The sequence below is a fragment of the Lingula anatina genome, chromosome 1 (genome assembly GCF_051362555.1).
Source record: "Lingula anatina isolate TDL-2025a chromosome 1, LinAna3.0, whole genome shotgun sequence".
NCBI classification, from domain to species: domain Eukaryota; kingdom Metazoa; phylum Brachiopoda; class Lingulata; order Lingulida; family Lingulidae; genus Lingula; species Lingula anatina.
In genome coordinates, this window is record NC_141767.1 from 61251602 (window position 1) to 61816774 (window position 565173).

Below are 565173 nucleotides of genomic sequence, written 5' to 3' on the forward strand. Positions count from 1 at the left end.
AGTGTTAAATGTCCAATTTCCTCCATTCTGAGATTCTGAACATAGTGGATGATTGAATCTGACAAACTGCAATGATATGAGTTTATTTCCATTTTTGACACTTTATTACACAATACATGATAACAAGTTTACCATGTTTTTTACATAATCAACTAACAATGTTGTAAAGATGCAGGAAATATCAAACAAACACTTTTAGGCATCTTATTAGTTAAATAATGAGACTGTTAACATGCCTAATAATTGAATCTGAGGAAATGTGAAAAAAAACAGTATAACTTCTAAAATAATGGCCCGATTATGCTGATTTTCGAACTCAACCTGCGTTTTAGTAAGATTGACCACTCCTGTGAGTATAATTGCAATTGGCCAATCTGTTTTTATGTACAGACACAGATGTGTCTGTACATATTGCCATCACCTGCGTCTGTCGTCGCCGATGCCGATGGCGATGCCGTCGCCGTGCACTTTCCTTGTAAACACGATAAGTGGAAGGCAGTTTTACTTTTTGGCTTTATATTTACAGAGCTGATGAATATTCATAAAACGCAGGTCAAGTTCGAAAATCAGCATGATCGGGCCATTATTGTAGAAGTTATGCTGTTTTTTCACTTTTCAGCATATTTTTCACATTTCCTCAGATTCAATTCTTAGGCATGTTAACAGTCTCATTATTAAACTGATAAGATACGTAAAAGTTTTTGTTTGACATTTCCTGCATCTTTACAACATTGTTAGTTGATTTTGTAAAAATGATGGTAAACTTGTTATCGTGTATTGTGTAATAAAGTGTCAAAAATGGAAATAAACTCATATCATTGCAGTTTGTCAGATTCAATCATTCACTATGTTCAGAATCTCAGAATGGAAGAAATTGGACATTTAACACTGCTTTATTGATATTTTTCCCATCTCATCAATTTTCTTAGTTGATCGTATAAAAATGGCAGTAAACTGTTAATTTTGTTTTATGTTAAAAATTGTTAAAAATGGAAAAAAAACATTTCAGAACAGTGCTGTCTTGTTTACATTTTGGCATTTTCAAGTTGTGACTTAGAGGTTCCATGGGCCTGAAGACCTTTGCTAGTCACATTTTCTGAATATCCATGATACTAATATTTTATTATTAAAAATTGATGGTCATTATGCTGTTAAACATTATGTAATATTGCATCAAAATTTGAAAAAAACCTATTTTGGGCACTGCTCCCATGATGACCATTTAAGAAAAACCATGTCACTAACTGTTCTCAAACAGTACAGTAAATATATATATAGATGTGTCTGTACATATTGCCATCACCTGCGTCTGTCGTCGCCGTCATCGGCGTCGCCGGTGCCGTGCACTTTCATTGTAAACACGATAAGTGGAAGGCAGTTTTACTTTTGGGCTTTATATTTACAGAGCTGATGAATATTCATAAAACGCAGGTCAAGTTCGAAAATCAGCATGATCGGGCCATTATTGTAGAAGTTATGCTTTTTTTTTCACTTTTCAGCATATATGCAACACTGTAAACACATTCTACCTCGTCTTCATTCACAACAGGGCTTACGTGAGATAGAACCGAGACCGCGCATGCTCAGTGAACTAGACTTCGTGCTCTCAGGTTGCACTACGTATTTTTTGCTCCGCGATTTTCCGTTAATTTCTCAGAATTGGTGTGTTTTTTCTTTATTATCGTTTGACTTTTGGAAGATTGGACACTTTATTACGTCGATTCGGTTGCTTTTACGCACTCTGGAGCGGTGTTTTGACTGGACTGCGTACATCTGATCGTTGGCTACGGGCTCTCTGGCCATTGTCAATATGGCGGCCAAGGAGGCCAAGTCGTTGTTTGAGCAACTGACAGCGGTCATAAGCGGTCAGCCTAGTCAGGCGGTCCCCACAGGGGATGTAGCTACAGCAAGCTGTAGCAAAGCCGCACGCCCTGACGATAGATCCACCGGATCGAAATCGTCGGGGAAAGCTACGAGAGCCAGCAGTAAGTCGGCTACCCACAAGGAGGCGCCTACTCCTACTCCTAGCACTTCGTCGGTAACGGCTCGGGACATGGGGTCTCTCATGGACGATTTGAAAACTGATCTAGCATCCAGTCTCACAGAGATGCAGACTGTGTTTTTCGATGCCCTCAAAGAGAGAGATGATCGTTTTGAGCGTTTACTTGCTCACCTTGAAGTGACCACAGGTCATTCTACTTCTACATTGGGCCCCGGAAATGATCCACAGGATATTTCCGTGGGGGAAGCAGAGCCCACAGGGCAAAACAAAGCGGCCGATCATTTTTATGATGTAATCAGCGCTGAGCTGACTGGAGTCGACAGAGTGGGGCCAGCTGTATCTGAGCCGCTTGTGCAACTAATTACTGACATCTGCCAGGAACAAATGCCTGAAGATAAGCTGACAGCTTTGCGCCACAAACACGAGAGGCCGGCCAACATCAAAGGATTAACCGCCCCGCGGGTTAACCCTGAGATTTGGACTGGACTGAATGCGTCTCAGAGGTCTACAGACCTCAGGTTGGCCAATATCCAGGATTGTGTTTTGAGGGGAATGACCCCCCTCATCCAGTTGTTAAACATACTGGATACTCAACGAGAGACTGTGGACCCCAAAGAGTTAGTTCAACTAGTCGGCGACAGCCTTCGTTTACTGTCCCAAGGCAACAATAGCCTTAATCAACAGAGGAGAGAAAATCTCAAATTTGCAATTGCGCCGGGGTATCGGCACCTGTGTTCTACCACGACGCCAGTTACGGAGTACCTCTTCGGGGACAATTTGCCTTCAGTGGTGAAATCTATCACCGAAGCTAACAACGCAAGTCTGCGCCTAAGCGGTGGGTTTCGTAACAGACGGGATTCTCCTTCACGTCGAGGTGGCTTAAGCGGTAGCGCCCCCTATCGTCTGCAACAGACTTCGGACAGGAGAGGGTCACCCTACTCTGACTTACGGCATTTAAACTACGGAGGAAGTGCGTATTCCGCAAGGAAAAAGGGGAGAGGGAAATCCAGCCGTCGGTGAATGTGGTGAGTAACGGTTTTCCCACCAACTCTGTTTCACACGTGCCGCCTAGCGTTTCCAAGATGGCGGCCCCCATTGCTTGTTCTGATACTCACGTAAATGCAATCCTTACTGCTCAGCCACCATTCCATGCGAGCCAAATTAAAGAAGCGGTTCATGAATGGAAACATCTTACATCGGATAAAAGCATTTTACAAATGGTTCAGGGCATTATAATTCCATTTGAGGACGGTTGTGCTCCCCGGCAACTCTCTGTTCCTTCAGAAATTTGTTTTGATCAAAAGGAGATGAGTGTCATCGATGAATTGTTGAATAACTTTTTGGATAAAGACATTATCACTCCTGCCATTCACAGTGAAGGTGAATTTCTGTCTAATATTTTTATCACACCAAAGACAGATGGCTCTTTTAGATTGATTTTAAATCTTAAACATTTGAATGAGTCAGTAGAATATGCACATTTTAAAATGGATTCACTTTACAGTGCGTTAGCCATGATGAAACCAGGTTGTTATATGGCTAGTGCGGATATTAAGGATGCTTACTATTCAGTACCTGTTCACGTAGACCATCAGAAATACCTTAGATTTACATGGAGGGGCAACCTTTTTCAATTTACCTGTATGCCTATGGGGTTAGCCTGTGCTCCTCGATTTTTTACTAAATTACTTAAACCTGTGTATGCCTCATTACGGAATAAGGGACACCAGTCTGTTGGGTATATAGATGATTGTTACTTACAAGGGGATACTTTTGAGGACTGCATGGATAATGTTAGAGAGACAGTGGGGCTTCTGTCTAGGCTGGGTTTCACCATTAATGTGGACAAGTCTGCCTTTATTCCCAAGCAAACAATTACCTTTTTAGGGTTCATCTTAGATTCCACTAACATGTCAGTTAGGTTAACTGAAAAGAAGGCACTTAAAATCCAGTTGGAATGTTCTCAACTGTTATGCAAAACTTATGTTACTATCAGGGAGTTGGCGATAGTCATTGGTTTGTTAGTAGCCAGTCTCCCTGCAGTCAAATATGGGAAACTGTTTTATCGCTCCTTAGAGATGGCTAAAATTGAAGCTCTACGATCACATGGTGGGAATTTTGAAAGTAAAATTACTCTCCCTAGGTTAGCTAGGGCAGATTTGCAATGGTGGATAGAGAATGTTACATTAGCTTCCAACCCTATTTCGCATGGAAACCCAACTATTATCATGCAAACGGATGCGTCTAAGTTAGGTTGGGGAGCCCAGTGTGCAGGGGTGTCCACTGGGGGAAGGTGGAGCTTTGTTGAGACTATTCATCATATTAATTATCTAGAACTGTTTGCGGTGTTTCTAGGTTTAAAATCTCTCTGTTCCGAGTTTACTGATTGTCATATACAGGTACAGTCAGATAATACCACCTCAGTGTGTTACATTAATGAAATGGGTGGATGTAAATCAATTTTGTGCAACAGTTTAGCTAGAGAAATTGTTTTATGGTGCAAAGCTAGAAATATCTGGCTAACGGCAGCATATTTGCCAGGTTCACTTAACATTGTTGCTGACAGAGAATCTAGAGTGTTTCATGATGACACTGAATGGATGTTGGACATAGATACTTATAGGAGGGTCACTGTGAAATTCGGAGAACCTGACATTGATTTGTTTGCTTCGCGTTTGAATTGTCAGTTACAACCATATGTGTCATGGAGACCTGACCCAGAAGCTCACTTCATCGATGCATTTAGCATAGGCTGGCACTCCTTTTACTTTTATGCTTTTCCTCCTTTCAGCTTGATAGCGAAATGCCTCCAGAAAATTGTTCAAGACAGGGCGACAGGGATACTGATAGTACCGTGTTGGAAGACACAGGTCTGGTTTCCAAAACTGCTAACTCTATTGACAGCCAACCCTCTTTTGTTGCAAAAGAGGAAGAGGTTGCTGGTGCTTCCATACAGCCAAGCAAGTCATCCATTATGCAACAGTCTCAATCTACTTGCATGCCCCTTGTCAGGGATGCCCTCAAAGAGCAACAAATATCAGAACCGGCTATCAACATCATCCTACGATCATGGAGAGATTCATCGCATAAACAATATAGGACGTATCTCACAAAGTGGCAACTTTTCTGTTCTAAGAGGGAAATTAATTCCATTCGACCTCCCATAGGAGATGCCTTGGATTTTCTAGTGGAACTATTCCATTCCGGTCTTAGCTATAGTGCGTTGAATACAGCCAGATCTGCATTATCTGCGGTACTGATTATGGACTCTGGGATTCCTTTTGGGGCCATGCCTATTGTGAAACGCTTTATTAAAGCAGTTTACCAATCCAAACCTCCATCCCCTAGGTATCACTGCATTTGGGATGTTAAAGTGGTTCTAGATTATTTGTGTACTCTACCTATTGTATCTAGATTGTCTCTGAAGGATCTCACACTAAAACTTATTGTTTTAATGGCTCTTACCTCTGCTCAACGGGGACAGACTTTACACTTACTGAACACTGGTGACATGCATATTGGGAAAGCTTCGTATACATTTACTATTCATCAACACATTAAGCAAAGCAGGCCTGGGACTACCTTGCCTGCCATTAAATTTTCGACTTATCCTGTAAATAAAAAGTTGTGTGTGGTGAACTGTTTATCGGAATATTTACTAAGAACCCAATCTTTGAGAAAGGAAGGAGATAGACTTTTTATTAGCTATACAAAGCCTCATGGTGTTGTAGGGAGAGAAACCGTTAGTAGATGGATCAAAGTTATGCTAGCCAGAGCTGGAATAGATATTACTATTTTTAAGGCTCATAGTACTAGAGCAGCAGCTACTTCTGCAGCGTTTAGGGCAACGGTTCCCTTAGAAGACATTTTGAATAAAGCTGGATGGTCCAATGCCAGTACTTTTGCTCGTTTTTATAACAAGCCTATAGTTAGTCAGAATTCGTTTAGTGATACCTTATTACGGTCAATCAATACTAAGTAATTATATTATGGTATATTAGACTTTGAGTATGTTTTTATTGTCATCCGTTCTAGACAGTAAAGGTCATAGAACATTGTTGCTCATGAGTATTGATTTTACCATCTTCAACATATTATTGGTGGAGCACATATGTGTATCTTTTTCATGTTTCTAGACATATTACACTTTGTTTCATCTCCATTGGTTGTTTGTTTTTTGGGAATTTGTGTGTGCTTGTCATGAACTTTAAAATCTCACGTAAGCCCTGTTGTGAATGAAGACGAGGTAGAATTTTACAGTTAAACGAGACTTACCTGTAAGTTGAAGTTTGACTATGATTCTACCGAGTCTTCAGGAACAGAGGGTTTACGTGCCCTACCCTCCCTACCCAGTTACACAGTTTTTTCCTGACAACCACACACCTTTAAAACCTGAGCATGCGCGGTCTCGGTTCTATCTCACGTAAACCCTCTGTTCCTGAAGACTCGGTAGAATCATAGTCAAACTTCAACTTACAGGTAAGTCTCGTTTAACTGTAAAATTCCAAGGAAAACCGATAGGCCTGTTGTCATGAAACTCACAGGAGTAATCTATCTTACTAAAACGCAGGTCAAGTTCGAAAATCAGCATGATCGGGCCACTATTTTAGTAGTTATGCTGTTTTTTCATTTTTCATCATATATGCAACACTGTAAACACGATATAAGAAAAACAGATTGGCCAATTGTCATTAAACTCACAGGAGTGGTCAATCTTACTAAAACGCAGGTTGAGTTCGAAAATCAGCATAATCGGGCCATTATTTTAGAAGTTATGCTGTTTTTTCACATTTCCTCAGATTAAATTCTTAGGCATGTTAACAGTCTTATTGTTTTACTAATAAGATACATTAAAGTGTTTGTTTGACATTTCCTGCATCTTTACAACATTGTAAGTTGATTATGTAAAAATGATGGTAAACTTGTTATCGTGTATTGTGTAATAAAGTGTCAAAAATGGAAATAAACTCATATCATTGCAGTTTGTCAGATTCAATCATTAACTATGTTCAGAATCTCAGAATGGAGGAAATTGGACATTTAACACTATTCTATTGATATTTTTCCCATCTCATCAATTTTCTTAGTTGATCATATAAAAATTGCAGTAAACTGTTTGTTTTGTTTTATGTTAAAAAATTGTTAAAAATGAAAAAAAAAAAAAAATTCAGAACAGTGCTGTCTTTGTTTACATTTTGGCATTTTCAAGTTGTGACTTTGAAGTTCCATGGGCCTGAAGACCTTTGCTAGTCACATTTTCTGAATATCCATGATACTAATATTTTATTATTAAAATTGATGGTCATTATGCTGTTAAACATTATGTAATATTGCATCAAAATTAAAAAAAAAAACTATTTTGGGCACTGCTCCCATGATGACCATTTAAGAAAAACCATGTCACTTACTGTTCTCAAACTTACAGGAAAGAAACATGGGACTAAAATACAGCTTCAGTAGGCAATGCAGTCTGTTTGGTAATTCTTACTGCCAGTTAAACGGTTTCACATATTGGCATTTTCAAAGTGTGACTTTGAAGTTCCACGGTCTTGTTTATTATTGCATCAAAATTGGCAAAATGACCTCTTTTGCATCCTTTTTTCTGTTATTTTGTCTGTACATTTGACAGCTTTGCTGCCTTGTTCTTATATTGTGTTATCAGTGTTGCATTTATATTGAAAATAGTGAAAAAACAGCATAAATTCCCTCAAAATGGCCCAATCATGCTGATTTTCGAACTTGACCTGCGTATTATGAATATTCATCAGTTCTGTAAGTTTCAAGTCAAAAGGTAAAATGGTTTTCCACTTATCGTGTTATCGGTGCTGCATATATGCTGAAAAAAGTGAAAAAACAGCATAAATTCCCTAAAAGTGACCCGATCATGCTGGTTTTCGAACTTGACCTGCGTATTATGAATATTCATCAGTTCTGTAAGTTTCAAGTCAAAAGGTAAAATGGTTTTCCACTTATCGTGTTATCGGTGCTGCATATATGCTGAAAAAAGTGAAAAAACAGCATAAATTCCCTAAAAGTGACCCGATCATGCTGATTTTCGAACTTGACCTGCGTATTATGAATATTCATCAGTTCTGCAAGTTTCAAGTCAAAAGGTAAAATGGTTTTCCACTTATCGTGTTATCGGTAAAAGTGCACGGCGACGACGGCGACGACAGACGCAGATGATGGCTGTATGTACAGACACATCTGTGTCTGTACATAAAAATTATCCCTATGTAATTCGTTCCTTTTATTAACATTACATCTTCGTGAATGTGGGGTAACATGAAAGGAAGGTACTGAAGTTCTCACACATCTTATATCTTGTATCAATTTACCTCTTATGAAGTAAAAAAAAAAGAGTTGGAAGCTAGACATGAGAGACTTATGAAGAGAGATATCTCAGTACATATAACAAGACACCAAGCTTAAATGATGTAATTTGTTAGAATTAAGTCAGATTTTTCTTTTAAATGAATGAACATTAAAAAGTTACAAAAGTAAACTAGAGGATCAGAGAGGCGATACCGCCTCCAAATATTGTACCACCAGCTGGAGCAAGCGCATTTGTATAGACCCCCACATACACAAAATAAGGGACACAGCCACCAGTTTTGTGCTTGACAAGCTGTAAAAATGCAATCAACAAGAATTTTTAAACTATTGCAAAAAATATATATGGTACAATCAAATTTAAATTCTTCGTAAGGTAGGTCAAGGGTCAATTTCAAGGTCACAGTAAATTGCCAGTATATGACTTGAATCCAGTTTTGGAGATAAAAGGGAAGCAAAATTTGCAAAATTCAGTTCATGGTGAAAAGTAGGTCAAAGGTCAATTTCAAGGTCACATTTAGATTGCCAGTATATGACTTTCTATTCAAGTTCAATAGTAACTATGGACCTATCTCTGCCAGTTTTGGAGATAAAAGGGAAGCAAAATTTGCAAAGTTCAGTTTATGGTGAAAAGTAGGACAAAGGTCAATTTTAATGTCACATTTATAATGCCAGTATATGACTTCCTATTCAAGTTCAATAGTAACTACGGACCTATCTCAGCCAGTTTTGGAGATAAAAGGAAAGCAAAATTTGCAAAATTCAGTTCATGGTGTAAAGTAGGTCAAAGGTCAATTTTAAGGTCACATTTAGATTGCCAGTATATGACTTCCTTTTCAAGTTCAATAGTAACTATGGACCTATCTCAGCCAGTTTTGGAGATAAAAGGGAAGAAAAATTTGCAAAATTCAGTTCATGGTGTAAAGTAGGTCAAAGGTCAATTTTAAGGTCACATTTAGATTGCCAGTATATGACTTCCTTTTCAAGTTCAATAGTAACTATGGACCTATCTCTGCCAGTTTTGGAGATAAAAGGGAAGACAAGTTTGCAAAGTTCAGTTTATGGTGAAAAGTAGGTCAAAGGTCAATTTCAAGGTCACATTTAGATTGCCAGTATATGACTTCCTTTTCAAGTTCAATAGTAACTATGGACCTATCTCTGCCAGTTTTGGAGATAAAAGGGAAGCAAAATTTGCAAAGTTCAGTTTATGGTGAAAAGTAGGTCAAAGGTCAATTTTAAGGTCACATTTAGATTGCCAGTATATGACTTCCTATTCAAGTTCAATAGTAACTATGGACCTATCGCTGCCAGTTTTGGAGATAAAAGGGAAGAAAAATTTGCAAAGTTCAGTTCATGGTGAAAAGTAGGTCAAAGGTCAATTTCAAGGTCATAGTAAGATTGCCAGTATATGATTTCCTATTCAACTGCAATAGTAACTATGGACCTATCTCTGCCAGTTTTGGAGATATAAGGGACTAGATGTTATAATTTTGGAGTTACCATAATGTGCCTTAAATTTCGTACAGAAAAAATTAATTAAAATAAAGAAAATGTCATTTTGGTCAAAATTCTTGAAATAGGAGGTGCTCTGAAGTTTCAGAAGTTCAAATTTGATGAAATAATGTCATTTTTGAACACAAGTTGTCTGCTTTGTCAAGCCTTATGTTTTATTTTTCCAGAGTTCAAAATTTATTATCCATTACCGTACTGCACATTTTGCTTTTACCACCAATATGTACTTTTTGATACAGCGTAACTCGAAAACCGTATGGAATACAAAAAAACCGTGACCACTTCCAGTGTTGGGCTTTACATGCTCTACAAAATGCAAAAAAGAATGGGTCTCTAGCATTAACGGTTCCCGAATTAGAGACAGTTTTCAGTTTCGGTATCTTATGGCCGCTTCTCCCGTGAAAATGCACCGATTGACCCCAAATTCATGGAGATGAAAGATGACCTGAAGGGTAACACTTTCCAATAATATTATTGGTTAAGTCTGTGTGGTGTCTGAATAACAGGGAAAAAAAATTTTTTTCGTAAAAAATTTCATTTTTTTGAAAATTTTGGCCCATTTGACCTTTAAGTAGAGGTCAAAGGTCAAATCCAAGGATATATTTGAAATCTACACATATGACTTTTGGAAAGCCGTCTATAGAAATTTTTCCCATAACTCCTTCCGTAGGGTAGATAATTAGCATTTAATTTTGCCATTTTTAGACAAGGGTGCATTGCAATGAGTGCCACACCCAGACCCCAATACCGACAAAGCCCAAATTTTACGTGGAACGAGTTGAGATTATAGGTGACCTAAATCCATGAGATGGGTACGGGGGCCCTTACCGTCTAGGAGGAGAAGCGGTAACGGTAGCCGTCCGGCGGAGCCGGCGGAACGATCCGGACGAGACCGAAACCATGTGTAGCGCCAGCGCTAACGCTGGTGGTACAATTAAGGATCCTTTGTATAAACAATTAAGTTTTTTTTAATAAGATAAAAGCGTTATTCACGATGAAAATTTGTTAAAAATTTCTAGTTACATCACAGGACTGAGGAGTGGCAATATTGGACAGGATATCAGGACTGCCCAAAGACTAACGTGGATCAGTAGCACATAAAATACATTTTTCCTCCACACACTGAGGAATGGGGGTGAATCTAGCTGAATTCTCATGTTCAAATAATAAAAGTCATAAACTCTTAATTTTCTTTATTCTACCAGAAACACTGATGCTTTTTTAACATAACCAACAAGTGTATAATTATCAGGCAGCAATGCCTCATGTTAGGCAAAAATAAGCACATTCTTTAAGGTTGAATACTTGTAACTCCTTCCTAATTCTTTTAATATACAATTTTCATTTATACATCTGTTTTACATAATATGTACATTAAATGTGTGCCTGTTATTAAATTCAATAAAGGGAACCGGAGAAGATCAGCATTGGTCAGAATTGTGCCGGAAGTGACGTGCAGTGGTGTTAGAAGCGAAGCTGAGTGGTCATTTTAACATAGAGGTGAACGGCAGTGAAGACGGGTTGTCGGAGGAAAAAGAAGTTTTCTAAACAACATGGTAAGATAACTCTCCTTTTTTACGCATTTTGGGCAGAGAATACTTGTAGAAATAATAGACGCATGATATGAAAACGTGACACAAAACTTGAAGGTGCAAAATCGTGCTTAATTTGCGGTCAACTTGTTTAGAAATAAATGCTGCGTCGACCGCCAGCGCGACAAAAAGCGTAAAGGGGAAATAATTCCCGGGAGTCTATAAATCGTTGTCATGTGGAAATTTGGCATTAATATAATCCGATATGTCCATATCTAAGTATTTTTGGGTGTTTTATGGTATGGGCTGCAATTACAACGATGTTTTAGAGGTCTTGAAGGACCTTGTGAAAACCAGGAAGTAGTTCGTAACTAACAAGTGGAATGTACCGATCTCCGACTGCTGTGCACAGCTGTATCTTTTTTTCAATATATTGACGAATTTTTAGATCTTTATATGTCCATCTGGCATGAAATTCCACACACATGATCACACTGATACACCTTTTACACTGGGGTAGGCATAAATCAGTGACGAATGCCAAGACAAAGGTGACATTCTGACAGCCTCTTATCTGAGTTAAAAATCACTGACAAAAGTGACTGGCAATCACTTTCCTCAGGCTGGCAATCATTAGCCTATAGAAATTGGTCATGTTACATCTTATCTACCTGTGAGAATCGTTTTACCAACTGAGTATTGCATAATAATGTCAATTATTAGTACTTTGAGCTAGTCTTAATTACCTGTCAGCTCACCTGAATTCTCTTTCCGTCTTTTTGGGAAGATCTTGTCAGTGAAATGTTTTATTTGTCCTGTGAATGCATTGCACTTTATTGTATATTTGTCACCTTTGTCTTGGCATTTGTCACTGATTAGCGCCTTCCCCAGTGTAAAAGGTGTATCAGTGTGATCATGTGTGTGGAATTTCATGCCAGATGGACATATAAAGATCTAAAAATTCGTCAATATATTGAAAAAAAGATACAGCTGTGCACAGCAGTCGGAGATCGGTACATTCCACTTGTTAGTTACGAACTACTTCCTGGTTTTCACAAGGTCCTTCAAGACCTCTAAAACATCGTTGTAATTGCAGCCCATACCATAAAACACCCAAAAATACTTAGATATGGACATATCGGATTATATTAATGCCAAATTTCCACATGACAACGATTTATAGACTCCCGGGAATTATTTCCCCTTTACGCTTTTTGTCGCGCTGGCGGTCGAAGCAGCATTTATTTCTAAACAAGTTGACCGCAAATTAAGCACGATTTTGCACCTTCAAGTTCAGTGTCACGTTTTCATATCATGCGTCTATTATTTCTACAAGTATTCTCTGCCCAAAATGCGTAAAAAAGGAGAGTTATCTTACCATGTTGTTTAGAAAACTTCTTTTTCCTCCGACAAACCGTCTTCACTGCCGTTCACCTCTATGTTAAAATGACCACTCAGCTTCGCTTCTAACACCACTGCACGTCACTTCCGGCACAATTCTGACCAATGCTGATCTTCTCCGGTACCCGTTATTGAGTTATTAAATTCAATTGTTGAATTCTAGGCATGGTTTTTTTAATATGGCCCATCTGACTATTTTAGATGTTGCATGCCAGTATTTTTTAAGAAACTCATTTTTGTGAGTATTATGCAAAGAAATGATAAGATCTGATCTTGATATGTATGTAATTTTGCTTGGAGATAAATGTGGGACTTTTAAAAAGTTTGAGTAACTTTAAAACCTCCCTATTATAGCTGAAAATAAGTACAGACAGTTGGATATAAGAGCACATTTACACGACAAGATATGAAATAAAAAAATTGTGAAAATCAAAGCATAGGTAGGTGACAAATTCTACCACACACTGTTTTAATATTTTAAAAGTAGAACCAGATTTCTTTCTGAAAAGGTCTTCAATAATTCAGACATTCTTGTGTATGCAATTGCAATAAGGGACTACACTTGCACAGGTCCCAAGCTGCCTTTTACATCCATATATTAAAAACAAAACATTGCAATTCCAGCTTGCATGATCATTCTGACCAATATACTATAAAACTCATACACTTTACTATTACAGAGAATACAATCACAGAGTAGTTTTCTGCCAGGCTTGTTTTTGAATAATGAAACGATATCCTATGGCCAAGTACCTATATGTATGTCACACATTTTGGCCTTCAGGACTTTCATATTCAATTAAAATATCACTTGCCCTTGTTGAAAATTAACAACACAAGTAAATACCACAAAGATCAACCCTTTTATAAAATATTTGTGAGAACAAACATGGTCATCTCAACATGCTTTTATAACATTCTAGCCTGGCTCATCTGCATTTGACTTTCCTGAAAATGAGAGAAAATAGTTTATATTTCATGACCAGATATAAATATGTGCAGGAATAACAATGCCTGTTTACCACACACCAAAACTTTGGCCTAACTTCATCATATAGCTCACTTAACATAAAGTGGCAAGAAAGGCATATTACAATTCGAAACATTGCTCTTGTTGCCAGCATCACTGTCCTCTGTGTCTTACATACAGAATTGCTGGTTACGTCTGTATCTTTGACCTCTGTTGTCATATCATATGTAGTACTGCTGCATCTGCCTGTTCCAATCATCATCACCTGGAAATGCATCAGTTGTGCCCCTGTTGCGGATTGTTGTTCCAGGCTAAAATTTCAGGAATGTCATGTTTATCAAATGATAATATTGAATTTGACAGTCCTTATATGAACAACAAAATTTTAAGCTAAAATCATATCATTTTTTATAATGGTACTTTGTTTCTGTCAAGTGTCTGTATGTTTGCTCACAGTCTAGTTACACTAACATATGGGTGCAACTAACTTAAAAGCTATAATGAAACATTACATTGTATTTACAAAGCAAAAAATAATTTTATTTCCCACCCATATGTATATATATTAATCTTTACTATGGAACATATTCAATCATAATCTTGTCATTGTTACAGTGCAAAATTATTTTACCAAAGCTTCAAACTCTGGGGTTTCAGGTTGCTGCCTTTCCTCTTCTTCATCACCCCCCAAAAGCTCTTCATCATCATTGTCTTCGAGTAGGTTCAAAGTAGATGGACCAGAGGCATTTTTGTATCTGGCAGTACATCAAGGACTACAAGTCAACATCTCTTATACAGCACATTTATTTCTCTATATACAATTTTTCCTTTTAAATCAAACTAATATCTGGTTTCATTTAGTTTGGTGACATTAGTAGCCTTGAGGCAGAAATTTGATTATGTTAGTACTCATTTTTGAAAGGATACATATTTTTTGGAGTGGACTTCTTCTTTCTTCGCGATAAGAATTTTCGAGCAATGGCCATGAACTTCTTTTTTGCAGCTAAAAATTAAGAATAAGAATCATGACAGAACATCCTAATAAATAATTATACAAGAAGCATTAATACAACCAGTCCTTTTGGTTTTATATCTTTCTATGACAATATTTCATACTCTGCCATTTTCATGACTATTTTGTCAGAAACACTTTGATGGGAGCACTGTTCAAGTTTATGTTTCTGGCTCTATTATTTGTAGTAATCAACTAAAGTTTTCTAAAGATAACGTTTGTGACATAAAAACATACAGCAAGTTGAAACATTAGTCAAGTCATCTCGGGGAGGATTGTTCAAGCACACCCCTTTTTCAATGATTTAAGTTCAAAAGTGGTGACACAGATAGATGGACAATCAACAAACTGAGAGGTAAAGTCCAATTACATACATCCTATTAGGTGAGCTGTACACTGAAGTGCACAAGCACATGTTAACATATTTTTTGTCATGTATCATTGGGAGACTGAAAACTTTTTTTTTTTTTTTTTTTTATTCAGTAGCAAATAAATATATAATCTTACATTTTTACATTTTTTGACTTATGAATCGCACACAAACACCCACACACACACACCCACACACACACACATTTACATACTTTCTCTCTCAGTAAAAAAAAGGTTGTACAGTACAGTATTGCACAAACGGGTAGAGATTGACAGTTCATGTTGTTAACATTACAATTGAATTCTAAGAGATATATCATCAGCTGGTTGCTTGTCAATTAAGGTGTAATATGCGATCAATATTTTCCCATTTTCTTTTAACATGTTGTTGTTTTTGGTCGGTATACATATATAAAGAATATAAACAAATATTTCTGTAATAATTAACGTATTGTCTGGTTCCTTCCCATGTTGGGATTTCTGTTTTCGTTCTACATAAACTAATATATTTCTTAATTATTAAGATAAGTAGATAAAAACCTTTTATGTCATATGATTGGGAGACTGAAAACTTGATCGCAAGGCATGATTTCTCCTACAGCTCTAAGCACTACCATACTTACCCTCCATAGAAACTTAAATTTTTATACTACTTTTCCATTTTCTCGTGCAATGATGTTAAAAAAGTAAATGGTTTCAAAAGAGACTTCACATATTTTTTTTTTTACCTATTAGCAGTGTATGAAATGGCCGCCTGCCCGCCAGCCCGAGGCTGGTAACTTTCAGGCCGGGCGGGTAAGATTTGCAGATTACCCGCCCGACGGGCTGGCTGTTTTTACAGCCTATTTTCACCTTTTATTTTGTCTATGTTCACAAGCGATTTCAGCAAAATATCAAATAAACTCACTGTTTTCACCCACTTTCATAGAAGCAAAGAACTAACCATAGCTTGCAATCGAACGCTCGTATCGAAATGTAACTAACAGTCTCCCTCTCAGTGGCCTCGTTTTCGAAGTTCTGTCTGTGTGATATGAAGTTGAAAGACAATTTAAACGAGGCACAATGTTCTTAACCAGCTTCAGTGCACAGCAGATAACGTTACGTCATAGTTTTGTGTAGAGGAGATATCGCGAGTAGCAATTTGTAGGTTGAGAGTAATAAAAATGTGAAAGTATAAAAAGTTATGATATTGATTAAATCGACTTACAGGTACATGAAGTGCTTATAATCAACAGTAATAAAGGCAATGGAGGCAAATAAAAGGAGAATTTTACAAAAAATTTGAATCCCAAAATTATGAGTGAACGTACAAGTTTACGCCGTGCGTCAGATGTAGTTCTTTTCCCACGTGCTTTCATCTTGGGCTGTCAAAAATGAAAAAATTCTATCAAGTCCGATAGAGAAGTTCACAAAAGAAAAACAATTGAGGAAAGAAATAAAACAAACAAAGATTACGACAGAACCAAACGAAAGAGAACAAATTGGGACCAATGGAAAGGTGACTTCGATTTGCAATTAGTCGAGCGGCAACATTTTTTTTCGTAAAACCGTAACTCGAAAGTATCACGCACTGCGACCGAGCGCAAGCATCTCGATCCAATAACTCGTCCATACTCGCCCCATATAAAAATGATATTGTAGCCTCTATGTGATATATATAGCTTTTCTCAATAAGCAATGCTTTCGAGATACGGGGCCCTGCAGGACTGTCTATGGGCCATAAGCGTGCAGGACCGTTCCCGATCGCTTTTTAAAGCTTAAAAGCGATATTCAAAGGGACCCTGCGTGCTAAATTTTTTCTTCTTTATTGTTAGCACAGAGATCGATTTATTTGACAACAATATATATATATTTGGTCATACTTGTTGCTATACAAAAAAGCAAAAATTATGATCAAATTACATCACGAAATCGGAATAAAAGTTATGAATAAATTATTGACGAAGAAATGAGACAGCCTGCAAGGTGAACATAAACTGAATTGACTACCCCCGCCCTCCCCCGACTGCTAAAGGGCCCTGAAAATTTTTGGTATTTTAGATGGTGAATGGTGCCATTTGGTATGGTTTAGAACTATGATTCAACTAGTGAAAATCTTATTTCAAGAGGTGAGTTATTTTTTACAGAAATTAAAAGGGGGGCGTCAGGAGCCCCTTGACCCCCTCTAAATCCAACACTGACAAGGTATCATTCAGTAGAAATTCCAAACAATTCTAAATTTCCATGCATAAGGCATGATATTGCCCTTTCATTTCCAAATTACTCTCCCAAGAATGCATTCTAGACCCCCTCAGCATACCTCTCTTAACTCTAGGGGTTATCGTAAATAGGGCAGGTAACTACATGGCCGGGCTGGTAACTTTTCAGAGTTACCTGCCCGGCGGTCTGGCTAGTAATTTCCTTGAATTTCATACACTGCTATTAGGCATGATGTTTCAACCCTCTGTTAAAGTTCCTTGATCACGTGACTGAGTCATTTCATACTGTCAATAAAAAAAGCATAATGTATCCAAAAGCAAACCAACTAATATAATATACTTACGGACTCCCATCTGCTTAAGTTGCTTTTGAAACTCCACATCTTCATCTTTGGGAAGCGGTTTGGTGAATGGAAATGCCCCCAATTCTTCAGTATTGTCTCGGCCATATCCTTCACCTTTGTCAGACAAATATTATCAATTATTCTTACCAAATAATATAAACATCACTTAAGCCCCTTTTACACTGGGCTGCGACCCTTCCACATCCAAGGTGGCAAAGAAATGTTCTCTTAGCGGTTGTAAGCCTGTTGTAAATGTTGCAGTTTTTCTTGTATGTAAGACACATCCGTTATACTTTTTCTTTTGTTTCTAATTATACAGTGCATAATTTAACATTTTCTTGTAACAACAGAATTTGAAATGTAATTTTTACTACATAAAAATAATTAAAATGAAATCTAGTTTTCAAAAACTCAGTTGTTAGTTACACTAGCATGAATTTAGTATGCAGAAAGCAAAATAAACATTAAGCAAAACTAATCCAAGCACAGAATGTTCTACATGCAGTAATACTGAGTATCCAATATTTTTTTTCCGATAAACAAAATATACAATTGCTGTTCTTTAAGGACAAGAGTTGTTTTTTGATTGATGACCAGCTTACCTTCATCACTGGAGGAAGAGGAGTCTGGAGTCATTTGTTGCCTAACATTTTCTGTTGATGGTGGCGGACTAACATTATCTATAACAAAAGCCGCATGCTAGTGTGTGAATTCACATGCTGTGACCAAGCATTATTTATTGAGGAAAGAAAATGAAAGAAATGGTGGGTTCTGCATAATCATTTTTCTCAGTCAGCCAAACATCAATCATAATTGATAGGGATAATTAGCTTATGGGTTGTTTTTAATTCTGTGAAGTACATATATCTGTAGACCTTTTCTAACCAAACCACAGAAAATAAATTGCTGCATAAAGATGAACTGAGTAGCAGCCAACATGCTGCAGTTTACATAAAATCAAAACAGAAACCAACATGCCCACAAACCAGCACCTTATAATATACACAAGGCAATAAAAGTTAAAAACCAATCCAATTGAAACAAAAAAATAAAAGTAATTCACTGCTTACATTTCTGTGATTTTTCAAAATATAGCAGTGACTGTAAATAGTAGCATAAAATGCAGTGATTACTGCTAACAAAAAAAAGACATCAATTTTATTATAAAATTCAATTGTATCTTGATGAGAAATAGCATTTTTAGCATATAAAGATCTTACCTCCACTGGAAGAAGTTGACTCTGGACTTAAACAACGTCTCCTGCGATTTTGTAATCTGGGGGTATTATCTGTGAAAAAAAAAATTAATTGCATTACAGGAAACTGATTTCTGACAGAAACTTACAAGTTTGATATCTTGGGGGAAAAATACACAAAAACATCAATATGCACAGAACAGCGCACTAAAATAACTCAAAAGTTCTTGCAGGATGTATTAATGCAACAAGCAATATAATTACCCTTCCAGAAGAAAGCACATTTGTCATTATGTAACAGTCATAAACAGGCATGACAGGTTATTGCATGAGATGAATAGATAGATAGATTTCAACATATGTTTCAAATGACTAATGTTAATAGTTGGTATATAAAGGAGCTACTATCATACCTTCTTCAGAAGAGGAAGTGGAGTCAGGAGCATTATGAAACTCAAATGCTGTTCTATTCATGCGATCTGAAAATGAATAATTCATTTTTATTATCATATGATTCAATGAGAAGACAAAATGAAAAAAAAAAAACTTTTCTGCAAGTTATTTATCTGTAGTTTATACTGTCTTAAAACTATTTTCCAATTCACAATGCTAAGTACAAATAATTTATACAGAAATGTTATGCACAGCAAAATATATCTTATGGAATCAAATGAAAAAGAAAATAGCTCTAACAAACAATGTTTTTAGAGGTGATGCATGCTTGTTTAACAATTTTTACTTCTAATTTGGTCCTTAATTTGTAATGCACACTGAAGCTGATTGCTATGAGTTATCAAATTCATAGGACAAAAATCAAAGCCACACCTCTTTCTAGTGTCTTCATAAATTCTTCATTGCCCCTTAATTCTCTTAAAAATTCCTGATTCTGCATAAGAATAGCAAGTCTTTCATCCTCCAAGTACTGAGCCATCTCAGGGTCTAGTTCCCTGTTGGTGCTTGCTCTCCGCCGCTCATTTTCTGCCATACGCTTCTGTAGCATCTGTGAGTGACTGCTAAATTCTGATCCTTGCAAAGGCTACAAATTACAGATAAAATTGCTTTTTGTTATTGGCAAAACAGTTTATGTGGATCAAGAATTTTCAAAATAAATAAAAGACCAAAATCAGATATTAGTCTAAACTGGCATCTTTATGCTTTAAAACATTTCCTAAAAGGGGTTGTATCTATGATTTTGGCACAAAAAATTTACAAGAACAATTTCTTTCAAGATCCTCACTATTGCCTGACAATTACTGAAATTTACAAACTAACTAATATGCAATAAAAAAAAAATTAATACCAATTTTCTCTTTATTTCAAATCAACAGTTACTTGTGCATGTGTATCTGCACCCTCCCACCCATGAAAAGCCACATTTGAGCAGGGGAAGTAATTTCTTAACTTAAACGCAATCTCACCTGTCCATTCTGTGACCCATTCACAGGTCTAGGTTGAGTGGATTCTCGTATACTCAAACTTTTGTGAACAAGCCTAGAATCCAACTTTTTGGGTTTTGATTTCCTCTCAAATTCATTCATACTTTGTGACCTAAAATGCTGTCTCCCTCTTGGGGGAACTTTTTGATCAAGCAGAGGTTGACGCCAATTCTGAGTACCCTCAGGCTGGTCTGCCCATTGCGTACGTTGCTGATGATGATGTTGTTGATGTTGCGTGTGAAGTTGCCCCCATCCTGGAGGATGTAACTGTCCCCTGCTGGGAAGGTGTGTCTGGGGAGTATACTGGGGGGAATACCAGTCTGTTCTCAGAAACTGCTGCTGCTGCAATTGTAAAGACTGCTTTGCTCGTATCTGTTCATCTGTGGGTACTATCCTCAGAAACTCATCAGGAAGCTTTCCTAACAAGGGTGGATTCCACCGTCTGTAATTGTTCCTCTTTACTCGAGGCGTGTACTCCGATACCCCCATTTTGGGCATGCTAGGATGTGTTGAGTTAACTGGTGTTGTTGGGTGACTGCTGTAAGGTGGCACCTGAGGACTGTAAGGGGGTGCTGCCTGTGAACTATAAGGAGAACCAGAAGGTGTGCTTGCAACACCTTTACCTGGTTTCGGCTGTGTGTTAGGTGAAGTCAGCAGAGCAAGCCAGTCCTCCTCAGGTAGGGACTGCTTGGGAACAGTCTCTGATCTCAAAGAAATGTTATCTGGAGCTGTTTGCATGGCCTCTGCATAGCTAGGAGGTGCATCTTCACTTACCCTTTCTTGAGGCTGAAATAAAGATACAATTACATAGATGGATTTCTTTGTCTTGAATATATTCAATGTTCTGGAGCATAAAAAAAAATTTGGAACTTTCGAAAGCAAAATACTGTGGTTGCAGATGAGAATATTGCTGTTAACTGTTTTCATCAACAAAAGATAATGTCAATCAAATATCATGCTTAAAAATCATATTTTCCAATTAATAAAGAAAAAGATCAAAATTCACATCATGGCAATATTTTACATCAAATTCTTTAAGAATAGTTATGAGTCAAGTAGCCAACAACAGTGTTACTTAAGAAATTGTGTAAGACTATCAGTACTAAACAACTGCATCCATTTCCTTTGCAACAGATGCAGAAAACTTAAGGCTACTGTGTAGAGAAAATATATTAAATTAAAAAAAAAAAAAAAAGAAACTTGTCTCATCTAATCCAATACAAGTAAATCTAGGAGTTTCTTGCTGCTGATGAATGAGATAAGTCAACTCCTCTGGGCTGATAACTTGGGGTCTGTATCCTCAGTGGGTCAGAAAATCATAAAAAAGAATCTGGGAGATTTTATTATAAAATGCAGAATTTGAAATAAGAGAGGCAGGCGGAAATTGTATCAAGGGGTATGTTCTTATCACTGGTAGACTGTTGGAACAAGTGTTTTCCCCTTTTTATGCCTTTGATGCATTCTTCAGTCAAGACCAATATCTTATGTGACCTTTTCACTTTTTCTTTTTTTCTCTAAACCTTACAAAAATAAAATAAAAAAATAAAAAAATAACTTCTATACTTGTGAAGAGGAGCGGGTTTCAGATAAGTCTTACACTGAATAATTTTTAATAACAGATAAAGAGAGAGCATAATCAATTTGCACCTTCAACATCAGCAAGTAAACCAAGTACTGAATAAACACTTTGAATGATACCAGAGGGCTGTGTATATAGTAAATTTGAGCCAATAAAGCATCAATCTACTATTTATACATGAAATGTCTTTTACATAATGCATTGACACAAGTTCAAAATCAATATACATCAATAAGTTAAGCTACTACAGAAGTTCATCCAGACTTTAAGAAAGGCCTCAGACCGTCTAAAAAATTTTGTACTGGTCCGATAAAAAAATCCTGTATTGCCAGTCCTTATGTCCAGGGAGTTTTTAAGCTGATTCAAAATACACAAATCTAAGGAATACGTTTTTGTTTCTTTCCTTGGAGACATATTTTACTTCATTCAAAAAGAGAGACGGGATAAAAATCCCAGGGAGTTCCCTACTAATTAAACATGACTTATTGACCTCATTTTCACTCTACAAATACAATTGTGAGTGGCTGAAGTTGAGGGATTCCTGTATGAAGTAATATAAAATTTTTTGTTTTCGTTCTCATGATATCCTTACATGACAAAATGGCCCCAACACATGTGCCCTTGCGTTTTACATTTTTTTAACTGACTTGATGCCATGTTTCTTCATTATCAGTTGAGTGCAGAACTCATGGCTAAGTCTTTTGTTTAGAAAAATGACGTTGTTGAACTTGAAATACTTTGTTGGTGCACAGCGTGGCAAAAATATGACAACAAAGTGAGGAAAAAAAAAACGAATTGATCAGTTTAGTAAAACTGGAAAGAAGGTAGGCCCTGCTTAATATACTTATAATCCAGAAGAGAGGAAAGAGTTGTACATTGAGTGTCAGAAATACTACAGTAATCACTATGATCATCAACAACATAAATCTTACTGCTTTATTATGAGTTCTGAAAAATTCCGGACGTCTGATTCTGCAGGTACTGTCTATGACCACGAGTTGGCGAAAAATGCACATGAACTTGATGAAGGCTCACAGTTTGTATAATTTTGCTCCAGTCTGACAGATTTTGTTTTGGTCTGACTGAATTTTCAAGCTTGTCAGACCGAATATCTGACAGATTTTTTGTTTTTTCGTAAAGTCTATTCATCTAATGCAATTTACATTCCAAGGAAGTGGAAGAAAAGCATTACTAACCAAGCAAGTGCCTAATCTTCCTGTACAATATGATTTCTGCATTTAGTTTTGTAAAGTCACATTAATTTACTTAAATAGTGACTGAATAATTTCAGATTTTCTAAAACAATTTGTTTGATTCACAAAATGTAGACAAATAATGTTAGTATTTATAACTATATCATAACAATTATATTCTAGATATTGCTATCTCTTAACTGCGAATGCTTCTCTGAGATCACCAAAATTAGATAGAAAAGAAGCACAAAATAAACTTAAGTACATAATGGTGAAATTTTTTTTTACAAACAGTACATAATGGTGAAATTTTTTTTTACAAACAGCTGTTCACTCAACTCTCTTGAAATGCATATCACTGTTTCCTATTTACTTAATATATTCATTTCTATCTGAAAAGTTAACTTCAGGCCAAATCATCTAGAAATTGCATAAATATGGTACTGGGTAGAAACCATGTTGAAACATGTTAAGAGATTCAATGTTGGACAATTTCCCTGGAAAGTGTATGGCCAAGATAAAATGAAGTTAACCTAAGTTTCCTACTACATAACCTGCAAATAAAAGCAAACTTGAGCAAGAACATTTCTATAGCAGAAATTGCATAGTCTCGCCCTTCAAGAAATCGACAAAAACCGGAAATATGTTTTTTTTTCGCTGTTTTTCCCCGCCGTCATGCCCATTGTAAACACTTTGTCGATAAAAATGAAGCGTCTGATACAAAGTATCAAATGCAATATTTATAGGCTTGTTAAGGATGCGTTCAGTAAGCTCTGTTGACACTGACAAGTCAAGGTCAGAAATGCACGGTTTTAGCTGTCTTAATACACAGCTTAAATTTGGATTATTGAATTTTCGTTTATCTGCATGGTCATTTTCTAAATATTTGTAAAAGCTACGAAATATTTATCATTCGGAAATCATCCAGCAGCTTTCCAACTACAATGGAATCATGTCACAACTACTTTTGTTTTTTGTCAAGATCTTGAGGACATTAGTGTTACAGTTTGCTGCACATTTAAAGCATTTTATCTCAAAATATAGGCAACCGTTTGGACTGAAATTTACAACACTTATTCCTAACATATCCCACCTATCTATGTACAAAAATTTGAGAGCTTTGGCTGTCATACTTTATCTACAATGCCCATTCAAATTTGAAAATGAGCCATTTTCCGTCACTTTCTTGAAGGGCGAGTCTACATATATCAGGGTTATGCCTCCTAAAGGATTACTAGTACAAACACTGGGCTTCCTAGATTTTGACAAGTAATCGTTGGAATTACTGAGTATATACTAGCATTAGTAAACAAAAATATTTTTAGCATGACATTCAGCTTGAAGAAGTGCCCTTCCCCTCACTGCCTGATTATAGTAGATGTGGATCTGGAAATGGATCATAGTATGTAGGACAGATGGCAACTTGGCAAGCTAGTTAAGTATGTTAAGACGCCTGGAGTTAAAATAATCACTCACTGTCATGTATGATATTTCAAACTCACCTAATATCAAAAGCACTGGACTGAAGCCTTTCAAAAAGACTTTCTTATAGTAATAATCAAGCTAAAAGGTTGTTGAAAGGGAAGAGGAAAGAGTGCAGATTAATCCAATGGACAATCCCAGATTTAGCAGTTGAAAAAAAACTTTTTTGTAACAGAAGGGCAATCATCCACAGAACTTGCTGCACTTTGCTTACTAGTAGTTTCCAATGTCTGAGTAACCTCTTTATATAAAATCTTTTGTATGTCAGTGGAGGCATAAGTTTGTGAGTCATCATCAGAAAATTGTCTTACTGTGATAGGCATCTATCTCTACTACTAGAGATGTTTGTATATCTACCATGTATCACAATTTATATTACGCTTAGATTACAATGATACATTTTGCTTTATAGTTTTGTAACTGGAATTGATACAATAATCAAAGAAACACATCAAAATCTCATTACTGGTTTAACAACCAAAAAAGTATAAACAGTAATTTCATCTGGCCAACCTAACTACATCCTCTTACTACATCCCATTTATAAATCCAGCATCTGTGATGTATGACCAAATATTGAAGTTGTTACTTCTAAGCCATCAAAATATTGTGTATGGGTAACTCCCATGCCCATTCCTTGAAGACCACTCTTAGGAGATAAAATAAGTGATTGGACTTGGGTCTTTATTTTTGACTGGTGAAGTAAGCATCATTTATTGACCATCTTTTTAGATGTACATTAAAAACATGTAGACTAGCTGTGAAAGGACTCACTCAAGTTTATAGGATTCGCCTACTGATTTTGTCACTCTCCCTGTCAATATACAATGTAATTTTTTTCCTTGGAGTATTTCAAAGGTCCACTTCAACAGACAATTATTGTTTTATATATCACTTGACATTCAAAACCTACATAAATCAATTAATGATTTTACCATGAAAATACAGACCTGTACTGAATCATGTTCCTCCTTCAGTAAATGAAGAGGCACACTGTCATCTTCATTGTCAATGTTCATTGTCAGTAACTGATCAATGGTTTCATCTACAGCTCCATTATTGGCACGTAACACTGCTTCAATCACCTCCTCTTCCATGGTTGGGAACATGTGCTTAAAGTCCTGCATGGCCTGGTTAAAATCCAACTGTCGCGTGTCAGGTGGTTGAGATGTCATTGTTGTCATTGTTGTTTGCTGCGATTTTTGATACTGAGGCTGATTACTTATTATATTACTTGTATGTTTGGATGTCATCCATTGGTTGGCCTGTGCTGCTGATGCCATGCTTTGTATATGGCTGTCAGGACAGGCATGTTGCGAAATGCAACATCCTCTCACTCACTAATATATAAAGATTATGCATTTTCAGCGAGTATGAATCATCATAGCTTATGTCCAGAAGCATGGGAGAGTGGGTGGAGAAATTCTAGTATCTGAAATTGTCATAAAATAAATATCCTCAATTCAATTTACAAGGCGTAATATTTGATTAACTTTTAAATTCAACCACACTCCAAATAGGGAGGGTACTTTTCATATGTGCAACTTGGTTTGCATTTTCCCCCACCATCATTAAATATTGATGACACCAAAAGCATTTGTCGATAAAAAGTAGGTTTTCCACAATTGACACATATTCTATTTGATACGCAAATAAATTTTAGTGTTCTATAATTCACAAAAATGAATATATATTTAATTTATTCATAATTGATAACTACATTTAAGCGAAAAGAAAGATTTAGACTTGGATTTCGGAAGGGTCTCGGAAGTTGTTTATGCGCGGCATCTATATCCAAAATTGGACAGGGATGGTGCGCCTTTTTGAGTAGTGAGATGCATTTAAGAGGGGAAATAAGCATAGAGACACAAATTAAGTTATAGGTCCATTCATTCCATATGAAAACCAATACAACTTACCCTAAAAAATGTAAACAATGTAATAAGTTTCTCTCTCTCAACTTCGTGCCTGACCTTTAGATACAGAAAGTGTTGTCCCAATTTTACAATCTCGTTAATTCTCGTACTAAATTTAGTAACTATTTTACATCTTACACCGTGTTCGAGCAATAGATTTTCTTACTGGGATAATCTGTTTATCATAAATATGAAATCAATGTTAAATTTATCAGCCAAGAGTTACATCTCAAGATACTTCTAAAAATATACCAATTACTGTTACTGTCACATGACCACAACGAGAGCTGGACAAAATGGCAGGCAGTAGGATCGAGAAAGTCGGCAATGTATATACAAGGTAATGATTGTCTCTGCGAGCCTAAAGATACATTTGCCTGCACTTCACTCATAACTCTTTACTCTAAATTTTGAAGTTATTGTTTAGATTAAACTGCCACTGTAGTTAAACAATGGGACATAAAAAAACCACGTGTTACGTGCTGCAGTCTACATGCACGTTATATACCGCTAACACAGTACCTGTACATATCAGAACCGTCGGTAGGAGTGCAAACGCATGAATTTTCTTGCTAATTTACCGCATATGATATGATGTACTAAACAAAATTAAATAGTTTGATCACAGTTAGACTTTGAAAGACTGTACTAATTTCTCATGTAGTTATACCGTAGTCACTAGTTCTGGGACCTGTTTAGAAGCGGTCGTTTATAAGTATAAAGATTTGTATAGCGTCAGTAATTATCTATTTATGTTTTAATTGTTATTTTATTAATTTCCAATGTTTAGCGATAGACTGAAATGCGCAATACACTGCAATACAGCGCAATACACTTGATAACACAAGTCCAGTTGCAAGTAAACACAGGAAAGGGTGATCTCAAATAAAATAGGGTGATATAAAAGCAAAATATAGTAATTATCAATTAATATTGCTGATACAACTTGACAATTTTTTCATTGTTTGGTCAGCTGCCATGTTGGCGAGTAGCTCTTCTTGGCCAGTAATATATCCAAGAAGAGCCACTCGCCAACATGGCTGCCAACCAGACAATAAAAAGTCTTGCTGATTTGTTAAGTTATATCAACGATATTACTTACCTTGTAATATAGGTTGTTTTTATATCACCCTATTTTGCTGGGAATGGCCATTTCTTTAGTGTAATTGCAACTGGATTTGATTTTTGAAGTGTATTGCACTGTGTTGCGCTGTATTGCGCATTTCAGTCACACCGTGTCGTGGATTGCCATGCCTCTTGATTTTGTGCCATTCTTATGTTTTCGCTCAATTTTTGATTGGTCCATACTTTTGTGTTGTGTATCCATGTTGCTCTGGGTCTTCCTTTCCCTCGTTCCAGTAAACAACTGCTGCATATTATCTTTTCATGATATGACCAAAATAAGTTAATTTTCTTTTCTTGGTGATATTCAGTAATGATCAATAATGAAAAAAAGTTCTCTGCCCACTGGAGCTCACAGTGGCCAGTATTCTGTACTTTGAACTGCATGCCAACATAATTCCTTCTCAATACTCATTCCTCACAACTCATTTGTTTAAAAATGTTAAAGTTAAATTTATGGTAAAAAACTAAGAATTCTCTTAAGCAGTTTAACTAAGGCCAATATTTAAAACAATGCACACAGCACACGCGGTTGCCTTGTTACAGTGGGAAGTAAGTGAAATATTTTGAAAAAGTACAGGGCAATCCCATAAATATCAAAATATTCATGGTTAATCAATGTATCTATGTCTTCATTTTAGAATGAGAGGAATGTTACTGTCTAAAACATTTAAGGTTAAAGATGAACCACCTTGGTTTGCTGTTTGGGAACATTTTCCTCCTGCAAGGGATCCAAAATGGAGCAAGCGAACAGGGGATAGAAAATATGTGCCAAGAATATTTTATAAAGAAGATGTTATACGAGCGTAAGCATAATGATACTTAATTTGAGCTGGCATCTTTCCAAAATTTTACAGTAAAAGAGATTATCATTAACAGTAAAGTAGTTAATTTGTCTAGATTTTGCAGATTTAATTCATTAAGAAGAACTACATTTGTTATAGTCATCTTCTGCCTGGATGCTGCATAAATCTACTAAGAATATTTTATTTCAGGCAATTTTACAACACATTTAAGCAAGATGAGCCATTAGATTTAACAGAAGATGGGAATCTATTGCCATGCGATGTGTAAGTTGCAAATATAAATTTGTTTGCATCCTTCTTTTAGCATTATGTTTTGCTGTTTGCATCCTTCTTTGGACATTACATTTTGTGACTGTTTGTTAAATGTTGAATGGCTTTCATCTTGATAATTTTTATAAGGACACGACATTTTTCCAGTTTTCAGTTTTGATTCCAGTTATTGGAAGGAAAAAAGCAACATCAGTACCATAATTTTTATTTACTTGTGTTTCTTACAGATTTGTGAAAAAGTTTCATGAAGTCCTTGAGTCAGGTGTAACACCTAAAGAGGTATTTGCTGCCACAGAAGAAGCACTGAAATCAGAAGGAATGGTTCTGAATAGAAAATCTGTTGAAATTAAAAAGGGCCCTATAGAGGAGGCATTGGTTAGTAATATACTTTTTTTTTTAATCACCCACACACAGGATGATAACTCTTCATTTTGGTTGAAAAAGTGCCATAAAATAGTTTTTTTTTTTTCTGGGATAAATGACAAGTGTTCCTTAGTTTTAAGTGGATAATGAATGCGTTCTGACATTCAAAATTGGTCATTTTTTTAGTGTTTTTTGTAATAATCTCTTAAGAAATAAATATATACTTAATAAAAATCTGTTTGTTTCAGACTAGGATACCCGGTAAAACATTGGGAAGGAGTTAGATCTGAAGCTGATAAAACAAGTCACAACGAATAATTGACACTCTGCTGTCATCATGTCTCTAAGATGTGAAGAAAATCACGTTTGAACATGTGGCATATAGGCTCTTTGAAAATGTACTAGAGAGGCCAACCCGTAAGTGATGCATGTGAAGTCGACTGAGCACTTCATTTCATTTTTGAAAATGTGTGGAACCTGGACCAACAGTTATAGTGATGAACCTGTTGTGATCCAATCAAATTCTAATGTGACTATGAGTGGAATAGGTTTGGGACTGGCTATCATCACAGCTTCAAGGGCCAGTCATCCCTGTCAACAGAAAATGGGATAGCAAAATGGCATGGTGAGGCTTGGAAGAACCATGTGCATTGGATCTATGCCAGTTTGTTATAAGTACCATAGCAGTGCGAAGATTATGTGTTAAATTGGTTACAGCTTAAAAGAAACAATATTGCTAATGAATTTATGACAGATATGATATGTTTTAGATTGCTATTTCTGGTGGTGGTTCAACAACAGTACACTGCCATTGCAAAAAAATAATTTAATAGTTGTGTTTTTTCAGTTTTCATGAATACACAGGTCTGTTTCTTAAGTTGTGCCAACATTTTTCATAGTAATTAAAATGCTTCTTGTGACATAAAGTATTTTAATGTTATTTTAAAAATCAGTGTTATTCTTTTCTTTTAATTTATTTATCACTGACATAAAAGTATAAATAACTTTAAATTTAACTTTATAGAATGTTTAATACTTGCTCTAGTAAATCACCAATTCTAAATGACTGGAAAAAATGTAGTTTAGAAATAGTTCAAAATTACTAAAGTAGGAACCTTAAAACTGGTGCCAACATTGAGGACATGAAATTGGCATGTTTTCAGTAAAGAGATGGTGGATAAAAAGATTAAAAGCCACAAATCAAAGATATATATCTCATGCTGATTGTTGGATGAAAATATGCATTGGTACTGATATAAACTTTGGTAAGGCAACAGTCTCTCGGCTCTTGTGATGTAATTCCAGTGAAAAGTACACTTTGTTATTACACTTAAAAATCCTGTCTTCAGCTGACCAATTAGTGTTAACTGATTCACACATGGCCATCCTACAATTTCACTTCTTGAATGTTAAAACATTCCTTAAATTAATGTTAACATTTCTTAAATTATTTGACCTCATTGTGTATTATGGTAGAAACACTCTCACTGATGCCTCTGGTATTTGGCATTTCCCACCATGGTTAAAATATGCCATCAAATATGTTGTTGAACACATCCACTGCATCTTTCAGTTCTTTATTTGTACTGAAATGATTAAAAATTTTGCACTTAATAAAGATCATATGTGAGTTTACTGACTCTATATTCTATAATTCTGGATAGTATCAAGAAAAATAAACATGCATTTGGATGATGGCAAATTTTGTCTGAAATAGCACTAATTGATATTTTAACAAATTGGAAAAAAATGAATGAAACTTATTTAATAATATATGTACCAGTACAGAAATATATTGAACTGAATTGTAATATATTGAACTAAAATGTAATGATTTGCCCAACAGTTATGACTCTATATTCTATAATTCTGGATAGTATCAAGAAAAATAAACATGCATTTGGATGATGGCAAATTTTGTCTGAAATAGCACTAATTGATATTTTAACAAATTGGAAAAAAATGAATGAAACTTATTTAATAATATATGTACCAGTACAGAAATATATTGAACTGAATTGTAATATATTGAACTAAAATGTAATGATTTGCCCAACAGTTATTTTTTATATCAGTATTATCACTGAGAATAATTATTATAGGAGAAAGTGCGTTCTTCAAATGTGTTTCTCCAGTCATTTAAATCCTAACAGACAAACCAAATTAGGCTTTATTCACATGGAAAGTCTATTTTCTAAAAATCTATTTTCTATTTGCGGTATCTTATGATCATGGTCTGTGCCCTGAATATCCCGCGGCGTAATTACTGACAGCGCGAGCCAGTTACTTAAAGTAACTTATAGTAACTGGCTTGCGCTGCCAGTAATTACGTCGCGGGATATTCAGGGCACAGACCGTGATCATAAGACATACCGCGAATAGAAAATAGAATTTAGAAAATAGACATTGCATGTGAATGAAGCCTTAGTCTGGTGGGAAGGAGGGGTTCACGTGCAGTGATAATCATTCAAAAATATACCTCTCGCTATCTGCAGTAACAACCATTCCACAGCCCCTTTGTAAATTCTTAGCTGTTCTTTGTAATCCACAGCTATCAAATGAATTAGCAGGTGGGACAGAAGAAGCACATTTGGGACTGTTGGGCAAAGGGGAGGGTCTCTGTGGTATTATCGGTATGACTGGTGAAACTCCCTGCAATGAAAATGAAATGGAGAAAAAAAAAATGAAGTAAAATATGTACATTACCAAGAGCACAGGGTAGAAGGGGGTATTGATGAAACAGTGACTTTATTTTATGCTGTTTATGGTACACTGTGTACCTTGAAGATGGAACAGATGAATGTCAAATATACTGGGGTACCTGCTTCATTGCAAACAGTTCATTTTCCTTCTGAGCAACAAAACTGGCAAGTAAATCATCATCATCAGAGCTCATAGCTGGAGAGACTGCATTTGATTTCAACCTTAATGAACGGAGAAAACTAAACAATAAAAGAAAATTTTGACTGAAAAAGTGCATTCTACACATATTCTTGAATTGTTATTACGTTACTTTAACCATCTATCTCTGAATGTTAAATTCTCTTGCATAGTGGTATCCTCAAAATTTACCTTTTGTCAGTGGGAGAAAGAAATGCCTGGTGAGCTGATACGAAATCGTTTTTCCTTATTGGTGAAGACAATTTGTGCTTGATACGCATTGCACTGGAAATGTATAAATGCAAAAATAAATTAAATTATCAATATCCATATGTACAAGTGCATTTTTATTTTTGTTTGAAAAACCTTTTGCTGTTCATCAAAATTGTAAAGAAAATCAAAATTAATTTTTCTTCAAATTTTAGACAAAGTGTAATATATGCTTAAGATATAATGCTGGTTAATTTTACCTACCCACTAGTATCTCCTTTGTCTGTTGTTAAGAGGTTTCCTCTTTCACAGTTGTGAGACCCTAACTTTTCATGTTTGGGATAGTGGAACCTCTTGATAGGGTTGTTTGACTTGTTCTGAGCAGATGCATTACTTCTCCATGCAAAGACCCTGCCCTGTTTTCTTGTTATTTGCTTGTACTGGATAGCATTTTCTCCAGCAGTCACTTCAGGTACTTTATCCTCTTCAAAATCATCCCCTAACTGGAGGTCAAAATTTGGGCTTTCATCTTGAGGAGCAACTGGATCAAATGAATTTGTAGCAAAAGACAAAGCAGTAGACCTTTTTGGTATGTCAATTTTTGGCCATTGGGAATTAAGTTTGTTTCTTGGTTTGGGACATCCGACTAGATCTGGCAGCTCATCATTTTCATTGTGCTCAAGATTGAAATCGTGTGATTCATCATAAACCACAGCTTTTGTAGGATCAATATCTTCATCACTTTCAGGTAGTGGACTGAAATCAATCCATAACAGAAAAATTTTTTTTCATTTTTCATAATCGTATTTTAAACATTAGACTCTAAGTGTTATTGTTTGAGGCTTATAAATGTACAGAAAAAGTGCAATTTTATAAACTTTCAATAAAAAAAATTAGCTCAATTATTTTTATATATGAAGCTTCCAAATACTAATACAAAACCCCTTTACCCAAACATGTGATTTGTATAAGATCTGTTCCCAAAGGTAGTGGATGTTGGAGTGATATAACTCTGTTGGGGTTCACCTGCTTTCTTGAAGGCACTGGATGTTGAAGAGATAGAACTTTGAGGGGGATCATCTGCAAGTTTGAAGCTAGCATTAATAATATGAAGATTGAAGAGCACATTCAATTAAGTCCTGCAAATACTATTACTGTTATGTTCTAATATATAACACAGTTAATTACCATTATCTGTCTCAACACAATAATCCAAGTTTGTCCGTTGCTGTTGGTAAAAGTCCAGCTCATCCCAACCATGAGGTGTAGTTGCAGTTGGCAGATGAGTAAACTGATTTGGTGTCTGTGCAAAGGGGATCTTTCTAACTCCACGTGGTGTGTAGGCAAATTTCCCAATGCCTGGTCTAACATCACTTGACATCTGTATGCAACAAAAATGAGTTTTTCAAGTGTGACTGAAAATGCAGGCATGATTACGTGTGAAAACGCTTTAAAATTAGACAATGCCACAAAGAATGTTATCTTAATTTATTGAAAAATTAAGCTTAAAGGGATAGCAACGTTCTTCATATGAGATTCATATTTCACAATAAATGCATTGTAAACATCTAATAGAAATATAATTTATTCTCTTTTACCACCAAAATAGTGGTTATCACAATTATTCTGAAATCTGTTCTTGCCATCAGACCACGTGATCTCCACACCAGTAGATGGCTACCCTCTGTAATAATCTCTTAAGAGAGAAAAAAAAAAACTTTTTAGAAAAACAAAACAGGACTAACTTTGAGTGTCAGAATGGACTCATTATACCATTGGTAAGTTTGGGAAAATTGTTGCTTACCCCAGGAAAACTCATTTTTTGGCCAAAACGAACAGTTGTTGTGCAAGTGTAAATGAAATACCTTTAGCCTTTTTATGTTTGGAGTTTCTGGAATGTGTTGTGCTTTTTGCTTCAAACTCTGGACATAGGTGTCCATTTTGTCAACCTTTGTGGCACTTCTTGGAGCTGACTTTGGCTTATCAAAACTTGACCCTTGCTGCTGCTTTTGAGGTCTCTTTAAGGCAATTCCAAATTTGCAACATTCATGGCCGCATGCAGATTTGTTGTTGCAACGATGTCCACATGGCATTCTGTTGTGCAGATGATGATTATTGGGGCTTCCATCTAAAATATCAATGTGATTGATATGTGCCAGCCTACTTTACTAATACAAACAATGGGGCACTAACAAAACCAACTTTACTCAAATATGACAGAGTCAAAAAGGTGACACTTGGAGAATCATTGTAGAAAGCTGCAAGACAAAACAATGACAATTTATTAACAAATTCTTTAGTACCTCCTGCAGAGTTTGGAGAAACATCATATTCACTACTTGTGCTGCATGGTGTGTCATTCTTGCAGGTTTTCAATACCTAAAATATGCGTATATCAACCATTTCAGTCAATACTAAAGAGGCTTTTTAATTAATTTTTTTGTAAAGTTTGAATTTGTTTTTGCTTTCAATCATTTCCCACTTAGTAGCTTCAGTCAACTAAAAATTAAAGTTATTGTTCTCCAATACTTTCTTGTTTGATATATTAATTATGGCTAACTGCAGTTATGTGGTCAGTGTTTTTTCTAGCTGATAACTGAAGAATCTAAGTGAAATAACAGAGTGGATAAACATCTGACGAACTATTTCACCAAGTCCACAGTAACTGTGAAGAATTATAATATTCATACTTATTTGCACATAGCCAAAACAAAACTGAATAAACCTTTGTTTTTTGGACTTCTTCATTTCTTGCAAGTTTCTTAGCACCAGTGTAGAATGGCGTATATGTGCTTTGCACATCCAGTCCAACTAGAATGATGCATAAATAAGCTATAAAATCTAAACAGCAATTTATTAGAATTCTGTATTACTGAAATAAATTTAAATTTTCAATAAACATTACTGAAAGGTGAAGTAAAACTTCACATGAGATTAACTTTACCCCATTCTTGGCTCACAAAGTTGATACTAAGCTCTTCTCCCCTGCTTGCCCTTTTCACCTCTATCTTCTTGGACCAAGTTCCAGTTTTGATCAAAATCGCATCTCTATAATTAGTTAGAAATATATCTGCTACACTCTACATATGCAAGTTCCCATTTTTATTTTCAATCTAATATTAAAGATGATGTATCTTTAAATATTCACAGCAACTCTGTTAAAAATCTTTACTTAATAAATAAAACAAGGCAGCAAAGCTGTCAAATGTACCTGAAACATCAAAAAGACAAAAAGCAGGAAATAACAAAATAGGCTACTGTCAATTCTGATGCAAAAGTACATTAAGTATCATGGATACATTATGTTAAACTGCAAATTCAACATCAAATTTTAATCATGCTCAACAGATTTACCAATGTAAGTAAAATGTGTAACAAACATAAGGCTTCAGGCCCATGGGAGTTCAAGTTCACACTTTGAAAATGGAAAACTTCCAGAAAAAGAAGTCAATTAGACTGCTTTTCCAACTCAGGCTGCATTTTAGTCCTGTATTTCTTTTTTGAAAGTTTGGCAATCATAAGTAACATGGTTTTCCCATAATGGTCATCATGGCAGCAGCACCCAAAATTGTGTATTCTTCTATTCTGATGCAATATTACATAATGGTTACCAGCATAATGACAATCAATTTTTAATAATAAAATATACGTATCATGGATTTTCAGAAAATGTGACAAGCATGGGTCTTCAAGCCTGTGGAACTTCAAAGTCACACCTTGAAAATGCCAATATGTGAAAAATTAAATTTTCACAAAAAAACTGTTTAACTGGCAGATTGCATTGCCTACTGAAGCTATATTTTAGTCCCATGTTTCTTTCCTGTAAGTTTGAGAACAGTAAGTGACATGGTTTTTCTTAAAAGGATTGACCACTCCTGTGAGTTTAATGACAATTTTAGTCCCATGTTTCTTTCCTGTAAGTTTGAGAACAGTAAGTGACATGGTTTTTCTTAAATGGTCATCATGGGAGCAGTGCCCAAAATAGTTTTTTTTTTCAAATTTTGATGCAATATTACATTATGTTTAACAGCATAATGACCATCAATTTTTAATAATAAAATATAAGTATCATGGATATTCAGAAAATGTGACTAGCAAAGGTCTTCAGGCCCATGGAACTTCAAAGTCACAACTTGAAAATGTCAAAATGTAAACAAGACAGCACTGTTCTGAAATGTTTTTTTTTTTCCATTTTTAACATTTTTTAACATAAAACAAAATTAACAATTTACTGCCATTTTTATATGACCACTCCTGTGAGTTTAATGACAATTTTAGTCCCATGTTTCTTTCCTGTAAGTTTGAGAACAGTAAGTGACATGGTTTTTCTTAAATGGTCATCATGGGAGCAGTGCCCAAAATAGTTTTTTTTTTTTCAAATTTTGATGCAATATTACATTATGTTTAACAGCATAATGACCATCAATTTTTAATAATAAAATATAAGTATCATGGATATTCAGAAAATGTGACTAGCAAAGGTCTTCAGGCCCATGGAACTTCAAAGTCACAACTTGAAAATGTCAAAATGTAAACAAGACAGCACTGTTCTGAAATGTTTTTTTTTCCATTTTTAACATTTTTTAACATAAAACAAAATTAACAATTTACTGCCATTTTTATATGATCAACTAAAAAAATTGATGAGATGGGAAAAATATTAATAGAGCAGTGTTAAATGTCCAATTTTTTTCCATTCTGAGATTCTGAACATAGTGAATGATTGAATCTGACAAACTGCAATGATATGAGTTTATTTCCATTTTTGAAACTTTATTACACAATACACGATAACAAGTTTACCATCATTTTTACAAAATCAACTAACAATGTTGTAAAGATGCAGGAAATGTCAAACAAACACTTTTAATGTCTTATTAATTAAATAATGAAACTGTTAACATACCTAAGAATTGAATCTGAGGAAATGTGAAAAAACAACATAACTTCTAAAATAATGGCCCGATTATGCTGATCTTTTAACTCAACCTGCGTTTTAGCAGGATTGACCACTCCTGTGAGTTTAATGACAATTGGCCTATCTGTTTTTCTTATATTGTGTTTACAGTGTTGCATATATGCTGAAAAGTGAAAAAAAAAAGCATAACTACTAAAATAGTGGCCTGATCATGCCGATTTTCTAACTTGACCTGCGTTTTAGTAAGATAGATTACTCCTGTGAGTTTCATGACAACAGGCCTATCAGTTTTCCTTGGAATGTGTTTACAGTGTTGCATATATGCTGAAAAGTGAAAAAAAAAGCATAACATCTACAATAATGGCCCGATCATGCTGATTTTCGAACTTGACCTGTGTTTTATGAATATTCATCAGCTCTGTAAATATAAAGCCAAAAAGTAAAACTGCCTTCCACTTATCGTGTTTACAATGAAAGTGCACGGCGACGGTGATGACGGGGACGACAGACGAAGGTGATGGCAATATTTCCAGACACATCTATATATATTTATTTTACTGTTTGAGAACAGTAAGTGACATGGTTTTTCTTAAATGGTCATCATGGGAGCAGTGCCCAAAATAGGTTTTTTTCAAATTTTGATGCAATATTATATAATGTTTAACAGCATAATGACCATCAATTTTTAATAATAAAATATTAGTATCATGGATATTCAGAAAATGTGACTAGGAAAGGTCTTCAGGCCCATGGAACTTCAAAGTCACAACTTGAAAATGCCAAAATGTAAACAAGACAGCACTGTTCTGAAATGTTTTTTTTTCCATTTTTAACATTTTTTAACATAAAACAAAATTAACAGTTTACTGCCATTTTTATATGATCAACTAAAAAAATTGATGAGATGGGAAAAATATCAATAGAGCAGTGTTAAATGTCCAATTTCTTCCATTCTGAGATTCTGAACATAGTGAATGATTGAATCTGACAAACTGCAATGATATGAGTTTATTTCCATTTTTGAAACTTTATTACACAATACACGATAACAAGTTTACCATCATTTTTACAAAATCAACTAACAATGTTGTAAAGATGCAGGAAATGTCAAACAAAAACTTTTACGTATCTTATTAGTTTAATAATGAGACTGTTAACATGCCTAAGAATTGAATCTGAGGAAATGTGAATAATATGCTGAAAAGTGAAAAAACAGCATAACTTCTACAATAATGGCCCGATCATGCTGATTTTCGAACTTGACCTGCGTTTTATGAATATTCATCAGCTCTGTAAATATAAAGCCAAAAAGTAAATCATCTGTTCTCCACTTATCGTGTTTACAAGGAAAGTGCACGGCGCCGGCATCGGCACCGGCATCGGCATCGCCATCGGCGACGACAGACGCAGGTGATGGCAATATGTACAGACACATCTGTGTCTGTACATAAAAAGAGATTTGTGGGAATCAGTTTATTTACGTTATTCTCATCTTGTACACAATCCTGTTGTCAGCATCTCCAATCAGCAAGGCGCAAGTATGGCTTAATCCTGCAGTGCTCTTCATTGTCACGTCAGCATGGTTGGTTAGTTGCACAGTCACAGAGATCTCTGCATGCTCACTGTTGTACTTGCTAGTCTGCACATTATTTAAAAGTAACACACATTCCTTTATTATATTTTCAATGCATGGTTTTAACATTTCCAGAAACTCTTAGGGGAGCCATCTGCAGTGACTGATGAAGAATTTCAAAAGGTAGCAGTAGTAGAAAGAGATTTACCAATCAGTGTTACTGTTTTTGATACAGGAAGTGGGGGAAGCCCTTAGGCACACAAGATCAGGCAGTGCAGTGGATCTAGACAACATTCCTGCTTACATATGGAAATGCCAACTTTTCAAATCATACCTCCCAGATGTCTGTAACAGAGCATTGATAGACCTTGAAGTCCCCCAAAAAATGGACAACTAGTGCAATAATTTCCATACCAAAATCGGGAAAACTGTCAGCCCAACAAACTACAGAGGGATAAGTTTATCCTGCATAGGAACAAAAATGTATAACAGGATATTGTTGAACAGAATAAGATCTCACATTGAACCCCTCCTCTGCTCGAATCAGAATGGGTTTAGAAAACAGCTGTCAACAATAGCTCAAATACTAGCTTTGAGAAGAATAGTGGAAGGGGAAGGAAAGAACACTCCCCTTAGCCACAGTTTTCATTGACTATCCAAAAGCTTTTGACTCAATACATGGTGACTGCATGCATGCTGAGAGCAACTGGAATCCCATCTTCCATTGTTAATCCCATGAAGGTGCTGTACTGTGGGTCAAAGGCAATTGTAATATCACCAACCAGTCACTAAATTCATATTTTGGACAACACCTGGGGGAAAAGCTAATAGAGGAAGACCAAATGTGACATACTATGGTACCATCATGAATGAAACTGGTTTGCAAACACATGAGATCTTTTCGCTAGTGAGAGAGAAACAACTCTGGTCTAAACATGTTACTGCTGCTGCTCCCATTCAGCCCAAGGCCTAAGGATGATGATAATGATGTCACACTCACTGTAAAATATTCAGGCCTACCCAACTACCAGACTTGGCACCGAATGATCCAGAATTCACCGGTAGATCAGACCACACTACCCGTTTTCAAGGTGTGCTTCTGTACGCATTTCACAGTATCATACCCAGAACAAATTTTGAGTGGTGATGCAATACTTTCCAACCTCGCTGAAAATCATCATTATCACATAGCGTAGTAGGCAAGAGCAGTGTCGTGTCTGATACTTTGAAGCGCGTACTGATACCCACCTTGAAAACAGGTAGTGTGGTCCAATCTACCGGTGAATACAGGATCATATGGTGCCGAGTCTGGTAGTTGGGTAGCCCTGATATTGGAGAGTGTTTTTTCAACTCTTACAGAAACCTATTATTGATATAATGGTACTAGACTGAAACAATTTTACAAATCACTTTAAAACTGACACTCCTACCTGCTCTATAGATATTTCATACTTTGGCAGGCCAGCAGCTGCATCCCTTAGATTATTTCCAAAGGGAGGGTGACGGTTTACAATCTAAAGGAAATAAACATTAACATACACAACTTTTATTGTATCACACATCAATTTTGTTTTGAGATTTTGACAAGTTATTTTGTATGACAGGGCCAAGTCATGTGTAAATATTTGCAAAAGAAACAAAAATACTTTAATCTGATATTCTACCAATTCAAGTTCCCTTGGGTTTGTCTCTTCTACTTTCTGGAAACTCACTACTCCAGAATTCACCAGCGCATTGGAGAGTGCAGGACCTGTATATTTACGGAAAACAAATTTTCATTGATTGTGAATTATTTGTAATTACTGTGCTTTGTTTTATCCAATGGCAGGAGGTAGAAACTGACTAAAGATGAGCTAAAAAGATAAAACTTTGCCTTTATACAGTATCCACTTCTCATGTAACAAATTAAAATTTTTGTGAATGTCCCTAAAAACATTGACCCCACAGAAATTAAAGCATCTTACCTATTCCATCCAGCTGCCTGCAGACATATTTAGAATTTTCCCAAAGTCTAGCCTTGAAGCACTTCGAAAGAATAACAGCAGACAACAAGGCTTTGAAACTACACCTCTGCCACAAGAATTCAACCAGACCTATATTAAGAAAAGTAAACTAAACTGGACCCTATCTGAGCAAGCCATTTTATCCTGGCAAATTATACATGATGTTAACTGAACACAAAACTCCTATATTTCACACTAATTTGACCTACTGTATGCATTATTTTGTATGTCATAAAATAATAATACAATGGGTAATTTTAGTGTTTTAACAATATATTTAAAAATATAGTTGTTTTGTGTTCAATTAACAGCATATTGTAATTATACATTATACATTTATTGATAAAAGCTAGTTTCAAATATAAATATTTTATATCACACATGAATGCTTTTAATGGTGACAAGGAGAGACAGCAAAAATTACCCATACAGGGTAACAGTTCTTTAAGCATCCTTTACATATCATTATCCAATTATACCAAGAAACCATGTTCTATAAACTATCAAAAAGTTTAATATTTCTATGGTTCTTTTCATCCAGGCACTTCCTACATCTTGCAACTCTTGTCCCAGCCCTGAAGATTTTGGCCATATCTTGTGAAAGTCCAAAATCCTGAACAGGTAAGCTGCCCAGCTGAGCCTGAATCAGACTGCAACAGAAATAATAAAAGTATAAAAAAGTATTTAGTTTTGATTAAAAAAAGTGAAGAAAGTACTGTTAAAACTTACCCTGCAAGTAATGGTATTAAAATACAATATCATGGTTTCCAATACATCTTTATTCATATAAGTATTAAACCATCAATCTCACAACTACCTACCAATTCACTTTCATTTCCTTTGTCTTGATTTTTCCCTCCATTGAATATCTGTAGATTAAGTATGTTCAAAATGTTATCTGCTATTTGTCAAGAATAAAGCCAATGGAATGAATGGGGTATCTAGAATATGCACACTTTAGGGTGGGTTTTCCAGATACCCTACTCATTCCATTGACTAGAATTCCTGATATTGCAAGACACTCGTTCCACGACCCTTCCTATTTTCAAACTGTGTCTAGATGGCAAACTACCCAGGTTGTACAGGGGATGGTGAATATGATAATATTATGTGTTATATTGAAGAAGGCTATTCATCTATCAGGATGTCGTTTTAAGTTTTAATTGTCGTCAGATAAGTTCAAGAGGAAGTAATTCAGACACTTAGAATGTGTTCAAAATACTGGTTTAGAACGTGTTAATACTTACTGTTGCTGTTGTTGCTGCTGTTAGGCTTTATAATCTGTTGCATTGTATAATGCACTTCACTTGCAAAAAGAATACATTTTTGCTTGTGATCATACCTTATTGTGACTCTGTTTTTATCTATGTTCAGGGTGTTCAGTGTTTTTTTCTCACTGGTTCTCAACTGAATGTCATGAAATTCTTGACAGTTGGCCACCACAATCAGCTGAAAAATACAGATTTCATATAAAAAGGGATGTTAACTACTGTAGGTTTTCTGAAAAACAAATTCAAGAAAATATTGGCTTATTTTATCAAATTGTCACATTTACATATATCCTGTTGTGACAGAAACATTTACATAGTGATAGCATAATTATGAAATGGTACAGGCCTTATAAATTAATTGGGCATTTACTAACACTATCTGCAGATCTTTTAACACTAACACCCATATTAACCACATAACCCACAAATTAACCAGCACTACCAGAGCAGATGAATGTTAGTGCTAGGTATCCATTTGTTGGTGCTAAATAATTGTATGGTGTGTTGGTTTATTCGTGGGTTTTGTGGTTAATATGGGCATTAGTGCTAAAAGATCTGCAGGTAGTGTTAGTAAACGCCTAATCTGTTTATAAGGTTTGTGGTGGAAATGTTGCAGAATCCATCCAAGCTTACCAATTCATTTAAGTTTTCAGACCCTAGAACTCCAGTGAACCTTTTCATGGTTTCATAGCCTATACAATACCTTGCCATTAGTCTGCCAGATTCTGAAAAATATGTTAGTTCACATAATCAAACAATTTCTATCTAAATATTCCCAAAAGGTATTACTATTATATACTCATGTGTTTGAATTCCTCCCTGGCCTCACTTTTTTTCTAAAAAAAAAAGTAGAGCTCTTCTTTAAAATAAATCTCCATCAGTTCATGAAGAAGCAACAAACTTAATGAAGGAATTCAGGAATAACACAGATATTACCTGTTGGTTTCATATCAAAATGGTCTTCATCCATCCATATCAGGTCAATATGGGATAGCTGATTCAGGTTCTTTAAGCATAAGTCTAAGAATAGAAAATAAGACAAGATAAATTATCTTACCCACAATGTAAAATATGTAGATGATATATGTTCAATTTCATATTTTGCACTCAACAAGCTGCAAAAGAACTATGAAGAGATAATGAGAAAACACAGCAACACTGTTCAAAGCAAGGACTTAATTATCAGTATAATCCCAAACCTGCCTTGGAGATGCTTTTCTATTCCCTCTTTGTTCAAACCTGTTGGTATTCCTGCAAATAAATAAATAAATAAATAGACATGATTTACTGAAGGAGCATAATGTTTACCACATTCTATCTGCATTTTGTGTTATTGAATATATCTTACCATAATGCTTTGGATTCTTTATCAGCCTTATGTACAGAAAAGTGGACTTAATCCATTCTAAGGCAACTGAGACATCTGTAATTGTGTTTAAAACCACTTCTGCATTCAGATGTTCTATCAAATGCTTGTGTAAACTGAAACAATAAAATACATTCACATGAATCACCATAATTTTTATAAGGTTAATCCTCAACACATAAATCAACTCCAATGTCCGTAAAGCAGCATTTGATGAAGGTATATATTATCATTATTCATTATCATCATCATTCTAATTTTCAAAAGCCAGAGACAAAAATTGATGACACAACTTGGGACATGAGGAAACTGCTGAAACATCTGCATGACATAAAAATGATACAATTCTAACTTATGCATTGTTTACCTGCTTTCTATCATCTGTTTTCCCCCTAGTAATGCATCATACTTGGCCTAGAAATTGAAATAGTGAACCTGTATTAAATTTCAAAATTGTAAAGAAACTTGCAATTGTTATAAGCATAAATGACACAATGAAAATTAAGCTGCAAGGTTGACTTTTTAGAAAAAAGATAGGTTTCTAAACTTATCTCCAAAATTTATCAAAATGATCATGATCTTTTGAGACAATAACCTGACACCAATCCATTAAATATTGGCATATCAATCAATAATTAAAAAATTTAAACTATGTTGACGTCAACATGGTATTACCTTAGTACTTGCTCTGGTCATTATCACTGCTGTAGCTGACACATCAAACTGTAATACAAACAAATTTGTTCAAAATAGCAAAGGGTACATTTTATACGTTTTTTCCTTTCATTTCCTAAATTTTTTAATTGTTCAATTCTTTCTTGTTTTGCAGTTCTGAAGAAAATATGAAATTTATAATAATATACCTGTGGTCGGCCAGCCCTGCCAATCATTTGTAAAATCTGGGTCTCACTATACTCTTCATACATTCCCATCACATAGTGTTGAGTAGACTTAATTATCACTAAGTGTGCAGGTAAATTGACACCCATTGCAAGAGTGCTGGTTGCCACTAAAAGCAATTCACATTTTTGGGGCATGAAATCGATAAAATGCACTGCTTTTAAACAAAAGGTAAATATACTACTAAATTTAATAATTCATTTAAAATCTGGTACATGATATTCAATACATATTTCTACATACATTTATATTACATAGTTCTTAAAAATATTCTTATCATGAAAAATTGGTGAAAAATAAGTACCTGTATCAATATACAGAATAAACTGCTAGGTAGTACATGTAATTATCACTCACTTAAAACTGGCAACTCTCCTCTAAGGAAAAGACTCTCCAGATTCTTCCTGTCTTGCATATCAAGGCCTGCATGATGATATCCAACACCACACATCACTAGGTCTGAAAAATTGTTTACAAAGAAGAAAAATTTTTGTTCATCAATGACAATTCAATTGTTGTCAGTGTTTATTTATTTCATTATAAAATTTCTCAAAGCACAATTCAAAACCTCAGCAGTATTATAAGGTATAATAAAAAAGTTCTAACAAAATTCTATCAATACACACCCCTCAATTTGGAGTCCCTCATCACATTTGCTTCTTTTTGAAGTACTTGCTTGTGTTGGGAATTCATTATAAACCTGGCCTCTTTTACAAGCATACTGGCTGCTTGCTGGGCACTTTTTCTGGTGGCACAAAACTGAAATGTAAGATGAATCTCCATTTTTGCGCCAATATTTTAATTTATCTTTTAATTTTTTGTAATATTCCTATTCCCTAAAGTGTCAAATGCTCTTGCAAATTAATAAAGTTTTTACTAAGTTTTTCTGTTACTATTCCAGCAATATTGATCACTTTTCACCATAAAGGGCAACTAAACACTGAATGAATAAGGCTTCATTCACATGCAATGTCTATTTTCTAAATTCTATTTTCTATTCGCGGTATGTCTTATTATCACGGTCTGTGCCCTGAATATCCCGCGGCGTAATTACTGGCAGCGCGAGCCAGTTACTATAAGTTATTATAAGTAACTGGCTCGCACTGCCAGTAATTATACGGCGGGATATTCAGGGCACAGACCGTGATCATAAGATAGCATGAATAGAAAATAGAATTTAGAAAATAGACATTCCATGTGAACGAAGCCTAAAATGCCATGTGCTTTTAAAAAAAATTAATTTGAATAATCCTTGTCATTTGACATTACACATGTATAGACACTCTTGAAAACATTATATACATATACCCTACTGCACACACAGCTTTCAGAGAAAAACCAAACATACTCATACCACTAAAGTTGGCTTCTGCTCTGCATAAGTTTGGATAACACTTGATAACTTATAGTTAAGAGACAGATCAAATCTGAATTCAGACTGATTGCCAGTGCATGGATAGCCAAGAACCACTTTCCTAAGCTTGACTGGTCTGTGACTATCATCCATCCTAAAAATGAAAAATTCAAACAGGCCAGCTGTTTTACAAGTTTCTACTGTCACATTGAGGTCATCAGAGAATACAAATATTGTGTGTTTAAGTGTCTTAATTTCTGATATTGTTATCTCATAAAGCACAGATATACAAGTAAGGTGTTATCAAAAATATCAAAAATAAAACATTTTCACAATGCACAGAACAATGATTCAAATTACTTGTAAAATGATGCAGTGACTTTATCTGTACTCAACCACTCTGCTATCTGAAAAATAATTAGAACTGGTTTTACAGTTATAAAAATTTCTTGACATAATATTTTAATATTCCTTTCAACAAAGTAAATTAAAAGGAACATGTATCGAAGGAGAAAACATATACCAGGCTAGATCATTCAGAACAAGTAAAACTCCTTTCTACCACCAATGTATTATTCATGAACTGTATATACCTACTGTATAGTACTAATTAAGTGAAATGCACCCAGGAACACAACAAAATGTGCATTGCAGAAACTTGGTCACTTTAAAAAATGAAAATTAATGTTGGTTTTGGAAGATCTCATTTTTCAGCAAGAAAATAATGTGTTCATAAGATGTCATATTTGACATGTGATAACTTACATCCCCTATGTTTGGTATAGTAGCTGATATGGTAATGAACCTCATTGGTATGTCCACTTCCCCACCAGGCTCTCTAGAGATTGCCCTTCGGATAGTCTTCATTCTGCTAATCACAGCTTCCATTGTGGCTCCTCTGGTTTCATCATTCAAGATGTGGATCTTACAAACAAAAACATCATTCTATATTTCTAGATATTTTCCTCAATATCATGCAGAGTAACAGGAATTGTGGTACTCATGATGGATTTTTTAACTTAAAAAATTCAAGCTTCTCTGTAAGGTCATTTGCCTTTGGCATATCATACATATTATTATTATTTTTTTTTTTTTCCAAATGGCACAATAATTTTATCTCACTTACCTCATCTACCAAAAAAAGTTTTACCAGCTGGACAAGAGACTTGTTATCTCTCCATTTTCTTGTCATACTGTCCCATTTTTCCTGGTGATAATGATAATGAACTTCCTGATTATAATGATAATGACTGATGAACAATAATACACAAGTGTGAACATTCTTTCTTGCTGCTTATTACTGAAATCATTACAGATTAAGATACGGTAATGACTCGATCTTTTCAATGGGCAAAAATTATCAAACTTGCATTTTAAAAATCATAAAAATTATGTTTTTGTAAAGCATTTGTGGTGCTTTTAATGCCTAGAATAGAATTATAAGGTATAGTACGGTTTTCAATTTTATTGCAACCACTCAATAGGAATTAATGCTCTTATTTTAAGAAATTATGACTTAAAAAATACAGTTCCTGTAACAGTCACAATTTTCCCCCATTGAAAAGATTGATTCATTACCGTATTCTGCTTTGGCACATTTTTTGTCTATTCAAAGTGTGAAAAATGGTGCTGTCTTACTGGTGTTGTCATGATAATATTCACTTCCTGCAGTTCAAAGTAATCATCTAACTCAGTATCTCCAGTGAGCTCTTTGCACTTCAGTCCAAGGGGTTCAAATCTTGGCCTCCAGTCTTCATATCTTTCGCTACACAAAGCTTTGATAGGTGCCACTGAAAACATGGAAGTTAAAGGTATATTCAAATTATTATGATATTTTTTTGTTTAAGAAAAAAAAAAACATCATAGTACTGACCTTACAATCATAATTGGCAAATATATCACTGAAAATATTAAATATACTGGACATTCCGATTACTGTCCATAGCTTCAAAATGTACATATCCTTTTTCTATCCTTTTTTCTTTTCAGTCACTCTATATCACTTTTACAGTCTACTAGTTATTATCAATGAAAGAATTGCAATTGTTGATAATAACATAAATACTTACTGTACACAATTTTGACATGATCTGCTACATTGAAGCTGTATTGCAAAAGTAATCTCACAATGGCTAGTTCAAATATGACTGTCTTTCCAGCCCCAGTCGGTGCACAGACAACTAAAGGGTTATCTGTGTACATAACCTGTATGAGAAGCAACTCCATATATTTTAGTAAATCACTGTAACAATTCAAAATCAAATGGCAGAGATGTTTGAATGCTTTACAGACACCACAGCATGAACTTTTCTAAATTTGCACTTTGTATAAAATCAATGTCATGAATTAAGTTTTCTGGTTTTTCTAACTTCTGATATAGAAAAAACAATCACTTGAAGCAAAAATAAGACCTTTTAAAATAATCTTACATCATCAAAAACTTTGGACTGTACCACATTGAAGTATGGAAAAGGGAAAATATTTCTGAACTGATCAGCTGTACCTCAATCAAGGACACAAATAAGCATCAGTATAACATCAAATAACAATATCTAATTTCATCATCTTTGTATGAGAATGAAATGCATAATGTAATAACAAGTAGTGATTGTAAAGAAAGTCTGCCTATAATTCATTTTCTAGAAGATATCAAATGGATACATGTTGCAAAAGAAATGATACTAAAATAACGAAAGGCAAGCAGTTTTTTTAACTTTTATATATATATACATTTTAACAACTATCAATGTAAACAATGGTTGTAAATATACAACAGTATGAAGAGATAGCTAATTAATAAAAGGTTATATTCAAGTTGGAATTAAACATATTCCAAATGACAACTTTCTTATAAAGAAAATGATGTTTTGTTTTTGCTTTACTATCAGTCCAAATATATTACAGGATGGGTTATACGAAAGGCATACATTGCATGTGAGTCATTTATATGGCAAATAAAAGAATTTTCCCAGATATTGTAGCTTTTAACATCAAGGAATACCCCATCCAAAACTGTTGAGCTACCATAATTACAATCAATAAATACATTACTGAGCTCTAATTTTTAAAAAATTTTATCGTGAATTGCACCCATGTATATCTCCATTACTAGAGTGACTCAAAAAATAGCAGCTTAGAACAAAAAAAGGATTTATAGATCTTCATAATTATGTGAACAGCTTAGACTATGATATCTGATGGTGATTAGGGGATTAATTTTGAAATCTTCATTAAAATTGCAGCTTTGCTAAATTAAGGTTCAAATATTTGTTATGTGACAGGAAATTTGAGTTTAGAGTTGTTAATTGCACAAACTGAGAAGTAACACATTTTAAACTTGAAGAAAATACAACATTCGATTGGAATTTACCAGCAGATATGGTGTTAAAACCAGGTTAAAAAACAGCAAGTAATTAAAGAAAGGATACGTAGTTCTGCAACAGACTTAAGCTTTGATATTTCTTGACTTGACCCCCCAGGTGTGATACCTTTAAAAAAAAGGAGAATTTTAATTCTTAAAGAATCATTAGAAGAACTCCATAGCTCCAAAACTCTTTGCTGAATTGAACTGTGAATGTCACTTAAAGAAAACACAAAAAAAGTTGATCTGATACCTTTTTTGTGCAATAAAATTACATCAGAATCTGCTTGGTATACCAATTGTTTCTAGTTAAACAAAATCACGAGACTTGGTCAAACCAGACTGTACACCAAGCAAGTTTGCTCATATTTTTGGGCACCAAAAAGGTTTCAAGTCATCTTTCTCTCATCTATGTTCAATATTATCAAAAGCAATTTAAATCCATTTTCATATCATAAAAATTAAAAAAAAAATGATTTTGTGTATATGAATACCAAATATTAAATTAGTTTAAATTAAGCTGTTCTGTATACCTGGAATACTCCATGGTAAAGGTGTCTCTAAATGGTCTGAATAAAAAGTGGCATTTGCTGGAGTCTTTGCTTGCCTATTACTTTGGCTGGGAAATAAATTCTTCTGAGAAGATGAGTATCTATCATAATGACTGTTAGAAAATTGAGATATCTGACTAGCAGATTCAGCTGACTCAAAACTACCAGAATGCTCTGATAGTGGGGACAAGATTTGACCAGACCTTTCTTTGTATGGTGTTTTAAACACTGGTTTGTTGAAACTGAAATTTAAGAGGCATATTGTTTTATGTGTCTATAAGAATAGTTTCAAGTTCGCTGAAAATTATCTGTTGATAATGCTTAACAAAAATTATTCCATACCATACCATACCATACCATACCATGCCGTACCATACCATACCACAAATAAACTCAAAATTTGTCAACTTTCAGGTTTAGGTGTACATCTTTCTTGCATAAAGAATGATTTTTCTTATTGGCAAGAAAGGCAGCCTTAGCTGGAAAAAAATTATACAAATGGGTGGAGAAATGGTCAGTGAAATTCTGACATTAATGAACCAAATTTTTACCTGTTGTTTCTTTGAAAGAAAGAAATCAATAATGAAAACTGTTTGTGGTATAAAGTTATGAAGGTTCCTCAGGCTGAAAGCAAATTGTTACAAATCTACACTCATTGTCACATACATAACAAACTGAAATTACTTATGGAAGTAAAATGTTTTTTTTTTATTTATATATATGGATATGTTATTAATTTTACTTCTTTTTTTATAACTTATTTTGATTACTTTTTAATCTTACTTCTTTTCCAATAATTTCAATTATACTGATACATGTACTGTCTCATCAGCAATTTTTTCTCTATTTGGTCAAGGCATCATTGCAATCAACAAAATGTGTTCATATCTTTAACAAAACAATTACAGTCATTGCCTATATATTTTGCTTTGAACCTTTTATTCTGTAGTAACAAAATGTCAGGTCTTCTTTGAGAGGCTTTTGGTAGATTCTGGATCGCTGGTGTAACTGGCTGAGTTTTTCTCTCTTGTTGAGTTGGAGGTAAAAGTTCATCCAAAATACTAGTACCTGAAATATTGAAAATTATGACACCAACATATATTCAATATTTGCCAATGCCCATGTTACCCGTATATATATATATATATATATATATGTCATCAATGTTATTTGATTTTTTAACATGGAAAATATAACTACTTCATGTATGCTAAGAAAGAAAGAGTATATTACCCATTTAAAATAAATGGCATTTAAAATGCACTCAAGAGGGCTCTCTGGAAGGTTTTTATTTCAACCAATCAGAGACTGTCATATAACACTGACCAGCAGTCATTTGAGAAGTTTAAACGTTCAGTTTTAAAAGTGCTTGGCATTTTATCGCCTCACAGCACCACTTTTATCAATCTTCCCTCCCAACCACTCCATGGATTTTCATATTAAAATCACAGACTTTGGATTTTCATAATAACAGACTTTTAAATGATTGAAACTTCGATCATGGTGGGATTTCATATTGACAGTTTTTACCTCTGCCAAGGAGGTTATGTTTGTCTGTCTTTCTGTCTGTCTGTTTGTCATCAACATAACTCAAAAAGTTATGGACCAATTTTGATGAAATTTTCAGGGTAGGTCAGAAAAGGGTTAATTTAGAAGTGATTTTTTGGTGGTGATCCAGATCAATAATCAATCAATAATCAATAACAATAATAAAAAAACTAAGTTAAGGACCGATTTTGATGAAATTTTCAGGAACTGTCAAGAGTGGGCCAAGGAACAGATGATTAGTTTTTGGTGGTGATCCGGATAAATAATCAATCAATAATAAAAAATATTGAAAATTTAGGGGTGAAACGGCATTCAATGGAGACTTTACTGCCTTGGCGGAGGTCTGCGCTCTCCGAGTGCTTTTCTAGTTTTAATATGTATTTCATAACAGCTTTACACCATTTAATATATGGCCATGGTTTTGTTACATTTCATTTATTGTCTATTTGATTTTTTACTTAGTATAGTAATAAGGTATTCTCTAAGCCCGAATGTATGTATTTTAACAAGCTTAACAACTGACCTTTTGTGTATGAAGGTGGGGCTTGCGATGATTCAGTATTTTTAAATGCTTGTGAAAGCATAACATTTTCTAAATCAGTGGGTGGAGCTGGAACTGATGGTCTGATTACGGCTGTTAAAGGGAGTCTACAAAGTAATGAATGACGAACAGATATTGATACCATATCATCCTTACATGTACTTATTATAGAGAACTAAGCATATGATCAGTAATGAAAAATTGTCTACTTACACATTTTTTATTCAAAAGTGTATGATAAAAAAAGGTGTTTCTACTTTATTATTCATCAATTAATACATACTGTACAAACTCTTCAAAGGATAATTTATTGGGCAATAAAATATTATATAAACAAAGAAAAAAACTTACACTTCATTCCTGTCCTCATTTCTTTGGTCATAGAACAAGGCATCTAAAATACCATCCTTCCCATTTAAACAAGAACCGCCAGACCACATCATGAGGACAAAAACCAGCTTATGCACATTCTATACAACTTCTGAAATCGCAACATCTTTATATAGTCAGGTCTAAGTGATTTTAGTTTATCTATAAATATTTCTAATTCTGGGTTATTTTTTGTACCAGCATAACTAATTTTCTAAGCACCCTCATCAAAAGTTTGGTTATCCAAAAAAAAAAAAAAAAACTTGGACATACATACCTCAGGAAAGGAGATGTAGATCTAATATTGGAAAATGTTCAATTTGTAAACAAAAACATGTGCAGACGACTTCCTGCCCTCGTGACCTATAACCTCCACCTATCACCGAAGGCCTAGGCATGACGTCAGCTTACAGTCGAGTTCCAGTACTGGTAGGAGCTTCAGAGGGAAACATGCTAATTATGTTGCTGTATAAATCCAAGTTAACCAAAGAAACGGCAACACTGGTAAATATTCCAAATGATACACAAAAACAAGAAGCAGCATCACTCTAAAAATCGGGGCCTATCACATGCTAATTCATAAGTCGACAACAACGGTACAAGGCATTGAAGGTGCTGTACTACATGTAGTCTTAAGCGAAAAAGGCAAGATGTAAGAGATTAACAAGAATGTCTTATATAGATATTTATCCAACACTATATCCGTCTCCAACCCTCCCACCTGAAATCATTGGTAATGATGAATGAATTTAGCACATTGTTTTAAAGCTGCCGCTCACACGTGCACATGTCTACCCACAATGCTAGAGCAGAGGTTTGTGACCCAGTTTCTCCGCCCAAATGTAAACAAAAGGGTGCCATTCAAAGTTTGAGCGGGTTTGTTCAGCAACGCTTTATCAAAACATCTTGTGCTAGGGAGGGCACGACAAGGAGTACCAGAACGCAGGTGAGGAACTTTAACGTTATAGTTTTGACACCATACCCAAGTCATTTTTTAAGATCTGTCGTTACTGAATGTTTGGCTAAGATTCTGCCGCCTCTCATGATTGACTTATGTGTTACATTGCATGGCATTTGTTTGCATAATCAATGTTGCTCTGACAATTTTAGCCGCAAACATGCAACGCATTTATATTATTTTGCTGTTTTCTCTTATAGAATACATAAGGATTATATTTGGTTGAGTTTCAGTTTAATTTTATTCCTTTTTTGGATGTGTAGTATTGAAATTTTAGACATGATACTTTGATAGGGTCATGCATGCAATTACCTTGGCAAATTGCCTTCAGGTTATAATTAGCAGTCACTTTCTTTCCCAGCACATTCAGGGGGCACATAAAGGGGTTCCAGTTATGCATGAATTCAAAGTGTCAATATTAGAATTGTTCTCAAAACTTTATGCTTCTACTTGTGTTGAATGTTATGACATTGCCTGCAGTGGGTGATGAGTCAATAACTTTAATTTAAAACATTACAACCAGTATAATAATAACATGGGTGGGTTTTAAGCCATTTAGAATGATGCTGAGGAGTGCAACAGCAGTATGCACAAGTGTCAAGATCAGTATAACAATTATTGTTTAAATGGAAGAACTTTGTTGGTATCTTAGTTTCAATATATTTCACTGAATTAGAATTTTAATCTTTAAGTTAAAATTTGTTCAAATTATGAAGACAACAAAACTGTAAGTTAATGTACAAAATAAAATTGTCAAATCAAAATGTACTTTGTGAAGAAAGTAATTTTTACATGGTTTATTTATTGGGAATTTCACTATAAAACCATTAAACTCAGAGAAATAGTTTCTCTATGATAAAGAATGTGACTGCAAGACTTAATATTGAGTTGTTGACTCCCTGCATATAATAAATAGTTTTTAGTTCTGAATAACAAAAAGTACATGGGATTTCATACTGGTCTAAATATAGCATTATTATATATTATGTTTTTGATCATAATAGAGAAAAATATTATCTAAAAGCTTAAATAGTGTTCTAAATTATTGAAAAAATTAAGAAAACAAGTAGTTGGTTAGTAGGTAATCATTAGATATCCCTTTGATAATGTTACCAATATTATTCAAAAGCTTTTGTGTCTGAAAAAGTGTTTTTACTAGGTCAGTAGAAAAAAACAACTATTATATACATCATATCATTAAGAGTCTATTTATTTGTTTCATCACATTGTAATATTACACGTGTCTTAGTAATCATGTGAAAGCATTTTCAACTGTAGTCTGTTCCAGGTGTATGGTAGACAAAGCTGCTACTACTGAATTGATCAATGTGTCTTTGATGCCCCAATGTTTATGCTGGTTTAAACACAGGTATTCAAGTATTTAGGACAAATCAATAGGACGCTGGGTAGTTCATGTAGCTGCCATTGTGCTTAACAGGGAGAACAGAAAACAATTATGTTAATCCATTTGTGATCCACCCCTTTGCAGAAAGTGGAGTTAACTTGACAATGCAGTAAAGGATAGATTGGAGACTACTATAAAAACATGTATGCCATATACGAGTACTCGCATATATTCAAGTTATAAATCACCTGGTCAACATATAATGAACAAATACAACCTAGATATTTTAGTATCTAGAGCTGTTTTGGCAGTTTTGATAGTTTTGATCTAAACCGAATTAAGATAAGGATTTCAGACGGGACTGTTAGAGAGGTGTGTTTCACCTAAAAATTTGAAGAGATTAGCAAAATGGCAGGTAGGGTACTACATCTGTTTGCTTGATTTCAAGGACCTAAAGGAATGTGGGAGAAGAGTTTCAGATATATTTGATTTTCATCAAGTTTTGCTCCCAAGGGGGTTCTTTTCATACTTCTTTTAGTAAATTTCATTTACCTTGTTGAGGACATTTATTGTATTGTTGTATACATTTATTTTTTGCAACACAATGGCATTTAAACACAGCAATTAAGTTTTTGAGGGAAACTGCTTTTGGGGGTGGTAAATGGTTATCTCTGTTGAATCGATCAGATCAGATATACCTCTGCTTACATATGAAGTACTATTAGTCCAACAGTAAATTACAGGCTAAGTTGTGAATCAAACAAAACACCACTTGGATCAATTACCTTCTGGCACCAAGTCCAATGTACTCAGTCAAGGGTAGCTTTAGAAGTCAGGTGTCACTGGGTGGGGGACCACAAGGCCTAAACACAGATTAAGGAGAAGTAAAAGGAATGAAATTTGAGCATAACGGTATTTACTTGTTCTCAAAATTCCTCCTATTATATTCAATTCATCCCATACACAAGGCATTGAATCAAGCTGTTGATTTTAACCCTGCTTGATACCTTCTACCATGCCCACAACAATAACAGTACGCTGTTATTTTTTCATAGGCATGAATTTAGAAGCTTTAATTTATATATTTGTTTTATTAGAATCACAATATGGGTAATGTTTGTAATAGGAATGTGTATATTAATGCCTGTTACTTGCTTTCTTCATTGTAAAGTCCTTGGTTGAGAGTTGACCAAGTGGAATTGTTTTTACAGATTTGTAACTTTTGGTGTGCCCTCATATTGAAGAGAGTTTAACACAGAAGTATACAAGTTATGCAGTTTAAACAATGGTTTATGTGATAACTAAGCATTTTTTGGTAATTTTTTATGACAATAAGGCTTAACAAACTTGATAGAGATGTAACTAAGCTGCATTTAAAATTAATTGGAAGATGAAATTATATGATGGTCATTGATTTTAAGAAACATCAAGTGCGCTTCAAGACTTGGAAGAAATATTGTTTTTCCAGTACAATTTTGGAGGGGGCCCACTTCATACTCACCTTGATATAAATTCTCAAAGTGACTGATCATTTTATTTGCTCTTGTCGAGGCAGAGATGGATTTGTATCACCTAGTGTTTATCAGTAAAGGGTGTCATCTTTTGATAGTGCAGTTTGGAGAGTACTTAGAAGTGCTCTTCAGCTACACAGTTAAAGGGAGGCTATACTTCCCATTTTTGTGTTATCACTGTGATACGCATAATCAAAGTTTACTTGAGTTACTGGCAGCCATGATTTGTTTATCCTTGTAAATAGTAGCCGAGTTAAATTGACCACACAATTGGTGTAGATGCCTAAGTAGTTCTGGAAGGCAGGTTATTATTTGCTAACATATTTTGTGCATGTATAAACTGGCTATTTGTTTTCTTAACTTTATTTGTGCTGGAACCCATCATTTGATGGGTCCTAGATTTGTGGTACCATCTTGCTTTGTAATTTTTTTTCAAGATCCTTTTTAAAATACTTTATTATTCTATGATGCACAGTGCAAGAAAGTATTATAATAACTTTCTGCCAAGTTATTTAATCCCGAAGCTTTAGAACATTTTTGTTGTTATTTTAGTTTTGAATCAAAATGAGACAGCAAGGCACTACTGATGATAGCTAATAAATAATTTAAGTCTCAGATATCAGACTTATGAAAGCAACTGACCAACAACTTAAGAAATCTTTGTGATAGCAATTGTACTTGCAAATACCTGAGCTTTACAGAGGCTGTAAAACACAATCTGATAGCTTATCATATTTCTATAGATTAAGTAATCGATTATCCAGTCACAGATATGGCAGTTTAATGTAACTGCATTGAACACATTTGCTTTTGTGTTCTGCTGACAACTTTGTAGAGCACTATTGTAAAGATTTGTACCTGGATTGAAAGCTTTTTAGTTAGAGGTAAATGTCAACAAATAGGAGGTAAATCTTTACATCCTGCTCCAGAAAAGAATTTGTGAACCAGGACATTGGTATTGATACTAAAACTATTATCGAATGTTCTGAAAAAAATAACCTGTTATCTTGTTTAGCTGACAAGACAGAAGCATAAGACAGAAGGAAATACACACAGAAAAATAATAAATATCAAAGTCACACTATGAGAAAAAGATGCTTGCATTAGCATATAATGAAAAATAAGAAGTCCGTGTGTGTCTTGGTGTCTTTATTGACCCCACCTTCAATAATTGCCAACCTCGCTCAAGTATCCATCTTAGTATTTTACCAATTTATTGCGCCGATTGGCTGTCAAAGTGTTACTGCTGGGGCAACACATGGTGACTCCCGCTCTCGCCACCAACACCAACCAATTATTGAATGGAGCAAATAATTTCTTCCTCTCCTTTCATATACTAGTAGCAACTATAAATCCATTTTTGTATGCATAACCAAGTCACGGTCAAATCTTGGAGACAACTGTAGGGCTATTAGTTTCACCTGTGTTTAATCTTCCAATTTTTAGTCTGAAAATAACCAATTTTTTAATGTTATTATAAAGGTACATAAATTGTCTGCTCCTATCAGAATGTTCTTATTCAACATAAGCCATATGCCTCAATATAGTTGTTCACACAGAGTTGCAATACATTTTAGAATCTGTTTACTTCATTCTAACTTCATGAGAGCAAACAGTATTTCCCTGCTCAGATTTGTTAAGCAAATAGTTTGTTGTTTGTTAACCCCTAAGTTCTTTTACAGATTTTGCAAAGTACATCCCCATTTTCTTAAAGCAAACTGACATGTTAAATGTTACCTGACAGTAAAGCTGATTTAGGCCTTGGTGTCATGTTTTATTTTAAGTGCCTTCAACAGACACTTTCTGTGATAAGCTGTTTTGAAATGTGTTCACAGGTAGTAACATTTGAAGATTAGTAACTTAAAGGCAGTTGAAGAAGGAGCTGAAAAGATGGTTTCTCTAGTTTGAATAATGCAAAATTATCTGAATTAGGTTGTTTAGTTTTTATTATAACCTGTTATTCTTGTGGAGAGCAAATAAGTAAGTTCTGTATTCCTTTTCTCAGTTCCATTCAAGTAGGCGTAAGGTTGGTTCTTTAAATGAATTTTTCACTGCTCAGGTATAGTTAAATAACAGCCTAATGATGGTATTATAAAAGCATATATAGGATTTGAAGAATTTTAAAAATTAGATGTGTCCTTTTTTGACAATTGATGAAAAGTTGCCAAGTTAGGTAGTCTTTGGACTATGTAACTACCTATGGGTGATATATTGGATTACTGTAGTCCCTTAAACAAGTGGGAGCAGCTTGTTAGCCCATTTATTTCACCATCTAAAGGTCGGCCTTGGTAATGTGTCATGGAAACCGGACTCATAGCGTCTTTCTGGTAGCAAGGACATTAAAATGGAGGATCAAGAGTTTTTTGTTGAGTGGTTTCATTGGGGTGAGAGAATGTATAAATACAACTTTTTTGATAAATTAGAAAAACAGGAGCAGTTGGTGGTAAACTGAAGTTCATATGTTGTATAGTTATTATTTATCCACATATATGTGCTTGCCAAAATGCCTGCAGAGAAGAACTTCTCTAAGTGTAATTACCAAAACACGTCTTTTATTTTCACTGATAGAATATGACACTAGCAGTGATGCTGAGACAGGGACAGAAACTGATGTAGATATACAAGAATTTGAAACAAACCAAAGAAATCAGGTAAGATAAAAATTATGGTGAGTTGAGAATGTAGCAGTAAGATAAGTATCAGAATAATGGAAGTTTTTTTATTATTATTATTAATTAATTTTATATATATATGAAAGAAAAAAGAAGAATGTATAAGGTACATTTCTAATGAATAATATAAAGCTTTTGCCTTGAAAATATAATGTGATCTGTAGCAAATTCACTGCTATTGATCAGATGAATCTTGTTAATTCAGTCATGTGTATGAATATTGATCAAGTAAGCTTAATACACTGGGATAAAAAGAGGGATCATTATGTTGTTACCTGATTTATTCACATTGGTTTTCAATGAAACTATATGATATTACCAACTATATTTGCTTTGAGTATTAAAACTACTGCTGGCAAAGTGAAGGTGTTGGTTTGAGTAAATATTTGCTGCTGTAGGTCTGCAACAAAGGGTCGTTATGCCTGAGTTTTGGGAAAGTATTAATCCGTTGTTTTTACAAGTGTCAATGTTAAAACAGTTATATTGCTTTAATTTGCAGAAAATGCCACAGTATGAACACATAGTTGCACTCTGGTATTCTGGGTTGCATTTAGTGATTTATATGTGGTCATGACACTGAGATATCTTTTACCAAGAAATGCTTTACCACCAGCAGCATACAGGGAAATTGTAATATTTAGTTACTCCTGTGATATTCTTAAAGTACACACACACACACACACACACACACACACACACACACACACACACACACACACATTAAGGATATATCTAGATAAATTGTTTTGATGTATGTTTGCGATGATTAGATGTAAATCAATTTCAAAGGATGGTTCTCTTTCTGAAAAAAAATACTGACCTTTTTACTCTCTAATTTTACCGAACCTGAAAAAATAGTATAATAGAATTTGATTCAGAGCAGATCTTATTCTGGTCAAAAGGGTGGTTCTTTTAAACCCACCCACCCCCCTCCAACACACCTCCCTAATGAAGGACCAGAATGTTATTTAAAACACATCACTTATAATTGATACCACAGAATAGAGTTGAGACTAATACTCTCCTCATTCCTCCTTCTAGTTTGATGCCATGGATGCTTGTGATGCAGATGGTGAATGGAGTGAGGGATCTGAAGAAGAGGCAGCAGCCCTCTCTGAGCCAGATTCTGAACACAGTGAACCTGTAAAATCACCAAAGAAGAATGTATCGAAAAAGAATAAAAAACAGCAACAAGACAGCCAAGAGAAAAAGCAACAAGAACAAAGACAATCAAAACAGAATCTTGGCAAAAGTAAAGAACTGTCATATTTTGGGAGAAACTCACCCCTTAGAACAAGAACACAGTCTTTGCAGTCTTTGCAGAGTACCAAACTGCAACCAGTACTGAGCTCTGAGAACAAAAACAAATCCCTGTACAGATCAGTAGATGACATATTGGATAGAATTGACACTGAACTTCTGGCTTTGACAGCAGTACAGGTAAATGTTTCTTTTTGCATGTGCCTTAACATTTCAGAATAAAACATACAATTGGTCCTCAATTTTATTATTAGTCACGTTTGTACATGTATGTAAGTACTAGTAAATTTTGATTTGTTTTTTTCTAATTCAGAATACTAACGTTTATATATTATATTATATTATATTATATTATATTATATTATATTATATTATATTATATTATATTATACAGGGTGACCCCCCCCCCAAAAAAAAAAAAAAAAAATTTATTAAATCCTACAAAGGGCCATCAAATTTCAGGACTTCAACTTTAATATGTATTTGATCATTCCCCAGAGTTTCAGTTATTTTGGTTGCTTTGCATAAAAGTTATGTTTTTTTAAATATGCTCCAAATGGCCTCCAAGGCATTGGATGCACACTTGCATATGTCACGAAAAAATTGTCAATTTCTAGAACATATTCCTCTTTTGGGATTTTCCTGATTTTTGGTATGATTGCTAACCACACTTTACTAATCACTTGATGGTTGTTCACACTTTTTGCTGATCAGCCACTCCTGAAATTGCTCTCTCAGTCAGGCTAGGGAGTAATAGTAATTTGATGTGTAAGGATGGACCTGTCTTGCTGGAACCACTGTCCATCTTGATCAATGCCTCTGAATTGTCCCAGTGATGTCCAAAACTTCCTCAGCACTGCCACAAAGCGATTTTGGGAGAGACTGATCAGCAGGAATGGATGTTGAGTGGGCATGGCATTTACCGTACTTGAACCCCCCTCCAGATTTTTTCTGTAGGGGTTCCTCAAGGATAAAGTATACCAGAATCACCCTCAAATGATGGGTGAACTGTGGGGAGCAATCAACCAGAAATAAGGGAAATCCCAAAGGAGAATTGTGTTTGAGAAATTGACAAAATTTACGCGCTGTATGCAAGTGTGCAACCAATGCCTCAGAAGCCATCTGGAGGATATTTCGAAAAGAACATAACTTTAATGCATAGCGAACAAGAAAACTGAAACTTTGGGGAATGATCATACACATGTTGAAGTTTAAGTCCAGCAACTTTCTTGAAATTTGATATTATATTATATTATATTATATTATATTATATTATATTATATTATATTATATTATATTATATTATATTATAAAGACTCAATTGTGTTTCACAGACCAGTTTTCCATCATCAACACCCCTATCCAATGAAAGGAAGCGTTTAAGCAAGTCTGAGAAAGATCTGCTGAAATGTCAAGGTGTTGAGTTTGACACAGCAGATGAAGTAGATGTTCACCCTAAGCTCCAAGGTGGGTATTATTTCAAGGAAAGGGACAAAAAATGAAAAGTTGTTGAAAATTTTGATTTTCTCATTTTCAGATACCTTACTGACACATAATCATTTTTAGCTGATAACTTATGTAGACATTTGAGACATTTTTCAAGAAAAAATTTTTTTTTCAATTCCTCATACTGTTTTAATAGTTCTTAATTTTTAAATCTATATAACAACAAATATATTATTAACTAGACTGTTTTAGTTCAGATCCACCACCACCATTCACACTAAAATTCGCAAGTCCAATAATAATCATTTAGCTGTACACTGATTGATTGCATTCAGTGAGAGTCCATGCAGAGTTGGATCGGTCTACATAGAACAATGAATGAATGAATGAATGAATGAATGAATGAATTTTGCCATAGTTCATCAATGGACCGTTGGCCTTCTTTCATAAGCATGTCTATAATCTTGCTCCTCACCATCCTGCCATATAATGATTATGTTAGTCATCCATATCATCAGTTTCTCCTTCAATAGATGCTAACACCAATCTCTCACCTCTCCTCTTCCAATGTCCATACTTTCTGATCTTTTGCTCTTGGACTTCCTGCAGCATGCTATGGTCTTCTACTATTTCAACTTGTTGTCTTACCCACCCATTTGTTCTTTTCTCTGTCCATTTCAATCTCAACACTCTTCTCCACAACCACATCTCAAAGGCATTGAACATTTTCTCTTCTTGTTTTTTGAGGGTCCACGTAGAACAATAGTTTAATTGAAAATGAGCCTTAAGATTTGATCTTATTCTGGAACAAATCATCAAATCTTCTGCAGTCTGAATGTGTAAAGCACACTATGATTGTAGCATCTAATTTTTGCTACCACTCATCAGAGCTAAGTGTTTCCATATAGAATAACAGATAAATCAGAAGCTGGAGGCCAGATTACACAGTCATGTACCACTAACATATAGCTCTTTTTTTATTCAGTTGTGGATATAATCTGTGGTATTCTTCTGTAAATTAATAATTTTGTAACTTGATTCTATATAATTTCAAGGATTTAGGATATATATCACAGAAAACCCTTGGTTGTTTTGACAGCTCATTGAAACCAGTTTAGTTTGAAATCTTTATCATACAATACAGATTTTGTTTATTTGGTTATGGTATATTTGATATGACTTAACCTCTACATTTGCTCCTTGTATTTGTAAGAGAAAATAGTGTTCCCTTGTTTTTTTTTTCATCAGTGATTACTGTATTTGATGCCAGTCATCTCACTTATTGGTATTTCATGTTGCAGTGAAATGTGTAAATGAAAATTTCTGTTATTTAAAACATTCCTATATCAACTGGATGGGCCTAGGGGGTTTAAGACCAACAGTTCAGTTTGACCCAGTGTAAATGTGCACTTGTCCTCTAAAATGATGATGCTTTTTACATTTTCATTTTTTTTTTTTTTTTTTTTTTTGTAATGGGTTAATATACACTAAATATTGGACCTTAAAGTTAAATCTAGCTTTTAGTTAAATTTTCATATATAGGCACTTACACTGTAAGTGTCTATATATATATTCTGATTGGTCTATCTGTCTGCGAAATAGCTGTCACTGTTTAACGCCTGGCTTTCATCCCATAACTGCCAAACCATATTTCTGTTTTACCTTAAAATTCCTGAGTGGCCTTTTTTGTTAAAGAAGCAGGTAGCTTTTGAAAATCAGCATGATTGGTTTACATTTACGGTAATTATTGTACCACCAGCGTTAGCGCTGGTGGTACACATGGTTTTAGTCCCGTCCGGATCGTTCCGCCGGCTCCTGCGGCTCCGCCGGACAGCTACCGTTACCGCTTCTCCTCCTAGACGGTAAGGGCCCCCGTACCCATCTCTTGGATTTAGGTCACCTATAATCTCAACTCGTTCCACGTAAAATTTGGGCTTTGTCGGTATTGGGGTCTAGGTGTGGCACTCATTGCAATGCACCCTTGTCTAAAAATGGCAAAATTAAATGCTAATTATCTACCCTATGGATGGAATTATGGGAAAAATTTCTACAGACGGCTTTCCAAAAGTCATATGTGTAGATTTCAAATATGCCCTTGGATTTGACCTTTGACCTTTATTTCAAGGTCAAACGGGCCAAAATTTTCAAAAAAATTAATTTTTTTACGAAAAAAAAATTATTTGCCCTGTTATTCAGACACCACACAGACTTAACCAATAATATAATTGGAAGTTGTTACCCTTCAGGTCATCTTTCATCTCCGTGAATTTGGGGTCAATCATTGCATTTTCACAGGAGTAGCGGCCATAAGATACCGAAACTAAGAACTGTCTCTAATTCGGGAACCGTTAACGCTAGAGACCCATTCTTTTTTGCATTTTGTAGAGCATGTAAAGCCCAACACTGGGGGTGGTCTCCGTTTTTTTGTATTCCATACGGTTTTTCGAGTTATGCTGTATCAAAAAGTACATATTGGTGGTGAAAGCAAAATGTGCAGTACGGTAATGGATAATAAATTTTGAACTCCAGAAAAAAAATATATAAGGCTTGGCAAAGCAGACAACTTGTGGTCAAAAATGACATTATTTCATCAAATTTGAACTTCTGGAACTTCAGAGCACCTCCCATTTCAAGAATTTTGACCAAAATGACCTTTTCTTTATTTTAATTAATTTTTTTCTGTAGGAAATTTATGGCACATTATGGTAACTCCAAAATTATAACATTTAGTCCCTTATATCTCCAAAACTGGCAGAGATAGGTCCATAGTTACTATTGAACTTGAATAGGAAGTCATATACTGGCAATCTAAATGTGACCTTAAAATTGACCTTTGACCTACTTTTCACCATGAATTGAACTCTGCAAATTTTGCTTCCCTTTTATCTTCAAAACTGGCAGAGATAGGTCCATATTTTCTATTGAACTTGAATAGGAAGTCATATACTGGCAATCTAAATGTGACCTTAAAATTGACCTTTGGCCTACTTTTCACCATGAACTGAACTCTGCAAATTTTGCTTCCCTTTTATCTTCAAAACTGGCAGAGATAGGTCCATATTTTCTATTGAACTTGAATAGGAAGTCATAAACTGGCAATCTAAATGTGACCTTAAAATTGACCTTTGGCCTACTTTTCACCATGAACTGAACTTTGCAAATTTTGCTTCCCTTTTATCTCCAAAGTTACACTGTATCAAAAAGTACATTGGTGGTGAAAGCAAAATGTGCAGTACGGTAATAGATAATAAATTTTGAACTCCAGAAAAATAAAACATAAGGCTTGGCAAAGCAGACAACTCGTGGTCAAAAATGACATTATATCATCAAATTTGAACATCTCGAACTTCAGAACACCTCCCATTTCAAGAATTTTGACCAAAATGACCTTTTCTTTATTTTAATTAATTTTTTCTGTATGAAATTTATGGCACATTATGGTAACTCCAAAATTATAACATTTAGTCCCTTATATCTCCAAAACTGGCAGAGATAGGTCCATAGTTACTATTGAAGTTGAATAGGAAGTCATATACTGGCAATCTAAATGTGACCTTAAAATTGACCTTTGGCCTATTTTTCACCATGAACTGAACTCTGCAAATTTTGCTTCCCTTTTATCTTCAAAACTGGCAGAGATAGGTCCATATTTTCTATTGAACTTGAATAGGAAGTCATAAACTGGCAATCTAAATGTGACCTTAAAATTGACCTTTGGCCTACTTTTCACCATGAACTGAACTTTGCAAATTTTGCTTCCCTTTTATCTCCAAAGTTACACTGTATCAAAAAGTACATTGGTGGTGAAAGCAAAATGTGCAATACGGTAATAGATAATAAATTTTGAACTCCAGAAAAATAAAACATAAGGCTTGGCAAAGCAGACAACTCGTGGTCAAAAATGACATTATATCATCAAATTTGAACATCTCGAACTTCAGAACACCTCCCATTTCAAGAATTTTGACCAAAATGACCTTTTCTTTATTTTAATTAATTTTTTCTGTATGAAATTTATGGCACATTATGGTAACTCCAAAATTATAACATTTAGTCCCTTATATCTCCAAAACTGGCAGAGATAGGTCCATAGTTACTATTGAAGTTGAATAGGAAGTCATATACTGGCAATCTAAATGTGACCTTAAAATTGACCTTTGACCTACTTTTCACCATGAACTGAACTTTGCAACTTTTGCTTCCCTTTTATCTCCAAAACTGGCAGAGATAGGTCCATAGTTACTATTAAACTTGAATAGGAAGTCATATACTGGCAATTTACTGTGACCTTGAAATTGACCTTTGACCTACCTTACGATGAATTCACTTTGATTGTACCATTTTAAGTTATATATATTTTTTGCATATTTTGAAAATTCTTGTTGATTGCATTTTTACAGCTTGTCAAGCATAAGACTGGTGGCTGTGTCCCTTACTTTGTGTATGTGGGGGTCTATACGCATGCACTTGCTCTAGCTGGTGGTACAATATTCGGAGGCGGTATCGCCTCTCTGATCCTCTAGTTCTGTTTTTTTTTTTTTTTTTTTTTTTTTTTTTTTTTTTGCACAATTTTGGTGACATTTGCCCCCTGACTGCCAGACTGTATTTTTGTTTTACTTTAAATTAACTGATAGGCTTTGTTTGGTAAAGAGGCAGGTTGCTTTCGAAAATGATTGGTTTACATTCACAGTATTTTCCCTTTTTTTTTTTTCATTGTCTTTTATATCTCATGGAACTGAATCACCTGTAGTGCATAAATGTTAGAGGGTAAGAGTGATTATGCCATTTTCAAGCATTATGTAACAGTGCATCAAAATTGGCCAAAACATCTATTTGGTGCACTTTTTTCTGCGTAATGTCTGAATTTTTGTCAGCTCTGCTACCTTGTTTCCTTTATAGTGTCTGTATATTTGTAAGCTTTGGTGTCTATTTTTTTTTTTTTTTTTAAGAAGCATCTTGGCTAGATGAATTAACTTCTTTTCTATCAATCTATTTGTTCAATAATATTAAATCAAAGGTGTGTGGTTACTATTCCAATTTGGGTCACAGTAACACACTATGGCCAGCAAATATATTTGGCAGTGTAACTGATTTATCACACATCACCTAAGGCAATAAAATCTCAAAATTGCGACACCTGCTTTTATGAAGTGCAACTTGTGCACTCATGTAAGTAATAAACTTTGCAGGTTATATTAATACTGCAATCTTTCCCTCCTCTTAGAAGAACTAGGAAGATAGGAAACATTTCAAGTGTATGTTAGTTAAATGCATCTTTAGGACTTTCAGCATATTACGGGGTTTCAAATTCTAGATCTTGTCGAATTTTAATGGTAGGCCTCCGGTGGAAAGGTTCACTCAACTTTGGAAGACTTGCTAATTTGTATGAAAAGAAAGATAAGAAATTAGAAATGAAACTTTTAGGGAATCAATATTTTTTCCTTTGTTTATGATTTTAGTACTGGCTTTTTTTTTGGGGGGGGGGGGGGGGGGTAATATTTGCAATGAGAACAATCACATATAGTGATGCAGTATATATTCCTAAGACTTAGTTCAATACTTAGTTCAATACCTGTTTCACACTTTACCTAATGGCAACAATATATGTAATTCCAGATCAGCAGTCTTTTCGCACCCTATCAGACAAGGATGGTGCTGACACGGGTTTAGGCAGCGGGAGCATGATGGACAGCATGATATCTCTTTCTACTGAAATAGATCTCCACCAACCACAACAGCAACAAGAACAAGGAGACAGGTTACAAGACTTACAGCAGCAACTGGAAATTGTATCCGAGGAAGAGAAACAGTTACAGGATGGGGCAGATGAGGATCAAGAATTAGACACAACAATGAAAGAAGAGGAACAATCTGAAAGTGATGGTAAATAAACATCTCAATGTAGAATGTACACATGTAATAGGGGTGTTTTATTTGCCATACACCCAACTGGTTGTGTCATTCATATTTCATTAAGATAAAGTACCTGTGTGTGATTACTACTAATTTCATATTGGAAAAATAAAAATTTCATAAAATGTTTAATTTCAATAATGCTGCTGTATTTATGAATTGAAGTATGCCTTGCTATTGCCATTGCTGCTTAGGTTATCATTATATACATATTGTACTTAATCTTCACAATAGTGGTGTATTTGGCTACAATTAACCCTCTCTTAGTTTCACATGATAACTTTGTGTAATTATTTTGTCAAAGTTGGTGAATTTCACTGATAAAGATATCTTAGATGTTTGCAGTCTGCTCCCCTTTTTTAAAATCATTAATACAGGTTGTGTGTTGCCTGACTATTAATTTCGTTAATGCTGTGATTTATATAGATATAAGTACACAGTAGAGCATGCCTTATTTATCCCTGGGGTATGGAAGTCTTTGCTGCATTTAATGTCACACACAATACACCTGTGAAAGCAGCTATCCATTATGGTAATAAACAGATTTTTTTGTGTAAAATGAACATGACTGATTATATCAGGTACATGTGGCATTGATATTCATTATCTTTATAGTTCTGTTATAGTATAAGCTGCACCTATTATATGAGCTGACTTGTTTTTCAGATGAAGAAGATCAGGAATTTCCAAAGGCAGATAGTGATCTTGATTCAGATACTGCACAGCAGATAGAGGAGAAATTTCAAGCAATAATGAAAAAGAAGAGAGGTAAGTCAAACACCAGTGAAGTGCAATAAGACAAGAGTTGTGGCATACATTTGTAATCATTTTGATAAATTGTAGCTAATTACTTAGAAATAAAAGAAGTTATTTGTTGAAAATTGAAGTTGTGCTAATTATGATTTGCTTTTTGTGTTGTTAATAACTTACTTATTGCCCAGTGTCAAATGATTGAATATGGTGCACATGTATATTGTTTTTTTTTTTTTGTGATTGTTTGCATGAAGCATGTTAATTTATCCTGTTGTTTTTTCTTTGCTTCTTGAGTTTGTATGTTCTTTTTTTTCACAATTGCTGTAGTTTTGCTCCTAGTATATCACTTTAACCAGCTTAATTACTTATTACACCCTGTTTGAGAATGCTAGATCACCAAAATACTCAGGATAGGGGTTCTGCATAAATAAGCAATGATACTTATATCTGGATATAATTTATATATGTATATCCAAAATGATTGAAGTTTGGTCACATGTTACATGGAAAATATTTGTACCTCCAGCACAGCACTGGCGGTACACATGGTTTTAGTCCCACCCCCTCTCGTCTTCCGTATCCGCCAGCTCCTACACCATGTCACCAATACCGCTCATCCTCCTAAACTACAAGAGCCTTCGTACCCATCTCTTGGATTTAGGTCACATATAATCTCAACTCATTCCACATAAATTTTGGGCTTTGTTGGTGCTTGGGTCTAGGTGTGGCGCTTGTGGCAATGTATCCTTGTCCAAAATTTGCAAAATTAAATGCTAAATATCTCCCAAACCAAAGGAATTATGGGAAAAAATTTCTATAGATGGCTGACAGAAAATCATATGTGGAGATTTCGAATACGCCCTTGGATTTGAAATTTGTCGTCAATTTCAAGGTCAAATGGGCCAAAATTTTCTAAAAATGGCAATTTTTTGCGAGAAAAAATTATTTGTGCCGATTTTCAGAAACTACAGAGACCTAACCTATAATGTTATAGACAGGTGTTACCCTTAAGGTCATCTTTCATCTTCATGAGTTTAGGGTAAACTGTACATTTTCACGGAAGAAGCAGCCATTAGATGCAGAAACTGAAAGCTCTCTCTAATTCTGGAAGCATAAATGCTAGAGACCTATTGTTTTGTGCATTTTGTAGAGCTTGTCAAGTGCAACACTGAAAGTGGTGTCCATTTTCTTGTTTCCATGTGGTTTACCAGTTGCGCTATATCAAAAAGTACTATGTGGTGGTGAAAATAAAATGTGAAATATGGTAATTTGCCATGAATTTTAAATGTCAGAAAAATATAGCATAAGGCATAGCAAGGGATGGACAACTTCCAGTCAAAACTGACAGAATTTCATGAAATTCAAACATGTGGAATTTCTGAGCACCTTCCGCCTCATGAATTTTGGCCAGAATGATCTTTTGGTTATTTCAATTAATTGCTTCTGTACAAAATTCATGGCACGTTACTGTACCTCCAAAATTAGCAAAGATACACCCATAGTTACTATCAAACTTGAATAGGAAGTCATATACATTTAACTGTGACCTTGAAATTGACCTTTGACCTACTTTTCATCATGAACTGAACTTTGCAAGGTTTCTGTCCCTTACATCTCCAAAACTAACAGAGATATGCCCATAGTTGCTATTAAACTTGAATAAGAGGTCATAAACTGGCAATCTAACTGGGATCTTGAAATTGACCTAAGACCTACTTTTTGCCATGAACCTTGCTTCACAAATTTGTATTTAAACTTTTACTTTTCTCCATGATTTTGTATTTAAATTGTTATTTTCAACAAAAATATTGAGAATTCTTGTTTACTGCATTTTTTAGAGCTTGTCAAGCACAACACTGGAGGTGGTGTCCCTTTTTTTGTTTTGTTTTGTTTTCCATATGAATGCGCTTACTCCAGCTGGTGGTACAATACCCAGAGGCGCTATCGTCTCTTTGATCATCTGGGTTTAACTTACTCTTATCTAATGTGCCTCTTCGTATACAGACACACAAGTGTCTGAACACATTATCACCTGTGTCTCCCACATCATTTCAGTAGGAGGTAGAACCATGCATATTAATTTTTACGACACTAAATGAGATGCAGTGTTACAATTTTGCTTCAGAATCATTGAGGTTACTCATTGTTCTTAGTTGCTGGTCTAGTTCAATAGTAGACATAGCACAATTATTCCTTATATTTTATTGAAATTTCTAAAAATTTCAATGACTTTGACCTTGTGGATACTGTAGCGTCCAAATGGTAACTCTGTTTCAGCTGAAACCTGTGGGTGTTACTTGAAGGCCTTCCTCCAACTCTTTAGCTTAATTAAACATTTTTGCCTTTATAAGGGAAATTTTACATCACTTTCCGGGTCCAGAAACATATCCCTGATGATAAGCAGACTATTTTGATAATAAAATGTTCCTGAAGTTCATGTTTGAATGCTCAGCATGCTCATTGCCTTACCCATCCCCACCACTCTGAGCTCATTCCTACTCATACACTGAGACAGCTTATGTCATTCCTACTCATACACTGAGACAGCTTATGTAGATGTACCTCTTTTACAGCTATTGAGTTGTACTCTTTTCAACTCTACTTTTGAACCCCAATATCTAAGCTGTTTCTTTTTGCATGTCTCTAGATTTCTGATTGTGTTGTTATAAGAATGGGTTATTTATAATAACTTTTAGCTAATATACATTTTAAAAAAGATATTTATTATGGAATTTATCCTTGTATTTTATGTATATTATCTAAACATCTGACTAGACTGGCTTGATCCCATATTTTGTTAGTCTCACATAAGCAAAAACCTTAAAATTCATACCATTGCACAACATTATATATGTGTATTGAAAAATGAAATTAACATGCCAAGTAGTGCCCCACTTTTGTGCTATGATAATAAGCGGGTTTCGTAGTAACTGTAACTCATAGTTTGAATGTTGAATAGTATTGCCTATTGAATCAAAAGAATTTCAAGAAGCTTGTTCAAACAATGTTTGCAAACATGTATTCTCACTTGGCAGTGAGGCATAAAATTTGAGTGACTGAATACTTAAGTTGTCATTGAGGTCTTAATTTACACGATTAGATAAATGAAATAGTCTGCATGGTTGCCTTAGATTAATACTTGTGCACTATTATTAGTTTAACACATGGTACATTCTTGCCTGGCATGTTCCGTTTGTGCTTGTACCACAAAATTTTACATTATTTAGCATTGGATAGGCTTTGAATAGGTTACGATTTCAAATTTGAATTTGCTGAACAAGTGCTGTGGAAGCTTCCAATAGCTGAAGACATTTTGTTGTAAGTGCATTTGGTGTTATTATGATAAAGATCACGTAAATTTCACTTGATTATTTTCGCATCAATTTTGCAAAACAAAAAAGAAATTGGATGAAACATTCTCAGAATAACACATAATTTTGCCAAAACATTATCAAAAGGGGTTTGATATTTAAACACATCAATAGCAACAGGATGAAATGGCAATGTATCAAATGAGTTGTATTGAATATTATTATCAAAGCCACTGACAGATTATTGGTGACTAAATTTGTTGTGAAATGTTTCTCGGTTAATGCCATACAGTGCTGAAGCAGTGGCAACCAGAGTGTGTATACCACCACTGCATATTTTATAGCGTATGTGCTGATGAAACTGAAAAACAATATCAAAGTAATGAACAGTCATTTCAGGTGTCATCTGTCGCATGAGAGACTTGAGGTTTCACACTGCCAGAGTTTCAGGTGACAACATGATATACAGTATAGTCATCAGGTGGCTAAAAGTGTACTATGTATGATTAGCATTTACAGGCTAACATATATGTCTTCTGAATTTGTTCAATGCAGAATTGTAGAGTTGAGTTAGGCTGTGTTTCTGCACAGATGGAGGCTGTTTACAAGGTTTATACACACATAAGTAATCTTACCTTGGTTGTTACCCTGGTAGGAACAAAATTGGTAGGTAAAGAAGCAATTATGGGTATGTGATAATTGTCAGTTGGTCATCCAGTTGAAGTGCATACATGTAGGCACATTCACACACTCGCACATTTACTTATAATCTTTTATTAGACTTTAAATGTCAGTTTCTTAAAAGATAGTGAAAATTAACAAATTCCTGTAATACACAATCCTGGACATGGGAAGGATATTGACAATCCTATGTTGATTATGAGTATAAGGGAACTGCAAACTTCAGCCTATAGATGATTTAACTCAGTAACATACATAGTATCACTTGTGTGACACACTATGCATACACACACTCTCTCTCTCTCTCTCTCTCTCTCTCTCTCTCTCTATATATATATATATATATATATATATATATATTGTAGGTATTTTGGTATTACTAATTTTTAGTTAGTGCTCATTTCTCATAATAACTGGGTTCCAGCTACCCCCTTTTTATAAAAGTATACTTTAACCTTCTTTGGCTAGAAGCACATAAGTACATGCAAGTATGGCATATCAGTTTATGCCACCTCAACTCACTCATCTGTTTGAGATAATTCTTTTTGCACATTCTCTTGATGTATTTTAATGTGCTTCTTCAAAAATATAAACCAGTTATAGTTGTCATGTATTCACTGAAAATTATACCTGCCCAATTATGTAGGCGGCTACCTTCGAGGATTGAAATTCACAGGATCTCTTAGTGATGTAGAATCAGTGAAAACAGAGGACTTTGAAGAAGAATTCCAGGAATCTATGATACATGTAGTACCCCTAAAAACTAATTTTGCAGGTAATTGAATAACATTTTTAGTAAATCTAGGGAGTACTTAAAAAATTTATGTTCACTTATTTGTTGAGAAAGGTATTAAATACACCTGTAGATATGTCCTCTTACACCATGTTTTTTTTTCCTTTTTAACCTTGAATGCTCTTTATGTTGTGATATTTATCCTGTCTTGTCATGTGGCTTTTATTTGTATGAGTGAAATACATTATCCTATAGCTATTTATTCAGTTCATTGTCATCTTTATATTTAAAGATATGGAACTTGCAATATCATATTTGTGAATTTATTAAGAGAAACAAACAGAATGCAAAAGAATATTTTATCTTATAATTTTATGAATTTTACTTCCTCATTTACCTGGAACCAACAAGCCCTGTTTATTGAACCAACTGTAAGCTTTGAAAACTGCTTTCAATGAACCTGAATGTCAAGTAGAATGAATATGACTTTGCCAAGATAGAAAGTACTTCATATAGCAGTGTCATATCTGTATATATTCTAACAAAGGTAAAATGAAGTAGGACTGAAAGTACTTGTGAAAAATTGTTTTCAGTAATGTTTTATACTAGCTGCTGCCATGTTTTGCAGCCCGTCCAGTGGGTAAACTTCATGTTTATAATACTGGTGGTAGAAAGAAGAGCACTGATACTGACTCAATAAAGACAGAAGACTTTGAGAGAGCTTTTAAGAAGACAGTTGTCAAACCAGCAGGTGTGAAATCTGTAATTGGTCCTTTCTTTGACCTGCTTCTGCATTTATTAAAAAAAATTCAAATTATGCTTTAGATTTGTAACAGTTGTAAGTTTTCCAAAATATATGTTAAAAATATTGCAAACTCTTTTAAATAGGTCTTTCCCCATCTGCTCTTAAATTAGGCAAAAATGCACTGTACTTTTTCTTTACTTAAATGCTGTAATTTGTACAATAGATGCAATGTATGCACCACCAATTGACCATTTATTTATTTATAAGTATGGACATGGAAATAAATTGTAGACCATGGTAGAGGATTTATTTCCATGATATGAATAAGTAGTTCTGCCATGGTGAGCATTTCTGCATATAATGGTGATTACTGCCTTCATATTTATTTTAACTATAGCATAATAATATTAATTTTGATTTGCGTAGGACATATCCTTATATGACCTTATGAATCTACTTACGTCTTATTGTGTGACTGTGATGACATCAGTGCTCAATTATCTGTGTGGGTTTTTCCTTTAGACTCTAACATAGTGTTGTGTGCATTTGTTCTATACTAGATGCTCTACCACCTAAATCTGTCCCAAAGAAGAAGGGGCAGGCAAGTGACACAGAATCAGTGCGGACAGAAGATTTTGAACTACAATTCACAAAAGCATTAGTGAAAGGTAGTTATGTTTTTCTTGGTACGAGTATAGTTCTGTGATTGTGTCAAGGCAAGTGTATGAAAATTGTTCATATTTTTTTTTACACAATTGCATTTTTCAACACTGCTCGCAGTGTTTTATTATAGATCTCAGATTTACTTAATATGTTTGAGAAATTAAGTATACTAAATAGTTTTTTTTTTTCAATTTCTGGTCATTTTGCATTGAAAACACCACAAATGCTAAAATTAGCTGCTAAAACAATGATCCCTAGTTACCACAATGTGGTGTCTTTCTAAAGACAATTGTACTGAGCACTTTTAATAAAAAAGGGAGACAAAAGAAAATATAGTAATATATTAGGAAAACGTGTCATGTTTAGGTGATTTCAGGCATTCATTTACCATGTCCTTCATAACATTTAGTCTACCCTTTATATAATTGTGGCTTGAATTAAGAAGTCTGTTTTTTTTTCTTTTCTTGGATAACTCAGTTTGGATTCCTATATGCATTTGCTGAGTCTTTGAGGGTTTTTCTTAGTAAAACAGAACCCTTATATCATGACATAAATCTATATACCAAAGTCGATTTGACGTTTTATAGAATGCACCACACCTGTTAATGCTGTGCATACCTTGGTGTATAAAAGCTATGACATACAGGCTTCACCAAGTTAGCACGTCTATACATATGATCATGAGTATTTGTCACATGGTCTGTATATGCTTTTTCTAATTAACATATCAGATGCTGCATTTGCTTGATTTGCAACATATGGTTCAGGTGCTTTCATGTAAAGGGATAAGTACACCTGTCTTGTCTTTGGTTCATAAAAAGATGTTACGGTATATACCACATATATTAAAGAAAAACTGACAATCAGATTTTTTAGATTTTTTTTTTCTTTTGATCTTCTGAATTATTGTTATCATTTTTCAGTATTAATGTGTATACTGCACTTACTTTTTTCTAAGTAGTATTTATTTGAACTTAAATAAAAAAAGGTTAATAGCTTTTTATGTATTCCAAGAGTTGAACAAGAGACATGGTTTTATTTTCAGATGCATTGCCGAAGTATTTAAGACCAAAATCAAAACAACCTAAAGCCAGATACAAACCTAGCTCAGGAAGTGATGTTGATTCTGTGAAGACAGAAGATTTTGAGCTCAACTTCAAGTCATTGATGGTCAAACAGGTAATTTTTTAGAAAAAAATCTGTTACATGTTTAGCTCTTTCTGTTTTACAGGTTTTCATAGATTATAGAATGTCATAATCATTTTCTTCGCGACACTATAAACCAGCTAGTACTAACAATGTGGAAGAATTAATTTTGAAATCTGCTATCTGCGTGAACTGCAAAACAGACTTGTATCTTTGACTGCTGATGCACCAGAACTGTGTGGTTTGTAGATCTTAATGCATTGGCAGAATATAATGTCAGTCTATTTTTATTTACTATGTTCAAAACTTTCATATTGGTGACTAATTTCTATTTACAGAATGCATTGTGTATGAAGGTTTGTGTTATTTGTAATACATATATATCTTGAAGTAAAATTAAAGATGCAAGTTGGAATGAATTAATTCGCCACATACATATCTTGAAGCAAAATAGAAGATGCAAGTCGGGATGAATTAATTCGCCACATAGAAATATAGAGAGAAGAGAGGTTATATAGAGAGATTTTGATTTAATTTCAGTTTTTTTCTCCAACATATTCAGTCAACTTTACATTTTAAATTTATTTAAGATACTGCAGCAAAAAAGTTTTCTATATTTATTCATGCATGTATTTAGTTTTCTTTCACTGTCAAGGTCACAGTGTTAATTATATCGACTATGTAAGGCAAAACATTCTCTTAACTTAATTGTTAAGTTAATTATATATGCATTTAATCACTTCATTTGCCTTTACTAAAATATAATCTTGTGCATAAGAAAAATTGAAGCATTTCTCAATATTTTGCTCAGCATGATATGATAAAGTTGATTTTAAATATTTACAGGTTGCTGGTGTTCCTCTTACCAGTTTTGATCCAACAACTATTGACAGTGATATTGACACTATTCACACACAAACAGTCCAAGAGAAATTCCAGCAAGCTTTAGGTTCTTCCAGATGTAAGTGGATTTTATTTCATGGAAATGTATCTTACTGTGAATACACTGCCTCTTGTGAAAAATAAAAAAAATAATAAACTGGATCTAAACAAACTAAATGCATCGATTAAATGACTGGCATGTATAGTTTCTTTAGAAGCAACTTCCTTTTTTAGCATGTATCATAATCTTTTGTCTTAATTTATGTAACAATGGTATTTTATACATGTTGTGTTGAGTTTCTTGGTATTTATTGCCTTACTGAAATCTAGGGCCCACTGGTATTAATGTTAACCAGGCCCTGACTGAGATGTAGTTGTCCACAGAACACAGCATGATTTATTTTTTTGATATGTTTATAGTGCATTTCTTAATTATTGTTGAGGAAAAATGGTCGTCTTGTATAGTAGCAACTCTCTGTTTTAGTTCTTACAAGGTCATTTGAAGACAGCGATGTCAGTGATATTGATGCTGGAAGGCCTACCATTGCTGTAAGAGGTATGATTATATTTTGCATTATGTCAGTTTTGATTTTGAAGTGCCAAACCATTGTACGTTTGGAATAATAGTACCTCTTAGAAAAAAATCCATCAGAATTAAAGATGCACAGAATAAGACTTTCATGAGCAAGGTACATCAGGAGGTGGTAAATTTCATTCATCTTTGCGACATAAATTCATGGCATTTATCTGTTAAAATATGATCATAAAGTATTCCCTATGTTTGAAGATAAGTATGTTTGAAGATAAATATTAACTTCTAATGTTTGAAACCCTACACTTTGTCACTTTAATAATTGTACTGGGCAGAGTAATTTTATCTCCCAGAAAACCTGAAATTGATTCATTGAACCTTAGGGCCTATTCTGTTCCTGAAAAGGCCCTTGGTCTCTCATCTATTTCTTACCAAAATTGTTGCTGACCAATTCAAGTGTGCTTCTGTTGTTAAACAAGGAAAAATGCAGCGTTGTTGCACTAACAACCTGATTTTATTATTTGATTGAATACAAAACCTTTATTCATAGTGGTATGATTATTGGTCACTGCAGAGTAATGATGTGAGATCTCTACGTACACCTGTTATTAGAGCTTATAGATGGCTGACATGTATCCTAAAATGATTTTTGAGTGTATGTTACCTTTGCTATGCTTTTACAGAAAACCTAAGTCCAGGATCTTCAGCTCATCTTCCAACTGTGGCAAACAAGATGGACTTTATAGCAGATGTCTTAAGTCCAGAGAAGAAAAAGAGTCCATTCAAAAGGCATGAAAGGTAATTTAAGGCGTGCAATGATGTTTCTTATGATATAAACAATTTATTTTTGTGAGATATAGAATATATCCAGTAGTTAACAACAATATTTCATAGTTTATTTGCTTATTAGTACCATGATTATATGTATCCCATGTGGCTTCTGTTTTGCTCAAAGAATCAGAAGCAATAAGTGCTGTTGTCTTATCATATTTGCAACAGCAATATTAGACTATATGCCAACATCTTGGGGCTGTTACATGTAAATTATATCTTACTGATCATTGCTCAGGCTCGTAGCCAGGGGGGGTTCAGGGGGTTCGAAAGAACCACCCTTTTTGCTGGGAAAAGGTCCACTCTGGGTAAAATTTGACCTATGTACTTGAGGATTTTATGGTAAAAGGTCCACTTTTTCAGAAAACGAACCCCCCCCCCTCTGAAATTGCTGGCTACGGGCCTGTTGCTAATTATGTTTAACATGAAATGGTCCTGCCTGGGAGGTTGACCTGGTGGAATTTTATATCAACCCTGGTTTACTGAACTTTGTCATATATAATTTAAGTATATCTCAACCAAGGGCATTTTCTATTACTCTCATTTACTTCACATGAGTGGAAATTGCTGTACATGTCTTTATATACATTTAAGTTTATATATATTGTAAATTTAAATTGTATATATTGATTAATGATATATTGTAAATTTAAATTGTATATATTGTATATATATTGATTACCTGTGAACCATTTTATGAACCATTGTACTGAAAAAACTGAAATATACATGGTTTGCAGATTCTGGGATCCATGTTTATGGTTGGTCAAATAATTTCCAGAGTTTATGAAGAGTGAAACTACATATTCAAAGAAAGATTTTATAAGATCATCTGAGAAGTACTGTAAAGGGGCAATAAAATTCCTTTTCTATGCAGATAAGCTTAGGATTACATTTTATATCATATATTGGTTTTGTAATCTTCTTAATGGATACCTACTGTTACAGATATGTTATTACTGAATGTTGGCATGTGTATGCATAAGTATAGAGCATGAGAATAAAATCGGATAAGGTAACCAGTGGGGGTGGTGTTTAAATAGTTCACTAAGTTGGCATCAGTTTATCCATTGCAAAGTCTGTCTTGTCTCTTTGCCTGCCTCACTGCATTCTCACCAATATAAGTAATGTTTTATCATTTAACACATTCTATATAATTTGTTTTGTCATTCAAAGTAGGCACTAGTTCTTGGCATACATTACATCTTGTTGGGCTAAAAGGATGTATAAACTTTAAGTTGATTATAATAATCATGACTTATACCGTATTGGAAATAATATTAATTTCTAAGTATGACATTAGGAGAATGTTTTCATATCAAATTTCTGAAAAATGGATACATGAATTATCAGCCCTGCTACATATATTCCAAGGTTCACCTATCCTGTGTTCTTCAAAATGTCACACTATTTATATGTGCGAATGATTCAGTTGCATCAGTGTCAAATTTTTATCATGCATTGCAGTTGCAGTAGATGTACTTAACATGACTTATAGCATTAACTCTGCACATCTGAATAAATTTAAGGAACAATCAAGCACATTTCTGTGTATAGAAGCTTTAATGCATTCCTAGAAAATTATTTCTGAGAAGGGAAAATGTTTTTGTGTATGACCACTATTATTCTGTTTACTTTGTCTGTGCTGTCACTTGTCAACACATCTGTTGTTCACACTATAAATGCAAAATCATGTCTTTGTTGTACTTTAAATTATTTGAGTGGCAGGCTTCTTTTTAAAATCAGCTTGATTGTATTATTATTATTATTATTATTTTGTTGATATTTGACCCATAAGTGCCATATTTTCATTTTACTTTAAATTTGTTCAGTGGAGTCATATGGGACAGCCAGGTTCCTTTGGAAAATAGCTTTTATATATATATATATATATATATATATATATATATATATATATATATTTTTTTTTTTTTTTTTTTTTTTTTTTTTTTTTTTACAAGTGATATGTGATTCATGTGTGTGTATTTGTATGATATGGACATTACAAAATGCATTGCTTGGTAGTTTAATCTTCTTTTCTTTTGTTTGTCATTTTTGTTATTATTTTTTTTCAATTTGTATATCAATCATCAATTGAAAGATAGTTATGTAATATAACTACTATGTAACCTGTGGTGTAAATGGGTTTCAATTGATACATGGCAATGATTACCTAATGGTAATGAGTTAGGTTCTATTACATTATTTGCAAGCAATTTGTAACAGACCTATATGTGTTGGTTATCATATTAGACTCCTGCAATAAGTAATTAGTGACTCTACATGCTAGACAAATATGATCCATTTGCACCTATGTGGTGAGGAAGTGTAAATTACTCAAGCTAGTATGGCTTCATATAGGTTGAAGAGAACATATTCCTAATGTGGCTTTCTCGGAGACAATTATGTGAACTTAGATGCCCTTATACACAGATTTTAGATAAGTATTATTTCTGGAATGAACTCCCTATGGAAGATTAATGTGTTTTTGAAGTTCACAGCCAATTGATGACATAATCCAGTTTTGGATACAGGAAAATAACAACATATGTGATTTTCTACAGCATGGTCAACTGGCTTGCCTTGTCTGATCCACAGCAGATAATATAATTGCTTTAAGCTAACAGCACACGTCATCTGATTCTCAGTGAAGAACTATGATTGGTCATTAGGTCAGAAGCATGTGAATCTTGATAGTGTTTTTGAAGGAAAATTTGGGTGATCATGTATGGACATATTGGAAGAGAGTTATGTGTAATGACATATAAGGAAAAAGTGCAGGTTCATTGCATTATCTTAAATTGAACTTAACATTTTACATTTCTTTGCCTGAGGGAAGACGCCAGTTTGCTTATATAGACAGGATGCAGAGTTACATTTGTGTTGTAATGTCATCTAATGGTGTACAATGTATAGTTTAAGTGGAAAAAAAGCACACCCACGGAGTCGTTTACCTAGCACATGGTTATGGAGACAACGATACCATGATATACGCAGGCGTTATCAAACATCAGTTGATGCAAGAGGGTAAGAATAAATGATTACTCCACAAACAGCTTTTCATTTACAGTGATAAGGCACAAATGTTTACAAATTTATGACTGTTGAATGCTTTGATTTTCACCATACTAAACATCTCCTATATGTCATGAAATGTATCAGAAATGATATTGCTGATTTTGATAGCCATTTAATGAAAGTCTTTTTCCATTTCCGTCTGTGATAAAAATAATTTACATTGAAGATTAAAAGATATGTTTTTTTATGTAAGATTTTTTTGCCATTTATGTCTTTTTAATAGTTCAGCTAATAACAGTAACTGAAGAAAGAAAAACTTGGGTTAAAATGGTAGATTAAACTATTTAGGGCCTTATACCAATAAATAGCAGTAGCTGTGTCTGTCTCTGTCGTAGGAGCTGGTGTCATTTACATTTATTCTTACCACAACTGGTGAGCTGTTTCTATTTTGCTTCCATATTCACAGTGACTACTCATGAGTGCTTTAAAATGAAGGTTATTTTTAACAGGGCAGGATCCAATTACTGCTTTTTAGATAGTGTTGATCTTTGGGTACTGTATCATTTAAAACTGTCTTGGTTAAAACCAGGAGTTGCTGGTCGGTTGTTAGTGCAGGTGAAGTTTGAAACTGGGTGTGATTAGACTTTTTATGTGCAGACACAGATGTGTCTGCACATAATAGCCATCACCTGTTTGTGAAGTTTCATACACTTTCAGTTTCATACTATAAAATGAAAACCATTGTACCTTTTGACTTCAAACTTATGGAACTGATGAATATTTATGAAATTCAGGTCAAGATTGAAAATCAGCCTTATTTGACCATTTTTACAAAAGATATGCATTTTTTCAGCATATTTTACCTACTGTTATACAATAAAAAAAACAATTTACTTTTTGTCTTCAAACTTACATATTGAATATTCATAAAATATAGGTCATGTTCAACAGACATTTTTTTCAAAAGTTGGCTGTTTTTTTTTTCCAGAAAACCGTTACCTTTTGTCTTACTTAAAAGAATAATTGACATGCAGCTAAAATTGGCAAACCAGCTTGATTGGATAATTTTTCTTTGTTGATGTCTGGACATTTGACAGCTTTGGTGCCTTGTTTAAATGTAATTTTGGTCTATGATGATAAAGGTTTTTATTTGCCCTTTGTGTAAAAATGGTAAGAAGGTAAAGAGATTTTTTCCCTATGCCTAATAACACATTCTGTTTACAAATCATTAACTTTTTTATAGCTTCAGTTGGAAAACCAGTCTTTTTGATTTATTTATTTATTAATGTTTTGGAGCTTATACAGCTTTTTTAATTTAAATTTTTTCACATATTTGCATTTTCTTTGTCTACTGCCACAGATCTTATGAAAAACAAACATTATTTTGTAACTAAAAAGAATGATCCTTAGGATTGACATACAGCCCAAATTGGAAAAACAGCTTGATTGGATTATCATTTTTTCTTGAATTTATGCAATTTTTCAGAAATTTTCATTTTACTCATTCCGGCATTTTCAAAGTAAGTGTAAACTTGAACTGTCATGGGCCTAAAGCGTTACACTAGTACACATTTTAGTTACATCTGTATTACTTGTTGTGCATAATTAAAATTTGATTTTGACTTTGCTTCTAAGCATCACATATTATTGCATCAGAATTGACAGTTCCCTATTTTGTGCATCATATTTTCTGCTTTTTGTCTATACATTTGACAGCTTTGCTGTTTTGAAAATAATTTTGACATTGTGTATTACAAGCCATTTGTTCTTTCCCTTTAGACTTCTTGATATCATATTCAGTGCTTAATTATAGGTGCATTTAATCGATCTGCAGTCTTTTCCAAATATTTTAACTGAGACAGGTTGTCTTAACGTTTGTTAGCTTAAACTGGCTTGTTGATCATAGTGCTCTGATTATTTCATCTTCGTGAGTTTTTAATCATCTTTTCCATGTTAATATAGATGTCACAGTATTAACATACATGTATCTCACAGCATTGATTAGTTCATCAGCATTCATCAGAAGTAGATCATATTTTATTCTTAGACTATTTGTATTTGAGGAGCGTCTCTTATTTCATAATTGCTAAATGTCACTTTTGGCATTTTGATGATATAGCATTTACCATTGCATGGGTTTGGGATTTCTCACAGATTTGACATTACAAAGACATAAAATGAAAACCTACAGCCAAGGGCAATTATTTCTCTTGTCAATGTGTATTCCATTCAAAAAAGCCTATTTATTTAATTAATGATCCATGGACTGGCCAAATAAAAATAGGAAAAGTGTCGTTTCATATTCTCAAATAATATTCCATATTTCTTTTTTCTGGATTCAGTTCAAAGAAAAGTGGTATGCTTTTTGAAAGAGTTTATCTTCACAAATATTTAAGACATGTTCAAATGGCCTTACATAAAAGAAAATTTTGAACCACAAATATAAATGGGTTTTGGTTATAAATTTAATCAGCTAATCTACATGGCACAGCTGAGAGTAGACTTGTTGCAAAAATTACAATAAATTATGACATATGTAAAAAGGTACATGTATGATACATAAAATGTATGTTTTTTTGGAGCAGACTGTGCTTAGCATTTCAAATAAATAATTTCACAAAAGATTATATCTACAAATTCATCACGTTTGCAACCTATTTCTTTTCAGTAGTGTTGCTATGTTCATGATGTTGTGATGATATTTATTTGCAATATATTCACAATTCCATTTCTAAAACAGCTTACAATTCAAGGAAAGAGTTGGTGCCCATAGCTCTCAGTCCTCTGTTGTTTCCTCTGATGGAACTTACCAAGACTCATCTAGTAATGGCACACAAACAACTTCATATGAGGAAGTGGAGAGTCTTTATGGTGGCCGATTTTCTTCAAATTCCTCAGTTGTGAATAGCGGATCCCTTTCAAGATCATCATCAAATGTAGAAAGCACTTGCGAACAACAGGGTTCATGGGAAGATTTGACCAGATTTGTCCAAGGATGTCCATCATTTTTTCCACAAGCTGAGAGAACTACAACATTTGAAGAAGTTGAAAGTTTAGATTTTGGAAATCATCAGGATTTCATTCAAAGATTAGAGCATGTTAAGAACGAAAAATTGCGTGCAGAGAAACCTGAATCCAAGCATAGTAAAGAAGGTGTATCTTACCTACCACCTACAAGGGAAAATGTTGCCAGCTATCAGACTGAAGCTAATGGAAGACAACATAGGAAAAGTGGCTCTAGGGATTTGATATTACCAGAGGATGAAGAGGAGTTTCCATTTTCAAAATATCAGTTTAACCATCGCCGAGACAGCGATCAGAAAGAGGTTCCTCCATTGCAAACCCAGAAAAGAAAAGAAAGCCGCACCTTGTTAGAACAATTGGTTGATTTCAGAAGAAGCTCTAGTATATCGCAAGAATCTTCTGCTTCATCTCTGAGTTCTTTGCATGCTCGTTTAGCTAGGGAAGTCAGCAAGGCAAGTAGTTCCAGCAGTCCAAGCTTAAGAACTCTTTCCAGACAAACTAGTGCAGACAGCTCATCCAGTTCCTTTTCCTCGGTCTCTATGCCTGGGTTTGATCATTATCATAATTTCTCTTCCTGTTATTCTGCAGAAGACATTCTTGCCAGTTTAGGGTTTTCCAGCAGCCAGAGTTTCTTACCAGAGAGATTTGCAAAGGACTGGTTGGGGAAAATTATGTATTCAAGGCAACAAATGGCCCAATCTGTCCTGGAGAATGAGTTGGCACAACTGATAGATGAAAGGTATGAAGAGGATCCATCTTACTATCACAGAAGAAGAATTCCTTCTTTTGGAACAGGACATAGCACGCCTTTGTGGCGAAATACACCAGATAGTAGTTTGCATCATTTGGACAGGCAGAGCCTTGTTAAGCGTAGATCAAAGTTTAGAAGAGCAGCAACTATAGGTTCAGTATACAGTGGTCAGATCACTGGTCAAGTTCCCTGGCTGCTGCCCAAGAAAGACCTCTCTAATGTCAGTCTACCGGAACACTACCATTCCTGGCAGCAGAAAGAGTCGTTATCTCAAACAGCAAGCCCCCATGAAGTTAGCGATCAAAATCAACTTGATTCAAGACGTCAGCAGTTTGCTATTTCAAGGGAAATATCATTACCACTTTTCTTAGAAACCCTCAGTGAGGAAGATGAGCGTCTTTCTTGTAGTTCAAATGGGAAACAGGGATCTTCTAAAGTGGATAAAGACAAGGATCATGGAGACCCCTCATCTTTGAGTAAATCTGATGTGGATCAGGAGTATGGAAAAAGTGGCCGGAATTCATCTCAGTGGTCTACTGATGCGAGTGAAGTATCAGAGTCTATGAGCTTCTGCAGCAGCAAAAGCAGGCTTACTTATGATGAATCCTCTGACAATGACTATGAAATACAACACATCAATAGGAATGCTGCATTCAACTTCAGTGATGTGACATTTAATTCGACAGTTGCAGTAAAAAGTGCTAGTAGCTGTACTTCAGTCAGCAGTGGACCAAGTTCAGAATTCTCGTCAGAAAATTCAGAACCTATGACCATGGGGAATCAGCCACCTGTTCCTGCCATAATAGTTCCTCCTAGATCTCCTCAAATGCATGGTTTACCATTTTCTACTAGCTCTTGTTTTGGTGAAAATGATGGAACTGCATCAGACACAGCCCAGGCCAAACATATTCATCTTCTTGAGGTGCATCCATCAACATTAACCCCAAGCCCATCTCCATCTTCTCTCTCTTCATATTCACCAATGGGCTTCTCGCCTGTTACTGTCATAGAAGTGGAATTGGATAATAGACATGAAGGCAATGGTAACTCAGAAAAAAGCTCCTCCAGCAGTGATGTTATGTTTATCGAAGATGATAATCTCGAGAAGCACAGCCCAAATATAAACAATTCTGTCAATCAGTCTCCTAGAAAGAGCCGTAAAAATGGCACATCTGAACAGCCCTACCTGTCAGACTTTACCAACTGTAAAACACAAACCTCCAAGGAAAGGCTTTCCCCTCTCTCATTTTTCCATCAGCAGAGCCCCAATTCAAAGATAGGAAGCTGGCACCATAGCTTTTATTTTCCTGGCACATCTGAAAATGCTGTAAGTGTGCAAGCAAGTGATGGTACCTTGTCCCCTCTTTATCATGGAGGGACCACCATCAGCATGTTCTGTCTGGTATGTGACAAGTCAACCCAGGTTGATGACAGCATGAATGAACACATAGTCAAAAAGAATATTGCTGCTCAAATGAGTATAGAAAAAGGTTTGGAAGCAGAAAATGGGTCACTAAAACAGCACTTTTCAGTCAATGCCATTGATGAAGTAGAAGACAAATTGGAGGATGTTACACAAAAAACAGCTTGCCCTGTAACCGCTGTTTTGAGTATGAGACATGTGTCATGTTCTACACAAACAGAGAGCATATCCAAAGAAAATTGCCAGTTTGAGGAAAGTGACAGTCTTAGTCCCCAAAAAACTAATGCATATTTTGTCCCGAGTTCAAACAGTGAGTTGATGCACACAACAATCAACAGGCTGAGTAAAAAAAATAGCAAAATTCAAAGAGAGAGGGTTACCAGAACTATTCCACGTACAAAAGAGATTGAAGACCTCATCAGAAGATCAGAGTTGACAATATCAAGGGTAAAAGGTCTATTGAATAATGCAGAAAATGTCAAGACAGAAGAAGAAATACAAGAGTCAGTTGTGTCAGCATTTTCTGAAGACAGACCAGGCGTTTCCATCCAAATGAATCCAGAAGATGAAACTCAAGAATCAGCTGTTCACATGACCTCTTTGGAAGATGGGACCCAGAATCATTGCAGAAATAAACACATTTCTACCATAGAAGAACCAGACAATAATCCATGTACTTCTTTAATTGATAAAAGTGCTCTAGCAAAAGAAAATGTGGCAAGTTGGTTGGAAGCATATGATCAAGTTTTTAATGAGGAAGAAAGTGACAAGGATTCTGAACATGTCAGTGTTTCAGACGATGAGTGTCAGAGAAGTATGTCAGGGTATATGTCTGATGTAGGAACAAATAGTACTTGCTGCACAGATTTCGAAGATAAATTTGCCACCAACCATTCCACAACGAGATCAAGGAGAGGAAGCATTCTGCGCCAGATGTGTTTTGAGTACAGTAATGAAGCTCAAATATCAGAAGCTCTTGAAGAACCTGGACATACATCAAACACCCAATATGACAAAGACTTTCTTAGGATGATTATAGCTGTCAATTCTGAGACTAGGAGACAGCTACAGATGCATCTAGGGAGTAATGAGAATAATCACTCTTCAGAGCTAGATGATCTCTCTGCCTCAATACCCACTGACCTGTTCCAGACTTTTGCCTCATTGCCAATGACTGACCAGAGTAAACAGCAGCTTTTGAGGGATATATCACGAGACTACTCAAGCCACACAGTGACTGCCACAGTGAGACGACTTATGGAAATCTCACAAGAAGGTAGTATATCATTGCAAGAATCAGATTATATCCCCATGGTAGAGAGAAATGCTCAGGCCTCTGATGCAGTCCGCAGTGCAGGAGAATACATGAAAGCAGATACAAACAATGTGCCAAGTAATAGCGTTCATCTAGATGAAGAAACTACCCAAAATGTTGGTGATGGCATAGTTGCAAGCTTATCGAGGCAGCAGATTGACAACAGTGAGAGAAATGATATTGACAGCAGTGTTGAAGAAACACTTAATGATTTGACCAGTCATATTGACTCCATGCCCCTAAGTGATACCAGTGTTTCTCTCCCTCAGCCACACTCAGTGGAAGAAGTAGATAGTTTCAATATACTTTTAAGAATGTCCAGAGACAGCAACTCCTCAGTATCTGAATCTACCACACATTTACTGGCAAAATGTCCTCAAGAAGTGGATGCCAGTGGAAGTGGTGCACAGCATATAATTGCAAGCAAAACAAGCTCTTCAGCATCAAACTTTAATCCAACTCTGATTCCTATACAAGAGATATATGACCATGGTCATGACATTGTGGAAAGCAAGGTGATAAATGATAGCTATGAGCTACCAGATAAAAACAGTTGTGGATGTAAAGAAGAAGAAGGTACTGAGCCATGTTGCACCTGGAGTAGGGATGATTACTTTTCTGAGCTGGACAGTTTCTTTTCTAATTACAAGGAGCTGGAAGAGAAAGGGAGTCATGGAATGGGTGCCTCAGGCGAGGATATTTCATCACTTTATGATCTCTTGAAGATTAACAGTGCTTGTACAGAAACAGTTTCTAAGGATAACACTTCTATATTTAGACCAATTAGTAGTTCACCACATGAAGAATTTGATAGAAATGAAGATGTCAGTGGTGAAGATTGCAGTACAATTTCTGATTTTGTGGGTGGAACCTCCAAAATGTCAGACGAAAACAAACGGTGTTATGAAAATGTTGCATGCTGCATGGCACTTGCGGCATCAGGGGCTCCTTGTTGGGATGCTCCAAGGAATTCAAACAACCAACAAAATACAAGTGACTCTGCAAAGTGGCAGGAATTACTGGGAATTAGCTCTCTGCAACCTAATGATTACCCGGGAAGTGCTTTTGATGCCACAAAACAAAAGATACCCTCAGGGAACAGCAGTTATAACTATGCTGAAGATATAAAAGCAGTTGATGGCAACACCTGTGGTTGGGAAATGGTGAAGAGCAAATCTGCAGACAAGAATGGATCAGATTCCAGTAATCAATGTTGGCCAGAAGATGACAGGTTAGTGGCTGCATGGCCACACTGGTAGATAATTGTAGAAATCAACTTGTGTAAACAGCACAATTTTATCAGTTAGGTATATGCACAGCTCTTTTCCTTGTAAAAATTGACTTTTAGTCTGTGATTTCTGGTTGCTTAATTGCAACATTGTTATCATTGTGTCAATTGTATGTATTTTTGTATGGATTGTGCTACATACTTGCATGTCTGTTAAAATGTTTATTTCATGTTCTGTCTTCAATTGATGTTGTTACATCTACAGTAACTTGTCTTGTCTGAATATATATTGTCAATATTCAATATATGCATGATAAATGTAAACATCTAAGAGTTGCAATTTGTATGAAATGTGGAATAAAGAAGCCTTTTAATGTTTTTCAATTGTGGATTTTTTCTTGTGTATGTTGTGTATATAAAACGCCTATTATATTGCCAAGAATGAGTAAGACTGTTGTGATATATTAAATTGGGTGTACTTATGTTTAACTAGAACATGCCATTGTTCGTAATTGCTTTATCATATCATTTGTGCCACATACTGTTCACCTAGGGTGATTGCTTTTGAAGATTGAATTTAGGATTTTTGATGTAAAATGATTTATTGGTTATGTCTTAAAGAGCAGTTATAACTGATTCAAACTACTTCTCCCCCTCCCTCCCTCTCTCTCTCTCTTTCCTCTCTCATCTGTCAATCTGTCCTTGTATTGTCTTCAGTGGTGTCACAATGGTTTCTGTTTAACTGTTAATTGAGAGCAAAACAACGAAAGCACAACTTACTACAAAAAAACAAAACAAAAAACTCAGTTTTGTAAAATGAAAAAAAAAACAAAAAAATAAAAATAAGCTGAACATATGATTTTTCATCATTTGTTTGTCATGTTTATTTAAGCTTGTATTTTTGCAATTTTGAATTAAAATGTAAGGATCCTATGTAGTTTTTCAAAAATATTATTTTTTAATCATTTTCTGTAATGATATTTCCTCTTTCATCTTACAGAGTAGGTCCCCATGGTATTAAAACAAAAACAAAGATAAATAAAACTCTTGAAGATGATGAAGAAATTGATGATGATGTTGCTGCAGAGGCACTGGAGATTGAAAGGGAATCCTTACGTATTATGCATGAGATGGAAGTGGAGAGAAAAGGACAAATGATATCAACCCCAAAAACTACTCATGCAAATAGGACCAGGAGCCCTGATATCTCTGCCATTACACCAAAGGTATGAGACTATACTAATCCATAAATATCAATTGCATTATAACCATTGTTTTTTTTTGTTTTTTTTTTTTTGGTTTTTTTTACTTGAAATGGATATTGAAAGATATCTGTATATTATTTTTTCAATAAAAAAAGCGTCAGAAATATTTACAGCATAATTTTTAACTCTGCTGTAGATACAGGACACTTTAAAACCGTGAGGCAAGGAAACACGAAATGCTATCTAATTATAGTGACTGTCTAATGCATCAGATATGGCACTAAATACTTGCCATTACTGTTATTGTGTGGCTTGGAATCAACCCGCATAGGATGATGAATTATAGCATGAAATGCATTACACTAATTGAAAAACAACTAGGAAACCTTGGTTTATGTACCAATTAACTCAGATGATGTGTGTTCTAGAAACCTATATGGACCATTAGCAAGGCTTGCATTTACAATAGATAATGCCTGTAGCTGCATGAACACTTTTCACTGACTTTTCCGACTTTTGTCAGAATTATGACTTTTTCATGGTCATTTGGGTTATTCTTATGAATCGTGTACTCTGGACCCCCTGCCAATTTTCCTACTTTTTCAGTGAGGACTCATCCCTGACTTTTGCTACTGAATTTCTTTCAGTTAAATTTTTCCAACTGCATTGTCAACTGTCATTTTTATCTTCAAAAGAATACATTGTTGGAATGAAAGTGTTAACCAGGTCCAATAACTACTACATACTATTCGAGGGTGTTGTGTCTGTCAATTCCTTGTTTTCTAGAAGGTGAAAAAGTTTATTTTTTATCTCATTATTATATCATATTCTGTTATTTATAATGATTTGTTTGGGTTTTGTTTCCAGACAAGTGGGAAAGTGTTTCAAGCTAGAAGTAATGAATTAAAGGAATTGACAAGAAGTCTTCACCAAACTTGGGATGAGAAGCAGGTATTTTTTTTCAAAACCTATTATATTGCTCTGCACATGCATAACTGCAATGCCGCAGAAAACTAAGGTCAAAATAGCATTAGATAAATATTTTCATGCCACCCAGTTCATATCTTTAATTTAAATGTTGATTTATTGTTCACATTTTCACTATCCTGTTAGTATTTCAAAATGTATTCTCTTTCCAGTTCTTTGTTGAAAAAATGTGTTTCTCTACAGAACTAGTTCACATGTATTACAGGCACTAGAGCAAGAGTTGAAGACAGTTCAGGACACTCTGAAAAAAGGCAGAGCAGATGTAAAACACATAGAGAAACTCACTAAAGAAAACAGGACTAAAGCTGAAGATGTGCGGTAAACAGGCTTAGTCTTGTTATTAGAATTATAGTTATGTATTAAATAATGACAAAAAACCTTTGTCACTCGGATAAAGTTAAATTTTGTGATAAATAGGGAGAAACACTTATTTATTAAAGATCCTAAGCATGTAATGAAAATATAACAATGAATGAATAGTACCTGGAAGCAATAGTTTATACCTGAATGCCTATATTCACTACAGATCTGAGCTGATGCTGGCAGAATTTAAAAGAGATAAATCAATCAAGGAGTTAGAGCACATCACAGAAGATCTGGCCAAGAAAAGACGGAAAGCTAAAGAACTTGAAGCCAAAATAGATGCCATGCATGATGATCTAAGGAATGCAGACACTTTAAGTATGCCGAGAGATGAGGTATGTATTCACTAATAGGTAGAAGCCAGTTTTCTTTATGGAGACACTATTAGCATTTTGAAGGAATAGTTATAATGTCTACTGTTAATATATATCTCATACATTCCTTTAAGAAATATCAATTAATTTGTGCATATTGTATATTCTCATGTTCGTAGATAGAATGTCAGTATCTCCTGTGCACCATTTAAGTTATTTTGCTTCATTAGTATTCATCTTTGTTTCTTGTATCTGAAAACTGCTTTCACATGAACTTGACAAATCAATATCTACTTAATCTTCTTACTCAAGTCACTTCTTTTATCCTCCTACATTAGCTCTCTGAGCTTTTGAAAGAGCACGTAGAGCTGAAAAAGAAACTCCGAGAAGGCCATGCTGCTGAACTGGAAAGAGATGAACTTGAAAAACAACTGGATGCAACCAAAGAAGAACTTTTCCATGAACAGAAAAGGGCACGTGAAAAAGAAGAGGAACTGGAAGAGGTTTGAGCTTTTATTTGTATTTTGTTGTTTTTTTTTTTTAGATAAATTAGTACTTGATATATAGAACAATGTAGAACACTCTTACTAATGAATTGTTATATGACTTCTTATTAAGTGCATATATATGGCAAACTCACTTAAAATATAGAAATAGATTTACCAAGGAATCATATTGTGATTTTTTTGATACATCCATACATAACGAAGGCAATCTTCAATATGTTTTGTATGTAGTTCTTTTATATGTAGTTCTGTTTGCAGGTGAAATATTATCGCCTGGTCTTACACAGTTACCAGCAGTCACACAGTTTCAATAACTAATTATTATAGGATTACTAGATACTATAGTGTCTCTTAGTTTGCATGGTTGATCTATAGGGAAGTTTACAGAAGACAGACATTCACAAATTAAAATTACAGCAAGCTCTCATATCAACAGTTATACTGTAATGAACAAACCAACAGAGTACATATCTCAGTTACTTGCATTTTGACTGAAATAAATATTTAATTGGATTTTTTCATATAATAATTGGTATTGATATTTTAGCACATTTTATTTTTCTAAACTATATGTGGAAATATGTAACATTTAAAATTTAATTCAGTTTCTGTTCATGTGCACTTCCATGTACCTTTTACCTGTAATGTATATGCTTTAAAAATGTAGGAAGTGGAAGCAACTAAGAATCAGCTGGAAGAGCTGCAGGCTGCCAAGGAAAATCTAGACCAACAGTTGGAGAAACTACAAAATAGGTTCAGGGATATTGACAAGGAAAAGAATATGGTGATCAAGGTATATGTTACGTTAATTGTTTTAGATATGCCAATGTTTTAGGCGTGATAGTGAATTGCTCCTAGATTAGACCACTTTATAGTGGTGGTAAACACACTTTTGTGCAGGTGATTAACACAACTGATTTGGCTTGGCACAATTTTAAATGGATTAATATTCAAATATGGACTTTCAATTTGAGTTTTTTTTCCAATAGCAACGAACCGATTCACATTTTTATCAGAAACCTGTTGTAATGATACTTTTCCTGATAGGAAAAATCTGCAGAATATGAACATCTTCGTGAGAGGATGCAAAATGACATGCTTGAGCTGAAAAAACAGACCACAGTTCAACTAGCTGAGCTGAAGGAATTACTGAAACTGGAACGTGAAAAATGTAACAGTTTACAAGAAGAAATCAATCACAAAGATGAACTAAACCTCAAACTCAGGTAGGTGGCTTGCATTTAATTCCAAGAAAGGACAAAGAAGGCAGTATATGGAAAGTCTCTTCCTGCCCGTAGCAATTGCAGATGTGATGAAAAAAGGGGAAATGTTTTAGTTATCATTTAAAGTAGAACAACTTGTTGTATTTAAATCTATCAAAATATTAGGTGAGCATTTTATATTCTAATTAAGGAAATTTAATTTAATGAAAAATACTTCAGAGAAAACCTCTAAGTGTACATTTTAAAACATTTATCTCTTAATTAACTTTCTAAATATTCTGTATTATCATGTAGCTGGAGTAGTGCTAGGAATTTTTTTGCACTTAGCCAAATCACTACTTTTTCATCACTTTTTTCTCCAAATGGTTTAAATTTGACTAAATAAATCAAATCTACCCTATTTTGTTTAGCCAATTTAAGTCATTTTTAGCATTTGGCAAAAATGGTGAGTGTTAGCACTACCCCAGCTTAGCAGTGTAGTGTAGTGGATTATCATTTACTTCAACAGATCAAACAAATCCACCATTTGATTTTATATAGGGACCAAGTCATTGAACTTGAACAAGAGATGTGTCAGGACACAGAAATCAAAGACAGCGTCATTGAGGAAAATCAAAAAGTAATAAAACAGTTGAAAAAAGAAAAGGTAAGTCTTATGAAAAATGTCTGTTTTTCAACCCTTTGCTATCGATGCACTGTCAAGGTACAGTACCAGTTTGAGATATTGATATTTTTGACCAGTTATAGAAAGTATTGATAATGGGCTTCATATTGTTTATATTATTACAGTTATAGTGTTGTATAATAGATTCAAACATTTTACATTAATCAAAGCAGAAAAAATAATATGGTAATGGAAATATTTCTTTTTCTGCATTACATCTTTAAACATGTATATGTCATGGAAAATTAACAAAGAAGTCCTTTCTTATGAAAACAATATACCTGTAGCCTGGACAGTTGAAGGTAAACAAATAATGCAATACAGCCCAGCTAGTTGTTTATGGTTATAGGCTCCATTGGTCTTATTCATTTGCATATTAATAGAAATGCTTGTTTAGTGAACTTTGTTTGTTGCTTAGTTTAATAAGTCACATTGAAATATTTGAGGGTAGAATAATATTGGGTAAAGAGCTGTGTTAGTGTGGTACAGGGTGCTTTTTTCTGCAAAAATTTTAATCAAGCCCTGACACCTGCCAGACTTGTTGATGCTGACTATGTTTAGTAACATTACCACTGCAAGTGCTTGTTAGAGTACCTATGGCTTCTACAAGTTGGGTTAGGATAGGAGACAAGGCAAGCATGCTTTTCAGGCTGAATAACTAATATCAACAACTAAGATAGGGTCTAGTGTATACTCAGATGTGGACTAGATGATATTTCATATAAAAAGAGTACCATTTCATTCTAGCAATATTTAAACTATATATTATGCAAATTGCAGTTGACATACACTCTTTGTTTATAAAAAATTGTATATTTTCACTCTCTAGGAGAAACTGCTGGCAGATGCTAAGAAAGCTGCAGAACAAGATAAGCTGGATGCATTAGAAAATCAGAGAAAAACATTATTGGCTGAACACAAGGATAAATCGAAGCAGCTGGAAGAAAGACTTCTGCAACAAGTTACTGATCATAAGAATGCACTCTGGGTAAGATATTTGCACTAATTGGTTTGTTGTCCAATATGTTCAATGAGGAGATGCAACTTATCATTTATAAAGCATTATTTTATGTGGTTGTAGAACATTTTAGAGCTGTATCTGGAGCAGTTGCTTTATACTTTCTTTATTTTCTCTCTCTCTGAAGGCTAAAGATGAGGAACTGCTCATGGTACGTGAAAGACTTCTCCAGCAGGAGGAAGCTACTAGGAAACTTGGGGAAAAACTTAGACGTGAGGCTCAGGATCAGGTATGTTTGCACAATGAGAAAAATAGTAGTAGCATCCGTAGATGAACTGTAAGCTGTTACTTTTAAGACATTACTTTTTGACGGAACTCACACTGCTGTAAGTCACCATCTCTGATATCTTGAGGCAGGGTTTACCAAAAAAGCAGGTGTTTTAACTATTTAATTTTAACAACTTACATGATTTAAGTTCATATATGTGTTATCAGAGCACAAATAAATGTTACTGCACACTTATTCTAGATACAGAATGCCATTGCTAAAGAACGTGAAAACTGGGATAAGGAAAAAGAAAGGTTACTAAAACGTGAACTGAGTCAGCTCCAAGAGGAGACGTCCAGGGTAACCAGTAAGCTAAAAGATGAACTGGAAAATGAAAAAAGCCAAAACAGTTTATTGGCTGATAAACTTGAACAGCTGAAAGATGTAAGTAAATGCATTATATTAGAGTTTTTTACTCACATTTGACAAAATGGCTTTGAATTGTTTTTCTTAAACAAACAACTTCCATTTAAGAATCCTTTTATTTTTGATAACAGTTACTGCTGGAAAATGCAAAACAAACCTGTTTTAAATTGAGATAATGCCTAGAAGTTGAATAAAAAAATCCAGTCAGGCTGTACTGTTATTCCATCTTATATTTAGTAACACCCAGTGGAAAAATGAAAATCTGTCAATGTGATGGTAAATCTTTTGATCTATGGTGACTTGTCAAGATACCAGCTTTATGACACAGAAGGAATTTAATTTTAACAGTGCAGAATTGGAAATCTATTACTGATGAGCCCATTTGAATTTTGGAATTGCAATTTGAATTCCACATAACCTGGCAACTGTGAGATTAGGGTATTAAATGGCACTTTGATTGCATGTATGCTCCAATGAGCTGATAAGCATGTCAGGAACTACTTTGATCACTGTAGGAATGGTTGTTAGGTTAGTAACTTAAATTATTTTAAACACATGAAGGCAGAACTAAATCAAATTATAAAATATATAGATGTACACCTATGTGTCAAAGATAATTTGTTCACATCTGGAACGTCAGATTTATAAAGTAGAAATTGAAATTCAGATTTTTATTTTAATCAAGTCCGATTTTTTTGTTAATTGCGGCACTTGTCCTCAATTTTGACTAAAACCAATATCACAATAAAATCATTTATTGCTTTTATTGATGCAGTGGCATAAGATGAATTGATCCAATTATGAACAATCCAAAAGCACACAATGCTTTGGTAATAACAGGCTTGTTATCAGATTGTACTGTTTGTTTAAAATGTTAGTCAAATAGATGGATGTGAAGTATTATGCACATAAATTTCAACCTTTCCTATAATCACAGGGGCATATATATATATATATATGCTAGTATATGGGATAAAGCGGAGAAATTTGTGTAAATGATCATAAAATTTCATCTTAGATATTTTCCATATAGATTTGAAGCTCATATGAGCAAGGTGTATATGTCTACAGTTAAGAGGTAGTAATGAGATTTGGCTGCAGATTTAGATATACAGTAACTAAGACCGCTATTGATTTTTCTGCGATAAAACTTTGGAGTTGACATAACTTTGGTCCAATTCCAAAAAACAACAGAGCAAGATTGAAAGCTGGAGTCTTAAAGGTTGTTATGTCTCTGTGGGAAACATGGGATGTTTACTTGATAGAGAAATCCAACTTAATCTGATGAAAGTATATGACAAGGTTACTGAAAATTGTAATATTCAGCATGGTAATTTGGGTAGACATTGGTTATACTGTAGATGTCTATGAAACCTGATGGACCAGAGATGAATGTTAATGATCTGGTTTACTCTGTTCATGTGGTGAGTAATTTTTTAAGTATACACATACTGAGATTTGAGTAGAAGATTTAATAACATGTTGCACACAGGCAGTCTTATACTTGGCTATGAAAAGTAATTAAAGTGAAAATTATAAAAATCCCTGAACAGAAGTAAGCCATTTTGTCAAATATGTTAATCCCTCAGCTGTGCTTTTTTACCATTAAAAGATATTAATAAAAGTAAAATGATTTTATGAAAATATTCAATATGTTTATTGAGACTAACATATGAATTTCATAAAAGCATTTTTCAAAGTCACCTGCTTACTGCTTCCCATATTTGCCCCCTGCTTTGTATATGCTATGAAATACACAAATTAGAGTGCTCTACCTTCACAAAGAAACCCCTTTAATCAAATAGAATCTTTTTAGGCATTTAGAATTGCCTGGGTAAAGAAACTATTAACATTTTAAAAGCAGTTAGTGTAAACACCATTTTGAGCTTTTTGTGGTGTTGAATAGAACTGTGTACTCAACTGTATAACATAGCCACATTTAAAATTTGAGAAAAGACCAAATTGAATAGCCTGTGATGTGTTTAGCTACCATTAACTTTTTCGGGAAATCAGTTATTTAGACAGATATTTTACGTGACTAAGTGCTAAGGACATTTCTGAAAATGTGTGTTTTGCCCTAGCTAGTCTATTAACTCAATACAGTCTACATGGTCTACTATGTGACTGTGGGTAGTATTGATCAGATAGACTCATGTTATTAGTTGGTGTGGCTTCATGTTTATGTTACTGACAATAAATGCATATCATGATAGCTATATGAGTTCATCCGAAAGGTTTCATGCATTGTTTTCTTTTTCTTTTTAAATAAATATAAATTATTTGAGCTCAGCCTCTTTTGTTCTTCACCTCTAGGAGTTGGAGGAGGAGAAGCGCCAGGCTTACCAAGCATACAAAGACAAGCTGACAGCCATCAGTCAAGCGAAGGAGGAAGCCAAGCAAGAACAGCAAAGCAAATTGGAACAAGTCAAGGATATGTTTGAAAGAGTAATAGCTGGCATAACAATTATAGACATTGGCAGAGAATGAAGATTTCAATATGACAGTTTCACATTCTTTACATTCTTTTTGGTTACAGCAAACCTGTCTTTTTCTCACTGATGACAATGTATTAACATATGAATAATGTAATACATAAATGTAGTTTTGCTATTTGAAATGTACTCTGTAGACTTGTTATATTATTTAATTTTTGTTGTGTTGATATACTAGGAAAAAATGAGAGAAGTAGAGACTTTGAAAGAAACAATTAAAAAACAGGAGGAAGAGCTACGCACACTAAGGCTGGACAGGCAGATGGCTTTACAGAAGGAGCGTGAAAGTTCTACTCACTCAGAGAGAACTGAGAAAACAGTGATATTTGAAATTAACGAAGAGTGCAGAAGAGCTGCAGATCTCTTGGGATTAACTCCAAGGACTGTTAATTTATCCAGGTAGGTTTCCAGAAACTATCACTAGGTTTCCATACTTTGATGGATCCAAATGGATCAACCTAACTCCCTGGGGGTTCACACTAAATTGCTATCAGATCAAGAGGCTTAACATGTCTATCATGCCTACCGAATCAGCTAGGGGTAAATAATTACCCCTAACAGTTTCACTAGGTGTGACAGATGTTTAAGCTGGTTAGTTTGATAGCAATTTAGTGAGACTCCCCAGGGAGAAAGATCGATCCAAATAATTATGGGAATGGTCCCTTGTTGTTAACTGAATAGTGAAAGTCAGTTGCAGTTGAAATGTTCATTTCGTGATTACTCGGATCCTTGCTTTTAGAATACAATAGTGGAGGTGAGAAGTAATTTTGAATTGTTTTCTGGAAAATCTCAGTGGTATATTTTGCCTTATGTCTATTATATGATCATATTTAAATTATTTATGATCAACTACATCAATTTCTTAGTGATGGCTTTGGAGTTGCACCTTTGTACTTCATCTTATGGACAATTTAACTTCACAATTTTTAATTTATGGAAAGTTTGCAATTATATAGAAGACGTCACTGGTTGAAAACTTCTTTTTTTGCAGTTTCAAGTTGGAGAATAGTATGAAAACACCAAACAAGTCAGTAAATAAAAACTCCGTGACATATAGCAGCCCTTCCAAATCACCAACATCAGCAGCTTTGGTAAGATTGCAAACCAGGTTATACGATTGTTGCTTTTGCATTTGAAATTAAAATAATTTATTATAATTTGAGTGATTTAAGACTGAAAAAGAAAGTTTGAAATTGGCCCTTATTAAATACCACCAATGTAATTTATCTATTTTGCCTTTCAGGCAAACTTGAGAGCGACTAATGAAGAATTGAGAAACCATGTAGAAGAATTGAAACAAGAACTTGACACCCTTAAGTCAGCCTCTTCTAGAAGCCAGCATCAGCAGGTAACTTTGACACAATTATCTTCAACTGAAGTGTGTGTGTTTGTGTGTGTGCAACTTAATAAATTGGATATTATTCTAAATTAATAAATCGTATTAAAGTAGTTAAAGAGCAACATACTTAGTATAAAGTATATATAATATTTATTTTACTATTTAAGCTTGAAGAAATTGAAAGACTAAAACAAAATTTACAACGTGAAAAAGAGATGGAACTGGAAACTCTGAGAGAAGGCTTGATTCAGGTATGTGCATGTTTTGCTCATTCCCTTGCGAATATATTTCAAAAAGTCAAGAAAAGATAGTGTGAATACAATCATGAGTTCTTGCATGTTGTTACTTGAATACCTTGTGTGAATTACTGCTTTTCAACACTGTGTTGTTTGAATTCCTCATTTAATGAGAACTGTAATTGCATAATTATTTGAAAATGTCTGGCTTTGTTTTTGTTGTTTTTAAACATCTTAATGTTTGATTTGATATTGTTGCCAAATGTTTGTGCTTATGAGCAGTGTGATTTGCTTCTAACATCAGAATTATTCCTTCTCGTGTTCTTTTAAACAAAAACACTGAAAATAACCGTTCCTATTATTTTATTATTTTTCATATAATAAATCTTATTTTATTTTTTTATCCATTAGACATATTATCCTTATAGCTACCGTTATACTACAACCTAAAACTGTAACATACTTTTGAAAACTTCAGAAATTTATAAAAAATTGGCCATTTATATCTGACAGTGTTATTACACATTGTCGCAACCATTTTAACTTGATTGCTTCTAAATTTTTATGTTTTCTCTAATATGGTATATTTACTTTTTATGTGCTTTATTCCACAATAAATTATAGTTGCACAGGATCTGCTTTGTTTTGTCTTTTGTTCTTTGTACGTGTCATTGCATGATGTGCTCAGTTTTGCTTATACATAATTTTTATATAGATCTAGATTTATTAAAAAAATGTGTTCTAACAATTATGTGGCTGTCATTCTAATTAAATTGTTTAATACAACAACAGTAGCTCAGATACAAAAAGTCAGTGTGCTTAATTTGCTTGAGTCTTGTCCTCATTCTCTCATTCATACTTTTTAATCATCATTTTAATTTTTTCCATTAATGGCAAACTGTATATTTTACTAGTATCTTTATTCTAGATTAACAAACTACTTACACATAATGATAGTTATTAGCTGCTTGCTATTGAGTTTGCCAAGTTGGCAGCTTTGTGAATATTCTCGTGCTTTTCTTCAGGAACACATGCAAGACATCAGTGAGCTATATGACAGTCTTAAGAAAGACCAGTAAGGAAGCTGTGCTTATGAGTTTCATTACAGTTTTTGAATACACTTTCGTATTTGAATTGTGTGAATTGTCTTTCCGTGTGTCCTGTCTTCTGTGTCATGAGGTGTTGCTTGGACAGAGTGACTGGAAGGGCTGCTTTCATGGCTTTGTTTGACCTGATATTGTATGTTACAAAAGAAATATAAAAAAGGGAAAGATGGAAAATATACCGTAGAAAGAAAAGAGAAAAATAAAGGAAAACGTACTACATGAAAGCTTCTCTTGCCAGCTGGATTTTGTTGAGGTTTGCTTGTTTATTATGGGGCTATAAGCATTTTTGTTGCACCTCTGATTGTAGGAACACATGGATGAAATTAGCCAATTACAGGCATCCTTAGGGAAAGATAATGCTCTGCGTCAACTTTTGAGCACTAAGGATAAAGAATTACAAGAAATCCAGCACAATATGAATGCTTGGAAGGAAGAAACGGCAGACAAATTAGCTAGGAAGTTTGAAGAAGAGTTGAATAAAGAGCTGGAAAAGTAAAAAAAAAAAATATCGATTGAATTGAAATAACCAAAGTTTATTTGATTGGAAGTTTATGATAATTAATCATTGCCAGTAATAAATTGCATGTGATTGGGTGATTTGCATGTGAAGCATGGGATTCATTTCTTACTTACTTGAGTATTTTTCTCCCAGAACATTTTCAGGTAAAATATATACTTTCAAGGTTCATGGTGGGAAGTAGATTGTAGATATGCACTCTTTTTGATAAAATCATTATCGTAGCATTGTAGTTTTTGTGACATTTCTTACACTGCACTGAATTTTAAAAAGATAGTTATGCAGAAAAATCTGCACAACTTTTAGTATCTTTACTTTTGTAGTTAGATTTAACAGATATTATAAAATTTATATGAAAACAGCTTAAATAGATATGATTTCACATTTAATTAAGTCTGTACAATTGATTTTGTGTTGTGTAACGATTAACACTGCTTGAAACGTAGATTATATATGTAGTTTAACTGGAAAGATAACTTTAAGTCATGGACATTGCCAATAGTTATTAATAGTTTTTAAGATTCACAAGTAGAATCCTATTTCATCTGATAAAAGAAAATCCTATTTTGTTCCTGAATTATTGTAAATTTGAAATATAATGCCATTATGTCATTGGTTTTGCTTTCCCTGATATAACATTTTCGACTGTAGGAGACTGAAAGATTATAAGAAAATGCAGAGGAAAAACACTGAGCAACAAAAACAAATAGATAAGCTTGAAGAAGAAGTGAGGAGACTCTCTTTTGTAAGTTCTCTTATTATTTACATATTTACCCTAATTTATCGTGGTTTATTTGTATCAACATCCATTTCATGTCATGTTCTCTATGTTCATAAAGCATTTTGGTTATTGCAAAATTGATCAAAGAAACCAGTTGTTGAAAATGGACAAACAGTGCTCTTTCTGGGCTGTCTGTAATTGCATTCAGTCGGTGGAGTAATATCTTTAAATCTTTAACTCATTTGGTAGGAACACATCATGCAAGGGTGTAATGGATAGGGTAAATTTGTTAACTTATTTTTGTTATATTTTACATTATGTTATTACAGTCATCATTTAAATCAATCCATTGAAGTACTTTGTTTGTTCTAGTCATCAACCCCAAGCCCCAGTCCTGGTAGCAAGTCTCCAGCCTTTGAAGATGCCAGTACTATACGATTACTGCGCCATTTGCAGGACAAAGTAAAACATCTCAGAAACGAGAATACCTCTCTCAAACTTGCAGGTGGCAGTGGAAGTCCAAGTTTAAGCACTTCTACTCCAAACTTGAGCAACCTTTCGTTATCTGTGCATTCTGGCAAGGTAGGTTGATTGAGTATTTTATCATCAGAAAAAATGCACAGGTCTTTTTCTTAGGTTTATGAATGGTGTAATTTTGGCAATTTGTGCAAAAAATTGTGAAATAATGCTGCACTGTTTTATATTATAGATCCACACTCGTTTATTTTTCAGACTGATGATGAATATTTGAAGTTACTTGAACAGAGGGCAAGGGATGCAGAAAGGGCAGCAGAAATGGCTGAAGAAAGAGCACAAAGAAATCAGCATATCCTTACAGAAAAAATGACTGAACTGTCAAAAATGCAAGAAACATTAGCCCATCAAACAAAGGTAGGTTCTATTATTAATATCATTTATTTTTTTATTATCTATTTATTTTTATTTATTTATTTATTTTTGTCATTTTATACTGATGATATACATCTTTGTTAAAAAATCAATTTCACATGGGTAAAACTAAGTTTTACATGTTTCATGTTTCAGGAACTAATGCAAATGGAAAGAGCTTATTCTCATTTAAAGCAGAGATCACCTTCACCAACTAGGTCATTCAGAAATTCACACACAACAAGATAGCCAATATCTGCTGTCCTTGGGGGTTTACTGTCATTCTAATTCTTATTGGATGCAGTTATATTGCTAGGGCTTAAGTCAGATTAGTTGTGCATGAATTTCATGGGGTCTGTTCATCTTGGATATTGAGAAGGAATATTTTGATTATCACTGTGTGACAATTTCCCACTTCAGGATGAGTATTCATAATTTGTTATTGTGTTCAGTATTTTATTATCAGAGTAAGGAGCACAATATGTGTAGTATTTTTTTATTATCCAAATAGCACACATTTACTGTTTATAGAGCAATTTAGCATGTCTAGAAGTTAGTCTGCCTTTCATATATGTGCTGCCTCTTGCTTTATTGAAGCACAAAAGATGTCTTGCTACGTAGATATTTGTATACATTTATAGAAATCATAAGCAAAGGAGTACTTACATGTAGCATGATACGTCTGAGGATCACAGCACTCAAAGAGAACTGTGAGAAAGGAAAACTATCATTTCTTCAAAGCAATTTGGCAAAGTCCAAAAGATTTTTGTCTTTTTGGCATTGTGTGATATCTCAGGCAAAGCCTGCCTTCCAAAGCAGGAGGATAGTATTTATCAGTCTTTAGTACTGCACCTAGATTATTTAATGAGTACAATTATAGAAAAATTCTACCCAAAAGTCTTTCAGGTTGACAAAACACAAGGTGATTTTTGCACCATTATTGTTTGAAGTTTTTCTGATCACAGATAACATTAGTTGTTAGAAGCTAGTGTAGGTATGCTGCACATGAACAGTATAGGCTAAGGCTTTTGTTTGTATCAACTTAGGCCAGATTGGAAAGGGGTTTTTTTCTGTGCAGTGAGAGAAAATATTTTGTAATGCAGTAACTTTATTAAATTGTTTTACATATCATATACTTCGCATAACTGTTCCGCTGATTGTGTAAGTTTGTAAAAAGGTATCACTTTACACTGGATTTTTGCTCAAGGTTGTCACATTGTTGGCATGCAGTTAAAATGCTATGACAGTACAGTATTAGTAAGATGCTTAATACCCCTCACTTTGATTTATATCATTAACTGAATATAGTTACTCTGTTTTGAAATTCTGACTTCCCTCCTTTCCCATGTATAATGTGGACCTCTCAATGTTTGTGCACTTTACAGTTTCTGTAGAGATTAAAGTATTACATCGTGCTTTGCTTTTACAAGAGAGGGAAGGCGTCAACAATAACAACCAAAAAGATTTCAATTCTTTGTAAAGTTTTTTAAGATCTGGATACAACTTTCACTTATATTTTACCAACAGATTCTCAGTTTGCAATTGGTGCATGTTCACCTATACATACACTGCACTTATACATTAAATACCCCAGTGAGGATACAATTTTACATCCTTATTTTAAGTGGATAAATTTAGATAATACAGTTTGTTAGAAGTCCCTTTAGTTTATCTTAGTTTGTGAAAATATAAATTCAATGTTGATTTATTGTACCACCAGCGTTAGCGCTGGCGGTACACATGGTTTCGGTCTCGTCCGGATCGTTCCGCCGGCTCCGCCGGCTCCGCCGGACGGCTACCGTTACCGCTTCTCCTCCTAGACGGTAAGGCCCCCCATACCCATCTCATGGATTTAGGTCACCTATAATCTCAACTCGTTCCACGTAAAATTTGGGCTTTGTCGGTATTGGGGTCTGGGTGTGGCACTCATTGCAATGCACCCTTGTCCAAAAATGGCAAAATTAAATGCTAATTATCTACCCTACGGAAGGAGTTACGGGAAAAATTTCTACAGACGGCTTTCCAAAAGTCATATGTGTAGATTTCAAATATACCCTCGGATTTGACCTTTGACCTTTACTTCAAGGTCAAATGGGCCAAAATTTTCAAAAAAATGAAATTTTTTACGAAAAAAAAATTTTTTGCCCTGTTATTCAGACACCACACAGACTTAACCAATAATATTATTGGAAAGTGTTACCCTTCAGGTCATCTTTCATCTCCGTGAATTTGGGGTCAATTGGTGCATTTTCACAGGAGTAGCGGCCATAAGATACCGAAACTGAAAACTGTCTCTAATTCGGGAACCGTTAATGCTAGAGACCCATTCTTTTTTGCATTTTGTAGAGCATGTAAAGCCCAACACTGGAGGTGGTCTCGGTTTTTTTGTATTCCATACGGTTTTCGAGTTACGCTGTATCAAAAAGTACATATTGGTGGTGAAAGGAAAATGTACGGAAGCCCACTGGTGCCATATGTAGAAAAAAAAATTATCTCGAAATTTCGAGATACTATTTTAAAATTTGAACAAAAAAATTTACCACCAGTGTTAGCGCTGGCGGTACACATGGTTTCGGTCCCGTCCGGTCCGTTCCGCCGGCTCCGCCGCCATGTTACCGTTACCGCTTCTCCTCCTAGACGGTAAGGGCCCCCGTACCCATCTCATGGATTTAGGTCACCTATAATCTCAACTCGTTCCACGTAAAATTTGGGCTTCGTCGGTATTGGGGTCTGGGTGTGGCACTCATTGCAATGCACCCTTGTCTAAAAATGGCAAAATTAAATGCTAATTATCTACCCTACAGAAGGAGTTACGGGAAAAATTTCTATAGACGACTTTCCAAAAGTCATATGTGTAGATTTCAAATATACCCTCGGATTTGACCTTTGACCTTTACTTCAAGGTCAAATGGGCCAAAATTTTCAAAAAAATGAAATTTTTTATGAAAAAAAAATTTTTTGCCCTGTCATTCAGACGCCACACAGACTTAACCAATAATATTATTGGAAAGTGTTACCCTTCAGGTCATCTTTCATCTCCGTGAATTTGGGGTCAATCGGTGCATTTTCACAGGAGTAGCGGCCATAAGATACCGAAACTGAAAACTGTCTCTAATTCGGGAACCGTTAATGCTAGAGACCCATTCTTTTTCATTCATTTTGTAGAGCATGTAAAGCCCAACACTGGAGGTGGTCTCGGTTTTTTTGTATTCCATACGGTTTTCGAGTTACGCTGTATCAGAAAGTACATATTGGTGGTGAAAGGAAAATGTACGGAAGCCGACTGGTGCCATATGTAGAAAAAAAAATTATCTCAAAATTTCGAGATACTATTTTGAAATTTGAACAAAAAAAATTTTTATCTCGAAATTTCGACATAGCATTTTGAAATTTGAACAAAAAAAAAAATTATCTCGAAATTTCGAGATAGCATTTTGATATTTGAGCAAAAAAATTTATCTCGAAATTTCGAGATAGTATTTTGAAATTTGAACAAAAAAAATGCTATCTCGAAATTTCGAGATAATTTTTTTTTTCAACATATGGCACCAGTCGGCTTCCGTAAAAATGTGCAGTACGGTAATGGATAATAAATTTTGAACACCGGAAAAATAAAACATAATGCTTGGCAAAGCAGACAACTTGTGGTCAAAAATGACATTATTTTATCAAATTTAAACTTCTGCAACTTCAGAGAACCTCCCATTTCAAGAACTTTGACCAAAATGACCTTTTCTTTATTTTAATTAATTTTTTCTGTATGAAATTTATGGCACATTATGGTAACTCCAAAATTATAACATTTAGTCCCTTATATCTCCAAAACTGGCAGAGATAGGTCCATAGTTACTATTGAAGTTGAATAGGAAGTCATATACTGGCAATCTTACTGTGACCTTGACATTGACCTTTGACCTACTTTTCACCATGAACTGAACTTTGCAAATTTTGCTTCCCTTTTATCTCCAAAACTGGCAGAGATAGGTCCATAGTTACTATTGAAGTTGAATAGGAAGTCATATACTGGCAATCTTACTGTGACCTTGAAATTGACCTTTGACCTACTTATCACCATGAACTGAACTTTGCAAATTTTGCTTCCCTTTTATCTCCAAAACTGGCAGAGATAGGTCCATAGTTACTATTGAACTTGAATAGGAAGTCATATACTGGCAATTTTACTGTGACCTTGAAATTGACCTTTGACCTACTTTTCACCTTGAACTGAACTTTGCAAAATTTGCTTCCCTTTTATCTCCAAAACTGGCAGAGATAGGTCCATAGTTACTATTGAACTTGAATAGGAAGTCATATACTGGCAATTTTACTGTGACCTTGAAATTGACCTTTGACCTACTTTTCACCTTGAACTGAACTTTGCAAAATTTGCTTCCCTTTTATCTCCAAAACTGGCAGAGATAGGTCCATAGTTACTATTGAACTTGCATAGGAAGTCATATACTGGCAATTTTACTGTGACCTTGAAATTGACCTTTGACCTTCTTTTCACCATGAACTGAACTTTGCAAATTTTGCTTCCCTTTTATCTCCAAAACTGGCAGAGATAGGTCCATAGTTACTATTGAAGTTGAATAGGAAGTCATATACTGGCAATCTAAATGTGACCTTGAAATTGACCTTTGACCTACTTTTCACCATGAACTGAACTTTGCAAATTTTGCTTCCCTTTTATCTCCAAAACTGGCAGAGATAGGTCCATAGTTACTATTGAAGTTGAATAGGAAGTCATATACTGGCAATCTTACTGTGACCTTGAAATTGACCTTTGACCTACTTTTCACCATGAACTGAACTTTGCAAATTTTGCTTCCCTTTTATCTCCAAAACTGGCAGAGATAGGTCCATAGTTACTATTGAAGTTGGATAGGAAGTCATATACTGGCAATTTACTGTGACCTTGAAATTGACCTTTGACCTACCTTACAATGAACTTAACTTTGATTGCACCATTTTTAGTTATATATATTTTTTGCATATTTTGAAAATTCTTGTTGATTGCATTTTTACAGCTTGTCAAGCACAAGACTGGTGGCTGCACCCCTTATTTTGTGTATGTGGGGGTCTATACTAATGCGCTTGCTCCAGCTGGTGGTACAATATTCGGAGGCGGTATCGCCTCTCTGATCCTCTAGTTTTTTAGTTATTTTAGAAATGGTTTTCAAAAAACCATTCCAGATGATTGAGCCAATTTTGAGGGTTTTTGGAAAAAATTATTTTTGTTACTCATTTTAATTAAATGTTAATTTAGTTGAGTATTTTTACAAATGCTCTTTATTATGCTAATTTTTGTGTATATATTAGAGAAGGAAATGCCCTGTTATAATATAAAAACAAATTTGACATTGAATATTCACCTCTGCGTAGACCTGATCACAATTCACCAGGGTGTTTACACCATGTGCCTTTGTATGTACAACTTTATTTTCTCCCAGATTTTTTATGTAAGTACAAATATATGTATATATAAATATCACGTACATGGTCTCGTCTAGTACTGTATAATGTACATTCCGTCCACTGGCATTTGAAGTAAACTGTAAGGCCCTTCTCACATTGAGTGATATACTATAGTGATACAGTCGGCACCATTTTGAGAGGTCCCTTTACTACCTTTAATAAGTTCACTTCCTGCTGTTTAGTTTATTAATTGGCCATGTCCAGCATGGAGGCTCCTTTAGGTGACTTTTTACCTGAACACTGCTTTAAAGTTGCCAATCAAATATGTTTCAGTATGGATTGTATCTCTGAAGTATACTGCTCATTATATAGGAGGCCAAAATGTGTATCTATACATGTTGTGATTCATTATAAAAACACATTGAAATTATGTGATAGAGCCTGCACAGGGTATTCTAAAGACCAAAGCTTAGAAATGAAGAGATTGTTGAGTGCCTTTTTGGTACAATGAAGTATATTTACATATTAGATATGGGTTTATGAATTAGATATCAGAATGGATTATGTATTGCAAGAAAATAAATATTCAGGCTACTAGTACATATATATGAGTTCTTTTTGTTCTTGGTTACTACTTACAGAGAAAAAAAGGATCATGTCTCTGAGTATTCTGACAAATATGACAACATGGTTTGTGGTAAAAAGAAATAAAAAGAACACCAATAAATAATTCACTACCAAAATATCCAAATGCACAACAAAATGCTGAACACGTTGGTTGTGCTTTGATTATTTCAGATCCAGCCTTAAATCTATTTTAAGTGATCAGATAAAACAAGGAATTTGACAGATGTAATTAAATCACCTTTTTTAGTGCTGTCTCTCAATCCTAGCAAAACAAAATGGCTATATTAAAAATGGTGCAGAAGCAACTGCATTGTGGTAGATGTGCCTGAGCCAAATGAAAATATCTTAATTAATTATAATTAATTGCTGACATTCAGGTTATGAAGGAGGGATTTATTCTCCCCCTTTTTTTTTTTCTTATCCTGGGTCTATCACAGTTGAAGAAAAGTTTTTCGTCTTCAAGTATTTTTTTCTGCAGAACTTTTCCAGTATAATGGGTGAACAGTGCATCTATTGCCCCTTTTCACATAGATGCGTACATTAAATGACTCAGCTGCTTGGGACATTAGCTATGTCATCATTCTGCCTTCTCTTCACATGCTTCAACAAGTATACCAGTACCCCTGGAGTTATACCTGGTAACCTACTGGCAGCTCCCAGCTGAAAGATACACCGTAGTAATTAGTAAGGAAGTTGGATTGGAATCCATATTTAAGTAATGCTTCAATAGCTATAGACGAACTGAGTGTACAGGTATTAATCATAATCACATTTCCTTAAATTTCTCATTATTATAGCAATTTATTATAATTTGTAATGATACAAAAATAATGAACAATATGAATAACAACTGTCAATATCTAAATATGTGCAAAAATATTTAAATAGTGCAAAATCACCTTGCAGTACTACATGTAGGAATATTGTGCATAAACTTACTGTCTGTGGTTTAGTTTCTGACAGTTTAACTCTCCATTCAATGGCTATATTCAAACTAAAAAATAATTCCAAAATGGTTAACATCTTACTTAAGTTACAGAGTAGTGATTTCTTGAGGGGGGGGGGGGCACTACATACATTAACTTGTAGTATCTTTCTAAAAAAAGTTTTATTTTCTTTTGCAAACTAACTGAAAAGGGGCCCATGAAATCTTTTTCATCCCAAAGTACGAGCTCATTCTTCATAACATTGTAATTAGTCAACTTCACTAAGATCCAGCAGCCTTCCAGGCAAATAACAATAGTGTCTACATTTAATTTTGTATCAATCACATACTAACACATTATTGAGTAATCCTAACCCTAGTCTGTGAGTATGTTGATTAATTTGCCACCTGAATGCACAAGTTATATAGATACACTGCTTGGCTAGGTCAACAACAACTGACCATGCCATGACCCACAGGTTACATTCACTGTAGCCTGCTACCCTTTCTATACTTTATTAGTTCTATACATTATTAGTCAATTAATGAAGGGCAGTGCGAGCACATAAATAGCTATAAATACAGTTTAGTTTTACAAGATACTTTTCTTTCTTGTCACGAATAAAATAATATGATAAGAAATGGAATTCATACACAGTAATTGCTTATTAGTATCAAGTTTATGAACCAGAAGCATGTTGTGTAATTGATAATTGACAATGAAAAGATATTATGCCGCATGAATTCCAGTGCAGGGGCCTGAAGATTTGAACATGCTCATATTTAAGTATAAATATTTTGTGATATTACACAACCATCTATAGACATTACAGCATAAGTTTCGATTACACTGTATTGTGCAGGCACTATAAATAAACAAACATAAGGAGGGAACCATCAGTAATTACAACTTTGAGTCCTACCAAAGTGATAGGCACATGTTGGCTAGCTGATACTGAAAAGGTAAGTAATCAACCAATCCAATACTCTCGTTCAAAAGATATACCAGTACATATGGAGAATAATTCTGAATGAATATGTAAACGTACCAGTAGGTGTGCACATGCAGGCATGTATTAGAAAGAGAAGGAGAATTAATGTAGCTGATACATATTTTCATTATGGAAGTGTTTTACTAAAGTGAAAAAAAAGAAAAGGTCAAAGTAGAGATGGGAGCAGTCTTACTTTGAATAGTCTAAATCCTCAGGCAAGATAAGCTGCTCGTCTTTTCTAACCTCCTCTATCTCTCTCGTCTCTTCCAACAAATTTACTGAGTAAACAACTGAAATTTTAAAAACCATGTGACAACTTTCTGAGTGAAAACCTTATTCTAATAATAATAATAATAATAATAATAATAATAATAGTAATCTTTATTTTTTCCAAACTATACAATAAATGCATTTCAATGTTGTTTACAGTAAAAACAATTTAAATGTTATTAATATAATGGTTACATGTTGAATGATAAAAGATCCTTGCTTCTGAATGCTTTCTTTACCTTGTGTCTTTAATCTCTGAGCTAACTCTCTGTTCTTGACAAACCTTGAGAACTGTTCCGGATAAGCCCAAGCCAGATTATCGAGTGTGATATCTGGTGAACTGAGCACTTCAAATGCACTGAAAATGTACAAGGGCATTAGATCTATCAGACAATTTGACATATATTCTAACCGATTTGGTATTAGGCCACACTTTTTTATTTTTATGGATGACATCCTCTGGGGACCCCAAAATCGGTGCAAGAGGGCGAAAAAAAAAGTCCAAAAAAAAAAAATACCGCTTAAGTAAAGGAATGCTGTCAGTACACAGCTGGAAACACATGTACCACAGAAACACGTAATAAACTAACACTGTCTTTATCCATGCTCTCAAAATATTAAAGCATTGTCAATATTTCGTAGAAAGGTAAAAAAAGGTTATAAATAGATATGCTGCATGTTACCATATCTATATTAAGGTTATTCTATGCATTTTGCTGGTATACCAATCAATAAAACAAATAATAAACAAACAGTGGGTCTTTATTTGTGCTCTCAGAATATTAAAGCATTATGAACACTTCACAGAAATATTAAAAAATCATGCAAAGATATGCTTAATACTACCAAATCTATTAAAGGTCATTTCAGTCAATGCCGTTTTGTCTACTTTGACTCGCACGAAGCAGCCAAACTGTCGGGTGGCCTGTCCGACCTTCAGCCCACCAAATACCTCAACACCCTTGTCGACCCTGTTTTTGCTACAAAAAACATGTGCTGCCTTGGACTGAATGTCAGAATTTTCCGGGCAATAATCGCTGGCCACCACCAGCCTTTCGTATAATTATAGAAAGGTGATATCTCCATGCCCAATATCAATGGCATACCAATCCATTTATGACTTTAATTGTCGTGTAACTTGACAGTAATCCTAGAGATGAATTTGACGGCATAGCTGCCAATTTCCACGTGGCGATAATACGCATGCGCAGAAAGCTCATTTTTCCGGCAAAATTCAATAAGGACGTTTGCGACAACCGACTTAGTTGGGGGTGAGAACGGACAAAAATCGGTGCGGGCACAGCATGTCATCCATAAAAATAAAAAAGTGTGGCCTTAATAGTGTCAGTGCATTTGGCTTTGTTCAGATTGTATTAGGTGAGACATCAGTTTAAGTTAAGCAAAACACAATATGACCACATGATAATGATGAAAAATCTTTTTACTGTTTTCCAACCTTCTCACTGTTGAATGGTGTTGATACACATTTAATAATTTGATGTGTGGGTAACAAATAAACCTCTTAACTTAACCACAATAAACAAGAACTTTTAATTTTTACCTCATAAGACTCCCACTCTGTTTAGGTCTTAGGCCAAGTTTTTCTCTCCAACTGCTTATTGGTCGAGCAAATGTCCTAAGCAGGTCCATCCCTTCCTCCAAGTCTGCCCTATTCTTACACATTTTGTCATATCTGTATTGGCTGACACAGCCTGTTTGGTAGCCTGTCAAGATTACAAATTGAATAAAAAACATTTCTTTGAAACAATTAAAAAGCCTTCTACACAGAATTCAAAAATAAACAGTGGTAAGTCTTTCATAAAAGGGGAGAGATCATCACATTATCTAGACCACATATAATGGACTGAACAAAAGGGCTATATGCAGACAGTGTAGAAAAAGAAGTCTTTTAGAGTAAATACAAAGAGACACCGCCCATTTTTACTTCATAATCATATTCAATAAACCTCAGCCCAACCTCTGAATGATGCAGGTAAGCATGAGGTTACTCTATACATACTAATACACCTACCCTTCTCAGTGAGTCTAAGGTCAGCATTGTCTGGTCTCAGTGTTAGCCTGAACTCCGCCCTGCTGGTGAACATCCTGTAAGGTTCATTGGTGCCCTGTGTGGTGAGGTCATTGATCAGCACACCAATATAACCCTCAGTTCTGTCTACTGTCATGGGTGATTTGTGACGTGACTTTAATGCTGCATTGATGCCTGCTATGATTCCCTAAGCAAACAGAATTATATATTGTGGAAAAAGAATGTTCCTAAATTCTGCCTTATGATATACAGGGTACAGTCATTTTTATGTACAGACACAGATGTGTCTGTACATATTGCCATCACCTGCGTCTGTCGTCGCCGATGCCGATGCCGATGCCGATGCCGATGGCGATGCCGATGCCGATGCCGTCGCCGTGCACTTTCCTTGTAAACACGATAAGTGGAAGGCAGTTTTACTTTTTGGCTTTATATTTACAGAGCTGATGAATATTCATAAAACGCAGGTCAAGTTCGAAAATCAGCATGATCGGGCCATTATTGTCGAAGTTATGCTGTTTTTTCACTTTTCAGCATATATGCAACCCTGTAAACACATTTTAAGGAAAACCGTTAGGCCTGTTGACATGAAACTCACAGGAGTAATCAATCTTGCTAAAACGCAGGTCAAGTTTGAAAATCAGCATGATCGGGCCACTATTTTAGTAGTTATACGTTTTTTTCATTGTTCAGCATATATGCAACACTGTAAACACAATATAAGAAAAACAGAAAGCCCAATTGTCATTACACTCACAGGAATGGTCAATCTTACTAAAACGCAGGTTGAGTTCGAAAATCAGCATAATCGGGGCATTATTTTAGAAGTTATGCTGTTTTTTCACATTTCTTCAGATTTCCTCAGATTTAATTCTTTGGCATGTTAAAGCAATAATAACTCTTCGTTTCGGCCAAAAAATGAATTTTCCTGGAGTAAACAACAATTTTCTAATACTTACCAATGGTTAATGAATCCATTTTTACATTCAAAGTTAGTCCCTAGTTTTTTTCTAAAAAGTTTGGTTTTTTGTTAAAATCTCTTAAGAGAATTTAACAGAGTATAGCTATCAATGGAGGTCACGTGGTCTGAAGACAAGCTCAGACATCAGAATAATAGCTATAACTGCTGTTTTTGTGGTAAAACAGAATATATTATATTTCTATGAGTTATTCACAAGGTTTTTATTGTGAAATATACATCTCATACGAAGAGTTATTATCACTTTAATAGCCTTATTATTTAAGTAATAAGATACGTAAAAGTGTTTGTTAGACATTTCCTGCATCTTTACAACATTGTTAGTTGCTTATGTAAAAATGATGGTAAACTTGTTATCGTGTATTGTGTAATAAAGTTTCAAAAATGGAAATAAACTCATATCATTGCAGTTTGTCAGATTCAATCATTCACTATGTTCAGAATCTCAGAATGGAAGAAATTGGACATTTAACACTGTTCTATTGATATTTTTCACATCTCATCAATTTTCTTAGTTGATCTTATAAAAATGGCAGTAACCTATTAATTTTGTTTTATGTTAAAAAAGTGTTAAAAATGGAAATAAACCCATTTCAGAACAGTGCAGTCTTGTTTACATTTTGGCATCTTTAAGGCGTGACTTTGAAGTTCCATCCGCCTAAAAACCTTTGTTAGTCACGTTTACTATTTGTCCATGATACTAATATTTTATTATTAAAAATTGATGATCATTTTGCTGTTAAACATTATGTAATATTGCATCAAAATTTGAAAAAAACCTATTTTGGGCACTGCTCCCATGATGACCATTTAAGAAAAACCATGTCACTTACTGTTCTCAAACAGTACAGTTAATATGTACAGATGTGTCTGTACATATTGCCATCACCTGCGTCTGTCGTCGCTGTCGTTGCTGTCACTGTTGCTGTCGCCGGCGCCGTGCACTTTCATTGTAAACACGATAAGTGGAAGGCAGTTTTACTTTTTGGCTGTATATTTACAGAGCTGATGAATATTCATAAAATGCAGGTCAAGTTCGAAAATCAGCATGATCTGGCCATTAATGTAGAAGTTATGCTGTTTTTTCACTTTTCAGCATATATGCAACACTGTAAACACATTTCAAGGAAAACCGATAAGCTTTTTGTCATGAAACTCACAGGAGTAATCGATCTTACTATAACGCAGGTCAAGTTCGAAAATCGGCATGATCGGGCCACTATTTTAGTAGTTATGCTTTTTTTTCACTTTTCAGCATATATGCAACACTGTAAACACAATATAAGAAAAACAGATAGGCCAATTGTCATTAAACTCACAGGAGTGGTCATTCCTACTAAAATGCAGGTTGAGTTAAAAAATCAGCATAATCGGGCCATTATTTTAAAGAAATGCAGTTTTTTCACATTTCCTCAGATTTAATTCTTAGGCATGTAAATAGTTTCATTATTGAACTAATAAGATACGTAAAAGTGTTTGTTTGGCATTTCCTTCAATTTTACAACATTATTAGTTGATTATGTAAAAATAATGGTAAACTTGTTATCGTGTATTGTGTAATAAAGTTTCAAAAATGGAAATAAACTCATATCATTGCAGTTTGTCAGATTCAATCATTCACTATGTTCAGAATCTCAGAATGGAAGAGATTGGACATTTAACACTGCTCTGTTGATATTTTTCCCATCTCATCAATTTTCTTAGTTGATCATATAAAAAACGGCAGAAAACTGTTAATTTTGTTTTATGTTAAAAATTGTTAAAAATGGAAAAAAAAAAAACATTTCAGAACAGTGCTGTCTCGTTTACATTTTGGCATTTTCAAGTTGTGACTTTGAAGTTCCATGGGCCTGAAGACCTTTGCTAGTCACATTTTCTGAATATCCATAATACTAATATTTTATTATTAAAGTTGATGGTCATTATGCTGTTAAACATTATGTAATATTGCATCAAAATTTGAAAAAAAAACTATTTTGGGCACTGCTCCCATGATGACCATTTAAGAAAAAACATGTCATTTACTGTTCTCAAACTTACAGGAAAGAAACATGGGACTAAAATACAGCTTCAGTAGGAAATACAGTCTGTTTGGTAATTCTTACTGCCAGTTAAACAGTTATTTTGTGAAAATTTAATTTTTCACATATTGGCATTTTCAAGGTGTGACTTTGAAGTTCCACGGGCTTGAAGACCCATGCTAGTCACATTTTCTGAAAATCCATGCTACGTATATTTTATTATTAAAAATTGACGGTCATTATGCTGTTAACCATTATGTAATATTGCATCAGAATAGAAGAAAACACAATTTTGGGTGCTGCTGCCATGATGACCATTATGGGAAAACCATGTTACTTATGATTGCCAAACTTTCAAAAAAGAAATACAGGACTAAAATGCAGTCTGAGTTGGAAAAGCAGTCTAAGTGACTTCTTTTTCTGGAAGTTATACATTTTCAAAGTGTAAACTTGTAACATATTTTAATTACATTGGTATTACCTGTTGAGGATAATTAAAATTTGATGTTGAATTTGCAGTTTAACATAATGTATTTTTGCATCAGAATTGACAGTAGCCTATTTTGTGCATAGTTATTTCCTGTTTTTTGTCTGTACATTTGACAGCTTTGCTGCCTTGTTTTGTTTACATTCATTTAATTCTGAAGTAGGCACTCTGCAAATATTAATAAACATAAGAATAAGGATATGTCTCTTTACCTTGAAGCAACAGGTATACTTTTTATCTCATTTACTTTATTACTAGAGTCCAAGGTGCACCCCTGCACCCACCCAACAAAAGAAGAGATTTTTTTTCTCCACCACATAATAGCACAATTACCAGACTTTTAAATGAACAATTTGGCTACAATGATATATAGAAAAGTATGATCCTATTTGAAACAGATCAATATACCTGAGCTGCAGCTTCCTCATATCCAGTTGTGCCATTTATCTGGCCAGCAAAGTAGAGATTCTGAATAGGCTTGGTTTCCAGTGAGGTCCGTACCTGCCTGGGGTCTATATAGTCATACTCAACACCATACCCTGTAGATGAAAGGCAGAAGTTAAATAGCTAAATCAGTAGCTGCAACATAGGGCATTTCTAAACCAGAGAAATAGCTTACCCCACCTGATCAAATGAAAACTATGGAGTCTCTGGAATCTGGTCACCCAAAGATACAATGCAGTCTGATTTTCGGTCTACGAGAATACTGATAGGAATGAGGATTAATGTATTTTATGGAGTCCTTCCTACTTCCAGGCACTACCCGGTATTCTAGGCATGGGATACATGACCAAAGAACTTACCTAAATCTTCATCACCAAGTATAATTTTTGTTATTTTTCATTCTGATATCCATAAATTGTTAGCCAAATAGATTTGAACCATGTTACCTTGTATTGAAACCCACATCATCTTCTATGGTATGACCATAGGACTCATGCCAGCTAGCAGATACATTTTTTTCTGATAAATCCTTATAATAATTATATTGGATATAAAAAATATTTTAAAATTGTTTCATATTCTAATATATCACTGATATAGTGGAAAATAAAAAAAATTGCCTAACAAAACAAAGCCAAAAAATACAAACAAGCTTGACCTAAGCATTAATCTACCTGGTTTGACAACATCCACATTTTCCAGTCCCTGGATGGTCCTCATCATGTGCACCTGTTGCTCTGCGGGCAGTGTACAGGACATCCCCTGGGGGTACACAAGATGGGTGTCCAGACCTTGTATGAGTACAAATAAAGTTACTTAAAACCTTTACAGCCTTGGTATGTGCATCTGCCAGTAAGATATATCTAAAAGTCATGTGCATGTATGTGAGTGTGTTGGAAGATGTGTCTAGACCTTTAAAAAACCAAAGTACATGCATGCTAGTGTACAGGACATTCCTAAGGATAAACAAGATAAAGCTTGAGGAGTAAGATGTACTAATAATGCTTTAAACAATATCAATGCTATAATAATTATTCACTTAGCGCACAATGAATTTTAGAACACAGGTGGTACAAGAACAAAATAAATTGCCATTTAAAATGTTGTATCGTCTTACCTTCTGGTTCCAACCATATCTGATGTGATCTTCCCCCAAACCTTAGCACCTTGGACTCTATGGAGGGGCAGTATCTGGGAAAAAAAACATGAAGAACTTATCATCTGGATAGCAGCTTAACAAACACTGTACACATATTGGGGGGGGGGGTAACTACTTAACAATTCTACAAACTGGAACTTGTCCAATGAGGGGACTTTATCATAGTTATATCATCAGTGCCCACAAGTTTACATAAATAAAGGAAGTGAGTTTTCAAGATAAAAAAACTCTGTATTTCTTAAAAATTGCTGTATTTCTTTAAAATACTAAAGGGTTAGGGGCACAAGAAAGAATTATTTGTGAAGATTACATTACCTAAAAATAACTTCCTTCACATCCCGAGAATGCCACAAATCTAAGATATAGACTATTTACCCATCCATCTTATCATTCATCAAATTTAGTACAACCTGGATAACCATTTCACTACAGTTCCTCTTAATCCTGGATAGTTTACACTCCCCTCCCCCCCCCCCCCCCCCCAAAAAAAAAAAAAAAAATCCCCAGGTAACTTCTCTAATTTTACTTTCACTTTATTCATTTCATTTCACTTCATGGAAAAACATAACTGTCACTGTTACAATTGCCAAAACCAAAATGCAACTGACATACAGAGACATGCACATAAGCCGTTAGAGCTTTTTGAAGATAAAATAAGCAGGCAAAGTTAAATTTCAAGGAACTTCTTTTTTCTCCTGGCAAATCATATTCCCACGAATGGTGATGCTAACTATCACCCATCCATCATTCACAAATTGAACCAGAGCCCTGACAAAGTTTAGAAAATTGCTCAATTCAGCCAAATAACTCTATCTTACACACACCACACAACTCATAATAGCAAGTAAAATGTCCTATTGATTTATCCTTGCAGCCAAATATCAACTTCCCATTCCAATGGTACTCAACTTTTAGAGTATGGACCAATCACTTCGGAACCTGAACATAGCCTTTTATCTGTAGGAGTCCACTTCCTCCATCTTCATTTGTCAAGTTTTGTCATGATCTTTGAAACAGGTTGACAGCCCAGGGAATTTCAACTGTCAGTTAGTCAACTAGCTTACACTAAAGACTATTAGGTTAAGGAACCAGTGTGTGCACTAAGGCTTCACTATGAGTGTTCATGAAAATACATATACACAGGCTGCTGCATATAATCCTGTTTGTCTTCTTTTTTCATTTATTTTCTATTTGCAGTTCAGACAGACTTAAACATATTTTTAAAAAGTTCATATTCTTTTATATATGCAAAGTATTCTCCTTCTTTTAAAGTACAGAGGAATGGGCTTAAAAGTTCATCAACATGTCCTAAATGCACTGACCAATTTTTATGAAATGTTTGGCAATTGTCATGACAAAGAGCAGCCATTACGTTTTCTTGGTTAAGATGAATCCTGTTTTGATAGAGAGATAAATTACAGGATGCTCATAAAGTAAGCCACATATAAATATGGAAGCTGTGACAATTTATATGTGGCACTGAACTCATCAGATCTTTATGAATGTCAATTTTTACCATTTGTTCATCATTTTTACTGCAATTTGTCTTTACTTTTAAATTGCATTAGATCTTATCTTACATAAGATTTAGAACAAACTTGCAAGTCATGCATGCAGAGTTAGAAGATGAACAATGTATCTTGCCCAATTGCTCAAGTTTAATAAAGAAAGCCAATTTACCCACCAAAAAATTGAAAGTATTACTTTTGATAGCCCTACAGATTAATTTAGTCTCCTCATGGACACAAATGATGAAGACCAAGCAGTTACAAAATTTATCATGAAAAACAGGGAAAAAAGATCAGAATTTTTAGGATAACCACAATAAAACATGCTGATGTTAATATGTAATTCAAGTGCTTTAAGTTAAAACTGTAGTAACAGTTGAACAATATTATAAGAATGTTTTTTCAGAAATACAAGTATGAGCCTTTTTTGTTAAAAGCATATAATTGTGCATCTCTAATTAAATATGTAATCTTCATGTATTCTATTGTTAAATTATAACAATTGTATCAAAATGTGCTCATATCAATAAATCAATAATACTTATACTGATGATAAAAATAATAATCATCATCAACATAAAAGTGTATAATATCAAAACTTTAAGATTTACTTTTTTTATTCAACCATAGTATGTGTGTCATCACAGAGGATTTGCAAATAAACGAAAACTTTCTCAACTACATAGTACTTTTTCTCAATTTTTTTTTTTTTTTTTTTTTTGTACCTTAATTAACGGTAACCTAAATCAACATCTGTAAAACTACTTAACCTTTATCATACAGATCAATAGAGGAGTATCTACTTCAAAGAAAACTGGCTAACCTCTTACACCGTCAACATCTTACAGACCATGTGTGAAGTATATACTAAGTCTGATTGCATCCTAGCTACAGCAGTTGGCTTTTACTATCTGAACAAATTGTAACAAATTTAATCCACGCCCAATAAATAAAATTAACTTAAATGTGCTATGAGTAAGCATGTCACTGTTGTCAATCTATCACAAATGTACATTTTTGTTTAGTATTGCTAAGCAAGGAAAAAAGGAAAAAATTAAAAATCCAATAATTCAAAGTTTTAGTAAACTCAAGTGTAATTTCCTATCATGTGCATCCTATCATGTGAAGGAATGGACATAGCAGGCCTGGCTGTCTAACCAAATCTGACACTTTAAAAATGCATTTTACATGCAAACATGCCAAACCAAGTCAAAAAAGTTTTTCATAATGTTCTCTTTTTCCCTTCCCCCACACCAGCCCACATTTCCAGCAAAATCTTGGATCTGCCACCAATTAAAAAAGATAAATAAATTCACATCATTCCACAAAAAAAAAATAAATAAAATTAATAGCTAAGATTATCGAGGCAACCAGGTATTTAAGTAAAATACATATATTACACACAAAGCTTGTGAAATATGACATGCAGTTATTTCATTATTACCTGCTCAATCGTGGATGAAAAATATTTCTTTACATACTGTTATTCCAGGGATATGATTTTTCTTAAAAGACTGTTTACCCCCTTTCTGCTCCAAAGGGTGTCATAATATTTGGCACAAAATACTGACAGGAAATGAATGGGACTATTTGTTGTTGAAAATCACACTGAAAATCAGAAAGTTGGTATCATGTTCTACCTCTTAAATGTCTGAGTCAGTATTAGGTCTGACTGAAGATGGATTTTGTTTTTCGACCTTCCATCAAATTTCCCTGAAGAATGGTCAGTCCAAGCAGGAAATGAAATACCAGCATTCCATGAACTAATAGAATATAAGTAAAGGAAATTCACCTTCCATCAAAATAGATGAAATAAAAGATAAATCAGTATTAAGGTAATCCAGACACATCAAACTAATGTGAACTATTAAATTTTCCAATCTATTGATCAGCCACTATAAAAACATTGGCCTTGTATAGGAGCTAACGTGGACACAGGCATATTAATCTTTCACAAACATGTCCAATAAAATCCCTGTGGGGGAAGCTATAATGTTGATTCTCAGTTTCCAACAATGGACTTGGAAACTAATCCACACCCTTGGGAGTAAATGATCCCCTCTCTACAAACCACTAAGTGAAATCATTGGAACAAAATTGAAAAAAGACATGCAGAACTGTAGTGCATTTGCAAGCTGGCTGTGACAATGGTCATGGGATAGGATGACATGTCACACAGGCACTCATGACCTCTGGCATAACTCTTAGCGCAATAAATATGTCGGTTGTTGACTTTCTTACCTAGATGAAGTACTTGTAGGAGTACATGTAGCTGCATGGTAGTGAAAGGAAAGTAAGGGGTTGGGCTGTCAGGGGGAAAGGGTTGGAGTGTGATATACTTTTTATGTTTGGCCTAATTTGGTGTGTAAGGGGTTCAACATTCTATGTTCAAATGTTATATCATTTTCTTTAAATGTTCTTGCTGCTTTGTGCTCTAAACACAAACATTAAGCATTCTGACCATTCCATTCCAACTTATAGGAGAGTATCCCCTGACATTTTAATTAATATTGAACTTACTCATACTATGACACAGTTTAATTATATCGTGACACACACACCTGAGAAAATTTACACATCCATTGATTTTTAGCACTTTTTTCACAGGAAGGATATTTTCCCCTGCATTGATCTTGTCTGTCAACAGATTGGGAGGTATGATTTTCCATGCAGCATATTCTGACAATTGTCCACAGCTTGCTGCTGCACTGGTTTTATATTTTTTGGTTTCTTTTTGCCTTAACCACTATAAGCATTTTCAAAATCACTCTACAAAAAATAAAATCAGCTACCTAAAATATATGCAATACATTAGTTATTCTAAACTTTTGCAAAAATCAGTCATCTGGCACTTTTTTTTCACTGAGCACTATATCATACCCCCATGTGTTTTTGCAAAATCTGATGTCTGATACATGATTCACATTTCACCTGAAAAAAAAGTAAGTACATATTTCCAAAAAGACAGTTGTGAGTGATAGGATAATCAAGAAACTGTCAAAATACTACTGACATGTGGAAAACTGGTAGGCAAGGCATGCTTTCAGCACAGACAGGTCAATGCTTTCATATCTGTCACTTTCCTACACTCTGCTGCAGATTCTATTCTCTCTCTCTCTCTCTCTCTCTCACACACACACACACACACACACTTTCTTCATCCTCTTAGCCTTTTCATATATACTTCACTGCTGTCTTCTTCTTTCTATGCCTGAAAACAAATTGCTATAACTGCAGCAGTCTTCAAATTATTTATTCATGCTTCATAACTTGGCTAATGAAGGCAAATAAGGGTTTATAAAAAATGACAGCTGTTGCTTTCCCAATCTCTTCTTGAATCTTTGCAAAGAATTGTTTACCTATAATATCAAACGTGCACCTGGTTGTACCCATAGATATTTTTTTCTGACAAATGAATAATGTCTTTTCTTGATAGCGGCAAGCAATTTGCTGTAAAAACAGCTGTAAGAGAGATTATTTCAAGAATGCCAATATCCTTCTCTGCATAAATCAGCCATGACAGTAACTACTACCTGGTAAACTACAACCTAAACATCTGCTTGGCTTTTTCATTCACTAATCAGAAAACATCATACATGTAAAAAAATCCAGCTACGATGTCTGGAATTAGCCAATTAAGGAAAATATGATTGTGATTATAATGCTTCTTTTCAAGTAATATAGAAGTTTAATCAGTTCACAGTTAACTAATAATCAAATCTCATTCACATAGGATGATTCATTTTAATAATCTAATAACAAATACGCTGCAACTTGTGATTTTTTATTCAGAGTTCATTATCACAAACATGTGAAAAGTGAAAAACATTCTAAAAATAAAGTAAAATTCAATGTGAAAGAATTCCTTGAAGCCATTCCAGGAAATTAAAGTAATATGTAAGTGTTAACAGATAAGGTACTAAGCAATTATCTCCCCAGTATTCTTTCTAAAAATGCAGTTTTTCCTTCACTACAAAGCCTGAGAAATTGGCAAAGTAATTTTTCAATCAAGCACCAGGCTTGGCAAACTAATTTGTGCATACATTCTGATATAAAAAAGGGGAAAATAATCAAAAGGTAAAGAAGTGTTGCAAAGTGTGCCACATCCAATCAAACCCTATATTAGTCCAAGTAAAGAAGATTTTGGTATTTCCCAGCTTTAGCAGGAACCCTGCTTTCAATGAGTCAAAGCGCAGACTGCTTTAAATGGTAAGATGTAGGTTTCTGTTGTGCGTGTGATCACAATCCTGGCAATGTAACTTCACACTGAATATCAACAGATCTTCAAATGCAATGCAAGTCAGCCATATCTTTACTGTTCACTCCTATATGCTGTTTGGGTAAATGTTAGCCAAAACAGGGAGGCAAATGGAACTAAGCCAAAATATCTGAAAATTTTGTTGATGCTTCTTTTTATCGTCTATACTGTGTGATTTATCATTCTTATACAGATAGGCAGCTACTTCAATGGGCTGTAAGTGCCTTAGCAAAGGTGCTACATGAGGGAATTTTCATGATATAGTACAGCTTTTTGAGGGGAGACATTCTCACAGAAAAGGAGCCTTCTATGAGACAGGCAGATTGGGACTCTAAGTAAAAAAGTCTAAGCTGTCAGTACTGTGGCATCTTTACATAAGATTCATGATTAATTACTGATATTTTTTCTTTTTTAAATTAACGTCAGATTTGCCAATTTGTGAATATCTATTAATTAGCAAAGATAGTGCAAATTTTACTATGAGTTCAGGAAAGGTTATAGTACTGTTCAAATATGACAAAAGAAATAAATATGTATTCCTGAGAAATGTGCAGTAAAAATCCCCATTGTGATGCTGTGTACACTTCTGTCATCAACTATTTTACCAAATTTCAAACTTCTTTTTTATATCAATGCAGTGCACTGTAAACATGAAACTGTACATCTTTTTTTTTTTGCAATGACCATAATGCCAACAGACCAAAATATATGTGGGTAAAAAGTACTGTATGCACTATATCAGTACTGCAGGTGTCAGACATAATCATTACTTCACAGAACTGACCCCTGAACTTAATAGAACAAGTGCTCTAACTGCCCCCAAGATCAACAAGTGCAAAATGTGAACTCCAACTTATAACACCTTGGGATCAAATATTTTCAACTCTACATTGCACTTAAATAATTGCAACAGGCCAATCTGGATGAAAGAAAAATGTGCAATGACCAAAAGTTTGATATGATATTGTTTGTAATTAATTTCAAGCTTTCGCCTTATTTTTTCCAGCCAACTTCAAATTGTCTAAAATAATCTGGTCAATTTTGATCTGGGTTCTTTTACCCTGAGGGCTAAATGTTAGCAAAATAATGTAACCTACTGCTGCATGTGCTGATTTTAAATTCATTTTGTATGTGAGTGACCAAGTGAAAACTTGAGGGAGATTTTTCAGGAGATTACTACATCCCATTACATTAACTGCATTGTGGAAATTGACCAAAGGATCTGCATAGAAAGTATAGTGAGAAAATGTTTTGCCTTCAGACAGCATGTTACAAGTTTATTATGCCTGACCTGGTCAAATATGTAGTGCAAACAAAGAGGTGTTGAAACTGCTTTTTTTCTTTCATTTTCAACTTTCAGCAAACCCAATATTGTACGTACAATAGAAACTGCAACAATTTCTTTACTTTCAAAATTACTAGGAAAACTTGTCACCTGCAAACATTCGAAAAGAAAAAATTAGAAAAGCATTATCTTTTCTTAATTACTAAGTCACATTTTCAAACGTAAAAGAACTGGTAAAAGTATTTAAAAATTAATTCTTGCCTACATTTTACACCATGTCCAGATGATACCTGTCTACACTAACATAAATATCAATAAAATACTTTAGGAATTAAATTCATCAACCAGACAGGCCAGATGTACAGCAGTTTTTCTTTTTCAGCAGTAATTCTGGCCTAGCAACATTTTGATCCAGGCACTACTTTCTAAATTGGTCTGAGCTGGATTGTTTTTCCACCATCCCATAATAACTTTAATACTATCCTCCCACACCTCCCCTCTGAGCCACCTGGGCCATCCAATTCATCAACGTCTCCTAAATTCATTATCTAAGCCATTCTGTACACTAATGTATATTTTTATCTTCTCTTGGTTGTGATTTTTTCCAGGAATTAGCTGAAGGTCAGACTGTACTGTTTGCCTTTCTTGCCCTGTGCATTAGTGCCATAATATTGATGCTGAAGATTCAGCTACTGTGTCCCTTTCTGAGGACTCTTCTCTCAGTTAACATTTTACCCACTCTATCAAAAGAAAATTTGAAATATGGCAAAAACCATGGCCAGGGTGTCTTTTTTATTACTGTTTATTTCTTTTATTGCTTTTTAATCCATCTTACTTCTATTTAAATTATCTATTCAATAAAGCAACCCAAAGAAGTAATCCAAACCTTAATCCTCATCTTGGTAAATTGATAATTTATTGCATGTACATTGCATGTAGGCTTCAAATTTTCCAAGTGAAATTTGAGGTTATTTTTAGGTAAAACTATGGACATTCCTTCATATCAAGCCATATCATTAGCAAACAATGTGTATGAAATTACTTGGAAGTAATTAAAGGTATCTGCCAAAAATATGCAACACAGCCATTAGTCAAAAAAGCTTGAAATCCCCAATGACTAATTGAAAAAGATATAATTGATTTTCTTTAAATGTTTTATCAAATTAAAGTATACTGCAGCCCCATATTGAAGCAACATTACACTTCACAAACTGAATGCTGTCAAGAAACAAGGTCATATTTGGATTTAAACTTCACAAATATACTGCTTACTGAAAACTGGAAAAGAACTGAAACAGTCACATTATTGGCCAATCAGTCAAGTTAAGATCAGTGAAGCAATATTTTATTCTCATTTAATTCAGAAGCCATTATGAAGAGTTTTCCATGAGATTTTGTACCTCAACAAATTATTTATTGCAGACAAACATGAGGTTTTTCAGGGTTCATTTCCTCTTGCTGTTATATTCAGTGATGAACATCATTATATATTGATTTGAAAGGCAAACAAAATGGAAAGGACTGTTCCATTGTGTAAGCTTGCACTCTGGAAGACTGCTCTAAGTGTCAGCAGCTTTCAAGTTTCCACTGTTAAGAGACTCTAATAGATCAGATACAAGTTCATAACAATTATTTTGGTAACATGGCATATGTTGGATGTAGAGTTTATTCTGTATAAATGTAGCATCTACATATTTACAATTGTGCCCCATACCATAACCTTCCACAAAACTATTCTAAACTCTTCCATAATTCTGTGCCTGGCAAATAGTCTTGTGTGCTAAGATAATTCCTATCTCTGCTTTCAATCACAGGTGGTCTAAAAACATGTATTATTCACTAGATGAACCTAAAACTGTCTTTCTGCAATCAACATATGAATGCTATATATCCTTCAAACTGACAGATATCTGTATTACTAACTTTGATCCATGCAAAAGCTCATAAAGGCCACATGCATGCATGCCCTGATTAAAAAAAATCTGAGACGTACACTTTTGACTATTCATAATAATCTGAGCTTTTTGATATAATCTCAATAAAAAAATTAACATTTTGCATTGTGCGTTTAAGTTTGTTATTTCCTCATCATCTTGGCTCTAGTTTCCCAACTTCATATCTTGGGTTGTCTTGGTTTAAATTCATTAATTTTTTGCACATTTCTAATATTTGACTAATAACTTTTTAACTAAAGAATAATTAAACCATACACAAAAGCATGAATGAATGGTTGAATGATCTTCATTTGCCAATTATGAGGGAGAGGAATTCCTCCTTCCTATCCCACCTTCTAATTAAATGAACTCTACCAAGTAAAGCAGACCACCCTATTTATTACAGTGCACCTTCATAAGTCATTGGAGATGTTTCTGTTAGTTAAGACACTGCAGGATTACCAAAATGTAGCACAGGTAAGTTATGTATGCTTTTTTATGTAGTCTAGATCAGATAATATTAAATTTGAAATTTCCCACCATTTGTCACATAAATGGTCATGGGATAGTTTAATTGTAATGCTGTCACTGAAAAAATTGATAACTTGATTTTTTCACCAAGGTTAAAATACAGTCCCGAGTTTGACCCCTAAAGTTAATGTACTAATTCACATAGAGTTCTGTCAATGTGAAACACAACTAAATAACCCATTTTCCTGTAGACTGCCTCTATATTGGAATTATAACACTTGTTGAAGTATTTTCAACAATACAAGAGTTTATAATGATTGACTGAATGCTAAAACTACTGCATGGTACATGTTGGTGTATTTCTATAAGTTTATCTCTTGAAGCACTTCACCATATTGGGTTCATTTGCATTAAACAATACTTAGGTAGGCATAATGTGTTACTATTCAGACAGAACATGCTAGCTTTTCTGTGAACTAATCCTTAGATTAGTCACCATTCAAAGTGGTAAAGGAAGACCTGGTGGTACATTTCCTGAATGTAAATAGCTGCTGATCAATAGGACAGAGATTTGACGTCAAGGAAAGAAAACAATAGGGAGAATTGTAAAAAGGTAATAAACTTATCTTAATTTACCAAATAAAATAGATGTCTATCACTTAAAACTGCCTCAACTTCAGCTGCTGATGCAATGACTTCTAATATATCATTAAAGTCATATTCTTAAGCTGAAATTAATCTAAATTTTGTACCAATTAAAAAACATCAATGTGTCGTCGGCTGTTTATATGAAATGAAAAAAAAAGCAAGTCTTGCCAAACAAAAATTGCAACAAACATTTATAACTGAGTAGAAATGAAAGGCAGTGAATACATCACTTAAATACATTCGCTTCCACAAAATATACATGCCATACATTTATTCCATTTAAAAAAGTCTTTTTTTTCAAATGAGTGATTAAGTCTAGTTGTGTTTCACATAGTTAAGGTTGAGTGAAAGCCACAGAAAATCAATGCTCTTTGCTTGCACAGTTACGGATAATTGCATGTCACTTTCCACAGAGACAGGAACACTTTGCCTTTGAAGATACTTCTCACTTCTCACTAATTGATGAGTTGACATTCATTATAAACTAGCTCTCTTTTATTACTTTAGAGAATTAACTGTACATTACCTGAAAAATTATACAAAATCAGATTAAGTAAAATAATAAAATGAAAAACTTCAATTTTTTTCCCCATAAAAAGGATTAGACTGTAAACAAAAATGTTTTCAACAAACTTTATTTATTTAACAGTAATAGGTTTTTTAAGGCAAACACTAAAAATTGTTCATAAATTGGATTTCAATTAAATCATTATATGCTGAAATAACATTAAATCCACTTTTGATCAAGGAGAAATATTTTGAAAATAGTATGATTAAAGATGGATATATTAATTTCTTTTCCTATCTTTTCAACAAAAGCAAAATCTGCCCTTTATTGGTTATACTTCAACATATTGATCAGCAATGAAAAGCAAATGTATCCTTCATTTCCAAGTTCAATTGAAAAAGCATAAGCTTTTGAAATAGTGCAGGTGAACAGCATGAAATAAAAGCAAACCAGGCTGAGAGAATGAGAAAATATCAATGAATGTTGGGCACAATGACGAGTTGTACAAGGATACACCATACAGTCTCATAGATGTGAAGGTTACAATTGGTTGTTTAATTGATTCTATTGACAAGCTAAGCCAGGCTGCTAAGTCAGTATAAGACAGATGCAAAAACACAGGAGATTTCACCAAACAGCAGACAGTGAAACGACTATCAAATTTTACTGCTGATTAATTTTGATAAACCTCAGTATTCCAATTTTTTTCTGTCCTCTCTCACTGTCTTTGTGACAAAAGATCAGATGACATTACATGAAGTATCAAAAAAATGTCCAATGGGAAATTGGTCCAATTCTCCATTAAACGTCAATATTTGATTAATACTTTAACAGCATTATTGTGCATCAAGGGCAGGCTGTTCAGGAGTAAACACTAGGACAGAGAGAGGCCCACAATTCACTTTATCCGGCAAATACACTGGAGAGTAGGAAGAGTATACCCATGTCACACACTCTGTATATTGTAAGTAGAGTAATTTTAACAGACAAATATATTGCAGTATATCGTCACTGATGTAACAGCCCTCTTTTTATTGATACTTTACAGGATTTCTTTGAACATTTTTTACTTAAAATCATTTTGCAAAACAGGCTATGGTCATTTCAAGTTTGTAGTGATATTGTTGGCAGAAACAAGATTTATGATTATGCTTTAATTAGGTATTAATAACATCTGAAACAAAAACTGAATCATTCTTGAATATGTATAAATGGAAAGATCAGCCATGGATGGATATAAATGTCCACTGCTGTAGACATAATGATAAATATGTAGAGTATCAGATCATTCTGTGGAAAACTCACACATCGAGTCTGCCTTTACAATGTACCTTTGTTATAAGCCTACTCTTATATTTACCATAGTTTCACTAAAGGCAATGTGCACTGTTCTTTATGAATTTGGATGGGTGGGTCAAGTTACATTATGTAAGACAACAAACTTATTGGCATTTGGTATTGTCGCTATAACATGTTTAGAGTGGTCCAATGTATTTAGGCACAGATGCCCTTTCCTATAGTCACTATGTAAACATATTTACTTAATTGCTATGCCTAACATATAACCATGTACTATATGAACTGCATGTATACTGTTTCATAAGATACCTGTGAGTTAATTTCCTGGGTGTAATTTTATACTCCCAAAATTATTTTTGAACACAGTCATATCAGTTACATTTCAGAATTAATCAGATTTTATGACACCGTGAAATTTTTCTACAATCATGTGGATGATTCAAAAATATATGCAGAACACAATTTGAGATAGATCTTGCATTGTCTATCATTTAAAAAAGATAGGATAGAGCAAAACACACACACAGTCACCAAGCCTCGTGTTGTCAGCACCTATCAGGTTGAAGATATTCACAGTGGTAAAAATCTAGTCGATAATGAGAGAAAAAAACCATGATTAACTCATTCATTTACATGCCTGAATGAACATCTATTCACTCATCCTATGATGCACTCTCCAAGTATTCAAACCAAGATGCATAAAATGGAATCCTGTGGGGAATTTTTTTAAAGCATTGCCATTTACTATGCTTGTCTTACATTAAATGCAAGTTTTGGTGCTGAACACATCACACTTATTGTGTATTTTCACATCTGTTAAATAATTTAGAAGATGTACATGTATATACAAGCAGTTTAATCTCATTTTCTAAAAGACACAAATGCCAACTGACAGACCACCAAATCTTTAAGGGCCACAGTCACTTCATAAACTAATATCCAATTTAACTCTTGTTTATTCATCATGATGATTAATTTCCTTTATCGGTATTGTTCAAATTGTTTTCACAAAAAATATAAAAAAACAACCTACACTACAGACACACCTTGCTTGAACTTAACAAGGAAAGTTTTGTGTGAACATATCACAAATCAAAGCACTGCTCTTGCATTACATTTGCTCATGCTGTGTGGAAAAAACATGTAGAACTTTTTTCTTGGACAGAAGATAATGATCACAACACTCCAGCACATGCTTCAGGAACTCTGCAATCATTTACTCTCCTCAGGTGTCAATTAGTGAAGGAGAAATATTATCAAAGACACACTGTTTCCAATAGGTGTGGGAAAGACCTTCCCTAATTACCAAATTTAACCAGCCTTTTAAAAAAGATGCTAAGCTGTTTCTGAGGTGATCAGATAACTGTGGTTGGTGCTTTATAATAGTGATGGTTTGAATTTGGGGAAGGCTGTTAAGTAATTCAGAGGAAATTTATTCATCCTTTAAATGAAATTATCCATTTAATACTGGCATTTCTCATACTTAACATTTCTTCACAATCACAACACATTTTACTAGTTAAAATTAGAAATACCATGTCTAGGGTTATTGGGTATTTTCTACCAAACTGATAAAAAATTGTTCATTTTCTTCAACACTCATTAATACTATCCATTCATCTTTACCCAACCATATCTTTCTTTGTCTAGATCAATTTCAATTTCTTATTGATTGTTACATCATTTCTTCAGTCAGGTAAACTTATTTCAACACAATCCACCGAGCCATGCATGTTTAAGTGGACTAAAAACTTCCTTTTCTTAGTTTTATAACAGATAATCAATATACCACTTATTATATAAGAAGCAAAAGAGACATGGTTCATTTGCAGTTAAGAGCCATACATTATCAAGACGCAAGTCTACGAAAATCCAAGAGTGATAAGAAAAATATGACACCTATATATAGCAGATCTTTTTATCCTCTGCTTATTTTCATCATTTTGGGCACACCTTTGGGTATTCCTTCGTTGCAATGCATCACACTGAGGATTTATTTCTTTCCCCAAGTATTCCCCACTCCTATTTGCTGATGACAGATTGAAGCCAACACTAACTATAAAGAATTGCTCCACTGCTCAAGATATATTTCTTCAATTAATGTAAACCTATAGGGAACTTTGCAGTTAACTTTAAGGTAGCAGAATTTTTGGACAATATCCATAATAATGGTACAGTGCTAATCTATAGCTTTAAAGGATTTTTCTACAGATTATGCACATACAGGTAGCTGCTGCACATACTGATATAGAGGCTAAATATCTCTTGACATTAACAATTTTAGAAGATTTACTATATAATGCAAACATCCTTCATGAAAATATGTGCACAAGCTGCATGGCCTTAGCATCATTTATCTGTTCAATACAATATGATGAGCCCTTACAATACAATATGATGAGCCCTTAACCAGTCCAGCCCATCGGTTTCTTAACAAGGGCAGGGTGAACTGTAAGATGCAATGTTACATCTTGAAGTCTGTCCTCTGACATATATCCAAGTTGTATGAAGAACGATATCATTTATTTGTACTAATTCAGAACCTTAACCGTTAAAACAGTATTGAAAATGGTTATGCATGCTTATCAGTAATGCAATATAGTCAACTTAACCATTACCCAGGGGCTTGTAACTGAAATTCTTTTCCTTTTTTCCATTGAAATCAGCTCATTTTGGAACTGATGACAATGTGTTGACAAGCAATTACATGAAATACTGGTGCTTAGAATGTCATATTTCAGCAAAGAAGTACAGACAAAGATATTTTGATACTGGTAAATGGGAGAAATGTCCGAAAATGAAGTCTCTGCCAAAAAACATTGTCTCATCTACATACATTGCTAATAACAATCAAGTGATATTTCACATTCAGAGTGCATAGGCAATTCTGTGTCATACTATTGCTAATTCTGGCATTGTCTTTACAATGAAGTCAAGTATAACAAGCAGCAAAAGCCTCTTGTATCCCGTTTCTTTCTCCCCTGTGGCTGCATGTGTCACCTTCTCAATGACTGCTAATGAAGTTACTTTCACTTTTTTCCAATGCAGGATGAGTCTGAAATAGGTTCTCAGAAGTTGCCCACTGTGTTTTGATACAAGGGACAAAGCTAAGATGCTTAAAGAAAGAATTGAAAAACAATAGATAAGAATGTTCATGTTGTATACAAATAAATCACCTAAAGAATAATAAATTTGCTTTCAATCTCTTGAATTGTTACTATAACTGCAAACAAATAATACTTACCCTGTAATTTCTCTGACACCATACAAATTCAATGTATAGAAGATCAGTTGGACTAGTGTGGAAGTTCTTTTTTTTTTTTTTTAATAACCATTCATTAAACTGGGAATATTACTCTAACCACTACCACAATAGCTGAAAACTTGGCCATAAATACCGAGGATATTTGAAAATGCAGCAAGATAATTAAAAAAAAATTTTTTTCAGTTGAAAATACCAAACCATATAGCCTATAGCTGTAGAGGCAAGAGAGTAATGGAAAGTTTCTTTATAAAACTACTTAGGGCTAATTTTTCCATTACAGTATGATGCACTTCATACTTTTCACCAGTGACATGTAGACCCTTCACACCACACATGAAGAGGCTAAGGAATAGAGAGGTTAGGCTTGAAGTAAACACAAAAATTTGAAAGATGTTTGCTCATCCTGAAACACTATACTTCTAAGTCCCGCTTTCTCCTGGCAATAAACCTTTTCTCTGCCTTTCCCTCAAGTCATGCCATCTTATATATAGGAGCAAGGGAGGCATGCATTGTCTTTGATATATGTCAAAACACTTTTTACAAGATCGAATTTCCTTTTTTTTTTCTTAAGAGACATCTTCCAGGAGAAAGTTTTGTGAAAAAAGCTCTTCATGCGAATATAATCCCACTAAAAATCATTCAAGAGACTTAACTGCATTATGTGACATTTCTGAAACTATTGATTGTCAAATCGAACACAGAAAATGTTTCAATGGCACTAATTCCTAACAAACTCTTTTCTGTGCATGGTTCTGGAAGCAAAAAGTGTTTCTTTTGTAAGTTAGCCGGGTCTATTTTCAGAATCCCTTTCATCCTACAAGAACTAATACGTGTTGTTCAGCAAAAAAAGAAAAACGTCCTTGAAAGGTGAAGTTAGATACTTGTGTGCTCGCTAAACAGTAGCTTTCAGGTGTTGATGATAGGATTGTGGTTCTACACTGAAGCATGCACACAAAATAAAACAATAGAGCTAAAATAATAAAAGCAACAGCTGTGACAAAATAAGTATGTTTGAAAAAAGCATTTCACATTGTTGATGAATATGAATTCAATAAAATTTTCAAAAGTGAATACATCTGTTATTAAGATTTGTTCCTTTCTTATAAATAGTTTAAACATATTGCAACTGTCCAAGTTCATCATGAAAACAGTACATTGCTTGTTTTATCAATATCATTTAATAAAATTAATTTTCAACACCTCCATAAGTTTAACTAAGAAAGTATGGGTCATTCTTCACAAAAAAAGAAGCCGAGCCTATTGAAAAACACAAGCATAACAAATAATACCTCTGGTCAAAACAATGAAAGACTATTCTGACCCCAGAAGCTCTTCTCTTTTGCATGCAAACAGGCGCCCAAGATGCATCAATGTAGTGTAACATTTGAGGATCTGACTTCTCAGCTATTCCCAAAGGCATGAACATCATGCCAGTGGGAAAGGAGTTTTGAAACCTCCACCTAATGTCACTTCTGCTTTGCACTCTCATGCCAAAGCCATTTATACCCAATCCTAAAAGTAAGATTACCAAAGAAAAAAGTATAGCTTAGGTGGATGTGCTGTCAATCTTTCCACCTCCAAAATTACACACTTAATCAGCAAGTCCTATGCAAATAAGAGAAAAAAGTCCATGAAGGTCAGTATGCTTATTTAGAGCTGTTGCACAATCTGCTTTTTCTACCATAAAGAAGGACTCGGTTGAATGAAAACAGTGCAGTGTTATATCGTATGCTTACTTAAGCAACAAAAGCATGTTGAATGGTTAGAGAAGGTTGTATTGTAGGTATACGCTTTACAGGTGCAAGAAGGAACACCAGCATGCGTGAGTAGCTACAAGCTGTTTCTTTTCTACTTTTTGCCCCAAGGTGAAATATACTGGTAGATTTTATAAGTGAGGTAATATTTGAGCATGCTTGCACAAATTAATTCAGGAAAGTCATGAAAGATGGCAGTGACTTTCTTGTCCATTTGTGCTGCTGTTCTTAATGTGCTTACACACAGACTTGGTTTGTGTTGGTGTTTAACTATCCTTGGATATGTTTTTACAAATATAGAACCAACAAGTCACAATGTTTTGAAAGTAAACTTGTTTGTGGTTTGTTACTTTTTATTCCATTTTATATAGAAATAAGAAAAAAGTATTACAGATACAGTCAAAGGGTGTATTTTTATGTTCGGAGCTTTTACACAGTGCGTCTGAGTACAGTCAAATGTGCAGTATTCATCTTTTATTACAGGATATAATTATTGAAAATGGTGCCCATCTAAATATCTAGAAATATTCTCTTGATTACTGGATGCTGCTTCCCAATCACTGTTCTGGAATCTGTTTATGTTAATGTTTAAATGTGGAAAAGGGGAATTATATAGTATTAACAATTCACTGAAATTTTGTTTTTTCTTTTCAGACTGAGTGAATGAAGGGATGAAATTTCACTGAACCTCTTCCAGGCAATTAAAAAGACAACCTGTGACACCAGGCTTCACAAATAGTTGCCCCAAAAATAAGGCAAATAGCATATGGAATAACTTTGCAAAAAAACTCAATTCTAGAATCATTAATATTAATAATAAAAAAAGACAAAGAGCATCATGGCAGAAAGTGAAGTGACTACATTTAGTACTGTAGACTCAGGGAATGCTTCGTATGCAATTGCTGAGCCTGAGACCATAGGGAATCAGACGAGTATCCCTACAGGAACTCAGGTAGAGGCCTACTATCTGTTCATCACTGCTGGAGTGGGCCTATGCTTCAACTTGGTGCTCATTCTCAGCATTTTTCTCAGCAGTAAAACCAGGAAAATGACCAGTGCTTTTATCATTCATGGAATACTGCTGGACTTGGCCAAATTATACTACTGTGTGCCATTTGCACTGAGCCTCCTCCAGAAACAAGTCCCATCCCACTGCAATATCCTTGGTGCCTCCTTTGTGACACTTATTAGCATTTCTGCATACAATTTGGTTGCAATGGTGGCAGCAGAGGCTTATGCATTTAGGGACGTCTTTGGTGACAGTGAGAAGGGGACATTTTGTTGCGTGTTATTTGGTGTACTGACTGTATACATAGCAAGTGTTATCATTCACCTTGGGCCAACTGTGATTGGAGGAAACTTCCGTTACAACGAGGAAGTTGGCAACTGCATTTACAGTAAAAATGAACTGAAGAGCTATGTTAGTTACATAATGTGGGTGGGTATTAACTCCCTTGCAGTGCTTCTCGCCCTGTACTATGCCATTCTATTGTACAGACAGATACTGGCAAACAAGCCTCACAGGATCAACACACTTGTACGACAAGCCATCGCCCTTTCTAAAGAGCGTATGCCAAAGCAAAACATGATCAAGAAAATTGTGGATGAATCTTTAAGCAGGGTGCGTGTCATGCTGGCTGTCATCACATGCTTTATCATATGTTGGTACCCACTGTTTCTCCTCAACATCTCAGATCCTAACTTTACACAGGACAAAAGCATTTACAAAATTTTCACCATCATGGGATACTCCAATGGTGCCATCACACCTATTCTCTTCATTATATTTGACAAGAACCTGAGCATGATACGAAGACTGTTCTGCTGTACAAAGTGTCGAGGAGATGATTATGGAGGTGGTAGTAGTGGGGGTGGGGGTGGGGGCAGCGGAAGGGCAGGGATGACACCCCTGATGCAAACTCCAGGACCTAGCTTTCAGTCTCAAGTGCAAATGTACCAGAGAGTTGGATGTAGACTGTGTCGAGAAGGACAAAGTCATCCTGAGGAACTATGTAATGGTGGCTATCGTCACCAAGGTCGAGTAACACGCGACCCCTCTTTCTGTGACTATGGTGAGCTCCATGAATACACCAGTGTCTGTTAAAAAGACACTAACGTGCTTTTAAAAATTATTTGCATTTTTGATGTGAAAATCAATAAGATGTGAAGAGAATGACAGAAATTAATTTCTATTTTATTTTCTCAGAAAATTTTCTACATTGTTTCATTATGAATAGTAATGTTGTGTTACTTTGTATTAAAAGCAACAAAAATCTGTATTTTTGTATATCTGTGCCTCTGGGGAAATACGGACAGTTATTTTATAACTGACCACACCATCTGAAGATACTTTTGTAACCTTATAATATATTGTATTTAAAAATGTTTGAGGAAACTAAGTTCCTTGTATTGCTCAGAGCCACTTATTTTGATTCATATCTTTTTGAGCATTTTTAGATGACAGTTTAACAAAGTTTTACAAAGAACCAAAATTTCCAAAACAACTTGAATAAGCGTAACTTTAGTAGAGGAATGTTACTCTGGTTTTTGTTTACTCTCTTGTTTACTTCACATATTCTGCAATACTGGGGTTCCTAAATGTCAGTCAAATGTACTGTGCTATCTTCCTCATACATCACTGCTTTCTTGTCAATAAAAACTTGTATGTTTGGGAATGAGATGTGCCCAAAGAAATTGAGTTAGAGAGTGAAATGGCTTTTGAAAACCCAGGAGAGGAGTTAGTGGCACTGGATTGATCTCTGTAGCTGACATATCTCCAGAAAAAAAGATGAAAATCAAATACATTCATGGGACATGTGTTTTACCAAATCCAATTTTCCATTCATGTTTTTCCAACCACGACTGTCTAGTATCTGTGTGTCCTGATACATCAAATACTCTGGGGAGACACTAAAAGTTATCAAACAAAAAATTGCCCCTTAAATTGTATTTTTCCTTGTATATACACAATTAAAACCTTCGGAGAGCAGCACTGGTTTAATTCAAATGACAACGGTACTAGAAATGTCTGATAGAATTTGAATTCCCTGCTACTGTTCACATTTTTTGTCTTTTCAGCAACAAATGACAGTATAAGTCTGGGACATTTGATTCTGTGCCTTTAGAAAAGTATCTCATTGGTAATTTCTGCCTCATTTGCCACTTAATGAAGCATACAGCAAAAAGAATTGTTTTAATGGAAACTTAACTGCTCTTTGTATATCCATTGTGCTTTTACTACACAACCTCTGGAAACACCTTTAAAAAGGTGCAATCGAGAAATAACAACATGTCACCAAGTCATCTCCATCTTTTCATCAGCAATACTCCACATTATTTGCACTTCTTCCTTCAGGGCACAAACCGCCAAGGGCCTGTTTACATTTTGTTAAAATACACATATTCACAACTCAAAGGGGTAATTGGTGTGCCCTGGCTAACATATTAATTCAAGTTTTAAACAAATGGGTACTTTCTGCCAAATTTCTGGATGAGTAGAAATTTCAGTGTTTTAGTTTAATAACGAGTTGAAATTTTGAACGTTCATTTGTGTATTGACTTATGTTCATGTGATGTGACAGTAACATAATTAATTTTTTTGAATAGAAGAAAAACACTGAAAGGAGTCTTGTACAAAATTAGTTAAGGAATATGTTTCAGCATACATGACACCATTTCAACACACTCGGAACTTCTTCATATAAATGTGCATAAATGTATCAGAGGCAAATAACTTAAAGCATATTAATTTAGCAAAATAAATTATTGTTTGTCTTATTTATGAAAAAAGGGAATCAAATAAAAAACTTAGAAGAAAAAGCTTTTCTAAAAATTCAGGAATCATCTGCAAAAACTATTTTATTTTATAAAATCATATTTTCATAGGTGTGAGAATGTGAACTACAGTAATGACTCTATCTTTTCAATGGGAAAAATGAGAATATTACAGATACTGAGTTTGTTCAAGTCATATATTCTTAAGATTAGAGAATTCTTACCGAGTGGTAGCAACAAGACTGAAAAGCAGGCTATCTTATAGAACTAGGCTATATGGTAATAGCATCACAAATGCTATATAGAAATATCACTTTTATGATTCCAAAATGATATATCTGAACGATTGATATTTTTTGCCCATAGAATTGATTGATTCATTACCTTAGTTTTTCACACACAATTTATATATCATATGATTTTTCTGGAAATATGAAAATAATACCCTGACCTATAGGTCAAATGGCTGGTACTATAGAACCAGCAACTAGCCAAGTGCTCTGCATATTCCCACAAAGTATGTGGATGGCCAAGCCTTACATTTATAGACCTTTATCCTTAAGTAATTGAATAATGGATTATGCTCCCAGTATAAATTTGTTTTCCATTATGGGGTCATAGGTGTTCTTATACAATGTACAGAGCAATGAGACCCCCCTGACAAAAAGATGGTTTATATTTTAAGAAACCACAACAGTAATAGTTTAATTTTTATTATTTCTTTTAAAAAGCAATGAGGTAAACCCTATTCTGCACCTGAATTTAATCTTTTCAGAATAACTGTACATGTACAGCTATCAAATTTATTTAAGTGTTCGGTTTTCTTTAACAGTGCTGTTCCTTTGTTCAAATTGGTAACTTTGTCAATGGATATTAGCCAACAAAGTACATTCAACATTGACTTTTTGAATTAAAGATTGAAACTGATCTCTGTCATCAAATTGTATTAGAATTAATTTATGTTCCACCATTCACCAATGTCACCTGATACACTTTATACAAAGTACAATATATTTGTATTACTTACTCACAATTTGTAACTGAATCTCTCATTTTAAATTTTTCCACTTTATAACATATGAGGTACATAAGCCATATCTAGAAATCTATCTAGAAAGTAACATTTGAAATCCAATGCTATATTGATTTTCACTTTAAAGCTAGGTGAAATTGTTGTTCTATGTACAAGCTGCTGAACTTGTGTTATGTTTCAGTTACAATACCCAGACACGTGCATAGCTGTAAAGAAATAGCCTACAGTAAGATTTATGTGGAATGATTTCAAATATGTATGGAAAAATCTGATTCTTAATGCTATCTCAAATTCCAAATGTGTATTGTGCTCTTTTCCAATCTTCCACTCTTTTGCAATGTTGAACCCAAGTATTAATGGTACAATGAAATACCCAATAAAAAAAGCAACTTAATTTTCCTTTAAATCAAATAAAAACAGGTTATACACAGCACAGAGAACTATTTTTTTATTCTTAGAGAATAATGGGAACACTGTAGACAATCCTTTTAGCCCTTTGCTCCCAGGAGAGTAAAAAAAAAAGTACAGCTAACTTCTCTTCAGTTTTTATATATTGTTGTAGACCTGATTTTGGTAAGTCTGACACTCCCTTAGAAGTACCCTCCTCTGTTATTAGCACTTTCAAAAGTAAGGCAAAAAAATCCTCTTTGTGTATGAAGACTGATTCGAAAAAGAAACAGAGAAAGAGAGAGAAAGATCCCTTTCCATAGATCACAAGAAAGACAGACTTGAGCAGAAAGACACAGATCTCCAAGCTAAAATCCAGCTCCGGAAAACAGAAACCAGCCTAAAATATTTTTAATTATCATCGCTCTTTTTAGGAAAAGCATCTGTATTTATTCTTACAGTGCGAGCCAGTCTATCAAAATACACACTGGAGCCAGGAATCAGTAAATTACAGATTTTGACATTAATTAAAACAAGACACTCCTTTTCATAACCTCCATAATCAGTGCATTGTGATTCACTGATCATTCAAAAAGTATCAGAAAGAGTGGCATGCACTTGTTTTTCCCAGAGATGCCAAGAAAATAGATTATCCTCCATTGGCAATCCAAGCACTGACAGTACTGAGGGTTCCAGGAATCCCTAACAAGTAATGCTGTGTATATTGTGTGAATCACCATCATCTTCCCATAACATATCTTCAAATTGCTAGTGAGCAACTGAAAATAGCTTTTTGCTAGGCAGACATAACACAGCAAGCTGGCAAGAACATCCAAGTATATTGCAATTTGTAAACTCATTAAGATGCTTGCTTTAGAGTATCATGGTCGCCTGGGGCTTTTCTGGAACTCAAAAGATTATGAGAGAGTGGTTTACGTACAGTAGCAATTGTTTCCATTATTAATTATTTAAGTGCACCTAACCTTTCGATGATGACCAAGATCAATCATTTATATTCCTCTTAACATACCAAAAGCTGTTCTTATCTTCTAAACAAAAATGAACAACTAAAATAATATACTTAAATATACTTAAAAGTCATCCTGTAAACACAAACTAACTTCTGCATAATATGCATACAACAAATAAAGAATATTAGAAACTGATAAAAGAGAAACATCTCCTTACAACTAGCTAATTAAGAAGCATGGACAAGGGCATTCAAATAATATTCAAGGTACATGTACAATATTGTTTATTAACCATGCCCTTATTTTGTGTGTGCATCTTCATGCAAGCAAGATAACACATGTCAGCAGCGTATTTGTCTTGACTAAATTATGATAAATTAGTGAATGGTGTTTCTTTGTTGCTTTTTTTTTTTAACAAAGTCGAAGGATCTGTATGTTTATCAGAGAATGCTTTCAATTTCAAACCCTAATCACTAGTGTGTCTACTTTTACATGAATTTGAAATGTGTATGGTCTCATCAGGTCACAGAGATGATGGCTAGATAATATCATTTTTTGTAAAGATAGACCAATGGTAATTCCAATTATTATGCATCTCCTATAAACCTTTGATGTCTTGTTTCTCAAATACAAGTAATAAATATTTTCAACTTATTTCTTTTTTGTAATGATCTATTGCTTTAATTCTTGTTTGGAATAATCCGCCTGTTGTACTTTAAATGCCACTGCAACAGTGTCAGTGCCTGTGGTGGCTAGTGGCACATCAAACTTCAAATACAGAAACAGAATTCATTAATAATTCAATCATATGTAACTTGGCATGTTTTTGAGGTTTGCTCAGGCATACAGTAAAATGTAACTGTCATAAAATGTAATGTACAGTCTTCCTGAAACAAGCAGACACCTGTACCATTTGCCATTACAAGGTAGTAACACCACAGAGATAGTTATATGACTAAACAAGCAACTGATTCAATTTGGTAAGTACTTAGGAACATACACTTCCGAACACAGTATGCTTACAACCAACTTCACATGTTAGTCTAAAGATTTGTCCTCTCCCAGACAAGGTGAGCTCGATTTATCAAGCCACACCCTGCCATTTTTAATTCTACTGGCTATCAGCATGATTATCAGACTTTAACTTTCAGTTTTTCTTTGGGTGAGGTGATATCAAAACACACCATTAGTTACATGACTTTAATATAAGCAAAGAGTAGGTAAATCATCATTCCTAGCAAAACAGCTAAACCAATAATCTTGCATTTAAAGTATTTGTATTGTTGAACTGCACTTTGCAGTTAGCTTTCATGCAGAGAATAATAATTAAGTGACATGTAAACATGGGGAGTCCACACAATAATCACATTTTTCCTGTGAAATATGGCAGTTGGAATTCCATTTAGCCATTCTTCATAACTCTACCAGCACCCTCCCTCCTAGCCCTGTTTAGAAAGTATGAGGAAGCCTGGTTTACACAATTCAACTACCAATGGGACTTGCTCTATCGGCCACAATAGGCAAAATCAATTCTTACTCCTTCACTGCTATCTTGTGCAGAATATCAAGTCCAAACAGCCTATCTAATTAGTGTTAATGTGCAGAGAAAGTATTTTGGTAATTGATTTCTGGTTTTGCCCACAGCTCTCTCATTCAACTGGAAATGCTACAAAGAGATTTGCTACAGAGATTCTCATTTACAAAGAGGTATGGTGAAAATGGTCGAATTCAAGGCACAAAACCATGACCAGTTGCTTTTCTAATTGTAATCAATATTCCACCAGTGCCTAACACAAGTGCTCTACAGTCTCTTTATTTTATTCTTTCTACACAGTCTCAAAGGAAGGTCTGTAATGCATCTCTGAAGTCTACATGCCTGTATGCAACCTTTTTCACTCTATAGTATCACTGTGAAATAAAAATCGATGTCTTTTCATTGTTATCCTGCTGCCTTTACACGAGGTCAGTGAGTATGAAACAGTTTTGGGGTGAGTCTCTTGGGTAAGTTAGGCCCAGCTCAACTTGATTGTGAACAGAGCCATAGTTACCCATCAGAGTTCCTCATTCAAAGAATTTTGAAATCAAATTATTACATAAGTTTCTATTATTAGTACCCTGCTTCCACCACCGTATTATATCAAAGGGATGTAAAATATTCAATAAAAATTAAGGAATTATCACTTCATCAAAGCCAGTTTATATCCATGTATACATAGCTGAATTTCTTTCATCATTTTTACAAAAGAAGACAAACAAAATCCTACTCCAATAAAACAACACAGGCATGCCGCAAACTCTAGAATACTATATTTAATCATTTCTATTAATTAAAGGAAAACACATTTCCCCTCTAATATTTACCAAGTTAACAAATGAAGCAAGTCTGTTTGAACATCCTTTGAATCAGTTATTCCCATCCTTCTGTTTAACACTATTCAAACAGTATTACTGCCAATATATTTGTTTGACAAGTAAGTTTTCAATGACAAAAATGTTAACATCAAGATGCATAAAAAATTAAAAGAACCCACAATGAAATTTTATTAAGTCTAAATCCACCATTCAACTGTAAATTGGTTTATTTTATAAATTCTTAAAAACCCTTATTTACCGAAAGTTAATAAAAAGCTGTCAGTCCTGCCTTGGTAACACAATCACACCTAACACAGTCATACTTTGAACTTCTCTTCACAATGTGGATGACATCTTCAGTGAAAGCTGTCATGAATTGTTGTTCCATTACTTCATGTATATGAAATCTTCATTAAAAATTGTATCCCCTAACTTAATACCTCTTTTTCCATAAAAATACTATATTTGTGTATATTTATATGCTTATCTTATTGTTCATGCAAAATTCAGTCTTCATTGTTATCAGTTCAGACAATATTTTAGCAGACCCATTAAAACCATTAGATAACAACTCACCTTGGTCCCCTTGTTTCCAGTTTAACATGCCTGTTTAGATGCATATTTTCTAATATAACTTTTTCTGTCTCTGAATTTGTGTAGGTTATATATGTTGGCACTTGGTCTTCTTGCTAAAATAAATATATAATCACCATGGTATAATAACCTAGTTAACTATATTTCAAACATATTTCAAAAATTTTATCAAAAGTGACAAGGGAAGAAAACACTTGGTCACTATTAGATGTGCACAATTCAGACTGCACAATTCTAAAAAAAAAAAGGCATTTTTTTTAAATGTGTATTTCATATAACAAACAAAAGCTAAAAAATCATTTAAAACCAAGTAGATTGTCAAATTCAAATTACAAACAAAATAAATTTAGTTTTACAAACAAAAATCAATGGGAAATATATTGGTTTCATGAAAAGAAATATATAAAATATGTGCTCTACTTTTGTTCTTAATTATCTAAAATAGTAATTTTCCAGGAAGCCTCTGAACGAATCCATGAAACTTGGAGCACACACTTAGAAAACTATGCTTTTTGGCAAGAATACTGAGGCTGTGAATATCACAGAGTGAGTGCACATGTGTACCACTTCTCTAAATCATGAAGCACACATTGCACATCTACCAACCAAGTCTTTCTACTCTTAGTACAGAAAAAAAAAGAATGTAAACACACCATGATAGATTGCATAATATATGTCTGTTATTCCTAGCAACTGCTGCTTGCCAGATGCGTTTGATGTTAACTTTACAGACAGAGAGAAATGATTTATTGGCAGTAATTAATCTTAAAAATGAATTTTGACAATGTTTTGATGACCTCAGTTGAATGATAATAAAACCTTTGTATTCCAATGCATCTTCATGGTCTTTTTTTTTCTTTTGTGAAAACAAAATTAACTTTCTTCTCTCATCAATATGGGTACTTCTCACAGTATCTGTTATCTTGATTTTCCAATGCTTTTTTTTTCACATCTCCATTGTGCACATGACATATAAAGTCATATAGTGGTAGTCAATGTGAAAGTCATGAAAATCCCACCCTAACTTTTAGATCTTGGAACACATTTATTGTATTTACATCATAGTAATTGCTACAGATGTGATGGGTACAAAACACTGCTTTAGGTGTGACACACTGCAATACACTAGGCTTATCAAATCTGCCTGGCTGAAATTGGCCCCATTCAGAATAGGGGACTAACTAACTCACTACAAAGCTTGTCGTCTAATCCCCTAATAGACACTGAATAGATATCCTGTGGGGAAGTATTCAAGTGGGTCGGCCATATTTGACCCTCTAACTAGTTAGTCTCCTATTCTGAATATGGCCATTGATTCATAGGGGTCACCTTTATAATGTTGGACTGCTTTTGAAAACTCACTCATGAAACTGACAATACCGTAATGGAAATAATCCATCTTTTTTTGTACAGCAAGTTTATATCTATATCCAATCTACCAAACACTGGATTCCAGATCTACAATAAGGAAAAAGAAAGTAATGAAACTACCAGAAACACTACAGTAAATAAAAAATCGCTCCTGAGTATGTTTTACCTTAATCCAGACTTGCTCACTGAGGAAGGAAAACGGCACTGGAGGGTTGTCAGGTAAGGACTTGTGTACCTTGGAATAATCAATTGTGCGTCCATCCAGTCGAGGAGGAGTGCCTGAGAAATTTCATGTAAAATGGATGGGTGACAAGGGCACAAGCAGTTTGTTCTAACAGAAACCACTTAACCTAACAAGTGTCTGCTAACCTACCTAAAACTGTAAGAGTGCCCAAAAGAAATATTATATAATCAATATATCTTAAAATAGTTTCTGCAAAATATCTGGTGTGGACTGTACAACTTTTAGAGAGATGACACCTTTAAAATCTTGAAACATTCTAATCAGTGTCACCGGACTGTAGTTCTTGTGGTAATAAACATTTTCTTTAAATTTATGTATGTAAATGTATTAGAACATCTCAAGACATCTTCAAAGCAATATTAGCAGCTTTAACAACAGCCCACTAATTAGTCCACAGATCAATAATGTCCAATCCACTTAAATGCTTGTTGCATAATCCCTACAGGGATTAGACGGCAAGCTTTTATGTGGGTTGCAATATTTGATCCAAAGACTAATTAGTTCGCTGTTCTAAATGTGGCTACTGATGTTAACCATGAAGAATCAAACATCATCAGGTGACTGGATGCCAGAAGTACCCTCACCCAACTTTAAATGTTTAAACTCATGTTATTCCACCTAGTTTATGATGGTGATGTTAGGCAGTTTTATCATGTATGGTACTGAAAGCAGCCTACATAATCACCTGTTTTAAGCCTTCCCATAGTAAACCCAGCTCTCTCCAGGGACTTGGCCAACCCTACTGCAGGAGCATCTCCCATTCTTCCTGCAGCCCTCCTCTCCAGTCCTATATTGATTTCTCCTCTGAGAAATGTGCCAGTGGTTATAACCACAGTGTTTCCGTAAACCTTGTCACCATTCTCTGCAAATCAACTTCCTACCTTAGAGTGATTTTAGTTCTAACCCAAATCTTATCAATTATTACAATCATTCTTGACAAGTTCACAAATTAATGTTAAATTCTCAGAGGAAATGGCACTTTTCCTTGTAATTACAATTCTAGCTAATTCACATATTTTCTTCTTTGATAAGAATCAAAGAAAACATTTCTAACCTAATACAACTCCACTGCATCTGAGTCGCCCAGGAACTGAAACGTCTCCATCACCCAGGACGAGATCTTCAACTGGTGCAGCTACCACAGTTAGGTTTTCAGTATTCAGGACCTCCCTTCTCATATATTCTCTGTATAGTGTTCTATCTATCTGAGCTCTCGGGCCCTGTTTTATAATATATTATGTCATCCATATTATAAACTATTTTTAAACTGTTTGTTCTTTTTAATAATTGATAACAACAATTATTTTAACATTTTACAAATATCTGTGTACTTAATGTGAGACAAATGTGATGATTATCAATCATTACAGCACAGTAACTTTCAAATATAAGATCATTAAGTAAAAGTTAACTGCATCCTGAATCTTTCCATTTCCATCAAGCACATTTAAAACACTAAAAGGGGCCTCACCCAAACAGCAGGACCCTTCCTTTTGTTCAGCACTGAATAATGAATTCCTGATATATCTGAATAAGAAAATAAAGTCATCATAGCGTCTTTGATTTTAATTTAGAGCATTGTATGGTCATACAGTAATAATATTCACATGGATATAGCCATGTGTAATGGAGAAAAAAATGTTAACTTATGACACTTTAAGGCTTAATTTAATTTACTTTTTATATAAAAGAAATTCCTTTCAACCCTCTATAATTAAGCACGATATGCATGTCATCACTTTCCCATTATGAAAGAATTGTCTTACTAACAGTATACTTACCACATATCCTACAACATACGCCATCCAAGGCATCTACCTCCCGCATCAAATGCCCCTTACCAATACCACCAAATGATGGATTACAAGACATCTCTCCTGTAAAATAATTACAATGACATCAACTTCATTTCTCAAATTCAGTAGTTAATTTATATGCTTAATCCATGCTTGACAAAAAGATACATTTAGGAAATGCAAACATTTCAGACACTAATACAGTAAGCAAACAAAACCATCCACTGACAAAATACATGATATACATTCTACAGTCAATTGCTTTCAGTTATCAGAAATCCAGTCTCCAAGATTTATACATCTATACATCACCAATGCCTGGGTTATAGGGTAATGTAGTGACTTCAAAATTATCCTGCACAACCAACATGCTGAGCTATAACGTAAATGTCTTTTACCTATAGTTTCTATTTTGTGTGTAATGAGCAGAGTATTTGCCCCAATCCTAGCAGCTGCACATGCTGCTTCTGTTCCAGCATGACCTCCACCAACAACGATCACATCGTATGTCTGGCTGGCTGGACTCACATATGATCTTAATTGTATTAACTGCCTTAGCTTTATTCTTCTGGTTTTTCGGAAACATCTCCTCAGCATTCTGACAGAAAATTAAATCAACTGCTCTGCAAAAAAAGAATAAAATTGACTGAATTGTTTGTGAATGACATATTATAGCCAAAATATTTATTTAAAAATCAATTTCAATTAATCTGTTTCGTTATTCAATATTTACTGTACTGTACTATTTATCCAAGACTTTTTAAGCATACTATACGCATTTGCGAACTTTTAATAATCTTTTTATTCTAGCACATGGTCATCACGTTCGGAGAATGAAGAGATGTTAGGGACCATGAAATGTGTGGGAAATCAAACTAGTGGCGTTATCCAGATGAATTTGTAGACGTTGTCTCAGTAAGAGATGGTAACTTACACTTGATACAGCAACAGAAATCTTTTCTTCTGATATTTGGCAATGATTGTATTCTAGATAAAAATAACAGCGCGACAATCAAAAATAAACAAAAACAGAGCTGTGCGGAGTTTACACATGTGCAACCGTAATCTCCATTCAACCTCCCAGAGTAAAGAGCAAGATAATCCAAGGCATGAATGTGGTGTTTGTGCCCTTAATTAAACAAAATATCTATTATTATTGATATTCTTGATAGTCATTGTCTCAAATGGAAATGATGGGCACGTATTGATAGTATAACCAGTCATTTGCTCAAAAGTCTAGCATTTCTTGTGAAAGTTGACCCAGGTCAAGGTCACATGTAAATTTCAGCTGAAACAACAAGCGGTATCAAATGTTGACTAGTGAAGTTCTGGAGAGTGAATTGCGGTAGCAATTCAACGGCTGATTACAGGTGGGTTTAAAAGTATATTAAGAAAGGATTTACTTGATCGATCAATTCTTGAAACGACTTTACTTTAGAGCCGATTCAAAATTATCTTTAATTTAAGTGCTTTCTGTTTTCAAAGTTCATTTTCAAACTTTTACTCTAGCTTTAACTATTTGAGCAACATTGATGTATATAGATAATAAAAACTTACTAATTTGTGGATACCTTTGGAGTTTGGTTTTGAAATGTGTTATCAGAGTATGTAATCACGCACATAGCTGGTCGTTTAGTATACAGGTCAATTATCTACTAGTTAATCTGGATTGATTTATTAATTTTAAAAAAATGCCACAGTTACTTGGTGACAGCAGTGCTTATACAGATGATAACAGTTCCTAGCTTACCAAGTCTACAGTCATAAAATATAAGTTGTAACTAGTGGTGTGAAAAGAGGCCATTTTTTAAAGCTGAGAACTACAGTATGAATAATACGGCTATTTTATTTCGAAGTCAGAGGTTGAGGGATGAAATAATGTGAAACATTTCAACACTATCCACTAATTATTGTCTGATATACAGTCAGTCAGTGTGCATGCTGGTGCTGAAGGAACAGTGGCTTGCATGTACTGGAGTATGTATAGTACCAGCACATTGTACCATCAGTCCTGTCTAAATATCAACCAAATAGACTTGGTCCTTTAATTTACAAAGGGAGATGGATCAATGATTTATCAGGTCTACAGGTACCGGTAGGACCAAATGTCTGTATATTGAGTGCTAAATCAGGTTAGTATAACCATGGAGTTATAACAGATATACAGTTATAACTCCTTGGTATAACAAAAATGAATGAGAGGAATATCTATTTTTAATCTTTTGGATATCAGATTGCCAGCTAAGAACGATCATTTATCTGCTCTTTAATTCAATAATCTTCATCCTGTACATTTTTGATCCTTGAGAGATATTTGGACATATTTACTGGAAGAGAATGTACATAGTGAACAGTGTCACTCCTGTTACAATTCACCAGAAGATCCGCTGTAACCCATAGGATCTTAGGCTTTGTTTGCATTATTTATTTAAATGTAGACTAGAAGGTACAGTGGGTGTCTTTGGATTAAATCTGATTGTCTGATTAAAGACCATTGTACCATACTTTTATCTTCTCAAACATTTAACTTTGTATCAGTAAAATATTGTATAAAATTTATGTTGCATTAATGTTAGTTTTTCCAATTTTATTTTTAAAGACACTTTTGGGGAATTTATTTTTTCTGCCATGGTACATTAAGTGTTACAAACAGAAAATATAATATATTAGAGAATATTTCACTGGAAAGGTATTTAGAATATTTCCAGTTTAACTAAGTAATTTTCCGGTTGTGAGCATGCCCCAACTCTCATCCAGTGGGTTTTGACATATAGCACAAAATGAAAAGTACCCTCTTAGAAAGAGCTCAGAACATTCTGCCAATCAGTAGCCAACAGTGTTTCAGGGTAAATTTCACTGATTTCTGTATATAGAAGACAACAACTAGAATCCTACTTTATTAAATTGGACCAGCTTATCCCAAAAACTTTTTTTTAAGTTTGTCAAATGAAAACAACAGTGTTTATGCTCTGATATCCCTCAGGTCACCATCATACACGACCAGTACTGCAACTCAGGTCTTCATCATGTGTGCACCTTTGGATTTAAAAGCATCTCGAGTACATATATGATGTGCAGTCTACATTGATATTATTTTGTAGTTGTGTTGTGTTGTCTGTTTGACAATCTTTTGCCAGAGAGTCATCCTGCTGTCATTTGGACATCCAGTTTCATAAGAAGACAATGAACATTCTCAGTGACAGCCAGGTGTCTTACAAAATTGAGAGAGCTTAATTTGTTAGGACTGGTGGTAGCTATGAGATATTAATGATTCAGCTATGTTATCAAGACCCTTTGATGAAAGATTGAAACATCATGTCTCATAGGTAAAAAAAAATTGGCCTCTTCAGAAACAGTTTACAGTAATTTCTCAGTTTTTTCAATTGGGAAAACAATCTTTCAAATACATATTTTTGGAGTTGTTAAAAATATATATCTGTATAGCATTTGAGGTGCTTTAACTGTATAAAATAGAACTATGAAGTCACCTGTTATTCAGTTTTGTTGCTTCCACTCGATAGGGATGTTTTCATTTTAAGAAGTTATGACTTTAGAAAATATAGTATCTGTAAAATTAATATTATTCTCCTTTCAAAGGTTTTTATCATTACCATACTTTTTTATCTCCATTGCACAAGAGACACTGATTTATATAAACAATTCTTCCCTCAGCTTGCTCTATCAAGAGAACGCTGTTTGTCTTTACACTTCTTAAACATGTGAAGCAGACAATTTCCAAATAGCACTGCCTGTTCTTCATTGGTCTTATTAGTGGTAGTAATTGATATGTCAAGTAATAACAAGTAGGTATGAAAACAAATGTGAAAATAGTCTGGAAAACAAATAGGCTGTAACCCGTAGGTCAAATTTACTGTCATGCAATACAGAAACATGCTAAGGTTACTTTAAAAAGATTGGTTTCTTTCTTAGAATTTTTTTCAAATTATCTGTTGTTTGTTGCTCACGCATTGCAGAGAAACATAATATACAGACTATTCAAGGAGTTAAATGATACATGCCTGACATTTGCAGTACATACAGAAGTGTATGCAACACTGCAAAATGAAAAAAAAGGTTTTTAGCATCACAATTTTAATGTTTTCTGAAGACATATTATTAGTAAATGAGTGAGTACTTCTCCATCAGGATCAGTTATGAACAAGTCTCAGTGAGATTTAAAGAAAACCACAAACAAGTATGGATATAATTTTCATGAATATTTTAATATATATGATTGTTTACAGATCTAATGAAATTATTTCCCCAATATTTGGATACCTTTAGTAGATATTGAGTAGTACCTGGAATTTTCCAAAGTATTGAGATATATGCAATTGAGGGCCTCCTTTTTGTTTTTTAGCTGCATCCAGTATCCTTTGGCCCAGAAAAAACATGCCAGCTTTTCAGATCAGTAGACCAACAAATCTTTTTTAAACTCAGAATAAAAACAAAAAAAGATTGCTTTGTTTCTTTAAAGTAATGAGAAACGCTGGGAAAACATGTCAGTCTGTCACTTGTACAATTGATACAACAGATCTAGAAGCTGAAACAGCAACATTTACATCTACTAACTATAGTACAACAAAACAGTTCTTAAGTCAATTTTTAAGTTAGTCTCAGCATTGGTAAATTCTTTCCATGTTACTACTTATCAAACTAAACAGTTTGACATGTTCCCGCCGTAAGATATTTATCAGTAGCATGCTATTTCTTTTATTAAGTTCCCTAGTGGTTGATTTGATTTCAAGACTTTTCTTTTCAACCAGATATTTCTTTTTTTCCCAATAGTGACCTGATTTATCATAAATTTTTACTGCTAACATCATAAAATGCAGTAGCTGATAGTTCTTAGTCTTGAGCTTCCTGGCTGTTATAGACCTTAAAGATGACAATATATGTGACATTGGGACTTCACAACAGGTTTACAAGCTAGGATAAGAACAGTGGGTAAGTGTAAGGTTTTTGGGGGCAGTCCATGTAAACTTTGTTTAAAATTCAAGTTACACAGTTGAGGATCATCTTTAAACTATTGTTTATAATCCAAGACAAATTGTTGGGGGTTATCCCTGTACGCCTGTTACTCTCCCGCATGCATCTGCACATGTGCTTCCCCTCATCATCAAACTCCCCCTAGCAAAATTAGGATACTATCTGTATTGATACACCCTACATGGTACTTTTGATTGAAAATTGTTGTATTTAAAAATTGAGGTTAATGTTTTATATGTGGCATTTGCACCAGAGATAATCTAAACTGTGGGGGAATAACAAGGTAGAAACGATGAAAGGAATTAAAGTAATATAGAGGGGATGTAAAGGGATGTAGAAAATAGTTACATTTTAAAGAATGTGCTACCTAATATGTTAGAACGCCCTTTGAGATGTTGTAGTTTGCTTTTTTTGTATTCAACCAAATAGAATCCATGTGGAACTTACTTGAAGACTTACTAGAAGATTGCAGAAATTAAGTGCCTTAAAAGAATTCCCTCGAAGTTACCTGATCCAAAGTTCAAATCAGGATCAAGGGCACTGACCTGTATACTCCATAATGTGCAAGTGAATTGAGCTCACTGGACTCTTCTGTACAGTCATTGGAGCATAATCCTGGAAAGGAAGTTGATTTCATTCAATTTTTCAGCAAATTCTCATCAACAAGGATTTATTGATTGTATTATATTATTTTTGCAATTTTTTATCCATTGAAACTCATTCTCAACATTAAGTAGCCCAAGATCACTCCTTTTCTCATTGTCATTCCCTTTTTTTCTGTGTGTGTGTGTGTGTGTGTGTGTGTGTGCGCGCGCGCAGTGAGTGAAAAAATTATCTTCGATCAGGCACTCAATATTGTGAGTTAAAAGGTATAGATCTAAGTTGTGTTCTTAAAAGATGGGGTGTGATTTTTGTGGTTGACTAAGCTGGATTTTCTAGAAAGGAAGCAATATATCAGCCCCATGGTATTTGAGACTATGATAAAGCAATTTTTCACATTCTTTACATTGCTAGGCAGCTATTAGATATATCTACATATAATTTAAATTTGAGAACTATACAGATGAGAAAAACAAAATTCAGTGGATGCTATTTTTTTATTTCAGAAAATAGAATGAATAAATATACAATTGTAAATCAACTAATAAGATAATTAAAAAAACTAATAAACTGATTACAAAAATAATGATAATGGATGCGCTGAGGATGAATACGCATAATTCCTTTATAGTAACCTAAGACTACCTGATAATGATAATAATAATAATAATATCAATAATAATAGTAATAACTTGTACCTCAATAATAATAAGTTATACATCAACCGAAAATATACGCTTTACCTATTTCTACTCTTTCATTTATATACCTCGCTTCAACGTATAAGTACATGTACATATATACCCACATATAATGTAGACACTAACCCCTTAAAATTACACAAATAAATTTAGAAACATGTTCCATATTGTTTCAAATTTATCCCTCTTCCCTTCTTTATAGTACATGTATTTTTCTATTTCAAAATATTTTTTGATACTAGCCTGAACTTCTATAACGTTTAAATGTCTTGTATTCAGTTTGTTCTTGTAAATATTGCTTTTTGTCCATAGTATCAGTAGATTGAAAGCCTGATATTTTCGTCCATTTTTTAAAAAATAAAACATACATATACGAAAAATCAATTTCCAATGAGGACTTTTCTTTTATCCGATTTTGCATTTTTTGCCATATTGGCCGAACCTCCTTACATTAAAAAAATAGATTATTTAATGTTTCCTCTCCCTCTTCACAAAATGTGCATCGTGAGTCATTTTTTTATCTTGTTTGAACAGGAAAAATGGACAAGGCTTCAAACAAAAATAAATTTTTTTTGTGTTGGGTCAGTATTTTATATATATATATATATATATATATATATATATATATATATATATATATATATATATATATATATATATATATATATATATATATATATATTTATTTATTCAATATTGTACAATTTAAGAAAAGAACCCAAAGATGGTGGCATTACAGATATGGAGGGGACATAACCATCAAATGAACAAAACAATGAATGTTTTGATTCATCGGGAAGTGTAATAACACATAAGGGGACTGGACTTTGTTTGTTGCGCATTCAGTTTTTTATTTCCTCTAATAATGAACACTTTTGATCTTCACCAGCACACAAATATGGTCTTTTGGTTCTTCAAGAAAACAATCCTATATAATTGCTTACATAATGTAAAATGGATGATTCAATCTCAGAATTGATTTTGGAAGCCTGTCAGTTTGAATAAAAGATGCCAACCCTTTTCAAGAAATAATTGCTAAACTTATAAAAAATCATCAAGTGTTTCCTCAAGAAAATTTTCTTTAGCTAAGAAAGTGTGTGTTTAATATTTCTTCACTAAGAGAAGGAGCTACATAATTTGAACAATGAATGCATGCTTAAGTAAATGCCATTAGAGATAAATTATTTCACATGTTTTGACGAGGCAGGTACAATGATCCATCATGGTACTGGGAATCATTGAAATAACCCCAAGTTTCACAGCATAATGTATATAATCAAGCAAGATTTTTAATGTGATGTGGTGGAAAGTGGGGTGAAAAATAATTAAATATGGCAGACTAATGAGTAGTGCAGCAAAAAATAAATATTTATCAGTGGGTATTTTTCTGGGTTGTTCTCTCTTTTGTGTTACAGTCTATTGCACAACAAGACAAGACATCATGTTTTGTGTTTCTTTTTTAAATTGCTTTCTAAGATGACATGCTCAGTGCATAGTTTCACCCTATGGCTGAAAAGTTACCACTACTTCATACAGATTCTTGCACTTTTTAGTCTTGTATGACATCATTCAATGTTGACAGCCTTATTTCAGGCTATCTCAGGTCATTTACATTACGTTTTGTTTTGATTGCAAGTCTTGAAAAAGTAAGCCACTAATATGATAATTTTAAATTTTTAAACATTTTTGTCAAGGATATTGTGATTTTGTGAAATGTGCCATGTGATGCCATGTTGTTGCTGTCAATTTGTTGTTAATTACCCTGTCTAATAATCAGTTGAATAGACTTTTCATGTACCTAGCTAGTAAATTTTCTTTTCATACACTGAATAAGCTAGTGACAGGACTTATAATTCAAGCAAACACTTTTCATTTCCTTGGGGTCCTAGGATTAATATTTGACAGATTGATGTATTGATGCTATCCAACAATTTAGTGATGGTTAAGAAATTTATTGGAAAGAATATACACAGAACTTGAGGCTTGGAGCTAAAGGAATATTTAGTACTGCGATGTACATACAGTAATACTCAATCTTTTCAATTGGGGGGGAAAATAATAAGTGAATTTTACAGAGCAGGGTATTTCTTAGTTCTGTGCTATGGAAAAAAAGCACCACAAGTGCTATATATAGAAATGTATAATTTTGTGATTAGAAAATTGTGTATCTGAAAGTCTGATGTTTTTTGCCCATTAAGAAGATCGAGTTATTACCGTAAATCAGATTTCTTGGAAATGTTACCCCTTACCAAACTAATTATTTATCTACATACCTACTGGGACAATAATTTTTTGTTTATGTATGATATTGGCATTTTGGTGAATATTCAGGTTTGTACTGTGGTATCTGTAATTTTTATTATTTATTTTTTTTTACAGAATTCTTGAAATACAAAAGTAGAGGCATTATTGTTGATATCACTGATTGCAACAAAGCATTTATTATGAAAGAAGAAGTGGAAATTAGTGAGCAGTAAAATGAAGCAGAATGGTATTATGTAGTGATAAGAAAGAGAGTAGTAACAGTTGGATAGGAAACAGCCAAGAAATAATTTGAAAGGAAAGGCCTTTGTTCTGCAAATCAGTACTGAACTTCCAGTGATAGAAGTTTGCTTCAGAAATGATGATGGTACTTTGTCAGCCTCTCTGAGAACACTAATAAAAACTGATTCCTTCCTTTAAGTAGAACCACTGAACTCCACCAGACACTCCAACATAGTTGTCATTTAGCAACTGGTTTTCCACATTTGGACAAAAATGGCAAAAGAAAAAAAGGTGTGAACTTCATCCATTATATAACACAGCTTCCCATCTTATGCCCTTTTTTAAGAGGTTTGGCACATTGGGCAAGCCAGACAGAGATCCATGCTTTTATTGATTCTGATTATGCTTTGTAACATCAGAAACATAACTGCATCATGCTCAGTGAGTGATTTTATCTCATTTATCTCTTTTATAATAATGTCATCTAAACCATTTGGAGATTTGCCTAATTAGTTCAGTTTGATCAATTTTGCAGTTACTTCTAAGTGGCTTCTGGGACGTAAGTAATTTTGCTTGGTACTTCAAACATCTTATTTTTGTAACCTTTTTTCATAAAGATTTTGTTATGAATTTTTAGGGATCCAGAGCTTAAATTTACCACTTTCTTTTATTCTTTTTCATCAAATAAAGAGGTGAAAAATATGCAAGGGAAAGGGTGTAAAATAAGGAAAAGAAATTGTGAAGGGAATGAAGAAAACTCAGGTCGAACTAAATAGTGGTTCAAACTTTTTTTCCAAAAATGAATTCCACATTGCTAGTTTGTAATTTGAGTTGCAAAGATATTAAAGCAGATTAAGAATCTAGGCAAAATTAGCCACCAGAACAGTATGTTTATCAGTTTAATTATCTAGAAAGGTTAAATGGGTTATCTTAGTTCTTGGCCAAGCCATTGAAAAGTGATCAGTATCAGTGACGGAAGACCTTTCTAAGGTTTTAAAATTGACATTTATCTCAATATATGTGCTGCCATTTATCTCAATATGTGTGCTCTGGAAGCTGCAAAATGATCTCAAACTCTCAATTTTGTTTTATAAATACCTCATTCAGCTGGATGCTGCTATTGGGGGTACCCTGGAATTTGTAGATATAAATATTTTTAGTAAGTGCCTGAATGTCTCAGTTGTAACAGCAGCTAATGCAGTTTGTGACATTTATGTTATTTGTATTCTGAAGAGAGAACAGGGTTTTTCATACTATCAATCAATAGAGAAGTTGCCTCGTCTTTCGCTATAATTGTTCCTTCTTCACAAAAGAAAGACCTGTGTTGTCAAGGTAATTTCTTTGAAAATCTTAGCATATGTGAAGGTCTTAACATGGTGTTATTAAATCCAGCCAGCAGGGGATTTCTTTTCTCATTTTAGCATTTTACTTGAAGTACTTTTTGTGTCAGTTGAGCTGTCTCTGCTGTAACATGGTATTTATGAGCTAAGTAATTGTACCACCAGCGTAGGCGCTGGCGGTACACATGGTTTTAGTCCCGACCCGTATGTTCCGCCGGCTCCGCCGGCTCCTGCGGCTCCTGCGGCTCCGCCGCCAAGTCACCGTTACCGCTTCTCCTCCTAGACGGTAAGGGCCTCCATACCCTTCTCTTGGATTTAGGTCACCTATAATCTCAACTCGTTCCACGTAAAATTTGGGCTTTGTCGGTATTGGGGTCTAGGTGTGGCACTCATTGCAATGCACCCTTGTCCAAAAATGGCAAAATTAAATGCTAATTATCTCCCCTACGGAAGGAATTATGGGAAAAATTTCTACAGACAGCTTTCCAAAAGTCATATGTGTAGATTTCAAATATGCCCTTGGATTTGACCTTTGACCTTTATTTCAAGGTCAAAGGGGCCAAAATTTTCAAAAAAACAAAATTTTTGCTGAAAAAAAAATTATTTGCGGTCTTATTCAGACACCACACAGACTTAACTAATAATATTAATGGAAAGTGTTACCCTTCGGGTCATCTTTCATCTCCGTGAATTTGGGGTCAATCGGTGCATTTTCACGGGAGTAGCGGCCATAAGATATCGAAACTGAAAACTGTCTCTAATTCGGGAACCGTTAATGCTAGACACCCATTCTTTTTTGCATTTTGTAGAGCATGTAAAGCCCAACACTGGAGGTGGTCTCCGTTTTTTTGTATTCCATACGGTTTTCGAGTTACGTTGTATCAAAAAGTACATATTGGTGGTGAAAGCAAAATGTGCAGTACGGTAATGGATAAAAAATTTTGAACTCCGGAAAAATAAAACATAAGGCTTGGCAAAGCAGACAACTTGTGGTCAAAAATGACATTATTTCATCAAATTTGAACATCTGGAACTTCAGAGCACCTCCCATTTCAAGAATTTTGACCAAAATGACCTTTTCTTTATTTTAATTAATTTTTTCTGTAGGAAATTTATGGCACATTATGATAACTCCAAAATTATAACATTTAGTCCCTTATATCTCCAAAACTGGCAGAGATAGGTCCATAGTTACTATTGAAGTTGAATAGGAAGTCATATACTGGCAATCTAAATGTGACCTTAAAATTGACCTTTGACCTACTTTTCACCATGAACTGAACTTTGCAAATTTTGCTTCCTTTTTATCTCCAAAACTGGCAGAGATAGGTCCATAGTTTCTATTGAACTTGAATAGGAAGTCAAATGCTGGCAATCTAAATGTGACCTTAAAATTGACCTTTGACCTACTTTTCACCATGAACTGAACTTTGCAAATTTTGCTTCCCTTTTATCTCCAAAACTGGCAGAGATAGGTCCATAGTTACTATTGAAGTTGAATAGAAAGTCATATACTGGCAATCTACATGTGACCTTAAAATTGACCTTTGACCTACTTTTCACCATGAACTGAACTTTGCAAATTTTGCTTCCCTTTTATCTCCAAAACTGGCAGAGATAGGTCCATAGTTTCTATTGAACTTGAATAGGAAGTCATATACTGGCAATCTACATGTGACCTTAAAATTAACCTTTGACCTACTTTTCACCATGAACTGAACTTTGCAAATTTTGCTTCCCTTTTATCTCCAAAACTGGCAGAGATAGGTCCATAGTCTCTATTGAACTTGAATAGGAAGACATATACTGGCAATCTAAATGTGACCTTAAAATTGACCTTTGACCTACTTTTCACCATGAACTGAACTTTGCAAATTTTGCTTCCCTTTTATCTCCAAAACTGGCAGAGATAGGTCCATAGTCTCTATTGAACTTGAATAGGAAGTCATATACTGGCAATCTACATGTGACCTTAAAATTGACCTTTGACCTACTTTTCACCATGAACTGAACTTTGCAAATTTTGATTCTCTTTTATCTCCAAAACTGGCAGAGATAGGTCCATAGTTACTATTGAAGTTGAATAGGAAGTCATATACTGGCAATCTAAATGTGACCTTAAAATTGACCTTTGACCTACTTTTCACCAAGAACTGAACTTTGCAAATTTTGCTTCCCTTTTATCTCCAAAGTTACGCTGTATCAAAAAGTACATATTGGTGGTGAAAGCAAAATGTGCAGTACGGTAATGGATAAAAAATTTTGAACTCCGGAAAAATAAAACATAAGGCTTGGCAAAGCAGACAACTTGTGGTCAAAAATGACATTATTTCATCAAATTTGAACATCTGGAACTTCAGAGCACCTCCCATTTCAAGAATTTTGACCAAAATGACCTTTATTTTAATTAATTTTTTCTGTAGGAAATTTATGGCACATTATTGTAACTCCAAAATTATAACATTTAGTCCCTTATCTCTCCAAAACTGGCAGAGATAGGTCCATAGTTATTATTGAAGTTGAATGGGAAGTCATATACTGGCAATCTAAATGTGACCTTGAATTTGACCTTTGACCTACTTTTCATCATGAACTGAACTTTGCAAATTTTGCTTCCCTTTTATCTCCAAAACTGGCAGAGATAGGTCCATAGTCTCTTTTGAACTTGAATAGGAAGTCATATACTGGCAATCTACATGTGACCTTAAAATTGACCTTTGACCTACTTTTCACCATGAACTGAACTTTGCAAATTTTGCTTCCTTTTTATCTCCAAAACTGGCAGAGATAGGTCCATAGTCTCTATTGAAGTTGAATAGGAAGTCATATACTGGCAATCTTAAAGTGACCTTAAAATTGACCTTTGACCTACTTTTCACCATGAACTGAACTTTGCATATTTTGCTTCCCCTTTATCTCTAAAACTGGCAGAGATAGGTCCATAGTTACTATTAAACATGAATAGGAAGTCATATACTGGCAATCTAAGTGTGACCTTGAAATTGACCTTTGACCTACTTATTATCATGAACTGAACTCTGCTAATTTCTTTCTCTTTTAACTCCAAACCTGGCAGAGATAGGCCCATAGTTACTATTGAAGTTGAATAGGAAGTCATATACTGGCAATTTACTGTGACCTTGGAATTGACCTTTGACCTACCTTATGATGAACTTAACTTTGATCGTACCATTTTTAGTAATATATATATTTTTTGCATATTTTGAAAATTCTTGTTGATTGCATTTTTACAGCTTGTCAAGCACAAGACTGGTGGCTGTGTTCCTTATTTTGTATATGTGGGGGTCTATACGAATGCGCTTGCTCCAGCTGGTGGTACAATATTCGGAGGCGGTATCGCCTCTCTGATCCTCTAGTTTGGGTGTGATTCTGCTGGTAATTTCCTAGATGTGGGTTTTAGTATAAATTATGTTTTATCTCTTTCCTGAATATAGTTTCAGTATAAATTGTATAATTATTTCATCTCTTTTTCAGAAGCATTATGGTGAGATGGCTTTTTGTCGAGGGAGCAAGTGGCATAAAATCCAGTTTGTCATAGCAGTTGCTACCATTCTTATTTTTGTCTTTGGTTTAAAAGAGAGGAAGGTGAATATTTTCTCAAAGTTAGATGGTTATGGCAGAGAACAAGGACGTAGTCTTAGTTCCCTTAATTATGACTACAGAAATGAGAACCATGTTTGGTACGACAAGAACATTCCACTGATATGGATAGGTGGAGTACCCCGCAGTGGCACCACCCTGGCGAGGGCAATGCTGGATGCTCACCCAGCTATCCGCTGTGGGGAGGAGACACGGGTTATTCCTCGGGTACTTGGCATACATGGACAAATGGCCAATTCGAATTTAGAGATGACCCGGCTTCAAGAAGCCAAAATAACTAGTGATATTTTGGATGGTGCATTAGGTGCTTATATCCTCAGTATTATTGCACATCACGGTGAGCCTGCTCCAAGACTGTGCAATAAAGACCCATTTGCCTTAAAACACATCAAAAAGCTTTCACAAATTTTTCCAAATTCTAAATTTATCCTCATGATACGAGATGGCCGGGCCACTGTGCATTCCATAATAACACGTAAAGTTACAATCAGGGGGTTCAACACAAAGTCATGGGATTTGGCTTTGAAAGACTGGAACAGGGCCATAAAGACAATATATGACCAGTGTGTGGCTGTGGGTAATAAACAGTGCCTGCCTGTTCATTATGAACAACTTGTGCTACATCCAAAGTCAGAAATGGAGCGGATTCTCAACTTTCTGAATGTGCCCTGGAATGACAGCGTGCTCCACCATGAAAAGTCCATTGGAAAACCAGGAGGTGTTTCTTTGTCAAGGTATTGAATGAGTGGGAAATTTATGCTAATTGTGCTAATAATTCAAAAGAAGTAATCATGTTATTTTCAACAATCTCTGAATGTTAAATATGTTAGTGTCAGAAGGTTAATATGACAACTGTTGGATGATTGAATTTGGGAATAATTAAAGTTTTTAAAATTTTCAGTAGCTTTTTCAATTCTTAGCGAGCAGTTAAGGGAAGAAATTATTATTTTTATTATCTGTAATACTTAAGTTGCTCACTGTTTAGAATGCAATTATGGGGCTTTGTACCTAAATAACTGGCTGACTTAAGATCAGAAAACCAGTGAGTGCATTGCATACCCACAAGTACCAGATGTCATTTATATTGATTTGTATGTAATTTAATGTGAATTCTCTATTGCTTCTTGTATCTGTAATTTTGCCATTTTTACTTTTTTATTTATTTATTTATTTATTTATTTATTTATTTATTTTATTTTTTTGCAATGTTGTAAAGTGCATGAAGGAAGAGCAAATATAAATATGTAGGACTTTCTAACAACATCACTGAAAATGGATATGTGACTTAATTGTACCACCAGCGTAGGCGCTGGCAGTACACATGGTTTTAGTCCCGACCCGTATGTTCCGCCGGCTCCGCCGCCATGTCACCGTTACCGCTTCTCCTCCTAGACTACAAGGGCCTGCGTACCCATCTCTTGGATTTAGGTCACCTATAATCTCAACTCGTTCCACGTAAAATTTGGGCTTCATCAGTGCTGGGGTCTAGGTGTGGCGCTCATTGCAATGCACCCTTGTCCAAAAATGGCAAAATTTAATGCTAATTATCTATCCTACGGGAAGGAATTATGGGAAAAATTTCTACAGACAGCTGACCGAAAGTCATATGTGGAGATTTCAAATATGCCCTTGGATTTGACCTTTGACCTTTATTTCAAGGTCAAACGGGCCATAATTTTCAAAAAAATTAAATTTTTTACGAAAAAAAAATTATTTGCGCTGATATTCAGAAACTACACAGACCTAACCAATAATATTATTGGAAAGTGTTACCCTTTGGGTCATCTTTCATCTCCGAGAATTTGGGGTCAATTGGTGCATTTTCACGGGGGTAGCGGCCATAAGATATCGAAACTGAAAACTGTCTCTAATTCGGGAACCGTTAATGCTAGAGACCCATTCTTTTTTGCATTTTGTAGAGCATGTAAAGCCCAACACTGACGGTGGTCTCCATTTTTTTGTATTCCATACGGTTTTCGAGTTACGCTGTATCAAAAAGTATGTATTGGTGGTGAAAGCAAAATGTGCAGTACGGTAATGGATAATAAATTTTGAACCCCGGGAAAATAGAACATAAGGCTTGGCGAGGCAGACAACTTCTGGTCAAAAATGACATTATTTCATGAAATTTGAACATCTGGAACTTCTGAGCACCTCCCATTTCAAGAATTTCAACCAAAATGACCTTTTCTTTATTTTAATTAATTTTTCTGTAGGAAATTTATGACACATTATTGTAACTCCAAAATTATAACATTTAGTCCCTTATATCTCCAAAACTGGCAGAGATAGGTCTATAGTTACTATTGAAGTTGAATAGGAAGTCATATACTGGCAATCTAAATGTGACCTTGAAATTGACCTTTGACCTACTTTTCATCATGAATTGAACTTTGCAAATTTTGGTTCCCTTTTATCTCCAAAACTGGCAGAGATAGGTCCGTGGTTACTATTGAACTTGAATAAGAAGTCATATACTGGCAATCTAAATGTGACCTTGAAATTGACTTTTGACCTACTTTTCATCATGAATTGAACTTTGCAAATTTCCGTTCCCTTTTATCCCCAAAACTGGCAGAGATAGATCCACAGTTACTATTGAAGTTGAATAGGAAGTCATATACTGGCAATTTACTCTTGCCTTAAAATCGACCTTTGATCTACTTTTTACCACGAACTGATCTTTTCAAATTTTCGTTCCCTTTTATCTCCAAAACTGGCAGAGATAGGTCCATAGTTACTATTGAACTTGAATAGGAAGTAATACACTTGCAATCTGTGACCTTGAAATTGACCTTTGACCTACTTTTTATGATGAACTGCTTTTTGCATGTTTTCTGGCCTTTAAATTTGCAAAATTGGCAAAGAAATGCCCATGGTTACTATTGAACTTAAAGCAATAATAACTCTTCGTTTCGGCCAAAAAATGAATTTTCCTGGAGTAAACAACAATTTTCCCATGCTTACCAATGGTTAATGAATCCATTTTTACATTCAAAGTTAGTCCCTGGTTTTTTTCTAAAAAGTTTGGTTTTTTGTTAAAATCTCTTAAGAGATTTTAACAGAGTATAGACATCAATGGAGGTCACGTGGTCTAAAGACAAGTTCAAATATCAGAATAAAAGCTATAACTGCTGTTTTTGTGGTAAAACAGAATATATTATATTTCTATGAGTTATTCACAAGGTTTTTATTGTGAAATATAGGTCTCATACAAAGAGTTATTATGCCTTTAAAAGAAATTCATATACTATGATATTAAAATTGACCTTTGACCTCCTTTTTCACCATGAACTGAGCTTTGCATATTTTATTGCCTCTCATATCTTAAAAACTAGCAGAGATGTGCCCATTGTTGCCGCTAGGTTTTCTCTTTTGTCAGCATGTATGCACCACTGACAACACATTTCAAGGAAAACCAATAGGCCTTTTGTCTAGAGAATCACAGGAGTGATCAATGGTAGGAAAATGCAAGTCAATTCGAAAATCTGCTTGATTGTACCATTTTTAGTTATATATATATATATATATATATATATATTTTTTTTTTTTGTTTTTTTTTTTTTTTTTTTTTTTGCATATTTTGATAACTCTTGTTGATTGCATTTTATAGAGCTTGTCAAGCACAAGACTGGTGATGGTGTCCCTTTTTGGAGGGGGGGGGGGGGGTCCATACGAATGCGCTTACTCAAGCTGGTGGTACAATATCCAGAGGCGGTATCGCCTCTCTGATCCTCTAGTTTGCTTTGAGATTGGTTCTCACTGATACATACCAAAAACCAATAAATTATCATTTTGAACACTTTTTAGCAGGAAGTAAGAATATTATATGTAATGAGTATTTTAAAATTGAGCAAACACGCTCTTATAGGCTCTTATGTAATTTAACTATATACATAACTTTTTTCATCCCTGTCCTCACTAGAAAACCGGGTGGTTACCTGAGACTCTGGAAACATCTTTCTTTTAAAAAATAAAGGATGATGTTCACCAAAAATTGGTCAACCCTTCTAACTGTGTCTTAATGCAGTGGTATTATATATAATTGTATTGTATTTTCTTAACATAGGAAGGAACTGTCTACTGACCAAGTGAACAAACCTTTGAATAAGGATGCTCTGTGGAAATGGGTGGATCATATCCCACAGAATACAAGGGAAAATATTGGCAAGATTGCACCAATGCTTTCTGTACTGGGCTATGACATTACAAGTAAGAGGCCAACCTATGAGAAAGACAAGTAATGATCGAAGGAATCAACTGTTTAAGACCACCCGACTTAACAGTATTGTATGAAATTAGAATGAAAGACCTTACATCAATCAAAATTGATTAGAAATTCCTAAAGGTAATAAAACATTGATTGTAGACTACCTAACAACATGTTAAGAAACCATTTATTGAAGATTAGAGAATAACACATTTGCTTTATTGTGAATTCTGTAGATTTGTTGTAGTATGCTGAAGTTTCACTTCTTCCATCTAGTCAGAATATTACTGAATGAAGACACTTACCTATTTTGTTAATGAGAAGGGCAGTCCTTTTGCTTTCATGTCACTCAGAGGGAAAGATGTAACTTTGATCTTTTTATTCCTGTATGACAGTTTATTAAAAATTGATAGCTGCATGAATAGGTAATACAGATAGCATTTTAATGTTGCTTCCAACACCATGTCAAATTCCTTGAATATGGCACTCAAGTCATCCATCAGGAAAAAAAAAGGTATTTTTTATATTCAGTTAACACAGTCAACTTATTGCCTGATCTATCATCTATTGTAAACTTTGAAAATGTTTTGTATACATATAGGATTAATGGATATATAGATAAATATTGGTTTATTTTTAATGACCTTCTTTAATTTTCTTGGTTTATCTGACCTTTGTACATTTTATGTTAGTTTTTTATGCTTTAAATAGTTTTCCAGTGCAGTGGTAAATTGGTATTTTACAAAAACAAAAATTCCTATGATTAAATATACTAGTTTAAGTGTCACTGCTTAGATAATTTCAGGATCAGATCTGGTAACAGAATGCTGACTTTATCTTAGTGTCTACGCCAGAGACAGGCGTCTACACGTTTTCTCTGCAGTAACAAATAATGTCATATTATGGGCAGGTTTGGTCATGCTTTGCTATATATCTCTCTGCATGTATCAGCAGATTCATTATACAGTGACAGTGGTATGTGCTATTTTAACTTACTATATAGACTAGTTATTTCTTAGATAAAATCTTTTCCATTTTGCAAGACAATCTTCATTTACAATATATAAGTAAAAAATATGTTAATATAACAACAAAACTAAAAGGACAATAATCTCACAATCAGGCAAACAGTGCAATAGATATCATGTTCACCTCTGTCATATGCTCTAAAGAAAATATTCCACAAATCTGCTCAACAGGTACATTTCTTTGAAATTGGTCTCTTGAGGTACAGTTTCCTGTGTTGGAAATTGGATTGCCATCCACTGATGGAGATTGAATGAGCAGTCACAGATGAAGCCTCATCAGCTGCATTTCCATTTGACATGTGCATATTTCCGTAAAACTAGAAGACACATGCTACATGCAATATACATAAGAGATTCGGCTCCTGTGATAGCTAACTACAACAGATATCCTCTCTTTTGCAATGTATCAGTTCAAATGAAAAAAGATGTATTAATGAAAGGTCATTGTGGAGCATATTTTATGTAGTCTTTTATGTAGTTTATTTATATGTCATTCCATGTAACCAAACCCCACCTCAATATAAACAGACAGGAATATTTATGACTCAACATGAAACATATTTGAATATATATTATATATATATTGAATAACTGTATTACATATAGTCTTTACTGTATTTTAATAAAGTTAATCTTAAAATAAGTTTAATATTTTTGTATTGTTTAAAACCTTTTATCTGTTTAACATGTATCAGTGGTCACAGGTCAGTAGGTACAGATGAATGATGAAATAGCACAAAGTATTTTGATATATGGAATAGCATTAACTTTTTTTGATCACAGCAAATTGTTCAAAGTAAATTTCAAATAACACTGCATGTACAGGTTCATACTGGCATTGAAAGCTAAACATCACTACGTAATTTCTCTCTTTTCTGACACGACATGTTATCCAATGTTTTCTGACAGATGTGACAAGATAAAGCCATTATGGTAGATCCTATTGATTTTTCCAGCAGAGGTTTACTGTATAGTGTAGTAGCATTCATGAGAACCATTCTTCTCCTAATGTCATCCGCTCTATGAAATGAAACATTGACGTCAGTTTTGAAATGTGGTCGTCATTAGTTTAATCAAATGGAACAATAACTGTGCTTGTTTCACCTTTCCTACTGATACGAAGAGAATAGAATTTTATTTTGTACTAATGCACATTAAGTAGAGCACCAGGCCTGGGTGAGGCCTATGAAACTGTTTACAAAATAAATGGATAAATAAACAGCTACAGAGTATACAAACGGTCTTTCCTCGTGTGGTACGTTTTTATTTAAATCTTGCCAGACCCCCCCCCCCCCCCCTTTTTATTTTTCATTTGAAAATTTTAGACAAGAAATTCGTTGTCAAGTAAATCACAGAAACTATCAGACTGATGAAAGCAGTTAGATGAAAGAGACCGTTTTCGCAGAAAGCAAAGAGCACTTCAGCTTCGATCCCTCCGAAAATTCTTTTCTCCAGTGGGACACCTACAAATCTCTCAGTTTGATCATGCAATGGCAGTAGGCCTATCCCAATTCTTGGCCAGGAATGATTTCATTTGACAAGGACATGTATCTTTAAATGTTCGTTTCGTGCAGTTCGTTTTCTGAAGTTTGTTTATTTCTTTTTAAGTTTGTATTTTAAAGGAATACTCAACCTTTCTTATTAGTCATATGTGAGACATATGACTTCTAGAAATGTTGCATGCCACAGTAATATCAAAAGTTCATTGTTGAGTGTATAACTAAGTTCTGTATTTTAACCCTTACAGTTAAAAAATTGGCAGTTCGCTTGACCATTCATTTTCGTTATTTAGCGAAGATTTCGTTATTTACTGGAGGTTATGAGCTTTCAACGGAGATTGCAGTAGATGTGCTTCGGCGGCTGTGACCAACGTGTTTGGCGCGTTACATCTCTCCCATAAAAAAACTGCTGATGTTAGGACACTCCTGTTGCATCGTCGAACTACAGTTACATCGCTTTGAATTTGAATGGTAAATTCTCTATTATTTTCATTTTTGTTCAATGTTATTATTATTATTATTGTTGTTGTTGTTGTTAATGACCATAAACTCTATCCACTTTGTGCAGTAGATGTGCTTGGACGGTTGTAACCATCGTGTTTGGCATCTCTCCCATAAAAAAACGTGCTGGTGTTAGGACACTCCTGTAGCATCTTTGAACTACAGTTAATTTTTATTCCATATTATTATAAATATTTCCGTTAATAAACTCTCTGTTCACTTTTCAAAATGTCACAAATCAAAATGTCCGTCAAACTTTGTTTAATTTTACATTTCATTTTTACACAATACCCATTATCACTTAAGGTACGTCTTTGAGACGACAATATCAATATCTAATAATATTTCGAGTAAAAATCAAACTGAACAGAAATGTTTTCTTTTCATATGATCTACAAATGAGTAGTTCAGCCCAGCTGCAATAGAACAAGTAAACGATTTTTGACTCTTGGATGTAGAGTAGGTGTCGGCTTCGACATGATCAACTATTAAATCATCGAATTTAGTGATAATTAGCTTTTGACTCGTTCAGCCGTGATACAATTGAAAAAGGACAGTAGGCCCTATTATAGGGGTGATCACCTCAAGTTTCCTAGTTAATTGAAAACTCACCAGCATACGCATGCTGTCTCTATAGATGAACTGTTACAGATAACGTATGCTCAGAAGAGTTAAATTCCCGTCAGTGCTCCAAAATTTAGAGTGAGAGATAATCGTCTAGGTAATTTTTTGGTTCATTATGTCAATAAGTCACCTTTGGATTTGATTTCATTTACCAGATGAATTCTGAATTTTGTATTATGCAGCCATGCAATACACCAGGGTGAAGTACAATTTAAACGAATAAAGTTTTGCGTCTTAAATTTTAAAAACGCAACCTCCAATTATCAACCCAAGGGTTTTGCGAATTTTTTTTTAGTCAAATCATTATTCTAAACCATGAAAATGACTGTAATAGTACTTAAAATGTCTCATGTATAACATACCGCACCAGCATTACCAGAGTTTACTCTTAAGGTTACTATTTGAATTAATCATTTTCCTCTACAGCTCTTTCATTAATATTTGCAAGCTGCTTTTCTGGATGTGCCTATAATCCCATGCGCAAATTCTTCACAAATACCAAGAGCGCCTCGTCACCGTTGAGAATGCTATTTTTTTTCTGGGGAACGTTTCAATATAAGTGGCTAGTTTCCAAACATTTTATGACCCATGGTGAGAGAAATGTTCGTTTTATTTTATGGGAGACATTTTTCGAGAAATGTCAATGGAAGAGCTGTTTGTGTGTGTCCTCATTTGGACTATCAGGTGAAGAATTGCCAACCACATTGACGAGCTTATTCGGAATCAGTAAACTGCTTTGTCAAGTAGCCAATATTTGTTCATTTCAAAGAGGTCTTTCCATTTTTGTGTTCAAAATTATGATAAAAACAGAAACACTTATCATCCATTAGTCAAAGAGTTGTCTTGGTCTTGCCCTACACACTTCAAACAGTTTCCAATTCCCAATAATAGGCTATAACATCCATTATGAGGACATTAAAAAATAACAACGCACTTGACTATATGATAGGCTACGATTAACTTACTATAAGTAGAGCAATGATCTTTTTTTCAAGAACACAAGAATTAAAGTAATAACAGTTTAGAAAGTACATGCACCACCATTGCTCATCACTTATCCCTTAAAAACCCATAGGCCAGTCAAAACATTTTAAAGGTATATCATATAATGAAAAAAAGAATGTAGCAGGAACTTGGAGAAGCGCCCCGGGAAAGTCTTAAAGAGCAGACTCGTGACCCGCTAAAAAATCTGAGGAATACCTGGCGGTGCTCCATTACAGAGGCAGATGATACATTGTCCTGGAGTATTGCGAGGGTCTTAAAGGAGTTATGTCACTCGCACCTTTTTCAATACAGATACTTGGGTAGCATTGTTAAAGTTTTGTCTGCCTGTGATTGGCAACAGCGTAAGGTCTTCATCAATTTTATATTAAATGATGTACATACATCTATCTCATATAACATTATTTTGTGAAAACTGCACGCATGAAACCATGGGTCAATAGCATACCGAACATAAGGCAACAAAGTCAAAAGGTGCATTTTTGTCTTAGTTTCTTTGAACTGAGAACTTCACACATATACAGGAGTCCTAAATTTTACCTGTCAGTAACATAAGTGTACAGTTTACAAACAACAAAATAACAACATTATAAAGAACATTAATTAAAAAGAAAGAGACGAACTCAGACATCATTTTTCAAGATGATCTCCCGGCCAAGACCCCCTATCAACAACCTCAAGAAGGCTGGTGGGCTATAAATATATCTCCGGCGATTTCTCTTGCACTCATCACTTCGGTTTCCTATCCGTTTGCCTCCATTACCAAGGCGTAAAATCATTCCCGTATTTGCCTAGTTAATTGGACTTATTTATTTTTCCGAAGCTTCTGCCTGAAGTGTTTGTTGTAAAGTATAAGACAGTGTATACGATACCCAGGATTACTTTACCATATCTTCGGAGCGGTAAGAGCGAAACAGTTGCTCAGGCAACCACATGTTAGAAGTGCACAGTTTTGTACAGCAATGCGGGATCAGTAGCTGAAGGGATATAAGAGTGCTTAAGACACAGTCAGCGGTCTCGTCGAAAGGAAATTCCGTGCAGCGAATAGCGATTATCAACCAATGAACAAGAGAGAAAGTTGAATAAACGCTCCAAGTTTACCTTTCTAGCAGGTGAAACGCGTGAAAAGCGATAACATAATTTTGGGAACATACAGAAAATAAGAACGCGATCGAAAAAACAACGTACCAGGTTGTGTTTCTTAGACATTAACAACATGAGCTAACGTATTCGTGCGCAGAAGTTTCTTTCGTGGGATAAATAAAGGTAAGAAAAATGACAATGAGAAATGAGCATGCTTTAATATGAACTCCAAAATGTTTCCATGTACACTTCCATATGAATGTTACCATAATATAACCTCTTTATACGGTGTAGCGGTTTTACAGGTGTCTAAGGTCATTTGCTGCTGTCTAGCAATAAGGTGAAAATGTAGCAGGTCTTCCCCATGCGAGGTTTATTTAGATGTACGTCAACACATATTCTCCAAAATAAATATTGCCGATGTACCTCACCAATGATCGTGGCAATTATATACATATACAAACATGCTCTCTGAAAAACTGCATGCAAACTGATGGTTATACTTATTGCAAGAGATACATCACTCCATTCAACAGATTTCGGCAAGCATAAATCGTCACGATGGCCTGCAAAGTCAAGATGCACAGCCTCCTAATTTGTAGGCAGCAGACTTGAAGAAATCTAAACGTGTAAACGGTTAAAATACACGTATATTATAAATTTTCCATATCTACCTCTTCAAAATCGCTAATATTAAGATTCATAACCGTCTTGTAAACCCAACGTATATGTACCCGGTAACTATTTCATGTGTATGTATACAATTGCAAGTATCTATCGCAAATACAAGAAAAAGACCAGTTCATTGGTATGGGATATACCTGATATACTTGGCATCATTTTCAAAAATCAACATACATGTATTTTTTAATCAGTCACAATAAATTCGATGGGGATTGCCCCGAAAACGAACTTTTTGCTGAACTATCTTGTTAAAAATAAACAAGGTCTACGTATTCATTGTGTTAAAATTTATACATCATCTTAATATCTTAATCTTGACTATCTTCCTTGGACTATAGTCTTATAGTGTTACATTGCACATACTTTCACAACAACATACTGGGTATAACGTTATTTCATATAGTCAATAAACATTTCCGGTATCATTTTTTGTCCTCTTGTTCATGCTCAACGCCAATCTCATCTATGATATTAGACGCCGAGTGTTTTGGCAACACCCGTCTGTTGGACTCTGTTTTGGCTGTTCTGCAACCACTGGATATCCGTTTGGTTGCAGTTCAAGAGTCAAGCAGTGGCACTGTGGCACTTTACTAAATTCATTGAAAACTGTAACAGAAACTTTGCTGCCTGCTCTTTTCAAGTATAACGCTGATCTAAGCACTTGACTCATATGTCTTTGGGTTTTATTCAGGCTCATCCCCGCAGTTAATATAAATGGTGACTGACACATTCCATCAATTTTTGCTATTAATATTGACATCATCCGATCCTTAACTAAGAGGCAAAGTGACTTCATGGGTAACACTGCTCAATGTTTTCATACTAGGCTTGATGACGTAATAAGCGTGAAATATTAATTAAACATGGAATCTCTCTATATTTGTTGTCCTGTTCAGAAGTTGCAGTTAATCATAGTGCTGAGGCTATTATATATCATATAGCTCTGAATTTACCGAAATATCACAACATCGTTGTTCATTACAGACCATTTCAGAAAACGCACCTTCAACGCATTTTCTTAAACGCGTTTGAAATGAGTCACAGGAGCCAAGTGTTGACAGGTATAAATATTGACTTAAGTAGGCTTGTCGTTATCTATTTTGAAACAGAAAGCGAAGACGTTAAAAAGACTTTTAACTTCAGATGAAGACCGAGCACTCAATATAAGTAGGGATCGCCTAATTTCTGGCATATTGCTCTTAGACATAGAAATAAGACAACATGGTGAAAAGTGAAAAAATATGAGGATTGACAGGAACAGTTGGATAACACTCAGCGCCAAGCAGTCTGCAAGAACCGATTGGCATTTAGTGCTAATATTATCTTCGAATACTAGTTGTCAAAATGTCAATCTAACAAAATACCCTTATCGATCTTGTTGCATCATCAGAGCGCCATTCGCTTTTAATTTCTTTCAAGTGATCGGGTTTAGAAGATCCACTGACAGTAATTTATTGTTTGTTAGCTCATCTAACAAGTACTCTTTTCAGAACGCTCCGACTTTTTTACATTAACAGTGTAAGATACACATTCTTTCAGTCTTCTAGATTACAACATTTAGTTCAACTCTATAACCTTATTATTTTTTACAGATCTAGACGATTTTGAAGGTGACTGTTAGATGAAATATTTCAACATCATGCCTCTCGACAAGCAGGCTTGGGCTATTCCCCGCAGTCTTATGTGCACGGGAATATGGTCGGGGTTTATTTTAATATTCATCGGTATGATCATGGTCGTAGCAGGGCAACACAACGAGATACAGCCAGAGTAAGTCTGCATGATTCTTATCTTTCATGCTATTCTCAATATATTTTTAGGTTCAGCTTTTTCCTCCATTTTTTCGGAAAACATTACTTTTGATACATAACATATGGAAAAATAATTATGATTGTGTTTTCGGTAGGTATGAACATGGTGCTATTGCAGGCATTGTTGTGAAATACGGAATTATTGATGCATTAAAACAGACAGGCGTAGATCTGTTGATTCAGTTATGTTTTACTTTATTCGAAATACAGAAGCTGGAAGCTAAAAACGTTCAAATAAAATTGATGAAAGTGATGTTTATCAATAAAATGACAAGAGTATATGTCTGTTTTTGTCGACTAAAGTACGTTGACTTGAAATGTCCTAGATTAACCTTGAAGTAAGCCATGAACGTGATGTTTTACTAGTTATCACTGGGCTTGAAACATATCAAAAGCGTTAACTCTATTTAACAATGCATAAACTATAGTAAAATGAAAGCACTTATTTGAAGAGCTGACAAAACTGGCACTGATTCCAATTATTCAACGGCTAGCACAGGCACATCTGGTAAAAAACCAACAGATTCTTCACTGGTCCTAGTTTAAAAGGTCGTTATTATGGACACACACGACCTGGTTGAGTAGACCGCCCCTAAATTAATCAACCAAACCCTGGGCCTATATGAGTTATGTATCTCATATCCGTTGGTCGGTGCAAAGAGGCCAATCCGGTAACTTCTTCTCTAGAACATAGAATAATCTTGCATATTTGTAGATGCATATTTCACACTGTGGAGGAATTAAGGAGTGTATCTCACTAAGGGGTTGGGAAATACATACTATTGGGATACCAATCCGACCAATGTGTTGAATAGTGCCCGTCTTCATGTAACTCAAGTTGGGTTGTGGATTGGAACCTAAACAAACACACCAGGTAGACTACTCAGCGTTAGGCCTAATTAGTTAATCAAACAACGTGCGTGCTGTCCGGTCGATTAACTAGCTAATTGGCCCATATTACCGCACCGTTTGGAATCGTTTGTCCAACGGAAGTTGGAGATTGCAAGAGTTACTAGTACGTAGGCTGATCGACGGTGCTCTTGCACTTCAAGCAATCAACAAAGATATTTTGCCATGAAACGATACAAAAATAAACGCGCATTTATATTCCAATGACGCATTCAAAGTAGTCCAGAATAGCTTGACTGCACTGTAAACAGTGAGGCAAAACGAACCTGAAAGAGGAAGAAGCTGTTATAAGAGCACGATTTGAAAACTCATGTATTAAAACCAAATTTATCCTAGACAATTTGCACTAAGGCTTGTCCATTTTTAGTCCTTTTATTGCCTTATGCAACATCATTCAACAGCATGCATTTCAATTATTCGCGTTGTTGTAACAAACCGGCCAAACTGGCTCTCGTCACAGTTGTAAAGATTGGGGATTAAGGCGTTTGCATTTTAGAAAACGGAGTACTTTCTGATTCATTCATGGGCAGATCAAGAATGTTGTGTAATTAATTTTTTGCCCAAGATCCTAGAACATGCGATGAAATCGAGCAGATGCCTGCGTATTGCAAAAAAAGCGAAAGCAAGTTCTTCGGCTTTGATTACTGTGTTGGGGTATGTTTCTTATGTTAGTATTTTTTTAAAGGAAAGTGAGTTATACCTACCACCAAAGCTGTTCACTTGATTTAATACCAAAACTGGATGTGATATATAAAATCATAGTGACCGCTTTTACTAATCAGTGTATTCCAACCTAAGGAAGTATATCGAAAGATATATGGAATATGGTGCATTATGTTATCCGCGTTGATAAAAGATAAAATCATATATATGCAACAGACAAATGTCGAATATATAACAATCGTAAGCTCTATCAGATCAAATAAATGAATTTAAGAAATATAAACTCTTTATGTCTGTATAAACGTGTAACTGAGACTGTTACGTACACTAACTAACCTTGACACACAAGCCAGGTGAGAGAGAAAAAAGATAAACAGGAAATGCTCGTGATATTGCCAAATCTTCTCTGAAAGGTACGCCTGGTGCTTAATTGCGCCTCTACGTCAGTAGTGATAGTACAGCTGACGGCAAATCTTGTGTCAAAACATGGCAAAACTTGTTTTAATTACAGTCATATGGCTAAGATATGCAAAGTTTGAAACATTAAAACTGGATTACTTATTTATATATAAACATTGAAAAATAATATTCCGTGCGAGTGTTTCCTAATACAGGATGTGGTAATTTTAAAATAACAGGTGTGACATGTAAATCGTTGCTGTTCGGCGTTGACATTGGTCTTTTGACTAAAGAGCATTCAACGTAGGTTTGACTGAATAATACCTGCCTACACTTTGATAAAATTCTCTATAGCAGCACTGAACTTTTAAATTTTGATCATGCATTTAATGAAATTTAGATCAATTAAATTTGTCCTTGTTTGAAAAGCACAATAAATGCCATATATCTATGAAAAGGAAGTCAAACTTTCATGTTACAAATTATCCAATGAAATAATATTTGATTAAATTGGTAAATAATTCTTTAGGACAGATCTATCAAGACTTATTATACCATCGTGCTTACATTGCTTACAGTTCAGATCGAGGTATCAAATATGTGCCAAGTTAATACATATAGATAGTATTTAAAAATGCAATGTGACTGTTTTTAGGGCAGGCTATAGACCCTGCAAAAATTTTAAGCGCATAGGTGTTCACAATTTTCCATCCACCATTTCCAGTGTTTAGTATTTTCAGTCAATTGATGTACACTATTGAGCAAACAGATCAGTTTTGAGAGTAATCGGCAAGCAGTTCTCTTCATTCAGGTTTATCACTTCCGCAGTTCTAAGATCCTATGAGCATACTCGGTCAACCTTTAATAACCCCATGAATGTACAACTCGACACTCTGACGTAAAAAGTAAATTTCCCTTCATTGAAGGTTACGTAATATGATCATCAGTTTGGTTTCTGAGCTAAAATTCTTTTCGGTCCAGCACACAATCCGAGGGCAGCAATAGCAATGCGCCCAGTGAACAAGTTTGAGACACAATACAACGTATATTCCTTATTTTTCTTTCCTGTTTTTCGTGTTTGATATGCACGTGAATTGGCGAAAGCTACAGAAATAGGACGAAAAGTTACTATCATCTTATTGATAATTCTTTTTGCGATGTAACGGGTAAAAGGTGAATGCTTAGACGTAGAAACGTAGAGACTATCAGTAAAAACAGTACAAAAGCTAATGTGTAGATTTGTTGTTTGGCAGAGAATATGCGCAGTAAAAATCCCACAGAAAAGCAAATAGATACATTACGTAAGCAAAGGCATTTACGGTTGCTAAAATATGGAAAACAAATGCGCAAAATAGAGATCAAACTTAGTAAGTCTGCCTTTGCTCACTACTATAGCAATGTGAGCTATTCTGTGACTTCTTACTAAAATATATATATAAGTGCTTCATCACAGAATATTATCAAGATCTGATAATTAATAGAGGGACAAATGGACAACGACTAAAAATAACACGAAAGCTATCATGTCTGCGGTAAATTGACCCAAGTAATGTAATACACCAATCCAATGAACGGTGCAAATGCATTCGTTTTGTAATTCCTGTTGCATTTCTAAGAATATCAATCAAACAGATAACACACGCACGCTTTGATAACCAACAAAAAGTCGGACTATACTTTATTACGCTACCACCTAAATGTGTTTCATTGCCATATATAATTCTACCTTTCTAAATATATCTGTGGCTGCACTAGTAATGCATTTTTTCACAATCTGTATCCTTCTCTTACTAATGGTCATGGTTTAAAATCTGCTCTGACAACAATATATTAGCTATCTATTAGAACAGTTACGAGTAAGCAAAGTATGAGAGCAATGTAAATGAAAGTCAAATATCATTTAAATATCTGTCTGTTAGCGAAAATTTTAAATTCTTTTGACATTTTGTTCTGTTGTCGAAATAATTCGCTCTTACTTATTTAAAAGTGAGTATTTCGCTTCTGTCCTGACAACGGCAGTCGTAATAATAGCTAACAGTAGAAAGCTATTGAAAAACACTTTCTTTGTCCTTGTAACATTCACGTCAGCACTACACTTTTGCAAGAAATAAAAAATGAATTAATGTAATTATATGTATTAATAAATTAAACAGAACATGTGTAAATGGAAATGAAAATATATTAATTTTCCTTCAATGATATACTGGCTTTAGCAATGGGTTTTTTAATGAATTGTTTAAAAACAATTTTCAAATCACAGAAGTGTAACATATTCACCCTGTGAATCACATCTGAGCAGCATGAAACACCATTTGTTTATTTGCTGGTATGTCTCTGTCATCGACAGTGACAGTAGTAGTCAAATTCTGTGCAGCAATGTGTTTCTCAAAGGAAAAGCTGTAACGGACCGGAATTGATCAAATTCCAATCACAGTATCGGTATTGTTCTGTTCAGTAAGAGAGCATTTGTCGGTGGTTCTCTTTTTTGTTACTGTTAATGCCGCAAAATGGACTAAAATTAAATCTTTAAGTTTCAAAACCCCACGGCGGGCTCATGGTGTCGATGGTAAATAAAACCCGGTGTTAGGTATTTCATAACTTGCTCCATAAAACGTAAACAACATGAAGGTTAAGACCTTACTGGGTCCAGGGTGAACGATAAGTCAGGAGTTTTAAAAGACGAAAGATGTTTCAAAGATCAAAAACTAAGTAGGCCAATGTTTCGAGGTTTTTTTTTTCACGATTGTACATGAATCTTGATACCGTTTTTTTAAAGATGTTTTCCAAAGAACGCAATTGTGTTTTCAAACCTCTGCTAATTGTCTTAGAAAAAGACTACTTGTGTCCTTTTAAAGGGAAAACAAAAGAAAACTAGGCACAAACGTAAAAAGTTGTGAACATAAATAACCATACAACACGCGCGTGTCTAATGCAGTCTCATTTATCTTTTCTCCCCATTAGATCTAAGTGTCATGTGCACCAAGTCGGTCTACATGATAGCCTTACTTAAGGTAACAGAGAAGACCTGTCAATTATGACTGATTATGCAGTGGGGAATGATAAGTATCGACCAGGTGAACGCCTGGGTTCTACGCCGTTGGTACGTTCTTGTCTTACAATGCCACCGGATAGGAAACGCATGTATAACGCCCAAGGTGTAATTACGACTTCCTTCCTTTTTTTTCACTTCTTCTGACCCAAGGTCTGCTGTACTAGCTGTGGCACTTTCATGAAACAGATGCCACATGATTATTTCGTTTATCTCTGGTATTTCAGGTAACTTCCACAACAAAACCCTATCTTTAGGTTCATTGTTTTGAAATATGCCAAAAACATTATATGGACAAGAACTTTTTGACTATTTTGCTCATCGTTTAATAACTTGTCCGAAAATTGCCAATTCGCTTACATACTCAAAACAATATGTTATGGGTAAATGATGCACCCCTGTTATTGTATTTATCCACTAGGCCAATCTTAACAAGCTTTGTGTCTGACTGAAACACGGAACAAAAAACCGTCTGTAGACTAAGAGAAAACAGATAACCAGGCTGTTTTGAACAAAGAGACCTTGTGCATCAGAACGGAACGACCCACGGTTAAATGATGAAATATGTTCTAATAAGTCAGTCGGTAATATAAAAAATATTATTATCATAAAACCGTATTACGCTTTGGAATAGGCTACTTATGCCAAAGTAATATTATTTTCTCATTGAAGTTATAAGATTTGGGGTGAATTTACACGTAATGGCTAGTATAGACCATACCCGTCTTTCGTAGGTTGGCATTTCAATGGAATTGGAAACTGAATCGCTACCTGAGGTGAACTGTAAGAAACGCAAGGCATGTTCTGGGCAGGAAATACTTAAGTGCTAATGACCATTCCTTCAAATGATAAATGCATGTTGTTATGAAAATTCACCAGTAAGCAAATAATCAAGTATGGGATAATGTATTATGAGCTAGCCACTATTCATTCACAGAGGAGTAAACACGCTGACTCATGAGTCGGAATTCCAGTCTTGTTTTGAAAAACAATGAAATAGTAAATAGTTGCTGATTTCTGCTTACTTTTTGTTCAGTATCACCTTATCAGCTACACAGTGTTTTTTAATTAACCAGAAACGTGTTACGCCTTGATATTATGTATCAATAAAACACCTGTTATTTCCACAATATTTTGAGTCGGTATCATTCTCAAGCCAAATTTATCTACGTACCAGAAGACAAGATACTTCAAAGGAGCCGAAATTGCTTTTTTTTCTGTAGCCGACAGGCAAGAAAAAAAATGAATGAAAAAGCTGGTTGTTCGGTAAAAGCCTACCCTTCAACATATGTCGAATCTACCCGAGAAATAACGTTTAATTATTATAGCTGCCGCATATAATTTTTGCACGATATATTGGTTGAAAGCCATCCCACTTTATCGTTAGACACTAATTGGGTTTCCTTAAGGTGAGGTATCTTGGCATAAGGTTTCAGTCTGGTAGTTCTCACTGTGTCCACGTGAGGGAATATATTTTAACGACCCTCCAACAAAACCCGTTTTCATCTTTGTGTTTTAAGTAGATCTTAACCAAATGGGTGCTGCCGCTAATCAGATTATTTGTTCATCCTGCACATTCTTGTAACATATTGGCGAAGGATCAAATGAGAGAGAGAGAGAGAGAGAGAGAGAGAGATTGAGTGAGGCCAACAATAACAGACAGTGAAGTATTCCACAGTTCATCATCATTTCTCTGATAGATAATTTTATACGCATTGCTTTTTTTCCTTCTAGGATGTACGTAGGCTGGGGAGGCGTTATAATGGGTGTTGGTTTTCTGCTTTTAGCCGTCTGTGCTGTGCTATGTGTTCACGCCCTGTGCATCATGAGAAAGAACAGGCCTACGGTGAAGGTATGACACGCGCATTTGTGCGTGTGAAGAATTAAATAAATCTGTAGTTCAACCTTTACAAACATATATTGATTTGTGTTTCACACACACACACACACACACACACACACACACACACACAAATCCCCTACTTCTTGCCAAGTGATTGTTCTTTGAGCTGAATTGAAGAGTTTTTTTTTACCCTTTTTAAATTAAGAGGCTGGATGATATATTCAAAAACTAAAAACAAATTCATACACTAATAATAGTGATAATTAAGAGGCAATCCGTGTCCTGAAAGGGTAAAGCTCAAGTTCTATTGGTGACCATATAATATGTGTTTGATATTTTCTGTATTTTGTATCAACACACATATGACATAGTGTTTTATTATTTGTCCCTAGAACATATCTCACCATTACGGCACCAACGAAGGTTACGATATGGGGTACGCCGACGCCTGCAGCAAAGAATGTCTAATGAAATATGAAGTCAAAACTATGGTGGTTGCCGAGCAGGATAAGAAGAACCCCAACAAAGTTAACACGGTTAAGATTGCTAATCACCCACGCATCGTTCCAGAACAAGAAAAGTCCATCGCAGGGATGCCGGGGAATTCCATTCTTAAGAAAAACAACACCAATTCGAAAATTGTCGGTGGGGGTAATGGCCACAACCTGGGTAAATTGACAGGTTATAATCGTCAGGAGAGTCAACCGGGATATAATAATCCAAGCTACGTAGAGCCAAAATCAGGTAGTCCTAGGCCTTACGATCGTCAGAATAGTAACCAACCGAAACGTGGCAATCCAGCCATATTCAACAACCCTACCAACCCACAAAGTATTCAGCATGACTCTGATAATGGCGAGGCAATATACGCCGAACCTATGTCGATTTACGTGACTCAGCCGAGCCAAAACGATGCAGAACGAATCACTTCAAAACCTCCATTTAAGACGCGACTGAAGGGTACTATTTATGGGAATGGGGAGGCTTATCCGACGCGCACACAGTCGGTCAAAACCCCAACGCCGCAACGCCGTGATAATGAGCGTAGGAGATCCGGCGGTGATTATGCCAACTTGCCTTTAACACCGAGTCCGGATGACTTGTTGACCCCGCCATCTTACGAAGATGTCACCGGTTCCAACGTGAGTGTATACGACAACGTTCCAACAACCCCCAAAGGAAATGGTGAACCACCAAGATGACCAATTGAAATTATGATTTCATGTGCATCTTCCTTTTGTCATGGAAGCTTTCACTTCCATCTAATCCTTAGTTACTAAGGGCTGCATACCGGCATGTGGCATATTTGTGAATGTGCTGGCTGGGGAAGTGAAGCTTAGCAAGATGTTTTTAGAATGCAGGGAGAAAGTTTCTGACATCTTCCCGTGGACTACATTTAAGATTTGCAATTGGTATTGTTAGATGAGACGTGCCCGCGTTTTACATTTGTGAAATATTTGGCGGAAAGCTATCCCTTCACAGGTAAAAGGGTTTTCGGTACTGAAGACAGTGGCAGTTCTCAAGCGAAAGATCTATTGCTCTAATTTTATGTGGAATATTTTTATTGGTTTGTTTTAAGAATATGTTATGAGGGAAACCGTTTACTCGCAATCAATTTTTTCTGGTAAGTCGTGAAATACATGTTTATGATTAGAAAAGGGTAATGAACTGACGTCGAGGTAACGCATATAATTATTAACGCATTAACCGTATGAAAACTAGACACTGATTGACGCTCTCAGTTAGCAGTCACATTTTTGTCCAATTCTGAAACAAATGTGAAGAATCTAAGAAGCAATCAACCAATGTTTAAAATTCGAGAGTAAATCAAGTGAAACTTAACTGACGTCTACGTGCACGTATTAAGTTCATTTAAAACCCAGTAGACCAACGGTTTTGTGCATGGTGAAGGACTTAAGGAGTTCAGTTAAAAACTGAAAAAAAAAAAAATCAAACTTAAAATATGTGAATTGTTTGTTATGTTTAGCTTCTCTTTGGTAAACACCTAATATACTTAATTAGTTTTTATGGCGTAAACAAGGGTGATTCTTAGTCAGAGAAGGATTGTTCTTTGTGAGTGTTGTGTTTATAAAGAATGGATGCCAGGGCCAAAGATGGATTTTTCACTAGATATTCACAGATATGTCTCTACTTAAATGATGGACTTTTCTACACTGTAACGCTGTGATAAATATCTAGGATGAGTATATGGCCCGTAATTGCTTGCATAACTGCTCAGGCACTGCCACAAGTTCCTGCCAAGTCCCCCTGACAGCAACCAAGAGAGTTTATTGCTCTGACCTGAACCTCTTGCTCGTCTGTGACAAATAAAAAGAGCCCCTTATGAATAGCTTGTTACTTCAGAGTGTTCTTTTAAATCACGTAACTCGTTTCAGTAGACAGCTAAGCTAAGGCGGGTTACGTAACGAGAGTTTATCACATCGGCGCGAAGCCCAGCTCCTACAGAGCGGATACAATGTCATCCGCACCCCTGCAAGTTTAAATGCTTTCATATGGCCAAAAGTTACAGGGTCGCGTCAGAGAAAAGTTCACATAATAAGATCTGCGGTCCTGGTAGAAGTTATAAACTAGTTGAGGCTGTTCGAAAACTTACATCATAGTTTGTGCTCACAAAATAACCAGTGAGTTGGTCTGTACGTTACTATTTGAAGAACTGTTGGCTATTTTATTGAATTATTTTTTACATTCATAGAGGTGGCGCATTCGATTTTGAGGTAGAACTTTGTATTGTTGCAGAAGAGAGAGAATTACACGTATTTTATCAAAGGTACTCTATTAATCAAGGACCACTGCAAAACGATTTGCCAAAACACAATTATCATTAGAAGTAAAGCACACTGGTGTTTACTTAACTGAATTGTCGTCGGACGGTATTGAGCTTCCCTTGTCCAAACAAAACTGAAAATGTTAGTTCTCTATACAGGAGCCATAATGCGTTTTTTTTTTTCTTTTTTTTAAGGAGGAAACAAAAAATCGAACTCAAAATATGAGAAAAAGATTACTCATTCACGAGCCAAAATAGTCAAATTTATTGTACAAAGACACCAAAATCGTTTTGCAGTAGACAAATTTTACAACAGTTGCTTTTGTTTTATGGCTTGCCTTCGAAACTCACGTTTGTTTCTGTATACATTTTTATTTGCCGAACATAAGCTACCGAATCTTTAGTCCGGCATCGAATAGGTTACAAGGGACTGTTAGAGATGGGTTAAACCACGTCATTAATGTCAAGGTTAGAAACTATAAACTCTTTCGTATTTAGCAATGGACTGAATACCATCTATCATTTTAAAGTGACGATTATGTTTTTTTTTAAGTAAGCGGGGAGTAACATTAATGGCTCACCTTTCCTTGTAGAGCACTTGTAGATTATTGCACTGTGTGGACTTGATATTAGGATTATTGGATTTTCTTCAATTTGAAACTTATTGTGACCTTATGTGTATAACATATTGTCCTGATAACATATACTGCTACCTATGCATTATGTTTACTTGCAATAAACACTTGAAGCACGTGTCATAATAGCCGTTTGATCTCGAGAGTGCCGCCACACCTAACACATTTATCTGAACGGTCACACCGTTCGAGCTTCAGCATTGTATACCTAATCCAAGATTCAACTGAAGGAAGCCCGTTTCCAAAAAACTCATATTTAATGGGATAACAACTGTTCATTTTGGCATTAAAAAAAAAAAAAAAAAAAAAAAAAAAGAATTTCCTGGGGTACAAAGCAATTTTCCCATACTTACCAATGGATAATGAATCCATTTCTACATTCAAAGTTAGTCCCCGTTTTTTACTAAAAAGTTTGTTTTTTGAAATAATCTCTTAAGAGATTATTACAGAGTCTAGTCATCTATGATTGTCACGTGGTCGGATGCCATGCACAGATTTCAGACTAATTACTGTACCTGCTGGATTTGTGGTGAAATAGAATATATTATATTTCTATGTGTTGTTCACAATGTATTTATTGTGAAATATAGATCTCATACGAAGAGTTGTTATCCCTTGAATTTTATGCCAATGCATACTGTGCTGTCCAGTTATATCACAGAAATTAAGTTTTGGCTTTTACATTCTGTTTAGAACCCGTGAAATGCTGTACTGGGTATTGATACTTTACAAAACCACGTGCTTGGATTTCTGAAAAAATGCATCGTCTATTTTTTTTCCAGTTTTCAAGTATAATTTGAAAGTAACCAGGAAGACCAATCTCCACAGCAAATCAATAACAACACGAACTTACTAGAATAAGATTTCTTTTATACATTTTCAAGAAATCACTTTAAAGCTTTTTTTAATATAAAACAAATTTTTCTTGTACATTTGCAACAATCTTTTAGTCTCTTTAAAATATTTGTTTTTAAAGTAGTTCATGATATACATTTCCATACAGGCCATATTGCCACTCTCCCCCCCAGCTAAGCTGGTTACTCAGGTAGATCCTCCTTTATTTGGAATGGTAGGTTTCTTGCCTCCCTCTTTGTTGGCAGCTTTTTTCCTGAAAGAAAGATAAATTAAGTGAATATAAATGCTAAGCACTAGCAACATAAGTATGAGCACTTATGCTACATTATATCTACATTTTTGCACCACCTACTCATTAATCTTTAGACAGGAACAAGGAACTGGAACAGCCAAACTAAAAGGCTACTGGTAACTGTGCCAGAAACTTGCCTTCTGTTTCCATAGAAGACTACAGAAAAATATGTGCTGGAGTCTTAACTGCACCCTTATAAATGTCAAGTGCACTTCTTGTAAGGTTTAAGTTGTATATTTAATGTAAAAAAGTTTCTCTGGAGCTTCTTACTTAATCACGGTCAAGACAACACTCTGCTGACTTTGCAATAAAGCTCATTAACTGCTTAAAGGTTGCTAGTATTGAGAAATAATTGGATTAATGATGGATATGAAATTGAGTACCAGCACACAAAGTAGTTCTCTTTTTTCATTACATACATAACTTCACATACCTGCAATTGATGCCTGCTATACATATATCCCAACCCACAGTAGGAGAAATAAAATACCAAATCCCATAAAAATGGATGCAACTAATGAAACTAGGATTTCCTTATATAAATCTCTGGTGTATTTTGTTGAAGTAGCTTCATATCTGTGGCACAGTTAAGGGCAAATCTATACAAAAAGTTTTTAAGCATACAAAAAAGTTCACATACTCAGTGGGTTTCCAGTTTCATGTTTAATGTTACAAATGTCTAATTATAGCACAATATTTATCTGAAACTTAGTAAACTAAAACGAATAAAAAATAATTATAATCATAAACTTATACCTGAAATGAGCAATATAAAATTTGGTGAAAAGCACCAGCTCTGCAGAATAGGTATTGTCTCTGAAAAGGATACACAAAAAACCATGCCATGAAGAAAAGTCCTATTCCTAGCAGCACCACAGTAAGGTGTGGGAAGGTGGCAGGATTGATGGGAGAAACATAGCGGGTCATCTGTTCAACGTCCAACTGAAATTAAAAAAATTACTAATTAATTTTGTGTCAGAAAAAAAAAACATGAAAACTACTGTCAAAAATATGTCGAGCAGGAAGGCGAGTCTTGACATTTTGTGTTTTTACATACAATACACTCAAAAAAATATGTGCATGGATTATCTATGTATCTTGATTTTATTGGTCCTAAATGTGCCCATTTAAGATGGTCCAAGTGCTAAATACCAAATGCTTCAATTTTAGTATGCATTTAGTGAGTCTTCCAAAATCCACCCCCCCCCCCCGCCAAACACCAATGATACATACATGCTCCAATGATACAGTGATACATACATGAGGCAGTTCTGGCAAATTATTTATTTTGAGACTGCAAATATATGAATCATTATTGCTTACTTGTAAAGTTAAACTATACACTGGAAGTTGTATTGCCTTTTGCCTATATTTGATACATGTAGTGGCACTAGTACCTGAAAACTCGACTCTGAGCAATCTTTGTCAGGCGCAACAAGAGCTTGACAATTCGAAAAAATGAAGAACAGCACTAATATGAGTTGCAGCGGCGACAAAAAATTATGCTGCAAATCATCAACTTAGTTAAACACTTATCGATCAAGTAGCTGCCGGCTTCTTTATGTATACGTGGCACATACGTATACGAGGTTTATACTCTGTGGGAACCTACTTTTTTTACCTGATTCTAAGCCATAAAAAAGATAAATTTTGTAACAGTTGTCCTTATAAAAGTGTATTTTATATGATGCGTTTCGGTTGCTTTTCGATGCAATTAGCTATATTATGATTTAAAGGGATTTCTCTAATTGTATCGAGACTTACCATCTTGACGATTGAACAGGAAGTTATTGAAGGAAGTCGACAGTGCGCAGGTTCAACCTATTTAGGTGCAGGTCAAACGAATGAGGATTTGTTCATTATTATTGGCGGGGGTAGGAGCTCTTCTTTAGTTAATATTATACGTTTTTATCGTCTATTTGAATATTTTTTCTTTTAAAGGATAGAGGAATTCTGTAAAATTGTGTATAATTAAACAGTTTAATAGCATTGTCCTTAAATAAAAAGAAATAAAATATCGATATAAATTCAGTTCCCTTTGAATTTGGAAGAGTTTACTGAAGCAGGTATCTAGGACACGCGGTCTAAATAAATGTCGGATCGAAGGTGCCTATTGTGAGCCGAATTTGTATTGTGATTAATCTAAATACGAAAGTTAAACACGCGTGAAAGGAAGATAAGCGGCTCAGGAAGGGGAATGTTGCTTTATAAAACAAGAAAATGATACAAATTACGAGTCACGCTGGAAGAAAATCTTACTTAAGTACGTAAGCGGAGAGTGGCGGCAGGTGCCCGGCACGGCGTTAATTGACATTAAGAGATCCGAGGAAATGAAAAGAAAAAAGTAACTGGACATTTAACAAACCTCTCGGTGCAATAATTGTGCACTATGCTGAGTACCTTAGCAAAGGGCTCTGGTACCTGGGCCGGTGAATTGGAAGTAACAGAAAATGGCAAAAAGGTATGTCACCAAGACAAAAGTTTTCTATAACAGCAATATGCATCAGATGTATTGTTCACCTGCAGATGGATGTCATTCGTTTTCCTTGTCATTGTTATATTCTTGAGTGCATTACCATCTTTGCTAACCTTGACAAATTTGTAGTGTTTTTTGCCCCCTGCCCCCGATTTTGCCGTTAATTTCGGTGATCTTTCCGTGAGAACTTATGAGGTGTTTAGTGAGTGTTGCTAAATAAGTGGATTACAGTAATTCTTCATTTTTTAAAGATCAGTTTCACCTCGTTAATTGACTTAAACATTTTAAAAATGTTCCTAGGTTAATCTCAAATATCTTGAATATAAAAAAAAATATTTTCATTTGAATTTTGATTACATTTTTCATTTAGCAAATTGAAATTTTGGGGTTGTTTTTTAATCCGCTTTTTGATTAAAGACTTTTAAAGATGCCAAAGATATACACATTTTGTATTTCAACAGTAACAAAAGCTATATGTGATGGGAAAATGCATTTACATTCCACAGTTTTATTTAATTCAAATTTTTAGATAATACCTGTTACAACGGGTGCGCTTCAACAACACCAAAAAGCTTTGTTTCAGAAAATAAATAATAGTTTTGTACTCATTGTTTTTTCCTTTTTAATTTAGAAGTTCACAAGGTCATTAGATAAATCTGTCATGACTTTTTCCATTTTAGCATAAGTTTCCAGTAGTTGCAGACCCAGACCACCCTCACAAGCATGGTGTCACAGTATCCCCAAGGAAGCATGGGGCGGGTGTCACTGCTACTGGTCCTCCCAGTCCCCCCAGGCAGGAGTTACATTCTGATGGACAGATAGCTTTACCAAAGACATACCTCACAAGAAAAGGTAGATAGGTTAAGAAAAAATACTTTTTTACATCTGTATATGTGTATTTTCAGACCTGACTTAATATTGTCAGGTCAGTATACAGTATGTGCTTGGTTTAGACTTATAACCTGGTAAATAGGTAAAACATAAAGAAGTCCAAAAGAACAAACACAGGTAAAAAACATCAGCTCATTTTAGAAATATTTATTTAATCAACAAATAAATTCCTATGAAATTGATATTTTAGTTTTAAAGCAGGAAAAGACTGTTAAGTGGATAATAAATGATGAGATAGTTTCCTTGCCTACAGTATAGGTAATCTGAATAAGGGTGCTAAGTACTCTTTTAATAAAATATTGAATCTTCTGGCTCATTTGTAATGAAATTAAACACACTGATAATATTTCATTCAGTTGATGGACTTCTTATTCTACTTTTAATTCTGTGCAAGTTAGAGTTGTCAGATAAAAAAAATTATCTAGAAAAAAATTCTCATGAAAAGTGCGGGCACATAGTACTTACAACATAGTACATACAAGTCCTTTTTTATTGAACCAAATAGATAACTTGAAAAGCACTTTGTGAGAGCTAATGTCTCCAATTTCTCAAGGTAAATATTTAAACTACCTGACTGTAAGACTGATAAATGAGATGGCATTACTGAGCCTCTTTTGTAGAGATCTGATGACATTTCCTTAAAGAAGTAGTTAAGATGTCTCTAAGGAGACAGTATGGAAATAGCAATTTCTTTGCCACTATACAAAGTAATAGTGGATTGCATTATGAGACACCTATTCATTCTGTAAAACTAAATTAGTTTAAAGCAAAATACCCTTGCTGTCTTTTATGTTTCTCAGTTATGTTTAAATTTTTTTTAAAAAAAATTAGAATTTAGAATTTTAAAAAAATTCACCCCCTGGTAGTTAATCTGTTTGCAGTATTTAATAATAAGAATAATGTGTTTTTGAAACTAGAATCTCAGCAGAGATTTCTCTCTCTCTCTCTTTGTTTTTTGAATAATCAGTATCTGATGGCAAAGTTTGGTCTGTGGATTACAGTATATTTGCTCTGCCATGATTGCCAAACTGATAAAATGTCCACCTAATCTCAGACGTAAATACCAACAGCAAACATCAAATGATCCAGTGATTACCAATGACTAAAACTCTAGAATGAAAAACAGTTAAATATGAGTTTATATTTAGTGAAAGTAAATATATCAACATAATTATCACTTCATCACCATTTCCACACAGTTAGTTACCCCTCAAATGAACAGAAATAGAATTAGAAACTCATTGTACTTTGCCTTGAATTATAACTATGAACAAAAGAATGTAAGTAAAAATTGTATGCAATTGTTATATAATGAAGTGACAGCTTGAATATAATTTGTCTTTTTGTTTAACTCAAAACATGGATTTATGCTTGATAATTGCTTTGTTTATCAGGTGCTTTATTCCTCTTCACTGTCCCTAATGGAGTTACTCTTGGCAACCCAAGGCTGGGACAAGATGGCAGAAATACTGTCAAGGGTTGGGAGCCTGGTGCAAAAATTAGAACCTTGGAGAGATTTGCTAAATCGGTGCTGCAGTATGGAGATGATGTGAGTTACTTATGTGATAGTGTTTTTAAATCAATTTTCTATATTATCCTATTTAATAAGTATAATATAATTATGTACTATAATTACTTTTCTTTGTTAGATGCATTTCTACTGTTTTGATTCTTTGGATATTTATTTCTTATATCAACTTAATTTCTTATATCTCTTAAGATTGGTAGTTTTGTAAGTAAATGATGTTGGCTTCACATAGAACCCAGTATACTGGATCCTTGGTTTTCACATTATTTAATTTGTCAGGTTTTGAAATCACAAAAGGTAGTTGAGATGATTGAGATGAGAATTAAATTGGCAGAATTTGGACTTAATTAAATGATTTGGAGTGGCTGTGACATATAAACCAAATAAGCTTTGAGTGTTTATCAATTGGCTGTACATTATTCAGGGACATGTTCCAGACATGATTACCTTACATTCTTAGTTCCTGCCACCAAATAGGTTAGTAATAAATTCACTTTAATCAAGAGATTAGAATGCCAGACACTGCCTTCTTTAACATTCATATTGACAAAATTTTAGCATCAGTTCCACATATTAAGTCAGCCTTTCTTCATGAATTCAAACAGGCTCTTTAAAAATGTATCTACGTGAGATATTGAAAAGCTTAGGGAAAGAGTTGAAATCATTGAATCAGAAGGGTGCATTTGAGTGTCTGCACTGGAGACCAGAGACTTCACCTTTTGTCTCATTTTGATGGATGATTTAATACTAAGGTGTCTGCACTTGTATTACCAACCTTAACAGTTTTTCTCACCATGGCAACACAACAACAATCTTTGCTCTCTGGGCTAATATTTTCATTACCATTCTCTATGTATCTTTCATGACTCAGATGTGTATTGTTCTGCTACCTGTATGTTCATGTACTAAATCTAACAGCATTCCACACATGGTGGTTTAAATCTCACAAAGAAAAGGTTTATCACACAAGAAAAACATAATAATAACCCCACAGGTGTAATAAACTGTAATATGTTGGTTGTATTTGCTTTAAGAATGATTAATATTTATGCTGTATTCAATTTAACAAAATATTTTTCTTGAAGTATTTTGATTTGACCTATGATGAATTACCTGGTTTATTTAGACCAAAGAACAATACAGAAATATGTGAGTCTTTTTAAAACTGACAAAAGGGTCTGTTTAATAATCATGAATATGTGCGTGTGTGTGTGCATGTGTTTGTGTGCATGTGTGCGTGGGTATGTGTGTGTGTGAGTTAGAGAGAGAGAGAGAGAGAGAGAGAGAGAGAGAGAGAGAGAGAGTTTACTGGAAAATAATTTGAATCAACCCAACAAAAGTATGGTTACATTATCTCTGTAAGAATTTTAAGCAACATCAATACCATAATACTGAACTAGAGACAAAATAGTTTATTTGGCTGTAACCAGGCTTAGATCTAAGATGACAGTCACCAGGTGACACCGAGAGCTTAAGCATCAATTTAATAATCATAATCCAATAACAAACTTCTGTATATAAGAAAGCAGTATGAATATATAGCTGTTAATGGGTTGTTGACTTTATAAACAGACTGAATGCATTGTCCTGACAATCCCATATGAACATTATTATAATCACATTAGAAATGACAACAAAACATATTCACACTACGTGATAGGATTATACCTTTTTAACAAACCAGAATTAAATGCTGAAGTATTTACATGAATTGATGTTTTTTTAAAAGTAAATTTCATTGGGGCATGCTTTTCCCCCCACACAATAGACATTTGAATGGTTGATTTGTATAGCAAACTGCTGAATAACCTTATTTATTCAGTGGCTTTTACTGGTGAATGTGGATTATTGTAGTATTTGAGTGCATGTTTTGGTATTAGGCTGTAAACATGTTTGACAATATGCAAGGTTAGTGTAGGTGACACATGCTTCCCTATCCAGGTGTTGGGGGGAGATGAAGGAATGGCTTCTTGGCTTAATTGAGAAAATGTCAACACTGTTGCAGATAGATACAGGCATTCACCTCATTACTAGTCGTTAACTGACAATTAAGCCAACCATTTTAGTGTATTTTTTAATTGTGACAAAATACATGATGCCCTTGCCCTTTACTTTGTAACAGTAAATAAGTTACTGAAATAAAACTCCAATAGCAAATTATTTTCAGATTATTACACAAGGGTGTTTATTTCAAAATTAATTTTTTTTTTCACTTTGTGGTATCAATTTAACCCAATGCAAATTTTCCTTCTTGCACAAATAAAGCCTAAAATGATTTGTTCTATAAGTATTGATTTGGACAATGTTTTTTTCTTATCTAGGATTATGGAGCACACAAGGTTGCCAGTTTGTCAGAGTGTGATGATCACATTTTCCTCAAGTTCCTACATTCTCTCAACAATACCCCAGTGGATATTCACTCTCAGCCTGGGGCAGACTTTAACTTTTATTTAGAGGAATACAAATCAAGATGGGCAAGGTAAGAGCTTGCTTTACTATTCATGTGGCATAATTACTTTTTATAATCTAAAAAAATATAAAATCAATCATGTGTTGCTAACAGTGTCAGTGGTGAATACCTAATGTAACAACAAATATGTACTTTTACACAAGTGGGACCTTAATTTTTGTAAAAGGATTCATATCAAGCTGCCCTGTTTTTCTTTGTTACAGTAAAAATTTATTCTTTTACTACTGAACTAATGGAGGGTAGGAACATTCATAATCTTTTTGAAATCTCAATTTCTCCAATATGTACCATAAGTAGATATATAAATGTCTGGTTTGAACAGACCTAACAAATCAAGAGGGAAACATACAGGCAGTTTAACTTGTTTCAAGTACTGGCAAAGCAGGCCATAGGCCAATACTATTACCTGTGACTTTTTATGAATTAATCTTTGTCTTATATACAATGTAATCATCATTGATTTATGTTATATGGTTGAAAGCCTTTTTGTTGCTGCTTTTGTAGGTGATACTGCACCAGTTGTAAATGTTCTTATAGTTTTTATTCAGTATTTCAAAACACTGTTATCAGGACCAAATAAGTTAATTCCAAACCAAAACTTAATGAACAAATTGTCATTCTCTTAGGAAATAAACCATGGCAAAAAGGTACTCAGGTTTAATTTTGTTACTTTTTAAATGTTTTCTGTCATACAGGTAATGTGGAAATTTCGTGGCCATCATCAGAAATATTTATTAGAAATGATGTGTGTATTTTGTTTTGAAATTTTACTATTCAAATCATTGTTCAATCTTATTTTCTGTGAACTGTTTGTATGTTGATTGTCTCTTAAAGTGCATTTTGTGTGAAATAATCTATTGATTTAATTGTTTAGTTTGTAAGAAGTGTACCTACTATTTGTTTTACCAAACACAAGTTGTTTATTTTGATATCTTTAAATTATATAATTACTGGTACATGGATCAGAGCAGAGCAGGGTAACTTTATTTATTTATTTTTTTTCAAGATATTGTAAGAGTAATTGAACTATAATTAACATTTACCTTAAAATAACATTATCACCTCGTTCAGATAAGAATTATTTTTTTATAGAGATTAAATTGATTGTACTCTTTCCTAGGTAAATATTTGTTTAGATATTTGAATAACTTTTTTATTTGATAATTACAGTGCAAAAATTACCCAGTCTCTACCAAGTGGTCCCCCACAAACTGAAGATAATGTTAATGAGACAAGGTCAAAGTCCCTCAACTCGTTGAATGAAACTGACCAATCAGAATCGGGCAGGTCTGTGTCGTCTGCTGGCCAGACCAGAGGAGGAGGGGGTGATGCAGAGTTGATAACAGCAGATACAGGGAAGTTAGTGGATCAGTTCACACGACCAGGGTCCCATGCATCAGTTCAAGGAGACAGGTGAGAAGCAAATTCAAAGAGAAATTTTGATTGTTAGTGATAGTATAGTCTGCCACCCAGTTATGTAGGCCATGTATATTGCAAAGACTAAGAGCAATTTAGCAAGGAACCCCGTGGAGATCCTGTTAGAACAATCTAGGGATGGGAACCCAGTTTAAGATCTTGTAGATAGTCCCACTGTGGGCAACAGATAATACTTCTTTCTGATTTACTAATTTCTTTTGTGATGTCAAAAGCTTGTACATTTAGGTTTAGTATATTATGGTGTCATTAGAGTGGTTATTTATTAAGCCATTTAGATATTGGGCAACTCTCATGCAAATTGTAGAATTGAAATACTACGAGAAATTTCCCATTTTCAGGCCCCTGTCTTCAGCATCTATGCGTCCAGTGTTGTCAGCAGCTAAGCTTGCAGCCTCCCTGAAGTCTGTAAGCTATATGGGAAGGCCAGACTCTGCAACATCCAGTCATAGATCAGGTAAATAAGAAAAGGGCTGATTGAAAAATATATAAAATGAGCCTCAAACATATTTTGGGTATCTCCTGGGATATAAAACTACAATAGTATTTGCATTTTTGAAAAACAAGAGAATTGGTAAAAAATAAACAGAATGGGGAAAAATATTTCAATATATACATAATCAGGAAATGTAAAGCATCCCAGTTAGGCAAATACACTCACACACACAAACCACAACAAACAAACAAAACAAAAAATGCAATGTTTATCATCTACAGATGAAAAGATCAATTTTTTCAGGTTACAGTGTGGCTCGTCCATCCACATGTTTTCCACAGTCCATGATGGGTTCACGGCCAGGATCTGGGTTCTCCAGATATTCCAGGTCAAGGCCAGCATCTGCTGCAAGGTCAAGGCCAGGTTCTGGCCTCAGATCACCTTTGATCAGGGCAATGTCAAGGCCGCCTTCTGGATCAATGTCAAGGCCAAACTCTGTGGCCTCCCAGCACCTTGAACTCCCAGGTCAGGACAGAGTGAGCATAAGTGATAAAGATGAAGCACAGACTGAAGTAGATGAAAACATTTCTCTATGGCAAGAATCTGATCGTTGGACTGAATTAATTGACAGAGAGGAAGTGGGGACTGAAACTGACATAGAGTCTGTCTATCCTGATAGACATGTGTCAGAGGTGCATGTGCACTCGCGCCCCCTCAGTCCTCGCAGTGTTGTTTCTCATCAAACTCTGCACGATCAGGCTCTTCTGCATGCTGAAACCTTTTCCCAAAGCACTTTCCACACTCCGCATGATGCACAGTCCCTTAGGTCCCACACAGAACCCCATTTGCATGATGGAATGACTGAGACTGCCTCTGTTTGGGATGATGATTATGGTGTAGACCCTGATCTTTATCAAGAAGAAGATCTCCCATTACCACATGGTAAGTTTACACAATCCAATCTTTTCCCCTTTGTTCTCTAGTGTATTTTGATATGAATCCTAATATGGATCCATTCATTGATTTTCATTGGCAGTAATAAGATGATTGACTGTGTGCATGGTTGCTCAAATCAAGTGATCAGAATTTATAGATCTACAGTTTTTCATGCTCTTTCAATTGGTAAAATACTAGAAAAGTAAAGGAATGGGTTGTTGGCAGTTGTTGGCAACCAAATTTGAATTGCTTCTGAGCATTTGAGAACACATCATACCTACTGTTGTTTCAATTTATACTATGATTAAGTCCGGTTAGATTAGATTTCTTGTATAATCAAGGTTATAGTTTGTATCGATGGTTGCTATTGCAAATAAGATATGGTTGCTTATTCTGAAAATTGACCTTGTGCACATATTTTATGTCCTGATAATTATCAAAACTTTTGCATATATTTCCGTAGATGAGGCATATCTACAACCAGATCTTCTTCCAAATCCAAACACAGGTGAGCAGACCTTTCTTGGCTGTCCTTGTATGCAAAGAAGTTTAACGATATTACCTTTGAAAAGCTCTGAAGTCAGTGGTGGAAATATTCTTTCAGTTAAAGTGCTAACTTGTATACCTACTGGCAATTGCATATAAGATATAAGAATTTAATCAAGAAGTAAGTAGCTCTACATTGTATTGTTGTTAAACAGAAATTTTAACAATAGATCTAAATTAAAATTATTTAATTTACAGAATGCATATATGAATACAGTGGTGTTCCTCTTGCAAAACCTTTGTAAGTATCTCTCAAAAATGAGACAAAAGGTTGGTTGGGATGTTTCACTATCTGTAATAGTTTGTCCATTTGTTAACTTAAGTAATTTAAGATATTTTTACTTTCATCGAAAAATCTTTGTTCAATTTTAACTTACATTCATGGTTTTACTTTGATCCTAGCTCTAGGCCAGGTTCAGCATCCCACTCCCTGTCCACAGGGTACCATACCATGGTTACCGTGGAGACAGAAGCAGCCAGTGGTACTCACCCATCACAGCCACAATACACTGGTGAGGGATACACTGGTTGATGTTAACAAGGAAAATAATATTTCAAAAGATATTTGATGCTTAAGATGTTTGTTTTTATCCTGATTTATTTTGGCATTATGTGTGTTGATATTATATCGACTGATATGATAAGCATTATTTTGGAAAGGAAGCAAACCCACTTAGAATCGTTAAAAGATGTGAAATAATGAAATCAAATGGATTTCTTTTACAGAATGTCACCATTGGTTTGTCATTCACATTGTATAAATATCTCTGCAGGTGGCAGTTTCATTGGAGGAGCCAGTTCTGTATTTTCCTTGGATACAACTGTTACAGAATCTGCTAACCTTGAACATGACGATTCAACAACAAAAGCTGTTCCAGCAGAGACGGTTACAGGCGCAGTTAATAGTCGCAGGTCCCCATCAGCAAAAAGTCACATAACATCATCTTCATCTATTAGGGAAGAAGGGAATGGTAAGAGAGCGAGATTTGATAGGGATTAATGTTATCAGTATTGCCTGGTAATACCCTTAAATATATATGTCCAGTTTTTCTCTAAAGAAACATGCTTAGTTTTACCTAAATGTAGAATATAAATGTTTTGCAAACAGAGCATGATGCTAGATTTGTTTGTTTTAGGTGGAGAAGCAGTAAAGCCAAGTGATTTTGCATTAGATACTAAGAAACAAGGTGAAATATGTTGTTGAATCCTTTAATTTCCATATGTCAGGTTCAGGAATACATTATTTTTGTATGCTTTTTCCTATACTACTTGAAATGTCCATTTATTGCAGTGTTGATAACTTCTGAAATAACATAATCTAAAAAATGCATCAAAAGACTTAACAGAATTTTTTTTGTTTATGATGATGCATATTTCATGATTTTTGCTCCTACTTCAGAACCACAAAAACCACAAGCGCCATCACCAACCAAATCGCCTGCTCCACTCATGAAGATAACATCAGGCCCCAAACCCCCATCTAGTCCATTGACCAAGTCAACCAGTAATGCAACACAAAAAATTAAGGCAACAAGTGCAAAATTAGAAAAGGTACATTGTTATTGAACAATGATTCACTTTACCATTTTTAAATATTTCTGTCTTCGTAGAGATTAAAGTAAAATATGATAACATAATACATTTTAAGCAAATAGCGTAAAAAAAATAGGACAAGATTTTGCATGGAACTTTTTAAGGACAAAGCAAATAACATTTTTCTTATCGATGGATTAGTTTTTACTTAACTCATAAGAGCAGTTCTTTGGTCATTTGATTCTGTGATTAAAAAATGTTAAAACACATTGCAGAAAATCAAAACACCAAGAGTGTCATCAGCAGCCAGTAGAAAAAGGGATGTCAAAATATCTACCAGTACTGAGACGTCCAATGAGCAAGTCTCACAACCCTCTGCAACTACCAATAGGGAATTTAAAGTAAGGATGTTTTTGATGCTTGGTACATTTAATTGATAGACTAAACTCCTAACAATAAATCAGGGTATTTGTTGGAAAGTGGAAAGCAAAGGTGATTTGTTGGAAAGTGGAAAGAAAATAAAAGATGGATTTTGTCTATTCCAGGAATTCACGTCAGAATCATTGATTTCTGATACCCGAGCTGAGATTGAGCGTGTATTTGGTAAGCAGACACCAGTAAAAACTAAAAAAGCTTCTGGAGGTACTAAAGGAAATGAGGGAAGCATCAAGAAGCATAGATCTAAGGAGAAGGAAAAAGAAAAGGAGAAGGAATTAGAAGTGGAAATTCCTGAAGAAGGTAGAGAACTGCAATACATGTCCTAAAGCTATGGTGTGGTCTTTAGAGATGTAATACATTCTGCTGAAAAGAAACAATAAGATTGAAATTTTGGAGAGATTACGTATATGTATGACATACATTATTGTAAGAACATTAAAATATTTTGATATATATTGGATTTATTTCAAAAGAACGATTGACTCGTTTAAAGGAACATATAAACATCTTTGGTTGTTTGAGAATTAAACTGTCTTCATTAAGTATGAATAAAGGCAATAGTATTAATTTGATGTACAGTTATTATATATATTTGTGAGAAGGATGAAATATTTCATGCTCTAAATAATATGAAAATTATTTTTCATAGTAAAACAACTTATGGAGGGTGGTGCAGATGAATTCACTGGTGAGGAGGGAGGACTGACTGTTGAAGAATTGGAACTGCAGCAGCAGTTACTCAAGGTATGAGAATATAAAAAAATTTGGAATATAGCACTGGTTTATTATTTTAAAAATCCAGATGGTCAAGATGATAGTTATTGAAGAGAAAGTGCCTTGTTGCCTGGCTTCAGGTACGTTAAGATGCATTTAAACTTATGAGAGTCAGATTAATGCCCTTTAACCCAATCAAAGCCACCATACAGTTTCAAGTGATTTATCCTTAAGAAATACCGCACAGTTTTGGTACAAAATTTTCTGAAAATGATATTGCACAGGTATTTTCTGCTTAATTATTGTGTGTTGTGGAATGGAGGAAAATACAAGCAGGTCTAATTGCAACCAAAAATTTAATGAAGGTGCAGTCCTTTTTTTACTGCCCAAAAGATTTTGGTGTTTTTTTTCTAGTATGGGATTTAATTTTTTTGTTGTGAAAGACACTGGTACTAATAAGTGTGTTACAGGAAATTTACTTTATCTTTAACACTTAATGAATAGATAACATTTTCAAAACTAATTTCCATTTTTAATGCAGGAAAAAATGGAGTCTGCCCAGGAGCAACTTAAATCTGCAGGCATTAAGTCAACTAAACCAGGTAAACCAGCCAATAAAGAGAAAAAGGAAAAGAAATCACTCAAGGTCAAAGATGAAAAAGGTGAAGAAATGGAGAGGAAGAAACAAGAGCTGAGAGAAGCACGGAGATTAGAGAAAGAAGTATGTGGTGTTTCTGTAGCTTAATTTACTGACAAAAGAAAGTGGCTTAACTCTTGTCCCAGATTGCCTTTTACTTTCTAGTTTATCTACTTTATTAGAAATTAACTACTTGACTGATATTTACAGCCTGTTATTAACTTGAATATTATTATTATGCCCACTTCTTGGACAAATGTACTAATGTGTAGAAATTGTTTCAACAGAAAAAAAAATTAAAGCTTTTTGCACCTTTTATTGTTTGAACCACCTTTATGAATATCATTAAAGAAGTTTAAGGAGGTTTGAGGGAAGATTCTGTTATAAAGTAATTGACGAGAAACTTTTTATGTACTTGGTGTTTAGTATCTTATCTTACATCTAATTATAAAGATATTCAGATTATGTAGTTGGAAATTGTTTTTTTAATACTGCCAGTGTGTCAAAGAAATTGTGCCACATGACATTTTAGAAAATGACATGCATGTGACTATAAATGAATAATCAAAAATATTGACCATTTGTATGTGGTAACAGTGATTTTGTGGTCAATGCTTAACCCACAGACACACTTTTAAAATACTGTTTATAATTTCAGAAACGTGAGCAGGAAGCTAAGCAGTTACAGGATTTGATAAAACAGAAGGAAGAAGATAGGAAGAATAAAGAAATGGAAGCTAAGCGGGAACAGGAGGTTGGTGAAGAATTCTTTTTCTTGGTGTAAATTGTTTACAATTAGAATACTAAAATCTTCTCCTAATTCAAGAAATGCAAATTCAATGGTGCACTGCTGTATGTCAAGAAGTAATGTGCTGGTTTTTAACTTGAACATCTATTGAAGCAAAATGTGAAATATTTTTGTAGAGGAAAGAAGCAGAACTGAAAAGAATTGCTGAAGAAGAGGAGAGCATACGTCAACAGGAGGAAGAAGTGAAAAGGATACTGGCTGAACAAAGAAGAATAGAACGAGAAGAAAGAGAAGCCAGGAGAAAACTTGAACTTGAGAGAAAGAAACAAGAGGCAATCCGACAGCGTGAGAAGCAGAAAGAGATGATGGCCAAGGCAAGACAGAAGGAGTTGGAGATGCTAGAGAGAATAGCAGATAGTGAGGCAAGAAGACGGCGCAGGGAAGAATTGGAAGAAGATGAGGAAGAGGAGAATGAGAAATTAGAAATGGAATTTGAGGTAAAATCTACATCGTGTGTTTTGAAGATGAAAAGAAGTTCAGTGGATAATGTGTAAATAGATTTTTATTTTGATGGATCACTTAATCTTGTATGTAATCCATCAGTCACCAGCAAAATGCCTAATGATAAAGACACATCTTCATCTTCATGATAATTCTAGTCCAGTCCAGTAAGAAAATAAAATTAATGATTAGAATATATCCTATTCAGATGTTAAGCATAGATATGAAATTTATATCAACTAACAAATGAGAATTTTTATATAGAAAAACAGAAATATGAATGATAAAAAATAAGACTTTGTAATTTATATCCACTGACAAAATGAGATTTTTTTTTGAAAGAACAGAAATATGAATGATAAAAAATAATAAGAATTTATAATTCTCTTTTTTAAAAAAGTGTTTTATATTAACTGTCATGCACAAGGTAATTACTAATTAATTACTAATTTTTTTTCTTTAATGACTGAAAAAATAGTAGGGATATAGACAGGTAAATCATTATTCTCATCAACTCTGTTATTCAGGAATCGCTGAAGCAGGTTGAATTTGAGATGGAGCAGGAGGAAGCAAAGATTGCTTACTTGGAGAAGAAGGCAGAGGAGGAGGCCATGGCTGACATGGTGCGTGAGAGGGAAGAAGCTGAATGTAGACGACAGAAGATTGAAGAGGAAATGGAAAAAGTCAGACAACAAGAACAAGAAAAAATGTAAGTGTCCCCCAAATATCCATTTCTTCATGGTGAATGTGATCAAACACAAAAATTGTCCTGTACATCCAAAAATTCACTTTGAAGCTAAAACGTTCCACATTTAAAAATTACATTGTAAATCCTAGGTAAAAGTGATGTATGTCATTCATTTTTAATATACAGATATGACACAAAATTGATAAAATGGATATTGAGTGAGACTCACCCTAATTTTGAATCAGAATTTTTCATACACATTTCCTCCTACCCCTCATTTGTAATTGAGAAAAAAAAAAGACCATGCAACAACACCTTACTGTTTGTTTGAAAACAAATATTAATTAATTCAAATTAATTTTTACATATAGTTCTGGCCTTAGATAACTATATCCTAAAATTTTTGTCATGGTTTAATAAATGGCCTGTGTGTTGGCTAGCCTGTTGATTTCTAAATGTTTATATTGTGGATAATAACTTGTGGTACTTGTGGTTAAGCTGCATGAGTTACAAAATCATCCATAGAGAAATCAATATAATTGGCTTGCAATGACTTTTGCCTAATCTTTCACAAGATGATTATATATTGTCAAATTATGGGAATAGTCATTCATATGTTCTAGATTAATCATGGGTACATGTTGAAATAATAGTAATAATACATTGAGACTATAACGGGTGTCAAGGTTTTCCTGTAATCCTCAGATTCCAATTAGTGGAAAAGATTATTGTAGGAATGCCAGTTAAATATAGCAGGAGCTATCTGTGTGCTACCTGTTACCATGACGCTGTAATAACAGGGAAATGGAGTAATTGGGAATTGATTGTTCAGCAAAGAGTTCCACAAGGACTTGTTGATTTTTTATTTGTACAGAGTCATATATCTCCCTTTAGATTGTATGTCAAAAGCAAAGAAGGAAGACCTATTTTGAAAAATAACAATAACAACCAGGATGTTTCCATTTCACAGGCAAAAGATGTTTGAAGAACAGCAAAAACTTGAATTGGAGATTCAGAAGAGAGAGGAAGAGGAGGAAAAACAGAGGGAGATTGAGAGACAGAGACTTCTGGAGGTAAGAATTTTAACAGTAATATTATACAAGATAAGGAATTGTGTTTCTAACATTTGAACTCTAATGCTGACAATAACATTACAAAAACAATTTGAAAATGTTAATACACATTATCACCATTAATGTGTTTTATGTTCCATTGAGTTTGGTTATTGTTAGAGATTTTACCAATAGTTTTACCACATATATAAATGGAAAATTAATAATTTTATATAAATCATTCAGTATATTTAATTAAATTATTCCCTTTTTGTGAGAAAACACCTTTATTACATATAAAATCAGAAAAGTGGGAATTGAAAAAAATTTTGAAAATAAATGGATGCTTTCTTGTAGCTACGAAAGATGGAGGAAGAGGCAAGAGAGAAGATGCGCCAAGAAATGCAGAATAGAAGAGAAGAGCTCCTTAAGCTCAGAGAAAAGAATATAGAGAGGAAAAACAACTTGGAGAGTGTCCGTCGTTCACAGGGTGTCACCAAACCATGGGTGTTTTCATATTATGTGCTGTGGCCAAGAGAAACTTATGAAAAGTATGTTATTACAATTCTTTAAATCATTTGGTGATATTGTTAAACCTGAAAAGAAACCTTCATATATAATGATTATTTGTTTACAATCAAGAACTGCAAAACTTGAGATTGTTTGACATCGTTTTATTTTAACAAATCTCAAAAGTTTTGTTAAAATTTTAAGCTGTGGATAGTGTTATTTGATATATTTATTATTTCTATTTTTAGACCAATGATCTCAGATGATAAGAAAAAAGGTGGGAAGAAAAGTGGGAAGAAAGGGAAGAAAAGTGGGAAAAAGAGTGGGAAGAAAAAGAAATGATCCTAGCCTGCAGTGCTCTTACAAATAATTAGAAAAAGTTGTGCTGGGTGATTTCTGTGACATTTTCTTAAATCAGTATGGCTTTAAGATAATGTTTAAACTGATGTAATGATGGATACATTCATGAAGACCAACATTGCCACAAAAAGAAGAAAACTCAAATAATGTCATAATCAGTGTGGATAATTTTGATATAGATTTATTATTTTTGTTGAATCTAAATCAGGGTATTTTTTAATTTTTAATGTATAAAAGAGATTTTCTCTATAAGGAAATTACTTCATTATGATAAAATCAAATAAAGCATTCCATGACATAAAAAAAATGATATTTTTATTATGTAGTCTAGCCTTTGTTTAATATGCTAAAACAAATTAAATGACAGAATAAGAATGTTAGCCATTTCTGTTTTCTATGAAATGTTTCAGCTGTTTAATTACCCAATTTTTTTTCCATGACAGAATACTGAAAGAATTTAATGTACCATGTTCTGTTCAACTGTTATCTGTGCTATTTTCTTAAAACTATAAACCATCCATGGTTATATGTGTAACAAATATATGCAAATGACAATCAAAATTACCAATGTCAAATTTATTGAAGAGGCTTATCTGTGTTGTATTAATATTCAGCTTGATCTGTATTTGGTATTTGGGAATATTTTTTCTGTGCAATATATCAAATGGTCACAATTGAAATCATATTAGAAAGTTGTAATTGAACATTAAATCGTATATATAATGAAACTAGAGTCACATGATAGGAAGCAAAGTCATAACATAATCACAATGCGTCACGTTTGCTCAAGCACATTGTTTTAAAATATTGAATAATACATAATTATTTTGGAAATAAAAGTACTTTTTGTGGAAAGTTACTTGTTAGTTTGAAACTATCATTTCACTTTTGTCAAATTATACTCTAATATATTTTGTACATCAAGCTGATTTTCAAACTCGACCTGTATTTTAGGTATGTAACATCGATCACTCCTGTGAGTTTCAAGTGAATAGACCCATTGGTTTTCTTTGAAATGTGTTTTCAGTGTTGCATATGCTGAAAAAGCGAAAAAAAAAAAAAAAAAAAAAAACAGCATAACTTTGGAAAAAATGGCCTGATCATGCTGATTTTTTAACTCAACCTATATTTTAAGAATATTTATCAGTTTCGTAAGTTTGAGGACAAAAGGTAAAACAGTTTCTACTTAATTGTGTTATCACTGAAGGTGATGACAGTGATGACAGACGCAGGTACATAAAAGGTATAAATAATGCTTGCCTTTTCCATTTAAATATATTTTTACTATCTCTTCTATTATCTCTGTCAAAGCCAACATTGTTTTTTTGGTGTGGATTAATTGATTAGCTGCTATGGGATCATAAATGGCATCGTTATTGAATGATATCAAACTAGCTTTTAATTTACTTTAATCAGACCAGTGTAATTGCACATAAACTACCTTGAATATACCCTGAATTTGAAAATAGGAAGGAAAAATCTCAGTGTTTGAGGATAATGAATGTAAAAATGCAATTATCAGGAAAGGATATCGATTTCTCTTGCAATTTCACTGACAGAACTCTCTACCAATGACTGAAGATAGTCAAAGTTGTACATTGAAGATATAATTTGTTTTGCATTTGATTTTTTTTTATAATGATAACAGAAAACCCCTGTTCAATACACTAAAGTTATTCTTTATATTATTTATGCAGGATTTGTGAAGTTTTTTTTAAATGAGATTTTAAAATGAGAGCACAAATTATTTTAGTAAAAAGATTTGGAATGATTGTTTGGCAGCCTGACACTAGTATCTAAATCTAGAAGCAAATTTCACTGAAGAACTGAATTTTGATAGCTGTGATAATGGTACATAGATATAATAGTGAATGATTTCTATCAAAATAAAAATTCCCACTAGTCATTGATATGGTCTACAGACTCCAGACATATCACATGTCACAGTTGTTGTTCTGGTAGGTATCTTTCAATTGTTTAAGCAGCGATCTTATGGAACAGCAGAACATTAATAATGTCATAATGATACATCACTTGCATCTTTTAAGGAAATGCATATGTGTCTGTTATCATGCACGGAGTGTTCCTTTGATTCCTACTGCCGCCTATAAATGATAGATTTACGCATTGCTCGACCATTACATTCTGGAAGTAAAGGTCACATCTAATGGAAAAATCAGGCTAGTGATGCAGTTTTTGTGATGAATTTTGACGCTTTTTGATGTAGTTTTTTTAACAGCAAAGGGAGCACAAAATGTGTGAGAAAAGGGGGCATCCTTATATTATTATTTTGCTATATAATTTTAAAATTTAAAATTTATTTGAATTTTTAAGTTATGGTATGCGTATTTCAGGAATGTGCTATTCTTATCGTCAATGAAATTTGAATTAATTCCCCCAAGGTTATGGTAATGTTCTGTTGAACCTCCAAAAAATTGAATTCTGAAAAGTCATTTGTCACATCAGTTTGATGTGCCATCTTGAAGTATGCATAAATTCAATTGCTTGTAAGTGAATAAGAAGAAATTTCACTGTGCAAGCTCTTTTATGGAAGCTTTCCTATTCCTGAGTGAGCAAAAACATCTAGGAGGTGGTCAATCACGACATAATTTGGCTTAATGCCAATTTCATAAGTACTATTTACTTGGTAATTTTCTCTGGGTTCAACGTCAAATAATGGAATAGTATCATCCCAGTGTAAGCAGCAAAATTATATGGTTTCTGGGACTTCGTTTTTTTTATGTCATTTATATTTAAACAGTTTTTTTTTTTGTTGCAGTTAAAATGTTGCTCTAATTATCAATTGGTAATTGGGTAATATCTGTTGGATATTTCCTAAAAATACATAGTCATCCTCCATGTGCAGAGGCTCATCACTGGTGTATCTGATTTTACATACCAAGAGATATGTGACTGTGGCTTTTTTTTTTGGTACAAGTTGTGTTTTCCAATGTAATGTAATTACTTTCCCTCAACATTCATGACAAACAAAACATTGTCATCCTCTCACTATATATGCCTTGAATACCTCTTGCTGATGCTTGAGGTGTTCTGGCATACGTATTGCCCCAGTGGCAGTGCATTATCTCCCTCATACCCTCACTTCATTGTGCAAGCATTAGCAAGGCGGTTCCCTATATTCAGCAATGAGAAATGCTGTACATCACAAGCATAAAGGATAATGGAATGTAGCCATTTAAGTCAGAGGACACACACATTAGTCATTATCAAGTCTATATACCCATAACTTGCAAATATGCATACTGCATGTGTGAACGGGAAATTCTTGATGTAAATCTACATTTGTAAATATGCAGTTCCACACACCAATTAATGCTGGGGAAAAAAAAACAATAAACAAAGGAGACAATATACTTTATTGCTGATGACATCAACATACAGTCAAATTAAAACATGCCCTTTAGAGTAGACTTTACTGTTTCATGTGCAATTAATGCCCTCATGATACAACGCGTGAAAGAGCAATATTAAAGGTCCAGTAAGGTAAAATCAATTCTGAGAAATAAGATGAATTCCAAGAAGTTATCTGTTTATCGCAATCAAGTGAGGATGTCTTGCAGGAATAAGACTTATTAAATGTGCAAATAGAAGCACTCCCAAAGCCAATTTGAATGGAAAACACTTTGGTGCAAAGTCAGTAGTACAGGAGGCATTTAGTACAGTTATCTCTCATGTTATCTACGAAAAAAATCTGAGAACATCACAGAGTGGTAGCTGTCTTAACTGTATGAAGATGACATCTGTACCTCTCTACAGAGCATACCATAATAGTAAAACTAGTAGCACTGTTCACAAATACTTCACAGGAGGGAGGGGGAAAACCCTCTTCATTAAACTTGTATTGTCTGCATGTTAGGATTATAAACCATGCCAATGAATGGAAGTTTACCATTTGACAATCATATCCTATGGTATGCACTGTAGATCCTTACCAGAGGACAAACAAAGCAAAAGTGTCAATACTCTATCTTGCACACTTTTAAATCTGACTTTTATTACAGAGTCTTACCACTTTTGTTTTGGGCCTCCAACAATTGTGGCTGAAAACAGCACACTCTCAAAACAAAACAAAAATTTCAAAAATAAAATTATCCTGATGTGGTATATGTTACTTTTCTTCTATTTACAAGACAATGAGGATTACTTACATTAAAATTAAATGCACACACACAAAAATGACCCTAAATTCTACTTATAAATGTTTGATTTGACACTGCCACCATATACTGATTACTTAACCAGAATGAAATAAATGCACAATCCCCAAACTTCATAAATAACATAGCATCAACATTTGCTTAAATATGAAAATAAATGCAATGTCAAACACCAAAGACCTGAATTGTGTGGATCAAACCATGAAAATTTCAGGGAGAGATAAGATTTGATTACTTTTCTTTAAAACCCTTTTTGTCTAATTTTTAAGTCACTGTACTTTTACTTTTGCAACACATTGGTGCTATACAGTTATTATTCCTCAGGGTTTCAAGGATACACACATCAGCCTTGAACTGCTCACATATGAAGTCTACACGTCTACAGTGTGCTTATACATGTAGATCAATTTTGTGTTCAAATTTTAATGATTTCACAGAGAGAACATTAGTTGCTGCAGGGAATCTTCTCTTTTTCTACTTCATGTATGCTTTACACAACTTTTAATAATGATGAAAATATGAAGACAGAAAGATGCCAAAGACACTAAAGCAGAAATTATGCCAATACCATACAATAAACATCACTTAAGGGATCAAATCAAAACACTTTTTTTTTTAAATTTTTCTCTCATAAGATTAAATGTGGTTTATCACGTGTTTTTGTAATATTGAAGATTGAACATAACATGAAATTGCACGTCTGGGTATTGTCAATAAATACAAACAACAGGTTAAAACAGTTAATTATACAAATTCCATAATGTATAATTACAGAATAATTAAGACAAATGACTGGCAACCAATGCTACCCTAACATTTCATTCTGGCATAACAACTATAACATCACAACCTCAAACTTCTAAATGTAAAATCTGCTGTCTATATTGAAAGCAGTTTGTTAACTGAAGGAATGTACCAACCTTTTTACTGAGCTAAAGGAATGTACATATTAAGTGCAAACAACCATACATTCAATAATATAAGCTGAATTTGCCACTGCCCATAACATCAGGATATAGATACACAATAAGAGGCAATCACTTTTATTTCCAATACCATGTATATGCTTTTAATGAAAGAAATAAATTAAGTAGATACTTGAACTGTCAAGCCTATTTTAATTGCCATTCATACCTAAAGACATCCCCAGCAGTTTTGGATTTCAGATCAAACCTTTCAACCCCCCCCCCCCTCACCTGGGATAGTATTAAACACTGATATGACCATGATAAACATTTACCCATTCAAAAAGGTTGGGACAGACAAAAGGAACCTCAGATTACCACAAAGACACTGGATATATACACCCCATGTTTCAGAGCCCACTGAGAACTCCTCTCTTCTCAGCAACTTAATGCTATTGGGAATGACAGAAATATGCTAGCTATAGATGCTGGTCACCACTAGATTCTCAAACTCCAGGTTGGATAATTCAATCTGTACGTATTACTAAAATCTATAGCAGCAATGAATCACCATGGTAACCATGCTCTGCCCACAGCTCTTGGGTTGATGACAATTTTATCAGATCCAATAGTCAACTGTGTGTGATGCCTTAATTACCTGCTTGTACACTGAACTCTGTACATGCAAGTTCAATGTACATGATATTCACTGTTATGTAGGCGTATGAACAATACAACATTCACAGCTGCTATATCAATTATATTTTGTAGATGTATATATATACCAATTGTCCAAGTGTGTGCATCACAATGTCTAATGGATCGCTCTCCATACATTATCTAACCTTTGGTAATGACATCTTGGGTTTCTATATTTCAAAATTATCATGTACTACAACAATGCATCATGCTACTTATGTGACGAACCCACATTTTGCCTTATGATGAATTGTGTACATGGCATCTACATTAGCCCTGCCAGAGGTATGTGTTTATATATGAATATACATAGCTACATATGATATCTAATTCACTTATATATTTTGTTGTTCATGCAGCTGTTTAAAGTCTCAAGAATCTGGTTTCAGAAGCTTAGTGCCACGCCATTTAACTCTTTTCTGGCATCTCCATCAGAGTGTGCCACTGTGCAATGGGTCGCCTGGGGTTGGCCAACATGTCGCTCCAATGGCGCAGTTCTGCCCCAGTGGCAGTGCAGCCGAGGACTGTTCGTCCAATGGGTTCTGATGTTCCAATCCTATCGTAGTCGACCACTGTGATGATCAAGGTCACTTTCTGTAATGTAGAAGATAAATGTGGAGACCAATTACTAAGAAATTCTCTGCCCCAGTGTTTTAGCATGCAAGTTTGAATTGATCAATTCTACATTTCCTTAATTCTGGCATACAACAACATATTTTTTTAAACCATCTGACTGATACCTCCTCAGAGAGCATTTTCATCACAAATATACAGTTCTATTGATTATTCATCTTAACTGTCAATAAAGGAAACACCTTTTTATGGTTTCTGACACATCTTTGAGGAATATAAAAGAAAGAATATTGATGCTTGGGCTTACATTCAAGATAAAAAAAAGAAAAACTTGCATTAAGATAATTTGCAATTGTCTTAATCTTTATGCTGATTTGTTTAATCATATATATAGTAAGTGCAGGCCTAGGAGTTTTCATTCAAATGAAACATTTATAATGTACATCTTACAGCTAGGAAAGGACTTTTAGCTTTAAAATATTACAATTCAGCTTTCAGTGTAATGAACACGCTTTAGGGACTGAATTAGTCACTGCAAGTACCACTAAAAAATCAAATTTAAGTGATAAACTTAAATCAACTGTCTTACATAGAAAGCTACAGTGCTGGTGCATTACTATGTTGAATGAAGTGTTTATCTTTATTGCTGAAAGTATTGACCTTTTCTATACATGTGCAACACACTGAATGCACTGCCCATGTACAAAGTCAAACCATAAACCATTTTCTAAACATGTGATGCACACAAAATAAGAATTAACTTAAAAACAAATACATTTATTCATGTTCTACGACTGAACAGGATTTCTTCTCGCTGAAATAAATCACAAGTTTGATTCTTGTCACAACCTGAGAAAGCCAGGGACGGTAACTCTTTTACTTTAAGGGATAATAACTCTTCGTATGAGGTCTATATTTCACAATAAAAACATTGTGAATAACTCACAGAAATATAATATATTCTGTTTTACGACAAAAACAGCAGTTATAGCTATTATTCTGATATCTGAGCTTGTCTTCAGACCACGTGACCTCCATTGAAGGCTATACTCTGTTAAAATCTCTTAAGAGATTTTAACAAAAAACCAAACTTTTTAGAAAAAAACCAGGGACTAACTTTGAATGTAAAAATGGATTCATTAACCATTGGTAAGCATGGGAAAATTGTTGTTTACTCCAGGAAAATTAATTTTTTGGCCAAAACGAAGAGTTATTATCCCTTTAATTTGTTTTGTTATAATTGTTAACTTCAAATGGAGCCAATCTGCCAATTCTAGAGGTTGATAAGTTAGGTATCTTTGTATTGATTTCAAATTGTGCCAAGATCCAGGTTAAATCAATCTTACAAGAAATGAGGTCCATAAGGTAGAGGTACAGTACACCAACTGACATACTGTGTTGAGAAAGAAATAACACAAATCAACTCTGATGAATTTGCTGTACTCAAAATCTACTCTGTTCTTCTTTTGATTTTTTTAAATTAACCAAATACCTACAATAAAAGCTAAATGGTAATGGTTATTCTGTAGACTAAAATCTATTCTAGCGGGAAAACTATGTAAGTTTTCTCTACCTTATCTACCTATAATAAACACCATATCACAAAAAATATAATACTGTACTTATAATATCTAGATCAAAATAATAAAATCTAGCCCAGAATATTGTGTTTATTTCCATCTGAACCCTTTAAAATATGATGGAATATAATACACAATAATGAAAACATTTCTTTAACATTTTTTTTTTACCAAAACATATAGATAAATCAATTTTTTAATACTCAATTTGAACTGCCTTCTATAAAGACAAAGTTCAGAGGCATCACAATATCCTTGGCTAGCACCTTGAACACACTATAAATGCAATGCACAACACATCAAATATGATAACACAATGACAGATATGGACTGAAATTAAATACAGAAAACTGAGGAATAATAAATAATGACAAAAATCAAGACCTTGCACTCTAGCACTTCTAAAACAAATTTTGAAACAAATGAGTGCATATAGAATCTACACCACTTATACCTGGATCTGTTCAAAGGGAACTTCGAATGCAAATGATTCGTTATAGTATGGATTCAGCGTCTTAAACCTGATATTAGTCTTTTTCTTCTTTATCCGCTTCCCATTCAACATCAGTGACAATTTCACATAGGGGTCTGATGGCAGAAAAATTCAAATTAATGTTCAATCATATTCATGCATCAACAACAAATATATAACAGCATGCATCCTGGATGGCCAATGTGTTGTATCTGATGAATTAACAGCAGCATGACAATAAAATATGCATACAAAGATGAATGCACTTTGCCAAAAATGACATTCTCTTGACCAGGTTTTTATTATTTCAGTACATTACTGCGTATCTGAATTGTTTATTGTCACAATCTGCTGCTGCTTGTATTTTGTCTGCTCATCAATAATTCTATCAGATGCACAGTTTCCACTGCTGTGTACTTAATTTACCATTTAGCCCTAGAATACCAGGATAATCTCTTTGGAGCTGCAGTTTATATTATATACAACACTGGATATTGACCTATGCAGCACCCACAATTCTAGGTAATCAATTTTTATCTTCCTTGGAGAAGAAACTATCAGTGGTTGAGTAAATAATTTTCAAGATGATCAGTCATGTCAGTTTCTTGTCTTTTTCAAAAAGGCCAGGAAATTTTTGATGTATCAAGGAAGATGAATGAGATAAGGTAACTTAATGCAGTAGAAAGTGTGAACTGATGTGAACATGATTTGTAGACATACACAAACAATTCATCATCTCCCAGCTCTCTGCTGTTGCTGTTGATAAATGCATCCTTAAATGCTGTAAATGGAGACAGATATAAACAAGTGTTAATCTACACGTGGCTATGGAGACCAGTTTAGCACACTGACCTGAAATATAGAATATTGAATATAGAATTAATACAAGCATGCAGCACTGTGGTATGAAAAAACATATATAAATACATATATATTCGACACATTTTACACTACCTGGATCTGCTCAAATGGAACTTCAAATGTAAAGGATTCGTTGTAGTAGGGATTCAAGGTATGCTTCTTTATGGTGGTTTTCTTTTTCTTGAGGCGTTTGGTGCCTTGATAGAGGGCTATTTTCACGTAAGGATCTGTGAGGCAGAAATAAGGTAAAACAATCTAATGAAAACAATAATACTGGTGCTCACATAACTAAGACAAAATGCACAAACATTACTTTCTTATATTAGATTTCAAATTAAAAGTCAAATCTAATGTCAGACAAACAAATCAGGTAGATGCATTCTAAAGAATTTGAAAAACTTAAAAATTACAGTCATGTAAAAAAATATTACTCAAATATCATGTAGCACTACGTGAAATACAATATAAAATGAGAAATATTCACAAAGAGCACAAAAAATAACATCAAAAGATAAAATATACGTAAATACATCCATGATAATAGATACAAAAACATGATTAAAAATTGTGAAATGGAAAAGCCACAAGTCAAAATGCTTTTCTTCTTGAAAAGTAAAGAAAACATAAAAAGCAACAACACTACAATAGGGAATATCCAAGAAATATATAAAAGCAGGGGTTGGGAAGCCACGGAAGATTAAAGAGATGATGCATTATTCAGACTTCACTTGATTTCCATTACATGAGGGTTGAAAAGAAATGTTGTGTTCCATGCATGAGCAGATACATGTTGTACATATAATTTAAAAACAAATTAAAACAGGGAGTGGAATCAAATTTTATTTTTTGTTCTTGCCAAGTTGTTTTCAATAACTTGGCCTAAAGTTGCTTAAAGAAAGATTTGACCACGGTTTGTTAAAGCACCCACCATCACAGAAATACAGTTGCATTGGTTTGTTTTGGAATGCTTTATCTGCAGTCTGAGAACCTCGCTAAAAGTGCAAAAAAGTATCAAATCTGCTATTTTGAAGTAGTAAAAGTAAATTGATCTTACTTTCACAGGTGTATCTATTCGAGTTTGTTTACAAAACAGCATCTGTTTATTAAATTCCAAATGACCAAATGTCCTGAATCTACAATTATTTGCAGCACAGGATATACAGGTTTTATGACCAAACAATGAAATTCATAGTCAAGACTTCATATTGATATACCTGGTACTTGAATACACAGTGAAGCAACTTTGTTATGGGAGGGGTGGCATTTTTAATGGATATAACACTTGAAATTTGCTGGTATTTGGGTCAAGATTTTAATAATATATACCAGCCTCATGTACTCTTGTATCTATATCTCATAAAATTATTTTGTACGATATCCAAAAACTTTTACTACATATATGAAGAGTTGAAAGACTTCAGTATCTGCATAATCCACTTAACACATGACACCAATGCAGGTAAAGTGGTTCGCTTTGAAATATTTGTATTTGACAGATTGCAAACTGTGCAGTGACATGAAACTACTGGTATACTCAAAATGTCTGCCTTTCCTCATTTATTGAACTATTAAAACGTGCGTCATCGATCAAGCTGTGATTTGTTTATTTCATCTTGGTTCATATATAATTCAGTCAGAAATGGTGCAGTTCTCGGTAAACATGATATTTCCAGCAAATAATACGTAGTAGGGTATTAAGAAATACTTTAGACAGAAATATGTATGACTAGATCAAATTAATAACACTCTTTCATATTGGATTATATTCTTTTCACCTTGTATCTAAACCTTAGACATGTCACTCCACAGTTTAGTTTTACACCTGGATTAATAGCTCGAATATGCAATTTTTTTGTTTTGTTTTTTTCTGCAGAAGCTGTAGATTTTTAATAATGACCAACTTATTTAAATCTGAAGCAGTGATATTAGAAAAGCACTTAAATTCTTATATCTACTGTTAATTTTAACCTATTGAGTCACTGATTCCAACTTGGAATCTATAGTTATAGCAACTGCAGTGAGAACATATTCAGACATGCATATTACATACACCTTCAACTTAAGCATTTATATGCCAAGTCTAAGAAGTTGACTTATTCCTAAAATGAATCCAAATTCAGACATTCAAATAGAATTTCCATGATTTGTACAAATAGAGTGGCAGATATTTAAAAATTCTTTCTGGTTCTAAATAATAAAAAACACTTATAATAAAAATATCTAACAACTCCGAAACTTGGCAAACAAGCGGAGATTTCAGAGCTCTGCACAAATTATAATAATGTATAAAATTCCAACTCCTTCTGTCAAAGCAGAGGGCTCATCTGTCATACCTGATAGACCACCAACATCCATCTTTTTGAGATTCTTAGCCTCTAAGATGACCACGGTCAATTTGCCAGCTGTGGGAACATAACGCAGGGAGAAACAAATATCTCCAAGTTTGTTCTCCTGCAAACGAAAAAAAAGTTATTTCAAGAAAAAAAAATTAATGCAACAAATACTCATTTTTCCTTTACAATCTACTTTTCTTTTTTCTTTGTTACACTTTGGATGCTTAACTTTCAAAACAGACCAACATCATAGCAATGCGTGATGAAACACATTTCATAACTGAAAATCTTTTTTTTTTGAAATATTTATTTTAAGATACTCAAATACAGTACTATAAGCCATCAAAATGCTTTCAGCAATGTCAACAATGATAACAAACTTAGTCATGGCCTCAGCTTTCCACTGAGATAAAATAACCTTAATATTGCCAGCCTATCTTATCCTACCTTTTCATCAGAGTCTGGGCTCTGCAGATCTCTCCACTCCTCTAGCACCTGTCCTAAGTCCACAGAGTTCAGGGGTACCTCCACCTTGCCAATTTGGTCATGCTTAGAGAAACGATCAAAGTCATACACAGCCATCACCAGGGTCTTGCAGGCCACATCAGCAAATGGCACCTGGAATAATTTAGAAAAAATGGGTATTTAGGGAGGGGGTAGGGGTTATCTTGGGATATGTGCCAAGAAATGTTAAATAAATCATATGTTGTGACAAACTGATAGGTTTAGATAAGGGTTGCCTGAAACATGTATATATATATATATAATATTTAATATATACATTATATATACCATAACCATCATGAAAAGCATGGGATGATGAGTTTGTTAAATAAACAGTTTACTTTAAACACTTTAATTAATAGCATATTATTCTTTGTGCAGCATATTTATATTTATCAGCAGCATATTTATATTTCCCAGCCAAATTTGCTTACCTTGAACATGAATGTCTCATTGAATACTGGGTTCAGAGTTTTACGGTGCACTTTTGTCTCATACTTCTTCTTCTTGTCTGGCAGTAAGAAAACCTTGACATAAGGGTCTGATGTCCCAGACATGTCCAAACCTGGCAACTCTGCACCCTGGATAACTGTCACTGACAGCTGGAACAAATTAAATATATATTTTTGCCTTTCCATCACTTACACTATTGACACAAACAGAGTGGCACACACAGCTGCAAGTGAGAAGCAGCACAACTCATTCTGGATAACAGTGGGTTAAGAAACGCAAGCCCACTAAGGTTATTCATTAATCTAATTACTGTAAAGCCCTGTTACCTACTTTATTCTCATAAATCTGAATAGTTGTGTTTTCTTCAAAAATTAATTTTGTCATGCATATATTTGCCTATAATTTTAATTTTTTTCATTACCATTAAAAAAAAGAGGCCTTGCTTAAGGCCAAATTATCACTTGTTCTTTTACTATTTAACTTATTTGCCCCAGTCAAAGACATAAGGGCAATTAATATACATTTACAAAAACATTGTGACATGGCAGCAACATCATCTTATGTTTAAAATCAATATTAAGATCATTTTGGTGAATTGCACAGATCCAATACAACCCTTTTTATTTCTGATAACAGTATGCTTCATCTCACTAGTTAGAAGGTAGAAGTCCAATATTTGTTTTAGGCTAAATGTAGGTTCTGTTGGTGGTTTTTTATTTGCTCTTCTTATCAGTCTTAAGACATATTTATGCAAAGCACTATTTTTGAAACTTATGTCGCACAATGTTGGTTGTAAAATAACTTGAATAAGTAAAAGTTATTATCCAACTTTTCCAAGTATCAAAATCTACATGTGTGCTGTCCAATAAGCATAAAATTTCAGGATGAAAAATAAACCTTTTACTCTAAGAAAGGAAATGCCATTTGCTAGATTTTGTGTTGTGTAACTGCTTTGGACCGAGATTCCCACCGAGCACTGAGCATGTTGTAAATATTCAAAGACATGCATAACAAGTCAATCTAGGCAATCAGATCACACAAAACAGCAATTCTATTCTCTGACTACCTATAAAGATGTCCCTAGAGGCTCAAGCAGAAATTTCTATCCATCTATATGGATGCCAACAAGAAAGATCAATCAAAATACAATGAAAGTGACTGAGGTATTGAGAAATGTTGCTACTAGACTAGCTCTGTAGGTGAACAAAATGAAGGTAGGGAGGTGAAGACAAAAACAGGTGTGTTTGCACCAACTGTGATCATCATCTATCGTACTAATCCATGTCCTGCAGTTCTGAAGCTATGTTCTTTTTTGCAAAGTGCATTCAATACATAGACAAAAACATAATGGTACTGATATAAAGCTGGTGAACAAATAAAAGAGCACGAAAAAAATTTTTAAAGTCACTGACACTGTTGGTGTTTTATCATGCCTTAATTACATTAGATAATGCTTGGTATCTCATACTAGTTGTTGGTTTATATAGATCAAAAATCATACAAAGATAACTTTTATTTTTCGTATTTCTTTTGGAAATAAGTTGTGCCCCTATGACTTTTTCTGCTCTTTTGGTAATATTAATCACAAGTGAAAAGGTTCTGCCTGATGAATTCACGGCTTTCAAGATTCATTCAATATTATCAGTAATTTGTGTTGTGTTTCTTGTCCAGGCACTTGGGTAAGTTGTATACTACTGAATTATTTATTCTGCATCAAATGAAATGGCTAAAAAGGAAGATTTTTGTGGATAGATGTGGAGTACCATCTGCGTCCAAACATGATAAATCGACATGGATCCAGCAATCTTGTGAAAATAACTTTGAAGGACAAGATACTTTTGGTCTTAGTTAACAGACATGCACTTTCCATAATACACATATTCTAGTTCATCCATCTCCAGGCCATATATCAGAATCAATACGTACTCCTTTATAGACTGCTTATAAAATATTCATTCTGGATCAAGCTATTAGCTGAAATTGCCAGTGCCATCCCTTTAAACAATCAGACTGGTGGTGAACTAAAATAAAGGTATCATGATAAACATACACACCTCTCCTTTTGTGAAGTCATAATCCAACTTGAACTGAAGTCTTCCTAATTTTTCCGGTTCTTCTTCTTCGCTTTTCCTATCTTCGTTGTCCTCCATATTCACCTCTAGTTCCTCTAGATCTGGCTGAACCTGAGGGAAAAAGTTAACTTTTTATTGTCTTAATTGCTATTTTTAGAATTACAATTCAGTGATAGATAATTTTCTACAAACAAGTTGAAAAAACAAATGGTGTGTTACTTGTTTTATGGGTTGTACAGGTGAGCGATAACAGTTTGATCAACACGAATTAAATTTCAACTGTACCTTTTCCTTGTATGAACTTCCAAGTAGCTGTACATTTTTGAGATCTACAGCTCCTTTGCCCTTGCCCTTCTGATCCTTCTTCTTTTTCTTGCAGATGCATTTCTTACATATACAAATGCATATACAGCAAAGTAATAGTACAGAGGCAACGGCAATGGCAATAATGGCTGGCAGAGGTACTGAAAGGAAAATAATATACTTTAAGATTTCACATACTAGAAATGGTAACATAAACTCTAGAAATAGGGGAAACACTTTCCTTTTCCTGTATCTCTCTATTTTAAAAATATTACAAGTCAGAAGACCCCAAGAAAATCAAAATTTACAAGAAGGACATTGATTACTGTCCAAAAAATGGTAAGAGCCAATTCTGATATCAATGTCAAAAGTAGTTTTTTTATATAACATTCATCCACTGAAAAAAAAGGTTATTTGAAATAATGGGCTCATCTACAGTCAATTCTGTCATGGTTTGACAACAAAGGGAAAGAGAATGATAGCCAAAAGAATTTAGAATTTAATCAGCTCTCAAGGCGGAAAATGTCTCTCATAAAACACCACTAAAATATAATCAAACTAGACATCTTGAGCACAATTACAGGATACATACCCAAACCCAAAGCATACAAAAATGATAAACCAGATGTTAAATGAGTCTGTGTGCAATTAAGAATAATTTGTTTGGTTTATGTATATATACATAATGTACTCAAATATGACATCCATTCCAATAAGAAAGTGATTTTTTACTTATCAGTTAATCTCAAATAACCTCATTTTATCTTATAAGCTAGGCTTAAGAGGCAATTATGTCCAATTTTAAGCAGAACAATTTCATTGCAGATATTTTGAACTCTGACAGGTAACTAAAATTTTGATTTTCTGAATCAAAAGGCTATATCATAAATAAACCTCACACCAATAATAATTTATGTACTTTATAGATAGCTATTACATTTAATCCCTTGAACTAGTCATGCAACAGCTGCACCATCATAAGCTTTGTGGTTGACATATTAATCATTTTCCTACAGCCATCAGGATTGTTCTAAACACCATTTTAGATAATCCAGGTGCCATAGAATATACATCTATCATACACATATCCTTACAGGGTATCTTGTTGATCAAGCCCATCATTTCATCTTTCAGTTTGTCTTTCAGGTCCTTGGGTCCTGCAGTTGGTGTAGGACCAGCCTCATCTCCTGACCCTGACCCAGATACCTCATCTACCACAGCTTGGGTTGTTGACTGTATGGCCCGCCGTAGGCGAGCTCCAACTGCCTCCATGTTCATGATATAAATGGTAGCTGAGGACTTTTACCTGCATGTGCAAAGAAAAAAAAATAATTAGTGTCATTAAGTGCTGCAAATTCAAAATATTGCTTAAATTGGGTTCCAAAACCTGTAAATAGACACTTTATGCAATAGTTACTCTTTTATACTATTAGTCATTGCTGGGAAATTTTTTAAAGGCTTACTTATTATTTAATTGATAAAGAGGACTAAATACTGCCTCTATTTAATGGAACCTGGGGTGCATATCTCCTAAACAAACAAACAAAAAATACAAAAGCAATGGCACCCCAGTCATCCAACATGCCAATTTTCATGATAATATCTTACTAAGTTACAGAGTCAGTATCTCACACACGTATACAAAGCAGCATAATTGGTGGGCTACCCTGTGTGCAAAATTGGTGAATAAAACAAGAAAATGGGGAATTTTTGCTATTTATTACACGTAGGAGAAGTGCTTTATGTAAAAGAAACAGGGAATAAACATTTGTCAAACATGGGCACTCATTATGCATTGAATCCCCTTAACCTGAATGATCTATTTTACAGGGGGGTAGTTTTGAGCAATAGTGTACATGAAATAAATGATTCATAAACTATAATTTCATTTTACAAAAAATGTGGACTTTGACCCTATTTCTGTCTCAGTTGTTAGTCAAATCCTTTTCATTTATTTTGTTGACTGACTGAAATAAGATTTGAGTCACTTAGATAAAAAGATGTCATAGGATAGGTACTTTATTTTCATACATAAGTATAAAACTACCTTCATATCACATATTGTCAACTGATGTGTGGGTGTACATGTGGTGCAAAACTGGTCAAAAATGACAAAATGATCAATATTCCATCTTGATCACTTGTTTTGTTTCACAACCCTAAAGAACTCTTCTTACACACACACACATCAGTTGTTGTTCACATTTTGTATGCCTAGTTTTGTTTTGAATGGTACATCTAATTAATTTAAATCCTTTAAAACTATATTAGCAATTTGACCTGGAATAAAAAGCCAAATTAGCCAAAACTTGTTTACTTCCCACCCAGAGCAACAAAATGATATTATTTAATTTTTCAAGAGAAAAGGTCAATATAGAGTTCGTATTCAGTCATTTAGAGTTGAATATGCACCCTCTTGTCTTCCATGTCCTCAGAATGAAATCCAAATCTATTAATTTACGTGAACAAAACATTGATTTTCTCGCAGTGGGAGACAGTCAGAAAGCCTCACAAGAAAAACATCTTTTCCTTGTGGTTGCCGGGAAACATTTGGAATTGACGTCAGTTTGATTTGATCAATGATCCCAAGTATTGCCACAATAAAGAAGGCAATTATGACTTACTGAAAGGGATATATTTAGATATTAATTAGAAGTTGAAGTATGTTAGTTTCTCAACTTAAGATACACAATGAAAATAATTATTTTTTGTAATTTACCCACAAATGTAGGTTGACATTTTCTTGCTGTCAAGCATTCTGTGCATATATTTGACAAAGCAAGATCTACGGGGACATAATTGAAGTCTGCAGTTTTAGATAATACAATCACTTACAAAACAAGGCTTTGTAAAATGATAACTGTACAGGGTCAATACCACAATGCCTTCAACATAAAATCAGTTGTGACTGCACTTCCCTACTTCCTTGAAGACCAAGTATTGGGACTTGATACTGGGTTAGGATATTGGACAGGAAAAAAATAAGTATTTTGAGTCTTTTTTTTTCAAAAATTCACCCCTATGCATTTTAAATAATCTATACAGACAGGCCTTATAAAGGAATTAGAACTCGAGCCTTTGTGAGCACAAATGCCTAAATTAACACCTTGAGCCACAAATTAAGAAGCCCAAAATTAGTTGCCACAAGCACAGGATAGGATTCACAAACCATACATCAGCTTATCTATCCATTCAGTACATTCTGTATAAGCCAGAGATTGTTGAGAGTGCACTGCAGTCAAATTACGAAAAGTAAAGGAAGCAGTATGTATACAGCCAGAGACCAGGACTAAAGACCAGGACTGGCCAAATTGTTTGTGTGGTCCAATGCTGTGCTCATGGCAGGGGTGCAGTCAGACCTTTTTAAATTGCAGATTTTCAAAATTTCCAGACCTCTACGGCTAAATATAGACTAATGCAACAGATGAAAGGCAGATAAAATTATATGTGCCAAATATCATAGCTTAATTTTCACTAGTAATAAAATCATCACTTAAAGTTAAAAATATTCCCATGTTAATTAAGTTCCTAAATCTAAGGCTTATGTTAGCAAACAGCTATTATCATTTATGAGGCCTGGACAGAAATAGAAACCAAACCATAGCCAAGAAAAGTGGTGAATTTTTACCAACAGCCAATTTTATATTCAGCAAGTTAAAGTCCATAGTAAATCTCAACTATCCTCCAAGGATATCACACATTCTAAAAGCCTTTGATCTCCACACAGTCCAGATCTACTTGACATAATCCCCAAAGATAAAATAAAAAATACTTCCGCCACAATGGCGTGCATTTCCTCAGTACACACTACTAGGAAAGCAATATGCTAGTTAGTGGAAACCAATCACTCAGATATCAGCCATTAGAACAAATGTCTTGGGATCATGATACACAGATATTTACACTCACTGGCTTGTAGTCTTCAGTCAATTACATTTGCAATGCCTTAGATTCACAATGGGAGCTGTATTGTTTTGCAGCAGGTTGTTTATTGTGGCATTTTTTAAACAAGGCTGGAAAAACAGTTGTTATGGAATAAGCACAAAATTAGCTGAGGGAGAAAAATTTCCAGATGAACAGGTCCAGGAAATGTGGGGGAGTGTGATAACCTATTGGTGTCAATGTATGCTGATGCACATTAACAATGCCGTCTACCTCTGAATGAGACTGTGATTATGGAAGATGATGAAACGGCATTATGATTCATCTACTGCAACTACATTCACAACAATATAAATGGTAATTACATAACTGAGAAAATATATTAATTTACTGTAATTATTTGCATACAAATGATAATCTAAGAGTCTTTACTCTCATTTTTAAGTATATGAAAGAAATATTGCTTAAACAAGATCAATAAAGAGAGACCTTTCCACAGTATTATCCTTCCATCTGACATTTTTCACTCAGTAAATTGTTTTAACTCTTTAGGAGGGAAGTGGTCTATGAAATGGCCAGAATCAATAGCAACGGAATGAGGAAATTCAACTGTTGAGCATCTTGGCATGCTTATAACCCGGAATTTGGGATGCTATCAGATATTGAAAAATGAGGGTTAATATGGCTTGATTGTAACCTGTCAAAATTGTGTCCATGCAGTAATACAAAAATTGCTGAGACTGACCTAAAAGGCACAGATCGTGGTCATGTGTTAAACAGAATATACCTGTAAAACTGAACACATATATAATACATATATATCCATGTTTACACATTGTATAACCCAGAGATTTAAGATAATGTCAACTAACACAAGTTTTCAAAATGACCAAAACATTAAACAAATTTTAAGATTTTGGCACAAATCTAACACTCACATTAAAATTTTCTGTTCAATATACATAAAGTGTGATTAATATTAAAAGGTGAAGAGAAAGATAATAATCACAACCATGACTGGCATGCACATAGACTTAAGATGAACTCCATCCTGCTTTTGTGATATAGGATATACATTTCAACTTCCTACAGTAGCTGCACGAATAGATAGAATGAAATAAAGTAATGTCCTTACCCTTTTTTATATCCAAGAAGATTACAGAGTGGCCAAGATTTCAAAAACTAAAATGTATTCCTAACAGTTTTGGTCAATAGAGGCACTGAGATCTCAGTAACAGAAAGACAGGAGAAACAGATCAATAAATTATGCTGAACCTTCTTGGCCTCCTGTGACAGACATGAAAGGCAATCAATCCAGCTCTGGCCAAATCCTACCTTCAAACCGCCGAAACAATCCTCTTGAAAATATGGAAAATATATCCTATAGTAGTCCTTAGTAATTTCCCTAATATCTGCCCATAAAACTTGAGTTGTTTTATCAGTCCTCTTCCATGGTAAATAAGAAGCTGTCAGTATATTCCACTTATTGGTCTTCTACTTTGAAGCTGCAATTTTCTTCTGCATTGATCGACAGATTGAGCAAATCAATATCTCCCATGGCATTGTGGGTAATTATGCAGAGAACAGCATTAATAATTCAATAACCATAGTGGCAGAAGGCAAGAGGATCTGGTAATATCCTGGCCTTAAAACTGAGAACAATTACAGAACAATTCCAATGACTCCGCAGTTACTTCGGAACGGAAATGAGCATTAATTGGCAGCGTGGTCTCACATGCCTACTGACAAAGAAGAAAAAATAACTAAATGCTATAGAGTAAGGATAGGGAGGCTCAATGTATGACTGCAGGAAAACCAGCCATTAGTTCAGCACAGGACTGCTGTGATGAATGAAGACCATTGTAAATTCCTAGTAAAACCATCAATGAATACCTAAGCTCAAGACAAAATGTAAAATTTGTTCTAAACGATACATTTGATTCACTTGAGCTTACAAAAAAGGAAAACAATATTCATTTTAGTCCACTTGAATAATAATTAGGTAAAAATAATGATTAGGTAAAAAATAAGTTATTTGGTTAAAAGAGAAGAAATTGTTTTCGGGACCTGACAGCAGAAATGTCCAAATAAATTTGAATAATACAGGAGACCAATGACGCATATGACATTGGATTTTGTATTCAAAAGGCTAGTATGTATGATAACATGTACACCAGCATTTTTCATTTCTGGTAACATGCACTAATGATATACTATGCACATACCTCATGTTAACTTTATAAACAACCTGTTTTCATAATTCATGTTGCTTCTAAGCGTGAAGGAAAATGGCAATTTCCTTAAATAACAAAAATTACAATTACTTTTCAAACCATATTTAAAGATTAAAAAATTCAGTGTTACGTACCCACTTCATTAAGTTCATAAGAGCAAGTTTGGAATAGCTTTTCCTGTGATAACTACACAGTAAATTCCTGAGCATTCGAATGTATCTTACAACTTTGAAACATAAACCACATACATGTATGTCAATACCTATCTTTTCATGACATGAAAAATATTCATCTAACAAATATTTTCAGACAATTATCATTGACTGAATCCAGCCAATGATCTAAATAATAATAATGATAATAAACTAGTGACTTCTGTCTAATAAATATATGTTTAAACAATATACAAATTAAAGTAGGTACTTATTACATTCTGGTATTAAAATATCAGAATTTGAAAAATACACCCGATCAAAAAATTACATATAATTAACAAATAATTAAACTTACTTATTTCTAAAATCAAGAATACTAAAAATAAATACAATTCTTGCATTTACATCACCTACATAACCATTACCTTCACTGAAATAAAATAAGAGGAAATGAATACCACTACACACTCATGCACTTACATCAAAAACAACATGAACACGGAGAAAGCCTTTTCAGAGATGATTTAATGTTGTCATCACAAAAAAGCCGTGAAAACATTTGTTTCATTTTGACCAAACTTAGCTGAGTAAAATATCACTCCACCCACATTCACTGTCTGGTAACCAAAGCTCACAGAACAAACACTATTCCATGTACATACTACAGGCAGCTAGATACACATCTCATTACATGTACCAAAGCTAGCTGATCATACCAAACTGATGTTTTTATTCCTATAATTCCAAATACATGCTTCATTTAAACTCTGCCCATTGGTTACCTTGGTGTCACAGATATGGTAGCAACTAGAAATAAATCACTAATATCTTGAGATTAAGGGCCTGGAACAACTTGTTTAATGAAACTTTCCCATAGGCAAGCCAAATAGAAATTGTGTTTTACTTACAAATGGAAAATTAATTTTAAAAAGTCAAATGGTTATTATAATAATTTTGTTAAAATTCAATTACTACAAATGATTTTGCTTAAATTTATTATATAACAAGTATCATTTTGATTTTGTACAAATGGTTCGTGAAATTATATTAATTTTTTTTTCTCATATTTTGAATTTGATGTTCAACACTGGCAGTGCTAAATGCCACCCGTCACAGTTGATAAATGCACAGGTTTAGAGGTTAAAAAATTAATAGGCATTTATTTGCCAATAAAACAATTTTTACCTTCACCATCTGGTAGATTCATTACATCACACTTTGTGGTTACAAGTACAGTTACAATACTATCAAGTTTTAAGTATTATAGCATGTACCTTAAAATATACAGAAAAAATTATACAGTTGAAAAATCAACACTTCTCAGCTTTAATATTTAACATTGTTAAAAATGATAAAGAAACAAGTGCACTTTCATACTGTCTATATTAAGTAAACAAAGATATTTTAACAATTGTCAAGCAGAGAGGGGTAAGGGAAAAACCACCAAAACAGCTGAAATACCATATTACCGGGGCCAAGTGGTACGATTCCAGGAAAAACCAGCATAACTGTTTATTGCAAATCTTTCTTCTTTTTTTTTTCATTTTTTTCACAACAAGAAACAAACTATAATAGATTAACAAACTCAAAAGCATGAACTGAATCTATAATTGCAGTTGGTGTAAATCACTTACTAACACAAAACATACATATTCCCAAACCAATTATTTCAAACATTCACCATTCAACTGATTCCAGGAGTAGCATTTTGTTTAAAATGTTGATATTTAAATGAAATGACACTCCTTACAATCCGCTTTTTTTAGTTTCACGGTATAACTTTAAAATTGGAATTTTGATGAAATGTAATCCGTTCTTTCTCAGACTCACCTGGAAAGCACTAGGCCTAACTTGTGGGGGCTTTGGCCTTTTTCTATAACGGAACCATCCTATTCACACTTTTCACCAACTAAGATTTGCAAGATACATGCCTACTTTATAAAGCAATGAATAATCTAATTCCTGAGTTCATGCCTTCATACAGATCATATCTCTATGACCTCAATGTTAACAATGGGCAGGTGGTATAAGAAATAAAAAACCTCATATAAAATTCACTAATATTATTTACTATACAGCACAACTTTTCAAACAGTCGTGACTGTCTTAATAATAGAATGCTTCTTGAGAACAGACAAACAACTTACAGCATTTCTTTCAGTTGTCAATAATACCTCTGGATGCAAACAATAACTGCATAGGTGACAATGGGAAGGTGTAACTGATATATCAGTTATCAGATTGGATTCCTTAAAGTCATTTCCAAAATTACTTTAAACAAATGAGACTCATATGGATAACTACATACATGTGCAAATACTGATAAAATGTTCTATATTAAAGAAAATATCAAATCTACTTGTTATCATATTTCCACAGACACATGTGGCAATTTTCTTAGTTCAATATTTTCAAAACACTCAGAGGAGGGTTTTAAATAATACTGATAATGATATATATTGGTAGACATGTCTTTCTGAAAAATATACTTCTAAACTCATTAGAAAAATTGTTCTTCATCGTTTGATGGGTGAAGAAAATGGGTCATTGGCATCACCATCATTTCCATTTTCAACTTCAGTACAAAGTATGATCTCTCATACACTTGAACTATACTTATTAAAAAACCTGAATTACACTCTGCTTTTCATAAAACAACAACGTGTAAGGAAATCCTGTCATCTGAGCATGTAATCACAGATGTTATGTCAAAATCCTGTTTCGATTCCTTTAGACATGTGTGTGTAGTTTCGTTTCCCCATTCAAATTCGGCCCAGGGACCTAGCGTACATGGTGGAAATTTCTACTGATAACGCAGGCCCGTAGCCAGGGGGGTTCAGGGGGTTTGAAAGAAACACCCTTTTTGTCAGATAAAAGTCCATTTTGAACACAATTTGATCTAGGTACACAAAGGCGTCATTATAAAAGGTCCACTTTTCAGAAAAAGAACCCCCCTTTTGAATTTGCTGGCTACATGCCTGTAACGTAATGACCCAGTCACATGAATTAGTTACTTTTTGGCATGTAACTCATAAGAGACGATTTCATGTCACTGCTGTTTAACCATCGATTCAGGATCGTAGCGTGCTTTCCCAACTGTAAAGTTGCCTTGCTGGATCATTTTTAATGTGTTTAATGTTACACTTTCCAAAATTTATGAATATGAAGCAAAATACGATGCATATTCTCAGTGGAAAACGTGCTCACAAGATTGGCACAATATTGAAATTTTGATGCCCATGTCCCATTGTTGTCACCCAGTTTCGTGGAGTTACAGATATATTTATTAAAGGGATAACAACTGTTCATAAGATATCCATATTTCACAATGAATATATTGTAAACAACTCATAGAAATATAATTAATTCTATTATACCAAGAAAGGGTGGCTAACATAATTATTCTGGAATTTGTGCTTGACAACACATCATGTAGATGGCTACACTCTGTAATAATCTCTTAAGAGAGCATTACAAAAAAAAAAAAAAAAAAAAAAAAAAAAATTAAAGAAAATAACCAGGGACTAACTTTGAATGTGGGAATGGATTCATTAACAATTGGTAACTATGGAAAAATTGTCGTTTACCCCAGCAAAATCCATTTTTGGGCCAAAATGAACAGTTGTTATCCCTTTCATTAAGTTGAGGGATTAGAAGAAAAAACGTATTTTTGCCCTCTCCACTAATATCAAGATGGTCAATAATATCAATCTGAAATTGTACTCTGACAAAGAACAAAAAGCTTGCAATTCCCATTCCTACCATAAAATACCACAACCTGTATGTAAACTGAGGCGTGGTAATAATTTGAAAGATTGGTCAATCAGCACCGTCAATTTCCATAAGAACAAAAAGTTTACATGTGCCATTAAATTAAATGATATTAAACACAAATCATGAAATGACTTGTTTGTTTTCAGACAGATTTGCACGTTTACAAAAAGACAAGGTAGCAATTAAGATAAAACAAGGTACTGTCTGTGCAAACCTTGAAGATGTGCAAAACTTAGGAATAACAAAATTATTCAAATGTACAGATGAAAGTAAGTAAATGAAATTACAGGATATCTAGCATTCAATGGTGTATTTTTTCTTTGACTTCATTAGATAACACCTCAATTTATATAACAAAACTACAGACACATTTGTTCCAAGGAAAAAAAATGGTTTTTTCTTTAACATTCATGAGTGGGTAGGGAAGTAGAAATTTTTTCAATCATTTTTCAAAATTTACATTATAAAGAAATTCTCTAAACATTTTCCATACTATGTTGGAAAATAGGCTATATTAATATTTTTCATCCTTTTGGGCTGATCCTGATGTGAGCTGATCCTGATGTTTTCTGTGCTGTTTGAATAACAAACTGAAAACAATTTTTTATACAATAGCCATGTCTATTCCTGTCTGTATCAGCAGTTAGGGAGAAAAAAATTATGAAAGGAAATTGCAACTGATAGACTGGAATTGGCCCATTTCATAACAAGTGGTATACTTTAGTGATATAGCTCTACTGGTATACTTTGAAAGGCCCTCATAGGTATTATGTTACAGGGTGTTTTATTCATTTTCACAAGTTTACTTCTTGCTGTTAAGGCATAAAATAATTCATTGGCCATGAAGAGTTGGGGTGAGTGCTCCACCTCCATTTAAGTGACTCTCTTATACATAATATCCAATGTATTAAATCACCGAGCACTCAAAGTGTACCATAGACATGTGAAAAGGACATTATATTCATGATCAAAAGTACACTGAAAATGTTTGAATTCAAGTTTACTACAAATTATACCTAACTTACTTAATGTTTTAATTTAAACCATTTTAACTGCGGAATAAGAAAACAAGGCTAAAAACTTAAGGGTGACATTAAATGCTTCATTGTGAAAAAAAGATTGTACATTCACTTACCTTATCAGAAAATAATAAGAAAGCTAACCAAAGAAAAGGTGGGCAGGATTTCACCACCAATATTTCCCCCAAAGAATGTGTGGTCCTTATTCCAAGATGGCTGAACAAACTGAAAACAGCCTAGCATGCAGGACTTTTTCCAATAATATCCAAACCAGTGTGTACTGGGCCCAAAGCAGAGAGAAATCAATAGAGGCAGAGGATTGATCTGATGGAATTGTTTGTTCAACAGAAACATCTGAACTAATTCCCATATGCAGACACTGGGTTTATGTCAAACCTGATCTCATTGGTCTATCAACCTGAATCTATACCAAATATTGGTTTTTTGACCAATCAATTTTTAGAAATGAATTATGCTGCAACAGCATAGTCACAAAACTCTTTTACATGATACTTTTTCTATTTAGGACATACTTGCACTCAAATTAACATAGGATCTTTTGATCCCAGAACTGCAACATCATACTAATTAGCAAAGTCTACTTGATAAAACAATAATCATAAACTAGTTTACCAAAAGATGTTTGACTGGCAATATACAGTATATTGGTGCTTGCTGAGCCCGTGAACTACTTTTGTAAAAACCAATAGCTGAGAGAATTTAGAAAAACAAGACCAATCAATAAAAGTTATTGATGTCTACTCTTGTGTCTACTTCTGGGGCCTTTTTCATGACACATTACACTAAATCCAATACTGCTAGGTATATTGCTGAGCATCTGAAAGGGCAAAGTGGGTAAAATCTTGAAGGGATAATGACAAATGTCTTAAACACGCTTTTGTGAAGACAGATAAAAAATCAAGCCTTGAAAATATACCCTAGGTTCTAGATTTCGGTATTGCCAGCTCTATTTTGATTTCTATATAACCCACATCTGATTCAGCAATACCAACTCTAGCGACCACTGGCATACTGGGGGCGTGTTTGGCCAAATTTTGCCTGGAGTATCCATATTTGGAGTATCCACATTTGTTTCGTACGTTACAGCTTTGTCCCACCTGGAGCTGCCTTTCCTGCCTTGAGCTGACATCATCTTGTGCAGACAAAACAAAGAACAAAGTAAAATGACTGACGCTGAGTTTGAAGTTTGAACGAAGAATACCTTGCAATCAGAAATTAGTGCCACAACACAATTTAGCACCTTTCTGCTTTAAAAACTGATTTTTGGTGTAACCATTGCGCAGTACTTTTAGTGGAATCGGACATAGCTGTCAAACTTGGCACACAGCAAGGACATGTATTTTTTGTTTATATCTTCAGGAGCAAATGTTTTTTGATAAGCAATAAAATACAAAAATATATGGCATACCTTTTTCTTTTAAAAATATAATACTTATTTTTCAATTAAAGGGATAACAACCATTCATTTTGGCCAAAAAATTGATCTTCCTAGGGTAAAGGACAATTTCCCATACTTACCAATGGTTAATGAACTCATTCTCACATTCAAAATCAGTCCCCGTTTTTTTTTTTTTTTCTAAAAAGTTTGGCTTTTTGTAATAATCTCTTAAGAGTGTAGCCATCTATGGAAGTCACATGATGTGATAGCAAGAACAAATTCCAAAACAATTGCGTTAACTGCCATTTTTGTGAAAAAATAGAATTTATCATATTTCTATGAGTTGTTTCCAATGTATTTATTTTGAAATGTGGATATCTTATGAACAGTTTTTATCCCTTTAACATTTAAATACAGTAAAAAAAAAATAAAATAAAGCAAAATTAAATGTTTTACGTTTCATTTTGGACTAATGACATTCAACTGCAGATTCACTTCAGAGCAGTTCCTCTGATTGAAGGATACTCAAAATTGATGCTGTTCTTCAGGGGCACTGTAAAGCCAACACATTAAAAGGGATAGTGAGCAAGCTAGCTCACTAGGGTATGAAAATACCAATGTGTGACTGGAAAAATTCATTAAAAATTTTATATTTTCAAATCAAATTTATCGAGGCTATAGTATTTTCAAACCTCAAACTGTAATTTGGTTTTTAGTTTGCAGGGGCGAATCCAGGATTATTTGAAGGGGGAGATACAAACCCAACCCTCCCCCCTTCTCTTCCCAATGTGGTGTTCGGGGCCTAATGAAGGGCCCCAAAATTCTTTGGTATTTTAGAGGGCCAACGGTGCCATTTGACTATGTTTAGAACTATGATTCAGATAATCAAAATTCTTACTTCAAGAGGGGAACAGTGGTGTGATTTTTTCAAAAATCAAAGAGGGGGTCGGGACCCCCCTGACACTCCCCCCACCCCCCTTAATCTGCCACTGGCTTGAGAATGAAATGAGTTTATGTTTAAAATACACAACCATGTCAAAGAAAACGACAGATGATGGCTACTCTATGTCCAGACACAAAGTGTCTATCCATAAAATAAAAGATATATGTAAAATCCACATTATTTATGACTAAGGCACTGGTAATTGAAAAACTGATTAACCTTTGCAAAATCTAAACAGATATATATGAACTAAAAACATTATAATCATTCAATTACAAGTTGACATTTTATTTATTTTGAAGTTTAAACTTCTACAGCTGATTCATTCATTTTACCTTAAGCCTGGCCAAGGTGGCCCAGGCTTTGAACCTGTCTCCTCTTGTTTGTATTGCTTACAAGGTCCTCTTTTACAATTTTTAAAACAGCCAAAAAGGGCTTGCTAAATGGTGCAGGAATATATAGGATCTGAAACAGTAAGAAAAATGCATAAAATATACACAGATATAAAAAAGCAAAGAAATGTAGCCAGCCAAGGCCCCTGATCACCAAACACTGGAGGATCTTTCTCATAACAACTTTATCCAATTTTTTTTCAATTTGTATCAGAACGTAGTGATTTAGATTCCTTTAGGGAAGTTTTGCATTTTGTAAATGAATGGACTTCTGACGAACTATCATTACATGATAAAGATTGTGCTAATCAAGGCTTTTCCCAGAATTGGGGTACAGGTCATCAAAATTTGCCATGTGTAATTTCCTTCAAAATTTCAGGGTGTCCAACTTTTCCAAGTGCTGTGAGCGGAGGGGGGGGGGATAAATAAAACGAAAAAAAATTTAAATAATAAATTTCAAGGGGGAGGGAGGGTAAAAATAATCAATAACAAGCTCCTGCTGATGCTCTTCTGAAAATGAACTCCCTTGAACAAATATGAAAATTGCCTTCTTGTCTCACTCAGATCGCGAATGATCTCCGTCTGGAAAAGCCCATGTGCTAATATAAACAGGCTCTCATATGTGTTTAAAAAAGGCACAAGACAATGGTCTGTACCTCCAAATTTACAGTTCCAATACTCATTTCCTTCTTAATTGATATCAGAAATATGTTACCAAGAAGATTAACTCTCAATAAAAATGTCAATATCATTAGAAGACAGTTAAATGGCAATAAATATTCTGTCACACTGTAGCTGTAAATAATGGATTTTTTGTCATTTTTTTCTCTAGGTTTTAACCTTAAAATGATGACTAGTTTCTTTAGCATAAGATCAGCCCACATTTTTTCTTTTCAAAAAGGCAGAGAAAAGGTGGCGTGTAACCTTCATGCTCTACTGATCAACTGCAGTCCTGATGGAGCTTTTGATAATAATGCAGAATTTTCTTCATTCCATTTTTGAACCTGTGCTCACTGATATTAATATCAATACCCTTTTTACTATGTGGTTTTTATGACTAAGTAATTCTTTAACTTAGAAATTTAATTCATGGAATATAATAATGGATTTGTGTTTTATCTAAAAAATAAAAATAATAAAACATTGGTACAGCATACTATATACTATCTAAAAAAAATAAAACATTGGCACAATATACTCAATGAATGATACGTTCATCAAAACAGAATATTCTTGCTCTGATCAATAATGGAAGGCCCATTGGAGGAAATTTTTTTACTGATTATAGAACAATGCAAATTTCTAGATAACTCCCTCAATCATCCATCAAGATGTTTCAGTATATAACTTGCCTTCATATAGATCTAAAAATTAAAGAGCAATTGAAAAATTTGAAAACTAATTATTTCACCCAACTGCCTTGAATTAATTCAAAGACAAATGGATCATAGCACAATTTCTTAACAATTGTTTTTATAAAACATTCAACATGGCTAATGGGAGAATGTCACAGGTATGATAATTTCCACTGTACATAATTAAAACAAGGCATTCAAAGGAAACTGGTGAAGAACATTTTTTTTTTTAATTTTGACATTAATAAATAAATCAAATATCTAGGATACCAATGCTGATCAAATACATTCTATTATCCAGCAATAACTGTTGGGCATGAAAACATCTCGTGCCAGCCACTTGGAATACAATTTATAATGAAAAAGATTTTTTCAGCCTGTTTAATCATCAATATGTTTATAATTTGATTTCTCACCAATAATCTCTCATAGGATTACACCTGAGTCACTATAGCATGAAAATTCATGTGTTAGCACTCCTATTGACGCTTCTGAAATACACAGACTATGCTGACTGCGGTTACTGATGATTGAAAACCTTGCATCATGACCTGAGTAGATTTGACCTGGTTTTCATCTGTTTTTACAGGGTGTATGATTTTATGATGGTCAAACTGGTAGAGAGCCAGATGGACATTAGCAAAGTTACAGATCTGTTGATAGGAAAACAGAGTGGCTTCACAAGAATGTGTGAGATGATAGGTAAACATAAAAATTTGAGAACTGCTGCACGGCAGTTAGTTCGGCAACTGGTCCTCATTTCCCACTTTTTGTGGCCATTGCTTTCATGTGTTAGCACAGTCAGTATATATCATAACAAACATAACAGGAGTGTTTATGCATGAATTTTCCAGCTAGAGTCACTATTGCTATCCAATGCTGCAAGTGATTCCACAAGGTAAATTCTATTTAGAAAAACCTCACCAAAGGTGATGAAGTAGCTCACAACTGACTTATCATGTATCACATTATCCAAAACGTGTTTCACGTGTAGTAAAGTTTATATTTAAAGGAAGCAAAGTAATCAGATAAAGAAAAACAGCACAAGAGAGACAGATTTAGTAAAACTCCTTCATACATTTCAATATCCCTTCATTTTGAACGTCACTTGACTATTTTCTTTAAGTTGAACCTAATGTTTCCACTGAATATGACTGTATGTTATTAAAATTTTCAATCTGATGTTATCACTAGCGAAATATCACTATTTATATAATAGTCAACTGACTACTAGTAGGTGTCTAATCTACGTGGGCATCAACAAAACCTTAACAACAGCAGGTGGGGAAATCTCAACTGAATTAGTAATCATTCTCCCTTCATTACAACTGAGGAGTAACAAGCAGGTATTTAAATGATACTTATAACAAACTTACCCGTTTTTGTTACGGATTTACAAGCATTTTGACAAAGAGGAACTTCTTTCAAACTTTTAGCTTTGAAACGCACCACTGAGCAGCTGTGAAATGACTAGTAATAAAAGGTGACGCTGTTACACAAGACAAGCCAATGTTTTTCCGCGATGCTCCTGTTGCCCCCTCTAGTGGTGGGGGCATTTACACTTGAAGGAAGAGAAATACGGACTGGGACCAAGGGAATAGCTCCAACTGTCCGAGGGGTTGGGATTTGGTAATAGCAGATGTAACTTTTATTTTTTTTGCTCTATTTTTTGTTTTTTGCAACCAACAATTAAAAGCACGAATTAGAACGCAACAGTAATATGTGGAATTTGGAAACTTGCAGATTTCACACGTGACAGTGCCAAAAGGAGGTTCCATCGTTTGTCCGACTCCGACCGAATACGTATATATTTCTTACACGTCTTGTTTATACTTGTCGAACAAAATTCAGCTGAAATGATGTGTTTTCATTTTTATGTACAGACACAGATGTGTCTGTACATATTGCCATCACCTGCGTCTGTCGTCGCCGTCGCCGATGGCGATGCCGATGCCGATGCCGTCGCCGTGCACTTTCCTTGTAAACACGATAAGTGGAAGGCAGTTTTACTTTTTGGCTTTATATTTACAGAGCTGATGAATATTCATAAAACGCAGGTCAAGTTCGAAAATCAGCATGATCGGGCCATTATTGTAGAAGTTATGCTGTTTTTTCACTTTTCAGCATATATGCAACCTTGTAAACACATTTTAAGGAAAACCGTTAGGCCTGTTGTCATGAAACTCACAGGAGTAATCAATCTTACTAAAACGCAGGTCAAGTTCGAAAATCAGCATGATCGGGCCACTATTTTAGTAGTTATGCGTTTTTTTCATTGTTCAGCATATATGCAACACTGTAAACACAATATAAGAAAAACAGTAAGCCCAATTGTCATTAAACTCACAGGAATGGTCAGTCTTACTAAAACGCAGGTTGAGTTCGAAAATCAGCATAATCGGGGCATTATTTTAGAAGTTATGCTGTTTTTTCACATTTCCTCAGATTTCCTCAGATTTAATTCTTAGGCATGTTAATAGCCTTATTATTTAAGTAATAAGATACGTAAAAGTGTTTGTTTGACATTTCCTGCATCTTTACAACATTGTTAGTTGATTATGTAAAAATGATGGTAAACTTGTTATCGTGTATTGTGTAATAAAGTGTCAAAAATGGAAATAAACTCATATCATTGCAGTTTGTCGGATTCAATCATTCACTATGTTCAGAATCTCAGAATGGAAGAAATTGGACATTTAACACTGTTCTATTGATATTTTTCCCATCTCATCAATTTTCTTAGTTGATCTTATAAAAATGGCAGTAACCTATTAATTTTGTTTTATGTTAAAAAGGTGTTAAAAATGGAAATAAACCCATTTCAGAACAGTGCAGTCTTGTTTACATTTTGGCATTTTTAAGGTGTGACTTTGAAGTTCCATCGGCCTAAAAACCTTTGTTAGTCACGTTTACTATTTGTCCATGATACTAATATTTTATTATTAAAAATTGATGATCATTATGCTGTTAAACATTATGTAATATTGCATCAAAATTTGAAAAAAACCTATTTTGGGCACTGCTCCCATGATGACCATTTAAGAAAAACCATGTCACTTACTGTTCTCAAACAGTACAGTTTATATGTACAGATGTGTCTGTACATATTGCCATCACCTGCGTCTGTCGTCGCCGTCGTTGCCGTCACTGTTGCTGTCCCCGGCGCCATGCACTTTCATTGTAAACACGATAAGTGGAAGGCAGTTTTACTTTTTGGCTGTATATTTACAGAGCTGATGAATATTCATAAAATGCAGGTCAAGTTCGAAAATCGGCATGATCGGGCCACTATTTTAGTAGTTATGCTTTTTTTTTCACTTTTCAGCATATATGCAACACTGTAAACACAATATAAGAAAAAACAGATAGGCCAATTGTCATTAAACTCACAGGAGTGGTCATTCCTGCTAAAACGCAGGTTGAGTTCAAAAATCAGCATAATCGGGCCATTATTTTAAAGAAATGCAGTTTTCTCACATTTCCTCAGATTTAATTCTTAGGTTTGTAAACAGTTTCATTATTGAACTAATAAGATACGTAAAAGTGTTTGTTTGGCATTTCCTGCAATTTTACAACATTATTAGTTGATTATGTAAAAATGATGGTAAACTTGTTATCGTGTATTGTGTAATAAAGTTTCAAAAATGGAAATAAACTCATATCATTGCAGTTTGTCAGATTCAATCATTCACTATGTTCAGAATCTCAGAATGGAAGAGATTGGACATTTAACACTGCTCTGTTGATATTTTTCCCATCTCATCAATTTTCTTAGTTTATCATATAAAAACGGCAGAAAACTGTTAATTTTGTTTTATGTTAAAAATTGTTAAAAATGGAAATAAACCCATTTCAGAACAGTGCAGTCTTGTTTACATTTTGGCATTTTTAAGGTGTGACTTTGAAGTTCCATGGGCCTGAAGACCTTTGCTAGTCACATTTTCTGAATATCCATAATATTAATATTTTATTATTAAAGTTGATGGTCATTATGCTGTTAAACATTATGTAATATTGCATCAAAATTTGAAAAAAAAAACTATTTTGGGCACTGCTCCCATGATGACCATTTAAGAAAAACCATGTCATTTACTGTTCTCAAACTTACAGGAAAGTAACATGGGACTAAAATACAGCTTCAGTAGGAAATACAGTCTGTTTGGTAATTCTTGCTGCCAGTTAAACAGTTATTTTGTGAAAATTTAATTTTTCACATATTGGCATTTTCAAGGTGTGACTTTGAAGTTCCACGGGCTTGAAGACCCATGCTAGTCACATTTTCTGAAAATCCATGATACGTATATTTTATTATTAAAAATTGACGGTCATTATTCTGTTAACCATTATGTAATATGGCATCAGAATAGAAGAAAACACAATTTTGGGTGCTGCTGCCATGATGACCATTATGGGAAAACCATGTTACTTATGATTGCCAAACTTTCAAAAAAGAAATACAGGACTAAAATGCAGTCTGAGTTGGAAAAGCAGTCTAAGGAACTTCTTTTTCTGGAAGTTATACATTTTCAAAATGTAAACTTGTCACATATTTTAATTACATTGGTATTAATTGTTGAGGATAATTAAAATTTGATGTTGAATTTGCAGTTTAACATAATGTATTTTTGCATCAGAATTGACAGTAGCCTATTTTGTGCATAGTTATTTCCTGTTTTTTGTCTGTACATTTGACAGCTTTGCTGCCTTGTTTAGATATTAGTGCTTTTAAAACGATATGTACTATATACAATCATGCTTTTCTTTATTTTTTTCTAGAGCATAAAAAGCAGTCGTCCAATCATTGAGAATATTTATTGACATTTACTGATACGGTACCTGTGCAATGACAGACTTGCTGGTTGATGTTCACGAAGACCTTCCCCTACCTCCTGATACAGTCAGTGTCCACTTGATAGAAGGTACATACCAGTACTGGCACTACCTGTGTGATGGCGTGGATGACAGGGTGTGTGGTATAGATACATGTATGTTGTTTTCAGTTACATGTAAACAACTTGAAATTATATATATGTAGTGTCAGCATGTTTGGCTGTTATTGTAGCAAATATCTGAGTTGTTTGTACATTGTTGCTTAACGATAACTAGCCTTGTTGATTATCATGGGATAAAATGTTTAAATATCTATTAGTAGTTAAGGTATGTTGTTTTCCCACAATTGTGATAAACGTACGTGTGCTAGCAATGATATGTTAATATGGAAGGTAGTTTTTTATATTAGTACAGGGTATCATACAAAATTTAAAGCATAACTTTTACATTTTTCAGGGTTGGGGATGCGGCTACAGAACGCTGCAGACATTGTGTTCTTGGATTCTCCTTCATGAAAAAAAGCCATCCAAAAGGCCTGTACCCAGCATTCCTGAACTCCAGGAGGCACTAGTTAAAATGCAAGACAAACAGAAGACTTTTCTTGGTTCTAGAGACTGGATTGGAAGCTTTGAAGTGTCATTATGTTTGGACTATTTTTATGATGTAAATGATGAGATCATTTAAGTTCAAGTTATTTTCAAAATTCAAGATTAATTTGATTAAAGTTAGTATATTGCAAAACTATTTGGAAGTTAGTGAATTGATAAATTTAGTCAATTTGTGATTGAAGCTGTAAATAAAGAGCATGGAATAATGATTAATTTAGTTATTCTAATCATTGCTTAACTGAACCATAACTATTTTGAATATTCCCTTGCTGTAAGAAGATCCATGCATGCCCCTTTAGTGTAAACAGAAGGCTTTATCTGATGTTCGTTTTTTATCGTTTTCCCTTTCTAGGTACCTGGAAAAATTGTGCACTTTGAGAGTGGAGCAGACCTGCCAAGTTGTGTAGATCAACTGGTGGACCATTTTACTACCACCAAAGCACCTGTTATGATGGGTAAAATAAATTTTAAATTTCATTTTATCTGAAAGGTACTTGAGATATTATTGTGATAATGAATAGTACTAGACTTTTCTCCCATTAAGTAATCAGTGAATGTTTTTTTTTTTTTTTTTGGTGAAGTTTTCATTTATCACTCATTAGCATTTTCAGTGGCTTTTATTTCCCATGGAACTGAATCACTTGTTAGTTTTTCAGTGCCCATAATACATAATGTAAGAGGGTATTTTAAAGCAATACCAGCATGTCTGTTTTTTTTTTTTTTTTTTTTTTTTTTTTTTTTTTCATACGAATGCGCTTACTACAGCTGGTGTTACAATACCTGTATACAGTATTGCCTCTCTGATCCCCTAGTTGAGACTTGTTTAAAGTGTCAAGCATTCAAAATATTCAGTAAATTTGTTTGAATTGAATGTTCTTGTATGGTATTGTATGTGCCTCTGTTGCAATATTGCTTTTGGGTGTTCACTTGTTTTGCAGCCTTGTGTGTCTTAGTCTCTGTTGAATTATTTGATGGTATTTAGACACAAGTAAGTTGTACAATTGTCAACTACAGCCAACTGGTTTTGTTTTGAAGGTGGAGACAGTGACAACTCTTCCAAGGGTGTGCTTGGAATCTGTAAAACGACCAATTCAACATATTTACTCATATTGGTAAGTTGTTTGCTTTCATAGATAATTATTATACCTATTTAATGGTAAAAAAAGCTGGACTTATGTTCTTTCTTTGTTTTTTACCTCTAAGCTTTTAAAAAGTGTTGATTTGTATACCAAAAAAGGGAGAGAGAGAAGCAGTTGCACTTTTATTTCAATTTCTTGAACTACAACATGAAAATAGAATTGGCAAAACAGTTAAATGTAAATAATAGATGTTTCGTAGGAAAATATTTCTGTAGCATGTTGCAACAAATGATGCTTTGAAATTTTACTGGAGATAAAACTGCAAGTTGATTTAAAGGGATATTTTTATTACGTGTAGAATGGAATCTGTTTGTTGAATTGTTCCTAGTTATAGGAGTAAAGTTGTATTTTTCACAGGATCCTCACTGCAGCAAAAGAGGTACAGATAAGGAGGAACTCCAGAGAGAAGGTTGGATTAAGTGGAGACCATTAGAAAGCTTTGTGATGAATTCTTTTTATAACCTCTGTCTACCTCAGTACAAGGCAAGACCCCCATAAATATCATTTTGAGATGTGTGATCAACTAAGAAAGCTGACACTGAGACGTGTCCATAAGGAAAAGGAGCTCTTATTTCCTTCAGAATGAATTAAGATATATCATGGTGAAGTAATCCATCTACTAAGATGAGAACCTTTAAAAATCACATAAGTGAGTCTGGTTTGTTTTTCAAGATGAGCTCATATGCTGCATTTTGTTAGATGTCAAACTTTATGAAGTTGGTCTTTTGACAGCTTTTGCTTATTTATTGTTCTTACACATTTTAAGATAAGAAGTGTACATTTTTCATACCTACAACTTCACATTATCACTCTTCTATGCAGAAGACATCCTTTCAATTTTTTATATAACATCTGGACGCTCTCTATTTCTTCCTTTTTTCACATAATTTATTTTTGCATTATTTGAAATATTGACAGTGAGAGCACTATATTAACAATATCATATATTTTACTCCAATTTCTTCAGGACATTGAAGTGCAATATAACTGTTGGTACTTAGGCATCAGTTTTCTTATTAAAGCTTTGTAGAAGTTGCCAAGAACAATGGCCAGAGTCTGGGCTGACTTCTAAGCTGTAATTGATGTTTGACATTTTTAAACTATTTTTGATTTCCCTTGGGTGAATGAACTCAAGGAGGCTCAATATTACAGTGTTATTATCTAAGAACAAGGTGATTGTTTTCCATAAAATAAATACTAACTCTTGGAGATTTTTCAAGCTACCCTCCATGTATTGAGCAGGGGTGAGGCTCTCAAGCGGCGGTTTTCTATTGCCGAGAGATAGGTTGAACTCGCCAATTTGTACTGATCCTGTACCAGCATCACTGCCATCCCCCTTAAATCTCTGGTGGAACATATCAAAGTCACGCACATTGCTGTAGCGTTTGGTGCTGATGCTTCCAGATGAGAAGGGATCAAGGGTACCCTCACTTGACTATCCCATTCCTTGAGTATCCTTCTCTGGGAACCTGAGCTTCAGTAGGCTTGCTGCTGCTGCAGTTGTGCTGTTGAAACTGCGAATGAACTTGGGCAGTTACACATGACTGTTTCAAAACAAGGCACCAGCTTAGTTTGAGTATCATTACGAGTGTTTGCAGCACTGGCAAAATACGGATGCCCAGTTTCAGCCTTAATGTTACATCCGAGTGCTGAGCTTCCTGTCTGGTTAAGATGGATTCCATCCCTCTGGAACATATTCCTGCTGCTGCCGTTCCACATATAACACACATTATCTAAGGTGTCGCAGAATTCACAGATACAATTATTTGTTGTCATTGCTTTTTTGTTGAAATCCCAGCTGTCCCACCTGGGAAGTATACTGCTGACTATAATCCTGGTGTCCTTGTACTTCCTACGCATAGTAAAGACAAGTTCTTGCATATAATCATTGGCTCCTTCTGAAGTTTGTTTCTGTGTTCAAAACAAATACTACATTTGCTCACAATTTCCTCTATTTGCTTGTTCATGCCAGGCCAAACACTAGCTCTCTAACTTGCTGTTTGCATTTGACTATGCCAGCGTGTGAGCTATGTATAATTCTAAGTGTTTCTGCTCTCAATTCATTGGTTATTACTGTCCGTTCTCCTCGATATACAATGCCATTGTATGTAGACATTTCATCTCTGAAATAACCAATATGATGCAGCAGTTGGCAACTCTGACTTCTTGTCTGGTCATCCCACACTGATAACTTGTTTCAAGATTTGAAGATTGGCATCTTTCCATGTTGCTTATACAATGTTTTCATACTTCACATTCAAACCTGTTGTATGAGTATCTGTATAGAAAATCATCAATTCATCACCAACTAAATTTTCCACATTTCCACTTAAAGGTAACCTGCTGAAATAATCAGCTACTCTACATGGTAATTTACACACCAAATATGTGGCAGCTGGGCAGACTTTTGGCAGTGTGAGTCTTTTCAGGTAAACCTTTGATTTAGCATTTAGGGTGTCATCATTGCCAACCATTTTGCAGAGTATTGTGGCTCTAGCATAGTCAGTCAGTTTAAAATGTGGCTGATTGTACATTAAACAGGAGAATGATTAATTCATCTTCAAAGCCACCTGGATCCCATGATTCTCCAAGTTGTCTAAATGTCAGTTGATATTTTCAGGGCAGTGTTTGACATTCGTTTGAAATAGTACAGGCCAATTTGGCCAGTGTGCTCTGAAAGTTACTGGCCAAACCGAAAATGCACAAGCCAGACTTTGGCCAGCTTTATTACGAAGTTACTGGCCAAATATTCAAAGTGCAAGCCATGTGGTAATGACTCATGATGGAGATGTTATCATATGCAAATAAAGAAAAAAATTTTAAAACCTTTTTTAAACCTAGAACTGTGTTTATTCTTTAGTCTACAGATTTTGCACATTCTAATCTAAATTAAACATAAACTATGTGCATATTTATTTACCCCACTTTACCTAGAGATACTTTGATAAGATTTTAAATAAAATTTTCTGTACTTATATTTCTAAAATTTTCTGAACTTGTACTCCATGAACATAATTTGTTTAATGAAATTTATATTTTGTATCTATAAGTTGCATCATCACACCAAGAAATTTTCATACAATAGATGCAAGGATTTAAGCTTCATGCTCTTTACTATATATTTGTACATAAATATATATTCTTTGGGGGGAATCGGCCGGGGGGAAATTGTCCTGATACCGATGAAGAGATAAAAGTCCGTATAAAGATCAATTTTGTCTTAAAAACTGCTCCACATCCTTCATTGTCTTCATCTGAATCACTATAACAGTCATCAAACCCCTCATCACTGTCACTGCATCCCTTTTTATGTACAGACACAGATGTGTCTGTACATATAGCCATCATCTGCGTCTGTCGTCGCCGTCGTCAGTTAAACTGTCGTCGCCGTCGTCAGTTGGCAGTTAAACAGTTTTTTGTGAAAATTTAATTTTTCACATATTGGCATTTTCAAGGTGTGACTTTAAAGTTCCATGATCTTGAAGACTTTTGCTTGTCACATTTTCTGAATGTCCATGTTACTAATATTTTATTAATAACATTTGATTGTCATTATGCTGTTAAACATTATGTAATGTTGCATCAAAATTTGAAGAAACCCCTATTTTGGGCACTGCTCCTATGATGACCATTTAAGGGAAATCATGTCACTTACTGTTCTCAAACTTACAGGAAAGAAACATGGGTCTAACATACAGCTTCAATAGGCAACGCAGTCTGTTTGGTAAATTTTTCTGGCAATTTAACAGTTTTTTGTGAAAATTTAATTTTTCACTTATTTGCATCTTTATTTTCTGTTCTTTGTCTGTACATTTGACAGCTTTGCTGCCTTGTTTCAATTCTTGGTGTTTTTGGTTTGGTACCTGCAATTTTTAAGTGTCAAGTTTATTAAAGACTGCCAACACAATCACTGAGTCAGACATAATCAATAACTGGTACATGTGATAAAGAGCTAAACATTTAACAACGTTAAAATCAACAATTGGGACAAACAAGTAGACCATTCATATATGGGGTCTTAATAAATATATATATAGAAATACTCGTTTCAAAATAAATATTAAAATGAGGTTAAATTAAGCACTATTATCATTATTAGAGAACTTGTGATATTCAGGGTGAACTCTGTAAGTCGATCTGACGGAGATGCAGTCGGTGAACTGCTGAAAACCTAACGAGATTGTTAAAAGATTCAATTGTATCCGAGTTGAAATAAAATTCATTATTTTTAGTCCGTGGGCCAAATACCGAAACCCTCCCCCCCCTTAGTGATTTTCGTTCACTATGTTTTTCTGATAGCTTAGGTCCTTAGCTTTTATTTTCTGCTTGTTTGCCATTAAACTGGTGGTGGGTGTGGGTGCTACAGCCGTTGCCATGGTAACACACGGGTTAAAAATTGACATTTCTGAGCCCAACAAAATCTAAAATATTTCAAATACATAAACTAAATAGAATTCAAAATCGTTCTAGACATGTGGTCTAAGATGTGCACTATACCTAACGATGAACAAAATTTTCCAAGATGGCGGCAAATTCAAGATGGCGGCCAATTTTTGCTGTTTTTTCAGAAATTTGGATAATTTTTAATTTTTTAATTCTTATTTAATTATTAAATAATTGCAATATCTGGGATATTTTGATGCACCAGTGTAGCATGGAATCTCTACTTTCTGCCTGTAGTGTTTGTTCAAGGTGCAATCTTTTTATTGAGATGAAAAATCCTGAAATCCAACATGGCTGCCACAAAACAAGTCTTTTACATGTAGCTGTCCTGTCTGGAAATATGACAGATTTATCATCCCAAATTAAGTTCTTCATTACTTTTGGTGCACTGAATATAAAAACAGAACCCTTTTCAATTACTTGACTTAATTTGGATTACAGTATGGCTTTCAAAATTCAAAATGGCCGCCAATGACCGTGAATTTACATCTTTGTAACCAGTAGACTAAAATATGACAGCAATATTCCTAATTTTATCTTAAGTTTGGATGAATACTTATGTTTTAATATTGCTTATCACTACTAGATGTGTGGTCATGCAAAATGATTAAAAAAAAGAAAGATCAAATGGTCAACAATAACCTAGACTAGATAAAAGACCTATAATACCCCCCCCCCCCAATAAATGCAAGTCACTCACATTTGACCTAAGAAATCACACAAAGTTTCATGTACATGCTAATCACTCACATTTGACATGGGAAAGAATACTTTTGAGTTGAAATACTAATGTATTCTGTCGCATTTGAAAGAAATGGCTGTCAATGAGTATAGGGGACTATATATTTGTGGTCAATATTATACACTCTTGCTTAAAAATTGATTGAAAATTATATTCCAAAAGAATGTTACTTAGATTGATTTTGTTAACCTGAATCCCCCTTTATCGACTTTTATTTACTATTATATATATCGCTTACATCCTAAGATCCCATTTTCTGCTTGTTTTCTATTCAATTAACCCAGCCATTGCCATACTAATACAGGGGTTCGAAATTGACATTTCTGAGACTAAGAAAATTTCATACATTTCAAATATATTAACTTCAACAATAATGTAAACTTAAGAAGACAGCTGCATTCGTGGTATGATGGCAAAACATTCTTTGAACATCCAAGATGATGTGATTTTTTTCAAGATGGCAGCAATATCAAAATTGCGGCCGGTTTAAGCTGATTTCTAAACCTGTTTCTACTGTAAGTAACTAACGTTGAAAATTTAATAAATTTAATGGGATCGAGAAATGTTAAGTATTTTGATATCCATATGGTATTTAGTCTTTACTTACGGCTTATAGTGTTTGTTATTCCTATAATTATCATTTTAAGAACAAAAAAAAAAAAAAAACTTGAAATCCAAAATGACCCCAACAAATCCTGGGTGATTTACTTTGGTATATATTACTGTCCTATTAAACTTCTAATATTGTATATTGTTCTCCGAAATTGCCTTCTTTTATTCTTTTGTATTTGTTGCTACCTTTTGATGTATTGAATTTGAATAATATGAAGCCAAGATCGTGAACATTTGTAATAACTCAGTATGGTCTACAAGTATTTAAATTATCGTGCGGTAGATGGCTGAAATTATTTGATCATCTCTTACCATCTATTGGGCAAGTTCAATGACACAAAATAGTCTGATTTTGAGTGAAAGGCAACTAGTTTGCAAATATAGATGGCGATTTTGCATTTCTATAAATTATATTTTAAGTAAAATGTTATAAAAAATTAAATTATATATTCAGTTGAAGTTAGTGGATATATTGATTTTTCCACAACGTGGATATAATTGTACCTCTCTAGCAGTTTGAAGCTGAGTTATGGCATATACATGTAAAAGTTTTATTCCATTTATTCATATAGATGAACACCATCTTAGATTGTAACAAAAACTCAGTTTCAGAGGTAAAAGCAAATTTTAATTGGCTTTCCAGTGAACATTATTCATGAAAAAAGACTACAGCCAAGACATTTCATCCATTTCCAAAAAGCCTTAATCCTAAATATTTAACTAAATGTGGACAAGTGTTTCCGTGAAAGCAGTGTAGAAAGGGCATATTTGATTATAATTAACTGCACAAATTTTAGAATTATTTGTTTGTTGCACTGTTTAATATTATTGCAGCAAAATTCATACCTGCACTGTCATGGCCATTTGTGGCCATGGTGAATTTTGGAATAGCCAAGTAAATATAATTTGGCTGAAAATGAATAGAAATGATTTATATTTAGATAATATCCTAATAGGTTAATTCAGTTTATCAGAAAGAGCACAAGAGGCATTTTGAAACGAAAATGTAATATATATTCGGTCAGCACAGCAATATGTATGAACCCTGTTTTGTGATGGCCACCATGGGTTTTAGGTTTTATTACACTTAAAAAAGAGGATATAGGAGTAACAAACACTGTAAACAGTAATTATGCAATTCTGTTCATATCAGCATATCCAAAAACCTAACATTTTTTCAATTCCAATGCTGCTTTCAAAGTTCACAAAAAGCTACTTTCAGGAATAAGAAGAAAATTAACATAAATCTATCGTCATCTTGGATTGGCTGCCATTTTGGCAATTGAACTACGATAATTTTTTCAAATAATTTTGTTGATAACTGAGGTCCAAGTCTAATTTTTTTAAAAAGTTTACAATACAGCGAGATCATATATTTGAAATACATGGCAATTTTAAGGTCTCAGAAATTATAATTTTAAAACCCCTGTGTTACTATGGCAACAGCTGAATCTGTCACACCTTTCACCTATTACATGGCAAACAAGCAGAATATTTGAACTTAGGGCCCAAGCTATCAGAAAATCATAGTAAAAAAAATTGCTAATAGGGCTGAGCTAGCTTGAGTTTATTAAATTTTATTTTGTATTGGAATAATGTATTATATCATTTCATGTGTAAGCAAATTGGCGGCCATTTTGAATTTCGAATGTCATAATGCAATCTGAATTAACACAATTTATAGAAAAGGGTCCTAGGTCCATATTCAGTACACCTAAAAGTAATAAAGAATGTAATTTGGGGTGATTAATGTGGCATCTTTCCAGTTAGGACAGCCGTATGTAAAAGACATGTTTTGTGGCAGCCACCTTGGATTTCAGGATTTTACGTCAAAATTAAAAGGTTACATCTTCAACAAGCACTTAAGGCAGACAGCAGAGGCTTTTTACCATTATGGAACATCAAAACACATGCCACATTGCAATTTCTTAATAATTAAATAAAAACTCAAATATAAAAAATTCCCAAAATTATTAAAAAATGAGCAATAATTGGCAGCCATCTTGAATTTGCTGCCATCTTGGGACATTTTGATAATTGTGAAGTATAGCACACTTCTTAATTTACACATCTGGTATAATTGTGAATTCCATGATTTTAAATGCATTTTGAATATTTAATTTTTATTTTTGGTCTCAAAAATATCAATTTTCAACCCCAGACATTACCATGGCAACAGCTCTGTTACTCATACCCACCACCAGGTTAATGGCAAACAAGCAAAAAATAAAAGCTAAGGGCCTAACCTACCAGAAAATAATAGTAAACAAAAATCACTAATGGGACTAAGTTGGTGGGAGATAATTTAAATAAATATTCTGTTGGAAGAATATATTATATCAATTTTAGCCAGTGTGTATAAGCATATTGGCGGCCATTTTGAATTTTGAAAGTCTTAATGTAATCAGAATTAATGCAAATTGTTTTAAAAAGTCCTAAGCTCGAATTCAGTTTATTAAAAGTAATAAAGAATGACACTTTGATGATAAATCTGGCATCTTTCCAGTTGGAACAGCAGACTTATATTTTGGCCACCATTTTGGATTTCAGGATTTTACAACAAAATCAAAAGGTTTCATCTAAAATAAATACTGTAGGTAGCAAGAAGAGGTTGTATGCTATTCCGGCGCATCAAAACATATCCCACATTCTTATTCCTTTATTATTGAATAAAAACTCAAATATGAAAAATAATTGAAATTACTCAAAAATTAGCAAAAATTGGCCGCCATCTTGAATTTACAGCCATCTTGGAATATTTTGAGGATCATAAGTATAGTGCAGCTCTTAAACTATACATCTGAAAGGATTTTGAATTCCATTCACTTAACACATTTGAAAAATTTAATATTTTTTTGGTCTCAGAAATTTCAATTTTTTATCTCAGACGTTACCATGGCAACGGCTGTAGCACACACACCCACCACCAGTTTAATGGCAAACAAGCGGAAAATCAAAGCTTAGGACCTAAGCTATCAGAAAAACATAGTGAACGAAAATCACTAAGGGGGGGGAGGGGGGTCTATATTGGCCCATAGACTATTTGTATTATTTGTATAGTATTGCACTGTACTGTAATAGCGTGCGCTAGGTAATTCAAGTTCTCTTACCCTACACACGTTGCACGTCGCACCCATTTAACCCCCTCCCCCCCTTTTTTCTTTTTTTGTTCCGCTCAGGAAAAAAAATCAGAAAACGTCAAAAACATGTGTTAGGTCAAAGAGCTCAGACTATTAGTTCGTTTCTGCTTTGATTTTGTTTACTTAGATCTACCACTTGAAGTTGAAGCCGATTCTGCGACGCTCTCACTCTCACATTTTTAAAAACTTCTCCATGCAGCTTGATGATCCACATGCATCACGTTTTCTCCCGGAAGCGTCAACTGCGCAAAATCGCAAGACGTAAGTTCTCTACTTCTATGGTGAAACGAAACAGACAGCATTTCCTATACTTCGTCAAAATCCGGCGCGCAAACGAAGGCTAGATGCTTTCAAAAACGACAGCGAGACTGTGAATACGTCATTACGGAATTCCCCAACTTCAACCAATCACGATTATGAGAGTGAAAACGAGGTTAGCAGTAAGGGTAATCCCATGAACTTCCCTGTAAATTTTGGCATACGAGTCAGACTTAAATTGAGTCTATATTTTGCCGATAAACTTAATACAGTAAGTTGACATAAATCGCCAAAATGGCGACTTGCACCATAATTTTCACTCGCCAGATTTAATTTTAACTCGCATTGGCGAGCTGGCGAGTGGGAGTGTCAAACGCTGCAGGGGGTTGCTTTTTCTTTTTCCTTTTCCTTTGAAACCACTGGTGCATTCTTCCCATGAGGAGACGTAGAACCCCAGAATTTGCTCCTATAGAGATGTTGCACAAAGTAGAATATATTTTGGGAGTTTCCATTCACCCCTCATTGCTGCTGTAAATAGACAAGCTTTGTTGTCTTCTTGGTTGGCTCCTCTGGCCACTGGTTATGACAAGCCAAAGGGGAAATAATTGCAGAACATGTTTATCACAGCCCAGAACCAATATATAGTATTCAGAAATATGATTTCAATGCCAAAAATGATATCTATACACATATCAGGAAGTATTTTTATACTTCAGAAATGATTTCATCTTCAGAAATATCCTACATCATAGATAAGAAACATTTATCATTCATAAGAACTGAAGTTCATGTTGCAGAAAAAAAATCACATCAGAATATTTTAGAACATGCCAGGAGACCACGTGACCAAGCCGGTGGCGTCATTGACATGTGACCAAGCATGGCGAACGAATTCGACGGTCTGTTGACAGAATTGCGGCATAACGCCACATTCCTGGATGTAGGGCGATTGTCAATAAACTTCTGATTCTGGTAACAAACCTTTTGGCGATATCATGTCTCGCAGGCGACAAACACGTTATCCTGACAATGAAATTGACTTTCTGATGTCGCTACCTCGGTTTGCTGGTGAAGCTGATGTGCAAAGGAATACAGTGGACTTGATTACAGCTGAATAGATCTAGGCCTTTTCACATTGATGACAGCGTGAGAACAGATGATTTAACTGTTTTACTTGATTTATTACTTTATCACATTCTGGCTTTTCGAGAGCATTTTCAGGAAAGGGCTTCTTACTTAGAAAGCCCTGGTTCTAATACTGTCACTGACCATGTCCATGCTGACGACACTGGCACGGAGGACACTAGACACAGTTTATCTTGCACTAGGCCAACTGAATCAGTGCCTGGCCGTCCAGTAATCGACATTAACCCTTGTCAAGTTGAATGTATGAGAGAAATGGGGTTCAAATGGAGGTCCATAGCTAAAATTATGAGTATAAGTGAAAGAACTGTCATGAAGGTTTTTTTGATAATTTCAATGTCGAATATAGCTGTGTGTCTGACGAAGAGCTGGACAATATATTGAGATGTATAATGGAAGTAAGTGAACGATCAGGAGAAACTCTTATGATTGGGGCCTTAAGAACCCGAGGTAAGTTCCCTGTCTTTGGTCTACCCCTATATTAAGCCCATGATAATAGGTCCTGGCTATAAAACAGTATTATTGGAAGATACTAAGATGAAATGAACTTGAATGGTAACTGCTAGTAGTCTAGCTGTTGAAACCCTACTGTAGAAACATTGTAAATTCTGATATTGACTCAAGGTTTAAGTAGGCCCACCTGAATTAAAATTTGCTTTCCACTAAACCAAACAAAACTAAGCATAACTTATTTTTCTTTTGCAGGTATCAGAATACAGAGGAGAAGAGTGCGTGAATCTCTCAAGAGGATCGATCCAGTGGGGAGGGCTCTTAGCAGGGTATGAAATTCGTGAAAATTTGAAGCCGGACAGCAGGGCTGGCAACTTTGAATAGTAGCCAGCCCTGACCAAAAGTAGCCAGTCCTGAATTTTTTTTTTTGAAAATTGCCTAATTAAATCAATTGCAGGCAAGAATGATATTAAAACAAAGACTCTTAGTCTCAAGGTGAATTTATTCAAGTATAGATTCTTCACTGTCAGCATCTGAAACATTATGCTCTGAACCCAAATCGGAAAAGTCTGATTCACTGTGACTGTCATAATCAGAGTCTAGGTTTGGATCCTCGGGTTTCTGGACATCTGGTGCAGCAGCATCTGCCTCTGCCTTTAAGTATCTCATTTCATCTGCAGCAGGCCTTTTGCGATGACCTCTGCTGACAGACCTCGGGGAATAAAGGCCGCCGTCTTTTCTGGGTGTTCCAGCAATGTATGGCAGGGGTTGGGTCATATTCTGCTATCTCTGCAGGTCAGGAGTGCTGTCAGAGTGGAAGCCCTCAGTTTGTTTCTCAACTGGGTCTTAATGATTTTTAGTTGAGAGAAACCTCTCTCACATTCTGAGGTCCCTGCCGGAAGTGAAAGAATCAAATCCATGACCTTCAAGATGTTAGCATACTTTGGTTGATACAGACTATTGATCGTCTCCCAAGACGAGGTGTGCACTTTGTGACTGAAAATAAATATGCATTACCTTTAATTGTTTTCATGTTATATTTCAACATAATGGAATGCAGTTTTATCTATTTAATTGATATTTGAATGTCAGATCTTATTTATTTGATTTTAAATTTATATTTAAATTATTTAAAATTGAAAACACATTGTTGAGAGAATTATGGTTATTGTTACAGTTAAGTATCCTTTCTAACTGAATTTTTATACTAATTTAGTTTTGAAGTTTGGTTCCAAGTTTCACCATTTACTATCTATCTCTATTTGCTCATAATGATGTACATACTTTTCATAGAGGACATGTTTCAAAGAGGTCCATTCTGCATCCATGACAGCCAAGTCCACACTTTGCTGCAGATGGTTATTAAAGTGATCTACCACTTGTGCCAGCATGTCATTACCAAAATCTGTGAAATAGATAAAATCAGAACAAAAATATTAGTATACTCAAGGAGTTATAACAGAAGGAGATTACACGCGTGGGGGCGGAGCCCGTATTACGGTCTCTCATTGGTCGGAATGAATAGAACCCAGAGAACAATGGATGCCTATCTCTGTTACGCTTAATTGTTGCTCTCGTTTAAATCTCGTTTGTTAGTATCTGTGCCTTCGTCTGTTGATTTTAGAGGACAGAAACAGAAACGGAGTCCCAAGTTTCTAAAAAATGAGAGAAATACAGAATTTATATGATATTACGTTGGACAAGGTTTTCAAAAAACAGGTAAGTGCTTTTAAATGCATAACTACTCGAAATATGAAGATAAATTGCAACTTTTATGCCGTGGGGTCTCACTGTATAAGTGTCCAGCTCCACGTCGATCTCGCGAGGTGGTGTGTGGAGCATAAATATTGCACGAAAAATATTTCCCACTCATAACAAGTGCTTATAAATATAGTATCAGATGAAGAAAGTTTGGTCTTTATGCGGTTGCAATTGTTAAGTAATTTGTGGCAATAGCAAAGAATAAAACTTAGGTGCACTTTCAGTAGCCGAATAACAAGCAGATGCTTAAGCCGCCATCTTGTTAATATTTCGAAAAAAAATTACTCCAAAAGACATTTTCCTCCTACTTTTTGAAACTTGTGTCACATGACAGTCATAAAATTTAACTAATTGTTATGTGTGCAACACACTTGCTTGAGCAGTATTGTTTTTTTTTTGCGATTTTATATGTGGTCTAGCTTGGATACGACAATTGACAATTTTCATGAGTTCCGATCAAAAAGTGTTACGCTTTTTACGGCCAAAAGCCTTACCGCTTTTTGTACTTTTCAAATGCAAGATTATAAAAAAATTTGGTGTGTTTAGATTCTTGAACATCTTGGTCGTGGCGTGGTATATATTGCATGGATACTGCTCCAATATTTCTTGAAAAAAATAACCTGATTTGTTCAGAATACCAATTTTTTACTCTAGTGTTATGGGTAAATGTACCATTTTGGCCTTTACCTTTTTCATGTTTAAATCTAAAAAGACTTATCATGACAGTTGGTCATCATTTTTCTTCTCACCATGGTGGGTGGCTTTGGAGTGGTAACTTTGTTGTTAAAGTAAAGTGCTCAGTTTTTTTGACTGGAAAATTTTGCCTCCACCCAGCATTTTCCATCATGGCGGTCTAACAGGAAGTTTGACTTCATGGCATAGTTATTTTTAACTTATTTAGTCTTCTTTTTACATATATATGTTTTAATTCATATTAAACCTTTGAAAAATGAACACATGAATCCTGGTGCTTTTAATTTAAAGTCTTAAGTTCACCTAGGCTCCACCAATTACTTTACCTGTTATCTCACTACACATCTCCCTTTGAGTCAAGGTGTGTAAGACACACCTTATTGTGTAAGACACCTCTATAATTAAGGGGTACTTGCTTCTCTACTTTAATTATACTTCACTACTTTGGCATGTTAGGTGGCAAGCTTGGATGTTTCAGTTCATTTTAAGAAAGAAGCTTTGCCTTGGTGGTTACAAAAGAATAGAACTCTAAATATTTCATCTTGCAGTGTTGAAACAGAAATTCTCTCAAAATTGATAATGAATTTTACATGCATATCTTAACACTACTCAAGTTTTTTTTCTTTTATTATAGATATGGGAGAAGGCTGCATTGAATATATGAATTATGGTCAGCCTGGAAAAAATTAAAAAATGTCAATGAAAAAAGGAGGTCAGCGTGTCTGGGGTAAGTTACTTTTGTCATAATGCCTAAGATGCATTAAACATTCACTAACAACAGTACCCTTTTTAATTTTTTTTCAAAATACAACAACCTTGGGCATTTTCCTTTTAGCAACCAAGTCTCTCTGAAATCCCCTTATTGTCCTGTCAGAAGAACCAGGGCGGATTTAAATAATTTCTTGTAATAAGTACAATTTCTTTCAATTTCTTGGGGTTATTAGCTTGTGATCATGAATCTTGATATTCTACATAAATTTAGTTGTAAATTGTTCATTTATGTGGTGAACATTATTTCAGTCAAGTCATAACAAGACACATTAAACTTCACTGCGTAATACCATAATGTCTACATGGATACTAGTAGTTCATAATGCTATTATTATGTTTTTTTTTCTAACCTACAGGTTTCTCTCTTTTCTGAGTGGCATGGCATTGGCAGGCAGAAGAAAAGGCCCTGAAGAAATTCTCACTTGAGTTGTCCTTTTTGGAGAAGAAACTGGATAAGACTGGCCAACAGAGATTGCATTAAATTAATAGTGCTCCTTCATGACATTTTAAAATATTTTCAGTCACCTAACTGACTCTATACATTTCAAAAGTTGACATAAATTTTATGTTACTGTCACGTGGAAAAAAATTCAAAACCTATATATAATTTGTTGAGTGCCATGGTATAACAGTCTACTTGATTGCCAGTAAATTTTGGACTGTTAGTGAAATTTCTTTAAAGCAGTCACTTACTGGCCCAGTTAATTTTTTCAGCTGTAACATGTACTCCAGTTCATTTTATAAATGTTCTTATTAAGTGTTGTCTTGATTTATAATAACCTTTTGAAAATCCCATGTTTTTTATCCTATTTGTAAGAATTAGCCACTTTATCTTCTAGGGTTTTTTTTTTCATTCAGCTCATTAGATTCTCAGACCTTGCTGGCCTGTGAGTGGAATAGTATCTGGCACAGACTGGTATCAGCAAGTCAGATAAAAAAGAATATAATTATTTCTATTTGCACGGTTGAAAAAATTCCAACACAGCCTGCATAAAACTTGGAAAAGTATAGCAACTTAATCATTCTTATGACTTCATTAATTACTGCTTATGTGTAAAATTTTGTTTTTGTTCTTCTATTGATTTAATAAAATGGTTTTACTCACAGATGCTACTATCATGATGCTTGAGTATATAGAGTTGACTTAAAAGATATTTTAAGTTAATATAGTAAATAATAGTTTGAAATTCAAAATTCTCATCTTTATTTGTTTCACTTTAAAGAGCTCAGTTAATACTAAAAATTCTGACATATTTTGTACATAAATATATTTATGAATGAATAGAAATTCTTAATGTTTAGCACTTTGCACTGGTTTACCGACAAATAAGAAGTGTTAGTATGTGTCAAAATAATCCTGAAAATAAAAAGGGAGATTTCCAAGATAAAGAAATTTATAACGAGTATTTAGCAAACTGACATGTCGTGGCATTGCCTCAACCTTTGATTAAAATTTCACTTTAATGCATTATGATATTAAAATTATACCGAGGGAGAGAAAAAAATACTTAAAGAAATTTAAAACTAGTCACAAAGCTTAGGCACTGTCTCAATGTATATGTTTATGGGACCAAAGGGCAGGGGGGTCCAAACGTTTATGTATTAATATTATGCCCTTTGGCAGTGAGGACAGACGTTCACTTGAATGTCATTTTTACAAACCACAGTTGGGACGTTTTCTGTTGACTTATCCTTGGTGATTTTTCACTGTGTTGTGCAAAAGAAAAGCCATCTATCACCGACTCAAAAAAAAACTCATGGCGACCATCCTCAGTCACCACCTTATAATCGCTTTCTATGATATCGTTCCCTCCCAGCACATCGTCCAAATAACTACCTGTGAAAAAAATCGTCAGCATACAGCGCCGCTTTGACACTACTGATCTCGAATTCTAACGCGAAATAACGCATATAAAATCAATCTCCAAGCGGAGGAGAGCGACCCAGACGAAACCTTGAGACAGGAGGCCCCCCGTAGCTAGCTCCGCCCACCGTAACAGACATCGGACAATAGAGAGGCTTGCGTGTAATCTCCTTCTGTTATAACTCCTTGGTATACTTAAGACACTTATGTTACTCATGAAAAATGTCAATAAACCTTTTCTAAAAATATTTGAGGCAGTACTGTTCTTTAGGTGAATTTCTAAGATTATTTTTATAAGATTTGCAATAGTAACTTAGCAGAATTTACAACAGAAATGAACTGTTAATGCTGACCTGGAGCATCTTCAAATGTGGGAGGCCAAGACTGTAAATTGGCTATACGGGTGCAACTGAGTAGACCCTTGTCAATGACAGCAAATCGTTTATCCAAAGATGACACCAAATTATCCAGAACTTTCCTCTTTTGGGCTTCATAAGCTGCAGATTGCCCCTGTAGTTGTTCCCCTTGATACTTATCACGCACAGTCAGGGCAGCTTGTAGTCTCCTCATGTTCAGGCCAGGACTGAAAATACAAAGTTAATATCCCCACTAGTGCAAAACTGAATCAACAAGTCACTACATTTGTCTAACAAACTACAAGCAGGCACACACAATTTGCAGTGACCTGTACTTTAATTGTAAGCTTTCATCCAGAAGAAGCAGAAATGATAACATAAAGGAATAGTTTTTTATACAACACTATTAAATTTGCTGACCTGGTATGAAGGTTGATGATGTTGAGTGTGGTGGTTTCCAACTCCTGATGGACTTCATAAATACATGTCTGTCGCTTCTGTAGTGCCATGGACAACCTCACAAGAACAGCAACCAGATCTGTGAGAAAATGGGCAAAGAGCATTACATCTTTTGATCTCAGGAGCTTGATCAAGTGCTTGGCTTTGGATTGTACTGCTGATGTTCCACTGGGAGTACTAGCTACCTGTTGTAAGAAACAAAAAATAGAGTAGCATAATCTGAGATTCAGTAAAATTGACCATATCATTTACATTAATAATATCACAAAAATTGATTGTGCTATTGTTAACTTTTTATTTACTTATGCCTATTATATAATATTAATTATAGTTATATGTTTAGATCTATGTTAATTGTTAAAAAATACATCTAAATATCATCATTGTGATATTATATTGATGATTGACTATATTTGTCAGTTTATATGTTCTTGTTACAGGTTTACAGTTATTGTTATAACTTAAAAAAAAATAAAAAAATACACTTCCATTTGTCAATGTGAAAAATATGTACCTCATTCAGATGCAGGGCAAAGGCTTTGTAGCCTTTCCAGATTACATTCAGTGCTGTCATGGTGTGCCCAAGCCACCGAGTGCCACCAACTCTAGTTTGCATATAGTAGCAGGGATCTTCAGAGCCTCAAATGCTGCACAGTACGGAGCTTTGTTAGTATCATATTAACTTTTTTTTATTTTCATTTAAGTTTTATGTTATGGAATTTTCACCGCGGTGAAAATTATTTTCACCATAGTGAAAAATAATTTACACCGCAGTGGAAAATAATTTACACTGGGGTGGAAAATAATTTTCACCGCGGTGGTAATTCCTGGCCATCTCGGCCCGGGTAATGCATACATGTAGGTTATACGAATCCAACATTTACCAGATGTCTGGAAAGGATGTTGATAAAGACAAGCACATGCACATGTACGCGGTTTAACCGTCTATGTGCCAATCATCCCAGGAATCTGGAGGAAGCGGGCAGTATTCGAATAGATTAAAAATCACCGAAATGCTGCAATGTTGTACGTGGCTTTTCCCTTTATAATAACTTGCGTATTATTGGGATTATTGGTAGAAAGAAACCTTTCCGAAGAAACCGAGATTACATCTGTTAAGATAAGATCTAAGAAACACATCACAAAAAATATTTAAAATTGCCTATTCATCACCCGGGCCGAGATGGCCAGGAATTACCACCGCGGTGAAAATTATTTTCCACCGCGGTGAAAATTAATTCCCACCGTGGTGAAAATTATTTTCTCCGCGGTAGAAATAATTTTCACTGCGGTGAAAATTCCATAAAATAAAACTTAAATGAAAATAGAAAAAAGTTAATATGATACTAACAAAGCTCCATAGCACAGAGACCACTTGTCTGCTTGGCACTTTTGTGATACATCTTGTACAATTCATCCATCAAAGTGTATACCTACTTGTAGAGAGGTGTGTTGGAGAGAACATCTTTGAATGATAACTCGATACGATGTGACATGCATTGTACCATAATGATTTCTGGCGATATATTTCTTCTAAACAGAGCTATAACCCCTGAGATCTGTCCTGTGTTGACTGAAGCTCCATCTCCTGCAAATCCTATTATTCGCCTCTGAATGTCCTTCAATCTCAGTTCCCTGGCATTCAGGGCTGCCATTATGGCATCATAAATACCTGCAGCATTTGCAAATGCACAAGCCACCATCCCAACAAAGTAACAATGAGTGACACCATTTATGGCGAAGTGGATATACACAACCTCATTTTCTGTAACAGAAATATCTGTAGTACCATCTGACATAACTGTAATAAAGGTAGCCTGAGATAACATGTCTTCAATCTTATTGCGCTCCACCTCTGCAATTAATATCATAAACTGTTTGGCACTGTGTTCATTTTTGTATGTTTGACCTATGTCAATGCATTTTTTCTCATTGAGCTCACACTGCCACACAAAATCGGAAAGTGGTCGAGACTTTTTGGTAAGTGCATGAACAGTTCGTACCAGGTGCTGAACTTTATCAAAAGTTGACTTATTGAGGGCTTGAATTGACTTTTCTGCAATACTTGTGCTAGAGGAGTCCCTTTTTGCTGACAAATATCGCTTGGCATAACGGTGTCCTTCGGACACTGCATGAGTAGCTAGTGAGTCATGCCTAAGGTTGCATGACCCGCCTATTACAAACGCACCATGGGCATACTTGTGAAATTTATCTGGTTGTTTCCTAGAAACCAATGGTGCAAATACACTCCGACAGGTCTTGCAAAAAAGTTTGACGTTTAAACTGTCAGTGTCATCAAAAATTAACCACGAAAATTCAGTTTTCCATGATGGCACAACTGACCTTTTCCTTTTTGTGTCATCATACACTTTATTGGACTGTCTGATATCTTCCTGCGTTTTTTTCTTGCATGCTGGGGCATCATTTTCATTATTGCTGTTAGCACCAAAATACTTGTACAAGGTGGACTGCGACTTCTTACACGCCGTCTTGTAGACTCCACATGCGTCGTGACGTCATTCAAATATTTTTTAATGAGAAAGAAATTGTAGCTTACGTAAATGTTAAGAAAATTACAATTACAGATTATAGAAAAATCAAAACTTAAACTTTGTAATAAGAAGAGATTGTGTTGTTTTGAACTTGAATGATCATGCATTGTTCGTTATTCTCGTAAACAAGCATGTAAATGCCGCGTTTGATACTTTGTATCAGACGCGAAGGATCTTTGCCCCCTGAACTACTTGGATGTCTCTGCGCTCGACAATATGTACTTGTGTTTGCGGAATGAGCCGAGGATTGCCGCTTGAGGATCTTTGCGCTAGGCATGCCAGGAAAACGGTGACTAAGCATGTACTTTCTGTTTTAGTTCATTTGTCGAGAGTGTCGATTTCTTGAAGGGTGAGCCTCATTGTTTTTGTTTTATTTCAACCAAATGTGCTTAATATGAACGGGCATATTGATATACAATTATTTTAGAGGCCAGAAAATGGCCAGACCGATGGACTGGCAACTTTTGGAAAGAGACCGCCTGGGTGATAATTGAGCCGTCCCGGGCTGCCGGACGGTCCTTATTCGTACCCTGCTCTTAGACGCTGACATGTTATTTACCAAAGATCATATTGGGTTCCTTTTCCCAACTACATATGGTAAGGTCCTAGTACATGTCTAGTAGTATATATAAATTATATTTTAGTGTTTACTCTAATGATTTTCCTATTTGATTACACTGGGCATTTTATTAATCAAAGTTATGAATTATTTTATTAGCCACTTTGGTCACTGTACATGTGATGTTGAAGCAAAGAAATGTACCTAATAAACAGTTGAATTTGAATTCTTCTATCTTGCAGTAAATGTATATATGTCTTTTTATGCCTAAAATAGGGTCTAGGATTATGAGTGCAATATTGTTCATACAATATTTTCATTAAATTTTGCAGGCACATCAACGGAAACCATAAGCTCATGGGGATTCATTATACATGGAGGAATTGATGGACAATCTCGTCTTTGTGTATTCTTGAAATGTGGTACATCTAACAAATCACAAGTTGTTATGGAGCATTTTATGGAAGCAGTCGACACTTATGGCTGTCCTCTTCGTGTGCGTTCGGATTATGGAACCGAGAACGTTGAAGTAGCACGATATATGATTGAAACAAGAGGACCTAACAGAGGCAGTTTCCCGACAGACAAGTCAACTCACAATCAACGAATAGAGAGGCTGTGGAGGGATGTCCGTGAGTGCGTGACCAGCATTTTTTCAGACATTTTCCATTTCATGGCGGATGAAGGAATTGCCAACAGGTATGATGAGCTGCATATCTTGGCCATGCATTATGTCTTTTGTCCCAGGATAAATAGAGCCCTTGAAGAATTTAGGGAACAATGGAACAATCATCCTATGCGAACATCTCAAAACAGGAGTGCAAGTATGCTTTGGTATGAAGGGATGCTGAGGAATCCCACCCTCGTCTATGATGGGCCAGTCGAATTTAATGATTCTGATGAGCCCGTGCCAAACATTACCACCAATAACAATGTCCAAGTCCATGAACTGTCGCTTCAACTTACTCCAGATATCATTGAGATTCTTAACAACCAAACTGACCCACTCGTTGAAGATGAATGTTGAGGAATTGATACACTTAGAAGGACTGTTGACTTGCTATCACATATTGTACATGTATCATAAATATCCACATTGAAAAAAAGATAATCAGAGAATAAAGTATTTTTTTCAAGGAAAACTTATCTTTTATTGAGACTTTCTCCAATATTAAACTTACAATAATAATGCATTGATACGGTAGATATAATGGCAGCATTTCTTGACTTCATGGTTTTGACTAACTGAGTTTAAAAATATAGTAATCTATGTTGAAAGTACTATGACATATTAAAAAACTACTACTCGTAGAAAAACTTCACTTTTTGAACTGCAAGACCACCAAGTCTTGAATTGAATACTTTGGCAAATTCAATGTATTGACATTTATGGCAGGTATCAATTATTACAGTATGATATGGTTTTGACTTAGAAATTTGAAAATATAGAAATATGTTGAAAATCCTAAGGATAATAAAGTCCATAAAATCTCAAATTGTCAGTAGGTCCTACAAGTTAGTCTCTTATAATTGAAGGACTGCACTGCACAGCTAAATCTATCTGTTCCTTGAAATGGTCTTTCCCTGTATAGTCCCACACTGGCAGAATGATGGTAGGTCCACATGTACTACTTGTGGGTAATGGACCCTTCGGCTCCAATTCATACATCAGAAGTGGTTCACGCCCATCACCCCAGCCAATGATGGGCACTTCCTCCACTCCAGATGCAAAAAGCAATATATCTAGGGCACTAACTTTGGTTTCACCTGAGAATAACAGGAACTTCATTTCAACAATAAAACTACAAATAAAGAAATTGTGAACCAACTCTAGTCATGATAGTTTATTGATTTTTCATTTTCTTCTTTTTAAAACCTTGCAGTGGTCTGAAACACATGGATTTAGTTTCTCACATTTACTTTGTAGGACGGAATAGGATTACATGTACCTCTGTCAACCATTCTCGGATAGTCCGTCCACAATTCCATGAGGTCTTCCTCTTTTGATTGCTGATTGGCACCTTCATCAGAAACACTGGTTTGAACATTTCCAATAAATCAGTACCAGTAACTGCCATCTTATTTCCAGCAACGAACAGTGATCGCATTGTTGTGGGAAAATTACGTATGAGGTTCAAAAACTCATAACTCTTCAGTCCATTAATGAAATCTTCTAATTCTGACCTGAAATTAAAACAATAGTTTCATTTAATCCCGGGCATCATGATTCTGATATTAACTACAACCCCTGTGGTCCTATAAATAATTGAATGTGTTGCATAAGGCCACATTTTTATGTACAGACACAGATGTGTCTGTACATATAGCCATCACCTGCGTCCGTCGTCGCCGTCGCCGTGCACTTTTACCGATAACACGATAAGTGGAAAACCGTTTTTTCTTTTGGTTTGAAACTTACAGAATTTATGAATATTCATGATACGCAGGTCAAGTTCGAAAATCAGCATGATCGGGCCATTTTTAGGGTAATTATGCTATTTTTTCACTTTTTTCAGCATATATGCAGTACCGATAACACGATAAGTGGAAAACAATTTTACCTTTTGGCTTGAAACTTACAGAACTGATGAATATTCATAATACGCAGGTCAAGTTCGAAAATCAGCATGATCGGGCCATTTTTAGGGAAGTTATGCTGTTTTTTCACTTTTTTCAGCATATATGCAGCACCGATAACATGATTAGTGGAAAACCATTTTACCTTTTGGCTTGAAACTTACAAAACTGATAAATATTCATAATACGCAGGTCAAGTTCGAAAATCAGCATGATCAGGCCATTTTTAGGGAATTTATGCTGTTTTTTCACTTTTTTCAGCATATATGCAGCACCGATAACACGATAGATGGAAAACCATATTACTTTTTGGCTTGAAACTTATGAAACTGATGAATATTCATAATACACAGGTCAAGTTCGAAAATCAGCATGATCGGGCCATTTTTAGGGAAGTTATGCTGTTTTTTCACTTTTTTCAGCATTTATGCAGCAACGATAACATGATAAGTGGAAAACCATTTTACCTTTTGGCTTGAAACTTACAGAACTGATGAATATTAATAATACGCAGGTCAAGTTCGAAAATTGGCTTGATTGGACTATTTTTACAAATTTAAAGTTATGCTGTTCTTTCCCATTATTCAGCATATATGCAACACTGATAACACATTTTAAGGAAAACCAATCAGCCTTTTGTCTTGAAACTCACAGGAGTGATCAGTCTGACTAGTATACAGATCAAGTTTGAAAATAAGCTTGATCAGTTAAGTTTTGATGAAGTTATTAGCCCTTTTGTATATAAGTGGTTTTTCTTCAGATTTAATTCTTAGGCATGTTGACAGTCTCATTATGGAACTAATTAGATATGAAAAAGTGTTGTTTTGACATTTTCTGCTTCTTAACAATATTGTTAGTTGATTATATAAAAATGATGGTACACCTTTTATTGTGCATTGTGTAATAAAGTGTCAAAAATGGAAAGGAACTCATATCATTGCAGTTCGTTATATTCAATCATTCACTATGTTCAGAATCTCAGAATGGAGCAAGTTGGACATTTATAATTGTTCTATTGATATTTTTGCTTTGATAGCATATTTTTTGATTGATCATATAAAAATGACAGTAAATTGATTATTTTGCTTTATGTAAAAAAGGTGTTGAAAATGGAAATAAACTCTTTCAACACAGTTTTCTCTTGTTTACATTTTGGGATTTTCAAAGTATGACTCTGAACTCTATGGGCTAGTCACATTTTCTGAATATCCATGATCCTTTTATTTTATCATTAAAAAATTTATGGTTATTATGCTGTTAAGCATTGTGTAATATTGCATCAAAATTGAACAAAACCCTATTCTGGGCACTGCCTCTGTAGTGGCAGTGAAAGGAAAACCATGTCACTTGCTCTTCTCACACTTACAGGAAAGAAACAGGACTGAAATACAGCTTCAGTTGAAAAATTGTCTCATTAGTTAATTGTTTGGAAGTAATACAGTTTTTTTGTGAAAATTTTTATCTTTCCTAGTTGCAATTTTCAATGTGGGACTTAGAGCTCCCTTGGGCATGAAGCCTAGTGGTAATCAAATTTTTTTCTTAATGTCCATGTTTTTAATAGTAGATATTTTAAAATTGGTGGTATTTAATTAGTTAATAATTATGTAATGTTGCATCAAAATTGACAAAAAACCTACTTTGTGCTCTGCCACCATTTTCAAAGTATGACTCTGACTCTGAAAGAGTAAAGTTTTACTTTCTATTTTTTTAACTATTCTTACAAGAATGATTCTTAGGATTGACATACAGCTCATATTAGAAAACCAGCTCTATTGGATTATCATTTTTATTAAATTTATGCATTTTTTTGTGAAATTTTCATTTTTCTCATTCTGGCACTTTCTAATTGAAAACTTGAACTCTGATGGGCCTGGAGCCTTATGCTTTTACTTTCATCAGTATTACTGGTTGTGCATAATTAAAATTTGATGTTGACTGTGCAGTTAAACATAATGTATTATTGCATCAGAATTGGCAGTCTCCTGTTTTTGTGCATTATTGTTTTCTGCTTTTCTTAAGGTGTGACTTATGGGCCTGAAGACCTTTGATAGACAAATTTGTGTGGTCGGTCTGTAAATTCCCCTTGGGTATTCACTAGGCTAATTTCAGTGATATAAACTCATTTGCCTAATTAAGTGGCCATAAAATGAAATTTCATTAAGCACACTTGTTGATATTTCCCTGTTAACTCCCAAAGGTTAAGCTCTCTGCTAGATAACATAGTGTCCATAATAAGAAAGCAGTGAATAGCAGCTTCATTGGAATTATATTTTTGTTGTTTTCTTTTTAATTTTTTCTCCAACACTGGCATTTTTAATATGTGATTTTTAACTCCCATCCACCTGAGGCTCTGCAAATTTTCAGTATTTCCACATAAGCAGCTGTATTGGTATTTATGTCTTTAAACACGCTGTAATATTATTTTATGCACTGTCATCATTTTTCATATATTGGGACTTTCATCATGTGAATTTTAACTCTCATGGTCCTGACACTGTAATCTTATTGAAAGGGTGGATTGAGACCATCTTCTGGGTCTCCTGGAAGGCAGTCAGATTTTAAAGTTTATATTAACGGGTTTCTGTTGGAAGACCATCAAAATGGAGGATGGATCAACAAAGATACTTTGGAATACTGGCAGAAAATATCTCTGGATCTGCTCCTGTTATTGAACATGTTACCTGTTGTGCATGATTAAAAATCAGTGTTGACTGACTGTGCTATTATAAGCATTCATTATTGCATCAAAATTGACAAAATGACCTATTTTGCATCTTTTTTTTCTGTTTTTTGTCTGTACATTTGACAGCTTTGCTGCCTTGTTTTATTTGTTGGATTAGGGTTCTGACCAACCTTCTTTTTCCAGAAGTTGGAAAAAAAAAATTCCAATTTTTGAATTTTATTTTCATTTGTTCCACACGACCTAACAGAATGATCATTTTTGATAATAAAATTCACCACACAGTGTTACTAAATGCTTCTATTTCGCAATCATGTATTGTAATCACCCAAACTATTGGCATAACTGCAAATATGTAAGAGAATTGTAACTTTTCTGGACCAAAAAATTAATTTGATTGCTGAGCATCTCGTTACCTCTGCAGCTATTCTTCGTTACCAGCCAGGATTTTTACTTTAAGTGGTGATTTCAGCAAAAATAAAAATATAATTTTTATTTTGCCCAACTGACCTTCTCCCCTCAAATCCAACAAATAAACCAGATGTGCAATGTACACCCCCAGTACTAGTAATGCTATGATAAAGACGAAGTATTGATTAGCAAGGATGAGATGAAATATGACTGACAGCAGCCCAGGCTTGTAACTTCCATGAGTGAATAACATGAATATGAAATTTAAACAGTAATTACGGCGGATTCCGGAGTTATGGAAATATATCGAGGGTATACTTTTTGCGGATTGGCCTTATTTTTCGGGGGTGATGCGTTATTTGAGCCCAATATTCTGTGTGAAACGTGATTCAGGCACTTCTTTGTTCCGCATTATTGGTAAAAATTCATCAACGTGATTCGCGATTTACCCTACAATATCTACGAGATTCATGAAAACGTTTAATTAGCGTTATGGGAATTTGTTCTAGAACGTCCAAAACTTCACTCACTATTCACAGATAAATTCAACAAAGTCTTCAAAACAAGGAAGGCAGAAAAGTGGAAATGTTAGTAGTTCGCTAGTTTCCGGTTCAATTCATATATCATCGTCTTAGTCTCTGTCGCGGGAATTCTGACCAATGAAAATGGCTGAATATCTCTAAGCAGATGATTCCTGTCATTCAACACACGAAATAAACAATTCTGGTAATGTTATAAGTTCTTTGTATTCCTGCAAGTACGGGAATTTTCTATTTTGATGAATGGTGATAGCTTTCAATTTCTCAAAATTGGTGATTGACCTGTTTTAATTCTTCGTGATTGGTGACTAAGGGGGGGGGGGTATTCCCTACCCTCAATATCAGCCTACCTCGCGACGCATCCTGTCTAAATGAGGGTGTTGTACAATCCTGGACACCAGATCTTTGACTGCGTCTGGTGCCCCTGTGGTGTTATGCCGCAATTCTGTCAACTGACCGTCGAATTCGTTCGCCATGCTTGGTCACATGTCTATGACGTCACTGGCTTGGTCACGTGGTCTCCTGGCATGTTCTAAAACATTCTGATGTGTTTTTTTTTCTACAACATGAACTTCAGTTCTTATGAATGATAAATGTTTCTTATCTATGATGTAGGATATTTCTGAAGAGGAAATCATTTCTGAAGTATAAAAATACTTCCTGACATGTGTATAGATATCATTTTTGGCATTGAAATCATATTTCTGAATATTATTTATTGGTTCTGGGCTGTGATAAACATGTTCTGCAATTATTTCCCCTTTGGCTTGCCATAACTGGTAAACCAATCAGCACCATATTCAGAAATTTGATTTTATCATCAAGGAGCTGCTCCTCTGTTTTAATCGTGCTCAACTCCTGTGCAGTTGGGGGCCATGGCATATTACACTAGATGTTTTAAATGCCTTCAGTATCATAAAATACAGAGCAAGTGCTGCATGTTCTGTTTGATGTGATGTTAAATGCACAGGTATCAGTTTCATTAACAGTAATTGCTGTAATAGGAGGTCCAACTCTCCAGGGTGTAGCATACAAAAGGTGGTGTATGGTGTATGCAATTGATTTGCCTCGATGTCTACAGAGAAGCTTTTATCATTTGCAGCTTGTTACATTTCAGGCACACCAGTCTTTAAAATATTCTGCTGCTTCAGCATCCTTGTATATCCTCCTGGTGTACCTGTTGTTCATGTCCAAGTTGTTGTTGCACTCTTGCTGCTAGTTCATCCCACTTGTTTTCTTATAATGAGTGTACATTCTGAAATGCTTGTCCAGGTCCTAACTGTAGCTCTTCTTTGGTTCTCTTTAAACAGTGTGAGCTACCTCTGAAAAATGTTCTTGGTAGGTTGCAAAATTTGAAAAGCACAGAAGTAGTTGTCGTGAGTTGCTTACCCTGCCATACAGTCACAGTGTGCAGCAATAACTTGACCATCTTTCCTCACAGCTATCCCAGGTTGGTAGGGTTCTTTTGCTCCCTGAGAATCTGCTCTCAAAATAAAGTCCTTTTTACATGTCTTGTAGTGAAACACTGTTTGAACCCATTCAGACACAAGGAATTTGTGAGCATCAAGTGACTTTTAATTTTCCATAGCCTCCTGGTGTAGATCCTCACAAACATCATAATGTATGTGTTGTCAACATCGACAAATCAATCAGGCTGTCACATGTGCATGGCAGTTGAGTTCTTTGACCTCTTTAGCACGGTCATCAGGCGCAATGCCTTCTAAAATCTCAGCATCATTCACGACAAACTTCGTAAGATTGAACCCACCCTCAGCTATTGCCAGTTTCATGCCTACAATCACTTCCAAGGCTTCTTCTTTTGACTTAAATGACTTCAGTAAATCATCTACGTAAAAATGCCATAATACGGTGTCTCTAACAGGATTACCAACATCGGGATCTCTAACTGTATGCCTGTATGCCAGACTTGCACTCCGAATAAGTGCACTTCCATGTGATAATGCATGATAGAATCATCTTCACGCCATATAAAATGCAAAGCGTTTCTGTCATATGTAGGCACAGTCACTTAATAATACGTACATTGATTGAATGTCAGCCATAACAGCTTATTTAAACTGTCTGAACCACAGAAGGGCAGTCATAAGCTGGTTCATAAGCACTGGACCTTGAAAGCATTGATTATTTAAACTGACAGCGGAGCATTTGCATGAGCAATCAAAAACTACTCTGAATTTGTCAGGCTTGGCTGGATTCAATACTATATGTTGAGGAATATACCACACTGTATTATCCCGTAAATCAATCTCATCATCAGGTACTCTTTCAGCGTAACTGTCAGATATCAACCTTTTCACATTGTCATCATTATTCTGATAAAAATTGGCTTTCTCTAACCTGCGTTCTAAACCCTGTAAAATAAATCAGAATTCTATCATTATGACACATCAAAGAGATACGATTTTCCCTAAAAATAAAAGTAAACTTTGACAAAACCCTTTAAATACTTTTATTTCAGTTATTTAAGCATTTAGTTTATATAAATCAAATCTGTTACATTTTACAAAAATCAACATTACACAAGTGCCAATACTAGCAAGTCTGTGTCGTAGTCTTCACATTCACTGTGTGCACTGTTGTTCTGAGCCACGCATGTTTCTTCTGAAATTCCGGTGTCACGTGTACAGTCCGTTCTGCGTGAACCATCCGTCCTTACCGATTGTACATGCAGCAGTCACGTGTTTGAACCGTTCCGTGAATGATCCGTTGTTATTCACCTACACTGTTATACTTGGCTAGTGCATTGATTTGGCCTGTTCGTTTCCTACCTCATTACATACTTACTATAATGGGGGTATTTCTAGGTAAAATTCATGTGTTGATACAGAGTTTGTAATTGATAATTTTGATAGAAAATTACTTCGACGCATTGCATGGATGAACCTACCGTGGACAGGCCGTCGTTATTCAGTTGTTGGCCTACTACATGTTTTATTGTGTTGATTTTTACTAGGCTAGTGTGTTGATATATAGCCACCTGAAGGATTTTGCAGTAGAAGTAAACAATAAATACTTGCTATACATCTTACATGAACAACTATAAGATATGAATATTTCTAAAAATTATGTTTGAATTTGCAGTTTGTTCTTAATTAACAGTGTATATTTATTATACTTTGAATAATGTTTATTTAAGTAATTTACTTAATATTGTATGTGACAAAGTCTGGGATCATGATATCCTGCTCGTTCATCATGGAGTGTGTTTGCCCTTGTAGACCATTAGATTGAGGAAATTGAAACTGAATATCTGAATGTTAGTAGGCACATCAACAGGGACATGTGCATGTATGTGTCCTGCTTTGGAATTTTACTGTGACTGGGAGGTGGGCTGGTCCTGCGAGTTGATGATTCCAATTTTTGGCACCAATATGTTTAGACTCGCATCAAGGAAGAGTTTTTGTTTTATATTTATAATCAATAGTCAAGATCCATCCTGTGTTTCCTTGGAGTTGTGGTCCCTGGCCATTGTTGCATGGAGATTTGCTTTTGTTTTGATTATTATTTTATAAGAAGTATATGAATTTTTATAAGTATTACTATACGTTTTATCTATAATAAAAATCTTTTATTGTCTGGACAATTTTGGTCGCAATTTTTGATGAATATTTGTAATTTTTTGTTGGGTGATTGGGTTTGCTAAGGAAGAAGCAGTGCTTAATAATGGTCAGACTCAGATATATGTCTTCACAGTAATTGCTGTAATAACTTAAACATCACGAACAAATAATTTATCCCCCCCCATTTTTTATGTACAGACACAGATGTGTCTGTACATATTGCCATCACCTGCATCTGTCGTCGCCGATGGCGATGCCGATGCCGATGCCGGCGCCGTGCACTTTCCTTGTAAACACGATAAGTGAAGGCAGTTTTACTTTTTGGCTTTATATTTACAGGGCTGATGAATATTCATAAAACGCAGGTCAAGTTCGAAAATCAGCATGATCGGGCCATTATTGTAGAAGTTATGCTGTTTTTTCACTTTTCAGCATATTTTTCACATTTCCTCAGATTCAATTCTTAGGCATGTTAACAGTCTCATTATTAAACTAATAAGATACGTAAAAGTTTTTGTTTGACATTTCCTGCATCTTAACAACATTGTTAGTTGATTTTGTAAAAATGATGGTAAACTTGTTATCGTGCATTGTGTAATAAAGTTTCACTGTATCCATCGATGGTATCCTTTATTTTGGCAGAACGCTATGTCGCAGGCTTCATCCTCTGATTTTCTTCCACTCTTTCTAATTTTCTGTCTAACATATTCCCTAAACCACTCGCAGTGTGCATTGTCAATACTGTTCAGTCCAGCTCCTCTAAGGATAGCTTATGCATTCTGTAAATAAGAGTGAAAAAGGTGTAAGACAGTTAAAAATTCCTTTATACCTGAAAAAGGTTTTTCAAAGCTTGGAGCTTCTGTTAATTTAACCAGTAATTAAGTAAATAAAGCTACTATTTCGAGGGATACATTAAAAAAAATTATTATTTTCTGATAACTTGGTAAATGCTACCAAATGTAAAGACTAAATAGGTGACAGAAAAATCAAACTAGTCATCTACAATAAATGTAAAGGAAAGGTTTGTTTAATTTTATCTCTTATGCTATAACAAGACAAGATATTTTCAATCTTTGTTTTGTGAGGGATGCTATGTCTATACATAAGAGAAGTATATTACAAAATAAGCATCTGTACTTTTACGACTAAGGTTCAAGTGCAAATGCTATTGAACCACTTTGAAACATTATGAACAGCTTCATATTGTGGAGGTAACCAGACGCAACAATTTAAAGTTTGAATGTTACCAACATTTGTGCAGATGCTCTAATAAACCTTTGACATGACATACGTATTGATTATTGATACATTTAATCAATTTACTCTATGTAGCACACTGGTGAAGATCAATGCATTGAATAAACAATGACTGAAAACTTGAATGATCCCTTGGAATCCCCATCCCTAATACAGTATATTCCTTTCTGAGAGAGAAAACAAATTTCTGCTAACTTCAAAGCAATAGATACTGTACCTATGAGATCCATCCCAACTAATTCCAGAGGCTCACTGACTGATATGGGCTTAGGCTCTGAGTCTTTATCTTACTTTGTCTTTGGCATGCATCACACGCTTCAATCTGCAGCAGCAAGATAAATTTTTCTGACATATATCAATTGTGATCCTTCCTATTATTTTGCAAAAATAATAAAAATGCAAGTATACTCCTAAACTACTACAAATTAGTTACTGATGCTACATAGGCACTATCTGAATAGTTTACAAACACACTGTCTGTAGAGTGAACATAATAAGAAAATGAGAGAACAGTTTCATTAACTCTGTATGTATAAATTATTGTTTTTTTTTTTTATCAAGAGCTTATAAAATATGTTGGTATTACCTCCAATATTTCTGTGACTGTCAGTCACCATCATCAGGGAGGAAAAATATAAGAAAACTCTTTAAAGCAAAAAGCAAATGTTTGAATTTCTATGAGCGCATTCTCAACGAATTAAGCCAGGCTTTACAAAGCCGGTGACCTAAAAATCTTTACAAAGCCGGTGACCTAAAAATGGCGGACGTACATGAAAGAAAAACCGCCTAATCTTTTAATAGTCTCTCCGCCTCTCACACGCCTCCCCACACGTCGTCCCTGCCGGGTACAGTAATTAAATCTCGGCTCCGAACATTAATATTTCCGTGAATATCTCTGGTGATATTATCTCCATAGATAGTCGATTCATTGCTGCTCTACAGGTCAAATTATTCCTTTTTCGTCTCTGTTTTCAAAGATAATAGAACAGAAGAGCTTTTTTCCTTCGATCGCCTTCAGCCGCCATGCTTTCTTCACCACGAGTTTAACTGATGAGCATGCGCACTTAATATTTCTCAGGTAGCTTCCGCATGGCAAACGGAGACACGATTTAATTACTGTACCCCGCAGGGACGACGTGTGGGGAGGCGGAGAGGCTATTAAAAGATTAGGCGGTTTTTCTTTCATGTACGTCCGCCATTTTTAGGTCACCGGCTTTGTAAAGCCTGGCTTACTTCGTTGAGAATGCGCTCTTTGTGTATTATGTAAAATAAGTTCATATGGCTTATTCTGATCAGAATAGTATCTGATAATACATACATATTAAGAAATGTACCTGAAGATCTTTATATAGAAGAGCTTAAAACAAAGTGTACCTGTTTTGCTTAGACATACTTACATATTCTTTAACAACCTGTGTCATCTTGTACCAGACATATCTTTAATTTCCTCTACATCCAAAATAACACTTTGTCTGATGCCTGGTTTGTCACCTTTGCCAACATAATAAAGGTCTCCTGAAGAGAAAAAAAGTTACTTATATGCATTCCCGTACGTCAATTACACATGGAATTTACAAAGTATATTCATTTTATACTACAAAATATAAAGAATCCTGCAAAGGGATAGAAGCCATTCAACCATCTATCTTGGATAATAATGGTTTACCAGCCAGAGTGATATCTAGATATTGTGTCACACATGATGATGCACTGTAAGGGTGAGGTAAGGAGCATATCATGAATCAGAATTGACTTAGATGGAAAATATGATTTCTTTGCCAGACATCTGGACTCATTTTAAAAACCAATCAGATATGCCAAACTACAACTACTGACCTTCATCATCTAAAACATGAGTCTGTGCTCTTTCTCTTATTTTCCTTAATTCTTTAGGGTCTTCCAAAAAGTCTCTCAGTCTCCCGTACTGTATGTACCGCTTCACTTCCCTCATAAATGTAATGAAGTCGTCATTTTTTGTAGCCACGCTGGAAAATATATAAAGTCATAAAGTTATATTTCAATTTACAACCATAACAAAGAAGTTGCTACATAAACATGCACAGTCTGAGGAACATCAAAATAAATACTGCACCCTGAAGACATTTTCCCTCTCTGAAAGCTGCTGGGCAATATGAGGAGGAGTTTTTTCTTCCTTTTTAAAGCCATCATGCTTAAAGTGTCAGTCATCTTGATTAGGCTGGTTAAAAAGTAAGTGAAAGTTATCAGATAATAATGCTGCAATAAGACATTTTAAGAACAATAAACTGTAACTGGTGATGTTATCTCCTGATAAGATCTAAGCTTATGCTGCACCTGAGAGTTGTCATTTCATTGTTCTCATAATGTCAGACCAAAACTGACAGGTGACTAGCTCTGAGCTTAAGCCAAAATGACATTTTAACTGAGTCAGTGACACAAACATATGTACCTTAAATCAAGTCAACTCTTCAAGATATTCAAACTGAAAACAGTCCATATGTGATAAAAAACTCACTTGATTTCGGACATACAGATGGTTAAGACCATATAATCAAGTTAAAAAATCTAACAGGTGACCTACTTTATTATCCTTGTTTCAGTGCTTTAGAAAAAGAATAAGCTGAATAAAAATTTAATTTTTTAACTTCATGATTATCTTGGTAAGGACCATAGATACAAGCCTGCAAGCTGAAAGGTAATTAGGAAATTACCTAATAACAAAGTTGGAGACAAACCCTTCTTCCTATTAAGAGACTAATTTCTGTTTGACTTTCTTTACAAGGAAACCAACAACTCTCCATACACGTACATATATTTTGTTCTAACTACATAGTTAAATTTGGAATATGTCTGATTATATGATTAACTTAAAGAAGGTATATATATATAATTTTTATCAGAGATTTGGCAATTTTTAATGAAATATTAGGTACATATATGTTTGTTCCTTATTACGAGCCCAAAAAGTGAATTTTATCTACAAGAGCAAAATTCATCTTTCTTTCACATGTGTTGAAATAATGATTCCAGGGCTCTGCATTTACAGCTTGTTATTAGAGTTCTTCTCACCTTCTAAGTCAAACAACATAGATCTTAGTTGATGAATTACTAAAGACAATTGAAGAAATAAGCATATGTTGAATACTCCTTCCCACAGACCGATTCAGTTAACAATGGCTATGAAAAAACCTAGGCTGTGCACTGTAGTAAAAATCAAATTAAAACATATTAGTTAAACAATCAAATGTCTATTATAGTGTGCAACATTGTATATTCAGCAACGAAATTCCAAACATTTCAGATAGAGAGGACTTGCCTAAGTAATTATAACTTAAAATCAATAATAGACATACAGAATTGTCATTCACCAAATTTACAGGCAAATCTCAGCATCAGTGTGCAGAAAATGTTTATTTCTACTGCAACTGTGTGTATATTTACTGAATATCTGTCCAGGTAATTCAAGTGATTTTGTTAATACACTGAAGAGTGTAGACACATTTCTTCACATTTTTGATTTTGTCATTATGAAATTGGTGGGCACCACTCTGAGTAGTACATTATACTTACTAGTAGTAGTAACTCTACCTGCTGTGTAAGGTTACAAATTGACATCAACAAGTAAAACGTACGTTAGACTTACTTGCCAACTGGTAGATGATTTTTCCCCTTTTTTCTACTTTGTTCTTTTGAAGTAGACCAAAAAATTGCCGATATATCAGCCTTCCTCAGTCCCTCCACTTTTAGTGATTTCCTCCTACATGCTGTGTTTTTCAGAAGTAAATGGCTCTTAAAAGTAAACAAACATCTTACTCCATGTTTCTTATCATCTGTTACATACTTCTACTTATCAAATCTTATATAAATCGAGCATAATGTATTGATAAATCGATAGAGACAGACTGTACACGCCGAAGTCTCTCAGATTTGCCTGCGCTTTGTGCGCATGTGCAGAACGGATGGTTCACGCTCCGAGCCCTACACGCCACACCGGGGTCGCCATGGCCTGTGTTATCTCCACAGCCCTTCAGAAAGACAGTTTTTGCTCCTACAAAAATCTCATTTTATGTGGCCTCCAAACTCAGGCCACGTAAAGTTTTCTCTCAATGCTTCCGACATGTTTTCTCTAAATTTTTAGTGTTTGGCAAGTTTTTGTATCTCAGCGGTGTATTCCCTGACAGTCACTCTCTGGTCCCTCTTGAAGAACCGGAACCTTTCAGAGATCACAACCAGTTTTGGATTCAAATTGTCCCTTAACTTTGCAGTAAACATGTCATATGTTTACTCCGACGCCTTTGCAGGGGTCACCGATTCACGGCACAACTGGTACATGTACGTCGTAGCACTGATGATGCTAAGCAATGCTGCTACTTTCTTCTCATCACCTAAGTGTATTTACAATAAATATGCCCACACTGTTTCATGCATTTGTTGGAACTGACTTTATTGACCTTATTACGTGTTATATAACAGTGTTAAGCACCACACAATCTAGTTCTTTAGGTGTACTGTAAGTACATAAATAACAGTCATGAAGCAGGAAACCTCTGTCTGCTAGGATCTGATCATAAGGCATGTGGTATTTACTCTCCATAAAAGCAGAATTACACACAATCATTACATGCTCTACCACCCCAAATTTTAGAGAAAAAAAGTTGATATGGTCATGGTGGTTACAAGAAATAAAAAATATAATTTTGTAGCTGCCATAAGTTTGTGCACAGGCTGTGATTCTATGAATATTTTGCAACAATCCACAATTGAAGTTGATTAGGGGAATTAATCCTAAAATACCTCTGGTAATGTTCTAAATACACTTTCTCTGCCTGATGGTACAACTGTGAAACTTCATTTGGAATACAGTGTGTCAATCCATTTCCAAAAAATGTCAATCAGGGTGGTCTTGGGTTACCCCTTGATGTGTGCCAAAAATTCAAATGTGAGGTTATAACTTATTTCAGTAACATCATCCATAACTGTTCCTTCAAAGGTAGGCTACATTGCTTCACCAGTAGTAAGAATGCACTCATTGCTATCGCAGGACACGTAAACACACCAAAAAGTCCTGTTATCATCATTGCCCTCAACATATGAGGTACAGTAGCATACTATTAAGTAATACCATTATGATGAATGAATATCACCAATTGGTTTTCACAAGTAATATTGTCCACTGTATGTTTGATTTGAACATTCAAAGTTCACCATTTTAACATGTAAAGTAACCCAACAAACCGATTGTTTACCCTACTCATTTGTGGGAGACTTGTTCTGGGTAAAGCAGCTTACTGACTGTAAGAATGGCTGGCAATGGGGAATTAGTGTTAGATTGCTGGCAAACTCTTTTAGTGCAGATTTATACATTACAACAGAGCTCTTTTCTTTTGCTAGTATGACATCCAATGACTTGGAAGGATCTTTCTGCGTAGTACTCTGAAATTTGCCTAACACCAAGGCATTGCACATCCCCCAAGTCAGGACCTATCCCAGGTAGTGTTGTTGTGCGCGTAAGATGAAGCATCCACCTGGAGATTAAGCGATTTGCATAATTTTGTTAAATGCATCAGTGTGTTCAGGATTCTATTGAAAGACTGTATCTTTCTTGCATAGGTCATGAAGGCTGACTGTGAACTGAGACTACCAGTATGTGGAATGTATCTGCTGAGAATGTTGGCCAAGCCAAAGAATGTTTGAAGTTCAAATACATTTTGTGGTTCAGTCATCATATTAATAGCCTCTATTTTCACTGGATCTGATTTTAAACTTGTCCTTTTTTATGTGACTGAACATTGAAATTTCTTCCTTTTAAAGTATCATTTTGTCCTGAGGAAATGTATTCCTTTTTTCTGGCTCTATCCAATACTGTTTCATCAATACGGGTTTCATCATGAGTGGATCCATCCTCCTACTAAAATGAGATCATCGGCCATCCCAGTACATCCTTTAATGTCATTGAAAACTTCTTTAATTTTAGCTCGGAAGACACCTTGTGATAATGAAAAACCAGGGTAGTCAAGGGTAGTCTATTTTATTTATATCTTTTAAAGGGTGTGTTGAATGTGGTTAGGAGAGAGCTCTCTTCATCTAGCATTACATTCCAATAGCCACTTCTAAGGTCTAGTATGCTGCAGTAATGCATTTGAGGTAAGATGTCATCAAGTGTAGGTGTGTATTGGTGAGGATGTTTTATGGTTGTATTCAAATTCTTTGGGTCAAGGCAGAGACATTTTGCCATTAGGTTTGTCTAATGAATCTAGCCTGTTAAAAAGTGCAGAAAACAGACATAAAAGGAACTTCCTCGCGGCGACCAAAGATTAGACCTGTCAATACTGCCATCACTATTTATTCTTGCTCTGTTTATCGCTGCCAGCCATTCCTCCCTTCTAAACTTCTCATTAAGTGTTACGAAGAACTTGATCTCACTCCCTTTGTATTTTCTCGCATAACAGCCAGTGACACAGCAAGGTTTTTGGAATTTTTATGTGTTACCTACTCCACGTCTAATACATGAACTGAACAAGTTTGCTAAGGAGTTTGCCCCCACACCTGGGTGTCACTTGGGCTCCAACTGCAAGAATCCCGGGCACTGTTATCACTATCAGCCTCTTCTTCAGAGTCATCATCTGCACGTGTGGCTGGTCTGGGGTGGTCTGCTTTGTCTCCTGCCTCGATTTCTTGTCACGTTTGCGGTTTGAAGAAACCTTATAAGCTTTCATTGGTCAGTGGTCGTAGTTTCTTCTTTGGAGGCATTATTATTCTAGTACCAAAAATGCTCGAAACCTTCACAAGTCCTTCTTTGCAGAACTTTGGAGGGTTGGGTGAATGTCATGGGCTATTACGTGCTATATCGTGAAGGCTAATTTTAGAAATCGTATATAGACACGCCTCGGTTTTGAGAAGGAAGACAGTTTTATCATAGTTGTAGCTAAATATAATTATTTTATTAGTTTAACTCCAGGAAAATTCATTTTTTTGACCAAAACAAAGAGTTATTATCCCTTTAATACACAAAGTATGAATTAAAAATACATGTAGTGAAATATGATAATATGATAATTATGTATGGCAAGTAATTTACAAGTTTAAGATAAGATTTTAAGTTACAGCAAAGAGGGAAAAAGGATAAATTATATTATCATAAAAAAAACTTTTCTAGATATATTTGGTTAACATAGCTTATCTCTTCTGCATGTAAGTCTTACATGTACACTGTTTGAATTTTGAGTGCTTCGTCATACTGAATATCAGGATATACTATTTTGCATACTCATTGCAGAACTGTTTTAATTTTCATATATGATAATTATAAAACACAAACTGAAATTTTTTCATACCATTAGCTTATTTTTCCTCTTTGTTTTAATTTTGTCTTTTTGTTATATTGTGAGACCCTGGTGCCAAACTTTGCAGGCACATTCCAATGGAGATATGACATGTAGAAGGGTATATGAGTTCTGTAGATAAAATCCCTGCTCTTTTCAATAAAGATATTGTAGTGTCTGTCTTGCTTTTTTAACATGTATAGGGCATTTGGAAACAAAATCTGAAATGTACCCACAAGTGAATTGGTTGTCTTGCAAATACATTTACCAAAAAACACTAAGCTCAAAATGAGTGTTAACTTTTTTAAAATTTTTTAATGTAGGGCTACATAGAAGACTATATGTTAAGCCCTGCAAATGCTGCTATAATTTCCTGAACGATTGGTGAAATGTATTTAGAATGTGTGCTATTTTCAACCAAACAGGTTATCGATTTTCGCTAATCTAAATCTCAGATGGAAGATTTTAAGGCTTAGTTTGTCAAAGTATTAGTGTGATACTTATTATCCGTTTCTACAATAATGTGGTGAGCAGTTATGTATCCTGTAATTCCATTCTGATGATAACATGTCAAGAGCAATGTTGACAATCATACATCTGTCAATGCCATATAAATAGATCCTGAAGTTTAGAGTGCATTCCCATAGATTTTTAGATCGATCTATCCCCGTGGGGAGTCTCACTAGATTGTTGTCAGCCTGACCGACTTAAATGTCTGCCCTGCCTACTAAAAGCTGTAAGGGGGTAATTAACTTTTGTGCGTGCTTGGCGCTCGGAACCTGACAGCAATTAAGCGTGAACCTCTAAGAAGTTAGGTCGATCCGGAAAGATTGATCTAAATCTATGGGAACCCAGTCTTATTTAGAGTGCTGCTACCATTGACACCTCTATACAGCAAGCCTTGTACTGGTTGTATGTAAATGCAATATATAAGCAAAAATGAAACACCAAATAATAGAAAATAAAATAACCTGACATCAGCTTTGTTGTTGATTTTGTTTTATTTCCTTTTTAAATTTGTTCATGCTTTATGTGTGGTGAATGTAAGAATTAAAACTTCATTCTTTTTGGCAGACTTTGCATGCATACATGTGTTTGTACCAAAATTAAAAGGTAAATAAGGACTTTCACATATGTGTTACACATATTTCATCTGTTATTACACAGTTAACAAATGTGGGGTTTGCTGATGGTGTTTGAAGTATTTTAGCTTGACATTCCTCTCCTTTTCTCATATTGTCCAAGCTTACTAAGTTGAGCCGTGAATCTAGTTTTGGCATCTTCAGATGATTGTTTTTGTTTATAACATTATGTGTACTTGTCTCCTTTTGTCCAAAATGGAAGAAAGCACAAAAATCTTGGCGAAAGTGTTTTCCCAATACACAATATATAATGAAGTTGCATGATGAGTTTACAATTAAAAAAAGATTACTGAAAACAGAATACCTTTGAGAATAACTTGCATTAGTTACAAACATTATTTGGAGCACAAGGTCAGGTCCAATACAGAGTATAAATGACAATATTACTGCAATGACAATAATGCTGATACTGCCATCCTCTCTATGTGATCTCATATTTGATGATAGTACCATGCATGTTCTGTTTCTTGAAGCTTGATGCACCTCTCGAATCAGCTGAATATTGCACACAATTAGTATAACAAGAGGCAGTATGTACATTGTTAAGAAATATAAACAGCATGCATACATAAATCTGTATGTTGTATTTGTGAAAAGACTGGCTTGATACCTCAAGTAATGAACCTCGCAGTGCAATGGTAACTTCAAAACTCGATATTCAAAGAATCTTGGGATGTTATAGAGGACTGCAAGAAGGAATATCACGACTGTCATCTTGCGAGCACGCTTGGCAGAACAATGGATTATGGCCTTTATGGGATGATGAACTGCTAAGTAGCGGTCAACAGTTATGTAAGTGACCATCCATGTACTGCAGGTCTGGCTGATGTACCACCATGGAAGAACATGAACCTGAACCAATGGAAAATTATTCCAATATGTGGTCATATACCCAGTATAAGGGTACACTGAACGCAGGCTATGGTAAAATATGCTCCCCAGGATGAAGAAAGAATCAAAGAAAGCCAGGCCCTGGAGTAAAACTGCAGTGGATGTTAACTTGCCATTGGTTTTTTGCAGTACTAAGAATGATACCAAGTTCCCAATCAACCCAAATAAACTGAGGCAGCCAACAAGCACTGTATCAATGTAAAAGTCGAGGGCAGGATTGGAAGATGTTAGGTTTATACAGCCTGCTTCTTCACTCCCATTGACAGCATGCACCCAAGACTCTGTGGTAATGTGTTCCTCTGTCACCAAAGACAAGTGTTGCATTTTTTCAATAGATTGTAGGTATTGTTATATTCAAAATGTCATTTTAACTGCTTCTTGCTTTTGAAGTACTAGTACTATCAGATTTTTGTTGGGCTGTAGAGAATCATCTAAGCAAGAATGCAAAGGCTGTATTTCATCTCTTCACAACATTTTGAGACTGGCTCCTACAATGACAAAACAGTTTTATGAGAAATTATTTTTATTGGTCCAATTTTAATTAATTTTAATACTTAAACTATTCAATATAAAAAGGTCCATTCTTTTGGCTTAAAATCATGATAGCATGCCTAAACCAACTAACAAGCTGGTACGTTTTGTCTTAACTTCAACAGCATGTACCTATGATGATCAATAGAAATCGTGAGAACTAAGAGAGATATGTATCAGAAAAACTTCCACTGAGTATAAATGAACAAAAGTTGTTCCTTGAAAAGAACTCAACAGTCCACTTACCTCAAAATTGAAAGGCTGAAAATTTATTTGGTCTTCGCAGAAACACACTTTGGATAAAGGAGTAGTTGTATGCAACTGATGGTGGCAATTGTCAGTCTCTGATATATCTTTCTTCCAGTCTAATGGGTTGTTTTCCCCAGAATGTTCTCCAGACGTCAGGACTGGCAAGTGTTTTCCAAACAGATCAATACATTATCCACACAATTAGTTTCGAAATTGCAGATTGCTTGTTGAGTGAATACTTCAATTTCTTTGTCAAGTACTTCCCTGTTGAGACTTGTGAGTCAAGGTCTAATTTTTTTTGTCCATCATTCGTGAAATCTAGTATTGTCAGAAAAGCAAAGTATATTCAGAGGTTTTTTTTCAACATCTAATGTAATGGTATGCAGGGTTGGTGTATCCACAGTAAATTGTGCTCATTAAGCATTATACATGTATTTGTTGTGTAAGGAATTGCTAAGTCAGCTTGCTAAGTTTAACTGGCTTATAATTAGCCACCTCTACTGATATTGCATTATTTGGCTGTTATTCTTAAATAAACTTCACTAATCAGATGATAGAATATCGAAATGTTTAGTGACATTGAATGGGGAAATGTTTTCATGAGTTAGCCTCATGAATTAATTTTCAGCAGTGGTTCATATGTGGTTTAAAACCTCAGATTTCAGTTTTGAAGTAAAAAGCAATTTACTTAGTATCAGTAGATTGTGATTGCTTTGTGAATCTTCAGATTGTAAATACTAAAAATAACACAGCAAAGGTTCATTCTGTTATTAAGAAAGCATATAGTTTTATTTTGTACTTTGTAATTAATTATATTATACAGTTATTAACTATCTACAGATACCATTCACTTTATGATAACAATAACAAGCTGGTGGATTTCTGGCTGTTACTTGGCAGAAGTTGTGGTAAAAACAGAGTGACCTTCCTTGTCCTGGCATTATGAACAGGGTCTACAACAGGAACAAAACGTTTGTTTACATTTGCCACTTTGTATCCCCTTAATGCACAAAAGCAAAAAAATAAAAATGAAGTTTTTTTAAACTTAAAAATACATCTACAGAGAAGTTTTTAAATGCAGCAGACATATTTATTGTCTTCTTTAGATATCTTTTTAGACCACTGAAAAATTATCATAAATGTGTTATATAACATTCCAACTCAGTTGAAAAATAACAGGATGCACATGCAAATACACTATCTACTGCAACACTTGTAACCTTGGTCTAGCTACTGCATTCTACCATAACAACAGGAGATGGCCCTTCATATCTTATCTGAACCCTTGGATAAATCAATACCATGAAAATAAATTTCCTAATGCTGAAGTTATGTAAAAATTAGGTTTCATCAAAAGAAGTTGATGGTAAATGGAGTCTATTAATATTCACAGCATAAAATAAACCCTAGGTAAACATCATCTTAGTTTCAAATAAGCTGTTTCTTAGCAAAGCATCAACTTTTTTCTTAAAGTATTGACATAAACCCATAAAAGCAATCAAGTTATTGTTTGAAGTGCTTCAGAACACTGCCACAAAGCAACCGCTTCACAAACAATCAGATTATTGAGAAAAACCTAATGGCAAACTCTCTGGAAATTCATTTTCCACACAATGAACTGGGATGGGCCATAAGACTGAATGCCAGGGTGAAATGCCATCTTTACAAATCTGTTATTAATCTGTTCTAACCTCTTCTTCTAGAAAAAATAAGATTAAATGTAGAAAAGCTGTGACAATTTGTAATTCTTGATTCTAATATTATAAGAATTAAATATGGAAGACTTGTAAAGCACACCTTTTGGTTATCAAACACAAATCCCTTACTGTGTTGAAGAAAACCCTATTCGCAATATCATACTGAAACCAAACTATTGCATTTGTCCATGAATCAAATTTAAATACCTGTGATCTTTGATAATTTGAATAATATATTAAATAAACTAACCACATAAAATATATATAAATGAAAGAAAAATCATTTGACCCTTTTTCTAAAAGCCAGTTTTCATAAATAAGTTAAAATGGCAGATCAAAGTAGTTGTTAACATTACTAGCACTTCTTTCTCTCAAATTGCCTACCAAATGTACAACAGCACTAGATCACAGATGCAAAATAAATTTGAAGCATTTATAGCACTAAAATGAATAAAATTAAAATGCAAAAAAATATCAATATTTTATTTTTAAACAAATATTTTAAGTTATAATTTTATGCTATGCAATCTTAACATTTTTTTATTTAAATTTCTTTAACTATGCATTTCTCTTGGTATCATCTCATCTTTCCTCTAAATATTGAATATAATTTGTACATATGTTTCAATTACATCTCTATACAAGTACAGTACAGAATAAAAATCCTGTAAAATTGTCATGATTTTTTACTTTTGCTATTTACTTTCAGAAAGATTCATTGTTTACCATTCCAACCTTCAAGTTCCAGGCAAAAAAAAAAAAAAAAAAAAAAAAAGAAAAAAACAAACAAAAACAAAAGGCTGTCAACTTTGGTAAAATAATATGACTTTTCTTCTTCAGTTATTAACTTCTCTACAACTGGAAAATGTCAAATAAGTGACGCCTGGCACCTAGATCATCACATCACTATCATAAAATACGAGTTGAACAATTATAACAGTTACAGATTTATCTGGTGCAGGATATTAAAATTGCAAAGTACAAAAATCAACCAAACAGTTTCACAAAACATGCATGGCAATATGGCTTCTCATTCTGTTCCTTAAAAGTCCCTTTGTTCAGCTGTTTCAGACAAAATGCACATACAAAGTGTTCAGGGTGAAATTTCTTGTACATGGCAGTGATGCATCTGCCTGTGATTGGTTTCTGGCAGCCAGCACAGAGTGAGCCGCGTTTGGCGTGGTAATGTGTCTCGCAGTAAGGCATCCCCTCATGGTCAAAGAAACTGCCACCACCAAATGATGCATGGCAATCCTAGAGTTAAAATGAATGGTGCCAATAAAGATTTAAGAATGAAACTTAACGAAACTTAACATCCTAACAGCTTAATATCCACTTTTTTTAACAAAATATCATTTCTTATTAATTGTCGATAGCCTTCACATTAATTGCCACATACATTGAATTAAAATTTATTTTAAAACTGACAGCCTAACTAAAAATAAGCATTTTATCAAGATAAATAAATCAACTTGTTCTCAAGCCATTTTTCTTACCCTGCACACAAAACACTCTGGGTGCCACTGTCTGTTCAGTGCTGAGATGTAGTTGTCCATGATGGGACGGTTACATCCACCACATTTGGGAGCAAACATTTCGAAGTAGTCTTCTCTGAAATTCCAGTAATATAGACATAAATGGATGGCTACAGACGCTGGATTAATTTCATATCTTGTTTCTTCTATGAATGTTCATACTTAATACATTTCATAGGGTCCAATTTTGTTCTTATACCTGTTCTATCTCTCCAATATTCTTGACAGAAATTAAAACTACTGGCACATCCTTCCTATTTTAGAACAACCTACAATAAACCTACCTGCAGAAAGCTTTTCCATCTTTTTCATGGAAGCCATCTTCATCAAATGGTCGACCACACTGAGCACAAAAGAAGTGTTCGGGATGCCATGTCCTATCCAAGGCTGTCACACATTTCTGCAAATAGAGAAGATTGTCTTATAATGACCTACACAAACAGATAAATTTTTCAGGGGAAAAAAAAAATTTTTCTTTGCAAAAATGTTTTCTCCTTTTCTTTTCAATTTTGAAATCAGGATTTCAATAATTAAATGTGACTTTTGCAATCTTTTTTATTCTTTGAATACAAAAGCTAGCTTTTCCTAAAAAAAGATTCCTGGAAACACTGAATTATGAATGCACCTATCAAATTACATGTTTGCGTCCATTAATGTGGGGGAAAATTTGCTCATTTGCTTGGAGTTTGCTAAAGGCAGAAGGTGCAGGGGTGAGGAAGAATAGAGAAAGAGATACTTTTGCCTCCTATAACTCATGCCCCCATTATTTAACCTGAACTATTAGCTAAACAATCACTTACATCTAGAATGGGACCATTGCAGTATGCACAACGTGGTGAAAACAACTGATGATAGTCTTGTTCGCAGAAAGGTTGTCCATCTCTCTCAAAGAAGTTCTGTGTTCCCAGCTCCTGATGGCAGTGGGCACACATGAAGTGTTCTGGATGCCAGATCTGACCCAAAGCTGTGATCACCTGGTACCAAGACAAGAGCAATAATGAACTCAAATACAGGAAAAGTATTTACTTTTCTAGAGACTGGAGCACTGGTTCATGAAAGCATACAGATAGTAATTTACAAATTTAACTGGCACACTGGAATATAATATTTTGCCGTGGATCCTCTAAAATATAATAACTATGTTTTAAGAAATAAGCTAATAATTGATAGTTCCACACTAATTAAAAATAATATAAAATAAAGAAAACGGACAAACCTACCTGCCCAACAATTGGTTTATTGCAGGCAGCACAAGACCCCTTGGTGGAAGTGCTGACTCCCTGGCGATTCATATCACTCTGTAGATTACCCAACATGGCGTCTAACTGACCCCCTGGGCGGGACTGCTGTGGAAGCTGCTGTGTTATGGTGGGTTGAGCAGCGGAGACAGATTGCTTGGAAGGTTTGTTCGGTTTTGCATATGGCGGCTCTTGAATTGTTTGCTGTGTTGGTACAGGTGGAGGTCCTCTTGGTGTTGTATTCATCTGAAAAATTCATTTATATTGCGTATCTCAATATTATAAACAGAAAACTACTGGAGGAACACATAGCATGATTATTGATAACCTTTCCCTAATATTCACATATTCAAAACATGTTTAAATCCCAGCTAGCTAGTTGCATGATCTTCAAAACTGCATGATCATATTTAAATCTACAAACATCTATCAACAACAACCAAGAAACCCAATTTTAAGAATCCATACTCCCTAAATTGACTGTGAAACCATGTACCTATCCCAAAAAAATCAGTCTCAGATTCATTTGATTACAGATGAAACTTCATGAAAACTACTTTCTGACTTATATTTACATATTATGTTCTCATCTGCTCTGGTTTATATGTGTCTTCTGTCTAGTTACACTGCTTCCCAGTCTACTACTTGTACACATCTCAGAACTGCATATATACTTTTGACATATGGCCAGGTACTCCTCCACACATTTTTTTTCTAAGAGGCCCACATTGGGTTTTGTTTTCATAGAATCAGAACAAATTGGTCTATAATCAAAATACTACATGGAATGTTTGAGTGAAACATAAACAGGAATCTTATTGTTTGTTGTTTCAGGAGGATTTGAAAATGTCAGAATGAGTTAAATGTGGTTGCTTCTTTGTAATATTCACATACTGCTAACTTGCAGCACATTGAATTATTCATTTACAACATATATATCTAACTTTAATGTAAATAAATTTTAATATTGTAGATGCATATTGGGCATATTATGAAATGTCAGGTAAATAATCAGCTAAACAAATCCTCAATGACATGTAACTTGCTTCCCACCCAACAGAATTATTTTCATCTTCTGTATTGCTTCCTCCAATATCCTCTTTGCTTTAAGCTTCACAGTTAATCAGTAGCAGTATGCTCCCTGCCATCCATTGCCCTTTTGTAATAGGAACACATCAATTACCGCAGTCTGTAACACCTGGCTCTATATTACCTGTACCTACATGTTCTTCTATGTATTCTCAAGTACTGAATGTATTAACACAAATTACACTGGTATGTATTTATATGAAAATATGGCCATTATTCAAGATGCTCTGTGTTCTGCATTCTATTTTGTGCTTCATCTTTTGTTTTAACAGTGCTCATATTCACCTCTGAAGGATTGTGTTCCTCTCAGAAGTTTTCATCCCCTTTAAGTCTGTAAGCCATATATTCATCAATAATAGCAAACCATGCAATGCTATCCCAGTCAAGCATTTTCAGAGTGTAAGAGTATGTTGTGATATTTCTGTTCAAGAAGTCCCTCTGTGTGCAAGTGCATGAGACAGAGAGAGAGAGAAAGAGAGAGAATTTTCTTTATAATGAAATTACATTCTGATGATGCATATAAGCAGAGATTCAAATCTAACTTAAATTCAAAATTGACAATTTACCTTGAAAGTGGACAGTGATTCCATCAACTCGTCTAATTCTCGCGTTGCTGAAGAAGCTGCTGGTCCGCCGTCAGTCAGAGTCTCCCCGTTGTTAGTGGGTATTGATCTGGCTGGGTTGTTCACAGTGGTATACGTGCCTTGTTGGGTGTAGGCTTGTTGGTGGGATTGCTGTGGTGCTGGGGGTCTGTAATAAATAGACACACATACCTAGAATAAATCTAAACCCAACTTTACTTTAGTTTTGTAAAAACATATTTTCATTAATTTTACTTACAACTGTGGAAAAAAATCTGTTTGGATAATATGCATCTTGCACTTTCTGATTATATACATCCTGACTTGGCATTCAGTATGTACTCTACATAAACATCAACTTTTAAACTTTATAAGGTTAAATACAGGTCCGATGAAGATGATCTACATCAATCTAACACACAGACTGACATATACCATTGGTTTATAGTGTGTTTCATCATAAGATAAACACACACAAATGTTCATTTTATAACCAAGGGTAAAACTCCTCATTGTGAGCAGCCTTAAACAAATATGACAGAAGCAGCTCCAAAGTTTCCTAAAAGCAATCTTTCTAAATAGTTTTTTTTCTCAGAATTAATGAATGCTACAACTGAGGCTCTTATCCTGCAAACCACATACCTGGATTTCCACATAAACTTGCAACTCAAAAAAATCCCTCAAATTTACAAGTCCTTGATGCTTAAGGAGATGAAAACTCTAAAAAGGACTTATGTATTGGTACCACTTCTATACACTAGGTTTGTCTGCAGCAGAGCATGCTATCAAAAAGAAAGTCAGCTTCCAGACTGTAGGGCAATTTTTAACATCCTTTGTTTTTAATATCATCAGAAGATAACCATACATTTGTGGAATGGCTCTTTTATCACCAGACACTGCATGAAAGCAAAACAGTTTCAACAACTACTGTAAAATGTACTAAACATACCAAATCTTTAATCTTCAACTTACTGAAGTGACAGATAAACCATGACTACTTATATATCAAAAAGGTAGCTAATACTCAAATACATCTTTTCCAAGTCAAAATTACTTGCCAAGACATATTAACTTTCAAGTTTTGTTTCTCCAAGAGACCACAAATATACAAGCGAGCACTCACTGCAGCAGCAAGGCATTCTGTGCTGATAACATTTTATCCAAAATGCTTCTGAACCATACATCAAGGAAAGACTAAAAGAAAACACCCTAGCAAGTAGGGGTCTTGAATTTTGAAAAATAATAATACACTAACCAAACTTGTCAAAAATTTAATTTTCATATTTAAATGAAAAATATATGAGAAGGCCTTCTACAAAATACTCAAATATGGAACTGTAAGTATTGGGGCTTTATTTTATCCAATCAAAATGCATTGACACAAATAGAAAGGCTTTTAAAAAATAATATGTCAGGATAAGGCTGCCTAGGTTATACATACCCCATCATTATATAAAATCCTGATTCTACTAGAAATAAGTCAACTTCTTCACTGCTATATCAACAGTAAAATGTTTGTTTCCCATCTGATTTTATTCAATAATAAAACGTTTGGCCCAAAAAATTTTTAAGAGAAATAACATCTGTACAAAATGAAATCTGAGAAATGGCCATCTATCATATTAAATATTGATTCTCTTTTAGAAAGACTATGACTGCTCTTTCTTAACACCTAAAACCAGTGGCATAAAATTTCAGATATTATGTCTGCAACAATTACCCAAAAGACTGGATTTAATTTGTTTAACACATTTGGATATCACATTCAGACGAATGACTCACTCCTACTTTTAAACAGGAAAACAAAGAAAGCCTGTGTACGTCTGATCAGGCCATCACCAGTTAACACACCAATTTTTCTGCCGTTACAAATTTGCCCACACATTAAACACCCTTAGACAATGCCCAAGTTGTGTTTTCACAACCACATATCACCTTATGTTTACTTGACAAAAGTAAATTGGATATATAAATTGTTTCAAGTGTAGCTGTTGGGTTTCTCTCATTGTGTATTCATAGCACAACCACAGCTACAGTAGTCTCATTACTACCTCAGTATTGTTAGATTCTGTACTTGGTAGGTATCTATGACTACATGGATACAGCAACATTTCACTAACTATTAAGCATAATGTCCCAACAATAAATTGACTACTGAAATCAAATTATTCATTTATTTTATTTCAAAACAATAACAGATTTAAGCCACCATGTATACTACAGGTAGAGCCCAGCAGCAGAGCTTGGTTTCTATGACAAAATGGTACCTTTGGGGTTTTATTGAGAACCTCTAGAGTTGTGGTCAGACAAGGGCTATTCAAAGCGCAAGACCACCAGATTTAATGGCCAAGGCCCCATATCTCGAAAGCATCGAGCATTACGACCGTGCGCAAGTGTCTTGATTCCATAACTCGCCCATACTCGTCCCATATGATACATTGTAGCCTCTATTTGATATAGCGATTCACAATACTCGATGCTTTCAAGATACGGGGCCCAGGAATTTTAAGGTCTGAGGCACAAGTTCTTTTTCAAATATCACCCTCTATACCTTAGCTTCTTGGATATTGAACTTTTTACTTTTGCTAGATATATCTGCTCTGATGACATGAGAAAAGGGAGCCCATGACCTTGCCTTCATAAGCTCAAGTGTTCCCACACAGGTTCATTCATCCCTTTTAAATATGCAGGTAAATCAAACTGCCATAACCACATCTGTCAACTACAGATGATTTCAAGACACTGTCCCCTTGGGCACTTTATACCTACCCCCTGGACACTGTGTTCTGCAGATCATCCAGCAGACTGTCCACTGTGTTCCTGCCTCCATATCCCTCCTGCTGCTGCTGCTGGTGTTGGTAGGCCACACTGGGAGGCTGCTGGTGGGTGGGAGAGCCCATGGCTGGAGGGTGGTGCAGCCCTCCCATACCACCCTGCATTTCTGAGGAAAGGTAGGAAAATACAGATATAATGTTCAAATAAGTATAGTGCTAAATCATATAAAAGTTCAACCAAATATGCACTTTTTTAATGAGGAAGGCTACACCATCAGGAAATAAATTTAAAAAATGAGGATAATGAAAAATAGATTTTATGAAGGTAACAGAAAAATAGAATTTACGAAGGTATCAGAAAAATATATTTTAAAAGGTATTTTGAGCATTCCTGGAGATGTCTTACTAAACACTCATCAGATCCTAGGGTGAAATCAAACACTGTAAGATTTATAGTAATTTTTAGTTTCAGATTATATCACTTCAGGACAATGGTGCAAGGAATGTTTATCATGTCTACAATTGACAATATTGGTCATACAGTCACTGCAGGTGAAAATAAGGTAAAAATTGTGAAAGAAAACTACTTCCTAGTAACAAATAAATCAACATCATCTGTGATTATACCCACAGGGAGGGTCTCACAGAGGCAAAGGACCAACTTTGTCCCAGACCTTTAAAAAATGCCCACATGTGCCCCTGGCAATAGTACTTATATCTGATGATATCATTCTTGCAATACAACCTTAGCTTCCCGTGGGAATTGGTTGTAAGAGTAATAGGGTGTGCCAGGGTTGGTGCTTCACACACATCTAACGCCAGTGCACAAGGCTGACAATTAAAGCCTACAAAAACACAATGTATTGTACCAGCTGCATGCTGGCATTGCTTTTTCCACTGAAGTATAAAAAGTTTGGTTTGATTTGATCACAGGAACCTTGTAAATAAAACAGCAAAGAGCATTCTGAATTTCGTGATGAAAATGGTGCCCTCACGACCAGCAAACAAGGCCATTAAATCAATGTCCTAAAGACAATGGAGGACTCAAAACAACAACATCACAGGATTAGGTGGATGCAACAGGTTAAAAGTCAGAGCTGTAAAAAAGTGAAACTGTTTGTGTTTCTTTTAATTTTAGTTACATCCTGTAATGTCAGCCACAATGGAGCAGCAGGTGCCAAGGGTGGGGAACGTTACATGACAATCAATCCGAGATGAGATGGTGGAAACCAAGTATTACATGACTCCAGACCTGTGTGAAGTCTTAATGTAATTTCAATGTGTTATGTAAAAAAAAAAAAAAAAAAAAAAAAAAAAAAAAAAAAAAAACATCAAGTTTCACAAAGTAGCAATGAACATTAGGGCATATTTTCTTAACAGTTCCAAAAGAATGATTTGAAAATAACATTTTCCCTTGCAATTTGCAGGGCAGGGTTTCCAGTGGCTTTGGTCTTTATTTATTATTATTTTTTATGGAGAAGGGAAGGAAAAATCATTCTGACTGACATCTAACTCAAGAAGTATGTAGGTCATTTCTAATAGAAAATGAGGTCATTTTCCCTTAAAGTAATTAAAGGATGCATTTAAGGATTGACTTTATAAATGTTAGCTGTAGATTTGTTGATTTCTAAACAACCTACAATCAATTTTTCGCATTTCTCTGAAGAAAAAAAAGAGATTTTTCATATAAATATCCATTTTAATCTATAAATTTTCTTTCTTTTGATGAAAATTATCTGATTAATAGTTTCAATTCCTAGTAAACTCTGGGGACACCAAAGGTGGTCTTTTCTCACACCATTTAGGTTTAATTTTCTTAACCCTTGTATATTTATTGACTAGAAGATGAAACCCAGCTGTTTATATAAAAATAGTGCATTGTATCTTGTGGTTGTATCTGTGGTTGTAGCTGCAGAAGCCCAGCAAGGTGCTCCCTCTATCCCACTCCCAACACCCACACCACAAACCACAGTAGACTTAACAGCTTACCAAACACTTACTGGGACATACTTCTGGATGACAGAACTTCAGACAAATTTATTTCTTGACTTAAATAATGCTACTGAGTTTGTAACATATATGTGCTATTTGCATTCTTAAACTCCTCTTTTGAGACATAAACTATGTGATTGCTTCGATAATTTCATATGTAATGCATGGCACAACAATCAAATGAAAAGAGAAAGAGTAAAAGAATAATGAATAGGTAACAACCCAGACTGATAGTTGATTAATTGTGATATTGGAGCAGTGTCATGATGAAAGGAGACTTAGCCTCTATATCAATACCATGAATGTGCATGATGGTTTGCATAGATCTGATTTTCAAAATGTTTTTATGTAATAATAATTAAAGAACAAACATAACTAATTAAGCAGGATCCTTTTACAGTGTACACTTTAGTCCTGTTCCCAGGAATGAGGGCATCAAACACAAATTAGTCAGCAATGCTGAAAAAAAAACAGATTCCAAACAGACAGAAAAAATAACTAAATAAATAAAAAGCTTTTGAAAAAAGTATCCAATCCTGTTGATATTAAAAGGAGCCTGCCTTACTAAAATATAAAGCCACTGCAAATTATAAGTAAAACAAAAAATGGTTTAGGCTTATAGGACAAACACTATCAAAATACAAGCCAAAAAATGCAAAAAAGCCAATAACATTCATAAAAATAATTCAACCAAGCTGCCTTATCAACATCCACTGCCATCCAACAAAGCTGAAGTAACAAATATGGTTTGGCACTGACTTGATCAACTTTGCCAAAATACATGCAAAAAAAAAAAAAAAAAAAAAAAACTTTTTTGTAAAAATAATCTGGTCATGCCAATTTTCAAAAAAGAACCCTTATTTTCAAGCAAACAATTCTACAGCATCTGTATATAAAAATTATTTTAGAGAAAATATTAAACAGTAGTATAGGTGCACACAGGCAAATGCATGATTTTTATATCCATAAACAAAAAAACGTTTAGGGATCTGCCTTTGTTCACACTTCCTAGTTCTCATAAAGAAACAACGTTAATGCAGTCATGAACTAAGATGGCCACAAAAGCTGTATATAACCCCCCATACCTGCATTCCTCCTGTCCACCTCAGCCATGAACTGTGCAGAGTTCAGGCCCTGGAGTAGGTAGTCCAGCTCTGACAAGTTGTTGCTCAGGCTTGACTTGCCCCCCTGGGCTGGAGGTGGTGGGTGTGGCTTGGGTGGAGGTGGGGGACCCCCAGAGGTCATTGTCTGCCCAGTCTGGGTCACTGTGGTCTGGTGCCGAATCATTTGTGGTTCGTAGAGTGGCTGCAAGAAAACACATTAGAGCCCTTTAAAAACAAGTTAGGTAAATAAGTCAGACTATTGGTATTACAGGAACCATGTGTGAAGGCATTCAAAAGTGTACAACAACTAGCCACTTCGGATACTCAACACTGACTCTGATGGATCGATCCATAAACACATCAGCAAAATCCTCTATTAGGAATTCATGAACCTTTCCTCAGATAATGTCCCTTTTGTGCTAAAATAAAATGTGTAAAAGAACAAGTATCATAAATGTTTTGAATTGAAATGCCTGCCACTTACCCTTTCCTTTAAATTAAACATGTGACTTCCTTACTACGTGCTGCCAGTCAGGTCTATATTACAAAATTAACAAGCATATTGTAATGTTGCCCCATCTCAATCATGTTACCACCCCATACTGTATCTATATCTTATCTATATCATGTAGTCACACACACCTGTACCAACCAAACACAAAACATACTATCACATAAATACTGAATAGCTATCATAGCATTGTGCACATTTAATACAGTATTTTTTAATATACAGTCCCTATCTGTATATATCTTTACCAGTATTGTCTATCTCTTGGATTAATTACAGCATTTTTTTCTGTTCACTCACCTTTATGGTACACACAGTAATAAATCTTGATCAATCATGAAATGTCACCAAATCTCAGCAACAAAAATGTTTTATGAAGCACTGTTTTTAAAAGTCGCTAGCATGAATAATAAAAAAGCCTTGTTCCGTCAGCCAATGTAGCCCAGGATCCTATGTTTTGCACTATGGCCAGCATCAACTACACTCCCTACAGAACTTGTGGCCACAGTTGCACTGACTCATCTGTATGATACTCCTACCATACTGTCATGATTTACCAGCTATAGAATCTGGAGGCATGTGTTGGCTGTAAAACTCTATTATACATACATAGCACCCAGCCAGAGCTCTATTGGCAAACAAGTTGAAGCCTGCTCTTTTATTATTCGGTAAAATTCTTTTCATGGCTTGTTATTTAGATTGTTTTTAGATAACATTCTACTATGTTTGTATGAGATATTTCTTACTGTACATTTTGACATTTTATGACTACAATAACATTGATATCCCACTGCTTATGCATGATATGTCAACCACATTAAAAGAGTCGTTAAAATTAAATCAATGTTTTAAAAAACTGAAGCACTTGTGCTACTGAAATTGGTTGACTTTTCATCAATGAATATGGACAACTGTAATATTTGATCTTCCTTGCAACAGAACCAAAGAAAATTGCATTAGAATGGAAAATGCTATCTTTGCAATTTGATTGATCAGTGACGAAAAAAGACGAGCAAAATATAAAAGAACTGAGTCAAAGCCCCATAAGAGGAATAACTCTGACTTGTAAGGTGATTCAATTTTTTCTGCTTAAAATTTATTGGACAATATTACAAGTCAAAATATATTCAAGGAACAGATTGTCAGTTTTATGGGCAAGATTTCAAATAAGATAATGCAAGCACATTAAAATCATTTCAGTTGTATCTGATGGACATCTTCATAAGGTTCCCCAGGTCATCACTGGTAAACCATGCATTCATACCTACAAAAATGCAGATGGTATTCAACACAGGAAGATGAACGATGACATGGCATTGTGGTTTTCCAACTAAAACTCCCCATGGTCTGTTCCTATCTAACCACAACACACAAGTAAAACTGGCATCTGAAAAAAACTGTATCCTGAAAGTCACAGGATGTTTGTTACAAAACTATAAATATATATGTAAATATCAGAGAGAATATGCACTGATATAGTTCACGGTCATACATTTTTGGGAAAAAGATGGGCAGAGACAACTTTCCTCACGTAACCTGACTTTCACCATAGCTTTGAATGCTATGTGACATATGCCTAGCTTGCTTCCTCAGATACATGTGGTATACTGAAGTACAAGTTTCAGTTCAGTTTTCAAAGTTACACTAAAATCAAAATAGCCTTTTACTCATACTGGATACCTGAAATCCCCTTTTAAGGTGTAAAGCATGTAATCCTAGCCCTGATAACTTAGGAAAAGACACTGGAACCTACATTACCATGTAATTTATCAATGCAGAGTGATCTGGAAGCCAGTTAGCCAATGCAAACTTTTAAACTGAAGTGACCCGAAATCCCATTTTAAAAGGTTTAAAAAATCTAATAGATTTGTGTTCTACGGTAAATTTGACCCAGACAATATCTAATTTCATGTAGGTTTTCCCAAGCATTTCTATAAATACTACTAAAATACCCTAGTGTAATAATTTTTTGCTTTAAAATATCAAATGTAAATAGAACTAGACTAAAATCTAAATCTTGCAATATCTAAAGGTAGTGCCATAAAATGACACCAAATTATAAAATAAATTCATGCAGCCCATATATGGAATTAAAAAAGCAGACAAAACACGTGATGGAATGTGTTCCATTAACCAAATATAAATGAACATAGCTGTGGCTTACAGGCATAGTTTTGATGTCTCATTCCACCCACAACCAAAACAGTTAAATAAAAAATTCCAAAAATATGCTATCATCTGTTGGATAGAGTCTGATCTGACTAACCAAGTACAGAATATCATAAAATAGCTCTTATTTTTGTAAAAAGCTTGCAAAAGAGATGGAAATGTGATATAATAGTCTTTAAAAATTCACTTACAGAAATAGCAGCCATCATCTGAAAGGTGAAGCAATTCAGAAGAATGTTTGATTGAAACCATTAGATATAACTCACTGACAGACTGATGGTTAAATCCATTCAACCATTCAATCAATACATTACCTGTCACTCAAAATAATTTACACATACTGCAGGAGAAAAGAAAGCAGGAGAGTCATGCACCCATACTCTCTTAGGTCAGTGCTTGCCTTCTTTTTAAAAGTTGTCCAAATTCAAAAGTTTGTGGTGTTTGTCCCTATCTTACATAACTATTCCCCCACACCCTTTCAGAATCATATCGGATTGTGATCCATGACCAAGTCATGACTGGAGTCACAGTCTAGGACTTTTATCTGCTACATATTTATCCACCATGAAGACTGGTGTATGTTCTCAAACTAGTACGCAAACAAATTTATTTTAGAAAAGAAATAATTTCAGATGACAAAAATAATGTGTGTTTAAATTTTTCTGATATATTTGGCATTTATGCTCAGATGGAGTATGTGTCTCTAGGATTTTTCCATTGAATTACTTTGTACTGCATATTTCACAATTTGGGATAAAATGTTATTGATAATAATCAAAACTTACCACATAGGCTAGGTATAACTAAGACTGTCTGATAATGTTTCTACTAGTGTATAAAATCTTTGCAGCTACTGCAGGTCTATACAACTACTCCACGTGGAAGTGAAATTTTCATTTAATCTGCTAAACTAAACCCATGCAGACAACATTCTTTGCATCTCTCAGAAGCTAATAACATTAGAGCCTGGCATTTACCTTCTTATTTTCCAATGGGTTGTAACTCGGCAAAGTCCAGGTGAAGCTTGTTCCTCAGAGGAGGAGTAAATAAAGGCAACAGTCTGAACATTTTCAAAGAAATTAACTTCCTTGTAATTTGAAAAGGAGATTAAATTGTCTGCTGCGCAAGAGAGAAAAAACATATTATCTACAACCTGCAGTAAGAAATGAGTATGTCATTTTTTTCTTCAGACAATGAAACTGATAGGTCTGTAATGTAATAAATCCACTTAACCTTGCAGATTCATGTATGTAAAAAATCCTAACAAGGAAGCATAGCTATCATCTTAAAATGCCAACAAAATCATCACCATAACCATTATTATCATCATCATTATAACCATTATAGGCATTATGTTAAAATTCCATTTCAGTTCCCTGTATCTGTTATGTCTTTTCACTTACTTTTCTTCACTGTTGTCTGAAATTGCCTCTTAGCCAGCACCAACAGCCACATACCATCACAGACAGGAAGTAATGCACATTTATCATGTAAGATTATGTTCACAACTGGACTAAGTTAAACCTGAACTGGTTTGAGGCCCCATTCAGAACAGGGACTAACTAGTCTGAGGGCCAAATATGGCCGACCCACTTGAGTACTTCCCCACGGGATATCTATTTAGTGTACTAGTATGTTAGCAGATTAGATGGCAAGCTTTGTAGTAGGTTGCCATAATTGAACCTTGGACTAGTTAGTCCCCTATGCTGGGTCTTCTGTCCCATTTAGATCGAGAAGAGCCAAGTGCTAGCTAGTCCATGACCCAAATATGGCGGACCTGCATGAAAGGAAGACCACTTAATCCTGTAATGGTCTCTCTGCCTCTCACGGCTCCCCACGCATCGTCCCTCGACCAGTTGAATTGAGCCGAGATTTAATTACTGTGCCCCTGCAGGGACGCCACATGGGGAGCGGAGAGACAATTACAGGATTAAGTGGTCTTCCTTTCATGTAGGTTCGCCATATTTAGGTCGCGGCCTAGCTAGCACCCGGCTCTTCTTGATCCCAATGGGGCCTTAGACACCATTGGTCTTAGAAGATTGATCCAACTCTGCAGGGACGTTCGCTGAATGCAATCAGCTTAACTGAATGACACACCTTCCCTTGGGATTGAATAGAATTCAGAAAAGCTGATTATACATATGCATAGTAAACAAAAGGAGGCACATCAATCAGTTAAGCCGATTGCCCTCAGCGAGAGTCCCTGCAAAGTTGGATCGATCTACAAAGACCAATGGTAATTATGCGAATGAGGTCTTGCTCACCAGATGCTCTGATTTCACTAGGACCCTGATTGCCCTTTGGAAATTTTAATCCCATTAAAAGCAATCTATTAGTCTCTGATGTCAGATTATTTCCTGTCTCAGTAGGTCCTACCAATATACGATTATAATAATATTATTACCTGTGTATCCTGATGAAGACTTTCAAGCACGTCTTGTGATGGGGGAGGAGGAAGTGGTGGTGGGTTATCGTCCAACGAATCCTGTGATCCTCCAAAGTTGTTATGTACTGGTTGAGCTGCCCCTACTGCAGCATGTTGATGGTACTGTTGCTGTTGTTGGTGGTGATGTGGTTGCTGATGATGTAATTGTTGTTGTTGCTGTTGGTGATGTGCCAGCTGTTGTTGTTGATGATGTGGCTGCTGCTGATGCTGATGTTGATATCCAGATAGGTGCTGTGATGTAGTAGACTGTAAGTCTGCTAGAAGAGCATCTGAAATGACATAAACAGTCAACTCCGCTTATTATTATTGCATAAAGATCAAATCATTGTCATTGGCATGCACAACTCGATATATGGCCATAACATTGTGAATAAATGTTCTTTAATCAGCACATTCAAAATGCTTTACATGCGCAAGTACAGATAATGTTTTTTTAAGCTTGATGATATGGCCAGATAACTGTAAATTAATATCTAGATCGTCTGAAAATCTCTCTCAAGCACCAATACCCAACCACTTATTTCCATCAAGCAGACTTCACTACAATCCCCATAGAAATTGAAAAACAAACCCTTCAAATTAAACACATTTTCCATCTTAAGCCAATAGTAAAAAAATCTGATGAAAATCATTTTTAAAGTACACAAAAATTTAAACCACCATTGTCACATTGCCTGGCTCTCTTACCCTGTGTCCTTCCTTCTCCAGCCAACTCTGAACCTTAACTGTGCTACCTTCAATCTGTTGTTAAACTAATTATCTTGGGACAAAACAGTATGACACTATTCTGAAGATAATGTGCCCAAACCACAAATTTACCTTGGAGATTAAAAGAAAATACCCCAGCGCAATGTATTCAATGTATTAGTGGCCTACCTGGTGACTCATGTCAAAGCTGTCTACAGGATGAGTGCAGGCAAAATACATGTAGCCAGATATATTATGTATGAGTCAATTTTTGTCATGATAAATAATTCTTAACACCATTTCGTAGAGGGAATCTTTTTATCATGATATATATCTATATCTATATCTATACTTGCACAAGTATGTTAAGGGTGGGTACTTACAAAAATATGAAAAATATGTTTTGAAAGAAACTCGTTTCCTATACTTTCAAGAAATAAACTTCGGAACATGCCTGCACTTTCAAATGTTGATGTAGATTGGCATTAATCAATGTTACCATGTTTGTTCCTTTTCTCAATTGCAAAACTGGCTAACTGATATGGTTTGTGCTCGTCTCTGCCCAGGACATCCTGGATATATATAATCCTTCCTACAATCAGTGTGGTTTATATTACCTGTTATCCTGTAAGCCAAGTATGATGTTCAAAGAAGCCAGTTCATATCGTTCTTGCTTCAGCTGCTTTTCTCCTTGAATGCATAGCATCATTTTAAAACTTGGATTTAAGGTTTCAATTCTGTTTACTTGAAAGAACTTAATCTCAACCCATTTGCATATAAATAACTGTTTTTCTCCACTAAAATACCTAACAAGTCTTTCATTGAAAGGTATTAAAGCCAATAGTCCTTAATGACTTTGGTTTTAAAAGGAAACAAACAACAAGATAAAAATGCCAACAACTGATAATTTTGCCTTATGAGAACCATTTGTAAACTAGAACCACATCCACCTAACTCCCTCATTGACATATGAATGCAAAATACATGATAAACTATTCAGAGGTAGAATGTCAGCACGTTTTTGTATGTTAAATAAAACCATCTAAACCACATGACCAAAATGTATACAATATAATGTATTTATACACATTCCTGAAAACACCTTACATGGAACATGGAACTATAGATCACCTGCATGGCATTCCAAATTACATACACACATACAACAGAAAATACCCCAAAGTTTCATAGTTCAAGAGCTAAATGTTTCTTATCCTGAACCTTTTGTTTTCATAACTTTCTATTCATCATGATTTATGTTTAGACCATCACATTTTTCTTTCAATTTCAGGGGCAATCTTTTACTTTTTATTTTACTCAGACGATACCCCAAAAAGACTTCACACATTCAATCTTAACTTCCAGCTCCAGCAGAAGTCTTAATTTCATAATGGCATTTTTTTTCCTCTCATTTTTCCACTAAGTAAGTAAAGTTACTTTTAATTGTACCTAATATGTCCTTAACATTTCAGCCTAACTTAAAAATCTACTCCAGTTTTCATCAGGATATAATCATTGCTAATTAATGTCTATAACAGCACATATACCATTCTGGTCCCAAACCACAAAGCAGCTGGTGTAAGAAAAAAATCTAGCAGGTAAAAGATAGTGTTCACATACCTGCACTACTCACCGTCCACTGACAGGAGCATCCAGGTGGAGGTATGTGTGTTAAAACAGCTTAGTATGCAGAACAGATCACCCTGGTCATGTGGCTGGCATTATATAGAAATGTGCTTGAACACTCAATGTAAACACACAGGGAAACCCTAGCCATTTGGCCCAGGTAATGAATGTATTTGTACCCTCTATCAAAATCCCACGCAGTGCTAGGACAGAATAATAGGTTGCACTTTTTAAATGTAGAGTAGCCAACCATAGCAAGTAAAAGAAAAAATCTAGGAAATTTGAGTTCTCATGGACTCATTCTGCTTTTACTTTACAGAGATTTCAACAGATCAAAATAGATCTATTGATGAGATGGCCATGACTAGGTTTATATTTGGCCTTGTGCTAGGGTGTAGACCACAGGTAACAAGGTGCAGTCAACTTTAGGCTATGTCAATCTATAGGTGATGGGCTGTTAAATATGGTACTAGAGGTTATGTAAACTAGGGAAGGTCTCCTGTTTCTTCAGTATTGATAAAACCATGCCCCTCTGTTTGTTGCAGATCAAAACGAGACAAAATAATTGAATTTCTAATAATAAAAATAAAACAGTATGCCTTTAACAACCAACCCAACCCACCTTCCAAACACTATTTCAGCTAAAATTAATTATCAAAAATAAAAATATTTCAATATTCCAGAATTTCCTGATGATACATGAAAGAGCATGATGTCTCCATATAAATATCACAATTTACAATATTATATATTTCACTCAAATGAACTGTACATGAAAAGAAGCTTGATCCAGTCTTCAGATGTAGATATGATGGACGAATTGACCCATACATTTAATACAAAGAATGAATGGAGGTATACCTCACCCTGAAAATGTGAACATTTAGGGCCAGGTATGTCTCCACATGCTACATACATTACTGCCCAGTTGGATATCTGTTGAAGCAAGTCTAGCTCATCTTCTTAGATCAATACAGTTAAGGACATGCTAGTAAGCACATGTTTGGTACATGGACTTCTCAGTCAAATTGATCAACTCCAGCTTGGTCCTTGTTATAACTATATTACAGGATTAAAGTTATTAGTTTTGTTGTGTTCGGCATCTTCCAAATAACTGCTTTCTTCTTAACAAATCATATCAATACAACAGGTTAAGTAATTCCATTGCCTGGTAGAACTAAGCTGATATTTTATTTAATTGCTTAAATAAATTTAAAAAAAAAAAAGAATCGAATAATATGTAAAAACTTACATTTGTCAAAATCAAGTGCTATTTAATCTAGCTGTATTCCTTTTGAGACCAATAAAGAAATGAAGTGCTTCTATCTCACCAGACAGTGCAGTAGCAGTTCTATAGAAAACTAAATCTCAACTACCACACTAAGAGCATTCTGATGTGACGAGAAATGGCATGGCACATTGAAGACTTGAACTTTGCTTGGGATATCAATAACATGTTGATAATCAAGACTTACATAAGTCATGAACAATTTTTGCACAGAATGAGTTTTTTTACATTTAAAGATATGCAATATTTCAAAGCATGTTTAAGTAAAGATTTTACAAATTCATGTGTTACACGTACACCAGATCAAACAATTCACTAGCACTTGATGTATTTTTCAAATAAAAGCCAGAAAACTAACTTGTCTTTTTGTCTGTTGGCACTGAATACTTGACTAACAAAAACTTCACTAAGCTTGCCTAAATGCTCTTAACAGTGCCATAAAATGTATCTATGACACATTTGATTAATAGGGAGAATTTAAAAGCAGATGAAAGTGGTTTACTATGAAAGAAGATGGATTATGCATTCATGTCTGATGTCAAGAGATTTCAGAATGTGCAACCATCACTCACCAAGAACAAAGTATTTGCTGAAGCCAAACTGTTAACAATTTAGTACTTCGGCTTTAGGTATATTGTGAATATGATGCAGTTACCATTGTATTTTTCTCAAATCTGGGAATGGATATCTTATTAACCAACTCCTAAAACTACAACAAACTTTCAATAAAAACAGAATAAAATTACAGGTTTTACAAACTCATTCAAGTGGTCTCAATCACAGCTTTGAACTGCCTGATCTCCTGCCAAGAGCCATCCTGTTCCAGTGACTACACGCTGAGACACTATCTACATCTACATCTACAGTTTTAAACACATAATTCATGAATTAGAACACGCTGATAATTAATTATCATAATAATATTATTTTTAAGGGTTGGTTTAATAACACAAATTAAAAGCATCATAATACATTGATTATATTTAGCATATATTTATGTCTAATATCATAATTGAAATAAGTAATGAATCCTTTACAGGAGGCAGCATTAAAGGCAACAAATTTAGAGTAATAACAATTTCTTCTAGTAGAACAGCAAAATCTGAATCCTGCTGGCACAAAAGAATAGTACTATTCTATTACTTAATATGTTATCTAGGTGTGATACACTCTAGTCTTCCACTAAGAAAAGACTAACCAGACTCTGAGTCAAATAAAGCGCAAACTTGTTAGTAATTTTTCCTTCCTTTTACAGATGGGGGCATAGTAGTTTTCAGTGCAAACCTATAATGATGTTTCAATCAGAAAAAACTAGTAGGGACACAGGGGCGTTACCAGACCATTCAAAATTGTACGCACAGATTTTGAAAATTCTCAGGTACGATTATATTCCGTGAAAAATACACTGAATTTTTGGAGAATAACATCATGGTTGACTCAAAAAATTGTACGCACAGTGCATCCGTGCGTATGCCTGGTTACGCCCCTGGGACACATCAATAAAGTTGCAACTTTTAATTTTTTATACTTTCTAAACTTGCACATTTTAAGGAAAACAAAAGATTTATACGATCTATATCATATGAGATTCATAAGCCTTTATGTATTATGATGACTAACAGTGGTAGTTACACAGGAAATGACAGTAAGACGAACACTCTCTACCAGAGGCCTTCTAGCTGTTACAAAATCCATTCAATTTCAATAGCCAGAAGGCCTATGGTAGAGAGTAAAAGAAGTACTGTTTCATTAGCTACTTCCACGTTGGGTATCCTGCTATTTTACTAAAACAAAATCAACAAAACAAAGTGACTAGTTGGCAACTCAATTAGAACACGGATTTAAATCAAAGTGATAAAAAAGGCAATAATGATTAAAAAAATAAATGAGCTGTAAATGCTTCTATTTCCAGCAATTCAATTCTTTTTGTTCTATTTTTATTCTGACAGCAGTCTGCACAAACACTGCTATCTCTATTACTTTGCATACCAATGGTTTGTTCTCAATATCACCTGACAAAGCATATCTGCATGCAAAATTGACAAAGAAAATACCTACTAAATTTCCTTTTTTTCAATAACCCTGAAATCATCCTCATTTGATCTCCTAAAACCACCTGTTACTTCTTACAGGCAAAAATCAACAAAGAAATATCATGAAATGAGATTCATCAATTCATATTTTCTTTGTATAGACTTGTATGATCTAATGTAATACAGGGCAAATGTAATGACACCAATTCCCTTTCTGTAAACATTCCAGTTACCCACAGGTATGGTTGCCATGGGAACAATGTTGTTTGATGAAAGCACAGTGCTGAAGTTTATGCTTTCTGACTTAGTGTAAACTGTGGAGAGCCCTTGGTAAAAAGGTTCCCCATGTTGACCTTGCATTCTTGAAATGCTAACTTAAGCCTGACAGTTGATATAAATTCCTTCTACTTGCACCTCTCCTGATGTAGGTAGCTATAATGGCATGTATAAGTTCTCCTCAGACTGAATATTTTCCAAAAAACAAAAGGGGTGCAGTCTCAAAACAAAATACAGCACTGTCTGCGAATTGACTGCCCTTACAGCAGCAGTCTCCACTAATAATAAAATCTTCAAAGACAGTCGCGCTAAAATCCAGTCTTGGCTTTATTCATGATTGGAACTTTCATTAGAATTCATCAGAACTGCAAAATTAAAAACTGTTACAATAATGGCATCAGGGGACAGGGTCAGCATTGCCCAGATATATTGGTGAGTCAAGTCACTGAAAATTATACTGATGGCATCATACATACTGTAATTAGACAACATATGCAGCATACACCAAAAAAAAGGGCTTCTTTATACATATACACACAAATGATTGAGATAAAAAATATCTAAATGCGCTGTTTTCAGTTTTAAAAATATCCATCTCCATAACAATCATACTGACAGATATTATTTATGTCAGTTAGTTATAAACTGTAGTAATAACATGTAACTACAACAAAAGTAACCTTACTTCTGATTACCATTTACATTTAAAGAATTCCATGATTTGCAGCATATCTCATGATAGTTATAATGTATTTTTGTATTTTTAATGTCCGTTTCATGAAGTTGTTCACATGTGGGGGTGGGTGGGTGGAAAAACTGTTTTTTTTAGGATGGGGAAAGATATGCCTCAAGTCAAAATTTCATCTAGGTTCTACGCCATTTCAGAAGTTGAGTTAAAAAAGGTCTCTTTCTTTTGAAAAGGACACTCCTGGATGCAGGCCTGCCAAATGCAGCCTTGGGTCTTTGAGACTTCAACACTTTGTAAGAAAGTCCCATTCCTATATTAAAATGCATAAAAAACAGTAGAAGTGGAAAAAGTGAGAAGCTTTATTCCTTCAGATTAATATTTACTTGGTGCTGCTTTGGTAGCAGGTGATGAAGCAGTTAACTGCAAACTTGAACACAAAACTGGCACATACTTTGCACTACATGTCTACCTTCCTGTTGGGTTGTCATTGATCATTAGAACATCTTATGAAAAATCAAATTCCCTGTATTATCACGAGTACATGTATAGTACATAGTGGAGATAAAAGCACTAGCACTGAAGCAAACCAGCCAGTGCAATAGTATTTTTGCTGTAGCTAGTGCTCTATCATAATATGTCGAAGCATTCCTTGTCCCTTGGTTTAGCCTTGATTAAAGCATACTCTCCATGACCAACAACTTGGCCAATGGTGAAAAAATTATTTGGGCACTTAGTACATAGGGCATACTGCCATTACTGGTTATCACAGGAGAAAGTTAGAGTAATCTTGTAGAACTCGCATTTAAGTTTTTACATATGTTCTTTCAATATGTCTATGCTTAATGGTTACCTGAGTGTAAATAAATCGGCGTGTAAAGGTCAGCTATAATAAGGAAATCGGTATAAAAGTTGATACTAAGTTTAAAGCAGCTCTGGAAAAGTGCTCTGGATTCTCACGTTCAGAATCAAAGTACTCACCTAAATCGTCCATGACTTTCTTCTTCAGAACCATCTACCCAGACCAAGCTTGTGAAAAAGCACAACACTCTAGGATGAGAAATATCGAATACGTCACTTTAATCACGGCTATAAACCTCAATTCCGTGACAATAACTGCCAGTTGTGAGAACCGCACGATTGTGGTGCTACTACCGGTCTGCCATGACGGGCGTGACGTCAACAGCCACTTGCTTCCGCAATGCGACAGTTGAGATTGCTCAAAACAATTCTCGCAAGCATAGGTTGGCTTTTTCTCATTCTGCTACACGCGATCTAGCTCGTTCCTCTCCCATTTATATCATTGCTCCAGTGATCTACGGTACACCTTACAAATATAATAAATCTAATTAAGCATCAATGATCTCGAAGATTAATTTTAAAAAATTCTATTTGAGTGATAACATCGAAGGTCAACTGAATGTGATTTACCCAGGCTACTATAAATATGACTTAGCACAAGGTTAGGAGAGAATGGAGACATGAAATTATTTAAAGAAATAAGACGTGTCAGCAATTTTAAACAATCAAAAAACATACAGCTTAGTTAGTCTCTCAATTAAGAGTTATGCCTATGACAGGACCGTATCCGCGAATTGGTTGGGTGTCGACAGGCATGTGTTTAAAACGTAGATTTTTCAGTGACATAGCGGCAGACCCTCACAGCCTGAAGAATGAAGGACTACAATATCGATAAATCTATATCAATTTTAAGACTCACGTGGTGATCTTTTGTATCAAACTAAGCTGTGAGAATGATTGCACCTATTTTTGCTCAGATATTTATTATCACATTATTTATTTATTTTTTCCACAAACGTTTCCTAACGCAGTCTCGCTCTATTTATCGCTCTGTTTATCATTTTTTATTGGGTCTGTATAAACTGCCATTGAAAATTCTGAAGATGCCCCCTCCCCTCCTTCGTGAACTTTTTGACGTTCCATGCAAACTTTAGACCTCTACGGGTGCTTTCCCAGAAATTTAGATCGATCTAAAGATTAAGTTTTAGATCGACCTAACTCCCTGGGGGTTCAGGCTAAATTGCAGTCAGCCGAGCGGACACCATAGTTTATTACCCCTTCACAGCTTTTAGTAGGCGGGACAGACGCTTAAGCCGGCCAAGCTGACAGTAATCTAGTGAGACTCCCCACAGGAATAGATCGATCTAAAAATCTATGGAAATGGGGTGTAAGTCTCATTTATCATGATTGCGTTTATATTGGATGTGCCGTGTTGCGATGGACGACCATTGCAGTAGGTTGAAAATAAATGAATGTAATTCACACCTTCTGCAACACGTCTCTGCTGCAATGGGAGTGACAATACAGTCCAACAGGTGATCGTATTCAATACTTCACTCAGACGTTTTAACATCCATAATTATTTGAGAAGTCTCTCTCTCTCTTTTTCTCTCTCTCTTCAGTCCACCCAAGCAAGATCCCGCCGTTTGACTAGTTCTCATTTAATTTGATGTCAGCTGCTAAATTTAACTACAGTCATAGAGGAACGAGCTTAACCGAAATTCATTTTCAAAAGAAATCAATGTTCTTCTAACCCGAGGCTACTGATCTACCCTTTGCGTTTTCATTTTGTAAACCATTAGGTTTTAAACTTTGATTAGTCATGTATAACACAGCACATTACTTTTCTGTCTATAAAGAAAAACATTTATTTTTATTACATACACAAAATTGATAATACATCATATATATATATCCGCAATGTAAGTCTCCTATATACATTTCTTTGAAATCAATACATATTTATTACCCGTCACGTTCATTACAAGAAAAATAAAAAAGTATTAGCACAAGTACAACCGTTAAGTACAATACGATATACATTCACCTATTCTACTGTATCTAAAACTAACCTGTTAATCAGATTCTATCTTGAACAACGAAAGCACTGAATAACAGCAATCATGGTCATTTAGCTACTCTTTACTCACCTTACCCGTTATAATAAATTGTTTCAGGCATGGGTAGCGGTGGATAATACAATGACAGTATGCTTACCCTGTTCTTGACGGGTATTATGCAACATATTATGCAACTTTTTCCAGGATTCTAAATTCAGACCACATACGACAATCACACAAAAATGATACAAGCATCATTCATATACATAATACTTTTGATAATTGTTTGTATTTACAATTTATAATCGGAAGTCGAAAATCTAAAATGTAGACAACAGCGTCGCTCTGTTTACATCTAACAGCATATCCAATGTAAATGGAAGAATAAACAGCGACCATGCGCATAAAAATAAAACTAGTGCACAAAAATCATCCTATAAACAACATGCTGGATCTAGATCGGCGTAGATATCCACTGGGTTACTACATATGACATGGAAAGATACTCATGTAATCTTTTGATTAATATTTTGATAAAGTTATTTGCTTCAATCAACAAAACCAGTGCTGCTTGCGGAAACATCATTTTTCAAATTGTTATCACGTATGAAACATCTAAATTATTGCAACAGTAAATGACGACGACTTTTTCATTACCAAATTTCAAACACTGCGACTTTCAGGCTGAGCCTCGACCGGAACACGTGTTATAAATCAAGTGATATTACCATCATCTACGTGACTGTTGGATTTAACATAATATTTGTTTTTATTTCTTTTCCCCAGGCTTGGAAATCATGCACTAATTATGACGTTTAACGATATTTGACAAAGTGGAAAAATTCACTGTCTTTTTTGTGTGTGTGCGTGCCGAAGGGTACAGCGTTACCCAACTCTACGATAATACAAGAATTTGAAACCATATATACAATGTCCGACGTGTACGTGATACCGCCCATGAAGAAATTGAGTAGCCCTTTACTCATTAGACGACATCTCCTGTCACGTGTCCCCCGTTGGTCATCACTACGCCATCTACAGTAGCGTGAGGGGTCTCCTGCAGGTCTCTCCATGGGATGATAGAGTATTTTAGGCGCTGAAATAATAAAAAAGACTTATCCAGTGACAAAGACTTATATCTTAATGGTGATTTTCAAAATGCATACTGTATCTTTAAAATGAATGTTTGGGATACTGATAGGCCCTACTACTCAACTAGACTTAGGAACTAAGTGGATAAATGTAAAATGTTTTACTAAAACATATAGGCTATGCTTCATTTTTGGTAATGGGTTAGAGTGTCTGTGAATTTGTTTTGAAAAACATAAACGTACTTCAATAAGAGTGCCTGGTGTGGAATACAGTTTGTAGATGGCGAAGGCGGGGATGCAAACCATGGAAGAACATGCAATAAACCACCCAATCATGTTGGCCCACCAAGGATACTGATAATCCTCATACTGGAGGGGCTCATACTTTACCAGTCCAAATACCATGATAAACTGAAATTGAAACCAAATGTTGCTTGTTAATAAAAATAACAAACAGACATTTATGTAACTCTTACTCATAGAACAAAATTAAATTTAGGCCTACAGTTGCGTCCTAGGAATCTTATTCAAGAGCGTGTACTTCACTGGAATGTCTACTCCTGTGTCAAAAAAAAAAAAAAAAAAAAAAAAAAAAAAAAAAAAAAAAAAAAAAAAAAAGACAGACAGACGTAAAAATATCATACCAGGATGAAGATGGGGGCAACAAACATCCAGCAAACCCTCCAGAATATGCCAGGTTTGAATCCCAACATCTCCTGGATGTCCTCACAGAACCGGTCCACACCTGAATTCATTGAGAATAGGAATAATTACACTTGTCATTTTCTTTTTCTCTGTCATCTCCATGGAATTTGTGATTGACTTTTTGTACCTTTATTTATGCATTAATTTATTTGTTAATTTGAAAAAAATTGAATTTGACTATAATTATTGAAAATGTGATTCATTGTTATTAATTAATATATAAAGGTCCATGCATTACATATATTTATCGACCTGTGAAACATTCACCCAAAACCCTTTGAGAGAAAAGGGTTAACAATTTGGTTTGGCTTAGTTTACTCATGAGAAGATTACCATAAAACCAAGAAATGGCCATTGCTTCAAAGAATACTGCAAACATTATGGAGTATCCGGCTGCGAATCTGTCCATTAAATGGACGACAAGGACACCACCCTACAAGAGACGCACAATAAATGTAAATTAGCTCAAGTATTAATAAAAAAATAACTTTTATCAAAATTATTTTTTTCTTACCATCATAACGATTCAAAGAACTAATGAGATCATAATGTAAAAATATTGTTCTTACCTGTGAACAGCTTGCTAAGCCAACGAGAAAGTATAGACTGAACAGGACTGCGACGAAAATCTCTCTTTTCTTGTGCAGTATTGGAAATTCGTCGCTGATGGCTGTTATGACAGCTTCCGAACCTCCGAACTGAAACAAAAAGATCTCCTTTGAGTTTAAATACACGCTGTCGTTTGGACATGTTCGAGTACAAAGGTGTGCGAGTTCCCACATAAAATTATAACTTAAAATATTAAACACGTCTGTAAAGTGTTTTTAAATGCTGGTAAGGATAGGGAATACGGAATTTTCTACTTTTAAAATACGGTTTATCATTTATCTGTATCTAGTGAGACAATCTTGTGTATTTACAGACTTAATTGCTTACTGAACTGTCCAGACCGAGTGTTAGAAGCATCATGAAGAAAATGAGAGCCCAAAATGTTGACCCTGGCAAAGTGGCAATTGCTTCTGGATACACAACAAACACTAACCCAGGCCCTACAGAGTAAAACGTAAATTTCTTTTAGAAACGCATGCACATTAAACCATCAGTAGCTGGAATAGAGTTTTAAGCTGTAGTGCACACTTTCTTGAGTCCGTGGGACATTACACTTATTGTTTGTTCTCGATCTTCGATCTTTTTTCTTATGGTTACCGCCTATTTTTATCACTGAGGATCTGGTGCCAGGTATGAAGAGTTAAATACCAACATTTTGATATGATTAAAACGTACATATTTACCTTCCGTCGCCACTTTGTCGATAGGAATATTGCTTTTTGCAGACATATACCCCAGAATGGAGAAAATAACAAAACCTGACAGAAAGCTGGTTGCACAGTTAATGCAACTAGTGGCTATAGCATCTCTGGAATTATAAAAAGAGAATTTAAATGGTGCAATTTCTGTTCACATTATTAAGAATGTAGTGTTTATATCATAATCCTCGGTCACATTAATACCCGTGTAAAATGAATCAGTTATAAAATGGTGTTGTTAATTCTGATCTTTATCTTAGTATATTTTGATATGGAAGACTTTCATTAGTTGTTAAAATCACGAAGAATGTAATTACATAACCAACTGTACTAACGTTTTTGGTATATGTAAAATTCAGTTTTGATATTAGTAGGCCTACTTATAGTTTGGACTCCCATAATTTATCATTTAAGTTTGCTTACTTGTAGACGTTATTGTGGAACTTGTTGTAACTAGCAAACGCAAGTAGTACCCCAAACCCCGGTCCAAGAGAGAAGAAAATCTGTTGTGCCGCATCGACCCAAACCTACCAAAAAATAATTTCAAGAAATCAGGTAATGATCTCCAGCTGACTAGTTTTATAAAAAGCATTCAATGTAGTACGTGAACATGAGTCAATTTGAACTTCTTCTCAGCCGTACCTGTGCCTTCTTCATCTCTGCCAAGTTTGGTTTCAGATAGTACATGATGCCGTCCACGGATCCCGGTAAGGTTAGTCCTCTGATGAGAAGAATAAGCAACACCACATACGGGAATACGGCAGTGAACCACACCACCTGCAAGAGAGGTAGATGGGTCCACAAGTTACACCTTAGGTATGCATGTCATTTCAGTTGACAGATGGACATATATTTTAAGGTGTGTGTGTGTGTGAGAGAGAGAGAGAGAGAGAGAGGAAAGAGAAATAAAGGAAACAGACTTAGGGATGTGGCATGACTACATCCATACATATTAATGGCTATCTACCTTTCCGGAGGTTGATATTCCTTTCCACATACTGAAATAGCAGATGAGGTATACCGCTAATAAGGCGAGGACGAGTTGCCATTTTACCATTCCTAGGTCATGAATGCCATCACTCTCGTGCATCTCCAACACATGGCGCCTAAATCAACGACCATACATTTTCACCATATACATTTGATATTCAAAAAGGAATCTGTTCACATTACAAAAGAAAAAAAGAAAGCTTATAATAAATCGATGAAAAGTCTCATTTTACTCTCTTAAAAGAGCCTTTTAATTTTGATAATCTAATCAAGTGTACACTCAGCGTGAAGCACCAAATTAAACTGAAAGGTATGAAAACATACACTTACGCAAAATACTCCCCCGCCGGTGATTTCCTCTCGGTTGTTGTCATTGCCATAGCCGTAGTGTTATCAATAAAAGTCTGATTTAGATAACTTCCATTAATTCCGTAATTGACGTACAGGTCACTTCCATTGTTCATAAAATTCGTCAATGCAACTCCAACGACCTTATCTGAGGCCGAGAAGTTGGAAAAAGTCCAATTTCCAGGGCTCTCTGTGGACATGAGATCGTAAGGTGGTCGTTCCGATGCTTTTCCGTCGAAGCAATCATCAGTGTTCCATGAGTTGCCGCACGTTGACCACGGTAAATTGGTGGTGAACGAAGCAAAGAAGTAATACAGCGACCAGGCTATGATGACATTGTAGTAAAAATCTGTGTAGAAGGCTATCAGAACTACTGCATAGCCGATACCTTAAAGAAAAATATCAAAATGTTTGACAATTGTTGCATGCCATATATAATAAGCTATCGACCTGTTTTTGAAGGCAATGCAGATAGGTAAAGTCGTCAAGTTCATGGTATCGTGGAGTACCCATAGTATACATAAATTATCCCTTAAAACCAATAACCCCAAAGTTTTAACTGATTTATACTAGTGTTTTTTGAAAATTATCGCCTATTGACAAGATTTGAGTAGATAAATTATTTGGTGTACACAGTTTTCTTTCAATTAATATTTTCAAACAGAGCAGTCTTAGTTTAGTTGATAAACTGATACCAATTAACCTCTATGAACAATCTGTGTATGTATACTTACCTTTTAATAAAGGACATATCCTTCCCCAGCAGGTTATTGCACCTTTTCTTGTATATTGGCCCAAGGCAAGTTCCATATAAAATAAGGGAATTCCCCCAAAGATTAACATCAGGCAGTAAGGTAGCAAAAAGGCACCTATAAAACAAATAAATTATTATTATTATTATTATTATTACATCCTAAATTTTATTGATGCCTGATATGAAGACACGTAAACGTTTTGATATGCAGCATTGAGCAAGCTAGGTATGTTTGTCTGTGCTCATATTTCCAAATATTATTTTTTAGTTGGCTTTTCAACGAACATAAAAGAGAATATTGTTAATACTAATAAAAAAATCTTTGACAATGATTATTTCCGACTGTAATGAATAATCCATCATCGTGTTATCCTGTCGCCATATACAATGCAAGAAACCGCAATGGAAGTTTTCGTATCCTTGATCACAAACACCCAATCCTGCCCGACCAATTGTTGGCAATGTTATTTCACCACACCAACCCAATCTGATTTATAGCTAGTGTCGTTCATATCGCTTACTGTCTGAAGCAAAGTTTTGATGAATGTACTTGACTGAAAACGTTTTTAGCCTCTCAAAAAATATTAAACAATACAATAGCCAATTTTATCAAACCTTCCATGTAACAGTTATGTGAGTGAGGATTGTTTAAATGCCAAAAACATTGGTATCGAGTATTCGTAATATTTTTTCTTATTTCTGTTATGCAGATATATCCGTTTTTGAAAACTGCAAATGTATGAGGACGGTGGATAGTGTGGCTATCGTAGTTGGATTAAGACCGATTTGACCATTCTTAAGTAAGAACAGTTGAGTTGCTTAAAATTTCTGTAAATTGCCAATTAAAAGTAGATTATCACAAGTCTTTTCAATTCATTAATCAGAACTGGGTAGATTTCTTTTCCCAGTGACCAATCTGGAATCGACGCACTCATCATTTCTAGTTCCGGACCGAGTCAAGCGCGCCATTTGGAATCGGGAAACGCCATTAGGGAGTGGCAAGTCAAGCCGTTTTGCTGAGAACTTTTCGACGTTGACTCTTCGATTTTCCATTACAAGTGCTGAGATATTGTATACGCTTACTTTTTTTCATGTCACCCTTTGACGTCATATTTTAGCCCCGGAATCTGAATAGTCTATCAGAATCAATGTAAATCTCGAGATTAAGTCTCCTTAATCCAATATAAAACAGCGGAGATGGCTTGTTGATGGCACTTGTCGAAACAGATTTCGACCCCTAAAATTTAAAGGAAATTGAAAAGTTGATGTGCAATCTGCAGGGTGCTTTTATGTGGTTCACAAATATCTGCTTAAAAGTGAAATATTGTGTTAACAGGTTTTACCTTTCGCCGCGGTCTGCGTGCCTTGAATCAAGTCACACTGATTTTATGTTCTGGAATTAGCTGAAGGCTTTCCCAATAGGGCAGTAAGAAATGGAACATTGCCTCAAGTTCTTGTGCAAAAAATGAGACTTATAAGACACGGGATTAAAATAAACCCCGCATTCTAAAGTTACCAAATTAAGCATTTTTCCAAATTGGTCGTGACAAGTTCCTGTAGTCTTTTCTGTGTTTGAAACAAAATTTTTATGGCTGCTTTTTTATAAATGTTTTATAAGATTAATCGACATGGGAAAGTAGGGTTTTATGGACATCACCAACAGAATACGCGTTGAAGTTCAGTAGGTGTTTTTAACAGCTGCTCTGGAAACTTAACAGGTGTCGTTTTGTTATATAATAGATGAATCGCCGAATATCAAAATGCTGATGCCTTTCTGTAACAGTAAAAGTCAACTACTCACGAGGCGTCTATTCTTTCTACATGATGTATTATAGTAGAAGCTTATTCACAAAACTATGGTTAATGAACCAAAACGTCAAAAAGCAAACTTAATGGATTTTCGCCTCTCAGTGACATAACGCAAACCTTAATCTTCAGGAAAATAACGGGTCAATAGATCATTGCACGACTTCAGATTTTTTATACAGCCTACTTCATCATATTCTATCAAATCGTGTCATTAACAATATTGTGGTTATTTGTACAACAAACTGCCATTACTGATAAAATGATGCCTTGTCATCCCATTGCTGAAAACGGGAAGAGCTTAACCACTTTAAAAAGAAATGTTCAAAATTTTGCATCTCGCCGACCTTATCACTCTTCGATCAATTTATCCAGGGCCGTTATTCAGATTGTTCTTATTATCAGCTATTAACTTCAAACTACGTATCTCTTGAAAGCCTGTGATTATCGTGGCAAAAAGTTTGAAAGGAAGCAAAACAGATGCGCATGTGTGTCGATAAGTCATATGTTCTTTAAATAAGTCGGTTTGTGGGTTAAGGAAATTGAAGAAACAGTGTAACATTGAAAAAGCGGCTGGTCAATTCTAATGGGTTTTTGTCTTCAAGGTGTTATTCTATTTATCTCGATAAGAATTACATTAGATTTACTTGGTTTATTGACCCGAGATTCACCAGGTTAAACACTGCAGTTAATGTATAGTCTGGCACTAATTTTGCGTCATCTCATTAAGTCAATTGTTAGTTTGCATATGCTCATGGGAAAAAGCTGTTTCTGAATAGAATTCGACTCAAAAGTTTTTCCTCTATTGGCAAATTTGTTTCACATGGCCTTCAGTGTTTCCCCGTTTACCTTTACTCGTCATCAATAGTGTAGCACAGACATCTAGATGCCCGTTCGTATGGTCAAGAAGACCAGTAGACAACAATACAAGGAAATTGGTTTGAGACAGGAAATTACAGACTTACTCCAATGTCCGACATCAAAGTTTATATAACGAACAAAATCTTTAATCCTTCCAATTTGGCAATCACTGTTAGACTTTATGGTATTTAAAGGTTTCAGTGCGAAAGGGAAATTACGTTCAATAAAACGTGTTATTTTAAACACGTCGGTGAATATAAAATTAATGAAAAATACGTAAACATAATAAAATACGGATATCACTACATGAGTCTCCTGCATATTCCAGTCGATTCCAATTTTTCTTTTCTCGTCTTTTTTCTACGAGTACGTTTACCACGAAAAAACGTTGCGCTTATAATGAATACTCTTCACCAAATAACTGGAATACCTATATATGCATGTAGCTTTAATAGACGTCTACGCAAAACAGGAATACCAGGCACATTGCACTTAGGCTTTTTCGACAACTTTCAAGTTAATATCTTCAGTGATGTTTAAAAGACCATTTTCCCGTTTGGTATTTTTCTTGTGTTACCACGAGGACTTAAGGTTCACATTCAGCTTGGGACCGTTAACCAATTTTACGATTAACTAAAGACGCATTTCTTCAGCGCATTTGTACCGTTCGTAGGATAAACTTACCTCCGCCATTTCTATAGCACAAGTATGGGAACCTCCAAACATTTGCCAGATCTACTGAAAATCCAATAACAGACAGAAGGAAGTCTATCTTCTTTCCCCATGTTTCTCGTTCGTCACTTTCGGGTAGACCTTTGCTTTTTTCGTCAACGGCTCCCTTGACATCATCTCCTTTGGCGAGGCTGTCACCCAGGAGATTCTCTGCAAGTCACAGAAACAAAATGACATAGAAGCATTTGCAGGTTCTTACTACTTTCTCGCAATTCCAAAAATTTTTGCAACACCTTTTAAGATAAACTCCCCCTGTGCAAGGGAATACAACGCATTTTGATGATCAAACAGGTCTTTTTGTAAAGAAATTGCTAGTGTTCAAAGAATGATAAAATGAGAGACAATCTTTAAAACGTACGTCATCAAATGTGAGTCCAATATTAATTTCCAAAACTCTGAAGCCATTTCGAATAGGGTTACTATATGAATATGCACAAAACTGAAACTAAATTAAGATCTCTAAGTAAAACAACATACTTTTGAAATACTGTACAACTGGCTGTGTCAGTTTTTGAACACTGCTCTCCGACAAAGGATAACACTGATTTTTCTTTTCTTCTTTCTCTTCGACCACTTCCATGTTAACTCTGTACTTGTAATGCAGCAAGTAAGAATTTTTTACGCTATTTTCCCTTTAAAAGGGTTTATTTGAAAATTCCTCTCGGCGGAAGAAACAGTGTTCATTACTGATGAATTGTATCATTAATGCACATTATCGTAGACATTTGACAATCCATAGATTAATGATCAAGGCTTTTCAAGTTGGCCTCGTTGTCTGTGCATGACCGACCGCACCACCAGACTTACGTATCTGAAGAAATGTATGAAGTGTCTTGCGAAAATGTGCGGTCGTCATGACTTTCTTTATAACCTTCTATTCCCTGTAGCGTGAAGAAAGGAAATAATTGTTCATAGTCCGTTGCATGTTGATGTGACCAGGCACTGAGAAAATCTCTTTTTAGACAAACGTGGTAGTTTATTAGTTAATGTGTGACCTTTAAAAATGATCAGATTTCAAAACATTATTTCTGGTTGACATTATAATGAACTGTGTACCAAATGGGTGTAAAATTATCTGATTTTACTGGTTTTTATATTTCGCCAAATAATTTTACCAGAAACAGCGTGTATAAATGCGATGTTACAGGATAACTGACGTCAGTGATGTGCTTGTAAAAGTTGGGGGTAAAACTCAATGTACATTTAGGCAATTAACTCAACATCTCTTGACTTTCAGAGGACATAACTGATGGATATAATATTTGAAATGCATGACGAATCGTCTTTAACTACATACCCTGTAGTAATATTATTACGAATATGAGACAAAAAATATGAGCCCTTGGCTATTTATAGGCCCATGAAGAATTGAGAAACAATCGTTTTCTGCTTACAAGTCATTTGTGTTTAGTACGCTATGCGCCTTAAGGACAGCGAGTTCATGGGTGCAAAGTTATTAACGAACAGCTCTAAATAACATAAATGTACTACAAATAACTTCATCGGCTGGTGGTACCCCTGTGTTGACGAAAAAAAGGACGTTACAGCACTGTTGATTCCATTGCGACTGTTACAGTAACTTTCACACAGTCATGTAATTCAATTTCCCTAACAGAAAACTGTTTTCATCGTTGCAACACTTTGATGCCATTCTGCAAATATCTTAAAATAGTTTACGATTTGACGAAGCAGTCCCTATGATGTGAAGATGCAATCACGACCTTCACCATTTCACCAAAAGAAGGCAAAACAAAAACAAGACCCAAACAAATTAAATAGACCTTTACAAATACAAAACAATTAATTTTGATAACAGTTGACATAGCTTAAGTGCGAGTTTTACATTGTCGTAATTTTGACAAGTGGTCTTAACACTTAAAAAAGGGGGCAGAAATGATACGTGTGTTAAATTTTCGAGAGTCAGAAGAGGAAAACTCACCCTGTGCAGCCTGTTCTTTGCCCTCATCTTTACGGTCTATGTCGTCTTCCAGGCCCATAGTGAGTTAAAAATTGGAGTATTTTCTAGTTTTCTGGAGTTGTTGTTAGTTTTTAATCAGATCCATTGGATGTGAACTAAACCTCTCGAAGATCTGCGTCTTTTGCTCTCACTTTTCTTGTCTGCAAAATGTAAAACAGTATCCAGTTTCATCGATATTGTCAAAAGCATGGGATGACAAAGTTTTTAACATTCATAAATTTAGCTACCATGCATTCTCCACATTCTTGGATCTAGTCTAGAAGAGAAGTGTACGAGGTGTATCGCTCTATCTCTTTGGCATCAATTTTTAGCCTGCAGAAAAACTCGATCAGAACATTGAAAAGACCCAATAAAAATTAATCAGTACACATGATAATCGTTCTATCCTGGACAGTTAGCAGAATGTTTTCTCAGCGTCTATCAGCGAGCAAATACAATGGCGATACGCTATCCGTTATCGCTGTTTTTTGAAAAAAACTTTATTTTCAACAATGATCAGATAAGTGCTGCTCTTTTGAAACATTTTACAGTTTAGTATACCAGGAGCTTACAAATATTAGCCCGATCGATCTGAACCTCTGGCAAACCTCGCGCTAGTCGAGCGTTCATCGATTAATAAAGCAAACAATCAAAACTAATTCCAAAACCTACTCCAGTAAGAGTTACTTGAGTCTAAAACAACACGTTCTACAATCCAAGAGGAAACAGGACTTGATTGGACAATCTGAGAGAAGCATATAAATAAAGGTGCAAAATGATGCTTTATTCACTGTTCAGGTCGCAGGAAAGATCGAAGAAGAAATCAATGGAGCTCAAAAAGCCGTGCGAAATTCGAATGTCGGCTGCTTAATAGAGTGTGGAACCGTCCTATATTTAAACGAATCATTTAATTTTTTTAACATTTCATACTTCTAAGGGCCGTTTAGCTGTCAGTTTATCATTCTGATATGTGTACAACTTTTTAATGAAAAATTGTCATTGCAATTCAATGCATTTGCTGTGTTAATCAGTCTGTCCCCTCCTGCAATTTGACGGTTATATTGGCTTTGCGGTTGTATTGTGGCTGACAACCAACATTGACCACCAATGCCTTCTTCCAAATCACATTAATTGAAAAGAGTTAAGAAGCCATAAGTGTGTTTAATACATCGAAAAATCGTAGTACTCCAATGCCCTGTGGTGCACGTTCAGTAACCAGACTCTGACCGACCCTAGGCCTACAGAAGTCAAAGGTCGCGCCTTCCCCGTGGTGGCATCAACGATTTTATTTCTCACAGACTTCCAGTGCGTCGATGTTTTTAATGAGGAAATTTGTCTCGAAAACCAATCGAAAACTGACGAACAATTTGCCAGGGGGAGGCTTTTAATGGCCCAAGAAGAGAATGGATGATATGGATCTTCTGCCGCACTCATTATGATTTAAGATATTTGTAAATCTGAGGCAAAATTATGATTTTGGTGTTGACGTTAAAATGATTTGTATTTACACAGTTCTCATGACAGTCCTTTATTACTTATCTTTAAGAAAAAAATCAATAAAAAAATCTATTAATGGAACAAAATAATATAAGAAAAGGCTATCTTTATAAAAAAAAATTTGAAAACTGCGCTGATTTATTGCACAAAATTAAAGATGACAACGCCTGACATATAGAAGGGAAATGCGCATAGTCATGTTCAATCGTTCGTGTGTATGAGCAGGATGTGAGAACAACCACGTGTTTGGAAAATTACGAACTTTGCGAAAACAGGCCTCGCGTCAAATTGACATTATTTTGGCAGGTTAGACAATGATTATGGCAGAACGGGACCTCCCTTACGTGTTCGTTTATGACGCTAGTTTTCTTAACTTGTGATCAAATTCAGTTTTTGTCCGAACAAACCAATTGACGCAGTAGAGGGTATTTTGCATTAAGTACGATAGCAAAGCAATCTGGGCCAGATTTTGTGCTAATTTTGACTGTTCCTCTGTAAGTTACTAACAAAATGTCCTTTATTGCTTCTAATAAAACCCTTGCTTGCAACAAAAGGGGAATTTTGAATTCAATCGAAGCCAGAGATGCCAACATATATTTTTAAGAAATACAGCGATTCATGTCAAATAAGATATTTTATCAAAAAGGGTGGATGTGGAGCATTGTAAGTTAAATTTTCAATTGAGCTCATTACATTTGCTATATCTATCCCATACGATATCTGTTTATTCATTCGATTTAAATGAGTATGACTTTGCTGTAATTTAATACATATCCTGTAAAACAAATGTTAATACTGACGCTTTATCTCCTTCCCATGCAAACCCGACATGTAAGAAATGCTTCCTGTCCACGTCAGTAGTGTTGTCGATTTTTACACATGCACAATACTTGCTATTTAAACCCATTCTCGCAAGAAAAGATCCAAGGAATTTTACAGTCTATAGATGCGAAGCTCATCGGCAAGTCAAAGTCACGTGCACGTGTGGGTATTTACCTAATGATTAGCTCGACTTCCTTTTGTTTTCTCGGTTAAATGGAGTGATAGAAAACATGCTACTGTGGGTTGAACATACCAATTGGCTTCAGCAATAACAACTACAATATATTTAACGAGTTTGGTTCAAAAGAATTGCTTCTTAATCTTTTCTTACGTAGCCTACATTACTTATCATACTTAAAAGTATATCAATAATCAGGGGATTCTGTGACGGACAGTACCGGTAGAAAATTAGTGTCCAACAGCTATGTAATCTAATTTTTGTACGTTTTTTGCATAATAGCTTTGATGTGTTTTGTGTAGACGTTTAAGTTAATCGCTGCAGACACAGTACTGAAATTATCAGTTAGTACAGATGGATACTTATGAAATTGTAAGGATTTCAGCTTTTAATATTGTGATTAGATCGGCAAATTAACATTACTGATACGCGTGAATACTGTTAAATCGTCCGAAAGCATGAGGAGTATGGTCCTAATTGACTTTGATCTTATGTCATCTTGTGATCCTACTATTGTCAAAAAACAAATAATAATAATAATAATAATAATAATAATAATAATAATAATAACATAGAAAGAAAGAAAGAAAGAAAAAATAGAGATATCATACATAAAAAAAAGAAAAAATGTTTACGATTGACCTATTATGATTGTAGAGGAAAGGAACGGGGTAGTGATCACACTTAAAATCTCTCCCTGACTTAATATCTGTAGCCCATGTGAGCATCTGAGCACTAAGCTTAACGTTGACTTAACGGTAAGAGGCAGTTTTTTATATATCTCCAGAGCTATACAATGTGACAGAAAACACGTTAATTTAAAGTTACAGTTAATTGGTTATTTTCTCACCTGTTAGCACTGGTCAGCGATTAGCTTTTCTTCTTCAGTGCAAGTGCCCGTCCGTACGCAATTCCTCCAGTTAGTGTCCTTAGCTTTTCTTCGTATGGTTGCACTTCTACAGCTTGTACAAGAGTGCACTTCTTTATACAGAAAACCAGACCAAATGTAAAAATCAACTTTTCGACCTTGCCGCAATCAGATAAGTAAAAATAAACTTCTTGACTTTGTAAAATGATTGCCTCCCAAATAATTCCAGGTTTTGTCGAAATGTCATCAGATTGTGAGCTTTGTTTATACTGAAAAAATGAAGGGTTTCCCTTTCCCTTAACTGACGACAATTGATCCAATTTACTTTAACAAGTTCTAAATTAGCTTATTTCAGAATATAGTAAACCAGCTATGGCGGAGGTGCTGTTTATCAGTGAATGCGTTGTACTTGCGCTTGCCGTTAAACGTGCTGGTTAAAAAATCCCACAATTCTACCAGTAAAGCGCTCAACTTTTTCACGAAGTTTCTTCACAATTCTTTTTCTACCTGTGCGTTGTGTCAAAAAATAAGCCTTGTCAGTAAAAGTGGATAGCACTCAAATTAAGCATTAAAATCTTAAATGTCTCTCTTGCCGACTATTTGGTATCTGCTGCAGACGATCTCCCGAGTCTCCACGTAGTTTGAGCCACTAGGCTGACCTCAGTACAATGAGTAGTCTAGGTAATCGAACTTCATTAATTTATTCGGACTGCGGCGAAATATGCAAAGTTCCTAAAAAAGAAAGTGGGAATCACAATGGGAAAAAGTTTCAAAAAGTATCAACTTGGCGGTAACTACTAAAGTGTCTTGATTTGTTCCCTACCACCTGTCTCTCCCTAAGAGAACATGCGAATTCCAGCCAACGAATTGTCTCAAAGGCATTTTCCAGATGGAGTAGTTGGAGTCAAAGACTACAATCGCACTAATAAGCCACAAACTGCTTTTAGTATACTTCGGAAATCACGGCCGGAGACTGGTATTTTTGAACTATATAATTCTTCGATCTTGGGGTTAAAATTCTCAGAGAAACATAATTACCATTTGTTGTACATGATCGCTCGAAGACACAGACCAAGATTGTGTATTATAATGTAGTGTATTGTATTGATTGTGGCCACGGTGTTATTTGACACCGAGGATTTCTCCGTAGCCGCAGTCATTTCTTCTATTCACAGATCACACCTCGGTCAGATTTCATTCTTCGACACCGGTAACACTAAAACAAAGACTTTTCAATAGGCAAACTCCTCAATTAAAGCTGAACCGGCGTCAAGATGATTGGACAACTTCATTTGTTCCTATCTGTCATCAGTCACATTATACTCGGATTGAGCTTGTGACAAGATACTCCACTTGCAGTATACTTTTTGACCATTTTCATCTCGTTATTCCTCACTCCTATCCTATGGGCTAAAGATGAACTATTGGTGACGGGATATGATCTGCCGCTCGTAAATTTATTCAGATTTCACCTTCGGTGAATTACACGCCTTGGATCATTGTTGGTTACTATATATATATATATATATATATATATATATCTCCTTTAACGCTGATACCAAACTGCATGAACCGATTCACGTTACCTTTGAACGACATACAGTGTTTTCACTTACCAAATTGCTCTATAGCAATTAAAAGCTAAAGAGATTCAGTCTGTTCCCGAGTAGCAAACCCCGAGTTATCGCACGGACTAACAGCATAAGGCAAAGCTTCATGCAATCTGCAATAAAAATTCAGAAATAAAACTTACCTGAAGTTTTGGTAATATTCCAAGGTAAGTTGCACTTTACAACTTACTAGATTTAAAAAAATCGAATGAAACACAAATCTTCCTTTTATCATGGCTCACGCGGAGAGGAACACAGAAAGTTTTATTTGATTTGGCTTATACACAGACGCTCTCTGGTTTCAGGTTTACGTCACAAATTCAAAAGCTGAAGCACGGTTTCAAGTTTACGAAAGTGTATTCTCACACGCGCCGATATAATGGCGCCCTTAACACAAAACGACTTCAAACGAAAACTTTAGCACGATGCTTCATGCGCATCTTCACTTCAGCTATTTTACCGAACGCCGTTTATAGTGAAATAGCACACTTACACACACAAACACCTGTTTGAAAGTTTGGTATTTACAGACACCCGTTTTAAAATTAAGTGTTTACAGACACCTGTTTCAGAGTTTAAACCAGAATTGATAGTTCTCTTCCTAAAAAACTAACAATCTACATAGAAAATGCTTTTCTCTATAGAATGGCGCATCTCAACGTTTTTTCGTCAAAATGTAAAATTTTCTATATAACTATTTCCAAAGGGTCGTCACATGTTATCTTCATGCATTTGCTTAAGTGTAATTAATTTTAATTTGTAAGTAATTTTCAGTTCCATGGTTATAAAACCACAAAATAAATTGCACTTGAAAACTTAACTTCAAATTGAAGGTAAGTTTGTCTTATCCTTGTCTTATCCTCCTTTTCTTCATATAACATTTCTATAAAAAGAAACAATATACAAAATGATTCGCTTAAAATAAGTTTATCAATGACGATGCATTATAAAGAACATACATTTACAATACTAAACTGTGCCTGTCAATACAGAATATTCTTTTGCAATCTGTACAAAGATGCCCTTTACTCTTCTAACAAATATTAAATACGTTTTATAAATAATTAAATTAAAAAAATACTTCAAATAAATCTAAATTTCAGCATCACTGAGAACAAAAATTACTATTATAACAGAACTGTTAAAGGGGGTAATTCACACAAGTTTGGGAGGAAGTATTCTAAATCAGTGTAATTTTAACAGTAATGTAAAACGTTCTAAAATTCCTGAAATCCGCCTTCTTTTTGTTGTTACAAAAAAATATATCACTCCCATACATAACTATGGGCAGTGCTACATGCCCAAAAGTCCTACCAAAGAAAAAGAGCAATCTCACACGTTCAAATACATGAGACTAAACTAACAACAGACCAATTCTATAGCATTATTACCTTGTGAAATGTCAACTTGATTTAAAAAAATAGGCTATAGCAATAAAGGTTAAGACTAACTGTGACCATCTGGAAGGGGAACAGGAAAACAATAAAAAACATTTCCTTTAAATAAGTACAGACTATGAGAGGGGCAATCATATTTCACAGATGAAATGTATTTGAAAAGAACAATGTCCCTATTAATTATCCTATCATATAATTTCAGACTCCTGTGTATACAAACTTAAAATGTAAAATGTTAACGCCATGCAAGAGTTGTTCTTCTAAAACTTGACATGCTTACAATGCCATCAGGAAAGCCTTCCTGTATATCACTGAACATCTGTGTACATTTGACAGTTGCCTTTCTTCACAATGTCAACACAAATTTGCCTGGATTTGCCAGGATAATAACTAGACAAAACTTCAAACTGACACAAAACATCACTGTTACTTCAGAAATGGGAACCAACTTTTACTTAAACACGGACACCACAATCTATTCTGCTTTAAAATCTATGCACTCAAATCAAATGAATTATTTTTATTAAATGATTCAGCCATCTTCCTGTAATATCTTGATCAGCTTGTGACAGTGATGCATGACAGTGGTAACCCCCACACTCTTTCTATTGGCTAACACTGCACTCTTAGGTCTTGGGGTGGTGGTGCCACTCATCTGGGTCAATTTATCTACAGCATTCATGGATTTCAACAAAGCCTTTAACTCGGTTTGGTTACACATGGATTTCAGTGCTGCCAGTGCACTTTCTTGGACGGTATACTGACTGTCATGACAGGCAACTTCAAGAACACTGGAAAAGAAGCATTGAATATATACAAAAGTCTAACACAATGAAGTCATTGTTGCACCCTACATTTATTCATGAGAAGTAAATCTTATTGCATTTAAATTCTGGCAAATCCAGGCAAATGTGAAAAAATCTAGGGATTGCCAGACATTAACAGCAAAGATAAAGCAATCCAGAAAAGGAGGCCAGGATAATATGAATATACAGATCAAAGATCAATTCTGACCTTCCACACTATTTCAATGAAACAAGGATTGTTAAATGCTTCAATGCTGTTTATGCATAAAGGCATGAGCAGAAAAAGTTTTGTATCGTGACTCTCTATACACCCACATCACACCAGGATGAATGGGAACAGGTTTACATAAAGCATATTATAAATTTCACCTGTGAACAGCCTTGTGTTTGGAGAGCTCTTCACACAACTGTGGAGAATGCATGGCTAGGTTACCTAAGGCACCTGCAGGAAAGTAAAAACATGTAACAAGCACAAATTTTTAGCAGGTGTTTCAGAGACATACAGAATGATAAAGTTTAACAGCTAAGCAGACCAACTTGATAGTGATCAGCCTTTAAAAACCATTTTAAAAACTTTAAATCACTTTGGATAAATGTTTACACTCAATTATAGTTTAAAATGTATTGTAAAACGATCTTGTTGTCAATTTTAAACCAAAGAAAAAACCTGGCTGTCTTGCTACAGGCTATAACTGTCTACTTATTTCAACATGCTGGAAGCATGTAGCATGTGTTCATCAGTGTAGAATATAAATGTATCACTCACTTGCAGCATTAGCTCTAGTTTTAGCAACAGAATCACTGAGCAATGTGATAAGGTATGGGACGGAACACTTCAGTTGTGGGTATAATTCTCCACTGTGATAACCTGCATTGCCCACTGCATAGCTGGAGCACTGGAGTGTAAAAATGCACTGATATACATAACATGAAGCAGGGGTGGGCAGTAAAAAGACTTATTGTGATTTGCTGGAAAAGTGTTAAAACAGGGCATATATTGTAGAAATGAACATTTTTTTTTAATTTGAAAAAAAAAAAAAAAAAAAAAAAAAAAACATCTAATGGATACTGATTAATCTATGACTTGGCAATATAACTTTCCATGTTTTTCAATCCAGAATTATTTGTGTCAATGCCAAATTGAGAACCACAAGCTAAATATTACATTTGATGTAAAATAAAAAGTACAAGGCCTATATACTGAATATGTAGAACAACTCATTCAGCTGCAGTCAGGTCTGATGCATGGCCAACAAAAACAGGATAACATTAGTTTTAGTAATAGGTATACAGTTTAAATGGCAAGATACTGCATTCAGTTTTGGTATGAGATGGAAGTATTGAATAAGGTCTGATAGAAATTATATGCAGACCAAGATATTTAATGGGTATTGTGTATAGATGTTTCCTATAACATGTATTTCAAGTATGTTATTCCAAGCTTAAATCCATCTCTCCAAAATGCTAAAGTTCATGGGTGGTATTTTGCCTTTTTACAAAATACAGTACATCAAACATTTGAAGGCAAATAAAAATGTTTGTTCAGTGAGGAAAACAGCTGTCAACATGTATCTCATACTTAGAAGTACCTAAATATAACCAGCTCTTAGCACATTCAAGGGCACCTTTATTTGTCAAAACTTTGATTTTTGTAATCAATACCCATTTATAGTTTTTTTTGCCTCTAGACTTGTTGGAAATTCTGTGGCTAATTTTTCGTTGTCATTTACAAAGAACTAAGTACACAATACAATTGATTTTTTACACTTGTGAATACTGTGGCACACAAAGTGACAAAGATCAATGCATCATGTTTCACATTTGCACTGTCACAAGAAAACAATCCCACAAAGGTCCTCCATTCTCTAGAGTAAAATAAAGAACACAAAGGAAAAGAATATTTTGGGTTGTTTTGCACAAACTTTTGCATTTTAATAAATAGCAATCTAATGAGTCATCGCTGACATTTCACTTACCGGGTACATGAGATAAATCAGAGGGATCCATAAAATTTTGTACACTGATATTTTCTACATAAAAATACTTGTCTTTAGAATAAGACATTTCCCTCAACGCAGAACCATATTATACTAAATCTTACCATTCTGACATGAGCATCTTCGTCTTCCAGACACCTTACTAAACTCGAACACAGTTTTTCCCTACCATGCAAAAATAAATAAATAAATAAATAAATAAATAAATACTTTTAAAAAATCATAAAAAGAACACGTTTTGAACTATTCAAAATTTAAAAAGTCTACAGTAACTGATTTTTTTTCCGCAAACTGATACTGTACAAGTTTCATTACACAAAATATACCTGAGTTAACACATTGATTAAAAAAGGATTATTACATCAGGCACAAACATGTAAGTTATCTTTAACAATCTTACTTATCAGACTTAATATAAAACTACAATTACCTTTGAGTAAGGACAGTATAGAATGTATTGGAATGTTTCATCATGTTTCCCATCATACTACATACTCTGGAACGTACCACTGGGGACTGGTGACACATAAGGGAGGCTAAAGGGGCACAGTCACCTGAAATACATAATTAAATAAATACACACACAGAGGCACATCAGGCATCACAAAATAAACATTCAAAACCAGTACTAAAGAGACACTAAACTTGTTTTTAAGTCTACACTTAAAAGTCAACTATGTATTTTGGTGGTTTGGGTTTGAGACTGGGCCATATACACAGGGTTATATTCCTTGGTAGAGATAATATATCTATGCCATTCTCAAAAGAGCATAAAATTCCTACCAGTTGCTGAAGATAATACACTTTGACCACAGAAATGAAATGTTTGATTTCTTTTACCCATTTATCCTCGATAAGGTAGAAAATGAGTCATTTCACCAAAAACAAATAAGTCAGAGTATCTGCAGCCAAAAGGAAACTGCATGCAAGCTTTTAATGCCAGCAAGATAATTTCCCTATTTTTCTTATGTTTTGAGCACAGTTGGTTGCCACTGGAAAAATGCTCTTACCTTCAGAACCTTGGAAAATTCTCAGCAACAGATCTACATATTCTGGTGAGGTTCTGGCCAGGTGACTACATATGGAGACCATATCACAGATCACAGATAGGGGGCTTTCAGGAGACACACACACGGATACAAATGACAGGGCCTTAAAAATAATTGTAAAACAGATAATTAAGTATAATACCAATTACGTAAATTTTTCATTATCACACTTCAGATGTGGTCATCACTAAAAAAAAAAAAATTAGTTGCTGACAAAACTTGATGCACAGCATACATACAAAATGGGTTTTCTTAAAAGTGACTTACAATTAAGGTTCAGAATCATTTTGTTTCAAAATATACCTACATCCAGCTCAACAACACAATCAGCAAACTGCAGTACAAAAGCCTGTTCTCCCAGAGTGAGCCTTGCCATGAGACCTACAGGCATTTCCATCTGGTCAGGCTGGAGGAAGTGTTTGCAAGCAGACAGCAGCCTCAATATGAGACCCTGGCTGTAAAAACAGCTGTAAATGTAATAAAAAATATATTCATATAAAATTTGCATCACTGCAATCATTTTATTATTAAGAAATATGAAGATTCCTGGGAAATGGCAGAATTCTGCAAAGTCAGAAAAACTAGCAAGTTACAAAATTATAACTTCCTTTTCAAAACAATAAGTTACAATGTTCAAACATACTATGCGCCTAGGCAAGCTGGTGGTGCATTTCCAATTAATCAGAAAAAAGTAACAAGTTAATAAGTCATTCATTTTCCCCCCTGCACACACTTGTAAATTTCTTCCAACAAGTCTTCATTCATGTCCACAGCAAAGGGAAAACAGCATAACTGGGTCAGGTTTAGTATGGTCTCTACAACCATTTTCTGTCCATCTGGATTGCTGAAGATGAAGAGAGACCTTTGGGCGTTGAAATACACCAAACATAAAAGAACATCACAGCATAACAATAATGATTTTGATGTGGATTTTATGAAGAGCTTTGATAAGTATCTATATAACTGATTGTTGTACTTTTTTTTAATAAATTCAATAAAACCTTTTTACCAAGACATGTTGACAAATTATCATCACAGCAATATTCCCCATATTACTAGTACATTAGTAATAATAAAAAAAGATGGTTGTGTGATTACTTTTTTAAAAAATAATTAAATATATTAAACAAAATAAATAAATAGATAAATTATTAAATACTATATTTAAACTATTACCACTTTTCATACTACCTTTTCTGCAAGCCCCTTAAGAAAGGCATTGAGTACATGTGCAGTATAGTCAATGTGAGTACACTGTCTGGTTTAGCAAGGCTTGGAACACACTGGTAGGTCTCCTAAGGAAATACACATCAAATTTGCTTTTCAACACATTAAACATCTTGAATCCAGGATCTCACTTTGCAAGTGAAATGAACTGATATCAGGTAAGAGTGGACAGTATTACACATAGAAAGAATATGAATTTTACATTGAAAGAAAAAACAGATTTAATCATAAATATGATCATCACCATCATATGAGGCATGTGTATGAAAGGTTCATATCAGTTAATATAATTCATTTTTGTGCAGTGAAAATACCCTTTTTGCTGTAATGTCCTACAGTCAAAGAAAAAAAAAGATAACTATTACATGATATCGATCCCTATAAGATAATATCAATATCATACACTGCCCTTACCTTAGTAAAGACTGCTGCTGCCACCTGTAGTGAAGCCATTAACCCCTGTGGTGAGATAAGTGTCCAGTCAGTCTGGTCAGTTTGTTCAGAACAACCAATTTCAGCATCAATGTCATGGACTGGCATGTTTGTCTCTGGGTTGTGTACCTGCAAGCGAATTCCATTAGTGATTTATCTAAGCATTCAACTGATAACAAACACACAGTGAATGATGAACAGTCACATGAATATGAACATAAAACATGTAAATCAATATACTAGGCCATAAACTCTTACATCATGCTCTCACATTATTTCAATATAAACTTAAGAGGATAAAGGTTAATATCACACCATTAATATTAAATTGTACAAGGTCATGATAATCTATGTACTAGTACAGAAATAAATTGAATTGAATAGTAAATATATTTTTTGAAAATGCATAAACAGTCTTCTATATTCCTATTCAAGATGCAATTATATCTGAAAGACAAAGCAAATTAAGGAAAAATATGAATAAATATTAAAGTAGGAAGCAGACTAGCATACCTGCATCATTTGAGCCAGCCTGTGGATCAACACATTCCAGATTCCACTTTCAATGTACAATCTGGCCATTGGAAGTTGATCCTAAAATGATAATATTACAAATTAATTCACAAACTTTTCATTCAAATACAAGATAAAATTGTTATGCAATTCATTAGCATTTTATATGCCAAATCCCACTGACACAAAAATCAATTCTATAATAGCAGCCAAGATTCATTGCTGAATCTCTTCCCTAGATGCACAGACATATTTGAAAAGATACTGAAGATGGGCATACTTAGAAACATACCGAAGATAACATTTGGCACAGCAGTTGGAGAATGCCATCCAGAACACCATAGTCAAATGGGGTGCGAACACAAACCTAAAACATTTTAGGAAGTTGATCATCTTTTATAGTTAATGAATATTAAACACATTTCAAAATAATAAGTAATGATAGAAACAATACATTAAAAATGTTCAACAAAGTTCACTTATTTTTCTTTGTTTTCCTAAAAGGAATGAATATAAGTACCTGCTCATCCTTAAAACTTTTCAGCAACAAATTTTTGTTACCTTCTCAACATCCTTACCTGTGAGAGGTCAGTGAAGACGGAGAGAGCTGCTGACAGCATTCCATCTGGTGGTACTTCAACTGGTAGGTTACAGTAGATAAGCTGGCTAAATAACAGGGCAGCAGCAGCCTAATAGATAATATAACAAAGAATAAAGACTAGGCAAGTACAAAAATCATAACCAAGACGTGATTTTCACACACATCTTTACTGTACCAAGTAAATTTCATTCTGATTCCCATCTCTACAACATGTCATGACTTACAGTGTGGCTTGCCAAAGTAGACTCGAGAAATATGGACACCATCATGTCTCCAGCTTTCTCTAAACTGAAACAAACAAATGAGCAAACAAAATAATGTCCAAACTTCTTAAACACAGGAAAACTTAACACATTTTTCTTACACGTGTTTCAGTTTCAATAATTCTCAGAATACCATTAAAAGTAGGCTTTTATCAAATTAATAAACATGTCAAATTCACTCACTCTGGGGGCACATCTTGAAGCTGTATTACAATAACACTTAAGGTGTGAAGCGTCATCTCCAAAGTGGAATTCAATTCTGCATCTTCTACTTCAACCTAGAAAAGAAATGTGTACATATAGATTTTGAAAAGGGAGCATGACTGTCAGATAAAAATTTAGATGAATATATTTTCTTCAACAAGGGTTTCCTCAGAACAAATCATTTCTTTTTTTACTGATTTTTCTATTCAATGATAGTTCATTATTTTCTTTGTTTTATTCTTTTTCCATTCAAAGAATGCTTTTCCAAATATATCATTCTTTATTTTTTCTATTAATCAACTGAATAAACCAGTCTTTTAATCACTATAGAACTTACAAGGACTGCTTTCATCTTCAACAATAAATGCAACTATAAGTGATAAACAAGCAAAATACTCACCATTCCTTGTAGAATTCCAAAGAAAGATTCCATGTGTGTTTTACTGTTAGCCAGATATGCACAGAGAGAAGGAGACATTTGACATGCTGAGTATATAGTCTGAAATAGAAGGTACATTATCACTTTGAAAAAAGGGCACATGGCAGTGGACTTTGATGTGAATAAGATTATCAGAACTGTCACCATACATTAAATGCATTCAAAAGACTTTACAATGGCTGTGCCCAAACTCACCACAGGGAATAAGATAAAAATGAGAATAAGGGTAAGATTCTCCTTACTTGATCATTTCATAAAAATCTAGCAACTGTTTTCTTTTAAATTCAAAAGAGGAAATCCTCTGCCGCAGTTTACCTTGAGCACCATGCTACAGGCCTGGGGATGCCGAACCATCCTGAGAAACTCTTCTGTGGCTGGTTCCATCTTCTTATCACAAAGCCTTTCACCAACAATATAAGCAATCTGGTTGAGGAGAAAATGGTGTAATATTTTGGATTTATCTCTATTTGCATGTATCAGTATATAAATTCTAAACTCAGCAAGAAAATTCAATATCTCTATGCATCTGTAAACTGTCTACTAACATAAGCATTTGTCATTTTAATCAATATTAACATTTCTATACTCATTCAATAACAAGGAATAGTAACAAATACCTTTCTTTTAGCGAGTAGTCCATCTTGGACCTCCAGAGGGATGTGTGTGAGAGCAGCCAGGCTGCTAATAGCAAACAGTACCATGTCCCCCATCCTCTGACATGCTATAGCCTTATCTCCTTGAGTTACAGCTAGAAAAGACATGTGTGCATTATATGTGGCATCTTTACTCTTGGTTTATGTTCAACAAGATATTAGTTGCCTCTCTCAAAATAACATTATAACAGCCACTTTCAAAAATTTCAAAGTCAAAATCAACACTTCACTTTGCTTTAAATCAATTCACAATCAGATTCAACTCATTAATTTTCTAATAGCCTAAATGTGATTGATGCTGATTAGCCATTTCATCTACTAATAACTTTATATCTATTCATTCCTAACTTGAGCTACAAAATACTACTACAAACTCCTAATTTACTTTCCAACTTTTTCAATTCCTCCTCTTCAGCACTTGTACACAGAATGATGGCATCAACAACTGCTGTGTGTTTCTCAGCTATCCCAGAGAAGAACGGTTTGGCTATTTTGGAATGCACCTCCATAGTTTGACATAGATCAACAACACACTGCAAGAAATAACCAAATAGCTGGGAAATTGTAAAAACACTAACATCAAAACCATTCTTCAAAATATTTTGATTGTTAAATTCTTTTATTTGTTAATGCACAAATATAACTTGTTTAAGAATACCCCACTTCTGCGATAGCAATTTTAAATGTCTTTGACAAAGAGAAATGCACAGGAAAACCCTCAATTTTTTTATGCTTTGTGTAGAATTTTTACTGCACAAATTCAGATGTATGGAGAAGGGGTACAGGGATTTCAGAAAGGAAAAATTTAAGCATTAACTGCTGAAGTTTCAATTACATACCATGAATGTGTGATGTCTGAGCCTCATGTCATCATCCACATTTTGCCTCAGTAGTTGTGGTACTAAGTCAAAAAACTTGAAACAGTTGTCACAAAATTGCTCCAGGCTGTAAGAAAAGAAACTTTCAAGTATTAGAATCATGACATCAATAATATTTACAAATTTATTTACAAAATAAAATCAATAGATAATATCTATATTTCAGTCTGTTCCAAACCTATCTATCTTTTGTGTCCATTTGTCACCACAGATACCTTTCTTATTCTCTGCAAGGTGTGAAACAAAGTTCAAAACTTCACATTAGATATGCACACTATTTTATGGACATCCTTTTTCTAATTCAATATATTATGATAAGCTTGACTAATTTTTACATAATTCTAAATTACCTTTCTTTTTTCACAGTTTCTGTCTCTAGAATCTCAATGGCAAAGTAAGCATGTATATCAATCACCAGGTCAACTAAGATCTGCTGACTCCAAGGTTGCTTAAAAATAGAAAATACAGGCAGTTTTGACACATTTAACATTAAAAGTTTGATATTTTATATGAATGTATATTGTCAACATTGATAATGAATGTCCAAAATTACATATATATAAAATAAGGATTTAAAAAAGTGCTTATTTTCCCAATAATGCTCACAGAAAAAAAACTTTTTTCTTACCTTCAAGACATTCTCTTTCCTCACAACCTCTCTGATAAGTTGGAGTTGTTGGGAAGGCATGTCAACAGCTTTGATGAATGATAAAGTGGTTTCTAAATCACTAAAAAACAGAAACAATAATTTCAGCAATTTCATTGGGACTGGAAAATATAATGTTTGACATACAAAACAGAATGATTAGAAATGCCTATCTTACTTATCAAGCACAAAACATGGTTATTTATTTAAAAATGCCTGTACATTTGCTTACTCAATTCTCTCCATATAAAAATAATGGTTATAAGCATTTTCTCCGAAATTACATAAAAAAATAACATGTAAATTGGTTAAAAATTGACCTGAAATGTTTAAGGGCTTTTGCTTTCTCTGCAACTTACCCCTTCGTAGGGACAAGATTAGCCAGCACTCTGAGTACAGGTCTAAGTCTGGCTGCCCCTTCCAGCATACCATCCAGAACCTGTACTGATGAGGTCTGCAGGCGAGTCTTCAGCTTGTTGACCAATGCCTTGTTCTTCATCAAAGCTATATTGCCATCTTCCTCTGACTCTGTCCTATCCTCTAGTGCCTGCCATTCATCATCACTGTCTACAACCTTCAATGTAAATCAAAAAACATTTTTCAAGTGACACAATGTTTTTTATTTGGTCTTACATGCCTAATTCTGATACTTTTATTATTGAAAAAATCTTGTTTCAAATAAACTTTATCACAATGATAATTTGTCATACTAGTTCCTATGTTATAACCATTTGTATATCAATGTTCATTATGTTTAGCAGTAGTTAATCATTTTTTTACTGAACAAGCTGGAGATGGCAACACAATTGGTTTCCAATTTATCTTTTTATTGGTTAAAATGTGCAAGCCCATAAATTACTTCTCCATCCAGTTTGACATTCTCTATGTTCTTCCTGTCTGGACTTCTCCTTAGTGTCCTCCTACTGTCCACCTCAATACTGGGGTACTCTTTTTCATAGTCCTTACTGATGCGATCAGCACGGGGGGTGGGGTTCACCATCTGAGGAGATTAAAGTTTCAATTACACAATTTCCATACCTAAAGTATGTATTTAGTGGGTCCTCTCAGCCAAATGATCCTGGCACATAACTCTGAGTGCAATTGTGCATATGTGCAAAAATACATACATCAAGAATCTTCTAAAAACATATTAAAAATGATTTAGTTTTCAAAACCAATTCCTCACAGACATTTTTTACCCATGTTGTAAATTCATCATACATGCAGGACATAAATCATACTTATTTTCTGTACTTGTATCTGAACCCCCCCCCCCCCCCCCCCCACACACACACACACACACACACACACACCTTGCTGGCTTCTGTTTTGTTCCATTCTTGTGACAATGCTTTTTCTTTGTCTGCTGTAGTCATGGCCTCTCCAGCTCCTCCCTGGCTTCCACCAACCCATCCCCCAGGCTGCTTTACTGGCTTACCCTGAAGGTTAGAGACAAAATTAATATGACTGCCATTACAAACATCATAGACCCTATTTCCAGAGATTAGATCGATCTACTTTAGATCGACCTAACTCCCTGGGGGTTCACGCTAAATAGCTGTCAGCTGAGCGGACACGAAAGTTAATTACCCCCTTACTGCTTGTAGTAGGCAGGATGGACATTTAAGCTGCATTATCCCCATGGGGATAGATCAATCTAAAAGCTCTGGGAATACAGCCATATTCAGCTGTTTTTTTTTCTAAAACTAGTACAATAACATTAATAAATCAACATTCTCTACAATATCATTGTGTTGTATGTTAATCCTATTCACCATTTTTGCTGATGAAAACACCTGAAAAAGCAAAATCTTCTCTGGAGAATGAGCTGGTTGAGGGAGTGTGCAAGGGAGGACTCACCTTCTTGGCAGCATCTTTTCTGGCCTTACTTAAAATCTTAGATGTTCCTGGGACATTTGCTTTTTCTTTAGCTTGCTTCTCCTTTGCAAACACCAGTGAGGCAGTAGGTGACTTGGTGAAAGGACTGTCCATATTTAAATCTTCTTCAGAGACTGGTTAAAAAAAGAACGATGTTCAATACAAATTTAAGCATATCCTTTACAAAAGATATTGCTTAAAATATTCAATATTTAATGAAAACTATAATCATCAAAGCAATCAATATTGTAAATTAATGACCCACACACAAAACATTTTTTCTCCTAACCATTGATCCCTTCTGCCACAAAAGGATGATCCAATAAGTCTGGCCATGACAATCTATTTTGTGGGTTTTTGGTCAGCAGCCCCTGTAAAAAGTCTTTGAAAAGTGGGGACATGTTCTTTGGCCATTTGACTGGATCTTTGATGATGAGACTGACAAGCTGGAAGATACTGTTGGTATAGAAAGGTGGCTGTCCAGTGAACAGTTCATACAGGATACAACCCAGAGCCCTGGAAACAAAGGAGATATTTAGCTCAATAAAACTTTCAGATGCTTATTTGATTTTTTTAACATTTAAAGAAGTTAAAGATCAAAATAGCTAGCACAGCACTCTCCAAAGTTAAAACAATTCTTTTCTTAGGCATTCCTAACATAGGCCTACCTTCCCATGCCCAACTTATTAAAAGGGAAAACTTTGTTCTGCACACTGTGGATACTCACCACAAATCTGCTGTATGATCATATGGTTTTTCTTCAACCAATTCAGGTGACATGTATAGAGGTGTCCCCTGCAAAGAGATTACAGATACATGAACCCAGCTTGCTGATACACTTGTGAATTACGTAAAGCAGCTTCAATAAATATTGCAGGTTATACATGAAAATGCAAGTATTATATTCATCAAGAACACATTTAATCTATAATTTAGCAGTGACAGCATATCCGCCCCATGTATAACTCAATGACGATAAAAATATGTTAATACTGTTTTCAAATGATTAATCACTATATAAGAGTGCTTTCCCAGAGATTTAGATCGATCTAAAGATTAAGATTTAGATCGACCTAACTCCCTGGGGGTTCACGCTAAATAGCAGTCAGCCGAGCAGACACCATAGTTAATTACCCCCTTACAGCTTTTAGTAGGCGGGACAGACACTTAAGCCGGCCAAGCTGACAATAATCTAGTGAGACTCCCCACAGGGATAGATTGATCTAAAAATCTATGGAAATGGGATGTAAAAGTCACTATACAATAGTCCCAAAATAGTCTCAATATTTCAATACTCTATTCACCTTTATAGATGTAAGTACCAGAGTGTTAATACTCATAGCTCTTGCGAACCCAAAATCACACAGTTTGACTACACCCCCTTTTCCTAGGAGGATATTCTGTGGCTTCATGTCTCTGTGCAAGATCCTATGAGAGTGAAGGTAGAATAGTGCTGACACCAGCTGACAGGCTATTAAACCCACCTGAAAAATAAAACCAATCAGACAAATATAAAACTCTTCATGTCAATAAATAACAATGTCAATATATCAAATATTTTAACCTTTGGACATTTTTTGATGTCAGTTTGTTCAAGATTACTTTTCATTCAAGAAAATTTAAACAAGTATGCTATAACATTTGTAGAGCAACCATTAAATGTTATATAATGTTCATTCTTAATTTTGATGGCTGTTAAATGTCTACTGCACATATTGAAATATTTAAAACAACTTCAATATTTCACTGAAAGCGGCTTGAATTTTACACTAAGATTAATCTGAATGCCATATTCATCATCTTGGTACCCTCCATGTACCTGTTCCTCTGGTAAACTCCCATCATCTTCAAGAATCTGAAAGAGCTCTCCCTCTGCATAATCAGTAACAGCAACTACCTGTATAGAAATCAATAACCTGATATAAACATTATTCAATAGTATTGATTCATTATCTAATGACTGAGAAGACATTAATAAGGAAACTTTGATAGAATATGATTAATAATCAGTCTTTGGCATTGTAAAGTAAGTTCCTCTTTTTAAAAAAATCTCCAAATTAAGCACCAAGAGATATATGTGTACCTCTTTTTCAGTTTCAAAACTATCCAACATTTCTATAATATTTTCATGGTGCAAATCTCGCATGATTTCAATCTCCTTCCTCAAGTTTTTTAGTTCTTTCTCAGATCTTCCAGTTTTGGGAATAAACTTCAGTGCCACAACCTAAAGGATACACAACATTTAAGTAAAATTCATTGCATGGAAAACCTAGTTCAAAAATAGATCTCACATTAGCTAAAGATTTGTATCACCCGAGCACAAAAATCCATATGTTACTATTTCTTTGTTTGGGCTACAAAAAACTTATTTACTTTGGTAATATTTTCTTTCAACTTCTGTGTACTTGATTTACATTAAAAGGCCTGAGTTCTTTTCAAATACACTGTAAGGATGTTGACAGTGTTCATTGTACATAGTGGGCACTCACCTGTCCTGAGTATTTCTTCCTGCCTTTGTACACCTTTCCAAAGGATCCCTCTCCTATCAGCTCTAACACATGATAATTGTCCATAGTCTTGATTGTCAGTTACTGCCTGCAGCATCCTTTGTGGTCAAGAATCCTGACACCATTTGAATAAATATGAAACTTTTATTGAAAGCCAATAAATACATTGTAACTTAAATAAAATTTTACCTCAAGAGCAGTGCATACTTAGTCACACTTTTCATTTTTCTTTGTCAGGATCTAAACAACTTTCGTTTTAACGACAATTCAACGCCACGGCTACAGGTAAAGGATTGCTGCACACGCGAGAAGTGAAAGACCGATTGTGGCTAATTATTATTTGACAGGGTAAACAAGCTCCAACGACAGACTTTACTGGTGGTTCTGTAACAAGTCGTGCAACTATAAATCCGTTTTAAAAAGAAAAGTACTCACTTAGTTATAGCATGGAAGCAACTGGCATCACAGTATCAAGATGTGATGACGAACAACTCGTGAAATTCTGGAGTGTTGGACATTCCTTCAAACATCACCGCCAAAACATTTGACGTCTGCGCCTCACATCTGCGCATAATACTGAAGCTATTGGTTATTTATTGCATTGTATCGCCTATTATAATATATCACAATCTAGACACAGAACTTTTAAACCCCCAAAAAGGTATCATATAATATCTTTAAATATAATTAATGACTAAATGGACATCAATTTTGTAGTTTTATTACGTCTTCCAATAAAAATCATATACGAATTTATCTCTCGAAAAAGTACTGAACTCTGTAACAATGGCAACATCCGCTGGCGAAAGCATGGGTTCAACACAGGAGGAAAAAAGCGACACTGCAACAGGTGGAATGCAGGATAAATCATCAAAACCAACTGTAATAATTATACTTGGAATGGCAGGCTCAGGAAAGACGACATTTGTTCAGGTACGCTCAGTTCATATCTTTGCATTAGATTAGATAATCACAAAAGCACTTGAGTCTTGAAGAGGAGAATTTGATTAAAGTGAACCAAAACTCTCGCTCGGCAGACACCTAGAGCTGTCATTAGACATAAATACCAAAGAAAACAAGACCTAAAGAAGTAACCCTGGAACAGTCTACGCAAGTCTACGATAGGACAAAAAGCTTGAATCGGTTAAGTATTGTTACACGAATTTGATAAAATCGCAATAAATATAATATTGTTTTAACATAAATTAAAAATAATATTAAAGTAAAAATAAACTAGCAATTGAACTTTGAAGTTTCACATTCTTACTTAAATGCCAAATACAGTGCAATGCAATGCAACACGGTGCAATATACTAGAGAAAACAATTCTGGGGGCACTTCAACAACTTCTCTTGTCATCAAAACTTAAGTGAAATATATCACTAGGTAATTAAAATTGTTGATACAACTTAACAAATCGACATGGCTTATGTATTGTTGGGTCATCCACCATGTTTGCCAGTGGCTCTTTTTCACAATATGGCAGATGACCCATGATACCAGGGGGTGGAAACATGTTACTTTTATGATTAATACGAGCCTGGTCTCGGAACAACACAGCACAATACACTTGGGTTGTAACTTTCAGGGGCAATTAGGGCTTTGCCTTTGCGGCACACATTGTTCAAAACTAAAAACTGATATCTACTAGTACTACCAGTGGCTTCATTAGTAACAGTTGCACAATTCATGTTTTTTTTTGTCTGTGCGTACATACCCTGAAAAGGGTAAGCTTCTTTGACGAGAACAATGGCAGTTTCTCACCCCTCTCTAGGAGTACCCCTGATAACGGGTCATACTGATTTACCTAGTATTATATTTCACTTTTATATCGCTCTGTTTACTTGCGACTGGGCTTTTTCTCATCTTTTTGATTTTTTATCATGTGTGGTCAAATTTTCTGGTTCATAAGCTTCCATTTAATAATACTTAACAGATCTTGGTCTGTTATTTTTCTTTTTATTAAGATTGACTATTGTTGTTTTCTAAAGTCGTTTTCCATGGTTTTTAGGTTCATCTACCAATTAAGACATGGCTGGCAACTTTACTTTTGAAAATTTAAAAAAAACTAAAAAGAAAAAAGCATAAGACTAGCCCAATTTTGATCATAATTATTAGTACTAGTATTGTTTAGTTTTACATTATAGAGTTTAATCAACACAGTGTGTGTACATTATAACATTGTAGAGTTTAATCAACACAGTGTGTGTTATGGAATATGTCTTTGATCATATCAAATAATCTCACTTTTGTTTACAATGAAAAACTAAAAAGAACTTTGATTGGTTACTTCAGTATACTTATATATTTCTAACACAAGGCAAAAATAAATCAAAACTGATTTATGTTTAACTGAAAATTTGTGATGCATAGATTCAGTCATCCAAATCCACTTGCTTGTCTACAATTCTCTTACTTAATATTTTCATAAAGGTTGTTTCAATTGATATCTTTTTAGTCTCTAATTATATTTAAAGATATGATATGATATGATACTTTTTAGGTGTTTACAAGATCTATGTGTAGATTTTGATCTATTATAGTAGGCGATAGAAAACAATAAATAACCAAAAGCTTCAGTATAATGTGCAGATATGAAGAGCAAACATCAAATTTTTTGGCGGTGATGTTTGAAGGAATGTCTAACACTTCAGAATTTCACGAGTTGTTCATCATCACATCTTGATACTGTGATGCCAGTTGCTTTCATGCTATAACTAAGTGAGTACTTTTCTTTTTAAAACGGATTTATAGTTGCATGACTTGTTACAGAACTGCCAGTAAAGTCTGTCGTTTGGGTTTGTTTGTCCCGTCAAATAACAATTACCCACAATCGGTCTTTCACTTATTGCGTGCACAGCAATCCTTTTTCTGTAGCCATGGCGTTGAATTGTTGTTAAAACAAAAGTTGTATAGATCCTGACAAAGAAAAATGAAAAATGTGACTAAGTATGCACTGCTCTTGAGGTAAAACCACCCCCTGGTATTATCAACAAATCAAAATATGTTTTCAATTGGTAGTGCATAGTGCATTTTCTAAAAGCAGTGCATATCATCAACTATTAAATAGGAGTAAATGCAGTTTTTCAAAACTTGTCTCAATCAGCAGTTAAATCCATTGGCTTTAAAACAGAAGGTAGGGTGGCAGACCATGGGAAAAAAAGGTAAACTTGAAGATGTTCCATTCCAACTACAAGTGGAGGAGGAAGTACTGATTTATTTCCACTGTACATCTTACCACAACAGTGAACATCAGACATGTAGATAAGAATGCCAAAGGTTATTATTATTATTATTTATTTTATTTTATTATTTTTTTAGAGAGAGAGAGAGAGAGCCCTCTCCTAAGGTTCCATGTGCAGTAAAAGATATCAATTGATATTGTTCATAGTTCTTATTTTTCATTTCAGAGAATAACGGCACATCTTCATACTAAGAAAACCCCACCTTATGTCATTAATTTAGACCCAGCTGTTCATGAAGTACCATACCCTGCCAACATAGGTAATGACCCATTATAAATGTACAGTGGTTGTGTAAGTTTAAATGTATCATAAAGTCACTTGGGAATCACTGACATTGTGTACTTTTCTGGTGAAATGAAGAGAAAAGATTTGCTTGGAACATCATGCTTTATGAATATTTTTTCTTTTGATATAAAAAGAAAACAAGAAACCTTTGCTTTTATATGTAATGGATTGGATCACTGATTACCTCATTTATTTCTTTTACAGATATAAGAGACACAGTGAATTACAAGGAAGTAATGAAACAGCATCCTTTTTTATTTAAGATATATACAATTTATAAACTTACAGATCAATGCTTATTGTACCACCAGCGTTAGCGCTGGCGGTACACATGGTTTCGGTCTCGTCCGGATCGTTCCGCCGGCTCCGCCGGCTCCGCCGGACGGCTACCGTTACCGCTTCTCCTCCTAGACGGTAAGGCCCCCCATACCCATCTCATGGATTTAGGTCACCTATAATCTCAACTCGTTCCACGTAAAATTTGGGCTTTGTCGGTATTGGGGTCTGGGTGTGGCACTCATTGCAATGCACCCTTGTCCAAAAATGGCAAAATTAAATGCTAATTATCTACCCTACGGAAGGAGTTACGGGAAAAATTTCTACAGACGGCTTTCCAAAAGTCATATGTGTAGATTTCAAATATACCCTCGGATTTGACCTTTGACCTTTACTTCAAGGTCAAATGGGCCAAAATTTTCAAAAAAATGAAATTTTTTACGAAAAAAAAATTTTTTGCCCTGTTATTCAGACACCACACAGACTTAACCAATAATATTATTGGAAAGTGTTACCCTTCAGGTCATCTTTCATCTCCGTGAATTTGGGGTCAATCGGTGCATTTTCACAGGAGTAGCGGCCATAAGATACCGAAACTGAAAACTGTCTCTAATTCGGGAACCGTTAATGCTAGAGACCCATTCTTTTTTGCATTTTGTAGAGCATGTAAAGCCCAACACTGGAGGTGGTCTCGGTTTTTTTGTATTCCATACGGTTTTCGAGTTACGCTGTATCAAAAAGTACATATTGGTGGTGAAAGGAAAATGTACGGAAGCCCACTGGTGCCATATGTAGAAAAAAAAATTATCTCGAAATTTCGAGATACTATTTTGAAATTTGAACAAAAAAATTTACCACCAGCGTTAGCGCTGGCGGTACACATGGTTTCCGTCCCGTCCGGTCCGTTCGCCGGCTCCGCCGCCATGTTACCGTTACCGCTTCTCCTCCTAGACGGTAAGGGCCCCCGTACCCATCTCATGGATTTAGGTCACCTATAATCTCAACTCGTTCCACGTAAAATTTGGGCTTTGTCGGTATTGGGGTCTGGGTGTGGCACTCATTGCAATGCACCCTTGTCTAAAAATGGCAAAATTAAATGCTAATTATCTACCCTACAGAAGGAGTTACGGGAAAAATTTCTATAGACGGCTTTCCAAAAGTCATATGTGTAGATTTCAAATATACCCTCGGATTTGACCTTTGACCTTTACTTCAAGGTCAAATGGGTCAAAATTTTCAAAAAAATGAAATTTTTTACGAAAAAAAAATTTTTTGCCCTGTTATTCAGACGCCACACAGACTTAACCAATAATATTATTGGAAAGTGTTACCCTTCAGGTCATCTTTCATCTCCGTGAATTTGGGGTCAATCGGTGCATTTTCACAGGAGTAGCGGCCATAAGATACCGAAACTGAAAACTGTCTCTAATTCGGGAACCGTTAATGCTAGAGACCCATTCTTTTTTGCATTTTGTAGAGCATGTAAAGCCCAACACTGGAGGTGGTCTCAGTTTTTTTGTATTCCATACGGTTTTCGAGTTACGCTGTATCAGAAAGTACATATTGGTGGGGAAAGGAAAATGTACGGAAGCCGACTGGTGCCATATGTAGAAAAAAAAATTATCTCGAAATTTCGAGATACTATTTTGAAATTTGAACAAAAAAAAAATTATCTCGAAATTTCGAGATAGCATTTTGATATTTGAGCAAAAAAATTTATCTCGAAATTTCGAGATAGTATTTTGAAATTTGAACAAAAAAAATGCTATCTCGAAATTTCGAGATAATTTTTTTTTTCAACATATGGCACCAGTCGGCTTCCGTAAAAATGTGCAGTACGGTAATGGATAATAAATTTTGAACTCCGGAAAAATAAAACATAATGCTTGGCAAAGCAGACAACTTGTGGTCAAAAATGACATTATTTTATCAAATTTAAACTTCTGCAACTTCAGAGAACCTCCCATTTCAAGAACTTTGACCAAAATGACCTTTTCTTTATTTTAATTAATTTTTTCTGTAGGAAATTTATGGCACATTATGGTAACTCCAAAATTATAACATTTAGTCCCTTATATCTCCAAAACTGGCAGAGATAGGTCCATAGTTACTATTGAAGTTGAATAGGAAGTCATATACTGGCAATTTTACTGTGACCTTGACATTGACCTTTGACCTACTTTTCACCTTGAACTGAACTTTGCAAAATTTGCTTCCCTTTTATCTCCAAAACTGGCAGAGATAGGTCCATAGTTACTATTGAACTTGCATAGGAAGTCATATACTGGCAATTTTACTGTGACCTTGAAATTGACCTTTGACCTTCTTTTCACCATGAACTGAACTTTGCAAATTTTGCTTCCCTTTTATCTCCAAAACTGGCAGAGATAGGTCCATAGTTACTATTGAAGTTGAATAGGAAGTCATATACTGGCAATCTAAATGTGACCTTGAAATTGACCTTTGACCTACTTTTCACCATGAACTGAACTTTGCAAATTTTGCTTCCCTTTTATCTCCAAAACTGGCAGAGATAGGTCCATAGTTACTATTGAAGTTGAATAGGAAGTCATATACTGGCAATCTTACTGTGACCTTGAAATTGACCTTTGACCTACTTTTCACCATGAACTGAACTTTGCAAATTTTGCTTCCCTTTTATCTCCAAAACTGGCAGAGATAGGTCCATAGTTACTATTGAAGTTGGATAGGAAGTCATATACTGGCAATTTACTGTGACCTTGAAATTGACCTTTGACCTACCTTACAATGAACTTAACTTTGATTGCACCATTTTTAGTTATATATATTTTTTGCATATTTTGAAAATTCTTGTTGATTGCATTTTTACAGCTTGTCAAGCACAAGACTGGTGGCTGCACCCCTTATTTTGTGTATGTGGGGGTCTATACGAATGCGCTTGCTCCAGCTGGTGGTACAATATTCGGAGGCGGTATCGCCTCTCTGATCCTCTAGTTTTCTAATAGTATGACTATGTTTCAGAATGATTTTGAAATACTATATAATTAACTTCTTCACACACATCTTGGCATGTATGTATGCTGAAGTATAGAATTGGAATATACAACTGTGCGTTCAATATGCATACTTTGGGAATTTACTTTTTAAATTATTCCTGAAGTAATTTTTGTTTTGTTGTCATTCTTAAGTTTCTGAGTAATACCATAGTTCGTGTTTACTTAAGGTCTTTTTGTAGCTGTTCATTTGTCACTCTAAGTCATTTTAACAGTAAGTCTTTATTGGATAAAATATGATAAACAAAGAGTCAGTTTATCAGCGTCTTGTGTTTCATACTTTTAATGATTTGCATTATTATATTACAGCCCTACTTATAAGATGCTTAGATTTATTTTTCATTTGATAAAGCAATATTTTGAGAAGTTTAACTCCTTAACTCATACAGATATAAACTTGGACCTAATGGAGGAATAGTGACTTCGCTGAATCTGTTTGCCACACAGTTTCATGAGGTAAGAAATTTTGATCTGAAGGACTAATGCTTCTATAAGCACCATGTAAACACCAAAATATTTCTTTTACTGGGAGTTCAAAGTTGATGCAATGTGAATATTTTGAGAATAATCTTTTTTTGTTGTTGTTGTTGTTGTAAACATAAAACCAATTTAATTTGAAAAATAAGAGAGAAATAAAAAAACGAATGTATTTATCAAGTGTTCAAGGTCTTCTGCATATTTGTAGGTGATGAAATTTGTGGAAAAAAGAGGGAAAGAATGCAGGTGAGTCTCAAAAAGCCATCCTTATTCTGTAAGGTTAAAAACCTGGAAAAGTTTGACTACTGAAATACAATCTGTCAGATAGTTTATGTTTTGATTTCATCTGTAATAATGTACTTTTATCCTTTTTGAACAACCAAAAAAACACTTATGTTATGACCTGTTATGATAAGCCAATAAGGCACCACCAAAACTGGCATTTGCAAATTTCTATTTTACTAGTGGTATTTTTATAGTAGTAATACTGTTTGATTCCCAGGTATGTCTTGTTGGACACCCCAGGTCAGTTAGAGGTCTTCACTTGGTCAGCTTCTGGTAGTATAGTCACAGAGACACTGGTAAGTAACAACAAGTGTGAAGATATTTCTGATTTGGTATATGTATATGTAACTGAATAAGAATTCATATGTATTTGCGTTTGCACATAATATGTAAAAGTAATGTTATTGATCAGTATAGTCAGGTTCAGTACTTAAAGCTGGTGCCCATATGTAAAACCCACCCCAACCAACCAATTTCTGATGAAATATTGGCAACTTATTATACTTCTTATCATTGTGTCTTTTTTTCACTCTCAATGAATTCTTTATCATTCCAAAGTTATCATATATACAAAACTTTTGGCTTTTTTGTTCTGTAAAAGTGATAACATATCTTTAAAAATGGACAAAACTCTCTCATTTCTAGGCATCTACTTTTCCAACAGTTGTTGTGTATGTGATGGACACAGCCCGGAGTGTGAATCCAGTCACCTTTATGTCCAACATGCTGTATGCCTGTAGTATTCTTTACAAAACCAAGTTACCATTTGTGATAGCAATGAACAAGGTGCGGTGTTTGGAAACACATTTCAATTAAGAACTAAATGGTGATGTTGATATCTTTTTCGATGGTGAATTTTTCTGATATATATGGAGGCACACAAAATTTTGATAGCTAATTGCTTCTTTGACATTGAGCATTACCGTATGTCATCCCACTTTTCGCAATATGTAAAGACTGCATTTCAAGTCCTACTGGCATCAATCCTGTCTCTGAAGTGTTCTGTTTTAGCACTGCTGTGAATTGTGTTGATTCAGCACTGCTTTATTGATTGTCATCTATAAGCGGGTTCATTCATACATTTGATGCCATTTAATCAAGATGTATGTACTCCATTAAGGTGAATCTGTTATTAAAATGCGCACAGGACCCATTAAAAGCTTGCCTACATCCGTGGTTGCAGTCAGTATCTAATTGAGATGACAGTATTGATTTTTATCTCCATCTGATTATATGCCACTCAGAATATGAATTTGTTGATGTTCATTTGTATCCCATTTGCTGCATTCCAGACTGATATTGTGGATCATAGATTTGCTGTAGAGTGGATGACAGATTTTGAAGCATTTCAAGATGCTTTGAACCAGGAGACATCTTATGTGTCTAACCTAACAAGATCTATGAGTTTAGTACTTGATGAATTTTACAGCAATCTCAGGGTATGCTGCCATTACAATTGCAGGATAATGTTAAGTGTTTTATCACCTGATTTGATAATTTTAAAAATGCAAGATTAAGAATAGGTTGTATAGTTATTGGTAACTTGGACTTCCATCTTTCATTGCAGTTGACTTGAAGTTCTTGTGCATTTTCCCCATTTTTATTTCGCGTCTTCTATTTTTACGCACTGTGTTGAGGTAAAAAATACAATATATTTTTCTTTTTCAGACTGTAGGTGTTTCTGCTGTTACTGGTGCAGGAATTCAAGAGTTCTTTGCAGCAATTGAAGAAGCAGCAGCTGAGTATGAAAGGTAAAAAGAAATGTTTGCTTATATTTAAATAATGAATTTTGTTCATAAAGGATGATGAAGAGAATATGATATGTGCATATGCAGGTTAATGTACTTAAAATCAAGAAAGGTTACCATGAACTTTTTGTTTATATCTGATTTAGATACGTGAATGAAAAATCTGGGGATTTAAAAACTGGAGACATTTTCACTTGATAATGCATCAATTTGTTCTTTTTTTCCAGTGAATACAAGCCAGCATATGAAAGATTAAGGAAGGAAAAAGAAGAAGAGACACTTGTAGAACAGGAAAAGCAACTATCACGGTTACAGAAAGACCTTGGAGCTGGAGAAGATGTTGCTATGGGTGGGCGTTCTATTGTTCAAAAACCTTTAAGATGATTTCTGTATTTTGGTTTTTGGTACACACACACATACACATACACACACACACACACATCAACTAGCAACAATACTTGTTTTGCTTTCAACCAATTTTATCTTCAAAAACATGAGAGCAACCATTGGCCATCAAAACTGTACACTGGTTGCACACTTACCCACAAAGTTTTGTTCTGTGGTGTATGAAGATATTTTCAATGGGAATTTGTAAATCATGATTGTATCACATCCTTTCTCTGTGTGCATCGAACACACTTTTTTTTGGTGATTTCTTTAAAAGAAAGTCTTTAAGATAAATATATCAAGAAAGTTCTTAAGTGTGTGCGAGTTTGACTGAGAGTGCCTTATTAACCAGGTTACATGACACATACTACTTATTTTCTACCATCAAAGCAGAAGAACAGAGGTTTACAGTCTATCAGTTCTGCCATTGATGAAGACACAACTATTGTTAAACCAGTTACAAAATTACCAGTTGCAGATGAACATGTCAGAGGTAGTTTCCAGCAATTATTTATACTTATGATGATGATGTGAAGTATTCATGAGGCTATCTTTATATTTGGCTCTTCAGTTTCTTCACTTCACTCGGAGGTAAAAAGTCGTCCACTTGGTCACGAGATGCTCCTGACCCCTGGTGGTGACAGTGACAGTGATGTCGAGGGCATGGCAGAGGAGGAAGAAGGTAGGCTGATTCTGGTGTTTTTGTGCACCCCTTCACCCCCTACATCCCCCAACCACTACCAGAAAAAAAAAATATTTGGCCATTTGTCTGGGGGGGGAATTTGGGTCAGAAATTTCTTGTAGGTTTCTTCAACTGTGATTCACCAAGACCTTTTTCTCAAGGCCATATCTCTCATAAAAATTCTGACTGAACTGAATAAAGATTTGAATTGCTATTTTTGTGTGTTCCTAAAGGTGTTTCCACAAAACACCTTTCATTACTCAGCTCCTTATTTCTGTTTTACTCTCTACTTCTAACAGTATGGTACCAGTTTAGGGGTGGGGATGAGGGTGGGGGGCATTTAGTGAGTGAAAATTATTATTTAGTGTTAGTTAACAAACTTAACATCTTAGGTACAAGATATTTAAGATTTTTGTCATTTTTTTGTGAAAAATTGTTTTGCTTAGTTTAGTATATTTCCCTTGTTTTTTTCAGATGAAGAGGAAAGAAAGGAGTATGAGTCTTTCAAGAGATTTTTAGCATCTCAGGATCAAATAAAGACATCTGTTACTACAGACGCCAAAGACCCAAAGACATGACATGCACCTTATATTTCTTGGAATCTAGCATGTCCTAAGAGGCCAAAATGGATGTAGGATGACTTGCAAGCAGATCAGACATTGTACAACAATTAGTCAATCTAGTTGATGATTTCCTTTTTTGCTTCTACAAAAGCATCATAAGGGCAGAGAGAAGAGCAAGTCGATGTTCCTGTTGATTTATAGGGTTTTCATGCTGTCTGTATGAACTGTGGGCAGACTATTTTAATGTGAATCACAGCAGTGTGCTAAGCACCAGTTGATAACACCTGCTTCTCGTGTTAACCCATTATGTGATCAAAATGCAAAGAGATAACTGCAAATGACTAGGAATAAACATATAAGATGGTAGACCCCAGAAAATAACATTCTTTTTAATTCTGCTATCCAGGATGTTATTTCAATCTAAGTAAAGGTCATAAATTTAAGTCACTTTATATGGTGAATGAATGCATGTAATTTAAGGAGAAAACAGAAAGGCAAGTGATGAAAATAACTTCAGGATAATACATTTTTATACATATAAAATATTTGTACAAAAATGATACATTTTTCTTATGCTTGATTTTTCTGTCAGACATATTTAAATCGGAGAACAATTTAAGCATTTTAAAAGGTAGATTTGTGAAAACCCTTTTTTGATCCTCTAAATCCACCCCTCCTTGCGTGTATGATTCCTTCATCAAAAAGGCTCACATTCTGTACATTTGTGTGTCTTACAGCAGGCTGACGTTTGACGACTTTCTGTAAAGGCGGCAGCTTGACAGCCTCCTTATCACAGTTATGTGCTGGACCTTCTGTATTCTCTCGGTGTAGAATTCCCATCTCTTGATTAAGTGTCTTTACAGTCTGATTTTGTTCCTTTAACTTAAGCTCCAGTTCGGTATTCGCCTCGCCCAGTTGTCTTACTTGACTTTCCAGATTATGTTTAGTTATTTCATGCTGCTGGATTTCCCGAGTGTGTGATGAAATAACATTCATCAAATGCTGAATCTGGTCACGAATGATGCCGATTTCCACTTTCGTTTTCTCCATGGGAGGGGCAGTTTCGTTTCTGAGACTCCTTTGTGATGCGCCAGCTATGCCTATTTCATCAACAAACAACATGTCACTCAGTTGGAATATCTCTTTCATTAGAGCTTTTGATTCACTTTCTACTCTCCGTACAAATAAATCTGCCGCATCATGAGCTGACTGTATAGTATCAGGGACGTTTAAGGTTTTTAGAGTGCCTTTCCTATCTTCCTCATAGAATACCCTTATATTTTCCATTTTTGCTTTGAGCTCACGTATTTTATCGATTAATCTCTCAATATTATTTTCAAGACAACTGACTTTGATGTTGTCGGGATCGGTTCTTATTGTTTCTTTTGTGGCAATACCATCATCCGCAACCTCAAGTAGACATTCTCGTGCTTGAATATTCATTTGCCGGATTTCCTGATTAAACATATTCAACCTTTCTTGTAGTCGCTTGTTATCGGAATTGGTTGAAATAGAGAATTTAACTTGCTTTTTGTATTCTTCCTTGAGCTCGGATGTAGCCTTTTGCATGAGGCCCTGAAGATTGCTTATTTGCGAGTCTTTGCCTTTACATTCTTGCTTGAGAGTTTCTAGCTGCATTCGCATCTCTGACAACTAACACAATGAAAATTGTTTTAAAAATATTCTTAAAGGTATTCAATAAGTTGAATTTCTAAAACAAAGTTTTATCTTTGGTCCCATTGCTATTAAACATACCTCTCAGCTCTTATCAATTACTGAAAAATTTCTCTCTCACACACACAAACTTTGTTGTTGTTTTTTTGCACTGTAGTTCTCTGACATTTAGCCAAATCCACCTGTGCCTATAGGAGTTCCCCAAAACCAGAAGTTAGATATTTACTCAAAGACATTCTCGTTATATGCTGCTAGAAGAAACATGGAAGGTAACATTCCTCACCTGCTTTTCTTTCTCGGTCAGTTTTTCCTTGAAATCTCCGGCTTGTTCTATCTGTTGCCTCTTGGCATCCATTGCCTTCTGCTTATCAGTAGCGCCATTTTTCCAGTCTTGTTTGTGCACTGCCTCCTTTACCTGTGTTAATGGATGGCAAATAATGGATTTCCATGAAATGTCAATAATAAATAATTCATACAGTATGCCTTTCCGCGGGAACAAACGTAGAGTGTCGTCGTCGAAATGGCGTCCTGACTGACTTGCCAGCCATAAAAAAGGTTGAATTTAAGTAGTACGAAACCTGCTCATTTAGTGGAATACAAATTATCAAGAATGGTGCAATTAAAATTTTTATGCAAGTAATGAAGCATGGCGCCGAAGCAATATGCTGATTGCTTATCAAAAAAATTGTCGTTTATTAGAATATATGCCCGAGTCGACTATCAGCAGGTGACAACTCACGAAGTAATCTAAATCATACATATCTACATATTGTGATATTTGCGAAGAGAAACAGTCTTGCCTTTTGCGCTATGTATGCGTGAAGAGTGCATATCTCCCGAGAATCGAGGCCTGTTTGAAGAGTGGGTATAAGGCGGTATAGATCCTTGTCCTCTTTCTGACTTTTTGGATCTGAAATTGAAGGAAAAAGTATTAACAGAAAATGTTATTTTCGTTCAAAATTTCCATGGGATGACTTGCGTTCATAATAATGCCCCAGTAACTATACTGAGACACAGCAAACTGTATAGGCCGGGCTGATAGGCAACCGTGATTAGCCTGCATGCAGAGAGACCGTCTTCTGAAAGATGAGTATTGCCCAAATTAACCATACGCAATCATTCATGAGAAAATGGTAGGCCTACCTGCCGTAAGTATGGGAATCGACCAAGAAACAAATCTCGGGGGTGAACTGTATCGTAACATGCACTGACTAGGACCTGTGATCAATAATGATCGAACAACCATGAATAAAAGCCAGTCTGTGTGGATGCATTTGCCGCCTATTACGCCCAGATGATCGACCATACTACTATTATAGGCTAACGATGCCTATATAGACCCCTTTTTTTTACTGGGTGGTCGTTGCGACATAATATTCGTCATGATGGATTTTAAGAATCGTTATAACATAATGCAATTTTCTTTCCTTTTAATTAGTTTTGTATTTCAAATTTTGGGCAAACATTGTTTTTATGAAGCATGGTTACGTACTGTCAGCCTGAGGAATTCATTATTTCATGATTTTAGTGTGGTGCAATTTCTAACGTGTTAAGAATCAATTTCAGGTTAATTAAGTTTGACGGCCGTTTTTACATCAATGATAAGCAAGGTTTTGTGATACCTGCAGCCTCGTCTCTCAGGTGATCTGCCAACAGCGCGTGGCCTGTCATTTGTAGCGTGTCGCATAACGTGGTATACATGTGTGCCGTTCTCAGTGGGTACACTTCCAGGAAACGAGCGTTTTGTTTTTCACGAGTTTCTTTGCTCTGCAAAAATTGAAAACACACGTCTATGGTTATATATGTATGTCCATCAGTCACAGGATTAAGTATAATTAGATGACGGCAGTTTTTAAATACACGAAAAAACTATAAAAGAAAAGGATGCTGGCTGTGCGGTCGTGCCTCGATCACATACACTGTACGTTTTTGTTTAGTAAAATCATACCTTCTGTGCCTCTACAAATATATATATATATATATATATATATATATTGATTTCATTTTAAATTTAAAAACATCGCCTCTCATAACATTTACTCTTTTATAAGGCTAAGAATGCGACAGCATGACGACGGACCGTGCAAGTCACGCCACACATTGCTACATGATATTTTTGACCCAACACCTGTATCACCTTTATGTCGCCCACCATGGAATTCGTTATCATCTTGTGTCGGACCATGACCTCGAAGAATTCAGGAGTCAGGATGATATTTTTTACCAACAAAGATTTGTTGTCTTGGATGATACTCTGGTATTTTTCTGCTTCGCTAGAAAATTGTTTATCCATGTCTTTGTTGCTTTTATTCCACTTTGAACCGTGTGGAAGTGTTGCTTTCTGTCGAGAAGCGGGGCGGGTGAAGGAATGGATCATTTTCCCGCTTAACGAGATGAACTTGCTCCACATGTACGTGTTTAAGACACTGTCTCTCAGTTTATTTGTGGTAACGTTTGCAGTTTGTAATGGTACTATTATCGTCTCTGTTTTATCGAATTCCTTTTCTAAAACGCAAGACAGGAGAAAACATGAGCAAAGTATAACAAACCATTCTTGTATTAACTGGAAACGATGGAATCTAAAATAAATTGAATTTGATCAACCATGTATTCTTAATCTAAAATTGGAAAAATAGACTGTAATTCAACATCCAAACACAGAAGTGTTTACTATAAAAGAAAACACACAAAAGGACGCAAACCATCTTTGATAAGGACACAACCTGTCAGTTACAGGTAAATATAAAGCAAATAAAAGGCGAGTGCTTCGATTTAACCCAGATTTAATACCCAAAAGCGACTAGCGTTGCTCTGATTTATGTTCATATTGACAAAGGTTTGATCGAAAAACAATATTTTACGAATTATTTTTGAAAAACAAATATAATAAAATGATAGGTGGCGTATTTTAATTATGTCTCTGCATTTTGTTTGCAAACGAAATTTGTTCACTAACAAGATCGGGGATGAGGGGGGGGGGGGGGGGGAGGGAGGACTCGAAAATTACTATATTGGTCTACCTGCTGCTTGGACTGTCTGAAGATCACGTCAGCCTCAATAAAGGCAACTTTACTCCCCCCCTCCGAAGTTTGCAACATATTGCTTGATAAAAATTAGGTTTAACAAATATTCAATTTTTTAAAAGATATTTAAAAGAAGCTGGAGGCAACATATCTCTTGATTGAAATAGCTTATATAATCGCCGCACATAAGGTAGCACCGATAATACCTGTTATTTCTTTTCAAAACTTAAAGTAAGTAAAGGGAGCAATTCATCGCCCTTTCCTTATTTTCTGACACGACTGCTATAAAGCTCTTATACATGTACAGGACGTAACGATACCCATGAAAAACTGAATGGTAGATCCTTTCCCATAACCTATCGTTTTAAAACTGTTTTTTTTTTTCATGAATATGGATATATATCTGTATAAGCGTGTGTATACAGACGTAAAATGCATTGTTTGAACTGCTCTTGTTAACATAGCATCATGATGGTACCGTTTTAAATCAGTACTTGTCTTAGTAAATATGTCACTGCACCAACAAAACGAGCCTAGATATCTATGTAAAAAGACTTACTAGTAAGATGGTATGTGACATTTGAGTCACAAATAACGTGCAAGTCACCGTAAACATCACTTTGGAAAAGAAGGGAAAATATCTACCCGAGTGTGTTTCCGTAGCTGAGTAGTCTGTGCTTCTTTACCTTCTTTTCTGGGGCTTTGATAGAGTCCTCAAAATGGTTTGCCTTTAAGTCTAAAACAAATGAGTTCTGATACAATATAGTCACAGCAAGTCTATCCGATCTTTTAATGAACTAATTTATTTTAAATTTGAAGCCTTATTATGATTATGTTGTCACCCATCTTCATGTCAACACTGCCTTGAATAAGCGTTGCATAACAAAGTTGCATTCGTGAATTGATCTTGTAGATGTCGTCTTCAATGTGCAAAGTACAATCTTAACGATATACACACAGGCAATTGTCGTGGATTTTCCCCATGAATTGATTTTCGTAAACATGTACAATGTATCTGTGCCCATAGACGCTGAAGTTTCATTTAAGAACGAAGGGCATGCATCGCGTCTTAAGACTAAGACTCATTAATTTAATATTTTAGTTTCTAAGAACTGCAGTCTACCTGGGGCATTCAGTTTGACGATTAGAGGTAAAAGCCGACAGACTGACAGTCGGTTAGAGCAGGGAATTATATCGGATCCGATATAATTCCCTGGTTAGAGCAGGTCGCATCGCATAATCAAATTTCTTGTAGTAAGATTCCAATTTGTTGCTTGATAAGAGTGTGAATAATGGTGCTTAAACCTTGCTCTACGAACCGTTAAGTTATTTATATTCTATTTTTATGGACAGACATATAGCTGGACAAAAAGCCACCACCGGCGTCTGTCTTCGCCGTTTGACATACCGTGCAGTTTACTTGATGCTATTACCACAAAAAAGTCTTCTTTATCATTCTCAAACTTATCAGGTACTATTAGGACTAAAATGCAGCTCGAGTTCGAAAACCAACCCGATTGCGTCATTTTTCTTTATGTTACGAATTTTTTTCTTGTAAATTTTTCACTTTTACACGTTGCCATTTTCAAGGCATGATTTTGATTTGCAGTCCTGTTCAAGTTACATTTTTTGAATGTCCACTATAACGGTAGTACACATTTAAATTGGTGATAACTATGCTCTTAAGCCTAGTGTGATAATTTACAAGTGAAATGAACTTTTTCTCACTTTTATCTTAAACACAAGAAAAAGAAACTGTCATTTTTTTTTTCAAACTTTCAAGAATGATTTTGGGATTAAACTACAATTTCAATAGACATGTCAATGCAAAACATAAAACAATAACTTTCTTCAATTTTTTCATAGAAGGGATTTTTATGTGGCTCCAAGATGCGTCGTCTCTTTCATGACATCACTGAGAATAAAATTTGAGTCATTTGACTCTCCAGTCAGAGTCCAGCACCCCTTGACCCTCATGGAGTTAATTTGAGTCCTATATAAGGGTCAAATTGCCCCACTACCAGAGCTTTAGACTCTCTTATCAGAGTCAACTACCCTCTGGCTCTCATGGAGTCAAGCCTCGTTTCATTACTTGTGATGGCAGTGAGCAGACGGCCTGGAGAGAACAGTTTTCATCATCCTTGGTCATTATAAACATTACTTCATTGGCCATAGTGGTTTTATGCATGAACAAGTGGTTTTCTGTGTGTTTCTGCATGCAGAACTCGTGCACTTATTACCAGCCCGGGCTTTCAGTTGCCACGCCCTTTATGTAATATGTTGGTATACAGGCCAGCAGGTTTTGTTTCCAGGTTGTAGGTTTGACCCACCAATGCATGTCACTGGTTAGGTATGCTCACTCATTGGTATATTTGTGGTATATATATGTGTGTGTGTGTTATGCTGTTTATTACCAGATTTACAAGTTGTTTGTTATTGCTGCTTCAACACCATATGTGACCGGACGGCCTAGTGGTTAGAGTATTTGACTCCTGAGCGGAAGGACGTGGATTCGAGCCCACCCGGAGAAATAGCAGTCCTATCTCTCCCCCCCCCCCCCCCCCCTTGGCTTTGTTCTTGTTGTTTTTATTCATAATCAAGGGGATGAAGGGATGTGTGAATGGAGTGACCCTCCTGTGGGGTTTGGGGTGGTGTTGCTCCATCGGAGTCAACTTGACTTCATTTGGGAGTTATTTTAGGCACCACTGCTGGACTCCAAAGTAGGAGTCACTTTGACTACAATTTTATTCTCATCGATGCCTCTTCTTTTAGTTAAAAATGGCATAGTGCAGTATTTTGACCAAATTATAATTTTTTTTTGTGGTTTTTCAATAATGAAAAATATTAAGATTTGCTTACAATTAAACCATTGTGCATATAGTTTTTACAAACAAAATCATCATTAAAAAGACAAACTAACTAACATTGACATTCAACAATTTATTCAAAATTTTAATTGCCAGATGTTAATTTAATGACACTTAGACTAGATATCAACATTTTCACCCGTGGTTCATTTCAGATCAAAATACAATTAAAGCATGTTGTCTTATACAGTACAACACAACTACGGTCTACTACAGATAACTAAAAGGTCACACTTTTATCATACGTGTCTTAAGCATAATATGTACGAGGGTTGATTGATAAGTAGTGAGCCTCATATAGAAGGGGTACACATTTTAAAAGTATATTTCTTTATTTTTCAACATAGTCTCCTTGAGTATCTATACACTTTTGTCAGCAAGTTTTTGAGAGTCTCTATGCCACTTTTATAGAAGCCCTTCTCTTGGCAGTTCAGAAACCCCTCCACTTCACGTATGACGTCATCATCTGACACAAAGTGAGTGCCTGAAATGGCCTTTTTCAATTTGGGAAATAGCTAATAGTCAGAGGGAGCAAGATCAGGCGAATAAGGTGAGTGTTCTATCAGTTCAAAGCCACACTTGTTGATTGCAGCCACGGCAATGACAGACTTGTGAGCAGGAGCATTGTCCTGGAGGAACAGTACACCTTTCCTGAATTTTCCGCTGCCTCGTCGACATAAACTAACCAAATGACACCAAACTTCGGCTACACACCTTTAAATAGTCAGGGAATAGAAAGGCTGAAAAGGGATATCCCTGCTTAACCCCTTCCACACGAGGCTCACTACTTATCAATCAACCCTCGTATATGGATAATGGTATACTGCAATATTTCACAAACAACTTTAAGTCATGGAAGCGGGTTTTACATAAAATGTAATAACCTGACAAAAGAACGGGCTAGCGCTATTTCACTTGTGTGTGCATGGCACTTACCATAAAACACAATATATTTATCCTACATGAATAAACCACTGCAAAAATTCATGTGCCATTAAAACAGCTGAATAATAATAAAAAAATAAAACAAAAAATAAAAAATTCACACTTCAACCCCATACTGGCTTAATTTTGAGCACCTCCTGTTCTTTTACCCCATTCTGACTTAATTTTGAGCACCTCCTTTTCTTTCCAATCTTTTAAATCAGACAGAAACTAACCAGAAAAAGAGCCACTGATACAGTACATCAGCAGCTAACTGCTTTTGTCCCCAGTTTCAGAGTATCAAGGGCAACTCTTTTCTAAACAGTATTTGCTTTCTTTTCAGTAATCTGGCATATGGTAAACATACAATTAGTATGGAGAATAATACTGAATAAAACTGGGTTGTACTGCCATATTTTAGTGCTTTAACATTCTGAAAAACTGACAGCAATTGCAACTGATACGGCAAACAGCAAAGAAAACATTCAACAAAGGAAGACAAGCCAGCTAAAGCTGGGAAATGACAACCTTTCTTAGTTAAAATAAGAAAAAAAAGTGCTAGTTTGAATTATTGCACATGTAGTCATGGTATGATATGGCGCATTAAGCCATGGTATGATACCAAAAAGTTTGAGGGAAGATAGACATCTATCTTTAAGCTTTGATAAAGAGTTGTACTATAAAAACAAGACCAAAATTACAGAAAAATATTAACGTCAAAATGTTAGGAAAATAGAATCTTGAGTAGTCTTAAATTTTACCTGCATTTTAGGCCTACATAAAACCCTTGCAGATACTGACTCAAATTCACCATTTCAATAAACAAATTAAAAATAACCAGATCATCCAGCTTTAAACCTGACCTTCACTTAGGTATCCCAGATAATTCAAGAAGCTCTCTCTCATATCTATAGTTAATATGTATGACGGGTGTCAAGTAGGCAAATACAATCAAACTTAAGACAATGGGATGCCAGTATGTTCAGACAATACTGTGAATGTAAATAAAAACAAAATATGGTCTTTATACAATGGCATAGCCACAGCATCAGTCAACTTTCTGCAGAACTTTTAAAAATCACTATGATAAGAATCTTTTAATGTTTACACAACAGTTAATTATGTATAACACATATCTCAGATATGATCCATGTAAAACAATAGAATGATACTATTCCACAAATAACCTTATAAAACTAATTGCTATATGCAACAGAAATGAAATACTCAATTACTTCAACTTTTACAAAATACACCACTGTTCCCCTCCCCCCCAAACAGATAATTTTTAAATAAAAAAATCCTTCTCTGATTAAATAAACTGTTCACCCTTATAAATATATCCTGTAAGTTATATAATACAAGGTTGATAAAGTGGTTATGTGGGTCAATTAGACAATGATATTCAATATCAATACAAAAGAATTAATTTTCTTTGAAAGACATAACTAAAAAAAAAAAAGAAATTCACTTGTCATTTAAAAAGAAAAAAATGCCACTCTTGGAACATGACCCCAAAATCATTTGGTTTTACCTATTGATCTTAAAAGTCCATCAAATAGATAAGCCAAGAATATCTACCTTGTTCATTCTGAATACAGTGTAATCAATATTAAAGTGAGGCTGGGTGGTACAGGGAACCTTTGAAGCCCTAGTGACAATGTACACAGTGTATAAACAGATAATCTTATCGAGATAAGACATTTGGTTCTCACAAAAGTTAAAGGGAGTAAGATGTAAGCCACATCTTCAATGGCATTTCTTACTTGAATCATATTTATGGTTGCCAGTTTGAAATTGCACTGATGTAGTAAGTGCTAAGTTATGCTGTTTCAACTTGACTGGAATTGTGGTCTGAGTTTATCCTACCCGATTTATTCAGGCCACAACACATGGCCTAAACTACAGATTTTTCTATTTCATTTATCTTTTTGTTTCCAAAGATGTCATTAATGAGAGCAAAGTTTTTTTTAAAAATAAAACAACTTATTGATGAACTTTGTGGTCCCAGTAACATCCAAGGTGCACATATTATATAAAGTGATTCCATGATACATAATTGGTCTAGCCTCTTAACTTCCATGCATTATTTATACTTTTTTAATACAAGCATTTAACATTTTATGAATTCTGGTATTATTATCATTTTATTTCTTGTAGACTACAGACTGATTACGTTTATTTTTCATCATCTAATTTTTATAGTAATAAACCTGAGAATTTTTATGATCACACAAGACTGTTTTCACTGTACTTGATATAAATGATTATCACATCTACATATATTCTATGTACTTTAGGTCAATTCCTTTGGCTTTGTATCTTCATAAAATGACAGATCAAAAGAAAACTAAAAGGCTAGGAAACCCTAAAAGAAAACTATAATTCATTTCAAAAATTTAAAATAAATAATAAAAAATCATTTAATTAAAAGAAAATAATTATGTACTCTTCTTACCATCATAATGCAACCCACAGTCAATCTGGAATAAAAATACATTTTTGGGTTTGTTTACTTCTAAAAGCTCCCAGGTGTAGAACTAAACCTACACAGCATGGGGTAATTTGGTGCTAAAAGCATGAGAATTTGAAGTGTTCTGCTCTTCACTTAAGGATAGCGTGCAGACTTTAAACACATACACATGTGCCACATTGAAACACTGCCAAATGGCATAGCATGAAAGTTCAGAGGAAAACCATAAAAACTGATAAATCTATACTTAGATTCAAGCAGGATATATCGAATTCTAAAACACCAGGACTTCTGCAGGGGAAATAGTATCTTACCCAATGAAAAAAGTGGGTTCCATGTACAACTAGCTTTGTAAAATGGTTAATCATCTTCCAATTCCGTAAAAAAAATAGTCATGACATCAAAATGAAGATGGTAGAGCACTTATATATTGTTTTGGGTGCTGCTATTGACAACTGTAATTTACTTCTTAATATGATGAAAAAGATTTGGGATGTAACAAGAAACATGGCAAATACATACTCAAGTGGAATACGCCACTACTGAAAATTTTTTCTGGTCTCTGAAGAGGCTGTTTAAATCCTTACATAGAACTGTAAGAAAAAAAAAATACGAAAAAATCATTATCCTTAAACTACTAATCCAAGCCGAAGGGTCTTCATCCACATTTAATTCTTTTGAAGGGAATTCAAGTGGTCCTAAAGCATTACCTGGTATCCATAATTACAAGCTTATAATCATTGATCACACTAATTTCCTTGACTCTTTCACTTCACAGATCAAAGAAAGGTTATCAAAAAGAATCTGAGAGCCCAAGCTAAAATTTCTTTCTCAGTGGAGATTTTTTTTAAAATCAGAACAGTCCTCAGCCCTTATGGAAAAATGCCTACATAAACATTTTCCAACAGCATTGGTGTGTGTGTGTGCACGCACGTATACACACACGGTATTCAAAGAGCTCATGTATGCGGATCATTTATACCCAATTAAAAAATAAACTCTATTAAATATACTGGCTACTTCAGAGCCAATGTTTAAAAGCTAACTTTTGATACTGTGCACATAGCTAGATTCTTCTGATACATAAATAACAAATAATGATCTGATTGACAGTTGGAAAATGTTCATCCTAATCCATTTTCTCACTATCGCATTTTAGTCTTTCTTACAAGTCTTTCTCAAGATTAGTACAGCATCAACAATTAACAAATCTAACAATGAACTAACAATAAATAAATAAAGCATTCAGAAACATCCTTCATTACATTTCACAGATCTACTTTAGATTTTTTCCCATTACATAAAGAGAATAAAGTATCTTTGGCAACAATGACATTAAAGTACATCTACATGGTTGCAATGTCTAAAGCTTTGCCTTAAACCTTGCTTCATAAAACCAACACACAACGCTACAAAACTTCATGTTCACTACCCTGCCAATATCCCATAATGATCTAAGAACAATAAATAAAGAGTGATTCCCATGAAGGATTCTGGAATAATCAAAGGGGCTGGAATAAGTGAACTCTCACCAGCTTTCAGCACTGTAATGTATATTACCACCTGTAGATAGGATGTTCTGAGATAATAATTAACCTGCATTGATGCACTTTGGCTATTGTATTGCATGTTGTCCTGTTAGAGATACATATATGCGTAAATAACATGACATTTAAGTTAAATGACTACTGACACTTAATACACTTTGAATAACAAGAACTACCTACTCTTTTACACTAAACTGTTATTTTTGAGAATACATGGGACAGGATGAGGTTTAAGACTCCGTTCACATGAAAAATCTATTTTCTAAAAATCTATTTTCTATTTGCGGTATCTTGTGATCATCCCGAGCTCAGCCGAGAATTAATTACAGCTTTGGAAGTAACTGGCTCGCGCTGCCAGTAATTACGCTGCGGGGTATTCAGGGCACAGACCGTGATCACAAGATACCGCGAATAGAAAATAGATTTTTATAAAATAGATTTTCCATGTGAACGAAGCCTAAGGGCAAGGGGAAAATATCATATCAGTGCCTATTTTTTTATGTAAAAAAAATCTTGAATTCCTCTTCATTCTCTTTTCTAACTGATAGTTATGTCGCTTCTAAAATATGTCACTGATCACATGCTGCTTTTCATTATTCAAGATTTCATCAATATTCAAAGATCATCATCTGCAATTCTAGTTGGGACTGACTGGAATTCAATGTCACTGTCTGAGGCATCCATCCTCACCATGGTTTGTCCATTAGAGTCTGTATCTAGAAGTCTTTGCATGGCCATATCATCCCTTCGACAGTTGCTTCCTCGATATCGCAAGCAGCAGTTTACTACCCCTCCTATGCAGAGCATGATCACGAACAGGCAGCCTAAATGCCACGTGAAAAACAAGGTTACCAGCATCACTTCATGAGGACTGTCCTCTTTCCATGGCAAAGCTCCGGGAAGAGGGTTGTACAAGATGAAGCCTGCCTGTACAAACCAGGTTCCTTGAGCCAAAAATAGAAATGAACGAATAAATGCTGCCAACATGTGTCTGTCAAAGTACATCTCTGCCAGAACTGCTGCAATTGTAAAGTATAAAGTGTAGATAAGCAAGGTGTGAACGTGAATGTCCAGCATTGTTCTTCCATGTAAGTGGAACATAAACAAGATGCACTCCACAACCAGGGCCAGTACAACAGACAGATAGTCACATTTCTTTGGGATAGGGGCTTTGTAAAAATGCATCAGATCCACTACACCAGTCAGACCAAACATGAAGAACATTGTAATATGCTGTGCATTGCCCATGTGAACAAAATGCCAGTTGTCATCAAACCCTGTGATGGTCTCCCCTACGATCCCAAATCCTGTTAGAAACACTTTCAACAATCCTTCCCAACAGGTGGAGCTGCAACACTTCAATCTGAAGCAGTTACATGGATATGTCACGCGGCACCGGAATGGCTGGTTCTTCTTGCCTTGTGCACGGAAAAAATTGATCCATATTTGGATGGTCCACCACAAGCCAAAACCAAAGAAGAAAGAACCTGGTATAAAATGTCCCATAAATGTGCCCATTTTCACCAATGGATTTTTTCAAAGTCCCATATAAATCAATCCTCTGGCAGATTCCAACCTGAAAAATGAAGAAAATTCTAAATTAAATGAACAATTAATGAGCATAAGTAAAAGATTGCCCAGTTTTGGGCATAAACACAGGCTTTCCATCAAGAAAACTATAGTAATTACTTAGTCCACACCCCAAATTTATTATTTCTAGTTGTTAACAAACACCTTCTAGTACAGCTGCCAAGAACTCTACTTACTAATCAAACCATTTCAATCATCTCTTTCTGATATTACTTAGAAAGATTTTTTTTGAAAATAAGCAACACAATATTGTTCAAACTTAGGGAAATTGTTGTAGTGAGAAAGTATTTCAAGACATTCTGATTTCATTTGAGCAGTTGGCTTAAATTGTATAGATTAATTTGAAACCTTTGCTTCACTGAAGAAAAAACCTTTATCTGTGTTTTGGTTCATGTCTGTGCTTCAAACACATTCATGCTAGTTGGACAATCAGATCAAGATTTATCTAATGTACATTTCTACAAATTAAAGAAAGCTGCCTACACAAGTGTGTTTCCAGGAATCACAGAGAACACACACAGAGCCAGTGGATGTACGCTATAATAAAACACCTAGTAAAACATTATCAAGGTTCTTCATAAAACTAGCTGTGGCTTGTTGGCTAGCCCACTAGCTGTGGCTTATTAAGAATCTGCAGAAGAGGCAACCTGAGGTCCATATCAATGACCTAAACAGGTTTTAATGAAACATTGAACCTTTCAAACCATCTTGTTAACCATTTAACCTCTTTTCTTGTGTGAAGTGTATCAAGGCATATTCTTCAAAAAAAAAATTTTGAGGGTAAAACTGTAATTTTGTACAGTTATCTATTACCCCTACTGACCAAGTACACAGATACAAAGATATGCAATAAGAGGATTAATAGTTCTTCAAACCATTTGTTCTTCATTTTTTACATTTTTTTTTTTTTGAAATGATATCTTTTACCACTAATTTCTTTAATGATTTTCTGTTCTTTATAAATGTATACAAAATATTGGTAGAGTGTGGAAGTTAGAACTGACTGTTGCTTAATGCATACTACAGTAGGCTTACAATGCTCGAAATAAGACATTACAGGTCAGAATGTCAGTTGAAACAAAACTGACAGGCTAACCTGTTATCTGCAGTGGTCAAACAGGCCTATTTTTGATCTTCCTTTGAAAAGAATGAATTTGTACTTCTTTAATTCCTAAATTTGGAGAAAGTGTTTATACAACATTGTAACCTTAAAAGTCAGCTTGATAAGGCAGTATATGAATATGCAAATGTCTTTTAGAAAGAATCAATAGGATTTTATCTGGAAATTTTAAATGTCAGAAAAACACTAATGCATTCAGGAAGTAAATGAAGCCATATTTCAATATTTCGACCACTGCTTTATATACCATATACCTCTCGAAACCCGTTTTAATACACAAAATCACACTGTAAAAAATATTTTTAAATACTTAAAGGGATAATAACTCTTCGTATGAGATCTTTATTTCACAATAAAAACATTGTGAATAACTCACGGAAGAATAATATATACTGTTTTACCACAAAAACAGCAGTTATAGCTATTATTCTGATATCTGAGCTTGTCTTTAGACCACGTGACCTCCATTGATGGCTATACTCTGCTATAATCTCTTAAGAGATTTTAACAAAAAACCAAACTATTGAGAAAAAAACCAGGGACTAACTTTGAATATAAAAATGGATTCATTAACCATTGGTAAGTATGGGAAAATTGTTGTTTACTCCAGGAAAATTCATTTTTTGGCCGAAACGAAGAGTTATTATCCCTTTAAAAGTAAGTTCTGTTAAACTACAGTTATCAGGTGCCATTTTTCCTAACTACTTGTAAATTTTCAAATATATAAGGTAAACTATAGGCATCTGTTACTGTCTCACAGTAATAATTTTTGTGTCTTTATGTACATACCCTGCAAAGCTACTAATCCAGACCGTAAAAACTGCACCCCCCACCCCCTCCCCACACATAAAAGTACTTGATGTCATGCTGTAATGTACAGGAAGTCATAGCATTCTAATTCTCTGGGCAGTCCCAGAGGTGGGGAAAACCTTCGAGAGTCAGAAGGTCCAGAAAACCTGCACAACAAAAAATCTGCAGGTCATCCCAATTCTGTGCAGGTCCAAACTAAGGGTGCATTCCCAGAGATTTAGATCGATCCAGAGATTTAGATTTAGATCGACCTAACTACCTGGGGGTTCATGCTTAATTGCAGTCAGCCGAGCCCGCACCATAGTTAATTACCCCCTTACAGCTTTTAGTAGCTGGGACAGACGCTTAAGCCGGCTAAGCTGACAGTAATCTGGTGAGACTCCCCATAGGGATAGATCGATCTAAAATCTATGGGAATGGGGTCTAAGTATTTAACTTCTGTTACTTTATGTTTACATGTCAGATCTACCCAACTAACAGACATGTCATATAAGGATCCAGAATTCATGGTAGATATGATCAGGCTAGTCCAGAGGATCTGCGATAAAAAAAAAAAACTTACAGGTCCTCTGGCATTTCAAGTGGTCATGATCAGCAAGACAGGCAGTACCCCATGTCTGAGGTCATTTAGAACTAAATCATTTAATCAAAAATGCCATAAAATATCAAATTCAAATGCAGGGCAGATTGAGCAATGATTCCTTGAGTAGGAGAAAATTGCTGTTTTCCAGGGGAAAATTCACTTTGCCAGGTAAAACCTGTATAGAGTACCTGTAAACAGGTGATGATTAAAAAAAACAAAAAAAAACAATACACCGGGTGACCAGTACTGACAGATGTTCACATTGGTGAGATGTAGCCTGACAAGCTATGTACTACACATTCTACATAATCCAGGGAAAACATTTCTGCAATGTTTTAATAGTGGTTTCACTTTACAGCCATCATGTTATAACCTACAAATAAATAACATGCATTGTAGAGGAAATTATACCAAAGACTAGAACTGCTTCCTACCTTTAATTTCAACTCATCAACATACTTCTCGTGAGCACGTTCTTTTTATAAACCTGAAGGTCACACAAATATATCCCTTACTCATTCAGTAAGGCATCATGCTGTGCTACCCTGGTAAAAGAGATCCTGTAATTTACATACCTCCACAGAGTAAACACCTGTAAACTAAATGATGGGCAACTTAGGAATTACCAACTGTAATAAATGCTGTACACTGTAGTAATTCTTGTTTCCAATTCACATTTTTCTACTTTAAAATCTGACAAGCCGTGTTGAAACTAGAGGATCAGAGAGGCGATGCCGCCTCCGAATATTGTACCACCAGCTGGAGTAAGCGCATTCATATAGACCCCCCCCCCCCCCCACAAAAAGAAGGGACACCACCACCAGGCTTGTGCTTGACAAGCTGTAAAAAATACAATCAACAAGAATTCTCAAAATATGCAAAAAAATTCAATTCAAGATGAAAAGTAGGTCAAAGGTCAATTTCAAGGTCACACTTACATTGCCAGTATATGACTTCCTATTCAAATTCAATAGTAACTATGGGTGTATCTTTGCCAGTTTTGGAGATAGAAGGTAACTAAAATTTGCAAAGTTCAGTTCATGGTGAAAAGTAGGTCAAAGGTCAATTTTAAGGTCACAGTAAATTGCCTCTAATGACTTCATATTCAAGTTCAATAGTAACTATGGACCTATCTCTGCCAGTTTTGGAGATAAAAGGGAACAAAAAATTGCAAAGTTCAATTCATGATGAAAAGTAGGTCAAAGGTCAATTTCAAGGTCACATTTAGATTGCCAGTATATGACTTCCTTTTCAAATTCAATAGTAACTGTGGGCGTATCTTTGCCAGTTTTGGAGATAAAAGGGAACTAAAATTTGCAAAGTTCAGTTCATGATGAAAAGTAGGTCAAAGGTCAATTTTAAGGTCACAGTAAATTGCCTCTAATGACTTCATATTCAAGTTCAATAGTAATTACGGACCTATCTCTACTAGTTTTGGAGACAAAAGGGAACAAAATTTGCAAAGTTCAGTTCATGGTTAAAAGTAGGTCAAAGATCAATTTTAAGGACACAGTAAATTGCCTCTAATGACTTTCTATTCAAATTCAATAGTAACTATGGGCCTATCTTTGCCAGTTTTGGAGATAAAAGGGAACTAAAATTTGCAAAGTTCATGGTAAAAAGTAGGTCAAAGGTCAATTTTAAGGTCACAGTAAATTGCCTCTAATGACTTCATATTTAAATTCAATAATAACTTTGGACGTATCATTGCCAGTCTTGGAGATAAAAGGTAACCATAATTTGCAATAGTAACTATGGGCTTATCTTTGCCAGTTTTGGAGATAAAAGAGAACCAAAATTTGCAAAGTTAAGTTCATGGTAAAAAGTAGGTCAAAGGTCAATTTTAAGGTCACAGTAAATTACCTCTAATGACTTTCCATTCAAATTCAATAGTAACTATGGGCGTATCTCTGCCAGTTTTGAAAATAAAAGCATTAAAAAGTTGCAAAGTTTAGTTTATGGTGTAAAGTAGGTCAAAGGTCAATTTTAAGGTAACAGTAAATTGCCTCTAATGACTTCATATTCAAGTTCAATAGTAACTATGGACCTATCTCTGCCAGTTTTGGAGATAAAAGGGATCAAAAAATTGCAAAGTTCAATTCATGATGAAAAGTAGGTCAAAGGTCAATTTCAAGGTCACATTTAGATTGCCAGTATATGACTTCCTATTCAAATTCAATAGTAACTATGGGCGTATCTTAGCCAGTTTTGGAGATAAAAGGGAACTAAAATTTGCAAAGTTCAGTTCATGGTTAAAAGTAGGTCAAAGATCAATTTTAAGGACACAGTAAATTGCCTCTAATGACTTTCTATTCAAATTCAATAGTAACTATGGGCCTATCTTTGCCAGTTTTGGAGATAAAAGAGAACCAAAATTTGCAAAGTTAAGTTCATGGTAAAAAGTAGGTCAAAGGTCAATTTTAAGGTCACAGTAAATTGCCTCTAATGACTTCATATTTAAATTCAATAATAACTTTGGACGTATCATTGCCAGTCTTGGAGATAAAAGGTAACCATAATTTGCAATAGTAACTATAGGCTTATCTTTGCCAGTTTTGGAGATAAAAGAGAACCAAAATTTGCAAAGTTAAGTTCATGGTAAAAAGTAGGTCAAAGGTCAATTTTAAGGTCACAGTAAATTACCTCTAATGACTTTCTATTCAAATTCAATAGTAACTATGGGCGTATCTCTGCCAGTTTTGAAAATAAAAGCATTAAAAAGTTGCAAAGTTTAGTTTATGGTGTAAAGTAGGTCAATGGTCAATTTCAAGGTCAGAGTAAGATTACAATTATATGACTTCCTACTCAACTTCAATAGTAACTATGGACCTATCTCTGCCAGGTTTGGAGTTAAAAGGGAAAGAAATTAGCAAAGATCAGTTCATGGTGATAAGTAGGTCAAAGGTCAATTTAAAGGTCACAGTAAATTGCCTCTAATGACTTTCTATTCAAATTCCATAGTAACTATGGGCGTATCTTTGCCAGTTTTGGAGATAAAAGGGAAATAAAATTTGCAAAGTTAAGTTCATGGTAAAAAGTAGGTCAAAGGTCAATTTTAAGGTCACAGTAAATTGCCTCTAATGACTTTCTATTCAAATTCCATAGTAACTATGGGTGTATCTTTGCCAGTTTTGAAAGTGTAAGCATTAAAAAAGTATGCAAAGTTTAGTTTATGGTGTAAAGTAGGTCAAAGGTCAATTTCAAGGTCAGAGTAAGATTACCAGCATATGACTTCCTATTCAAGTTCAATAGTTACTATGGACCTATCTCTGCCAGTTTTGGAGATAAAAGGGAACCAAAATTTGCAAAGTTCAATTCATGATGAAAAGTAGGTCAAAGGTCAATTTCAAGGTCACATTAAGATTGCCAGTATATGACTTCCTATTCAAGTTCAATAGTAACTATGGACCTATCTCTGCCAGTTTTGGAGATATAAGGGACTTAATGTTATAATTTTGGAGTTACAATAATGTGCCATAAATTTCCTACAGAAAAAATTAATTAAAATAAAGAAAAGGTCATTTTGGTTGAAATTCTTGAAATGGGAGGTGCTCAGAAGTTCCAGATGTTCAAATTTCGTGAAATAATGTCATTTTTGACCAGAAGTTGTCTGCCTCGCCAAGCCTGATGTTTTATTTTCCCGGGGTTCAAAATTTATTATCCATTACCGTACTGCACATTTTGCTTTCACCAACAATATGTACTTTTTGATACAGCGTAACTCGAAAACCGTAGGGAAAACAAAAAAACAGAGACCACCTCCAGTGTTGGGCTTTACATGCTCTACAAGCTGCAAAAAAGAATGGGTCTCTAGCATTAACGGTTCCCGAATTAGAGACAGTTTTCAGTTTCGGTATCTTATGGCCGCTATCCCCGTGAAAATGCACCGATTGACCCCAAATTCACGGATATGAAAGATGACCCGAAGGGTACACTTTCCAATAATATTATTGGTTAAGTCTGTGTAGTGTCTGAATAACAGCGCAAATAATTTTTTTTCGAAAAAAATTTCGTTTTTTTTTTAAACGCTGGTGGTACAATTACCAACTTACAGCTTTTAGTAGGTGGGACAGACGCTTAAGCCGGCCAAGCTGACAGTAATCTAGTGAGACTCCCCACAGGGATAGATCGATCTAAAAATCAATGGAAATGGGGTGTATGAAGAATATATTGGAAATATCTGAAAGTCTGATGGTAAAATATTGGGTGAAGAAAATGAAAAAAAAAAAAAACATCACGAAAAATCTTCATTTTCATACCCATGGGGTTTGGACACATGAAAAAAAGACCCTACTTCATACTTAGTTACCCTACCATTATTTTTCACATAGTTTGCATTGTGACATATATTTGTTATACATAATTTCGAAAGCCGAATGGTGAAATTTTAGTGAAAATTGATAATTTTTATAACAAGTTATCATCTAAGAATCATCTTATTACCTGTAGGATTTGGAGTCCCATATCAAAATGCTACACATTTCATTTTTAGCTCAATAATCAGGCCCCTTGGCCTTTTCATTTGAATACTTCATATATAGCAGCCAAGCCCAACAAACACTTGCTGTTGTTTCCCATTATTTTTTTTTTTTTCAAAAACTGAACAAAACAAGGCAGCAAAGCTGTCAAATGTACAGACAAAAAGCAGGAAATAACAAACAAGGCAGCAAAGCTGTCAAATGTACAGACAAAAAGCAGGAAATAACTATGCACAAAATAGGCTACTGTCAATTCTGATGCAAAAGTACATTATATTAAACTGCAAACTCAACATCAAATTTTAATTATGCTCAACAGGTAATACCAATGTGAGTAAAATGTGTAACAAGCATAAGGCTTCAGGCCCATGGGGAGTTCAAGTTCACACTTTGAAAATGTATAACTTCCAGAAAAAGAAGCCAATTAGACTGCTTTTCCAACTCAGGCTGCATTTTAGTCCTGTATTTCTTTTTTGAAAGTTTGGCAATCCTAAGTAACATGGTCAGGCCTACCCAACTACCAGACTCGGCACCTAAGGATCCTGAATTAACCGGTATATATCGGACCACACCCGTTTTCAAGGTGTGTGTCAGATCGCATTTTGGAGTATCAGTCAGAATACCGACAGGATGAACCCACGCTCGGCTGTCACCTTGATTGGATAGTAAACAATTGTCGTAAAATCGCCATATGATTTTAAAACCAGGTGCATAAAACTGAAAAATACCTAGAACAACCTTTCGAACTTGACCTGCGTTTTTGTAAGATGGATTACTCCTGTGAGTTTTATGACAACAGGCCTATCGGTTTTTCCTTGAAATGTGTTTACAGTGTTGCAGATATGCGGAAAAGTGAAAAAACAGCATAACTTCTACAATAATGGCCCGATCATGCTGATTTTTGAACTTGACCTGCGTTTTATGAATATTCATCAGCTCTGTAAATATAAAGCCAAAAAGTAAAACTGCCTTCCACTTATTGTGTTTACAATGAAAGTGCACGGTGCCGGCGATGACAGCGACGACAGACAGGTGATGGCAATATGTACAGACACATTTATATATATTTTCTGTACTGTTTGAGAACAGTAAGTGACAGGGTTTTTCTTAAATGGTCATCATGGGAGCAGTGCCCAAAATAGGTTTTTTTCAAATTTTGATGCAATATTACATAATGTTAAACAGCATAATGACCATCAATTTTTTAATAATAAAATATTAGTATTATGGATATTCAGAAAATGTGACTAGCAAAGGTCTTCAGGCCCATGGAACTTCAAAGTCACAACTTGAAAATGCCAAAATGTAAACAAGACAGCACTGTTACGAAATGTTATTTTTTTCCATTTTTAACAATTTTTAACATAAAACAAAATTAAAAGTTTACTGCCACTTTTATATGATCAACTAAGAAAATTGATGAGAATGGAAAAATATCAATAGAGCAGTGTTAAACATCCAATTTCTTTCATTCTGAGATTCTGAAGTGACATGGTTTTTCTTAAATGGTCATCATGGAAGCAGTGCACAAAATAGGTTTTTTTCAAATTTTGATGCAATATTACATAATGTTTAACAGCATAATGACCATCAATTTTTTAATAATAAAATATTAGTATTATGGATATTCAGAAAATGTGACTAGCAAAGGTCTTCAGGCCCATGGAACTTCATAGTCACAACTTGAATATGCCAAATTGTAAACAAGACAGCACTGTTCTGAAATGTTTTTTTTTTCCCATTTTTGACAATTTTTAACATAAAACAAAATTAACAGTTTACTGCCATCTTTATATGATCAACTAATAAAATTGATGAGATGGGAAAAATATCAATAGAGCAGTGTTAAATGTCCATTTTCCTCCATTCTGAGATTCTGAACATAGTGAATGATTCAATCTGACAAACTGCAATGATATGAGTTTATTTCCATTTTTGAAACTTTATTACACAATGCACGATAACAAGTTTACCATCATTTTTACAAAATCAACTAACAATGTTGTAAAGATGCAGGATATGTCAAGCAAACACTTTTATGTATCTGATTAGTTAAATAATGAGACTGTTAACATGCCTAATAATTGAATCTGAGGAAATGTAAAAAAACAGCATAACTTCTAAAATAATTGCTCGATTATGCTGATTTTCGAACTCAACCTGCGTTTTAGAAAGATTGACCACTCCTGTGAGTTTGATGACAATTGGTCTATCTGTTTTTCTTATATTGTGTTTACAGTGTTGCATATATGCTGAAAAATGAAAAAACAGCATAAGTACTAAAATAGTGGCCCGATCATGCCGATTTTCTAACTTGACCTGCATTTTAGTAAGATTGAGTACTCCTGTAAGTTTCATGACAACAGGCCTATCGGTTTTCCTTTAAATGTGTTTACAGTGTTGCATATATGCTGAAAAGTGAAAAAACAGCATAACTTCTACAATAATGGCCCGATCATGCTGATTTTCGAACTTGACCTGCGTTTTATGAATATTCATCAGCTCTGTAAATATAAAGCCAAAAAGTAAAATTGCCCTCCACTTATCATGTTTACAAGGAAAGTGCACGGCGCCGACGGCGACGGCGACGGCGACGACAGACGCAGGTGATGGCAATATGTACAGACACATCTGTGTCTGTACATAAAAAGGCTACTGTCAATTCTGATGCAAAAGTACATTATGTTAAGCTGCAAATTCAACATCAAATTTTAATTATGCTCAACAGGTAATACCAATGTAAGTAAAATGTGTAACAAGCATAAGGCTTCAGGCCCATGTGAGTTCAAGTTCACACTTTGAAAATGTATAACTTTCAGAAAAAGAAGTCAATTAGACTGCTTTTCCAACTCAGGCTGCATTTTAGTCCTGTATTTCTTTTTTGAAAGTTTGGCAATCATAAGTAACATGGTTTTCCCATAATGGTCATCATGGCAGCAGCACCCTAAATTGTGTTTTCTTCTATTCTGATGCAATATTACATAATGGCAATCAATTTTTAATAATAAAATATATGTATCATGGATTTTCAGAAAATGTGACTACGGTAATTCTCCAATCTATACGAACGCCGCAATAATTACGAACAAAACGTTTTTTCTCTGAATCTGAATTTTTTGTCTCCGTTCTGTACGAACGATCGCTAAACTCACCTTGGGCACAATTTAAATTTTCCGAACGCAAGAAAGTGTGCCCGATTGAAACTCGCCCCATGATTCGTCAAAGCGAGTTTTCAGACCACCGTTCCAAACAAAGGAACTGCCACTTGACAGGAGAGATTGTTATCATGTATTTGTGTTGTTTTTGAATGAGACGATAGGAGGACTCGACCTGCCCGCCGGCAGCTACAGGCCAGTTTTAAAACCCTATTGTTATTTAGAAATTATTGAAAGCATCAGTACACATAAATTACTTACTGTTTATTATCATTTCTTAACTTCTGCCGGCCGACTGGATCATCAGCATCCACCATCAGTGTTTCACCGATAACTGGTTTCTAGTAAAATCTATAAACTTGAAACCCACGCACAACAGAAGAGTATGAGAAATCCATTGTCAATGATCGAGTTTTTCATTTGGTTTTGGTAGTCATCAGGAAATTATTTTTTTAAGAGGAGTTCTGTCTTGTATTGTATTTATTTTTCTAATTTGAGTTGTGGTTTTTGTTTGTTTGTTTGTTTGATTTTCCTTGTTTAAGACCTTGTCTCATGAACAACTATTAGGTAAACCTTACTGATATTAGTGATTGTGAAAAATGAAGGTGCCGTATGACCTTATAGAAATTTGCCTGCAGTTTTCTGTATTTTTCTAATTTAGTTTACATTGATTGCGTGCAAATTAATATGCTGTAAAAGACTTTCATAAATAGACTTGAATTGAGCTGATGTTATTTTTTATATCAAGTATAATCTCTATTAACGTTAGTGAAATCTACTGTGAGGAGTTTCAAGTATTTTGTTTTGGCGGGATAAATTTATGTAGGCCTAATGGGGGGTGTGTGTGTGTGTGACATTATTAATATTGCAAATTTTCTGTATGTGAAATCATATTAAAAATAAACACGCAATAAATAAAATATGCAACTGGATACGAAAATATTCTTGTCTGTTTTTGACAGAAGTTGGGAAAAACGATGTTGTCCTGTCTTGGTTAAACATAACAGGGAACAAGGCAGCAAAGCTGTCAAATGTACAGACAAAAAGCAGGAAATAACTATGCACAAAATAGGCTACTGTCAATTCTGATGCAAAAGTACATTATGTTAAACTGCAAATTCAACATCAAATTTTAATTATGCTCAACAGGTAATACCAAAGTAAGTAAAATGTGTAACAAGCATAAGGCTTCAGGCCCATGGGAGTTCAAGTTCACACTTTGAAAATGTATAACTTCCAGAAAAAGAAGCCAATTAGACTACTTTTCCAACTCAGGCTGCATTTTAGTCCTGCATTTCTTTTTTGAACATTTGGCAATCATAAGTAACATGGTTTTCCCATAATGGTCATCATGGCAGCAGCACCCATAATTGTTTTCTTCTATTCTGATGCAATATTACATATTGGTTAACAGCATAATGACCGTCAATTTTTAATAATAAAATATACGTATCATGGATTTTCAGAAAATGTGACTAGCATGGGTCTTCAAGCATGTAGAACTTCAAAGTCACACCTTGAAAATGCCAATATGTGAAATATGCTGAAAAGTGAAAAAAGGCATGACTTCTACAATAATGGCCCAATCATGCTGATTTTCGAACTTGACCTGCGTTTTATGAATATTCATCAGCTCTGTAAATATAAAGCCCAAAAGTAAAACTGCCTTCCACTTATCGTGTTTACAATGAAAGTGCAAGGCGCCGGTGACGGCGCTGATGGCGACGACAGACGCAGGTGATGGCAATATGTACAGACACATCTGTACATATTTACTGTACTGTTTGAGAACAGTAAGTGACATGGTTTTTCTTAAATGATCATCATGGGAGCAGTGCCCAAAGTAGGTTTTTTTCAAATTTTGATGCAATATTACATAATGTTTAACAGCATAATGACCATCAATTTTTAATAATAAAATATTAGTATCATTGATATTCAGAAAATGTGACTAGCAAAGGTCTTCAGGCCCATGGAACTTCAAAGTCACAACTTGAAAATGCCAAAATGTAAACAAGACAGCATTGTTCTGAAATGTTTTTTTTTTTCATTTTTAACAATTTTTAACATAAAACAAAATTAACAGCTTACTGCGATTTTTATATGATCAACTAAGAAAATTGATGAGATGGGAAAAATATCAATAGAGCAGTGTTAAATGTCCAATTTCTTCCATTCTGAGATTCTGAACATAGTGAATGATTGAATCTGACAAACTGCAATGATATGAGTTTATTTCCATTTTTGAAACTTTATTACACAATACACGATAACAAATTAACCATCATTTTTACAAAATCAACTATCAATGTTGTAAAGATGCAGGAAATGTCAAACAAACACTTTTAATATCTTATTAATTAAATAATGAAACTGTTTACATGCCTAAGAATTGAATCTGAGGGAATGTGAAAAAACAACATAACTTCTAAAATAATGGCCCGATTATGCTGATTTTTTAACTCAACCTGCGTTTTAGCAGGATTGGCCACTCCTGTGAGTTTAATGACAATTGGCCTATCTGTTTTTCGTATATTGTGTTTACAGTGTTGCATATATGCTGAAAAGTGAAAAAAAAAAAGCATAACTACTAAAATAGTGGCCTGATCATGCCGATTTTCGAACTTGACCTGCGTTTTAGTAAGATAGATTACTCCTGTGAGTTTCATGACAACAGGCCTATCGGTTTTCCTTGGAATGTGTTTACAGTGTTCCATATATGCTGAAAAGTGAAAAAAAAGCATAACTTCTACAATAATGGCCCGATAATGCTGATTTTCGAACTTGACCTGCGTTTTATGAATATTCATCAGCTCTGTAAATATAAAGCCAAAAAGTAAAACTGCCTTCCACTTATCGTGTTTACAATGAAAGTGCACGGCGCCGGTGACGGCGATGACGGCAACGACAGACGCAGGTGATGGCAATATGTACAGACACATCTATATATATATTTACTGTACTGTTTGAGAACAGTAAGTGACATGGTTTTTCTTAAATGGTCATCATGGGAGCAGTGCCCAAAATAGTTTTTTTTTTCAAATTTTGATGCAATATTACATAATGTTTAACAGCATAATGACCATCAATTTTTAATAATAAAATATTAGTATCATGGATATTCAGAAAATGTGACTAGCAAAGGTCTTCAGGCCCATGGAACTTCAAAGTCACAACTTGAAAATGCCAAAATGTAAACAAGACAGCACTGTTCTAAAATGTTTTTTTTTTTTCCATTTTTAACAACTTTTAACATAAAACAAAATTAACAGTTTACTGCCATTTTTATATGATCAACTAAGAAAATTGATGAGATGGGAAAAATATCAATAAAGCAGTGTTAAATGTCCAATTTCTTCCATTCTGAGATTCTGAACATAGTGAATGATTGAATCTGACAAACTGCAATGATATGAGTTTATTTCCATTTTTGAAACTTTATTACACAATACATGATAACAAGTTTACCATCATTTTTACAAAATCAACTAACAATGTTGTAAAGATGCAGGAAATGTCAAACAAAAACTTTTACGTATCTTATTAGTTTAATAATAGACTGTTAACATGCCTAAGAATTGAATCTGAGGAAATTTGAAAAATATGCTGAAAAGTGAAAAAACAGCATAACTTCTACAATAATGGCCCGATCATGCTGATTTTCGAACTTGACCTGCGTTTTATGAATATTCATCAGCTCTGTAAATATAAAGCCAAAAAGTAAAACTGCCCTCCACTTATCGTGTTTACAAGGAAAGTGCACGGCATCGGCATCGGCATCGGCATCGGCATCGCCATCGGCATCGGCGACGACAGACGCAGGTGATGGCAATATGTACAGACACATCTGTGTCTGTACATAAAAACGATGTTGTCTTGTCTTGGGAGAAATGTACCTCTTTAGTATGAAGAAATTGTTTTTTAACTTGAATTCCCGACTTTTGTTTAGTTTGTTTTAATTCATTGCAATATCGCAAGAATAATTTGTTTGTGCTTTTAGTTGATCACAGTGATTTAATCTGAAAGTAATGCTTACACTTAGCAATGTAGGTAAGTGGAGATAACTTCAGGTACAGCCGTATTCCGTCCGTTTTTCAATGGTTACGAACGCGTGGCAATTTTTAGCAGACTGAATTTCAAGCCTTACGAACAAAATGATTATCTTCCAAAAATAATTAATTTAAAACGTTCGTATAGATTGGAGAATTACCGTAGCATGGGTCTTCAAGCCTGTGGAACTTCAAAGTCACACCTTGAAAATGCCAAAATGTAAACAAGACAGCACTGTGCTGAAATGTGTTTTTTTTTTTTCATTTTTAACAATTGTTTAACATATAACAAAATTAACAGTTTACTGCCATTTTTATATGATCAACTAAGAAAATTGATGAGATGGGAAAAATATCAATAGAACAGTATTTTATGTCCAATTTCCTCCATTCTGAGTTTCTGAACATAGTGAATGAATTAATCTGACAAACTGCAATGATATGAGTTTATTTCCATTTTTGACACTTTATTACACAATACACGAGTTTACCATCATTTTTACAAAATCAACTAGAGGATCAGAGAGGCGATACCGCCTCCGAATATTGTACCACCAGCTGGAGCAAGCGCATTCGTATAGACCCCCACATACACAAAATAAGGGGTGCAGCCACCAGTCTTGTGCTTGACAAGCTGTAAAAATGCAATCAACAAGAATTTTCAAAATATGCAAAAAATATATATAACTAAAAATGGTGCAATCAAAGTTAAGTTCATTGTAAGGTAGGTCAAAGGTCAATTTCAAGGTCACAGTAAATTGCCAGTATATGACTTCCTATCCAACTTCAATAGTAACTATGGACCTATCTCTGCCAGTTTTGGAGATAAAAGGGAAGCAAAATTTGCAAAGTTCAGTTCATGGTGAAAAGTAGGTCAAAGGTCAATTTCAAGGTCACAGTAAGATTGCCAGTATATGACTTCCTATTCAACTTCAATAGTAACTATGGACCTATCTCTGCCAGTTTTGGAGATAAAAGGGAAGCAAAATTTGCAAAGTTCAGTTCATGGTGAAAAGTAGGTCAAAGGTCAATTTCAAGGTCACATTTAGATTGCCAGTATATGACTTCCTATTCAACTTCAATAGTAACTATGGACCTATCTCTGCCAGTTTTGGAGATAAAAGGGAAGCAAAATTTGCAAAGTTCAGTTCATGGTGAAAAGAAGGTCAAAGGTCAATTTCAAGGTCACAGTAAAATTGCCAGTATATGACTTCCTATGCAAGTTCAATAGTAACTATGGACCTATCTCTGCCAGTTTTGGAGATAAAAGGGAAGCAAATTTTGCAAAGTTCAGTTCAAGGTGAAAAGTAGGTCAAAGGTCAATTTCAAGGTCACAGTAAAATTGCCAGTATATGACTTCCTATTCAAGTTCAATAGTAACTATGGACCTATCTCTGCCAGTTTTGGAGATAAAAGGGAAGCAAAATTTGCAAAGTTCAGTTCATGGTGATAAGTAGGTCAAAGGTCAATTTCAAGGTCACAGTAAGATTGCCAGTATATGACTTCCTATTCAACTTCAATAGTAACTATGGACCTATCTCTGCCAGTTTTGGAGATAAAAGGGAAGCAAAATTTGCAAAGTTCAGTTCATGGTGAAAAGTAGGTCAAAGGTCAATTTCAAGGTCACATTTAGATTGCCAGTATATGACTTCCTATTCAACTTCAATAGTAACTATGGACCTATCTCTGTCAGTTTTGGAGATAAAAGGGAAGCAAAATTTGCAAAGTTCAGTTCATGGTGAAAAGAAGGTCAAAGGTCAATTTCAAGGTCACAGTAAAATTGCCAGTATATGACTTCCTATGCAAGTTCAATAGTAACTATGGACCTATCTCTGCCAGTTTTGGAGATAAAAGGGAAGCAAATTTTGCAAAGTTCAGTTCAAGGTGAAAAGTAGGTCAAAGGTCAATTTCAAGGTCACAGTAAAATTGCCAGTATATGACTTCCTATTCAAGTTCAATAGTAACTATGGACCTATCTCTGCCAGTTTTGGAGATAAAAGGGAAGCAAAATTTGCAAAGTTCAGTTCATGGTGATAAGTAGGTCAAAGGTCAATTTCAAGGTCACAGTAAGATTGCCAGTATATGACTTCCTATTCAACTTCAATAGTAACTATGGACCTATCTCTGCCAGTTTTGGAGATAAAAGGGAAGCAAAATTTGCAAAGTTCAGTTCATGGTGAAAAGTAGGTCAAAGGTCAATGTCAAGGTCACAGTAAGATTGCCAGTATATGACTTCCTATTCAACTTCAATAGTAACTATGGACCTATCTCTGCCAGTTTTGGAGATATAAGGGACTAAATGTTATAATTTTGGAGTTACCATAATGTGCCATAAATTTCCTACAGAAAAAATTAATTAAAATAAAGAAAAGGTCATTTTGGTCAAAGTTCTTGAAATGGGAGGTTCTCTGAAGTTGCAGAAGTTTAAATTTGATAAAATAATGTCATTTTTGACCACAAGTTGTCTGCTTTGCCAAGCATTATGTTTTATTTTTCCGGAGTTCAAAATTTATTATCCATTACCGTACTGCACATTTTTACGGAAGCCGACTGGTGCCATATGTTGAAAAAAAAAATTATCTCGAAATTTCGAGATAGCATTTTTTTTGTTCAAATTTCAAAATACTATCTCGAAATTTCGAGATAAATTTTTTTGCTCAAATATCAAAATGCTATCTCGAAATTTCGAGATAATTTTTTTTTTGTTCAAATTTCAAAATGCTATCTCGAAATTTCGAGATAAAAATTTTTTTTGTTCAAATTTCAAAATAGTATCTCGAAATTTCGAGATAATTTTTTTTTCTACATATGGCACCAGTCGGCTTCCGTACATTTTCCTTTCACCACCAATATGTACTTTCTGATACAGCGTAACTCGAAAACCGTATGGAATACAAAAAAACCGAGACCACCTCCAGTGTTGGGCTTTACATGCTCTACAAAATGCAAAAAAGAATGGGTCTCTAGCATTAACGGTTCCCGAATTAGAGACAGTTTTCAGTTTCGGTATCTTATGGCCGCTACTCCTGTGAAAATGCACCGATTGACCCCAAATTCACGGAGATGAAAGATGACCTGAAGGGTAACACTTTCCAATAATATTATTGGTTAAGTCTGTGTGGCGTCTGAATAACAGGGCAAAAAAATTTTTTTTCGTAAAAAATTTCATTTTTTTGAAAATTTTGACCCATTTGACCTTGAAGTAAAGGTCAAAGGTCAAATCCGAGGGTATATTTGAAATCTACACATATGACTTTTGGAAAGCCGTCTATAGAAATTTTTCCCGTAACTCCTTCTGTAGGGTAGATAATTAGCATTTAATTTTGCCATTTTTAGACAAGGGTGCATTGCAATGAGTGCCACACCCAGACCCCAATACCGACAAAGCCCAAATTTTACGTGGAACGAGTTGAGATTATAGGTGACCTAAATCCATGAGATGGGTACGGGGGCCCTTACCGTCTAGGAGGAGAAGCGGTAACGGTAACATGGCGGCGGAGCCGGCGGAACGGACCGGACGGGACCGAAACCATGTGTACCGCCAGCGCTAACGCTGGTGGTAAATTTTTTTGTTCAAATTTCAAAATAGTATCTCGAAATTTCGAGATAATTTTTTTTTCTACATATGGCACCAGTGGGCTTCCGTACATTTTCCTTTCACCACCAATATGTACTTTTTGATACAGCGTAACTCGAAAACCGTATGGAATACAAAAAAACCGAGACCACCTCCAGTGTTGGGCTTTACATGCTCTACAAAATGCAAAAAAGAATGGGTCTCTAGCATTAACGGTTCCCGAATTAGAGACAGTTTTCAGTTTCGGTATCTTATGGCCGCTACTCCTGTGAAAATGCACCGATTGACCCCAAATTCACGGAGATGAAAGATGACCTGAAGGGTAACACTTTCCAATAATATTATTGGTTAAGTCTGTGTGGTGTCTGAATAACAGGGCAAAAAATTTTTTTTTCGTAAAAAATTTCATTTTTTTGAAAATTTTGGCCCATTTGACCTTGAAGTAAAGGTCAAAGGTCAAATCCGAGGGTATATTTGAAATCTACACATATGACTTTTGGAAAGCCGTCTGTAGAAATTTTTCCCGTAACTCCTTCCGTAGGGTAGATAATTAGCATTTAATTTTGCCATTTTTGGACAAGGGTGCATTGCAATGAGTGCCACACCCAGACCCCAATACCGACAAAGCCCAAATTTTACGTGGAACGAGTTGAGATTATAGGTGACCTAAATCCATGAGATGGGTATGGGGGGCCTTACCGTCTAGGAGGAGAAGCGGTAACGGTAGCCGTCCGGCGGAGCCAACGGAGCCGGCGGAGCCGGCGGAGCCGGCGGAGCCGGCGGAACGATCCGGACGAGACCGAAACCATGTGTACCGCCAGCGCTAACGCTGGTGGTACAATTACTCTTAAGATCATGTGCCAAAGTATGAGACAGGAAATGTACTGCATAGTCTTGAACATGAAATGAGAAGGATAGAATCATATTGGTTTTGCATTAACTTTTCAACATTTATTTTTATCTGAAAAAATATATCAATAATTTTACATTTTTAAACAAAACCTGTCATTGTAAGAGATGCTTTTTAACTTTTTCATTGTATTAACTTTTGAATACTGAAAATTTACCATACAGAACTATTCAAGTGTGAATCTTTTTATTTGTATCGTAGGCATGGTTAAAAAGAACATATTTTCAAAGATAAATGATATTATTCAAGAAAACCATTTATATATCAAACCACTGGGCAATTCATTATTTTTTTTTATTAACCACTAACTTACGAGAAACATAAGTGAATCTGAGCAGGAAATCAAATACTCATCAATCTATGTCAAACCATTTTCTCATTTCTTCTCCATTTGCCGATCAATAATTGAAAGCATTTCCTGAGACTGTAAATTTAATTCCTGCTATCAAAATTTTGATTTGGAGTCAAACTCACATCCCTTAATGTCTGCAGTTACTCAAACCAAGAATTCCAATCTTGATACAAATTTGTAAATTCTTCTGAGAGCAAAAGTAGAGTACAATACATAAGGAAACAGTTTGCCATGTCAATCCCAATTCTCACATTTTACGTGCCCTTCCATATTGTCTCCAAATGCACAAATCAATAAAATGTATGTGCACTAACATTCAACAATCCACAGTCTACAAACAAGTGATTCTGAACAATATTCTAACCTGGATACCAATATTCTACTAGACTAGGCAAAAATAAAATGGTATTACAACATTTATCACATAAAAGAACATGAGCTAATATATCTGAAGCCACAGTCTGAGAAGTGTTAGGTAAAACTTCCCTCTGCTAGGGGAAACCTTCTGACCACTTCTGACTATCCTTAACAATATAATTAATCTGAGACAATTTGAGCAACTATGTAAAATCGTATTTCTACGACATAATCCATCAGATAGCATCTTTAAAAAGTGCACAATCTTCAGGGTCTCACCTAATTTTGCACATCATCCTATATCATCTCTTAAATTAAGTTGCTGCAGGGTAAATGTGTGGTTTAAATGGTCATCATGTGAGCAATATATTATATCAGGGAAGGTTTAGTTTGGTTTACTGGTCAGATCATCATATATATAGCTTATCAAGTGCACATTACCTAAAATGACGTGCCACACTGCACGTTCATGTTTTATTTGCCTACATTATTTCACAGTTACCTACTTTTTTAAATGGAGAAGCAGAATTAAAATGAAAAGCGCTCTCTGCATACATATTGAGCATGAGAGGGTTTTTAATTTTTGTTTATAGCAATTCTAACATACTTTGTCAAACATGTACACTTAGATTTCAATATAAATTGACCAGTTAACTAGAGTTTACAAATAAACTTGCATATATTACTAAGACATCATAAATTGGGCTGTAATCCGGATTGATTAATGAATCTAGAGACTATTTAATGTCTTATGAATACCACACTTGTCTACAATAATGGAAAAAAAAAAAAAAGGATCGTCCTGGACCTGACCGAGGGTCACACGACCCCTCCCCCTAACCCATTGGAGTCGGACCCCTAACTGCTTCTGCTTCTCACATTTTGGTGCTTCCAGGCGTTCTATGTGTTAAAAATACTTAACCAATTTCTTTTTTTTTTTTTTGTAAATATGGCAGACAAGTGAGGTATTCTCAGGTCACTTTATGGGATTTTAAGATCCATTAACCGATCAAGGTCAATAGCGAGCGTGATGTTACAAATGCACATCTCCATTTACTACTATGTTCACAGTGGAGCTACGTTGCTACAAACATGTACATACATCTCTCACTGTTGACGGCAATTTCTAATAAAATCAACTGAGAAGTCAAAACACCACGATTCACAGCTGCACGTAAACTGTCCCCAATTTCAAATTATTTTGAGAACAGGTTTCCATTGAATAATAATAATAATAACCTACCTTACAGCAACAAGCAGTGATCTTCACTATCAGCTGAAAAATGTACGTGACCCATATATTCCCCCCTAATGGCTACCCTTGAACTAATCCACTGTAAGGGATGTGGGTAATTTTACTTTAATTTTAACGATGAAGGAACCTTTAAAAAACATCAAAATTAAGAGCACCAACCACCTATTGATATTAGGTGATGAATTTGACAGTTGAAAATAATTATAGCGTATTTTAGTCAGAGGCTCACTTATTTAACGCGTAGCCTGAGATGTTTCATAAACATCCTTGACGTAAGGTCAACTCGCCTCAAACCCCATCTGAAACCCGCCCCTGACTGCCCCTGACGATTGCACGTACACCGCCTGGAGACTGGTTGAAACCGAGGACATAGCGGGAATTTCCCAATCAAACAGTCTACAACTAGTACTTAGTAGTAGAGTGCAATCAGTCACACTGGGATCGCCATGTCCATGAAGCATATTTTCCCTTTTGATTCGCATTATTTAAAATGGTGTCATTCAAAAGTGGAACCAATTAATACAGATATATTATTGCTGAGTGGAGACCACAATGTGTAAGTATCTCGTGCACGAAAACAACATTTGGAAGGGACGTTTGCTAGTCACAGCGCACTACTACCAGTACATGTACATGAACATGTATATCAAAAGTCGTCAATAGGTGTGCTAAAGATGGATTTTGTGCTAGTAATAGACAGTTTGTTTGCCTAGTTGGTAATTTTTAAAACTCTCTGACTGATCACTTTTTCTAATGGATTCAGGATGCAAAGTAATGAAAGCAAAAGCTATTATAAAGTATACATTTCCTTTCACCATCGTGCACAGATGAATAAAGGAAACTACGTGCAGGTGCGTACTGATTGTAGAAAACGTAAGTGAATGACAACAATGTTTATATTTTTCTGAAAATTTGAAATGATAGGGTTGAATTATATATTAAAATTCTGAAGCTTACAACTTTTTTTAACTTCAGAGGGAAGACATGTCTATTGTTCCAGGCAGCAGTCAGTCACGCCTCTGAAGAATGTCATGTCACCTATATATGTCCCTCCCCCCTCAGCAGTCTTCCAGCTCCAGTTCATGGAATGCCATCACCTGAGGCAAAGGTGCTGCAGAATCTCAAATTTCTGTAGGTATAGTTATAAAGGATTGTAACCATGGCAGTTCAAGTGCTTTTCATTCTACATGTATATCAGCTGGAAATTTTTGAGAAAATAAATAGACGAGGATTTTTTTTTTGTTCTGTTTTATGGTTATTTAAGCTTTTTGGGACTTGGAGTGTTATGCTGATAACCCCAGTAATTACAACAGAGAGATGGAAGTAATATTTATAAAAGATATGTTAATCTGTTAGATATATTTCATGTATTACCTATAACATACCAATAATGCCATATGTAAAATGTGTGTAGAATTGAGAAAGATACAGGTACATATACTTTCATTTTGTTTTTAAGAAAGCCTTAAAGTTTTATCCTTGAAATTCTATTTGAAAACTTTTCATAAATTATTTTTTTGTGTATCAGGTATATGTCGAGTACAGATGAACTTGTTGAATACCTTTCTGAACTTCACACCAGCCCTGTGGTATCTCAAGTGCTCATATTGGATGATTTAGATTACTATGTCAATCAGATACAGGTAAGCATTGAGAGTACTGCAAGAAAAGTGAGCACACGCACGCATACATGAATGCATGCACGCACTCCTATATAAAATTGCAGAATGAATTATTCTTGGAACATTAAAAAAAACCTGTGGGGTTGAAATATAGAATGTACATATTAAAATACCACAGACAAGGTCAAAGAGAATGTGTGTGATGGTTTATAAAATATGTGCCCAAGTGATCTTTTGCAAGAATTCAATGGTGTTCCATATATATGGACAAGAAGGGAGATTTAAAACGCTTTTCAGTATTCAGGTGAATTTAGTTGTTCATGTGCAGTAAAATTATTTTTTAATTTCAAATGATAGGTAAAGCAATGAATTTGTGAATTTGTCAGGTGTACTTTTTATTTATTTTAACTCACAAGTTTCAGGAACATGGGTCATCTGAGCATAGTATTGCAATGCTGTTTGCACTTATCAAGGATGCAGTCGTGTACATGAAATCAAAGCAGTAAGTTCTGAGTCTGTATTTCACCTAACTGTCACTTTGTTCTGAGATAGTACTTTTACTTAAATTTCCTCTAACATTTTGAAGGAAACCAGAAAGCATCTCATAGTGAGAAAAGTAATTAATTATTTGAGCTAATTAATTAATTATTTTTGCTGTGAAAATGTTTTGATAACCATAAAGCACGTAATAATGTGTTTTCAGTTTCCTTCCTTGCCCTTTTTTCCAGCACTGCGGGCAGTCCTTGTGTTACTTACATTTCCACACACCATACATCAGCACATCAGCTTGGGATTTATAAAAGATTTACCAAGAATATATGGACGTTGAATGGTAAGACTCTACTTTTGCTGCATGCATAATGATTATGAAGAAATATGGCAATTTTTTAGGAAATTGATATGTTTGTCCCATGTGCAGTGTACCCTGCTGTTTGGAAATTAAGTATACTTTTGGTACAAAAATATTTTTAGATATTTGTTTGATTTTTACATCAATGCAACTCCATGCCTGGTTTTCTGGTGTACTGGCAGCTTTCTATTTTGGACTTCCATTGGTTTGTGTTGTGACTTGTAAGATTTTTCAAAGAAATATTCAAGTTAAGAATTTGATTATTTGCTATGTAACATAAGACCTACATGCACTATGGTGCAGTGCCTATGTGATTTTACTTACATCTTATGATCTATGAATAACATGAGAATGATCCAGCAAATACAAGACTTGGCATTGAATAGGAAAAAATTAAAAAGTTTTCTGATATAACAGAAAGTAGATGAATGCTAAGATTTTTTTCTTCTGCCTTATTTCAGTTGTACAATTTTACATTTTACAGGCAGTGTGGATGAAGATGGAGCCCCAATCATGCAGTGCAAACCGTTTTCATCAGCAGAACCAATGACAATTCATTACTATATAACCGAGGATTGTTTTAGGTTAAAAAATATATGTGTACAAAAATGACTAGCGAATGAAAACTGTCATATTGGCTGATAATTCAAATCGTGTTACCAAATTGCATTTGAAAGTCCTTATTGGTAACTGTAGAAATTATCTTGGGAAAAGATTTGGTGGACATCAGAGTTAGTACAAGGAGCTTCTTAGGTTGCATTTAGAACAGATGATCCTCAGATCTACTGGTCCGCTGACCCTACATAATAGCTAGACCGCTTAATCCCGTAATGGTGTCTCCACCTCCCACATGCGTCATAATTGGGGCACAATAATTAAATCTTGACTCCATTCGACAGGTAGTTTTAATTACTGTGCCCCTGCATGAACAACGTGCGTGGGAGGCAGAAGGACCATTACGGAATTAAACGGTCTTGCTTTCATATAGGGTCTGCCATATTTAATCTGCGGATCAGTAGATCCGATGATCATCCATTCTGAATTTCACCTTACACTTTTGGAATAGTTCCAGACTTGCATCTTAACTTCCAGTATTTTCTATGAAGCAATCTCAAAAGTTAACTTTGAATCTCAATTTTTTTTCTTTTTTTGCAAGATTTGGCAGTGTACGTAAACATGTATTGATCAGGTACATTTCATGACATGCTCTGATCACGAAGAAAAAGAACAGAATAACTTCACCTTGGTGCCAAATATATCTGTTTATTTTATGTAGAGATGAAGTGTGCATTGTTCTAATGGTCTGTGATAATAGGTCAGTTGTTATGTAGGACCCTCATATAAATTTGATGTGTTCAAGTCCAAGTTTGTGTTTTAGTCATCAGAATTTATTGTACAACGCATACAGTAAATGTATCATTTGATCAAAAATATTGTAACAGTTTCATTATTTAAGTGTCTGTAACTCTCAATTTGGCATCATTGTTTATAATTGGTAGTTACATTTTATTGAAGTTGACTTTGTTTGGGGGAAATTATTCTTATTCTTCAATATACCAGTATTGTCAGTTTTATTTTATTGTTTTTTATTTTATTTTTTTGATTTATTTTGTTTTATTTTCTTGTGATATTTTGTTGGAAAGAAGTAAATGTCCTAGATATTTTGCTGGAGTACTTTTAACTGAAAAGACCTTTTGGTGATGTAGGGTTGAGTGCAAGTGTATGCTAATAGTATGTTTGTTTAATTGATTAAGTGAATTGATCACTAAGGCATAATGTAATGTTATTTGCCTAGTGCTCAAATCACTGTGCAAATATGCTGGATTAGCAAAAGTTTATGTTTTGGATTATCTTATCAGTAATTAGTCTCCATAGTTTTAGGCCAGTTTGTAATGGTTGAGTGTCAAACCAAATCTTATTTATAGCTACAACACACACCTAAGTGGCTTTTGTGATACTGTCACATAACAGTTGAATACATTGGGAAGTAAGAAAATACTTCCATGAATAATTTGACATACAGTTTAAAAAGGAATAAATTTCAGGAACTGCTTGGCTGTAAGTGATTATTAAAGTATTGGTTTACTTATTTCAAGAATTACAGATATTTGTGGAAATTATTTACCTCTGTCCAGGAGGCTATGTTTTCACCTCTGGGTGTCTATTTGTTTGTCACTTGCCTTACTAAGAAAGTAATGGATTTTGAAACTTTAAGAAAAGGCCAGAAATGAATAAACTTAAAATTGATCAAGGTTTGGTGGCGATCTGGATCATCTGGGTCTAGACATTTTTAAAACAACTCATGCCAATGACCTTGTACCAAAAATCACCAAAGTTGAGCAGTTGATATGCTCTCACCTGCCACAGTTTATACGTGTTAAGTTCTTGGTGAAGGTCTGCACTCTCAGAGTGCTTTTTTGTTTTTGATTTTTTTTTTGATTTTTTAAATATAAAAAAACATTTTGTGTGCTGCCACCACAACTGCTATGGAAGGAAAACTGTGTTACTTATAATTTTGTAACTTGTTTGGTAACTTAGGATTGTCATATGGCTCAAATTGGAAAGCCAGCTTGATTGGATTATTCTTTTGAATTTGTGCAATTTTTTTTTCTGAAATTTTCATTTTGCTCATGCTGGCATTTACAGTGTGTGAATTTGAACTTTCACAGGTCTGAAGCCTTATTTAAATCTATATTCCTGACATCTGTGTTGTGCATTGGTGTTTACTTTGCTGTTAAGCATAATGTATTACTGCATCAAAAATTGACAAAATAACCCATTTGGTGCATCATTATTTTCTGCTTTTTGTCTGTACATTTGACAGCTTTAATTGCTGTACTTTATTTTTTCAAAACAATAAACGGGTTGATGGAAATAATACATTTGTCCATGGTGAGTTGACATTTATTATTATTATCATTTGATCAACTCTTTGGAAGTAACTGCACGCACTAAGGGAGCATTAAAACGGCCTCACAATGCCCAAGCTGAATGAACACAGTCAGATTGTGTTAGAGAAGACGCATGCTATTTTGAAAACTATCCAAGATGAGACATCAATTATTAAAACTGCACACTTATTTTAATTCATTTCCAGTTGAATAAACTGCCAAATACGTGAAATCAGCTAAAAAGTATTAATCTTTAATACGACCCAAAACTATCACAAAAAGTACATTCACGTTCTCTGTTTTAACGTAAGTGTGTTACAAGTGAACACAAAATGGCAGCTTCCATGTCCAACGTGCGTGCAACAAACAATTTTTTATTATTAAAATTTATTACAAAACAAGAACTGTTTTCAAAGCAAGTTCCTAAATTCAAAGGTAAGAAATGAAGTGTATCATGTCGTTTAGTTTGGTTGTTTGTTTAATTTATGCCTTGGCTCACTAAATACACCACTTTACCAGGAAACGTTGCATTTTCGTTCATTTTTCAAAAATATTTTAACGTTCTGTTAAAGTGAATGCCACAGTTCATGCTCTATAATAAGTAAATCCGCATAACTAATTGACCCTTTTCTAGATGAATTATCAGCATAAAGGATATGACAAGTAAGCAGTTAATTATAGGTATTTTCAATGTTATTTTTGAATCAGAGAGAAGACCACCATGTGTGTACCAAACACTCAACATCAGAACAGTGAATACTCAAGCAAAACAAAAGAGTTCAAATAAATCAGCAGAGGAAACTGACAAAAAGTTGATCATACAAGACCAAAATAGACTTCCTGTTGTCACTCCTCTAAAAAGGATTGGAAGAAATATAGGTTGGTATAATAATAATAATAATAATAATAATAATAATAATATTAATAATAATAATAACAATAATAATAATAATAATAATTATTATTATTATTGCTGTATATGGTCATTGTAATATGTTTATTAGATTCATAGCAACAGGTTGAAGTTGTACAAAGAAATTGGTGAGAACTTGTAAAACTTGTAAAAAATAGATACCAGTATGCCTGAGCGAATGCGTTTTTAAGGATATCAGTTTAACTGTAATAATAAAATTGTTTATTATAAATAATAAAATTAATAGAATTAAATTTATGTTTCTGTGATTAGAAATAATGTTCATTTGTAATGCAAGATCAACAATTTCTATAGTTGGTCAGAAAACTTAAAATAAGTTTTATTTTAGCTGAACATATGCTTCTGGCTGCACAGCCTACAGATCAGCCCACTGAAGCCAGAACATTGAAAATTGCTGTGCTTGGCAGACCCAATGTAGGGAAGTCCACATTGGTGAATAAGTTATTGAATTGGAAGGTAAGGTTTATATAACGATTATATAATGGATTTAGAAAATTATAAAGCTACAATTAAGTGAGATATTTTCATGGCAAATTATTTCCAACCATGCACAACTCAACTGTTACAAAATACTCCATTAGAACAGATTTTAATCATATTATTGATTTCTTTTTATTTACGTTCAAGGCAATTTCAGCTTTTCCACACAATTGAAACATGAAATTTCAAATTTAATTCATTGCCATTACGGACCCCCATGCTTGATCTTGATTTTTTTTTTTTGTTGTTATTTTATTACTGATGTTGAAAGTTTCATTTCTAAAACATATATTATGTAAGTGACATTACAGTAACAACATTATCCTTATTCTTATTGTCCCCTTCACCCTGTTTCAAAAGAATAAATAAAAAAGATGCTTATTGAAGATAAGCATAATGTATTATTGCATCAGAATTGATAGTAACCTATTTTGCCCATTGTTATTTTCTGTTTGCTGACTTGTTTGTTACTGTTGCACTGCTGTACTTTATGGATTTGTTACTGTTGTACTTTACAGATTTGCCCAGTATCTGAAAAAATAAATACATCCACTGCCAATAGCTCTGCCATTTTAACAAAGGATGATGCTCAGTTGGTATGTTTATAGACACAGATGTGCGCACACATCTGTTATAAAGGAAATAAGTGAAAAGTGGAGAATGATTTGATGACAAAAATGAGAAAATTAACAGATAAATTTTAGTGATTATGATTTAAATTTAGTTTATAAAAAATTCTAGATAGCAAATCAATGCGAAATTTTAAGCATTTTTTAAAAATCAAGTTTTGAACTTTCAGATATTCATAGATACTCCAGGTGTCAAAGAGTAAGTACCAGTATGTTCATAGTTAAATTGTTTCAATAGTAGAATATAATAATAATATTCTACTATTGAAACAATAGTAGGATAATATTCTACTGTTATTTCAATAGTAGAATATTATTATATTACATTTGTAGCTACTATTAACTGTAATCAAACCTTCTTTTTTGTTCTGACATTGAGGTATTTTAATGGCATTTTGGCCTTTCAGCATGGTTTTAGTGATATCTATCAGACCTAGTAGGTAAGCTGTTGTCTTAGTTTAAGTACGATCTGTATTTTGTTGAGAAAATAGCAATGTTATTTTGTGTATATTTTATGTTTCAGTGTTTCATTTTTTCGTGGCAGAAAGAAAACTGGGAAAAAGAGGTGATTTTTTTTTTACAATTTTTGGTTCAACATCCATGTTTGTTTTCATGACCCAGGGTAGATATGCTGTTGTAAATTTGTCAAATTAGTGTTTTTTTCTATTGATCATTATTGAATTATACAATAATATTTAAATTAGTACACAGATTGGTATATGAATGTTGATTAAGCTCAAATAAGTGAATGACAGGGATGCAATGTTAAATGGATTCTATCAACAAGATCATGGTGGATCTACCATGCATACGCAAGACAGCTACTTCAGTATAGCAAACTTTTTGGCTTAATTAGACAAAAAAGTTCAAGGGAAAATCCTCTTTTACTGTAAAGAATAGTCTTTCTGTTTTTTCACTCAATACTTAAACCCGTTTTTAGTCTGATAATGCTTCCAAACAACCTGAAATGTTTTGCAAAAGTTGAAATCTTTCCCACAGTTGCATCAGGAGTCACATTATTTCAAGACTGCTTTCATGTCAGGAAAGGTCCATAGATTTAAGCATTCGAAGTTTGCCATTATATTAAAAATGATTAATTGAAATTTCTCTGTTTGTGCAGATATCTGAGCAAGATACCTACTTCACTTGTCTGTGACCCCCAGTCAGCTTTGTATGATGCAGATTTAAGTGAGTGTTTTTTTTCTAATGAAATAATTATGTAGCACATTTGAAATGAAATAGTTATGTAGCACATGTGAAATAATGGTTTCAAAACTTTTTTATCAATATTTTTAAAGATATGCAAATTGAGAAACATGTGGTAAAAGTGAAGTTCTGAATTAATTGGTTGGTTCGTTATACATTATGGTATTTTTTATAGTTTTTAGCTACCTTTTTGCTTACAAAATTTTCTTCACAGGCAATGCAAGAAATTTAGCCATTACAGCTAAGATATGTTGATGTTGATGTTTATTTATTAGCATACAATTATTTTCTACACTGACCTGTGTAATTGAACAATTCATTCCCGCTTATGAAAGAAAAGTTTAAATATTAAAGGGATAATAACTCTTCGTATGAGATCTATATTTCACATTAAAAACATTGTGAATAACTCATAGAAATATAATATAATATATTCTGTTTTACCACAAAAACGGCAGTTATAGCTATTATTCTGATATCTGAGCTTGTCTTTAGACCACGTGACCTCCATTGATGGCTATACTCTGTTGAAATCTCTTAAGAGATTTTAACAAAACACCAAACTTTTTAGAAAAAAACCAGGGACTAACTTTGAATGTAAAAATGGATTCATTAACCATTGGTAAGTATGGGAAAATTGTTGTTTACTCCAGGAAAATTAATTTTTTGGCCGAAACGAAGAGTTATTATCTCTTTAATATGAATTGGTAATATTTAATTTCTGATTAAATACCTGACCTCTGACTTATCTGTCTGCAGTTATGGTGATGATAGATGCGAGTGACAAGCTTTACAGAAACCGTCTAGAACCACCGATACTACATGCCCTGTGTCTCCATCAGGAGAAACCAGCTATTCTGGTTTTGAATAAGGTAAACTGTGGTGCATTTAAACTCCATTACAAGGGGTCATGGATGGTATGAGCAGTATTTTTTTTACCTGTATGGCAGACACTTTAAACATACATTCTCTTTATTGGTTAACTTTCTTTATAAATGTGCAAATTTTATGTACATTGTTTTTGCACTATTGAAAGGGTATTTATCTTTTAGGGTGCTTTTCATGTTTGCAAAATTATATTTATCATTTCTAAGTATAACTTTTAAAATGTAAATTTTTTAGGTTGACCAAACCAGACACAATAAATTCCATCTTCAGCTAGCTCGCATGTTAACAGATGGATTTGTAGGAGGTACAAGAACACATGATAAACCTGTCAGAGATCAAGTGAGCAAATATTTCAAAAACTTAAACCCTGATGCACTTATGAATGAAGTGGAGGACTATCTAGATAAAAGAGAAGAGAAAATAGAGGACAAAGAAAGAGATAAGAAACCTGACATGACTGGATTTCCAGTATTTTCTGATGGTAAAGTATTGGGAAGGAAGGAAGGGAAAAAAGTTGCTCGAGATGAAGCAATGGGAATGCTGTTTGACAAAGTTGCAAATATTTTGCGTGATGAAAACATTATCAAGGACCGCGTTACACCATATAGTGAAGAAAAGGATGAGGACAGTATCTATGAAGCGCAGACATACCTAAACAGTGAAAAAGAAACACAAACTCCTGCAGGAGAGCAACCTTTTTTAGAGGAAGAAAAGAAAATTGAGAACATTGAAAATGTAGAAACATCTTATGAACATCATAACCAGAGTGAAGTAACAGGCAGCACTACAAACACACCAAACACTTTATCAAAGAGCCTTGCACCACTTGTAAAGGACCAAGATAAATCGGTGTCGGAAATCAAAAGCCAGGCAGCACTGATGCTGTCTGACAAAAAATGGATTGAATACTTTAAGTACTTGAGAAAAGTGGCTGGAATATTTGTGAAAGACAAAGTTGGTTGGCCTCATTTTGATCATGTTTTCTATGTGGCTGCCAAATATAACCAAGGAATTGATGCTTTAAGGGTAAGTTAGAAAGTTGGACGTTTTATATGGTTAGTAATAATGGAACTGTTTCTTTTATGTAAACAAGTTCTTGTGTCTATCACCTTATATATCTTGCAGACAAACTCACCAAAAAGAAGAAAGAAGAATCATTCCACTGTAGACATATGACAGATTTTAAAAAATATTTGATTTTACTTTGTTGTCTGTATTATTTTTTAACATGGTTCTTTATGTTAATGTTGTAATAATTATAGTGGCATATGAGAATGAACTGTTATTGAGCAGCTGAATATGTAAAAGTACTTTAGGTTGATAACAAGAATCTTTCTTAGCATGTAATTTTCATGGAGGCCAGTTATAAGGAACAGTGTAGTTCCTGTAGGTTTTTGAAGACAATGTGTGATATTAAAAATATCCCTTTGATGAAAGTATATCAAAGTTCACGGTCCATATTAATGGCATTCAAATCCATGTGTCTGTTATATTTGTAGGACTATCTCCTTGCTCAGGCACATCCTGGTGACTGGGAGTACCACAGCAGTTTTGTCACTGAGATGGAACCCAATGTGCTGGTGGAGCGGTTTATTCAGGAGAAGTGTTTAGATAACCTTCCAGATGAAGTTCCATATAGACTTGTGATAGTGAGTAATGTTTTGATTGCTGTGTATTTGTAAAGGTTTAATGTTAACTTAAAAAGCTGTTGTTGAAAAATGCATATTGTGAAAATTGTGATTTGTAAATTGTACATTATTATTTCTGTCTCAGTGTTTCATTGAAGTAATTCACAGTTTTTGTTCAATTAGGATGTTTCAAGCATAGATGTGCATCCCACAGACAATTCCATGGCTGTAACTGCTGCCATCTATTGTTCCACTGACAGTCACTATGTGAGTTTCAAGCTTATGTACATTAATTAATTTTTGAGGGTATGACAAAACTGCTATGCATTAAAAGATATATTTTAATCATACTATGATATTATCAATCTTTAATTCTGCTAGGTCACAAATGTTATTTATTAAATATAGGCCCATGCTTTTCTTTATAGAAATAATAATAAACAATTTTCTGTAAATTGCTAACATGGTCATGCTTTAAGTGACTTGAGCTCTGGTGGACTTCTCTTGCTGACAAGTTCAAAGTGTGTGACAATTAGGTAAAACATTACTTGTCATTCAGTGAGGATCAGCAGGAAAATCAAGGGCGTGGGTCCAGTAGGACAGTGCTTATTTAAAGATTACTTGTTGCTCCACAAGAAAACAGTCCATACAAAGTGCATACTACCTACATGCAGCTAAAGCTACCTGTAATATTTTCTTTAAAAAAGTAATCTTTGATTTTTTTATTAATTTTTTTCTTGACATATTTATTTTCAGGCTATAGTTAAGAAGAGAGTGGATGTAATAGCAAGAGCAGCAAAGCAAGAGATTATGAATGCTTTCAGGTGTGAAGTCACCTTGTGGTTAACAGTTAAAAATTTGAAGAAGAAGAAGACAGGAAACGTGCAAAAAATTCAGAAGGCAGTCTAATTTGCACCCCGAGCTTCATCTAATGAATGCTAGCTTCTGAGCTTTGTAAGCTCCATATTGATTTATCCATATCCATTTGAACTTTAAACCACCCTTTCAATCAGGTATACAAAATGGTGTATTTAAAGTTATCCTACATTTCAGTGCTGGGTTACCTCATAATGGGCATGATGTGGTTAACAGGCCATTTGCCCATGGCCTAAAGAAGCCCAACCTTAAAGTTTGTGAAAAACTGCATGGCTGGTCTAAATAGTTTATCTGTGTAAAATACCTACCCAAAACTATAGCAAATTTAATCTGTTATCTTACAATAAACTAAGAAGTATGTTTCATGCTGCTAGCAGTGAAATCTTGCTGTATCAGTCTATTTAAAGGTACTCTGCAAGTGTTTGACGTCTTAATTTTATTCCAAAAAACTATTTCCCAACAACATATGAAGCGAACATGGATTCCCTACATCCTCCCCCCCCCCACCCCCCTCAGGAAAATGCAAATTGGCAGTTGTCTCTTACAGAGTACCTTTAATACCCTAGTCACACTAGACGCCGAATGAGTTAGAATGTAGTTGGATTGAGAATTCTTTGTATATTCCTGGATGTTCGAATTGCATCATAAAAATTCTGAGTGCATTCCAAATATATGGGCCCATTCTTGTGTCTGGTCGGAATGTTTTGCTCATGCTCAAAACTTGCATTCCAAGTAGAGAAATATCGAATGCCATTCTTAGTGTATTCTAACTGCACCATGAGTGCATTCTTAATTTTTTTGGGGATTCCAACGGCATTTGAAACATTTTAATTGCGTTTGCGAACCGAAACTTCAAATCTTGCTAGAATGTTCTGTATGTGCCTCAAATGAGCCAGAATGCAACTCAAATGCATCTTGATGGCTGCCGAAATCCTATTTCATCCAGCAATTGAACTACACTCGTACGGCATTCGAAGTGTTTTCTAAATATTTCGACTGCCTTCTGACAGCGTTATCTATATTCCTAGTTTTCCAACTACATTCAAGCTGCATTTGAGAGCTAATACACCTGAAATGTGCGGGAATCATTCCAGGCAGATTCAAGCACATTCTGAGTATTCCAACAATATTCTTACAAGAATTTAGGTCAATTTGAAATTTCTTCCCGAATGTGGTGCAAATTTTGAAAATTCTTCATTCTGGCTAATTCTGCTTGATAACTGCCGATTCCGAATAAGCGTGACGGGGCCTTAAGTAACAAGCAGCTGGTGTTTGCAAGTACAGCAGTTGCTTTCAGAATCAGTCACAAAAGGGGTTGTCTTATGGCTTTGGTGGTATGCAGGTAAACGGACAGGTATGCATTAGTAATAGATAGACCCCGAGTCAGCGAGGGTTATGTGGCATACACGAGTGCGAAGCATGAGTGGATGTCACATAACCCTCGCTGACGAGGGATCTATCTTATTTAGACCACGGGTCTATTAGTGGGTTATAACGCATTCATGCGAGAAGTGTGGTTACGCGAGTTACACCACGTCTGAGTCTTTCGTTCTTTACTTCCACTGTGGTCTAAGGTATAATAAAGACCCCAGCAGAAATTTCTGCTGGCTATTGTGATCATTTGCACGAGTAAAACTTGGCCACTATAAATTTCTGTAAATGAAGGATTACTCAAAATCATGACCATGACAATCTATTGTGGAACATACAGGGATCTGTATTTTTGCGTTTACAATCAAGCTTGTGATAATAAGTTGGAAAAAAACATTTGTTCAATTTAAATTGTTTATTGCCAAGTACACAGAAGTGATTTTACAACCAATCCAGCGCTTTACTAGCAACTTTGGTCATTTCTATACATAGCAGCGGAATTTAAAGAAGTTCCTACTTAATTAATGTTTACATGAAAGACTCATTATTATATCAATCTGAAGTACATGAATACACATATCATACCTACATACAGAGTATCTTACTTAATGAATGTAAACAATTAAAAACACTGATTTAATGCAACCACTATGTGCTTGGAGCATTTCTGACAAAGATCAATCATGCATTCTACTTTTGTATAAGTGTACTGGTTACATAAAATCCACATAGCAATAAGAAAATGTGTTCACAATATTGCACCCAACGACTAAACACTTACACTATATGAAATCTGAATGGATCAAAATTACCCAATTCTCTATAAAGTGTAGTAGTTAAGGACTAATGCATAAGGATTCACAGACAACAATAAAAGAATCAATTTTAATTGTTGTATACACAACAATAAAATTACTTAATCAAAAGGTCAATGATCTGAGTATTACTGAGAAATGAACATTTATTGGCTGTCGATCTTGAAAGCCATTTCAATTGAGCCCACTGATAGCACCATATCTTCTTAATGTAATCATACCCCTTTCATAAATACAGACTGAATGACAGAGAGAAACTTACAAGGGAATCCCAAATCTAAACCAGAGGTCCCTTTTCTAAAGTTATATATTGCAATTATTGGTAATTAAATAAACAAACACAAACTGTGGCTACAGAGCAATTTGAGTGAAAAGCAATGGTAGTTGAAATGTCACCAACATTTTGTGATGTCACTGAAAGATTTGAATTATGTGCTACAGTTGTATTCCATAAAAGTATTCTCAGCCTGGATTCTTTCCAACTCAAAAATAATTACACTCTCTTCAAGTCAGATAAAACGGTTAAAATTTCAATTGTTTTTCTTTTTTCATCAGAAAAGAGAAAGATCTATAAGAGGAATTTAAAATACAAGTGGAACAAAATGGGGAAGTCAGATTTTGCAGCACCCACAGTTCTGGTCAATTTTTGACCTTTCAGAGGAAAACTATGTATTTTCCCATCTCCAAATAAGCAGTGTTGACATATTTTGCATGCTTATTAAATGAAGACACCATTAACATTTTTCATATTACCTGATCACAAAAACTTCACTAGTGTGCCATGCCAAAATAAATAATCAATCAGGTATGTACCACTTCTATTATACATATATCTTAATTATTTTGTCAATTTCATGTTTTGCTAAAATATAAAAGACATGGATGATACTGATGAAAATGAGATGGAGATATCAAATAAAAGTAATTTCTAACCAAGTATATATGCACATGTATAATGAATGTATCTATGTTTAGAGCTATATACACTGGAAATTTCCCCTGCCGGTCACTTCTCTGACATGGCCATGTTTTTCTTCATTCAAATAAAACCACAGTGCAAGTTCTTTCTTTTACCTCTTGGTGAATAAACCACATTTCTGAGCAAGCAATCACCAACAGCACAGAGGCCTAGAATATTTGACACATCATCTAATACATACAGAAGCAAACTCTTCGCACTGCTACTATATCCTTTTGGTGAGCAGCATTATCCCAATGCAGGCCATTTGACACTGAACCCATTGCCAAGCAATAAAACCTTAAACAAATTTATGAGAAGATACTAGTAGTAATACTATCCATGATGCCTTGACTTGCTACCTCTCAAGCCTGACTTGTCCCCTTACTAGCACAACTTAATGAAGGCTATGAAATGACCTATAATAAGCACCACTAAAGCATCCAGCTCCCAGGGCACTACACTGCCCAGCATCCACAGTTTATACATCCATGTACTTGGATGGGGCAGGTGAGAGAAATGGCTCACTCCACATCCTACGAAGATCACCCTGAAACAGATAGCAGAAATCTTCAAACTTCTACTCGTCTGTCAGCTAAATTTAAGTGTTGTTATTGCATTACCTATAAACAGTACAATACCACCAACATGCCAAATCTAAATACAAAATGAATCTTCATTCTCTACAGAAAAACTCATAAATTCAAAGTCTAATAGATTTCTGAATACATCAACTTTGTTTATCTCTACAAAATGACACATTTACAGAAAATTGTGATTTTCCAATAGCAAAGGTATACTAAGTTTTTTCTTGGTTTATGCAAATAAATGACACAGAGCTTAAATCCACAATGGGTTAAATAAACCATATTCGTCTGCTGAGGCTCACCTTCAAATAAGCCATTGTCAGGAGTGGAAGCAACGTAAAAGGAACTAGATAGAGCAATGCTGGTTGTGCAGCTCTGAACACTTCAGAGGACACGGTGGCTGTCAATAGTCCTGTTAATAGAAAATGCATGAAAAGCATGTCCTGACAACAATCTTGCAATTAATAATTCTTTAAGTAATTCAATATCTGAATTTTTATGAAATGATTGCAGTTAATCTTTCAGAGAAAGGAAAATGTGTCTCATATGGCTATAGCCATTGGCAAAAGGAGGATACAGGCAAGATGAACAAAGAAAATACTTTACTACGTCAGATAGGGGGCTGTGATGTTGTTACAGATGTTCCATGCTCAAAAGAAATTGACATGAACACTGCAGATTTTTTTCAAAAGATGTTGACATATATGATGCTGAAGTATGTCGACACAAAAACCTGTTATCACAAAGCAATCATACAATTAAAATGAGATTAATCACAAAACTCAACACCCCAACTGTTACTTGTATTTTACATTCAAATCTTAACCACTGGTCCCTCGTTCATATGCTTATTTCTCCACCCTAGGTAAAAATAATGTGTTATGAATATAAGACACTTAAATTCTACCTACTTTAACTACCTATTTAACTGAATATTCCAACTTAAATGTCTCAAAGTAAATTTCTTCTGGCATAACCCAAAACGTACCAAGAAAATAACCAATGAGCGAGCAGTGGAAATAGGTAATCTTGTGATAATACTGTGGGGGTGGAGGTAGGCCAGTATCAGCTGTGCTAACTTGTCCTCTCTTGTATGCATCATATCTCATAACAAAGCACAAAAGTAGGCCTGGCATTACCTGGAGATTGGACAAAAAACATGGTGGTAAGCATAAAACCAGCAATGTTCCTTTTATTCAGTTAAGAAGCCCCCACAATGACTTTACTCAAATGCATTTTATGTTCAAAATAGGACATGCCTTCATTGTGTTCATATTTAATTGAAAAAAAAAAAAAAAAAAAGCCATCCTTTTAGGTAGATATGGCAACTGACAAGATTAAGTATATTTTATATCACATCTTTATAAAAACCTTGGTAGATAAAACTCGCATATGCACTGAAATTAAATATTTAAAAGGAGCTTCTGATAAAATGCAAGCAGCTGAATGTTGCAGTACTAATTTTAACTAGAAATTAGAATACAGATAGTACTGAACCACAAAGAGACGAGTCTATTCACTAGTGCATGGGAACGTAGGTATTACGCAAAAACTTTGTGACCTTTATGCTAACCAGGGGTAGATACTTACAATATCCCCTAGGCCCAACATGGAAAAGTGACCTTCGTTGTGCATGCTGAAATTGATGAAAATGAGCCTTCGTTCATAATAGTGGTAATGCGAGTTGCATACCAACAGAATACACTTCTGATATAACAATACATCATATTCTAATCACATGTTTAAGGGAGTGTGTAAATGTTACTTACATGAAAATATTAGACAACAGAAAATGTAGTCAAGAATATCACAATCTCTTTACATTAAAGGTCATGCAATAATTAATTTCATGACCTTAAATGTAATGAATGTATATAAATGTACACCTGTAATATAATGTTAAAATGCAACTTAACAATCAACATTTTATGTCAAAAACAGTACCAAGTAGATTTTAGACTAACATTTAATAAGGCATTTGTGTCATCCATAAGTACTTGCCTGGGAAACACTAATTTTCCTGGAAGCGACAGCTTTGGTGCGTCACGCATCAGGCCAGTTAGATGAAATTTCTTGGCAAATGCGCCGACCTGATGTGAATGAAATGAATATCTTAAAGATGCATATGAAGTCAATTTTTTCCACAAAAGCCAACCAAATGCCAGCATATAGTTGCAAATAGAATAACTAAGAGAATTACCAAAAGGCATTGTTTAATATTACCCTATACGTAAATGGGACAGGAAAATAGGTCAGATAAGTAGGTTAAATTTCTGACCAAAATTTTAAAGAAAGGAGCAGTCTAAAGCTCTTTTATGGCTGTTCGAGTGATTTATTCAGTTTATCCCTTGACATGGTGAATTTATTTGAGTCGTATAAGAAACTAATAGAAGAGGTTATATGTGTTACTGGGAACCCACGCACCACTGACGCTCGGTTCATATATACCTTTAATTTCAAAAACACAATTACATGATAAAACACCTACTTAACCAAAAACAATGTGAAAGCGTTCTTTACAAGAGATCTTTCTGAAAAGACATATTCAACAGAGAAATCTATTCAACATAAGCAAATACGAAAACGTAATTATGATTAATATTCTATAAATATAACTGATATAACATCAAGTTGATTTACCTGCAATCAGTTATCAGTTCTAGAGTGCAAGTTATCGGACTGATTTACCTTAGATTTACCATCCTGTCTTAACATGGTTATGTTTTATATATATTATGGTCAAAGGTAATCCTCATTCTAGCAGAACTACTGATTACTATACTTTGGCCTTACATTAACAGTCATCTACATGCACTTTAAAATTCAATTGAGTAACAATGTAAAATGCTTAAATTTCATATCAGCCTTTTTTGAACATTTCCTGTAAATCATAATGACAATGCCTAATAAAGCAATGGAAATTATATTTACAGGAAGCACTACAACAGTCCTAATTGAATTGATAACTAAATGACAGCCTTCCTCACTCCTCACCATCAGACTGATTCATCTATTTTAATATCTTTTGTGCTCAAAACCAAGCCTGTCTCATTAGTGGCAGATACTTACTGGATTTTCTGCTGGTCGTGTTGCTACTTTAACCATCACATTTGTGCTGAATATGAAGGAGGAAAAGAATACCTGCAACACACACAAAAAGAACTTTATATATTTAATCTTATTTCATTGTGGTGCACAGATATCAAAACCCATAAACAATTTTACTGTGCAAATCTTATTTCATTGTGGTGCATAGTCATCACAATACATTCCAGTTAAAATATGATATCAGTTTTTTTAATACGTTTTAAAACATACTTTTTCATGACAAATGTCCAAAGCAATAAAGTAGTGGATATTTTTATGGAGACTACCAAAGTGTAATAGGATATTTCTTTTCCAAGTATAACTAGCTGAAATTATTACAGTTACCAATTACAACTGTAATAAAAGATGGTGAAGATTAGGAACAATAAGACTGGCAGGTGATAATCTGCTTGATCCACTTAATTAAATAACATTTCAACACCTGCAGATGAAATTGGACAGTGATAGGGTAAAGCTTCATTAACACATGGAACTATGGCTTCAAAACACCTTCCATATCATTACAGCAATACTTGAACATAAATATCCTATCAAGCAAAAATTTTACTCATCTACTTACATCCCTCTTGAATTGATCACTGGCTAGATAGCTTTATGTCAATTGAATAGATAAAATGCATGGCTTAATTATGCCACCCTGGTGTATGGCCTTATTAAGGTACAAGGTTTTAAAATTAAGAAAAAAAGGATGGAATTTGACCAGAACATTTTATTCTATCGATGTATAATTTGCAAAATGTTGTTTATAACTAAATCAATATATATGTATGTTTAATTTGTTACATCAATTTAAAACAGATTCCTTTTATGGTTTTAAAAAATCCCACACAGAACTAAATATGGAATCTTGACAATCCCACTTAAAGATTCACTGGTTAACCATTTCTAATCCACTAGACAGGTGCATAACCTGCTACAAAGAGGGTACCAATCAAAAGAGAAAGGTGTGCTGGTACTTCAAGGAAAACTGGGTTTTATAGTTGATCATTCATTACAACAAAGAGGTCATGATTATTTCCTTACATGCTGGCACTAACGAGATGCCACAGTTCTGCTGGTCCTTTGTCTCATATCCAGCGTATGTATTTAGTCCATCCAAGGCACACACATCAAATTTTAAAGGCACTTTAATTTAATGTAATCAAATTAAATCAAAATTCATGCTTGCTGTGACTTAATGGGTTTTTGTTCTTTATACATTTGTTTTCATATTTACAATTTTTCCTCACTTCCATTGTGATATTTATTACAAATATTTCAAGTTTGTTTACAACTTCCTTAACAGTTCTTAACACAATAAAATATGCATAGTATCTATATAATCCAACTGCTACCCTGAGCAGCAAATGAAGTCCTGTGATCCTGAAAGGTGAGCAAAACCAAAGAAAATAATGAGCTATTTCAACTTACCCAAAACACATCATACAAGAGGAGGCCCAGTAACAGTAATGTTGAAACCTTCAAACTTGGGAGGCGAACTAGTGCAATGAATGCTACACACAATCCCATTCCTAGGGCTGCAAACCAGGAAGAAAAGTGCATAAAACATACATTGTGGAAGTCAGCTAAGAAAATAGCTACTCAAGTTCATTTTGACACATTTAGTGTACTCTATACTTGACACTCGTTTGATGCTAGGATAAAATGAAGTTAGGTACTTATTATATTCATTTATCTAGTATGTTAACCTGATCAATTTGCATCTAGCTTAAATATTGAATGAATGTTTGAAAAATCTTATCAAAAGGACTGCAGCATTTTCTCCACTCACCATCCATTAAAAGCCAGTGCCCTGTTAGCACCCAGGTACATACTATACACACAGACATGCAGAATGATAAGATCTCTGCAGCTGTAAAACGGCCACAGTATCCAAATGACTTTCTGTAACAAGGAAATAAAGTGGTCTTACAACCATAATCCCATGACTCGTGTACTTGCCGGTATGGTTGAAAAATAAATATATATTCTTGACTTTGTGAGAAGGGATAATTACTGCTCCTTGACTACCATGTGATATCAGACGGAAAGTGTCTCACTCAGTCACGTTTTTCTTGTACTGTAAACTGCAGTTAACCTCCTCCTGGTAACTTCGGTAACCTCAGTGAATAGCAAACTCATTTATATTAATTTCATATATGTCAAATAATATTTGTGTACATTGTATGTACATTACTCCTATTAAACACTTTTCTCCTTTTAAACTGGAAATATAAAGCATTTTCTTCAAAGGAGCATCAATAGTTTTCAACAATGTCTTGCAAATATTCATTCTCTATTATAAGCAACCTTTCATTTAAGTGCTGCTTTGATGATCTGCAAACATATCAGCTAAGTATCCCTCATCTTATTTGACTAAGAAGAATGATTGTGTACCAGTTCCTTTAAATGCATACATGTAAAATATCAGATTATGATGAAATATTTGCCAGTCAGGCCTAATCCAATTTTCATTGAAAATAAGAACTTCATGGAAAGACATCATGAATGCAGTGCACTCCTTATGAACCACTTCAAATTGTATTGATCTCAAGTGAAGGCAAAACATGCTTTAAGATTCAAGTAAATAACCAACAGAACTTAAATGAATGGCCAGGGTCACTTAAGTGTATAACAACAATACTGGTTTCAACAGTCATAAATAAAAATATAGCACAGGACAGTCTGATATCCATTATCATGCATGAATCAGAAGACAAAATTTGAATTATATCAGCTACACATGTTGGTAGATGATTTTGTAAATGGGCCACTTTCCTCATTTATATATGCTCTAGATTTCAAATACCACAAAATAAAAAATTACCTAATTATTAAACGCCATCAAGTAAGGCCTCATCTTTAAGTTAGTACATAATACATTACAGCAAACATGCACTTACTTTTGTCCCGATGAACATGGACGAAGGAGATACTGGCACATGGGTAGTAATAGAAATGCAAAAGCAATAGTAGCCAACACTGAAAATACAAAATGATATTCTTTATGAAGAGAAACATTTACATTTGATTGATCTGATGGTCCACTTTTCTTTTATTTCATAACCTCAATTAATTTTGAGCAGTGGAAAATTCCTAATCCCACGCTTCTGCATAATCTTGCAATTATCTGCAAGAAATTAGTGCTAAGAAATATAAAGCAATCTGGCTTTGTATGATATGTTACAGTGACCTACTTCTTTTGCGATATTAGTAGCCAGGAGGCCTCGGTAGCGCAGTAGGCAGCGCGTCAGTCTCATAATCAAACCTACATGGGTAATCTGAAGGTCGTGAGTTCGATCCTCACCCGGGGCAGTTATTTTATATATGAATGATTCCATCCTTCAAACCATCCTCCCAATGCATTGAACTAGGGCACATTTTATTTGAAATACTTAATTCCTGTCTTAGCTTTTGTATATATTTCAAAGCAATATGAATCTATGTTAAATAAGCTTGACAGCAAATTCATGTCTATTAGATATTGTTAGCTGGGGATAATTAAATGATCCTGTCTGAAGATATGTTACAATGAAGGCAGGATACTAAACATCTCATTCAGTCAAATTTAAGTCTGTGAAATCTAAAATCATCTCTGTTATAACATAATGGTGCAGAAGGAAATGTTTTGACTACAAAAGAACACCCATGTCACACTAATGAAACAGAGTTATAACAACAGTTGGAGCTCATAAGTTTTATGCATATTAACAATATCATAGTACTATCTTGATAAAGAAGGTAATTTGATTGCAACTAAACCATCCCTTTTAATCCCTCAGCTAAGAGGTTATCCTAACATGATGAGCAGGATAACTTAGAGACATTGCTATCAGGTGTTTACCTCTGAAAGTTCAGATTTTTTAAATAAAAAACTCACCTTGTGGGGTTTTATGATATGAGCATAAAATTACCCCCCAAGGGGCTTTATGGCAAGTTAGCCATTTTCTCTTGGATTGCCTAGATATTTCCCAAGGGAAAAGCACTGAGAGTTACTTAATTAAAATTTCTACTGGTAACAGCTCAGTGTTCATTTCACCTTGGGGCAAGATGAACTATAAAACTTTAAGTCTTTATCCAAAAATAAAAAAATAAGCTGTGCTAAAGCTGGTTGTTCATTCATTAAGTTTTTCACCCACCTAGTGACAGCTCTGGTTAATTGCATTACCATAAACAGACTATGACTTGTCAGAGTAGAACAAAATTCATAGCAATTATAACTTTTAGGCTATAAAGCAGGATGTAAGTTACCAGGTTGATTTAACCAATGCTACGTTTATTTTTGAACTGGTTCCTAATAAACTCATTACTAGATAAACTCATAACTAGACTTCAAATACACCCTTTCTTAGACTGGGTTCCCATCCCTAGATCAATCTAACAGGATTAGTCCATCTCCACGGGGTTTCTCACTAAATTGCTTTCAGCTTAAGAGGCTTAGATGTCTGGGACGCCTACTAAAGCTGCTAAACAATTGTTAATTACCCCCTATCAGCTTCAGTAGGCATGACAGACATCTAAGCCGCTTAAGTTAATTGCAATTAAGCGAGAATCCCCTTGGAGATAGTTCGTTCCAATGTTAGTACAATAGTCTCTGGGAATGGTCTCTAAGTGAACAAGTTGATCCGCGGACTACCAGATCCATGGACTAACAGATCCGCAGAATAAATATAGTTGACCCACTTAAAAGCAATGCCCACTCATTCACTGATGGTCCTCCCTTTGCCTCCACATGCACCATTGCTGTAAGGGTCTAACAATTAAACATTGGAGCTGAAATTTAATCCACTTGATAGTGTATGTAGAGGCAGGGAGACCATCAGGAGATTAGGCAGCTTGCTTTTGTGTGGGGTCAGCTATATTTAAGTCGGCAGATCAGGGCTCCGAATCTAGAAAGGTTTGCTATGTTGGGCATAACCAATCCTATTTCGAGATACGGGGCCATGGAATCTAGACGCTTGCGCACGTGAGCACGATTCCATGGCCCAGTTAGTCCATGAAGCATCTGTGCTGAATGCCACCCAAGAAAGCAGTAAAACCACATTATATTATATTATAGAGAGAGCAAATGGGCTAATTTTCATAATTTTGGCAATAATTGAGCAGCTTGTTTACAGGCACAATAAATTTAAGTGCCTCACAACACAGCTGTCCCATAAGACATGCTGCCTATGGCAATTCAACATAAAATCATATAGAGAGAGGTTTATACACAGAGGCTTATAGAAAAGTAACTAACATCGTTTACGTTTACTTAACACTAATGCAAGGAAAATCTTATATGCCTTAACATAAATTTGAACATATTTAAGATCAATACATTTCTGCATTTTGTACCTTTAGCAAAAGAATATTGAATCCAATTTAGTCTTTGATCTTGTAAAAAGAACAAAGCCAATTTTGAAATGTGAAAACTAATGTAGGCCAACTGTGTGTACAAAATGTATTCACACATACATTCACTGATGATAAAAAGTAACTTTTAGACAGTCAATGGCAATTTTAATCTTGATGTTGAAACTAGCTGACTCAGCTTATCAAGTACACATTAACATGCATTCATACATGCACACACATGCACTTTGGATGATACTTCATAACATATGTCAATTAGTATAGAGCCTGCATTACATATTCAATATTAGTATTGTTTGTTTGTTTGCCTGCTTTATGCAATAAGATATCTGATTTATTGTTTCAAATGAAGGTTTCAGTTCATCTGAGTGCTAATAGGTATGCTAGCATCCTAGATAAGGGAGAGTTGCGGGTTAGCCAAAAATAGTACACTTAAGACTTTGTTGTGACTATTTCCTAGGCCTACAGAGCTGCCTCGGGGTAATAAGTTACATTTGGATTTTTACATATCTGATTACATGTCCAATGTGAATGTATTGTAACATTGTTCTATTTGTCACAATAATAAAAGCAATTCTATCGAAGGGGAAGAGTTGTAAAACATATTTCTTCTTCTTATCATTATAAATACACTGATTACTTATTTTCTTATAATTATTATGGTCCAGATATATGTAGGTATACAAAAACAAGTAATTCTATAATACAAATGCAACATTATGTGCATAATCAAACAGAGAGGGAGAGAGAGAGAGAGAGAGCAAGAAAACTACTTGCTAAGCATCACAGTTCACTTTAAGTTCACTTGATGTGTCTTATCAGTATCTATCAGCATGAAGTATATTATATGAACCATTTTAAGCTGCATTCTGAATGGCTTAAAGAGAAAATATAATATTTTCACTCTAATGTCAGGAAATGATTACTTGATTACTTTCTTGCAACCCCAGCCACATCATGCCTTTGAAATTCTATACACTGTTTCCCAAGCTGGGTGTTTAACTGAACAAATCCTAAGGGGGACTGGGGGGGGGGGGGGGGGGGGGGGGGGGGGGGGGGGGGGGGGAGCAATCAAGAATTTTTTCATTTGTTAAGATATCTTTTTTTGTAGTGTGTAGGTTCAATACTTACTTGCAGTGCAGACTGCAAACACCATCTGCAGGGAGTCAAAAAAGAGAAACATGATGAGGAGAGAGATGGAGGCCCCAATAGGCAGGAACATGGCTTGGCAGCTGTCAATAGTTTGAACTGAAAGAAAACATGATATCAGATGTCTAAATGACAATAATTGACATCAAAGTATCCATAAAGTTAGCATGCGTTTGTGTAAAGGGAAGCCACTGTTATTAAATTTTAATACGTGCAAAAATATAATATGGAAATTTGCAAAAAATAATTATGGCTTAATGACTAATTCTATTCTACAGACCAAAATGTAATGATAAATTATTTGCTTCTAGCAAGGACACCTTTATCTTAAGATTGTGGTATGTCAACAGTTTTCCACATTCTAATTTACATAAATGAATGTCAAGTAAAGAATTTCAGATTTTTTACTTTGATAGTCCCAAACAAATAACATAACTGAGCTAAGGTAAGCCATCTTCTCTAACTGGCTTCATTCATCAGTTTTATCTTGATAAATGACAGATGCAATTGAAAAATGAACTTTTTTCTAGCCTTAGTCCTGGGAATTGCTATATTACTATTTATCCAACCTTTGATTCACATGAAAAAAGTATGTGGATTTTATAAATCCTATGCTTGAAAAATGTACACAGCTTCAGTGCTTTAAGGTTTTAAAGACAGGACAAAAGTCAATCATTAATTGTTCTCTACTAGTGTTAAATGTTTGAAATATATTTGTGCATGGTAGCTGCTTACCATTATCTGCTTCACTACTTTGATTAGAGTTCTCACCACCATTCACTACAGAAAATGAGCCATCTTTCTCCTGTTTCTGGCGGTTTTCTTGGTCTAGGTTTAAAGATCTATAACAAAAGAGATACACATTTTAATAATCTTATTTTTCAAATTTTCTTTTACTTACACCAGGCATATACCATCGTATACAATTAATATACTTTAAAAAGTTGCATTTAGTTTATTATTTTACCAATTGGTCGACCTCCTTTCCAACTTCATAACCCTCTGTAGGTTAGGCATTCCCCATATAGTTGAAAAGTGAACAAAATCATTCAAAAGATAAGTTCCTCCTTTACCTTATTAAACTATCATAATCATAAAAAGTAACCTAGGGCCCTGCGCGTGAACACTAATAAATAGGAAATTTTGTTAGGAAAATTAAGGCATATACTGCCCTTGCTGACCTCCATAAAGGTGTGCACTACAGACAAAGGCTACACAGCAATATCATCATTCAAGAAAGCATGATGGCAAAACAATGACCCTCCCATTTTTCACCTGAGAGGCATAATCACTGGCAGGTTATCATAGAAATGGAAATCACATCATGCACTTGAATACCAATTTGTGGATGTCAAAGCTACAGCCATATTTCCAGAGAACTCCAATCATAACTCAGAGTCTACTCACAAAGTTGTATATTTAACATTAAAGTTTATATTATCTTTCATTAAAATGAAGGGTTGCTTCTTCTGGCTAGGGCTGATGATATTTAACAATGTTTAAGATACTAAGAAGCCTTCTTACTACAATGGCTATCTGGACAGTGACCAGATAATGAGCAATTTTCAATTCGTTGCCACATATCAGGAAAATGACCACAAAATATAAAAGGGTATATAAACCCTTCAAAGTAGTTTCAAAAATTTCTAATAAAGAAAGTAAAAATGTATCAACAGTTGGCTCAATAAATGGGGTTAAACTATCTTAAAACATTAGTTCTGCAACATCAATAGTCCATTTAATAAAACTCACCCTAGAACCAACTTTTCGTGCAAAAAGTCAATTCTGTTTTCTACTGGGTCTCAGGTGTCATAAAATTTTTGACAGGTAAAGCACCTTTTGGGAAATGATGATCAAAATGGTCCCCATTCCAATTTCATGCATCAAAATGGACCCCTATTCCAAATTCAAGTGAGAACCTTTTTCAAGTACAGCACAACAGCAGACATATTACAAAACATTGCCATTTAACAGGTACACACAAATACTTAACACCAGGATAACACCTGCCACTGGGATTATCGAGAATAAATAGATAATTTCTATCCAGTAAACCTTGTTGGTGTTTCAAGTCTGTTACATGCATTCATTCACTAGTTAATTTTTTCTCTTCAGCTTCTAATTGGAATATAAAACCTACCTAAAGCTTCCATACACTATAAGAAGTATAGAAATTATGAATGTGGAGACCCTGGAAGAATCCATTATTGAGTAGGCCCTGAAAATAATAAAGAACAAATTATATATCAAACATCTGTTCATTTGACAAATCCCACTGCAATAACAAATGGTGCATAGATTTCAATTTCCGCTGCCTTTTAAATTGCACCTTCTAATATGTCCAATACTAGTAGACACTTTCACTAGCAATAGAATTTTATCTCCAGTAGTGTGGTGCAAGTTTTTTGTTTTGTTTTTAGACCAGTTTTTATTGTAACATTTGAGAATATGATTACTAACTTAAGTCTGATACAAGAGAAAAAAAAAAGCCCCAGTAGAAAAATATATATAATAACAGAAGTGTAACAATTTAACCATTTTAACAACTAAATCAGAAAGACTATACACAACCTGAAATAGGTTTTAAAAACATTGGAAACACATTTACAGAAACAGCTGTGCTTTACCTTAGGAAAAAAACATAACATTCATGAACAAATGCCACTATATATTGATAGCCAACTCAGTGAAGGGGCAGTGTTTAGAAGGTCACTGGTATGCTCTTACAACAACAAGGAACAGGTGATACCAGGTATGACCATTAGGTAAGATCAACACTGAGATATCAACCTTGTATTTATCTGTATGTGGACAGGTCACTACAAGCACACCAATAGGAATCTTAAAATCATATAACTCGCAATTTTTGTTCTCAACTGTTCTTATAATTGATAAATCCAACTAAAGCACCAATTTTTGTAGACAGTCTATTAGAATAATCAGAAAATCTACAACAGCTATTTCATAATTGTTATTTGAACAAAGAAACAAGTGAAAATGAAAATAAATTAACCACATTAGCACAGCGATAAAGTACTAGTAATAAAGATGAATGTCATACTCCTGATATAGCAACACTATCAATATCTAGAATATATATGTCATCTGTTTCATAGGCCTCCTGCCTGGGGCATAGCAAGTGTCCATCATATTACAAGATGCAGGGAGCTAAACCTTAACAGTGATAATAATAATTTATTGTACATAAAAACTGTCTACATCCATAGGCTCTTGAAACTACTGTTTAATTAGAACGAGAATTTCAAATGGCTTGATTTCATTAAATAAGTGTATTTCTGTTGACATCAAGAGGTCAGCCTATATACCAACAAAATGCATGCATTAATTACTACATATACCTTTTGCACTGGCCGAGATGAAAATGAGCACCCATAAAGTATTACAAACAGCCGTGCACGGGCATGTGAATTATCTGCCACATATTGCAAATTTAACATAAGAAACTTGAGCTGTCATGATCCAGTAAATCATGTTGTTGGCTTCAATTTGAGTGGAATTTCTTCAGTATAGAGAGCAGTTGCCCCTACTTTTATGTACCTGTACTGTGTCAGCTAGGCCTGTATTCCATAGCATTTGCATCTCATTTATGAAGATTGATAGGGACACAAAAGAGTAGGATTTGAAATGATTTAATTGCCAAGAGTAACCATACATTTGAAAGGGAAAAAGCCCTGTCACTGTTATGGCAGTGCCATTTCATGAGTCCGATGATAATTTGACATACCATATCAGCATATTTATTGGCCAACCATTAAAATCAAGCTTGGCTCCAAAGGCTAAAAAATCAAGCTAGTGCATAACTAAAAATGCTTTAAATGTTTGGATACCAGGTACTTCTTCCACAACAGCATCTGATAACTGCATGTGAACCTTACTGAACAATAACAAAAGATGAAAGCACTTCATTTCAGGTTTAGCAACCTGACATGGAGCTTACCCAATTTGATCCATATTCTGAGCAACATGAACGTTAACATGCCCAGATGCAGGATGACCCATCTTAATATTATGCAGAGTTAATCCAGCATATAGACTTTGATTTTCTTCACCTACAGTGCCTTCATCCCAACTTGTCTATAGGTTAACACTATTACTAAGCGAGACATGAGGTCAGAGCTCAACAGCAAAACAATGAAGCTCCCAGGCTAAGAGGCACTGGATCTTTGCTGTCTCCATTTCTTCAGCCGGACACTCAGTCCACATGCCACAGTAAATATATACACAAATATGAAGATAATGAAGATATTTTCTTGTATAACAAAGTGCTGCTGGATGCTTATGTCGTCCTTTTCTGTGTCGATCCCTATCAGGCTTTCATCCATATGATAAATCCTGAGAGTAACCCTTCTTTATGCTACAATGGACTCTTCCAAATAGGAGTGGTAGGTGCTTGGAACAGTCCATTTCAGGTCTCTGTGAACAGTTGTTCCAGGTCCCCATGTATATACAGTATATAAGCTGGTACTGTTTTTTTTTCTTTGTGTAATGAGCACACATTACGACTGTATCAAAAAGTCTATAGGTTTATTTAATGCCTGATGCTCTAATTTGATAGGCTAAAATGATATTCTATATTATAAGCAATGGTGAAGAGTTGTATACATCTTATTCATATACTAATATCGATATTCATTTATATTGATTTTGTGTTATAACAGTTTTGAAATAAAAAACACAATGATAATACTTAAAATAGATAGCTGAATCTAAAAACTAATGTTTCATGTCAGACCTTGTCGTTATAAAAATTAATTTTTTGGATCTGACATAATTTTAAGTCCTAAAGTATTGGTCCTACATTGTAGCATTATGTGTTATCGTTTCATCACTTTTGCAAACAGTCACTACAAGGTACCTGAACACAACAGTAATATGCTAATTACCTGCATCAGTGAAGAGAAATTATTGAAATCAAGAACAAAGAACTGAACACAAAAGAAGCAATATGCAGGAGACAAAGCACTCAAACCAGCCACACAGATGTTACTCTTTCCTATTGTCAAATATTACTAAACAGTTCACTACAAGTCACTTATGCAAAATAATAATATAACTGCATCATTACACTGGTTGTAGAATACTGGTAGCAGTATGTGGCAAGATATAAAACTGTCAATGCGGGGAAAAATGTGATTTTCATTGTGAAAAGTTCTGAATCACATCTGCTGAACATATTTGCAATCCACTTAATCAATTACAAGCATTATATATATCATTGATTGCTTTAGGTTATGGCCTTAAGTAAAATATCATTATTACAGTACTTAATAAACATATTATTAAAGTATAAAAACATACTCTAAACCATGTGTTACATGTATTAAATATAGCTATAGATATCCTAAAATCCCCTTTTTTGGCTTGAATGTAAAATAGAAAATATATGCAATTACTAGTAACATGACAAAAAAATGCAAACCAACCTTTTAAACACCACCTGTTTAAGCTAAATGTATGTTAATAAATCATCTTTAGCAGTAAGGTATCCAAAAACAACTAATGAATATGTTCTGTAAGTACATAAATATGCACTAGTAATACAAGTACATTTCATTCATGGACAAGTTCCTCTGTCATAAAAAATTGCACAATATGATTCTTGCCCATCTTGAAATATAGAAGGATCTTTCCCACATACATGTACATGTTTCCCATATATATATATATATATATATATAATATTTTGCTTTATATTCAAAAATTTTAGAAAATGTAACATTAAACACATATAAGAGTGCACTAAACCTCACAGACCTAAGCAGACCATTTCAATGGTCAAGTTTTCTTTGCAAACTGTTAAGTCAGTACGTGAGAGAAACTAGGCCTATCATATTGATTTCTCATCTGGCATGTGATTCTTCATTTCAACCTTTCTTGAGCAGTTTCCAACTGTCCACCTTCCTGCCAAGGACTGTTGGAGTGTTTCTTTTCAGATCTCTTACCATTCTCTGGGTTTCTCTCTTTTCTAGCATGGCTTAATTAGTGACTACCATTTTTTACTCATACCTCTCCTAGTACCACTCTTGCCTAATGCCGTGTCTCTTATTTGGTGCCTAATAGTAACATCTGGTCTTCAGCTATAGTATTTCATTCATGTGTAACTTTTAACTTTCAAGTTTTTATGAGAAATTAGGCTCTGTGCAGGCCGTACATGGAGATGGAAACTGACAAATTTGGATGTGAGGATTTTCCAACACAAAACTCAAAAACTGATTTATGGATCTTCATTTTCTCAATGGCTTTGGATAGGGTATGCCTTGGCAATTATGAATGTTCCAGGTAAGGCTTTTTTATTAAATAAAATGGTCTAGTTAACACACTTTGTCTTTAAGCAAAATACTTTTCGTTTACTAGTAACTGTACTCAACTTTTCTGTGGAAAAGAACTACAAAACCACTAGTAATGTCTACATTCTTTTTGAAGGCACAGTTAAGATTTTATCAGCAAAAAAGGGAAAAAAGGCTTATTTTTTCAATTCTTTCTGGAAATAGAGGGTCTTAATTAATAATCATTTATTTATGGAGATAATTAAGAGTGTAATAAGGTACATGTATTTCTTTCATGTAGCTACTGGTATTACTAAAATTTCTTGACTGTACATATCGTTTAAGGTCTACGATAACATTTATCCTTCATGAGAATTGGGCAGTCTTTGTACATGTATACAAATGATACAAATTAAGCTCACAAAAGCTTTTTCAAGTATTTTTCACAATGTGAGTAGCAACCATTTCCTTATTAAGACATTTAATTATTTCATCCTTTTTAATGTCATCTACTGATAGAATTTATTAACAGATATATCCTGATCTATGTCTAGAGGGTAATATCTAAGACTCTTTATGAAGTAGCTAGACTATACCACCAAATGTTGGCAGCAATGAAATTAGCATCAATATATACTGTACACTTAACTTAATTACAGGTAATAAATCACTTACTAAGAAGGGCGCACTAAGAATACCTACTGTACTCTTACTACTGCAGTACATAAAGAATAGTACTTTCTTTAAAGGCATAGAAACTTACCACTCGTAACGGACTACTGTCTGCGAATCGACCCCTTCCGTTCCAAAATCCATCCCTTGTGCTTGTGTATCGGCCATTATTGTCGACTATTTTTCAACAATTTACAAATATCTGGCGCATTACAACTCAGGCAATCCAAAATCTAACATGAATAAATATAAAATGTTTACACGGCAGCAATAATACCAATGTATCATATATTGCCTTCGACCACTTGCCGAAAATCCTTATTACATTAATAACCTACACATTCAGAACCAGAAATGTCTACTTCTAATGTTTTGGTTTGCACGACCAAGCCGATTTACCAACAGGTGTCATAGTATGAGCCTCCGCGAAATGTAACGCCCAAACAAACACTGTTTACGTCCAATTTTGATTTAACAAAAATGAAACTTACAGCAATAACATTACTCATTTATAAGCATTTATTGAATTACTGTTTATTATTCAATACATTGATATCAAGATGTCTCTTTAAATAAAGGCGAATTAATACCAAAAAATGTGATCCGGTGTAAACAAATATGGCGGCCTCTGCCATGTGCGCGAGTGTGACCCCTGTGTTGTGGACTTTGAAACGAAAGGCCATGGGTAGTTTTCAACGTCAGTTGGTATACATTGGTGATGTAGGTTGCGATGGTCAGCCAGTTGACGCCGCTTCAAAAAGAGTTGATTTTAGCTCTGCTGAAGTCGGGATTGGAAAAAAATGACTTGATTGAAGCAGTGGGCACATTAGCTCCGGAAAAGGAAGACAAAAAACACAATCATCATTACAACGAAAGCGCAACAACCCCAACATCGCTGGCCGATGAAGATGGCAAGGGATACACGCCCCCTTTGACGATTAAGCAAGACTCTGACTATTATCCAAATTTGTCAGCCAAACCTGGTAGTTTGACTGAAAAGCTTCTCAGGTAAGGAAGACTTCGTTGGGGTTTTGTTCAGGCGACAGTGAGGGTAATTTGATGTATACGTCATTATGTTGAGATCGTTAGTTGATGATTGACTTGTGTTACAGTGGATAGAATGGTAGTTAATGATTAGCTTTTATTGCTTTTCCGTTTAATGTTTTACCAGTTTAGATATTAGATGAGATGTGGGTATTTTTTACCAGTTTATTTGCTTTTCACTGGAAGTAAATGACATTAACTACAATTTCATATTTTCTCCTTTTAAATTTGTGAACATATTACACTGGGGATCCGCCCCCATGCACCAAATGTTCTTATCAGCTCTGTGGCTCATTAAGTTCAGAGATAGTGTGGAGTGACTTATAACAAAGAGATAGTTATCTTTTTATCTAAAGACACCTTAAGATCTTTAGAGGTGTGAAAAAATTGCTGGTAAAGTACAAGTTCTCTTAAGGCATTACTTGGTATATGTTTATCAATTACTTTCAAGACTGCAGTGAATCATATCTGAATTCATAAAATATCCATTTCATGTGTTTGAATTTGAAACAAACATTGTTTTCCCCCTTTTGTGTTGTAATATTACCAAATTTTTAATAAGTAAAGCTAGAGAAAAAAGCTTTGATAAATTTAAATTTGTATGGGGATTCTAGGAAGACCCACTTCTATTTATGATAGTTTTAAAACATGGGATTTTAAAACTAGTTTTATTTTTTCATTTTTTAAAGTTTTATTTATTTCATATTTTAATGAACTGAGGATTTTTTATATCAAAATAATTTTTCCGAATTTATTAATTAATCTTCTGCTGCAGAGGAGACTCTTGGAAGGCAGCAAGGCAAATCAGGGATTATATGCACCAGCACAATATTCCACAACGAGAAGTGGTTGATGCCACAGGATTGAACCAAAGTCATTTATCACAGCACTTGAACAAAGGTACTCCCATGAAAGCTGATAAAAGGCTGGCCCTTTATCAGTGGTTTGAGGACAAGAAAAAAGAAATCACTTCAAGTAAGTAAGGTCAACAATCATAGTGCAGATACAATTTGATGCTTATCTTATGTTCTTGGAATACAGCATGGGCGATTTTAGATTTCTATATTAAAGAAATACTTTTTAATCTTTTAAACACTTAAGTCTGGCACTTGGGAGTAAAGTTTAGAAAATGAATGTCACATAAGTTCTACATCAATAAAATTTTGTAAATCTTCCATCAGCATTGTTAAAATTATGCCCATAAAGTAAGAAATTACCTAAATGTTGTGTCCAGTCACAGGTAAGATCAAGCAGGTGTGGGAGTATTTGCCTTTATATTTATAATTAAAGACTAGGACCCATTAACTTGTTTACTAGGTCCTAGTTAAAGAAGCTTATGAGAGTAAAACTGTTTTTACAGAATTTCAGTGTGTATCAAATCATGAAGAGCAGGATGCAGAATACTATGCTTGTAGCCCTAGCAAAAAAAGTAAAAGGAACCGCTTCAAATGGGGCCCTGCTTCTCTGGAGATTCTGCAACAAGCATATTGTCGTAACAGAAATCCAACAAAAGATGAGAGGGAAGAACTTGTGGCTGAGTGCAATAAGTATGTAAAAAATTAGTAACCAGAGTATTGCATTATTCTTATACATTGAATTAAGATAGATTAATAATGCATACTCATCAGCTAGATTGATTTAGAAAATATTCTGTTGAGATGCACTTTTTAGAGTTACTTTTAGATACTTGTGATCAGAGCAACAGCACTTGAGGTGAAAAAGTGGGTGCTTAGTATTTGTGATTACTGATAAAATAGATGTTTTAGGACATTTGTGCATATTTAGTACTACCAGTAATTTAAGAACTACTTAGAATAGTATTAATATAGGCCCTAGCTTAGCCAGCATTATCAAAGGGGGAGGGTCTTTTTCAGAAATAGTGGACCTTTTGCCATAGAACCTTCAGGCCCCTAGATCAAGTTTTACCAAGAGTGAACCTTTTTCCAGCAAAAAGGGCAGTTTCCTTGAATCCCCTCAACCCCCCCCCCCTCCAGCTATGGGCCTGTAGTAATCGCTATTTTTTTTTTCAAGGGCTGAGTGTATACAGCGTGGAGTTGAACCCACCCAATCAGCAGGACTGGGGGACAACTTGGTGACAGAAGTACGAGTTTATAACTGGTTTGCCAATAGACGGAAGGAAGAGGCCTTCAAATATAAAATGCATTCACAAAACATTGAGCCTAGTTATCAGGAGGTCCATGCTAAGGCCCAAGGTTGGATTATTTGTAGATACTTTTCCTACTAATGGCTGCTGACTACAGATGTTAGCAGACTTTTTGAAAATAGCTATATAGTTACTTACTCAGGTGTGTGTGTTATCTGCAAGCTGAGGTAATATTTCAAGTCTCTGTAAACTCTGAATGTGTAGCACTTGTACTGTTTAAATATATCAATATATGTAGGGTTTAATATATAAAACTCTGTTTGATTACAGTCCATTTATAAAAGTGTATTTAAATTTATATTGTTAATATTTCAGATCCAGCAGATGCCTCATATATGGAGCCCCATCATACTGGTTCCATGACAGAAATGCTGGAGTCCTCTGACATAGAATCTTCTGATTTCAACATGCCTGCCAATACTCATATAAATACAGGTGAAAATAAGTCTGGTTTAAATTTATTTATTATTGAGATGTATTAACAGCATTAGCTTAATTGTACCTTAAAGAAAGGATACATAGAGATTTAATCATGGAGGTGAATGCTGTCAGTGTAAAATGCATCTACCGTCCTTAAATATTAGTGAAATGTTTTGGCTAGAAAACAAATGTTCCTTTTTGTCTAGGTTACCAGAGACAGGATGCTCTCAGACATGCAACTCCTGGTGGTGCTTCTTCTCTAGTCAGCTCAGGGAAACCACAGTCCCAGGGCTCTTCAAAAGTGAGTTAAGTTTACTTATTATATTGGTTGCGGTGAGTGATTAGTGTTGTCCATCCTAATATTATTTTTATGCTTCTTTTATTGTTATGCTCTTCTGACAGGGGCTTTTTCTATCTCATGTCGACTAACAGGCAGTGTCAAATAGAATTTGAACCTCTAATATATACTGGTATGATTATCATTTTTTCATGTTTTTAAGCTCCAAAACATGGGTGCAGTAGACACCATTATCTCTTCACATTCTCCACACCAGTCACATGGTTTGACCAGGTCTACACCTGTACAAGGGCAAGGTCAGAATCAAGGTCAAGAACAAGGCCAAGACCTGCCTGAGTATAACCAAGGACAGATGTATCAAGGACTGGGAGTTTTTTCAACTGCTTTAGGTAATTTGCTGTAAAAATTTGAAATAATGTTAAGTTGAAATAATGTTTAACCCATCTAGAGGTAAGTAGGTCTAAGAACTAAATTATGTCTTTTTTCCCACTTCACTAAAATGATGAATTATCTAGTTCATTAGTTGCAATAACCACTGCTTTTCCCATCACATTGTATCCCATATAATAAAAATGCTTACTTCGTATGTTTGCTTTTTAAAAGATGTTCCCCATCCCCACCTGTACATCCAACTAGGAACTCCTCTTCTCACAAGCAATATTAATTTCTGGCAGAAAGTATTAGCTTCATGACCATTGTGGTCTATACCTTATGTTGACAACCTTCACAACCACCTTCCATTCCTTTTCATACAAGGCGGTATGTCTCCTCTCCCTAGTCTCTTTTCCAACCCGTCAACATCTTTTTTGCAAGACCTGGACTCTAGGACACCAGGTAATGAAGGAAATTTCAGTCTGCTGATAATAAGTATATGCTATTGTGAAACATTTTGAAATGCAAACACAAAGTTGGTGCTTTGTCTGTATCCTCATGTGTTATTAATAGAGAAAAGAATAAGGATATATTCCTCATGTTACACACCACAGTTTTCTCTTTCCTTAAATTGAAACCAATGTTATATTCATTAGTCTTTCTTTGGATCATTTTCCATTCTGTTTCCAGTGACTTTCAACCAGTTTCCATCGGTTTACCAACAGAACCCGCAGTATCACATGATGCAACAGTCTGGACAAACAAGTTGGAACAAATATCAGGATTCACAATTCACCACATTTGATGGCAAGTGTTGATCAATCCATTGCAGTGAATAAGCTAACAGTGTCTTGATTACGTTTAGTGTTTTTCCTGAAATGTGTACATTGCTGAGTAATTAATGATACATCTTTATATTTTGGTTCCTGCTTCTTTCTCATAGTATTTTTATGTAATTAACAACTGAAGAAATTACTGTGATTATGTGCTGTGATTATTTCCAGGGTACCCCACTGAATCAGAAGGTCAGAATCACCCCCCAATTTCAAACTACAATAGACAGCTAGCTTCCACCAGAACTGATGTCAGCCATTGAACAAATTCAGGTTTTTTTCACTTGTCCCAAACAAGTCATAAGTCCCAAAAGGTTTATTTTGTATTTGAAAATGATTTGACTGCATATATGATTTTGTGAAAGTATAATTCTATAGATTAGTCAGAGGCAGATTCACCAAGTGGCAATTTTTAAACAGGTCATTACCTACAGGCCCTCACAGTGTTGCCTTTAAAACATTTCTTTTGTCTCCTTACTAGCTAAATTCTGGTCCTTATATTAGTTTCTAAAGACACAGTAAATGTAGTAGACAGGACAGTCTCAGTTTGGTTTACATTCAGAATATGCAGTCTGGTGCACATTCCAAGTGTTACTTTACATGATATCAGCCAGTTTTCAAATTGTAGATTAAAGTTGCCTTATGGGTGAGTGTATATAATTTAAACTTGCTCCTTAGACCAGTGATAATTACCTTGGAGACTGAACAAAGATCGTTCTGGAACCTCAGATCTAACTTTCATCAATGTTTTTTTTAGATGGCACAAGGAAATGTTCACTTTAATGATCTGATGTAGTTAGTTTTGGGGATTTTTAGGGATATGTATGTTAAAAATTTGGTATCATATAGTTAAGAGTATGTTTATAATTTATGATACAATTTATAAGGTAAATTCTCCAAAGACATACATTAAATGTATGCACTTGTACTCAAAGCACTTGTTTTCATGTTTAAAATTAATATTTTCAGAAGAGTAGAGTATCCAAAAACCGGTTGTTGTTGTTTCATTCATATATTTGGGATCAAAAGGTGATCTTTTTAAATGTCCATTGTTAATAATTGACAAATAGATTATATTTTTATAACCAGCATGAGATTATTTAACAGTCATCAGTAATTTTATTTTTACAAAATTTCTTTTCCAATTTGTATGTGGATTTAAATAATTGTTTTTGAATTGATTTTGCAGTGGAATATCAGGGAGCCTCAAATTTTAATACCTGCAAAAGTTGGCCAATTTTTATCTCTTTAAGTTCTAAATATGTTTAAAGTCTTGTTCCTTAGCATTCAACATCAAGAAGGATATAGTTAAGTTATATAAATTTTATAGTTTTGAAAACATAAAATTTAAGAAATCCATACTAGTTGTTGAAAAGTTGAAGTATTTTTGTAAAGTATCTATGATTTCACCAATGAAATCTTAATTTATATCTATTGTTGATTTTTGTAATTCTTCTGTTAAAATAAACTTTGTTTTTAATTACATGGTTATTATAATATGTGGAGAATCCTGTATATAACTGAAAACATATAAACATCACTGAGCATTACAATAAAGCATACAAATAAGTTTTATTTATACATGAACAAATGATGAAATTTACAAATGACATGATGATATTCACAGGCTCGTGTACCAAATATTGACACTGTACAAATACCAGCGTCAGGTTAAAATATTAAATTAAAAAAAGGAAAGTTCCATTTTCCTTTAAGATCTGTCATCTTGAACAGCAGGTTCTGAAGAGAATCTTTATATCACTAAAAGTGTGGAATTAAAGAATTAGTATTTTACTTCTTTCTTAACTACTATGCATTTGAAATGTACAAATACTCAGTATAAAATTCTTCTTAAAACTGTACTTTCTTCTTCCATACATTTGGCAATAAACTAATTTACTAGAACTAAGGACATTTCAAACGTCATCATCAGAAAATATTGAACTGTTATAACTCTTTTAATCGCATTTGCATCACTATAACTTCTCTGTGAGCTGCAAATACTTCTTTGTTACTCTTAATAACGCTCAGAAAATGTTTTTAGACAAATATGACCAGAATTGAACAGAAATGTGTGCCCACAAAACAAATGCAGACCACCCCTTCTTAAAAATAGTAACAAATGGCAGAGAAAATGCCAAAAACAATTCTTCACTAAATCCACATGATTTTCAACCACATTGTCAGCCTTTCATTTTGTTTTCTGCAACAACAAATCACCCATCAGAAACCTTTTAAGATACATTTCATTGATGAGATACCCAATAATTATCTTAAGTGATTACATGTACTTTTCAAATTTACAGAATTGATGGACAGTGGTTTTCAGTCTATGGCTACTACTATGAATTGCAAAAGACTGGCAGCGAGAGGGTCACTAAATAGTCAGATAAATGCTGAGGGAAGTAGCTGTTCTGTTACGTTGACCGCCTTCTTATTGTGAATTTCCCTTTTTGGAGTTGTGAGACATACACTCTGATTTTGCTGTTATCTGTGATTTTTCTAATCCAAACCTAGAAGTAAAAAAACAAGAAAATGCTAGTGTTCTCTATCATTTTCAATCCAAAGGAAAGCTTACATTTATCTTTGTTTTACATTTTTAATTTCTTGCAAACTGAGTAACCAAGAAGAATAGAACCAAATCATCTGCCCTGTTTTTATTTTTTAAATGGGGTATATCTCTTTGTTCCTACAACTTAAAATTTATTGAATCTCATGGTTCAGACAAGTTTAACTCACTTCCTGTGATCCTACAGAGCTAATAACACCACTGACTCTTCCAGATTCTTTAGATTCGAGATGTACAGGCTGACCTTTATGGAACCTGAAGAATAAGAAAAAAAGAAAATTTTTTGTTTGATCCATTGTATTCATTATTTATTGACATTAAAAATTAAAGGTATAGAGCCATAATACAGCAATTCCCAATAGCATAAGAAACATATTTTTCATCTTTTCATAACCACACAAAAAAGGTAATAAAATAATAAATAAATAAATCGCACAAAAAATTCTGTGGAATAGTCCAATATACATAACCAGTTGTATAGCTATGAAGTTGTGGAGCCACATTCCTTTGGCCTAACAAAGTCTAATAAAAGGGGAAAAAAGCTTGGAAAAATTGAAAAAGTCGAGTCAATAAGTAGTCAGCATGGAATCCTGAATACTTGCCTTCAGATAAAATAGGTGGAATAAAAGAACCCCCAATTATAGTTGCAAGGTTTTGACTTCACTGTTATAACTGAACCCACTCACCATCTTTTATCATAATACAATTTCCCATCATCAATCCTGGCTTCATATGCTGTGTCACAGTTACTACTGCTGTACATCTGCTGTTTCTTGCTGAGAGGTTTTCCGCTGATTTTACTGATGATCTTCAAATCGTCCATGATATCAGAATCGTCCAATAAAAAGTTAAGCTGATGTGGGTCGAGTTAAAGAAAAACTTGCTTAAGAAATAAAAGTTGTATGTTTAATAACATCACTAAAATATTCTTCTTTTTCATTTATCAGTTAATTAATTAATCTATTTATACATTCAAGCATTTGGCTACTCAAGTGGTAGTAAAAATATTACAAACAAGTTAGTGTTATTATTGTTTTCAGATGGCAAAAATTATATGGGATAATTATAAATAATAAAAAAAGGTAATGAAAATAAACACATTACAAGAGGTTCATCATTATTTGGTCATATAAATTCACATTCCTTACTTCAAAAAGTTAAGATATACACAAAAAAGGATATTTGGTGAGCTTCTCTTCCTCTTCTCTGGCATGGGGACTGGCTCGTTTGGTCGACGTCTTAGTTTTCTGGTAGTTACTGGTTTTACTTCCATTGAGTCTGCAAGATACCATAAGCCTGCTACGCATTTATTTAAATCAAATCAACTGACACTGAGAAAATGATTTGCAAAAACAAACAATTGCACAGACACTTAATGCAACTTGTATATTTTCCTATCATAGTCTCTTGTAGTAGATGAAAATTTATTTAAATCTTTATCTGAAGTATTGTCCCCTTATTACTAACTGCATATCAAAGAAAAACATGATCTATCAACAATATACAGTAAACAAGTGTCACATGCTGCATTTATAATGATGTGATAAATGTGATAAAACCTCACTATGATATATACGACAAACTTTCTCTCTAAATTGAAACCACATGTACTTTTACTGTTCAACCAACCTCCTGTTAACTCCATTGTCATCTTTTCATTTTCAATCATCCTTTTCTTATCCTCTAATTCTGCTATAAGATTTTCCTTTAGTTCCACTTTCTTTTGCTGAAAAGAATACTGGAAATGGTTTAGAATATTTTTTCAAATCAAGGGGTTTGTACACATCTTTGATACTAAGAGATATCATTTGCAGATGAAAAAACAACAACATCACATTCTATTTCCTTTCCTTTTTTGAAACTGAGCGCAAACATAATATTATGTAACTTTTTATCTTACTCACATTTACAGAAATTGTACCAAAGGTTTTTGAAAAGATGTAAAATACTTAAACATTAACCTTCCATTTAAGTAAAAAAGAAATTTAAACCATTTCTTATTATCACCGAAGGAAATGCTTTAACTCATAACCATACAAAAAATAATCTAACACCTAACAGACCTTGTGGAGCCTCATCAACAGATCTAAGAAATCCATAATTTTTCCTCTTCAAACCCAAACAAATACCATGACAATGAAAAGAAATGTGCACCTATCAATGCTAATTAATTACTGGTGAAATGGTTTTTCAATTCTGCACTCCCCGGAGACACATTCTTACCTCAAACTCATCCACAGAAGCCTTTTTCTCAGCAACAAACAGCTTCTCTACATGATCGGCCTGTATAAAATAAAATATCAACATGTTAAATCAAAGCATATATAAAATTTATGAGCAACATCAGAGAAAGAATTTAAGGTTCATACCAGAAAAAAAATCCAAAGTTGATAAGGGAGCAAAACAGACTAAGAAAAACATAATACCACAAAGAACTGAAAAACAATCATGATTTATACTGACAAGTTATACATTTTTCTCTTTATGATGACCAATCAAATTTATTACCAATAATAATAATAAAGTGCATAAACAGAAGAAAAACTTCAAATGATTCAATCATTGCTTTGCTAAACTTATAGGTTCATGCTTACATAAAAAATGTGTCAGGTGCCATGATAATTTACTTTAAAATTTTACCGATTAATCTTTGTTTTGACTGAAGATCCTGATTTAGCAATCTTTCAGCTATTAAGCTATCACAATTTTATGCTAATGTCTGCAGCATTTGCATTTGCTAACTTTTTTACTATGATAAAATGAATAAAGCATCTGTACAACTTCAGTTCCTCTCACCTGATACTGGTACCACACTTCATTAACTCTAACTCTCTCCTTATACTGCTGTTCTAGCTTTTTCAATCTTTTTAAATACTCTGGCAAAGTTCCTTCTTCTAGCTGCTGTAGTTGCTTTTTTAACTGGGCAAGCTTGTCCTTGTACATTCTAAAAGACAGGAAAAGTTAACATTCATAGACAGTCCACAGCTACACACTAGTCTAGTCATCTAAAATGATATCTAGAAGAGACAATACCAAAAATTTTAAAAAATCAGTTTTGAAATAAAGTACATAATTGAAGAGCAATCACATTCTCAAAAGGCATAGGGTCCTGAAAGACCCACATGAATGGTAAGATAGGGGATTCTATTCAGTTGACTTCACCCAACTGAATGTTACGAGTTACAAAAACAAATTTTAAGTTCCATACTGTTCTTTTATCTCAGTGTATTCTTCCTCCTTCTTCATCATATCTGTTTCACTGGCATCTTCAGTGTCTGGAATTGTTACAATTGAACATTAAAAATTCAATACATTCAAAATCCAAAAAATGATTTACATATAATAACATTTTGGTTATAAACAATCTACATGTTCTTTTTCTAACTAATACTCACAAGAGGAAATTACATCACCTTCAGATGTATCAAATCTTATCAAAACTACGATGCAATCATTTTAAACCAAAATGCATCGGCAACCTAGTACAAAGCGCTGGGTTTATAATTACTTTACATTGCATACGCATCAAGACATGAATTATGATGTTCTGATATCGAATGGCAATTTACAAAGTTACTGCAAGTGTTTACCGAATGGGATGGAAGATGCAGGGATTCAGAGGGTAGAGTTTGGTGTACACTATACAGATACCAAAAAGGTAGCAGTCCTCCATTCTGAACATATAATATCGATTATATATTTAGACTTTAAAGTTTTAAAAGTAAGGTTTATCTCAATAAAGTGTTTCAAACCGGTGCGGTAGGGACACAAGTCAGTTAAGAAGGTCCCGCCGCTTTGAAAAATGTTTGTGTATAAATCCTACCTTCGTCTGAAGCTTGGCCATAATAATCGCGGTCATCTTCGTATTCAAAGCTATCGTTATCAGCAAAATCGTACTCATCATACGCCCTCGGAGAGGACGAAAAACTCGACGCCATGTCTCTGTTGTTTTTTCTGTCGATGCGGCTTCTCCGGAAGTTGAAGTGTGATAAAAATAACTTCCGGAAATGCGGCTTTACTCTCGTGCATGCAGGTTTCTAAGTTCAAGTATGCCTAATGGCTGTATGTTTTCGCTTAACATTTTGTAAAATGACTTATATTCAGTATTCTAATGAAATAAGATCATTTGACATCATTTTAAGGACTGAAAACAATGACATGATCTCTTTAACTTCCGTCAACACGCGCATGCGTACAACGCTGACGTGTAAGCTCGTGTTCTGCTGTGATATATTTGTTTCTTTTTCAGCAGACGTTTGTTAAATATTGCACCATGGCGTATCAAACTTTTCAACAGGAGTACATGCAAATGCCTGTTATTACGCGCGCATATACAACTTCTTGTGTCCTAACGACTTTAGCTGTGGTAAGTAAGACCCCATTCCCAGAGGTTAGATCGATCCAACTAGATCGAACTAACTCCCTGGGGGTTCACGCTAAATAGCTGTCAGCCGAGCGGGCACGAAAGTTTATTACCCCTTTACAGCTTGTAGTAGGCAGGACGGACATTTAAGCCGGATTATCTGACAGTAATCTAGTGAGACTCCCCACGGGGATAGATCGATCTAAAATCTATGGGAATACGTTCTTTCTCGGTCGCCCTCATTCTACTGTAAATTCGTTCACTCCGTCCAGTCTTGATCACAAGTGACGCTTGCTTCACCATCCCTTCCAAATACCAGCACCCACTGCCAATGTCAATATGGAGTGTATGCACTTCTCACTTAATGACTTTTGTCAGAGGAAATATGAAATGCATAAAGGTACAGTACAGTATTATATCAGTGGTATATCTAAACTTGTCAATGAGAAATACTGCCTTTAAAATAAAAATGCTGAAGACATCTATATGTGGGATGTGGAAGTCTAAATGTAGTTTGACTTTCGAATAAATTGCTCCTCATGTTAGTTATTCCTCTTTTATACAGAGTTTGTACTGCATCTATGTAGGTATTTTTGATTTATACGCAGCAGGTCATGTAGACTGACAGAGGTTATAAGCCTAATGGTTTCATTAATTGGTCTATCAGAATATGTTTAATTATTTGGTCTATCAGAATATTAGAATAATTCTAAACAATATGAAAGTTGTTTGTTCCTCCTTGTACTTGTAAAATGTACTATTACTGTACTAGTACATGTACCATATTCATATTGTTTAGAATTATTACCATTTATTTGTGTTCTACTTAAGATACTAATGTTTGTTTTATAGAATATTGCTCATAATTATGGTGGACAGATCCTACCAACATGTCAGTAGAATTAAAGTGTTTCATTCTGTGAAGTATTTTTTTTATGCAATTCATCAATGTTTTTTGTCCCAAAAAGACGAACATATTTGCCTCTTTATGGTATTGATTAATTCCCTTCCAGCAATTAGAAATCCTAACACCATTCCAGTTATACTTCAATCCATCTTTAATATTCCGCAATTACCAGGTAAGATGCATGAAAAATTTACCATGAACTAACTTAATCACTGTTTATATGTAAACGTCCATAACATAGTGAATAAATGAAACACAAAGATGTTTTTCCAAAGAAATATTTTAATAGGAAGTCAATATTGAGTTTAAATAGTGAGATTTGTCTTGTATGAAATGATTTATCCTTTATGTGGTCATTTCATTTTGCATTTCAGTTTTGGAGACTAGTTACCAACTTCCTATTCTTTGGAACAATAGGTTTTAACTTCTTCTTTAACATGATATTTACCTATCGCTACTGCCGGATGTTAGAAGAGGGCTCTTTTAGAGGAAGAACAGCAGACTTTTTCTTCATGTTTTTATTTGGAGGAACATTAATGACTGTATCCTTTGTTTGAAATTGTTTTTAAAAATTGTAATTATTTAATATTTAATGAAAACAGTCTGATACCATAAACCTTGATGTTATTTGCAACATACCTAAATCAAGGAAATGATAAAAGTTAAACCATGCCTTTTTCAAAAAAACTTTTCCTTAAAAAAGTACAGATAACTGGCTTATTTGTAAACAAGTTGGTCTTTCTAGGGCAAGCCTTCACCATAATGTTGGTGTATATATGGAGCCGACGTAACCCTTATGTGCGCATGAACTTTTTTGGTCTGATGACTTTCCAAGCTCCATATCTTCCTTGGGTATTACTTGGCTTCTCCCTTCTCTTAGGGAATTCTATTGTTGTGGATCTCATGGGTAAGTTGATTTTAAATTTGATTTGCTATTTGTTATCTTAATATATCACTGTCTGTTTTTGTTTGTTTGATAGATGGATGGATTTACTTTAGTGAATGCTTTATTCATTGTTTCCTGTATACATTTTTTATGCATACATTCCTTTCAGTATACAAAAAAAAAAAAAAAAAAAAAAAAACACAATAGATGAATATAGCAGCTTGGTAGAAAATGTGACATAATTTATTGATGCTGTGTTTGCTTCCCTATTTAATGGTCTGGCAGATATCAATTTCAAATTTTTTTCCTACAGGTATTGCTGTTGGACATGTGTATTATTACCTGGAAGATGTATTTCCAGAACAGCAAGGTGGTTTTAAGATTTTGAGAACACCAAAATTATTGTAAGTAAAATGTCTTCACTTAACTTTTAAATTGCAATTGGCTGTCAAATCAATCACTTTCACTTTGAAGACTTTTGCTATGAGAATTTTGCAGCTGTAAGATATGCTGTCCTCTTCTAGCAAAGGACATTTAAATAACAGTTGGATAGCTTGCTGGCTTAACCCTTGTGGCCCCCTCAACATTGAACTGGAAACAAAAAACAACTGACACTGAAATTTGACTGCAGTGCTCATGTGACATTTTTGACTAAAATAACATATAAAGTGAGTGTAGATTTCCTGTAATGCATATAAACCAGTTCTTCTAATTTCTTGTATCACTCAAAGTCGACATGCCAAGGCATGATCCAAGTTAATAAATTGATCAGCCATAAAAGAGCTTTTGACCCCATTTAATAAATTGATCAGCCATAAAAGAGCTTTTGACCCCATTCCCATAGATTTTAGATCGATCTATCCCTGTGGGGAGTCTCACTAGATTACTGTCAGCTTAGCCAGCTTAAGCATCTGTCCCGCCTACTAAAAGCTGTAAGGGGGTAATTAAATATGGTGCATGCTCGGCTGACTGCAATTTAGCGTGAGCCCCCAGGGATTTAGGTCGATCTAAATCTATAATCTCTGGATCGATCTAAATCTCTAAATCTAGATCAAGCTGCACCTTCTTGAAATTTCTGGATGTAAACTTAAGTAATCTGTCCCCCAGATTGTGAAAGTTCACCAAGTGGTGTATGAATCATAAGTGCATTACTGCTGCATGCAGGTATTTAAATAAGCTGTCAAAAACGTATGGGGGTTTTATATATATATATATATATATATATATATATATATATATATATATATATATATGACAGAATGAAAGCAGAAAATACCCATTCAAATATCACGAAACAACACCCTTTGGTATTTCTTTCAGTTATGATATTTGAATGTATATGGTGGAATTTGGTCAGGGTTTATGGCAAAAATTTGACTTTATATACATCTTTAAAAACATAAATTTCATCCACTGATCCTTTTCACAGAGAGTCGCCTTTTATTGAGAAATTATGAACAATAGTAGAATTGCAATATCAGTTTGTCAATTTTGTCAAAGTACTTAAGTAAAAAGAGCTGACCAATTTAATAATTTTGACATTTATTCTTAATTTGCAGAAAAATTCTTTTGGACCCTCCTCAAGAGGACCCCAATTACAACCCACTGCCTGAAGAAAGACCTGGTGGATTTAATTGGGGTGAAGGTGCAGAAGGGGGGAACCAGCAGGAATAAGAATTTCCACAGGAGCAAAATCCATCACCACCACCTTGAAAGAGATGAATTTTATTGTATTCAGATTGCTAACAGAATTGGTTAGTAATTGCTGGCTCCTGCATGACCCCATGTCAGAGAAATACAATGTTATTGAAATAGGGAAATATGAGGTCTTGTGAAAGCAAGTAAACAATGTGTCTATGCCACATTACCAAATATTTATTTGGGTAGGTTGATCTTGCACGACATGAAAATGACAATGGAAAAAGTGCTGGGTATGTGTTTGTGTGCCTGGTTATCATTGGCTTTAAATGAGAATACAAGTATGTCATTGTGGCATCCTAAAGTATGAATGCATGATAACATACAAGTACTTTAAATACTACTGTAACAGCTGTCATTTGCTTTTATTTTAGGGATAATAAAGTGAGTGACAGAGGTATCTTGGTTTCTTTTTTCTATTTAGATATTTGTGTTTGAGTGAGATATTCTGAAATAAAGTGATCCCAATACAGTAATTTTGAATTTTAATAAGAATATTTACTTATTTGAAAGGTGAAGTTCATATATTTGCTTGTTAATGCCCAAATATATAATGACCATTATTGTTCTTGTCATTTTTATAATCTTCTGGTTATGGTGGTTAAGAATACACCTGTTTTACTATATTTCAATTTTATTAAGCTGTTTTAAGTAGTGCATTTGTAAATACGTTACTGAAAAATATTCAAGTTTTGTTCAGCAAATGTATAGAAAATAAAATATTTTTCTAATATTTTGTTCCAGTTTTATAAAGCGGTGAGATTAAGTGGCATATAGTTTACATAAGGTCCACCTTAGTAGTTAATATAAATGCAAAAAATAATATTAGTTATTAAACGTACGTTTAAGACACATCGAACTATTCTGTCAAAATGAAGTCGGTCTTGTAATTGATTGCTCATTCAATGACTAAAATGCCATATACTATAATTGAAATTGTGCCATGGATTATCAAAATTACAAAAGATAGTAAGAAATTTTCAAAGGTAACATTAATAAAAAATGAGGATTAATGCCCAGATTACATTTGCCCCGGGTAAAACGTGGGAGTTTGTGCGTGAGGAGCACGTCCATCGTGCGACTTTTGGAGGACGCAAACAGCACGTAGAAACTTTTCGACATGATCAACAACCGGTACGTGCGATCTAGCTACTCCTAGCAGGACGCAAGGAACCTGAAAACCGTGCGTCCAAAACGTAGTTGGGACCTTGGCTTAAGGAAACGCACTTCAAATTCATGCAAGTGAATTAATTTAAATTTTCAATATCTTTACTATTGTTTTGCCGCCTTCAACAACCAAAGGTGGAAAGGAAAGAGACCACCAACAGGTTCAGCCATGAACACGATCACCGCTAGTTCACCCAGGGAGTTCCAATAAGTTGGAACTCTGGTTCACCTAACAATGCCTGTACGGGAACTGCGCGATGTCATCTTCGATAATGCTACGGCCTTTCGATTTTAAACTTTTGTCAAAAGTTTGAGCTTGAAAAAACCGTAGTGCCTAGGGAGGCCGTGAATCCGTACGATTTCGTACGACCGACCGGGCCATCGCATAACGAACGTAACGGAGGCTAAATTATAACGCATTAGAATATTCATGATAATCTATGTAGCAGTGCAGTAAAAACTGAACTGAATATACCCCTATGTCTTTAAAATTAAGCAAACAACTTTTTTTTATTTAATTGTTGCTTGTTTTCTGAACAAACGAGCGTCAATTAAATCTATATCAAATCCGACATAAGTCAAATAGAGAGTTATTAAATTACATTTACACGTTACCAGCTGAATTTAACTAGCTAGTTTCGTTAAACAATTTGTCCAAAGTGTAACCAAACAAATCTGCATCAAGTTCGTATTTAGCCCACAAGTTTTGTCTTTCGTGTTTGGTCAGGGTTTGTACATATTTAGTCACGAGCGTCGAGGTCTTGACTGCAGAGCTGGGATTGCTGTACGGAAAACTGAATTCGTGGTCTGCCTGAAGAAGTTTCAGAACGTTACCAGCATCTTCGTTAAAAGTCTCAAACTTGCCAATAACATCGTACTGTACTTGACACGGCAAGCAAGTTTTTTCGTACTGTCGAAAATGATTATCTAAGTCATCATCAGTCTCGATGATATACTGCGCCAACGCACCAAATGATGGTATTCGAGTCCCGTTTTTGTCCACTGTTATGTATTTCTCTTTATACTTTTTTAACAGAAATTTACCCAGGTGGCGGTAGCCGTCATTTGGATCCTCTAGCTTGTCCCTATAGCCAGAGACAATCCTTTCAAAAGGGTGCCGAACAAACATCACTTTAAGATAATGTTTCAAGCGGTACGCTATGCCGTACTCTGAAAATTTTTCAAGTTTGATCAAATCGGGATACAGTTGGCCATACAAGACATGTGGATCCATAACCTCTCTGCGATCCCATTGGTGAGTGAGCACAACGATCGACTTGTGCCAACTTGTACTTCCAACTTTAGGGATAACGCACAGGATCAGACCATGGATATCATCCACATAGAAGAAATTCCTAGGGTTTAAGATCAGTTTTTGTGATTTTGTCGTCAACCCCCATTTGTCGCAGGTCTTTGCAACCCTGCGTTTGCGATAGTCGTTCTCAGCTTTCCATGAAAAATCAACTCCATTCCACTTAAATTGAAGATGATAATCCTGAGAACGAAATGATAATACAGGATCAGAAGTGATATTCTGAATAAAAATGTTAACGGTATCAGATATGATAAACTGTTATCTTGATTGTACATCATTCATGTACTTAAATAAAAACAATTAACGGACCTTTACGGGCATAATATGTAAGATGTGCGTAGTAGACATAATTGTGAAAAGCAAACCAAATAACATTTTGATTATTTCCTAATGAAGAAAATTAGAAAACGTCATTCATGTACTTAAATAAATAATAATTAAAAAAAAAAACATTTAACGGACCCTTACAGCCATAATATGTAAGAAGATGTGCGTAGTAGACATATTTGTGAAAAACAAACCAAATAACATTTTGATAATTTCCTAATGAAGAAAATTAGACCTACCTTATTCTCGCTAGAGTGAAGGTCGCTATGAATTCTCGGAATATTGGGATGCATACCAGCTATCGCAGCAAGAAGAACGATTGACGTCAATATGACAAAGACTCCCAGTATCACTTGAAAGGGGCGAATTTTAACTTTCTGTGCGATCATTTTGTCACCAAGAAAGATTTTTCAATTATTTAAGAGTTGCAGAAACTTTATATCTACTTACTGGTACAACCAACCCACTACTACATCAAGGCTGTATACTGTAAGCTCACGTGCTTCCTAGGCGGACACTCGCCAATGGATTTTATTGAAGCAATGGGGAACATTTGTTGTATATAGTCACTATACAAATAGTAACAGTGTATAACCAGCTTTCTCATTGATTAGCCCCAAGAGGACAGGTTATTAGATTTGTGTATGCAGTTCCACTAATAAGAATGAACAGGTGTAATTATATATGGAGAACAAGTTAAATATCAGGCTAAGAAGAAATGCTCCATTTCGCAGTTCAAAATCAAGTCAAAAATTCTCAATTAGTGTGATATCTGCTCCTTCATTTTTTAAAACATATATAAAATTGGCAATAAATAAAAGAATTCAGTCTACTCCTCTTTTGTTCCAGAAGACTTGCCTCTTACTAAGGGACCATAAAAAATCTATTTTCTAAAAATCTAAAAATCTATTTGCGGTAACTTGTGATCACGGTCTGTGCCCTGAATACCCCGCGGCGTAATTACTGGCAGCGCGAGAGAGTTACTTTCAAAGCTGTAATTAATTCTCGGCTGCGCTCGGAGGAGATTCTCATACCTTTAGGCTATATTTAGTGATTGGCGGAATAAGCTAGCCCTTCCTTTTTGATCGTGTCATTGTTCTAAAGGCCTATCGGATAATTTTTAAAAAATCCAATAAACAGAAGCTAATGTGTTCGTAGCCAGTTAAGCACAAATTAAAAATTAAAGGCCTTGGCCTTCTTTGCTGACTCTGAAAAACCAGTGAAAATCCCAATCATCGCTTTCTAGATTTTATTGGAAAGATGACAGATTTTTTTCAATTAAAATTTGATAAATTGAGCGATTTATTTTATAAAAAATGAAGAAAAAGTGATTGGATATGATAGAGACACGTTGGTGACAAAAGAAACATTAGACACAATCAGTTGAACCAAGGAGTTACAACTGTTGTAACTCCTTGGTTGAACAATAACCTATGAAACTGAGCACGCCCGAGCGTGAAACTGAGGGAGTTGCATGAGCACAGAACGTGCCACAGGAAAGAGCCCTCTTTTGTGTTTGGAGGCAAATTTCTCTCCACGTGGTAGGGAGCTTGCAACGAGCAAGGCGCTATGGATAAGAAAAAAATTCAATCGAAGAAGCAACGGCCCAATAATGGTAGGAAAAGAAAATTTGACCATAAGTCAAAGTTCAAAAGAATGGAAAAGACGTGGAAATTAGAACTAGAAGAAATGAAGCACTTGAAAGAAAAATATCCAGAGGTAAATATAGTGCACTTTTTTGCAAGTCTTAATTTATCTCCCTCTCAGTTTCATACCTGACTACATATCGTCTCTATCAGCGAAACACCTCTCTAATATCGACCCTAAAGGGCATTTACAGTGAAATTTAGCCCCTCCCTCTCTCTCTCTCTCTCTCTCTCTCTCTCTCTCACACACACACACACACACACACAGAGAGAGAACTGTTGATCTAATACAGTTACCTTTTTATACAAGATCAACCCATCGGCTGTTGAGAAGTTAACAGACTTTCCATTATCAAGAAGAACCCTTGAAGGTATGTGGTTTTTCTAACACAGGGCTATAGTGATTTTCCCATTGAGTTTAATGTTGAGAAGTTATAATGGTGTCACGTTCAACAGCGAACTAACAGATCCACGGATCAGATATGGCGGACCCATCTGAAAGTTTGTCACTGAATCCTCTAATAGACACTGAATAGATTCACCAGGGGATTATGCAGAAATCTTTCAAGTGGGTCATCCATATTTGATCTGTAGATCTGTTTGTCTGTCTATCATTTTGGTTGTGAATCTGGCAATAGGCCCTAGAATGAAATTTCTTTCACTGTGTGGGCTGAAAAGATTCCATGTAAAAAAGGTCCAATGTGGTAATACTTTTTTTGTAGAAATTTCATCAATGAAATGCATATATATAAATACATGTTATGCAATTTCCAAAATATGATGTTTCGTTTAAGGTCTAGCACAAACTGAGTATCAAACTCCAACTGAAATCCAAAGGGAATCTATAGGCTTAGCATTACAAGGACATGATATTTTGGGAGCAGCCAAAACGGGGTCAGGAAAGACATTAGCATTTCTCATACCAGTAAGTAAAAGACATATTTATATAACAGTTAGAAGGGTTGGAAAAAGAGTCAGTGTTTGCAGAGCAATTATAAATATTTATTAGGGCATGTTGATATATTGGTAGCTAATATTGTTGATGGTTTCCTTTTTCATACTAGCATACAAAAAATGTTCAGACTTGATATTTACTTGAGAAAAGATACATATTTTTAAAGTTATACAATGTTTTGCTTTTGCATTTCTTAATGTCTTTTTAATTTATTTTGTTATAAGATTTATAGTATCCATTTTTCTGAATATATATACAGTACATGTAAATATGTCTCAGGTACTAGAATGTCTTTATCATCAACGCTGGAGTCAACTTGACGGTCTAGGTGCACTGATTATCACTCCAACCAGAGAGTTAGCGTATCAGATATTTCAAGTCTTGCAGAAGATTGGTTTCAAGCATGACTTTTCTGCTGGTTTGGTCATAGGGGGCAAGGTGAGGATAATGCTTATAGTGCTCATGTTTCTACACATATACAGTACTGAAAGTTTCAATGCACTGTGCAACTTCTTATCATCATTGAAATGTTGGTTTTAAGTATGTAAGGGTGTATTGTCATTGATAAGTCATTTTCAAATGAATAACCTTTGAACCTTTTTCATATGAATGCTTAAAATTTGCTTTTAAGTTTATAAGAGATGAGACGAAGAGAATTAATAACACCAACATAGTGATCTGCACTCCGGGAAGGTTACTGCAACATATGGATGAAACATTTAACTTCAGTGCAGATAATCTTCAAATACTGGGTAAGTACAGGCTTGCTCAAGGTCAGTGTCATCATTTTGAATGTGACTGAGATCTTTTGCTGAAAATAATTGTCATGTCATAGGGAAAATGATGCAGATCTTTTTTTCTTGTGGCTCATAATATAATATGTGATATGATGTTAACTTTTGAGCAAATCGTGAGGAGATCATTTTTCCTTAAAAATGTATTACATTGTTATCTGTTTCAGTGCTAGATGAAGCAGACAGGATTTTGGATCTTGGTTTTCAGGATACCATGAATGCCATCATTTCTAATCTCCCAGAAAACAGACAAACACTTTTGTTCTCTGCAACTCAAACCAAGTGAGTTTCAGCAAAAAAGTGATGACCTTGTATGTGTAGCAAAGATAACAAAAATTAAGTAGATGCACTAAGATTTCTATATTCTTATTTATGTAACTTAAAGTAATTTATTCAAAAATTGACAAGGAAAATAGGAAATGTGTAGGTGAGGTTGGTGTCAGTAAATTTTTTCTTTGCTCAAATTTTAGGTCAGTGAAGGACTTGGCTCGACTGAGTCTGAAGGATCCTATGTATGTGTCAGTACATGAGAATGCAGCACACAGTACACCAACACAGCTAGCACAGAGTTACCTTGTTTGTGAACTTCACCAGAAATTGGACTTGCTATGGTCATTTATAAAGAATCATTTAAAATCAAAGATCATGGTGTTCCTCTCCAGCTGCAAACAGGTGAGCATTTGAGGGTAACAGTAAGTAACATCCAGCCATGCTTTACTATTTGGGCATGTCTTGTTAGCAAAAAGCTGTAATACTGATAACATATTTTTACACCGAATCCAGGAAATCAAGGACTAAGCTGTTAGCATATGGGAGTTTTCAATGAGATATTTATTTTGCAAAGAATGAAAAATGAAAAATATGGTTTGTACTTGTTGAAGATTTCTTTATTTTCTGTAATGGACTTTTAACTCCCTAAAAAACAAAAATTATAATTTAGTTTTATAATATATTTTACCAGGTAAAGTATGTTTATGAAGCCTTCAGAAAGCTGCGACCAGGTAATAGTGTTATAGCTCTCCATGGAGGGATGAACCAGTTGAAGAGAGTGGATGCCTACAACATGTTCTGTAGAAAACAGCATGCAGTGTTACTGGCCACAGATATTGCTGCAAGAGGTCTTGGTAAGTTTGTTGGCTTTTATACCATTTTTTTTTTGCCATTGTTTAGAGAAATATCATAAATATTTTAGTTATGGTTTGTTTGCAGTAGAGTTAGTGGGATGCTTTATTGCTTTGGCCTGAAAATATAAAGTCTAAGACATTTGTTAATGCTATTTTCAGATTTATGATATTTGACCTCTCTGTGTATTAAGTATTCTCTGCTAATATACCCATTATATTATTATTTAATAGATTTCCCTGCAGTCCACTGGGTTGTCCAGTTAGACTGTCCAGAAGATGCAAACACATATATCCATAGAGTGGGAAGAACTGCAAGGTATAATGGAAAACATTGACAATTAATTCACATGATACTGTGACCAAATATATATTTTTGATAGTTATGTAAACATGCTTCCATGAATACATGACTTAAATGAAATATTTCACTAGTGGATTTGTTATTTAAAAATAAAAGGGAAATAATCACTAATAATTATTGTGTCTTTGAAATAGATATGAAACTGGTGGTGAGGCATTGTTGATATTGCTGCCATCTGAGGAAGCTGCCATGATACAGCTGCTGGAGGAAAAGAAAATACCTATTCAAAATATCAAGTAAGGGCACACATTGGTGTATTGGGGACATTCTGTAAAGAGGTGGACTTGTTCATGCACAGAAATGTTTCTTAATGTATGCAGAAGTATTATATTTTTATGAACATAAATTTTTTTAGTTTGATTATGCTTTTATATATATATATTGCAAAGGGGGTGACCATGGGATATGTTTTTTTTCATCTTTTGGTTTAAAAATAAGTCTTGTTCCAATATATACAATCACACACTGCTCATTTTGACAGAGTTAATCCCAAAAGATGGCAGAGCATCAAGGGCAAGCTTGAGTCTTGTTGTGCAGCAGATGTTCACTTCAAAGAGATGGCTCAAAGGGTAAATTTTTAAGTGGAATCAAATAAGTTATAGTTTTAAATTGCTATTTATTCTTATTTACACATAATTTGTTTTTTAATTTTGTGATATGTAATAACATAGTGTTTGATAACATTTAACATTTAAATATCAAGATGTAGTTGTTTGAACTTATGATTTTTATAGTGTATAAGATATATTTTAAGGAAAACATTTCATTTATCTTTGCATTTTTATTCTTTATAGGCATTTGTAGCTTATTTGAAGGCAGTGTTCCTCATGAGTGACAAAAAAGTGTTTAAAGTTCATGCCTTGGACACAGAACAGTTTGCAAGGTATGAACAAAATAATTATGGCTGGAGAAAATGTGTAAAATACAGTTGAGAGAATTAAAGTCAGGTGTTTTCCTGTGTTCTATCAGTGAAGTATTATTTTGCTCAAAATTTTTATACTTTAATTTGTTCAGTAGCTTAATTTTAATGGCTGTGTTTGCTTGTTTAAGTTCATTAGGTCTGGCCTTCCCACCAAGAGTACGGTTTCTGCAGAAGGACAAGAAAAGACTTGAAGCAAAACAAGTAGCAAAAGATGCATCATTAATGCAGAATGTTGACAGTGAATCAAAATCCAACAGTAATGAGAGTGATTTTTCTGAAAGAAATAAACTGTTACAAATTGACCAATTTGAGAACAGTCAAAACAATGAAGACAGTGATAGGGAGTCAGGAAGTGACAACGAAAGTGATAATGAAAGTGATAATGAAAGTGATGATGATGGAAGTGAAACATGCCCAAGCAACCAAAAAGATATTGAGAAAGATAATTCCCCAAATCAAGTAACTAAAAGTGAAAAACATTTAGAGAAAAAAAGGAACCCTACAGGAAGTACGGAGGCAGCAAAAGAAGTTCTTCAGTTCCAAGTGGAAGATGATGATGATGATGGCGATTCTCTTTTTCAAGTGAAGAAAAGAATTGACCCTGTAATTTCTGATGAGGTAATTTTTGAATTTAGTTAATTTATGAAAATGAGGTATGTGCCCACTCTGATCCTTGATATAGTTTGTTTCTAATGGGGTGAAAAGTTTCCATTGTTTAATTACCGATATATTTTACAGGACGAGAAGGAATGTGCGGTAACTTTGGAGAAAGCAAAGAAGGCTAAAGCAGTCACAAAAGCAGCAGTTGCAAGGAAGATTCACAAGAAAAATCTAAAAGTGAACACAAAAATACTGTTTAATGAGGAAGGAGAGGTGGGATATCTAAATGTCTTTGTATTCTTTCACAAACATTTGCATGGTGGATCCATTTTTGTGAAAAAGCTGGTCACTGTCTACATTTGCTGCATGTTGTATTTCAAAATATTATGACTTATTCAATTTAAGTATTTAGTTTTTTTTACAATACACTGGTCAAAAGCATGTGTGAATTTGATTCTGCCTTTGATACCATCAAGGAGCGGCTGACAGGAGTTCTAGCTTTGTCATGGAATTTTTTATTCAGTACTGATTTTTTCATTATTCTCTGTTTTAGTGTTACTGTGTCATTAATATAATGTAGAATGTGGATGCTGTCTCTTCAGGTTATTCAAGATCCCTTGCGTACACGTCAAACGGTTCTCCCTGAGGAAGAGGCATGTGATGGGGGTATTAACATTGATGTTGCTAAGAAGGTCATGCAACAAGAGGACAAGGTGGACAAGCAAATGTTTAGGGAGAGAATCAAGAAACAGCATAAGGTAAAGTATTATTTCTTAAATATCATTTTAAAAGCAAACTCATAATAATAGTTTACTGTTTTTATTGGTAGTTGATGGATTTAAATAACAAAGTTTGTTCCTCATGAGACTATTTTCAGCCTATGCACCTACAAGGCATGTGTTATCAAAATAAACATTAGAAGAGTTACAAAACACAGTCAGATAAAAGTGCACCTTACTTTGATTTCTTTGTTGCTCCCATTTAAAACATTCAAGACTTTTCCCAGTCATCATTTTGACAGTCGGTTTCCTCAGAAGACGACTGTTATTTTCTTTGATGACTTGACAGCTTACAGATTTTATTTATTTGTGATGGTTTGATTTGTTGGGACAGTGGATAGTCTAAAAAACTTAACATTATTTGATATGGCACAGTTGTGTTTAAGTACATTAATGAAAATATCATTTCGAAGATGGAATATCATAATAAAGGTAAAACATATTGTTGCCATGAATCTGTGGTATTTCTGCTGATATGACTTATCACTCCTGCCAGTCAGTTAAAAGTTATATGCAACTATTAATGGGGAGAGGAATGGGATAACATTCCAGAAAGTCTACATTTAAAGCCTCTCTTACAACCCATCGTGCGTGCTTAGGGATCGAGGAACTTGAAACTGCTCAGCTGCCACTTCTTCCAGGTGGTCAGAACCTCTTGCCCTGAGCCAGACTTTTTCTTGTGGGGGTTCATCATCTTGCCAACTTGGGTGCGCTGATTCTTGAACCAACCTGAAACATTACAAGAAAACACCACTAAATAAAGGTCTTGGAATTACACAGTAATAGTATAATGATGTTGCTACTGTAACATGGCTGAAACTATTTTTTATACTTACTCTTCCAAATACATAATATTTTAGTATAAATGTTGTGGAATATCTACACATTTAATGGCCAAAAATGTCACTCACCATGACTGTTCAGTTGAGCAGCCATTTGGTCCAGAACCTTCCTCTTGTACTGGGTGTTGCTATATTTGGGTTTCCCTTGTTGTAGAACTCGTTGTGTTGTTAAAAAAACTCAACGAGTCTAGCCTCCTCCTCACTTCAATCGTGATGGGTTCTGCTTCCCTGTGGCACTTGTGGTGCTTTCCACATCTGCCTCCACACCTGAACCTTCTTCTTCTTCTCCTCCTTCAAGCCTTTCTCCTTCGGGCAGTTTTCGGGCTGCGTGCTTTGCGTCGTGTTTCCGTCACCAAAAAAAGTACGTTCCACGTACATGTATCTTACTGCTTGGCCAATTTTTTGCATGCAAACTGCTCGTAGAAGCATGCACAACTGGTTGTAAGAGTAGTTTAACTGATGAACCTGGTCACCAGTGTCAATTTCTTGCACCTCCATAAATTTTTGCAGTTCACTCTTCTTTTGGACTGAGTATATGTCAAATATTGCAGACATCATGGTGCCTTCATCTCTCTTGAACTCCTCCAACTCACTGTTTGGGGGCCCCATAACCGCAATCCTTGGAAAAGGCCTGACAGCAGTTCTTATTGAAAGATGATCATTTTCTTTTATAATTTTGTATTCTATTGCAGGAAGAAAGGATGAAGTCCAAAGCAGCAAGGAGGGCAGAAGATGCAAGAAGAAAAGGTTTAGAGGTAGCTTAACTTTTATTATGTTTTTGTAAAATTTGTTGACGAGTATCAAATAATACAAATTGATCATTTAAGTGCAAAATAAATGTAGACACTACAAAAATCTTTCCGAAATTAACTTGATTCAGTACACTTGCAAATTATGTTTGGAGAATGAAAATGGTAATAAGATACTTGGAAAAAATAAATAACAAAAGTTGTTTAATAAACATATACTCTTTAAATAATTTCTTTGCAAACCTGAAGGTAGAAGATGAAGAACCAGTTGCTCATTTACCAAGTGGAGATGAAGATGCTGCCATTGATCTTCTACCTGACCCTGATCTTATTTATGGCAGGAAAGACACTGGTACAAGCTCTGAGGATGGGGAGAACAGTTCTGAAGAGGATGAGTAAGTGTAACAACTGTTTTGTAGATAAAGATAGTAAAAACAATTTGTAGAATAAAGTAATGGGAAAGTTATTATTATAGATTTACGAAATAAAGAGAAAAATTCTCAGGATTTTACTTAAAGTAGTAATGTTGAACTTGTCTATTAATTCAAAACCAAACTTTCAATGTTTTATATTTAGTTTTGTACCATAACTGCTAATTTTTCATCCCCAGACCTATCAATAAGAGAGCAAGAGTTTCAGTAAGCAATGAAGATAGTGCAGGGAGTGAATCAGAAGATGGAGATGAAGAGGAAGATGAAAGTGAAGATGAAAACGATGGTCTTACATTAGAGGATAATGAAGAACTGGCATTAAAATTACTGCAGAGCTGATGACTCATATTCTTTTCAAAAGAGTTACATGCAGAAATGCCACGTTAATAAATTATTTTCGTACATTGTAATTTTCTTCATTCAAATATACATAATACACTCGCCTCAAAAGTTGGGAAACATTGTTAATTTGAATATTTATAAAATAACCATATGAGCGAAGGTAAATATTTTAACCAAATATTGATGGAAAATGTACCTATCATATGTTACTTTTTTAAATAAACTGATGATTTTCCCACTACATTACATAGTTTTTTAATTATTGTAAAACAAATACGTGTTTCAGAACTTTTTGGTAGAAATGGTTCTTTTGGCCAATGAACTCTGCAAAAATTGTCAAAAGCTTTCAAGTTTTTTGAATAAATGTATTAACTGTGGCCATATGTGCTTATTTGAAACAAAATCTTTGCCTTGCTTACCTGGTCCCTGGTATACGGCAGAGAAAAAGACTTACATTTCGATTAGCTGATTTTGTCAACAAATAACAATAATATTAATGACAATAATCATAATTTATTAACTTATTGCAACCCAAAGGTTGAAGTTGTACACAGTGGATAATAATTTGAGGTGGATATAAGCTTAGATAAAAAACAATTCTACTTCACTGACACGAAACTTGGAAATTAAAGACAGATTTATGAAAGTTCTTTATAATTTGCAGTCATAACCTTTGGCACTATAAGTTTGCAGATTCTTCTTAAGGAACAAGCCTTTCTTACCATAAATGTGTCAATATTTGATGGAAAACCTTGTGAAAAGTGTATCCCTCCTTTGCTACAAAAGTAAAAGCTGGATAAATTGTCCTATGGGCTCATTTTTTGGACAAACTCAAGCTCATTTTTGTACCTACAAACTCCTTTTTGTACCTACATTGCAGGTCTTTCCAATTGCCCCTTTCAATTTTCCTAGGTGAGGAATATCCACTTTTGCAAGCCTACCATTGTCTTTGCAATTATTCTTTAAATACGTACAATGCTTCATAATTGACATGCAGACATTTAAAGGGATAATAACTCTTCGTTTCAGCCAAAAAATGAATTTTCCTGGAGTAAACAACAATTTTCACATACTCACCAATGGTGAATGAATCCATTTTTACATTCAAAGTTAGTCCCTGGTTTTTTTCTAAAAAGTTTGGTTTTTTGTTAGAGTATAACCATCAGTGGAGGTCACATGGTCTAAAGAAAAGCTCAGATATCAGAATAATAGCTATAACTGCCGTTTTTGTGGTAAAACAGAATCTATTATATTTCTGTGAGTTATTCACAATGTTTTTATTGTGAAATATAGATCTCATACGAAGAGTTATTATCCCTTTAATGCAAATATACATATATATACATGTAATTTGTCAGGTGAAGCATGCAAAGTAGCCAACCTACCTTACACGAAATGTAATGTTGCATGTAAGCTGTGAAGCAAATGTACACATATGTACATGTAATATGTCAGGTGAAGTACCGAAAAGTATCAAATGTACCTCATGAAATGTAATGTTGCATATAAGCTGTAAAGCATATCTGTCCTTACATATTGCAGTAAATATTTGTTTACAGATTAGAATGGCTTTTACTCAGTTGTCTTAACTTCCTGGCAGTATCATTGAGTCAAACAGGGCTTGGCACTAATGCCTGTGTACCATGAAAATCTGACTCCCCTAAAAGGTGACTCCCCAGTCAGATTTTCATAATGAAACTGGGGTCAAAATTTCATGGAAGAAGTAAAATTTTCATTATGATTTTCATGGGAGTCAGATTTCTATGTTACCCCTCTCACTCGTGTATCTCTGTCACTTCTAGAAACCTTTACTTCTGGTATCTGTTGAGACATGAAAGCAGGTGTGACCAGACAGTGGCAAAAAAGTCAATGAAAATCATGTCTGATAAGGTGGAAAGTAGACTGAAACTTTAAAAAAGCTCCGCGACCACAAAGTCTTTCAACTTAAATGAGGACAAAATAAAGTGGTGACACACCACAAATTCTGACTCAGAATGAAATATTGACTCAGAATAATGTTGTAGTGCCTGGGGGTCAAGTGTGAATGGAACAATAAGTGCAGCATTAAAGTAAATAGCTGGGTCACTGAAGAACATGTAAGAGAATTTCTAGACTTCAAAAGCAAAGTCTGTTATGAATATCCTTCTCATAATTATAATGATGAGGCATTTCAATGAATTGTGAAACTCATCGGTCAGACCACATGGTCGATATGGCAGACGCTCCCCACAATGAAGATGCCAAAATACTGGAGGAAACTACAGAAAAAAACTTATTCAAGAAAAGAAAATAGTTTGGAAAAATGATAGACACAGCTCAACACTGTGAGCCTTAAGAGCCTGAAATTAAAAAAAGCTTAGCCAACAATTTAGATGCGTTTACGAGGTTTAAACCTCAAGGAGAAAGTAAAATGCTCTTTAAAGATATTTTGCCTCCTTCCCACTGGCCAATTCCGCCCTGCAGGAGAACAAGCAGTTGAGTACACACCCTCATCAACCACTCAAGGATGGCCTCTCGGGTTAACAGGCCAGCAAAACGAAGTTAGGCTAACATTCCCTTCTACCCCTTGAGATCATCTTGTTCCAAAAAACTTGAGGCAGAAGATATAATAATAATAAGTTTATTGAGCACTAAATGATGTGAATACATTTGCAGGCTCTCTAGACTACAATATTTACACAATATATATGGATATACAATTATATATGTTTACATATGTAGTATGTTAAATTATACATGTGTTAATGCAATTTATGCTATAATATTAATTAATTAAGCTATTCACAGCATTACTGACAGTAAGTGGCTGTGATATACTAGATTTCAGGTGAACTATGTATTTTAACAGCAGTCTTTACAAATTCTGCTATTACTTTGAGACTTTTATGACAGGGTGGATTAAGGAGAATAAGGAGATATGGGACAATGAATATGTATCATTCAGACCTCCTACCTCATACGTCATTGCCAAAGTGAGGAAAAGATTGCCAAAGTAGATGTAAATGCCACCATAGAAGATGAACAATTTGTTCAACGTAAACAATCAGACACAGAAGGCAATCTGAACTCAAGTAGCTGAAAGCAGCAGTTCAAAAAATAATAAAAATTGTGTGGTCACAAGTGTATGTGGTGAAAGTGCCTGTCACTCTAGAATTCCATTTTACTAGGTTAACGCTATTATACATGTAATTACATCATTATTACAATAATTTATTATCAGTAAAAGTACTGGTAAGTATTATTGTGTAGTATTAGCGTATAGTTTAGGCATTTTTTGCTATTTGAATCCCATTTCGCTGACAAGTCTTTGTTTCAAAAGTGAACACATTTAACAAAATGGCAGATCACGTGGGTAAGTTCTACATCAATTTTATCACTGATGAGCAACAACAGCATATACCTGATATAACAACAGGGCAGGCTTTATTTGTTAAGAGCTCAAAAGGGCAACTTAACAAGAGAAATGATGCTAGAGTGGTTAGAGGGAAGAATATCCCCAGTTGCTTTAAGTGTTTTAGACTTTTTAACCAACCCTAACCCACCTGGGTCACAAGATGAGGGGTCAAGGTCAACATGGATGCCAAATTTATGAGGAGGGTGGATGTGGCAATCAGCTAAAAAATTATTTACTTCAAATAAAAGAAAAGTGCCTCCTACTACACAGATGCCTAGTATGCCTGCACAGACTGAGGACAGTGAAAGGACTTTCCTCAAAACCATACCTATGGGCACCAATGTTTCAACTTCTCATCCATGCAATAACCCTAGATTCACTGATGTGCCAGGACCAAGTGGTTTATTTCCTAGCAATGCCAGCACACCCTTTTTTCCGTCAAACCCTGGGGATGATAGACAGGAGATTTCCATGGAAGTGGACAATGCCAGTGAGGTACCTTGGGTCAAAGGGCCCCCTTAGCCTGCGTTTCGCCACGACGTAAGGTTTACCCACCTAAAAATCTTACATTTAACGGTAAAGGTAGTTGGGCAGCATTTAAGCTTGTATTTTTGCATCATGCTGAGAGAGAACATTAGGACGATAACATGTCATTGGATGGGTTATGTTTATGCCTTATAGGTAAGGCTCAGGAATGCTGCGTTAATGTCACTAAACGTGAAGGCACATTGACATATCAAAGCCTAGTGGAAGAATTAGAAATGTGTTACAGAGAAACAGATACTTCAGCAACAGTATGCTCTCAGCTGCATAATGCGAAACAGACTGAGACGGAGTCTGTTGATGAATGGGGAGTACGTGTTCTAAGGCTCGCATCTCAAAACTACCCTAGTCTACCTAAGTCGTTTGTAGATTTGGAAGTAGTAAATAGATTTTGTGCAGGAATGTTGAACCCGGAAGTGGAGCAAGTTATTTATATGCAGCGTCCTTCTACATTGTATGAAGCTATGCAATTGGCAAAAATGCATCCCGAGTTCAGCGTTTGAAATTAACAGTAGCAAGAGGCAGTTTTGCCTCCTAGTTTAACCAAGTTGCCCCCTGGTCTGAAAGCCGGTGGCAAAAAGTTGCCTCCAAGAAATTTTGGAGACTGAAAATAAAGTTATTAAAAGTTTACCAGCGATCGATGTTTTACTTGCCTCCCACTTGTTTACTCCATGAAATGTTGGTTTTCCGAAGTTCTAAACATAGTTGTGTGACCTATATAATCGCAACTGTTTGAGGCTCGTGTGCACTACGAATATGCAAATGATTATTACATCCCGCGGCAAATTGAACTATTCTAATTGGGCGTGGCATTTGCCGATTGGTTCCGAAGGTTTGCGCAGTCGCAGTGCACAGCTTCTCATTTCCGCCCAAAGCAAATCATGGACATCCGGAATTTTTTATCTTTGCCGAAGGGTAAAAATCCATCGGCTGCTACATGTAATCCGAGCGAGAGCACTTCCACTGAGCAAGGTAAAAATGTGACATTTGTTTCATACAAATTGCAGCTAAATCTACGTTCCGTACATGCAGAAAACAGTCAAAGTATATTTATTGAGGATTTATCCTCGTGCTTCATTTACTCTGCCTTTCCTGGCGCTCGCAGTGCATGACTAGAGCAAGTGCATAAATATGCAGCAATACAGTATTCCTGCACTGCTTGATCAATTTGTCAATTTACTAAAGTCCATTTTGAAGTTATATTGTATCAGTGCTATAGATCTATGAGTTTTGAAATAGTGACTTTTCATATCTCAATGAAACCACATGTTGTGGCCACTTTTTGGAATCGTCTAACTGAGACAATTCTAAAAGGTGATTCTAAATATATCATTATAATATAGTCTAGATCTGTTCTGAAATAAAAGAGTTATTTTGAAAAATATCTTGTATTCTCATTGGAGGACTGATATAGATCTATAGATCTACCCAAATTCTATCAGATTTTTAAAACTTTCGCTCGGTTGCAGATGAAAACCCATTGGCAGACAAAGCTGGGGCTGCTGAGCCAAATTCAAAAAAGGCAAAAACACTGAAAACTCCTGTCAATATGGCTGTTCGACCAAGTACAGTTCAGAAATGGAAAACTGAATTCAAAGAAAATGGCTAATATATCGATTTTGAAACTAGGGAGGTGTGCGAAAAAGATTCCAAAGGCGCTATTTTTCAAAAATCTGGTGCTCTGTATGTAAACAGTTTAGTAAGGATAAGACAGTCCCATTTGCTGTTGGTACAAGTAACATAAAGAAGTGTCTACTCAAAAAACATTTTCAAAGTACATTCCACCAAGATTCTGTTGAAGCAAAGTTGGCAAGACACCGTGTTGAAACAAATCATCCAACTGACATTTTGAAAGGGTTACAGAATATGGAAAAGTCTGTGGAGGAAAAGATGGTGAAACTTTTCAAGACTGCGTTCTATGTTGCATTCTATGAAAAACCTTTTGTTGAATTTCCTAGATGCTTAGACCTCCTTGAGTGGAATGGTGTAAGTATTGGTGACTCTTACAGAAATGACAAACAGTGTAAGGTATTCATTGATGTTATTGGTAGCATCTATCATGATGAATTAAAACACGTGTTAAAGGATGCAGACTTCTTCTCGGTACTCTGTGACTCTAGTACAGACAGGAGTGAGGTTGAGAAAAAAATAGTGTATGTAAGAATTGTGAAAAATGGTCTGCCAACATTCTTATATATGAAACTAGTAGATGTAAAAAGTGGTAAAGCAGATGGGATTGTTCAAGCTATAGACAAGGCTTTTGCAGACTTTGACATGGATGGTGCTGAGTGGCGAGCTAAAATGATTGGATTCGGCAGTGATGGTGCAAGCGTAATGACGGGAAAGACAAATGGTGTTGCAGTAATTTTACAATGGGATGTCCCATGGCTAGTCCAAATCCATTGTCTTGCACACAGACTAGAGCTTGCAATAAAGGACTGTTTAAAAGACACATACATGGACGAAATTGTCAACATTCTGGTTTCTGTTTATTTCTACAAGGGTTCTCCCAAAAGGCTACGAGTATTAGAAAGTATTGCTGACATTATGGATGAGCAGTTCTTAAAGCCTGAACGAGCAAATGGGACAAGGTAGGTTGAGCATAAACAGAAAGCCTTAGCAAAGTTGGAAAAAACCTGGAGATCTATTGTTGTTCACCCAGAAAGCTATGCTTCTGACAAGACAAATCGAGCAGAAGACAGGACAAAAGCCAGAGGAATCAACAACAGATTGCTTCGATACAAAGTGGTCCTCTACATGCATTTTCTCCTCGACGTGTTTGACCAGATGGCCCAGTTGTCCCTTTTATTTCAAAGAGATGACATAACTGTTCCTAGTGTGGTTCTGAAGTGTGAGCATGTTCAGCTTATGTTGACATCCCTCCTGACAGTTAATGGATCTTAACTTGAGGTTTTCTATCAACATGTAAATGGTGCTGTGTTCAAAGGTCAAACTCTTAAAAATGTAATCCAGCCAGACAGAGAGATTATCATCAACTCACTACTGCAAATAATGGACAGAAAGTTTGGAAACATTCTTGGTGGGACTGATATTTTTAAAGCAGCTCACATCTTTGATCCAAGAAACTGGCCAGACAATTGCAATGATCTGCCTGCTTTTGGGCGAGAAGATCTTCAGACACTGCTCAGACATTTTGAACAAGTGCTGGCCAATACAAACCCTCCAGTTAATGCGAATGATGTAAACCTCCAGTGGGAAGAACTTAAAACTTTTGTTCAGAGTAATGCGAACTTTAAGAGCCTCCACCCTAATTCCCTATGGGAAAGATTCTATTTAACAGATCAGGAGAGGGACGAGTTTGCTTCAATTTTGAAGGTGATCTTCTTGGTAGAGACTTACCCACTGTCAACTGCATGCTGTGAGAGGGGGTTTTCTACCATGAATAGGATTAAGAACGACTGGCGTTGCAATCTGGCAACCCCAACTTTGGACACATTAATGAGAGTAAAAATAAGCTCTGAGACAATATGACCCTCTACCTGCAGTTAACAGGTGGTGGTTGACTGGAGAGAGGGCAAGGAGGCCAACTATCTTGCCTCATGGGCCTCACACAGACCAGTAGTGATCCTTCACGATGCTAGGGCAGGTGGATGAGGCTGAACTATTATCTGTAAGAATTTACCTCTAGGTAAGTCCAAGTTGCCTCCAACTTTCAGATCAGGGAGCAAGTAGTTGCCTCCTAGCAAAAAAGTTAATTTCGAACACTGGAGTTAAAGGTAACTATGGAAACTAAAAAAGGGCATACTGGGACCAAAAGGGTCACGTTGCAACATAGCTGTCTAAAGAGACAGATACTTCTAAAATTGAAGATTTTAGGGGTGAAATAAGGAGCATGCAGAAGGCATTAAAAGAAATACAACAGCAGATGGCTCAAAGATCAACTAATTTTCTCCACACAGCATGCCCTTTTGTATATTTACTGACATAAGCTGGCAGGGCTTTTACCTCTGCTCAGGGAGTCTCACATACTAACTAAACTTCATTTGCAGGTAATGGACCAACCACCAGGAATCCCTCCCCTGGCACAGAGGGAGTACTTGGGCTACCCCTAGATAACGCACTTTACACGATGCAAAACGCAGAAGGCCACGACACCCTCGTCACTCAAGTCACAGTCTCAGAAACACCACCAGAGAGCACAGGAACACTCAACACTTCCACAGCTGGCGCCAATATCGCACAGGCCCACAAAACTCTAGGCATGCAATCCACAGTTGCGGGAAGTGACACATTTATTAGAGGCCCTCAGCTAACATATGTGATGGGAAACTCGGGGTCCCTCCACATCTGCCACACCACAGCAGCCAGCCATTTTTTATGGCTAACCCGCCGGATTGCTGCCAACTCCCACAACAGGTGAGTCTATGACTACTCATATTGATAGCCACTTAAGTCAGTCCATCTGCCGAAAAAATTGGTACAATGAATATGTCCTTCAAAGATCTCATTACCAAAAATTCAAACAACTTTAGTCTCCATGACTCTTCAATGGATGAGCAGTTTATACATAAACGTAAACAGGATGCTAGCTGATGGTAATCTCCATATGATTCTAGAACCAGTCCAGAAAAAAAGTGTCCCTATCACCTTCCTACAGTGGCAGGCAGCTTTCATCATCTTTTCAGCGATATATTTACAAAAGCATCCCCAACAGGCTGTCCCACTGACCCAATACAACAATAGAATTCTAGAGATGTATGCCAATAACACCTCAAATTGGCAAACCTAGATGAGCACTTTCGCTCCAACTACAAATCACTAGCCTACAGCTGGGACAAACCAGACCCAGTTCTCTTGGCGGATATCAGTTTTATCCAATGTCCCACAGGGGAACAGCCCTTTCGTTCACAGAGAAAGACATGCTTTCGCTGGAACAATGGATGATACTGTGACACAGTATACTCTATCATCAGGATTCCCAGGATTTTTTCTTCAATGGCCTGAAATTTGTCAATTCCTGGCGATTCATGGGATTTGTGGTCTGTGTGAAATAGGGGCATTAGCAGTTTCTTCTGCTGACTGGAACTGAGAACTCTGACAGATTATGAACATTATAGTAAAATTACTAGTGGAGTAAATGTCAACACAATTGACAGATTGTTAGGGGCCACTAAATTTGACAGTGTCAGACTATCAGAAGAATGTTTCCTTGCTTTTCCTTGACTTATAATTTATCTGTATAGCCCTTGTGTGCTATAATTTCTATGAAGATTAAAAAAGGGCTCAATTCAGTTTTTAAATGTGCACCATGTCATGGAGCTCTTTCCAGAGTTAATTAACACTTGGACTTGGTTCAAGAATAAGAAATCTTTTCCTTGGTATACAAAAGCTCTTAGAGTTATGTCAGTTGGTTGACACCAACGCCATGCCATGCTTCTTTTGTGATATTTGAATGATCAAAAATGTAGTTGCTATTCCAAACTGCAATTTGAAATGATTATATTATATTATGCTGGTGCTCATTATATGGAAAGGAAAATAAATTTGCTTATTTAACAAGTTTTCCAGCGCCAAGTGGAAGTTTACTGTCATTATTTTCAAAAATGAAAATATAATACTCCAAGTATCCTGCCTAATTTTGTGCTTTGTGTTTTTCACTACAAAAATAACTATTGCTATTGTTCCTTATTTTGTACAGAGCTGACCTCAAAAATTTTTTATTTCATATGAAAGATTTTATAAACGAACCCAATGACAGTTTCGCAACCTGCTGTTTGTCATTTACCTGTATTAAAATAGTAACTTGAAGGTATACTTGTTTCTTGCATCTCATGCTGAGTTTATTTATTCATTAATTCAATTTGTTTACAAATAGTTAATTCATAAATCCCATTTCGTTGAAATTCACATATATTAATCAAAAAGCGTGTTATACTAAAATAAGACTTTATTCATAACTTCAATATTTCTTCAGCTACATTTTCAAGAAACACCCACACACTTATGAAGAAAAAAAAAATTAATTAACACAAGTACAATTTTGTGCAACTTGCTGTTTGTCTTACTTGTATTAAAATTGTAATTATATCAATTAGAGCCTGTAGTACCAAAATTATTCTGTTCACAACTTCAATATCTCTTTCAAGTGCATTATTTAAATGGATTACAAACTTCACTTTTTCTGTCAAAAAAAAAAAAAAAAAAAAAAATTAATCTCAATGAAGCTCTTAAACTCTTTTCACCTTTGCATGATACTCTTTTTTCACTAAAGCTGTAGTTGCTTTTTCCAACACCTTGCAAAAGCATTACCCCTAAGGGCCACATACTTCTTTATAACAGCTTTAAACAAGTAAAAACTGGTGCCGTCATTCTCAATTTGGGAAGTGATTCCACACAAAGATATATTTACAATTTCATCAATTTCTCATAGATGATCTTTTGAGATCAGCTCTGTACAAAATAAGCAACAATAGCAATAGTTATTTTTGTAGTGAAAACAAAGCAAAAATCATAATTAGTTGCATTTTACCACGTTGGGGAAACAACATAGGAAAGGCATGAAGGTAAACTCCCTTCTCCAAGAATACTGTGAAAATGATGTCCATTTCATGGCAAATAGTAATATTCCTGATAGGACAGACTACTTTGCATATGAAGGGATTCATTTAAACTACAAGGTAACTGTTGCACTTGCACACTGTATCAAAACTGCGACAGGGCAGACTTCATACTACAACAAAACAGCAACACAGGTGCACACATGGCAAGAAGCTCCAGCACGTTCAAAGCCCTACAATCGCCTAGAAAGTAGGAGGTTGTCATAGCACCAGGATAACCCATCAAGGAACATGTGGAGCCTTCATTAACGTAGGAATCACAGCAACAGTCTAAAAAATTAACTCAAACTTTTACGTGATTGCCTGGGTAAGCTGGAAACGAAACTACATTGAATATAATGGCATTGTTTATTTATGTAATCCTACGTGATTAACTGTTTCCTCCGTGGACATGCGTAAGTACATCATGGTTCTTCTTGTTATAAATACTTTACAGAAAACTGAAAAACATTCTGAAAGAAAATGCCTTGTAATGTATTTATAATCTGTTTTTATTATGCTTACTATTTCAATTCTGTTTTAATTACTTCATAATATTAAATACAACATAAGGCTAAATGCATGATATTAATTAAGGAAAGAATTGAGATGTACCTTTAGGAGTGAATTCTGATAAACCTGCATTATAGGCTGATTATGTAAATTATGTAAATTTTGGATGCAATATTTTTAATAGTATAATTTCACCCTTTTTATGCTCTTAATGCAATACAATGATGAATCGATGAATTGATATGCAAATGTATTTTTAGCCTATATTGAATGCATTTAGGAAGTTTTCTAACTTATACTGTACATAATTTTAATATATTAATGTTTAGGTGGTTAAATCAGTTACTTTTCAGTAGAATTCCAAGCGCTCATATTGATAACTTTGAAAATGTTGCACATTGGAATGAAAAATGTCAGAGGATAAGCGAATAAGCTTTCAGATGAATATTATTATGGTTTGTATAATAAATTTATTGGGAGGAATAGGAATCTTGAGCTGGTCACATAATTGTCATAAGGGTCTAATCAACCAAGCCCTCTTATCCCATGGGAATAGTCACGTGACTTACCACTGGCCACCGAAAAGGCCATCTGGTAAACAGAACAGACAGAAAGAAGCCTCCGCCATTTCTGCAGCAGCACAGGATCAGCTTCAACCAAAGAAAAACCATCGCAATATTACAAGCAAACAGAACTGGTAAGTACAATTAACAATTCTCGCTGTCGGTATAAGGTACGAAAGCATCCACTACGATATGAGCGCAATACAATTGTCGCTCAGTGTACTGTCACTGAACGCTGATACGCACACACATTGGCCTATGCCGTGTTCCGTTCTTTCCCCCGCTGGGTTGAATTTATGTCATCGTCTCGCTTATTTGTGCTTTAAATACTTCTGACTTGCACATTTCTAGCATACCTAGTATTTAGACAATAAGACGTGAATGCTGCCCTATTGTAAAGTATCTACCCTTTCCTATTCTGCATGTTTCGCTTAAATAGTCACTTTTCCAGGACATGTTGCGTCCTCATTTACTCCTGTTAGGTAGCAGCCTCATTAAACGAATGGCAAACCCTGTGAACATCGACAAAGAAACTATAGCTAGATGTCCTCCAGACCTGGACCTCCGAGACAAATGCAGAATAACAATGATTGGCCTTAGTGGTGGAACACTACATACAATCAAGGAACTGCCAGTGCTGCGTAGGCTTCAAAATTTTGATGGCCTCTTCTGCCAAATGCTAGGCAATGATATCACCTGGAATACACACAAAGCACAACTCAAACAGTTAATCACCGAGTATGTGACATTGCTGACAACCTGGGCTGCCCAACTACGAGTGGTTTTTGTGGGCCAGTTGATACCCAGACGACACTCCCTTACACCCAGCAGCAGGATTAAGACTGCACAGGTAGTCCAGTACAGACTGAAAGTAAAGCTAGCCAACACATTTTTGCAACATGCTTTGCAGACCACCAACATCAAATTTTGGAGAATGAAGGGTAGCTATGAAGCTGCATCTGCCATGGTATGCACGGACGGCACGCATTTTAACGCCTACGGCCATGCCAAGTTTTGGAAAAACCTCAAGTCTGCGGCTAATAGTGAGTTGCCTAGTATTTAGCTTTCATCCTAACTGCATGGTTCTACAGGCTCATACATAACTGCACGGTAATAAGAAAAAAAAAATTAAACCTCATCCTATGTGGTGGGCAGGGCCACTGCCAAAAGGCTAAACCTGCCAGGTAGGAGTCGTTTATTAATTTATATTTTTTCCTTTAGGAATCAAGAATGAACCCTCCGGAGATCCCTCCTGTAGGTCTGCAGATGGGACCATTCATGCAGTTGCTGATGGGAAATCAACCGGCTGGACAGGCAGCCCCACAACGGCCGCTGCCCCAGCAACAGCAGCAGCAGGAACAAGGCCTACCAAATCAGCCAACCAACCCACCTCAGCAGCAGGCCCCTCTTCAGGCGCAGGCCCCAATGCAGCAACAGCTAGGGCTGCAAAATGCACCCAACCAGCAAGCTATAGGCCAAGCACAATGCCAAGCACAAGGTCCAGCACTAGGTCAAGCAAAAGGTCAAGCTTACAACCAACAGCTTCACCAACCACTAGGTCCAATTGGACAAGGGCCAGGTTTCTCACTGGTATAGGCCAACCCCTGGCCCCTCAGCCTTTTACTCAAAAGACCCACAACCAGACGCACCTCGGTGGTGGGGGCATACAGTTCCCTCAAGCCGTAGGGACCCAGCACATGGCCACAATGGGGTGGCTGGGAGCAGGAGGGGGACAGCCTCCTCAGGCTGGCGTAGCCCAGCAGTTTGTCCCTGGCACTGGACTGGGCATGGTAGGGGGGCAGCTCTCTCACACTGGGGTAGCCCAGCAGCCCATTCACGCAGCAGGACTTGGTGGGATAGGGAGGCAGCCTCCTGTAGCTGGTGTAGGCCAGCAACCCACCTTGGTCACCGGCCTTGGACCTGGGGTGATGCACGCCAGACTGACAGGTAACCATCTTACTCTTCTCTCCACCCCTCTGGACTCACACATCCCCCAAACTATCCGGGACCAAATTGCAAGAGAAAAATATGTTGATTTACGCCAACTCCTCAACAAAGATCAAAAACAAAAGGTATCGTACAATGGTGAGCTGGACGAAAACGGCAATCTCCTATTCGTCATTGCCACACCAGCCTCTAAATCTCCACTCACCTTAACAGATTGGCAAGCAGCCTTTTATGTCTTTCAAACAATTTATATCACACTTTAACCCCATCAAGCCCTCAACCTTCTCAAATATGGCGATTAAATCCTCCACCTGAGCAAAATCCCCAGGATGGACTGGCAGAAATGTGACAGGGAATTCCGCCAGAATAGGCTTTATGGGTTACCGTGGGAAATCCCCAACCAAGAACTTATGCTAAGATGTGCCTCCCCTTCACATACCACTATCTCCTGGCCCATAAATCAACGGCCGCCCTTTCGTTCAACCCGCTCTTCTCTGGCCCAAACCGCCTCTAACTCCCCAATATGCCAGTGGAATAGGGGCGATTTTTGCGACAAATTCCAATGTCGCTACCAACATGTCTGCACTAAATGCCTTCACCCTACCCACTGCCATGTCAACTGTGGCTGTCATCACCGCAAATGTATGAAGTACAACCACATACTGTCTATATTGATGTTTTTAGTCGGCATTTATGGTTGAGGCCTCTTAAGACCAAAGAAGGACAAGAGGTGGCTTCCAGCATCAAGAACATTTTTCAAGAATGGGGAACACCAACCCGAGTGCAGACAGATCGGGAAAATGAATTTAAAGGACAGTCCAAAGACTTATGTGACAAAATAAGAATCAAATGATTTTGAGTAGCCCTCACCACCCGAAAAGTCAAGGCAAGGATTCCACCTAACCATAAAAGCAAAAATTTAACACTGGGAAGAGAATCTAATGGATTACCAAATGGCTTGCAATAACAGCTCCCATTCTGCTATAAGCATGATGCCACGTGAATGCCATTTTGGACCGAAAAAGAATACACTGGAGGAAAAAAGGAGTGAAGACATTAGACCAAAAGAAGTTAATGTTTCAGAGGCTGCATCTAAGAAACTGATACATAGATCAATGATCAAATATCCCCATCAATATTCAATGTTGGGGATCATTTCCTTCATGAAAGCATGACAAAAGACCGCAGAGTTAGCCAAGGGAGCAGTCTGTCAAAAAGATGCAAGCGCAAAATTGTACCCTAGTAGAGTGAGATCTGGTCACAGACAGATATAAGGTACAGACCCAGTGTTCTCATGCTGGTGACACTCAACAAAATTGGGATTCTGTGGACAATTTAACTTCAAAGATCTATAGCCATGAACAACTATGACAAAGAAAAGATGTCACAAAGTGTATGTTGCAGAGGTCATAAGAATAATTAAATCATTGTTCAAAAGGAACCTTGGGACTTATTTTGATCTTTCACAGACAGCATCTCTTTACAGCCTGCAAATTGAACAGGATAACCCTGGTCAAGGGAGCTACATGTTCCATGCCATATCTCAACAACTCTCCAAATATAGCATAACTATAAGCCACGAAGAAATAAGGAGAAGGGCCATTAGCTTTATGCTTAGCAACAGAAATATTTATTATAATAAGTGGGGATTCATTCCCTTAGAAGACTTTATAGATGAAGAATCATGGGAGGAATACAATGAACAAATGTCTAAAGATGGCGAGAGGGGTGACCACATTACTTTGATTGTTGCTATGCTGTTTCTGGGTAAGCACTGCGGTCATATCCATGGTGTCAGATCAACCAGTTGTTATTAAACCAAGTGAGACCAATCAGCAGCATTCTTCTTGGACATATATCTGAGATGCATTATGTCAGTTTATGCCAAAAAGAAAACAACGTAGAGAAGACCATAATTTCATGTGAACAGTGCTGTGAATCTGAAGTACTGGCATATAAATTCTACCAGTTTGTTCCCTCATACAATTTGTTCCCTTAGCGACATCCAAGAAGAATTCATCACAAGCATCACAGTTGATGGTGGATAGCATGGTCCAAGGTTTTTATGGTCCAGTCAAGAACTAAGTGGCAGACCAGTATCATCAGTACATACCAGAGGACAAACTAGATGCCTGCCTAGTTGACAACAACAGGGATATGAATCTTATCTCAAATTCTAAAGAACTGAACTACACAATAGTGACTGGACAAAGATTCAGGAACAAAGCATATGATACTAAAATGAACGATGAAGAACAGGCACCAGGTTTCACAACTGGCAAATGCCTTTACATTAGTATTTTTTTCTACAAGAATGCTAGAACACAAGTTATTGCACATCCCAGTCCAGCATTGTGACACTTTGGAGCGAGAAGAAGTAGACTGGTTTGTAAGAGAACTTTGGGGTTTTAAAGGGCTGACAGAGCATCAATTCCAAGCAGTGAGTGCTGCACTCAGTGGGCAAGATGTGTATGTTGAAGTTCCTACAGGAAAAGAGAAAAGCCTATGGTTCCAGCTGCCTCCATTTCCACAAGAAGATGGAGTGGTTTATATTGTTAGCCCTTTACATGCTCTTATAGGGGACCAGGTAAAATAATCTATCAATCAAAATGGAAAGAGATATTTATTTCAATATTTTATAATACCTAGTATATTATTTAAACATTGCTGTAAATTGTAAGACATTTGTGGCAAACATATTTTCTCCCTAGCATGCAAATATTGCTTGAAATATAAATACCTCTACTAGTTTAAGAACTACACAATATGTTAATATGTTAGTAGTGCAGACTAACCATTGCTTTCCTTATAATCTTTACAATCACCAGTTTCGACAATTTCAAAAGAAAGTGCAGGGATCTGCAGGTGCAAACAAAAGAAGACGACAAAGCCCTCCAGCTTTCAATGGACAGGAGTATTAAATTAGGTATTTGTTAATTAAATTACTTTGTGACAATATCTGTTGTATGTATGTGTGTTGATTATCTATTTTACTACTAACATTACATTACTTTGAGTCAACTATTACGTAATTTACAGGAGTGTTCTTGTTAATTGCATTTCTAAACACCAGACTTTGGCTTCAGTATGTTTTAGTCCAGAGATAGCCACCTCTGCAAAAGGCATGGAACTGTTCAGAAAGACTGTGGCAGGGAAATTGCTGCTACTTGTTGCAATTGATGAAGCCACTGCATTCACTGCTGGTAAGTTAAATTGAGCGCATATCCATGTCTAAAGTTAAACTGGGCTTGAAGATTTCGGTCAAATTTCATTAAAAGATAGCTAAAAAGTGAGTCTTTTGAAAGAGCCATATTACAGTATGTAACTGTGTGACTTGACATAACCAGTTCAGTAATTTTTCTTCTCTACACTAGAGTAGAAGTTAATAAGGTAGGCAGCATGGTGTCAGAACAAAGACCTGGCTCCATGTCATCTTTTGTAATTGCAATTAGTAGTTATCTTAAGTGGCCATCTCTCAGTGATACCTGACATAATTTAAAAAAGTCTTTTTTTTTCAGGAGTGAAAGCTTTAGGACCGCATTCAAAGGATTGGGACAACTGAAGGCAGTTACAGAATCTGATGCTCCTAACATGGCTTTGACTGCCAATGACACACCTGAAGTGAAAAATGGGACAACAGAAAGTCTACTCATGAAGAAGCATGTAGAAGTCCTCAAAAATTAGATAGACCCAACATCTTCCTCAGTAAAAGATACATCAATAACAGGTTGGTGATAATTCTTAGATTATAGATGTAGATTTATAGCTCTATTATTGACAGCTTCTGCATTCCATCTTTTCTAAATTTATTATTTATTGACAACTACAAAGAAAAGGCCAGTCACATAGGCCCTCACAGAATAAAAACAAATAAAATTTTGAAAGTTTTCATTGACCTGATTTTGGAAGGAAAAATTATCTTTACAGGACATGTATTAAAGTTTTTTTTTTTGGCATTTCAAAACATGATCAGTACAACTTCATTCTGTTATATTTTACAGGATGATCTCTGTGGCATCACAGAGCTGATTAATAATATGGAAGATATAACAAATATCCCAAAAACAACTGTTAAATGTTAGTACAAAGAAAGACTGTGAAAGTTTACTTGCACTTGAAGAGCCATTTCCCCAAAGGTCAAGATTTGATCCATGCCTCTCTCTCTCTCTCTAAGGATCAGAAATCAAGAGTACTGCACAAGTCCTGGAGAGGAGATGTAAGGTAGAGATTGCTACTACAGGATTTGGAATGGTAAGGGTAAACAAGGCAGCAAAGCTGTCAAATGTACAGACAAAAACCAGAAAATAAAAACGCAGGAAATAGGATACTGTCAATTCTGATGAACTAATGTATTATGCTTACTGTAACTGCATAGCCAACATCAAAATCTTATTCTGCATAACACTGGATTAGGATGAAAGTAAAATGTGTATCAAGCATTAGACTAAGTTCCCATACCTAGATCAATCTAACAGGATCAATCCAACTCCAAGGGGTTTCTCACTAAATTGCTTTCAGTTTGAGAGTCTTAGGATTCTGGCATGCCAGTTTCAGTAGGCGTGACAGACAACTAAGCCACTTACATTTATTGCAATTTAGCGAGAATTCCCATGGAGATAGATCGATCCACAGTTAGCATGATAGGGTCTGGAAATAGTCCCTAAGGTGTCAGGCTGATAAGAGTTAAACTTTGGAAATGCCAGAATGAGGTACAGTGAAAATTACACACACAAAAACAAATTGCTTAAACTCATTATATATATATATATATATATATATATATATATATATATATATATATATATTATTAATTTTTTTTTTTTTGGCTGTATGTCAATCCTAAGAATCATTCTTGTAACTTAACAAAATACAGAAAATGTTACAAAGTAAGAGTACAGGGCTCCTGGCAGATGGGAGTGATAAGTCACAACTTGAAAATGCCAGTATAGCACACTATAAACCTGCATTGCCTCCAAAACAGAAAACAATCACACTGGTTTTCAAACACAAGCTGCGCACTTCTGTCTTATGAAACTTTTCACTAAGTTTCAGTATCGTAAGTAACATGGTTTTCCCTTAATCGCTATCCTGGCAGCAGTGTCCAAAATAGGGTTTTCTTCAACTTTCATGCAATAAAACATAATACTTAACAGCATAATGACCATCAAATTTTTTATAAAAAAATAAAAGTATCATGGATATTCAGAAAATGTGATATGGAAAGGTCTCCAAGGACATGGAAGTTAGGGTCACACTTTCAAAATGCCAAAATGTAAACAAGAGATAACTGTACTGAAATGATTTTCTTTCCATTTTCAACACCTTTTTTAAAACAAAATGATCAATAAACTGTCATTTTTAAATGTTCAACTAGGAAAATTGTTGACATAGGAAAAATATCAATAGAACAATTTTCAATGTCCAATTTGCTCCATTTGCAGATGCTGAACATAGTGAATGATTAAATCTGACAAACTGCAATGATGAGTTCCTTTCCATTTATGATACTTTATTACACAATGCACAATATTATAACAGGTTTACCGTCATTTTTATATAATCAACAAACAATATTGTTAAGAAGCAGAAAATGTCAAAACAACACTTTTACATATCTTATTAGTTCCATAATGAGACTGTTAACATGCCTAAGAATTAAATCTGAAGAAATAACAATTATATACAAAAAAACAGAAAATGCACAGCACTTCTGGTGGATGGGAGTATAAAATCACATCTTGAAGATGCTAGTGTTTGAAAAATAATTTTAAAAAAATTTTAAATAAAACGTAAAAAATTCCAATAAAGCTGCTATTCAAACTTTTAATCTAGCTGTATTAACTTGATATTAATAACCCCACCAAGTTTGAGAAAAATAAAGCACTGTTATGCATCTATAGCATGTTGGCATAACACATTCTTTTTGTTGTAAATTATTTGCAATGTTAAACACCATTTATCTGCACAATTATCACCAAATCCTAATTTTGTGACACAGTTAAGAGAGCTAAACCTATGGGACTTTACAGGGAAATCTCAAGGAGTGTTTTATGTAATCTCATTTAGTGGCCAATTGAAAATTAATGAGTAGGCAAGTGACTTTATAGACCTTAATTTAATTAGTGATCACCCAAGGGACAATTTTAAAGACTGCTATCCATACAGTACCGTCATATACCACAAAGGTGTTGCATACATGCTGAAAAAAGTGAAAAAACAGCATTACTTCCCTAAAAATGACCCGATCATGCTGATTTTCAAACTTGACCAGCGTATTATGAATACTCATTAGTTCTGCAAGTTTCAAACCAAAAGGTTAAATGGTTTTCCACTTATCATGTTATCAGTGTTGCATATATGCTGAAAAAAGTGAAAAACAGCATAACTTCCCTAAAAATGACCCAATCATACTGATTTTCAAACTTGACCTGCGTATTATGAATATTCATCAGTTCTGTAAGTTTGAAACCAAAAGGTAAAATGGATTTCCACTTATTGTGTTATCGGTGCTGCATATATGCTGAAGAAAGTGAAAAAACAGCATAACTACCCTAAAAATGACCCGATCATGCTGATTTTCGAACTTGACCTGCGTAATATGAATATTCATTAGTTCTGCAAGTTTCAAGCCAAAAGGTAAAATGATTTTTCACTTATCATGTTATCAGTGTTGCATATATGGTGAAAAAAGTGAAAAACAGCATAACTTCCCTAAAAATGACCCGATCATGCTGATTTTCGAACTTGACCTGTGTATTATGAATATTCATCAGTTTTGTAAGTTTCAAGGGAAAAGGTAAAATGGTTTTCCACTTATCGTGTTATCGGTGCTGCATATATGCTGAAACAAGACAGCACTGTTCTGCAATGGGTTTACTTCCATTTTTAAAACACTTTTTTAACATAAAACAAAATTTTTTAACATAAAACAAAATAAACAGTTTTCTACCACTTGTATATGATCAACTAAGAAAATTGATGAGATGGGAAAAAAATCAATAGAACAGTGTTAAATGTCCAATTTCCTCCATTCTGAGATAATGAATATAGTAGATGATTGAATCTGACAAACTGCAATGATATTTGTTTATTTCCATTTTTGACACTTTATAACATAATACACAATAACAAGTTTACCATCATTTTTACATAATCAACTAACAATGTTATTAAGATGCAGGAAATGTCAAACAAACACTTTTACGTATCTTATTAGTTCAATAATGAGACTGTTAACATGCCTAACAATTGAATCTGAGGAAATAAGAAAAAACAGCATAACTTCTAAAAGAATGGCCCGATTATGCTGATTTTGGAACTCAACCTGCGTTTTAGTTAGTTTGACTACTCCTGTGAGTATAATGACAATTGGCCTATCTGTTTTTTATGTACAGACACAGATGTGTCTGTACATATAGCCATCATCTGCGTCTGTCGTCGCCGTCGCCGTCGTCGCCGTGCACTTTTACCGATAACACGATAAGTGGAAAACCATTTTACCTTTTGACTTGAAACTTGCAGAACTGATGAATATTCATAATACGCAGGTCAAGTTCGAAAATCAGCATGATCGGGTCACTTTTAGGGAATTTATGCTGTTTTTATGTACAGACACAGATGTGTCTGTACATATAGCTATCATCTGCGTCTGTCGTCGCCGTCGTCGCCGTCGTCGCCGTCGTCGCCGTCGCCGTGCACTTTTACCGATAACACGATAAATGGAAAACTGTTTTTTCTTTTGGTATGAAACTTACAGAACTGATGAATATTCATAATACGCAGGTCAAGTTCGAAAATCAGCATGATCGGGTCACTTTTAGGGAATTTATGCTGTTTTTTCACTTTTTTCAGCATATATGCAGCACTGATAACACGATAAGTGGAAAACTGTTTTTTCTTTTGGCTTGAAACTTACAGAACTGATGAATATTCATAATACGCAGGTCAAGTTCGAAAATCAGCATGATCGGGTCACTTTTAGGGAATTTATGCTGTTTTTTCACTTTTTTCAGCATATATGCAGCACCGATAACACGATAAGTGGAAAACCATGTTACCTTTTGGCTTGAAACTTACAGAACTGATGAATATTCATAATACGCAGGTCAAGTTCGAAAATCAGCATGATCGGGTCATTTTTAGGGAATTTATGCTGTTTTTTCACTTTTTTCAGCATATATGCAACCCCGATAACACGATAAGTGGAAAACCATCCTACCTTTTGGCTTGAAACTTACAAAACTGATTAATATTCATAATACACAGGTCAAGTTCGAAAATCAGCATGATTGGGTCATTTTTAGGGAATTTATGCTGTTTTTTCACTATTTTTCAGCATATATGCAGCACCGATAACACCATAAGTGGAAAACCAATTTACCTTTTGGCTTGAAACTTGTAGAACTGATAAATATTCATAATACGCAAGTCAAGTTCGAAAATCAGCATGATTCGATTATTGTTAGGGAATTTATGCTGTTTTTTCACTTTTTTCAGCATATATGCAGCACTGATAACACAATAAGTGGAAAACTGTTTTTTCATTTGGCTTGAAACTTACAGAACTAATGAATATTCATAATACACAGGGCAAGTTTGAAAATCAGCAAGATCGGGCAATTTTTATGGAAGTTATCCTGTTTTTTTTTTTTTTTTTTTTTTCAATTTTTTCAGCACTTTTATAACACCGATAACATGATAAGTGTAAAAATGTTTTTCCTTTCCTTGGATTGAAATTTACAGAACTGGTGAATATTTATTATACGCAGGTCAAGTTTGAAAATTGGCATGATTGGACTATTTTTACAAAAGTAATGCTGTTTTTTTCCCTTTATTCAGCATACATGCAACACTGATAACGCATTTTAAGGAAAACCAATCAGCCTTTTGTCTTGCAACTCACAGGAGTGATCAATCTGACCAGTATACAGATCAAGTTTGAAAATAAGCTTGATCAGTTAAGTTTTGATGAAGTTATTAGCCTTTTTGTATATAAGTGGTTTTTCTTCAGATTTAATTCTTAAGCATGTTAACAGTCTCATAACGGTACTAATTGGATATGTTAAAGTGTTGTTTTAACATTTTCTGCTTCTTAACAATATTGTTAGTTGATTATATAAAAATGACGGTAAACCTATTATCCTGCATTGTGTAATAAAGTATCAAAAATGGAAAGGAACTCATCATTGCAGTTCGTCAGATTCAATCATTCAGTTTGTTCAGAATCTCCAAATGGAGCTAATTGGACATTATAAATTGTTCTATTGATATTTTTCCTATGTCAACAATTTTCCTAGTTGATCATTTAAAAATGACAGTTATGATGGTTTTATGTAAAAAAAGGTGTTGAAAATGGAAAGAAAATCATTTCAGTACAGTTATCTCTTGTTAACATTTTGGCATTTTGAAAGTGTGACCCTAACTTCCATGTCCTTGGAGACCTTTCCATATCACATTTTCTGAATATCCATGATACTTTTATTTTTTTATAAAAAATTTGATGGTCATTATGCTGTTAAGTATTATGTTATATTGCATGAAAGTTAAAGAAAACCCTATTTTGGACACTGCTGCCAGGATAGCGATTAAGGGAAAACCATGTTACTTATGATAATCAACCTTACTGAAAAGAGTGAAGTGCAGCTTGTGTTGGAAAACCATCGTAATTGTTTTCTGTTTTGAAAGCAATGCAGTACAGTGCTATTTGGTGCAATAAATGTATATGGATAGTAGGCAGTTAATTCAGGGTTATAAAATAATTTGCTTAATTGATTTTCAAGTTATTTCAGGGTTATAAAATAATTTGCTTAATTAATTTTCAAGTGGGTATTAAATGAGATTACATAAACACACATTGAGATTTCATTGTAAAGTCCCATCGGTTTAGCTTTCTTAACTGTGTCACATAATTAGGAATCGATGATTATTATGCAGGTAAATGTTATTTAATATGGAAAATAAGTTTACAAAAAAAAATTTGTGTAACGCTTACATTAATGCTAAAGATGAATAACAGTGCCTTATTATTCTCAAACTCAATAGGGTTATTCATATCATGTTAGTAATTGTACAGCTAGATTAAAAGTTTGAATAGCAGCTTTATTGGTATTTTTTGTTATGTTTTATTTTACATTTTCTTTTAATTTTTTTATGCTGTTTTTTCACTTTTTTCAACATATATGCAACATTAATAACACAATATAAGAAAAACAGCTTAGCCAATTGTCATTATACTCACAGGAGTGGTCAATCTTACAAAAATGCAGGTTGAGTTCGAAAATCAGTGTTATCGGGCCATTATTTTAGAAGTTGTACTGTTTTTTCAAATTTCCTCAGATTCAATTCTTAGGCATGTTAACAGTCTCATTATTGAACTAATAAGATACGTAAAAGTGTGTGTTTGATATTTCCTGCATCTTTACAACATTGTTAGTTGATTATGTAAAAATGATGGTAAACTTGTTATCATGTATTGTGTAATCAAGTGTCCAAAACGGAAATAAACTCATATCATTGCAGTTTGTCAGATTCAATCATCCACATCTGCCATGATGACCATGATGGGAAAACCGTGTTCATTATGATTGTCAAACTTTCAAAAAAGAAACACAGGACTAAAATGCAGCCCAAGTTGGAAAAGCAGTCTAATGGGCTTCTTTTTCTGGAAGTTATTCATTTTAGTGAAATATTCATTATCTTTTTGGCATATTCATTGTGGGACTCGGAGCTCCCATGGACATGAAGCCGGATGGTAATCAAATTTTCTACATGTTCATGCTATTTATAGTCAATAATCAAAAATTGGTGATAATTATTCTATAATTTATTATGTAATGTTACATCAAAATTGACAATAATCTTTTTGCACTGCTACTGCAAACATTATGAAAAGAAAACTGTGTTATTTATTATTATATTTAACTTAAGAGTATGATTTTTAGGATTGGCATGCAGTTCAAATTAGAAAGCCAGGTCAATTGGGTTATCATTTATTATTGAATTTAATGCAATTTTGTGTGAAATTTCATTTTTCTCATTCTGGCACTTTCTAAGTATAAACTTGAACTCTGATGGGCCTGAAGCCTTATGCTTTTACTCTCATCGGTGTTACCTGTTGTGCAAAAATTAAAATTTGATGTTGACTGTGCAGTTAAACATAATGTATTATTGCATCAGAAGTTGTAGTCTCCTATTTTGTGCATTATTGTTTTGTGCTCTTCTTAAGTTGTGACTTATGGGCCTGAAAGACCTTTGAGAGGGTCAGTCTATAAATTTCCCTTGGGTATCACTTCGCTAATTTCAGTTATAAAGTAATTTGCCTAATTGATAGGCTACATAAAGCACACTTGTGATTTGAGATTACATAAAGCACACTTGTTGATATTTCCCTGTAAACTCCCATAGGTTAAGCTCTCTGCTAGATTAATAATAAGGAAGCAGTGATAATTATGCAGGTAAATTTTGTTTAATATTGCAAATAAGTTTTATATATATATATATATATATATATATATATATATATATATATATATATCAAACTGAAAGATTAAAAGTTTGAATAGCAGCTTCATTGGAATTATATTTACCTCTGCCAAGGAGGTTATATTTTCACCCCTGTTTGTCATCAACATAACTCAAAAAGTTATGGACCGATTTTGCTGAAATTTTCAGGAACTGTCAGAAGTGGGCCAAAGAGGACAAAAATCAATAATAATCAACAATTGCTACCTTGGCAGAGGACTGCACTCTCGGAGTGCTTTTCTAGTTTTGTTGTTTTCCTTTATAATTTTTTCTCAAACACTTGCATTTGTGACTTTAAACTCTCATCCGCCTGAGACTCTGACATTTCTGTTTTTCCACATAAGCAGTTGTATTGTTTTTTATGTCTTTAAACGTTATGTTACTTATGTAATATTATTTTATGCACTGTCATCATTTTTCAAATATTGAGACTTACATCATGTGAATTTGAACTCTCATGGTCCTGAAACTGTAATCTTATTGAAAGGGTAGATTGAGACCATCTTCTGGGACTTCCGGAAGACAGTCAGGTTATTAAGTTTATATTGCCTGGTATCTATTTTTTCTTCTGTTGGAAGACCATCAAAATGGAGGATGGATCAAAATAGATACTTTGGAATACTGTCAGAAAATATCTCTGGGTCCGCTCATGTTATTGACCATTTTACCTGTTGTGCATGATTAAAATTCAGTGTTGACTGACAGTGCTATTATAAGCATTATTTATTATTGCATCAAAATTGACAAAATGACCTATTTTGCATCTTTATTTTCTGTTTTTTGTCTGTACATTTGACAGCTTTGCTGCCTTGTCTTATATTGTGTTATTAATGTTGCATATATGTTGAAAGAAGTGAAAAAACAGCATAACTTCCCTAAAAATGGCCCGATCATGCTGATTTTCGAACTTTACCTGCGTATTATGAATATTCATCAGTTCTGTAAGTTTCAAGCCAAAAGGTAAGATGTGTCTGTACATATAGCTATCATCTGCGTCTGTCGTCGCCGTCGTCGTCGCCGTCGTCGCCGTCGCCGTGCACTTTTACCGATAACACGATAAATGGAAAACTGTTTTTTCTTTTGGTATGAAACTTACAGAACTGATGAATATTCATAATACGCAGGTCAAGTTCGAAAATCAGCATGATCGGGTCACTTTTAGGGAATTTATGCTGTTTTTTCACTTTTTTCAGCATATATGCAGCACTGATAACACGATAAGTGGAAAACCATTTTACCTTTTGACTTGAAACTTACAAAACTGATGAATATTCATAATACGCAGGTCAAGTTCGAAAATCAGCATGATCGGGTCACTTTTAGGGAATTTATGCTGTTTTTTCACTTTTTTCAGCATATATGCAGCACCGATAACACGATAAGTGAAAAACCATTTTACCTTTTGGCTTGAAAGTTACAGAACTGATGAATATTCATAATACGCAGGTCAAGTTCGAAAATCAGCATGATCGGGTCATTTTTAGGGAATTTATGATGTTTTTCACTTTTTTCAGCATATATGCAACCCCGATAACACGATAAGTGGAAAACCATCCTACCTTTTGGCTTGAAACTTACAAAACTGATTAATATTCATAATACACAGGTCAAGTTCGAAAATCAGCATGATTGGGTCATTTTTAGGGAATTTATGCTGTTTTTTCACTATTTTTCAGCATATATGCAGCACCGATAACACCATAAGTGGAAAACCAATTTACCTTTTGGCTTGAAACTTGTAGAACTGATAAATATTCATAATACGCAAGTCAAGTTCGAAAATCAGCATGATTCGATTATTGTTAGGGAATTTATGCTGTTTTTTCACTTTTTTCAGCATATATGCAGCACTGATAACACAATAAGTGGAAAACTGTTTTTTCATTTGGCTTGAAACTTACAGAACTAATGAATATTCATAATACACAGGGCAAGTTTGAAAATCAGCAAGATCGGGCAATTTTTATGGAAGTTATCCTGTTTTTTTTTTTTTTTTTTTTTTCAATTTTTTCAGCACTTTTATAACACCGATAACATGATAAGTGTAAAAATGTTTTTCCTTTCCTTGGATTGAAATTTACAGAACTGGTGAATATTTATTATACGCAGGTCAAGTTTGAAAATTGGCATGATTGGACTATTTTTACAAAAGTAATGCTGTTTTTTTCCCTTTATTCAGCATACATGCAACACTGATAACGCATTTTAAGGAAAACCAATCAGCCTTTTGTCTTGCAACTCACAGGAGTGATCAATCTGACCAGTATACAGATCAAGTTTGAAAATAAGCTTGATCAGTTAAGTTTTGATGAAGTTATTAGCCTTTTTGTATATAAGTGGTTTTTCTTCAGATTTAATTCTTAAGCATGTTAACAGTCTCATAACGGTACTAATTGGATATGTTAAAGTGTTGTTTTAACATTTTCTGCTTCTTAACAATATTGTTAGTTGATTATATAAAAATGACGGTAAACCTATTATCCTGCATTGTGTAATAAAGTATCAAAAATGGAAAGGAACTCATCATTGCAGTTCGTCAGATTCAATCATTCAGTTTGTTCAGAATCTCCAAATGGAGCTAATTGGACATTATAAATTGTTCTATTGATATTTTTCCTATGTCAACAATTTTCCTAGTTGATCATTTAAAAATGACAGTTATGATGGTTTTATGTAAAAAAAGGTGTTGAAAATGGAAAGAAAATCATTTCAGTACAGTTATCTCTTGTTAACATTTTGGCATTTTGAAAGTGTGACCCTAACTTCCATGTCCTTGGAGACCTTTCCATATCACATTTTCTGAATATCCATGATACTTTTATTTTTTTATAAAAAATTTGATGGTCATTATGCTGTTAAGTATTATGTTATATTGCATGAAAGTTAAAGAAAACCCTATTTTGGACACTGCTGCCAGGATAGCGATTAAGGGAAAACCATGTTACTTATGATAATCAACCTTACTGAAAAGAGTGAAGTGCAGCTTGTGTTGGAAAACCATCGTAATTGTTTTCTGTTTTGAAAGCAATGCAGTACAGTGCTATTTGGTGCAATAAATGTATATGGATAGTAGGCAGTTAATTCAGGGTTATAAAATAATTTGCTTAATTGATTTTCAAGTTATTTCAGGGTTATAAAATAATTTGCTTAATTAATTTTCAAGTGGGTATTAAATGAGATTACATAAACACACATTGAGATTTCATTGTAAAGTCCCATCGGTTTAGCTTTCTTAACTGTGTCACATAATTAGGAATCGATGATTATTATGCAGGTAAATGTTATTTAATATGGAAAATAAGTTTACAAAAAAAAATTTGTGTAACGCTTACATTAATGCTAAAGATGAATAACAGTGCCTTATTATTCTCAAACTCAATAGGGTTATTCATATCATGTTAGTAATTGTACAGCTAGATTAAAAGTTTGAATAGCAGCTTTATTGGTATTTTTTGTTATGTTTTATTTTACATTTTCTTTTAATTTTTTTATGCTGTTTTTTCACTTTTTTCAACATATATGCAACATTAATAACACAATATAAGAAAAACAGCTTAGCCAATTGTCATTATACTCACAGGAGTGGTCAATCTTACAAAAATGCAGGTTGAGTTCGAAAATCAGTGTTATCGGGCCATTATTTTAGAAGTTGTACTGTTTTTTCAAATTTCCTCAGATTCAATTCTTAGGCATGTTAACAGTCTCATTATTGAACTAATAAGATACGTAAAAGTGTGTGTTTGATATTTCCTGCATCTTTACAACATTGTTAGTTGATTATGTAAAAATGATGGTAAACTTGTTATCATGTATTGTGTAATCAAGTGTCCAAAACGGAAATAAACTCATATCATTGCAGTTTGTCAGATTCAATCATCCACATCTGCCATGATGACCATGATGGGAAAACCGTGTTCATTATGATTGTCAAACTTTCAAAAAAGAAACACAGGACTAAAATGCAGCCCAAGTTGGAAAAGCAGTCTAATGGGCTTCTTTTTCTGGAAGTTATTCATTTTAGTGAAATATTCATTATCTTTTTGGCATATTCATTGTGGGACTCGGAGCTCCCATGGACATGAAGCCGGATGGTAATCAAATTTTCTACATGTTCATGCTATTTATAGTCAATAATCAAAAATTGGTGATAATTATTCTATAATTTATTATGTAATGTTACATCAAAATTGACAATAATCTTTTTGCACTGCTACTGCAAACATTATGAAAAGAAAACTGTGTTATTTATTATTATATTTAACTTAAGAGTATGATTTTTAGGATTGGCATGCAGTTCAAATTAGAAAGCCAGGTCAATTGGGTTATCATTTATTATTGAATTTAATGCAATTTTGTGTGAAATTTCATTTTTCTCATTCTGGCACTTTCTAAGTATAAACTTGAACTCTGATGGGCCTGAAGCCTTATGCTTTTACTCTCATCGGTGTTACCTGTTGTGCAAAAATTAAAATTTGATGTTGACTGTGCAGTTAAACATAATGTATTATTGCATCAGAAGTTGTAGTCTCCTATTTTGTGCATTATTGTTTTGTGCTCTTCTTAAGTTGTGACTTATGGGCCTGAAAGACCTTTGAGAGGGTCAGTCTATAAATTTCCCTTGGGTATCACTTCGCTAATTTCAGTTATAAAGTAATTTGCCTAATTGATAGGCTACATAAAGCACACTTGTGATTTGAGATTACATAAAGCACACTTGTTGATATTTCCCTGTAAACTCCCATAGGTTAAGCTCTCTGCTAGATTAATAATAAGGAAGCAGTGATAATTATGCAGGTAAATTTTGTTTAATATTGCAAATAAGTTTTATATATATATATATATATATATATATATATATATATATATATATATATCAAACTGAAAGATTAAAAGTTTGAATAGCAGCTTCATTGGAATTATATTTACCTCTGCCAAGGAGGTTATATTTTCACCCCTGTTTGTCATCAACATAACTCAAAAAGTTATGGACCGATTTTGCTGAAATTTTCAGGAACTGTCAGAAGTGGGCCAAAGAGGACAAAAATCAATAATAATCAACAATTGCTACCTTGGCAGAGGACTGCACTCTCGGAGTGCTTTTCTAGTTTTGTTGTTTTCCTTTATAATTTTTTCTCAAACACTTGCATTTGTGACTTTAAACTCTCATCCGCCTGAGACTCTGACATTTCTGTTTTTCCACATAAGCAGTTGTATTGTTTTTTATGTCTTTAAACGTTATGTTACTTATGTAATATTATTTTATGCACTGTCATCATTTTTCAAATATTGAGACTTACATCATGTGAATTTGAACTCTCATGGTCCTGAAACTGTAATCTTATTGAAAGGGTAGATTGAGACCATCTTCTGGGACTTCCGGAAGACAGTCAGGTTATTAAGTTTATATTGCCTGGTATCTATTTTTTCTTCTGTTGGAAGACCATCAAAATGGAGGATGGATCAAAATAGATACTTTGGAATACTGTCAGAAAATATCTCTGGGTCCGCTCATGTTATTGACCATTTTACCTGTTGTGCATGATTAAAATTCAGTGTTGACTGACAGTGCTATTATAAGCATTATTTATTATTGCATCAAAATTGACAAAATGACCTATTTTGCATCTTTATTTTCTGTTTTTTGTCTGTACATTTGACAGCTTTGCTGCCTTGTCTTATATTGTGTTATTAATGTTGCATATATGTTGAAAGAAGTGAAAAAACAGCATAACTTCCCTAAAAATGGCCCGATCATGCTGATTTTCGAACTTTACCTGCGTATTATGAATATTCATCAGTTCTGTAAGTTTCAAGCCAAAAGGTAAAATGGTTTTCCATTTATGGTGTTATCGGTGCTGCATATATGCTGAAAAAAGAGAAAAAATAGCCTAAATTCACTAAAAATGACCCAATCACGCTGATTTTCGAACTTGACCTGCGTATTATAAATATTCATCAGATCTGTAAGTTTCAAGCCAAAAAGTAAAATAGTTTTCCACTTATCGTGTTATCGGTGCTGTATATATGCTGAAAAAAGTGAAAAAAACAGCATAAATTCCCTATAAGTGACCCGATCATGCTGATTTTCGAACTTGACCTGCGTATTATGAATATTCATCAGTTCTGTAAGTTTCAAGCCAAAAGGTAACATGGTTTTCCACTTATCGTGTTATCGGTGCTGCATATATGCTGAAAAAAGTGAAAAAACAGCATAAATTCCCTATAAGTGACCCGATCATGCTGATTTTCGAACTTGACCTGCGTATTATGAATATTCATCAGTTCTGTAAGTTTCAAGCCAAAAGAAAAAACAGTTTTCCACTTATCGTGTTATCGGTAAAAGTGCACGGCGACGACGGCGACGGCGACGGCGACGACAGACGCAGATGATGGCTTTATGTACAGACACATCTGTGTCTGTACATAAAAACAATTGCTTCTTCAAATTTTATCTTCGGACATCATTAAAAAGAAATAAAACAAGATATGTACTTCAAGTTAATTGATTTTAGCAAATGTTTATTACAACTGTGTAGTCAGCTTAGTGGACCAGGACCAAAACAAAAGAGACCTGGTGCTCTAAACCTAAATATGGGGAGTCTCTCAGTTGGGCTAAGAGTCTTGATCCTTGTAAGTGTACTTCTGTTGATGTGTGGGGATGTGGAGGCAAACTCTGGTCCCAAAAGGATTCCCCCATATGAAAGTCACCTCCCAAGCAATGTGTCTGATTCAGGAATGCCATTGCATAAACCCCTCAATTCACTTTATCTGGTGCCAGCTTTTTTCATCGCTGTTGATCACCAAGAGGCAGAATCACAACAAAACAACAGGGATTCACTTTTAAAAAGTCAACAGACAAGACTAATTGAATTCTAAAAAATAAGCTTCAAGAAAGAGAGAAGGTCAGTTACTGTCCCCAAATCTGAGCAACTCTCCATGGAAACAGATGCTCACCATAGATGGCACCCACCTAAACCACTGGGGCACCACAAAGTATTATCGTTCCATCAGGGGTACGCTCTTGCATGAAAAAAAGACTAAGTGCAAGCACCACAATACCGCATGAATATACACGTCTTTAGATAGATAGATAGATACATGCATACATAAAAGAAAAGTTGACAGGGTTTTAATCTCTGCCATGGGAGTCACCATACCCTTTCCTCTCCTTCAGAACTCATGAAATTGCAGGATGAATACAGGACCTCCAGGTCTTCCTGAAAGGAAACCCATCTCAACAGACCCAGGTCAACCAACTCGGGTACCCACAACATCGGACATGTATCAGGGAGGACTTGAGCTCCCACCAAAGAGACCGCTAGATCTGAGAGCTACAGCAGGAGCCAGAACAACTGGACACACCATCACACCACAAGGTGCCGCCCCACAGCGAGTGAGAATTTACACCCTCTTTCCCAACAGTCGGCCCGATGCTGCAGGTCAGACATCAAATACAGGAATTAATGCATACCAACTATGGACAATGTCCCACCCTTTACTGAATCATCACACCTCGACTCACGCAATGGACCAAATCACATGGAGCACAGACCACAGTGATGAGGATGACTTGCAAGGTCAGATTGCCTCTAATCTTCTTTTGGCCCATCTTAGCAAAAACATGTCATAAAATCTGGAACCAGGAACATGTTCCTTTCAAGGAGCTCATTCCGCATACTTCAAACTCGTCCAACACGTCTGAATGGGAAGCGCCTGATGACCTACCAGAAACGAATCTCCTGAAATCATTGGGCCTCAGTAAAGATCAGAAAAAACCAAAGGACATCACTTTTGGCCAGTGGCAATAAGCATTCAATGTCTTCCAAATTGTGCACAACCTAAAATACCCGGATCAGAGTCAAAATCTCATTATTTACAGCAGTCGCTGGGGAGAAAAGATGCAACATCGTAGTCTTTTCTTGGTGGCATATTATAAGCACCACCTTATTTACAGCAGTCGCTGGGGAGAAAAGATGCAACATCGTAGTCTTTTCTTGGTGGCATATCATAAGCACCACCTTTTATAATTATGTGTTGGTTATAAAATCAGTAATCCACTCAACTGAGTTACACAACAAGGGATCAAGATACATTTATGTATGAAGTTTTGATGAATGTCCAAGTTATGACAAGTATCAGGATCTTAGTCAACAGGTAGCTGATCTAGAAGTGACAATCTCTGAGATGCAAAACGCAACGGCAGCGAAGAGAGGAAGGCCCAAATGCTACGGTTGTGGAAAAGAAGGTAATTTTATCTATGATTGTCCTAATACAAAACCCAAAAACCAGTAACTAGTCCAGACCCAATGATTATGAATCCCACCACTGCCACCGAATGTACAGTAACATGTAATACAAACCAAAACCAGCCAATGGTGCAAGTGGTTAATTTAGTGCTATAGCAAGAGTGGGCCAATAGGATTACCTTATGATGAGAGTAAATGCTACATAAGCACAGCTGAGCAAATAGGTAACAAAGCCGACCTATTCACACATAACAAAAAAATATAAAATCTGCATAAAATCTTTGTTGCCAACCATGCTGCAATCATCAGGGAAGGCTCACATCCAAAACAATGGCATTTAACAGTTTCCAAAGGCAATGATGAGTCAGATAACAAACCAACTTTTCAATACAACAAGGTGAAATGAGAAACCAAATTCTGTGAAGGAAGAAACAGCATTGTCCATGCATACCAGGTGATGCATTGTGTAAAGACAATTAAATGGACAGGTCTCTGGAAGTGAAAGTAACTGAAAATGTGTCCCATGCTGAGATATCAGGAATTACTGCTGTTGACAAGATAGAACATAAGAATATCATTGTGGTATAAACATAAAATGAATGCTGTTTGGCAGTAACCTTGCAAAAACGGACTTGAACTTAAGTGAAATCTAATGCACGTTGTGACAATAAATCTCACTTAGTATTTATAAAAATGCTTTTTTAAAGACAGGCATTCAGTGAAGAAAATGTTGAACTCATGAATGAAGATCCAACAAATGTATTAAGGCAAAGGGCATCATGATTCCACGGACCTATTTCTAATTTCTTTTAAGAATCACAACTGTTGAGCTGTACATGTGTCAATAACATTAAATAATATTGATTTCCTGCTTTATATCAAGAATTAAATACATCTCTGATAATAATAATTTGTCCAACACTTAAATTGCTAAAACTATCCAGGAAAGCTAAAGTTGAAACATTTTGTAGTGAATAATAATGCCCTTGAGATCAGACAAGTTTATAAATTCCCCTGATAAGTGAACTTGTGTAACTCCATAACCTTTTCTTAACCAAGCTTGTATTTTCTCACAGATCCATCTCGGCATGCTGTTAGCAAGTTTGTACTGTCAAGTGCTATCTTGTATATTGGATCACAATCTGATCCAGTTAATTCTAAGTTTGTTGAAAGCTGTTCATCCACATAAAAACAAGATCCATCACCTGAAAGGTATAAAACACTTTTATTTTGAAGGTATGCCATTAAAAAAAGATTTATATTTGAAATCCACAAATTTACTTTTAGATAAAGTATTTTTGGGAAATAATCTACCTGTACTGCAAAAGAATCCTTGTTTATGGGGCAGAAGTGACAAAATGGCTCCTCTTTGTTCCTTCCAACATTTTATCGGTGTGCTAGAAAAAATGCACAAATGCAGTATATAATTTAAAAAATCATTATTAAGATGTGCTTCTTCTAACCAAATATACTTTCCAACAAAAGATAATTTGCAATGATGGCAAACCTTACTATTTTGGGCAACTTTCAATGGACAAGGATATAAGACTTAACTCTAGTTTTTTTTCTTAATTACTGAATTATAATTTGCATACAGTGTGTCGCAATTCTAATAATTTGGCTATTCTCTATAATAATTTATTTTAGCATATCCTTTGGTGTTTCATAGTTCATTACAATATTTCTTGTGTTTGAAATAAGTGCATTATAATTTACATGAAGTGTGCTGCATCTTTGATAACTGAACATCATTTTGGCAATCCTGCATGGTTACCTGGTATTCCTCAGGTCGAGTAAGTTTAGGGTGGAATCTTGGGTTCCACAAACAACTGTGGTTGTGGACAGAAAATTACAGCAATTAACAGCATCTGTGCACTTATACTCAAAGATCTGAAATGTAATGATTAACTTGATGAAAATATATTTAATTTAGTTATCATACCACATTTCTTAAACTTTTTTATGCAATCTTTTAAAAAAAAGCAATTTCTGAAACAAAAAACTATTGTGGTGTCTATTCCTGATGATACCACTGTAAATCAAACAATATTGAAAAAGCTTACTGTATTTTTTTAAATAAAAAATTAAAACACACCTTACTTCTACTGTGCAGCCCAAAACCTTGCAAGGTGCCATTTTCCACTGCCAGCAGAAGCATCTTTCCTTCAGTAAGCACTTCACGTTCACCTAGGTAGTTATTGCATAATATGTTTTAGTAATTATGATATGTACAAGCAATTAACTTGTATCATATTTCAGGGGCGGATTTAGGCTGTCTTCTGGGTCTTCCGGAAGACGGTCAGATTTTCAAGTTTACATTGGCGGGTATCTAATTTTTTCTGTTGGAAGACGGTCAAAATTGGAGGATGAATCAACAAATATAATTTGGAAGACTGTCAGTAAATAGCTCTGGATCCGCCTATGTATTTGCAATTAAACAATTTAAAATACAAAATCATTCTTACATTACTAAGTAGTCTTGGCATATTAAGTCAATTTCAAATGAAATTCCTTCTCATTTATTCATCATCTTTTGACTCACTTGGCTGTTCTACTGGCACTCCCAGTTCTATCCTGTTATCCGGTTCTCCTAGGGCACACCCATTGACCACACCCCCTAAGTCTGACACAGTCCCCAGGCATGCCGAGTGGCCACAGTCCCACAGCTTTGCTGTACCATCTCTAGAACACGATATGATGTTCCGTCCTTTTTCCACTATGGCTGTATCTGTTATGCCTGGAAAAATACACACTTTTTCAGAATAGCAGATCAGATTTTCAATAAAGGGTAAGGACCCGAGGTTACCTTTTGGACACTGTGATGGAATAATTACCTATTTTTGAGAATATATCCGTTTTAACCTCACGGTAACAAAAAGATTATAGTCAAAAATATATACATAAATCACATTCTGGTTACACTGTATTCTATTGGATGACAGAGAATACTTAATTGAGAAAAATTTGGTAATCCCCTTTGAATCATGCAGCAAGTGATGATACACAGTTAAGAGAAATCAAGCTCTTCAACACCCAACGCAGGGATAGTACCCATCACTGACTTTCAACACCCATCACTGACCCTGAGTATGACCTCTGAGAGTGGCTGCACACTGTCCATTTTCAACAGACCAGATCTTGAGCTGCATGTCAGCCCCGCCAGACAGGACAACCAGTCCAGAAGGAAAGAAACGGCAGGTATACACATCACCTAGGTGGCCTGTTAGGTCTCTCTGAATTATAATATATTGTATATTAACTGAAAAATAGTGGTCTTTTGTAATGAAATAAAATTGTTAAAATCAAATTCAATTTTATTGCAGAAATCAAGGGCGGTATTTGCTGATGAATGCACCCCCCTCCAAAAAAAGTAGTAGTAGTATCAACATAAATCAAGTTATACCTTATTCACAAATGATATACACTGAAATTTATAATATTCAATCATTTCATTATTTACTTACTGTACAGCATAGCTGTGCTTGCACACATTAGCAAAATTATAGTTAATAAGTTAATAAAGTTGTACTATAAAGTGAGGAATTAAGTGCTAAATAGCCAACAGACCTGGGAGCCTTACCCTAACTTCTCCTGTGTCTGTCTGCCACACCCTTAGCTTTCCCTCTGTATCACTGGACACTGCTAAATCTCCAGAGGTTGCATCAACACAGATAACCTGCAAAACAAATAAAGAAGGCGAAGATAATTAACAAAACTTGCATGGAATTCGAACCAATGAAGATAGTGGGGAATTGAGCTGGTTTTATTGTTATAGTATCCTGTTTGCCAACATGAAAATTCTTACTATATTTTCCTTTAATACCCACACTTTTCTTTGGCCTGTGCACTGTGTTAAAAGTGATATTTGGTGCTTGGAAGTTGCATCTGTAACAACTCATCACATCAGTGTATGAAAGGGTTAGGGTTTTCTGTAATGGAAAAAAGTACATGATTCAATATTCAATTTTATTACATTTTATTATTAATCAGGATGATTTCAACTTTCACAGTGAGAAAAATCATTTTCTGTAGATAGCATTAGATCACATTTGTTTAACACAGATTTTTTTGTGCATATACGTAACTTATGTTAAATCAACCAGAGTTGTTGCATGTTCATGACTATGTACATGTAGTAATCACTAGTTTTACCTTTGTTATACATTCCACATTGAAATTATCAGAAGCAGTAACATAAGGTTGGCCTGATGTAGATAACCCTTCTGTATGAATTTCACTGTGGATTTTCTGTTGGCCTAAAATAAGAGTTAACCTCAATGTTTCTAAAGTATAATCGGTATATAAACCTGGAGATTCAACTACAGTTTTATAACTAAACTGTCCTGACTCAACTGTTAGTTAAGGAAAGGCTATTTTTACCACAGTCAAGGATATGTCTCTGGCTATTAAAGACAAATATTCCATGGCTTAATAATTCTTATAAATACAGCATTTATGCAAAATGGAAAAAAAATTAATCATCGTATTGTAGAAATTGCAATTTGAAAAAAAAAAACGTCAATAAAAATGCTCACCTTGCCTACACCAGGTTACCCAGGCCTTGCCTTCGTTGTCTCTGCAAGTAGTTGAACTGACGTTACTTTTGCCTTAGAGAACATTGGAGTTTACCTTTCTACTAGCACAATAAGCAACATAACATTAACAGTTACATAACTAGTGAGTGAGAGTACTACTCATTAACTCACAAAATATACATGTGTACTCTTTTGTATAAGCCTTTCTTAATTTTCAGTTAGTATCATATCATTATTAAACAAGTATACAGGTAGGTTTTTAATCATAAATGAGCCCTAGGGACATGCATTACCTCAAAACTTGATCCCAATCACTTTGAACGATCAACCTACAAGGGGCTCCCATGATGTACCGTCAATGGGTACTGATATACGAATGTCGTACAAGAGCAACATTTTACCCTACGTAAGTTTCGTGAAATTTTGATATGCACCTTTGAATGTTGAAGATATATCAATTTATGTGAAAAGATAAAAAAAGAAAAGAAAACAGAATACATTACAAGAGAATTTCCAGAAAGCAGCGAAGGGGATTGACAGCCTACGTGAAAACTAAGCTCTCTCATCACTCACCCCCATCTTAGGGAGTACTGTTACCAACAGAGGCATGGTTAGCTTCCAGTTATCTCTGTATCTCATGATGGGGGTCGTCTACCGTGACAGATAAAGTTGCGCGCTACATTACTGGCATTACTATACCCCGTATATAGGCTTACTGGTAGGCCTACTACAGAAGGCTACCTGGGGTTGAAATGATAACTTATATAGGCCTAGTCTATATAGGCCTATGTTGTTATGTAATGAACTATAGGCCTACTCGGTGAATCGGTTAAAAAAACTTACATTACCACCAAAAATTAAAAAAAGTTAAGTGTTTTTATTCTGTATCATATTATAACCATTAAAAGGAGATCTAAAAATGAAAGAACTTTACTGTAGGCCTATTAACTCTACAAAAGATTTTAAAAGCATTTAAAACCCATCCTAAGATTCATTTGAAGCGACATGTCAAATGATTGCCACCAAACCCGGCCAAATGCCACCATATAAAGTTGCAAATAAGATAACTAATAGAAATACGGAAGAGTATCAATGTAGGCCTATATTTCCCGAAAAACTGTATATTTCAGGGGCGGATCCAGAATTAGGCTTATTTGGCGTTGGGTGCGGGGACCGGTGAAGGGCCCCGAAATATTTGGCCTAGGTATTTTAGAGGGCGAACGGTGCCGTTTGATACGGTTTAAAACTATGATTCAGCTAGCAAAATTATAATTTCAAAAATCCGCCACTGTATTTGATTTTTTTTTCTGGTTGAAGTGACAGATCTAGGTCAAGTGCTCCCAGTGGTGTGACGCATAATAAGTTACTGATGTGGAACAAGTAATAAAGTTAAGTTTAAAGCGTATGATACTATCACTGAATTTTGGGAAAGTAAACTGCGGGAGTCATGCAAAGTTGGGCAATTTTAAACACAAGAAACCAACTAGACACCTGCATTACAAATAATGTTTTGAAAAACATATCAAAAGGATATAGGCCCTATTTCATTATTTCTTCCTTAAAGCAAGGTTTTCCAACCCCATTTTTCCTTAGTCAATGATACACAGAAACCTTGCTTGCTCGAAGTACATTTGTACGCGTTTAAAATACAAAATGCAAACTACCACAATTCACGTTTTAGGTTATTATTCTTATATAGGCCCTATCTACTTAATTTATTTATGATTATTTTTCATCTGTGAATTAGCCCCCTATTCTTCTTCTTATTATTATTATTATTATTATTGCTATCTTTACTGCAACGTGCATGAAGGTAATTTGTTAAAAATAGGCCCTACATATGGCATAACGAAGGAGAAATGCATCCTATAAAATAATTAGGGACAAGAAAACGTTTGGTTATGTAAACCATGTTAACCTAAATTTATTTTGGACAGTTTTCAAAATTCGATACTTCACCCAACCTTAAACAGATTTTTAAAAAGGAAAACGTCGAAAATAGCGATAAAGAAACGGATGTTGCAATATATCAAAGAGCTGAGCACTTTTCCTGCACTGTGTAGGCACAGACGTGATTCTAACGTCATGTAGATTTACTGGTAGACTTCCGTAGGTCTACCGTCTAACAAGACTTAAATCACGTAATTGCCCCAAAGTTCACGAATGTCTTGAATGCCTTCACTGAATGTTTTTCATGGTCGGACGCTCCTCATAGGTCTACAGTTAATATGTCTGTGGTATTGTTTTGAATGACATACATTCAACAGGATAACAACCCTGTTTTATATAAGTATCGAAACAGCATAATATCATATGCGGTAGGCCTATTTTATGAATAAAAAATACCGCAAGCCTTAACTAAATGAGTCTTCTTCATCTGTGTCTTGCATTATCTTAAAAGATCGTAAAAAGTTTTATAACGCGATAGGCCGGAATAAAATAGTGAAATGAAAATGGGATATTTAAGTGTAAAAAGGTTTATGAGTTTGAGGACTTAATTAAGAACATATGGTACATTTGTTTCATTTGATGTAGGGCTAACAAGAAAACATCATTATTATAAATTAATATTTCGATTTGCACTGTTAACCAAACCTCGTTTATCGTTCTAACATATCTAGAATTGCATTACTTTCAATAGCTTTCGGAGAATTTATATTGCGGTTATGTTGTATGCTTGTCAGCGGAGGTCATCGCTTGAGTTCTAAAAAAAGAGAGCAACTTCACGTCGTAAAAGGTTTATTGCCATTTATGCCTGCTGACGCATTTGCTCCCTTCCCCTTAAATATTTATTGAAAGAAAGTGCCCTTCTTCAGGATGATGTGAAAGTCAACTGTGTACAAATGTAGACGATTCTTTTTATATTAATTTTTCTCTTATGATTGATTTTAGGCGATACGAACTTGTATGTAGTTTTAAAAAATGCAAGTCAATTAACGTGCGAAGGTCCAAAGCGATGAAATGTTCAATCATGGGTGTTATACGATGTACACATCCAAACAATGCATCATTGTATAAGTAATACAAAATTCAACCTTGAATTTGTTTGCTCTAAACTTTTTCTGTTGTACATGTAATCACATGACCGATGAAAATCAAAAGGGTTTGTGAGTAGTCTCGGAAGACATTACCATAACAAACTTAAACGAGGAAGTGAAAATATGCATTCAGAATAACAACAGCCATGAGCGCACAATGACCCCGATGTCACATCCTAAAAGGGAAATCCATTACGGTTCAACAATACTTCGCAGGCTCGCCCAGTTAAAAAAAGACGTTTTTTGCCGATATCAACAGACTTGTTCTCAGCCCGTGGTATTCGTGGACCGATCATCGGTATCTCAAATATGACTAAGCAGTCGAATACAACTCCAACTCGTATGATGTCGTTGACAAGCATTTTAGTGCTGGTTTTTGGAGTCCTCCAAATCAGAGGAGAGGAAATGTCTCCTTTTTCAGACTCACTTTCGGACGTTTGTGCCGTCAGACCTGGTGGCAACTTTAGCGCGACTGAGAACCAGGTAGGTGAATGAAATGAGCACTACTGTAAATCTGTCGCCGTCAAACGAGTAGCTAGTGATGGCTTTAGGTCTTAGTCAGAGAAAAGTTTTAGTAGACTGTGATTTCAGTGCAGTGTCCATAAAGGCCAATTTTAAGCTGACCAACTAATTTTCAAAAGGTGACTCATTTCTAGCTACACGCCGCCGTGTGTTCTATGCGTGTCAGACTTACATGCGTAAATATGGGTCATCAGTCAGCTAGCTGAATTTCAAATTCGTATTGGCGCCCTGGAATTTTCGAATAGATTCAAGCGAAAATAACATAGGTGGGTAAACAGGCTTACTCATCACAATATGTGCCAAGTCTTTACCAGTTTAACAGCATCATATTCAAGGTATCAGGCAGTAAATATGTCTTTTACTCAAAGGCTGTTTTATATTAATTAGATTTACCTCTACCATCGAGCATCAGACTATAAAGTAACTTTACAATGCTTTCTCAGGGCAGCAGGCGATTTTTGTGTAATATGGGTCAGCACAAAGAGTTTGTTCTTATACAGAATCCCTTTAGATATGCCTGTTTCCCGAATTTGACAGAAAAACATCTTTTATGTCGCTTGTTTATCAATGCGCTGTAATTAAGAACTGTTTTATCTCTTCAAGGGTTAAGTGCTCAATTAGACTTGCTTTTGATGTGAACAGTTATTTATGCAAAATCATTGGCTGCGAAGAATAAATAATGACTATATTCCTGACTGTCACAATTACCGACTGACACCTTACAGGTTTCATGATCACGTGCGTGACTGGGTACCGCACAGTGTGAAGACGAAACCTCGCGCTCAATGCTACAGAAATTATCCTTGAGGTATTAGTTTGGCCCACATAACATAGACAGATAGACATCTTTTTGACCCGTGTTGAAAGTTACGTATGAAAGCACTCCTGATTCATAATCATTTTAACGTTACCATTTTTTCTTGAGGGCTGAAATATAAACATCTTAGACACATGTAACATGAGAACTACCGCACACTAAATATTTAAATCGCCTTCGTTCAATTAAAATTAACACGTAAGTTTAAAACTTTTTTCACGGCGGTACGCGTGTGACGTGTGTTGTTTTGGTTCGCTTTGCGTTTAACAGAGGCGGCTCCTTGTAAAAACATATTCTCGAAAGCGCTTCATTTGCTCACCCGGCAAATACGGACTAACCTATTCATGTTTCTAGCAAGATATGAACTCGCCAAAAAGACAGGAAAATGACTAGAAAATGCAGTTTGCTCTATAAATTATCTCGCGTGTAACTTTATTGGACCAAGGGTACATGCTGTCAAATGTATATGTTGAAAGGGTGGTGCCATTCTCATATTTATCAGTACATGTGTTGAATTAACAGAACCTGGCGTAAGATTATATCCTTTAAGAATTCCCTTACTTTTTGCGTTTGACAACGACCCTAAGTCAAATGTATCTTTATGTCAAAATACCGTACATGGTGACATATTTCCTTCTGAAATGTAAGAAAGACGTATGGCGTATAAAGAAGTTACTTTTAAATAAGAAATGAATTAAAATCAGAAAACCAAATGCGGGGAAATGAATTCCGAGTAAGAGAAAAGTGCTTTTTATCTATATGAATTATTTGTGAATGACTGGCTAGTCGCTTAGACCGCCATGTCATCCAGTACATATCAGACAGAAAAATCGGCACTGCGTTCTTTTATTTGAGGAGTTCGTCGTTTGTAGATCTGAATTGGGTAAGATATGTAGTTTTGCAAGATACGTAAAAAAATATAATTATGCACATTTTGAAACGGAGATGGTATACATTCGATTACATATGATACAAAACATCATATCAAAGTACAGGGGCGGGTCCAGCATACCCTGAGCGTCAGAGCAACGTAAAAGCTAGCTTGCTAAATATACCTTGTGGTGGAGTCGCTTTTATTGCTAGTATGGGTTATATATGAAATCAAGATCGAGCTGGCAATACCGGAATCTAGAACCTAGGGTAGTCCAGCAATGATTCGTGAGAGAAGAAAATAGTTTTTTCTCGAGGCAAATTAAGTGAGATATATTTAAAATAATATCTACAATCAGTTGTACCCACCTGTATTACAAAAATAACATTACAATAGCATTACAAAAATAACATGTTACGTTTTGAATTAAAAGCTGTGTTTATTTGCAGAAGCTTTTGGTTTGTGATTAGGACTAGTTCTTGTGTTCTACAGAGTGGCGTTTGAAATTGACGCTGTATAGATTTACACTACTTTGTTTTTCAGCAAGCGTTCAACTTTACTTTCGATCACATTCCAAGTTCCGAAGTCGTCCTCTTCGAGTCGGTCGCCATCAAAGAAAATTGTAAGGGTTACTGTCTATTTTAGTTTTTGCCTTTTATAGTATACGTTTTGCATTTACAGTTATATTTTCATGTAAAATACGGGGAAGGTGGGGAATTTTACGAATATTTGTTCATTTTATGGGTTAGTTTGTGGAATTTCAAACAAAACATCACACAGTACCAACTCCAACCTTTGGTGTCCAGTTAAAATTAGTCTGTGTGAATAAAAGACTACTTTCCGAGTTTCAGAGAATAGAGTGGACTGTGGAATGATTTGTTTTATTATCTTAATTTTATCAGGTTCCATGGACGTATACATTCAAACGAACTTCTACCTGCCCATTGTCACCAGTTTGGCACAAGGTGAATGTAATTATCTTTCACCCGGTTTTCAAGGAAGCCATTTGCTTGTGTTTAAACTGCTGAAGGGCGCGTCAGTGCCACCGCCTTCCAATGCATCAGCCTACCCATTTTCAGTGGACGTATGGGGGACAAATAACGCCCTCTTTCAAGTTGAGGTTCCTTCATTTGGCGTCAACACCCGTGTGAGCTGCACAATAAAACTCGGATTTAATGCGTACGAGGCGTCATTTGAAGTTGACGTTTTGGGTAAGCATTTGAAAAGCAAACCAATAGAGTGAAAATTATTTATTAGGCAAATAAGAACAAATCTGAGCGATTTAAAATTTAGTTTGGTTATTTCACGAACTTCTTAGGTCCCTTAAGTAATACGATGTAATATATTTTTATGATGATACACATTTATACTGTTATTTATTATAGGATGCCCTACAAACAAATACGGAAGATATTGCAACAAAGACTGTCCTAAGTGCAGTAACGATGGCTACTGTCATACTTTTTATGGCACTTGTGTCTGTCCTAAGGGATGGAGTGGGCAATCTTGCGAAACTTGTAAGTATTACTTATATTAAAAACTTGCACTGGAATTTGAATTTTCAAATATTTAAAGGTTAAGTCCGCGTTTTGCATTTCAAAATGAACCAAAGTCATGTGCACATTTTTATGTTTTCATGTCCTGCAAACTACTTATCTCTTCCAATTGACATCTTAAAAACAATAAAATCCCTCAAATAAAAGAACCTGATGTCGATATTTCCTTCTGAAATGTACTGGAAGACATGATCTTCTGATTGACGTATTTTTTTCCTGAATTTAGTGGCACCAGTCTTGACAGTTAACTCTACAGCAAATGATGTAATTAAACTGAACGAGAGCGTTATATTTGAGTACAACATACTCCCCCTATCTCTGGAGAACAATCTGACAATCAAATGGTTGATAGACGGAGAAAATATTTCTGAAGTTGGAAATATTATTTATAGGATGAGTAACAGGTGAGACACCTTTAATTGTCCAAGGACAGTCTTAACGCTACCGAAGTTCATTTGAAGATTTTTGCATCTTAGCAGCAATTCTTCCATTGCCAACAAATTTTGAAGAGAAGTTATTTTATTGCTCGCTGTAAGTGTCACTTATCTGAAATATCAGTGTGGAATGAATGTGCAGAGCACGTCTAAAATCTGAATTTTGCCATTTTGGTTTCCAGGTCCATCGTTTTTTCAAAAGGAATAAACAAAACAGGGGAACATTATGTTACGTGCATCGCAACAACTAAAACAGGGCATATAGTGTCTGCACGTTATTCATTTTATGTCGAAGGTAAATAGGATATTTCTGTAATTATGATAATGAAAATTAATACATATTTATTCTGTTAAAATACAATTGTGATTTTGGAAGAGTTTGTTTTACAATAAGACAACTAACCAAGTCTTTCTTTAGTAGCTAGGTGTTAAATTAAGAAATAAATCGAGAGAAATGTAAAAAAAAAGAGCTTAACAGCGTAGATAGACCCATCATTTCTATGCAACATCATAAAGTTCTTTGACAAAAATAGTTCTTTGATGTTTATTTATATTTTTCCGTTCAAGATTATAACAGTACCACGGCTACAATAGTGACAGCTACAGCAATGACAACAGTAGTTGGTAAAATTCAACAAAATAACGACGTACTGATAGCCGTTGTGGTCATCTTATTGGTCGCACTAGTTACTGTCATCATCATCGCTGCTATTGTCATAACTCACAAGATGCGAGGCTCGGCAACAAGAATATTCAGGCCATCAGATATGTATGCTGAATACCACACATATTTACAGGTATTGAATGTTAGTTAATTACATATCTTTAATTATTCAATATCCTTCAAACGCTGAATGCTCTTTCAATCCAAGAGAAATGATATGTCAAACAGCCACGTTTTAAGAAACTGAATTAACCATATCATACCAACATTGCATTGTACACTAGATATGAAATGGCAAAAGTTTCACAAGTAAATACACACAAACACACACTTACATGACAAATGTTATTATATTGCTTCTCTTGGCATGTCTGCGTTAAAAATATTGGTAAAGGGGAATGAAATAATTTTTTCTTCATTCAACAGCTAATATTGAGATTACCTATTTCGATGTCTATCAGTACATCTTCATCAGGGAATTGGTAAAGGGGGTTTGTGTGTGCGAGAGGGAGACTTCATAACCAGTTAAATGAAAAATATTTTCAGAATATTTTCTCTGGTAATGAAGATGCGTCTGCCTTGGATGATCAAGAGTACCTTCTGCAGAAATGGCGAGTACCAAACAACGAACTATTTATGGGTGAAGCACTCGGCGAAGGGGAATTCTCCCAAGTATTCAATGCTCACATACAGTGGAAACAAACACAAATGCTGCATGTGGCTGTAAAAATGTTGAAAGGTACCATTTTTGCTCTTTTTAAAGATACATTTTACTTTAACCAAAAGCATTTTGTACATCGGTTTGATGAAGAATGTAAATCACCTTTAAGTAACGTTGACAGTATGCTTATTGGGTGACTTGAATTGTTCAGGAAATACATGTACATGTGTATAAGTGGCAGTGCTCGAGAGTGAAGATAGGTGTTCTTATTCGAGTGGTCTTTTATTCCAGAATTTTTAAATATTTCTGGATGACAGCATGTTTGTAAGTCTGGCTGCTGCAGATTCCTATCATTACAATTCCTGAAGCTCGTTAAAAAGTGGTGAAATGCGTGAATTTGTATGAATGTGGCCTTGGCACCAAAAATGGAATTAATACACTTTCCCCTATAGATCCTAAGAACCTGCAGTCACAGAAGGATTTGATGGCGGAGTTCCAAACCCTCTCCGAACTCTGTCCCCACCCAAATGTGGTGCAGCTCATAGGCATGTGCAACAGGAGGTTTGGAAATGATGGTAAGCTACTTCTGTTTATTAAGGATAAAAACAAAGTGATCGTTTTCTTACATATGAGCCGCAATTGTTCTTATTTTAATGCAAATGCGATCGTAGTTAGAGGAATAAATGGGGCTTAAGTAAATGGGTTAGAAGTGAATTAAATCAGTTTGTGGGATCCTAGATCTAAAGTCTGAGGTTTATATATATATATATATATATATATATATATATATATATATATATATATATATATATATATATTTGTTTGCATGTAAAGCGTAATAAGGAAGTAATCCACACAATTTCCATTAACCAAATTTGCTGTTTCGATTGGTCGTTCTGAAATTATCAAATTACTTCCTGATGCGGAAGAGACTTTTTTTCTGTTAATGTCATATTGAGTTAGGAAATAAAGGAAGTAGATGTTCAACATACAGTATCATTTTTTTTTTACATTTCGTAATAGTTCCTGCATGTCTGAAAGATGTTTTTAGATGTAAATGTACGTTTTAATGGATACACTATTCCTGCCTTTGTTTTAAAATTATCAAAATGAATTTGAGCATGCTGGATTTTTAAGCAATTCTCTAATCATGTTTACCGTTGGATCAATTCACTTAATTGACTTTAACTACAGACTACTGGTGTCTGGTTATGGAAAACATGGCTGGCGGAAACCTGAAAACATTGCTGCAGGACATTAAAGATGGCGTGGAGTTGTCTGTAAAACCTAAGAACGTGTCTCGTATTGTGGTGGACATTTTGGCAGCTATGAAACATTTAGAAGAGAAGAAGGTGAATTTCCTTGAATTAAATACGTTTTTATTTTGATATCTAAAATTTAATATTAATTAGGGCCCAGCACAAGAATTTTGTTCTGTGGAAAGAAAACACAATCTTTCTTTTTTTTCACCTCCTATCTTAACAAAAATAATGTAATGATTGTCATAAAAGTCGTTAATTATAAGTGTCATAAACGTACAATGACAACAAAAATGATTTTATGTGCTAATTGTTTTCAAACCCCTTCATTTACAGGTGGTGCATAGAGATTTAGCCGCACGGAATGTTTTATTGACTTCTGACCTGAGAGCAAAAATTGGAGACTTCGGACTGTCCCGAGACACCTACCTGTGTGGCAACTACAGAATGGCTGACAGCCACGGAAAGGTTAGTTTTGCATTTCTTCTGGTTTTCAGTTTCACGAGTAAATGCAAATCACTTGCGTAACATACCTGCACGATCCTTCATTTATACCTATAAAATTGATGTTCGATTAAAGACATTTGCACGAAGTCGTTCTCGAGTGAAAGAGAAAATGTTTGTATTACACGTTGTTTGTATTTTTGTTTGTATTTTTGTGTTGGATTCCCTTTCCCTGCTTTGTGGGACCTTTTCTGTGTGTTTAAACTGAAACTTGTTTTTGCTTGTTAAGTTAAGAAGCAGGCAGTGAACTGAAACCTCAAGCTTCAGTTGCTGCAAGGAGTTATAACAGACTCCTTGGTTGCTGCTTCTCTCTATTATAAAGCCTAGCGCGTTTTGTTAAATGTATTTCGTATGAATTGCAGAGGTTGCCTTGGTATTGGATGGCCATTGAATCCATGGAGAAAGGAGAGTTTACATCAAAGACAGACGTGTAAGGAGATTTAAGATCAGTGACTTCAACAAAGGAAAGTTTGGCGTAGTCAAACGACATTTTATGGCGACAACAATCCTCAGAGCTTAATTACGCACATGTGCATTCTGCACATGCTCAATTGTGCCCTAGAGGGGTAATCTCCATTGAGGCACATGTTGCTACTTATACCATGGGGCATCACTGCCTGGCCTCATTCTGCTACTGTAGATTACGTATATAACGTAATTATGAAACATGTAATTTCATTTACGCTCATAAGCCTGATATCACATAAGTGTGATAATAGGTCTAGATATATATTTCATGTATGTATAACACAAGTAGTTTAGAGGGCCTGTAAAATGTACTGAAACATTTTAGTGCTCAATAAATTATAATTATTATTTTTATTATTATTATTATTATAAAATCATGTTTTACTCTTTCAGGTATAGCATGTTTATAGAGTGCATAGGCCTAATTCATGCTGTTTGTTTTTTCAGTTGGGCCTTTGGTGTCCTGCTGTGGGAGATTGGCGCGCTAGGATCTCTGCCATATCCAGGAGTTGATCCGGTGGACCTACTTGGTCTGTTAAATAAGGGATACCGGATGCAAAAACCAATTTCCTCTTCAAACGTAAGCTTTCATAGAATTAAAGTCATGTTCTGCGTATGTTGAACTGTTACATTAATACTAAATGTATTTTCACCAATTTTTCCCAAAATTTAAAACTTATATTAAATCAGATAAACTATAAATTTAACATTGTACACTATCTATAACACTGTCATTGTCATAAGGAAAAAACGATAATTTCTTCTGAGGTACGGGTTATCATAGTACAAGTGTTACGGCATTAAATTCAAAATTGCCAGATTTTATACTCTGATATGTATTTCATAAGTGATTGAAATAGGTTTTTCATTGTTCACTTACCTGCCCGTGCTATTTTTGTCTACAGGAATGGTTCGCAATCATGTTGGAATGCTGGGAAAAAAATCCGGACGGAAGACCAACATTTAGCAGCCTTTATCATCATTTCAAAGAAATGCACACATCCAAAAGAGTAAGCTTGCTATATACAAACTTATATATATATATATATAATGGTTTTAAATATTCAAATGAACACCAGTCATTTTTATCGTCTTTAAAGTATTTTGTTTTGAGCTTGTTATATATTAAAAAATTCTAAAAAGAGAGCATTAACATACGACGTGTCCTGGTTAAACTGTATGCAAGAATTCGGGAGAAATTTCGGTTGTCACCCACAATTAACATAGGTGCATAGAGCCACAGCAAAGTGTGCATTGGATAAATAACCATCAACGGTATTAAAATTTATTCTTCTTTTTTAGGGATTTCCGCATCTCACTGCGAGTTCCCCGCAACAGGTTGAAGATTCGTACCTTACCCTTTTGCCAGCTTCACCAGGCTCCAACATAGGGGAATCACACGAAGTTTGATGTAATGCGACTGCTATAATAAAATAGCATCCTGAAAAATGCAAAATAATGCAAAAGGACTGTAAATAATGAATTTTTCTTATGTAAAAAGTAAACGTTTTTATGGCAATGATTGAATCAATGATAAAAAGATGTAAAATGATGTATAACAATACATACTTCAATGTTCAAATACCCATGAGAAAATGTATCCAACAGTTATCAATATTTTGGATGATATGTACATAAATAGGTAGGCACAATACAAAAAATACCCGGTGACGTCACTTGTATGCATGTGGTTTTCTTATAAGATAAAACTGAATTATCAGTAACCTTGTTTAGTTTGTAAAGTGCCATATTCGTTTTGCTTATATTACGTTCCACTAACACTGCCACTGTGGTCCCTTTATTTGCTTGTGGACGGAGGGGGTAGAGATGGGGCGGAAAGAAAGGTTATAAAGATAACATACATTTGTTCACTATTGTTGAGATTTGTTTATTGAGAAATAATTAGGATCAATGAAGTAAGTCAATCTGAAGTCATTTTGCATTGAGCACATATGAGAGTGTGACCTGTTGAACGCACTTAACACAATCCCCGTCGTAGGGCCTACACTTTGTCATCAGACTGTTTACAATATGCATTCAATCCGGTTTCATATTGCTAACCATTTAGTATAATTATTGACATAGTATGATTATAATTTAACATAATTATTATTTAATAAATTATGTTGAAGATCCAGTTAGGTGGCGATACAAGACATTTTGGACAAAAATGGGCTGTTTCTATTAGAGAAAAGTACATCTTTAGAGAAAACTACATTCTCAGCGTAGTGACTTTAGCTAACGGCACACTCGGTCGTCACCTTGATTGGTTGTTTAACTAGTGTTTTAGAATCGCCATAGAATTAATTAACCGTGGATAAACCTAAAATCTACATAAAATTACTTTAGACTTCCATACTAATCTACCATGAAAACCTTCTTTTGTTGTCTCTTTGGTGGTTTATAGGGATTTAACGACATTCGATTCAAATGCTTAACCAAAATTGATGTTACTATTTTATAGGGATTTAACGACGTTCGATTCAAATGCTTAACCAAAATTGATGTTACTATTTTATTATTTCTATTTATCATTATTATTTTTGCGTTATGGTAGACTGGCGATTTCACGACACTCGTTTAGTAGCCAATCAAGGTGGCAGTCTAGCCTCTATGTATATTGTGCCAGTTTTGCTTACTACAGGGCGAAAACGAAATTATTGTTGAACACATCCGAGATCGTTGCACTAGGTGTGAATTACCTTTTCATTGGGATGACTTACGTAGTGCCCATGAATATCGTTCATGCGACACCGATGAAAATTGTTTTCTAACAACTAACAATTTTTATTTCCTCTCAACTTAACCCGCTTAGATGTGTCTAACGTCAACGTTCACGTTGCACAACGTCTCCCGCGCGTGCCGTCACTTCACACCGTCAGCGACACATTTGATTTCAACCAATAACATCCAGACTTAAATCATCGGTAGGTAACAGACGATAGATAACTCAGTCTTGCATTTACTGTGATAGACTTTAAACAAAATACGGTTCTCGACCTTGTAACCTAAGATCTAATATATCCGTTTATTACATCTTAGTTGTAACGAATGACTAAAGAGGAGTATTTTTAAAAGAAATAAAACGGGCCATGGGTTGTGTAATTGATTAAATCCGAATGCGTCTAAGTTACACAGAAGTGAAAGCAAACAGAATGTTCACAGACCTGTCACGGAAGCCTGCCGATACGTTGAGTCCAACAAACACAATCTCCGTCCAGTATCATTATTTCACTGGGTTTTTAATTCCTATTGCAAACCATTCAAATCAGCCTTTCTGCAAACCCACATAATTACTTTGTATGTAACGATTTACCATAAAAATTTTGTCTCGCTATTTTAGTACTCTCATCAATCATTGCAGATCAACATCTTCATTAAATTTCGTAAATGATATTACTTATATATAGTAAGCATTAATAAAAGGGCCCTTAACAGGCCAAATATCAATCAGTCTAGAGAAGTTATTTCGTCAATACATTCTTATACTATAGAATGCATCTTAAGAGAAGACAATAAGGTAGTAATATTTGCTAAGGGCTTTATGCCTATCGTGTGCTTATGCTCATGAGATACCGAGAACTGTTTTCTAACAGCCAACATCATTTATTTCCTCTCAACTTTACGCTCTTCAGCTGCCAACGTTCACTTTGCACAACATCGTCCGCGCGTGCCGTCTACTCACACCGTCATTGACACAGCTGATATCAACAGATAAAATACCAGACTTCGATACATTGCAAAAGAGCCCTGGATTTTATAAGTGGTTTTATCTTCTTATTTTAATCTTCCTATCTTAATTTATTATCTATCGAATGCTTCTTTATACGGAAGTGACAGTAAGCAGAATGATAAAGCATGGCTTATCAAGGACCTGCCACGAGCACCTGTCTACATGTATTTAAAGGGACGTTTTACATGATACTTTTTAGAGTTGTCTTCCGTCTTGTACTGACTTATCAACAATCTTATGAACATGGAAAGTTGTCGGGGTGCCAAAGGCCTGTTGTTGCTGACGATTGTTACAGGTTTAGTCCTCACGACTTTTGCTGTAAGAGGAGAAGAATTTTCTTCTTTTTTTGACTCACCATCGGCAGTGTGTGCCGTCAGACCCGGTGGTAATTTTAGTGCGACTGAGAACCAGGTGGGTAGAATGATATATTGTACACTTTGCTGTCAGGGGCATGGATCTACGGACTTTTTTGACAGTCTTTAAAATCCCGACCCAGTGATATACATCTATTTATCGTGATCATCATTATTATTATAATAATACCTGTTATTATAATTATCAATATTATATAATTTAATAATATACATAGAAGAAATTAAAAAGGATGAATCCCACAAAACAGGATTGTAACCCTTGATGAAGGCTTGTCGCGCCGCCCACAGGAGATAATTGCAGTGCGGTAGTCAAACACGCTGTTAGACACGTGACATTTAACGAGCACACCCTAATGGTAATTGTGTGTAAATTTGGTGATATTTGGCGGTGTCTTTTTAGTTTAACAGACATTTCTATCCCTCTGTGAAACCACAGTGAAACACCGGATTTGAGGGGGTGCATACTTTCAATTTGAATTAATGTTATAAAATATAGATAGGGGAGACCGGGGCTAATTGGACCCCGGGGTAAGTTGCCCCCCCCCCATCAATTTATGACAAAGTAAGTATGGGGTAAAAGAATTGATCACATCATTTTGTAAAGTGACCGTGCTAAGAAAGCGTCGGCAGTGAGTCCAAATGAAATAATTTAGCATCTTAAAGTAACTATATGAACGATTAATCATGTAAGGTATGGTATCTGGAATAAAAAGCATTGTTGAGAACAATTTGCACCAGTGACGTGATCATTTGTAAATAAAAGCACATGGAATTGGGGGTGGGAGAACGTTTTTTACCAATGTTGTACAGTATGCTTACTGTTATGACTTTTAGATTGATTTATTCAAGTTACAGAGTGGTTACGGCTGTTGAAAGTCGCAAAATTCGAACTACACGTAAACGGTTTTAATATATGTATTATTATTATTATTATTATTATTATTATTATTATTATTATTATTAGTTACGGGAGTCATTATGATAATAAAGAGAACTATTTTTATTCCGTAACATGTAGACAAACAAAGTTCTGGGGTTGTTACATGTACAAGTCTGTTATTCTCAAGCATAGACGTATAAAAATGAATGGAGGATTCAATGCGGACTTTGAAACAACAGTTTTGTTTGAACTTCTTTTAAGTGGCATTAAATGATTAATGAATTGACTTTAAATGAAAAGAACATGAAATTGACAACATGTCACATATAACCTTTTGTGCATGTGTCAGTCATCAACATAAGAGAAGTTTGTCGTAGTCAAACGGCATTTTATGGTGACAACAATCTCTGCACACCTGAGGGGTCGCCTCAATGATAACGTCTTGCTTTATCGTATCGTGCGCGAGTCAATTGAGCTCACAATGGGATCAGCAGTGATGCCCCCTGATAAAAGTAGAAATTGCCCCAATTGAGACTACCCCTCTCTTGGAGAATTGAGCATGTGCAGAATGCGCATGTGCTTAAATAAGCTCTGAAGATTGTTGTCGCTGTGTCCCACAAACTTTCATAGTCCCATTCGCAACAAGAAAAAAGGCAACAAAGAATATCAATTGTTCGAAATTTGGCCAAACAAGGCCGCTTTTATTATTTAAACCCACTATTCTAATCATTTTAACGATGTAATAAATTGTTGCCTATATTATATGTTATGGTCTTAGGGATAATAAACATATTTCAAATTATAATGCAAAAGTTCTTATCTACAACAATTTTTCACAAATTTCGTTTGTGGGCTTGCAAAGAGGCCATAACCTTGTCTTAACAGCCCAAGCCCACTGGGCAAAGAAGACCCTACATAAGATATATGAGCGACTACTCATCTTCCAGGAAACATTGAACTTTACTTGGACCGATCTTCCCGGCTACAGTATCACGGTCAAAGAATGGGTCGCCATCAAACAAAATTGTAAGGACTTACCTCTTGGTCATTTGCATAGCGTCTTTAAAATAAGTACCACCATGAAGTTTGTCTCAATTAACACAATTTCTATATACACTTACCAGACGTTATGAATATCTGCAAACTATTTAAAAGTAGGGGGTAACGGAGCTAAAGACTCCAGCCCCATCACAGCTGCGTAGAGATAGGCCTACCAGTATTGTTTTTTCAATTTAGATTTAATTAAATTTTTTTAAATAAACTTTCTTGCGATACAATGAGAGGTAAACGGTGTATTATTTCATTATTTATATATTTCAGGCTCTATGACCGTATACGTACAAGTTGATCAATTTATCCCAGTTGACCCAGGTTTGTTTGAAACAGTCTGTAATTACACTTCCCCAAGTCATCCAGGTCATCTTGCGCTTCCATTTAAACTATTAAAGGGAAGCTCAGTTAGCCCACCTCAGAATGCGTCGAACTATCCGTTCCCTGTGAGTTTGTGGGGGTCAAGAAACGCGATCTTTGAAATAACAGTTCCCGTTTTTGGAGTCAACACATTCGTGGACTGCCCCGTCAAATTAGGATTTACAGCTTTGAGGGGAGCATTTAAGACTCATGTTCTAGGTGAGTTAATATTCGAAATTTAAAAACTCATGTCAGATGAATGCTCCAGTGGGTGGAATATGCACATTTGATGCGTATACTTATCTTATTTTTTGATAAAGTGTGACATTTTATTAATAAGAATTTTTTCCCCTTGAAAAACCGTTTTTATTTTTATATTCTCTATAACTTCCTGTCAAACACCATGTGGATATAAGCATACGGTATATTCTAAATAAGATTTACTTTGTTAATTTAGTTGTTGCTATAACACGATTGCCTGATATGAATTGCTCACAATGAATAAAGAAAACTTAATAGGTAAAAATACACTTAATATGATAAACTTTCAATATAAATAGGGTGTCCTGAGAACAAATACGGAAGATACTGCAACAAGAATTGTCCTCGGTGCAGTATCGGTGGTTATTGTCATACATTCTACGGAGGTTGTGTGTGTCTCAAGGGATGGAGTGGCGCAACATGTGACAGAGGTCTATTCATTTTCCATTGTAGCCTATTGTTTATTTCCATTTTTTAAAAATTTTTAGTGGATGGATCTTGTAAAGAAAAATATTTATGTTCTTTATTGCATTGCATTCTAAATTATTATATTCTATCACTTTTTCTACTTTACATGACAGTGCAACTTTATTTGCTTTTTGATAAATGCTGACAATACTTTTTAATAAGATCCAACAACTTTCCTTGAGAAATGAAATTGGCTAATTTTACTTTCACAGCAAGTATTTATTTTTTGAATTCAGTGACGCCAATGTTAGAGGTCACATCGTCGGCAAACGGTGCTGTTAAACAGAAGGAACGCATCCAATTTAATTGTAACATTTTCCCATCTTCTCTTGAGACTAATACAACCATTAGGTGGTTGATGAATAGTCAAAACATGTCTGATGATGCATTCGTTATCCACAAAACGGGTAACAGGTACGGCTTGCTTTAATATTGTAACATTTTTAGTTTGTACATTTTTCAATATTGATGAGCTTTAGTGCTCATTATCAAATTGTCAAACTACTTCGTAGACATTTGAAAAATATATAGTTTGAATACGCTTTAGTTAGGATATCATTTGGATTTTATTTCCAGGTCTATAATTTTCCCAAAGGGAATACACACAACAGGAGATCAGAATGTCACATGCATTGCTTCAACCACTTCTGGACAGATACTGTCTACAACATACGTCGTTTACGTGGAAGGTGAGTATTTTATATTTTTATGCCCCTATATATATGCCCGGTCAGTATTACCTTAGAAATGATGTAGGTTCCATGAAATTCAACAGGCTATATTATAGTGTGTAATCAGTAGTTTAATAACCATGCAGACATAGGGTATTTGCTTAACCGACAGGTCATGATCGCCAAAAATGCCATAGAAACTGCAAACTTTTTCGTATTTGTGATATTTAATTAGATTTGGTTGTGCTTTTATTGCTTTATTTCGTACAATAGGACACGAGACAACAACTGAAGCAAACACAGTGTTGCCAACGAGTGATGATGTCGCGACAAATGATGGTGTTGTGCCGGCAGAGCCAGAAGGTGGCACTAGTACTGGCCAGGAAGAGCCAAATTATGGAGTTCGTCAGCAGAACAACGACGTACCGGTACTGATCACATTTGCGATGATTGCATTGGCCGTACTTATTGTCGCTGCCATCATCACTACTATTGTCGTAACTCACAAGATGCGTGGTTCGACAAAAAGAATATTCACGCCATCAGATATGTATGCTGAATACCACACATACCTACAGGTATTGAATCTAAGATAATTTTGAATGTTCTACTTGGGACAATGATAGATGCAATAGCGTCTTTTGCGCCTCATTTTAGTACATCAAAGGGTTTATTCTAACTGAAGAGTTGACTGACATATAAAAAGTACGTTTCAAGCATCTTTATAATACACTTGAGAATTAGACCCTTTCCATTGGAGTTCAAACAATTTTTTTAATGTGCAAAATAAAAATGATAATAAAAACAACAATAATTATAATATTGTGAAAGAATTAATGAGTGGGGAGGGGAGAGAAAAAGAAAAAAAACACGGGAAAGAACAAAAAGGAAACGGGGATATACTACTAATTTTTATCGATCTTTTTTAATTTTCTCAAATTTACAGAACCTTATTTTCTCTGGTGATGAAGATGCGTCTATCTTAGATAATCAAGAGTACCTTCTGCAGAAATGGCAAGTGCCAAACAACGAACTATTTGTGGGTGAAATACTAGGCGAAGGGGAATTCTCCCAAGTATTCAATGGCCACATACAATGGAAACAGACACAGATGCTGTATGTGGCTGTAAAAATGCTGAAAGGTACGTTTTTAAGACAGATACATGACTGCCTTTTTTGATAATCTTCCTCCTCTGTAATAACACGACAGGAAGGACAATCGTACAATCGCGATTTCATGCAAAGGTTCAAACATGCAGAAATGGTGTTCAATACTCAGTGTTTGTTAACACCTAGGGAAGAAGAACGTGTTAAAATATTCTCAGTTTTTTAAATATGAATGATTATCAGGATAGAACAAACTGCGGTTATAACAAGTTATCAATACCGTGCTTATTGCACCATTCTGACATTTTTTCCCAAACGAGCACCGAGTTTCCATTCTCAAAAAGCAATTTCATCCAGTCAGTTGCCTCTCTCTTTCTCTCTCCCTCTCTCTAACTCTCTCTCTCTCTCTCTCTCTCTCACACACACACACACATGTTCATGGGGTAGTTAAAATTGCTCCCGTTGAGAAGTTGTAATTTAAGGTTATTGTAACCCTTTATTATCATCCAAGTACCGAAAAAGAGTTTTTTCCTGCATCTAATTATTCAATAATGCATCTTTTTTGTGCTAATTTAAATGATTGAAAAAGCCCTCGAAAATATAAAATATTGGTGTTTATATTTTTTCGCTGTGCAATATATAAGCATAGGCAACTCAAAGCTTTAATCGTCAATTTAACACCTTTCTATTTTGAGGTGAGACAGTAATCGGTATAGGCCGTAGCTTCATCCCTCAACAAGCTTTTATCACGAAAAGTGGCAGAGTTGTCCAGGAGAGTATAGATTACAATCCCGTGTCGTCATTTTGGTTTAAACGTATTTGTTATGGAGTTATGAGCCCCTAATTACAGATTTTCATAAAACAAAGGCATATTTTGGTTTATCATCGCTAAAATCTGAACTAAGACTTTTAAGAAAAATTGCTGGCAGGGATTTGGAGTACTAAATAGTGTCATTAAATCGGCGTTGAAACGATGATCGTTGGTGCTCAGTTAAAAGAGAAATTTGAGAAACCGATTTTTCAGTTTTTACCCAAAAATCGAGATTATTACGTCACCCGTAAGATGGCGTATATGTCACTGAACACTGAAGATTTATCTATTACCCAAAAGAGTGAATATCCCTAAGTTAGTCAATTAACTGATAAGTCATACTTTTAGATAGTAAATGGCATGTGATTGATAAGAATTAATTGTGTATAATAGAAGTAGGATTACTTAAGATACGGTGCACTGTTTTCATCTGTTAACCTAACTGTAATACTCCTCAACAGGGAAGCTGTAGTTCAGATAACAGGCTCATATCTAGAAAATGGAAATATTTCAGCCTTACAAAGTCCAACAATTCTTTCGTCAATCTTTTGATAAGCGTTGCTTCGTATCATATCAAACTTTATTTCTCCCCTGGACAGTATTTGCCTATTTGTAATGGAAAGAGGAAAGTTTTTAGTATGAAACATAAGAAAACTACCAAAGATGTGCCTAGTAAAAACGTGTTTCACACACAGGTAACGCTTTCAAAGTTACATAATGAACATTTAAATTTAAAAATAAATTCAATACCTTCATTCTTTTAAGAATAACCAAGGTTTAACAAACATGAACAGATGAAACTGTTCCTTAAACCTATGTCATAATGTCTATTCTTGTCCATAAACGTTTTCCGTACACTTGTCTGTGGGCTCCTCTTGAATGCAAACGAATATTTTCCCCTATAGATCCTAAGAACCTGCAGTCACAGAAGGATTTGCTGGCGGAGTTCCAAACCCTCTCCGAACTCTGTCCCCACCCAAATGTGGTGCAGCTCATAGGCGTGTGCAACAGGAGGTTTGGAAACGATGGTAAGCTACTTCAGTTTATTAAGAAAAAAAAAACAAAGTGATCATATTTTTCATATATATACATATATATATTCTAACATATGAGGCACAAGGCAGTACATAATACGCATGTGGTCTCATTTATGCTAGTTTCTGTTTTCTTGTCTTTGTTTTAAAATCATCAAAACAATGTCGAGCATGCTGGGTTATAAAGCTTACCCTGCTTACCGTTGCATCAATTCACTCAATTGACTTTAACTATAGACTACCGGTGTCTGGTTATGGAAAACATGGCTGGCGGTAACCTGAAAACATTGCTGCAGGACATTAAAGATGGCAGGGAGTTGTCTGTAAAACCTAAGAACGTGTCTCGTATTGTGGTGGACATTTTGGCAGCTATGAAACATTTAGAGGAGAAAAAGGTAAATTTCATTGAATTAAATGCATTCTTATTTTAATATTTAAAATGGATGTTAATTAGGGTCCAGGACAAGAATTTGGTTCCTTGAAAAGAAAACACGATCTGTATTTTTTACCTATCTTAAAACAAACAAATATGACTAAGAGAGAGAGAGTTTTAAGTGTCAAAAACTTACAATGTCTGAAAAAATGAGTTTACATTAAACTATATATATATTTTTAAAACCTTCATTTACAGGTGGTGCATAGAGATTTAGCCGCGCGAAATGTTTTATTGACCTCTGACCTGAGAGCAAAAATTGGAGACTTCGGACTGTCCCGAGACACCTACCTCTGTGGCAACTACAGAATGGCTGACAGCCACGGAAAGGTTACTTTTACTTTTCTTCTGCATTGATTTACAGTTTCACGAGTAAATGGAAAGCGCTTGCGTAATATAACTGCACGATCTTTTATTTATAAATATAAAGTTGTTGTTCATTTAAAAATAATTTCACTCTCGAGCAAAAGAGAAGAATGTTTTTATCACACATATTTTTTTCATAGCTGTTTATCTTTTGTTTTATGTGCATTTTAGAATGTAATTTATCTGTAATGTAAAGTAATTTTAGAATGTATGGGAAAAGGTACATTCTGCTTTTTCTCCAACTTACAACTAGCGGCAGTCCGTATTACAGGTTAAGGATGAATCTGTGCCACATCGAATCATATAATCAAACGTTGTGCCGTTTTATATTCTAAACAAGCATTTTGAATTTTTTTAGTTGGATTTTCCTTCCCTGTTTTCCGGGACCGTTTTTTTTTTTTTTTTTTTTTTTTTTTTTTTTTTTTTTTTTTTTTTTGTGTGTGTGTGTTTGAAATTAAATTTGCTTTTGTCTCAATTTGTATCAATTACAGAGGTTGCCTTGGTATTGGATGGCCATTGAATCCATGGAGAACGGAGAGTTTACATCAAAGTCAGATGTGTAAGGAGATTTATGATCAGTCAATTCAACTTGATGAATAGATAAATAAACGGTTGATTAAAATGTAGCAGTAATGTCATATTTCTTTCTATCTGTAATAAAGGAAACCGGTTAAAATTTCTAGGTCCGAGGAAGTATTTTCATTATAATCCTGACGTACAGCATTGTTTAGAGTTTTACATAGGCCTTACTCCGTATTCAATGCATACAATTGTAAAAATTTCAGTTGGGCTTTTGGTATCCTATTGTGGGAGATTGGCGCGCTAGGATCTCTGCCGTATCCGGGGGTTGATCCGGTGGACCTACTTGTTCTGTTAAACAAGGGATACCGGATGCAAAAACCGATTTGCACATCAAATGTACGCTTTTATTGAACTATAGATGTCATGTCCTGTGCATTTTGAACTGTTATATAAATTTATAATTTTACCATTCTTTTTCCAAAATGCGAAACGTAGATTGTACCAGATATAATACAAATTTAACCTTGTACTCTACCTGTGACATTTTCATTGTCTAAAGGGGAAGAAACGATTTTTTAGGTACAGATTTTTTAAATTTTGTAACATCATAGTACTTGTGTTACAACATCAGAATCAGAATTGTGAATATTTACTTTGACGTCTAAATAAGCGACAGGAATTTGCAATTGCAGTTTTTCATTGTCACTGATACTTCCCATGCAATGTTTGTCTACAGGAATGGTTCGCAATTATGATGGAGTGCTGGGGAAAAAATCCAGACGGAAGACCAGCATTTAGCAGCCTTTATCATCATTTCAAAGAAATGCATTCATCCAAAAAAGTAAGCTTACTATAGTATACAAACTTATAAAACATATATAAAAAATGCTTAAAAGAACATTAGCCTCTCACAGGTGTTTTTAACCCAAAATTAAAAACCCCAAAAGAAAATATGAACAAATGACGTGCAAGTGCCCTATGGAACATTAGACTAAATTGTGAAAAAAGGTTTCAAGGGAAATTTCAATATTCACCCACAATAAACTTAGGTGCATGGAAACAACAGCAACCATCGTTTTAAGATTTATTCTTTTTCAGGGATTTCCGTATCTGCCTATGAGTTCTCCGCAACAGATTGAAAACTCTTACCTTACCATTTTGCCAGAGTGAATAGTCTCCAAAATGGAGGAGTCACGCAAAATTTGATGTAACGTGACTGATATAATTAAAAAAAAACATTCAAAAAATAATTGCAAAATAATGCAATACTAATTTTTTTATTATGTGTAAAAAGTATATAATTGCATGGCAAATAATGAATGATCTATAAATACATATTAAATTATGTACATGTATAAACATACTGTATTTCAATATTTAATACCCCATGAGCAAATTAATCCAATAATTAGCAATATATCTTATTATTGTTTTGAATTAATTGTACAGAAATAGGTGGGCACAGTATAAAAATACCTGGTGACGTCACTTGTATGCATGTGCTATTGTATTAAGATAAAACTGAATTATCACTAATTGTGTTTTGCTTTAAAGAGCCAGATTAATTTTGCTTTTTTCCCTACACTGTGGTCCCTCGATTTGCTCGGGGTCGGATGGGGGGAGGGGGGGGGGGCGAAGAGAAAGGCTATGAAGATGGCATACATTTCTTCACTATAAAGAAGAAAATTTTTTGTTTAGAAATAACTTGGATCAATGAACCTGCATTCGTTTTGCATAGGAATGTGATCTTACACAGTACCCGCCCTATACCTCATCAAGCTTTCAGTCCGGTCTCAAATCGCGATATCCATTAACATGATTGATATTATTTTAAAAACCCATTTAGGTGGCTATACAATACAATGCAATGCAATACAATACAAAGATGGGTCGTTCCTCCAAGGGAAAGTGTATTCAGTGTGACGGTCTTTAAAAAGTCGATTATGTGTCACTTGTATTGTGTTTACAAGGCGAAGGTTGCTGAAAACATCCGAGAGAGGTCTACCATTGCGCTAGGTGTGCATTAAAGGCTACTTCTTTATTAAGACGTTTTTATTAAGACCGGGAAGTGCCTTCACTACCTATAAGACTTGTATTTCAACTAAAAAACTTTCTTTCTGACTTTATTATAGTTCAACTAAGCATTATGCCTTATTGCTTAATTTTGTGGCAATATGGCAAGTCACCTTACAAAGAAAATTGCGCTCGAACGTATAATACGGTATAAATTATCCCATGTAATTACTAGTATGTAAGTGGCTTTAAGGAACATAAGTTGTCTTTATGCTTATCGTTCATGCGCAAGCGACGTCGAAGACAACTGTTTTCTAACAGCCAACACCATTTGTTTCCTCTCAACTTTACCCTCTTAGCTGTGTCTAAATCATGTAAATCTAACATTCACGTTGCACGTCGCCCGCGCGTGCCGTCACCTCACACCGTCAGCGACACAACTGATATCAACTAATAAAGTTCAGATATATATCATCCGTAGGTAACAGAAATTTCAGTGCTGCACTGATTTTGAAAAATAAGGAAGTTTCCTGGTTCTTGACTATTAAATTTATGATTTAAAAGAGTGTTTGGAAAGGACCCTGGTTTTGCTTTTATAAGTCGTCTTATCTTCTTATTGATTACTTATTGAGTGTTGTTACACAGAAGTGAAATTAAGTTGAAAGATAAATCGCTGCCTATCAAAGACCTGCTGCAGAAACTTGCCTATTTAAAGGGGCGTTTACACGACCCGTTTTTACAGTTGTCTCCAGTTCCGACTTGTTTCGACTTATGAACAACTCTATGAACATGGATAGTTGTCTTCGGAGTGTCAAAGATCTGCTGTTGCTGATGACCTTTCTAGTTTTAGTCCTCGGGACTTTCGTCGCCGGAGGGGAAGAAATGTCTTCTTTGTCAAACTCTCCATTAGCAGTTTGTGCCGTCAGACCTGGAGGCAATTTTAGTGCGGCTGAGAATCAGGTGAGTAGAATGATATATTTTGTCCGTGTGGTAAGATCATCGTGTGGTATTTAGTAAGATCATGTCGTCGTTCCAAGAAGTGCTGATACGATGATGCCTTATATAGGCCTACTGCACAATAAGTCTCAGATGAATCACTTCTTAGCGGTACCCCGAGGTTCAGAGTATGACACTAAGAGAACATGAAACCGTTATTTCGTTCAGAAAAATCTTTATAATTATGCAGCTAACCCTGATTATTCTATATCATCACATGCCAGTTTTACACATTGTCAAAATGTGCTATTTTAAAAGTGAAATGAAAGAGTAGGTCCTATGTCACACAAAGTACATCTATCATACTAAGTACATGTATTTTTTAATGTGTCTGAAAGTTAAAAGTAATTAACCTTATCCTCCAGAATACACTGAACCTTACTGTGACCAAGCTTCCTAGCAACACGTTCCAGTTCAAAGAGTGGGTTGTCATCAAACAAAATTGTAAGGATGTACGGCTTGTCCGTTTTCATATATATTCATTTAAATAAATAAAACCATGAAATGTATCGTAAGCAACGCAATTTTAAGTCCACACACTTGAATATTAAACTCTACAGAATTAATTTAAATTTAAATTATTGTTTTTCTTTTTATTTAAATGAAACTCTTCTCTCATCTACAGAATTAGTAAATGATTTTTCCTCTTAGAATTAAGTCAGAACAAAACAACATTTTCTTGTCGAAAACAGTACAATAGGAGGGTTTATGATGCACCCCAGTATATCATTATTTTTGCTTATTTCAGGCTCTATGGTCGTATACATACAAGCTGCACTATACATCCCCGTTGATCCCTCTTTAGCACATGGACTCTGTGGTTACGCTTCCCCCAGTCTCCAAGGCCATCTTCCATTTCCATTTCAATTACTTAAGGGAGGCCCAGTTAGCCCACCTGAAGATGCACTGGCCTATCCGTTCCCTGTGAGTTTGTGGGGGTCAGGAAACTCAATCTTTGAAATATCAGTTCCCATGTTTGGAGTCAACACACCAGTGAACTGCTCCATAACATTCGGGTTTTCATCTTTTGAGGCGGCATTTACTATTAACGTTCTAGGTGAGTACGTTCTAAGGGGCAGACCGTGTTCGTTGAACCGACTAATTTGGGTGTCCGATAAGGATTGTTTGGGGAGTCCCCTACCCTGTAATTATCATACGGCCTCTATTGTTCGACCATATGGGGCAGGGTTGGGAAACCATACGGCCATTTGGTAAAGGGACATTCCGGCGGCACTGTAGATGTTCGAAAATTAAAAGCTATCTTCAGATTATTGCTTTAGTGAAGAACAGGGACACAGTTGATATACTTATTTCTTTTTTTATGAAATTCGGTATCAATTAGGAGTGCCTTTTTTCTTTTTCATTAACTGTGAATTTTTATCAGTACGAATTTTGTGGGTGAAATGATGTTTTTATACACAGTAAATATACATTTACATGTATGTATGCAAAATAATGTTCTAAATATTGTATATTGTTTAGTCTAGTTTAGTCGATGCTATTTCACGATTGCCTGCAATAAATGATTCTAAATGAGTGGACTCTGTGTGTAATATTTTTTGAGCAACGGGTAAAACCCGAAAACGTGTATCAGTACAAAAGATGCTTACATGACACAAAATTAATTAGAGAAGGCTTTGGTGGAATAAATGTCGCTTATCCGGTAATTTGATAAACTTTCAACACTGATAGGGTGTCCTGAGAACAAATACGGAAGATACTGCAACAAGAATTGTCCTCGGTGCAGTATCGGTGGTTATTGTCATACATTCTACGGAGGTTGTGTGTGTCTCAAGGGATGGAGTGGCGCAACATGTGACAGAGGTCTATTGATTTTTTCATTGCATTTCCTGTTCCTTTTCTTTAATTTTTTTAGTAGACGGTCCTTGTAAAGAAAATAACAATTCTTCATTGCATTGCGACTTAATTTATCATCATATTTAACCACTAACTATATTTTATATAGCAATGCGACTTAGATTGTTAATTATTGTTGTTAATTCAAAACTTTTTGATAAGGTCGAACAAATATCCTAGAGATTTCAAGTTTTACTTCTACTTTCATAACGGTATTTATTATCTGAATTCAGTGACGCCAATGTTAGAGATCAGTTCTTCGGCAAATGGTGCTGTTAAACGGAACGAAAGTGTCCAATTTGATTGTGATATTTTCCCATCTTCTCTGGAGACCAATACAACCATCAGATGGTTGATGAACAACCAAAAGATATCAGACGTTACAGACGTTATTCATAAAACGAGCAACAGGTACGCCTTTTCGAATGTTGTAATAGTACATATCCCTTACTTTTCTGCATTCTTACTATTGATGAAATTTTATGCTCATTGAAAGCTTAACTACTTATCTGGAATTTTGAAAAATGAGAAGTCGAATATGCTGTAATCTAAACATTAATATTTAATTTTCAGGTCTATAATTTTTTCGAAAGGAATACACACAATAGGAGATCAGAATGTCACATGCATCGCTTTAACTGCTTCTGGACAGATATTGTCTAAAACATACGCTTATTACGTAGAAGGTAAAGCTGCGTGAATACGAAAAAAATTCAAATAGACTATTTTTGTATTTGCAAGAACAATAATTATTATATACACACCAAATTACCGGAAAAAAAGACCGACAGCTTAATTTTCAATGGCGGATTTAATTTTGTAGATCATCAGGGGGAGGGGGTAGATTATTCTGTTGCCAGGAGCTTTATTTTCACATTCGTGATGTCAAACAGCACAGATTTGATGGTTGTTCATTGGTGAAGTGTCTGACAATAAACACTTGATTGTTACCTTTTCTGTTATAAGTCTATATATAAACATTTCGTTTACATTGAATTATAAATGGATTGAGTCTTTGTCGTACAATTGTAAAATTCTCTTTTGTACCTCCTTTAATTGAGCCCATTATATATGTATATATTCCATTCAAGATTATAACACTGAGACTGGAATAATGACAACTGCAGCAATGGCAACATTTATTGGTGGAGGTCAACAAATTAATAACGCACTCATCACAGTTGCAGTCATCTCATTGGTCGTGCTGATTGTTGTCATCATCATTACTGCTCTTTTAACTCACAAGATGCGGGACTCGACTAAAAGAAAATTCACGCCATCAGATATGTACGCTGAATACCACACATACTTACAGGTATCAATTTTGAGATAGTTCTGAATGTTCTGTTTGCGACAGTGAAATTTGATTGATATCGTCTTTCCACCTTATTACAATACGCCAAAGAGTTTATTCTGATTGCATGTGGAGTGTCATTTCTACTTTGCCCATCTTTATAAAGCACATTAAAATGAATTTCTTTCAAAGAATATTGTATTTGCATCTGCAAAAAATAAAAAATAACGATAATAGAAAAACAAAAAAGGGCATTACGGTGGAAAGAGAGGAAACATTTGAAGGGAAGTAGGACGTGGATATAGCTACACTGCAGTGGCGGATTTAGAGGGGGGTCAGGGGGGTCCTGACCCCAACTTCGATTTCTGATCCCCTCTTGTAATTAAAATTTTGACTAGCTGAATCATAGTTCTAAGCCGTACAAAATGGCACCGTTCGCCATCTTTAATACCAAAAATTTCGGGGCTCTTCAGCGGGCCCCAAACCCCACCACAAAAGGGGTGGGGGTCGGCTTCGCATCTGCGAACCCCCCTTCAAATAATCCTTGATCCTGTATGACTGTTTGACTTTAATCATCTTATTCATTTTTCCATTTTCAGAATATTTTCATAGGTGTTGAAGATAATTCGTTCTTGGATAACCAAGAGTACCTTCTTCAAAAATGGAAGGTGCCAAACAACGAACTATTTATGGGCGAAATACTCGGCGAAGGGGAATTCTCCCAAGTATACAATGCTCGCATTGAATGGAAGCAGAATCAAATACTGAACGTGGCTGTAAAAATGCTGAAAGGTGAGTATTCTTGACAATAGTGCTTATGGTCTCTTCAAGTATGGAGATTGTGTTTCCTCGGAATACTAGCTATTTAAATGCAAGGGAACCCCCAGAAATACCTTATTTTATTGTATTTCTCGTGGTACAATGTACCCATTGTCTTAAAAAAAAAGATGAATTGTAACAGCTTAAGCATTTTAAGAAATTTTTATTCTTTGAAGTATAAAGAGATTATCAGGAGAGAACAAATTATCATTTATATTGTAGGATTCTGATTTATTTAAAGATTTTAATAGTTTCCCAAACAGCAATTTTTAAATACAATCTCTTTGTCTCTCACGCACGCATGCAAAGACATACACATACACGTTCATGTACAATGTTCAAGAACGTTGAACTCCCAAGACGTACGTACATGTACGTTGTGTATATTGATAATGCTGGCATTTTGTCTCTTTTAGACCAATAAACTTAATATATGCACATACAGTGTACATGCGGTGCCTTTATATCTTGGCTTTCTTCGTTCCAAATGTGCTCATGAAAAATAGCATAGGTACTGACCTTATGATGTGCCGAGTTAGTTGTGCATCGAAAAACTCACCAAATCGGGGTGAGATGTTTTGTGAAAAAGAAACAACATACCAGAATCATCAACCTACTCAGCGTACCGCCGTCCTAGAAGTTCAACCCCCTTGCTCATGGATGGTTAAAATTGCTCTCGTTGAGAAGTTTTGATTAAAGTTGGTCACTGAGCTGATTACTGATGAATAGTATATAAGACGAAAAGTACACTTTTGGCAGTTTTATAAACATGGATTACATAGAACTTAAATAGAGACACGGAAGATTAAATATGATTATAAACCGATATCATTTGTTACCTGTTTTTATTCTGCAATAAATCACATCCTCAACGAGGAAGCACGACGCTGTAGTTGAGATAAGAGGCTCGAATTCGTGAACTAACAACTCCTTTTGATCAAGTGCAGAAGTTGTTTTCCTGGTAGGAAAAGATGGAGCTTGTGAAAGTCACTTCGATTTGATTGGTTGATTTCTCAATAGATTTGCAAGTTTCTGGCACGTGCTAAACACATGCAAACTAAGGGTGGATATGGTCCAAGCATGAGTAATTCAAATAATATTTAAATATTTTAAATTGAAAACAAGTCTTCTAGAAATTACTTAATAAGGAAATATTGAATGGTTGGATGCAACGTGAGAATGGAAAATTCCACAAGACAATGGAGAGAAAACAATGTGTGATCGGTATCAGAGTAATACAGTATGAATAATTGTGAATTTGCATGAGAGAGTCAGTGAATAAATGTATGAAGCTCTAGATCGTCATTATTGTCACTATAACAAATCTTTACTTCCCTGGCCAGTATCTGCCTTCTTGTAAAAGAGAGAGGAAAAATGATACGTAGGCTGGTGTTTTAGAGTGCATTCCCATAGATTTAGATCGATCTATCCGGATCGACCTAACTCCCTGGAGGTCCACGCTAAATTGCAGTCAGCCTAGCGCGCACGACAGTTAATTACCCCCTTACAGCTTTTAGTAGGCGGGACAGGCGCTTAAGCCGGCTAAGCTGACAGTAATCTAGTGAGACTCCCCACAGGGATAGATCGATAAAAAATCTGTGGGAATGGGGTCTTAGAAGTTTTATAATGATTAGAGAACCACTTAAGCTGCCTAATATATTGTAAGCTTGTTACAACTCGTTACAAGCTCGTTACAACATGAATGGCATCAACAAGTAAATAAGCACTTTTTAAAGTTGCACATTAAGCGTTAGACGTGATAACGAAAAAGATAAAAATGACTTTATGGCTTATTTTGATCTGATATAAAATGTACTTGCTTTCTTTCGGCGCATTTGGTAAAGTAGGCCCACAAAGAAAAAAAACTATGATCCGTTAAAAAAATTTTTGATGTTTGATTGAGTACTATTTGTAGCAGCATATGTTCTCGGATAATATTTTTTTGTTTTGACAAATGTTATGTAGAACCCTGGCTTTTATTTCGCCTTTGTCGAAGACCAAAGACCAGGTGGAGGGTCGACCTCCACCACCACCATCTTAGACCCACCTGGCCAAGCCAGGAAGATGACCGTTACCGATGGAGACAGCTCAGGGAGGGATTCCTCTACCACGGAGCAACAGTCGGCCCTGGATTGATTGTCATAATGTCTACTTTACCAAATATATTCTATGTGCACTTATGAATAGTCTGTAGGTGCGTCTCTCATACAAACATATGCCTTTCTCCCGTAGATCCTAAGAACCTGCAGTCACAGAAGGATTTGATGGCGGAGTTCCAAACCCTCTCCGAAATCTGTCCCCACCCAAATGTGGTGCAGCTCATAGGCGTGTGTACCAGGAGACTCGGAAATGATGGTAAGCTACTTTTACTTTGCCCTCCTTCATTTAGTAAATAGACCTACAAACAAATAATAAAAAAAAAAAAACACACACACACAAAAAAAGCAAGATGGCAGAGCTACATGTACCTTTCTCAGTAAGAATATAACACAACGTTTTAGTTAGAATAAATACAACCAAGCTGATCCAAACTTTGAGAAGGTGCTCGTGTATAAACAATGTAAAAGGAAGTATTACGGAATGTCCTGTTGACAAAATTTTGTTTGCGATGATTCATAAAGGAAAGTCGTGTCAATATTTGTAATTACTTCCTGGTGCAGAAAGTTTGTGAAGTAAATATTATTACTCACTTTGAAAACAACTTTGAAAACTACTGCTAATGTTAATACATTAATAGGCTTATTTATAGAAATATTTTGTTGGAGTGGTTACTTATTCACATGGCAACACTTTTTGATAAATGCTTTGTCTTACATTGGTGTATGCATTAAAGCTATCAAACGTATTATTATTATTATTATTATTTTATTTTATTTTATATTATTTTATTTTTATTTTATTTTATTTTTTTTTTTGTGATCGATGATCACTCATATTATGATAACTAATCTAAACGGATTTTCGCCATGTTTACGACGCAGACTACCGTTGCCTGGTAACTGAAAATATGCCTGGAGGTAACCTCAAAGCATTACTACATGACTTAAAAGATGGCAGGGAGTCGTCTGTAAAACCTAAAAGCATCGGCCGCATTGCAGTCGACATACTGGCTGCAATGAAACATCTAGAGGATCAAAAGGTGAATTTGTTGAAATGCAAAGTTTATTTTGTGAGAAGTGAACATAATCTCGTTCTTTTTCCCTTTTTTGTAAGCTTTATATATACTTAACAATTTAAGTTTGCAGGACGTGATCAACATTTCCCCCTCTTCCTTTTTCATCATTTAAGCAGAATGTCGTATCGATTATTGTACTTCTTTGTTTAGGCCTGTTTGTTTTTTTAAAAAACATTGCTTGTGGTTCAAGCCCCCCCCCCTTCACCTGAAATATTAAAAAGACAATCTTTGAACTCCACAGAACCATGCTGAATGTATTGTCAATGGTGAAAAACGGCTCAACCCATATTGATCATCCATGAATATTTATCAGTCTTTACTATGGTTATCATTTGCCTGCAAATATTACTTTTTTACGAGAAAAGTGAATCTTTTTGAAAAATGACATAAAACAATTGTATATATAGGTGGTGCATAGAGATTTAGCCGCACGAAACGTTTTATTGACCTCTGACCTGAGAGCAAAAATTGGAGACTTCGGACTGTCCCGAGACACCTACCTGTGTGGTAACTACAAAATGGCGGATAGCCACGGAAAGGTAATTAATTGGTTGTATTTATCTGCATGTATTCTGTTGAATCCCATATGTGACTAAAAGTAAGGTACTTTGAAATATCTAAATCAATCATAAATTTGTTTTGCTTTAGATTTGTATTCAGCATGTTTTTCTAGTTTTGTTAAAGTTTTGTCAAATGTATTTAATGTGAATTTCAGCGGATGCCTTGGTATTGGATGGCAATTGAATCCATTGAGAACGGAGAATTTACATCAAAGACAGATGTGTAAAGAGACTTTTTATTATATAAATCGAGCCTTGTTTGTACATGTACATAGCGTATCATATTAGTCTACAGTAATGAGCAAAAAAAAAAAAAAAAAAAAAAAAAGGCCAGTCATTAAATACGATTAATCATAAATGCTTCTTTTGACATGTTTTCATTAATTTTTTACAAAGCAATATATGTTCAGATTAATACATGGATTACCTTCTAAACCGTGGTCTGCACATTTTTTCCGCCCTCTAAGCCTCCTTTGTGCATTCTGAAATTAGCTAACGTGACTTAAAATATATCGTTACTGTGATTTCAGTTGGGCTTTTGGTGTCCTACTGTGGGAGATTTGCACATTTGGATCTTTACCATATCCGGGAGTTGATCCTGTGGACCTACTTGGTCTGTTACAAAAGGGATACCGGATGGAAAAACCGATTTCCTCTTCAAAGGTACGCTTAAAGTATAAAATTTGTTGTCCGGCAAATCCGTAGTAAGTTAAAATGCACATAGACTTGTTTTTCCACAATTTATCCAAGCGTTTTACTGTTTGTTAATTTTTAACGTACGTCAAATCAAACATGCATTACCTTTTTTTAAAGGAGTGGTACTTTGTCATGACGGAGTGCTGGGATAAGGATCCAGATGCACGGCCGACATTCAGCACGCTTTATCATCACTTTAAGGAGATGTACTCTTCGAAAAAGGTAAGCCGTGAACTAGCTAGAAAATTTGAATCGAAAATTAAGAATATACTGAGATAGATCAACCCTGCGAGTACGATAACTTCTTTTCTGAACGCTGCCTACATGTATGTCTACCTCGAAAAATACCGTGCTATATTAACAGAATCAACCCTCCTTTTTAGGGATTTCCAAATTTCCCGGGGATTTCTCCACAACCGGGTCAAGCAGCATACCTGAGCATGCAGGCAGATTTATCGGCCGTTGATAAGATGGAACCTAATATTGTCTAAATCACTTATGCAATACGATACTTATGCAATACGACGCGATGAATTTTACCATAATTACAAATCCTGATTGGCTGCTCGCTTTGTAGATGATTGACTGCATCCCTCCTCGCAATTCAAACGTTTTGTTAAACCTGATCTGAACAGTGGTTAAGATGAAGGGATCCAGATGAAATGTACATATTGACTGATTCTTACGCCAAAAGTTAATATTATCATAAATTCATATAATGGCAGTATATATATATATGCATCATTATGTTATTACACGTAATTTAACGGTTAAGACAAACTTTTGAAGACTTTCCGTGGGATGAAAGATGCAATACGAGGAAAGACTAAGTCAATGCTTGAACTTTTCCAATAGCCCCCTCCACCCTCTCTCTCTCTCTCTCTCTCTCTCTCTCTCTCTGTGTGTGTGTGTGTGTGTGTGTGTGTGTATTGCGTGATTTAGTTTAGAGTGAATAGTGTATAACCATTTAAGAATTATTTTATGATGAGAATATTACCGATATGATTTTAAGACGAAAGTTATGGATATTTGCATATTTGCATTTAAATCATATGGATCTTGGAAATGAGATATAAATGAAACTTTGACAAATACACTTGTGTGCGTATTTTCAGTATTTATTTTTCAGCTTCTGTACATGTGATATTGTAAATTCGTTGTCCACCGTTTGCGGTCTAGAACACGTCTGTTAAGATACTTCATGGTATATTACCACTTCATGGGATAAATGCTCTGATTTTACTGCCAAATCGACTTCATAGGATAAATTGCGACTTCATCTCCACTTAAGATATTGCCTGCGACTTCATGGAATAATGGTGAAATAGTACCTGTTGTTGGCCCAACGCTATGAGAGAGAGCGTTTTTGAAATATAATGTTTTGGTACTGTAAATATTATCCAAAATAGGTAAACTGTACGTTTTGATTCACTTGTATGACTGAATAGGGTTTCTTTAGAGGTATTGGAAGCATGTTTTGAGTAATTTTTAAATACACAGGCGTATGTAGGTGAGGATTCAGTATTTCTAAAAATCATTACATTATGGGACATTATGGTCAGCGTTGAAGAAAAGGGGGTTCAGACCCCCTGGGCCCTCCCTTCCCAGATCCGCTTGATGCATAAAACTAATGGATTAGGGAAACCAGGCTATGAAAAGATAATATTACGCGTAGGTTACTGGATTATAAGATGGATAAATAAACAAATAGGAATCAATTATTAAAGATGAATAAATAGATAATAAAAAGAAGCAGAGAAGGTCGTGTATATAATTGTGCTCTACAATTATCTTGATCAAGTCGCGTCCCCCTCTGAAAAGACAAATTTTTCCATGAGGAAAGACACGCGCAAGTGTAATGATTTACATCCCTTGGTTTCTGAGATGCTCTGTTCTGGTCCTACACCTGTGAATGTCCATCATGGCGTGATCAATGGTGTTCCCGAAATGTGCCCTTGGGTGGCTCTCAATTGACCCAAAAGTATTATCTGCGGCACAGTCTGCATTTGGAAACCTGTTAAAAAGGCGTTCGGGAGGGGGGGGGGGGCTACTCGTTGTTTAGTAGGCTTACTAACGTAATTGATCTGCGAGATCAACAGGCCTGAAGATTGATATTTATTCAGAATTGTGGTTGATTGTAATTGTGGTTGATTGTAATTTTTACATCGTAATTCCTGCTATCTACCCGTAGACATTTAGTAGTGGGACTTTGCAGTCCTTGGGGGGGTATATATTTTTTATATCGTTGTTACTGGTATCCTCTATCCATTAAAGTGAGGAACATGAGACGTTGGGGATATTTAAACTTGCCATTAGGGATGTGCACGTGTCCTTCGGATTTTTGCTGACTTTGGTGACCTAGGGGTGGTTGATTATTATCTTTAAATTGTATTTTCTGCTATATACCCATAGGTCTTTATGTTGAGGAAACTAAAATTTCGGGGTGTGCATAGGCAAGTTTTTTTTTTTTTTTTTTTTTTTTTTTTTTTTTTTTGTGACCGGGGGTGTGGCTGTCCCTGGGGATGGTACACGTATATATTACCGTAATTTATTTCATCTCCCCCTAGACCATTCGAATTAGGAACATGAGTCTTTGGTGCATGGGTGGGCTACATTAGTGTGACTTGGGGTGTGGCCGTCCCTAGGGGGTGGAGTGATTAGTGGTTTGTCAGGCAATGAAGCTGATTCCATAGATTGCACTTAAGATTCCTTGCAGAGTTGGACCGACCCAGCTAGTACTACATCCTATGTGTGAATCTGATGGCGGTCTTCGAGTTAAGAAGGAAGGGGAAATGTAGAGCAAGCAGCAGACAGTACTAAATAACAGACCTTCAGTCGTATTCTTGAATATAGGTCAAGTTAATTAAAACCCATTCAAGACCCCATACTCTCAGGAATCCTAGGGTCCAAGTCCCAATATTGTTCTTTAACATAAAACACACATGTTTATTACTGCTCTTGGGAAATAAACATTTTTGATTTTTGTTAAGACACATCAGCAGTTAAACGCTAGGATTCCTGATCGAGTGTGTGGGGCCTTGAATTAGTTTTTAATTGGATTCCCTGACCTATATTTATGCATATGGCTGGAAGACCATTTAGTTCTGTATGTGCTTCTGCTGTTCTCTACATTTCTCAAGGACCCATGCACATTCATTAAAATGACTGGTTCATCAATCTCCGTTTCATGTTCATTAAAATTTAAGGGTATAGATGGCAGAAATAAAGTTGTGAAAAATAGAATGAACCCCCCCCCCCCGGGATAGCCACACCTGAAATATCATACTAACATTCCCGGAAACCTATACATATCCTCAATGGTAAGCTTATCAGCCAGGAAGGTTTCACGTTCTCAACTGTAATGGCGTAAGGGTAGAAGCACGAATAACGATGTAAAATTTAAAATCAACCTCCCCAGGGACGGCCACACCCAATGTCACAAAAACCCAGAAGGACCCATACACATCCCCAAAGACAGATTTTTCAATCCCCATAGCCTTACGTTCCCAGCTTTATTGGTCTAAGGATAGATATAGCAGGAATAACAATGCCAATTAGACTCAACCGCCCCCAGCCCCCTCCCCCCCCCCCAAAAAAAAAAAAAAAAAAAAAAAAAATCCGAAGTGCCCTTCCAGATTCAAAATAGTATGTAGCCACGTTTCATGTTCCTAGCATAAAATACGATGAAAAAATTAGAATAGACCACCCCCAGGGTCGACCACACCCCAAGTCACAATTGAATTCCGAAGAGCCTTTGCAAATGCCTATAATGATAGGTCTATGAATCCCCGACGTATCAAGTTCCTAACTATGATGGTTTAGGAAGTGACAATGTGAAATAGATTATGTATGTATATAATAAATTGTACACCACAGGGAAAGCTTTACCAATGTAAGCGTACCTAGCCGAGACAACCCCGTCCCCATTCCAATTTTACCTTTATAGAACTTCACACTAGCTATTTATTGACTTAGAAAAAATTCTGGTTGCAAAATGCGTTCCGGTTGAAAAATTCGTTGTCACGATTTTCTTTGGTTGCAAAATGCGTTGCAGTTGCAAAATGCGGCTCTACACCAGTTTTATAAATCCCCAGTATTTCATTCTCCCCATTATCTATCTGGACAGTTGACCGTTTCAAATCATTCAGATTTCAGACTTTCCGACCTAAGCGTTTTCATTTAGTATATATAGGCCAGGAGGTCAATCTTTTTAAACGACCGAGATATTTTCGAAACATTTATCTTGCATATCAATAGAAAAGCCTATTTTTACAGCTTGTTATTACAATTCATAACATTTACGTCATAGTTACAAAAAGAGAATACTTCTATAACACGAATAATGGAATAGACGGTTTGTTAAGGATATTAATGTACACCTAATGTGGAGCAAAATTAAAACCTCTCTGCCTAGTAGAGTTCTCTACCTACAGTGGAAAGACATACATTCTTGCTACTGTGTACTAGCCACATCTATAAACCTGCGCCGCCAATCAAATCACACATGGTCAGTTTTATGCCCTAGTTTAGAGGCAGGCAATGTGTTTATTTATACACTTCGTTTGTCTTATACATCTAGTGCCTTAGACCCGCCATGATTCAACGTCCAAATATTGTCAGTTTTTAATCGTCCTGAAATCTGAAAAATCTCAAAACTAAATGGGTAAAACAAAAAAATAGCTTTATGCTTTCCGTCACTGGACTGGAGCTCTTGAAATAAAGTACATTATTTATAGAAGTTAATCTCACGGGTATCTACGAGAACATCTGAAAATAACAGCTTCATTAAACTCCAACGAGATAAAATACGCACTATCATGAGAGTGAGTAATGTTACTCCCCCCCCCCCCCCCCCCACACACACACACACACACACACACACACACCCCATTTCAAATACACGCGTCACTCTGGAAATCATGGTCTAGAATGAAACTTCATATCGACCTTTACGCCTAATTTCCACATCCAACCAGAACTGAAACATGTTTGGATACAATGTACCATGAAGTGGTAATATACTACGAAGTCTCCTAAGGGTCCTTATTTTTTAACCAATGAAGTCGCCTTCTATCACGAAGTAGTAATTCTTATCCTATGAAGTGGTAATATACCATGAAGTATCTTAACACACGTCTTTTAAAGCGATACCCCACCAGTGCTTGAACTGAGTAGTGATGTTTCGCTATGAATGACGAAATATGAAAGCTACACGACCGTGCCGCAATCAGTCTGTACCAAACAAAGCCTTTCCTTGTTGTTATTATATTGGATTAATAACAATGTGCTTTTTTTTTCTCCGTTCAAAGTGGTTTGTGAGACATAGACGCCTCTTTGCAACCCCACAAACGAAAATACGTGCACTTTTTTGTTTTGATATTTATTTTTATGCTATAACATTACGTAATTTTAATTGATGTAACATTATTTAATGCTATATAATAACTAACACCATTTTTTACTAGAGGGACCTTTCAATAAAAGCAGCCGCTATCGGCCAAATTTCGAACACTACATTTGTGTTTTTCCTTTATTTATTCTTTCGCTTGGGTTAATGAGGAGACAAATACATTTTCTTGTGATGCATTCCATAAAAATCCTCAGTACGTCTTACAGAATATCTAAAATTCCTTAAATCACTGGTGATTAAACAATTGATTTAGTAACACTGGCATTTATAAAAACCAAAATCTCAATACGCAGTACAGGGCCGTAGCCTGAGCAAAATGCCAGGGGGGGGGGGCAGTAAGCGGACACGAGGGGGCGAGGGTTTGGTAGGGGGTGTCCCCCTCCCACGGTGTGGAACATTTTTAAAAACTGTATGTATAATACTGCATTCTGGTGCACTTTAACTGTTATTTATTGCTCAATCAGAAGTCAGAAATTGTGTGTTCATTTTGCCATAAGTACAGTCATTTTTTCAACACAACACGCCAATTGGCCTGGGGGATAGCTCCCTAAGGGAGGGTGAGCTTTTTGGCATGAAGTGAGTTGGCTAAAAACAGTACACCTTTGTAAACAGATTGTTGAATGATTGTCTAGTGGCCATGAGTGCATTTTCTCACGTACAGAATTGATACCAACTTTGCAATTTTTTTTTTTACCTTTGCGATTATTTTTTTTTTGCACCTCAAATCCCAGGGGGGGGCAACTGCCCCCCCCTGCCCCCCCCCCCCCCCCGGAGGCTACGGCCCTGCAGTATAACTGGGTAAAATAGATCCCTATTGTTTTAAGATACTCATACATTTGACCTTTGTACACGTAGACATCTTTATGTAAGTTTTCAATTAAGCTTTTTCAACATTTGCCTATCATGTTAATGTATAATTAAGGTTTGATTTCCACCCATTCGTGCTGCAACATATTCTATTTTTAGTTTCACGACACTTTACTTTCTTCATTTATCATTCCTAACTTAAAATAAAATTTCTTCTAATCGCTGTTAATTATTTTATCACTGTTATGTTAGCCAAAAACTAAGTTGACATTGGAGTTTGTCAAGAGGCACATTTTTAGTAAACTAAACTGCATCCTATGTCTAGCTCTTATAGGTATGAGAAATATCTCAAGTAAACTAGTGACCGGAGACTATAAGACTTGAAAAAGCGTGCTAAATATAAGTTAGAACATTGCTTGATCGAGTCGGACCATAGCGACTCATTAATTACCAATATAAACATTTAGATGAAAGCGGCCGTTGAAGTGCTGTTTTTGAAATGAGCAGTGAAGAAGAAGAGGACCGTATTGTCAAGGTACCGGATGGCAATGGACACACTATTACCACAAAGGACGTGGATGGATTATATAACCTGCCACCGTTCCCAAGGCTCACGACACGCATGCACAACTTGAAGAACTTCCAGGCCAGGGAAACTGATGTTGTCGTGTGTGCTTTTCTTAAATGTGGTCAGTACACCTACCGGTATTTCAAAGTGGGCCTACAAACTACATCTTTCTAAATAGTGTGCAGGGCAGAGAGAGAGAGATAGAAAGAGATAATTTTACCATTAGATATTCATAGATACGTGCACTTCTCCATCTAGTCGTATGCAGTGCACGCCTATCTGTTATGTGGTCCTGTGTTGAGATGTATATGTAAGATCCGTATGTATAAGGTTGGTAACTAGGCTTATGTAATCATTCAGGCACTGACCCTAGCCGATAGCAATCATGACCGTTGAGGGTAAGACCTACTTTTTCCACTGAGCTATATAGATATAGCTATATACCGGGGTATATAGACCCTTGCTTGTTTTGACCTCCCTCCACAAAGAAAGAAAGACCCTTGTTTATAGTACATTACTTCAGTAGGACTTAAACATTGAGAGTATTCATTCCTTAGCTTTGTCAAATTTTAATCTTAAATATGATTTTCACTCCTCATACCGTTGCTTAAACTAATAAAGTTCAATATTGTTGACCCGATCGTCCCGCAGTTTAACGGCTGTGTTATTATGTAAGAGATTTATCTATAAGGAGCATCCGCGCTCGACGTCCCAAATAGATTTTAACCTTAATCAGACCAAGAATTTTAAAACTCCTTGAGAGGACAAAGTGTAAAAAATTTAACACACTTTATATATTAAAATATATAAATCGCCGTTTTTAACGTCTATCTACGAAGAGTTATTCTTTTTGACAGATAAATGCCATGAACTAATATCGCCAAAAATAATCTATTTTATCATCTCCTCACGTATCTCGCCACTTGTTAATCATCTTGGCACAGTTTTAATATCGCACAACCAGTGCTCGAATGTTTGCGGCATTCGAAAACCCCACGCTTACACTCATTCTCAATATATAGGTCCATTTAACATTTTTATTTCATTAAAAGTAAGCTAGCGGAATAATTGTTTGTCCAAGCGGAATTTTACTAACATCAGTCTAGCAATTTAAAAAACAAAAATTAATAATAATAAATGCTAGAGTAATCTATTATCGCACACGCACACACACACACACACACACACACATATATATATAAACGACCTTAATTAAAAACCTTTGTTACTGTCGCTTGCAGTGCCATTTTTCCATTTCTACTTTCTCCCTATTCCAGGCACTCATTGGTTGTGGGAAGTGGTGTCCATGATTATTCACGGCGGGGAAGCCCGCCTATCTGACGAACCTAAGGAGCACTATTTCTTAGAAATGGTCGACATTTCCGCCCTAGACAAGTCGCCATCCCCACGAGTGCTCAATACTCATCTTCCAGTGGATTGGATACCCCCAGAGATTTTCAAGAAAAAATGTAAAATCGTGAAAATTTTCAGAAATCCCAAAGATGCGTACACGTCTCTGTATTATCATTTGAAGGGTTTAGCTACACGAGAGTACACGGGCACGTGGGATGGTTACTTTGAACTGATGATGAAGATGGAGTCCAAACCCGGTGTCAGGGGTAAATGTCTTTTCCAGGTGTGACAGAAATGATAGTCCTAGGAATGGAAGCCCGGGTCCGATATGATAAGTACAGGTTAGGGTTAGTCGGAGTATTGGGGTGACAGGGGCGGATCCAGGTTTATTTGAAGTGGGGGGGGGGGGGGTCTGCGGATACGAAGCTGACCCCCCCCCCCCCCGTTTTAGTATTTTAGAGGGCGAACGGTGCCATTTGGTACCGAAGGGGGGGGGGAGTCAGGACCCCCCTGACCTCCCTCTAAATCCGCCACTGGGTTAGTATATGGGACGTATGTCACCTGCACAAAGTAATAGGGGAAGGACTGCGGTTCTTAGCTGACTACCATTCCTGTCACACCTGTTTGATAAAAAATCTATATATTTTTACTGAAGTGTGTAATTTGGCAGGCACGTCCTTCCTTCCTTCCTCAGAGATTTAAGCGACACATTTTTTTAACATCGTACTTTTATTTAGAAATTGGGCAACTAATTCGTTTTTTCCGTAACGGTGCGATATACATGTATATTTATAATTGCATATAAAAGTTAATCTAACTAACGGTCATTTACTGAAGATATTGTTTTGATTTGTAGATGTTGATAATATTTCCCGTTGGTTTCAGATTATACCAATTGGTTTGAATTTGCTCATGAATGGTGGAAATACTCTAAAACGGATTCCAGTGTCCTTACTATCATGTATGAGGAAATGAAGAGGGTGCGTGGGTTTCTTTTAAACTGTCTATTAAATAATCATAAAAGAAAATTATCAAAGAAAAGCCGAAATATTTTCATACCGTTAGCTTACGGCCACCTGGGTAGATGTTGACACTCACTGACCGCTAGGTGGTATAGCGGGCAGGACCCCCTTATAAATGTCATGACATACCAGGGCTCCGTATCTCGAAAGGTTCGCTATGTTGCGCACGTGCAAGTGCGTCTCGATTTCGTGGCCCCGTATCTCGAAATAGAATCGGTTATGGAATCGAGGCACTAACGTACGTGCGCAACATAGCGAACCTTTCGAGATACGGAGCCCCGCCACCTAGCGATCAGTGAGTGTCAACGTCCACTCACATCAGTCTGAAGGCCTTCGCCCAGGTTGGCCGTAAGCTAACCAGGGACGGATCCAGAGATATTTTCTGACAGTCTTCCAAATTATCTTTGTTGATCCATCCTCCATTTTTGACCGTCTTCCGACAAAAAACATTAGATGCCCGACAATGTAAACTTGAAAATCTGACCGTCTTCCGGAAGACCCAGAAGACGGCCTAAATCCGCCCCTGCTAACGGTATAAAAATATTTCGGCATGTGTTTGATAATTTTCATTTATGATCCAACTACCAACTAATGAACATTTTTGCTCATTTGTCTATTAAATTATTATTACGCAGTTTTCCAATGATTGAATCGAAAAAACAATGTCTAAAACACTAAAATGAATGTATATAGAAAAATCATGTCCCCTCACAAACCATCTCAGTTTCTTGTCATGATGGGCTCACCATATCCAGCAAAACGTATCGTTCTTGGGGGGAAAGTTGAGCACGTTGTAGATTTCACCGATTAGCTTCAGCTATGTAAAGGTTTTACATTTTACTTTGGTTGTAAAATGCATTGTAACAAACAATCTGTTTTCCTACAACAAGGACCCTGTAAGCCATGTTCAGAAGATATCAGATTTTCTCGGCCAACCTCTGGACCAAGACGTTTGCATGAAAATTGCAAAAGAATGCAGGTTTGAATCCATGCAGGCCAAAAAACACGACTTTTTAGAGAAGTTTATAGAGAGCTCTGATAAAAACATATGGCGGAAAGGAGCCACTGGCATGTATAGGAAAGGTATCGCAGATGTTTCATGTTATTTAAATTTACTTGTACATTACGCGCAGTCGATAAACTCTAGTACATTTTATTTTAAAAATACATATAAAATACACATGCACCTTCAAATTATTGACTCGATCAAATTGTCAAAACCAGTTTAAACTAAACTGGTTGTGTGGATTTCGTTACAGGTGCTGTTGGAGATTGGAAGAACCATTTCACAGTTTCTCAAAACGAGCGCTTTGATGCTTTGATTCGGGAGTGCATGAAAGACTGTGACATGCAGTTGACATATGAGTGACGTAGTTGTTAATGCAATTAAACAGTCGACATTCATTGTTTTTATCATACAAATAAAATCAATTTGAAATGGAGATTTTAATGATATGCCTACGAGAATAGCATTGATAATCGGAAATCCGTTTGATCACACACAAGTTAAAGGTTATGTAAAGCGAAAGAATTTACCACAGCATAATACTATTTTTATCAGGCTTGATTTTTTTATAGTAGCAACTTTTTCAGAAGAAAGTCGACAAGCAATTGTAAAAAGTTTTTAAAAAGAAATACACTAAGAACAAACGTATTTAACAAACGTAATTGTCTCGATACAGTTGTGATTTTAAGTGCAAACTCGTTTTTACTTAATAAAATAATTTATTCATACAACTGACATTTTTTCTCTGGTTAAGTCTATAACAATTTTAAGAGACGTAGAAACTGCAATGCTGATGATCTCCTCTAACACAATAAGCCATGTTAAAACCTGTGAAAGGAAGATATTTGAAAGTGAGGACGTAGTGGTACGATACAGTGGCCGGTGGACCCGAAGTTGAACAGAAACGACAAATGTTTTTACCGCTCAACTGCTCTGTCCTAGTCATACGTGATGGATATTATATGAATGTAGGCCTACATACGTAAACATTCAAGTGTTCACAAAGGTAGAAAAAATAACTAAATAAATGACAAGTAAATAAACAGATAATCATAATAAGATAACATCTCTGCAGCATTAGCACATCGTTACTCTTTGGATAATGGTTTTTGTATAAAAAATTAAACTCACAGTAAGCACGATTGGCAACTTAGAATGCTCTTGTTTTCTACTTTTTTTTCTACGTACAATTCTTAGGTCGTACAGTTGAAAGTTTTATTACATGTACAGTACATTTCTACATAATCTCATCAGTGAAATAAGAGCGTAAAATGTTTCTAAAATTTATACCCAAAGTCGTCCCATGCTGAATAACGGTATTGGGTTAATCAAATAGACATTTGGGTGACTCTTATTTAAGAGCATTGGGATTTTGTTTTTTTCTGGGAATAGTTGATGCAACATTAGGTAAATACAAGTACGTATTCTTTATGCTGGACCAAGCGACTGACGCCTTTAGAGGTTAAAAAATGCAAATGCACAACATCCCGTTTGTAACTGTAACTTAACGGTTGTGCTTCAATTAGTTGTATGCTTGACGCATTTTAACGTCTCTAATTATTAATTCATGATACATGTACGTATATATAGACACAATATTTACAATAACAATACAAAAATAAATTGTATTGCTGAAAATCTTCACCAGTGTAATCCGCAGTACAGCACAGAGAGTTCTTTAAACTTGGATCTTCAAACTATGGAATGATCTCAAAGTAATCTCCCCGCCTACATGCTTCCACGTTCTTCCTGACAATGGAGGTGAAAGGAAACACGTCCTTCTTTTCGCGAATAGAATAGACGTTTTCTTCCCCAGGGAGGGGGTCCAGTATCTGGGCCAGCACTGAGCAGTGATATTCGTCCACAGCCTCGACCCTGGCAAAGCGATGAGCGCCACCTGTAGAGGTCTCAACAACTACGAACTCATCAGGGACAGCGACGAAGTAGGACGCAACCAGCTCAGGGGGCGGTGGAGGGAGAGGCTCCATCTACAATTGAAAAAAAGAAGAAATAATGCGTAACCGATGGAATAGAAAAGAATGCCTTTTTTAGTGTTTATAAATATGTAGTTGGCAAACTTAAATTTGTGTATTGCTACATATGCTACGAGTACCACTAAGCTCACCTTCTAGAAAAAGATTAGTTGGATTATGATAATAGGCAATTGTACGTGTATCTCACTGTGACATTATTGCGTTGGACATGCAAAGAAAATGACTACGTTACTGTCGGGCCAGCAAGACAGAAGCTTGTTATGTATATACTTATCATCTCTGCTGTTGATGAAATTGATATGACTTTTAATTGTTACAATGGCTGATATAATGAAGCGCGGGCAATAAGATAACACCAGTAATGGAAAGTGTTGACATTAATGAGCACCAGACACGGGGAGTAGTTCACAAATTGACTTATATGTATCAGTTCATTTAAATTTTAATTACGTGAAATTGTTCAACGATTACATTTTGCTAGGTTTAAAGACGCTTGCTTTTTTGATAAAATACCTTTTCAAAGATATTAAACTTAAGTTTTCTTCAAAAAACGAATGTACTTTTATGTGCTTTGTAGTTTTTATATATAATATCCTTCTCGAAAGTGTTTCTAGGCATTTACGAAATCAATGGTCTACACTATCTTAGAAGTAAGTCCTTGGTGAAGGACTGCGTTCACTGAGTGTTTTTCTAGTTCTTCGTGAAATTAATGGTCTTGATTAGTGGACCCAGTCAATGGACTTGTAGTAACTACCGAGTATCATGCTAACATCGGTGTTACCAATCTTTTACAAGCCAGTGTCATCTTCTTACGAGACTCATGTTTCTAATCTGCAAATCTGACGACTCTGCTACAACTGTGTAGTTAACTGTCGATGATTTAACTGTTCTTGGTTTATAACTTTTGATTCTAGGCGTAGATCTACCGGTATATTTGAATCCTTCATGTACATGTAAACTTTCACGTAAAACGAAGTCTCTCTGCCCTAAATATCTGTTTGGACACGCTTAAATATTTCTCTGCGAGAATTACAGACAAAATGTTGAGTCACCCGTGTGTCAGAGTGATATATTACGTATGACTGATGAATTCGCCTTGTTTTTTTTAATCATTTTTGTTATTTATCGTAATGCATGAAACCTTTACTCTGCTGCTACCGGATTATGACTACTACTAACGAAACAAACAGTTTTTTTTTGTCATGCTACATGTACTAGTAACTGAAAATAGTTTTTTAGATAAATTTTTCGAACTTTCTTTTTTCTATACGTATGTACGGAATCAGACCAAACTGAAATTACTGACTGTAGTGATAGTATAACTGTGTAAGTATCCGCTTATTTCATTAAGAAACGATGAGATTGTTAAAACAATTTATTTTCATTCAGTGGTACATAAAGACGGACAACATTAAAAAAAAAGAGAACAAGTTTCAAGCAGCATGTATTAAATTGCTCACATTATTGACCTACTACCCTATTTTGAAGAGGGCAAGAACGAGGCCTCTATGTATTGCACATAATTTAGTTGACGCTTTGAGTTAATACTATAAATAAATTAAAAGAAAATCATAAGCAGCGACAACATCAATACTTTTCATTTTATGTACAGTCACCATTGACGCAAAGTGTGCATGACGAGAGGCGTGTTTTATACTCGAGACGGATAATAGACCTTTTATATTGCTCTTGGCACGATATTGTTTCGTAAATGTCACAAAAGCATCTGCAAACATTCAAAGCACGACGAAACCCACCTCCCCAATATGACATTGGTTCCATTATATTATCAATCTATAACATTTTTATCGGGATATTCTCCCAAAACAAATGATTAAATCACCACAATTAACGTCGGTTTTAAAATTCAGTAGATCTATCAAACTTTCTGTTTGACAAAGCTAGTAACCTGATTTGGCGTGGAAAGGACTGCGATCTATACTGGAGAGTCTCTTCCGATCAATGCGTCGCTGGTCATTGACATGTTGTCTCCTCGGCTGGGATAGTTCGCTTCGGACATGTAGTCGGGTATTTCCGGTACTTCCGGTAACACTAACTGGAACTTGTCACCTCTACGCACGGCATCCACTGCCTTGGTGATAATACGCACAAAAGGCAGAAGATCGACATCATTACTGACTGTGAACAAGTTTTCATCGTTAGAGACGGGGTACAGCATTCTGGCGATGAACCTTTCCTCTCTGTAATTGACAGCTTCAGCCCGGGCAAATATTTGTTCTCCTTTTGGTCCTTCAACAACGACGAATTCGTCTGGAATACCAACAAACCCTGGTGGAAGTTGTGGGACTCGCGGCATAGTGCGCATCTGGGAGAAAAGAAATTGTTTTTAGAATGTGATGTCAATTGCAAAAATAGAAACATTTTTCAAAAATAGTCTCTGTGCAAAATAAGCATTATTTCTGAGTCACTGAGCAAACACATACATGTAGAGCAAGAACATCATTACAATCATTCTGTCACCGACACCACATGGCATCAGCGCGTTTTATTCAGTTACTCCAAAAACTACGTTTCTATCATTACCCCGTTGTGAAGTTATTCTATTCTATTCTTTCGGCCATACCTGTTATCATGCATGCCGTTCATTTATGTGTATAAAAAAGAAATGAGATTGCGGTTACTTACCGCATTTTTTCCCGATGGCTTGGCTAATATAAAAACTGGAGCTGTGTTATCACCTATGGTACCCATCACAAACGTGCACCGACTACACCTTGGTTTAGAACTCGCGGAATAGTTTGAAACGCGCTGATGCAATGTTTGCAAGTAATCAAACCGGACACAATCACACAACACGTCACGTTGGAAAACAGCAGAGAGATAAAGAGTTGGTTTCCCTTAATAAATATAAATACATCAAATTTTCAGAGCCTAAGGTTTGAAAAATCGGTTTGTTAGAATTAACTCAAAAGCAAATCGTAATAAGGTCTAACCTCTGTTCCCTCTGGGCCTTCTTTGGGCACAAGGCTTCTGTTCATAGTGCTTCCTGCTTTGCCATTCTGGTACAAGAATTTGGCCCTCGCTAGGAACAGACGTTTCTTGTAGTCAAGATACAACCACACGCCATAGATGACCGCAAGGATGGCCAGACAGAAAAGGCCGATGGCTATGGCTGAGATCTCCCAATGATGTAAACCTAAAAACAAGAAAATCAACTATATTACATCAATACCTATATTTAATGAGCGGAGGGGCATTGAATCATCGTTAGTTTTGTGCTGATGCATTTTAGTGCGCATTACTTTTTATACCCCTAAAGACAAATGGGGCGGCATTCTTTTGATAAAAATCACTTGATCTCAATCAAGTGTCAAGAGGCACTATAAAATGGATGTCTTTATGAAATGGGATAATTGTAAAAAGATGACAATGTGCAGTCAATGTGCAGTACTATAACCGTTTATTATATAGTATAAGATGATTTCAAGCATCTTGAAAAATGTGGGCTTCAAATGTTGGTCTTCCTAGTATCGGGTGGAGGAGGGAGGGCATTTCGACTTCATTAGAAATTTTTATCATCATTACATTCTATATTTTTCCAGGTTGGATAATAATATTTTAGTTTCGATTCACTCCATTTATAAACCTCAAGAGCACCGCTTTAGCAAATGACTAGCTATTTAAATGTGAATATAGTTTCATTGGCTCTTAGTTTTGATAGTCAGAAAGGTTTCATTTATGCTTTCTTGTACATCCAAAAGATAAGATAGAAGGCAACAAGAAGTGTGGAGAAGTATATCAAATCGGGTGTGGGAGCTGTGACAGAGTCTATGTTGGAGAGACGGGAAGAAAATTAGAAACAAGACTAGAGGAACACAAGAAAGATGTTAAGAAAAATGTAGGTGAGGGAGTTAACACCAGATCCAAATGCTCTATGTCGACAGGAGTTCTACACAAATCTGCCATCACAGATCATATGTCAGATAACAACCATGTGCCAAAATGGGACAATGTAAAGGTGCTAACCGGTGAAAATGACTACAGCTAGCGCAAAGTTTTGGAATCGATCTGGATAAGAAGGAAGAAACACACCATGAACAGAGATGAAGGAGCACACAAGCTGTCCCATGTGGATGACGACATTCTCAAACCCACCCTGAGGGGAGGGGGCGAGAGGGGCTAACAAGTCATCATCAAGATAATTACCTGAGATAATTACCTGTTCACCTTCACCTGAACAGGTAATTCAGTTGTGACCAAGTCTGTCAGAGTGAACAGACGAAACAGTCAAGAGGTAAATCAAATTTCAGGATCTAGCATAAATGAGACCTTTCTGACTAGCTATTTAAACATCAATTTTCAATATGTTTGAAATAAGTTTTAAATCTTCTGCAAAATGAAAGGCGCGGTTCTTGAAGATGTATATCCTTTCCGGATGCTTGGCCAATTTAGAAAGCAAGTGAAGTTTTTTCTACCTTGCAAAGAAGGCATCATGTGATGTTTTTTTTTTACTAACAAATAAATGAGCTTCTCATTTATGCTGCTCACGTATAGATGTTCACCAAAAGTTTTATTTTTGACAAAAGGGTATGAAGGTTGCTGAATGCTCAAGTAAGACAATAGCCATTATTTTATCAGCCTGCATGTATGACAACGTGCCTGTATCTAGGGCAAAGGAGTATAAGAACAAGAGACACCTGTCTCAATGATATATCAGATAACGGCGTAGGTCCCTTTTGGGAACATATATTTTGATAAGAAGATATCTGTGACAGCCTTTGTCTTAGTATAAATAAACGACATTGTCCTCCATATGAAGACACTGTGGCGTTGTGTAAATAATGTAAATATAAAAAGGACAGTGTAGTGGTGATATCGTTGGAAAATAACTTCCATCATAGTCGATTAAACTGTACAATATCTTGTCAGTATAAACATGTATTCTTATAAATGCTCCTGATTTCTATTCTGGAATATATTTTTTTCTTTAATTATCGTCCGAATAAATCAAATGAATGCATAGATATGGAATTGGACATCTAATACTACCTATTTCCAGTATGAAATATTATTCTGGTTAAATGGTAGTGCGGGGCGGGATGCCACGTGGGGCATAAATCATATAGCAATTAAGGGTCCCGTGGCAAGATTCATTGGCTTGAAGATCTGTTTTTTATCTTTAGCAATTATATATTATTAATGAGATGTTGCTGCATTGGGAAACTCAACTTCCGTTTCTTATTTGTGTGGAACCTTGAATAGGGAAAATTTCCATGGCAGTATAAAAAACTGAATTTTTTCAATATTTAAAATGTTTATGTTCTTATCTTTTTCTTGTCCAGTTTAACAGATTGATATTTACTTGATAATTTGGAAATTTATATTCATACTGTTGTAAGTCGTGATAATCTTCACTACAAATCAACTGAGGTCTGGCTAATTGATATCCTTTCCTACTTGAAATAATAGGTACAGCTGTTCAAAATTTATGTATAATCCACCTCAGGAAGGCCATGGCAGGACAGACCTCGGCTTATCTTGATACACAAATAAACAAACAAACAAACAAAACACACACACCATAATGAAAAAAAAGCCAGATGAAGACAGCTTTTCTTTGTTTGCGTTCTACTTAGATGTTTAACCAGACCGATGGAAATATTTTCCCATTATGTTATCGACACGTAGTACTTCCCTGGTCAGTGTTTGCTTACTAAAGATAAAAAAGCTAAAGAGCTTTTTAAATGCCAAGGTGATATTGTAAACAAAGATACAAGATACTGTGTGTTAATCTTATTCTTGATGGCACTAAATCATGCTGGACATAAAGCAATAGGGGGTAATAAATGACCAGGAAAGAATTTTAATATATTTTTTTAAAATTAAATTTATATGTATTATATATTGTCTTTTTCCATGGAAAAATTGAAATAACATAACGTATATTTTGCTGATAAATAGAAGACAGATAATTTTTACGTAATTTGATTTTGCTGCTGTATAAAACCATTTATTTTTTACTCATAAGCATGAAGTAAAACATTAAACCTGATCAAAATTGATACGTAAAATGATATAACTTACCACCAAAATCCACCATACTGCCTTCTTAATATCACAGATAACCTGAAACAAGAGACGACCATAAGCATGTATTCTTATGAACTCATAACTTTAAAACTTTTGATAACAAATGACATTACAAATGACACAAACGACATTATTCACAAAATGATTCACCATGTCATAAGAAAATCATATTTTCTCTAACTATGGCATATGCAGAGTTTCCTACGAAAAAAATATCAACGGCTGACAGTGACAAGTTTGGTCGTCGTCGTAATTCTTCAGGAATACTTTAAACATTATTTCGCGTGTGTAATGGTGGTTAAACGTGCTGCAACTTGACATCAAGGAAGAAAATATTTAAGGTGCGTTTTGTAGCGACGATAAGCGGGTTGTTTATTCGGTTTGGAGAAGTGTGATGGCCTTAAAATATATTGAAGAAATGAAAGTTCACCATAATGCCAACAATTTGTCATATTAACCACGAACTACGATTGACATCCTGTTAAGAAACAAACAAAGGATTGTGTTCTTATGAACCTATGATAACACCTAATTATCCATACTTATTATTTAGAAAAATCATCTAACAAACATTTACCTAGATGTACAAACTAACATCTATTGGCATGATAAATCATACAAATGATCGACTAACTATCATTATGGCAATGCAATACGAGCTCAAATGGCCCGTGCATTCGTAAAAATACGAGATAAAATTATCATTTGAACTGCAATAAAACTATAGTCTTTAGCATAGAAAATCCAGTGTCAAGAGTAATTATTGGGCTACTTTGTATATTAACTCTTAAAATAAATTGGCATGTGTTCAAAACTGCCGAAGATTCTTAGATTAGGCCGTGATTTCACTCTTAGTACATGTATGGCAGCTGTTAGCACACACGTGAACCCCAAACAGGCACGTATGGAAGATATCAGAATGTACAATAGGATGGTTGTACAAAAACAAAGATCCATGGGAATGCGGAATAAGGGCAATTGTGATTCGTGATAAAGCACCATATACTGGGTACATGCACAAAATGTGGGTTTATAAACGCTGGAAATTGAAACTGTTTGCCTTAACATATGTTCCTGAAGACCGTCACCTTGACCACACATAATATCCCAGTATATCGTACATGTACATCGTACTGGGGTAGGTCTGTACCATGGCCGCCCACGTAACTTGCACAACAAAATCAAATAGAATACTATATCTGACATAATGGCGATGACAAGGTGTTTTCTATATGTCTCCACGCATCTGTGCGTCATGGTCCTTGAGAATGGATCTCAGATGGAACTGTTTTCTCGGCTTCCATACGTAACGCATTGAAGATGTGTTTTTACATTAACAAAATATCCCACTTTTTCAATATAAAAGTGAACTAGTTCTTTACTGATCTTCATAAAAAGCAAAAGGCTTTTAATAAAGGGACAAACCTGACATTTTAAAATAGACCTCCATACATCTCTTTTGTTGCATTTATAAGGCAACTTTCTCAAATTTAGAACTGTCTTTTTTAAGCTACCGTACGAAAGCAGTACTCAAATTCAGAATTCAAAATTCAAACAGCGTTCACTGCCATCAAACCTCATCCTCATTGACTACAATGTAGGAATTTAAGCAGAAATGACGCTTTGTCTGGCTTTAGATGTCATTTCAGTCAGTCGTGTTTGGCACATACTCTTGGACCGTGGAACACTTTTATATTTCTGAAGGTTGAAAGCAGATGACAGTCACAGTTTGATGGTTGACACCTCCAGTCAACAATATGTTTACTCGTATTGACTGAACGAGACCCTTCTCATAGTTAAAAGGAACAATAACGAGAACTGTTTGCGTGATTGTAAACTACTACTACTGATAAAATAGTTCGACTTGCATGTAAATATCAACGCCTTTCCTTTTATAAGAAGGGTCACCTTATCAAACCATATAACAAGACAATCAAACACGATTCAGAGGAAAGGGAACCGCCTATCAAAGTTACTCATCTCAATATACGCTTCTCCACGCCTTACATATTGCACTTACTCAGCCCTCCCATAGAATAACCCTAAGCTGCTTTTAATGCATTTTGAACATGCGATAAATCTTAAAGGTTCCGTGTATGTTAAAAGTTGGGAGACTTGATGAGCAGCGACAAGGTGCCCTTTGAGTGCTCTGTTCATGACAAACGAATGATTTTGTGTAACAATAGATGTTTTGTCTATCTGTATATCGGCCTAATTTGTCTGTCCTATGACGGAATTTCAGCTCTTATTTTTCAGCTCCCATATTTGTACATCAATGTGGAACTGTTGAAATGATAGTAATGAAGACTAATACTTAGTAATCTTCTCGGACACCTAAGTTTCAATGGTTGGTGTAAAAATCGTTTTGAGGGACAAAAACGTTGAAACATTTTAATACACCTTATTAAATCATATATGCACTTGCTTAAAAAAATCTAATGACCTCACTACAAATATGCATTTAAGAACCAAATATCTCAGGTTCCAGAAATTTCTTACTTTTTACCCACTCCTTGAACTTTATCACCTTTCACTTTGACGACATTTTAAAAACTTCAAATTTGCCTTCATTGATCATGACTTTCTATTACGTATAGGCACGCAGTATAGGCACGCAACACGGGTGCAGGTTTGCCAAATACTCAACAATGAGAACTATTATTATCATTGTTATTATTATTATTATACATATCATGTCTGTTTTATGGCAGCTTAAACCCACTTCTCGTTTATAATATACTTACGTTTTACACAGAGGTTAGAGATATGAGAAAAGATGCATATGTTGTGTAAATATTGTGTACAATACTTACATAAGTATAACATGGGGCTTAATATTAAACGAACGACCGATAAACATTGCAACATTTGAAACATTATTACTGGAGATCGATCGGCAACCCTAAACTAAAAACTTGATTGCTATAACAGTTATACATTTTAGAACTTGCTTACGTTTTTATTTACTACGTATACGCCCCAGCACAATAAATCCAAATACTATATACTAGTAAGAGCATGGAGCCGAAAGTAAGATCAGTAAGACAGAAAAAAAATAGTTAATTTTCATCTTGAGTAGTTATGACTTAGTTTGCTTTAAATAAATTCTCTGAACCTATTGTAAATTACCTACTGCTTATTCCCCCAACATTGAATTAGAATAGAATTTCGGTCCTGAACTAATGACCAAATTTTGTCTTCTTTTTTAACAATTCCTTATGCGCTAGGCTTAACCATACTATCGTCCTTTATGGCAGACGACATGCAATGTGGGAAGAGGCGTCCAAACCAAAGTGCTGCACCGCCTATATGAACCCAGTCACTTTGGTGAGCGCTAAAAAGATTAGTATCTTAGTTAATATGCTACCATCAATGCAAGGATAATCATGGTTTCCCACAGGAGGTTTATATGTCCAAGTAAAACACGCGTTTTATGATTTTTATGCGTTTAATATGCGTGTATTGAGATCTAAAATAGATTTACAAACCTCTTCCCTCATGTAGTTTTTTCGAATAAAATACGGTGTTATACAGATTGCCATTGTGAAGTTTAAGATAGTGACTACTCAGGATTTGGAATGAGTAGACACACAATTGTTTTACTGTCCAAGGAAGAACAAATAATTTTCAAAAGCATATTTTGTTTCGAGTAGAAGCCTAATCATACCTTCAATTATAATTTTAATTCGACTTTAAGCGGCACTTGCCAAAAAGTTTTTCTTATTGCAACCGAGGATATAGTTAGTCATTTTTGTACCTAACGATGATTTACCTTTTGTTTCTACAACCTTGTAAATGGTTCACACTTCAAAGTGTAATCATGTGATCTTCCTAACAAGGAAAGATACTCTCATTGTAATCATGCAATCTTGCAAGAATCTGTTCTTATCTCCTACATGTAACGCTTATCTAGGGGCAGACCGCACCTAGGTCGCCCTTATCTCATTTCTTATTGAGATTTTTAGTCTGTAAAAACACTTATAAAACTTACACAATTCACGTCAGAATAACACTAGTTGCTACTTGCTTCAGTATTGTAATCTCAAAGTTGACTCCATTAAAATATTGTGTGACTGGGTGGCCTAGTGCAATGCTACACGACTTAGTGTGCTCATGAAATACCCGGCCTGTGATATCCCTCTCTAGCTATACGTTTTTCCTTACCTCTGACAGTGGGTCGAGATGCGACACCTCACTACATGTACCCTCCCTAGTGGCCGTGGAGACGTTCTCACCACAGAGATATACGCTAGGACTGACTAACACCAGCCTATTTACTCCGTCCAAACGAACGCTAAAAGTCGGCCTGACTCACCCGGCACGGAATGTACAATGCTACCCTGTTCCAGCATATATTAAGTGAATCTGATGTCTTGTCTGATTCGCCAAGATTAACATGCTAGTCAGACTTGGTAAATGTCTTCTGTACGCTCATTCGTGCAGCTTTGAGACAGAGTATTGTGGCGATCACGACACATGCTACAAAGCGTCCAGTCTTAGACTATAGTGTTAATGAAAAGATTGTTGTGCCTTGACATATGCATTTAATAAAGTAACAAGGATATTTAATTAAGTAACAAGGACGATGGCCATTGGACAATGGATAAAACAGCTTAGTTGGTAACACTAAGGTTGTATTCGCATCTTTATCATCATTTCTCCCCCTCCACCGAATATAGTTGTAGCTTAGGGAAAAGATGTTGTACAATTACTAATAAATTTTTGAACTATGTTCATGATTAGTTTATTTCAAGTTCGCAGGTCACGCCATTAGTATGAAGAAGATTCACTCCATAGCATTTAAGTTTACTACACTACGCAGTTTTGAATGGATGACGCTCGTAAATTTACAGATTGGCTGCATATCGCTAGAATAAAATACAGGTACTGTAAGTTTGGAAGAACAAGTCAATTTTCTTTTAACAGAAGGAAAATATGTAATTGGAATGAAAAGAACAGAGAGGCAACTGTTGCAATGGCCACAGCGAAATGACGTTGAAATAAAGGTGAGTACATCATCAACCACAAGCCATTTTTAAATTCTGTTATAGAGATACATTCATCACATGCTAGTAGGCCTACCGTGTATATCCATTATATGTTAGTACAGTGTACATGTACATGTGCACTACTTGTGTATGCTTTATTTGAATCATTTTGCTATAGATGGTATAGGTGCTTCTATAAAATGTTAGCATGTTAACCACCGTGCGACAATGATATTAGTAGCGTGTAAGTTAACTGTTATTTTTTATTATATTGAGTTTTCTCTCTTTCTGACAGCATATCCCTGTCACAGAGCAACCGACATTTGGACTCCAATATCCGCTTCCCTCATGCATTCCCTCTGTGCAAGGCTCCTCTAGCGCATCGGTAGGTTAGCATCGCCCCAACAGCCCTCGGAACATCTAACGCATTTTCATTTTCTATATAAAGAAAAGCATGATCAAGTTAAACTAAATTTTGGGTAACTGGTGTGGAATGTGATAAACTCCACCGACAACATTTCACCACAAACTGACAAACTTACATATGTGTCTGAGAAGGTCTGCGCTGCTTGTTAATGCGTTGAAAGGCGCGTATTCCCAGAGCAAAAATACCAATATTCCAATTAAATTAGGTCAATGTGTGAGTATGAGCAAGAAAAAGTATTACTGTTCAGAGAGAATTATTATTTCATATATAGATATGTATAAAGTGTATATGAGATACTGTGTTTCCTCCCCTGTGGACGTTGCTCATGCTAAAACACCTGTTGTTCGTCGTTATATGAACTACATGTACTTACAAATACATAAAAATATATTCACATGCTGTTTTATCATCAATGCTCTCATCAGATCTGGTTTTTCACTCTTTTCTATTAAGACATTGGTCATTTTTTATTTTTGTTTTGGTTGCCAGCCAAAGTACTAGCTTATGAATTTCATTATAAAAAAAATCAATGATCTTATAAATCATATACTGTATGTTTTATTTTTTTGTGTATTCTGTTATCAACTAAAAATCACTCCTCCCTATTATTGTGAATAAGTATACTTATCATATTTTATCGAATTAGAAGAATTTGGAATTTAGAGAACTCAGACTAATGGCCCTTGATTTTGATAAAATTTAAATAAATATATTTGATCAGATTGTGTACATGTATGGGTTGAATTTGAATAGGTCGCAATCCTACCTGAAGAAAATTTAGCTATGATAGTCGGATACCAGTTGACAGATGTTTGCAGGTAAATTTCTGTTATGCTTACTGATTTTCAGAGTCGGAATTGCATACGTTAGACTGATACAAAATGATGTAATTTAAGATGCCTTGATCTGATCCCTCGGCATTAGTACACTTAATTCATTATTTAATTTATAATGATAATAAATAACTGAACCATTTGCTCATTTCTATTTTTCCACATACGGTAACGAAAACGGGGTCACTCCTAACCAAAGCACGGAGCTATTTACCTTTCTTAAACTTACTCTTAATCTGTTTACTTATGATTTCTTTGGTTTTGCGTGTCTTAGTCGTTACCCCGAGAAGAACCTAGCACTGTTTAAGCAAGAGACTGTCCGGTACATTTATTGAAACAGCAGTCCGGTGTTTGCATTAAAGCAAACAATGTCAAGCAACAATGGATCACATTAGCTACATGTAACTGGACCTAAATAATATCTTTAGACGTTCAGAGGTGAGGTGTGGTTCTTCATATCACACAGTTATGCCGTGACCGACTCCCACACTCCGATGGCAGCCCTCGAACAGGTAAGTTGTTGCTTTTGATCGCCGCATAGACACCATTATAGCGGTTGTATAGTCTTTGCTGCAAAAGTGAATACGCATAAAATGGCATACGGAGGGTCACGCTAAATATGAGAGCCAGCTTATGTAGGTACATGTATAACTGATGGGACTGATAGGATGACGTGAATAAAAATTACCCTTCTGTTCTAGATCATGAACACCAGTGAGAAGAAAAGTTTTGGATGGTTTTGTCTCTGAGCAAGTATATCACTGTGCATACTAGTGGTTTTATATATACTCAGATATCTATCTAGGTTTCTGCAGCTAGAGCCGATAAGCTGGGCTGTATTATCTCGACTTGCTGAATCTGAACCACCAAACAAATGGTATATTCAGGACATCCACCTTGATTTGTATCAGTCGCAACAAGATGATAATTTTATGACAAGGTAATATTTGGGCAGTACGCGATTTTTATTACACGCCCGTACAAACTCTCAAAAGTCCAATTCGTCTGATTGAAATGTTTCCATAAGTTGAGGTGTGTCTATGTATTTGGCTCTTTTTTACTGGTAACAGAAAAGACAGTATTATGTCTCACAATGCTGTGTTCTTATAGCTTTAAAACCAAGTTCAAATTTATAAGGCGTCAATAGGCTTCACCAAGACGAACATGGGTATATACCGGTAGCAATACAATAAGAAATATATTGCAGTTGGTTATTTTTATGATAAAACTGTTTTATGTGCTGTTAAAAACAGGTGCATACAGGTATGTAGATACATATCTTTTCTGCAGCATTTATGATTTTCGTGCCTGGCATCTACTGCATAGTTTTAGTAACCGCTTAAGGGTAGCTGTAACTGTTTGCATACCAACGCGCATAATCGTGTCTACAACTAAAATTGCACCTGGGTGTGTTTTTATACGCAAAGAAGTCTTATATAGATTTAAAACTCATCAACCACTTAAGATAGATGCCATGTGCTTTTCGTCGTAGTAGTTTTCCACTGTACATGTGCTCTCCATACTTCAGTTCACATTGCGGTTGAACTGCCCGTTTAAGTCCGTTGACGTGGAACAGTAGTAGAATTTTGCCAAAGTAGTAAACGTCCTTCCACTATCATGAATACAGATCCACTGTACGTAAACGCTCCCTCCAAATCAAGTTATTCAAGTATTCATTCCAGGCCAGAGTGTTATTAATATGATAAAGTATAAAGTGGGGGCGTTATAGGGTCACGTCCTCGTCTTTGTCCTGTTTTATTACACCTGTTTTCGCGGGTGGTGGTTGTTAATGTCGAACTGCTTGTCTTTCAAAATTTAAAAATGAACTACGTAAATCGTCTTTTTTTGACACAATGGCTCTTGGTTACCATTCAACCTAGCTGACAGTTGGTCTAGCCTTATTTCCATGTGGTATTTTTGCTTTTTTGCTAACATTAAGAAGGGGGTGTGGCCAACATTTACTTGAATCTTGTAGTTTTTGTCGTCGTGTCTTCAGGCCTAACCAACTACCAGACTCGGCACCTACGGATCCAGAATAAACCGGTATATCAGACCACACTACCCGTTTTCAAGGTGTGTGTCAGATCGCATTACAGAGTATCAGCCACCACACCGATTTTGCCTGGTGCGCGATGTGATAGCGATGATCGTAGTAATAGATAGACCCCGAATCAGCGAGGGTTATGTGGCATACACGAGTGCGAAGCACGAGTGGATGTCACATAACCCTCGCTGACGAGGGATCTATCTTATTTAGACCACGGGTCCATTAGCGGGTTATAACGCATTCATGCGAGACGTGCGGTTATGCGAGTTACACCACGTCTGAATCTTTTGTTCTTCACTTCCAACGTGGTCTAAAGCGGGCTTGGAAAGTAGTGCATCTCATCTAGATTCATGCGCTGCTGCAATTTTCCCTGTTTATGCTAAAAATCTGACAATACCGCAATTTTTAACATAAAATTTAGGTTCGAACATAGCCAATGATGTTTTGTAAATAAGAACTTGCAAACTTATATATTCATTTAGAAAAGTAGACCTAATTTTGATAGCGGAAGCATATTCTGTCGGGGGTTAAATATTTTCTGGACGAGATTCAGTGAGTCGTCTGTCGCCATGTTGTCACTCGGAACTACTCCGATGTCTCCGCACTCGACAATAGTATGGAGATTGCGGAATGAGCCAAGGATTCCATGTTGTTGTATTCATACGACTCCAACTTGACGAAAACGAGGCGCGATACCCGGATGACAGGTAGGCTTACAAAATTTGTGATGGGGTATGATACTCTGTAATGCGATCTGACACACACCTTAAAAACGGGTGGTGTGGTCTGATATACCGGTTTATTCTGGATCCGTAGGTGCCGAGTCTGGTAGTTGGGTAGGCCTGGTCTTAGTGCGTAGCATTTGTCATATTTGAAAATACACACTTGACTAAGCATCCAGGCCAAGTAGACTGTCGTGCCAATGTCATTCTCTTCACTTCGAATTTGTGAAAACAACTGACCCGCTGGGAGATCACTGCGTGCAAGACCACTCACCGGGTGGGGTTTGTTTTTTTTTTTCAAATGTCTTGTCAAACCACATGAATTAGTTGATGAATGAGAGTAGCGCTTAATCGTTTGAGAAATGGCGCCAAGACGTGCTTTTGTGTTGTGGTTACTTTATTAAAATTCAACGTTCGTACATGTAAGGTTGGTTGACATTTAGTTTTTCCTTCTTGTTCCCTTTTAGTCATTTTGGGTGCAAGTTCCTTCAGTGTTGAGATATTTGTTTATTGCATATCTTTCATCAGTCTCCGCCGACACAAGCATATACAAGGACATATTAAAATATTTTAACGGACTTCTATACTGATGCAAAACCCAAACCGCGGTGTGCGGATACCTGGAAAAAATTGTTAGATCTGGAGAAATCTACAGGCCGACCCTGTCTTGCTAATGCTACGTGTTGAGTGACTGTGATTTTCTGAAAATTCCTGGAACAAATCTGGAGTTACAGGCCAAATAATTTTATCAAATACCCCGCCAGACAGGGACTGCTTGTGCTACACAGCAAATTAAAACGAAAGAATTCTCAGCTGACTCGCACACCGAGCCAAAAGACTACAGGACAGACACTCAATGCATTCAACAGCAACGACCATGCTGGCAGTATTTCACGCAGCAAAGTTGGCATTTTCTGCTCACATCGAGAATATTCGGATTGAAACCATTGTTTTTATTTCAAATTAGGTGCAAAAGATTTGTGCTTAAATTTGGAATATTTAAATGTTATAATGACTGAAAATTAAAATTTGTTTTGTATGACGACTACTTACCAAATGAGGATTCAATTTTAACAGACGTAAACAAAATCCCCTTTAAACGTGAACTTGTTTTTCATTTCATATTTACGCATTTATACATGTTTTTTTTTTTGCATCTTCAACGATGCAACTGTTTCAATTCGATGTGTTTCTAAACTTGTACAAAGTAGTCATTATCTATTCAATTTCTTAGAGCAAATATGTATTTTGGAGGTAATTAACTTGAAAAGAAAATTACATCTGTAGTGATATGCATATGTTATGAAAACCTTAAGACGAGTGCGATTTTGAACTGTTCTTGAGACGACTGAGAGGCCCTTGGCACTGTTGAGGTGTATGAAGCAACTTGAAGTCATGCACAAACGAATAGTAGCTACCGGTAACGTCGAAATGTTTGAAAACTCCACATAATTAGTCCTTGATTATAGCCCAAATAGTACTTCTCTGACTTCAGACATTATCTATCACAAGTTCTTTTAAGTCTCATGTTCATGATAAAGCATATTTTTCTAAGTATATTATCCAGAAGTTAATTATCCTATCCTCAAGCCACATGAGTATGTCCATTTTTTCTGCTAAGTGGTTATCTACTATTTGATTGATGCGCAATTTCTCTCCGTTTGCTATTTTTAAACCAGGCATATTCTGGTATTGATTTACATTCAACTTCACCATTGTCTTAAAAGACAATTTTAGGTACAAATCTTATTTTAAAACACTATTTAAAAAAAAACATAAAATCGTACACTAAAAGATAAACTTTTTCCAAAAATCGTCGCCCTTTAAAAACGATGACCTTACATGAATTTAAGTTAGAAAATCATCCGGGACATGATGATTTATTTTTTTAACAGAGTGTAAGCCTAACATCTCCCGACAACAGATACAATTGTCAAGAAAAACATTTTAAGGTCATACATGAGACTGTACTGTCAACAACGTACTAATAAAACCAGTGACAGTCGGAGAATGCCACTGTACGTGACTGCCTTAGAGCCGTGAGGAAAGCCTCAAATAACGCTATCTTATAGAGTGATGCCCATTAGATAATTACTGAGTATAGTTGATGTTCAGGTCCACAAGGGCGGTGAATAGGGCTGTTTTGTTAAATCATTGTGTCTTGCTTGTGCGAATCGTTGACCCGTAAATCGTCATTTTGCTTGTAGGGCCTTGTCCAAGAATCCATGACTTTTAGGTAAAACGTTATTCGATGACAATGACAGACATGGTCTCAATGACCTAGCCGTCTACTAGCTTCGAGCAGAAAGTGCAGTTGGACTGGCACCGACTCACATAACCGTCGTTAGCTGCGGGATTTATTCGCTAAATCTATCATTTCAAATACATATTTCCAAAGCGGGCCTAACCGATTAAGACGGTTATAAAGCAAAAATGATTTCCCTAATACTGCATCTATTTTATCCTGAACACCAAGACACCCCTTACACGAATCAGTTGGGAAAGTAAATATCTAATGATTTTTGAGATCAACTTTGTGAAAAAAGGCGCATCTTTTTTTTTATTATTCGTCTCGATTTTTCGCCGTTTTTGTGTAACAAAATACCACGGACTAGAATTGGCTAGAATCGTAGGAACAATTGCTTGCGAAGTCTTTTATTTCTAGTAGGGGAGGTTCGTAATGAGGACCCATCTTTGTAGTAGTTATCGTGTTTATATACCATTCTCTCCAAAGGTCAAATGTAAGGACTTGTGCTCTATACATAACAACACGTTTTCGATTGTTTTTAGTTTTGCACATTTTGATAAGACCCACTTTAGCTGTTGCATAGGTAGATAAGTGTAACTACAATCACAGGCTAAACAAGACTGTGACACCGATCTCTCTCGTAAGACCTAACGAAAAGAAACAAATACTATCCCAGTGACAACTCGTGCACAGATAGGCAATATAAACGTTGCCAACGCGGTCGTGAAAGGTGGGTCGTGTTCTTATTATGTACAATGCTGCTCGCTATTTGAAGATGTCATTGCTTATGAAGACCGCTGTGCAACTAAAATATCACAATGGCGGATGCTTCTCAACTGTCGCAATCTTCACATAATCCTCAATGGGGTTGGTACACCTGAAGAATTGGGTCGTTTTGTTAAATGGATTTGGAAGTGGCAGCAACCCTTTTCTTTTAAAGTCATATATGCGTAGTCAAGAATTTCTCTATCACAAGTCAATCAAGGGGAAACTAGAATGTTTTTTAAGAATTGTTCTTGCCGCGGTCTGACCCCAAATTACATTAGGAGTGGCTGCATTCAACGTTACCACCAATTACTATCACTATATAATACTATTCGAAAACCACCCCTGTTTTCGCCTGTCATTTTGTCGTGCAATGTGTAATCTCACTTAATGGGAAAAAGGCATGTAAACAGCTTGTAAGGCCTACAGTATCAAGTCCAATTAGACAAAAAAGATGAATTTATTTTCTTACCAGATAAACAAACGGTCCACACGTTATGCCCATCTGCTGGACATCCCATCTAGCTGGGATCAAATTATGTCTGGATCCAGCAATGGCTCTTGTCGGAGTCTCGACACCTGTTTCTTATCACCCGCCTGCACTTCTATTTGCACTGCTTGATTATGGAATGTTTTATTATGCTGGTAGTCAAATGTTGACAAAATTTTGAGGATGAGTGAGAGAATTTTTTTTTAAATCAGAAAATTTCTTCATTTTGTTAACATAACTTGCATTTGTAAATTTGTCACGAAAAGAGAAAGATAATAAAAAGGGAACAAGACTAAAAACAGTTTATGTTTCATAAAGTTTTTCCTCATTATTTTAGCAAATAAACAATTTTTCCATCTGCCCTTCCCGTTTGTCAGTTCCACACTGCCGGAAAACAAAGTAATAAAGCAGAAGGATGAAGGGAATTATACAACCCCTATATCATTTCACAGCAAATAAATTAACATAGCTAAAAAAGCCGTGACGCGGCCATTCATTTCAAGTAATTTCCTGTCAGTGTTAATATTACTTTTTATCCCTCAAGATTAAAGGGGTATTGTTCCTGTGGTTTTTAAGTGAGCTATTAATGCGCCATGTGCCTAAGATGTTAAGGGCATTGTGATTTCTTTCTTTTTATCAGCTCTGTTATCAATGATGTTTTAATTTCATTGTTTCAATAGTCTTTTACGGATATAAGTTCAGCGTGTTTCTGTGCTTTTTCTACAGTGAAACAACATATAAATCTCACTGTGGTAGCATTGAGTATCACTAGTTTGGGTCAAACACGCAGTGCAATAGAAATCCACAATGATTTACATTCCAAAGATTGTGTTTTCTACTTTCAGCTTTGCAAAATGTTACACGCTAAGGAAAATATTTTGACCGTGAGGAAATACCACAGTGACTTATACATTATATCGTGAAAATGGGAAAAAAAGGTGTGTAGCACTTCGGGTTAAGTGTTTTCTGTTTTGTTTGGATTTATGGCAATGACCAATAAACGCAAGCCTAAAATTTCAATTATACTCTGCAAATTATTGTTGCCGTTAACAGTGATTTGAGCATGCTTTATCAAGGTTGTTGTGGTAATGTCGGTGGATGAGAATCTACAAAGAATGATTTTGTAAGTAATACCCTGCTCTTTTTTCTGTTATTATAGCAATATACATGCAATGTAATGTGATAGTAATGAGACCACCATAGTCTTAGTGCAAAAACCAAAATGTTGTTAAGACTATTTCGTACATTAAGCTTAACCTGCTCCGTATAATAATGCCGAGAAATGAGTAACCCAGCTTTTAGGAAGTCAGCGCGCATAAGTGTTTTAAGCTGTTTTAGTGATACAGGTGTGCACGGACACAATAGGAAAATACATGTGCATGTTGCATTATATAATATGATAATTATAAGGTTCCAAATTACGCTTTACAAATATTTTGATGAATAGTCATTAATAATTTAGAAAATTATGCCATATCATAAATCTCGTAAACCAAGTCTAGAAAATGCTGCTTTCTTTTTCGCCTTCTGTTTTTGGTTAGTATATTGTTTTGAATGTCAGCCCCTAAACTATGTTTATTTATCAATTAGCCACTGAATCATGGTGTGAGCTGCTGGACCGTGTGCTTCTTGTCGTAAAAAATTACAATTTAAGTGGTAAAACACTTAACCTGGAAAACGCACCTTATTTATGGCGGCACAACTGTTTCGACCTCCATCTCTGCCACCCAACATTGCAGGCTTTTTTTATAGTGAAGGCCTAAAGTCTAAATACAATTCCTCTGTCGACGTTCTTTTACTAAATAATTAATCAGTTCCACGTATTAGCCGCCTGCAGGGATTCAATCCTACATCAAGTCGCTGCGTTATTGCACTGGATTTAGTCTTGCTATGTCAACCGCTAACGGTTCTAGCGATCGCTTGGTCAATGCGGAACTATGCATGGTAGGTTTAGTATGTCTTTTTAAATTTGATCACGTATAACTCAATGTTGTTAAAAGTAATAAGACATTTAACGCAAGCCTTTCTGAGTCGAGAACATAGAGAATTTCAATTCAATCACCGCACTCGCCTTTTATTTACATTAGGTGCATTCTTTTTGTGGGATTGACTAATGCTTTTTTTGCGTTACTGTTGTATAAAGATACGTCGAAGAGATCAGAGCATTGGTTTATCCTGACAGACATTTTGATTGAACTGAAATAGAAATATATCATCTAAAAACATCTCCAGCATATTGGGATGTCACAAGCTAACTTGTCAAGCTTTACTTATTACTAGGAGTTGTGATCCGAAACTTAAATATTTTATGTATTGAAAACAGAAGGGATTTTAACTGGGCGGTAGATGGAAGCATGTTACCAATACATGTAGTTTGAAACAAATCCTCGACCATTTACTAAAACAGTTATGAGTAAAATATTGAAATTATTGGTGAAATGCATTAAGTGTGATTAACTCTTCCTAAAATAGAAAAATTATACAATGGTCTGAAGAATAGAACGCAAGTAAAGTAATTACACAAATAAATAAACAAATAAATAAAGATGATAAACAAGATGACTTAACACTATGATACTCTATGCATTAGAAAAAGGATAATAGAGAAATAAGTGGAAAACGGACTACAAACAAAAATATTACGTGAAGTCACTTAAATTGTTTATGAATTATTAAATGTCTCCTCTCTTGCTGAAGCGAATAACGCTTCAAGTATAACGTCGTCATCAATTGTCCACTCATGCATAATTGTTGCCTCTATACTTGACGAATCACGCAATACCGATCTTCTATCACATAACTTAGCTGACAATCGATGGGCAAATGACACTTACGCATAATTCTCAACAAAGCAGTACAAACAGAACAAAATGAGCAAAGCAATATGTATGATGTCTTGCGTTTATTTCCTTTTTGCAACCAGAGAAAACACTACCAGAATGTTAATGGGAGACGCAAATAGTGAGGTACTTTACGGTACTTGAGGAAATGGCATACTTGCATTTGCAATCTATTGATTTATGTCAAAATCAGCGAGACATCATTGACACTGCGCATGCTTGAGTAAACAGATCGTGGCTGTCACGAACCAGGCAACTTACACACCGGAATATCAAAGGTCATATGATGGCGAAATGGTCTAATCCGCGTAACTGATTCATTTCTGTGACATCGTTTTATTATCGATATCATTTATTTTACTAGCTGTCTAAACTTCTTTGTTTTGATAAACCGAAACGGCACCTCAATTTTTCGATAAGAATGCCTACCTGTGGAATGTTACATACCGAAGCACAATGCTGTAGAAAAACTGTCACCAACATGTGAGTATATCAAAAGCAAGGTGGTTTTAATCATGCAAGCTCAAATTATTCCTATTTTGCAGAAATACGAGATGGAACCACAGGGGCTGTCCAATCCAGCGTTCTCGGATGAAAAAGATTCCCAGATAAATTCTCGCTATAGAGAGATGTCTTCCACAAAGGATGACAAGGCTAGCCGAAAGAGGAGTACTTGGTGTTGGTGCCTTGTTTTTCTGTTGCTATTCTTTATACTTGGCGCACTGGTGGCCCTCTTAGCTGTCTTCACGGGTACGTGTGTGGATACTCTTTTAACAATTAGATTAACTCAAAGAGATACATAGCTATTTTTGACCGAATTCGACCAGAGAGGCCCCTTTGCTCCTTTAACAGTGTGACGCCATTAAGGCCGATTGTCAGTCCAGGTTGGACTTGGTCTGGTCTAAACGCGCTCGGATTAAATCTAATTTTATAAGTAATATTATTCGAGTAGTATATTGTGCCAGATTACAAGAATGGAGTATCACATATTCTTTTATCAGTATATCCAGAGGTTAAAAAAAAAGCTCGAGGCGCTTACAACTGGTACGGTAAAAATTTTAGCGTTAATGGAAAACTTTACAACCTCTTTTTTATTTTATTGGTGGCGACACATGAATCAGACTTTCTGACAAATCAAAAGTATCAGTTGCTCTTTCCCACTAATTTGTCTAGCATATGTATTTCTTTACAAAACAAATGCACCAATCATGACAACGTTGGTAGTATGTTTTGTAAATGTTTTTTTTTCTAATTGTAGTTGCTAATGGGAAGTCTTTGGGTTTTGAACAGCCGCCATCTGCAATACCTGAATCTACAACAGTGCCCGGTCTACCGACTACGGGTCCTGAACTAGCTGCTGGTGCGTACACTTGAAAGTATACTTAAAACAACATGTTGTTACGAGTAAAACGTAAAAGAGTTTAAATCAAATTCGATCTGTCTAAAAGGAACGTGAGCAGAAAGTTGCTACATGTGTTAAGTTGTTTTTCATTGGTGATAGTATGAGGATTAATTTGTGGGAAACTGAACTAGCATTCCAACCTACTGAGCCACATCTCACTTTAGATTTAAGGGGTCTGTGAATCTGCAAATAGCTCTTAAATGCCAATTTAAGAATCACAAAATTAATATACGAAGTGTCATTCTGATTCAAAGCACAAGCGTGTCCCCTTAATGGTTAAGTTTATCACACATAATGTGCAAACAGGTCCGACCGCCTGTGTCACAAGTGCGGTCACATCATTTTTTCTCCGAAGGTGCAAAGAGAAATGACGAAAATGTTACACTCTGCAAAGATAACCTTATTTGTAACGGTGTTGATATTGGCGGAGATTAGTAGAACTGAGTGTAAGAACCAATGGGACATATGTGGAAAATTGAAATCGTGGGGACTTGACAAGGCATTGGACATCAAAACATCGCCTACCCCTCCAACGACAGAATCCGACCCGTCTGATGGTGCGTACCCCTATGTCTAAATTCCATAAAAATGTTGTGACGTAAAAACTAGTAAGGTGCGCTTTATATAAATTTAATTCAATTTAATTTAATTGAAGAGGTGATGAAATTGAAGGCGAATTGGTGTACAGACGGTAACTGGATAACTGCTTTTTCCGAGGTGAAAATATCAGGATATACCTGAGGCCATCCAAACTAACATGCCAACTCTATAATATCTACACCAAGGACTTTTTATTAATTATATTTAATAGCAATATCATAAAATATCAAATACCCTTTAACTATCTCCTTAAAATCCAAACCACAGCGTTGACGCATTAGTAATAGGGTTTTTATTCAAAACACAAACTTGTCCTTTTTTTGGGCTACGCCTAACACCTTGTATACATGTAGATGGAGAAATAAGCGGCGTTGACTTAGATTGGCCACACCATAAGTGCCGTCATTTCAACACATCTACCTCCTGAAGTGGCACGGGGAAAGTGAACGAGAATGCTGCAGTCTGTAAAGAAAGGAGTGGCTGTCACGGTGTTGATATTGGCCGAGATTACTAGTACGGGGTGTATGTACCGGTGGAGCTGGGGAATGAAGACATACTTCCTACCGTATTATCACGTAACATTTTCGCATAAAGGAACTTGGGTTGTGCATCAGCCGTGGTGGTGTTACACAAACATCTACAGAGCGACAGGTGATATGGTGCTACGGTTGCTGTATTTGATATGCTTCATCAAATATAATGTGACATGCGTTTTTTTAGGTTTATGTTGTTGAGAAAGTGGGTCGAAATCTGACTTGTCGGAATAATGAGTTTTTTAACGTAATCTATTAACTCAGTCTACAAAGTTTTGAGAACATGTGAGTGATACATATGTAGACAATTTGCTTTGCTGAAGTGCTTTGTGGAAAAAAGGGGAAAAAATCAAGACACTTTTAATAAGGTTAATGTTCCGTTGCTGCACGACACAACAGTGATGCCTTCCTTTCGAAATAGAAAACAACAAATCGATATTTCGCACGACTTGAGAATAATCCACAGGAAAATCCAATATTCTCCGTCAGAGTGAATCATTTTCTATGTTAACGCATTTATAGGTGTAAAATGCTCGGTAGTCACGCAAATGACTTCCGGTAATTAGGTAATACAAGTCAAAGAGTGTTAATGACTTAACAAATCTTCTTCACTGAACCGCATAAGGTGTGCACAGACATTTTTTCACGTTTCTGTTAATTTCTGTTCAAGTTCCACTAGTGCAGACGAATAATGGGGCCGTGCGGGGAAAAGTAATACAGACTCCAGAGGGCCGATATGTTCAACGGTACCTTGGGATACCCTTTGCCAAGCCCCCAGTTGGTCAGCTGAGATTTGCTGATCCCATGCCTGCCGATGCTTGGCAAAGTAGGTATAAATTGCACTCAGCTTTCCGAACAATTTGGGTCTAATTGTGAATTGTCTACGTCCAAGAATCTACGTCATGAGCAATCAATGCGTATATTACCTTATCTCCATTAATTCCTGGTGATAGTTTAATTGTTACATTGCATTTCTATGCTCTGTCTGTATTGCCTATACACACAGACTGTCTGTCACTTTGGTCCTTGTTTCGTCTTTTCTTTTGTGATTTTAGAAATGAATGGATGAATGAATGAATGAATGAATGAATGAATGAATAAAGAACCGAAGATAATAGATTTGGTGTAATTCACTTTCAGCCGAGTATGAAGCATTTGAGTATGGAAATTCTTGTATCCAGTTTCTAGACGAAACATACGGTGATTTCAAAGGCTCCAACATGTGGAATGCACAAAATACTTTGAGTGAGGACTGTCTATACATGAACATTTGGGTACCCCACCCCAGACCCAAAGATGCGACAGTGATGGTAACGCACTTTAATGTAGCAATAGAGAAATGCCGCGACAGTTTATCACACTCAAAGTAGACTCAAATATTAATTTCAATACCTTTTCGAAGGAAATTGAATTTTAACTTATTTATGTGGCCTGAATTTCTGCAGCATAAATTTATTTATTAACATAAACTACCTACTTTTTTCATATATCTTAAGCTCATATTAGTTCATTATCTCCCATTTTTTCATGATTGTGCTGCTCGCTGCCTTCAGGTCTGGATATACGGCGGTGGGTTTTATGGCGGCAGCAGTGCCCTATCGGTGTATGACGGACAGGTGTTAGCGGGTCACACCAATGTAATTGTGGTCTCCTTCAACTACAGAACCGGGTCTTTGGGGTTCCTTAGCACCGGGGATGGTAGGATCAAAGGTGTGTCTGTCGAGTAGTTGATAAATGTATCGATGAAATGATAATCTTAAGTACTGTCAGAATCATTATCGAACAGTAAACTATAAAGCAAGTCCAATGTTAAAAATACTAGCAACTTATACATGATTAAGCATAAATAATGATCAAAATGATATTGCTTATTAATTCGTCTGTGTTATGTATTTTCTAGGAAACTTCGGGCTCAAAGATCAGGTGCTCGCTTTAGAATGGATCAACCAAAATATCAAAGCTTTCGGTGGTAACCCAGAAGACGTTACATTATTTGGCGAAAGTGCTGGTGCCGCCAGCATAGGCTTTCATTTACTTTACCCAAAGAGCAGCAATTATTTCAAACGCGGTATACTCCAAAGCGGCTCTCCTACCGCATTCTGGGCTCTCATGAGTGCCGAACAAGCCAAGACAAGATCACAGGATTTTTTCAATTCCCTAAAATGCCCAAATGACGCTAAAATTTTGGACTGTCTACGCGCTAAACCCACCAACGACATTCTTAATAACGAATGGGTTGACGCGAGGTTTTTGGTTTTTCCATGGGCACCTGTCGTAGACGGCGAGGTCGTCCCGTTGCACCCTGATCGGATGCTTGAGTTAGGATTGTTTCAAAGAAAAGACATTTTAGCTGGAGTGAACAAGGACGAAGGAACATTTTGGATTTTATACGGTGTTGACACATACACAAGACAGGATCCAAGCGCTCAAACAGCAGAACAATTAAAGGCAGCTATTAATGTTACTCAATGGAATCTACCTGCTGATAATAAAACATCTCTTTTTTCTTATTATACCGCCGATAACCCCAAGAACAGCACAATTAAATATAGGGATGCTTTAGACGACATAGTTGGTGACAGAAGTTTTATTTGTCCGACTAAAACATTCTCAGGGACTTACACCTCTATCGGTCTGAAAACGTACTTCTATCAACTGACTCACAGGGCTTCTAATGAGGTGTGGCCTGATTGGATGGGTGTTATCCATGGGGCAGATTGTCAGGTAAGAAAACATATTAAGTAGTGCATACATATATACAATGTAAAGCATTTTTCGACTGCTTTTGACCGTCAAACACATTGAAGACAATTAAATACACTGTAATTTCATTTTGGTTACATTAACATGGTATAGCACTTTTGAATAAAAAGAATTGAAATAGGGGATTCATTATAGCCACAGTGAACATTAACCTTGTATCGCAACATTTTCCTTAGCCACCATTATCATATCATTTCAGTGGGTTTTTGGAATGCCTTATTTTCCAAGTGAGAATTTTACAGCATCGGAACAGAATTTTTCAGACAAAATCATGAGATACTGGACAAATTTTGCAAAGACTGGGTAAGACAAGCAGTTTTTATTTCATATCCTTCATTTCTCTTTTCAAATATACTGTTTTGATTATGAATGCAGCTGAAATCAACATACGGTGGTGCTGGCGATGATTATTTTTGTTTTTCGTCCATAGGAATCCAAATGCAGCTGGGTTGCCAAGATGGCCGCTCGAAGATTCATTGACGCGCCAGTATCTAGAGCTCCGGTCACCAGATAATTTTGTCATCGGGTCTTCGCTCCGACAAGCAGAATGTGCTTACTGGAGAGATGACATAAAAGATTACTAGACAAGAAAACACGGGATTATTTAACCCATTACTATAAATACCTCACTTAAATGAGACATGATGTAAATGCAGAATCCACTTCGAACTGTAAATATTAGAATGTAGAAGAGTGTGTTTATAACCTCTTTGGTATGTTATACTGCGGAGTTATTAGTGTAAATTTTCAATTTATTACTTAGGTTAAAAATGCAACCGAAGATATTCCCATGGGCTTCTAAAGAAAATTCTGAGAAGACCCCTCATTAAGACCCCATGATGGCACACAATAGAGAACCTTTACATTGTGTTTTGTTTCTTCGCGTTCATGTGAATAACCCCTGCGAAGTAAGCCTGAAAAAATGTACCAATATTTGGAATAATATTACTGTTGGCATTTATATTATGAACTGTGTTTTTGATATAGATAACAGGAGCGGATCCAGGATTATTTGTGTGTGTGTGTGTGTGTGAGGGGGGGGGGGTCCGCGGACCCTACCCTTCCCCCCTCCTGGCATGGGGTTAAAGGCCCGCTAAAATTTGGTATTTTAGAGGGCGAAAAGTGCCATTTGGTACAGTTTAAAACAATAATTCAGGTACTAGGTAGTCAAAATTCTAATTTCAACAGGAGACCATGGGTGTGATTTTTTTCAGAATTCGAAGGGGGGATCAGGACCCCCTGAATCCACCACTGGACAAATATTTATGTTTATGTCAAGTTTGAAGAACAAGTTAGTTATCTTTGATTACGTGATTTTTAAATTTGAAACAATCCTGTCGATTGCGATTTACGATTTTCGATTTAAGTACGGGATATATAGTATCTCCATGATGACAAAAATATGATATTAATTATATTTTTAATGAGAATTTATAATTTGCCCACGATGATCCATAGACTTAACAGCTGGGGATCAAATAAATAAATATATAGACGTTACTTCGAACGAAAAATAGCAAAACAGAAAAATATTCAATTTCATATTTTTTTAAAATAAGAGTTATGGATCTGTTGCAAGGGGGGGTCTTTACATATGTGCAGTTGTATTTTCATCCCTTACTTGTGAATGGCACGAAAGACGAAACAGTTGATGTCCCTTTGACATGTGCTGGAGTTCCTTCAAAGTACGCCTGCTGAACGTTTGGTCAATTTCATTTGTAAAGAAGAATTAGGGTAACTTACTACAAACGGAAAGGAATCGACTTTTTGTCGAGCATTGTAACTGGTCAACGATGCACGGGGAGCTGTTAGTATAGTATGCACGTGCACGTGCTATAAAGATTCCAGACTCTCTGCCTTGATCATTTACAGTGTGTGATACCTTTAAACACAAACCACTGTGATAAGCTATGTGAAATCAATACAGTGGAAAAAAAGAAAAGTGAATATATGTGCTGTGTGTGTGTGTGTGTGTGTGTGTGTGTGTGTGTGTGGTATTGCGATTGTTATCCAAGCTCCTACCTACATGTACATATATATGTACAGAACATCTAACACATTCGGTCTACCACGCTGCAGTACGTGACAAATAAAACAGTACCCGTACATGCCTAGGAATTCACCAAGGCCGAGGCAGGGTGAATGTAGGGTTCTCAGGGATAAATAGGGATAAATAACTGTCCAACTTCGCCTTGAAAAATAACGGAAGCTAAATAGTGTTTGTGGAGAATGAAGAGCGTTTGTGGTTATAAGCAATGATTGCTTTATTTACTAATATATACTGTATAGTCTGAAAAACCAGGCAGGGTCAATTGTAGGGTTACAGGTGATATATTAGTTGCTATCCCGGTTGCAATCTTAGCATGATTTTTAAACAGTTAATCGTGTAATGGTGAAAGTGCATGAGATTATTACAAATGTACAACAAGGGCGGGATTGTCCAAATTAACCACCTGCTGTATCCCCTACTGTAAGGGGTTTATTTACACCCGTATCAAAGCGATAACACACAACAATAGAAGTACCTGGTGTACATGTCGATAATATTTCATAAGAAGACGTATGTTGGTCTAAACGGATCATTAACGGATCATAATAGCAGGGACGGTCGATCAATGATTTGTAAATATACCTAATAAAATACATGCAACTCGATTAATATGCAGATAATTTTTTGCAAAACCAGCACAAAAAGACAGCCCGGTTTAAATACAAGTAAGTATTTGTGTAATAAATGGTTTAACCCCTGTATGTTCTGCGCACTACTTAAGGCCGCCAGTTAAAAACATGTCACAAGCACTTATCACAACGTAAAATAACCACACAAGCGGAGCCAAAGTTTTATTGATGACCTTGCAACTGAATGCTGATCAAATATTCTTGTCGTATGCATGTCTCATAAATCCTCTCAGATCCACCCTAGGTAAACATTAATGTTGTCTCTAAACATGTCATTTACTGGTTAATTTTTGGGTTGGTGGGCTATGCTGTACGCGTGCACCCTGCATGAAGACCTTAGGACTGTGACCGCATTAGGGATATCTTACCCTCTGGTACTTAGCCACCCAATTCAGTCAAAGATTTACATGGACGGATTAAATCTGAATTTAAAATCTCATTTTAAGAGTTTTAGTATGTCGTATTCTGATATGAAAGTGTTTTATCATCATTGTTTCTCATAATATCACAGACACATTGGTTACCGATCAATTGATAAAAATATATTTTATTTAAACCACATGATAAAATAAAGCTTTTTTCCTCTTTGCCGAAGCCTAATTTACAGTTACGTACATTTGAAACATGTTCAATTTCTAAAGTAGTATGCAATACCATAACCTAGAATAATCCAGCAAATTTTAAAGAAATAGTCCAATCTTTTTTTAAGAAAGAAAGAAATAAGATATGAATATTTCTGAACAATTCTTTTGAACTATTATCTCCCAACATAAGAAATTGCTGATTTGCAAAACATATCACGGAAATAGTGAAGAAAATATCAACCTTCTACTTTACTTTCAAACACACACACCAAAAACGGATTGGTACTTCATGAAAAATATTAAATTCTCCTTCAAAATCACAGCCAATAGTTTCAGTGATTGTATTATTCGATTTGACTTTACAGGTCAGACCTCAGAGGCAAAACAATTATATATTCAAAACTACAGATACGCGACTAATGCGGCAAATAGCAACGTCGCAGCTTGGAAAAGCCCCATTCTCATGGATGACTTGACGCCGCTGACAGTACGGACAAATTCTGGGTTTGACACGAAATTCGCATACCATTTCGCTGACTCTTTTTGGACTCTTGGTCGATCAGGCTTCGTAAAGTCGACGTAATGGAGACCAAAACGCTCGGTGTAGCCACTTGCCCATTCAAAGTTGTCCATCAATGACCAAGCGGTGTAGCCTTTAACATTGCAGCCGTCCAGTTTCATTGCTGCAGAACGTGAAATAAAACATTTAGTTACGGTACCATAAAATTGTAACCACACACTGAATTAATTAATGAACAAAGTAACTTGGGGTTAATTGATGCTACAATCTTTAAAATATAAATGTACATAAGGATTTTTAACGCGCTCCACCGGCTTCAGTAGCAATCGCATGAGCAATGCATACAGCCTTGGATCGTACCTTTGGATATACTGTACTGGTAATGGCAAGTGAATGCATCCTATTATACACAAAGACAGAAAGAGACAAAGAGAAAGAAAAACAAAAGAAAAAGAAAAAATGGCAAGCACAATTGATACCTTTTAGCATTTGGTTTATGTAATTTTTGTAGTAGTCAATTCTGTCTACGTCATTCAAGACGCCTGTTCGGTCTGAGACTCCATTCTCCGTAACGTAAGTGACGGGAGTGTTGTATGTGTCTTTGATCCATTTCAAAACCTTGCGCATGCCAAACGGAGTCACTTTTAACCAACCAGAACCGGATCTATATATGAAGGTATTTGAAAGTATAAGTTTGACGAATGAGAAGAAAGAATGTGCTCCTAATTTATTATCAGGTATCAGTTCAATACACGCAGAAGTAATGCATCTAACGAAATATGATTGACTCGAGGAGTTATCTTTTAATTTCTTACTGGTATATACCAAGGCCTACCCAACTAACAGACTCTGCACATAAGGATCCTGAATTAACCAGTATATCGGACCACACTACACGTTTTCAAGGTGTGTTTCAGATCGCATTTCGGAGTATCATACCCCAGAACAAATTTTGTGGGACGACCGCGGGCTCATCCACGCTCGACTGTCACCTTGATTGGATAGTAAACGATTGTCGTAAAATCGCTATATGATTTTAAAACCGGGTGCATAAATTTGAAAACCAACTAGAACAACCTTAGACTGTACTCTTACTTTAATATAGAGTACTATATTTTATTGTCTCTATGGGGGTATATTTGGACTATACGACATTCGGTTTGAATGCTTTAACCACTTTTGATAGGGCTTTTTTGCATTGTATTAGATTAATGTGGCAGTCTACGGTTGTTCTAGGCGGTTTTCAAATTTATGCACCCGGTTTTACGACAATCGTTTTCTATCCAATCAAGGTGACAGCCGAGCGTGTGCTCATCCTGTCGGTGTTCTGACTGATACTCCGAAATGCGATCTGACACACACCTTGAAAACGGGTAGTGTGGTCCGATATACCGGTTAATTCAGGATCCTTATGTGCCGAGTCTGGTAGTTGGGTAGGCCTGATACCATGGCATTTTCGAACAGATTTCTACTCAAAATAAAAGGCTTATGTTTAATTATATATACTCTTTCCAGGTAGGGTCTGCTTCTCCGGCAACGCCCTTATCTACGTCATAACTCTGCACCGACCGATTCACATTCTTGTTGTCGGTTACCAGACTAGAGGTGTAGAAATTGAGGCCAAAAAAGTCCGATGTACCTAAACATAGAAGCATATTAAACCATTAACGAAAGAATAAAAGCAACGACTGTAATTGTATCAAACAAAACAAGAACACGTAGGTCCCTTCACAAACATGACATATAGACAATAGTTTCATATGGCATTAAAAGTAAAAAAATGTTCTAATTTGTTTATTTTAATCTGTAAATTTGCTGCCAACGCGCAGTCATACACGTGGTGTACATCGTAGGAAGGACAGTGATATTAAAATAATACTGTTCATACAAAATTAGATTGGTTGAAATCAAGCATTAGTCAGAATTGATCACAATTCTGTTCCAGTCCAGTAGAATATAAATCAATTGCAGCTTACCTTTGTTATATTGTTTTTCAGCATCAGTGAACGCTGGTAATCTCGACTTAGGCAGGTTTTGTGTCTCACTGTTATTTCCGATGCGCCATTTCATCACATCAGGATAGTCGCCGTTAACGAAAATGGCGTTAGCAAACCAGCCGAGCTGAAACTGCATATCCCTTTGGGAGGCCTCTTGGTCACTGAGGCTGCTCGGGTCTTTTGGCTCAGACCACCCGGCGTTCAGTGTAATCCCGATTGTGCCTAAACATGACACAATAAGATTTATATTTATATTATATATGTAATATTACATAAATAAATAAATTAATTAATAACCGGATAAAAAGTCAAATGAATGCTTTTTTGTTCAACAAAATTTTTATTCAATTATTTTATCTAAATACCCCAAGGCTATGTTAAAATACTTGCCGTTTTGCGATGCTCTAAAATTGTCATCATATTCATGGTATGCCTTGGCGTGCGCTTTGATAAGGTTGTGAGCGCTAATATAGGCCAAATCCCCTGGTCCATTCTTTCTCGGGGCGAACGCTGCAACACCATAGCCAAGCCAGGCGACTATCCATGGCTCGTTAAACGTTATCCAGAACTTTACCTTTCATAAAGTTGTAAACAATATTTGCATTTCAGCCAGCAATAAAGGTAATTGTAAACATGAAGGTTGCTTTGCAGGTGAGAAAAACTGTAATTTGAAGACTATATACAGTATTCACTTTGTCATGCCAATTGTTAATAAACCATAACATTATTAGTAAACATTAAATCATCTAAAAACACATGAGAAGTGGAACTAAAAGCCATAAAGTATTATGATCCATTCTTCCAACAAGGATTTTACAACAAGTGCTTCTTGACTGGGAATTTACAACTGATAACGCGCGTTGTTATAGAGATAAAGCCAGTGACCTTACAGTTATATGTGAGCGTGCTTTGATATCTGACAATTCAACTCACCCTATCACCAAATCTTTCAAAGCACAACCTAGAATAGTTCCTAAAATGCTCATTGGTAGTTTCATTTAACCACCCTCCTTGGTCCTCTAGGTCCTGCGGAAGGTCCCAGTGGTACAGGGTGACCATGGGTTGTATGTTATTAGCGATGAGTGAGTTAATCAAATTGTTGTAATAATTGATCCCAGCTTCGTTAATATTATCAATGGCACCATTTGGGAGAACTCGAGGCCAGGAGATTGAGAACCGATAGTGAGTGACCTGAAATACAAATCTAGAGTTTTATGTAATGAATATGTTTATATTTTTTATTCTAAAAAATTGTTAGAGACGGAGGCGACAGTGATTTATGCCTGACTATTCTTTTTGGGGTACATGTTGAAAAAATTGCTTATTTTTAATCTCCAGTCTGCTGGTATCTACTTCTTGTCCCTTTTAAAGTAGAATAGGCGATCTTTGTGAACTATTTGGTTTATTTTTAATCAGCAAGACAGACACTAATATTTGTGCCGATAGCAAAAGAAAACCTTCGAAGAAATTCTCAAGTTTTTCAGATTTGTGTTTATGGGTTTGAATGGCAAAATCTTAAGACTTGGAACTATAAGTTGCGATCATTTAATAAATTAAATCAACTATCTGCCCTGTAAGGTCAACAGTTTCATGTACGTACATGTAAATCCTTTAGCAATTTGACATCTTCTTCATACTTATGATAGCTATCACATGCCACGTCACCGGTGTCATTGTTGGCTGCCTTTCCTGCGTGGGTGAAAGTGTCCCATATGCTTAGCCCTTTGCCTGCATTGAAACATGTCAGAGTTGCTGATTAGCCAAATTTGAATACGTAATAGACTTAAAGTCAAACACTTGAACAGATATTCAGTTAATATCAAGTTTAAATAATGCCTGGATCTGTGTAAGTGTGGTGCAGTGGCGTGCATGTACATTGTACACGTAACTCATGTTTACAAAGCTACTCATACAATGGGTTGTCCATAATTCGATGAAGATTGAATTGCTTTTGAACGACTTACTTAAAAAAATAAAATTAACTTTTTATCAAGTTAACGCGTATTATTATCCTTGGCACATATCAAATTTCCTTTGTTGTATCCTTTTTAAACGCCGTCCTGATTTTAACTTTGGTGAATGACAGTTAAATGCCAAATGGCATATGCAGATTTTACAAAAGTATTGAAAAGCGAATTTTGATACTGATACTGTTTTTGATACTGATAGCATTTGAAGGATGTGCAGTTCTCTGGTTTTACATAGATATTCTGAAATAACCGAAAACGAAATAAATGCATTTCACTTTGATCGGATTTAAAACCGGAAATTTACTGCACATAATCGAAAAAAGTCAGATTCTGACAAATGCGTGGATACCATTCTGTAAATATTTTAACCGCTTCAGAGCTTTGCTGCAAAGCGTCTTGCGACAAACTTGGACACTCATTTTTCAATGCGCCAATTTAGGTCGCTCTTACAGAACCTCAAACGGAGTTTCCACTTCAGGCAGTGATGGATTTTAAGATGATGGTAACTGTCAAACTGTAGACATAGTGTGGATTACTTTTTTGGCAGAGAAAAAATGAAATAATTTGGAATATCATAACCCACCATCAGCGTCCCATCCGCCTTCTATTTGGTAAGCTGACGTTGCGCTGCTCCACACAAAATCTTCAGGAAATTTGCCGTAATATAAGTCATTATCATACCTTCCTGCTGATTCGCCTTGAGACGCCAACGTGAAAAACAATGCGATGTGTAAAATATACTTCATGCTGATATATAAATATATTCTTATATTTTTACTTCACCTATATTTCTTGATGAACTGGTACTGGTATCCCAAGGAAATGGCATCCACACTCATTATATCCCTGATATTGCACTGAACTCGTTCATACCGTATATCGGTTAATATAGGCCCCCTGGTTATTTTCTTTGACGTTGGAAAGATCAATCAAAACTGCAATGTAATGAAGTTTTTGATAAATCATTATTTTGGTAGAGGCAGACATTCTATAATTGACTTGACAACTAATATATATTTTCATCATTATAAGTGGAATTTTAACACCTTCTAGAGAAAAATTTCGAGTGAACAAGTAATTGCATGAATCAAATCGAACACCGGATGTGAAATGAACTTTAATGTTTTTGGTAAAAGAATGAATGTCATCTTATATTGTTATTAGCATTCCGTTTTTATTTTTCATTTTTATTTAGGATTCAGTTTTAAATAACCGTGCGATTAATAGCCTCCCGGGATTCTTTCCCCTTGACGCTCTTTGTCGCGCTGGCGGTCGTTGCAGCATATATTTCAAAACAAATTGACTGCAAATTAGGGACGATTTTGCACCTTCCATTTCCGTGACACGTTTTCATATCATGTACCTATTATTTCTACAAGTATTCTCTGCCCTAAATGCGTAAAGAAGAAATGTTATCTTACCATGTTGTTGGAAAAACTGCTTTTCTTCTCCGAGTCCATGTCTTTACTCCCGTTCACCTCCAGCTAAAAATGACCACTCAGCTTCGCGTCTTACACCACTTGACGTCACATAACATCACACTTCTGGCACAATTTTGGTCTCATCCGGTACCATTTATTGATTCATTTAAATCCTCAAACATACATGCTTGTACATGTACATCTTGGGGATACATTTATTTACTATATGACAGTCATCTTGAACTTTATGAAAGAAAGTAACACAATTCTTACAATTTAATTGGTAAAAATAAATAGTAAAATTGTATTTTTCAAATAAGGTCATTTTTATATCACCTTTTTAAGGGTGTTGGGTGGTTTCCAGAACATATGTTTTTCACGTGGTTCAGGTGTTCGCCAACCAGTGTATTGCCACAAAGATGTTCTTACCATCCACAGATACTCTAGGAGCGAAGACGCTTCAAAGGCTGCAAACTCTACTAGAATTCAACTGCAAAAACAACATGGTTCCAGTCCTGTGCGCGAAAACGCTGAAGGTTCGCATCATATTCTGGTATAGAACAACTATTTTATGACACACTGCTACGCTCAGCTGAATTTGCAATTTGTATGCAAAATTTTAAAATCGTCCTTACAGGTGTTATCGAACTATGGGGACTTACGAAAGAACCATGCTATGCCATACTCATACTAGGACCAACCCAAAAAAATCTACCCAATTGAAATCACCACATATTACGGAATATAGTAATGCTACAGCCAAGTTAGTTGGTTAACTTGTACTGGTCCCTGACAAGACGTTTTTCTTTTCACATTCTTTCACACTGGTCAAAACTTTAAACTGGAATATTAAATGCCGGTTCTGTGCATTTAGATCTTAGCCACTTTCACAAAGATGAAACTCAGCTGTCAAACGAGCAGATTTATGAACTATAGATATACACACCTGTAAACCTGTATTACGTTTTGCAATCTCCTTTAAAATGTTTTACATTATCATTTACTCTATTTCTGTGTTAAATTTTTACCTGTTTTAAAGGCTGTTAAAATTTGGCCCATGGACTACATGTATGGTGTCAAATGAAGACTAACTTTGAATGACGGCAAAATTAAAGAATTTACTGTCACATAAAGGGCCACATCATTGACTCTAGACCCTATTGTACTAAGATTTGACACGTGTAAATACACACCTTTGGCTTTATCAGAGCGTATCGCTAAACATACATATCACAATCACACAGAGAACTCATAGAAAAGATACGACCAATTGTTGCAGATTATTTTGAGCACCGTGTGGAATATTAATGTGGCACTTTGCT

At 35.1% G+C, this 565173-nt stretch overlaps 40 protein-coding genes, 4 long non-coding RNA genes and 1 other non-coding gene across 103 annotated transcripts; 23 read left to right on the forward strand and 22 right to left on the reverse strand.

Annotated features, from left to right (window-relative positions):
* Positions 1–3084: 3084 nt before the first annotated feature.
* Positions 3085–6164, forward strand: LOC106155396 (uncharacterized). Its single transcript, XM_087000149.1, has 2 exons — positions 3085–4629; positions 4794–6164. The coding sequence occupies exons 1-2, from the start codon at positions 3085–3087 to the stop codon at positions 5982–5984; spliced, it is 2736 nt and encodes a 911-aa protein (XP_086856275.1). The 3' UTR covers positions 5985–6164.
* A 4861-nt stretch (positions 6165–11025) lies between these two features.
* Positions 11026–26655, reverse strand: LOC106154498 (uncharacterized). Of its 2 annotated transcripts, XM_013528863.2 has the most exons (11): positions 26482–26655; positions 25513–25994; positions 20291–21094; positions 19698–19908; positions 19286–19351; positions 18897–18965; positions 18279–18356; positions 17677–17790; positions 14678–14753; positions 14382–14505; positions 11026–14061 (listed from the first exon to the last, which is right to left on the reverse strand). In XM_013528863.2, the coding sequence occupies exons 2-11, from the start codon at positions 25843–25845 to the stop codon at positions 13972–13974; spliced, it is 1965 nt and encodes a 654-aa protein (XP_013384317.2). In that variant the 5' UTR covers positions 25846–25994; positions 26482–26655; the 3' UTR covers positions 11026–13971. The 2 variants fall into 2 exon arrangements, with proteins under 2 accessions (XP_013384317.2, XP_013384324.2); XM_013528870.2 differs by lacking the exon at positions 18279–18356.
* Positions 26656–26657: 2 nt separating this feature from the next.
* Positions 26658–29988, forward strand: LOC106154542 (small ribosomal subunit protein mS23). The gene is made up of 5 exons (XM_013528922.2): positions 26658–26818; positions 28242–28406; positions 28596–28670; positions 28904–29051; positions 29288–29988. The coding sequence occupies exons 1-5, from the start codon at positions 26775–26777 to the stop codon at positions 29321–29323; spliced, it is 468 nt and encodes a 155-aa protein (XP_013384376.1). The 5' UTR covers positions 26658–26774; the 3' UTR covers positions 29324–29988.
* LOC106154475 (putative ATP-dependent DNA helicase HFM1) lies at positions 29851–52302 on the reverse strand. 5 transcript variants are annotated; one of them, XM_013528830.2, is made up of 40 exons: positions 52162–52302; positions 51867–51996; positions 51498–51622; positions 50362–50494; positions 49409–49668; positions 48943–49002; positions 47944–48011; positions 47584–47719; positions 47153–47304; positions 46641–46721; positions 46280–46438; positions 45875–45921; positions 45515–45668; positions 44787–44919; positions 44518–44619; positions 44124–44269; positions 43936–43983; positions 43628–43674; positions 43243–43376; positions 43098–43145; positions 42831–42914; positions 42528–42619; positions 41966–42072; positions 41445–41492; positions 41176–41273; positions 40585–40713; positions 40285–40370; positions 40051–40134; positions 38529–38686; positions 35074–35177; positions 34855–34940; positions 34433–34508; positions 33995–34257; positions 33318–33510; positions 33080–33209; positions 32394–32885; positions 32112–32204; positions 31861–31963; positions 31519–31691; positions 29851–30625 (listed from the first exon to the last, which is right to left on the reverse strand). In XM_013528830.2, exons 2-40 carry the CDS (start codon positions 51956–51958, stop codon positions 30562–30564), a joined length of 4788 nt encoding a protein of 1595 aa, XP_013384284.2. In that variant the 5' UTR covers positions 51959–51996; positions 52162–52302; the 3' UTR covers positions 29851–30561. The 5 variants fall into 5 exon arrangements, with proteins under 5 accessions (XP_013384284.2, XP_086856266.1, XP_086856267.1 ...); XM_087000140.1 differs by lacking the exon at positions 41445–41492; XM_087000141.1 differs by lacking the exons at positions 34433–34508; positions 34855–34940.
* A 356-nt stretch (positions 52303–52658) lies between these two features.
* Positions 52659–108260, forward strand: LOC106154407 (uncharacterized). Of its 13 annotated transcripts, none has more exons than XM_013528779.2 (35): positions 52659–52830; positions 58267–58349; positions 59412–59810; positions 60965–61097; positions 66693–66959; positions 67656–67757; positions 72381–72509; positions 73096–73218; positions 73773–73880; positions 74921–75054; positions 75868–75982; positions 76388–76459; positions 77119–77233; positions 89026–89251; positions 90098–90181; positions 90423–90535; positions 90744–90915; positions 91233–91397; positions 92068–92193; positions 92448–92626; positions 93164–93269; positions 93575–93589; positions 94117–94275; positions 94433–94534; positions 94775–94957; positions 97253–97384; positions 97610–97830; positions 98423–98522; positions 98675–98779; positions 98938–99021; positions 100420–100604; positions 101281–101374; positions 101723–101932; positions 102083–102241; positions 102395–108260. In XM_013528779.2, exons 3-35 carry the CDS (start codon positions 59421–59423, stop codon positions 102485–102487), a joined length of 4701 nt encoding a protein of 1566 aa, XP_013384233.2. In that variant the 5' UTR covers positions 52659–52830; positions 58267–58349; positions 59412–59420; the 3' UTR covers positions 102488–108260. The 13 variants fall into 13 exon arrangements, 12 of the variants coding, with proteins under 12 accessions (XP_013384233.2, XP_086856260.1, XP_086856257.1 ...); XM_013528768.2 differs by lacking the exon at positions 52659–52830 and adding an exon at positions 54165–54602; XM_087000136.1 differs by lacking the exon at positions 52659–52830 and adding an exon at positions 55771–56002.
* On the forward strand, positions 83020–88860 carry LOC147764851 (uncharacterized; the record flags this gene model as incomplete). Its single annotated transcript, XM_087000761.1, has 1 exon — positions 83020–88860. A coding segment is annotated over one exon (5037 nt), but the record flags the coding sequence as incomplete, so codon positions are not given.
* On the reverse strand, positions 107659–148164 carry LOC106154485 (5-taurinomethyluridine-[tRNA] synthase subunit MTO1, mitochondrial). 2 transcript variants are annotated; one of them, XM_013528841.2, is made up of 17 exons: positions 147997–148164; positions 147461–147685; positions 147048–147143; positions 146738–146793; positions 146321–146486; positions 145952–146128; positions 145189–145301; positions 143634–143746; positions 117569–117642; positions 117126–117242; positions 116416–116546; positions 112503–112707; positions 112032–112194; positions 110710–110828; positions 110394–110490; positions 109223–109277; positions 107659–108943 (listed from the first exon to the last, which is right to left on the reverse strand). In XM_013528841.2, exons 2-17 carry the CDS (start codon positions 147657–147659, stop codon positions 108833–108835), a joined length of 1992 nt encoding a protein of 663 aa, XP_013384295.2. In that variant the 5' UTR covers positions 147660–147685; positions 147997–148164; the 3' UTR covers positions 107659–108832. The 2 variants fall into 2 exon arrangements, with proteins under 2 accessions (XP_013384295.2, XP_013384304.2); XM_013528850.2 differs by having other exon boundaries at positions 147461–147680; positions 147997–148145.
* Positions 126972–137234, forward strand: LOC106154514 (uncharacterized). Of its 3 annotated transcripts, none has more exons than XM_013528879.2 (2): positions 126972–127072; positions 135195–137234. In XM_013528879.2, the coding sequence occupies exon 2, from the start codon at positions 135379–135381 to the stop codon at positions 136642–136644; it is 1266 nt and encodes a 421-aa protein (XP_013384333.1). In that variant the 5' UTR covers positions 126972–127072; positions 135195–135378; the 3' UTR covers positions 136645–137234. The 3 variants fall into 3 exon arrangements, with proteins under 3 accessions (XP_013384333.1, XP_013384342.1, XP_013384351.1); XM_013528888.3 differs by lacking the exon at positions 126972–127072 and adding an exon at positions 129040–129186; XM_013528897.2 differs by lacking the exon at positions 126972–127072 and adding an exon at positions 134074–134608.
* Positions 148165–148257: 93 nt separating the features above from the next.
* Positions 148258–167277, forward strand: LOC106154534 (protein-tyrosine sulfotransferase 1). The gene is made up of 3 exons (XM_013528910.3): positions 148258–148432; positions 160672–161531; positions 164867–167277. Exons 2-3 carry the CDS (start codon positions 160687–160689, stop codon positions 165039–165041), a joined length of 1020 nt encoding a protein of 339 aa, XP_013384364.1. The 5' UTR covers positions 148258–148432; positions 160672–160686; the 3' UTR covers positions 165042–167277.
* LOC147764852 (uncharacterized) lies at positions 151331–174386 on the reverse strand. The gene is made up of 3 exons (XR_015331833.1): positions 174020–174386; positions 152597–152666; positions 151331–152192 (listed from the first exon to the last, which is right to left on the reverse strand). It is a non-coding gene; the product is annotated as an uncharacterized LOC147764852 (long non-coding RNA).
* On the forward strand, positions 170376–185245 carry LOC106154158 (uncharacterized). 2 transcript variants are annotated; one of them, XM_013528426.2, is made up of 4 exons: positions 170376–170927; positions 173021–173198; positions 179994–180111; positions 180495–185245. In XM_013528426.2, the coding sequence occupies exons 2-4, from the start codon at positions 173050–173052 to the stop codon at positions 181302–181304; spliced, it is 1077 nt and encodes a 358-aa protein (XP_013383880.2). In that variant the 5' UTR covers positions 170376–170927; positions 173021–173049; the 3' UTR covers positions 181305–185245. The 2 variants fall into 2 exon arrangements, with proteins under 2 accessions (XP_013383880.2, XP_086856282.1); XM_087000156.1 differs by lacking the exon at positions 170376–170927 and adding an exon at positions 172467–172489.
* On the reverse strand, positions 184372–186566 carry LOC106154304 (dolichyl-diphosphooligosaccharide--protein glycosyltransferase subunit TMEM258). Its single transcript, XM_013528623.2, has 4 exons — positions 186434–186566; positions 185499–185611; positions 185103–185245; positions 184372–184630 (listed from the first exon to the last, which is right to left on the reverse strand). The coding sequence occupies exons 1-3, from the start codon at positions 186434–186436 to the stop codon at positions 185119–185121; spliced, it is 243 nt and encodes an 80-aa protein (XP_013384077.1). The 5' UTR covers positions 186437–186566; the 3' UTR covers positions 184372–184630; positions 185103–185118.
* A 137-nt stretch (positions 186567–186703) lies between these two features.
* On the forward strand, positions 186704–203426 carry LOC106155145 (uncharacterized). 3 transcript variants are annotated; one of them, XM_013529826.2, is made up of 23 exons: positions 186705–187130; positions 187826–187997; positions 189431–189585; positions 191886–192043; positions 193205–193447; positions 193810–193925; positions 194208–194846; positions 195304–195348; positions 195585–195627; positions 195789–195898; positions 196160–196357; positions 196523–196573; positions 196786–196937; positions 197195–197320; positions 197465–197657; positions 198007–198101; positions 198613–198792; positions 199367–199462; positions 199633–199953; positions 200485–200666; positions 201616–201718; positions 202055–202248; positions 202456–203426. In XM_013529826.2, the coding sequence occupies exons 1-23, from the start codon at positions 187059–187061 to the stop codon at positions 202547–202549; spliced, it is 3738 nt and encodes a 1245-aa protein (XP_013385280.2). In that variant the 5' UTR covers positions 186705–187058; the 3' UTR covers positions 202550–203426. The 3 variants fall into 3 exon arrangements, with proteins under 3 accessions (XP_086856271.1, XP_013385280.2, XP_086856272.1); XM_087000146.1 differs by having other exon boundaries at positions 186706–187130; positions 194208–194429; XM_087000145.1 differs by lacking the exon at positions 196523–196573 and having other exon boundaries at positions 186704–187130.
* Positions 203427–205927: 2501 nt separating this feature from the next.
* LOC106154905 (synaptotagmin-1) lies at positions 205928–234154 on the reverse strand. Of its 4 annotated transcripts, none has more exons than XM_013529462.2 (10): positions 234030–234154; positions 231242–231371; positions 218595–218806; positions 217483–217661; positions 217180–217308; positions 215107–215274; positions 214616–214786; positions 214169–214286; positions 210957–211090; positions 205928–208943 (listed from the first exon to the last, which is right to left on the reverse strand). In XM_013529462.2, exons 3-10 carry the CDS (start codon positions 218776–218778, stop codon positions 208758–208760), a joined length of 1269 nt encoding a protein of 422 aa, XP_013384916.1. In that variant the 5' UTR covers positions 218779–218806; positions 231242–231371; positions 234030–234154; the 3' UTR covers positions 205928–208757. The 4 variants fall into 4 exon arrangements, with proteins under 4 accessions (XP_013384916.1, XP_013384915.1, XP_013384923.1 ...); XM_013529461.2 differs by lacking the exon at positions 210957–211090 and adding an exon at positions 211929–212062; XM_013529469.2 differs by lacking the exons at positions 210957–211090; positions 231242–231371; positions 234030–234154 and adding exons at positions 211929–212062; positions 228681–228831.
* Positions 234117–242055, forward strand: LOC106154180 (ufm1-specific protease 1). Of its 3 annotated transcripts, none has more exons than XM_013528455.2 (6): positions 234117–234282; positions 237430–237619; positions 237940–238146; positions 238444–238546; positions 239127–239203; positions 239588–242055. In XM_013528455.2, exons 2-6 carry the CDS (start codon positions 237497–237499, stop codon positions 239726–239728), a joined length of 651 nt encoding a protein of 216 aa, XP_013383909.2. In that variant the 5' UTR covers positions 234117–234282; positions 237430–237496; the 3' UTR covers positions 239729–242055. The 3 variants fall into 3 exon arrangements, with proteins under 3 accessions (XP_013383909.2, XP_013383915.2, XP_086856283.1); XM_013528461.2 differs by having other exon boundaries at positions 234182–234294; XM_087000157.1 differs by lacking the exon at positions 234117–234282 and adding an exon at positions 234331–234456.
* Positions 242056–250221: 8166 nt separating this feature from the next.
* On the reverse strand, positions 250222–257721 carry LOC147764853 (zinc finger protein 862-like). The gene is made up of 5 exons (XM_087016692.1): positions 257428–257721; positions 255884–256107; positions 255461–255690; positions 251303–251423; positions 250222–251014 (listed from the first exon to the last, which is right to left on the reverse strand). The coding sequence occupies exons 1-5, from the start codon at positions 257719–257721 to the stop codon at positions 250792–250794; spliced, it is 1092 nt and encodes a 363-aa protein (XP_086872818.1). The 3' UTR covers positions 250222–250791.
* On the forward strand, positions 251457–254359 carry LOC147764854 (uncharacterized). The gene is made up of 3 exons (XR_015331902.1): positions 251457–251737; positions 253107–253199; positions 253600–254359. It is a non-coding gene; the product is annotated as an uncharacterized LOC147764854 (long non-coding RNA).
* On the forward strand, positions 257270–260060 carry LOC106154373 (uncharacterized). Its single transcript, XM_013528708.2, has 2 exons — positions 257270–259071; positions 259366–260060. The coding sequence occupies exons 1-2, from the start codon at positions 259023–259025 to the stop codon at positions 260058–260060; spliced, it is 744 nt and encodes a 247-aa protein (XP_013384162.2). The 5' UTR covers positions 257270–259022.
* Positions 260061–260549: 489 nt separating this feature from the next.
* On the reverse strand, positions 260550–261141 carry LOC147764855 (uncharacterized). The gene is made up of 2 exons (XR_015331759.1): positions 260983–261141; positions 260550–260800 (listed from the first exon to the last, which is right to left on the reverse strand). It is a non-coding gene; the product is annotated as an uncharacterized LOC147764855 (long non-coding RNA).
* A 7517-nt stretch (positions 261142–268658) lies between these two features.
* LOC147764856 (uncharacterized) lies at positions 268659–275124 on the reverse strand. Of its 3 annotated transcripts, XM_086999574.1 has the most exons (7): positions 273127–273668; positions 272171–272275; positions 271915–272063; positions 271476–271593; positions 270665–270681; positions 270296–270400; positions 268659–269600 (listed from the first exon to the last, which is right to left on the reverse strand). In XM_086999574.1, exons 2-4 carry the CDS (start codon positions 272263–272265, stop codon positions 271496–271498), a joined length of 342 nt encoding a protein of 113 aa, XP_086855700.1. In that variant the 5' UTR covers positions 272266–272275; positions 273127–273668; the 3' UTR covers positions 268659–269600; positions 270296–270400; positions 270665–270681; positions 271476–271495. The 3 variants fall into 3 exon arrangements, with proteins under 3 accessions (XP_086855700.1, XP_086855699.1, XP_086855698.1); XM_086999573.1 differs by lacking the exon at positions 273127–273668 and adding an exon at positions 273701–275124 and having other exon boundaries at positions 270665–271593; XM_086999572.1 differs by having other exon boundaries at positions 270665–271593.
* Positions 275125–277063: 1939 nt separating this feature from the next.
* Positions 277064–280673, reverse strand: LOC106155239 (FMRFamide receptor-like). Its single transcript, XM_087017859.1, has 2 exons — positions 280190–280673; positions 277064–279900 (listed from the first exon to the last, which is right to left on the reverse strand). The coding sequence occupies exon 2, from the start codon at positions 279734–279736 to the stop codon at positions 278507–278509; it is 1230 nt and encodes a 409-aa protein (XP_086873985.1). The 5' UTR covers positions 279737–279900; positions 280190–280673; the 3' UTR covers positions 277064–278506.
* Positions 280674–280954: 281 nt separating this feature from the next.
* Positions 280955–305109, reverse strand: LOC106154931 (paxillin). 5 transcript variants are annotated; one of them, XM_013529498.2, is made up of 10 exons: positions 304904–305109; positions 297286–297596; positions 292184–292403; positions 289102–289273; positions 286318–286501; positions 284645–284908; positions 284225–284398; positions 283709–283824; positions 283386–283500; positions 280955–283143 (listed from the first exon to the last, which is right to left on the reverse strand). In XM_013529498.2, the coding sequence occupies exons 1-10, from the start codon at positions 304935–304937 to the stop codon at positions 282877–282879; spliced, it is 1857 nt and encodes a 618-aa protein (XP_013384952.1). In that variant the 5' UTR covers positions 304938–305109; the 3' UTR covers positions 280955–282876. The 5 variants fall into 5 exon arrangements, with proteins under 5 accessions (XP_013384952.1, XP_086873963.1, XP_013384969.1 ...); XM_087017837.1 differs by lacking the exon at positions 304904–305109 and adding an exon at positions 298015–298149; XM_013529515.2 differs by lacking the exons at positions 297286–297596; positions 304904–305109 and adding an exon at positions 296285–296305.
* A 1444-nt stretch (positions 305110–306553) lies between these two features.
* Positions 306554–322442, reverse strand: LOC106154282 (sodium-dependent dopamine transporter). Of its 2 annotated transcripts, XM_013528599.2 has the most exons (16): positions 322316–322442; positions 320682–321431; positions 317317–317495; positions 315330–315527; positions 311959–312093; positions 311207–311612; positions 310854–310992; positions 310529–310663; positions 310310–310413; positions 309872–309996; positions 309516–309628; positions 309149–309277; positions 308913–309012; positions 308519–308619; positions 308118–308285; positions 306555–307879 (listed from the first exon to the last, which is right to left on the reverse strand). In XM_013528599.2, exons 3-16 carry the CDS (start codon positions 317372–317374, stop codon positions 307769–307771), a joined length of 2022 nt encoding a protein of 673 aa, XP_013384053.1. In that variant the 5' UTR covers positions 317375–317495; positions 320682–321431; positions 322316–322442; the 3' UTR covers positions 306555–307768. The 2 variants fall into 2 exon arrangements, with proteins under 2 accessions (XP_086855346.1, XP_013384053.1); XM_086999220.1 differs by lacking the exons at positions 317317–317495; positions 320682–321431; positions 322316–322442 and adding an exon at positions 315855–316239 and having other exon boundaries at positions 306554–307879.
* A 778-nt stretch (positions 322443–323220) lies between these two features.
* Positions 323221–338394, reverse strand: LOC106155232 (serine/threonine-protein kinase 36). The gene is made up of 33 exons (XM_013529959.3): positions 338235–338394; positions 337782–337914; positions 337376–337516; positions 337112–337189; positions 336597–336776; positions 336020–336087; positions 335582–335808; positions 335275–335426; positions 334728–334853; positions 334274–334414; positions 333774–333988; positions 333397–333496; positions 333119–333216; positions 332730–332835; positions 332276–332423; positions 331855–331985; positions 331553–331660; positions 331199–331297; positions 330778–330872; positions 330556–330619; positions 330309–330419; positions 330023–330097; positions 329731–329811; positions 329200–329346; positions 328750–328853; positions 328292–328402; positions 327866–328025; positions 327520–327661; positions 326940–327063; positions 326614–326674; positions 325279–325408; positions 324882–324954; positions 323221–324497 (listed from the first exon to the last, which is right to left on the reverse strand). The coding sequence occupies exons 2-33, from the start codon at positions 337863–337865 to the stop codon at positions 324239–324241; spliced, it is 3939 nt and encodes a 1312-aa protein (XP_013385413.1). The 5' UTR covers positions 337866–337914; positions 338235–338394; the 3' UTR covers positions 323221–324238.
* A 156-nt stretch (positions 338395–338550) lies between these two features.
* LOC106154625 (GPN-loop GTPase 1) lies at positions 338551–349342 on the forward strand. 2 transcript variants are annotated; one of them, XM_013529032.2, is made up of 12 exons: positions 338551–338732; positions 341210–341303; positions 341534–341573; positions 345030–345096; positions 345326–345363; positions 345620–345698; positions 346048–346188; positions 346695–346841; positions 347071–347153; positions 347378–347499; positions 348109–348219; positions 348694–349342. In XM_013529032.2, the coding sequence occupies exons 1-12, from the start codon at positions 338586–338588 to the stop codon at positions 348795–348797; spliced, it is 1173 nt and encodes a 390-aa protein (XP_013384486.2). In that variant the 5' UTR covers positions 338551–338585; the 3' UTR covers positions 348798–349342. The 2 variants fall into 2 exon arrangements, with proteins under 2 accessions (XP_013384486.2, XP_013384493.1); XM_013529039.3 differs by lacking the exon at positions 338551–338732 and adding an exon at positions 338761–338942.
* On the reverse strand, positions 349291–383576 carry LOC106154616 (uncharacterized). Of its 2 annotated transcripts, XM_013529021.2 has the most exons (7): positions 383515–383576; positions 354125–354215; positions 352594–352961; positions 352079–352223; positions 351257–351366; positions 350740–350871; positions 349291–350435 (listed from the first exon to the last, which is right to left on the reverse strand). In XM_013529021.2, the coding sequence occupies exons 3-7, from the start codon at positions 352864–352866 to the stop codon at positions 349407–349409; spliced, it is 1689 nt and encodes a 562-aa protein (XP_013384475.2). In that variant the 5' UTR covers positions 352867–352961; positions 354125–354215; positions 383515–383576; the 3' UTR covers positions 349291–349406. The 2 variants fall into 2 exon arrangements, with proteins under 2 accessions (XP_013384475.2, XP_086855347.1); XM_086999221.1 differs by lacking the exons at positions 352079–352223; positions 352594–352961; positions 354125–354215; positions 383515–383576 and adding an exon at positions 351600–352024.
* On the reverse strand, positions 356405–383576 carry LOC106154638 (transmembrane protein 45B-like). 2 transcript variants are annotated; one of them, XM_086999228.1, is made up of 2 exons: positions 383520–383576; positions 356405–362866 (listed from the first exon to the last, which is right to left on the reverse strand). In XM_086999228.1, exon 2 carries the CDS (start codon positions 362806–362808, stop codon positions 361906–361908), a length of 903 nt encoding a protein of 300 aa, XP_086855354.1. In that variant the 5' UTR covers positions 362809–362866; positions 383520–383576; the 3' UTR covers positions 356405–361905. The 2 variants fall into 2 exon arrangements, with proteins under 2 accessions (XP_086855354.1, XP_013384515.2); XM_013529061.2 differs by lacking the exon at positions 383520–383576 and adding an exon at positions 365828–366109.
* Positions 383577–383881: 305 nt separating this feature from the next.
* LOC106154661 (ATPase SWSAP1) lies at positions 383882–388065 on the forward strand. Of its 3 annotated transcripts, none has more exons than XM_086999230.1 (6): positions 383882–384082; positions 384502–384657; positions 385055–385169; positions 385565–385650; positions 385877–385980; positions 386460–388065. In XM_086999230.1, exons 1-6 carry the CDS (start codon positions 383973–383975, stop codon positions 386546–386548), a joined length of 660 nt encoding a protein of 219 aa, XP_086855356.1. In that variant the 5' UTR covers positions 383882–383972; the 3' UTR covers positions 386549–388065. The 3 variants fall into 3 exon arrangements, with proteins under 3 accessions (XP_086855356.1, XP_013384546.1, XP_013384538.1); XM_013529092.2 differs by having other exon boundaries at positions 383884–384082; positions 385571–385650; positions 386483–388065; XM_013529084.2 differs by having other exon boundaries at positions 383887–384082; positions 386483–388065.
* A 1110-nt stretch (positions 388066–389175) lies between these two features.
* LOC106154341 (GTPase Era, mitochondrial) lies at positions 389176–395906 on the forward strand. The gene is made up of 12 exons (XM_013528663.2): positions 389176–389324; positions 389598–389768; positions 390152–390279; positions 390822–390899; positions 391103–391131; positions 391456–391497; positions 392053–392120; positions 392898–393010; positions 393261–394052; positions 394526–394675; positions 394838–394921; positions 395411–395906. The coding sequence occupies exons 1-12, from the start codon at positions 389222–389224 to the stop codon at positions 395561–395563; spliced, it is 1911 nt and encodes a 636-aa protein (XP_013384117.1). The 5' UTR covers positions 389176–389221; the 3' UTR covers positions 395564–395906.
* Positions 395907–397297: 1391 nt separating this feature from the next.
* On the reverse strand, positions 397298–416162 carry LOC106154727 (signal peptide peptidase-like). 2 transcript variants are annotated; one of them, XM_013529187.2, is made up of 13 exons: positions 415903–416162; positions 410993–411070; positions 409588–409694; positions 408835–408951; positions 405252–405330; positions 404141–404253; positions 403780–403886; positions 402331–402402; positions 401263–401351; positions 400852–400897; positions 400250–400400; positions 399564–399673; positions 397298–399224 (listed from the first exon to the last, which is right to left on the reverse strand). In XM_013529187.2, the coding sequence occupies exons 1-13, from the start codon at positions 415977–415979 to the stop codon at positions 399156–399158; spliced, it is 1215 nt and encodes a 404-aa protein (XP_013384641.1). In that variant the 5' UTR covers positions 415980–416162; the 3' UTR covers positions 397298–399155. The 2 variants fall into 2 exon arrangements, with proteins under 2 accessions (XP_013384641.1, XP_013384649.1); XM_013529195.3 differs by lacking the exon at positions 415903–416162 and adding an exon at positions 412811–413225.
* Trnam-cau (transfer RNA methionine (anticodon CAU)) lies at positions 405573–405663 on the forward strand. Its single transcript is given in 2 exon segments — positions 405573–405609; positions 405628–405663. It is a non-coding gene; the product is annotated as a tRNA-Met (tRNA).
* Positions 416163–416230: 68 nt separating the features above from the next.
* On the forward strand, positions 416231–422422 carry LOC106154265 (hepatocyte nuclear factor 1-alpha). 3 transcript variants are annotated; one of them, XM_086999222.1, is made up of 10 exons: positions 416231–416819; positions 417631–417830; positions 418216–418402; positions 418887–419068; positions 419335–419454; positions 419646–419740; positions 419994–420126; positions 420494–420571; positions 420800–420916; positions 421114–422422. In XM_086999222.1, exons 1-10 carry the CDS (start codon positions 416542–416544, stop codon positions 421203–421205), a joined length of 1482 nt encoding a protein of 493 aa, XP_086855348.1. In that variant the 5' UTR covers positions 416231–416541; the 3' UTR covers positions 421206–422422. The 3 variants fall into 3 exon arrangements, with proteins under 3 accessions (XP_086855348.1, XP_013384031.2, XP_013384021.2); XM_013528567.2 differs by having other exon boundaries at positions 416344–416819; positions 419940–420126; XM_013528577.2 differs by lacking the exon at positions 420494–420571 and having other exon boundaries at positions 419940–420126.
* A 73-nt stretch (positions 422423–422495) lies between these two features.
* On the reverse strand, positions 422496–427642 carry LOC106155188 (sin3 histone deacetylase corepressor complex component SDS3). 4 transcript variants are annotated; one of them, XM_086999226.1, is made up of 9 exons: positions 427335–427642; positions 426720–426786; positions 426308–426455; positions 425735–425794; positions 425141–425249; positions 424692–424789; positions 424198–424367; positions 423682–423766; positions 422496–423455 (listed from the first exon to the last, which is right to left on the reverse strand). In XM_086999226.1, exons 1-9 carry the CDS (start codon positions 427447–427449, stop codon positions 423360–423362), a joined length of 948 nt encoding a protein of 315 aa, XP_086855352.1. In that variant the 5' UTR covers positions 427450–427642; the 3' UTR covers positions 422496–423359. The 4 variants fall into 4 exon arrangements, with proteins under 4 accessions (XP_086855352.1, XP_086855350.1, XP_086855353.1 ...); XM_086999224.1 differs by having other exon boundaries at positions 424692–424807; XM_086999227.1 differs by having other exon boundaries at positions 425141–425237; positions 427335–427639.
* A 33-nt stretch (positions 427643–427675) lies between these two features.
* LOC106155209 (derlin-2) lies at positions 427676–432096 on the forward strand. 3 transcript variants are annotated; one of them, XM_013529929.2, is made up of 6 exons: positions 427676–427877; positions 428888–428953; positions 429156–429323; positions 429490–429688; positions 429981–430071; positions 431227–432096. In XM_013529929.2, the coding sequence occupies exons 1-6, from the start codon at positions 427785–427787 to the stop codon at positions 431339–431341; spliced, it is 732 nt and encodes a 243-aa protein (XP_013385383.1). In that variant the 5' UTR covers positions 427676–427784; the 3' UTR covers positions 431342–432096. The 3 variants fall into 3 exon arrangements, with proteins under 3 accessions (XP_013385383.1, XP_086855355.1, XP_013385390.1); XM_013529936.2 differs by lacking the exon at positions 427676–427877 and adding an exon at positions 428096–428274; XM_086999229.1 differs by lacking the exon at positions 431227–432096 and having other exon boundaries at positions 429981–430075.
* An 880-nt stretch (positions 432097–432976) lies between these two features.
* LOC106154382 (carbohydrate sulfotransferase 9-like) lies at positions 432977–435612 on the reverse strand. The gene is made up of 2 exons (XM_013528720.2): positions 434414–435612; positions 432977–434027 (listed from the first exon to the last, which is right to left on the reverse strand). Exons 1-2 carry the CDS (start codon positions 434561–434563, stop codon positions 433161–433163), a joined length of 1017 nt encoding a protein of 338 aa, XP_013384174.2. The 5' UTR covers positions 434564–435612; the 3' UTR covers positions 432977–433160.
* Positions 435613–435692: 80 nt separating this feature from the next.
* LOC106155262 (putative ATP-dependent RNA helicase DDX10) lies at positions 435693–443960 on the forward strand. The gene is made up of 18 exons (XM_013530007.2): positions 435693–435893; positions 436131–436191; positions 436615–436745; positions 437055–437213; positions 437407–437527; positions 437737–437851; positions 438040–438241; positions 438531–438693; positions 438925–439009; positions 439189–439290; positions 439536–439623; positions 439849–439937; positions 440105–440594; positions 440715–440849; positions 441179–441334; positions 442890–442952; positions 443196–443341; positions 443557–443960. Exons 1-18 carry the CDS (start codon positions 435744–435746, stop codon positions 443714–443716), a joined length of 2616 nt encoding a protein of 871 aa, XP_013385461.1. The 5' UTR covers positions 435693–435743; the 3' UTR covers positions 443717–443960.
* Positions 443961–477745: 33785 nt separating this feature from the next.
* LOC106154952 (proteasomal ATPase-associated factor 1) lies at positions 477746–481951 on the reverse strand. Of its 2 annotated transcripts, XM_013529526.2 has the most exons (11): positions 481831–481950; positions 481538–481578; positions 481155–481258; positions 480830–480931; positions 480583–480678; positions 480085–480235; positions 479545–479739; positions 479098–479189; positions 478777–478892; positions 478317–478399; positions 477746–478207 (listed from the first exon to the last, which is right to left on the reverse strand). In XM_013529526.2, exons 1-11 carry the CDS (start codon positions 481881–481883, stop codon positions 478053–478055), a joined length of 1188 nt encoding a protein of 395 aa, XP_013384980.2. In that variant the 5' UTR covers positions 481884–481950; the 3' UTR covers positions 477746–478052. The 2 variants fall into 2 exon arrangements, 1 of the variants encoding a protein (XP_013384980.2); XR_015331769.1 differs by lacking the exon at positions 477746–478207 and having other exon boundaries at positions 478382–478399; positions 479103–479189; positions 481831–481951.
* Positions 481952–484627: 2676 nt separating this feature from the next.
* Positions 484628–494202, forward strand: LOC106155165 (uncharacterized). Its single transcript, XM_013529855.2, has 15 exons — positions 484628–485058; positions 487329–487407; positions 487688–487996; positions 488171–488302; positions 488568–488745; positions 488958–489070; positions 489343–489572; positions 489986–490178; positions 490553–490675; positions 491295–491452; positions 491696–491827; positions 492226–492293; positions 492779–492911; positions 493237–493341; positions 493634–494202. Exons 1-15 carry the CDS (start codon positions 484885–484887, stop codon positions 493739–493741), a joined length of 2235 nt encoding a protein of 744 aa, XP_013385309.2. The 5' UTR covers positions 484628–484884; the 3' UTR covers positions 493742–494202.
* A 164-nt stretch (positions 494203–494366) lies between these two features.
* LOC106155174 (uncharacterized) lies at positions 494367–505937 on the forward strand. The gene is made up of 15 exons (XM_013529868.2): positions 494367–496475; positions 498266–498344; positions 498639–498947; positions 499289–499420; positions 499694–499871; positions 500034–500146; positions 500402–500706; positions 501075–501270; positions 502952–503074; positions 503318–503475; positions 503712–503843; positions 504371–504438; positions 504665–504797; positions 505138–505242; positions 505500–505937. The coding sequence occupies exons 1-15, from the start codon at positions 496302–496304 to the stop codon at positions 505569–505571; spliced, it is 2277 nt and encodes a 758-aa protein (XP_013385322.1). The 5' UTR covers positions 494367–496301; the 3' UTR covers positions 505572–505937.
* Positions 505938–506182: 245 nt separating this feature from the next.
* LOC106155178 (uncharacterized) lies at positions 506183–516905 on the forward strand. The gene is made up of 15 exons (XM_013529881.2): positions 506183–507374; positions 507776–507854; positions 508159–508467; positions 509103–509234; positions 509501–509678; positions 509841–509953; positions 510359–510582; positions 511161–511353; positions 513613–513735; positions 514362–514519; positions 514963–515094; positions 515271–515338; positions 515646–515778; positions 515929–516033; positions 516195–516905. Exons 1-15 carry the CDS (start codon positions 507186–507188, stop codon positions 516300–516302), a joined length of 2244 nt encoding a protein of 747 aa, XP_013385335.1. The 5' UTR covers positions 506183–507185; the 3' UTR covers positions 516303–516905.
* Positions 516906–522337: 5432 nt separating this feature from the next.
* LOC106154392 (sulfotransferase 1C2-like) lies at positions 522338–526712 on the forward strand. Its single transcript, XM_013528730.2, has 5 exons — positions 522338–522717; positions 523874–524215; positions 524835–524929; positions 525862–526054; positions 526231–526712. Exons 1-5 carry the CDS (start codon positions 522528–522530, stop codon positions 526338–526340), a joined length of 930 nt encoding a protein of 309 aa, XP_013384184.2. The 5' UTR covers positions 522338–522527; the 3' UTR covers positions 526341–526712.
* Positions 526713–527178: 466 nt separating this feature from the next.
* Positions 527179–538467, reverse strand: LOC106155421 (uncharacterized). 3 transcript variants are annotated; one of them, XM_087008053.1, is made up of 4 exons: positions 538187–538436; positions 534017–534058; positions 530926–531128; positions 527179–527965 (listed from the first exon to the last, which is right to left on the reverse strand). In XM_087008053.1, the coding sequence occupies exons 2-4, from the start codon at positions 534030–534032 to the stop codon at positions 527675–527677; spliced, it is 510 nt and encodes a 169-aa protein (XP_086864179.1). In that variant the 5' UTR covers positions 534033–534058; positions 538187–538436; the 3' UTR covers positions 527179–527674. The 3 variants fall into 3 exon arrangements, with proteins under 3 accessions (XP_086864179.1, XP_013385724.1, XP_086864184.1); XM_013530270.2 differs by lacking the exon at positions 527179–527965 and adding an exon at positions 529334–530297 and having other exon boundaries at positions 538187–538433; XM_087008058.1 differs by lacking the exons at positions 527179–527965; positions 534017–534058 and adding an exon at positions 529334–530297 and having other exon boundaries at positions 538187–538467.
* A 370-nt stretch (positions 538468–538837) lies between these two features.
* LOC106154198 (acetylcholinesterase) lies at positions 538838–555646 on the forward strand. 7 transcript variants are annotated; one of them, XM_013528486.3, is made up of 12 exons: positions 538838–539028; positions 539306–539395; positions 540191–540255; positions 540545–540782; positions 549928–550132; positions 550641–550742; positions 552588–552743; positions 553058–553227; positions 553471–553627; positions 553818–554641; positions 554880–554983; positions 555111–555646. In XM_013528486.3, exons 4-12 carry the CDS (start codon positions 540765–540767, stop codon positions 555262–555264), a joined length of 1890 nt encoding a protein of 629 aa, XP_013383940.3. In that variant the 5' UTR covers positions 538838–539028; positions 539306–539395; positions 540191–540255; positions 540545–540764; the 3' UTR covers positions 555265–555646. The 7 variants fall into 7 exon arrangements, with proteins under 7 accessions (XP_013383940.3, XP_086864143.1, XP_013383968.3 ...); XM_087008017.1 differs by lacking the exons at positions 538838–539028; positions 539306–539395; positions 540191–540255; positions 540545–540782 and adding an exon at positions 542290–543024; XM_013528514.3 differs by lacking the exons at positions 538838–539028; positions 539306–539395; positions 540191–540255; positions 540545–540782 and adding an exon at positions 547548–547665.
* Positions 545679–546643, reverse strand: LOC147764857 (uncharacterized). The gene is made up of 2 exons (XR_015333388.1): positions 546525–546643; positions 545679–546164 (listed from the first exon to the last, which is right to left on the reverse strand). It is a non-coding gene; the product is annotated as an uncharacterized LOC147764857 (long non-coding RNA).
* Positions 555647–557879: 2233 nt separating the features above from the next.
* On the reverse strand, positions 557880–563353 carry LOC106161574 (cytosolic beta-glucosidase). Of its 2 annotated transcripts, none has more exons than XM_087008038.1 (8): positions 563214–563353; positions 562061–562188; positions 561394–561651; positions 560851–561034; positions 560440–560682; positions 559970–560102; positions 558943–559127; positions 557880–558626 (listed from the first exon to the last, which is right to left on the reverse strand). In XM_087008038.1, the coding sequence occupies exons 1-8, from the start codon at positions 563257–563259 to the stop codon at positions 558346–558348; spliced, it is 1458 nt and encodes a 485-aa protein (XP_086864164.1). In that variant the 5' UTR covers positions 563260–563353; the 3' UTR covers positions 557880–558345. The 2 variants fall into 2 exon arrangements, with proteins under 2 accessions (XP_086864164.1, XP_086864157.1); XM_087008031.1 differs by having other exon boundaries at positions 563014–563296.
* Between the last annotated feature and the right edge of the window lie 1820 nt (positions 563354–565173).

Coding starts and splice junctions, on each gene's coding strand:
- LOC106155396 (XM_087000149.1), top strand. CDS start 3,085: ATGGCGGCCCCCATTGCTTGTTCTGATACTCACGTAAATGCAATCCTT. Junction 4,630..4,793: donor ACATAGATACTTATAGGAGG/GTCACTGTGAAA, acceptor TCCTCCTTTCAG/CTTGATAGCGAAATGCCTCC.
- LOC106154498 (XM_013528863.2), bottom strand. CDS start 25,845: ATGGCATCAGCAGCACAGGCCAACCAATGGATGACATCCAAACATACA. Junction 19,352..19,697: donor TATGAAGACACTAGAAAGAG/GTGTGGCTTTGA, acceptor ATTCATTTTCAG/ATCGCATGAATAGAACAGCA. Junction 18,357..18,896: donor GTCAACTTCTTCCAGTGGAG/GTAAGATCTTTA, acceptor CTTTTGTTATAG/ATAATGTTAGTCCGCCACCA.
- LOC106154542 (XM_013528922.2), top strand. CDS start 26,775: ATGGCAGGCAGTAGGATCGAGAAAGTCGGCAATGTATATACAAG. Junction 28,407..28,595: donor AAAGAAGATGTTATACGAGC/GTAAGCATAATG, acceptor ATTTTATTTCAG/GCAATTTTACAACACATTTA. Junction 29,052..29,287: donor GCCCTATAGAGGAGGCATTG/GTTAGTAATATA, acceptor TGTTTGTTTCAG/ACTAGGATACCCGGTAAAAC.
- LOC106154475 (XM_013528830.2), bottom strand. CDS start 51,958: ATGATGTGGTCTGGCGGTTCTTGTTTAAATGGGAAGGATGGTATTTTA. Junction 51,623..51,866: donor AATGAGGACAGGAATGAAGT/GTAAGTTTTTTT, acceptor ATTACTTTGTAG/ACTCCCTTTAACAGCCGTAA. Junction 43,675..43,935: donor TGACCAGAGCAAGTACTAAG/GTAATACCATGT, acceptor TTCAATTTCTAG/GCCAAGTATGATGCATTACT.
- LOC106154407 (XM_087000131.1), top strand. CDS start 52,672: ATGTCTACCCACAATGCTAGAGCAGAGGTTTGTGACCCAGTTTCTCCG. Junction 73,881..74,920: donor CACAAAAGCATTAGTGAAAG/GTAGTTATGTTT, acceptor TTTTATTTTCAG/ATGCATTGCCGAAGTATTTA. Junction 90,916..91,232: donor TAAGTATGCCGAGAGATGAG/GTATGTATTCAC, acceptor CTCCTACATTAG/CTCTCTGAGCTTTTGAAAGA.
- LOC106154514 (XM_013528879.2), top strand. CDS start 135,379: ATGGCAGAAAGTGAAGTGACTACATTTAGTACTGTAGACTCAGGGAAT.
- LOC106154485 (XM_013528841.2), bottom strand. CDS start 147,659: ATGCTGAGGAGATGTTTCCGAAAAACCAGAAGAATAAAGCTAAGGCAG. Junction 116,547..117,125: donor TGTGGATGTTGTCAAACCAG/GTAGATTAATGC, acceptor TTTCATCTACAG/GGTATGGTGTTGAGTATGAC. Junction 110,829..112,031: donor CAGAGTGGGAGTCTTATGAG/GTAAAAATTAAA, acceptor GTACATTTTCAG/TGCATTTGAAGTGCTCAGTT.
- LOC106154534 (XM_013528910.3), top strand. CDS start 160,687: ATGGCTTTTTGTCGAGGGAGCAAGTGGCATAAAATCCAGTTTGTCATA. Junction 161,532..164,866: donor GGAGGTGTTTCTTTGTCAAG/GTATTGAATGAG, acceptor TTCTTAACATAG/GAAGGAACTGTCTACTGACC.
- LOC106154158 (XM_013528426.2), top strand. CDS start 173,050: ATGAAATATTTCAACATCATGCCTCTCGACAAGCAGGCTTGGGCTATT. Junction 173,199..179,993: donor CACAACGAGATACAGCCAGA/GTAAGTCTGCAT, acceptor TTTTCCTTCTAG/GATGTACGTAGGCTGGGGAG. Junction 180,112..180,494: donor AGAACAGGCCTACGGTGAAG/GTATGACACGCG, acceptor ATTTGTCCCTAG/AACATATCTCACCATTACGG.
- LOC106154304 (XM_013528623.2), bottom strand. Junction 185,246..185,498: donor TTCATGGCATGGTTTTTTGT/GTATCCTTTTCA, acceptor ACTGTGCCACAG/ATATGAAGCTACTTCAACAA.
- LOC106155145 (XM_013529826.2), top strand. CDS start 187,059: ATGCTGAGTACCTTAGCAAAGGGCTCTGGTACCTGGGCCGGTGAATTG. Junction 195,899..196,159: donor ATCACAGCCACAATACACTG/GTGAGGGATACA, acceptor ATATCTCTGCAG/GTGGCAGTTTCATTGGAGGA. Junction 200,667..201,615: donor CAACAAGAACAAGAAAAAAT/GTAAGTGTCCCC, acceptor TCCATTTCACAG/GCAAAAGATGTTTGAAGAAC.
- LOC106154905 (XM_013529462.2), bottom strand. CDS start 218,778: ATGAACATGGAGGCAGTTGGAGCTCGCCTACGGCGGGCCATACAGTCA. Junction 217,662..218,594: donor CTTGATCAACAAGATACCCT/GTAAGGATATGT, acceptor TTTTCCTTTCAG/TACCTCTGCCAGCCATTATT. Junction 217,309..217,482: donor GAAGTTCATACAAGGAAAAG/GTACAGTTGAAA, acceptor TTTTTCCCTCAG/GTTCAGCCAGATCTAGAGGA.
- LOC106154180 (XM_013528455.2), top strand. CDS start 237,497: ATGACAGACTTGCTGGTTGATGTTCACGAAGACCTTCCCCTACCTCCT. Junction 237,620..237,939: donor GTGATGGCGTGGATGACAGG/GTGTGTGGTATA, acceptor TACATTTTTCAG/GGTTGGGGATGCGGCTACAG. Junction 238,147..238,443: donor GTTTGGACTATTTTTATGAT/GTAAATGATGAG, acceptor TTCCCTTTCTAG/GTACCTGGAAAAATTGTGCA.
- LOC147764853 (XM_087016692.1), bottom strand. CDS start 257,721: ATGTCAGATGGTACTACAGATATTTCTGTTACAGAAAATGAGGTTGTG. Junction 255,691..255,883: donor ATCATCAACCTTCATACCAG/GTCAGCAAATTT, acceptor TTGTATTTTCAG/TCCTGGCCTGAACATGAGGA. Junction 251,424..255,460: donor CACATTTGAAGATGCTCCAG/GTCAGCATTAAC, acceptor TCTATTTCACAG/ATTTTGGTAATGACATGCTG.
- LOC106154373 (XM_013528708.2), top strand. CDS start 259,023: ATGTTATTTACCAAAGATCATATTGGGTTCCTTTTCCCAACTACATAT. Junction 259,072..259,365: donor CCTTTTCCCAACTACATATG/GTAAGGTCCTAG, acceptor TAAATTTTGCAG/GCACATCAACGGAAACCATA.
- LOC147764856 (XM_086999573.1), bottom strand. CDS start 272,265: ATGACTGACACTTTAAGCATGATGGCTTTAAAAAGGAAGAAAAAACTC. Junction 272,064..272,170: donor AGAGGGAAAATGTCTTCAGG/GTGCAGTATTTA, acceptor TATATTTTCCAG/CGTGGCTACAAAAAATGACG. Junction 271,594..271,914: donor TCATGTTTTAGATGATGAAG/GTCAGTAGTTGT, acceptor TTTTCTCTTCAG/GAGACCTTTATTATGTTGGC.
- LOC106155239 (XM_087017859.1), bottom strand. CDS start 279,736: ATGCAACACTTGTCTTTGGTGACAGAGGAACACATTACCACAGAGTCT.
- LOC106154931 (XM_013529498.2), bottom strand. CDS start 304,937: ATGGTTCTGAAGAAGAAAGTCATGGACGATTTAG. Junction 286,502..289,101: donor CAGAACACAGTGTCCAGGGG/GTAGGTATAAAG, acceptor TATTTATTACAG/ACCCCCAGCACCACAGCAAT. Junction 283,825..284,224: donor GCAATGGTCCCATTCTAGAT/GTAAGTGATTGT, acceptor CTCTATTTGCAG/AAATGTGTGACAGCCTTGGA.
- LOC106154282 (XM_086999220.1), bottom strand. CDS start 315,957: ATGGAAGTGGTCGAAGAGAAAGAAGAAAAGAAAAATCAGTGTTATCCT. Junction 311,613..311,958: donor GATATGTCCTTTATTAAAAG/GTAAGTATACAT, acceptor TTTTTCTTTAAG/GTATCGGCTATGCAGTAGTT. Junction 308,620..308,912: donor GGCCATTTCTTGGTTTTATG/GTAATCTTCTCA, acceptor CAATGAATTCAG/GTGTGGACCGGTTCTGTGAG.
- LOC106155232 (XM_013529959.3), bottom strand. CDS start 337,865: ATGGACAATTATCATGTGTTAGAGCTGATAGGAGAGGGATCCTTTGGA. Junction 333,217..333,396: donor GGAAAGAGAATGTCTTGAAG/GTAAGAAAAAAG, acceptor TCTATTTTTAAG/CAACCTTGGAGTCAGCAGAT. Junction 330,420..330,555: donor CTACTTTGGCAAGCCACACT/GTAAGTCATGAC, acceptor ATTATCTATTAG/GCTGCTGCTGCCCTGTTATT.
- LOC106154625 (XM_013529032.2), top strand. CDS start 338,586: ATGGCAACATCCGCTGGCGAAAGCATGGGTTCAACACAGGAGGAAAAA. Junction 338,733..341,209: donor GAAAGACGACATTTGTTCAG/GTACGCTCAGTT, acceptor TTTTCATTTCAG/AGAATAACGGCACATCTTCA. Junction 345,699..346,047: donor GTATAGTCACAGAGACACTG/GTAAGTAACAAC, acceptor TCTCATTTCTAG/GCATCTACTTTTCCAACAGT.
- LOC106154616 (XM_013529021.2), bottom strand. CDS start 352,866: ATGTGGAGCAAGTTCATCTCGTTAAGCGGGAAAATGATCCATTCCTTC. Junction 352,224..352,593: donor CCATGGTGGGCGACATAAAG/GTGATACAGGTG, acceptor CAATTTTTGCAG/AGCAAAGAAACTCGTGAAAA. Junction 350,436..350,739: donor TGACCGAGAAAGAAAAGCAG/GTGAGGAATGTT, acceptor TCATTGTGTTAG/TTGTCAGAGATGCGAATGCA.
- LOC106154638 (XM_086999228.1), bottom strand. CDS start 362,808: ATGGGCACATTTATGGGACATTTTATACCAGGTTCTTTCTTCTTTGGT.
- LOC106154661 (XM_013529084.2), top strand. CDS start 383,973: ATGTCCATGAAGCATATTTTCCCTTTTGATTCGCATTATTTAAAATGG. Junction 384,658..385,054: donor CTGCAGAATCTCAAATTTCT/GTAGGTATAGTT, acceptor TTTGTGTATCAG/GTATATGTCGAGTACAGATG. Junction 385,981..386,482: donor GAATATATGGACGTTGAATG/GTAAGACTCTAC, acceptor TACATTTTACAG/GCAGTGTGGATGAAGATGGA.
- LOC106154341 (XM_013528663.2), top strand. CDS start 389,222: ATGGCAGCTTCCATGTCCAACGTGCGTGCAACAAACAATTTTTTATTA. Junction 391,498..392,052: donor AAGAAAACTGGGAAAAAGAG/GTGATTTTTTTT, acceptor CTGTTTGTGCAG/ATATCTGAGCAAGATACCTA. Junction 393,011..393,260: donor CTATTCTGGTTTTGAATAAG/GTAAACTGTGGT, acceptor TAAATTTTTTAG/GTTGACCAAACCAGACACAA.
- LOC106154727 (XM_013529187.2), bottom strand. CDS start 415,979: ATGGCCGATACACAAGCACAAGGGATGGATTTTGGAACGGAAGGGGTC. Junction 402,403..403,779: donor TCTTGTATGATGTGTTTTGG/GTAAGTTGAAAT, acceptor TGTGTGTTGCAG/GTATTCTTTTCCTCCTTCAT. Junction 400,401..400,851: donor TGTTGGGCCTAGGGGATATT/GTAAGTATCTAC, acceptor TCCAATCTCCAG/GTAATGCCAGGCCTACTTTT.
- LOC106154265 (XM_013528567.2), top strand. CDS start 416,542: ATGGTCAGCCAGTTGACGCCGCTTCAAAAAGAGTTGATTTTAGCTCTG. Junction 417,831..418,215: donor GAAAAAAGAAATCACTTCAA/GTAAGTAAGGTC, acceptor CTGTTTTTACAG/AATTTCAGTGTGTATCAAAT. Junction 420,917..421,113: donor ACAATTCACCACATTTGATG/GCAAGTGTTGAT, acceptor GATTATTTCCAG/GGTACCCCACTGAATCAGAA.
- LOC106155188 (XM_086999224.1), bottom strand. CDS start 427,449: ATGGCGTCGAGTTTTTCGTCCTCTCCGAGGGCGTATGATGAGTACGAT. Junction 425,795..426,307: donor AAGTGTGGTACCAGTATCAG/GTGAGAGGAACT, acceptor TATTTTATACAG/GCCGATCATGTAGAGAAGCT. Junction 423,767..424,197: donor TTGTATTATGATAAAAGATG/GTGAGTGGGTTC, acceptor CTTATTCTTCAG/GTTCCATAAAGGTCAGCCTG.
- LOC106155209 (XM_013529929.2), top strand. CDS start 427,785: ATGGCGTATCAAACTTTTCAACAGGAGTACATGCAAATGCCTGTTATT. Junction 427,878..428,887: donor TCCTAACGACTTTAGCTGTG/GTAAGTAAGACC, acceptor ATTCCCTTCCAG/CAATTAGAAATCCTAACACC. Junction 428,954..429,155: donor TAATATTCCGCAATTACCAG/GTAAGATGCATG, acceptor TTTGCATTTCAG/TTTTGGAGACTAGTTACCAA.
- LOC106154382 (XM_013528720.2), bottom strand. CDS start 434,563: ATGATCGCACAGAAAGTTAAAATTCGCCCCTTTCAAGTGATACTGGGA. Junction 434,028..434,413: donor TTCACTCTAGCGAGAATAAG/GTAGGTCTAATT, acceptor TTTCGTTCTCAG/GATTATCATCTTCAATTTAA.
- LOC106155262 (XM_013530007.2), top strand. CDS start 435,744: ATGGATAAGAAAAAAATTCAATCGAAGAAGCAACGGCCCAATAATGGT. Junction 437,214..437,406: donor GTTTGGTCATAGGGGGCAAG/GTGAGGATAATG, acceptor TTTGCTTTTAAG/TTTATAAGAGATGAGACGAA. Junction 439,291..439,535: donor ATACCTATTCAAAATATCAA/GTAAGGGCACAC, acceptor TCATTTTGACAG/AGTTAATCCCAAAAGATGGC.
- LOC106154952 (XM_013529526.2), bottom strand. CDS start 481,883: ATGGGAGCCCCTTGTAGGTTGATCGTTCAAAGTGATTGGGATCAAGTT. Junction 480,236..480,582: donor CAGACACAGGAGAAGTTAGG/GTAAGGCTCCCA, acceptor ATTATAATTCAG/AGAGACCTAACAGGCCACCT. Junction 478,400..478,776: donor CTCGACCTGAGGAATACCAG/GTAACCATGCAG, acceptor CATTTTTTCTAG/CACACCGATAAAATGTTGGA.
- LOC106155165 (XM_013529855.2), top strand. CDS start 484,885: ATGACTAAGCAGTCGAATACAACTCCAACTCGTATGATGTCGTTGACA. Junction 489,573..489,985: donor AATACCACACATATTTACAG/GTATTGAATGTT, acceptor AAATATTTTCAG/AATATTTTCTCTGGTAATGA. Junction 490,179..490,552: donor GGCTGTAAAAATGTTGAAAG/GTACCATTTTTG, acceptor TTTCCCCTATAG/ATCCTAAGAACCTGCAGTCA.
- LOC106155174 (XM_013529868.2), top strand. CDS start 496,302: ATGAACATGGAAAGTTGTCGGGGTGCCAAAGGCCTGTTGTTGCTGACG. Junction 500,707..501,074: donor AATACCACACATACCTACAG/GTATTGAATCTA, acceptor TCAAATTTACAG/AACCTTATTTTCTCTGGTGA. Junction 504,439..504,664: donor TTTACATCAAAGTCAGATGT/GTAAGGAGATTT, acceptor TAAAAATTTCAG/TTGGGCTTTTGGTATCCTAT.
- LOC106155178 (XM_013529881.2), top strand. CDS start 507,186: ATGAACAACTCTATGAACATGGATAGTTGTCTTCGGAGTGTCAAAGAT. Junction 507,855..508,158: donor GGTTGTCATCAAACAAAATT/GTAAGGATGTAC, acceptor TGCTTATTTCAG/GCTCTATGGTCGTATACATA. Junction 515,339..515,645: donor TTTACATCAAAGACAGATGT/GTAAAGAGACTT, acceptor CTGTGATTTCAG/TTGGGCTTTTGGTGTCCTAC.
- LOC106154392 (XM_013528730.2), top strand. CDS start 522,528: ATGAGCAGTGAAGAAGAAGAGGACCGTATTGTCAAGGTACCGGATGGC. Junction 524,216..524,834: donor GTCCAAACCCGGTGTCAGGG/GTAAATGTCTTT, acceptor CGTTGGTTTCAG/ATTATACCAATTGGTTTGAA. Junction 524,930..525,861: donor TGTATGAGGAAATGAAGAGG/GTGCGTGGGTTT, acceptor TCCTACAACAAG/GACCCTGTAAGCCATGTTCA.
- LOC106155421 (XM_013530270.2), bottom strand. Junction 530,298..530,925: donor AAGGCCCAGAGGGAACAGAG/GTTAGACCTTAT, acceptor CTTTTCTCCCAG/ATGCGCACTATGCCGCGAGT.
- LOC106154198 (XM_013528473.3), top strand. CDS start 548,433: ATGTCAACCGCTAACGGTTCTAGCGATCGCTTGGTCAATGCGGAACTA. Junction 553,228..553,470: donor CCAAAGATGCGACAGTGATG/GTAACGCACTTT, acceptor CGCTGCCTTCAG/GTCTGGATATACGGCGGTGG. Junction 554,642..554,879: donor TCCATGGGGCAGATTGTCAG/GTAAGAAAACAT, acceptor ATATCATTTCAG/TGGGTTTTTGGAATGCCTTA.
- LOC106161574 (XM_087008031.1), bottom strand. CDS start 563,176: ATGAAGTATATTTTACACATCGCATTGTTTTTCACGTTGGCGTCTCAA. Junction 560,103..560,439: donor TGAAAAACAATATAACAAAG/GTAAGCTGCAAT, acceptor TTCTATGTTTAG/GTACATCGGACTTTTTTGGC. Junction 558,627..558,942: donor CATAAACCAAATGCTAAAAG/GTATCAATTGTG, acceptor CACGTTCTGCAG/CAATGAAACTGGACGGCTGC.